The following is a 546,875-nucleotide window of genomic DNA, read 5'->3' on the forward strand; positions in this document are numbered from 1 at the left end:
GATTCCTGTGGACATGCGCATACATTTTTCCCTTTTCTGTCAATCATAAGCTCAGAAAGGATTGAGAATGGAATGCACTGGAATTTTAGCAGCAAGCGATTTATGGAGAACACACATACCAGAACTAAGTGGGTCAGGGGTCCAAGAAGATAGGCTTAGCCCTAAAGGTGGGCCCACGGGGGTCAGGTGAACTGTAATAAAAATAATATTTACATTAATAAGTAATGTGTGACTCAGGAGACTGAGGCAGGAGAATCACTTGAACCTGGGAGACGGAGGTTGTGGTAAGCTGAGGTCGCACCATTGCACTCCAGACTGGTTAACAAGCTCAAAACTGCGACTCAAAAAAAATAATAATAATAAAAATAAGTAATGTGTGATGAATATGCACTTAGTACTTTAAATGATTTATTCTTATTTGGCATTCTCAATAATTTTACTAGTAAGTCAAGATTTTTTGAGCTACAAAAAACATAACCCTCTACCTAAACTTACTTAACCAGAATTTTTTTGTTGTTATTGTTTGACACAGAGTCTTGCTCTATTGCCCAGGCCAGAGTACAATGGTGTGATCTTGGCTCACTGCAACCTCTGCCTCCCGGGTTCAAGTGATTCTCTCACCTCACCCTACTGAGTAGCTGGGATTACAGGCACGCACCACGACGCCTGGCTAATTTTTGTATTTTCAGTAGAGACGGGGTTTCACCATGCTGGCCAGGCTGGTCTTGAACTCCTGGCCTCAAGTGATCTGCCCGCCTCAGCCCCTGCAAAGTGCTGGGATTACAGGCATGAGCCACTGTACCCGGCAAAATTTATCCTCTTAAAAAAGGAAGTCTAGTAGGTCACACTTCAGGATTGGGTTGACTTGGTCCTTTAACCATGTTATCAAATACCTCAGTTTCAATCTGTCCCCATGATGTCTCATGCTCAATGTTGGCTGTATCCTCAAAGTATAGCAAAATGACTACTGCAGCTTCAGGTTTTCACACCCAGTATCTAGATGGAAAAGGGACTCCTCAGCCCTCTCTTCAGGGTCAAGGAACTGCCCAGCAGAAGACTTCCTCTTCCCTCTCAGTGGATATAATTGGGACATGTGTCCATTCTTAAAGCAAAGGGTGTGAGGTTTACTTTGCCTGAGGTGCATGGCTCTGTGGAGGAAGGATATAGGCCTGCACAAAACTAGAATTCAGTTGGAAAAAACAACAAAGGAATGGATACTGGGTAGGCGGCAAACCATGGCCACTATGTGACAACTATTGTTATCCTCTGAAAGAGAAAAGGAAGACCAGGGAAAATTGAACACACTTCCCAAGGTCACACAGCGGTCAAGAGGCAGGACCAGGATGCCTTCCCAAAATGTCTGATTTCAAAGCCTACCCCTTAGGCCTCTGGCCATATGCCTATGTTGATAAAAGAGGAGGGAAATGTTGAAATCAAAAGATACTACCCAGGAATATCTGGCAGTTATCTTGAAAGCAGACATTCAAGGTCCTAGAGTGCTTTGGCATTGGATCCCTTGTGATCGGGACTCTAGCCAGTAGCTGTAACAAAGGGAGCAAAATTCAACCTTCTCAAATGATCAGGCCAAAAATGAGACGGAGAATTAGGATCCTAGACATGCACACAGGCTGAGGCACTGCAGCAGGGTGAAGATAAGCTCAGCAGATAAGAAGACCCCACTACCTCAGGCCGCATGACTAACTCCAGGCCCTGGGAAAACAGAAGGTGGACTGAAGTTGTGGTGAGACATAACCCAGGCAGGAGATGAGGCTCATCCAGCAAATCAGTGAGCCTGGAGAAGCTAGAAGCTGACTGGGGAAGTCAGGGGCTGACTCTGGTTGTGAAGCTCTAGTCCACTTTAAAACTAGCAAAATGGGGGAATCCGCAGTCCTAGAACTTTGCAATTTCCTTAGGAGTTGCTAAAATGCATAATAGGCAACAGGCACCCACCTTTCACCACCACAAGCCTCAAATCAGAAATGGACTATTAAGTACTTCAAATATCTACAACTGGAGCAATGGAAACAGAAGTGTAAAAATAATATTAATGATAATAACAAGGTCACAGTGGGATTTTTTTCCCAGTAGGGAGGCTGACAATTACTCAAACTCTGTATCATGTCTAAATTAATGACATAAAGATTTCCTTCAAGGACGTATTTGATACTGAATTTTTAGAACCATCCTTGAAAACACACTATTGTACTTCAGGCCCCTACTCGTGTCTGAATATGATCTTTTCTGACTGCTTCTCTTAGACATGAGGGCCCTCCTCTAATTCTGTTCTTGAGAAGGGAATGCCTAAATTAGTCACCTTAATGCAACCTCTGAAAACGCAAGGGTGAAGAACCAGTACTATTCTCCAATAATTGTATTCCTATAGAAAACATCTACACATTTCCCCTCTTGGGTGAAATCATTTATATTTAAATCAAAACAAAGCAACGTATGAAGCGGAAAGTTGAGCAAGAGGCTGGCTCATTTAGGCACCAGGGCCCCAGTTTCTCTTTAATTATCTGGACAGTTTGCAAACACGAAGAGTGGGTAGGAGGTGATGTAAACTCTCTGTGTATCATGATTTTTTTAAAAAAAAGTTTTAAACGAATCTTTGTATTATTCTTCTGCAATTTTCATTCACTGCTATCCTGTCCCTGCCATTCACCCAGCAACAAAGACTTTCTGCTCTACATGCTGCCCTCAGGGTAAGGTTGTTACAGCAAAAATGCATTGAAAAAGAAAGAGTAGTTGCACGACATGAAATTCCAAGCACACTTCTGAGGTCCTTGGTTAAAAGAACAAAACAAAACAAAAAAAACCAGTTGCTTTTAAAGAAGGGAATTTCTTTGCAAGAACCTGCATATTCAGATTAGCAAAAGAAAAGCATTTTATGGTTAATAATAGATTTGAGGATGAAGAGCTGGCTATCCCCATCCCGTTCTGAGAGGATTAGAAAGAATAGCTCAGGGAGAGATGTGTGTATCTTGGAGTGGGCAAGGGGACACAGTGAGGAGGTGGGAAGTGGAGAGGCTGGTAGGGACCTTGTGACCAGCAGCAGAGTTAGTGTCACAAAGCTCCTCAGAGTTGGCCTGGTAGAGGAGGTCGGTGGGCAATACTAGCAGTTATCAGGAGCTGAGTCAGTATCTAGAGATCCTCCACTTGCCAGGGGAGGATGTACCATACTATTACCTCTACCATGTACCAGTTATCCTTCTCAGGTCATCAATAAACAGGATTCAGCAGCAGTGATGAGCCTGTACATTGTCCAGCAAGAGTAACATCATTTGATCCCTCCCCCAATTTGCTCAGTGGTGTCTGAATTACTCCATGGGTCAATTGACCCTTGTCAATGGCCCAGAGCAAATGGCAGCCACATAAGATGCTCCTATCCTCCTGAAGATAGGAACCTGGATGCCTAGAAAGTTGCTGATGTTGAAGATGGGAAAGACTCTACTAGGGTGAATGAACAAACTTGTTTGAGATCCCCTCTTAAGTCCCTCCAGTGATGAAAGGATGTTATCTCTTCAACATTGTAGGCTTATAACTTTGGCCTATGTAAGCCAAGTCTACAACAACAGTTATAAACCTAACATGCATCAAATCTCCTCCAATAATATTGTTGTAGGACTTTCTCCTTAGTTCAGCTAAAACCAGGTTCTTGTCACATGACCATGAAAGATTAGGCTAGCAGACACTTTGAAGGGTGAGAACAGCAGGGTTTACTGTGTAAAAAAAAAGGAAAAAAATGGAAACAGGTACTCTCAGCAAAGCGAGAGTGCTGTTAGTAGGCTTCCTGCCTCACAGATTGAATCCCAGGTTCCCACCCCAGATCAGGAGAGGCCAGGTTCCTCCCCACTGCAAACAGCACAAGCTTCCATGGCTCCACTCCATTCTCCCAGTGCTCAGGCCACTCAGAGTTTCTCCAGGGAATCCTTTATCCTTGGCTGTCTTAATATAATAATTTCCTTCAGCTGCCACAAGTGCTCAGAGATTTGACCTGAAAGACTGAAAGTTGTTCCATTTCAATATAAGTAGTAATATGGGGACCAAACTTTCCAACTGAATCACTCAGCACATCCCAGCCTCAGAAAATCCCACGACCTCCCAAGACCTTGCCTGCCAGTGAGACAATGACTTAACCTCACAGGCCTCATTTCCTAATCTGTAAAGTGGAGGAGTTGGGCTAGATGGTTTCCACAATAACGGCTTCTATGATTTCCAGATTTCTGGGCTGGACTCCAACAGAAATCTTTCACTTTGATTTATTCTTGTCTCCAGGACTAAAAGCTGTGAAGCTAACTGGCAATCACCAAAAAGATCAAGAACTGCAGAGGAGAAGAAAGCCATCTGCCACTATTAAAGATACAACCAACACCTGGAGTTCCAGTGACTCCTGACATCCCGATTTCCTTGGAAGACCTGGCCACCTCCTAACTGATTGATGACCCCTGTGAGAAACAAAAAAACAAGAATATGAGCGAGAGGGGAAAATTCTTTGCCAGGTTGTCACTGCAGAGTTAACAGAAGAGTTTTCTTCTTGGAGGTAGGGTACGCCTCAAATGTGAGATGAGCTCTTTCTTATAATTCATTGGTTTGGGGCTCATTTATGATTCCTTAGTGACTCATGCAACTGATGTGAAATTCCTGAGGTTTCTAGAAATCAGAGGTCATACAAGGGTACCAAAGGCCAGATTAAGCCTGTGGACATGATTTATTTAGCCCACTCAGGGTCTTAATACTTTTAAAATAAATTGCCGATATTTGCCAGAGAGAAAGGCTTAGCAATTCTATTGGATCTCAGTAGCAGAGGACAAGAGGTCTCCACACTCCTCTCAGGACATGGGGCCTTCATTCACCTCAGTCTCCACCTGCTCACTTTACCTTGCATAGTCCTGGCCTGCCCCTGTAGGCTTTTGAATGTGTAAACCCTGTTGTGAAATCACACATATAGATCAAAACCCATATCCTCCAGCCTGGAGGGTTCTAGGAACTCACAAAATAATTTATCGACTTTCCTGTAAAATTCTATGCCTTTTACATGGATAAGTAACACTATTTCATTTAAGTAGAACTTGAAGCTGTTTGCATGAGAACAGTTGGCAGTTTATGCTGAGATTCCTCACAGTATTTTTGGGGGGTGGGTGGGGGGAGGCATGTGGTTAGTAAAATAAACTCCATGGGGAATAACACAAAACTTCCAAAGGGAGATGTCCCTGAGAAGACTTTACAGTGTCTCCTGATCTCCAGTGATTTTCTCATGCCCTCTCCTCCCATAGCTAGATCCTCCCTCCAATATGTGTTACATATTCAAGATTATAGCCCTGATTGCATTGTACTGTAATTATTTGATTAGAAATCAATCAACTTTTCTCACCTGGGAGCTTTTCTAGAGGACTAAAACACAACACCTGAAATACTTAGCTCATGCCTGACACCTAATAAGTGCTAAGTAGTTGAGTCCTCAAATTGTCTAGGAGCTGCTTAGGCAGTTGCCACACCCGTCACCCAACCCAGGGGCATTTCCAAGGACAGAGCCTTGATTCACATTATGTACGTATGTGTGTGCGTGTGAGTGTGAGCACACCACAGTCACAAACTGTCTGTGGCCTTTGTCCCTGAGATGGCAAATTAGTAGGAATAAAAACAAGCACAGTCAGGTTATATGCTAGTGCCCCCAGAGTAGCTCATCTTCCAGGTAGCACATTCCCCAATTCAGCTCTCCCCTTCTCTAACACAGTTCAGCCCTGTCAAGCTTACCAACTTATGTGGCCAACACATCACCTATAAGGTAAAGTTCCAGTCACTTGGCAGACATTCAAGAACCTTTACTGTCTCATCTCAACCCACTTTTCCAATTACTTGCCACGTGTCCCCCGCTTTTCTTTTTCTACTCCCTACCTTTGAGAATCTACAATGCTCTAGGGCCCTAAAATGCTGTGGCAGGTTCCCCAGCAGAGCCATATTTTTAACACTGCCATGTCTTTGCCCCTGCTATGTCCTCTGCCAGTAACGCCCTTGCTCCCTTTCATCATCTGGTACCAGCAGAACATGTGGTTAATGCCAGCTTCTCTGGCACAGTGGCTGAGCTGCAGAAACAATGCCTGAACAGTTGGGCATGTGAGTGCAAAGAACTGTATGCTTGGAACACAAGTGTGGGCCTCCATTATTGCTTATGCAGTGAAATGAAGGGGTAGATGGGTCATCATGCCAGCCACAAACGTGTGAGATCATATGGCATCGGCAGGAGCAATGACAGCCAAAAGACAGGGCTGCCCATTTCTGACCAGACTCCCCAGTTATACTGCTTCCTATTATTATGGGTACATAGTAGCTTCAGTGATGAATATGCAAAATAAACTATCTTTAGCTAAATGTAGACATGAACCTGATACAGCAGGTGGCACCTTCTTATGTGAATGTTCTCTCAGCAAACATACCACCCTCTGTCCTCATCCTGGAAGAAACGACTTGGGAAGTAATAAATTTTCAAGCCAGACTGTGTATTCTCTATCTGTGGTGCGAGACTGGAAAATTCTGTTAAATAGTGAAGCTTGCATTTTTGAGCTTTTGTTATATGTTAGGCAGTTTGCTAAGAACATTGCAAACATTAACTGACCTCATTTAAAGCTCACAAAACACCATAAATCATGCCTGTTCTTAAAGAGGGTACAGAGATGCCTGTGTGTTTATGACCTAAAGACCCTTGTTTGGCTTGGGCAATGCAGCATGCAGTGGTTAAGTCACATCCAATAGAGTTCTAGGAAAATGGCTTTTCTCCATTTTGGCCTGTCTAAGACTTTTCAAGAGGGAGAGAGAAAAGCTTGATAACTGCAGTAATTTTGCTGCCTCTGATTAAAAATCTGAAACCAAAGGCTGCAGATGAGGCAAGTAAGTCTAAGCCTGGTGTATTTTAGTATTTCAGCAGAAGAGGAGAGTTAGTGGGCAGATATAGAGGTCACAGGCCCTTCCAAGAGGAAACGGGGCCCATTCAGGACATTCCAACTGTGATGTGGGCCTGATTTACACTTAAATATATGGCCTTGAGTCCGTGTCTGCTGGGTTTCCCTGGCAGCTTTGCAGTCTATAAAATGAAGGCAAAGAAGCAGAAAGAAAGAACATTCATATGTATTGTGCATACCATGTGCCAGGTACTGTGGGAGTGATAACCACTCAGTTCATCTTGTTTGATCTTACAACTCTACCAGGTGGAGAATGTTATGTCTGTTTTACAGATGAGCAAACTAATTCAAAGAGACCTCCTATCTTCATCCTTCTTTAGGACTTTCAAAAGCTTGGGTCAGGGAGTAGGGAACTTTGATCTGTTTCTTTCTCTCCTCCCGAGATAAGCTAGCCAAGGAGACAGGGATTAGGGAAAGAGCAGTCTTACGTGGTCCTGTTGTGATCTGGCTGTAGGACCAGATAGTTCATTCTCATATGAATCATCATAAGTCATATGAATATGATACAGCAAAAGTTATCTATCACCTACTAAGTACTGTTTCAGGTACTCGAATACAAAAGCAAACAAAAGAGACATCAACCCTTGCCCCCGTAGAGCTTTCATTCTTTAGCTCAGGCCATTTCTGTGGGTTCTTAGGGACTCCCCATCATTTGAGGTAGGCAGTACCTCTCCTCCTCTACTTGCTTCCTGCCACATCAGCATCTGAAAGGGCACTTCCAGCCTTTTAGACTGTGGATGCTTAAGAGGAGGAGCTTTTCGAACTCAGCCCCAGCCCACTCCCTTCTACAGCCCGCTTTCCACAAGTTCACTTAGCCTTGCTCTTGGAAGTTTTGTGTCTTTGTGCCTTCTCCAGGAGAGTGGCACCAGCCATTCTCTTCACCTCTGGTCTTTACCAGACGGAAATTACATGCCAAGGCTTCTGTTGTACAAATTACAGGTGGTGTATACCAAGGCCTTTGAGGAGACACTTTGAAACCCCATCACTTGGCTTGAGGTGAGAGGATGCACTCTCCTCCTGATTCCTATGGAGAATGCAGAGAAGAAGTCTATTTTGTCAAAAAAAAAAAAATCTCCTCTCCAGGCCTCATCAACTTTTACCTTTTCATGGACTATGTATCTGCAATGACCAATGCTAACCACATGTGGCTTTTGAGTATTGAAAACATGATTAATCCAAATTGAGATGTGTTGTAAATTTACAGACCAGATTTCAAAGACTTGGTGTGAAAAAAATATAAAACCCAAAAGTAAAATATCTTCTTAATTTTTATATTGGCTACATGTTAAAATAATCATAATTTGATATATTGAATCAAATAAAATATATTATTATAACTAATTATGTTTAAAAACACTAACAATAACAAAAGAACCACAAATTACCTACATGGCTCACATATTTCTATCAGGTGTCACTGTTGTGGATGAACAATCTAATATGCGAAAGGAACCAGTTTCACAGCCTGTCTTGCATGTACGGCCTGAAATCTCTACTGAGAGCTTGCAGTATTGAACATCTATTACATTATATTGTTTTAGGGCTTTGGGGGCTCAGACTTCACAGAAAATTGAATTGTTACATCATTTTATATATGTGTTTCTCTGAATAGAACTGCAATAGTTTTCTTTAGATTCTTTATAGGTCTATCATCAGATTTTTTTATGAGCCTGTCATTCTTTCTCAAAAAAATTAATAATTTGTGTTTAGTATATTCCTAATATATTGTTGGATCTAATGCATCAGAGACCATTAAAACCTAGGATACAAGAGAAACACAGCAGGTTCTTGGTCTACAAACCCAGTAGTATTCCCAAGAGTTTTAAGAAATGCAACTAAGCAGTTGCCTGCCATCCATATATGGCACTCTAGGACTGAGACTCAATTTTTTTCTCCCTTACATGGTGTATTTTAGTATTTTACTATTTTCAGATACTAGATATCATTTCTTTTTAATTATACTTTGTTATTTTTGCCTCTAAAAATGTAACTCCATTAATTAATTAATCCCCAAAGAAACAGAAACACAAGAAGTAAAAAGAAATATGAAAAAGAAAAGAAAGGTAGTATCATCCATAACCCTTAGTCTTAGTGAATCTGGATTCATTTGGGGGATCTTCCTTTTGTTTTTTTTTTGTAGCCTTGAGTAAGACATTTGACCTCTCTGAGCCTGTTTTCTCATCTGTAAAATGTGCATAACTATGCTATATAAAAAATGTTTTTGAGAATTAAGAGAAATAATTAATTGGAAGAATTTTAGGCATGTTATCTTGTTTTTCTAATCCTATCAACCAAACATAAACACTGGTAATATTTTTGTATATTTTCTTCCAAGTATTTTTCCAATGCATAAAAATTTGATTGTAGTAAACAAAATATAGACATAATTTTAGTATGTTTTTCCAAATTACTAATATGAAGTAATTTTAGACTTACAAAAAAATGTAAAAATAGGAGTTTCTGTATATCATGCATCTAGCTTCCCTATTGTAACATCTTAAGTAACCATAGTAAATTATCAAAACTACAAATTAACATTTATGCAATACTTTAAATTACAGGCTTTATTTGGATTTCACCAGGCTTTTGACTAATGTATTTTATAATTGATAAATGTCTTGTGGCGGATACTTTGGTACTATGTAAATATCCTATTTCTCCTCAAACTTCTTCCATTAATTTTTGCATCCATTGGTGCCTCTTTCCTTACCTGCACCATTGTTAATAAGGCATTCTACTTGTGATTTTCTATTTCCTTCATTTTTTCTGCATGTTTTCATTGGAATTGCTCTGTAAGGAAGAGCCGCCCCTTCTCCCCTTCTCCTACTTTTGTTCATTTAGATATTATTGTATCACTATGGAGTCATGGATCTGGCATTTTATTATCTACTCATGTTAATTATTTTGCTTTTCAGATTGTTTCAGCTCTTGCCCATGGGTGTTTGTTTACTTTGGCTCCTGTGCCCTTTTAATACATCCTCATCCTTTTTGAACACAGTCTTACTATATTCTTGTCTCCTCCCAGGAGCACATGTGTTTTGCTTTGTTTTCTTCTATTCCCTTCCCGCAGATACAGTGGGTTTTCACCAGTGCCCCATGGCAATGATTTCTGTTCTTCCTCCTCCAGGCTAAGGGTTTTGCTCCATAGCAAAGACAGAGAGCAGTGTTTAAGGGTTTTGTGCCTGTCCTGTAGTCACTGCTTTTTATCTTCCCTAACTAGCACTAGGCTGGAAGTTTTCTCAGGACTCTTCTCTGTGTTTCCTGTGAGTGCCTGGTGTGTTTCGAAAAGAAAAGTCTGTAAGAGAATATAAAATCTCACTATGGCTGCAGCCCCAGGAGTTTCATACTGTCCCAGCAGCCCATATTTGGCCTCCACCAATTTGTCAACAATTCCAGCTGAAGTCTTCTTGCTGGAGTCTAGTGCTAAGCTCCCTGCAGGGGCCTGCCTATCTCCAGATTTTAGGCTAATTTGTTGCCCTATAACTTTAGTCATCTGACAGGTTTAAGAAAAGTTGAGAATTTGTATTCACTGTCTTTACCATTGCTGGAAGCGTTGGAGTGATGCTCTTTCCAACTCTATATTCTGAGTAGAACCCAGGAGACCCAGAAGGGCTAGGAGCTTACATTCGCTCTTCTTGGCAAGTTTTCTGCCTCCCTGGGTCATGGGCCCAAACCTCATTAGCCTAACCTTCTTGCTTAGTAATCATCCTAAAAACATGCAGAACTCCCCAAGTGCTATTAAGCTTAGCTTTTTATAATTACACATTTGGTTAACCTTTAGACCTCTCTGTTATTCTTCAATAGCTGCTTCTTGCTATTCTGGTTGAAATCCAGGGATCTTAGAATAGCATTACAAGTTCTTAGTGAAGATGCTGGTAAAAACAGGGATTTAGAGAAAACTGCTGATGCATCCCAGCCATGCCAGAATAGAGCAAGGGGCTGGTCAGAGAAGGAGAAGTCAATCTAAAACACTTGTGTTTGATCAGTATTGGGTGCCTGCTATGTGACAGGTACATGCCAGGCAAGGACACGAATTAGAATGACGTGAGTCTTGCCTCTACTACATCACAGTCCAACACATAAACAATTTTAATAAACTGTTATAAATACTATACCAGAGATATGTACAAATGTTATAAGAAAATATACAGGGAAGCAATTATTTTTCTTGGGGCATTCTCAGACAGCGGAGAAAAGGGAAAGCAGACCCTGAGATAAGAATCTGAGGGCAAATAATTTCTTTTGGAAATAATTCCCAAGAAATACCAGCGGGAAAGTGGGCAGAAGGAAAGGAAAAGAAAGGACACTAATAAAGGGCATGTTACCAAGGGGACCAATCTTGCTGCAGAGCCTGGGGGCCAGTGTACAACAGACACTTTAGAGTTATTCTGTCCAAAAGCAATCCTACTGGTTACGGATGAGAATTGCTGAGGCCAGGGAGCCAGATATTAAGTGAATTCTCCTGTGCTTGCAGTGAGCCTTGCACAGGCAAAATGGACTCTGTGACAATAGAGGGCTCCAAAGCACAGTCACAGGGACTGGCAGTTGGAAGTCAGGTTGACATGCACAGAAAAAGGAGTCAAGGGGACATGGGTGGACTTCTGACAGCAGTAGCTACATCATGTGTCACTTGAATTGAGCATTGAAGGATGAGTGGCATCAAAGAGAGAAGTAGGAGACATCAGGCAGAGGGACCAGCAGGAGCAGAGGATGAGAGACAATCATGTCACAATGTGGTCAAGAGAAGATGCATAGTTTAGAGAGGAGAGAACATTCAGAAAGGGGGTAAACAAGCCAGATGTGGAGGGTTTGATAATTATTCTGTGGGCAACAGGAACCATCAGAAAGGAGCAAGTGGGGAGAGATGAACAACTGAAGAATGAGAGGGGAGAGTCTGGTCAAGAACATGTTGTGATAATGTGTCTTTCTCTCTACCTTTCTTGACAGTGGCTTGGGTGAGAGTGGTAGAGGTGGACAAGATGATCCGACATTGGATCCTGGATATATTTTGAAGGTAAAGGCAACAGGATTTGTTCAAGATATGAGGAATGTGGGATATGAGGGAAAGAAAAGGACAAGATAATCAAAAAGCTAAAAGTTTGGGAAACTGAAAGAAGGGAGTTGACATTTACTGAGGTGGGAAAGACTGAGAGGAGAAGGTTTGAGAGCCAGAAAAGCAGGACAACTACAGGACATGGAATATTAGAGATACAAAGTAAACCTTGACATGAAGCTAGTCAGTTGCATAGAGGAGCTTTGAGCACAGAAGAGAGCCCAGGCTAGCTACAAATTTGGGAGTCATCAGTACATGGGCTTTGGATGGTATTTAAAGGAGGATGTGAGTGTAGATGGAAAAGAGAAATCACTGCAGTCCCCGGGAACTCCATATTTAGAAGTTCTAAGAACAAGGAAGAGTTGGAAAATGAGGTGGAAAAAGAGTGAACAAGCAGGTAGGAAGCAAATCAGAAGATCATAGAATCCCAGAATCCAAATGAAAGAAATGTTTCAAGCATGAAAGAGTGATTCACATGAAACAGTCACCAGATTTAGCAGCATGGAGATCACTGGTGACTTTGACAAGAACAGTTTTGTTGATGTAATAGAGATGAGAACCCAAGTGGAGTGGGTTTAAGAAATAATGGGAGGAGAGAGCATAGATACTGTGACTACAGAAAACTTTCTGAAGAAGTTTTGCCATAAAAGGAAAATGATATGGAGGCTGGACAGTGAGTGGAATTAAAATACATTTTTAATAATTTTTTTAAAGAGGGAAGACATCATAGCATGTTTATATGTATGGGAAGAGAGGGAAAACTAATGATGGAGGACAGAGAGAAGACAGTTCCCTGGAGCAGCATATTTGAATTAATGAGAAGAGATGTATCTAGTAGATAAGGAAGGGGTTGGTTTTAAGAGGAAGGCTGGTTTGACCCTGGGAGCAGGAGGATAGGTAGAGTGATGGGCACTGATGCAAGAATTTAGGAAGATATGCTAGCGAGAACTGGTGAACATTCTCTTCTGGTTGTTTCTGGTTGCTTAGTGAAAGAGTAAGCAAGGTCATCAGCAAAGATTGGGGGTGGGGGAGAAGGTATTACAAGTTTGAAAAGAATGAAATTAAGTGATAATAAAAATCAAATAATGAATAACAGGAGGTTATGAGAGTAAAGGGCCTAGAGCAACATAGTGGTACTGCTAGGCTGCACCAAGAGCCCATTTGACATTCATAAGACCAGCTAGCAGGTTCTGGCCAGGCTCAGCTACATTGGTAGAAGTGTGGTATAGGGTGAAAGTTTGTTGTAATTAAGGTAGGAGTTTCCCAGATTATAAACTTTAGCATGAATGCAAGGAAGTAATTATAATGATGAACTATAGAATCTTTGTTGGATAGAAATAAGGCTACAAGGGATGTAAGGGATGGTGGAAATTGACAGGATCAATTGACCACAGGACCAATGAGGTGAAGGAAATGTTGAAAATGGGGTGTGTTTAACACCATTCCAAAATTCAATGGCTTAAAACAACTACAATTATTCTTTCTCAGTTAGTTACAGTTCAACCTAAACTGATTCATTTAGGTTGGGCTGGGCTGGGCTTGCCTCCAAGCTGCAAACTAAGCCAGATTTGCTTCACGTGTCCCTCATTCCCCTTAGAATACCAGACTTGTCTGAGTACTTTTTTTTTCATGGAAACAGCAAACTTATAAGGTGCAAGTCCCATCACACAAGTACATGCCAAACCACTGCTTGCAGCATGTCCTGTTAATATCCATCGGCCAAAATAAGTCACATAGTAGAGAAAACAACAATGAGACTAAGAAGCTATAAGTACAAAGATCCACCCAAGTATATGTCACATCCCATCAAGTTGGCAGTCTCAGGAAGTTGCACACATTATTTTTGCCTAGGGTCAACCCGCCCTTAGAATGAGTGTTGAAAAGGAAAACATTCCCCTTGGAAACTGGGCCAAGCTTGAGAATTCTCAGGTATTTTTTATATTACTTCTCTGTATATAACATAATGACTTCCCTGCCCAGTAAGAAATCCTAGATTGACAGCTGTGACTTTTCTAAGAATAATATATGTAGAACAAAGGGAAGGAAAAGCAACTGGGCCCTGGAACCCAAATCCAGAACATGACATCATAGTCAGGAGGGAATGTGTGTGTGTGTGAAGAGCAGCAGCCCATGCAGGGATGCACTGCATATCCCTTGAGGTGCCACTCACAAAGATTACTGTGCAAATGGAGCCTCTGACAAGGATGCACTCACAGTTTCCCTGAATATGGGTGGGGAATAAATAGGGGTTCTAGGAAAAGTAAACATAAACTGCAGCCTATTCTTCTTTCCCATGAGACCACCTCGTGTATAACCAGCATAGTGCTTCACAACAGTAGTTATAATAATGCCTGCAAGTGACACCAGTAGGTCACTTTCAGCTTGCATAAAGTTTTTCAGTCCATTACTGTATTTTTTCCTTATAATAACCATTTTAGTGATGAAAAACAAAGTTAGGGGTAGGAAGATGGGAAAACAAAGCAAATAGTAGCAGAGCTGGGACTAAATGCAGGCCTGTATATTTCCAAAGCCCAAGCACTTACCGGTATGCCATGATTTCTTCAACAGCCTCTCTTCATTTTAATGAAAATTCACCAACAAACACTGACAACTTAACCAAATAGGCCAAGTACCCTGGGCAAGCTCCTATCTCAAGGCCGGAAAGCAGTGGAGCTCAGACAAGAAGTAGCCTGGACAGCTTTCCTACCTTCCGGCTTGCCTACTCCCCTCTCCCGGGAAATGCACTCAGACAAGCAACTACATCTGTAGGAGCAATCACATGGTTAACCCAGTGACAGCTGCTGTAATACATTCCCAACTCATCAAAGTTCTAACAAACAGTTTGTCTGCAAGAATTCAAGAAGAAGCATGTATGTTCTTTAGGCAAAGGACTTTTTTATAAAAGCAAGAAAAGAAATGATTCCTCAAGTAGATCCTAATGAAATAAGACGTCTCTCTGTGTATATGGGTTTGTTTTTTTTTTTTTTTAAAGAAAAAGAAGGTTCTCTCTAGTCTAAATAAACCTTGATGGCTCCCCAGAAGTTACAGCAGCCTGTTGAATAAACAGACAGCATTTACATTAACATTTCTTTAGTTCTGTTTGCATGCAGTGGTTTTTCTTACTAAAAATAAAAAACAATTCCGGCCCCATGATGCAATCCTTGGCTTCAGGAGCCTATGCTTCCTTTATTCTGTCAACTGGATTTTAGAGAGAAATTGGTATAAGTAAAGGTGGACTTAGGTGCACCTAAAGTAGCACTTCTCAAACTTTAACATGCATAATAATTATCTGGGAGGGGGTCTTAAAATGCAGATTTTGATTCTGATTCCATAGGTCTGGAGTACAGCCCAAAGTTCCGCGTTTCTAACAAGCTCACAGGTGATGCCATTTCTGCTGATCCGTGGACCTAACTAGGAGTAGCAATCATCTAAAATTTAGACTCTAGTGGATTCCGCATGGGTGTTCTTCAGGATAGGCCCTTATTTCTGGAGTCTTCTCTTTCTTTCCACTTTCATGCACATTGTTAGAGTCTACTCTCACCAATGCACTAGCAATTCCAAAATCTTCGTATCCAGTCCAAAACTTGGACTCTTCACCTGGGTGTCTCTCAACTTGACAGGCCCAAAATTGTGCCCATCATCCTCCTCACCACCTCTTATATTTGCGCTCTTGTTTGTTATTGTCTAATGTCCAATGGAACCACCACCCATATAAATGTTCAAGCCACACATTCATAAATCAACCCAAATTCCTTCCTTTACTTCTTTTTCATCACTTCAAATTTATTAAGGTATCATTTATGTATTACAGAATGCACCTATTTGAAGAGTTTATACTTCAGTAAATTTTGACAGCCGTATACATTTATGTTACCACACCACAATCAAAACATAGAAGATGGTCATCGTTCCAAAAGATTATCTCAATCCCATCCCATCCAAGGCCCCTAATAACCACTAATCTATTTTCTTTCACCATAGTTTTGCCTTTTCTAGAATTTCATGTAAATGGACTCTTGTGTCTGGCTTCTTTCACTTAGCACAATGCTTTTGAGATTTGCCTGGGCATGCATCAGTAGCTCAGTCATTTATATTGCTGTATAGCATTTCATTATATAAATTCTCTTACTTAGTCTCTGACTGGCTGGGAAGTCACCTTTTCCACTGGCGTGGAAGAGAAAAAAGCCAACAGAACTTGTCCCACTAGGATTAAGTGCAGTGCCAGGTTATCCCACACAGAGAAAAGAAAGCCGAGCTTATATACAAAATCAACTAGGTTTTTTCAAGCAGAATCTTTGATATTATTAATATTAAGTGTATACATACATATATTATTAATATTAGGTATATATAAAGATTATTAATATTAGGTGTATATAACACATATACACCTAATATAATTAATATTAATAATATTAAAGATTATATTTGCCTTCGAGTAAATATACGTAAACACATATGTTTTAGGGCCATAAGAAGTGGTTAACAAGTGAAGATACCAGATAAATGTCCCCCACACTTTTCTGTTTTACATTTTAGCTTTTCTCTCTGCATTGTGAAAAGAGATGGAGGCTACTTTAGACAAAATGCCCAGCATATATCAGGTTATGAAGGGGGTCCTGAGGAACTTAGGGCTTAGACCTAGTGCTATATAGCAGAAGCATAGCAGACTGCTTCAGGCCCTGGCTAAAGAGAAACCTGAAACAGAAATAACTTAACTTGCCACATTCCATCCATGGCAGCCTCCATCACCCGAGAAGAGGCAGCTACCAAACCCTGGGCTATTAAAGGCTGGATTTGATTATTTACTCTTGGTGTCATGACAAACTCATAAAAGATATAACACAAGCCCCCCAGTCAAACCACACTGGTTATCTCCAAGCTGGCTCCACAGGCTGACTTTTGAATGAAGGTGTTTTTATAAGGATGTGGTGTACGCTGAGCCAAAGGACAAAACCATTGGAAGATAGTTCATCTCTCAGTCCTTGTTTTCAGCAATTGCTAGGGCTGCAAATTTGGAGCTCGATAATGGAGTGTGCCCCACTGTCAAGTTCCATTAGATGGTCTGTGTGGTCTTGAAGTCTCGGGCTCTGTGAGTATAGTTTTGTAGATGATAGGCAAGAGAAACTATGGAAAGGGCAACCCCTCTGTATCAGCTGTTATCACAATAATAATCATCATCACTGGCCATCAGAGAAATGCAAATCAAAACCACTATGAGATATCATCTCACACCAGTTAGAATGGCAATCATTAAAAAGTCAGGAAACAACAGGTGCTGGAGAGGATGCGGAGAAATAGGAACACTTTTACACTGTTGGTGGGACTGTAAACTAGTTCAACCATTGTGGAAGTCAGTGTGGCGATTCCTCAGGGATCTAGAACTAGAAATACCATTTGACCCAGCCATCCCATTACTGGGTATATACCCAAATGAGTATAAATCATGCTGCTATAAAGACACATGCACACGTATGTTTATTGCGGCACTATTCACAATAGCAAAGACTTGGAACCAACCCAAATGTCCAACAATGATAGACTGGATTAAGAAAATGTGGCACATATACACCATGGAATACTATGCAGCCATAAAAAATGATGAGTTCATATCCTTTGTAGGGACATGGATGAAATTGGAAACCATCATTCTCAGTAAACTATCGCAAGAACAAAAAACCAAACACCGCATATTCTCACTCATAGGTGGGAATTGAACAATGAGATCACATGGACACAGGAAGGGGAATATCACACTCTGGGGACTGTGGTGGGGTTGGGGGAGGGGGGAGGGATAGTATTGGGAGATATACCTAATGCTAGATGACACATTAGTGGTGCAGCGCACCAGCATGGCACATGTATACATATGTAACTAACCTGCACAATGTGCACATGTACCCTAAAACTTAGAGTATAATAAAAAAAATAAAATAAAATAAAATAAAAAATAAAAGAAAAAAAAAAAAAAAAAAAAAAAAAAAAAAAAAAAAAAGAGCTCCTCTATGTAGAAGTGGAAAAAATATGGGAATGGCTACCAAAATCCCTTTGGAAGACTGAAAAATCCTTTAATCTAGTAATTTTTAATCTTCAGACTATTTCTTAACGGGATGTAAAGATATAAGCAATGATAATGATGTTAGAGCCTAGTGTTCCATGCAATGGGAAACAACCTAAATGTTATTTAAGACAGGAAATAACCCAAATGTCTCTCAACAAGGACTGATTAAACAAATAATTATATGATGATGCAATGAAATGTTGCTCAACTATTGAAACATAATAATGTAGATCAAGGGTTAGAAACATTTTCTGCAAAGGGCCAATAGTAAATATTTTAGCCTTCATGAGTAAGGTTATCTCCGTTGCAGCTATTCATCTCTGCCATTCTAGCTCAAAAGCAGCCAGATATCATACATAAATGAATAGACATGGCTGTGTTCCATTTGAACTTTATTTACAAAAACAGGCATTGGTCAGGATTTGGCCCTTGGACCATCATTTGCTGAAACCTGGTATAGATGATGTTCTCCTTGACATATAAAGATGCCCACATTATATTGATTAGTGAAAAAAAAATCACATTAGGAAGCATATAGTATCCTTAAAGAATAATAGCAACATATAAGCCTGGAAAAAGTCCTAAATGGCAGGGTTGTGTTTTACATTTTTTCTTCTTTGTGCATGTATTCTTTTCCTTCCCAGGGGAAGGGGAATACAGAAGAGAAAATGGGTTTTAACTTTAAAAAAAAAGTGATTGTACCAGAGAAAGAAGTTGTCCTAATGTAGAGATAACAATGGCACTCTTATTAAATAAAATCTTCCAGTATTTTGCCACTGTCAATCAACTCAGAAGCTGAAAATACCACATTGTCACCAGCCACAGTAAAAAGCTAAATTGCATTCATGGAACAAGTCCAACTCAAGCCATTTTTTAATTCAAGTATGACTTTTTCAATTTATCCTTCCAAATTCAGCCTGAGGGCTCCCCCCAATCTGTGATTCTTTCACTAGTCCGAAGTGGTGTGACATTTGACAAGTTTTTGACCCTGCAGAGTGAAGCCTTAGAATTCTTCTCTCTGAGCCCTTTCTGCAATAAAAGTTCACAATTTGGTGACTCTTTGTGGAGGGACCTTTAACTGTTGACAGAGAGTAGTTTCTGCCCCAGGATGCCTATTAAAGTTATAATGGTTATCACAGTTAGGACGTTGAAACTGTGGTCAGCTGCTGCCTATTCAGGAAGTTGTTGTGTGTCGTGGGTTGTTTCCTAAAGCCTGTTCCATTGTGGTCATGGGACGTGCACATTTTCTATTCATAACCTCAGCTAAGCTCAAGTTGACAGCAGTTTAAATGGAAATGGTGTGCCAGCTGAACAAGAACTATACTTTTCTCACTTGCTATCTAAGTTGGAAAGAGAGCCCACTCCAGAGAGAACAAATGAAATTTAATATATTATGGGGTTGGACTTAGGAGCAAAGCCAAAGTTGTTTAAGGTGATGTTCTCTTAACATAAAATTTGACTTTCAAAGATATAGCTCCAACTCGACATATCTGAGGAACAAGAAGTCTCTACAATTCCTGTCTGGGACTATGGAGTCTATGGTCTAGACAAGAAAGCAGCAAAGAGAGGCATTTGGCAGAGAGGCGGGGAGATAACTAATGCATGAGCATTCCATCATTTCCAGTGAGTTTTTGTTAAGGGAAAATTGTTCATTAAATGGAGAGCCAGAGTTCTGGGGTAGGAATGACAGCCCTAACATTTTCAGCAGGCATTTTTATCCCCCATCTCCTGATCCCAGCCTCTTCTTTGGGCCTCTTGGGGACCTCTAATGAGCTCTCCACAAGGCAAGATTCCTATTATCAAAAGAGAACGGGCTCACAGCTGACCTTTGTGAAATAATTTACCTTTTACCTGCTGTGTTCCTTCTTTAGAGAACAAACCACACCACACATTATGCTGTGAGCTAAAAATGGAACTTTCTGAGAGTACAACAGAGTGTTTGCTTTGTCCAGTAAGAAATCTGTGTTGGCAAAGAAATCAAGCCAGAAACATTCAGCAGAAAAAAAAAAAAATAGGGGGAAGAGGTTTTGTCTCTAGTGTGGTATTCTAGTACTTCCTCTTTTCACGTTTTGAGTTTCTTTGGCATTGTTGAGAATCTACACAGACATGAAATGCCATAAAAGGTCTTGATATCCAGTAGGGTTGGGGATGTACATTCCTTGTTATACCAAAATTGCCAGTAATTGGGCATTGTGTGTGTATGTGACTACAAAGCCATGCTTCTGTTGAGAACATTGAAAAACTATGGGTGTGGTTCAAAAAGAACAGGCTTTAACAGGCAATTGGAATGCTAGTCTGAAGTTGGCTCTCTTATTCCCTTAGCAAGAGGCAGGGGAAATGGGTCAAAGTCCATTGGGATGGGTAATGAGGGGACAACACCAGGGAAGACTCATTGGCAAAGGCTAAAGCATTTGACCCATTAACTGTCATTTACCAGTAACTCCATCAACATTATACTTCTCTTTTCTATCTAAACTGAAACGATTATTCAAAGCTTTTATTCAGATTTTCATTCATTTAACGTTCAACAAATACTTCCTGAGTTTCTATAGTCCTTGCTACCCAAATTCTGGTTCATAAAACATCAGCATGCACATCATCTGGGAGCGTGTTAAAATGCAGAATCTCAGGCCCAATCCCAGCCCTACTGAATCAGAATATGCATTTTAATAAGATCCACAGGAATTTGTATACATACTCAAGTTTCAGAAGCACTAAATTATGTGATTGATATTCATTGTATGAATAAATGAGTGAATGAACACCATTAGTTCACTAGAGGCTCCCCATCAGGATACTCCGGTTTTGCTGTGTTTACACAGGAGAATTCCCACCCCAACTCACCAACATCACCCAGTGCCATAGATCATGTAAGCAGGCTTGGTGCCATTTTACACTGGGACCTCAGAAACACATGGGTACAGAATTGAGGTGAGTGAACAGGAAAAGTGGGACCTTTGTGAACTGAAAGAGTGAGGGTTGCTGCCCAAATTTCATGTTGAAAACTTGGGCTTGATCTGGGTGAGCCATTTGCAAGGAGTTACAGCAGGCTAGGTTTTAGATTCTAGAAGGTAAGTTTGTTTTGGATTCAACCAAATGGGTTGGAGTCAAAGGCCAGACCAGGATTTGGGTTACAATCAGGCAGGTAACCCCTGAAAGAAGGTTAGAGGACAGGCTAACACAGGGACCTATGTGGATGTTCAGGGATCTGTGTGACATACCTGACTTAGCCCAGCAGGAGTAATGCAAGATCTTAACAGTTGCAAGAGGTGGGAGAAGTTTTGTGTGGCTCTGAGTTGGCCAGCAATATACTGCTGGCTGCCCTAATTAAGATGGGCCCAAAGTTTGAAGGACTGAGCCTGTAGGTTAGTAATCGATGGTGCAGACTGAGGAGAGGAGTTTAGAGAAAAGCTGGAGCATGCTTTCACCCAGAAGGAGGAGGGTGGTGAAGAGAAATAATGGCATCCCTGCACAGAAACAACATCCCTTTTGAGCTGAGTTTTGTAAAACTGAAAAACAGGGAGTTAACAGGTGTTACAGCAGCAAAGCTGGAAACTGACCACAGGGCATTTGCATATTCTTGCAGCTCGTTTAGTGTTACTATTCTGTCCACCCTTACTCAGTGGGCTCTGTGACAAATGAAACACAAGAGCTATGCAGATATTATTCATTTTTTCCCAGACTTCCTAGCCTGCCTTGATTATGCTTCTCTGCTGATATGTTTTGCTTAAGCAATGGTTTATCTCAGTACTTTTAAGCTAACTGAGGTGATGGAAGAGGAAGGCAGGAGCAATTGGTCAGGAGTCCCAGCCAATGATCAGATACAAATGCTTTCTTGTAAGACTAAGCCAAGTTCATAAACATCTGCTTTTCATCTACCAAAAACCTAGTTCCTCATTATCCTTAGACTCATCATTTCCCCCAACAGCATCCTCACAGTGTTGTTCCTTCCCACTCTCAAACCATGGTGTTCCAGGGCTCCTCCGATCTGGGCTCCAGGGATGGACACTGCATTCCCTTGGCCAGTGATTGGCTCAGGTTTGGCCCATGACACAGGCAATTGGCATATCCCATTATACCATCTTCTCCCAGCTAAAGCACTGAGTCTGTTACTCACTTTGGCCTATTAAGACTTGATTCTGGAACTTCCGTCAAACTGATAAGGGAATCTTCTGATGGCCTGGAAAGGGTTTCATCTCAGTGTTCCTGGGAACTATCGTGGGAAGAAGGGAACCTACTTGAGAGTAAGGCCATGATGGAGGAGAGCAAAGGCCAAAAATGAAAGCAGAAAGAGGCAGGGGACAGTAGAAAGAGAGAGAGAGAGAGACCTGTTGATATCTTCTTGCATTTAGCAATGCCTCAAGCTCGTCCTTTTGTGGACAATTATCATTTCAATTATAAAAGCCAATAAATTCCCTTTTACTTATTGAACCAGTTGGCATTCTATCTCTCGCAACTAAGAATTGAACAGGATGCTAGAGTATCAGCAGTCCTCTGACACTGTCGCACTGAAACAGACATCTTCAGAGCTGGACATCCGCAACAGAGGAGGCAATGCTGGCTGGGTCATTTTTTAAATGAGGAAAATGAGACAAAAAAAGTCAGCAAGTGCATTCCCTCATCTTTGGGAAATTACAGCTTAATAAAACTCATTGTTTCTATTTATTTGTTTCTTTGGTCAGCACATTGAACTTATCATTTCTCATGTTAGTCACCACCTTTAATTTACATTTAATCATATGATACTACATTTAATCATATGATAATACAATAGAAAGCACTACTATCTTAGAAAACTGAGGTTCAGAGTGGTTTAAGTCATTCACCTTAGGTCAAACGGCCAGTATATCTCTCACTTTGTCTCTGAAAGGAAATGCTTCAGTCCATTGACTTTTTTTCTTTCAGTCCATTGAGTTTAAGAGTCAAAATGCCTGACTGATTCTTGAGCCACTTAATTAGTAATATTACTTGAGCTCTCATTATATATCAAGAGTTGACATGAGCAGAGTTACCAAAGCACTTTGTGGAAAGTTGGGTCCAAATGAAAACATAAAAAAGCCTGGGTTGTGAGTAGTCTGGGGAGGCTCAGGCTCTAGTAGTAAAATAATTATTTAAATGCTATGTAGGCACCAGGTGCGGTGGCTCAAGCCTGTAATCCCAGCACTTTGGGAGGCCGAGGCGGGTGGATCACCTGATGTTAGGAGTTTGAGACCAGCCTGGCCAACATGGTGAAACCCCATCTCTACTAAAAATATAAAAATTAGCCAGGTGTGGTGATGGGTGCCTGTAATCCCAGCTACTCGGGAGGCTGAGGCAGGAGAATCACTTGAACCAGGGAGGTGGAGATTGCAGTGAGCCGAGATTGCATGCACTCCAGCCTGGGCAACAAGAGTGAAACTCTGTCTCCAAAAAAAAAAAAAAAAAAAAAATCCTATGTAGGCTACATTTCTGCTTTTGAAAAGAATTAATAGAGCATTTTTTCCTTACAACTATTTATAATCGTACGCATCAATGACACGCACAAAATGGCCACTAAGAGTAAGAGGCAAGGCAATAAGGCCCATATAGAATGTTTAAATCCCATAATTTTAATAATCTTATCTCTACGATATAAACAGGGTTTTGCTTAGTGTAAATGGGGAAAAAAAGCATGGGTATTGGAGCAATGTAAAATCTAGGTTCTTTTCCTTGCATTCTGCCTTTTTTTGTTTTTTACAACTAGCTGTTGTCTTCTTAATGCCTCTGAACCTCAGTTTTAAAAATATCTACAATAGTGTTAGTTATAACCCTTCAGAGTGGCTGTTATAATGAATAAATAAGGTGCCTTGCACAGTGCGTACCACATAGTAACCATTCAACACATCTCTCCCTCTCCAGGGGAAGGTAAGAAGACTGATTTTCTGGTGAGAATTTTAGAAATTATCCTCATGAACACATGGTCCCCTGTAAATCTAGCACTCCTTTAAATTGATCCAATTAACCTCTAAGTGAACAGAACTTCTGATTTAAATATTAAGTTATTTGTCAAACTCTTATTTGTGTGTTTGTTTTTAAAACTCTATATAGCTCCATAAAGCTTTTTAAATACTAGTTAAAGATGAAAGCAGAATTTTATTTTAAAGTTAGCAATTCATCTGTATTGTTTCTGAGGGAAATAAAATTAAAATGATTGTTCTATAAATACTCCTGAGACTGGGTTATGAAATCTACAGGAGAAAACTGAGAAACAAAGTTTCCATGACATTTCATATCTCTTAAAGTATGAAATACACATTAAAATATTAAAAATGTAGAAAAGAAGACAAGCTGTAATATTAAACAATATAAACAGTATTGACTCTTGAAGTCATTGTGTTATGTAGACAGAGAGAGATATTTTTCCTATTAGAAACAGAGTTAGACAGAGATAATATATGAAGAAATGCACCCCAAATTCTAGAATGAAGAAAAAGGGGGAAAAGAAAGAAAGACTTGAGTAGTGATTTGGAAATGTGGCCAACATGAATCTTCATGCTACCTCAATTATCCAATGACAATGGCAACCAGTAGGAAATGGTTACCTCAGTTATCCAATGACAATGGTAACCAGTAGGAAATGGTTACCAATGCAAGGAAGATTATGTCCTCCTTGAAGTGTGGGGTGGGGTGTGTATGCGTGCGTGTGTTTCTCTGTGTGTGTGTGTGTGTGTGTGTGTGTGTGTGTGTGTGTGTGTGTATGTTGTGTAGGAAGCGGGGGCAGGAAGGACAAGCATAGGAAGTAGAAGAGGCCAAAGAATTTTAGCGGCAATTCTCCCACTTACTCATATCCGGAACAAAGAACACGGCCAAGTGAGAAAGCTCTTCCTCCTCACGCATGCACTTTAGGGGCAAGCAGATTTGGAATAATAACCGTGACTTTGGAATAATCTTCCCAAACTGGAGCACCTATTGTCAAATGTTAATGGCCCTACTGACAAGAACCAACCAGGCAGTTGAGATCAACAAACGTGGGATATGACAACCTTCGCTGTCATGAAAAATATTTCCAATGAAAATAGTTCCTAATGTGTGACTGATCAAAGATGGTAAGCATTTGCGTAGAATTAAGTCATTTCTTATATATTTCATACTAAAAGTTAAATGTTTGTCATGAGAATTATTTTCCTGGAAAGACAGGTGATAAAATCATCTAAAAAGTTCACAGTGGAGTTAATAATCATAATTCAAAAGCATTTTAGAAATAAATTAGCAGGTGCCAAGACACTCATTACTTTGGTTGCGGTTATTTGGAAGAAAAAAAACACTCTCGGGAGAATTGGTGAAGGACCTAAGAGAAAAGCATTCCATCTGTCTTAGAGACCAAATGAGTGTCAGCCAGCCTTTTCTTCTATCACAGACAACATGGAGGTTCCCCAAATCTGAGATGACTTTGTGGTGAATGGAGGCCAGGCAAGACCATACCTGTTTTAGGGGTCTCCCCAGTTCCTGTGACATCTTTTTTTGGAATTCTGACCCCACCTTGATCTATAGTATAACAATGAAATCACAGAGAGAGGCAGCCCCACTCCCTAAGGACAGGAAGGAAGAGCCCCCAAACCATGTGAGGAGGCTGGGGAGATGTTGTGGACTGTGACTCTATCCTTTAATTATGCCGCAGAGCTCTGCCATCCCACTGAGAGCCACACCTAACTGCTGACTGGGATAGGAAGAGGAGGCAGGGGTGTGGTCACTGCTATTGACCACTATGCCTACTTTCATCTCTGCTTAATGGTGATGCTATTGCAGGATGCACCCCAGTAGCACCAATCAATGAATTATTTCCTTTCACATGTGTATCATGAAGAGGTTGCCAATCCACACTCTTTGACACAGATATTTTGGGCTAATACTGATTAGGTTGTTCATGTTCTGAAGATGCTTCAGATGCGGTTCCTCAGAAGTGCACCCTTGGATGGATTTGTCAGGAAGTATTGCCAGGAAAACCGATAAGTGAAGTCAGATCAGGACAGGAAGGAAGCCCAGCCAGGGATGCCTCATTAGGTTCAGTCCAACAAAGGGTGCCTTTGGCTCGGTTCTGCAGGGAAACTGTGAGAGCGAAGAGTACAACTCAGAGCTGTCCTAATCAGGAGTGAGGGTGCTGGAGGATTGGTTCCCATGCACCTCTTTCTCATGGGATAGGGGCAGCCTCTGCAGGCCGTTACTATTGCCAGCAGGAAATGCTGGTTCCACCAACCTGAGGACAGTTCCCATCAAAGACAGGCAAGGCTCTGTGGCTCACACCTGTAATCCCAGCACTTTGGGAGGCCGAGGCGGGCGGATCACTTGGGGTCAGGAGTTTGAGACCAGCATGGCCAACATGGTGAAACCCCGTCTCTACTAAAAATATAAAAATTAGCCAAGTGTGGTGGCACGCACCTGTAATCCCATCTACTTGGGAGGCTGAGGCAAGAGAGTTGCTTGAACCCAGGAGGCAGAGGCTGCAGTGAACCGAGATTGTGCCACTGCACTCCAGCCTGGGCGACAGAGCAAGACCCGGTCTCAAAAAAAAGAAAAAACAAAAACAAAGACAAACAGATGCAGGCTGTTGAAAAAGGAGCTGTACCAGGAGGCCAGTACACCAAGTACTGGGTAAGTCTGCTCTAGGCTGACATTGCACTTGAATTCCTTGCCACTATTATAGTGTTTAATTCTTGTGTCAAGCCTATGCTTAACAACTTTTTAAAGTGGAATCTACTATTTTCTTCATGATATAGATGTGAAAGCTAAGCATTAGAAAAGTTAAGTCCTTGGTCAGAAGTTATACAAGTAGAATATCATGGAGCTGGCATTCAGATCCAAGTCTATGTGTGCTCAGGGCCTAAATTCTTAATGATGCTTGCTTATTATATTATGTGCAAATAAATTTAGGAAATTCTAGCCTTTAAGTGATTTGTTTCTTGATCCTTGAACAATGTACAATATAAGTACCTATATACTTATGAAAATTACAAGTATTTTCCTGAGTTATATAAACAACTTTTTGGCACATCCCAAAGATGGTTAAAATGTCTGTGACAAACAGCATGGCTCAAGAGATTAAAAAAACAAGTGTATGTACAAAATAAATTTATGATATTTTAGTCTTTCTAGTGTGATGGCAAATTAAACCTGCATTATAGAAGCAGCATCATATAAAAAGTAAAATGAATATAAAATTATATGCTCAATCTTGAGAAGAGAGACAGAATCTTTAAATTTGGGAGACTTGGGAGACATTTTCCTTTATTCATGGCTTATAAGGGTTTTCTTTTAAGATTGTAGTTTGTATTTATATCAAACTATACTCTATAATTCATTTATTTAATTCCTGTTCTCTACTATATGAACATAATTACTGAGAACAATCAATATGTCCCCATTTGATAAATGACTAAAATAAGAATAGCAGATTGCAACACAACGAGTTTTAAGGAGGTGAAGGATGTTTACTATGATGCTACTGAAAGCTCCTCTGGCTTCTAGAGAAAGAATAATTTCCATTCCTGCTTCTCATTCCACTGACTGAGGTTTGTCTGTTTGCTTGGTGGATTAGAAATGATTTTCAAATAGCCTGCTGGATACATCTAACAGAATCCTGGGATGGGGACTGGAAACATTCTGGAATTTATGTCCTGCACTCTGAGGTCATTTTCATAAGACTACCACACAATTCTTTCTTCTCCAGACCATCGAGCAGTCTTCCATCAGAGCTGTTTGGGAGGGAGGAAGGAATCGGATGCAGTCTCTGGGCAGAAGAGCCATGATCCCACATGAGGGGGACGAATGTGTGCGAGCGCCAAGGTTCTGGGGGCCACACACCTAGGCAGCCAGGGTACAGGTGGCCATATGCACCTGAGCTCAGGGGCAAAGGAAGGCAGCGGGGAGGCATCTGCTCAGGACCCTGTGTGACACCATCCAGAGACCTCCCATCGAATATAGGGCTCTAGGCGTTTCTCCAGCCTTTTTATCATGTGGTAATTTGATATTGTGGCATTTGGTACTTCATGGCCCCAATTTTTCAGGTCTACTTTTTTTGCATTCTTTGGTATTGCACTCTGCGGCAGACACAATCCAAGGTGACCCCAATGACCTTGCTCTTGTATAATCCCCTTCCTTTGAGTGTAGAGTACACCTGTAACTCGCTTTTACCCACTAGAATATGGCAACAGGATATCATTCCTGTGATTTGGTTATAAGATTCTATCTTAGCAGACTAGAGAGAGAGAAAGAGACTCTCCTGTGGACCTTGAAGCAGCCAGCTGCCTTGATGGGAACTGTCTCCGGAGAGGGCCACATGGCAGGGGACTACAGGTGGCATCTATGGTATCTAGCTGCTCAGGACCTCAGTCCTACAAACACAAGGAAATAAACCCTGTCAATAATCACATGATCTTGGAAAATGATCCCCAAGCTCAGGTGAGACCCCAGACCTAGCCGACACTGATTATAGTTGTGAGACACTGAGCAGAGGACCATGTAAGCCCTGCTCAAACTTCCAACACACAGAAATTGTGAGCTAATAAATGTGTGTTATTTTAAACTGTTAAACTTATAGCAACTGGTTGCACAGCAGTGAAAGCCTCATACAGCTCCCCACACTAATGATAGATTTGACCGTGTGACCTGCTTTGACCATTGAGAATGAAGAAAACAACACAAGAAGTGGCTTGTCAAAATAGGAGTGCATTTCTGCATTCTCTTTTCAACTCTTGCTACTGCCACAAAAACACATCTGGGCTAAGTTGCTGAAAACACGTGTGAGACCAGGGAAGAGAACTGATTTGTCCCCTCTAGGTCAATCCTAAATCAGCTAGACTTCAGCCAACCTGCCAACTAACCATAGACACAGGAGAAAGTCTAGCAGAGATCAGTGGAGCTCTGCTCAGATAGGCAGAACTTCCAACTGACCCATGAACTCATAAGAAAAAAATAAATGGTTGCTACCTTAAACCACTAAGTTTTTAGGTGCTTTGTTATACAACATGTGTAGCAATAGATAATTGCTACAGGGACCCACCAATGAAAGCTGAGGTATGCATTTGAGCTTTCACACATATATGATTGCTTTCTGGAAATTTTTTTTTAATCAAAAGACTTAAGAGCATAAAACAAGAAATTGGGGAAGCTGGTGAGAGAAAAGAGATGATCATTTACTGTAAATTCTCAATAAAAGAGAAATCATTTTCCAATAAAATTGAAAATAACTTTTTAAATTATTTTAGCATTTTACAGGGCATATTTAATCATAGCAAAAATAAAAGCTGCTTGCATATCTTATATAAATCTTTTATAGAATCATTTCTTTCTTCTTCTCTTGAGGATCTCTGACTTTGAGGTCATTCTAGAGTAGGTGTGCTCATGAAGGAAGTGTTGCGGAGGTTTTAGAAAGATAGAAATCACGTACAGAGAAGTACTTCCCTCTGCCTTCCACAAGGCACACCATTAAATAACTATGGAACATTCATTCCCTCTAATAACACAGCTCTGTGCAGGAAACCTTGTTTGTTCCTTGGGTAGGAATAGTGGGAGGGGAAGAGGTGTCAGGGGAGAGACCCGCATGGGAGGGGTGCTAGAACAACAACAAAAAGATACTATGTTAGAGGCTAATAGGGAAAAAAAAGCACATTGCAGGTATTTTTGCTTCTGTGGGCACAGGCCTTTGTCTTGGATCCTGGGCTGTCCAAAAAATAAAAGCTCTGGGCAACATGAGATTAGGGGTTTCTCTTCCTTTCAGAGGACAGCTCTGTTCTTTTTTATCCTCACAAAGTCACCAGTGTGAACGATGGAATACAGGAAGCACTATAGTTTTTGTTTTGACCCACTAAATGTCAGTAAGCAAAATGCACCCAAAAATTTTTCAAGTAATTTTTGTTTTTCAGTGTGGAAGAGTGAAATAATAGAATCTTTCTACAGCCTGATTATCAACTGGTTTGCTTGCAAACAGCTAAAATTGCTTGCAATGTTTCTTTTCTAATTTAACTGGTACAAGTATATTCAAATCTGCCTGCACTTATCCATTTACATCTCACATATACTTCTTGTAAAATGTGCATTGTCAGACAAAATGGGCCTGAGCCCATGGATGAAAGATGGGGAACATAACCCCTGGGGCAGAATCACACTCACTTAATGGCAGATAAAACTGCTTCTTTGAGGAGTCTAATGTCTTTGGAATGCCTCCTAGGGATCCTGTCCTACGGATTCCACCAGCCAGCAGGTTATGAAGAGACTTTGGGGCCTTTTGCTACCGCTCTGGGTGGTCAACTTGTTGGTGACGGTGCCTGGCTAAAAGTTCAACAATAGCTGCATGCTGGGGAAGCATCTGGTCAGCTGTTTCTGGGAAACCCAGCAGCAGGAATCACGGAAGGCTCCCGAGCTACCCTTTGCCATTGCTCACCCCCTAGTGGGCAGCCTGCTGGGCGACCCAGGCACTAGGGAATTTCTTGCCTTCTTGCTCTCCAACTTCTCAAAACATAATTTCTATTTGAAGATGTTCCACCTCCATGAAAGATCTATCCTTAATCTTTAGCAAGTCAAGGTTTCCCTTCTGAGTACTTATACTTATTAACCTCCCTCAAAGTAAGGTTAGGTTCATGTAAATACTTCATGTGTTTTGTCATGACATGAAGTATCCCTAAACCAGCTCCATTTCCTCCAAAATTCACTGCAGTATGAGGCAAACACACAGAATATGGAGGGCAACAGTTTTAGCTAAAATTTAATAGCCATTTACAAGCTTTATATTCTATTTCAGAATCTTGACTCAAATGGCACTTGAAATGCAGAGCTAAATCATGGGTTAAGAATATCATTTTGTAAGTGACCTTCACAGTCTGCCTTAAAGGTGCCAAGGCCTTAAAGCAGTTGTTCCTCTTGGTTTGTTATTTCTGGCACAAACTTCTCTCTGCATGTTTTATGGGACCAGTTTTTCACATGTTTGCAAAAACTTCGGCTAATTTTTCATTTGTGAACTCACCATATCAATTCCAAGTATCCATCTGGATTTGTTGATTGTCAAAATGACAGTCAGCCATAATCCTCCATACATAAAGACAAAATTCTATCTTTGTTTAGGAGAAAGAAAGGTAAGCTATTTCCAAATGACAGCATTTAAACAGTCACGTACTTCTGTTATCGCTAAATACAGTAGCTGGGGCCAGTGCACATCTTCACAGTACAAAAGGAAAGGAGAGAAAAAGGCAGTTTCTCATGTTTTGAGGAATAACATTCAGTTTTGAATTAAGACTACAGTTCATTTACTTTTAGGATAAAGCAATGAACTGTATCTTAAATTTTTTATATTATTAGACAATTGTTACATACATGCAATAAAGCATCTAGTATACCTCACATAGCAAGTATGCAGCTGTGATTTTAGGGTACGTGATCTTCATTTTTAAAAACAACTATTGCCCATGAACTCAGAAAATATGTAAATTGGCAATATCCATCAGACACCCCATGAAACTCATAAAATCTTTCCTGTCCCTCTTGCAAATCTCAAAACAACATCACAGCAGGACTATAATCAACCACAACAGTCATATTTACAATATGCAATTTACTGTAATGACACACATAAGAATTCCTTTATCACAAAGCTGTTTCCCTGAGAAATTTGTGTCTTCCTATCAATATGAAAAACAGCGTTCAAGTGTAAGCATATTGTTAGCAACACATTTCAACTGAAAAAATAATCTACCCAAAGCTGTCAGTTCCTACAAAAGGATAATTAATTTAATCTCAAAGATATCATGTAAGTATATATGAAATTCATTTATTACATTTAGTTGTTGAACATGAAGAATTTTATATTTGGACAAAATTTCACCCAAGGAGTCAATGTCAATATTCGGAAGCATTAAGCTTCCCTTACGTTGGAGCCCTTCATAGCTGTAACTCCAGGGTGCCAAGAAGCTGTTTCAGATAGATTTCTTTGCATTGCCTCTCCAAGTGATTTCAGTGCTCATGAAAACCATCATAGAAAAAGTAAAAGGCAATGATGAAAGTTCCTTAAAAAGAAGTTTTTCCTGCCTTCAGACAGGAGCTAAAGTCATTTCTAAAGGAACCCAGCATATTGACTGTGCATGATTCCTCACCACTTCAAAAAAAGAGAAAAATAGCAATACATACATGCTATAATACATCAAATCAAAAAGAGGAATGTGGGTTCTATGCATATTAATACTGATAAAATTCACTAGCCAATATTACAGTCTTCACACATCTTAAAAATGAGTGGTGATTAATTAATGATATTTCTGGAATTGTACATAATCAGACCTGTATTTGTTTTTGGACATCAAAATTCATAGTATTTAATGAGTCATAGATGATACTTATAGGAAGACCTAACTCTTAATCAATTATATCATTTGAGTAAATTTCCTAACAGTGTTTCTTAATTGTGTTCTGCTTTAGAATGCCTAAACATTCTGTAAACACTGCCTAATGCCATACAAGTGTCCACAATAAACAAGCAGCATTTCTCTAGGTTTCTGAAATTCATCCACAAGCAGTGGGTCCAAGTGTCCACGTCACTATTCCCTTGAAGACTCCATTTGAAGACTACATGCCTGGAGGAAGATAAAGTTAACAAGCAAGCAAATATTCCTGCTGCAGTCACTTCCCTGAGAATGAAACATTTTGCTTTTAAAAAGCAAATTAAGGTTTCAAGTACACATAATTCAGAAAGAGCTGGTGGGTCGAAACATAATTAACGGGAGCATTTGTGTTTCAAAAGTAATCTGAAAAGACTGATTCATATTCTATTCCATGCAAATATTCAGTTACGGAAATTAGGTGCATTCATAGGAATTTCATTGCACAACAAATCATTAAAAATTATACAAGAGAAAGGGAAAAAATATATAAATGCAATCAAGAAAAGATTAAGAGGTCTATGAAGTTCATGTAACAACTCCTTTGCACTAATAGACAGTTTGGAGAATCAAAACAAAATGATCATTCTTGGTCATGAGGGGAGGTGCTCCATATTTGTGTTAGAAAGGCTTCTGAAAAGTTAACTTCTCTGTTGGGATGTGACTCTATGTACAAAATGGTGCTTTTGCCAGAGCCTGACTTTCTCTTAGAGACATGGGAAAATATAGACTCAGTGATTGTGGTAGTTTAGGGAGAATTCAAATAGAGCATATTCATACTTTTAGCAAAACAATACATCTATCCACATAGAGTTGATAGGCCTGAAGCTGTTGTTAAAAAGGACAGCTTCTGCTTACTTAACTTTCACTGACTTCTAGCATAATAAATGCCCATTCCTATCACCTAAAAGAGTTACATGCAATGGCTGGGCACAGTGGCTCACGCCTCTAATCCCAGCACTTTGGGAGGCCGAGGCAGGCAGATCACCTGAGGTCAGGAGTTTGAGACCAGCCTGGCCAACATGGTGTAACCCCATCTCTACTAAAAACACAAAAATTAGCTGGGCATGGCAGCACATGCCTGTAATCCCAGTTACTCGGGAGGCTGAGGCAGGAGAATTGCTTGAACCTGGGTGGCGGAGGTTGCAGTAAGTTAAGATCTCGCCATTGCACTCAAGCCTGGGCAACAGAGTGAGACTCTGTCTTAAAAAAAAAAAAAAAAAAAAAGAGTTAGATGGAAACATTTTGCTCACTTTCTGGTCAATAAGGCCAACTATATACACTTTAAAACATCTTCAAGTAAACCATTTATCTTCCCTTACCACGGTACACCTTTTGAATACTATTCTTTCCTAAATTCTGTTTACTATATACTACCATTTGGGAAATAACTTGATTTCAAACTCTCACCCCACAATTAGAATTTGTGCCCCTCCAGGTCTGTGCTTCCTGCATGAAGAAGAAATGTGCCCCTTTCATACACTGAAAGATAAAAAGAATTATAAGTGCAGGTTCAAATTAACTTGGAACAGAAATAAAATTTTGCCTGGGTAAATCAATATCATAGCATTTTGATTTTATGAATTTCACATATGGATAGAATTAGTTTGAAAGCTGAAACTGAAATTTTCATTACTGTATTTGCATCTATTATCTTACATTACAGTGTATCTGTAATTGTTAATTTGGCTTAAAGAAAGATCCATTGACAATCTTCAAAAGCATTAGTGCATGATTAAAGGGAATTTGGATATAATTTAAGTATTAAATATGCTCATTTAAAAATAGTGTAGATTTTCATACTATACAGAAAGAAGGTTATGGTCTTTCAACCACTGTAAATACATTGAACTAAAATCGATTCAATCATACTAAAAAAATTCAGTGTAAATAAAGATGACAGAACTCCATGAAAAGTAAATAAAAAGTATAATTTCAACTTTCAGATTACTAATTATGTAGAATAAATTGCTCTTTAGGTAGCTAGAAGTGTAGACAGATTTCGCAATAAGGGTATTTCTTGACATTACACCAGAGTTTTAAGAAGCTGATTGAAGAGAAGGAGTTTAAGCCCAGTGAGAATCTAGCAGATTTTCATCATAATTCTCCCGGCATAAAGGATGATACACAGTTTGGCATTCTGATTTCACTTCCACTGAGCTGCCTCAATGAGTAAAAAAGGGATTTAACTTATTTTCATTTCAAAATCCTAAACAATTCATAAACAATTTAGGTAATTGTAATAAGGAGGGATTTAGGATGAGGAATATTGCATCTTTTTCATAGATTCTATAAACTCTTCAAAGTGCTCTAAAAATACTATAAGTTTGATTAGCAGCAAAGCATTAGTCTAATCAAAACCTCTCTCCTTCCGCCCTCATATATAAACATATACACACACTGTACAGCAATATATTCTATTAGTCTAAGTTAAATCTGACAGTTTGACAGTTACCCCCAGAGGCTGTGCAAGGTTACAAATACTGTCTACACTGTATCACAGTTCAAGACCACTAGCACCCAAGTGGTTAAGCGAGAACCAACCCATCCATTAAAAAAAAAAAAATTTAATCACGTATTTTGAATTTCTTTAAATGTAAAAATGGAGGATACAGTGAATCACCCAATATATTATTCTGAGTCCTGTAACTGTCTTTATCTAAAATATTTTTTACATATGGAAGGCTAGATGTCTTTAAATATACTTTTAGCAATTCTGAGTATCAAATGTGCCTTTGAAAAATATGACAAGTTTTTTTTAATGTTAAGGAAAATTCTGTAAGAGAGTTTTTTTGTTGTTGTTTTTGGGTTTTCCCCCCACCCTCCAAAAGATGAATTTTGCAGCATTTTCTCCCAGCAGCACACTGGTAGCTCTGACATCCTGTATATAATGTGTTCTGGCAATGAAGCCCTCAAGTACCGCAGCTGTCATATACTCCAGCACAGGACCCCCAGAAAGAAGTCCTGCAGGCCCCATGGCATCTTGGTCTTTTCCACACCCTCTAGCAGCACCCAATCCTTGGGCATCTTGCAATAGCGGCTGAAGTCCAGAACTTGAACTTCACTGAGAAAATCAAGTCCACTCAAAATGCAGCATTTTCATCTTTTGGTTGGGTGATTCTTGGTCCCCCATGGATAGGAATGATACCTATAAGATTCAGAAGTGGAAAGAATTCTCTATAGTTACAAATATTTTAGTTCATACATTCAATTTCAAAAACTGGGGCTCAGGCATATAAGTAAATAAATCACAGTAAATAAAAAGACGATTATTTTTGTTAGGATGGGGACATTTTTAAAAAGCTGCCTTTGGCTGAAGTCTGGTGCTAACAAGGCCTTTCTCAAATTATGAACTCAATAGGAACTGATAACACTTTGTAGTAGAAAAACAAATATTCATTCAAAATAGCTTGTATACTTGAATACCTGTGTAGGTTAAAATAACTAATTTACACGCTTATCAGTCAATTGGGGAAATAAAACAATTCAAGTTGATTCAATGTAGATTTGTTATCTTGTATACTGTTATTTCTCAACACATTTTATTATTAAAAATAAAATATTAATGTAATACATAAGTATATTCATAAAGATTATATGCTCATTATCTGTTTATTCATGACTCAAATGATTTTATCCTCACAAACAACAATGATAAAATTAAGGCATATTAAGTTGCATCCTTCTGGTAAGCAAGCTAAATGCTTATGTATATAAAACGTAATTTATCATACAACCATGCAAATGATCAAAAATAGAGCCTGCTTTGGGAAGAGCTATGAGGCTGGCCAAGCCTTTTTGACCTTCTTTAACTTTCTTTACACAGCTTTCTTCCTTCCAACTCAGTCCTAGCTCCCTTTTTCCCAGAAGCCCAGAAATGAGAAATACCCAACCTTGGTCAGAGGTCCTTGCTGCTCTTTCTGTTCCTGTTACCATTTTCTTTTCCTAATGCAGCATTTTATGCCTGAGACATTCTTCCTAACTGTCCAAGCAGTCTCCTCATGATTTAAACAGTTCCAGAAATCTTCCTCAAAGATAGCTAACAGATAGATAATGGCTTTATCCTGAGACTTTCAGTCTGAAAATGGCACCTCTCTATTCTCTTCCTTAACTAAATATAAACCCTATAATTTAAACCAAAAATGTACCTTATCTTGAATTAATCCTTTAGTGACTGGCTGGCTAGATGATGTGTGTACTATTCAAACTGATAGTCTTAAATTGTAAACTTGAATAACACCGAAATTATATATGTAACTTTCTCAGCACGGTGCTTAATTCATTTAAGAACAAATTTTGCAATGACGATGATGACAATGATGACCATGTCAATGAGAACAACAGAGATCTGGGTAGACCCTGGTGAAGGAGTGAAAACGGTGTTCCTCATTTCCAACCACATAGCTAAAACAGCTTTCCTCAATTGTATTCCATGTAAAGAGTGAGGAAAACACTGAGGTCAACAAACAAGGTCAACAGATTTCTTTCTTATAGTACATCTCAGAGTCTTTAATATAGTAATAGGTGTCAACATTCTCCAAATATAAAAAATTGTACATTCTGAGTTTCCCAAATATATGTGGCCATGAAACTTTATTTTTCAGAGACTATCTATTGACATCTTTGATAATATTGCCCATTCTATGAAACCTATTGGGGAAAAATGCAGTCTACTAATTCTAAATACTGATTCTAAATACCTCTACATATGCTGTGACATTTAGCACCCTCCATCCTTTGTGGAAAAAAGCATGACAGTACCAGCTAATCTGATTTGTACTTGGAGTTATGTGTTATTCACAGTTTGTGGATTAGTAGGTGCTTCTAATTGAAGCCTGACTTATTTCTTGGAAATTATTTTGGAATACTAGTAAACAAAGAGTGGCTTTAGGCACAAACAAGGGTTATTTTTACAAACAAATTCTGGAGAGTTTTTCTCCCAAGATATGTTCTATCATTGCTATTAGAAGCCAAAAGGGGGTCGGGTGTGGTGGATCATGCCTGTAATCCCAGCACTTTGGGAGGCCAAGGCAGGTGGATCACCTGAGGCCAGGTCAAGATCAGCCTGGCCAACATGAAGAAACCCCGTTTCTACTAAAAATACAAAAATTAGCCAGGTGTGGTGGTGGGCGCCTATAATCCCAGCAACTCGGGAGGCTGAGGCAGGAGAATCGCTTGAACCCAGGAGGTGGAGTTTGTAGTGAGCCAAGATCGCACCATTGCACTTCAGCCTGGCCTGAGCAACATAACGAGATTCCATCTCAAAAAAAAAAAAAAAAAAAAAAAGAAGCCAAAAAGGGAATACCATGGATATATGGATTTTTAAATGTGATTCATTTTAATTTGGAGCACTTTAAGAAAATTTAATGCAATACCCAACTTATATTGCTTAAACTTGACTGTTTCATCATACCTTCATAATAGATTCACAATTACAAATATAACTGAATAATTTTTTGCCTTTGTTATAAGGCATCTTATTATCTGTTTATCATAATAAGAAAATTTGCAATGTCTTTTAATAAAGCCATATGTCTTTGGAACTAGATCGGTTTAAAACCTAATGAAAGTAGAATTGAAAAAGAATAATGATAAATTCCAAAATAAGACAAATATTTTTTAATAAAGGGAAAATAAAAGTTCTTGTAAGAGCTTCCTTAAGTTCCTTGCACACTTAGTTTTTCTTGATATTTAAATGATTTTCTGCAAAAAATATGAAGACATTCCTTGCCCATGATCCCAAGTCTCTGAGAAAATGCAGATAAAATGACAAGAGTCATCTTTTCCCCAGTACAAGCCAAGGGCACTTGAAATAATGAGGCTCACAGTTAAAAACAGAAACATTCATACTATCCATGATAGTATGCTTATGTATGTAAAATGTAATTTATCATACAACCATGCAAATGATCAAAAATAGAGCCTGCTTTGGGAAGAGCTACGAGGCTGGCCAAGCCTTTATGACCTTCTTTAACTTTCTTTACACAGCTTTCTTCCTTCCAACTCAGTCCTAGCTCCCTTTTTCCCGGAAGCCCAGAAATGAGAAATATCCAAACTTGGTCAGAGGTCCTTGCTGCTCTTTCTGTTCCTGTTACCATTTTCTTTTCCTAATGCATATACTCAGCCCTTGAATAGAAAATGAAAATTCAAAAATCTCTCCAGGGATGGTGGGAGGAGAGTAGTTGTGGAGATGGTAATTTCTATTGACGGTATATCTTTAGAAAATGAGAATTACTCATTGTTCCTCTGCAGTTACAAATCACAACAGATCTAAATTTATAAAGGTAGTATTTTGAAACTGTTATCAAGTCAAAAGAGCAAGTAGTTGAATAATTTTACTTGTGACTCATAAGAAAAACTCCTTGAAATGGGAGAAGTAGAAGAAAAAGGAGAAGAAACACTGGAGACTGAACTAACCTTAGAAAAGAATCTAATTTCTATATAATGACCTTAACAGGATGTTCTTGAGCCCTCTTTCTCTTCCCGTTGTTACTAGTCATCTTTGGTGAAGACTTCTGGAATAATTTAAATAGTGGTCACAAAATAGCTTCAATAATTGAAAAGGAAGGCAGTCCCTCCAGGCATAAAAGACCACTTTGAGAGAATATACTCCAAAGGACTATGCCTCCTAAAACAACTGTGGCCCAGATAGAGTGTGTGTGTGGATACTTGCAACCAATTTGATGACTCAGCTATGAGTAGGCTCCTTAGGTAAGTCAACAGACAACTCTTGTGTAGCAGACATTGTAAACACCCATACCCCTATCTATTCCACTTCAAAGCACGCTGGCAGATTTCTACCTGCTAATATATAAAGAAATTCAATAATGGAATACCTGCACTTCTTTTCCTGAGGATTTCTCTGACCCCTGGAGTCTTCTTTGTTCATATTTACAAAAGGCCAGAAAAAAACAGGGCATTAACACTTCCTAGGGAAAGGCCTTAAACAATGACTGATGGAGATTGGAGGATAAATACCTCAGCTCTCTCACTCTTTGTGTGGGATGGCCCTGGTACATATTCTATATCAGCTCTTAGATTTCCCCAGTGGGATCAGGCTTCAATCACCTACAATGCTAATTTGCTTGATTATAAAACCTTTCTTGAATAACTTCATAGTAAACTAATTGTACTCAAATTGTTGTGCCAACACTATTTCCAAAACTAAAATTATAAAAATTGATGCAATTGATAAAATAGCATATACTCTTAGAACACCAACGATAGCTATATTGGAAGATAACATACAGCTCCAGTAAATGGAGGTTTTTTATTTAGGGTAAACAAATGGCAACATACAATAGCAAAGTCTCTTCTCCACAAATATATCTTAAATTCACAAGAAATGATTCTTTGTTCAGTTGCACTTTGTCCCTAGCCTTCTGTGCAAATAGTGGGTAGATTTAAGTGATAGGAGTGAGTTTTCAGCTCTTCTAGAATGAGACAAACAAATATTTGATGTTTAAAAAACCAATCTAGAAATGCTTTTTCCATTTACTTATATTTATGATTTTTTATGGGAATAAATTTCTACTAAGCAATCACCCTTTTTGTTTCAACTGAGAATACAGCAACTGTGTCCACACAAAAGATGGGCACATATATTCTACTTATAGATGTATCTAGTCTAAGCCAAGATATTTTATAAAAGTATTTAAAATAAAATCTGAAAAAAAATCCCTCTGGAATAAAGGATAAAGAAATTAGATCTAACATCTGATGACCTCAATTCATCTTTCACAATTGAAGGCAAACTCTAGCTCTTACCTGTTAGATGTAAAATTGTAATAGCCACTTTCCTCAAGGACTTCTTCAATCACAGTCTAAAATTTTAAAAATCAGGTTAGTATTGAATTAGAAGTAACAAAATAAAATCATTCAGAGACACTGCAAAAACCTCACCTGCATCTGTTCATATGTTATTCCTTCCTCCAATTCAATGCTGGTTGGTAAACCTAAAAAAGATAAATTATGGAAAGTCTGACATTTGGGTTCACATTTTCTTAGTTATTCTTTACTGGCAATTATGACTTCAACCACAGGGCAAACAGGTCAATTTCTTAATGATAAAGATGGAACAAGCAAATTCCAAAGCATCTGCCTTGGCTTTGAATATTCAAGTGTTTTGTTTTCCTTTCTTTAATAACTGACTTCCTTGGGCATGGGCATCACAAAATGATATATGAAGATTAAGGGGCATTGCTCATAGTGTCCAATAAAGTTAGAGGTGTGTGTGTGTATGTGTTAAGGGCAAGTGAGGGGTGATTCCCAATGCAAATTACCTGATGGGTGTTTTCTGATTAAGAAACTCTCCCTAATCTACAGGCTAAGAAGAATAAATATACGTTAGAAAGAAAATTGATTCTTACAGGGAGGCAGATACAGATGTAAAGAGACCAAAGATCTGACCCTTTCATATAGCTGCCTAGAGGGAAAAAATATATTTATTGCCAGAAGACTTTTAAAATGTTTATTATTACTATTATTATTATTATCATCATCATCTTGTAGAGATAGGGTCTCACTATGTTGCCCAGGTTGGTCTTGAATTCCTGAGCTCAAGTCATCCTCTTGCCTACAGCCTTCCAACGTCTGTACATTATAAGCATGTGCCACCATGGCTGGCCAGATTTTTTTTTTTAATTTAATTTAATTTTAAGTTCCAGGATACATGAGCAGGATGTGCAGGTTTGTAATATAGGTAAATGTGTGCCATGATGGTTTGCTGCACCTGTCAACTCAGTAGCTAGGTATTAAGCCCAGCATGCATTAGCTATTTATCCTGATGCTCTCCCTCCCCTCACCCACTCCACCACCCCAACAGGCCCCAGTGTGTGTTGTTCCCCTCTCTGTGTCCATGTGTTCTCATTGTTCAGCTCCCACTTATAAATGAGGACATTTGTTGTTTGGTTTTCTGTTCCCGTGTTAGTTTGCTGAGGATAATGGCTTCCAGCTCCATCCATGTCCCTGCAAAGGACATGATCTCATTCCTCTTTATAGCTGCATGGTATTCCATGGTGCATGTGTACCACATTTTCTTTATCCAGTCTATCATTGATGGGCATTTGGGTTGATTCCATGTCTTCACTATTGTGAATAGTATAGCAATGAACATATGTGTGCATGTATCTTTATAAGGGAATGATTTATTTTTCTTTGGGTATATACCCAGTAATGGGATTGCTGGTTCAAATGGTATTTCTGGTTCTAGGTCTTTGAGGAATAGCCACACTGTCTTCCACAATGGTTGAACTAATTTACATTCCCAGCAACAGTGTAAAAGCATTCCTATTTCTCCACAGCCTTGCCAACATCTGTTGTTTCTTGACATTTAAATAATTGCCATTCTGACTGGCACAAGATGGTTTCTCATTGTGGTTTTGATTTGCGTTTCTCTAATGATCAATGATGTTGAGCTTTTTATCATATGTTTGTTGGCCGCATAAATGTCTTCATTTGAGTAGCATCTGTTCATGTCCTTTGCCTACTTTTTAATGGGGTTGCTTTTTTCTTGTAAATTTGTTTAAGTTCCTTGCAGATTCTGGATATTACACCTTTGTCGGATAGATAGATTGCAAAAATTTTCTCTTTCTGTAGGTTGTCTGTAAACTCTGATGATAGTTTCTTTTGCTGTGCAGAAGCTCTTTAATTAGATCCCATTTGTGAATTTTTGCTTTTGTTATAATTGCTTTTGGCATTTTCGTCATGAAATCTTTGCCCAGGCCTATGTCCTGAATGGTATTGTCTAGATTTTCTTCTAGGGTTTTTATAATTTTGGGTTTTACATTTAAGTCTTTAATCCATCTTGAATTAATTTTTGTATAAGGTGTAAGGAAGGGGCCCAGTTTCAATTTTCTGCATGTGGCTAGTCAGTTCTCCCAGCACCATTTATTAAATAAGGAATCCTTTCCCCATTGCTTGTTTTTGTCAGGTTTGTCAAAGATCAGATGGTTCCAGATGTATGGTCCTATTTCTGAGTTCTCTATTCTGTTCCATTGGTCTATGTGTCTGTTTTTGTACCAGTCCATGCTGTTTTGGTTACTAAAGCCTTGTAGTATAGTTTGAAGTCAGGTAATGTGATGCCTCCAGCTTTGTCCTTTTTGCTTGGGATTGTCTTGCTGGACAGACTTTATGATGGTTGATCAGAATTTGGTATACCAGCACCTTAACACACTCCGATGCCACCCAAAGCCGTGTTGACCAGCTTTCACTCAAACCAATCAACACTGACATGTAGAGGCCTAGGCCACTTCTCTGCCAATTCAAATAGAGAAGAGAGAATGGGTTTAGGGTCAAGAAGAGATGTGAAAATGTGAGTACTGGTGGCTCATCTTTAAAGGCATACCCCACAGTACTGGCAGGCTCTGCTGTTTTTGCTTTTGCCCAGCCAGCTGTGACATGGGCCAAGCCTAGTCAGCTCTGGAGTGGGGCATCCAGCTGCCCTGGGGGGAGTTTGTCAACTCACCCTCAGGTTTTTGAGAGATTTTTATCAAAGTTCTTCATTTCATCAGAGTTTCTATGATGCGGAGAAGTTTGACCTGCAGATAAACTTCCCTGTCTTGGAAATGATTTTAAAAGCAAATTACTTTAAACAACTTTTTATCTTGGATTTCTCAGAGATTATTTTAAATAAAATTCTGCATACATAGGGTTTAGCTTTATCCCAGAAGACCAAAGGAAAGTTTGTCAATTAATTCATGAAATAATTTGTTCAGTCAGCAACAAAAGCACAACAAAAGTGAGCATTTTTTCCAAGCTAAAGAGATGGCAAGTCTTCATTTAACTGTAAAATCTTCACTTCTATCCACTCCTCCAAGTGACATAGCTACCGTTTATAAAGATTCAAAAATTATTTAGGAGTACTGAAACCTCAGAGTAGCTTGAAAGCTTCCTCTTAGAATTCAGATATGACAAGAAGAGTTCAATTATGCTGAGCCCCTACTAATAGACAGGCAGTTTTTATTTTTACTCTAATCCTCACTATAACCTTGTGATGCAAGTATTTATCCCCATTTTACAGGCAAGGAAACTGGGGTTCAGAGAGGTTAAATAGTTGTCCATAGTCAGCTACTAAATGGTTTAGCCAAGATTTGAATCTAGGCACCCAGGTTTCCAGAATATGTGCCTTTAAATCCCTATGCTATACTGCCTCCCTATGTGAATTTTATGTAAAAGAGAAAAAAATTCAAGTGTCTAATGTGGATTCTTTAGGTGAGTTTCAAGGGTTTCTCTATTTTGAATATTTAAACTCCTTATTTCTGCTCTTTATCTCCCTACATGCTTTAGGGAATTTGATTTCCCATCATCAGATAAGCAAAAAGAAATAAAAGGAAATACAACTCACCCACACAGATTCTGCTGTTTGTTTATGATATTAATAAATGATCAAGGAAGCTGCCACAACTGGGTAAGATAAATTTCAGGGAATTTCTAGATTCCTACCATATGTGCCTTCCAACTATTGCTATAAATAATCAAAACAAGCTCTATTTAAAAAAAAATTGGAGATAATCTTTTAGAAATAGCTGTTGATCCAAACAATATATTTCTTCATGAAAGCCAGGTTACCCATGTTGATCACTATTACCTGTAGGGTCATTTGGGGACAGGCTGTTTCCACCGGATGAACGATGTAATAAATGGTAATCTGCTGTGAAAAAGTTGGGCTCAATCGGTTCTGGAGATCCCTGAGATAACTGAAATAGAAAAAGCAAAATCACATCTTAGTTTACACTCAGAAGGAAATGGCAGGAGACCTCTGTGTGGGGTTTTTCATTTCCCTATGTCTCTGCACAGAAAATTTAGTGTTCTGTGGTTTTCAATCCCTTGTAAATAGATAAAGAAATAATCTTCTTTCCAAAAGAATTTATAAATTGGATGCAGCAAAATTACAGTGAAAGCAAGTTGGACAATTCTCTGGTCATATGAAAAAATATACTTTATGGCCTTATGAGAGCAAAAGAAAAATGAATATAAAAATACTGGCATGAAGCTGGGATATCAAGATGTTATTTTTATCAGGCATGGGAGGAATAAACTCCAATTATTCAACAGAACAATATGCTTAGCCCAAATCACTATTTTTTTTTCATGTATCTGCTTTGAATAATTCCTTTTTGTTTGACCAAGGAAAGTAAGTTTCTTTTTCTTTTTTCTTTTTTTTTTTTCTGCAACAGTGTCTCACTCTGTCGCCCAGGCTGCAGTGCAGTGGCACAATCTCGGCTCACTGCAACTTCCACCTCCATGCTCAAGGGATTCTCCTGCCTCAGCCTCCCGAGTAGCTGGGATTATAGGCACCCACCACCATGCCCAGCTAATTTTTGTATTTTTTTTTTTTAGTAGAGATGGGGTTTCACCATGTTGGCCAGGCTGGTCTCGAACTCCTGACCTCAGCTGATCCACCCACCTTGGCCTTCCGAAGTGCTGGGATTACAGGCATAAGCCACCGCGCCTGGCCAAATAAGTTTCTTAATACATTTTTCGAAATTACTATTAATTAATTTTAATCTCCAAATATTAATTCCCAGCACTCTGATGGAAAGAGTAATTTGCCAAATGACGGTATTTATTAAAGTTTCAATCATTTAATGCCTTTCTATAAAGCTGAATTTTTAAAGTAGAATTTTAGACCGTAAACGTTTTTCAACCTCCTTTCACCTTTAATTCCAATTATCACTTGGGCTGGCCAAATTTTAGTGCCTAAATTACTTTTAAAATATAAATTCATAATAATAAGTCAGAAAAAATGGCATAATTTGTACTATGCTATAGTAGTTAGCTTGTATTCATATACTTTGTTTATGAGTTAAAATACATCATTGTTCAATCACTTGAGAAAACTATTTGCAATAGACACTACATTTTAATAATATATGCCTACCCTATGACCCAGCAATCTGACTCTTAAGGATTTATATGAGAGAAATAAGTGCATATGTCCCATCAAAAGACATGTATAAGAATATTCATGCCATCTTTTTTTCATAATAACTAAAATCTAGAAAAACCCCAATTGTCCGTGGAGAAAAGAATGGATAGATATATATCATGGTGTGTTCATACAATGGAATTCTGCAAAGCAATAAAAAAGAACAAACTATGGATACTCAGAGCAACACGGTTCAGTGTTGGAGAAAAGAAGCCAGAAACAAAATACATAGTGTATGACTTCATTCTTAGAAATTTTCATCATCGGTGATATGGTTTGGCTGTGTCCTCACCCAAATCTCATCTTGAATTGTAACTCCCACAATTCCCATGTGTCATGGGAGGACCTGGTGAGAGGTAATTGAATCATGGGTGTGGGTCTTTCCTGTCTGTTCTCGTGATAGTGAAAAAGTCTCGCAGGATCTGATAGCCTCAAAAACTGGAGTTTGCCTGCACAAGCTCTCTCTCTTTTTGCCTGCTGCCACCCGTGTAAGATGTGACTTGCTCCTTCTTGCTTTCTGCCATGATTGTGAGGCTTCCCCAGCCACGTGGAAATGTAAGTCCAATTAAACCTCTTTCTTTTGTAAATTTCCCAGTCTTGGGTACGTATTTATCAGCAGCATGAAAATAGACTAATACAATCAGACAAAACTAACCAAGGGTAACAGAAATCAGGTAATGATTACATTGTGGCAGGAGATGTAATGTGGCCGTACAAAGGGGTCTTCTGCAGAGCTAGAAATATTCTATATATTGATGTGGGTGGTGGTCGTATGGGTGAAAATGTGTTCATAAAACTTCATGAGGCTGTATATGTACCTCATTGTACTCACTATGAATTTATACCTTAAAATATTTTATATTAGCAATTAAAAATTAATTTTTTCCATCAATGGACTTTGGATATTGTAAATACAAATCATTTGTGGGTTTCCTAGTCTCCATGTTGACAAACACCTACTACCCTCTAAGGAAAAAAATATATGATTATATCCATTTTTATCAGTGATAACTGATAACTGAGGTAATTGGATCATGGGGGTGGTTTCCCCCATGCTGTTGTCATGATAGTGTGTGAGATCTCACGAGATCTGATGGTTTTATAAGTGTCTGGCATTTCCCCTGCTTGCACTCATTGTCTCTCCTGCCGCCCAGTGAAGAAGTGAAGAAGTGCCTTCCACCATGATTGTAAGTTTCCTGAGGCCTCCCCAGCCATGTGGAACTGTGAGTCAATTAAGCCTTTTTGCTTTATAAATTACCAAGTCTCGGGCATTTCTTCATGCAGCCTGAGAATGGACTAATATATAACCCATCTGTAATATGACAAGATTGTAAGATTATAAATACTGTAATACAGGAAGCCCTGACAGTCACACACTTAAAAACTTTCTCATCTGTGCTGCAGGGTTTCATGGAGGTAGCCCTGAGCATTCTGTATATCTCATATCCCAGCTTGTAGGTGGCTACAAATAAGCTTTTTAATGTCTTGTGATGCTGAAAATGATTTCCTGGTATTACCTTTCAAATGACTTCAGATGGAATTTTTCATATGGTTTAGCGTAGGAGTAACTGGCTGCCTGAAATCTCATCCTAATTATAAAAAGCTTACTTAATTTAATTATTAAGTTTATACCTTGGAATTCTAAAGATTTCAAAGACAGAAAGATATTTAAAGCCTCAAAAAAAATTACATGAATTGTGACTTGGAGAGGTCAAGATTGCTATTTTAAGATGACAAGGACAAGTCATCTTTCAGGGTTCATCTCAAACTCTGAAGAGAGGAGTTTTCATTTCCAGTGCTTATGTCACACTGGTAGTCTCACTGAGCTTAAGAACTGGAAATTCTTAGAGAGATCGGCACACGGATGAAGGCAAGGACTAAAATTCATTTTTTGACGAATCCCAGATACACTGACTTTCATTCTAGGAACTTCCCAGAACTACTTTTTGCAGTTCAGTTTCTAGATATACACATTGTTTTAGCAAACTATTTTTTGCCCCCAGTGTATGTTGGACAGCATGGTTTATGATCTGAGCAGGATGCAGAAATAATCTGGTTTCTGTGAGACTTGCAATCTGACTAGGACAACAGGATAATAATGAGCAAAAATAGGGTGATATCATAAATCATGAACCATGAAATGAAATAGTGATTTGTAAACTTACAAAAAGAAGGGTCCTTCATGAAGACTAGCTTGGTTTTTTTAGAGGTTCTGTAGAAGAAACACTGGAGCTGATCTTTGAAGGATAAATTTAGGTAAATCACAGCAATCAAAGTGGACATTCCAGGTAGGGGGAACTTGGAGGTAAAGGTTGGGCATTGCATATTAATGGAAAAATGATGAAAGGGATATGACATGATTCCATGTTATATGGGCATTCATGATGAAATGAGGAAAACAAGTTCCATTCATTAATTTAGTATTTTTAATCAATTATTTTGTGCCAAGCACAGATCCAAACAATGAAAAAACACATTAATGGATAAAAATTATACTCTTGGAGTTCGCTAACTACTTAGGGAGAAATATGTCTGTGAAATGTCCACCTAGATACATGTAAAATTGCAACTGTTCTAAATGCATTGAAAGACAGGTTTGTGACTTTAGGAGGTAGCAGATAGATTTGACTTAGTCAGCAAAGGCTTCCATGAAAAAGTGACATTTATGCCAAGAGCTGAAAGAATGAGTAAGAATGAGTAGATGGGGCGAGAAGAACATTACAGGCAGAGGAAAAAGCATGTACAAGACTACGAAGGAAGCAGCATGCTAGATAAACAAATTTTAGAAAAGGCCTGGTGGCTGACGTGGAGACAGCAAGGGGCAAGAGTGATACAAGATGAGGGTGAACAGAAGGGCAGGAGTTAGACCTGATTTTGGCATTTTATACTGAGTTCCTTGAAGGATTTTCTGTGTTGTGTGTGTGTGTGTACAAGTGTGACATGATCTGTTTTGAAAGGTTCATCCTGGATGTAATACACAAAACAGTTTAAGTGGGGTTGGGAACATCAGGGTGAATGCAGACAGACTATTAAGAGGCTCCTACAAGTAAGGGGGGCCTGGAAAGCTGGATCCCAGAGTTTAGATGGTGAGACAGAAAACAGGAATCTACTAAGGTTTTTGAGTATGCTAATAAAAAAATGCTTAATAACTATTAGTCTGACAAGATAGATTGGAGAACAAGAAGATCAGCAAAGAAGCTGTGACACTAATGCAAGAGAGAAGGGCCCAGAGCTTAGACTAGATGGCAACCAAAGGAAGGAATGGATATGGAAGACTGAATATTCTTATTTAACAATAGTAGTACTAATTGACATGTATTGAATACTTACAACATTCTAGACACAGTAGATATTCTAGCTGATTCTTACAACTACCCTCTAAGGCAAGTATTACCCCCTTTTACAAACAAGGAAATGGAGAAGGAAAGTAATTTACACAAGAAACAGCTATTAAGTGGCAGAACCAGGGCCAGAAGCTAGGGCTGTCTTACATCAAAGGTCAGAACCTTAGTGACTACAGACTACTCAGGCATTAATGACTTAGCGGGTAAAAGAAATGAAGCAGAGCAGGTGAAAAAGCGTGAGGTTTAAAGAATTAGCTGAAGGAAAACGGATGCTTTCAAGGAAACTGATGTGGACACAGGAAGGGAGGAGAAGGTGGTGAGTCTAATTCCCGACATGCCAGATGGCAAAGTAAATGTTCACCCAGCAGGTGGAAATATGGAGGACACAGCAGAACATCTTTAAGCAGAGGCCCCAATGGCTAGATGAGGCCATGAGATGGTTCAGTAGTCCAATGCAAGTGCTGTGTGAACCCTTTTTTTTGCCTCATGAGCATTCAGCTTATAGTTGTACCTCCTTTTTAGCATTCAAACTCTGTTTGAAAGAATGTGTAAGAGCCTCCTTCTGAGTTGACAATAATAGGGCCCTCCTGCTCTGAATAGACACCTACAGTTCTAAAGAGCAAATGACTGAATATACTTTCGAACTAAACTAAGTAAATATATTAAGGAGAACAGACTGTATCATTGTTACTACCTCTCCCCCCAAAAAACACTGATTTTTGAGCAAGTATTGAGCAATTTTATCATTTATTTGGTCAATTGAGAATATAGTACTTTCTAGGCAAAACCTAAATAGAAAAAATAAAGAAACTATACATGTAATATTTATTAAATTTCCCAAACAACATCTTTTTCATATGATAAAATAGGGTTATCCTCACTGTAGAACAATTACACACAATATTTGGGAATCTAATCAACTGAGGTAGAACTCTGAAGGAAACTGAGCCAAACATAAATAAAATGAGGTGCCAGAAGTGAGAAAATTTTCAACACATTTCATCACTCTGCACTCGCCAGTCTTCTGGTCTTACTTCCCTCAGATTTTCCTTATCTTCTTTGACTGAACTACACTATTATAAGATACAACATATTGCCTAATTTTTTTATCTTTTCTAACATACAGCTTCTCCATATGAGTTTTTATTAGCTTTCTATGGGACATTTTGTTAACAGAAATGTCCAGTATTCCTACTTACTATTTTCTTATACATACACACACAAATGCACATATGCATGTGGACCCATACATGCATGGCCCATCACTGGCTCCACCACACTTTCTAAGCCCCAGGGATGTACACCTCACACTCATCCCCGTTTCTGCCAAAAGTATTCCTGTTGCTGTGGTGTTTACATTTCCAGCAAGGATTGTGTTCCTAACAGAAAATCCCTAAACTAAAAGAAGGCTGAAAAACCACTGTTCTACACTACTTACAACCAGGAGCTCATCCTCCCAGGAACTTGACTCAACACTGAAGGTGATGTCAAGGAAGAGTGAACGGTGGCTTGACCTGGCTGGGAAGGAGAGCCCTGCTATAGGAGCTTCTCTACTTGTTCAAAACAGGTTGCTGCTGGGCACTGCTGATTCACAATGCCTCCATGGGGCCCTAATAAGGGTTGTGCAAACCTAAGTCATGATTATTATATGCATAAAGAGCCGTTAATTCAAGTCTGAGCACCTAAGCAATCTGCCTACTTGGAGAAGAGCTGAAAACCTGGAGTTAGGAATTAAAGGAAGTGCCAGCTGCTAAATAAAGCAAACTTGGCCTTGCTGATCTGCATTGAAACAGAGATTAGGAACTAAACAGAAATGTCAGAAAGGCCCATGCCTACAGGAAGCAATCTGGGTAATAACACAGGGAAAATGTTACTGGGTTTTGTCTGGGCTTTCTTATCAAAAGCGTGATCTATAGAATTACAGCATCAGTAACATAAGGGAACTAGACAGAAATGCAGAATATTGGGTCCAGGATACAATTGCATCTGGATAAATATTTGGCCTATTAGATAACCTGTCTTTCTAATAAAAAGTCTCAAGCCTGTTGGATATACCATAAGTTCACAGTGGGCAGGTACTATATTTTATAGGTTTGCCACTCAAAGTGTGTCCCTGGATCAGCAGCAGCAGCAGCCATCACCTGGAAGATGATTGGAAGAGCACAATCTCCACCCTTCCCCAGTCCTACTGAATCAGAATCCACACATTAACAAGATCCCCAGATGATTGATATAAACAATAAAATGTGAGAAACCCTGATCCTACCAGGCCACTGATTCTCACCCTTGGCTGCAAATTAGAATCACCTGGGAGCAAAAAAAAAACAACAACAAACCTTGATCCAACTCCTAGACAGCCAACTAGCCCCTATTGTGTCTTAGTGCAAATTAGAAAAAGTCACTCCCTTCTTCCGGAGGACGCAACCCCAGTCAGTCTCTTCATCCAGGTGCTCTTGAACAGAAAATAACCTGTCCAATTCTAACTGGCAGCTTTGATGGGAGAGCTGTTTTCAAAATGCTAATGCCCAGTAATTGATCTAGGAGAAGCCCGGAATACACTAAAACAAACAAACAAACAAACAAAAAACCCATAAATATTTTTATTATAAAAAACTTCAAACATTTACAAAAGTAAAGATAACAATTCAATGAATTCCACGTACCCGTCACCCAGTTAAAACATGTTCAATCTTGCTTCATTTAAATCTCCCCCACTTCCCTTCCTACCTTGTCTCACTCTCAAGAATTGGAAAGCAAATCCTGTACAACATATCATACTATCCGTAATATTTCAGCATGGCTCTTTAAAAGAGATGGATTTCTTTTTAAAAAACAAAACCACAATATAATTATCCCACCTAAGAGGTTATTGATTCCTGAATACTGTCATGCACTGCTTAACAACAGAAATCCATTCTGAGAAACACATCATTAGGCAATTTCATCATTGTGCAAACATCATAGAGTGTATTTACACAAAACTAGATAGTACATCCTACTACACACCTAGGCTATATGCTGGCAATAGGAGCAATAGGAGCCTATTGTTCCTATGCTACAAAACTATGCAGCATTTTACTGTATTAAATACTGTAGGCAACCGCAACACAATGGTATTTATGTATCTAAACATATTTGAATACAGAAAAGGTACAGTAAAATTATGCTATTATAATCTTGTGGGACCACTGTCATATATCCAGTCTATCACTGACCAAAACATCATTATGTGGTGCATGACTCTCTAACAAATATATAATCAATGTTTTAATTTTCCCAACTTTCTTGTAAATATATATTTCAAACACTTTTAGAGTTTCTATGTTTAAGTCAGGAAGAAATAATTCCATATATTGCAAGTGGTTATTTTCCCTAAAATGCTTTAATCTTTACAGGCAATCCCTCTCCGCTTCTCCACACTCTTTCTCTCCCTTTTCTTCCCTTCTTCTCTCCTCCTCCCCTCTTCCTGAAATTTATTTATTGAAGAAAACAGGTCACTTTTCCTATGGATTTCCTGGCTGGATTTTGCTGATTATCCCCCTGATGTCATTAAACATGTTCTGTTGTCCCCTTATTTGCTGCAAGTAGATAGCTAGATCCAGAGCAGGGACAGACAAACTTTTCCCGTAAAGGATCAGATAGTAAATATTTTTGGCGTTCCAGGCCATATGGTCTCTGTAACTGCTATTCAACTTTGTCTGTAAACAAAAGCAGCCATAGACAGTATTAAGTGAACCTCTGCAGTTGCGTTCCAACAACACTTTATTTACAAACACAGGCATCAGAAATGATTGGCCTGAGGGCTGTAATTTGCTGACTTCTAATCTACAGCCTTAATCAGATGTAGATTCAAGCTTTTAGCAAGAATATTTCATAGACAGTGCTGTACACTCCCATCAGGTGGCATATAATGCCTGATTGTCCTTCTTGTGACATTAACGCCCATTGGTGATCATATCTAGGTGCTATCATTTAAACAGGGACTGCAAAACAGGAATATTCTTTATCCCTTTGGCACTTATTAGCTTAAGTACTTCTACAATAAGAAACTTTTCCTCTCAATGATTTTGTTAACATGCGATAGAATTCATAAAGGAAAGGCAGAATAAAAGCTTTCTTCTTTCCTATGTAAACAATTTTCAATATAATAAGCTGGTTACTTAGCATCTTCCAAAGGTAACCAATGAGGGATTTTTTTTTTTCTTTTTTGGTATTATGAACTCTTGGGTTTAAACCTTATTTAATGCTTTCAATTTATTATTCTTATTGATGTTCCAATTATCCCATAAATAGCCAGTGGGAGCCTCTTCAATTTGGCTCTTGAGAACTTTTGATATACTCTCAGTAGTCCTTGACACCATACTTACTATGCTATCTGTATGTCCAAATATTCCAGTCTAATCTTGTACAGTTCCTGCTCTAGACCAAAATCACCTATATCCCCAAGGAGTCATGGGTGGAGGAGCTCATTGCTGCTTGATTAGTTTCTCGACTATTTCAATGAAAATATTAGGAAATGTGTATATTTTTTAATAGATGAGATTTATCATGAACTCATATTCATTCACACTGATACTTCCAATTCCAATTTAGATGAATCTCTGCTATCTTGCTTCTGTTTCCCCTTTCCTCCATGCTGAAAATCCTAGTTCCCAAGGGTACCTATACAATTACTTGGTTGCTTTACTCCCCTCGCAATTCTAGCCAAGATTGAGCAGACTGGATTGAAGACTAACTTAGGTGAGGTATAAATAAAGAGCTTAATGTCTTAGAAAAGGCCTTTTGCACTTTTTGAATCTTCTGTATCCTTCTGGGTCTTAGGCTATTAGTAAGTAGGCACAGTCATCCCATAATGGCTCCTTCAAACTAGGGACACAGGGCCCGTGGGTTTTAGAAGTTTCAGTGAGAAAGGTAGAAATCAAGTGCATTTACGGGCTGTCACCACTTACTGCTCCTATGGCCCTGGTATGGGGTGACTGTGTCAGTCAAAGGCTAATTGGCCACTCCTCTATGGTTACACAGGGAATGAAAAATCCATTTATGAACAGAAGTTGTTGCTATCAAAAGATTATACCAGAAAAGGGGTAAAAATGGAGGTCACAAACTCTTCTCATTTAAGTTTAGATGAAGGCAGGAAAGTTACATATATGAATATATTTTATCAGTATACCAATAAAGAATGGAACAACTATATATTATACAGAATATATATTAATGTATTATATATCCTATCTCCAATTATTAAACATTAAGTACCTACCACATGCCAGGCACTGTGCAAGGCCCTGGGGAATCAAAGATAAATAAGACACACCCACCAACTTTGGGGGAAACAGAATGTAAGGTAGATAAAAAGCTATTTAAAACACAATAATACAGGTGAAAAAGTGGATTCACCCATAGAGAAAGGTAAGATTAATTCTGGACAGGGAAAATTAAGAAAGGTTTTTTTTTTTTGTCAGAGCTATTTTTTTCAGTTTGGTGGTAAAGAATAGGAAGTGTTTTAATATCCCAAGCTGAGGATTTCTTTAGCACCCAGGAGGCCTGCCTCTCTGACTAAGAGGATACACCCCCATGAAGGTATCATCCAACTTCATGGGGAGATGGCGCAAGCCTGAAGCTGCCTGTAGAGGAATGGAACCACACTTCTGTTGATCATGAGCCCTAAAGCAATATATAGGGCCTTTCCCTACCTAAAGGTCCATACAAGATGTCCCAAAGACCACCATGGGCTTGTAGTATCAGACAAGAGAACCATGGCAGTCTTTATAGGAGAGTATAATCTGCCTCTTAAACAAGTTAATAATAAGGATGAGTCTATTCCTGAGGGTTCTCTCACCCATGCTTCCCAAACATCTCCTACCACCCTACCAATTCCTGTTTTTATTTTCCCAGACGAGGTGTATCAGAAGGTAAATGCCCAATGAGAGATGCTGCCACAATACACAGGAAGGAAGACAAGGAGTGGGTGGGAGAATTTAACAAACAAAATCTTCTCTATCAGGAGAGGAAAGAAAGTGAGGAAGAGTTGCAACACCAAAAACATAAGTAATAAACGAGAAAATAAAGAGAAGCACTGATGGAAAATCACTCAGTGGGAGTTGAAGCCACCTTTATGTCTCAGACAGTTTGTAGCAGATGCTTTCATCTCATAAAACTAGGATTTCTGTTAAAATAAGTCTATGCTCAAACCAGATTATTCTGACCTTAATAAGAATATAAAATAAGAATAAGAGTTATATGACCTTAATAAGAATAAAAAACCAAGCAACATATTATCTTTTCATGGGAGATTTAAGCTTTTATCTTTTAAAAATGTGTTTATTATGATACAATATATAAATATCATAAGATAAATATCTGAAGCCTCTTCTACTGCTTTGATCTCCTTCAGCTTTGTTTCTTGGCCCTATTTGCCAACACAACCCAGGAAAGAAACCTTGCTCTCTAATCTCTGATGGAGCAGGCTTTATGTTTTGTTTACCTGCAGCTGTGTCTTTTTCCCCCATCTGTTTTTGGTGTATGTGCAGATACCAGTGATGTGAAACAACAAAGCTAAAGAATGTTGTTTGCATTTCTTATCAAAGAGCCTATCATATTTTCTAAATAATGAGTAAGTTAATGCTGAAGCTTTGATGCATTAAAGGAACGTGAAACCTTAAAGGAAAAGTTCACTGGCAGCATGACTATGCTACCCATTTAAAAATATGATGAAACTTTTTAAAAAATATGAAATTGGAGTGCTACCAATTGTCTTTACCTAGGTGGGCCTGAATTGCTTGTACCTTGGGCCTTTCAGGGGAGCTTATGGCCACTTCCAGGGCTGTATCGAAAGGTCTACCAACCAGGACAAAGGGATTTTCCAATATCAAGTTTTGTTAACCAGAGGTAAACAATTTTCTTTCTGCCCAGTTGATTTAGTATTTTTGTAGTTTAGTTGCTATATGTATGGACAGAAATGTCTGCTAGTATCTAAGGTCTAGAAGATTGTAGACTATCTAAGATGGAAAGAACCTTAGAAATAGTTCAGTCAGCTTTCATAGATAATAAAAAATCAATGGCCCCAGATGGTTAAATGACTTCTTCAGAGTGACAAATCTCAATTTTGGAGCTTATTGAAGATTATTCTAATAAAATATCAGAATATAATTCTCTAGAAGAGGCTAAAATATACACATTTCAAATTAAATATTACTTTTTCTTAGGAAAACATACAAAAATACTGAAAAAGCTATCCATTTGTTATCTAAAAATAAGGGCCACGGAAATAGAGAAAATCAGAAGCAAAGACATATCCTCAATTTAGTATGTAAAGCAGCAATAAGAAACTTTAATAGAGGATAGAGCTTAAAGTACGAAGTAAAGGAGGTATAAAATGTACCTCTTATGATGTGGTTTTGTCAGCAAAAGAATTCCTATATATAGAATACCATACCTTTTTAATTTCAGATTTCAAATTACAAGGGTTACTCTGCTGGCTGAAGAGGGATTTCTTGAATCTCTCTATAACCCTTCTTTTCAAATTGTGGTGCAAAGCTGGAGGAAGCTGCATAAAATAAGAAAACAATCATTATAAACAAATTGTTAACACTACACAGCTGACTACAAAAAGCATTCGCTGAGGGCCCATGTAACAATATTCACTCAATAGGACTATGTAAGAATTTAAATTTTACTGCAAATAGCATGACTAGATGCTATAATTTTTACCCTGCGATTCAGAAGGAATATATTATTTTGCTCTTTTTCAAATGGCTGCTTCCATTTATCTTATTGTTTCTTCATTGATTGATATTATTTTTCATTTAACAAATTATTCATTAATTGCACACATATACTGAATTTTGTGAAGAACAGTCTTGACACAGAATGGTGCACTTTTATCAGATGTTTAGGTGCTTATAATATGCCTAGAACTATGCCAAACACTGTAGCCTTGGTACTATAGGATCTGACACTTTGGACCAGGAAATACATATCTGCTTTAGTAGTATATATAGTCAGATGCCTGTCTTGGAGTGCTCCTGAAAATTCAGCTGCAGAGAGGTCAGATTTAGGTACCAATCATTCCAGAAGAAAGAGAGGATAGATTAGCATATATTAAGACCAGACTAGGATGAGTTACATTTAGTAAGTGAGTAGTAGAAAGTCATGGTAGGACCTTAGAAAACATGGTAACAAAAAAAATGGGGATTAAAAAAATGATTTGTCATGCTTTGTAGGTTGGATCTCTACAAGAAAATCAAAAGTCCTGGAAAGCACAGAAAGATGAAGTGACATTTAGAAGAAGGATAATAGAAAAGAAATTGGGTCAGGATTAAAAGGGTCTCAGAGTGGAAATAATATTTGGTTTTGTTTAAATTATGGAAAGAACTTGAAGGGAGAGAAAGAGGAACCAGTCAGAAAAAAGATGGCTAAGTGGAAAGGAAAATGTGATAGTAAGAGATCTCAATATTAAACAAGAATATAATTCAAAGCTCAGATCAAAAGAAAGAAGAATGTATCAGAAATAATTATTACCCCAACCCTGCTCTATTTTCTAGGCTCCTTTACAGGCTTAGTTAGTACCATGTGACTACTTTTGGTCAATAAAAATGATGTGTGTCACTCTGAGGATAAGACAATTCAAAGTCAGTGTGTTTTCTCCACCACTGTCCTCCCTACTGCAAGGAGCTTGGCATTACCATCCTATTCTGACTGCACAGCCACAAGAAGGAACAGGGCCACCTGAGCAGCCCGAATGGAACTGAGTAAGAAATAAACCTCTATTGTGTCAAGCCAAGGAATTTCAGGGTGTAACTGTTCGTTCAGCATGACTTAACCTTATCTTATTTACTCAAGTTTTGTCAGACAGGAGGACATATAAAAGATAATGGCAGAGCAAAGAATAGGGCCTACAGGGAGGGGCTCACAACACTGATTGCACAGCCAAATAAAAACTTTTCATCATCCCAAATATAGTAGAATGTAGGGCCCATTATGAAGTACTGTAATTATATAAAACAGGAAAATAATTCAATTGAAAAATGTTTTTAAAAATATATCTTTGGCTGGGTGCAGTGGCTTATGCCTTTAATCCCAGCACTTTGGGAGGCCGAGGCAGGAGGATCACCTGAGGTAAGGAGTTCAAGACTAGCCTGACCAACATGGAGAAACCCCATCTCTACTAAAAATACAAAATTAGCCGGGCATGGTGGTGCATGCCTGTAATCCCAGCTACTTGGGAGGCTGAGGCAGGACAGTTGCTTGAACCCCGGAGGTGGAGGTTGTGGTGAGCTGAGATAATGCCATTGCACTCCAGCCTGGGCAATGAGAGCGAAACTCCATCTCAAAAAATAAAAAATGTATCTTTTATCCTAGTGTTTGAGTCAAAATACGTTAATTAGCGAAGAAATAAGACTCTTCTGGAGATACTGAAGCACTTCAGTGTACTCTGAAATGTTTTGTAGGTTGGCAGCACTGAGTCTCCTCTGACCTCTTTTCAGGTCAATATTATAGTTTCTTTTGCCTTAATCCAGATGGGATCCCTTCCTCGGCTCCCAGCAAATAGTCATAATTATTATTGTCCTTTCACATGAAATGAAAGGAGGAAATTTAAAAAAATGTGGAATAGAGAAAGAAAAGAGAGGAAGGGGGGTGCAGGGAGAGAGAGAGAGATTTCTCAGCATTAAGGAGCAAATCAAAGACAGATGAGAAGGAAAATGAGTATAAATGATATATGTGTGTGAGAGAGAAAAGCAAAAGAGAAATGAATTTAACTTAGAATAGAAACAGACATGAAGGTGAGGAGCATGTGCATGTATATTCCTAGCAGGAAGATGGGATGGAGTAATGAGGGGACCAGAAAGTACCTGGACAGAGCACAGGTTTGATAATTCCCTTTTGTAATGCACCAAAAGTTGCCACTTCCCCAAACCAAACACCAGAGGGCAGTGTTGGCCCAGAACCCTCTAGCTGCTGCCCAGCTGACTGCAAGGGGCTGTCAAACAGAAAGGCAGCGAGCCTTCTCTGCTATGACAAACTTTTGAAAGTGTGGAACACCAGTGGGCTCATAGCTTCCTTCAAAGGGGACTTAACCCACTACTGGAAGCTATGAGTATCAGATTATTAATTCAGGTACTCTGAGAATTCTTGCGATTTATTTAACTTGAGAAGCCTCTAGTTAAGTTAGAATTGTTTTTACTGCTCCTGATGGTCTGAATTAAGCCTCAAAAACTCATTTGAGTAAGTTAACATTCAGTCAACTTAAGCTGCATATATATTAGAAAGCTATTGATCTTACTGGAATAATTATTACAATGGACAGCACCCCATCTTTGAAGTTTTTTCATACAAGAATTTAAAATTTTACACAAAATGATGACTCATGCATAGTTTAATTGCAGGTGATATAAACATAATAATATATTATACGTAAGGACTATAATACTAAGAATAGAATATTAATGTCTATGATTCATTTGAGCCAGACACTATGACTACTCATTTATGCGCAGTCTCACTTTTTTCTCCACGACAAACTTATAAAGCAAGTACTATTTTATAGGTGAGGAAGTCAGAGCTTAAAGACATTATGTAACATGCAAGAATACTTTCTGAGCAGCGTCTTCTAGCACAGCCATTATTCTAGAACAGATGCCACCATGACTAGCATTACTGTAGGATAGCACTTTATAGTTTAGAAACATTTTCAGCCAGGCACGGTGGTTCATGCCTGTATTGCCAGCACTTTGGGAGGCAAAGGTGGGAGGACCGCTTGAGCCCAGGAGAGTTCAAGACCAGCCTTGGGCAACATGGCAAGATCCATCTCCAATAAAGAAACAAATAAACAAACATTTTTACATACTTTATTTCATTTGAGGCAAGTAGTCTCATAAGCTCCCCCATCTTACAAATGAAGAAAGTGACTCTTAAAAAGATAATTACTTCCTCAAAGTCACACACCTAAAAGCTTGGTTTTTGTTTGCTTGTTTTTACTATACTACACAAAGTAACAAAATAATGAAAGCCGATCTGCATGTTTTATACTAGGTTTTCTCAAACTTGCATAATATTAATATTGGAAAAGAATATATAGATTTCTACATATGGAAGAATATATGGATTCTTTTAAAGAACTTGCTATATTCTCTAGTATCTCCAAGAATACATCAGAAGACTATCCATTGTTCACAGGACTCCATTTGATAAAAAGTGATTTAAGTTAGTTCCTAATTCTATTTTTTAAAAAGTTATTTTGACATTACTGCATAAGAGGATATTTCCCTAAATGCTAAAACAGAATGTTCAAAGACTGTTATCAAACTAAATACACAAAACATAACACTTCTCTTAGAATTTACAAACCCTGAAAATGGCAGTCAATTTAAGAAATACAACTTTATCCTAAATATCTTATTCTGTTAAATCTAGGTCACCCTTGCCATTAGTACAGGAGATCCAGATGAGCAGGTATGGATGGTTCTAGTCTTATCCATCACTACTGCTGAAAAAACACAGAACGTTTCACCAATGACAGTCAGTAGTATAATTTTCATTGGAGGACAACACATTGCTATTCTGAACTACATTTTTTTCCATTGGCAATAACTGTGGTTGTGAAGACAAACAATTCAAAGGCGCTTCAAATAAATGGCTTGCCTGTTCTCTAGGAGATCGATTTTTTTTTTTTTTTTTTTTTTTTTTTGAGATAGAGTCTTGCTCTGTCACCCAGGCTGGAGTGCAGTGGCGCCATCTCATCTCACTGCAAGCTCCACCTCCCAGGTTCACGCCACTATCCTGCCTCAGCCTCCCGAGTAGCTGGGACTACAGGCGCCCACCACCACGCCCGGCTAATTTTTTCTATTTTTAGTAGAGACGGTGTTTCACTGTGTTAGCCAGGATGGTCTCGATCTCCTGACCTTGTGATCCACCTGTCTCAGCCTCTCAAAGTTCTGGGATTACAGGCGTGAGCCACCGCGCCCGGCCCCAATGTTTAATTTTTAAAAGATGCTATATATCCTGATTTTCAAAGCATCTATTTAACAAAACAATCTAAATGTAAGTATAAAGTTAAATCCAGTGCTTCACTGGGCTGTGCAGGTGTGACCTAAGCAATAACACATAAAGACTCATACTCAAAGGTAACATATGTACTTTAGTCACCTTATATGTCCAAAGGTAGATTTGGGGTTCCAGCAATAGAAGTAAACCACTGATTTCATACTTAGCTTGCTGGTCTTACGATTACCATTTCAGCTTTGATAAAAACAGAGGTCAAATCAGTTAGAAAGCAAGGTAAGGATTTTAACATCCTGCCTTCTAAAATAGTTGCTTTTAGATGATTTTCACTGATCTGTCTCCATGGAAACGAGACAGAAAAGGCCACCACCAACCAAAAGTAAGAAGTTTTCCTTGTTAAGTTCATCTGCTGGTTGTCAGGAGATATGTGGCCCCTCAGTTTAGGGCAGCTACCAAGTGTTAAGTCTGAGAGAGTTTGACTAGTAAATAAATATGTGAAAATATTGTCTTTTTGTTTGTTTTTCCAATTCATTCTTACTTTCAGTCTTCCTTTGCAATTAGCAAAGTAACTGATCTTGGTCTTTAACCTATAGCAAATACACTAGTATAATATTTACATGTATTTTTCTTTTTTATTTGAAAGTCATTGACTTTGTTTAGCACTATAAGTTAAAGTTCCTCAAAGAGGAATCATTCCCGACTATGTGCAATGTCATAAACTTTAGAGTATTCTGGAAATACATTTTAAAAATCACGATAGTTATATTTGAACTTGTAGCAAGGAATGCCATTCTGCCAAAAAAAATGAAATCATTTGTTACACTGGCAGTTCAAGAGCATAATAATAAGATATTTATAATAGTTTTACTCTTGCTTTAAACTACTTTGAAATCCAATAAGAAAATGGTATACATTATAAAGTTTTTTATTACATAAAAATTAGCAAGACAGGCATATGAAAACTATATTTAAATTTCAAAGGATATTTCTCTCAATTGAATAGTTAATAGTTAAGAGAACTAAAAAGCTATTTAAAGCTATTTCCGTAACACTAAAGTTAAGAATGCTTTTTCCATATTTCTATATCAGTATTTAAATGGACATGCATTAATATAACCACTTTACTCAATATAGATATGGCAGATTATATTTTGATGTATTAGTCAAGCTTCCCCCAATATTTCCCTGTACTCCTTCACCCTCTTTTACGTAATTAGTTAGACAATTCTGTGGTTGCCTAAGAGAAAGCTTGACAGCAGAAAATAGAAAAGTGATCAGTTTTAGACTCTTGCATCTCCAAAAGGCAGCCATCGGGAAAGAAAAAAGAACACCAGAGTTTGGACAAAACTTGATAGATAAGACCCAGGCTACTCAGCCCCAGGCTTAAAGACTACCCAGGCTAAAGGGAAAGCAAGGAGAACTCAGAGGTAGGGAGACACCAAAGAAGGCGGTTCCTTGTCTAGTCCCCTAGGTTAAGTGTGTCAGTAAGCAGCCTGTCAGCTCCAAGTCCACCCTTTCATTATCCAGCTTGTGATACTGGAACATTTCTCCCTTGCCATCTAGCAGGATGCTAAGCTCTATCAGAAGAGAGCCCTGGAGGGATGCTGAAGGAGGATGGATCTTGTTTCCTGGCTCCAGTGATGCTCCTGCGTTGCCTTGCTGCGGCAGCTCATAGCAAACAGCACATGTGGGACCCCTAGAGGTTGGTGCTAACCCCCAGTCAAATCCAGTGGCACCAACTCTGCAGGTCGCTCCCCAGAGAATTCCATGGAGCAACACCTAACTCAGGGTGGCCTCCCCTGGTCCCATGGAGGGTGCTACCCAGCACAATACCCTCAAGTGCTGATTCCCAGTAAGTTCCAGGGCACAGTACCTCACTGTGGAGGGCTTGCCCAGGTCCCCCAGAGGGACACTTCGCTTCAAGTTTCTCCAGTATAGCACCTTACTAATTTTTCTGATCTTTTCAGTAAGGTCAGGACTTCGACCTAGTGTGGGAGTGCCCAATTCTATATTTGTTCCTTTCTTGGGTGCTCTGCCTCAGCCCTAGAGGTTGTGACTTCTTTTTGTGCTCTTCCTACATCCTTTAGATTTCTCTTCCCCTCCCTAGTAGATAATACTCATCATAGTTAATAATTCTTTACATTAAACCTTCCCTGTTGAAACTATGGTATGGTTTCTGACTAGACCCTCACTGATACAGATACAGGTTTTAGGAATGTCCCAGAAGAGCCCATACAGATAGGATTTGGGAACTGGTTTGACTGTGCCCTTGGAACTGAGCCCAGTGCTGAGTTTTGTTTGTTCCTTTGCTTGTTGCCAATAGGACATGGGATGCTAGTAATCCATGGCATGCAGTTGCATCACAATTAATCAGGTTATCCTGATGAAGTGCCAACTGAAGCAGGTGCCTTGGAAGCCCAAATAGCTGCTGTTCTTGACTAGTAAACAGTAATGAAGAACACAAGGACTATGGCACAGAATGGGTTCTTTTGAATGCATTGGAGCACTTACAGAAAGAAAATGACAAGCTTGGGTCCTTTACAGCTCAGCTGAAGTCATGGTCTGAGACGTGGAAAGATCCCAAGATAGCCCTAAAAGAATCCATTGCTTTCTTCTGCTACAGTGCTGATATGGCTGATAATCGAAATTTAATCGAGCAGCTTACTAAATTACAAGGTCGGATGAAGTCACATGTTATCAAATTTCTCATGTGAAAGTTAGAAAAAAAAAGAATTCTAAAACTTGGAATAGGAACATCTTGTTGAGACTACCCAAGTAAAACTAACAATCCTAAAACCAAGGTCACTCTGAGCCTTCATAGCAATTAAAAATAGCTTGCCACTCTGTGTCTGAGAACATGAACCTTTCTTTGCTTGAAAACCCTATGATAACCTCATCTAGGACAAATGTCTTTAAAAGGGATGTTCATTTCCTCATGAGATCCAACACAATGAGGGTCAAATCCATAACTAGGGTCCTATTTCAATATGATCCAGGGGAATTCATGTACACCATGACCCAGTATGAAATAGGAAAAGAATTGCAAGATTTTGCTATTACATTTCAGCAGCAACCCAGAGAACATGTACAGGAGTGGATTCTAAGAAGGGTAGGCCAAGAAGGGTAAAAACTATAGCACTAGATCAGGCTGAATTCATTGATATGGGTGCACGTACTACAGACTCCAGATTTCACATGTTAGTTCATGCAGCTGGAAGTAGTTTAACTGGTTGTTTGAGTAAAACTTGTACTTAACCATGGTCTGTGTTTGATGAGGGTAAAATGCCAGAGCTTCTCTGGCATGTAAAGGGGTGATTTCAAAGGCTCAGAGAGACGGGCTCATTGGGGTAGATTTACCATGTGTGACTTGCACACCCACTCCCTAACCACATTCAGCAAGAACATCCAGAAGCCATTCCTTTCACTAAGACATTGAGAAATACATTGGAAAGGGGAGCACCAGCATCCTTGAAAAGCCCTGTGGTTGCTCTCCTTTGGAGGCCAGGTATGACACCGAACGATACATGATTTCAATGTATCCAGTTGTCAGGGGCCAACTGACAGCACTTGACCACTAATAGCAAACTGAGAGCATCTTCCATAAAGGGCAGCAGGGAGGTACTATTATTTAGAATGCCTTAGCCAACAGAGATCTTTGGCAGTGGTTAGTTGACTAGGGTGTTCCTGGAAAAGAAATAGATGGTCTGCCTATTAAAGTATTCCTTGATCAGTTTAACAGAAAAGATTATCTAGGTGTGGTAGACAGAAACCTGCCCTAAGTTGCCATTGCTACAGTGAAGAGTTATAGCTTCTCACACAGTTTCCAGATGCAAGTCAATTCAAAGACTCAAAGCCCCTTGATTAAGTGGAAAGCTGGGACCCCTTGAGGAAGGCCCCTGAAATATTACTACAAGTGCACACTATACATTTTCCTCCAAACCTCCCCCAAGGAGAACCGCAGCCATTTACTAGAGTGACTGTTTACTGGGGAAAAGGAAATACACAGGCTTTCAGCAAATACTAGACACTGGTTGCAAACTGACATCAAGATTCCTAGAGTCTTATCATGTTACTGTGGTACACCATTTTTAATGATTTTTTGTTTTGGGATGTTTTGGGTAGGGATGGGGGTTAGTTAAATGAAATATGAGCCCAATGGGCCCAGTTGGTCCATTTAACTTGTGGTATTTCTCTTCAGTATCTGAATATTTAGTTGGAATTGCCAAAACTGGCAGCTGACAGCATCCCCCATTGGTTCTTTGAATCTAGAGCAAGGCAATGTTTATGTTTTGCTCGTGGATGTATCCCAAGTCCCTAGAATAGCATCTGGCACATAGTAGGCACCTAATAATTATATGTCAAGTGAGTGAATGAATGAATAAACCACATAAGATACACAATTTTAGACTTCAAAATAACAGTGACTTTCATGTCCAAAGGTCTTCTGCACTTCTTTGTCTAAAAAAAAGATTTTATTAACCATATATAACAGAGCCTTCAAGTTATTTCTAGACATATTTCTGTCAATAATTAATAGCCATTTTTTAGCACTGATTATTTTCTCAGTGCTAGGAATCACTGAGATTTACAAGTAGAAAATTTTAACAATTCTGGATTTTGTGTGGTTTTGGCTTTCACTCTCTGAAAGGTCCTATTTTCAACCTAGCATTCTCAGAATTAATGTGTGGGCACTATTTTCCTCTTTCTTTCTTAGAGTAAAGCTGCTTAAGAGCAAAGAATCCCAACTCCGTCTCCACTTGCACCCCTACAGGAGGGCCATTTATGGTGAAGTTTGGTTTGTTTGGGCACTAACAGTAAGAGAGGATGTTAGGAATCATAGGGAAAATCCCATATATTTGCTTTGTTACTCTACTGCCTTCCCAGCTCTGCTGCTAAACTAAAGTGTCCCCACATGTATGTAGCTGGGGAGGATAAGAACAAGAATTCAATCTAAAGTCCTCCAAAATAGTTCTTCAGCAATATTAGCACCAAACTTGCATTTAAGATGAAAAGGAAATAAAAAGCTAGAACACTGACCTGTGTGATATAGATTATTTTGTGCAGCTGAATTAATATCTGCTGAATAGGATCACTGATCTGACGCACTTTCCTCTGGGACACAGCAATTCCTGCTGATGCTGTGGGTGATAAATTTTGTAGTTAGTCAAGTTCTCTTTCAAAAGTTACATTAGTGAAAAAATGAAGTAAAATTCTAACACAAATTTTAAAGCAAAGACTTCACCTTATCAATGAGACAATATGCAGAGACCCTGTAATACTTCAACATTTTATGACATGGAATAAAAAATATCTTCCCTTTACTTCTCAGACTTCTAAGTAACACAATGATATTATCTATAATAACATCTGAAAGACTGCTTATCACTTGGATATTTTGCTGGCAATTACAGCAGGCTGCCATCAGGAGTCAGCAGTGCCTTAGATACAGTAGCCACTGAAAAGCCAGGCTTCAGACATGTATAGTTAAGAGGCTATCATGCTTTTAACTTTTAAATTCATTATGCCTTCCATAACATATTTTAAGACTAATTTTATCAAAACTATAAAATGTAATCACTGAACATTCTTACAGAGCAAAAAAAAATGAAAATTCTTTTAGCTAGAATTAAATAACTTTCAAACCTTTGATTATTACAAATTATAATTTTCACATAGATTTCTCTCCATGTCTAAGTAGGGCACATTTATAATTTATCCTGAATTCTCATCATACAGCCACACCACCTTCACAGTTTTCAGACTAATTCAGTGTCAAATTACATATTAGTTGCTTTCCCAGCGTCCTCTGCCATAGCCACAGTCTGTTCTTAACCTGAGGACTATAAAACTATTTAAAGGAATGACTCTTTTCTCTAGATTACCTACAAGGCCACCTCTGCCTCTTTTCACCCACAGAACCACACTGGATAAAACAAAAAGAGACTTCAGATATGTGATGTGCATTATCTTCCTTCCTTTCTCTTCCTTCTCTTTCTCTTTCCTTTCCTCCCCTTAACCTAGAGTGTGCTTTCCGCAATAAAACTTCTCTTGCTAATTTCCTTTTAAAAAAAAAAAAAAGATGAAAGTTCCAAAGACCCTCTTTTCTTCCCTTCACACAACATTGAGCTACTATGAAGTTAAACATGAATATAGTTATTGCTTTAACAACAGCTAAACATCTTTAAAAACGCTTCTATTATAAGCACTTCCTGAGAAAGCTTGCATATTTTACCATAAATATTTTGTTTTCAAGACATTTAAAGAGAACATTCAATGCAGTCATTTAAAAGAGTCAACTTGTTTTATTATAAGCACATGAAAATGTATATTTAAGACATAAAATGCAAAAAAGAATAAAATATAAACATTCAAAGAAATACTACTTTCTTTACAGATATCTTTACTGAGTTAGTTTAGAATTTAGCACAAGAAATAATCTAGTTCTAGCTCATCTGCAGTTAATACCTTGTTTAAATGTTTGAAATTTAAAGAGTCTCTATCCCATGGACACAATGTTTACTCCTTTTAATATGAATTATTTGATTATTAATATGAGGTTTAATAAATACCCTTGGGATAAAAATGTAAAGAGGCAAATAGAAAGAGTTAATGTAGCTCTAAAATAGAAAACAGAGAGCTGGAGTTGTCTGCTCCATCTTGTGGAGATGGCCAAGTGTACACATGCCATATTTTCTACAGTAGTGCTTCTTGGAGAAATAATTCTTAAAATGTAACTGTTCGTCTAGACCCAAAACAAATACTAGACAGTGTGTAACATGACCAAGTTGTTATTGCTACAGAAAAATTAACTTTGCATTCTCTGAAAATGGAGAGCTTGATTTTTTAAAATCATTTTTATACTATGTTTCTGATTTGTAGATGCAACATTCATAGTTTATAGATTCATAGATTTTAATGAGTTAAAATCTCACAACATGGCAAAGAGTTCTTAGATCTGTGATGACATTTTGAATGGGATATCACATAGGTTTGACTCTACCTTGCCACAAGAATGTGCCCATCTGTGGCCCTAAATACAAAAACAAAGAGTTAGCTAGAATGTCTTCCTTCTGAATTAATCAACTATGCAATTTTTTTAACTCAAAAATTATTTTTATTGAGACCCTTTGACCACTACCCTCACAATCCCAACACATCCTTGACTTCTGGAAATACTTTTGATTACTTAGTTATTAAAAAATAAAGTTAAAAATATTTAATTACGCATGCCCCTATAAAAACAAGCAAGCAAACAAACAAAAATGTTAGTTGTACAAATGAGATTCAAGGCTCCCAGGAGCCACCACCCATCACAGCCACCTCCCCAGAAATAACCTGTGATATCAGAGGGGTGTGTTGACTTCCACTCACTTCTCTATCCATTTACATACATAAATGTACACTTCAAAACAGTGTTTTTCAAACCATACTTGAGTCCTGAAGCCAATTTTAATGTTATGATCAGCATTTTGAAAAATGATATCAAATGAATCGGAACTAGATTTTAAAATTTCAGAGTACATTGGAAGGGTCCACTCAGCCAAGACATAAAATGCGTTTTCTATTGATAGTCATTTCCAAGCATTTGAAAGCTACTATTATGGAAAATCTATAGCAGTCTGTCCGTCCTCCCTTCCTCCTTTCCTCTCTTTCTCTCTTGCACTCTTCCTCCCTTCTTTCCTCCCTCCTTCCTTGCCTTCCTTTGTAAACAAATGGTGACATATCACATCACATAAACTGTTGTACAATTTATTTTTTTCACTTAGTCTATCATGGAGATGGTTTATTATCAACACATGCAGTTCTAGCCCATTCTCTGTAACCGCTGAAGACTACTATGTGTCCTGGATGCACTGTAGTTTACACAGCCACTTCTGTCCTAGTGGACACTTCCTTTGCTTTCAATTTCTCATGATAATAAGTGATGCTGCAGTGAATATACACCGGCATGCCTCATTGTGCGTAAGTACAAGAGTTATTTTAGGGTAGACACAGTGAAGTGAAATAGCTGGACCCAAGGATACATTGTAACAAATACATTTTTAAGTGGCTGAGTCAATTTACACTCTGACCAGAAAAGAATCCATTTTTCTACACCTCGGTCAACAATATATATTATCAAACTTTTCCACTGTGCCAATCTGATTGCTTTTGTATTTATCTAAACGCTAGTGAGGTTGCTGTACTTCTTTGGTAAATTTCTTGCTTGTATCCATAGTTCTTTGTTCTTATTGATTTGTAAATGCTCTTTAGATATTCTGAATACTCATCCTTTTATTACATTATTAAAAAATTGAAACAGGGTCTCACTCTGTCACTCAGGCTGGAGTGCAGTGGCATGATCACAGTTCACTGCAGCCTCTGCCTCCTGGGCTCAAGCAATCCTCCTGCCTCAGCCTCCCGTGTAGCTGGGACCACAGGCATGCACCACCACACTTGGCTAACTTTTATATTTTTAGTAGAGACAGGGTTTCACCACATTGGACAGGCTCGTCTTGAACTCCTGGCCTCAAGTGATCCACCCACCTCGACCTCCCAAAGTGTATTTTTATTCTTCATTTAAATGTTATTAACTGCCAAACATTTGGCAAATGTTAGCCATAACATTTTGTCTAGCTTTAAAAACATTCTCTCTCAGTATATCTTTTAGATTAGCCCACTGAAAACGCTACACTTTCTGACTGTTCACCAAAAAAAAAAAGCAGCATATATTTATATTATCAATTTTATACTGAGAATATTTGTATTAAAACAATTTTTTATTAAAGAGACATCGGTGAGGCTGATCACAGTTCATGTGCAATGTCAGTCATACATAATATGCCCATGATTCATATCTATGTGGTATTTCCTACTGCAAAATATATACACAATATTTGGTCTCCTTAAAATTTAAATAAAATCAAAGTTTAAAATATTGGGATACTTTGTATTCTTTTATAGTTTTTATTAAAATAGTAAATTTGGCTAGTGTTTTAAAACTTAGAAGGAAACTACGAAATTTCTTATAAGAGGCAATTTACTTAAAAGCGTCAAAAAGTCATTACATAATTATATTTGCTAGCTTACTCTGTTGCAAGCATGACGCTAAAGAGCTATTTTGTTTCCCCTTTGCAGTGTTAGGTCAGAGGACTTGCAAGAAGAGCAGTCCTTCTTTTTTAGCAAGAACTTGGGTGAGAAACTGGGAGGTGTTTTACACATTTAGTCTGCTTTAATCCACAGAGGAGACTAAATGCATAAAACACCTCCCAGTGCCTGTAAACTGTCTGCTCCTTTATTGGTGTAGATTCTACCCCCATTTTACAGATGAGGAGACTGAGTGCTGTGGTCTAAATGCTTCTGAACCACCAAAATTCACAGGTTGAAATCCTAATCCCCAAGGCAATGGCATTTGGAGGAAGTGAGCTTGGGAGGTGATTAGGTCCTAAGGGCGGAGGCCTCATGAATGGAATCAGTGCCATTATAAAAGAGGCCAGAGGGAGGTGGTCACCCCCTTCTACCATGCAAGGACACAGCTAGAAGGCGCCTCTGGTTACTGCAAATACAAAACAATATCTCCTTCCCATAATGAAATATTATTTCTCTTCTTAAAAGGACTGCTACTTTTAACACGATGTTCTATCTATCTCTCTCAACATTTAATTAATTATTTTTGGAAAGCATGTAGACATAATAAGCTGGAAGCATTAGGTCTTTACAGCTAGTGCTGTGCACTACATTCTGCTTTAGTATATCATTGCATAATAAAATAGCCAAGTTAGTTGCCCATCCCTGGTGCTTTGACACTTGACACTTGACACATACTATATGTCCATTCTATTGAAACTATAATTCACAATATACACTTTGAAGCTGTTAATAACTACAAATTAAACCCAAAAAAGTGGGTTACACTGTACTCTCCCAATTGATCAAAATATGGTATCAATGCATTATTTTTCTGAATTCTCTCAGCTAAGGATCAGGAACTTTTGGACAACTGGAGAAAAAAAGGGTTAAGGAAGGAAATCCATGAAGAAGCAAAAAATATATTGTTTTCATGAATGGGGGGCCAAAACACACATGAGCTTCTCTATATTGGACCAACAGTGTTGTCAAACTACAATACAAATTTACTCTCACCTCTTTACTATCATAACAATGAAATAAAGTAACGTAATTGTAGTTCAAATCTGTAAGTGTTCAGCAATCAATCCCTGTGTCCCTGGTTAGATGAAGAATCTTGAACTCATAAGGATTTCATAGAAGGTTCACCCAGACAACCATGGATGTAGGCTAAAGAGCAAATTCAAATGTTAATTTGAGAAGACCAGGAAGAATTAGAAGGTCTTCGATAGCACAGGAAATGTATTGGGTGTGAGGGAAGTTGTATGTGAGTGTGGGTTCTTAGGAGAAGGAATAATTCCAGCAAAGAGTGAAGTCAGCTAAGTGAGGGCTGCAACTGAAGAACAGCAAACTGTTCAGTTTAGCTGGTGTGCAGTACAATAAAAAAAGTACAGTATGTATACAGCTGGAGAGGTAGCCAGGGACCATACACGATGGTGAGAAACAATAAGGCTGACTGTATTTCAGGAAAGGTGATCTCACGGGAAGAGGATCATACAGTTGAAGTCAGAGGCCTGGCTTGCATTGCAATATGGTTTTCAGAAAGTCACAACTTCTTTGGGCCTTAGTTTCTTCATATGAAATGGCAGAATGGTAAAAATGGGACTAGAACCAAGGGGGCTGAGGTCATACACGTTGTGGGGTGAATCAATCTACAGTGCACTGTAGCTGTTTCCACATGGGGAGCAGGAGCCAAGGACTGCTGAAGCTTGGGACTGAGACACTGAGAATATGATGTTCCATCAGAAGAGAGAGGGAAGTGACAGAGGATATGATGCATGGACAATGGAAACTTCCCAACACAGACCAGTAGACCATTCTATAATCAGACAAAAAGTGTTTGGAAGGAGCTTGGCAGTCTAGGCCTAGATGCCCCTGCTACCCTAGCCTCCGGCAGAGTTTCTCACAGAATGGCAGGAAGCTGAGTCAAAGCATCAGCTCCTTTCACCTCTGGGTGATCAGGCAACAAACTTCCTTTCATTTGAAACTTCAGGAATAAGCTGTTTAAAGGCCAGAGGCAAGGCTGCTTTGAAGTCCTTAACTCTTGAATTCTGGCTGAGCCTCTTTTAAGTAATGTGTCTTATATTCCCATAATGGGTAATGTCACAGTATATTTAACTAACAATCTACACCAATAAAGGAGCAGACAGTTTACAGGCCTGTAGCGTTAGAGGTTAACCTGCAGAAATTAATATACTGGTATGATTTTACACCCAGTCAAGAACTTGATCACAAAAATGGTATCATTTTATTGCCCTATAGAAGTTCTACCAGTCTTACGCTTAATTTAGCAATCTTATGTCAGCCCTTCTTTCTTGCCTAACTACATAAATCTCTGTTCTTCAAATGCTCTTGAATCAGCATTTTTGTCTTCCACCTGGTTCTATCATCAATGCATTGAATAAAACTCAGACACTTGCCAAAGAACAACTTTAAGAATTGTGCTTTTGCACCCCAATATAAAAAATAATAAGTAGTTATATAAACAGAAAAATTTTTAATTGACACACTATATGAAACATCCCAAATAAATTATTGAATCCATACTGAGCAGAGTCAATTAAGAATGAACAAGGTTCCAGCTATAGTGGAGGGCAGGCAGGTATCCCAGAGAGAAGAAAGAGGCCTCTTGCTTTCAGGAGAGGGAACTGCTGTAGCAACCATTATAGAATGGTTTGGACACAGCCTTAGTTGTATCAACATTTTTCTTGAAGAAAGGGAATTAATAGAAGCTTAATGACTGATTCAATGATTAATACTCCCTTATGGTTTAAATGTACTCTGAGATCCTTAAAAAAACTACTCCCCAGACAGGAGCCAACACATGGATAGATTCTTAGCTACTGGTGCTTACATTTCTACACAGGAATAATTTGATTAGATGTCCATATGTATGTCCAAAATGGTATGGCTCATGTGCAACAGACTCCACATGAACCTAAGGTCTTTGATATCCAGGTTTCTTCTTCTTATAATTGGCCCTTCTGTCACTGTCCTCAATTCTCAAATTGGTCAATGCAACAAACTAATTCAAAGCATATTTGTAAATACTTTTAACATATTTTTAAAATCCACTATAAATTACTAATAATGGCAATTTGGAATTTGAGGGTGATGCTTTTCGCTGTTAATTCAATTATTTTACACACCATGCTACAATCATCACCCAAGTCATGCTGACCTACCTCCCTTTACTCCTACCAGAGAGTGGGATACCTTTCAACCCTTACTTCCTTTAGCCTTTCCTCCCAGGCAGAAACCCAAATGGCATGAGTGTGAGTTGCCATTTAACAGGTGATATGCAATTTGGATTTAGGCTTGAATTGGAACCACCAGTAACTCTTGTGAGATGAGTATCCATTTGAAAACACATTACCCTAAAATGACCATGAAAAAAATCTACATCTCCAAGAAGCATCCTCCTGGGACCCTGTACACAGTCGTTTGGCACCTCCCTTGGCATGAAGAATGAGGAAGCAAATAATCATTGGTAAAGGAAATTTCTTATCTCAATCTGAAATCTAAAATATATATGTATATATTTTAATATAATAAAATAAATTTAATAAAAATAAAATATTTTAAAAGTCTAATACAAAAAAATCAGTGATTCCCTCACTGCTTCTGATTACTTATGCAGTTGCTCTCAATACAATAGCAAAGATAAACAAGAGTTTATACAGTGATGGGTCTAAATCAGTTACTCAATAAATAGTTTTCAAGGGCCTGATCTCAGAGGAAATACTCCAAGGTATTTACAAGTATACCTCATTTCATTGCACCTTATTATATTGCACTTCAAAGATGTTGCTTTTTTTAAATTTTTTTACAAATTTAAGTTTTGTGTCAATTCTGCATTGAGCAAGGCTACTGGCACCATTTTTCTAGTAGCATGCATTTACTTCATGCCTCTGTGTCACATTTTGGTAATTCTTGCAATATTTCAAACATTTTCATTATTAGATCTGTTGTGATGATCTGTGATGACGGATCCTGCATGTCACTATTGTAATTGTTTTGGGGCACCACAAACTGCACTCATATAAGATAGTAAACTTAATGGATGGATGTTGTGTGTACTCTGACTGTTCCATCAACCAGCCATTCCCCCATCTTTCCCTTCTTCATAGGCCTTCCTATTCCCTGAGACACAACAATACTGAGATTAAGCCAGTTAATAATCCTACAATGGCCTCTAATTGTTCAAGTGGAAAAAAGAGTCACATGTCTCTTACTTTCAATCAAAAGGCAGAAATGATAAAGCTTAGTGAGGAAGGCATGTCAAAAGCCAAGATACCAGAAAGCTAGGCCTCTTGCATCAAATAGTTAGCCAAGCTGTGAATGCAGAGAAAAGATTTTTGTGGAAAATTAGAAGTGCTACAACAGTGAACACATGAATAATAACAATGACAGCCTTATTGCTTATATAGAGAAAGATTTAGAAGATAAAAGATCAAACCTGCCACAACATTCCCTTAAGCCAAAGCAGAATCCAGAGGAAGGCCCCAACCCTCTTCAACTCTATGAAGTCTGAGAGAGGTGAGAGAGCTGCAGAAGGAAAGCTAGAAGTAGTAGATGTTGGTTCGTGCAGTTTAAGGAGAGAAGCCATTTCCATAACATAAAAGTACAAGGCAAAGCTGTAAATGCTGATATAGAAGTTGCAGCAAGGTAAGATCTTCTTATGATCCAGCTAAGATAACTGATGAAGATGGCTACACTAAACAATAGATTTTCAAGGTAGACAAAACAGCCTTTTATTGCAAGTAGAGGCCATCTAGGACTTTCATAGCTAGGGAGGAGAAATCAAAGCCTGGCTTCAAAGTACAGGCTGACTCTCTTGTTAGGAGCTAACGCAACAGGTAATCTTAGGTTGAAGCCAATGCTTATTGACCATTCCAAAAATACTAGAGCCCTTAAGAATTGTACTAAATCTATTCTACCTATGCTCTATAAATAGAACAACAAAGCCTGGATGAAAGCACTCTGTTTATTGAATATTTTAAGCCAACTCTTGAGATCTACTGCCCTGAAATAAAGATTCCTATCAAAATATTGATGTTCTTTGACAAAATACTTGGTCACCTAAGAGCTGTGATGAGAAGGTACAGGATATTAATGTTGTTTTCATGTATGCTAACATAACATCCATTCTGCAGTCCAATGATCAAGGAGTCATTTTGACTTTCAAGTCTTATTATTTCAGAAATCCGTTTCATAAGGCTATAGCTGCAATAGATAGTGATTCCTCTGATGAATCTAGGCAAAGTCTATTGAAAACCTCCCAGAAAGGATTCACTATTCTAGATGTCATTAAAAACATGTATGCATTTTAGCTCCAGATCAACTCCAAGAACAAACTAGGAATCCTGAGAGGATTCACAGACCCTCTGAAGGAAGCAGACTGCTCCTGCAGGACCTAGGAGACACCCCAAATGCTCCAGCTGCAGCAAGATCTGCCCAAGGAGAGTCTGAGCTCTGGCACACCTAGCTCTGCCCCCACCTGATGGTTCTTTCCTACCCACCCTGGTAGCGGAAGACAAAGGACGTATAATCTTGGGAGTTCTAAGGCCTCACACACCGCTAGTCCCTCTCCATGCTACCATAGCTGATGGTCTTTGGAAAACACCACCTCCCGGAAGGAGGCCAACCAGCACAAAAACAGAGCATTAAACCACCAAAGAACCCTTATGGAGTCCATTGCAACCCCCGCCCCACCACCTCCACCAGAACAGGCACTGGCACCCACGGTTGAGAGACCCATAGATGGTTCACATCACAGGACTCTGTGCAGAAAACCCTCAGTACCATCCTGGAGCTGGGTAGACTTGCTGGGTGGCTAGATCCAGAAGAGACACAACAATCACTGAGGTTCAGTTCACAGGAGGCCACATCCATAGGAAAAGGGTAAGAGTACTACATCAAGGGAACACCCCATGGGACAAAAGAATCTCAACAACAGCCTTTAGCCCTAGATATTCCCTCTGACAGAGCCTACCCAAATAAGAAGGAACCAGAAAACCAGCCCTGGTAATATGACAAAACAAGGCTCTGTAACACCCCCCAAAAATCACACTTGTTCACCAGCAATGGAGCCAAACCAAGAAGAAATCCCTGATTTACCTGAAAAAGAATTCAGGAGGTTAGTTACTTAGCTAATCAGGGAGGAACCAGAGAAAGGTGAAGCCCAGTGCAAGGAAATCCAAAACACAATACAAGAAGTGAAGGGAGAAATATTCAGGGAAATAGATAGTTTAAAGTAAAAACAATAAAAAATTCAGGTAACATTGGACACACTTATAGAAATGCAAAATGCTCTGGAAAGTCTCAGCAATAGAATTGAACAAGTAGAGCTCAAAGACGAGGTCTTTGAATTAACCCACTCGAACAAAGACAAAGAAAAAGGAACAAGAAAATATGAACAAAGCCTCCAAGAAGTCTGGGATTATGTTAAACAACCCAATACCAAGAATAATTGGTATTCCTGAGGAAGAAGAGAATTCTAAAAGCTTGGAAAACATATTTGGGGGAATAATTGAGGAACAATTCCTAGCCTTGCTAGAGACCTAGACATGAAAATACAAGAAGCACAAAGAACACCTGGGAAATTCATTGCAAAAAGATCATCACCTAGGCACATTGTCATCTGTTATCCAAAGTTAAGATGAAGGAAAGAATCTTAAGAGCTGTGAGGCAGAAGCACCAGGTAACCTATAAAGGAAAACCTATCAGATTAATAGCAGATTTCTCAGCAGAAACCCTACAAGCTAGAAGGGATTGGAGCCCTATCTTCAGCCTCCTCAAACTAAACAATTATCAGCCAAGAACTTTGTATCCAACAAAACTAAGCATCATATATGAAGGAAAGATACAATCTTTTTCAGACAAACAAATGCTAAGAGAATTCACCACTACCAAGCCACCACTACAGGAACTGCTAAAAGGAGCTCTAAATCTTGAAACAAATCCTGGAAACACATCAAAACAGCACCTACTTAAAGCATATATCAAACCCTCTAAAACAAAAATACAAGTTAAAAAGCAAAACCAAAAAACAAAAAAAAAACAAAAGTACACAGGAAACAAATAGCACAATGAATGCAACAGCACCTCACATTTCAATACTAACATTGAATGTAAATGGCCTAAATGCTCTGCTTAAAACATACAGAACCACAGAATGGATCAGAACTCACCAACCATCTGCTGTCTTCAGGAGATTCACCTAACACATAAGGACTCACAAAAGTTTAAAGTAAAGGGGTGGAAAAAGGCATTTCATGCAAATGGACACCAAAAGTGAGCAAGGTAGCTATTCTTATATCAGACAAAAAAAACTTTAAAGCAACAGCAGTTAAAAGAAACAAAGAGGGACATTATAAAATGGTAAAAGGCCTTGTCCAACAGGAAAATATCACAATCCTAAATATATATGCACCTAAAACTGGAGCTTCCAAATTTATAAAACACTAATAGACCTAAGAAATGAGAATGGCCAGGCGCGGTGGCTCATGCCTGTAATCCCAGCACTTTGGGAGGCCAAGTGGGCAGATCATGAGGTCAGGAGATCGAGACTATCCTGGCTAACATGGTGAAACCCCATCTCTACTAAAAATACAAAAAATTAGCCGGGCATGGTAGCGGGCGCCTATAGTCTCAGCTACTCGGGAGGCTGAGGCAGAAGAATGGCGTGAACCTGGGAGGCGAAGCTTGCAGTGAGCCAAGATCGTGCCACTGCACTCCAGCCTGGGCGACAGAGCGAGACTCCATCTCAAAAAAAAAAAAAAAAAGAAATGAGACAGACAGTAGCGGGGACTTCAGTACTCCACTGACACAATTAGACAGGTTATCAAGACAGAAAGTCAACAGAGAAACAATGGATTTAACTAAATACCTTGAAACAAATGGACTTAACAGATATATACAGAACATTTCATCCAACAACCGCAAAACATACATTCTATTCAACAGTGCATGGAACTTTCTCCAAGATAGACCATATGATAGGCCATAAAATGAGCCTCAATAAATGTTTAAAAATTGAAATTATATCAAGCACTCTCTTAGACCACAGTGGACTAAAAGTGGAAATCAACTGCAAAAGGAACCTTCAAAACCATGCAAATACATGGAAATTAAATAACCTGCTCCTGAATGAGCAATGGGTCAGAAACACAATCAAGATGGAAATTTAAAAATTCTTTGAATTGAATGACAATAATGACACAACCTATCAAAAGGTCTGGGATACAGCAAAAGCATTGCTAAGAGGAATGTTCATAGCCCTAAACAACTACATCGAAAAGACTGAAAGAGCACAAACTGACATTCTAAGGTCACACCTCAAGGAACTATAGAAACAAGAACAAACCAAACTCAAACCCAGCAGAAGAAAGGAAATAACCAAGATCAAAGCAGAATTAAATGAAATTGAAACAAAAAATATACAAAAGATACATGAAACAAAAAGCTAATTCTTTGAAAATATAAATAAAATTGATAGACCATTATCAAGATTAATCAAGAAAAGAGAGAAAATCCAAATAACCTCACTAAGAAACAAAACAGGAGATATTACAACTGACACTATGGAAATACAAAACATCATTCAGGTAACTATGAACACCTTTAAGAATATAAACTAGAAAACCTAGAAGAGATGGATAAATTCCTAGAAAAATACAACCTCCTAGCTTAAATCAGGAAGAATTAGTTACCCTGAACAGACCTATAACAAGCAGTGAGACTGAAATGGTAACTTAAAAATTACCAACAAAAAAAGGTCCAGGACCAGAGGGATTCACAGCAGAATTCTACCACACATTCAAAGAATTGGTACCAATCCTTCTGACACTATTCCATAAGATAGAGAAAGAGGGAACCCTCCCTAATTCATTCTATGACGCCAGCATCGCCCTAATACCAAAACCAGGATAGGACATAATCAAAAAAGAAAACTATAGACTGAAATCCTTGATGAATATAGATGGTAAAATCCTTAACAAAATACTAGCTAACAAAATCCAACAATATATCAAAAAGACAGTCCACGATAATCAAGTGGATTTCATACCAGGGATACAGGGATGGTTTAAAATACACAAGTCAATAAATGTGATATACCACATAAACAGAATTAAAAACTAAAATCAAATGATCATCACAATATATGCAGAAAAAGCATTCAACAAAATCCAGCATCCCTTTATGATTAAAACTCTCAGCAAAATTGGCATACAAGGGACATACCTCAATGTAATAAAAGCCATCTATGATAAACCCATAGAAAACATAATACTGAGTGGGGAAAAGTTGAAAGCATTCTCTCTGAGAACTGGAACAAGACAAGGATGCCCACTCTCACCACTACTCTTCAACATAGTACTGGAAGTCCTAGCCAGAGCAGTCAGGCAAGAGAAGGAAATAAAGGGCATCCAAATCAGTAAAGAAGAAGTCAAACTGTCACCGTTTGCTGTCAATATGATCATTTACCTTGAAAACCCTAAAGACTCCTCCAGAAAGCTCCTAGAACTGATAAAAGCATTCAGCAAATTTTCTAGATACAAGATTAATGTACACAAATCAGCAGCTCTTCTATACACCAACAGCAACCAAGTGGAGAATCCAATCAAGAACTCAATTCTTTTCACAATAGCTGCAAAAAGTACAAATACTGGCTGGGCGTGGTGGCTCACACCTGTAATCCCAGCAGTTTGGGAGGCCAAGGTGGGCAGATCACGAGGTCAAGAGATCGAGACCATCCTGGCCAACATGGTGAAACCCTGTCTCTACTAAAAATACAAAAATCAGCTGGGTGTGGTAGCACACACCTGTAGTCCCAGCTATTAGGGAGGCTGAGGCAAGAGAATCACTTGAACCCGGGAGGCGGAGGTTGCAGTGAGCCAAAATTGCGCCACTGCACACCAGCCTGGCAACAGAGTGAGACTCCATCTCAAAAAAATAAATAAAATAAAATAAAATAAAATAAAATAAAATAAAATAAAATAAAATAAAATACTTAGGAATATACCTAACCAAGAAGTTGAAAGACCTCTACAAGGAAAACTACAAAACACTGCTGGAAGAAATCATAGATGACACAAACAAATGGAAACACATCCCATGCTCAGGGATGAGTAGAATCAATATTGTGAAAATGACCATACTTCCAAAAACAGTCTACAAATTCAATGCAATCCCCATCAAAATACCACCATCATTCTCACAGAATTAGAAAAAACAATTCTAAAATTCATATGCAACCAAAAAGGAGTCTGCATAGCCAAATCAAGACTAAGCAAAAAGAACAAATCTGGAGGCATCATACTACCTGATTTCAAACTATACTATAAGGCCATAGTCACCAAAACAGCATGGTACTGGTATAAAAATAGGCACATAGACCAATGGAACAGAATAGAGAACCCAGAAGTAAACCCAAATACTTACCAACCAATCTTCAACAAAGCAAACAAAAACATAAAGTGGGGAAAGGACACCCTTTTCAACAAATGGTGCTGGGATAATTGGCTAGCCACAAGTAGGAAAAGAAACTGGACCCTCATCTGTCACCCCATACAAAAATCAGCTCAAGATGGATTAAGGACTTAAACCTAAGACCTGGAACTATAAAAATTCTAGAAGATCCTAGATCTTCTAGAATTCTAGAAAAATCCTTCTAGAGATTGGCTTAGGCAAGGATTTAATGACCAAGAAACTAAAAGCAAATGCAATAAAAACAAAGATAAATAGCAGGGACCTAATTAAACTATAGAGCTTTTGCATGGCAAAAGGAACAGTCAGCAGAGTAAACAGACAACCCACAGAGTGGGAGAAAATCTTCACAATCTATAAATGTGACAAAGGACTAATATCTAGAATCTACAACAAACTCAAAAAAATCAGTAAGTAAAAAACAAACAATCCTATCAAAAAGTGGGCCAAAGATATGAATAGACAATTCTCAAAAGAAGATACTCAAATGACCAACGAACATACGAAAAAATGTTCAGCATCACTAATGAGCAGGGAAATGCAAATCAAAACCAAAATGCGATACCACCTTACTCCTGCAAGAATGACCATAATCAAAAAATCAGAAAACAGTAGATATTGGCATGGATGCAGTGATCAGGGAACACTTCTTCACTGCTGGTGGGAATGTAACTAGTACAATCACTATGGAAAATAGTGTGGAGATTCCTTAAAGAACTAAAAGTTCTTTAAGCCAGCAATCCCACTACTGGGTATCTACCCAGAGGAAAAGATATCATAATACAAAAAAGATACTTGCCCATGCATGTTTGTAGCCACACAATTCACAATTGCATAATTGTGGAACCAACCCAAATGCCCATCAATCAAGGAGTGCATAAAGAAACTGATATATATATATATATATATATATATATATATATATATATATATATATATGATGAAATACTACTCAGCCATAAAAAAGGAATGAATTAACAGCATTTGCAGTGACCTGGATGAGACTGGAGACTATTATTCTAAGTGAAGTAACTCAGGAATGGAAAACCAAACATTGTATCTTCTCACTGATATGTGGGAGCTAAGCTATAAGGATGCAAAGGCATGATAATGATAAAATGGACTTTGGGGACTTGGGGGGAAGAGTGGGAAAGGGGTGAGGAATAGAAGACTACAAATATGGTGCAGTGTATACTGCTCAGGTAATGGGTGCACCAAAATCTCACAAATCACCACTAAAGAATTGTACCCCAATAACTTATGGAAAGAAATTTAAAAAATTTAAAAAATTATGATGAATGGTCAAAATATCAACAGTAACAGGAGTTTGGAAGAAGTTGGTTCCAACTCTCATGGATGACTTTGAGGGTTTAAAACTTCAGTAGAAGAAGTAATTGCAAATGTAGTAGAAATAGCAAGAGAACTAAAATTAGAAGTAGACTGAAGATGTGACTGAATTGCTGCAGTCTCATCCAAAAGCTTGAATGGATGAGCAGTTGCTTCTTAGGGATGAGCAACAAAAGTGGTTTCTTGTGATGGAATCTACTCCTGGTAAAGATGCTATGAACATTGTTGAAATGGCAACAAATAATTTAGAATAGTCTATAAATTTAGTTCATAAAGCAGCAGTAGGTTTCAGGGGACTGACTCCAGTTTTTGTAAGAAGTTCTACTGTGAGTAAGATGCTATCAAACAGCATCGCACGCTACAGAGAAACTTTTGTGAAAGACTGAATTGATTGAGCAAACTTCATTGTTATCTTATTTTACAAAATTGCTACAACCACCCCAATCTTTAGCAACCACCAGCCTGATCAATCTGCAGCCACCTACATGGAGGCAAGACCCTCCACCAGCAAAATGATTATGTCTTGTTAAAAGTCTCAGATGATCTTTAGCACTTTTTAGCAACAAGGCATTTTTAATTATAGTATATATATTTTTAGACATAATATTATTGTGCACTTAATAGACTTAGTATAGTGTAAACATAACCTTTATGTGCATTGGAAAACCAAAAAATTCAGGTGACATGTTTAATTGTGATATTTGCTTTATTGCTGTTGGCCGGGACGGAACCTGCAATATCTGTGAGATACACCTATATCTATCAAAGTTGCAATGAAGGTGCTTACAATCTGGTTGGAAAACATAGTTAATACTTCACAAATCCCAACAATGTATATAATTATATGCCAAATTATATAGTATAGACTAGTATCATAGAAGTTTTGACTAAAACCTGTGAGCAAATTTTTATATGATTAAAAATGCTATGCAACATAATAAAAGAAGGTATGTACTTAAAATCACTTTGGCAATTGTGAAGATGAGTTTTAAGTACTTTATGTTAATAATTAACTTGAAAGTAAACTACTAAAAGTTGTTCGTATAAGGACAACTAGAATGTTAGCTATGCTTTCTAGAATATTTGAGCAAAAAATAAAAAACATTGACAATTTGATTTAGATTTGCCTTTACTAACAAAATGGAAACATAAAAATAGATTCATAGTCATCCAATAGGAAAACATAATTAAGGACCCAGAAATCATAAAGTGACAATTTCTATTCAAAATGCAGTGCATAAGAACCCATACATCGGTTCAGCGCCTGGGTGTCAGGTGCTGTCTAAATAAAAACCTGAGCAAGGGAGGGGAAAATGTCAGTGTTAATCCAGTCAAATTAGGCCAGATTTTTAGTTGACATTATATTTGCACTTGAAAATTTAGGTTTGACTTACACACCCAAAAATTTACATTTGACCCACACTAATAGAATCCATAACATTATAGTATGTACTTGAAAAGAACACGTTTCCTGTGTTATATTTTTGTGTGATTTAATTTTCACAAATATATATCATTTCCCTTGTCTTGAAAGGAAACGATTATTTCTTTTTTATACAAGACAGACCTGAGACCTTTTTCCCCAATTCCAAATACTTGGTAATATCCAGTTGTTTGATTAACTGATTTGACTTTACAGACCACAGAATCAATCTATTTTTAAAGAACTGGGGACACCTACACAGCCTAATTTCATTAGTAGGTATATCAGGTATGAAATAGTCCAGTAGGAAACGTATTCCTTTTACAGTTTTCTTTCTGTTGTTTATATCAAGGATTAAGTTTCAGTATCGTGCAAGTATGTTTTCATCATTTCTCAAATATTAGGTAATGTTCCTTTACAGCAAAGACAACAGACCTCAGCATAAGCAGAAAACAATATCTACCTGGAATTTAATGTTGTCTTTCTTAGATTTGTATTTACTTTTACAATGGTTATCTACTTATGGCAAGTGATACTATACTGGTTCTCATTTACAGAAATAATAACAACTTTCCTCTAAAAATGAATTTAAATTGAGTTAGTCGATGTAAAGAAAAATATCAGGAAAATTATAGTACATATAGTTCTCAGACATAGGCAAATTTGTACCATGGTAATTCACTAGTGACTAAAGCTGGGAAAACAGAGCTAAAATAATTAACATGTTAAAATGTTTCTTCATTCAGTTATTCATATTAATTACTGGTAATATTTTCATTTGTATAATATATGAATTCCTAAGTTTTCTATTGGCAGGGAATTGCAATCTATTATTTAATTGAAATAATTTGTAGAAAATAAATTATTGATACAATTTAGTAATAAAAGATAGAACAAGGGGATTTTTAATACAAGTAATGTAAAATAGTTTCATTGTTATTTGTTCTAGAAGAGTTTGGAGGTACTGCTGTTATTACCATGACATGAACCTAGAAGTTCAGCTTTTAGGAGTACCATACAGGCAAGATCATATTACAATATAGGCACTTGGCACTCTAAAATAATGGTTCCAACCCTGTATTCTGCCATAATACATGGGAAATAATGTTCACATACTAGATATATTCCTGGGGAAATGCTCTGATTTTGGCAAAATTCTCCCCTTTCTGCTTTTTCCGGAACATTTAGGCAATACAGGGCTGTAAATGTTGGTTATGCATAAGTTCCAACATGTTCCTTTCTATCCAAGAAAGCGAGACCAAATGTTAAGTAAATGAAAATACACTAATATAATCAGCTTATTTTTTTTAAAAAAATAAATCATTCACAAATTTAAGTGCTTTACCTATTTTTCATAACAAATGCTTAAGGTATAACTCGCTACTGACAGGACCAACAACGTCTCATGACACCTTGGTCCAAACGTACTACTTTATTGTTGGACTACCAGATTAATGTCACTTCTCTATACTTTAGTTAAGACAGAGATACCAAGGTAATGACTGGATTACAGCATGGTTTGCAGATGTGGTGACCTAAGTGAATGGCACTGGCACCAGCTGTTTATAATTTGATAAAGCAACCAATCATCCAAATTGACTTGCAACACTTAAAAGGTATGAGTTTTATAGTTAATGGAAAAAACCTTCATATGAAGGTTGAGAAAAATAAAGTTCTCATTTTCTGACATGAAAGTAGAGTAACTCTCAGGTGGTAACCCAAATGTTCCCTGTGAATTAATGTGTTGTACAATATTAGCAAAACCTAACCACTCTTTTTATGTACAAAATCTAGCACTCACTGATAACAAAATGGCCAGGAGTGGTGGCTCACATCTGTAATCCCAGCAATTTGGGAGGCCGAGGTGGGCAGATCACTTGAGGTCAGGAGTTAGAGACCAGCCTGGCCAATATGGAGAAACCCCATCTCTACTAAAAATACAAAAATTAGCCAGGCATGGTAGTGGACGCCTGTAATCCCAGCTACTCGGTAGGCTGAGGCAGGAGAATTGCCTGAACCCAGGAGGAGGAGGCTTCAGTGAGCTGAGATCATACCACTGCACTCAAGCCTTGGCAACACAGGGAGACTCTGTCTCAAAAAAATAAAAAATGCTTTTGTGTATTCTGATACAAGTTTTAACAATATATGAATCAGCAGATTTTAAAGAATTAGATGATATAGCAAACTGTAGGGATAAGAAAGAAATGTATGTAAACTCTGCCATAATGTAAATAGTTTGTTTAAAGGTCCAGAGATCTGATCAGTGCCACCGACATAAAATCAAGTCTTGCACTGAACTAAGTCAACATACTGTTTAGGAAAAAGAATTTCTAATATGGATTACAACAGAACTGTCAATTGCTTACATATATATGTGTGTTCCATTCTTGCTGTTGGAACATCAATTAATAACAATCATCTTAATTTCATAATTATATTTTGAACTTACCTTTTCAAAATAACAGGAGCAGAGCATGGTCAACATGATAGTTTCAGGCATCTTAATAAAACCATCATTTTTGGCATCTATGCTGACATTGTAATGGCCTCAAACTGTCAATAACTCATCCAAAGCAAATTTAATAAATGTGGAGACATGGGCTAACATTACAGTCAGTTTGCCTATATTCACTATAAACATTAGCTCTACAAAAGAATGTGAATCAAGGAAGCTGAAGTGAAAATAGCATTAAACAATAATCCCAAATTAACCAATAGTAAAGTAGAACTCTATGCTCAAGAGTTGTATGCTCACACATATGATAAAAGCATAATCATCAAACTTTTTTCTGAATTGTCTAGGTTTAGCTAATAATTTAAATGTTACTGATGGACTTTGGTCCTCTTTCACAAAAATTAGAAACATTAACACATTCTTCCCAAACCTCTATTAGAAACTTTTATGTTTAAGGATCTATAATTTTTCAATTATTAGGGAAACAATGTGATATGTCATTTTAATCGTGGGCGGATCACCTGAGGTCAAGAGTTCAAGGCCAGCCTGGCCACCATGGTGAAACCCCATCTAAATTAAAAATACAAAAATTAGCCAGGAATGGTGGCAGGCACCTGTAATCCCAGCTACTCAGGAGGCTGAGGCAGGAGAATCACTTGAACCTGGGAGGTGAAGGTTGCAGTGAGCCGAGATCGTGCCACTGCACTCCAGCCTGGGTGACAAAGTGAGATTCTGTCTCAAAAAAAAAAAGAAAAGAAAAGAAACATAAATAAGTAAAAGATAATTATTTGTGTAAGGGTAGAGGAGATAGAAAAAAATATGACTTACTTTCTTCATTCTACATGTATCATGTAGGTGTAGAGTTTACAGAAATACCTATGTAAAACATGGTTACTATTTTTTGTTTGTAGGTATGTACTTGAAGCATCAATAGGTCAACTGGTTAACATTCCCGCCACGGCAGAAATGCAAATTTTGGAAAAAACAGCCCATAATATTTCAACCAACAGTGAACACAGAAGGCATTTTGTTACCATCAAATCGCCAAACTAATAATGGTGAACAAACAAGGCAGAATTCTCCGCTCTTTGTATTAAAATTACCACCCAAGCATCGTTCAGACATCTCAGGCCCAACTATAATTCTGCATTTGCCCATTGTGTGCTTAACATCAATGTGATCTAGTAAGTACTACCATGATCTTTGAGATTTCGAAGAATCACAGCAGGAAGGCTATGGGACTGCCACCCTGTCACTAACTCAGCCTCTATTTCCTTAATGTGGGCCCTGAGCATGTGGGGTGGCACTTTCAGAAGCAGGTCAAGAGGCAGCAAAGCTGAAGAAATAAAAGGGGGAAAGATATGAAACTGTAACATAAATTACATTGAATTTTAGAGAGTTGTGTTTGATTTTATTGCTACCAACACTAAGTTACCTGGTCTTGGTCTTGATCCTGTTCCTCCAGTGAAGTCCCTGAAAATAGAATTACAGGCCATTAGAATGACCTGTTCAACTTGGATTTGACAAACTAAGAGCCTACATCTTGCTATGGTCTACATTATAAAGATTAATAGAGATTATTTTCCCTCAAGATGCTCTCAAGAGTTTAATTAAGAGGGAAATAAATATATTGCAATAAACAGTACAATTGACATTCTACTGACAAATGACAGAATCGTCCCACCACAGTTTTTAGGCTCTAAGTATGACTAAGAGCCTAAATTTTAGGATCCTGAATAATTTTCTAGTTACACTTAAACTCAAAATATGATTTTGCACTAAAAGGATATAAGATTTAAAATGTTATATATAGTATTTTCTATGATTTGTCCCTGCTCTATTAAAAAAACAAAAAAAACCTTATACCTCCTCCTATAAAATGTTTTTTGCATTGAAAATAATTATCTTTCCTAAAGTTGCCAGTGTTATTAACATCCCTTGTTTGCCTTGCCCCAAAATTCTAGGTTATTTGATCATTTTACGAGTTGGTCTCAGTGTCTTCTACTCTGTGGAGGTGGCCTTAGACCCCACCAGGGATATCTGTAAATCACCTTCAGCCTTGTTTTTTCCACTGTACCCTAGAACCAATTTTTCTTTTTTTTTTTGAGACGAGTCTAGCTCTGTCACCCAGGCTGGAGTGCAGTGACGCGATCTCAGCTCACTGAAACCTCCACCTCCCAGGTTCACGCCATTCTCCTGCCTCAGCCTCCCGAGTAGCTGGGACTACAGGTGCCCGCCACCACGCCCAGCTAATTTTCTTGTATTTTTAGTAGAGACAGTGTTTCACCATGTTAGCCAGGATGGTCTCGATCTCCTGACGTCATGATCCACCTGCCTCAGCCTCCTAAAGTGCTGGGATTACAGGTGTGAGCCACCACGCCCGGCCTAGAACCAAGTTTTTAATAGTTTTCTGGAATGAAATAAGAAACATCTGTGCCCTGACAAGTTGTAAGAATCATTCTTAAACTTAATGAAATCCAACAAAAATATATCATACATGTACTAGGTATAAGGCACATGATAGGTTATTTGTTAAGTAGGAATAAATATAGGAATTCAAATACAAGTAAACATGGCTGATAATTCTCTTGTCCCAACCTTTTCGTTTTAATCATAGAATTTTTGATACATGCATGCAACACCTACCTAAGTTATTAAGCGTAACAAAATTGGCACTCATTTACCTACCACCCAACTTAAGCACTAGAATAATACCAAAATCTTTGCATCCACCTATGAGTTTCTTCCCTGTTCCTTTCCATTCCCTCTTGATCCTCACCAGGCTAACACTCTCTTGATCTCATAATATATTTTGTTCCATTCTGAGCTCAAGTTTCCAGAGCCTTGAAAAGTAAATGGAACCTGCCAGCCTTTAACAGTTTATATACTTTCCCTAACCTGAGATAAGGAGCATGTTTAAAAAAAGAAATGAAGCTGATCCTGCCCTCAGAAAGTTTGAAAAGAGGCATGATGACAGCAGTGCCCATGTGTAGGCAGGACAGCCCCAGGGCTGAGCTGAGGAGCAGAGCATCTGTTCCAGTTCCTTGTATGCCTGCACAAATGCCATACCCCAGCAAATGCTTTCCGAATAACTTTGCCCCTTACCCTTCTAGATGAAGCTAGTACTGTCTAATGGAAACCGATTGTAAGCATCAAACATAATTTTAAGTTTTCTGGTAGCCACATTTTCAAAAAGTAAAAAGAATAAAGTGAAATAATTCTATTTTATTTAATCAAAAATATCCAAAATATTATTTCAACATATACAAATTGAAATCTTATTATTTTACATCTTAATTAATATTAAACAAAATTAAAAATTCAGTCCCTCAGTTGCACTGGCCACATTTAAGCTGCTCAAGAGTCACATGTGCCCAGTGGCCTCCATACTTAACAATGTGGTCCAGGCCCTTCCTTAAGTGTTGGTCATTGTCTTCATACATTTATTACATTCATGCCATGTAGCTGCTAAACCTGCAATACCTCCTGAATCCCACTCTCTTAAAAAGTGAATAAAAATGCAACTTGTGGCAAACTTGTATCCATCAGGTTATACATGTTCTTGAAAAGCTGATAATCACTCACATGATGAGTTTGCAAGATGACTATTCCAGATGTCCTGAAGAATCTAACGTTTCAAACATTTTTACATATTAACAAATGTTATGCATAATGTGTGCTAGTGGGATATGTGACATAGAACACCCTGACAATGCTGAGTTGCTGCCGCTTTTGCTATTCCTTTATATAATTTTAAATTCCTCTTTAATAAACTTTAGGGAATCTTCAAAAAGAACAATTACACATTCATTCATTCATTCAAGAAATATTTATTAAATGCCCACGATGTGTAGCCACCATGCTAGACACTGGAGATGGGATGGTGAAAATAAATAGTTTCCACAGTCTTAGAATTTACAAGATTGCATAGAGATAGCAGAAAATAAAATGTCAATTTCTCTGGAAATTATATCACTAACCGCAAGAAAATATAGTCATCTGAAATTTCAAAATAGAACAGACTCATTGTCACCAGAAGTGACAGCTTTTAACTATGCAATTGTTGGGTTCACAGATGGACAAATGGTTGAAATTATGCAGAGCCTGGGGGAAGTCTGCCTCTAGATTGAACCACATTGAATGTTTATGCCCAATAGAGCATTACGGCTACAGAGGGTGGTGTTCCCATCGTATCACAAGCTGGAAAATATACCAAAGTGGTTTCACACAGAGAACATTCCAGAAATAGTTTCTGGTGAAGAGGCTTAACATATTACTGTTTGTGTTCTCTGAAAATTTTGAAATGGGCATTGACCAACAGCACTTCAGGCCAATGGAAGAATTTCAGAAAAATAGAAGGCTGAAAGAATTCTAAAAGGCCATCCCTTCCAGCTCTCTTCAGACCTAGTGTGACCTCATCTGGAATTAATAAGGCAAAAGAGAAACTGAAGTGCTGAAAATGAGTGTTAGCCTACAATTTCCACCCCAAAACACTAACAGATAAAGTGAATAATCTAGGAATTAGCATCGTAATTTTTTAAATAGACTTTTCGCTGAATTAAGTCAAGAGCACGGTGAATTATTTGGATAATAATTTTGCCAGCAGAGTCCTGGCCAAGAAGAAGATGAAGCCCTAGAATATCATCTCTCATAAGAATTCCTTGAAATATGTATCTGAACAAAGAAAACATTTTCAAATACATTATAAGTGTATTCCATCATTTAATTCAATTGTGAAAAGTATCAATGCTATTTGATATTGATAAAAATAATTAAACCTTATGAAATGAGAGGTTTGGCTTACAATAGTAAGGTAATGCCTTCCGAAACTACTGCAGCCACACCATGTGAGCTAATGAGCATTTTATAGCTGAAGCTCTCTTTCAGGCAGTGACATTCATAAATATGTCCTGTGTGAATAAGCAACATTATGTAGCTTTGAGCTCTCCTATTTATCTATAATGTTAATAGAGTTGGTATCATGACAACAAAGTAGTATAATGCTCCTGTGGCTATCCCCTCCTACTCCAATAACAGCTAGAAACAAATGAGCAATAAACCAGGAAAGTATAGAACTATTACAGAAAAGAAACAAAGTGGTCTTACTATGTGTTTTTTTGTTTGTTTGTTTGTTTGTTTGTTTTAAGGCTGTTGGAGTGAGACATTAGCAGATGGGCCAGGTTGATTCTAGCAAGGAGTAATCATGCAGTATTTATTCAACCAAAGTAAAACCAGATACAGATTATGAAAAAGATGGAGGGAGAAGAGCTATAAGTAAAAATAAGCAAGACTTCCGCTTTTAAGAGGCAAGATCCACAGGTCCTGAAAATACACGAGGTCTTTCCAGTCACAAATATGAAGCTGAATTGTCACAAACATCCACAATCATCTTCACATATAAAGACTTAGAAAGGCCTGGCACGGTGGCTTATGCCTGCAATCCTACCACTTTGGGAGGCCCAGGGGGGTGGATCACCTGAAGTCAAGAGTTCGAGACCAGCCTGGTCAACATGGTGAAACCCCATCTCTACTAAAAATACAAAAATTAGCTGGGTGTGGTGGCAGGAGCCTATAATCCCAGCTACTAGGGAGGCTGGGGCAGGAGAACCGCTGGAACCCAGCAGGCCGAGGTTGCAGTGAGCTGAGATGGCACCACTGCACTCCAGCCTGGGTGAAAGAGCAAAATTCTGTCTCAAAAAAAAAAAGATTTAGACTTAGGAGCACACTGCCAAATACAATTATGCATACACTGATGAATCAAAAAAGTTGTGAACCACAGGCATCTCTGATACCACAAACATCCAGTGTCTCAAACCAGCCTGCCAACTATACCCTGTTGCCTTGGTGACAGAAGGCAAGCAGACGTGGAGAAATCTGGTTGCCGGAGCAACAGGATCCTTTAAAAAAAAAAAAATGTGCCTTAAGCTGTGGCTATGGCAAAGGCTGTCAGTAGGCAAGATTTCAGTCCTTGGTAATGAGATAAAGAATTTACACTGAGATAACAGTCACAGTCATTCATCTATTAATTAACAAGTATCTGTAGGTTGGTACCTATGTGCAATACACTGTGCCCTGGAGAATGCAAAGATGAATTAGGCATAGTTTGGCGCAGGCCTGGCACACAGTAATAAATATCCATCAATTAAACAAATGAATGAAGGTTCTTAAGATGGTCGTAAAACAATGACTAAATTTTACTAGGACCTGAGAATATGTGACAAAGAGGCTGAAGCCCCAGTGAGCATTATCAAGTTCCACTATACAGAGTATTTTATTTATAAGTTGAAATAACATGCTATGACTTGCTGGATTAGAATCCTCAATGTGTATATACTAGGTCAGCCTATGAAACTCGCATAAAAACTGGTAAAAGTCAAGCCCATTCTTAATGCCTTCCTAGCAAATAGTAATAGATATAAAAGATTTCATATCAAGTTTGAAAATGATTAAAGTTGGAAATTTCAAAGAAATTGGGGCTTATTCCTCTCTTGATCTTGCCATTAACTATATTCCTTAAAAAAAGTTTTATCAACTGATGATGGCTTGGATTCCGAGGTGCCTTCCAGTTCTAATATTATTCTCCAGCCTTGAGACTTCAAAACTTTTCTGAGCAGGCAGGGGCTATCCCTCCTAGTTCCATTTGCTCATGTTGTATCCATTTGTCTGGCTCATTTGCCCAAAAGCATATCCTAAGTTATTAGGGAGTTACGTTAGTTTTTCCGCAAGCAATTGGTTTAAATCTGGCTCCTGATATCTGATATCTGACCAAAGTTATGAGTTTATGCTTAAGCTTTCTCTTGGTACTATTAATATTTAGCCAGGGCCACGTCTGACTTCTATATTTTGGAGGCTGTGGTCAGAACAGGTATGTACTTCCCTGTGACTTCTCTCATTGGGCCTTTTTAAAGAGTCAGTAAGGGTCCCCAAGTGGGAGAGCTGCCTAGGGTCTCCTTGAAATTGTTATACCATTTTATACATGGCACAGAATAGGAAAAAAAAAAAAGAAAAAGAAAACCCTCTACAGGCTTGATTTTCAATTTATTTTTATTCTATTATGTAGCTTTGCTATCTTCTTTTATATTCAAACTTCTTATTTAGCTTCTAAATATTTTGCAGGATGGGTTCACATTTCACATTAATAAACAAAGAAACCCAGGAAAATCCTAAACAAATTAGACTGCAAATAACTTTAGCTCTATTTAACGTTCTTTAAAGAATTATAAATACATTTTGGGATTGTCTCCTTTTAATTCAGAGAAGCCCCAGGGATTACCTGGGAGGGAGTCAAAAGTTATTAATTTTCTCTCCTCTTATTTGGCATAAATCAAAGGCTGTCTTTTATCATTTATTTTCTTCTGAAGTCGGCCCTTGTCTTCCCATTTTGCTGTGAGCTCCCTGAAGGAAGACAGCTTGTCTTAAACAAACCTGTGTTCCCTGGTGGCATGTCACGCTGTATTACCACATTTCATGGCACAATTTTACAAATGTTGCTTTAGGTCAGGTCCTGTTCACCTTGGAACATACTTTCCAAAACATCAACTTCAATGTATGGGCCACTTTCCATATCCATCTGTTGACTTGGTCATAACCCCAAGTTAAAGCTTGTTCTATACCCCTGTTTCAATGATCTTCAGATTAAACCTTGCCTTTCTGCTGATTCTAGCTTATCCAATTTGTTATAAAGTATTTAGTTAATGACTAGCTTTTTAAAAGCCATCTCAAGCTCTAAAAGATATAGACCATATGGGGTTTTTGTTTGGTTTTGAAGGGGTGGACATCAACCGGATTTGTGCAAATAAGACAATTTTCCATGGATCCTTTAAAAAAATAGTAGAATTATTTTTGACAGGGCCAAGATACCTACATTCATCTGATTGGAAATTGTCATTTTAACATAAAACTCACTTAATTGGGAGTACATCATATATCATAATTTACTTTTGAACTAAAATACTTGCTTTGTTAGCAATAGAAAGTCAGTAAGTGAGGAATGAGGAATGTTGGGTACTAGCAAGCCCTAAAGATCCTTTGGAATATCTTCTAACTCAGATCTCCAGTCCCCACAAACACCCACTGTGGTTCTCTTTGGCATTTTGGAGTACTTTTCTTTCCCCTGCCCTCCCCATTACTTCTGACCATGACTCCTCTGCACTTTGGCCCACTAAAGAACGTCATGAGGTCTTACAGGGTTTTATCGAATATCTTTCTGATAGATCATACACCCTGTTGATAAGTTTTCCTTGGGTTTTTATTCCCAGAAACACTGGAAAAAAAGTTAGGAAATTAAAAGGCTCCACCCTAACTCCTCCTGATCTTCATTTGAAGATAAATGTATCAGTGATGCATCTTTGACTAAACAAGAAAAGGATTTGTCTATAGAAACCTTCGTTTGTCACCTAACTGAATCCCCCAGGAATTTGCTGAGCAGGTTCTTCTGAACTTCATTTATGTTATGTGATTCCCAGCACCCTCAAACCCAGAGGTAGATCCAGGTGGTTCCATTGAGGCTGCCCAGCACTAACACCTGCTCCCTTCAGCAAGCACCCCTGATGGACTAGTCAAGGATCTCAGCTCTCCTCAAGGCAGTAAACAGGAACCTGATCCCAGCCAGGCCAATCTGGCTCTCTCTCTCTCAGGATTTTGAATCCTAAGAAAGGTGACATGAGAATGGAATAAACAAGCTGGGAGTTCATTTATCCCAGAGTTCCTGTGCCCTTATAAGCCTCCCAAAAATGTCTCCTTTATAGACTTCAGGGACTGAACTGGCTCCTATGCCTTCCCAAGCTTGATCCTCCAGAGTCTAAATTACACAAGCCCCACAATGACGTCTAAAGAACCCCCTGTCACATAAGTTAGCTAAAGTCAGGCTCCTTTGCTTGTATCCAAAAAGCCCTGCCTGCTATAGCACATCGCAGCCTTAGCCTTTTGTTACACAGATGCTGCCACCTCCTGAGTGGGGGTCATCCCACAGCTCTGAAGAGCCCTGCCTGGCATCACCACTTATATGTGGCCCAACCTCAACAGGTGCCCCAGCCTCAGAGCAGTCTGGCAGTCCTTCCACCATTCTCTGCCCAGTTCTCATCTCAACATTGGCTGCTCCTAGCTGAATATACTCCACAAATCTAGACAGTCCTCTCAGCTGTCTAGAATATTGGCCTAGAATATCAACTAATACATAGAAACTGGCTGGGCACAGTGGCGAATGCCTGTAATCCCAGCACTTTGGGAGGCTAAGGTGGGTGGATCTCCAGAGGTCAGGAGTTCGATACCAGCCTGGCCAACATGGTGAAACCCAACCTCTCCTAAAAATACAAAAATTAGCCAGGTATGGTGGCAGGTGCCTGTAATCTCAGCTACTCGGGAGGCGGAGGCAGGAGAATCACTTGAACCTGGAAGGCAGAGGTTGCAGTGATCACGCCACTGCACTCCAGCCTGGGTGACAGAGCAAGATTCTATCTCAACAATAATAATAATAATATACAGAAACCATAAAGTATATTTCTTCCTTAATCTGCCTTTCCCTATTTCACTAGCTTAATTTTATCTTCACCTCCCTTTCTCCAGACACAAAGAAGGCGTTGCCACTCATCTTTTCCAGGCCCACTCCTCTGGCTCTGGTCTATGATGCAACTGTATACTGTCAGTTATCTCTTTTCCTCTCTCATTTCTCCTCTCCATTGGTCTCTTCTCCTTCCTCTGTCCCAAATGCCCTGAGTTCATCCTGATTCTAGGAGGTCCTTTTCCATCAAACATTCCCCACCAGCTCATTCTCCCAGCTCATTTCTCAACTTCTTAAATGCCTCCTATCTCTGCCTCTGGAACATTGTAATCAAGGTTCTGCTCCCTCTAATCTCACCCAGTGCCAGTGAAGGTCAGGAGAACTTGCAGAAGGCTCAATCTAATAGTTTTGTTTCAGTCCCTACTCTAAGAAACAACTGTCACTGACACAGCTAGCTGTCCCAAAATAACAATTTTGCTTTGCCTTTAAAAGACAGTCTCTCAAACATATTTCACCATCCCTTGCAACTAGCTGTGGTCATATGAGGAAGTTCTGGCCAATGGTATGTGAACAGAAGTGATGAGCATAACATCTCGGTCATATCCTTAAAAGGAAGAGGGGTGTCTCTACTTCCCCTTTCTTCTTCTTGCTGGCTTGGAGGTAGGATGCGGTCTCATAAGTCATATTGGTCAAAAAGATGAAACCTATACCCTGGGGATATGGAAGAACAAGATATAAGACCAGGGCTCCAGATGACCTCATGGAGCACAGCTGCCCTACCCCGCCGGCCCACCCTTGAGCTCAGAGAGGCTAACTGATTTGCTCAAGGTCACAAAGCTAGAAAAAGGCAGAGCTAGACTAAGACCCAGGTCCAAGATCAGTACCTGTTTCAGTATGCTACTTGGTGAACTATAAACAGTTCTGGGCAAGTAAGCTCTAACTCCTATTTCCGCAGGCACATGGAAACTTCTGGCTATCAGGTTTCAATTCAGCTGAGTTATTACTCAGCTCTGCAAAATCAAAAAATATTTCTAGGAGTTCAATTTGCACCTACCTTGTTTGGGATTGTCTTTCTCCTCCTGAAGCACTAAAACTTCTCTTTAAAATGTCTGAGACGAGAAAATAGAAATAACTTTACATTATTTCCTCTGCAAATCTTTTATTTTTTATGTTTTAATAAAACAATACTGAACAACAAATACTGGTGAAGATGCAGAGAAAAGGGAACTCATACACTGTTGGTGGGACTGTAAATTAGTGTAGCCATTATGGAAAACAGTATAAAGGTTCTCGGCCGGGTGTGGTGGCTCACACCTGTAATCCCAGCACTTTGTGAGGCCGAGGTAGATGAATCATGAGGTCAAGAGAGCGAGACCTTCCTGGCCAACATGAAACCCCGTCCCTACTAAAAAGTACAAAAATTAGCTGGGTGTGGTGGAGCATGCCTGTAGTCCCAGCTACTCGGGAGGCTAAGGCAGGAGAATCGCTTGAACCCAGGAGGCGGAGGTTGCAGTGAGCTAAGATCGTGCCACTGCACTCCAGCCTGGTGACAGAGCGAGACCCCGTCTCAAAAAAAAAAAAAAAAAAAAAAAAAACTTAAAATACATAAATAAATAAAGTTTCTCTTCAAAAAACTAAAAATAGAACTTCTATATGATCCAGCAATCCCACTACTGGTATATATCCAAAAGAAGGGAAGTTAGTATATCAAAAAGATATCTCTACTCTCGTGTTTATTGCAGCACTACTCACAACCACCAGGATATGAAATCAGACTAAGTATCCCTCAGCAGATGAATGGATAAAGAAAATGTTTAAATATTTAAAAATAGCTAGAAGGGGAGATTTGAAATGTTTCCAACACAAATAAATGATAAATGTTTGAGGTGATCAATATCTGAATTACCCATACAATGTATAATTTAATGACTACACATTCTATGCATATATCAAAATATCACAAGTATCCATAAATAGGTACAAATATATTATATATCAGAAAAAATTTTAAATAAGTTTTTTATAAAATTCAAAATAATAAAGAATATATATATTCCATGAATGGCTTTGTCTATAAACACTCTCATATTGTTCTAAAGTCAAACTTATCTCTGTAAATGGTAGGTAGGAAATATTCTAGGCTTTGCAAGCCATACTATGTCTGTCACAGCTGAATTCTGCTGCCATTGTAGCATGAAAGCAGTCAAACAACATTCAAGAAACAAACATGGCTTTATTCATGGTAAACCACAATAACAACAACAAAAAACAATACTGAATTTCGGTTACCTGAGCAATTGTACATACTGTAAAAATTGTCTTTGATTATGAAAGCATGAACTAAAATATGTTACAAATTGTTATTTATTTGTCAGGTTTGTTTAAGGGCTTTTTCTCTAAAGCAAATGTGCTAAACAAACAAAAACAACCCTGTTATTAATATCTAACAAAACACAATAAAATGTCATGCAATAAAATGTCATAACCATCCTTGCCAAGTTACCATATGCAAATTTAAGGGTCAAGCATCTCTTTCCTACCTCCCCACTAACCCTCCCACCATTGCTGCCAGGTATATAGAACACTGAACTTATCTCAAAACAGTCAGTAATAAACTTCTTCTGGAATTTGTTATACATGTTTATATGCATAAATATTTTTTCCCATATGAGCTTCATGTTTTCCCAATCACAAATTAATACACCTAGAAGGCAGGGATCTACGGAGAAAATAGGACAGAATATTGAAAACTGGGGTTGTCCCAGAAAATATGGAACATCTAATCATCATTTCGATGGACCAATTAAGTTTGGAAAGGACAAAGAATGTAGCTAAATCCTTAGGGTTCTACTTTGATCCTTAGAGAAGCTATTTTAAATGTTCTTTTATGAGATTTTCATAGTATAGTCACTGAGGAGAGAGAATTATTTTCACTTAATTTATTTCAGAATATTTCTATCTATGGTTTTTAATATTTTATCAACTTACTCTTTTTTAAAAAAATTGTTTCCCTTCATTTTCTATTTTAACTTCTCTTTAAGTTTCAGGTTTGTTCCATGTATTTTATTCTATCTCTCTTTATAATCTTTAAACTTTATCTAAATATACCTTTTCCTTTTCTTTCCCATATCCCAGTATGACTATTTTCTTTACTGTTTTAAATTAAGAGTCAAGATTAACATTATGGACGGAATTTATATGTCATATTTTTAATAACTCTAAAAAAATTTCTTTTATTTTATTGTTTTAAATGTAACACATCCCTTTAGATTTATATAAATAAAATTGCACAAAAATTAGTCTATACCAGGACCAATTTCTTCTACAGGCTTTGAATTCATCTAACCAACAGGCTCATAAAAGGTCATGTCCATTACTCCTGTGGTTATTTGGCTGTCTCCAAGTTAGATATCTTGACTCTCTAGTTAGAACCTGCAATTGCTGGTAGAAATAGTAAAACTATTCATTTGACAGCTGAGAAAATATAAAACCACTGTGCTGGCTAACCTTTGGGCTCTGTCAGAGAGACAGACACATCTGTCCTAATTAGCACTGCACCTGAAAAACAAACCACTGGGTTATGTATATGGTGATATTTGCTTGACTCAAGTATGATTTCCAAACCACTGTCTTCCGGAATCCCACAAACAGCAAATTGATAACAGAAAGCTTACTGAATGTAGATTCTTTCAGAGGGCTTGAACTGGAGCTGCTGGAGTTATCCGAAATGTCCAATTCATCATCTACCTCTGAATATGTATCTGCACATTAATAAAAACAATAAAAAAGCAAATGAGTCTTGAAACAGGAAGGAGTCCAGAATACATTCATGTTGACACACTGCCACTAGCAGTACCTACGTTGACACACTGCCACTAGCAGTACCTTTCTCAGCATTTTCCAGGTTGAAGTTATCATCTGACAGGATTTCGTCACAGGCCCTGTCTTCGTCTTTACCATAGGAGGCCTGGAAGCCTTCAGGGGGCAGGTCTGCGCTTTCTGAAAGTTCACTTTTCAGGCTGGCTGCTCCACTGCTGCTGCTACTCAAACTTGCCTTCTCAAAGGTCTCCTGGAAAGAGAAATTCAGTTTTTCATAGCCTCTTTCTCTATCCTTCCTTCTATAGGACCTAAATCTTGTTAGAACATATATTAACTGCTTCAAATATCAATATAAATGTTTGATGCAGAAGACGCATCAGTAGTTCCACCTATACACCTGTTACAGAATCTATTCAGTCCATAAATACAAAAAGATGCAGGTCTATAAGCTACATTGGATCAAAAAGGATGGAAGTGGCAAGAGTGTTCAGTAGAAAAGGCCCATATAACCCAGTAGCGGGGGGAAATATGTACTTCTAGAAATAGACTATATTAATTTAGGAGAAATTTCTCTCCCTTAAGTTTTTTCAAAAACATTTGCTATCAAATCCTCTCAGTACCACAGCAAATAAGTAAGGCTTATTCTCTTCAAAACTCCAGGAAAATTAGTAGCAGACAAAGCCAGGCCATGGAGAGTGAGAGGCAAGGTTTTCCAAAAAAAGGAGCTACAGAGAACAGAACTTACAAACCACTTGGGACTCTACACTACTGCCTGGCTTGAACACTCTCTGCAGAACTAGCCACAGGGTCCTCCTGAATCCTCCAAAACGGATGGATGCATTTCCATTATGATAGCACTACAAAGTCATCAATCTGGTTGTGTAATTCCATATTTCCCTAAATAATAGTATTAGAAACTGCAAAAATTATGTCTCAAGGGTCAATAAAAATTAATTAATTAATGCCACTGATGCTGGAAGTTTTCATTTTTCTAAGAGAAAGACCGTGCGGAAGGAATGACTATGAATCAGTAAAAAAGTACCACTTGTTTCTTTACCCAAGCAACTCCTAAGATGTTCATTGTATGGGACTATTCGCAGCAAGCGTGAAGAGCCTTTTTAGGCCGTGGGGCTAAACAGTGCTGGCAAAGTAAAGCTACAGATCAGGTAGACAAAAAGACAAAGAAAGGCTGTGATGGAGGAAAGGATAACAGGCAGAGAGTGTGAGAAGAAAGAAAAAGGTGCATTTATTGAAGGGGAAAGAATTCCCTCTATGAATTGTGTCCAAGATGATTTAGTCACAAATTACCTAGCACTTCTTGACTAAAAAGGCTCCAATGATGCTCATTTCAGAGACAGCCTTATTTATTTCAGATTTATGTGTTTTTTATTTTTTTCCTACAGTAAAATGACACAGCTCCAAGGCACAGGTTTCTAAAAACTCCATAATAATAGAATTTGCAGATGAAGAAAACCTAAGATCTTAGGGATAACTAGAATCAGAAATAAACCTCTAAAAGCTTTCATATATTTATGTTCTATAGGTAAGATGAAAAGATTTTTAAAATACAAAAAACATTTGTGCATTGCAAACTGTCTGATCAATTGCTGTTTATTTCTTTTCCCTGAGATTCTTTTCAGTGATTCTTCAAAGTTTCACCAAGCTCCTTGTTTTGTTGAAGTTAATTTGCAGGTGAAGAAGTATTTTAACTTTGATTTTCCATAATTAGTACATCCAATGTTCAAAGGCTGTTTTATGACTCTGAGTTGTTAATTTCTGCTTCTGAGGTCCACCCTGGTTGGCTAACTTACAACCTGAGACAGGAAATGCTTTGGCCGCTCTCTGGCAAAAGATATATGCTACTCAGAAATTTTTCCAATGCCTAAGGCTAGTATCGGGCTTCTAAGTCCAGCCTCAGCTCTGCCACACTCAACCCCTGATACCAAATCCAGGAGCTCTTTCTAAGGCTCAAAACTTTATTGCAAAACCAACTCAACTTCTTCCATGCCTACCTCTTTTCTTCGTCCCAAACCACAAAACCCTTCTTCCTCTAACTATCCTCAACTGAAGTCATTAGAAATTTACACAGAAGTAAAAACCCAATTCAAGGCCTTTTCCTTCTTATGACCTTTTTTATTCTAAGTAAATCATCTTCTACCCTATCCTGAAGACCACAGCTGGCATCTGCAACCTTTTCAGGACTTTACACCCAAGATGTGTCAACATTACCAAGGTTGAAAAAAGATGAAGGAGAATTTTTGAATTGAGAAAACTTTTTATTCTGTCGATGCAATTAAGATGCTGGAATTCAAATATCCCTAAAACTAGTAAAACTTTAACAAAGGCTTTGTGTCTCTTAAGAACAGGCATGGATAAAACATCAGAGGAAAACATTTTTCTTTGAACAAATGAAGAGTCAGGAGAAGCTGGAGTCCCCGCTGAAAAAGGCAATTCGAGACTTAAGGACGCTGGACTTGCAATCAAAACCCAAGAACCAATTGGGTCATAAATCAATAGTCACTTGTAACTGCCAAAATTTCATCCACGGGTAATTGACTGTTTGCATAAATTCTGATAAAGGGGAATTTACAATCTGAGAGAGATGCTTTTTCAGACTCTGTATGCATAAAAATATGATAATATAGATGGATAGTTTGGGTTTAAAATTTGTATTTCTAGGCCAGGCATGGTGGCTCACTCCTGCAATTCCAGCACTTTGGGAGGCTGAGGCAGGTGGATCACGAGGTCAGGAGATCAAGATCATCCTGGCTAACACAGTGAAACCCTGTCTCTACTAAAAAATACAAAAAAATTAGCCGGGCATGGTGGTGGGCGCCTGTAGTCCCAGCTACTCGGGAGGCTGAAGGAGGAGAATGGCATGATCCCAGGAGGCGGAGCTTGCAGTGAGCCGAGATTGTGCCACTGCACTCCAGCCTGGGTGACAGAGCAAGACTCTTGTCTCAAAAAAAAAAATATATATATATTTCTATAACAATCCCTTGCAGCAGTTTTTGCTTCAAAAAAAAATTGATATAATTTTTGACCTTGCCATAAACCATATGCCACACATTTTCCCTACTGTGATTTCTGGAGTTTTTCACTGTGAGTATTTGAGTATCCAACTCTTTATAAAATTGTTCCTTGAAGAACTGGGGGCACTTTAGTCCATTTTAAATCCTTTAGTGCTTTGCACAATGCCTTACACATAGCAAAGGCTCAATAAATAGTTGAGCCATTAAGTTGTCCTCAGAAGACACATCCAGCAAGTACATTAACCTATTAAAGGGATTTAGGCAAGAAAAAAGGCAAAGTTTTTGGAGACAGAATTTGGCTGCTATAATCTTTTTCACTTTCTAATTACTAAGATTTTTCAAGGAGTAGGAGAGGGAGTTAACTAGTTTTTTTGGCATCTGCATGCATCTATCCTAGGAATGGATAGACACATTCCGGATATCAATACGGCGGCAAGGAGAATACAACGCAAATCACACAATAAAATTATCACTGATATGGAAATCAGCACCATTATAGAAGATGCTTCCTGTCACCACGCTAGTATTGGCACAATTATGTTTAGCTCGGTTTTGCGCATTATAATGTAATATTTTTATGTGTGCAGCAGATCATAATACATTTTCAGTTGAATAGCAATTCTAACAGTAACAGACTGACATTACCCAAATTAACTGCTACAGTAGGAAAATTAAGGGCATCTATTTTATTAAAATCAGTGCAATTTTTAAAATTGCCAGAAAGTTTTAGGAGAGAAAGAAAATCAAGAAATAAATATAAAGCATAACAACAGCTATATCCTATAGATGCTTTACTTTAGAACTCTAAAAAATGCACTATTTCTTTGTGTTCTGAAATATTCATATTCTATTAGGTATATTTTTACCCAGTTTCTTCCATCTGTTTTGTTAATAAACTGTACCCTTAAATATCTCAATTTAGTGCTACCAGGTGCTAGAAATTCATCCAGCTGAGGTGATCTTTTATCAGTGGCACCGCATTCTATGCTTTTCATGGATGATTGCACAAAGAAAATTCAAACTAGGAGACAGGCCATTGACTGCATACTATTGTAAATAAACTTAGTCCCTACATTTTAAGGTATATTTTTAAAAATCAGCCAGTGTGGTCAGATGATTAAGGAACCTTGTGGACTAGACCATAGCTGAGTGAACTGCTCACTGTAGTGGTGAGATAGGAACCTTTTCTCCAGGCCTCCCTATGGAAGACTTGGCTTTGCCACATCAGAGAGGTGGGCTGATGGAATAAGCCTGGAGCCTGGTCCCACCCCCTACCCAGTGGTAGATGGAAATCTTTAATCTTTGATCCTGAAAGTTAGTTTTTGTTTGTTTTTTAGAAATAGGTTCTCACTATGTTGCCCAGGCTGTTCTTGAACCTCCGGGTTTAAGGGATCATCCTGCCTCGGTCTTCTGAGTAGCTGGAAATACAGAGGCACACCACTGTGTCCAGCTTTCCCAAAATGGTTTGGATGGTAACATCGTCTATTTTCATCAGGGAATCTTGAAGAATTTCCCTTCTCCCATTCTCTACATACAGTTAAGAGAGCAATAGTTAAATCTAAACCAGAAAAACTGGTGTTTTGGGGCCCTAAAAATAACTAATTTATATGGATTATATAATAAAGAAAATATTCTCTTTAGGTTGGATCTTATTTATTTTGAACTTATTAAATATTTACACAAAGCTAAAAATTTTACTGTCATGACATAGTTATTATCTCATTATTATACTATCTTAATTAGAACGTCTTAAAAGCACTATTACATATTAATGAGCTGTGATTAAATTAAATAAATTAGGGAATAAATTGGTCATTACAATTCAATCTAAAACTCCAGTATCAAATTTATTATGGTTAAAAATGTTTCACTGTTATCCCATAACTAACCTAGTACTGTATCAGAAATGAGTGGATTTTCTATCACTTTTAACTCAAATACAGGTTTTCTAGAAGGAATAATACTAACAAAGAGGAGAAGGAAAACAATGTCATAATCTGAAATTATCATTTGTTAAGAATACAGAAGATCTGGTCCATCACAACAATACTGACCACCATGTTTTTCCAAGACAGCAGACTAACATGCCAATAGAACTAAATGTATATACCAATATATTTAAAAGCATTTCAAATGAGGCCAGGATCAGGTAATTCTATTTAACATTTAAAAGAAACAATGGGGGCTGGGCGTGGTGGTTCACACCTGTAATCCTAGCACTTCAGGAGGCTGAGGCAGACAGATCACCTGAGGTCAGGAGTTTGAGACCAGTCTGGCCAACAAGGTGAAACCTGGTCTCTACTAAAAATACAAAAATTAGCCAGACATGGTGGCAGGCACCTGTAATCCCAGGTACTCGCAAGGCTGAAGCACGAGAATTGCTTAAACCTGGGAGGCGGAGGTTGCAGTGAGCTGAGATCATACTACTGCACTCCAGCCTGGGCAACAGAGCAAGACTCTGTCTCAAGAAAAAAAAGAAAAAAAGAAAGAAACAATGGGCCAGGCATGGTGGCTCATGCCTTTAATCCCAGCACTTTGGGAGGCCAAAAGTGGACCGATCATTTGAGGTCAGGAGTTTGAGACCAGCCTGGCCAAATAGTGAAACCCCATCTCTACTAAAAATATAAAAATTAGACAGGCATGGTGGTGCGTGCCTATAATCTCAGCTATTGAGGAGGCGAAGGCAGGAGAATCACTTGAACATGGGAGGTGGAGGTTGCAGTGAGCCAAGATCACACCACTGCACTCCATCCTGGGTGACAGAGTGAGACTGTATCTCAAAAAAGAAAGACAAGGGAAGGGAAGGGGAGGGGAGGGGAGGGGAAGGGAGGGGAAGGGAAGGGAAGGGAAGGAACAATGTACAGAGAACAATCAAGTGGGCAAGTTTTAAGAAATTTTTTGTTTCTCAAAAAAACAATGTCATTGAAATTTACCAATGCTTAAGGAATTAAAGAGTATGGAATTAGAAATGAGTGGTTATCAACAGGAATGAAACACCAAATTAGAACCTCATTGACTGTTTCATTTTTAACACAGAGTTACATAAGGAAAGGTCTAGTTCTTGTTAAACTGCACATTTTGCACATGTTGTCAAAATTCCAAACTGATTAATTGCCAGTAGAGAAAGAATTAAAAGTCAAGAAAAAGAGTCACCATTGTCTTTTGCTTGGCCCACTGCAATCTCTTCTTAACCAATTTCCCTGATTTCATTCTTGGCTCTCAGTGGTTTATTCCTACTCAGCGGCCACCTATATCATTTTAAAGCCTAGTGGTGCCACCTTGGCTTGCTCAGAACTCATATTACTCAAGTGCATGCCAGGGACTATGGCACCTGCATGTCCAACTGTCTCTCCCTGCTTCACCGCACGCTGGACACACAGGCCTCCTTGCTGTTCCCCGAGCTTGGCAGGCTCACTCCTACCTCAGGATCTTTGGTCATGCTACTCCTTCTGCTACCAATGTTGTGCCTTCAGATATTTGCAGAGGTTATCCCTTTAATGTACAGTTGACCCTTGAACAACATGGGAGTGAGGGGCACCAATACTCCATGCAGTCAAAAATCTATGTATAACTTTTAACTTTCTAAAAACTTATCTACTAATAGCCTACTGCTTACTAGAAGCTTACCAATAACATAAACAATTAATACATACTTGATATGTCATATGGTAAATATAGTTTATCTTCCTTGTGATTTTCTTAATAACATTTTCTTTCCTCTAGCTTGTTATTAAGAAAATCACAAAGAAGAGAAACTATATTTACTATTCATTAAGTGGAAGTGGATCATCATAAAGGTCTTCATCTTTGTCATCTTCACATTGGGTAGGCTGAAGACGAGGAAGAGGAAGAGGAGGGGTTGGTTTTGCTGCCTCAGGAGTGGCAAAGGCAGAAGAAAATTCATGTATAAGTGGATTCATGCAGTTCAAACCCACATTGTTTAAAGGTCAACTGTATTCAGGTCTCTGCCCAAATGTCATGTAATTATAAAGCCCTTCACTGACATCCCTATTTAAAATAGCCTGTCTCCCTGTGTCTACAATCACTTTCTATTACCTTGCCTTCTTTTATTTTTGTTCATAGCACTTAAATATAGTTTTATTTATCTATTATTTGTCTTCTCTCACTATGAAGGAGGGAGTCTGTGGCTGTTTGGTTCACTACTGTATCAGGAGAATACTAGAATAGGTCCCAGGAAAGAATAAATGCTTACTAAATTTTGTTGAATAAGTAAAATAAAAGACTGATTTTTTAAAATGTTGCCAAGATTCTCCATGTTAAAACAAGGGGTAAAAATAAAAATTGTAGGTATGATTTTTTGAAGAAATTAGACAAACTTATTCTAAAATTAATAAGGAAATACAACAGACCTAGAACACCCAAATCAAATTTGACAAAGAACAACAAAGTTGGAGGACTTACAGGGCTTGTTTTGAGACTTATTAAAAAGCTACAATATCAAAAGATACAGAGTTTCGGTGAGATGGGAGGATAAGTTCAAGAGATCTATTGCACAGCATGATGATTATACTTAATAACAATATACTGTATTCTTGAAAAATACTGAGATTGGATTTTAAGTGTTCTCACCACAAAAATTATACTGTGTGGTAATGCATATGTTATGTGGTAAAGCATATGTGTGGTAATGCATATGTTAATTAACTCCGTTAAGCCATTCCACAATGTATATATATTCAAAACATCATGTTGTATACAATATATATAATTTTTTGCCAATTAAAATTAAAACATTTTTTAAAAGCTACAAAAATCAAAACGGTGTGGTATTGGTCTAAGAAGAGACATATAATCCATGGAACAGAATAGAGTTCAGAAATAGACCTGCAAGAAAGGGGAACCCTTGCAGACTGTTGGTGGGAATGTAAATTAGTACAGCCACTATAATGAATAGTATGGAGTTTCCTTTAAAAACTAAAAATGGAAATACCATATGATCCAGCAATCCCATTGCTAGGTATTTATACACAAGAAAAGAAATAAGTATGTTGAAGAGATATCTGCATGCTCATTTTTATTATAGCACTATTCACAATGGCCAAGATTTGGAATCAACCTAAGTACCCATCAAAAGATGAATTGATAAAGAAATGGGAAAATTTTCAGTCATAAAAAAGAATGAACTCTTGTCATTTTCAACAACATGGGTGGAACTGAAAGACATTATGTTAAGTGAAATAAGCCAGGCACAGAAAGAGAAATACAAAATGTTCCTACTTATACGTGGGAGCTAAAAAGTATCGAATTCATGGAGATAAAGAGTGGAATAATGGTTACCAGAGGCTGGGAAGAGGAGAGGAGAGGGGGGATAAAAAAGGAACGGTTGGGTACAAAAATACAGTAAGATAAAAGGAATAAGATTTAGTGTTTGGTAGCAAAATAGGGTGGCTATAGCTAACAATAATTTATTGTATATTTAAAATAACTAAATGAATGCAATTGGAATGTTTCTAACACAAACAAATGATAAATGTTGGAGGTGGCTGATACCCCAATTACCCTGATTTGATCATTAAACATTTTATTCTTGTATCAAAATTTCACATGTACACCATAAATATGTACAATTATTATGTACTCAAAATAATTAAAACTTTAAAATTTAAAATTTAAAAATATTTATAAACAAAAAAGAAAAAAGTAAGTAGATCTACATATATATTGTCAGGCAATTTTCAATAAAGATGCTTAGCAAAATCCATGGGAAAAGACTAGACATTTAAAGAAGTGATGCTGGAAAAACTGGATACCCAAATGACCAAAAAAAAAAACCAAAAAGTCAATCTCCTCATTATTCTATACACAAAATTAAATCAAAAGGGATCATAGGTCTAAAACATTTACAAAAATATAAAGAATCTTATTTTTGCAACCTTAGGGTAGGCAACAATTTCATTACAAAGAGGCAAAAAACACTGACCACCACAAACAATTACATGAATAAGTCTTCATCAAAATTAAAATTTTCTGTTTATCCAAAAAATGTCATTAATTTAAAAAAACAGGCAAGCCATAGACTATACAAAATGTTTGCAATACATATGTTTGACAATAGGCTCATTATCTGGCATATATAAAGAACTCCTACAAATCAACAAAAACAGACAAGTAATCCAATAAAATCACAGGCGAAAGATTTGAACAGATATTTAACACATACACATACACAAAGATATATAAATAGCTAAAATCAAACATAAATGTGCTCAACCTCATTGATCATCAGGAAAATGCAAACTAAAACCAGAAAGAAGTATCATTACACCTCAAAGGCTAAAATCGGAAAGACTGACAATACCAAATAGTGGCAAGGATGTGGAACGTCTAGAACTCTCATATACTGCTTCTGAAAGTGTTAAACAGTACAATTTTGAAGAACTATTTGGTGCTTTCTTTAACAGTTAAACATACAACTACCTATAACCCTGAAACTCTATTTCTAGGTCTTTATCTAAGAGAAAAAAGTTATAAACATTTTTGTATGGGTCTTTTTGTAAATAGGTTTTCAACAGTGTTAAGAAATTCCAAATCTGGAGAAAACGTAAGTGTTCATCAACAGGACAGATAAACAAATTACGGTGTAGTCATATAATTTAACACTGCCTAGCAATATGAACAAATTACTAATACACACCACGTGGGTGAATCTCATAGATATTTTGTCATGGAAAAAAAGCCAGCCACTAAAGAGAACATGTGTTTGATTTAAATGAAGTCAAACAACAGGCAAAGTAATTTATAGTGACAGAAATCACCAGTCTACGTCCTGGGGCAGAGAATTGTATAGAAAGAGGCTTAAGGGAACATTCTGAGGTGAGATAAATGTTCTAACTCTTGTTTGGGGTGGAGGTTACACATGTGCCAAAAGCCACTGAACTAGGCACCTAAAGATGTGTACATTTTACTACATGTAAATTATATGTCAATAAAAAAGAGAGAATTGTAGTGTGGATGTGAGAATTGTGTCTGTATTTGTGAGGAAGCCTATAAGGCATTGCTTTATTTTCATATAACATAATGAGCATAGAACATTTCCAAAACAAGTCATGGTTTTTCCTGATATTTCTCTTCCTACATCATTACTTGTAGCATTTTCACAGCCTTGGGAGAAATTCAGTCAACAATTAACCAGACAATAAAAGCAAAGATGTTCACAAAAATATTGTCCTTTAAAAATACATCATTTTCTACATGGCTTAATTTAATCTCCTAGCAGAGGATTGCAGACACATGACTTTAGTGGTGTGCTCAGCAATTGTAAATGACATATGGTATAATAAAAATAAAGCAACCCAGATAAATAAATAGCACATTTTTTAATTTGCATTAAAAAAATGAGAATCTAGATGCTTACATATCTGTTCAATTCTTATATGCTCAACTTTAAAGACATCTGAGAATTTATGAAAAATATCAGTATCTGTCAATGTCTGCTAAAAATCATAGATTAGAAAACTACAATAAGAATTTTATAACAAAGAAGTGAAGTTATGAACAGTTTGTGAATTTAAAAAATAATATTTGCTAATAATTGCTCTACCAGCCTGCTCCTCCAAAGTAGATGGAATTTAAGATGACACTTATGTATGCCATATTTTGACTCTGGCAATATCAAATTATCATAGGAATCTTTTTTTAGATTCACCAAAAGCTTAGAGAAAATTTTTAGGACTCACTACATGAGCATTTACTTATTGTCATAAGCATGAAACAATTTACCAAGATCAGATATTTTTTTTGGAAAATAGTTTGGGTAGGAATGTGGAAGATGGCTAAGGGAGGGAGATGATCCCTGATAATCTGGATGGAACTGATTTAATCAGGTGGCAGGTCTCCAAAGTGGAGCTGAGGCATCTCTGAGATGAGGAAGAGATTCAGCCTGTGGAAAACAGCTTCAGCCCATGACCAAGATTTCCAGCCTGTTCCTCCTGCCAACCATCCCTATGGATTTTGCACTTGCCTCGTCAGTCCCCACAATCATGTAAGCCAGTTCCTTGCAATAAATATCTGAATATGTATCTACTGCTCGTTCTGTTTCTCACATTTTGTGCAGGACTGTCAATGTATATGACATATCAGCATCCCTGGCTGCTAACAGTGATAAACAACAATTATACCACCCCACCCCCAGTACACACATTCCTTAATGGCCCCTAGTGGACAGTGCAGAGGTGATATACTGACTGAATCACTTGGTAGAAGTAAGGAAAAAACTAGAGACAAGAAAGTTGGATCTTGCAATGATATAATGCAAGATACTGAGAATGAGAACTGAAAGGATAAGATGGATTTGCCAGACATTTCAAAGACAGAATTAGTAGAGCTTGCTAACAAAATGAATACAGGATTTCAGAGAGAGTGAATTGAAGATGTCAAGGTTACAATTAAGGTGATATGAGGAGACAGAACATGGCTGATCAAGGGAGGAGAATCCATTCACTGTGGACTTGCCGAGCATAAGTACCTGTTAGACATGCAGGTGAATGTTCGGTTCAAAATATAGGTCTGGCACACAGAGAGACTGAGATCAGACAGGCAGCTTTGGTGATCTCCAGCAAATGGGTGTGGAAATTATGTTGCGAAACACATCCCAACATATTTTGCCTTCGCAGAAAATTTTGTGCACTTCTCCAGAGCTCTTTTCTTCTACTGTTAAGACCAGTTTATGAGGCTGAGATTTATAGACCCAGGAGAAGACAGGGGAAAAGAATACCTGGAGAAAAAGAAGGATATAATAGATGCAAGGGTAGCTTCTGGCAGAAAGGTGCGAACTGGAAATTTCTTCTGGAGCTCAAAATAAGAGCCTGCCAGAAGGAAGAGAAAATGAAAGAGCAAGTGCAAGCCTCCTTGTTTTTCCTTCTCACATCCACTCCAGCAGATGCGAACCTTGGGATTAGAGTTGGGCTGTTGATGGAGATACACGGAGAGTTTGAGGGGGAAACTGGGGCACAGACAGAAAAGACCGGGAGCTTTGAAGAAGCTTCATGATCATCATAACACTATATACATAAGGCCCATGAGAGCAGAGGCCTTGTCTATTTTGCTAACTGTGGTATACTTTGTACACATAGTGCCTGACACCTATTAGGCACTCAGTAAATACTTGTTGAATGAATAATTGAATTGTAGGCACCTGGGACAGAAGAATAGAAAAGGATGAAGAAGGCACTGGAGCTGATGGGGCTGAGATAGGGTCCCCTAGTGCCAGTGAGTTCCCCATGGGCTGTGTGTGGTGTGGATGGGAATCCAAAGCCCCCATGTGTCTTGTGCCAATGTAGAAGACAGCTCTGGGGCTGGCAGGTGAGTTCACTTGGCCATCACTGCACTGAGGACCACAGAGTAGGCTGCTTAAACTAAGAATGCCAAGAAAGTCACAATCAAGACTCAGAGGATCAAAAATAGTAACCCCAAGGGGAGAGTTGGGGCATCATGGGTAATTCTTTGGGTTTAAGCCATGATGATAAAAGAGGCCATGAGTTACAGATGCCATAAACATTTAATAAGGACAGAGGTCAGCATCCAAAAATCACAGGGTTCATGTCATCTAAGTTCAGCAGGGGCCAATAGAAGAAGTCCAGAGCCCCTGCCCCTCTCTCATCGACATGGGGATGCTTAAGCTTTCTCCTGTACTCTGTTGCCATCTTCGGAAGAGGACACGGAGAAGAGAACCCTTGGGATGGCAAAGAAACTTTTAGACCAAAAGAGAACGACATAATTGATCCTGACTACTACTACCATTTTCTGCTACCAGCACAAACAGGGGTTCAAAACAAAATGATATATAATTATAGAAAATAAAGTTTCCATCTTGCACACCAATTTTTACCCAAATTCATATGAAATGAAATACCATGGGACTAGATGGAAACCAAGGGAAGCGTAAGAGAGGCAGAACCTTTAAAGTTAAAAGGCCAGGGATGGAAGAGAAAATGAGGAAGAGTATTCAAAGAGAGAAGACAGAAACCAGGACAGAGGAGTGTAATGGAAAACACTGGGGGGTAAAAAACATTAAAAAGCGGGTATGTACAATAAGAAATAATTAGCCCATAGTGAGGCAGAGCTTGCAGTGAGCTGAGATTGTGCCACTGCACTCCAGCCTGGGCGACAGAGTGAGACTCCATCTCAAAAAAAAAAAAAAAGAAAGAATTAGTTCATAGTCTGTCAATTTGCTTGTTAGGTATTTTGGAGAAATTCAACGTTTTAGTCCACGTTACCCACAGGATTTAATTCAAACAGCTTAATGAGGTATTCACAAACATCCATCATCTAGCTCCAGCCTACTTCCCCAGGCTTTTCAAACTACACATATAAAAATATGCATTGTCAATCAGCAGACCCAATTTTTGGTCCTGGGGCTGTCCCTAACTAGCTGGATGAACTTGGACAAGTCTTTTAACTTCTCCTGATTTCCCTTTCCTTGTGCAATTAAAACATAAAACAATTCCATTTCTAAGTTTGATTCTTAGTATTAAGTGAGCTGAGCTGGAGTTTCTGCACTTAACGTTATTCTTTTCCATCCAGGAGTGACTTCCTTATTTAGTTATCAAGACCCTATCTTTGTTTGGCTCTGAGATCCTCCCTAGGCCTCATTAATTCATTTCCCTCATCTCATTTATTTACCCAAAATGTTCGGAATCATTAGAAAGTTCCTCCTGCATATGCACATCTATCTTGTCTTTCCAAGTAGATTATCAGTTACTTCATGAATGGGGTCATTGTTTATAATTTTTTATAAGCTTCACTATACCAAGCATAATGCCTTACATTCAGAAGACATCCAACAAATCCCTGTTCCTTCATTATTAATTATATACCACAGGCATTTTCAATCTTTCTCTCTTTCTGTTATAGATGTGAAAGCAGTTCTCCAAACTGAACAAACTTATTAAACTAGTAAAAAGAAATCATCATTCAGCCTTTAAATAGGGGTGGTGAAGATAAACTTCCTGTCAAATATCACTGGAAAAGTAGTTGTGATTCCTGCAAGTCTCACACTGACAGCATGCTTCTCTCATTAATTCTCTTCAGTCTCCCTGGAACACTCAATTCTGCTCCATTTGTACACATAGAAATATGCTTTTTTCACCCATTTAAATGTTAGCCTAAAGCTGTCTCTATAAAATCCCAATAATTCTAATGGAATTGAAGTTTTCCATTGATTCTCCAGGTTTTGTCAGGCTGAATTTCTTTAATACACACTATTGTATTTGTTGGAAAAGATATAAGCAGTAGACTCTTCAGAAATGTCTTTAATTGATTTTTCTGCCAGGGATATAAGATCGAAAGGGTAATGATTCTCTGTGTTCACTACACTGTGAACAGTGCCAAAACATGGATAACGATTTTCACTATTATGATGCCACAATACCCTCTACATGACAATATTCTAATTATTACACATTTAAGTTAAAATTTTATTTCCTTTTACTCTACATGATTCTTATCATTCTCAACTCTATACTCTCCTTATGATCTCTTATTTTAAGTTATAAGAATCAGAAAACATTCTTCAAAAGGAAAGGTTTGGTTCACTTTCATAGTGGGTAAACCACAGTACATAGAGTGAACTTTTTAGTGAAGACTTCTCTGTTCTTCTAAAATATATATTAGTACTTACGTTTACTAGGCCACTATAAAAATTGCCATAATTAAGAATAGACTAAAATATGAAAGTAAATAGAATACTTCCCCATGAAATAGAAACCTTTAATGTTTCTTATCAATTGTTTGCTTACCCACTAATTTGCAAAATTTCAGTAATTCACAGTGGATCCCCTTATTGATATTGGGAATTCATAAAGTTCTACTGAACCCACTAATTTCTCTTTCCCTTGACTATAATTTATCACTGGATTGTGTAACTGCATTATTGATAATAACTGCTCTGGGAGAACTTTCCAGTATATCTGAAATGAGATAATCATAATACTGCTTAAGAAAAAAAGAGTCATAAAATTTTACACCTATAATTTTTCTTCAGCAATGGTGTAGATGTAAGTTTTTAAAAATAATAATTGGTCCCCACTGAGAAAAATGCCAATTAACTGCATACTGTCTTTTGATGAAATGCAATCTTCCTTCTTGCTTCTTTAATAAAGCTGCATTTTTTCCTTTTAGTTAACATTTGGTTAACCTTGAAATGAAAATGTATCAGTAGACTTAAAATAGTGCGAAAGGAGAAAGTACTGTATGACTATTTAAAGCAGGAATATAAACTTTGCTTTGAAGTAAAGCATTTCTCTATGGTCCATAAAAACCTGAATGCTCAATGAGGGCACTGAGGCTGGCTAGCAGCAGGTGCTAATATATATGCATTAACTGTATGCCTGACATAAGGATTTAATGTAGAGACTACTTGGACAAGTCAGCACTAGATTAACAAGTTCCATCAACAAACTATTCTTCTAACAAAAGCTATGCTCATTTATATGACTGATGCTATCTTACAATTTATGCCACTTTTAAAGTCATACAATATATTCAAACACATTAACTCATTTATCCTAGTACTCTCTGAGGTAGATAATATCCTCTACCCCTTAATTTACGGATGAGTATACAACCTCTGGAACATTAAAATCCCTCCCTTGGTTTCAGAGCTTTCCCTTTATTTTACCTGGCGATAGCCTGAAATCTATATTTCTAAAGCTAAAATGACTCTCCAAACACATATGGAAATACTGATAGAGGAAATTATATGGTATCTGGGATTTACTTCAAAATAATCTGGGGAAGGAAGGAAGTAGGTGGGAATAGAGATGATACAGGATTAGCCCTTAATAGCTAACTGTTGAAGCTGGGATGGGTACAGGAAGTAATCTTTGCATTTATAAACGTTTGAAGTTTTCCATAATAAAGAATTTTTTAAGCTGAGAAGTGTAAATAAATAGATAAGTAATGGTCCTTCTCAAGGTGTTTTGCTAAAGATAACAGACTTTCTGCTGTTAGATTGTAAACTAATGCCACTCAGCCCCAAATCAGCCACATGAATCTAATATGAAATGACTCTTTCACATACAACTGGAAATAAGCTAAGTAACTCTGCAGTGCAGAACTTAATAATAGAAGGCCCCAAATACCTAAGATATATAGAAATAGCTAAATCTCTTGCATTTTAGTCTACTAGGAATACTCTATTTAGAATGCAACATGACATACATAGAATGATGCATTGTTGCCTAGTTATTATGAAGTCAGGTAGTAAAATAAAAAGCAAAGTGAGCTCTAACTCCCCTTCTGAGATTTAACTGTGTTCAGTAAGGGCTATAACTCCAAGTTATATGCTCCTTTACATAAACATATAACTTAAATAATCATCATGGAATGTTCTGCAAAATTACATCTAGGCTCAGCATTTAAGGCAATGAAGATGAAAGAGTTTCCTTCCCAAATGAAAACTAGATTCAGTCTTCAACTTCTGGATTCCAAATACCTTAAGACAAACCCACTAAACAGTAGTACTTTCCTTCTTTTCAGAAAGCAGTTCACTGGAAACACTGTTATTCAAGAAATCAGAACTGCCTCTTTGAGACCAACTTCATACATAATTTTACCAGCTGAGATGGAGCAGGTCCTTAGGATCCTGGGAAGGAATTTAATGACCAGGTACCCTAAGAAAGAGTTTTATGATCCAATTGCCTTGGGCCCACCCCCAGAACAGGAAAAAAAAAAAAAGGATGAAAGTCCCCTTACCAGGTCGCCACTGGGTGGAGGCCCAAAGCATGAGCAAACAACAGAACACTGATTGTGATTGCAACAAAGACACAGAAGAAAGAAAATAAGAGACAGCAACAAGAGCATCACTGGCACCATTGCTTGCACATGTGGATATTTGTAGCTTTGGCATCTCTTTTCCAAGCAATGTTCAGAAATATACTTAAATATCAAAACAATCTAAAGGTTCTTGGCAAGAAAAATAAGACATATTCTGATTTGAAGCATGGCAACATTATTAATACCACAAATGGCAATGAAAGAGATTGCAAAGTACAATACGAAAAATTTTAAAGGCAAATGTTATTTCCTTCTCTGAATTAACTCACATATTCATACATATTCCCAAAAGTTGCAGTCAGATTGCTGAAGAAATTAAATATAAGCATTCACTGCTAATTTTACAGTCTGTAACTTAAACTTCGCTAAGAGAACTTTGTGATACCTCGATTTTTGCAAAAATAAAATAAATTATGGATTCATTCTTAGGAAGGTCAGTTATATTTATTTTAATTTGTATATAAGATACAGAAATGGATATAAATATGTAACTATACTACTGCAATATTGCATGTAACTATTTTTCTAACTTTTGATGAATGTTCCTTAAAACAAGCATGAACAACTTCAGACAGCCCATTAGAGTGCATCATGAACCGATTGAAATATTTGCACTTACGTGAGATAGAACAGCCAGCTCATGGTGACATGTGACGGTGTTCCGGTTGGCTTCCATAAAATACCTTTGTGTGCGTCTTCGTTCCCGTTCTAGCTTCTTTTCCAAGGACAACTGGGATGTAGATAAGTTGTCTAAATATTTCATCATGACATCTGATATCATCGAACTGACTTCTACAATATCTGGACGAGCTTCCGCATCAGGAGTGAGGCACCTAAGATAACATGAGATAATTATAACACTCTGGTCAATGTTGGGAGCAGGCCACAGAGTGTAAAGGGTCAAGGTTAAACTCCACTGTGTGTCCACTATGGTATTTTCACCTAAGATAACCTGGGATAAGATGGATATCAAGCACAGCTTTGAGTCCAAGACTTCTCAAAAGGCATTTGGAAAGCTAAGGAAGGAAAAGGAGTCAGCGTTATTCTCTTTGCACTTGGGCTGGAAGGTAAGGGTTCCAGGCTGAGCATGAAGATGCTCTTCGGGTCTCAGGATGGGCAGATGGGACCATCTTCTCCTGCATGGGTTGGCTGCTTTCTGAAATCACTGCCAACTCACTGGCAGGTGGAAAAAAAAAAAAAAAAAGCCCAGTGTCTAAACCTTTCATTAGTGTGGATATTCTAAATTCTTAGACTGCAGATGTTTAAGCTGCTTCAAGGTAATATTAGCAGCTGAACTATCAGCTGAACTTTTTTAAAAATAAAAAAAAAGCAACGTAAACTAGTTTTATAAATTATATAGCTACATATTATGGTACATGGGAATGGAAATGACCTTCGTTCTCCTAGCATATAGTCATCTCCTTGCCCAAGGTTACTCTCCTGGTCCTGTATTTGCCATCACTGGAAAAGGCACCACAAAGAAGATGCAGTTTAGCATCATAACTCAGCATGCAGGCTCTGGATCATTTTGCTGGGGTTTAAAACCTCATTTACCATTTATTAGTCAGATCCTGGGCAAGTTACATAGCTTCTAAGACTCAGATAGCCCACCTGTAAAATGGGATAATTATAGTACCTACCTCATTAAACTGGTATGGTGTTTGAACGAGGTAATCTCTGTGAAGTGCACATGCATTGTAAAATTTCAATAAATTGAAAAGAAAATCCACACTTTTATGTATCCTCCATCCCTTCCTACATTTAACAAACACCAAGTCCTGTGACTTCTACTTTCTAAATATTTCTTGAATCCACATCCTTCCCCTGTAATCCCACAGCTATTTGGCTATTACAACGTCACTTACTTGGACTACTGAAAGAGTCTCCTAAATAACACACTCATTTCTTGCCTACCTCTGGTCTGTACTGTAAACTGCTAACCAGAATACTATTCCTAAATCTGACTATATTATTTCTCTACTCAAAATTCTTCAATAGTTCTCATGGTCCAATAGGATAAAATTAAAATTCCCAGAATGCTATACAAGGTCTCTCTTGAACTGGCCCTTAACTTCCTCCACTCTTTCCCCTCCTCCAGCAACACATCCAATGCGGCTACCTGCACTTCCCCAAATAGCACCTGTCTCTCCTATACCCCCATTTCTTTGCTTATTTTATTCCATATGCTTGATTTTTTTTTTTTTTTTTTTTTTTTTTGCCCATGGTATCTTATCTTTCCCAGCCATCATCTCAGCCATCATCTCTTATATACTTGCCAAAATCCCACTATTTTTCCAGGCTCCATTAGGAATACTTTTGGACTGCCTTCAGACAGATATCCTGAGCCCCTTTTGTACATTCTTTTTGCACCATTTGCACTTAAGTACTTAAAACTATTGTAATTATTTTACTATAATGGTCTGTTTCACCACTAGACTGGAAACTTCTAGAGAAGAGGGACATGTGTCCTCTTCACTATGATCTCCCAGCATATACAATGGAATCTGAGTCCTGATAGGTATTCAGCAAATGAACGAATGAATCAATGAATAAATCCACAAACAAACTCAGCGTAACATCTAAAAAGTTTACCTACCCATAACCCAAAATATTTGGCCATAGACTTTTGGATTCCCAGGAACATTTCCTACCAGAAGTTCCAGGATAGTCTCGTTGCTCTGAAATGACTCCCTGCTTAGGCATTTCAGAGAAATTCTTTTTTTTTTTTTTTTTTGAGACGGAGTCTCGCTCTGTCGCCCAGTCTGGAGTGCAGTGGCGCAGTCTCGGCTAACTGCAAGCTCCGCCTCCCGGGTTCAGGCCATTCTCCTGCCTCAGCCTCTCCTAGCAGCTGGGACTACAGGCGCCCGCCACCACGCCCGGCTAATTTTTTTGTATTTTTAGTAGAGACGGGGTTTCATCGTGGTCTCAATCTCCTGACCTTGTGATCCACCCACCTCGGCCTCCCAAAGTGCTGGGATTACAAGGGTGAGTCACCGCGCCCGGCCTCAGAGAAATTCTTAACAGCAACTGAATCAGAGTCATAATACATGCTAAAGATTGTCTACCAATGATTCTGTAAACAAATAAGCATAAAATCTGGTCCTAAAAAAATTGAGGATATTCTCACCTCATCCACTTTGTCCCCACTCCACTCTGAAAGGCCAGATGGAAAGAATTAGAAGGATACCTTATTCAATTACATTCATGTCATGTTTTAAGATACAAAGAATTGAAAGGGGTGAAAAATATAAAGATCCATTTGTCCTTGGAGCTAGCTGAAAGTATTAACTTTGTTAGTCCTCATGACTGCTTCTGAAGCAAAGCACCAGGCAGCTTATGCAACCAGGCACAGAGAAAGAAAAATAAGGCAATGATTTTAATAGAATATTTTATGCATAAAAGGAAATGTTCTTCCTTTTTAAAAAGTAAACAGACAATATTCTCTTAATAGTACACTAGTAGGTAAAAATAGTAATCCTAGTACCGAGCAGAACAAAAAAATATATTTATTTTCTTCCCCAAACTCCTCAGGGTTGCTAAGTTATTCTCCCAATTTGAAGGCCTGCTAGGAAAGACAAGTTTCAATAACAAATGTGCTTGTATACCACATGAGCAAACAGGAAAAAGGAAAGATGCTGCACATTAGAAATGCAAACTGTGTGAGCTCTACTTGACAAGGATGTGAAAAATAATGAGAAGATAGTAAAATAGAGGAAAGAAGATATATATGATTAGAAACAATATAATTTTTAGGAATGATTATAATAAACATTTCTGTCAAGAGCTGTCTTCTATTTCAAAGGCTCTATCAAATTACTAAAGATTGGCTGTGAGCCTGATCTTTTGCTGAGTCATAAATGATCATTAAGAATACTTGCCTTTATGTGTCCCTTGCATTGTTGCTTTAAGAAAATACAAAATTTGAGTTTGTTCCCTAATTCTTTCAGAACTCAATTTTTTAATACTGAAAATCCAAAGCAAATTAAATATGCAATTGCATATAATTCATGATTGATTTCAGTTTTAAGTCAAATTTTCTAAAGATAAAACTTTATTTGGAATGTAAACCCAGACAATGAGGAGTCTTAACTTTAAATGAAAATAAATTTATTACAGAATGCACCCTGCAATCTTAATTTATTATCAGATATAAAGTTGAATTGTCAGTTCTAACTTATTGTGGCATCTTAGTATTTTGAACCAAAAGCAACCTCAAATTGAGAAGCTCTTTCCCTCAGCAAAGCCTTCACAGATACTGGTCTGCGAAATGCTGCTTACTATTTGAGAGTTAATGAATGTTCCAGGTCTCAGATTACACGTCCTTTTTTCAGAGAAACTTTTCGCCAATTCCCAGAGTAAGACAGGTCCTTCTGTAATCTCTCATTGCCCCCTTTACCATTTTTCATCACATTTATCACAATTTGCTTTATAAACTTCATTCTGTACATAATACAATATCATTATTAATACTAATAATACCTAATTTTATAGAGTGCCTACCACTTGCTGGGTACTGCGTTAAGTGGGTCAGAAGCACTATCTTATTTAAGCTTTAAAACAAGCCCATGAAGTTAAGGGAGGAGACCACCCTCATATTGTCTTATGCCCGATTTCTGCCTCCAAAGAAAGAAGTAAAAACTAAAAGGTAGAAATGGAATCCACAGGCAAATAGCCCAGCACTGTGCCCTGGACCTGTTAGTTAAAAATCAACCCCTGACCTAACTGCTTGTGTTATCTATAAATTTCAGACATTGCATGGAAAAGCATCATGAAAATCCCTGTCCTGTTCTGCTCTGTTCTGATTACCAGTGGATGCAGCCCCCAGTCAAGTACCCCCTGCCTGCTCAATTGATCACGATCCTTTCACACAGACCCCCTTAGAGTTGTAAGCCCTTAAAAGGGACAGGAACTGCTCACTCAGGGAGCTCAGTTTTTGGAGACGTGAGTCTGCCGGTGCTCCCAGCTGAATAAAGCCCTTTCCTTCTACAACTCAGCATCTGAGGGGTTCTTGCCTGTGGCTCGTCCTGCTACAAAGTAATTACTACTGCTACCCACACATCATAGATGAGAAAATTGGGCCTCAGGGAAATTAAATTGAGTGGAAGAGGGGGCATTAGAATCTAGTTGACTCCAGAACTTGGTGACGCTCTAAACCTTTACACTCCAATGTTGCTATCTGACTCCCCTACTAGTATGTTAACCCCAAGAGTCCTGGGTAGCCATAGCCAGGGTCTATTAGTTTCAGAAGAGATTTACAGTCTATTTGCCCAGATTCACAAAATCAAAGCAACGTCTCTGAACCTTGTTATTTGCGCTACCTTTCCCTCGCCCTTTGTGGCACTCAAATACCTATTAAAAGGAGAAATTAAATGAGCAAATATGGTACTTTTGTCTTGACACCTCTGACGACTCTGTCAATTTTTAATGTACTTTCCAAAAAACAACAGACAACAGGAACAAATCACAGAGATGAGCAGTTTAAATATATTTGGATTCATTAGCAACAAGGCATGATCCAGTGTTTGTGGAATCAAATGATTTAAAGACAGGTTCGTCTCATTTCCCATAATACTAACCATGATGATTGCCAAAATTGCTCAAGTATTTACCATTCTGCAAGCCCTATCCTAAGTGATTTGCATATGTTACTTTGTGTAATCATCACATCAGCCTAATGAGACTGGTACTATTATGATTCTCATTCTACTAGATCAGAAAACAGGGACGCAGAAATAATGGTCAAATCACTCTTTTTTTTTATTTTTATTTAAAAAAATTTTTTTGAGATGGAGTTTTGCTCTTTTCACCCAGGCTAGAGTGCAACGGCTCAATCTCAGCTCATTGCAACCTCCACTTCCCAGATTCAGGTGATTCTCCTGCCTCAGCCTCCCGAGTAGCTGGAATTACAGGCGCACACCACCAGGCCTGGCTAATTTTTGTATTTTTAATAGAGATGGGGTTTCACCATGTTGGCCAGGCTGGTCTCAAACACCTGACCTCAGGTGATCTGCCTGCCTCAGCCTCCCAAAGTGCTGGTATCACAGGTGTGAGCCACCGCACCTGGCCTCAAATCACTTCTTAGAGTTTGCAACTGTTTACATGACTTAGCCCCAGGTAGGCCTGTCTTCAGAGCCTGAGGCCTTAAGACTGTAGATTTCGGCTTCACTGTTGTTATATAGAAATGCTAGTGATTTTTGCACATTGGTTTTGTATCCTGCAACTTCGCTGAAGTTGTTTATAAGCTTAAGGAGTTTTTGAGCCAATACTATTGGGTTTTCTAGATACAGGATAATGTCATCTGCAAACAGGGATAGTTTGACTTCTTCTCTTCCTATATGGATGCCCTTTCTTTCCCTTGCCTGACTGCTCTGACCAGTACTTTCTTTCTTTTTTTTTTTTTATTATACTTCAAGTTTTAGGGTACATGTGCACAACGTGCAGGTTAGTTACATACGTATACATGTGCCATATTGGTGTGCTGCACCCATTAACTCGTCAATACTATGTTGAAGTATTGTCTTGTGCTGATTTTCAAGAGAAATGCTTCCAGCTCTTGCCCATTCAGTATAACATCGGCTGTGGGTCAAGCCAAGAGCCAGATCAGGCATGCAATCCCATTTACAATTGCCAAAAAAAGAATAAAATACCTAGGAATACAGCTAACCAGTAAAAGAGCTTTACAGAGAGAACTAGAAAACACTGCTCAAAGAAATCAGAGATGACACAAACAAATGGAAAAATACCCCATGCTCACAGATAGAAAGAATCAATACCATTAAAATGACAATACTGCCCAAAGCAACTTGTAGATTCAATGCTATTCTTATCAAACTACCAGTGACATTCTTCACACCACTAAAAAAAGGATTTTAAATTTACATGGAACCAAAAGAGCAACTGAATAGCCAAGACAATCCTAAGCAAAAAAAAAAAAAAACAAAGCTTGAGTCATCATGCTACCTGACTTCAAACTATACTACAGGGCTACAGTAACCAAAACAGCATGGTATTGATACAAAAACAGACACATAGACCAATGGAACAGAAAAGAGAACCCAGAAATAAGGCTGCACACGTACAACCACCATCTGATCTTCAACAAACCTGACAAAAACAAGCAATGGGGGAAAGATTCCCTATGTAACAAATGGTGCTGGGATAACTGGCTAGCCAGTTGCAGAAAACTGAAAATGAACTCCTTTACAAAAATCTGAACTGAACCCCATATACAAAAATCAACTCAAGACAGATTAAAGACTTAAATGTGAAACCCAAAACTATAAAAACCCTGGAAGACAACCTAGGCAATACCATTCAGAACATAGGCACAGGCAAAGATTTCATGACAAAGATACCAAAAGCAAAAATTGACAAGTTGGGGGCCAGGTGCGGTGACTCACGACTGTAATCCCAGCACTTTGGGAGGCCGAGGCGTGTAGATCATGAGGTCAGGAGATAGAGACCATCCTGGCTAACACCGTGAAACCCGTCTCTACTAAAAATACAAAAAGAAATTAGCCAGGTGTGGTGGCACAGGCCTACAGTCCCAGCTACTCAGGAGGCTGAGGCAGGAGAATCGCTTGAACCTGGGAGGTGGAGGTTGCAGTGAGCCGAGATCACACCACTGCACTCCAGCCTGGGCGACAGAGCAAGACTCCATCTCAAAAAAAAAAAAAAACAAAAAAAGACAAAATTGACAAGTGGGATTTAATTAAACTAAAGAGCTTCTGCACAGCAAAGGATACTATCAACAGAGTAAACAGACAATCTACAGAACAGAAGAAAATTTTTGCAAACTATGCACCTGACAAAGGTCTAATATGCAGTTTCTATAAGGAACTTAAGCAAATTTACAAGAGAAAAACAACCCCATTAAAAAGTGGGCAAAGAACATGAACAGACACTTCACAAAAGAAGGCATACATGTAGCCAACAAGCATGAAATAAAGCTCAACATTACTGATCATTACATAAATGCAAATCAAAATCACAATGAGATACCATCTTATACCAGTCAGAATGGCTATTATTAAAAAGTCAAAAAATAACAGATGCTGGAAAGGTTCAGCGAAAAAGGAACACTTATGCACTGTTGGTGGGAGTGTAAATTAGTTCTACCATTGTGGAAAACAATGTGTAGTGATTCCCCAAAGACATAAAAACAGAACTACCATTCAACCCAGCAATCCCATTACTGGCTCTATACCTAAAGGAATACGAATCATTCTATCATAAAAACACATGCACACATATGTTCATTGCAGCACTATTCACAATAGCAAAGACATGGAATCAACATAAATGCCCATAAATTCTAGGCTGGATAAAGAAAATATGGTATATACACACCATGGAATACTATGTAGCCATAAAAAGCAACAACATCATGTCTTTTGTAGGAACATGGCTGGAGCTGGAGGCCATTATCCTTAGCAAACTAATGCAGGAACAGAAAACCAAATACTACATGTTTTCACTTGTAAGTGGGAGCTAAATGATGAGAACACCTGGATCCATAAAGGGGAACAGCAGACACTGGGAGTTATTGGATGGTGGAGGGCAGGAGGAAGGAGAGCATCAGGAAAAATAGCTATTGGGCACTAGGCTTAATAGCTGGGTGATGAAACAATCTATACAACAAACCCCCATGACACAAGTTTACCTTGTATAACAAACCTGCACATGTACCTCTGAACTTAAAAATTTTAAAAAAATCAATTAAAAAAATAAGACTGTAGATTAGTATTGTGCCAAAGAAAGAAAGGTTTAGATATCATCCTACAAAAACAGGTGAGGAGTAATATTAGCACAAACAATGGGCTAGAAGGATAAATCAAAGGGAAAGGGGTACAGCCACAATAATACATCTATTATAGTTCATCAGAGATGGGGCTAAGTGCTAGTATAGATACCAACCCAAGTTTTAAAAGACTCAGAAGGCAGATGAAAAAAGATTCTATCTGGGGTGACTCTAGAATTTCTACAATCCAAAATACTCAGTTTGATGGGATGGAGAAATCCCATCAACTTAAGTACCCAACTTAAGTACTCAAGATGCAACTTAAGTACCCAAGATGGTACAGAAATAGCAATCAGCCAGATACACGAGTCATTTATTCATACAAGCAATATTTATTAAGGGTCTACTCTGTGCCAGCCACTGCTTTGGGCAATAAAAGCTACAAATTAACTGACTAAGTCCCTGCTCTTGAGTTTCCATTTTGGTGGGGAAGAGACAGACGATAAACAAAACTCATGTATGCACATGTATAATATGTCAGGGATGATGAGTGCTGTGAGCTTTTTAAAGCAGGCAAGGAGGTTAGAGAGTACTGTGAGGTAGTGGGGCCATCAGGGTGGGGAACATTTTAGCAGAGACCCAGAGGAAGTGAGGGCCTGTGTCACACATATATCTGAGGAAAGAGAGTTCTAGGAAACCATGAAAGCAAGGGCAAAAGTCTAGAAGGAGGGTGCATGCCAGGACTAGTGGGAAGCACCATGTGGCTGGAGCAGAGAAAACAGAAGGGGAAGTGGGAGGGAGCATGGGTGACAGGCCAGCAGGGATTGGCCAAAACTTTGGAAGTACAACTAAATAATGACTTTCATTAAACTCCTGCTATAGTGATAGCTGGAGCTCCTGATTCTCTATGAAAAATTATGATAAATCACATTATCAGTTTAAAAATGGAAATTAAAAAGTACCTGCAACTTTATCATCTAACATGGCTTTTTGTTTCATGTGTTCTTGTCTGGCCTTTTTCCAATTTTTTGCATATTTTTATGAGGTTTGTCATGGTTACAAACAGCTTTACATCATATTTGTCTTACCCACATATCATAATGTGTTTTACAGGTTGTTACAAACCCTTCCAAATAATCGTTCTAGTGGTTGCATAATAAGTGAACGCTCTACTTCCTCTTGGACACTTAAGTAGCATCCAAATAGTCACTGTTACTGATGATGCACAAACATCTTTCTAGATTTGGATTATGTAGGGACTCTTTCTCTTCATGACCTTTTATCCATAAATAGTGATTTATTATAGAAATGAGGTATTTCTTGATTGTCCCTACATGTCTGAAGCCGCAAGACTAATTACCTGCTGATGGTGTCTGTTACTTTTTCAGAGTAGATACCTTCTGGGACTGGTTCATATACCGCCTCCACTATCTGCAAAACAAACAGACTAGAGTGATGGAAGTAAAGGGGCCACGGATGTCTTTGAATAGTTAATACTTGACCATAACCTGAGAGTTACTAATTAAGCAGGATAACTTCACACATAAATTTTAGTCAGAAATCCCGACCAAATAAAACATTTGCATCAATTAAACAGCTCTTGAACTGGAATTATATTATCCAAGCTGAGTTAAAAATTAACCTTAGATTCATAATAAAATGGTGTATGGGATAATATAAGGTGCTGGATTGTGAGTAGTCCAGACTGCAATTAAAAATAAAAGACCAGCTGGGCGCAGTGGCTCACGTCTATAATCCCAGCAGTTTGGGAGGCCAAGGTGGGTGGATTACCTGAGGTCAGGAGTTCAAGACCAGCCTGGCCAACATGGTGAAACCTAAAAAAAAAAATAAAAAATTCGGGCATGGTGGCACATACCTGTAATCCCAGCTACTCAGGAGGCTGAGGCAGGAGAATTGCTTGAGCCCAGGAGGCGGAGGTTGCAGTGAGCCAAGATCATGTCACTGCACGCCAGCCTGGCTGACAGAGTGAGACTCTGTCTCAAAAATAAATAAATTAAATAAATAAATAATAGAAGACCAAACGTCTTTTTAAAAATAATTTTGTATTATAAATAAAGACAATTATAGAGGGAAATAAGCCATTACATGAGATATATATTTAGAAGAAAGCGGAAAAAATAAACTGGATCATGCAGTTAATAAAAACAATTCTTGCTTTTAATGGGCAGTTATATACAAATCACAAAGATCTGTTTAATAAGAAAAAGAATTGCATTTTTAGCTACACGAGACCCTTCTGTCTCCCAGCGTTGCTTACTTTTGTAGCCAAGGACAGCATGTTAGTGCTGTAGAAGGGGGGACTCAAAGTCGCCATCTGATAAAGGATGCAGCCTACTGCCCAGACATCAGCCTTCTCCCCATACGGCTCACTCTTCAGTACCTCGGGGCTGAAGTAAAATAAGGACATTAATACATGCTAAGGAAGGGAGAATCCGCTCAGAAAGATCCAATTTTCAAGCTTTATTGGAGTTATTTTTTAAGTATCTGAAATGTTTAACTTAATCACTATTTCAGGAAAGGATATCAAAAAGTCTGTTTGAAATTTCCCAGCCTTAGATGAACCAGGAAGCATATCAATTCCAGCTTAAGCACTAAATACCAGTAACTCATATAAGTATCACCTAGTATGCATCCAAGGGTGTTTATTTCCAGAAAGAGCAAGCCCACTGTGGTAGATGGAGTTGCTGGCCCCAGTTCTTTGCTGCTCTGGGAGCTTCTGTACATCCCATCCTTGTGGTAGCCTCTTCTGGGCAGTGCTCATCATCCATTCCTGCTTTTGGCTTTGACTGTGTTTTCTTCCTTTGACCACCAATGGAATGTGGAAGTGACAATAACCTGATTAGAGCCTCAGTCTGAACAGGTACTGAGGGCTTCCATTTATCCTTCTAGGAGCTTCGGTCCACTACCAGAGGAAGAATGTGTAACAGGTAGCTTCCACCCTTGCAGCCTGGGCCCAGCATAAGACACACAGAACCAGTCTGCCCCCAGACAACCCATATACCAACAGGGTGCAGGAGAACTAGCCTAGCAGGCTCACATACCTGTGACTCTGAAGTTGAATGCCACTGAGACTTTGTGGTGACTAATGATAAGGTGTTAATTTGGAAAAAAACTGACTGATAGAGCCTTTCCCTTTGCTATTCAGCTCTAGCATATAAAGTAGGGGGAAGACCATATTTAAATATGTTGCGGGAAATGACAATATCTACCATGTTCACTGCTTCTGAAATTGCCACACAATTTAAACAACATTTAAATAATTTGCAACGGTTCATGAATCTATTTTTTAATTTAATTAGATTTAATTTTTGTGAAGGCGAGTGTAGTTCCCTTGAACATTTTGTACTAATAGAAGCTTCCTCTAACATATATGTACACTAAAAAACAGAGTACTAAAAGTACTCAACACACACACACCCTAAATTAAGTAGCTTGCTAATTCAGTTCCATAATAAGTACTTGGGTCTGGCCTCAGTACTCTAATGGAGTAAAGATTAATATAGTTAGCTTTGACAATGGCTAAGGTATAAAGAAATTTATAAATTGGCATCAAAACAATCAAGACAGGTATACATCAGTATTGACTTAAAAATAATCAACAAATTACTGTTCTTGAGAGGAAGAAGAATTCCTAGTTTAAGATTTATAGTATGTATTTGCAAAGAAAAGTATGATTTCTAGGTCTATCAGTTAAGCATTTTCATATTTAGTGTTTTTCAGTTCAATAATACGGAAATGGGGGAATTGGGGCTGAGACTTCCGCAGGGCTCTGCGGTTCTAAATGTACAAAAAGTATTCCCTGCCATCCCTTTATCAACTGCTCATGTTAAAAAAAAAATGCTTTAACAAGAAGAAAACATGCTCAACACAGAAAATGTCTTTGGCTCCCCACAGACAAATTTCTCATATTCTCATCTACTGAGATCTCAGAAGATTTGCTTCATATTTCCAAAAGATCACAAAGCACAAGCTGTGAGTGTTCCACCCATATCCCCTCAAATCCCTTTTGCATTTCCTATCTTTGGTGTGCTTTCACTCCCCACAGCCAGCACCTGCACTTGTTTGGAGGACAGCTTTCCATTTTCTCCTCAAAAGATAAATTTTCTTTTTTTTTTTTTTTTTTTGTTGTTGTTTTTTTTTTTTTTTTTTTTATTATACTTTAAGTTTTAGGGTACATGTGCACATTGTGCAGGTTAGTTACATATGTATACATGTGCCATGCTGGTGCGCTGCACCCACTAACTCGTCATCTAGCATTAGGTATATCTCCCAATGCTATCCCTCCCCCCTCCCCCCACCCCACCACAGTCCCCAGAGTGTGATATTCCCCTTCCTGTGTCCCTGTGATCTCATTGTTCAGTTCCCACCTATGAGTGAGAATATGCAGTGTTTGGTTTTTTGTTCTTGCGATAGTTTACTGAGAATGATGATTTCCAATTTCATCCATGTCCCTACAAAGGACATGAACTCATCATTTTTTATGGCTGCATAGTATTCCATGGTGTATATGTGCCACATTTTCTTAATCCAGTCTATCATTGTTGGACATTTGGGTTGGTTCCAAGTCTTTGCTATTGTGAATGATGCCGCAATAAACACACGTGTGCATGTGTCTTTATAGCAGCATGATTTATAGTCATTTGGGTATATACCCAGTAATGGGATGGCTGGGTCAAATGGTATTTCTAGTTCTAGATCCCTGAGGAATCGCCACACTGACTTCCACAATGGTTGAACTAGTTTACAGTCCCACCAACAGTGTAAAAGTGTTCCTATTTCTCCACATCCTCTCCAGCACCTGTTGTTTCCTGACTTTTTAATGATTGCCATTCTAACTGGTGTGAGATGGTATCTCATAGTGGTTTTGATTTGCATTTCTCTGATGGCTAGTGATGATGAGCATTTTTTCATGTGTTTTTAGGCTGCATAAATGTCTTCTTTTGAGAAGTGTCTGTTCATGTCCTTCGCCCACTTTTTGATGGGGTTGAAGGACCTCTTCAAGGAGAACTACAAACCACTGCTCAAGGAAATAAAAGAGGATACAAACAAATGGATAAACATTCCATGCTCATGGGTAGGAAGAATCAATATCGTGAAAATGGCCATACTGCCCAAGGTAATTTACAGATTCAATGCCATCCCCATCAAGCTACCAATGACTTTCTTCACAGAATTGGAAAAAACTACTTTAAAGTTCATATGGAACCAAAAAAGAGCCCGCATCGCCAAGTCAATCCTAAGCCAAAAGAACAAAGCTGGAGGCATCACACTACCTGACTTCAAACTATACTACAAGGCTACAGTAACCAAAACAGCATGGTACTGGTACCAAAACAGAGATATAGATCAATGGAACAGAACAGAGCCCTCAGAAATAATGCCGCATACCTACAACTATCTGATCTTTGACAAACCTGAGAAAAACAAGCAATGTGGAAAGGATTCCCTATTTAATAAATGGTGCTGGGAAAACTGGATAGCCATATGTAGAAAGCTGAAACTGGATCCCTTCCTTACACCTTATACAAAAATCAATTCAAGATGGATTAAAGATTTAAACGTTAGACCTAAAACCATAAAAACCCTAGAAGAAAACCTAGGCATTACCATTCAGGACATAGGCATGGGCAAGGACTTCATGTCCAAAACACCAAAAGCAATGGCAACAAAAGACAAAATTGACAAATGGGATCTAATTAAACTAAAGAGCTTCTGCACAGCAAAAGAAACTACCATCAGAGTGAACAGGCAACCTACAAAATGGGAGAAAATTTTCGCAACCTACTCATCTGACAAAGGGCTAATATCCAGAATCTACAATGAACTCAAACAAATTTACAAGAAAAAAAGATAAATTTTCAATGTCTCTTTTATAAGGGCACTAATCCCATTGGTGAGGGCAGAGCCCTCATGACCTAATCACCTACCACAGGCCACATTTTCTAATACCATCACGTTGCAGATTAGGATTTCAGTATAAGAATTTTAGAGAGACACAAGCATTCAGTTTGTAGCAGACTTTCCTCTTGAAACACTGCTATGTTTTTCACTCAGCCAGTAAACATGACTAAGCACTAGTGACTAGTAGAAGTACTAGTCACTCTTCTACCTGCTTGGAATCTGTTCTCATGGGGCTCACTTTCTAGTAAGGGACAGGAGGCAGAGAAGATATAAAATAAAACACAAGAAAATAACTTAAAAGTAAATGATGTTGTATTTTAATAAGTGAAAAATGCTATAGGAAAATAAACTCGACTAGAATAAAGGAGGTCTGGAGAGGAGGTAAGGTGGCAAGTTGCAATATTAGAAAAAATGGTTCCTTCCTCCCTCTCAGATACCATATAATGACCCTTCAGTGGCTTCCTCCTTCATTCACTCATTCATCTTCTCTTCATACTTTACTCTCTCCTTGGATAATTTCATTCACATCCAAGTCTTCCATTGAAACCATATGCTGGTAACTCGCAGACCTAATTTCCATTCTTCAAGCCCCTCAAGTGCGCACAGAGATGAAGGCTCTGTTACAAACCACTGACGAAAATAGGGTTAAAGCAGTGGACTCTAAACAATTTGCCTATTTTATAAATTAGAGTGGAGAACTCATCCCAAGTCAACAATGTTTATTTTCTTGAATTTCAAGCACTGTTTCTGAGGTGTACAAAACAACCCTGCAGGACAAAGGCCTGAGCATCTGCAACAGGAAGATAGCTCCCTGGGAGATATCTTAAAGCCCTGGGCCTGTGACTGTCTTTGCCCCCACATGACTTCCTGGGAAACATTTCTATTTATTTTTCTACTTCCACTTCTGCTGCCATTTGCACTTCAAACCTAGTCACTTCAAGCAATCCTTTTAAATATGTGTGTGTGCTATGGGAGCTTTTTCTTAATCTGCAAGACTCCAGGGTGACTACTCTGCATCCCAGGGAACCTTTCTGATGTCAAGAGCTAATGTTTCCAGGACATCTGCTGGCTTCAGATTTGCCCCTAATTCCTGGTGTGTCCAGCATTACCACATTAGCAGTTAAATTTATCCTCTAAATGCTAGTTCTTTCCTCAAAAGATAAGATGATAATATTTGACAACTAAGGGTTTATAAGAACTAGCTTATTTTCACCACTAATGAGCTGAAAGAAATACTAGGGCACAGGTATGAGAAATTGAAGAAGAAATTAAAACCTTAAGAGAAATTGAAAAACTATCATTGAAGAAGTAACTCATTGACAATATAATGATATAGCATCTTGGAAACAATGACATTTAGAGATGTCATAAAAGAAAATGTTCCCTTAATAAGTGTTAGAAAATATTAATAAAAGAATCTCAAGGAGTTTGGGACACAGTGAGGGCTAAATTGTTTGAAGACTATTACGAAGTCTATTTTAGAAATAAATAAAAATAGACTTACTACTGTAAGTCTATCTTATTGAAGTTATTTATCCAATAATATTTGCTTCACTAGGTAAAGAGAGAAAAGGGATTTCTGCATCCCACTGCAATGTGTTAATTCTGAGTCTATTAAAAAGTACATTTAGTTCTCAGGTATTGGCTATCACACCTTCATCTCCCGGGAGTACCTTAAATACAAAGGAGAAAGAGAACTAACTTATCACTGTTACTGAAAAAAGAACATAAACCTTCTGTCTGAAGGTTTAAGATCCACTATTTGTGCACTCAAGGAGGCAAAACTCTATCTAAACTCATGAGGATAAAATTCTGACCTGAGGTGACATAATTAAGTCTGTGTGCCAGTAAGTACCATTTATTTAGACTGAAAATCAAATGATGCTCTAATTATAATTCATTGTACAGCATGTAGCAATATAGGATGAATAAAATGTGTGTGTGTGTATTTTTGTGTGTATGCATGTATTGTGGATGTCTGTGTGTTTGTATGTGTATGTGAATGTTTGTGTGCATGTCCATGGATATTTATGGTTGCTGAAGGTTGGTAAACCGTTGCCGAGAAATGGCTCAAAAAACCATCACTATGGTACGATAGGAGTTAATGAGAACTAATGAGGGTGCGGAAACTTGGAAAAACCATGGGGATATAAATCTCGGTGCATTTTCTGGAAAAAGTGAGCAACATAATATTCAGATATATGGTGAGATAAGCATAGCTTAGCAGAGAAGACACTAGGCAGAATCATGAATGTAGAGAGATCCATCCATGCCTTGATCTTCTTCTATGAGGTCCTACTTATTATAAGCACTTAATAGCATTGATAAAATATAACCTCGTCCCACAAGGGCCATAAAAATTAAAGAGCACCCTGATCGGCCTTATGGCATTCTCCACTATGGAGGAGTAAAGGGATTGAGCCAGAAAAGAGACTGGAAGCCTGGACAAGCCCACTAATGTGGTGATCAGGGAAATGAGAAGATGAAAGCCACAGGACTTCAGAATTGATTGGATGTGGGGAAGAGAAAAAGAGAAGGGAAAGATGATCCCCTCCTTCTCTAGGATCCCAAGTATTTGGTTCTGGTGACTAAATGGGTATAAGAGTCATTAACACAGATACAGGGGGAGCAGATGTGCAGGAAGAAATGACATCAATTTGGAATATATTAATTCATGTATGTCTGCAAGATCCACAATTGGGGATATTCAATGGGCAACATCATTCCAGATGTGAAGAGTCTCTCAAAACCTTATCCTCAGAGCATGTGCTGTCTATAAGCCTGGCATCACGGAAATGTTCTCAGCTCACAGATGACTACTGCCGTTACGCAGTTAGTTAAAAAGATTTGATACCTAAACAGCTCTAACTTTTCTGAACACAAACCTCTTACAGAGAGACAAGAGAATTAGATGACACATTCAAGAGCTGTGGAATAATATACTATGCCACTAAAAGAAATTGGCACACCTTTAACACAAATTTGAGAGCCTGCCTGCTTTTGGACGGCATCCAGCATTGACAGCTTTATCCACTAAAAAATAGGACAGCCAGTTAAATTTGAATTACTTTTAAAAATGCAATAGTTGAAAAATATGCTAAAAAATACAGTAAACGGGACATAAACTAAAATGTTCATTGGTGTTTATTCAAAATTCAAATTTCATTGGCCACCCTGTATTTCATCTGGCAATCCTAAATTGCAGTATTATTCATGTACCCTTCTTTGTTAGTGTTTAAGTCATCTTTATTCTAGAAAGGCACAAAAAGAGCTATTTAAACACTATCTATGGTTTTCTGCACTTACTTTACAAAAATAGCAAAGCAGGATGTTTATATTGGGCATTTGGGACACTTCTCTAAATGCTTTCTATTTCTCTCATGTTGCATGAAGCTATGCATTAACATGCCTTAACCACCAATGAAATCAATGATTTAAAAGCTCTTTAAAATATAAGCAGCAGCTTAAAGTACAAAACACATTTGAAGATATGAAATGTTAAATTCAGGCCTAGTTTTTATAAACATTTTTACCAAATGTCTCTGTAAATGTTAAGTTAAATAATAAACAAACTGGAGTAGAAGCCATCAGAATAGCCTCCTTAGTCCCACAGCAAAGGTGGGCCACGACTGGTTTCTAGATGCCAAACCCTCTTATTAGGTCACCTAGCTCCTGTGGATTGTGTTTAGGGACATGCATGTGAACAAAACCAGAATATCTCACCCCCAAAAAACACTTCTTTGGCATATTTCCATATAGCTATTCAAAGGAACTGCAAACCACAGAAATCTTCTTGAAAATCTGTCTTTTGTGGAGAATATTTGCATCTGTAGAGAAAATCTACATTCATGAAATAAACAGCTAGGGTTTCTCTGAGCCCACCCCCACCCCACTCCTATCCGAATCCAGGAAAGATTAACTCACATGAATGAGAGGGAGAGTATGACACCTTTGAAAGTCTGATAAGAGACATTTTACCACAGGCCACCATCTATTTTTTCTGAGAACTGCTACCTGTGAAATTTCATGTGTCTTAGTCTGTTTTCCGTTTCTGTTCCTTATAACAGAATACCTGAAACTAGACAATTTATAAAGAAAAGGAACTTGTTTCTTACAATTCTGGAGGCTGAAAATCCAAGGATGAGGGGCTGCATCTGGTGAGGGCCCTCTTGCTGGTGCAGACTTTCTGCAGAGTCCCGAGGCACCATGAGGCATCACACGGCAAAGGGGCTGAGGGTGCTCACTTGGATCTCCCTCTAGTCCCATTCTCATAATAACTCATGAATTCCTTAATCCATGAATGGATCCTCATGATGCACTAGATCATAAGGGCTCTTCTCTCATGATCTAGCGATCTCTTAAAGGTCCCATCTCCTAATACTGCCACATGGGGAATTAAGTTTCAACCTAAGTTTTGGATGGAACAAACTTTCAAACCATAGCACTCTGTATAACGAGACCACCTTCACTAGCCAGGCCTTTTCTTGTCCCTCCCTCCCATAACCTGTCTTGCACAATCCAAGCCCCTATTCCTTCTGCGACTTCTGGATGGTATAAAACTTCAGTCATCTGGCCTTTCCTGAGTTTTCATATTTCATATTGTTCTTATGTACACATGTGCAAGTAATAATTTCTATACCTTTCTCCTATCAATCTGTCTATTATGCATTTGTTTTATAGACTCAAATTATCAAACCTTCAGAAGGGTGAGGAAGGAGGAAGTTATCTTCACCCCTACACATGATTCAGACCTCTAAATAACATTTTATGAACCAGAGTGACAAGACACTCCACCTGGAAGAGTTGTCAATGTCCTTTTTATGAAAGAGTGGTAGATAACTGCTACAACTAAAACCAATCCATTATTTGATAGATTAATGCAATACTTCTTCAAGTTAGGGAAACATTTTATATCTAATATACATAAATTTCATAACAGTAAAAAGCAGAAGAGACTGACACTGCATTATGCAAACCAGGACCTGTGATTACCAGTGTAGCTGTTGATCTGCCTTTAATTAGTTTCTTGTTTTTACTGCAAAATGATGAGTCAAATCAGACTCAATTTTCATTTCTCCACTAGGATCAGTGGACATTGACAGAATGACACAATTGATTTCAGATCATTTCATGCGACATTCCAATTTATGTAGAATCTGTTCATGAGATAATAAATGTGCAAGTGCCATGAAAAATACTAAGTACTATACAAATGCAAAGTGGCATTATTATTACATAGAGAGATCTGTCACATTTCATAGGGACTGTGACAATAAGTGAGCTAGAAAAAAACAGGCAGCAGAATAAATATGGTAGTGAAGAACGGACTGTCATATTCCTGAATTCTGAGGAGTTCTGAGTGGACAACCAAATAGTTGACCCTCAGTCTATTAAAGTCAAAGTCAGATAGACCAAGAACCTTTACTATTATAGGTAAAAATGTTGGTAGTGGTGACAGGGGTGTCAGTTGTCCTTTCCATTAGGTCCAGTTTGGTAAAAGCATGTATGATCTCAAAACACGAGTGGCAGCCTACTCTCACCCTGTCCCACCCATGTTAGCCTCCCTCCTGATCTTTGCCCCTAGTTCATGGAAACCCATATCTGGCATGTTTACTCGTTCATCTCCAAGCAATACTATGTGCCAGGAGCACGTAGTAGAATACAGGAGCAAACAAACACACACAAAATACCTGGCCTCATGAAGTTTACATTCCAGTAAAGGAGACAACTAATATACTAATTAATTGATTGATTGATTGATTGAAAATTTATTAGATGCCATGAAGAAAACAGACTATTTTTTAAAATAACATTTCTCATGAATTGACTTTTAAACTGTTCTGTGGCCTTAATAGGCTGTTTGACTTTGGAGGTGAGGTTGGGTAGATATTAATTTCCTCACATCTGTAAGACAGAGAGATAATTTGTAATATCTATTCCTGTTCCAAATGCTATGTCTATCGATTAAAGACTAAAAATACCTTTGTGACAGATATGCACAGTTTTAAGATAAAGATTACATTTGTTTTTCAGTGTGGTTTAATCGCTGAGGACAGAGTCAACAATATTTTCCAAATTAAAATTTGTTCTATCAAAACAAATTCATGAACATGTAAATAATTTTTGATTATTGCTTTGGTACAGTATTAAAATCTGTGTTTTAAGATTTTTAAGCAAAATAAGGTATTTTTATTTTAACAGATAGCTAACGCATATTTCAAAGTGACTTTTAAGAATTATAGATGTCTTAACCTGAATCATCACCATATTTGCTCAAAAAATGCTGCACAAACTAGATCCTAAATCTGTAATCTTATGTGGCTGAAGAACAAAAGAAATGTATTCCTCTTTCATCTGTGAAGCAGAAGTTCCCTCACTGAATATGCGAAAACCAATGGCCATGGCCTTCGACAGCTTCCTCACAACCAATTTCACTCTGTCTCCCTATTCCCATTTGCTGAGCAGATACAAAGACATCTGTCAACAGAAAACACAGATTTGATGACATTTGAGGACCAAGGAATGTCCTTTACCCAAAATATCTTCTCTGAGGCCAATGTGTGAGTTCTCACAATTAGTGATTTATTCTTCTATGTTATATAGTAGTTATTTCCGGGAAGTAGATAAGGAGAAAATGAGGAAGAGGGGTGAAAACATGGGGAACCCAGGGCTTGAGTATGTTTGACAGTGACTGTTGGTTGGTGGTGGACTAAAAGATAATAGCTTGATAAGATACTGAGGCCAGGGCCACACAGGGAGTAACTTTATCGTAATTTCCCTCAAACTAGAGTGTGAGACGGAGGCAGGAGAATAGAGTGTGGAGGCAGGGAACATAAGGCCAATTCATGCTGACTTCCTAGAACTAAATTAAATGGAAACACTTTAGCTATGACAGGAAATATCCTCTCCATTTACATTGGGCATACCCCAAGTAAATGACTGTAACTTTACTTCATCCTCTTCATTTACATAGGGGATACACCAAGTAACCAATGGAAACCTCTAGAGGGTATTTAAACCCCAGAAAATCCTGTAACAGGGCTCTTGAGCCCCTATGCTCAACCCACTCCCACCTGTGAAGCATACTTTCATTTTAAATAAATCTCTGTTTTTGTTGCTTCATTCTTTCCTTGCTTTGTGCGTTCTGTCCAATTCTTTGTTCAAGATGCCAAGAACCTGGACTCCCTCCACTGGTAACAAGATAAAAGACAGAGTAGGGGGAATAAAGAAAGAAGGGGTTTCAGAGAGAGGAACTTTAAGTCACATTTTATTAAAACTGATCTTTGCTGTCTGTACCTCTGACATGACAACAAGCCGTTTTCCTTGGTATTTTGCTTTGTTGACATTCTGGTTTGCCATAATTGGTCATCGTTTCTACTAACGTGACCAAAAATTAAGGTTTGAAAAAATGAGCAATTGTCCAATATATGACTCCTAGGTTTTATAAACCAAAACTAAAATTTTAAGCCCCTCGACCGAATCCATGGACCCATCCTGTAGGCCAAGGGAATTCCAAAGAAACCTGAAAAACTAGTTCAGGCCGTGATAGGTAAGGGTGCTCAAACATGCCTCATTATAATCTCCTCTTTTTGGAATTCAGGCACAGCTGATCAGCATTAACATTACAACAGAGGTCTTAGGACTGATCTTTGTAGGAATAAGATACCAAATTCCAACCTGACTCTGGTGTAGCATCACACGACAGATAGCAGGCCCTGAAAAAAATCAAAGTATTTTACCCCAAAATATATTCCTTTGACATATTTTTAAAGGCCCTGCAAAGCTGTCTCTTGTGGGGGAAATGCATTTTGCAGAGAATCTCCTTCCCTTTCCAGGTCTTTTTCTGATCCTGAAGAGATTAACTGAGAGTCTAGAACCTTTTAAAGGTAGGAATAGAAAGCATTTGCCATCTATTGCCTCTAAGGGCAGCCACCTATGCAACTTCATCTACATGATAAGAACCTTGGTCTCCACAATCCCATATCTTAACCCAGACACTTGTTTCCACTGATTCCAGGTCTTAGATAATATCAGTTTTAACTAATCATCAATCAGAAAATCTATGAATCCCACCCACGCCACTTGCTTCAAGTTGTCCTACCTTTCTGGACCAAATCAATGTATACCTTACGTATGTTGATTGATGTCTTAGGTCTCCCTAAAACATGTAAAACCAAGCTGTAACCCAACCACCCCTAGGCATATGTTATCAGGACCTCCTGAGGCAGTGTGACGGGTCACGGTCCTCACATGTGGCTCAGAACAAATCTCTTCAAGTATTTTACGGAGCTTGGCTTTTTTCATCAATAATTTCTAGGTAAAAGTTAAAAAGTGAGAGTCCATATTTACTCCCATTTTACCTGCACTAAATCGCTAGTTTCCCTCCTCCTGTAAGCAAGAAGCTGAATGGCCTACCTCAGCTTCCCTTTACTTATTCAAGTCACTCAAATGCAATGCAGGCAGCTTTTACTTTCTTTCTTTTTTTTGTTTTTCCTATTTTTGTTTAATTTATTTAAGACCACCTCCTCACCATTTCCAGAGAGAAAATACAAAACAAGAAACAGACTTGGTTTCGAATACATAACCAGGTGCTGGAGTTTAAAGCATTACTGATAACATTGTTACAGAAGAATGGCAGCTTACTTCACGGCACTTCAGTATTCCTGAGGAATAAACATAATTTCTCTTGTCCTCCCACTGGGATGTTCTCAGGTGAAGTCACTGCTCCTGCTCTTTGACATATTTTCCGTGTAGAAGATATGGAGCCTGGAAATCATGTGACAGTTGGAGTAAGCCATTCCTAATCCCATGCCAGAACGGAAGGCTAATGGCCACATTCTTCTTTTAAAGAAGGTGAGAAGACAATTCCTAATCCAAAACCAGTGCCTATCTTCACGACCACATCCGCCAGGCACCGGTCCCACTTCCGGCCAAGCTCCAACTCCGACCTGTTCCCCACCGGCGCCTCCAGCTTTCCTCTTGGCCGGCTTCCCGCTCCAACCCCTGCAAGTCTCGCGAGCTATTTTCTTTAAAAGCATTACCCTTGAAAACTTCCATAGTTTCGGCTCTTAACACCATCAAAATTAGTCTTAATCTCTGAACACATAAAGATAATCCTTTCTTCTCTCTTTCTGCACAATATAGATTTTCAAAACAGAGGGAAATAAAGCACTTTATTTAGTTCCAGATTTATTGTGTTCCATTTAGGAATGAACTACTATCTGGGTAACCCATGGGATGCCAACTCTATATGGAGAGAATAAACTATTTTAGCAATGGACCTGGTGTGGCTGAATGAAATGACACTTCAAAATTGTAGGACTGTGGAAAACAAGATATTTGCTTTGTGCCTTAACTTCCTTTCTTATACAATATGAAAATGACCTGTTCAGTGTGTTATAAGAATTGCCAAATGCAATACATTTTTAAAATATAAGGCATAGAATATCTTTATATTTACTCAGATGAGTTTTGACTCTTCTTTCCTTGGATGTTGGCAGTTTAAATGAGAGAAAGGCAAAAGGTAAACAAAGCTGAAATAAGGATTGTACTTTATTTTGTTTATCACATTTAAAGAGTGTATGAATCCGTTCTTGCACTACTACAAAGAAATACCTGAGACTAGGTAATTTAGAAAGAAGAGAGGTTTAATTGGCTCACGGTTCTGCAGGCTGTACAGGAACCATGATGGCATTTGCTTCTTGGGAGGCATCAGGAAGCTTCCAATGATAGCAGAAGGCAAAGGAGGAGCCAGCACGTTTTATGTGGCCAGAGCAGGAGCAGGAGAGCGAAGGTAGAGGTGCTGCACACTTTAAACAACCAGATCACACGAAAACTCACCATCATGAGAACAGCACCAAGGGAGAAATTCGCCCCCATAATACAATCACCTCCCACCAGGCTCCACCTCTAACATACGGGATTAAAATTCAACATGAAATTTAGGTGGGGACAAAGATCCAAACCATATCAGAAAGTATACCTTGATTGTACCAACACTAAAGTTTCACTGATTTTAAATTGACATACACATTAATTTAAAATTTTTCTCTACTGTCTCAAATTTATGAAAAGTATAAACTAACCAGCTTTGTGAATGGGGTCATTGAGAAAGAAAAGAAACAGAAAGAAAAGAACCCCTGCCCAAGAGAAGGGTCCTTAATAGTCAAAGAAAAGACAAATAATTCTAGACAGTATCATTACAAATTCAATACAGTAAATATAGTTGGATAAATATATATTGAGTACTGCAGTCTAAAAACAAAACACATTATCTTCAAGGAATTCATAAAACTTACATAAACTTTTCTATATATCAGGTGTGGCAAATTCTTTGGTGATCTATTGAGAAAACACTTTTACTAGTATATATGCCCTTGTATAGTCCCTCCATACATTATTTCTGGTTTTGGCCATGTGACTGGCTTTAGCCAATGGAACATTAGCAATTGTGATGCATGCCTGTACATGCAGGCTATATTTTCAGAACTCTACCTCTTGGAACATTCCCTCTCAGATTCCAACCACGATACTGAAAAAACCAAAGCCCAGTCTAGCCATTTAAAGAGAACACATGGAAGTAAACCAAGAACCCAGCCAATATCCCCAGGTAAGCTCCCAGCCAAAAGCCAGTACCAATATCCTCCTTAAAAGAGATTCCTCCCATTCCAGTTAAGTTGCCCTAGTTAATGCCTCACGGAGCAGAGATAAGCTGTTATTAATAAGCCCTGTTCAAACTGCAGAATTTGAGCAAATAAATTATTATTATTGTATTAAACCAATAAGTTGGGGATAAATGCTATGCAATGATTATCTGAATCATCAGAGTATGAACAATTTATCAATTTATTCTAAACTATAATTGTACAAGCTGTATTCTGACATAGTAAAGCCAAATAAAATATAAGCTTTGAATAAAGAGAAAAAACCAAAAACTTTGAAATAAAAAACATTTTATAAATTACTTATGAGTGATAAAGATAAAAAAATTTTACTGACAGGCTTCTTAGAAAATAAGGACAATGAAAATGATGACTAACCTCTGATTTTTTTATCTTGCCCAAATTCCTATCTAAGGCATCTGGTGAGTCATGGCCTCAGATGGGTTTTATTTAACCCTACATATCATGATTTACTTTCCAACCCAACTCTAGCATAACATTACAAAACAAAGAAGAAAATCCTGTATTCGTCCACTCTCGCATTGCTATAAAGAAATCCCTGAGACTGGGTAATTTATAAAGAAAAAAGTTTTAAGTGGCGCACAGGCTATAGAAGAGGCATGACTGTGGAGGCCTTAGGGAACTTTGACTCATGGCAGAAGGTAAAGTGGGAGCAGGCATCTTCGCATGGCCAGAGCAGGAGGAAGAGAGAGAGTAGGGAGGTGTCACACACTTTTAAACAATGAGATCTTGTGAGAACTCTATCACAAAAACAGCACCACCAAAGTGGGACATCCGCCCCCATGACCCAATCACCTCCTACCAGGCCCCACCTCAAACACTGGGAATTACAATCCAACATGAGATTTGGGTGGGGACACAAATCCAAATCATGTCACTTCCCAACTCATTCTGTGAGGTCAGTATTAACCTGCTACAAAACCCAGGCAAGTAAAATCACAAGAAAGAAAACAGACCAATATCCCTTATAAATATAGACACAAAAATATTCAATAAAATACTAGTAAACTGAACCCAGCAACATATAAAAAGAATTACAGTAGTACCCCCTTATCCAGGGAAAATATGTTCTAAGACCCCCAGTGGATGCCTGAAACCAAAGATAGTACCAAACCCTATACAAACTTTTTTCCCTAGATATACATATCTATGATAAAGTTTAATTAATAAATTAGATACAGTAAGAGATTAACAATAACTAATAACAAAATAGAAGAATTATAACAATATTCTAGCATCACTACTTTGATGCTTTGGGGCTATTACTAAGTAAAATAAGGGTTACTTGAAGAGAAGCACTGAGATACCATGACAGTTGACCTGATCACTGAGATAGCTAAGTGACTACTGTGTAGATAGAGCATGCAGTGTGGATACACTGGAAAAAGAGCAGATTCACATCCCAGGTGAGAAGGAGCAGGACAGTGCAAGATTTCACCACACTGCGCAGAATGGTACGCAATTTAAAACTTACAAATTGTTTATTTCTGAAATCTTCCATTTACTATTTTCAAACTGCAGTTGACTGAAACTGTGGAAAGTGAAATCATGGATAAGAAGGGACTACTGTGGGCTGGGCGCAGTGGCTCACGCCTGTAATCCCAGCACTTTGGGAGACCAAGGCGGGCGGATCACAAGGTCAGGAGTTTGAGACTAGCCTCACTAACACAGTGAAACCCTGCCTCTACTAAAAATACAAAAATTAGCCGGGCTTGGTGGCGCATGCCTTTAATCCCAGCTGCTCAGGAGGCTGAGGCAGGAGAATCCCTTGAACCTGGGAAGCGGAGGTTGCAGTGAGCCGAGATCACGCCACTGCACTCCAGCCTGGGCAACGTATCAAGTCTCCATCTCAAAAAAAAAAAAAAAAAAAGACGGGACTACTGTGTATACCATGACCAAGTGGGATTTGTCTCAGAAAAGCAAGGACGGCTTAAAATACGAAAATCAATCCAGGTAAAACATCATATTAACAGAATGAAGTCTAAAAAAAAAAAAAAAAAAAGGATCATCTTAGTAAATGCAGACAAGAGCATTTGACGAAGTCCAACTGTCTTTCGTGATAAAAGCACTCAGCTAGGAACAGAAAGAAACATCCTCAGCCCAATGAAAGACATCTGCACAATTCTCAGGTAACATTGTGCTTCACGGTAAAGACCAACAGCTTCCACTCAGACGGGTAAATAACATGAATCTTGAAAAACACACATATACATACAACCACCTATGTTCTCCCTCAACACAAGAAGGGTAAGAGATTTTCCACACTCTCCACCTTTTCTTAGTGCGTATGCCTTAGAAAATTTATAATTGTTCATTCTTTCTCTGCCTCTTTAAAATGAACTCTGTAAGTCTTTCCAAAACTTAAATAAGCCTCTTGTCAGTGTTATAACCCAGGAACCTTTTCCTTAAAGGCGTAGCCACCATCTCTTTGAAATGAAGCCAATGAGGAAGACCATGCACCTACCAGGGGAGTTTCCATGGGAGGGTGCAGCCTAACTCAGCAGGCACCTGGGTCCAAACTACAAACCTACCTCCTGTCATAAAGATATAATAGATTTGTTTTTCTTTTGGATTAAGGCAATTAGTAAACACAGATGCCTACCCCAATTATCAGATGAATTTAGGATGAACTGTGTGTGACAAATGGTGAGTCAAGTCCTCTTGCTTGAAGACTAGTTATCATTTATCTTGAGAACATGTATGACAAGGGTTACATCTGCTTAGCTGTATGAGATTTCTTTCTGTCTTTTCTATCTCTTTAGTGGATTGCCTATGTTGAAAATGACATCTGGTTTCATGTTTATTCAAAAATCCAAACTGTTTTCTTTTCTACTTTTGGGTTGAGCTTGTCTGGGTTGGCAAGAGATTTTGTTTTTTAATTTATATTCCCCTAACACTTCTTCAGATCAGGAATAAGACAAGGAAGTCTGCTCTTACCACTTCATTCAACATTGCACTGGAATTTCTAGTTGAGTCACTTAGTCAGAAAGGGAAATAAAAGGTCTCCAGATGGGAAGGAAAGAAGTAAGACAATTTCTATTTGCAGGTGCTATGATATTTTGTGTAGAAAATTGCAAGAAATTCACAAAAAAATTACAGCTAATATATGAGTTCAGTAAGTTTATAGTACACAAAATCAATATGCAAAAATAAATTATATTTCTATACTCTAGCAATGAACAATCCAAGATGAAATTAAGAAAACAATTTATTTACAATAGCTTCAAAAAAACCCAAAACTTAGGGATAAATTTAACAAAGAAAGTACATGACTTGTACACTAAAAAGAGCATAACATCATTGAAAAAAGTTTTTTAAAAAAGACCTAAATAAATGGAAAGACATTTTGTGTTCAGAAATTAGAAGACTTGCCATTGTTTAAATGGCTGCATTAGTTTCCTCTTGTTGCTGTGCAAATCACCACAAATTCAGTGGTTTAGAACACACATCTTATAGTCCTGAATTGCTCTAAATTGGTTCTTGCTGGACTAAAATCAAGGTTTTGGTAGGGCTGCATTTCTTTCTGAAGGTTCTGGGAGAGAATCTATTTCCTTGCCTTTTTCCAGCTTCTAGAGACTGCCCACATTCCTTGGCTTATGGCTCACTTTCATCTTCAAAGTCAGCAATGGCCAGTCAAGTCTTTCTCACAGCATGTCACTCTGGCACTTAATCTTCTGCCTCCCTTTTTCATGTTTAAAGACATTTGTCATTACACTGGGTCCAGTAGCCTCAAATCCATCTGCTACCTTAATTCCCCTTCACCATGTAACATAACATATCCATAGGGTCTAGGGATTATACTAGAATGTAGACATCTTGCGGGGGTGGGGGGATCATTTTTCTGCCTATCACAATTGGCAAATTGATCTACAGATTCAACACAATTGGCTTTTTTTTTTCTTGCAGAAATTGACAAGATGATCCTAAAATTTATCTAGAAACACACGGGACACAGAACAGCCAAGATAATTTTGAAAAATAAGAACGAAGGACTCATACTTCTTGATTTCAAAACTGACTACAAAGCTACAGTAATTAACACTGTGTGAGACTGGCATAAGGATATGCATATAGATTGATAAAATAAAACTGAGAAGCCCTTGAGAAATAAACCTTATATATATGGTCAACTGATTTTTGACAATAATGACAAGAAAATTCAATAGGAAAAGAAGTTATTTCAACAAATGGTACTGGGACAACTGGATACACACATGCAAAAGGATGAAGTTGGAACCTTACCTCATACCATATGCAAAAATTAATGCTAAATGAGTCATAGACCTATATATAAGAATTAGAACTATAAAACTTATGGAAGAAAATATAGGTGTAAGTCTTTGTGATTTTGGATTACACAATGGTTTCCTAGAATGACTCTTAAGCACAAGCAACCAAATCAATAAGTTGGATTTCATCAAAATTGAAAACTTTTGTGCCTCAAAGGACATTATCAAGACAATGAGAAGAGAACACATAGAAGAACACACTTACAAATCATATATCTGATACATATCTGCTTTCCAAAATAAGTAAAAACTTTTATAACTCAATAATAAAAACACAAGTAACCCAGTTTAAAAATGGGCAAAAACAAAGTTGTTAAACTTCATGAGTTACAGAAAAATGCAATGAAAAACCATAGTGAGATACCATGTCATACCCACTAGTGTGGCTATGATCCAAAAGACAGATTAAATAATAACTATTGGCAAACATGTAGGAGATTGGAACCTTCACATATTCCTGGTAGAAATGGAAAATGGTGCAGTCACTTTGGAAGACAATTTGGCAGTTTCTCAAAAAGTTAAACATAGAATTACCATATTGAGGAGTATGGCTGCAGGCCAAAATCCTATGTATTATCTTTCAGGCAGGACCCTAGACAGTTACAAGGCTTTGCCCGGCAGACCTCATTGGGGGAAACTGCCATCTCCACATCAGACTTGGTACACAGCTAGTATGTTACAGCTTCTGGAGGGATTTGCAGCCAAGAACTCACTGCCTGGTCCCTCCACCCCCACTAGCCCTGCTCATAGGCTTCTCTGCTTTCCTAGCTCAGGCACTTCCATTCAGAGGCTTCAGTTCAGGCCCTTTTCAGGAGTCCCAGTTGAGACCTCCTTAGGGAGGGCTTGGCTGAGGCAGTGCTTTCAGCTACTAGTGATACTTCTCCATGTTGAATGAATAGTTACATACATCGTAAAAGTATAAAAACATACTTTTTCCAGATAGTGGAAAACTTCCAGATAGTGGTTACCTCTGGGTAGGAAGGGGAAGTAGGATGAAGAGGAGCCTTCAATTGACTCCGTAACATTATTTCTTCAAAAAACTTTTCCTGGCCAGGCGCAGCGGCAAATGCCTGTAATCCCAGCAATTTGGGAGGCTGGGGCAGGTGGATCACCTGAGGTCAAGAGTTCAAGACCAGCCTGACCAATATGGTGAAACCCCGTCTCTACTAAAAATACAAAAATTAGCCAGGCATGGTGGCCGGTGCCTGTAGTCCCAGCTACTCTGGAGGCTGAGACGGGAGAATTACTTGAACCTGAGAGGCAGAGGTGGCAGTGAGCCGAGATCATGCCACTGCACTCCAGCCTGGGCGACAGCGAGACTCCGTCTCAAAAAAACAAAACAAAACAAAACAAAAACCTTTTCTTAAGAATATATAATAAAGCCATAATGTAGTAAAACCTAGTATGCATAAATGGGTATTTGTTACACATATGAAATATTTCATAATACAAAAGAATGAAAAACATCGAAATAATTCTTAGCCCCAGGTGGTGAAATTATATGTGATTGTGATTTTAGTTTTTTCTTGATATGTATATACATTTTTTCAAACTCTTCCAACCAACATGAATTTCTTTTATAATGATAATAAATAATACATGTGTTTCACAAAGAGGTATTACTACCCATAACTTTACTTAAGCAGAGAGCTATAAAAATATATTTTGGTTAAACTGTAATATATGGCTTAAAAATTGAACCAGTATTAAAATCTCATTTTCATGTAAAAAAAAACTCTACAAATATTTTAATAGTTCAGCTGAGAAATGCTTTTATTTTTCAAACACAAACCAAAATTTAAAAGCTGAAATTTACACATGTCCAAATTGTAAGAGCTAGTCAGGAACTGAAATGCAAATAATTACATCTTTAATAATTATTCCTATTAAGTTTTTTTTTGGCAACATGACCTTAAATAGCCCAGGATTATCTGAATGTGGTCATTCAAGCTATTACTATAAATTACTCAGTGTAGAGGTATAATTAATAATTAATAGAACTTTTTAGAGCTAGGACATCTAATTCAACAGTTTCCAATGATTTTCTAGAACCCTTTCTTCATATTAAATAATGTGCAGAAGCTCAACATGTAGAAGAAGCCATAACAAAGGTGCTGTGTTTGAAGCTGGGAGCTGCATTCTGAGCCCTTGCTTGCTCCCTTTCTCACATCTTTATCCTCTTCCTCCATCAACGGCTCTTTCCTGTCTGGAAACAAGGATCGTCAAGTCTCCTGATTTCTAACCACACCTCCTGTTCTCATATTTCATCATAGCACAGTTTTCCTCTATTGGCTGTTGCCACAGTTCTACCTACCATTGCTTGTCATGATCCCCCTGTACCCCAGCCCTTACCACTCCCCTGAAACCTCTCTGGATAACCATTGTCCATCTGCACATCCAAGGGATACTCTTCCATCCTTTACATGGACGCATATGAAATCACCATATAAAAACAATTCTCAATACCTGGCTGCTCTGTAATACTACTGAGCTTAGAAAAGCATTGCGTTCCTCCTTGGGAACTTTCTCACATCGTGTCTGACACTACTTTCTTCTAGTTTTTTTTCTTTTGAACTTCCTGTCTGCCTACTCCTTGTAAGTCACCCCAACCTTCCTGTCTCTGTGTTTGCCTCTTAAGCATTGTGGCTCCTCAAGGTTTTATTCATCACTTGTCTATTTCACAGCAAGTTTCACACAGATGCTGATGACCCTATGTCTCCTTACCAGCCAGAAACACTCCCCTGAGGCTCCAGAAACATATTTGGGTTGCTTATTGGACATAACAGTCTTACCATCTCAAAAGCAATTCAAACTCAACATACTCAAAACTAAATTAATCACTTCCTTTTCTCTGCAAATTCTATCCATGTCTTCTCTAATCATCAGGAAGTTTTGTGGGTTGGATTGTGTCCCCTGAAAAGATATGTTGAAGTCCTAACTCACAGTACCTGTGAATGTGATCTTGTTTGGAAAGAGGATCTTTGCAGAGGTAATCAAGTTAAGATGAGGTCATACTGCATAAGGGTGGGCCCTAATCCAATATGACTACTGTACTGAGAAAACAGACACACAGGCATAGACACACAGAGAATGCCAGGTGAGGCAGAGACAAGAGTGATGTCTCTTGTCAAGTATTTCCCTTCCCAGATCTGTCCTGTCCCAACTGCCTCCCCGGCTTTTGGTAGCCTGTTCAATGGACAGTCCCATTTCTTAACACTTTCAGCTGTCTGGCTTCTTAGGGTGAGGGCTGGCTTCCAGCATGAGTTCCCTCATGGCAGTCTGGTGAGAGCTGTAGCAGCTTCTGTACCCAGGCCCCTGCCAACTGCTCTACAAGAGGTGCTGGCTGCATACTCCCGCCCCCACAACACTTCCAGTGGGGTTGAGTAACCAAAAGAATCTGGAGGTTAAATAAGGCCTATGGGCAAACTTTCATCAATGAGAGACAGGAAATGAATTATTCTTCCTTCCCTCCCACAATCGACTCTTCTAATGCACAGAAGTCCCATAAGATCTGTCCAGAGACATCTCCCATGACCAAGTAAATGCTGCTTCTTAATAAAGCTGTGACAAGCTCAGTAACAGTACATTGTATTTGCTGTCCTTCCTTCCCTTCTTTGTTTCTTGTTTTTTTCCTTACTCTCACTACCCTGGGATTACTACCTCTCCTCTCCAATAAAAAGCTCACATGTAAGCTCCGTTTTCTATGGAACCCGGGCTAAGATAGCAAGTTGCTTAAACATCATTTTTTCTCTTCTAAAAATAGAGATAATGATGGCTCTTCTCATAGGACCACCAAAAGTATTATATTAGACAATATCTGAAAAGCACAGTAACTTGAAATAGTTAGTGCTCACAAAATGTCACTTGTTACTATTAATTATAACTACATGAAGATCCAGAGCTATTTTTGCATTCTTCTCCCACTGTGTTAGTCCAGGTTCTCTAGAAGGACAGAGATAATGGAATCGATATGTATATAAAGGGGAGTTTATTAAGTGTTAACTTACACAATTGCAAGGTCCCACAATAGGCAGTCTGCAGGCTGAGGAGCAAGGAGAGTCAGTCGGAGTTCCAAAACTAAAGAACTTGGAGTCCAGTGTTCAAGGGCAGGAAGCATCCAGCATGGGAGAAAGATGAAGGCTGGGAGGTTAGGCCAGTCTCTCTTTCCACACTTTTCTGCCTGCTTATATTCTGGCCATGCTGGCAGCTGATTAGATGGTGCCCACCAAGATTAAGGGTGGGTCTACCTTTCCCAGCCCACTGACTCAAATGTTAATCTCCTTTGGCAACATCCTCACAGACACAACCAGGATCAATACTTTGTATCCTTCAATCCAATCAAGTTGACACTCAGTATTAACCATCACACCCACTTTGTTACAGGAAGAAGAAACTGGAGAATGTGCACATAATGTCCCCTCTTTTCTTTAATCCTTATTGTGCTACATTAAAAACCATTACCACTGTACCTTGTGCTATAGAAGCATTAAAGTTCATTTACACAGGAAAACACTTATTAAAGGCTGTTAGGAAGCTTACAAAGTCCCTGGAGTACCCAGCAGTCAGGCTTGAAGGCCATACGGGGAGGGACAAAGCTTTAGCCAACATTGTATTGGGTCAGGCACAACTTGTACCACTGACAGTGGAAAGTAGACCCAATCCTGCCATCTTCCAACACCACCCTTTCCCCTGGCCCAAACTGGACTCTAGCCAATACATACTTTCTCCCATTTCTCACTTGCAAATCCAAGTCTTGCTGACGTAATCTGATTGATGGAGTCTAAGTCACATGGTTGTGTTTCAGCTGCAAGGAGGCTAAGATTACACATTTTTCTGTTGACTTGCTTAAGGAAAAGATATTCATAAGGTAGGAAGTCCCCCCCAGATATAGGAAATGAGTTCATAAGATTAACTGACCAGCCAGAAAATATGACAAATGTACACTGTATGTCTACTTGAAGAAATGTCCCAAACCAAATAAAATACGGTTACAATATTTTTTTTTTTGAGACGGAGTCTCGCTCTGTTGCCCAGGCTGGAGTGCAGTGGCATGATCTTGGCTCACTGCAAGCTCTGCCTCCTGGGTTCACATCATTCTCCTGCCTCAGCCTCCGGAGTAGCTAGGACTACAGGCGCCCGCCACTACGCCCGGCTATTTTTTTTTTTTCTTTTTTTTGTATTTTTAGTAGAGACAGGGTTTCACCGTGTTAGCCAGGATGGTCTAGATCTCCTGACCTTGTGACCTGCCTGCCTCGGCCTCCCAAAGTGCTAGGATTACAGGCGTGAGCCACCGTGCCTGGCCACAGTTTTTAAAAAAAAGAAAGAAAGAAAGAAAGACTGAAAGAGAAAGAGGAAGGTGGGAATAATCTACTTATTGAGGGAATTCTGGCAAAGTATATTCCATGTCTAGGTAGTCCATAGTGCACTAGCTATTTCTTGAGTGGACCTAACGGCTGCTGCAGAGGTCACAGTAACGCTTTCAGATGCCCTGGGCAAAGTGGGCTAAATGCTTTTTAACTCTGGGTCACCTCTTTCTAGCCCTCAGTTGACTCCAAAGAGTAATTACAACTCATAGTGAACAGAGGCAAATTCGTCTCAGGCTCAACATTAATAATTTACCATTAGTTATAAATCTTAAAAGAAAACATTCCCTGGCCAATGCACATATCTAATATTAAGATGATAAGATTTTTATTCTTAGAAAAAAAGATATATGAAAAAATGGAAATAAAAATACTTGAAGGAGGAAAACAAACCACTTCTATCAACTATATCCTTATCAGTTATACCACAAAATAATCTTATTATCAAACACACAATCCTAAAATTACAGGTTATTTCCCCTCCTGTATTACATATGTATAGAATAACTAACCAAGGATTTTTAATTCTTTCTTCAAAGTGTATATCCTACCTCCCATTTCTTTTTATTCTCATTGCCAACAAGTCCAAATCAGCCCACCCCTAAATTATTACAAAAGCCTTACTCCCTTAAGTGCTTTCATTCATTTATTCATTCATTCATTTATTCATTGAACAAGCATTTTCTGAGCACTTGCTATGTACCAAGTCCTCTTTTTCATGGATTATTTTTCTAATGGGAAAAATGACAGAATGCTAGTAAATTGGTAGAAGCAAACTAATGGAGGTGTAGAAATTGATACATGACAGAGAATTGCTGGAGTGATGCCCTTGAGGAAATGGACAGACAGGAGGAGGGGTGGCCTTCACCAGGACCATGGAAGCAGAGTCGCATGAGAAAAGGTCGGTTACAGGAACACAGGTATGGGTAAGGGGAAAGACATGGAAGCAGGAGCTTGTGGAAGTTCTCTTCCATAGCTCCCAGCTTCTCCGCGAAGTAGGGAGCAGGCTCATTAGCATAAAGGTTAGAGTCAAAACTTCTTCCTCCTGCCAAATCCTCCTAATCCAAACATTAATTATAGTCAAACACCTCCTCCTCAGACATCGGGCACATATTGACTTCCCATTTCACGGACCTCCTGCAGCCCCTTCAACTCCTGTGACCTTCCCAGGCTTGCTCTGCTGTTCCCTACTGACATGGTGGCTGAAGGGGTACAGGATAAACCCTTGATTCCATCATAACACACATTGTATGTCAGCAATTCAACGGCATAAAACTTGAAAGTAAATATCACTAAGTAGGTGATACCCATAACCAAGGAAACATTTATTTTATTCATATGAACAGGTATAAACAGAGAATAATAAAAATGTTTTTCTAATTGTACATAAACAGTAGAAGGTCCCTGTTGATCTGAGAAGTGCCATAGGCATGGCTACTTTGCCTATAGCCCTTGGCCACTCTTGAGTGGTATAATAGCGTGGCAGGCAATTTGAGTAAAAACTGCTTTGTCGAAAAGCATCCAAGTTAAAGCAGATCTTGTTTAAACTCAGACACTGACACATATAAGGGCACAATAACTTCTAGCTAGTTATTATTACTTTAATGGTCAGGAAGAAACTTGCAATAGTCAAGAAGTGAACATTTTCCTTGATAAAATGAGAAAACGATCACCAATGAATATTCCTAGTCACTGGATATTCTACATATTAATCATTATCTTGCTACTAAGAAAAACTTTCTGTCCTTTCCTTTTTCTTAATGCTGTATCAGGCAAGACCAAGTTTAAATTTTCACTTCCCAATTTACTAGCTATGTGATTTGGTTATTAAAGCAAAGATATTAAACCAACCTCCACTTCTTACACATCTTACTCTCTTCATTTCCTCATGATGACTTAAAATAATATATTTGGAATTACCACTTTCCCTCCCATTGCTCAGATTTTGTGCTCTCTTCAGACCCTCTTGCTATCTCCTGTTATAGAGAAACTCTCTGGCCCTATTTTCTCAGTGGTCCAAAACAATTTCAGTAAATAATGTTAGCTAGATGCTGTTGTTTTCTCCTTTTAAGGAGAAAATGTGGCAATTAGCACATTCTGCTTATTTCTACCATGGCCCATCACATCTTGGCAATATTTGAAAGCTGCATAAAGAGGTTTCATGCAGGACAACGTGATCTAAGAGGCAGGAGCTAGTGGGAGCAGGTTGTTTCAGATGAGAAAATGGAGGGCATCAACCTATAGACAGCCTTCCTGGAACAATTTAGAATGATTGTAGCCCCACAGGAGGAGCACTCCCCAGATTCAGGCTTGCACAAGAGGCAGAGTGACAATTCCTCCCTACTTGGAACATCAACGTTCCTACAGATGAAAAGAGATGCCTGTCTGATCTGAATAGCTGGAACTCTGGGATAGGAGTAAGGCTGGGAGGTGGATTCCTTTCCTGCTGGCCTGGCAGAGGAGCTGAGGTAGCTCCCACCCTTCTCCCTGATAAAAACCTCAGCACATCTAATTGAGAGCTCCCCCAGCCACCTTCATGGAGACTGGGACCTCTAGGTATTAGCACTGGGTATTACATCTACGCACCTGACCTAGCTACAACTGGTTCCTACTCAGGGATACCCCCCCTACTGGCCTGAAGCGTGAATCATCAACTCAGTAAATAAAATACTAGGGGAAAATTAAATAAATAAATAAAGTTTGCACCTCAAGAGAATGAGATAAGCTTCAAGATATCCCTGCCATTCCAACCCAATAGAAGACAGTGAATTTGCCCACACACCAAACACATAATTACTACAACCAGCATCTAGGAAAGCCAGTGCACAAAGTCTACAACTTAGGAACTCATACAGAGTCTTTACCCCTAACAGTACAAAGAATCAAATTAGGCTATAATAAACTATAAACATTAAAGTCTGATCCTTAAAAGGAAAAATAGGAACTCATTGAAAAACAGAGTTAAATCAAAAATAAATTCAAGAACAATCTGAAGAAACAGTCTACCCAAATGAGAAGGAACCAGAAAAGTAATTCTGGCAATATGACAAAACAGGGTTCTATAACACCCCCAAAAGATCACACGAGTTCCACATTAATGAATCCAAACTAAAGGGAAATCTCTGAAATGCTAGATAAAGAATTCAGAAGGTTGATTATTAAGTTACTCAAGGAGATAACAGAGGAAGGTTAAAACCAACATAAAGAAATTTTTTTAATCTAGGAAATGAATAAAAAATTTTCCGGAGAGATAGATATCATAAGGAAAAACCAATCAGAACTTCTGGAAATGAAAGACACACTTAAGGAAATACAAAATGCAATGGACAGTTTCAACAATAGACTAGAACATGTAGAAGAAAGAATTTCAGAGCCCAAAGAAAAGGCTTTCAAATTAACCCAATCAGTCAAAGATAAAGAAAAAAGACTCAAAAGACATGAACAAAGTCTCCAAGAAATATGAGATTATATAAAACAGTCAAACTCAAGAATAATTGGTGTTCCTGAGGGAAAAGAACAAATAAGTTTGGAAAACTTATTTTAGGGAATAATTGAGGAAAACTTCCCTGGCCTTACTAGAGATCTAGATATCCAAATACAAGAAGCTCGAAGAACTCCTGGGAAATTAATTACAAAAAGATCATCACAAAAGCACATAGTTATCAGGCAAACCAAAATCAGCATGAAGAAAAGAATTTTAACAGAAGTAAGACAAAAGCATCAGGTGACCTATAAAGAGAAACCGATCAGACTAACAGAAGATTTCTCAGGAGAAACCTTACAAGCCAGAAGGGATTGGGATCCTATCTTTAGCCTCCTTGAACAAATTAATTTTCAGCCAAGATTTGTATAGCCAGTAGAACTAAGCTTCATAAATAAAGGAGAGAGAAAGTCTTTTTCAGACAAACAAATGCTGAGGGAATTTGCCACTACGAAACTAGCACTACAAGAAATGCTAAAAGAACTTCTAAATCTTGAAACAAAAGTTCAATGTGCACCAAAATAGAACCACCTTAAAGCATACATCTCAGAGGGCCTATAAAACAATAATACAATGTAAAAAAAGTATCTAGGTAACAAGTAACATGATGAATAGAATAGTACCTCACATCTCAGTATTAACAATGAACGTAAATGGCCTAGATGCTCCACTTAAAAAATACGGAATAGCAGAATGGATAGAAAACAACCAACCAAATATCTGCTGTCCTCAAGAGACTCACCTAACACATAAGGATTCAAATAAACTTAAAGGACAGGGGTGAAAAAAGATAATCCATGCAAAAAGAAATGAAAAGCAAGCAGGAATAGCAATTCTTATATGAGACAAAACAGACTTTAAAGCAACAATAGTAAGAAAAGGCAAAGAAGGACATTATATATTGATGAAAGGATTAGTCCAATGAGAAGACATTACAATCCTAAATACATACGCACCTAACACTGGAGCTCCCAGATTTATAAAACAATTACTACCAGACTCAAAAAATGAGATAGATAGCAACTCAATGGTAGTGGGGGACTTCAATACTCCCAATAGACAGATCATCAAGACAGAATGTCAACAAAGAAATGGTGGACTTAAACTATATCCTAGAACAAATGGACTTAACAGGTATTTACAGAACACTCTTCCCAACAACTGCAGAATATACATTCTTCTCTTCAGTACATGAAATATTCTCCAAGATGGACCATATGATAGGCCACAAAACAACTCTCAATTAATTTAAGAAAGTCAAAATCATATGAAGTATCTTCTCAAACCACAGTGGAATAAACCTGGAAATCAACTCTAAAAGGAACCCTCCAAATCAAACAAATACTTGAAAATTAAATAATGTGCTCTTGAATGATTAATCAATATGAAAATTTAAAAATTATTTGAAATGAATGATAACAGTGACACAACTTATCAAAACCTCTGGAATACAGCAAAAGTGGTGCTAAAAGGAAAGTTCATAGCATTAAATGCCTATATCAAAAAGTCTGAAAGAGCACAAATTGATAATCTAATGTCACACCTCAAAAAACTACAGAAACAGGAACAAATTAAACCCAAACCCAGCAGAAGAAAAGAAATAACAAACATCAGAGTATAACTAAATGAAAGTGAAACAAAAAAGTACAAAAGATAAATGAAACAAAAATCTGATTCTTTGAAAAGATAAACAAAATTGATAGGCCATTAGTGAGACTAACCATGAAAAGAAGAGAGAAGATCCAAATAAGCTCAATTAGCAATGAAACTGGAGACATTACAACCAATACCACAGAAATAAAAAAGATCATTCAGGGCTACTATGAACACCTTTACATGCACAAATCAGGAAATATAGAGGAAATGGACAAAATCTTGGAAACATACAACTCTCCGAGATCAAATAAGAAATAGAAACTCTGAACAGACCAATAACAAGCAGTAAGACTCAATCAGTAATAAAAACACTGCCAACAAAAAGCCAGGACAAGACAGATTCTCAGCTGAATTCTACTAGGCATTCTAAGAAGAATTGGTGTTGATTCTACTGAAACTATCCCAAAGATAGAGAGAGAGGGAATCATCCCTAATTCATTCTAGGAAACCACTGTCACCCTAATACAAAAACCAGGAAAGGACATAACAAAAAAAGAAAACTACAGATTAATAACCCTGATGAATATAGATGGAAAACTTCTCAATAAAATACTAGCTAACCAAATCCAACAGCATATCAAAAAGATAACACATCGTGATATGATCATATACGCAGAAAACCTAAAAACTCATCCAAAAAGCTCCTAGATCCAATAAATGGATTCAATAAAGTCTCAGAATACATAATCAATGTACACAAACCAGTAGCACTGCTACACACCAAGAATGACCAAGCTGAGAATCAAATCAAGAATGCAACTCTTTTTACAAAGACTGCAAAACAAATAAAATACTTAGGAATATACTTAACCAAGGAAGTGAATGATCTCTGCAAGGAAAACTACCAAACACTGCTGAAAGAAATCAGAGATGACATGCACAAATGGGAACATATCCCATGCTCATGGATAGGAAGAATCAATATTAAGAAAATGACCATACTATCCAAAGCAATATACAGATTCAATGGAATTTCCATCAAAATATCATCATCATTCTTCACAGAATTAGAAAAAAAATCCTAAAATTCATATGGAACAAAAAAAGAGCCCACATAGCCAAAGCAAGGCTAAGCAAAAAGTGTAAATCTGGAGGCATCACATTACCAGACTTCAAATTATACTACAAGGCTATAGTTAGCAAACAGCATGTTACTGGTATAAAAATAGGCATGGAGACAATGGAACAGAATAGAGAACCAAGAAATAAAGCCAAAGACTTACAGCCAACTGATCTTCAACAAAACAAACAAAAACATAAATTGGGGGAAAGGATACACTATTCAATAAACGGTTCTGAGATAACTGGCAAGCCACATGTAGAAGAATAAAACTGGATCCCCATCTCTCACCTTAAACAAAAATCAAATCAAGATGGATCAAAGACTTAAATCTAACACCTGAATCAGAAAAACTCTACTGGACATTGGCTTAGGCAAACAATTCATGACTAAGACCCCAAAACCAAATGCAACGAAAACAAAAATAAATAAATGGGACCTAATTAAACTAAAAACCTTCTGCACAGCAATATAAATAATCAGCAGAGTAAACAACAGACAACCCACAGAGTGGGAGAAAATATTCACAAACTATACATCCAACAAAGGACTAGTATCCACAATCTACAAGGAACTCAAAACAAGTCAACAAGAAAAAAACAAATAATCCCATCAAAAAGTGGGCAAAGCACATGAATAGACAGTTCTTAAAAGAAGACATAGAAACAACCAGCAAACATATGAAAAATGCTCAACATCACTAATCATCAGGGAAACACAAATTAAAACCATAATGAGATACCACCTTACTCCTGCAAGAATGGCCATAATTAAAACGTTTTTTTAAAAAATCCAAAACAATAGATGTTGGTGTGGATGTGGTGAAAAAGGAACATTTTTACACTGCTGATGGGAATGTAAACTAGTACAATCACTATGGAAAACTGTAAGAAGATTACATAAAGAACCAAAAGTAGAACTACCATTTGATCTAGCAATCCCACTACTGGGTACCTACCAAAAGGAAAAGAAGTTGTTTTATGAAAATGCATGTTTGTAGCAGCACAATTCACAATTGCAAAGATATGAAACCAACCTAAGTGCCCATCAACCAACAAGTGGATAAAGAAAATGTGGTATAAGATGTACAAAGAAGAGCTGGTACCATTCCTACTGAAACTATTCCAAAAAATTTTAAAGGAGGAACTCTTCCCTAACCCATTCTATGAGGCCAGCAACATCCTGATACTAAAACCTGGCAGAGATACAACAAAAAAGGAAAACTTCAGGCCAATATCCTTGATGAACATCAATGCAAAAATCCTCAACAAAATACTGGCAAACTGAATCCAGCACCACATCAAAAAGCTTAACCACCACAGTGAAGTAGGCTTCATTCCTGGAATGCAAGGTTGGTTCAACATACGCAAATCAATAAATGTGATTCATTACATAAAGAGAACTAAAGAAAAAAAACAACATGATTATTCTCAATAGATTCAGAAAAGGCTTTCAATAAAATTCAACATCCCTTCATGCTAAAATCTCTCAATAAACTGGTATTGAAGAAACACACCTCAAAATAGTAAGAGCCATATATGACAAACCCACTTCCAATATTATACTAAATGGGCAAAACCTGGAAGCATTTTCCTTGAAAACCAGCACAAGAATGCTCTCTTACAACTCCTATTCAACATAATATTGGAAATTCTGGCCAGGACAATCAAGCAAGAGAAAGTAATAAAGGATGTTCAGATAGGAAGAGAGGAAATCAAACTATCCCTGTTTTCAGATGACATGATCCTATATCAAGAAAACCCCATTGTCTCATCCCAAAAATTTCTTAAGCTGGTGATCAACTTCAGCAAAGTCTCAGGATACAATTCAATGTGCAAAAATCACTAGCATTCCTATACACCAACAACAATCAGGCCAATATCCAAATCACAAATGAACTCCCATTCACAACTGCCACAAAAAGAATAAAATACCTAGGAATACAGCTAACAAGGGAAGTGAAGGATCTCTATAAGGAGAACTACAAACCACTGCTCAAAGAAATCAGAAAGGACACAAACAAATGGAAAAACATTCCATGTTCATGGATAGGAAGAATCAATACTGTGAAAATGGCCATACTGCCCAAAGCAATTCATACATTCAATGCTATTCCCATGAAACTATAATTTGACGTCCTTCACAGAACTAGAAAAAGCTATTTTAAAATTCATATGGAACCAAAAAAGTGCCCAACTAGCCAAGGAGATCCTAAGCAAAAAGAACAAAGCTGCAGGTATCATGTTACCTGACTCCAAGCTATACTACAGGGCTATAGTAACCAAAACAGCATGGTATTGGTACAAGAACAGACACATAGACCAATGGAACACAATAGATAATTCAGAAATAAGATTGCACACCTACAACCATCTGATGTTTAAGAAACCTGACAAAAACAAGCAATGGGGAAAGGATTCCCTATTTAATAAATGGTGCTGGGATCACTGGCTAGCCACAAGCAGAAAATTGAAACTGAACCCCTTTCTTATACCACACACAAAAATCAACTCAAGATGGATTAAAGACTTAAATCTAAAACCCAAAACTATAAAAACCCTAGAAGAAAACCTAGGCAATACCATTTAGGACATAGGCACTGACAAAGATTTCATGATGAAGATGCCAAAAGTAATTGCAACAAAAGCAAAAATTGACAAATCAAATCTAATTAAACTAAAGAGCTTCTGTACAGCAAAAGAAACTATCAACACAGCAAAAAGACAGCCTACAGAATGGGAGATAATTTTTGCAAACTATGCATCTGACGAAGGTCTAATATCCAGCATCTATAAGGAGCTTAAACAAATTTACAAAACAAACAAACAACGCCATTAAAAAGTGGGCAAAGGACATGAACAAACACTTTTCAGAAGAAGGTATACATTCAGCCAACAAGCATATGAAAAGCTCAACATTACTGATTATTAGAGAAATGCAAATCAAAACCCCAATGAGATGTCATCTCACGCCCATCACAATGGCTATCACTAAGAAGTCAAAAAATAACAGATGCTGATGAGGTTGTGGAGAAAAAGAAATGCTTTTACATTGTTGATGGGAGTGTAAATTAGTTCAACCATTGTGGAAGACAGTGTGGCAATTCCTCAAAGACCTAAAGACAGAAATTCCATTCGACCCAGCAATTCCATTACTGGGTATATACCCAAAGGAATAGAAATTGTTCTATTATAAAGAAACATGCATGCACTATTCACTTGTTCATGCACATGTTCATTGCTGCACTATTCACAATAGCCAAGACATGGAATCAACGTAAATGCTCAAAAATGATAGACTGGGTAAAAAAAAGTGATACATATAAAGAAAATGTGATACATATACACCATGGAATACTATGCAACCATAAAAAAGAATAAGATCATGTCCTTTGCAGGAACATGGATAGAGCTGGAGGCCATTATCATTAGCAAACTAATGCAGAAACAGAAAAACAAATACTGCACATTCTTACTTATAAGTGGGAGCTAAATGATGAGAACACATGGACTCATAGAGGGGGAACAAGGCACACTGGGGTCTACTGGAGGGTGGAGGATGGAAGGAGAGAGAGGATCAGGAAAAATAACTAATGGATGCTAAGTTTAATACCTGGGTGATGAAATAATCTATATAACTAACAATGTAACAAACCTGCACATCCTGCACATGTACACCTGAACTTAAAAGTTAAAAAATAAGTAAATAAATAAATGAAATATTTTTAAGAACAAAATGTATATATACACTATGGAATACTACTCAGCTATAAAAAGGAACAAAATAATGTCTTTTGCAGCAACTTGGGTGGAGCTGGAGGCCATTATTCTAACTGAAGTAACTCAGGAATGGAAAACCAAATATCATATTATCGGGGGAACCAGCTCCCAATATTTCAATGTAGGTTCTATTTTCCCTAAGTGTCGGCCAGTCTGAGAAATAAAGAGAAAGAATACAAAGAGAGGAATTTTACAGCTGGGCCTCCAGGGGGTGACATCACATATCGGTAAGTCCGTGATGTCCCACCTGAGCCGCAAAACCAGCAGGTTTTTATTAAGGACTTTAAAAGGGGAGAGGGTGTATGAACAGGGAATAGGTCACAAAGATCACATGCCTTAAAGGGCAATAAAGATGACAAGGCAAAGGGCAAAGCAAAGATCACAAGGCAAAGGGCAAAATTAGAGTTACTGATGAGGTTCTATGTTCAGCTGTGCACATATTGTCTTGATAAACATCTTAAACAACAGAAAACAGGGTTCAAGAGCACAGAACCAGTCTGATCTCAAATTTACTAGGGTGGGATCTTTTCCCCACTCTAATAAGCCTCAGGGTACTGCAGGAGACCAGGGCATATTTCTGTCCTTATCTCAACCGCATAAGACAGACACTCCCAAAGTGGCCGTTTATAGACCTCCCCCCAGGAATGCATTCCTTCCCCTGGGTATTAATTATTAATATTCCTTGCCGGGAAAAGAATTCAGCGATATCTCTCCTACTTGCATGTCTGTTTATAGGCTCTCTGCAAGAAGAAAAATATGGCTCTATTCTGCCTGACCCCGCAGGCAGTCAGACCTTTGGTTGTCTTCCCTTGTTCCCTAAAATTGCTGTTATTGTATTCATTTCCAAGGTGCACTGATTTCATATTGTTCAAACATGCATGTTTTACAATCAGTTTGTACAATAGTGGTCCTGAGGTGACGTACATTCTCAGCTTACGAAGATAACAGGATTAAGAGATTAAAGACAGGCATAAGAAATTATAAGAGTATTATTTGGGAACTGATAAATGTCCATGAAATCTTCACAATTTATGTTCAGAGATTGCAGTAAAGACAGGTGTAAGAAATTATAAAAGTATTAATTTTGGGAACTGATAAATGTCCATGAAATCTTCACAATTTATGTTCCTCTGCCGTGGCTCCAGCCGGTCCCTCCGTTCGGGGTCCCTGACTTCCCACAACATCATATGTTCTCAATTATTAGTGGGAGCTAAACTGTGAGTATGCAAAGGCATAAGAATGATATAATGGATTTTGGGAACTCAGGAGGAAGGGTGGGAGTGGGGTGAGGAAGGGTGGGAGTGGGGTGAGACTATATATTGGATAGAGTGTACATTGCTCAGGTGATGGGTACACTAAAGTCTCAGAAATCACCACTTAAGAACCTATCCATGCATCCCAAAACCACCTGTACCCCAAAAACTATTGAAATTTTTTAACAGTAAAGAAAATGGTGGGCATCAAATCATCAAGTCATCCTTGCAAAACCAGCTCTGATATGTGAAATTGTATAAAAAGGGCTGTGTCACCAATAATACACCATGCTTTCCGCACCCTCAAGAGTAGAGAAGATTAGTGAGCTGCATACAGCAGAAAGGTTGTAAATACTATAGCCAATAACAAAATATTCACCAACAAGTGTAGTCAGGGTTTTTTATTTGGGGATTAAGAAGGGGATGGTGTGCTAGAGGCTAACTTTGCCACAGATAACTTTTGTTTTCTTATTTCTAATTTAGTTTTAGCCAAGAATACGTGCCCTGTGTAATATGAGTTAGGGAAAAGCTGGAAATAATTTGCATATCTAAAAAAAGGAGATTGGCTGAATGAATCATGATTTTAACCAAGTATTGGGATTCGATCCAGATATTAAAACTGAAGCTATAGAAAAGCACTCATTAATATCAGTATTTGTGTATGTGTGTTTGTGTGTTCACATAGAAAGGAATTTGGAATCTGGACAATAAGCTATTTTCTGTGAGTTTTTTCCATTTCTGGGTTAGTAGGATTACGAATATTCTTAATGGGATTTTTTCTTCATTTTCTGCAGAGAATATACTGATTTTCTAATAAGAAAACAATATAAGAAACTTTAATCAACAAATTATAAACTTTTTTCAGATTTGAAGTTTTGTTGTTTTTATTTTGTTATATGTATTCATATTCCTTTAATTTCTAATTCACTTTTGTCTGTGATGTCTGCTTGACTTGACAATATTTTCAGATATTTCTATCTGTGATAGGATCATAAAATATATGCCATTGGTAACCTATTTTTTTATTTAATATTGTAAATATGCTTCTGGGTCAACAAATACATTACTGTATTACCAGCTTAGTGTTATTTATCTAACCAACCTCCCCTTTCGTGTGTGTGTGTGTGTGTGTGTGTGTGTGTGTGTGTGTGTGTGTATGTGAAGCAACGAAAGCACAGATTTATGGAAATGAAAGTACACTCCACAGAGCAGGGGCAGGCTGAAGCAAGCAGCTCAAGGGCACTGGTTACAGAATTTTCTGGGGTTTAAATACCCTCTAGAGGTTTCCCATTGGTTACTTGGTTATACCCTCTATAAATGAAGATTTGGCCCACAACTAGTCTGATTGGTTGCAAGAGTCAACCAATCAGAGGCTAAAGTGAAGTTAACAAAGTTACACATGAAGACTTGGCCCACAACCAGTGATTGCTTGTGGGAGGGGACCAATCAAAGGTACTTTCCATTTTTCATCTGTGATGCAGTGGAAAGGGGCCAATCTCCCATTTTAATGCATAATTCTCACAATTGGCTAAAATGAATTAAGAAATAAAATGTCAAGTTCACAAAAAAAATTAAAATAACTAAGAATGTTAAGTGCCCAGAAAGAATGTAAAACTTCCTGAATATTATCAATAGATTTTAAAAATCAGTGATGAGAAATATTCAAATGTAGTAATTTTGTATTTTGATTATATTGTCACTGAAACTAATTTACTTTCAAAATTTTCCCAAATTGGCTGGAGCCCAATGGAAGGGAAGCTCCAGCATTTGTAGTGAGGGTAATTGTGGGTAGGAGAAAGGGAGAAGAAGGCAGACTCGAAAATCTCTGTGGAAGGGGGAGGAGAATTTATAATTTTAATTTGCTTCATCAGTCCTGAAGTAAATAAACCCGTCTTTGGAGAATAAAGAAAATCTGTAAGTTAAAAATGCAGCACTAAAATCACATTTTATAAGAGACTTGTATCCCTCCTCATCAGATGGGTTCACATGACTTTCCTAAGATATTGAAAGGTTTTCTATCCGATCTTTGTATGTAATATCTAGAAGTCTGAATCAAAAGGTTACAAAAACTAGGAATGAGCAACGAAATTTAGGGAAAAAAGGCTTAAAATAACCTTTCAGTACATGAAGAGTCATTAAATGTTGGGTAGTGACCATTTGCTTTGCCTGGCCACTAAACCCAAAAAGAATTTCAAGTCATAAGAGAAAAACTTCAATTATATGTAGGAACACTAGATTTTTTTTTATTTTCTGGCTATAGAAATGTTCATAGGCCAAAACAGTAAAAATAATTTATAAAGCACCTGCCTGAGAGTCTTTTTCTCCCTCAGTCTGTTATGAAGATGGTAAAAAATGAAATAGATGAGCACATGTTACAACTTGGCTTCAAGAAAGGACTCAAACTAAATGTTCCTTTTCAGGTTTCTCTAATCCTACTGTTTTATGGTCTCTATTAAGAGGACCTTAATGGGAACCAATTAACTGTAAATACAGTGAGGAGTCTGGGCAATTAAACAAATGGATTATGTTCACCCAGTGATTACACTCCAGTCATCAAATGATTTTCCAGCATTGCCTACTCTGAGTCACAAATACAAATTAAATTCAGATCCAACAGCCTTGAAATTTCTCATTATACATCAACTGCCATTTGCTTGTCTCTAATGATTTTTTGTAGAAAAAAAAAAGCTGGCATTATAGGTTGACATCACATATTTTGTATTTGTATTCAAGCCAAATAGCACTAGCTTTTAAAATTCAAGTACATAACTAAATAATTATGGTGATTTCACAAAAAAGATAATACAATCTCCCAATAATACATAATTATACAAATGCCTTTCTCTAAATATAAAGTCACATAAAAATGTGTATTCCTGCTCCTTAACAGACTAAGAAATAAAAAGAGACAGTTGAGCAACTTCCATGTAAACATTTGATAGTCTTTATTCAAGGTAGCAGAGACCCTCACAGGAGAATATTCTTACCTCATTCTGATTTACTTTTATTACTATCTCATCTTTTTTTTTTTTTTTGAGACAGAGTCTCACTGTGTTGGCCAGACTGGAGTGCAATGGCATAATCTTGGCTCACTGCAACCTCTGTCTCCCAGGCTCAAGCAATTCTCCTGCCTCAGCCTCCCGAGTAGATGAGATTAAAGGTGTGCACCACCACGCCTGGCTAATTTTTGTATTTTTTTAGTAGAGACAGGGTTACACCATGTTGGCCAGGCTGGTCTCGAACTCCTGACCTCAGGTGATCTGCCTGCCTTGGCCTCCTAAAGTGCTGGAATTACAGGCATGAGCCACCATGCCTGGCCTATCACATCTATTTTAAAATGATCATTACCTCATCAGCCTGGTATTGCTATTTTGTTTGCAAAGTTGGTACAGGGAGTAGCACCCCAGAACTACAGGGAGGCAGACAGTCTCTCTGGGCATGACTGGGGGAAAAAATTCTCAACTCAATGTAACTGTGAGGAAAATCTAAAAACAGACTTCAGGGACATCTTTAAAGACTTCCAAATATTCAGCATAGAAGAATTTGTTCAGAGAGCATGGGGGGAAAAATAAGATTTTTTCAGACAATCTGGCATGTACAGACTTTGAGGCCACCCTACAACCATATCTCTGTTGTGACAGTCAAAGTTGTTTTCATTGTTAACTTGAAGCAGATGTTGTAGGTGTCCTATTAACATCCCCTGACCCTTACTTCTTGCGAGCACACTGGACTGAATTCCAACCATTTGCAGGTTTGTCTGAGGATTTTCTTTAATCTCATGACTTTCTGTGTCTGCAACATGATGAGCCTGAAGTGCTGATGAATTACTGTACCCCAGAAACAGACCTTACCCAGTGACTTCAAGAGCAAGTGTATAAATACTGCTCTTTCTCCTTTTGGGTATTCAAATAAATGGCTCCCAAGTACCTCAACAGATTTGAGTTCTAATTGCCCACAGTGGTAACTTGCCCAAGAAATCCTTTATCTGCTTACTTCCCTACCCTGTCTCACTTCCCCTACTCTTTTATTCATGTTTCCTAGGATCACCTCCAGAATAAACCACTTGCACTTCAATTCTTTTCTCAGGGTCTGCCTTCAGGGCAACCCAAACTAAGAGACAAGAGAAAGAAACCCAGCAAGGTTAGGCAAATAGGGGACTTTATTGATAGGCTCCTGTAAGTGCAGGAAGAGCAAAGTTGCAGCTGGGACTTAAGAAAATGGAATCTTGAGCCTGGACATTGCCATCTCTTATTCTAAGTATTGACCTCATGCTGTCAGACTGACTTCCTCCCTGGCTACAACCATGGCCACCAAAACACTGCTGGGCCTTTTGCCTCCCAGCTTCAACTTTTAACTGAGCCTCAGCTCAACACGTTCTCAAGAAAGAATTCTGAATGGTTAAACTTGAATCAAGAAAACACTTCTACTTTTAACATTTTGGGCTATAGGGACATGCATACTAGAATTGTTCCACCATGTAAGGCCAAGGAGGCAGGATCTCTAAAGCAATGGGACTTTTGGCATTGATACTTTTTTGAGTATTCCCAATGTATAAGCCATTTAAACCATGTGCTTGAAGTAAAGGCAGGGAAGAAATATTTTCCTAAAGAATGAGGCTGTTGCTTCCAGCCTGACAATAGGTAATGTTTATTAAATCCCTGCTATGCTACAGATAATACTATCTACTTATCAATCGATTGATCAATCTATTGCCATCCATCCATCCTTCCATCCATCCATCCAACTATCTTCTCAATCCTCATAACAACCCTATGTTGTAGAAATTATCATTACTGCCCTCTGCCCCCATTTCAGGTGAGGAAATTTAGGCCCAGAAAAATTAAGTAGCTTGCCCAAAGTCAAACAGGAAGGTGTAGATCCAGGATTGGGCCCAGGCAATCCAGGTCTAGAGTCTGCACTATGTCCTGTTGGCTCCTAGGGGAAGGGACAGCCACACATCACAGTTGCCCACTGTGCACAGATGCACCCATGTCCACTGGCATCTTACTTCTCTCACTGCTGAAGTTCTGAGCATTATTTACTAAATTTATGAAGAAAGTACACTTTGTTATGAAAATTACAGATGAACTCAGAAGAATTAAGGTGAGGAGGAGCTGAACAGACTGAGAGGCAAATGCTTTACTGAGGAATAGATGTGGCCTTCCTGGAACCCTAGAGTACTAAAATGAAATTGACCAATATATGTAAAATCTTCAAAACTTAACTGCCAAATGTGAGGATCCTAGAAGTATGCCTTTCAGTGAAAATGAAGGTTTTAAAATGGTTGAGTATTGCCAATGTATCAAGGTTACATAAAGTTAACATTTTAAAATCTTTATTTTGACATTTTATGATAGGCCATAAAATTGTCACAGTTTAACAGTTTATTGTCTTGTTTTAAAATGTTTTAAAGGATTTTTTTAAAATCCTTCTCCAAAGAGACGCTTGAATTTCAAAATATTGGCCTTCTAACTAATATTCTACTATTTTAGAGAAAACAATTTCTGGCACTTCAAAGGAAGGTTTTCTTGTGTTAGCATCGTGTCATTACTTCTAGGGTTGTTATGAACAGTCTGAAATGCCAAGATAAAAAAGTTAATAATTAAAATTAAATATAAAAATTAATAAAGTACTAATAGCTAAATGAGTTAAGAAATAAATTGATGTAAAGGGATATATGACTGGTAAGGTCACTTGGAGTAACTCATTCACAAGAATAAGACAAATTAAATGTAGCCCTGCAAAATAATGAAAATGTTTATTTAATTCTTTTGCCCCTAATATGGTAATTTCACTTTCATATTTCCCCATTGTTTGAATCCTCTGACTTCTCCACTCTTTCCATTATATGTTTACCCTCATCACCTTGCTATCTTTTCTCTTCTTTCCTTTTGATTTCTTGTGACCATTTTATCCGTCAACCAGACTCCCTTCTATACATATACTGTCATAATGTCTGAATTCGAGGAAAATATATCTGTTTATAAAATTCTTAGTTAGTGCATAGAATATGGCACATTTATTACATAGAAAACAGAGCATCCACCCCAGCCCCAATGGCCTTTCCCTCGAGTTCTGCAGCTCTGTGCTGGGAGGTCCCTGTTCTACCCTACTTTCTATATTATCCTGGAGACTCATTACAAGCATCATAGGGTTTTCTAACCCTTTAATCTTCTACACTTGACTGACACCATGGGTGTGTGTGTGTGTGTGTGTGTGTGTGTGTGTGTCTGTGTGTCCGTGTCCCCAAATTAAATTGAATTCTTCTAGTGGTAAAGAACTAAGTCATCTGCTCCTGTGAAGTAAATATTGGAATATCCACTTGAGGGACAGATAAAATGATGAATACACATCTCTCCTTCCCTTTTCCCAGTTTCATTCCACAGATATTCCCCCAAAAAAACCGCATTTCCATCAAGTAACTGTCAGGCTGAGAGATACCCTGTGGCTTTACAATGCCAAGAGGAAAATTCTAGGTCTTCCAGTGTCACAGCACAAACTCAACCCAGCCAAACTATAGCTCCTGCTTTTCACCAAATACGCTGAGCCTATTCAGAATTGAACTGAAAGATTTAATTTTCACAATTCAAAAAGACACTCTGGAGATACACCAAAAGTTTGGAGGCACAGAGAAATAAAACACCTATTTTACAGAAGAATTAAAGGCATTGAACATCCCCTAGCAGGGATGTGGCCCTATTCTACTAGTTGCCCAGTCCACTGTTATGCTGGGCCAAGCCCTGAAGTTTCTTATTGTGTCTGTTATTAACTTATTGCCTGTTGTCTCTTAATGTATTATTCAATAAACAATGGAATCCCTTTAAATATTTCTCCTTTAAAGTGAGCACAATATTAAGCTTTCTCTATACATGGATTGGAGGGACACTGCAGGAGGAAGAGGTTTCCTGCAATTTCTGACATGGGCCACGAGTAGGCAGTATAGGTATAGGACTAACCAGTAGAGCCTATCCCAACCATAGCCCATTCTCCCTCTGCAACCCTGCAGCCTCAGCCTGGTGATCATTTTTCTTCAACCTTCTCAAAACAGAAACCAGAGCCCCTGTGTAGCCTGCACCCTCTGAAGGCCTCCTGCTTGTGCAGTTCCTGGACTCGCCCCCTCTTCTCCCTTCCCTGTGGCCTTTAAACTCTGAAGGGCACCTGTGGCAGCTGGACTCCCACTATGTGCCCACACCGCAGATGCTGATGCCTTGCTCCCTCACCTGCACTTCAGAGGGTTGCTCCCAGCTTGCCTAGCAGCTCCAGAACAGCTTCAGCCTGGACCATCTAGCCAACTTTTCTGCTGTCTATTGGGCTACCACACTTTTTCCAATGAAATCTGAACCCCTTCCAAGTTTATCCTTCCTTGGTACTGTCACTCAACCCTAAAGTACCATGTAGTTTTCTTACATCTTATAGTTACTCTTTCATCATAATTGTTCTTCATATTAAACTTCCCCTATTTAGCCCACTGCATCATTTCTATCTCCTAGTTGGATCCAGGCTGCTATACTTCATTCTAAGGAGATGTGGGGCTAACGTGCCAACCGTTAGTGTTTAAAATAGACTATTTCTTTGTTTCACATGTCTTGATTCCTGAAGCCATTTGGGGGATTCTTCTTCTTTTTTAAAGAAATACGGTGCTGCATTATGATTTGTTGAATATGGCCACAAGTACCATGCACCTGCTTCCATCTAGAGATAAATGTATTTCACACATTTGGGCTGGCTCTTATGTGCTTTGACCAACAGAATATGGCAGAAGGGATGTTTAGTGACATCCAAGGCTAGCCCCAATCGGGCCTTGCAGCTCAGCTTTTACTTTCTTGGAATGTTACTCCACTACTGTCATGTAAACGAAAGGCCACCTGAAAAAGATCCAAGGGACTCTAGCCAAGCATCAACACGAACTGCCTTATTAATGAAGCCATCTTGGACTGCCCAGCCAAGCCAATAATTCAGCCAAATGCATCCACATGAGTTCAGGGGAACCAACAGAGGAATGATCAAGCAAACCTATATAAACCATCGTGGTTTTAAGCAACTAAATTTTGGGATGGATTGTTATGCATCCAATACATATCTGAAATATACATCTCTCCATCATCAAATGATTCTAATTTCTTAATTATTCAATAAATTAATTTGTGGTAAATACATGAGGAAACTTCTTTTGACCACACCCCTCCCACCCTCAGAAAAACATGTTAAAGTAACACATCTTATCACTATGTATTTCCTCTTGAATCTTGTTCCAATAGGAAATGGGAAATACTATACATAACCACTAGGTATTAAATGTTCAAAATGACAAAGTAGATAAATAAACATGGAGAAGGAAATCTAGTGCTTATGATTCACTTTTACTTGTAAAAGTAAAGACTATAAAAGGGCAAGAGAAAAAGAATATAGAGACTGAAGATAAATGATTCTGAATTTCCAATTGATAAAAGAAGCAAGGACTTCCACTGACAGAATCAATCATCAGAGAGCTTTCTTTCTTGCGTTTTGTGATTCTGAGGAGTTCAGAACAAATCAGACTGAAAAATGCATAATGTACAATGGCATTATGTACCTACATTCACCCTTTTTTATTATGACTTTTAGGTTCAGGGGTACATCTGCAGGTTTGTTATATAGGTAAACTGCATGTCATGGGGGTTTGTTGCAGATTATTTTGTCACCCACCAGTAAGCATAATACTCAATAGGTATTTTTTCTGATCCTCTCTCTCCTCCAACCTTTCATCCTCAAGTAAATTTAGATTTTTTAAATTTTTTATTTTTAACTTTACTTGTAAATATATAGTAGGTGTATATGTTTATGGGGTTTATGAGATATTTTGACACAGGCATGCAATGAATAATAATCACATCACAGTAAATAGGATATCCATCACTTCAAGCATTGTGTTAAAACAATCTAATTATACTCTTTCAGTTATTGTAAAATGTATAATTAAATTTTTTTAACTATAGTCACCCTGTTGTGCTATCAAATATTAGCTCTTATTCACTAATTCTATTTTTTATACCCATTAATCACCCCAATCCCCCCAACCCCTGCCCACTACCCTTCCTAGCCCCGGTGACCATCCTTCTATGTTCTTTCTCCATGAGTTCAATTATTTAATTTTTAGCACCACAAATTTTTATTCCCACACAATTTTTAGTCCCATATTTCACTTCTTCGGTTAAGTTAATTCCTAGGTATTTTACTTTATTTGTAGCTCTCATAAATGATATTACTTTCTTGATTTCTTTTTCACATTGTGCGCTGTTGGTGTATAGAAATGCTACTGCTTTTTGTATGTTGATTTTGTATCCTGCAGCTTTACTAAATTTGTTGATCAGTTCTAATAGTTTTTTGGTGGAGTCGTCAGGTTTTTCCAAATATAAGATCAGGTTTTTCCAAATATAAGATCATATCATCTGCAAACAAGGATAACTTGACTTCTTCCTTCCCAATTTGGATGCCTTTTATTTATTTCTCTTATCTGGCTGCTCTGGCTAGGGCTTCCAGTACTATTTTGAATAACAATGATGAAAGTTAACATCCCTGTCATGTTCTAGATCTTCAAGAAGAGGTTTTCAATTTTTCCCCATTCAGTATGATATTAGCTGTGGGTCTGTTGTAAATGGCTTTTTTTATGTTGAGGTATGTTCTTTTTGTACCCAGGTTTTTTAGGGCTTTTCATCATGAAGGGATGTTGAATTTTATCAAATGTTTTGTCAGCATCAATTGAAATGATCATATAGTTGTTGTCCTCCAGTCTGTTGATACAATGTATCACATTGATTGATTTACATATCCTTGCATCTCTGGGATAAATCCCACTTGATCATGAGGAATAATCATTTTAATGTATTGTTGGATTTGATTTGCTAGAATTTTGTTTATTTTATTTTATTTTATTTTATTTTTTTGAGACAGAGTCTCTGTCACCCAAACTGCAGTGCAGTGGTGCGATCTCAGCTCACTGCAACCTCCACCTCCTGGACTAAATCATTCCTCCCGCCTCAGCCTTCCAAGTAGCTGGGACTACACATGCACACCACCATGCCTGGCTAATATTTTGCATTGTTAGTAGAGACAGGGTTTCGCCATGTTGCCCAGGCTGGTCTTAAACTCCTGCACTCAAGCAATATTGGCCTGCAGTTTTCTTTTAATTTTCTTTTCTTTTCTTTTCTTTTTTTTTTTTTTTTCTGGAGGCGTCTTTGTCTGGTTTTTGTATCAGGGTAATACTGGCCTCACGGTGTAAGTTTGGAAGTATACCCTCTTCCTCCATTTTTTGCAATAGTTTGTGTAGGATTGGTATTAGTTATTCTTTAAACATCTGGTAGCATTCAACAGTGAAGCCATTGGGTCTCAGGTTTTCTTTACTGGGAGACTTTTCATTATGGCTTCCATCTCACTACTTGTTATTGGTCTGTTTGGGTTTTGAGTTTCTTCATGGTTCCATCTTGGTAGGTTGTATGTGTCTAGTAATTTACTTACTTCTAAATTTTCCAGTTTATTGGCACATAGTTGTTCGTGGTAGCCACTAATTATTCTTTGAATTTCTGCAGTATCAATTGTAATGTCTCCTTTTTCATCCCTGATTGTATTTATTTGGGTCTTCTCCCTTTTTTTTAGTCTGTCTAAAGGTTTGTTAATTTTGTTTAACTTTTCCAAAAAACAACTTTCCATTTTGTTGATCTTTTGTATTGTTTTCTTCATTTCCATTGCTTTTATATCTGCTCTTTATTATTACTTTTCTTCTACTAATTTTGGGTTTCATTTGCTTTGGCTTCTCTAGTTCTCTCAGATGCATCATTAGGTTATTTATTTGAAGTTTTTCTTCTTTTTGGTTTAGGCATTTATAGCTACAAACTTCTCTCTTGGTACTACTTTCACTGTATCCCATAGGTTTTGGTATGTTGTGTTTCCATTATTATTTGTTTCAAAAATTTTTTCAATTTACTTATTTATTCATTGACCCACTGGTCATTCAGGAGCATACTGTTTAATTTCCATGTGTTTGTAGAGTATCCAATATTCCTCTTGTCACTGATTTCTAGTTTTATTCTATTACAGTCAGAGAAGATGTTTGATATTATTTCAACTTTTTTTTAAATGTTTTAAGACTTGTTTTGTGACCTAACATATGGTTTATCCTTGAGAATAATTCATGTGCTGAGAAGAATGTATATTCTGTAGCCATTGGATGAGATATTCTGTAACTATCCATTAGGTCCATTTGGTCTACAGTGCAGATTAAGTCCAATGATCCTTTACTGATTTTCTATCTGGGAGGTCTGTCCAATGCTATGGGGTATTGAAGTCTCCAGCTATTATTGTTGATAATGGTTTGGCTACACCCCACCCAAAATCTCATCTTGAATTGTAATCCCTATAATCCCCACATGTCAAGGGAGAGACCAGGTGGAGGTAATTGAATCATGGGGGCGATATCCCCCAAGCTGTTCTCATGATAGTGAATTCTCATGTGATCGGTTTTGTGTTTGGTAGTTCCTCCTGCATTCATTCTCCTTCCTGCTGCCTTGTAAAGAAGGAGCCTTGCTTCCCCTGTCTTCCACCATGTTTGTAAGTTTCCTGAGGTCTCCCCAGCCACGCTGAACTGCAAATCAATTAAACCTCTTTCCTTTATAAGTTACCCAGTCTCAGGTAGTTCTTTATAGCAGTTTGAAAACAGACTAATACAATTATATTTTTGTCCATCTCTCTTTCTTTCACTCTAATAATATTTCTTTTATATATCTGGGTGCTCCAGTATTGGGTGCATATATATTTACAATTGTTATATCTTCTTGCTGAAGTGACTCCTTTATCATTATATAATGACTTTCTTTGTCTCTTCTTACAGTTTTTGTCTTGAAATATATTTTTTCTGATATAAGTATAGCTACTTCTGCTCTTTTTTGGCTTCCATTGGCATGGAATATCTTTTTCCTTCTCTTTATTTTCAGTCTATGTGTCTTTAGAGGTGAAATGCATTTTTAATAGGCAACAGATCATTGCGTCTTAGTTTTTTGTCCACTGGGCCACTCTGTCTTTTGATTGGAGAGTTTCATCCATTTACATTCAATGTTATTATTGATAAGTAAGAACTTATTCCTGCCATTTTGTCATTTATGTTTTCTGGTTGTTTTGGGGTATTCTCTTTCATTCTTCTTTCCTGTCTTCCTGTTAGTGAAGGTGATTTTCTTTTATGGTATGATTTAATTTATTACTTTTTACTTTTTGTGTATCTGTTGTATGTTTTTTGATTTGAGGTTACCATGAAACTTGCAAATACTATGTTGTAACCCATTATTTTAAACTGATGATACTGATTGCATAAACAAACAAGCAAAAAGAAAACATAAAAACTGTATACTTTAATTTTGTCCCCCCACTTTTTAACTTATTGTTTCTCTTTATATGTTATTGTGCTATGTCTTGAAAAGTTGTTGTAGTTATTTTTATTGATTCACATTTTAGTCTTACTTAAGCTAACAGTAGTTTATATACCACAATTACAGTATTATAATATTCTTTGTTTTTCTGTGTATTTACTATTTTTTTTTTTTTGAGATGGAGTCTCTCTCTGTCACCCAGGCTGGAGTGCAGTAGCACGATCTCCACTCACTGCAAGCACCGCCTCCCAGGTTCACGCCATTCTCCTGCCTCAGCCTCCCAAGTAGCTGGGACTACAGGCGCCCACCACCATGCCCGGCTAATTTTTTGTATTTTTAGTAGAGACGGGGTTTCACTGTGTTAGTCAGGATGGTCTCGATCTCCTGACCTCGTGATCCACCTGCCTTGGTCTCCCAAAGTGCTGGGATTACAGGTGTCAGCCACTGTGCCCAGCCTGTGTATTTACTATTACCAGTGAGTTTTGTATGTTCAGATGGTTTCTTATTCCTCATTAATGCCCTTTCATTTCTGATTGAAGAACCCCCTTTAGCATTTCTCATAGGACAGGTCAGATGTTGATGAAATCCCTTAGCTTTTGTTTGTCTGGGAAAGTCTTTATTTCTCCTTCATGTTTGAAGGATATTTTCACCAGATATACTATTCTGGGGTAAATTTTTTTTTTCCTTCAGCACTTTCAATATGTCATGCCACTCTCTTCTGGCCCGTAAGGCTTCCACTGAAAAGTCTGCTGCCAGATGTATTGAGGTCCATTGCATGTTATTTGTTTCTTTTCTCTTGCTGCTTTTGAGATCCTTTCTTTATCCCTGATATTTGTGAGTTTGATTATTAAATACCTTGAGGTAGTCTTCTTTAGGTTAAATCCGCCTAGTGTTCTATAACCTCCTATATATGCAGAATATAATATATACATTTAAATGAGTACTATCCTTTCAAACTTTAGACTAACAGGAAATAACAATCACTATTATCTAGTGAGTGCTTACCATATGCCAGCCAGGCACTGTTCCCAGCATGTGACATGTATCACCTCATTTAATCTCACAATAATCCTAGGACATGGGCACTATTATTATCATCCCCAGGTTGCAGATGAGGAAACTGAGGCACAGAAAAATTCAATCATTTAAAACTCTCAATAGCCGATCTAGAATTTAAACCCAGGCCATCTGATTCTAGAGTTTGTGCTCTTGATAATGCCCTGTCTCTGTCAATACCATGGTCTTTTTCCAATTATGCTTATTTTTGAAAATCCCTGCCCAAATCTCATATTGAATTGTTATTCCCAGTGTTGAAGGTGGGGCCTAGTGGAAAATGACTGGATCATGGGGGTGGATTTCTCATGAATGGTTTAGTACCATCCCTTTAGTGCTGTTGTTCTGACAGTGAGTGTGTTCTCATGAGTTCTGGTTGTTTTTAAAGTGTGTGGCACTTCCTCACTTCCCCTCTCCTGCTCCTGCTCTGGCCATGTGATATGCCTGCTCCCCCTTCACCTTCCACCATGAATGTAAGTTTCCTGGGGCCTCCCCAGAAGCCAAGAAGATACCAGCGTCATGCTTCCTGTGCAGCCTGCAGAACCATGAACCAGTTAAACCTCTTTTCTTTATAAATTATCCAGTCTCAGGTATTTCTTTATAGCAATCCAAGAACGATCTAACACATCTCTTTTTTGAAATTTCCCTCAGGGCCACTTTATTGGTCACTGAAGAATACATATTTCTGTAATATATAATCTTTACACATTTTATTTTGTTAAAATGTTTAACATCCTACTTGATCTCATTTACTCACTGTTGTAGTAACTATGTAATATATAAAGATAAAATAAGCAAAGAGAAAACAAAATAAAATAGACCCTACCATCAAGGTACTTACTATCTCAAATGAAAAGCATTTTCTTCAGGCTTTATTAGGGTAAAAATCAGAAAAGTTCAAAGATATACTAGAACTCAATAAAAATATACACTAATTTTTATCATATTAATATTAAAAAATGACTTGTTTTCACTTCAATTATTCAAAGTATTTCTTAAGATTCTGCTAGTCAACTCCTCTAGGTCCTGGGGAAACAGTGGTGAACAAAGGAGACGCAAGTCCTATGCTTATGGAGCTTGTGTGTAGTGGAGAGACACACTATAAGCCAATTCAAGTACAACATAAGGTCAGGTAGAGGCAAGACTATGAAAAAATAAAGCAGTCTGAAGGGAGGTTGCTATTTGGGGCAAGTGATCAGGGAAATCCTCTCTACATAAGTGGCATTTAAGCAAAGAGCAGAATGAAGTAAAGAAGTAAACTCTGCAGCTATCTCTGAAGGAAGAGTATTCCAAGGAGGAGTATTTTGGAGATCTGAAGGAACAGCAAGAAGGGAAAGGACAGGGAATTAAAAATTTGTTACAACAAAAAGAAATAATTTTCTTTCTAATATGTTATTTCCACTAATGTTTATAATCATGCAAGTACTTGATCATTCATGTAGCAAATATTACTTGTGAGTTTTAAAGTACCAGACTTAGGACTGCTGGGGATTGTGATGAACAAAATCATAATTGCTTATCACAAAATCAACAAAAAGTTCAATTGTGTGAAGGAAAAGTACATAGAGTGTGTAGATCAGAGGAAATAGACCTTGTCTAAGGGGGTTCAGCTGAAGGCAGGTAAGAATTAACCAGATGACAAATAGAAAAGAGTATTCCAGGCAAAGGGAGCTGCATGTGCAAAGGCCCTGTGGTCAGAGGGAGCCCAGATGAAACAGCTAGGAATTGTTAAAGTTTGGTTTGTGGTAAAGCTGAAGAACTTGGCAGAGGCCAGAGAATGCAAGGTTGTCTGCTTGTGGCCATACTGAGGGCTTGGTCTTTGCATGAGCAGCTGGAAGTCACTTAAGTGTTTTAAGCCACTTAAAATTCTCAAAATTTTGAGTGTATTATAGCTTTCTTAAGAATTCTATCAACTTTATGTATCAAAAAAATAATTTTTTTAAAAATTTAAGAAGTGCAGTTAATAGGCATGCTTCACTTTGTCTCTACTTAATCAGTTTTACCTACAGGTTTATTTTGATCCATCCAATTTAAAGTTCATGAGCTTCTCTTCTAATTATCTAGTGTCATAATATGAATGGGATTATACTAAGCCATAGACTAATAATTCCCATTCCAGGAATAGTTGAAGTTTTCCATTTTTATTGGAAAACTTTTATTGTATTTTATACATCATACTAGCTTCATAAATCCCATATATGTTCTGTGAAGAACTAGCTGAAAATGCTTCCCAGAGCCTCAAACTCTATACTCTTCCCAAAAAATGAAGTTGAAGATGGTGTCTAATTTTCTTCTCTGGAATTGGAGGAAGACATAGAGATAAAAAATGGAAACAAGTACCATATTTGGATATTTTTTTCCCTTGAGAAGGATAACAAATACCTGCCTAATAATAAATCACATCAGATGAATGAAAAGAACCTTTACTGACCTTCTGTTCTAGTACAATCGGTCCAGCAATGTGCCCACAAACCCTTTATCTAGCAGCTGAATACAGAATAAATGCTCTGAGGCACTTCCTACAAGAGTTGACAAAGAGACCTTTCTTCCATTCAGTAAGTTAATATCTGAGGAAGCAAAAGCAAATGGAAAGGGCAAAATGACATGGGGACATCAAACTCTGGGGACCCTGCAGGGAAGGGAAAGGGGTGCCTAGGCATCTCTATGGCATCCAAATGTCCACATCCCAGGTCCACATTTATAGGCTCAGACAAGCTTAGAAAAATTAATGAAAATAAGAATTATAGAATTACAAAAAAATTCTAGAATGTCGGGACCCTAGCCAGACTCCTACTCACATTTCCAGTACAAGTCTATGGCATCATACCTCAAGCAATGGCCCTCCAGCTCTCTGCCTGGAATGCCCCAGCCCACGCCCTGGCATGCCATAAGCACCTGGGCATAAGCTCCCCAGAGCAGCCCTCAGTCAGATGCTGAGGGCTCCCCCTTGTGATTGGAAAAAAAATACTCCAACCTCTCATCCGGTGCGCAGGGCAACTCAAAGACATCCTGTACACCAAGCTAGTCCAACCCCCGGCCCACGGACCGCATGTAGCCCAACATAAACTCAAAAATCTTTTTTAAAACATTATGAGATTTTGGTTTTTTTCAATTTTTAAAAGCCCATCAGCTATCTTTAGTGTCAGTGTATTTTGTGTGTGGTCCAAGACAATTTTTCCTCTTCCAATGTAGCCCAGAGAAGCCAAAAGATTGGACACCCCTGCTTTACACTATATCCCAGATAATACTCTATGAACCTAATTATTAATGTTCACTGTACTGGCTGCTTTCCCTCCCAATCTCACTTCACCACTCTCCTAATAGTGTTTCCTGGGACCTCCTCCTAAATAAACAATTTCACTCAAATTCTTGTCCCAGATTCTGCTTTTGGAGAATCCCAAATTAAGAAAGAAACACAATATGATGTAGGACTGAGTTCTTTTAACTCCATACTCAGTTAAGGACATCAAAAACTAGCAAGAAAGACGGTTTGTGAGCCCAAATTCATAGTAAAACCTATCAGACAAGAGGCATTTCTAATAACTCGGAGAGATGAGAGAAGGGAGTAGAAAGAAATTTTTAAAGCAATTTAAAAGAATAAGAAGTTGACAGAAAGATAAATGGTAGTAAGATATACTTTACATGCTATTAAAACAATCATAGTACACATACATGAAATAATAGCTTATCTATATGAGTAGGTTCAGCTTACAAACCCTTCAGTTAATTTAAAAATTAAATGAAAATGTGAAGCCGTGTTTGCGCTAATACGGCAAAAAAGTTGGCATGTTTTGGATTTCTTCCTACGTATTCTATGGATTCTGTCTCTTTCTCTTACACACACACACACACACACACACACACACACACAGTTGATACTATCATATGAGCAATTCTAAACTTAATTCAAAGTCTCAGGAATAAAAATATGCTTTCACCAAGTATGACCAGCAGAAATTTAAGTTTGTGTTTTAATTGTTCTGCAATTTGACAATCAAATCTGTTCAGAGATATATGATTACTTGACACTTTTATGATCAAATTTTATTGTTTATTTTATAAAAACAGTACACAGTGAAACAAAAGAAAATTATTCTTCTCTCAGAAAGTAACGAGTAGGTCAGCCTTACTGTTAAGAGGATAAGTAGACATCATATAAGCTTGCAGCTTACAAGGTACATGTTAGCCTGCCACAGTTTCTTTGCATCTTCTCATGAAACCACTTTCAAGAATAAAGATGTAAAACATATCCAGTAAGATAAATGAAAAGTCACCCTCTTAAAACATTATTCTGAACACTTCTGCATGAAAGGACTTTGTAAAATTAGGCTGCTATTTTTAGACAATTTCTACTCTTCCTCAAGAAGAGTCGTGTTTAATTCTATCCCCAGGACTCAATTGTACAACTATAGGCTAGATTTAAAAAAAAATAAAAGTGTCTTGATTGCTTGACCTGTTGAATCAGATTTCAGAATATTTCCCTGAAATCTGCTTTTCTACTCTTTACCATAACTGTTTGCTAATTTCAGCAGATTCAGACAAATGACATGTGATCAGCAAAAGAAGATTCTTACTTCATAATAATTAATGGCTTGCAAAGGAACCCCCAAAGTATGCCAAAGAATTTAAGTGTCTCGATTTATCAAAATATAAACACTCATTTATCTAAGAAGCAATTTACTTTGTAAACATATGTCTAAGTATACATATCATTATTTATTCATTCACACAATAAAGTTTATTCAGTGCCTATTATTTGCCAGATACTAGGATAGGTATTAGTGTACAAAAATCCTTGCCCTGCACTTGAATGTTTATAGGTAGAAAAGAGAAAAAGAGTCATACATACAAGAGGGTACAATAAAATGTTCCAAGTATCATGTTGGGTAGCATATCTATTACTTCATTCTCAGATTCATTAAACAACTATTGCACACCTACTATATGCCAAGGATCATTGCAATTTACAATTGATATAAGTAATCCCCATGAGGGGCATGATACCTTAGAAGAAAGATTATTTTTGTGGTGGTTGTTTTAAGCATACATAATGATCCACAATTCTAGTAATGTGTATTACCTAGATAATTGAAAAAACTTATAAAATAAGCTTTCTTTCCTGAAATTCTCTTTCCTTTGCAAGTCAATAATATAAATGAAAGCCTAAATCAGTTAAGTATGATGTTTGAGAGCCATAAAAGAATTGTCCTTACCAAGAATACAGGATTGTTCCAACCACAGAGGTGAGTTTACTGTTTTCTTGTTTTTGCTTTGCCAGGCCAAAGTCAGCTACAATTCACAAAACAACGCAATATGTTACTATATTTTCCCAGAGTTATCATTGTTCCTTAGCATTTGACAATCTACACAATAACTACTACACTTCATAACCAAAGGCTTTTCTTTTCTTAATGCTATATATTTTGATATAATGAGGTTTATCATTTTAAAAAAACATAAAATAAGTCTTGCTGACTGAAACATAGGACAAAGTACTTATTGAAACTGTGATTCCATTTTTTAGGTTATCCTTTATAATTTTTAAGTAAACAGAATGAATCTAACATTTGGCATAGGGCAGTCATGACCTTGTCAGGCTAAAAGAAAAGTAAGGTACACCCAAATAAATACCATGAAGGCCTGAAAACCTAAAATTAACTGGCATCAACGTGTACTAATCACAGTACAAGTATGTTCAAAATAATCTCAAAATATTTATATATCAACAACATATTCTGATTTTTATCACAGAACACCAAATATCTATATGTAATATTAGCACAATCTTGTACTTTTCAAAATATCTTCAGGTACTTCTCTTTTTTCTCTCTTTTTTTTTTTTTTTTTTTTTGAGACAGAATCTCACTCTGTCACCCAGGTTGGAGTGCAGTGGTGCGATCTCGGCTCACTGAAACCTCTGCCTCCCAGGTTCAAGCAATTCTCGTGCCTCAGCCTCCCAAGTAGCTGGGATTACAGGCACGTGCCACCATGCCCGGCTAATTTTTGTAGTTTTAGTAGAGACGTGGTTTTACCACGTTGGCCAGGCTGGTCTTGAACTCCTGACCTTGTGATCCACCTGCCTTGGCCTCTCAAAGTGCTGGGATTACAGGCGTGAGCCACCAGGCCCAGCCTGTCTTTTATAAACCACTCAACAACTTAGGTCAAAATGATAAAAACAGATATTTTTCCTATCCATTTGCTACAGATTCACAGATATTTCAAGAAATTTAATTACCAGGATTGCACAAAAAAGACAATGCAGAACCAGTGCAAGAATTCAAGTTGTTTTTCCAAATAAGCTTTGATATTCTCAATATCATGTTGTAAAGCACAGCAAATGCTCATGGAATTTCACTGGAACAAACTTCAATGCAGTATTTGATTATATATACTAAAATACCTTTCAGGTCAAAAATATTCCAAAGTCATTTCATTTCAAAATAATAAAAATTCGCATTATTAATAATAATACACGTTTACTAAACAACAAGTTTATACTAGCATAAATTCAGCCACTTACATGAATTGCCTCATTTAACACTCATAGCACTCTGAAAGACAGGTATTATCATTAGTATAGCTTAGTGCTTAAAAGACAGGACTCAGGAACTGGACAGCCTCAATCTGAATACTGACTCTATTATGAGCAACTTGAGTAACCCTGGGCAAGTTATTTTATCTTGTTTTCCAATAGCTTTCTTTTTTCTTTTTTTTTTTTTTTTTTGAGACGGAGTCTCACTCTGTCACCTAGTCTGGAGTGCAGTGGCGCAATCTCGGCTTACTGCAAGCTCTGCCTGCCGGGTTCACGCCATTCTCCTGCCTCAGCCTCCCAAGTCGCTGGGACTACAGGAGCCCGCCAGCACGTCCAGCTAATTTTTTTATTTTTTGTATTTTTAGTAGAGACTGGGTTTCACAGTGTTAGCCAGGATGGTCTCGATCTCCTGACCTCATGATCCGCCCACCTCAGCCTCCCAAAGTGCTGGGATTACAGGCGTGAGCCTCCATGCCCGGCCTCCAATAGCTTTCTTATCTATAAAATAAGGATTATAATAATATACTGCTGATATATATTGTAAACAGAATAGTATGAAAGTAAAATTTAAATAATTTAATATATGCAAATGTCATGTATGTATTATATATATTTTTTATTATACTTTAAATTTTAGGGTACATGTGCACAACGTGCAAGTTTGTTACATATGTATACATGTGCCATGTTGGTGTGCTGCACCCAGTAACTCGTCATTTAACATTAGGTATATCTCCAAATGCTATCCCTCCCCCCTCCCCCTACCCCACAACAGGCCCTGGTGTGTGATGTTCCCCTTCCTGAGTCCATGTGTTCTCATTGTTCAATTCCCACCTATGAGTGAGAACATGCGGTGTTTGGTTTTTTGTTCTTGCGATAGTTTGCTGAGAATGATGGTTTCCAGCTTCATCCATGTCCTCCAAAGACATGAATTCATCATTTTTTATGGCTGCATAGTATTCCATGGTGTATATGTGCCACATTTCCTTAATCCAGTCTATCATTGTTGGACATTTGGGTTGGTTCCAAGTCTTTGCTATTGTGAATAGTGCCGCAATAAACTTACGTGTTCATGTGTCTTTATATCAGCATGATTTATAATTCTTTGGGTACATACCCAGTAATGGGATGGCTGGGTCAAATGCTATTTCTAGTTCTAGATCCCTGAGGAATCGCCACACTGACTTCCACAATGGTTGAACTAGTTTACAGTCCCACCAACAGTGTAAAAGTGTTCCTATTTCTCCACATCCTCTCCAGCACCTGTTGTTTCCTGACTTTTTAATGATCGTCATTCTAACTGGTGTGAGATGGTATCTCATTGTGGTTTTGATTTGCATTTCTCTGATGGCCAGTGATGATGAGCATTTTTTCATCTGTCCTTTGGCTTCATAAATGTCTTCTTTTGAGAAGTGTCTGTTTATATCCTTCACCCACTTGTTGATGCAGTTGTTTTTTTTTTATTGTAAATTTGAGGGAGTTCACTGTAGATTCTGGATATTAGCCCTTTGTCAGATGAGTAGATTGCAAAAATTTTCTCCCATTCTGTAGGTTGCCTGTTGACTCTGATGGTAGTTTCTTTTGCTGTGCAGAAGCTCTTTAGCTTAATTAGATTTCACTTGTCAATTTTGGCTTTTGTTGCCATTGCTTTTGGTGTTTTAGACATGAAGTCCTCGCCCATGCCTATGTCCTGAATGGTATTGCCTAGGTATTCTTCTAGGGTTTTTATGGTTTTAGGTCTAACATTTACGTCTTTAATCCACCTTGAATTAATTTTTGTATAAGGTGTAAGGAAGGGATCCAGTTTCAGCTTTCTACATATGGCTAGCGAGTTTTCCCAGCACCGTTTATTAAATAGGGAATCCTTTCCCCATTGCTTGTTTTTGTCAGGTTTGTCAAACTTCAGATGGTTGTAGATATGCGGCATTATTTCTGAGGGCTCTGTTCTGTTCCATTGGTCTGTATCTCTGTTTTGGTACCAGTACCATGCTGTTTTGGCTACCGTAGCCTTGTAGTATAGTTTGAAGTCAGGTAGAGTGATGCCTCCAGCTTTGTTCTTTTGGCTTAGGATTGACTTAGCAATGTGGGCTCTTTTTTGGTTCCATATGAACTTTAAAGTAGTTTTTTCCAATTGTGTGAAGAAAATCATTGGTAGCTTGATGGGGATGGCATTGAACCTATAAATTACCTTGGGCAGTATGGCCATTTTCACAATATTGATTCTTCCTACCCATGAGCATGGAATGTTCTTCCATTTGTTTGTATCCTCTTTTATTTCATTGAGCAGTGGTTTGTAGTTCTCCTTGAAGAGGTCCTTCACATCCCTTGTAAGTTGGATTCCTAGGTATTTTATTCTCTTTGAAGCAATTGTGAATGCGAGTTCACTCATGATTTGGCTCTATGTTTTTCTGTTATTGGTGTATAAGAATGCTTGTGATTTTTGTACATTAATTTTGTATCCTGAGACTTTGCTGAAGTTGTCTATCAGCTTAAGGAGATTTTGGGCTGAGACGATGGGGTTTTCTAAATATACAATCATGTCATCTGCAAACGGGGACAATTTGACTTCCTTGTTTCCTAATTGAATACCCTTTATTTCCTTCTCCTGCCTGATTGCCCTGGCCAGAAATTCCAACACTATGTTGAATAGGAGTGGTGAGAGAGGGCGTCCCTGTCTTGTGCCAGTTTTCAAAGGGAATGCTTCCAGTTTTTGCCCATTCAGTATGATATTGCCTGTGGGTTTGTCATAGATAGCTCTTATTATTTTGAGATAGGTCCCATCAATACCTAATTTATTGAGAGTTTTTAGCATGAAGCGTTGTTGAATTTTGTCAAAGGCCTTTTCTGCATCTGTTGAGATAATCATGTGGTTTTTGTTTTTGGTTCTGTTTATATGCAGGATTACGTTTATTGATTTGCGTATGTTGAACCAGCCTTGCATCCCAGGGATGAAGCCCACTTGATCATGGTGGATAAGCTTTTGGATGTGCTGCTGGATTTGGTTTGCCAGTATTTTATTGAGAATTTTTGCATCAATGTTCATCAGGGATATTGGTCTAAAATTCTCTTTTTTGGTTGTGTCTCTGCCAGGCTTTGGTATCAGGATGATGCTGGCCTCATAAAATGAGTTAGGAAGGATTCCCTCTTTTTTTTATTGATTGGAATAGTTTCAGAAGGAATGGTACCAGCTCTTCCTTGTACCTCTGGTAGAATTCGGCTGTGAATCCATCTGGTCCTAGACTTTTTTTGGTTGGTAAACTATTGATTATTGCCTCAATTTCAGAGCCTGTTATTGGTCTATTCAGAGATTCTACTTCTTCCTGGTTTAGTCTTGGGAGGGTGTATGTGTCCAGGAATTTATCCATTTCTTCTAGATTTTCTAGTTTATTTGCGTAGAGGTGTTTATAGTATTCTCTGATGGTAGTTTGTATTTCTGTGGGATCGGTGGTGATATCCCCTTTATCATTTTTTATTGCGTCTATTTGATTCTTCTCTCTTTTCTTCTTTATTAGTCTTGCTAGCAGTCCATCAATTTTGTTGATGTTTTCAAAATACCAGCTCCTGGATTCATTGATTTTTTGAAGGGTTTTTTTGTGTCTCTATTTCCTTCAGTTCTGCTCTGATCTTAGTTATTTCTTGCCTTCTGCTAGCTTTAAAATGTGTTTGCTCTTACTTCTCTAGTTCTTTTAATTGTGATGTTAGGATGTCAATTTTAGATCTTTCCTGCTTTCTCTTGTTGGCATTTAGTGCTATAAATTTCCCTCTACACACTGCTTTGAATGTGTCCCAGAGATTCTGGTATGTTGTGTCTTTGTTCTCATTGGTTTCAAAGAACATCTTTATTTCTGCCTTCATTTCGTTATGTACCCAGGAGTCATTCAGGAGAAGGTTGTTCAGTTTCCATGTAGTTGAGAGGTTTTGAGTGAGATTCTTAATCCTGAGTTCTAGTTTGATTGCACTGTGGTCTGAGAGACAGTTTGTTATAATTTCTGTTCTTTTACATTTGCTGAGGAGTGCTTTACTTCCAACTATGTGGTCAATTTTGGAATAAGTGTGGTGTGGTGCTGAAAAGAATGGATATTCTGTTGATTTGGGGTGGAGAGTTCTGTAGATGTCTATTAGGTCTGCTTGGTGCAGAGCTGAGTTCAATTCCTGGATATCCTTGTTAACTTTCTGTCTTGTTGATCTGTCTAATGTTGACAGTGGGGTGTTAACGTCTCCCACTATTATTGTGTGGGAGTCTAAGTCTCCTTCTAGGTCTCTAATGACTTGCTTTATCAATCGGGGTACCCCTGTATTGGGTGCATATATATTTAGGATAGCTAGCTCTTCTTGTTGAATTGATCCCTTTACCATTATGTAATGGCCTTCTTTGTCTCTTTTGTTCTTTGTTGGTTTAAAGTCTGTTTTATCAGAGACTAGGATTGCAACCCCTCCCTTTTTTTGTTTTCCATTTGCTTGGGAGATCTTCCTCCATCCCTTTATTTTGAGCCTATGAAATTCTGGGTTGAAAATTCTTTTCTTTAAGAATGTTGAATATTGGCCCCAACTCTCTTCTGGCTTGTAGAGTTTCTGCAGAGAGATCAGATGTTAGTCTGATGGGTTTCCCTTTGTGGGTAACCTGACCTTTCTCTCTGGCTGCCCTTAACATTTTTTCCTTCATTTCAACTTCGGTGAATCTGACAATTATGTGTCTTGGAGTTGCTCTTCTCAAGGAGTATCTTTGTGGCGTTCTCTGTATTTCCTGAATTTAAATGTTGGCCTGCCTTGCTAGATTGGGGAAGTACCCCTGGATAATATCCCACAGAGTGTTTTCCAACTTGGTTCCATTCTCCCCGTCACTTTCAGATACACCAATCAGACGTAGATTTGGTCTTTTCATATAGTCCCATATTTCTTGGAGGCTTTGTTTGTTTCTTTTTACTCTTTTTTCTCTAAACTTCTCTTCTCGCTTCATTTCATTCATTTGATCTTCCATCACTGATACCTTTTCTTCCAGTTGATCGAATCGGCTACTGAGGCTTGTGCATTCATCATGTAGTTCTCGTGCCTTGGTTTTCAGCTCCATCATGTCCTTTAAGGACTTCTCTGCATTGATTATTCTAGTTAGCCATTCATCTAATTTTTTTTCAAGGTTTTTAACTTCTTTGCCGTGGCTTCGAACTTCCTCCTTTAGCTCAGAGTAGTTTGATCGTCTGAAGCCTTCTTCTCTCAACTCGTCAAAGTCATTCTCCATCCAGCTTTGTTCCATTGCTGGTGAGGAGCTGCATTCCTTTGGAGGAGGAGAGGCACTCTGATTTTTAGAGTTTCCAGTTTTCCTGCCCCATCTTTGTGGTTTTGTCTACCTTTGGTCTTTGATGATGGTGACGTACAGATGGGGTTTTGGTGTGGATGTCCTGTTTGTTAGTTTTCCTTCTAACAGTCAGGACCCTCAGCTGCAGGTCTGTTGGAGTTTGCTGGAGGTCTACTCCAGACCCTGTTTGCCTGGGTATCAGCAGCGGAGGCTGCAGAACAGCGGATATTGGTGAACAGCAAATGTTGCTGCCTGATTATTCCTCTGGAAGTTTTGTCTCAGAGGAGTACACGGCCATGTGAGGTGTCAGTCTGCCCCTACTAGGGGGTGCCTCCCAGTTAGTCTAATCGGGGGTCAGGGACCCACTTGAGGAGACAGTCTGTCCGTTCTCAGATCTCCAGCTGCGTGCTGAGAGAACCACTACTCTCTTCAAAGCTGTCAGACAGGGACATTTAAGTCTGCAGAGTTTTCTGCTGCCTTTTGTTTGGCAATGCTCTGCCCCCAGAGGTGGAGTCTACAGAGGCAGGCAGGCCTCCTTGAGCTGCGGTGGGCTCCACCCAGTTTGAGCTTCCCGGCTGCTTTGTTTACCTACTCAAGCCTCGGCAATGGCAGGCACCCCTCCCCCAGCCTCGCTGCCGCCTTGCAGTTTGAACTCAGACTGCTGTGCTAGCAATGAGCGAGGCTCCGTGGGTATAGGACCCTCCGAGCCAGGCACGGGATATAATCTCCTGGTGTGGCGTTTGCTAAGACCGTTGGAAAAGCGCAGTATTAGGGTGGGAGTGACCTGATTTTCCAGGTGCCATCTGTCACCCGTTTCTTTGACTAGGAAAGGGAATTCCCTGACCCCTTACACTTCCCGGGTGAGGCAATGCCTCGCCCTGCTTTGGCTCATGCTCGGTGCACTGCACCCACTGTCCTGCACCCACTTTCCGACACTCCTCAGTGAGATGAACCCAGTACCTCAGTTGGAAATGCAGAAGTCACCCGTCTTCTGCGTCGCTCATGCTGGGAGCTGTTCCTATTCGGCCATCTTGGCTCCACCCCCATGTATGTATTATATATAAATACATGTAGTAGAGTATTGAATAAATGATGTATATTATTATTTAATTATCACAATTACCCATTTGATAGATGAGGAAATAGGCTCAAAGAGAATGTGTGACTTGCCCAATGTCTCACAGGGAGAAATTAACAAAGTGAGATATTAATCTGGGGTTGCTTGATTCTAAAGCCCCAAATCTCACCAAGACACTGCCAATATAGAAAAATAAGGACCAGATCAATTCAATGATAAACTCAACCAAACTTTTAAGAAATATATACCAATTCTACACAAACTCTACCAGAAAATAGAAGAGGGAATATTTCCCAAATCACTTCATAAAGCCAACATTACATCATTCTAAAACCAGTCAAAGGCATGACAAGAAAAGAAAACTACAGAACAAGAGCCTCATGAACACAGACACAAAAATTATTGACAAAATGTAAGTAAATCAAATCCAGTGACATATAAAAAGCATAATACATAATGATCAAGTGGGGTTTATGCCAGGAATACAAGGCTAATTTGACTTTTAAAAATCCATCAGTGTGAGTTCAATAGAAGCCTGAACACCAGCAGTATGCAATATATCCATGTAACAAACATGCACATATAGCCCCTGAATCCAAAATAATTTTCAAATAAAAATTAATTGGCCAAGCCTGGTGGCTCACACCTGTAATCCCAGCGCTTTGGGAGGCCGAGGCAGGTGGAACAACTGAGGTCAGAAGTTTGAGACCACCCTGGCCAACATGGGGATATCCCATCTCTACTAAAAATGCAAAAAAATTATCTGGGTGTGGTGGCAGGTGCCTGTAATCCCAGTTACTCAGGAGGCTGAGACAGGGGAATCACTGGAACCCGGCGGGCAGAGCTTGCAGTAAGCCAAGATCACATCACTGCACTCCAGCCTGGGCAACATGAGCGAAAATCAGTCTAAATAAATAAATAAATAAATAAATAAATAAATAAATAAATAAATAATAATTTTAAAAAATCATCAGTGTAGTTCACCAGATCAGTACATTAAAGAAGGAAAACCATGATCATCTCAACAGATGTGCAAAAAGCGTCAGCAAAATTCAACATCTATTCCTTTCAGCAAAATAAGAATAGTTGGGTATTTTCTTAACCTGATAAAGAGCATCTACCAAAAAAAGCTGTAGCTAATAATCTACTTAACCCTGAAAAACTGAGTGTTTCCCTTTTAAGTTCAAAAACAAAACATGTCCACCATTCTCAGCATTCCTAGTCAACATTCTATTGAAGATTCAGGTAAGTACAATATGTGCATATGAATTTTTGTGGGAACATAATTTTAAATTTCCCTTTGAAAAATGCCTTGGAGTGGGATTACTGGATCATATTATAAGCATGTGTTTAATTTGATTTTATAAAAACTGCCAAGTCAAAATGTTTTCCAGTTTTTTCTCTCACCAGAAATTTGAGCGTTCCAGTTGCTTCTGCATCCCCATCAGCATTTAATGTTGTCAGTTTTTGTTTAATCAGCCATTCTAATAGGTACATAGTGATATCTCAGTATAGTTTTGATTTGCATTTCCTTAGAGCTTATTTGTGTTGAACACTTTTCATGTATTTATTTGCCATCTGGGCATCTTCATTTAAAGAAATGGACCACTTCATGCATTTGCATGTCATCCTTGTGCACGGGCCATGCTAATCTCTGTATCACTCCAATTTTAGTATACATGCTGGCACAGTGAGCACCTGGGTATCTTCCTTAGTGAAATGGCTGCTCAAATTTTTGCATTTTTCATTAGGTTATTTATTTTCTTATTTTTAAGTTTTGGATACAAATTATTTGTCAGATATACAATTTGCAAATATTTCCTTTTTTTTTTTTTTTTTGAGACAGAGTCTCACTCTGTCATCCAGGCTGGAGTGCAGTGGCGCAATCTCGGCTTACTGCAAGCTCCGCCTCCTGGGTTCATGCCATTCTCCTGCCTCAGCCTCCCGAGTAGCTGGGACTACAGGTGTCCGCCACCACGCCCGGCTAATTTTTTTGTATTTTTAGTAAAGACGGGGTTTCACAGTGTTAGCCAGGATGGTCTCGATCCTGACCTCGTGATCCACCTGCCTCGGCCTCCCAAAGTGCTGGGATTACAGGCGTGAGCCACTGCGCCCGGCCTACAATTTGCAAATATTTTCTACTAGTCTGCAGCTTATCTTTTCATTCTCTTAACGTTTTTCAAAGAATAGAAGTTTTAAACTTTGACTAAGTCAAATTTATTAGTTTATTTTACATGTTATGGCTTTGATGCTGTCTAAGAAATATTTGCCTAGCCCAATACTGCAAAGACTATATCCATTTTTTTCTTCCAGAAGTTTCATAATTTAAGTTTCATATAGTGCTATGATCCAAGCTGAGCTAATTTTTATATAAGATACAATATGTAGGTTGAGGTTCTGATTTTTTTATGGGGATTTGCAACTGTTCCTGCACCATTTGTTGGAAATAGTCCCTTCCTCTCTCCGAGCACCAGATTTACATATTCATCTGGATAATCAAAACTTTCACTTAAGTGTCTCCTAGGCATCTCAAAATTAACACACTCAAAGAGAATTCTCAATCTTAACCCAAACAACTCCTCCTTGGTTTCCCATCTCAGTAAGTGGCACCATCATTGACCTAGGTACTTTCCTTAGTTCTTGTGCTAGCTGTCAACTTATTCCCTTTCAGCATCAAATCCACCCTTCATCATTGCCCTGCTTTGTTAATGGAGCTGGACCTTGATAATGTCTCTCCTTCGCCAGCTGGCTTGATGTAAAGCTTTGTCAGTAGAGGGTGTGCTGAAGAGAAACTACAGGAGAGGCTTCTCTTCTTTTCCAGGTTCTGACATGCTTCCTCTCTTTCCTTGCTCCTGTAGCACTTGTGCAGTGTGCAGGATGCTTAGTGGTGCTCACTTCCCCTAGAGGCAGCTTCGTAGACAGTTCCACTGGCACTATATCCAGCTTCCTGGCAAGTTTTGCAAGCACCCCAGCAGACAACATACCATGAAATTCTGCTGGCATCTCAGCTGTTTTCACAACACCTCCACAGGTAGATTCCCAGTAACTTCTACCGGCATTCTAGCCAGGCTCAGTCTAGTTAGTCTCAGGAGCACCCAAGCCAACAGCTTCCTACTGAGTTCTACTCATACCCCAGAAAATGGCTTCCTGAAAAACATGGTCATCATTCCAGGGGCAGCTTTCTGTTTGACAGCTTTATCCTGCAGCATTTCAATGCAATTTCTGCCATCTGTGGGCTATAGTCATACCCTCTCCAACAAAGTCTGGATCTCAGCCCTTGAGGAGAGGGGCTGTCTTAAAATTTGCTCCTTCTTTGTATAGTTTGCCTCAGCCCTAGAGGTAGTAGCTGCTTATATATGTATACCTCATTTTATTGTGCTTCACTTTATTGTACTTTGCAAATATTGCATTCTTTTTTACAAATTGAAGGTTTGTGGCAACCCTGTATCCAGCAAGCCTATGAGCACCATTTTTTCAACAGCATCTGCTCACTTTATATGTCTCTCACATTTTGGTAATTCTCATAATATTTCAAACTTTATTATTATTATATCTGTTATGGTTATCTGTGATTAGTGATCTTTGATGTTACTATTGTCATTGTTTTGGGACACTACAAACCATGCGCATATAAGACGGCAAACTTAATTGCTAAACATTGTGTGCATCCTGACTGCTACATTGACTGGCTGTTCCCCCAGCTCTCACTCTCTATGAGCCTCCTTATCCCCCTAGACACAATAATATTGAAATTAGGCCAGTTAATAACCATACATTGGCCTCCAATCATTCAAGTGAAAGGAATAGTCATACATCTCTGACTTTTGATCAAAAGCTAGAAATGATGAAGCTTAGTGAGAAAGGCATGTCCAAAGCTGAGACAGGCTGAAAGTTAGGCCTCTGGCATCAAACAGCCATGTTGTAATGGAAAAGCTCTGGAAGGAAATTAAAAGTGCTACTCAGTGGAGTGGCACTTCTGAACACACAAATGATAAGAAAGTAAAACAGCCTTATTGCTGATAAAGAGAAAGTTTAAGTGATCTGGACAGAAGGTCAAACCAACACATTCCCTTAAGCCAATGCCCAATCTGGAGCAAGGCCCTAACTCTCTTCAATTCTGTGAAGACTGAGAGAGGTGAGAAAGCTGCAGAAGAAAGTCTGGAAGCTAGCAGAGGTTGGTTCACGAGGTTTAAGGAAGAAGACATTTCCATAACATAAAAGTGCAAGGTGAAGTAGCCAATTCTGATATAGAAGCTATGGCAAGTTATCCAGATCTGGCTAAGACAGTTGATGAAGGTAGCTACACTAAGGAATAGATATCCAATGTAGACAAAATTCCCTTCTACTGAAAGAAGATGCCATCTAGGACTTTCATAGTTAGGGAGGAGAAGTCAATGCCTGGCTTCAAAGCTTCAAAGAACAGGCTGGCTCTCTTATTAAGGACTAATGCAGCTGGTAATTAAGTTGAAGCCAATGCTTATTGACCATTCTGAAAATCCTAGGGCCCTTAAGAATGTTGCTACATATACTCTGCTTGTTGTCTATAAGTGGAACAACAAAGTCTGAATGACAGTCCTTCTATTTGCAGCATGGTTTACTGAATATTTTAAGCCCATTGTTAAGAACTACTGCTTAGTAAAAAATTCCTTTCAAAATATTAGTGTTTGTTGACAATACACCTCATCACTCAAGAGCTCTGGTGGATATGTAAAAAAAGATTAATGTTATTTTCATGTCTGCTAACACAATATCCATTCTGTAGTCCATAGATCAAGGAGTCATTTCTACTTTTACTAATTCAGAGATACATTTCATAAGGCTATAGCTGCCATAGATAGTGACTCCTCTAATGGATCTGGGCAACGTTTACCTCCTGGAAAAGATTCACCATTCTAGATATCATTAAGTACATTCATGATTCATGGGAAGAGGTCAAAATATCAACATTAACAGGAGTTTGGAAGAAGTTGATTACAACCCTTATGGATGACTTTGAAGGGTTCAAGATTTCAGTGAAGAAACTCACTGCAGATGTGGTGGAAATAACAAGAGAACTAGAATTAGAATCGGAGCCTGAAGATGTGACTGAATCATTGCAATCTCACAATAAAACTTGAACGGATGAAGAGTTGCTTCTTCTGGATGAGCAAAGAAACAGGTTTCTTGGAATGGAATCCACTCCTGGGAAAGATGCTGTGAACGTTGTTAAAATGACAAGAAAAGATTTAGAATATTCCATAAATTTAATTGACATGGAGGCAGCAGGGTTTGAGAGGATTGACTCCAATTTTGAAAGAAGCTTTACTGTGGGTAAAATGCTATCAAACAGCATTTCATGCTACAGACATTTATTTTGTGAAAAGAAGAGACAATCTCTGCAGCAAACTTCACTGTTGTCTCATTTTATTAAATTGCCACAGCCACACCAAACTTGAGCAACCACCACCCTGATCAGTAAGCAGCATCAAGTCATGACCCTCCACCAGCAAAAAGATTATGACTTGCTGAAGGCTCAGATGATTGTTAGCACTTTTTAGCAACGAATTATGTTTTAATTGAGGTATGTGCCTAAATTGCTTTTTAGACATAATACACACAAATAGACTATTGCACACAAATAGACTATAACATAATGTGAACACAACGTGTACAAACTGAAAAACCAAAAAGTTTATATGACTTGCTTTATTGCAATATTTGCTGTATTGTGGTGTTCTGGAACAAAGTCCACAGTATCTCCAAGGTATACCTGTATATGCTATTCCTGTGTTCTTTATTGGGTTATCTTTAACTCTTTGTAGTTAATCTTAGTACTAGTTAAAAATCATTTTAATACATGAAACTTGTCCTGTTAAAATTACTCGGTTGTTCCTGTCTCATGAATGAGTCCTGACTGATATAGTTCCTCACTTTCCTTTACCACAGCAAAATCCTATTGTTTCTACAAAAAGTTTATATATATAGTGAATTAGGCCACCTCTCATCACCTCCACTGAAGTTGTAGTTTTGAAAAATGTTCACCAGTTCTTTAACATTCCTCCCTTCAGGAGGTGAATCTTAATTGTCCTTCTCTTATGTGTGGATGAGACTTGGTAACTCATGGCTAATGAACTGAATATAGCAGAACGGATGAGATGTTACTTCCAAGGTTCGGTTATAAAGAAACTACAGCTTCCAATTGTGTTGTGCTCTCTCTTGCTCACTGACTCTCTCTCAGAACCCAGCAACCATGTAGAATAGTAAAGGTTATTCTGCTGAAGAGGTTATATAGAGAAGAGCAGCCCTCAAGGATAAAAGGCCAAATGGAAGAGAAATGAGGCACTCACTCCAGTCAAAACCCAGAACCCATTGCCAGCCATGGTATTGAGCCTTCTTGGAAGCTGACCCTCCAGCCCCAGTCCAGGCTTCAGATGATGCATCCCTGGCTGACAGTTTGACTACAGCCTCATGAGAAACCCTAAGTCAGAATCACCCAGATAAACTGCTCCTGGACTCCTGACCCTCAGAAATGATAAGAAAATAAATATTTGTTATTTTAACCCTCCAAATTTCTGGGGAATGTGTTACCCAGCAATGGATAATGAATACAACTGCCATCATCCGTCCATGCTACTGTGACGTCTCACTGAGGCTACTGAGCTATTCCTCCCGAACAGACTCCCTCCCTCCATCTCTCCTCATGAAATATAATTCTCCACTTCAGGTCCAAAAGGATCTTTTAAATATCTAAAGTTGCCATCACGAGTGTCCATTTACTCATTTGTCACTACTTACAAGGTTAAAACTCTACAAAGACGTTTGATAAATACTAAGAATAAAAGCCAAACTACTACAAGGTCTACACGACCATACATGATCTGGGCGTTCAGAATGACTTTTCTAGTACACACTATAAAAAAAAAGTCCTCTCCTTCAATATTCTTCTATTACATTTATTTAATTCTTAACATATTTCATTATCTGAAATTACTTTATGTATTTATTTAGTATTTTTTCATTCATTTAGGGTCTGTCATTTCTAACTAGTATGAAAGATCCATGAGAGGACTTTGTATTGCTTATCCCTGTAGACTGATGGATACATATCTTTTAATACATGTATATGTACATATATAGGCATAACTATATGTATATCCATCTATCTTTCCATCCATCTATCTATCTTCTATCTATCTATCTATCTATCTATCTATCTATCTATCTATCTATCTACCTATCTATCTGTCTAACCTCTCCACCTAATAGTACTATTCACATATAGGACATATTAGAAGACTAAATCGTATAAGGTGGTGTTAACAACTATTCACAAACTAGATGGCTTGCTATCTTTCCCCTTTTATGTACTGGAGAAAATTAGTTAAAATTAAGCAATCACTATACAGAAAAAAAAAAGTATTCAATATTCACAACTTCAATATTTTTAGGGAGCCCACTATAATTTTAGCATACAATTCTTGACCAACTTATAACCAAAAATAATGCTTTGGCTTTTCTTTCTAATGCTATGTAAGAGTCATCTTATTCTTACTAAAATGCCATTTATTTTGAAAGGCAAAAACTGAGGAGCATTACAATGATTTTATTCACTCCAGTTAATTTAGATAATAGCAGACACTTGGACAGATATCCATAAAAACACAGAGAGTTGAGAGGTATTCTTAAAATGAGCAAAAACTAATATTGTTTGGACATTTGGGAGACCTGGGTGGTAACAGAAATGTTTCTATTACTCTTTCCTCATTTGTGATCATATTTGGAGAAGAAGAAAATGTTTTATTTCAGAAATTGTACTCATAAAAGCATTCATGTGCCATTACAGGTATTCAAAATGACAATAGAAAACATTTTGCATACAGCACATTATGAAAAAAAAATAGGATCCAAAGAAATTCTCCCCTTTGACAGGACAAATGATACAGAAAATGTTAAATTCTATAGCATGTTTACACTATAGCCCTACAATTACCAGCCTTCAGATGGAAAAGTTGTGTGTGCTTTGGCTGAGTCCCTAGATTCTTGCTCTCTGGTTTTCAAAAATGGCCTATAAAACTTACCTTACTGTTTGCAAAGGATTGTTTCAACAACAGCATGACAATAGGTGAAAAGCAGTTTGAAATACTGTATAGATGCAAGGTATTCCCAACCCTATCCACAGGGAACCCAGCTGTTCACAACCTTTCACCCATCACATATGTGTCAGTGACTTCCAAATTCAGCTGTAAAGTCCCAGCCTTTGTCTGGGGTTTCACCTCCAGCCCTATAAAGCACCTGCCACTTCCCACCCAAGACTGGGCTCATCATTCAGTCATCAGGGATATCCCAGTCAACCAGATGGCATCTCATCTTCCCCATTTCCTGGGCTTGAAATCTTTGCCTTTTCTCACTTGCTGCTATATTCAACCCCTCACCAGCTCTTGTATCTGCATCTTTCTTTTGATTTGTCTGATTATAGTTTAAATGTGCCAGGAGCTTAGGCTCTCACTCTTCCTGCAAAAAAGGGGATGCACTTCTTTAGAAAGCTTTTCCTTTTAATCCATCCTACAGGGTATTTGACAACGAAACAATCTACCAACACCTGCCTTCATCACATCAGGCCCCCACTTATGTACCAGAAGGTCTTCCGATTGCTATTTTTTACAAAGTTTCCAGCTGCCTTATCTGGACTTCATGATTGTCCATTTACTCATTTGTCCAACACTAAGAGCATATGTTCTAGGTGCTGAACCAGGTACTCAAGATAAGATGATAACCAGGTCAAAAACCATCCATGATGACACAGACTTTAGGGACCAGTGGTGTAGATACACATTAAATAAAGAATCACACATATAAATGTAAACTTACAGTTGTGATAAGATCATTAAAGAAGACTGACCTTCAACAAATCCCTGTCCCACTGACACTTCCTTCTCTGAAGGTCACTCAGATTCTAATCTCTGCCCCCCAACTGCTTCCTAACCTTCCCCCATATATGGGGTTAAGAGAGGGTATTATAAGGAAAACAGCTGATTGGGAAAAGCCTCTGTGACAAATGGTGACTGGGTTAACATCTGAAGGAAGGCAGACATTATCTAGGTAAGAGGAGAAAGTGAAGAAGAGACTTCCAGGCAGAGGAAATGGCATGCTCAAAGGCCCTATGGTCAAGGGAAAATGGTCTACTGAGGAACTGCGTGGCCAAATGGGGGTTATTGACAGGCTATGCAAGACCCTGCAGCCATGTTCAGGTGACTGACCTCTCTCATAATTGCCCAAATTAAAATGTCCCCTCCAACAAACTACTCATCCTTGTACAGCACTTGACCATAAGCATCTTGGTGCCTTTCAAACATGTCTTTTTCGTTACCTGAAATGGCTTCCTCTGAGAGAATAGTAGAGAGAGACTTGGTTAAGAGATGACCTCTAGAAGTAGACATGGTTCATTGCTGACACTGTCAATCTACAAACAGGGAATTTAAGCAAGTTTTCTAAACTCTCTAAACCTTTTTCACTATCTTTAAAAGGCATCAGAGTATTGAATGAGAAAATGCATATCTATCCTTTTATCACATAGTAAATGCTCAAGGGATGTAGCTATGGGTGGTTGTTCCTTTTCTTCAAAGCATAGCTAAAAATTTTTATCATCTTAAAGATGTCTTCCCTGAGTAAAATGAAAATAATTAATGACCTGACAATTTCGGGAAATGATTATTTGAAACCTCTATAATACTAGGCAATGACAGAGGAGTCTACTTGAGCACAACTGTGAAACAGGCCAGAATAAAGATCTCCAGCTCATTTACCACTCTACTCTTTCCTGCTGCCTCAGTAAATGGAATGGCTAACCTACAATGTCCACAGCAACAGGACCATCAGTAACATCCTCTCAGTGCAGGAGTCAGTGAGGGACGGGAAGGAGTTTCCCAGGATAATGCTCAGAGTTTTCCCTCAACGAACCCCTGTCTCACTGACACTTCCTCCTCTGAAGGTCATTCAGATTCTAATCTCTGCCCCTCAAACTGCTTCCTGACCTTCAGCTAAATGAAGTCCAACTACTATTAATATTAAAATTATTTCTAATTCAACAAATGGCATGCTAATTAAGTCTAAAGTAGATATTCCTAAACAAAGAGTAGGCGGCAGGTGTTTGGTGTTGGTGTGCCAGGGACCCCTGTACCATGCCACTTTCCACTTCTCCAAAGCTTCCTTCTCCAGTGCAGACTCCACCAGGGATGAGGGAGAGGGAAGGAACTTCTGTTTCTCAACAGCATCATTATTTGCTTGATTTTATTGATGGAGTTATGATGACACAGAGCTTCATGATGAAAAATTCAACACTTGATAAAAGAATGCTTTCTGAATTCTAGGTAACTCCATATCTGTGGTACATAAACATTACCTAGCTCTAAGATGTGTATCAACAGACTGGATCCTTGGGAAAACTAATGTCCTTAGCTCAGACTCAAATAGACACTGTATCTGGGGTTAATGGGAAGTAAACCACAGAGGGCTCTTCTAAAATCATTCTTCAGAATGGGGTTTGTTTCTGGTTATTCAGTTGGAATAATGGAGCTCTGTACATATAGCTCTAACATTACATAAAAGTGCCAAGGGCCAGACTCCTATAAGGATGGGAAGTCAGGGGTGCACTCTCTTTTTTTCACATATGCGCACACATGCAGGCATACACACACACACATGCACACACACACATACTGTGTGTGGCATGATACTAGTTCTTAAAAGGCCTAGGATGGAGATCAGGGCAGTACCTCTGAAGCTCCAATGGCTTTAGTAGACTTAGCTGGCTGGAAATGCTGATGACATAATCAGAAGCATAGTACTCTGTACCACTGAATTAGTCTCTACAAAAATAGGTACTACTGCCTACTCACTATGTTTCTTCAGAAAACACACTTTGGGAAAACTCACAGAGTGAAAACAACTCATCCAGACGACATCACACATCAGATTCCACCCCCTTCAGTTAAAAGCTCTCAGAGAACCAAATCATATCCCAAATACACACTAAAATGAACTCTACTGTATTAACCTTAGTCTTCGGTGTTTTTATTTGGCCTTATAAACCTCAATTATGAGGTTACTATTTCCAACTTTCACCTAAGGTCATAAAAATTTGGTGTCTCCTTCTGTGCTCACCCAGTTCACTGTCTCATCAGAAAAGGATAACAATTGTCAGGGTTGGAAACTAACCCCATCTGGCTCTAACTTTGTCGAATTCCCATTCTTATCTTTTTCTTGTAGCCAACTTAAAAATATAGAATCTGAGAAATGCAGAATGACCCACCAAAGGTGTAAGAATCTTTAAAGTACTTCAGAAATTGGATTTGACTGAATTTCCTTTGACATTTCCTTTTTATGTTATGAGACCCAATGGCAATACAAGGCAACTGTGATAACTTGACAAAAATATTCTTACTTTCTTACTAACATGAGGCCAATCTGTTGACTGAGAAAAATTCCATGGTGATCCTTCTTACAACAGTTGCTATGAGGGTATTTAACACAAGTGGCTCAATATTCTGTAGTCTTTTAAGAGTACTCAAGTCGTGTCAGCTCAAACTCTATAGACACTATATCCGGTTAACGGGAAGTAAACCACAGAACAAGTTCAAAGCAAGGCATGTCGACAGACCTACAAAAACCATGAATAGAGTCCATCATATATGTATTTGACCAGGAGGTTTTGTAAGTATATGAGTAATGTGCACATAAGGACTTTGAGTTCCCTATCAGAAATGCAATACTAACTCTTTTTTTTATATAATGACACAAATTTCTCAGCCACAGTTTAGCCAACCAATAACAATTAAAAGTCCTCTAATCCTCTGAAAAATTTAAAATACTGAAGATTCTGGCAATACAGGGTAGGTCCAATTCAATGTCTGAAACTTTGGTGGCATTCAAGAAAGTAAAATTTTTTCTTTGAGTTACTGTTTGCTAAGATGACAGTGGGAACTGCTTGGACCTTTGCCCATGTGCGCATGCAATTTCTACATTAATATTCAACTCCTCTTGTTTTAAGCACTCTTTCTAGACAATCTTGGCTATCAGAAGGAGATCTCAAACCCAGGTATCACCTCAATCTCTGCTCCCTATTTGTAAAATGGCTTCTGAATATTTCCACCTGGATGTGTTTTTGTTCATTTGCTCATTAATTCATTCATTCTTCTATTCATTTGGTGAATAAAAATATTAAGTGCTATCAGAGAAAGAAGGTCAAGAAAGTTCATTTCTCTCACCTCAAGGAGAAGATGGCAATAAGCCAGTGTTTTCAATACTTTGTGCCATGTGCTATGAGACAGGCAAGCCCAGTGTACTAAGGGGTCCCAGAAACTGGACATATCAGATGTGGATGTCAAAGATGCCCCCTGGAGGAAGCGCATTTGACCTGAGTGGCAGAAGGGAGGAAGAGCATTCCAGGCAGAGGGATGGCATGTTAGAAGTCCCAGAGGCATACAGCCACATCCTGTTCAGGAAAGTGCAATCTGTCCCAGGAGGTCAGAGCAAGGAGCAAGGAGGAGATTACGAAGAAAGGGCTTTGGGTGCCATAAGGAAACTAAACTTTATCTTAAATATTATAGGCAATTACTTGAAGGATTTTAACCAGAAGAAGAGCATAATTAGATTTTAACTAAGCATGTCCAAAACCTTACACCTAAATCTCTGCCAATGGCAGAGCAATCTTCACAAACTCAGCCTCTTTCTCAACTGTTCTCATACCTCACATCTCATTAACTGGCCGACAAATCTTTTTAATTCTAGGTCCCAAATAACTGCTGAATTGAGCCCCTTTTTCACATTCTCTTCTCCTTCTGTCATTGGAAAAACCCACATCATGACTTTCCTGGACAAAAGTGCAAGAGCCTTCAGTGGCAAACATTGTGGGCCAGCTCTCCAAAAACCATCAACCAAATCCTCTCCCTTTCTCATCTCCAACTATAGAGGCTGGAAGCTCACCTCAACAGTCTCTCTTACAATGAGGAGTAGTCACATGACTTGGTTTCAGTCAACACAATATAAGAAGGCTAATGGAGACCTTCTTTGGAAGATTTTCTTTAACAGTAAAAGCAGATGAGACAGCATTTGGAGAAGACAATTTTTTTTTCTAGATTTTACCCAAGCAGCCACCTTGCCTCCCATCTTTGAATTTGGTAATAATGTCTGGAGCTCTGGCAACCATCCTGTGACTATGAGATGACAAACATATGGAGAAGTCAATCTGCTGGGGATACTGGAAAGAAAGGACAGAAAGGCCTAGATCACCCTAAGCTGCTGAACCCACCCTGGAACTACTCACTCTCAGACCCCTTGTTGTGAGATAACTAAATATCCTCATGGTTTAAGCCATCGTTAGTCTGGCTTTTTGCACCTGAACATATCCTAACTGATACATGTCCTAAACTGAGTATCTGGGTCCAGTCTTTCCCCAGCATGCTCCCTCACCTGCCATTTTAATAATCCTTCTACCTCCCAGATCTGATCATATAATTTCTAGTCTGAAAAATCTCTGAGGATAAGTCTTTGACCAAGCTCCCCACCCACCAAGGCTCCTTCATCTCTTGCCACATCAAACACCTTGATAGTTCCTAGACACACTATACTCCTTCATGTCTCTATCCTCTGCATGTGCTATGCCTCTGCATTAACTGCTCTTACCCTTCCTGCTTAACTCTGCACCAAAAGATCCCTAAGGCACAGTTAGTCACATTTTCCCCAGTGCTTATATAGCTGTGATAGACTATATAACTATTCACTCATATTCTCTCGGAGGAGGAATGCATCCACATCCTGCTACACCTGACTTTCTTTGACCAATGAAATCTGAGTAGAAGTAACATGTGTTACTTTGGGACAGAAGTTTTAAGAGCCACGGCATGGTTTCCCATGTTCTGTCTTTCCTGCCTCTGGGATGTAGAAGCAAGTACAGAGGAAGCTCCCTTATTGACACATAATGGACATGTAGCATTAGCAGGATAGGAGTCTTGTTAAGTCAGAGGCAGACAAAATTTTCTGTAAAGACCAGATAGTAAACATTTTAGGCTTTGCCTAAATGGAACAAATATGGTCTTTGTCATGTATTCTTCCTTTTTCAACAAGCATTTAAAAATATAAAAACCAGTCTTAACTCACAGGACATATAATAATAGGTCACAACTTGATTTGTCCCACAGGCTGTATTTTGCCACTGTTTTAGGCTGTATTTTGCCACTGTTTTAAGCTGTTGAGAATTTCAGGTTACTTATTACATGTTACAGTATTTTGCATATACATTCTAGCCTTCATCACTCTGTAACAGAATTATAAGCTTCATTAAGACAGGGGTTATGTCCTTCATGCTTGCTGTGCTCACTTGTAGGATGTGTCAGCTAGGAAGGTAATTGCTGAGTGAATAACAGACGTTTTCCCCATAGGACTGTGAGCTCAGGGAGCAGAAACCATGGCTTTTCATCTTATATCTATCCCAGCAATGCCTGACCTGTGATAACATTTGAAGAGCCTTGGAGCCTTTGATAAACTTTACACTGAATCAGGTTTTTTCTTGTTGTTATCATCAGAGCAGGTGCCAAATATCACTTGAGAAACAGAAATTCACATAGCCTGTTTGTTTGCAAGATGAACATGTGACCTTCTGTGTCATGTACTAAAGTCCATGCCTGAAATCTATTAACTATAATTAAATGAGTTTTGTTTTTTCTTTTCCTTTTTTATTTGAAAGCAGAGGAGGCAAGCGGACATGGAAGGTTTACATTAAAATAAGGGTTTTTGAAAAGGTCAAGAAATCTGGAATGGTGGGTTCAAGGGTAAGTTCAGTTTTACCAAATTCCCTCAAGAGTCATTTTGTAATGTGATGGCACAATATGGACCTTATTTGGCAAGTGACAGTATTTAGGGCAAATGTTGACTGTGTCTCACCCCATGTACCACTGAATCGGGGTCTGTTTCCTTGGATGGTTTCAAAGGCTGCAAATAAATGGAGAACAAGACCTGAACATGTGTCATGGCACATGCCATCAAAAGATAGTCTTTCAAATGGAAATATATTTAGACTTAAAAATATATAGCATTTGCAAAACCAAGCATAGCAGAATATGTGAGTACTTTCTATTCTGCTTCCTCATCAAAGCAAACTCCTGCCAGCATGCTTACTATAAATAAGTGCAAACCAACCTCAATCTTAAAACATTTAATTCACCTATATTGAGAAAAATGAGAAGATGAAAATTTTAGTTTTCTGAAAGCTTTTTTTTCTGATCACATTTTCAGTACACTTTGTCTCATGCATCTTAAACATCATTTGGCAATTCTGTGTTTCTTTTCTGGAAGTAAATAAACCTTCTAGCGCAAGCAAAGAGAAAAATAAAACATAACAAGGCTGCCCCTCTGTGGTGACATGCTTTCACACCCACAGCAGCCAGCCCATTCTCACAGGCTCTACTAATTGCAGCTGCATTCCACTTCCTAAAATATGGAAATTTTATACACTTACTTTTAAATTAATGCTGCAGGGTTTTAATTTAACCATAATCCCTCTTAAAGATAAGAGACTAATGGACATATTTACATTATATCAATAGAGATAGACACTGAAAAATATTTCAGCACTATTATATTTAAAGTATTTTTTAAAGAATGACATCAAATCTCTGTGGATTATCTTTTCAGTCATAAAATCATTTTATAGTCACTGAAAATAATGGGAGTACATGAATGCCCTAACCACACAATTGCTTTAGTGAAGAGAAACTAGACTAGGCTAGGATCCCATTCTGAGCTCACTAGCTTCTGTGTCTGAAGGCTGCTAGCCTCACCAGTATGCCACCAACCTGTGCTGCTTCTTTATTTGACACTAGGAAAATACTGCTTCACTTAAAGCTAAACGGCCTTAAAATCTGGAAGTAGGCCGAGCGCGGTGGCTCACGCCTGTAATCCCAGCACTTTGGGAGGCCGAGGCGGGCGGATCATGAGGTCAACAGATCGAGACCATCCTGGCCAACATGGTGAAACCCCGTCTCTCCTAAAATACAAAAATTGGCTGGGTGTTGTGGGTTAAAAGGTGAATTGACCATATGTTTTTATCTCCTCTAAATCTCAAACCCCCTAAAATGGAAAAAAAAAAAAAAAAAAAAAAAAGCTGGGAGAGGGGATATTCTTTGGAATGTTACTAACCCACAGGAACAATGAGAATGGGCTTGGCAACAACAGAGGATGAGATATTCCAATAAATGTGTGGCAGATGGAAAGCAGGTAGAAGATGGTGTCAGACTCAGCAGAGCAAAAATGCTACCCATGCATCTGAGGAGGAAGGCTTAAGGGAGCCCATTTAACCCTGCAGAGCCCAGGGTGCCATCCAAGGGAGAAGAGAAGCAGAAAGCTCAATACATAGAATTGAGATCAAGTTCCCAGGTGCCCTCCCACATACACACAGCCAGTAAATCAAGCACCCTCTGCCACTAACAGAAAATATTCATTTTTCAAAGAAATAAACCAGCAAGGAACCAAGCACGGTAGAATTCGACGAAAATTTATAAACTGAATGTGGTTCCTTGAGCCCCGTTTGTTGACGCTGCTCAGAATGACAGCAAACAGGCGCACATACCCCCAGGCAAGATACTTGAAGAGTATTCTCTAGAAAAAACAAAGTTTAGATACTGATTTTGGAGTCTTCAAAGGAAAATTTCCATTTTATTATAATGAAGGGCACCAGATGACAGCCTCAACTGGAACTCGCAGTGCTTCTGACAGCCTTTTTCATGCCTTCCTCAAAATTATTAGAGACCAGCCCAGGGTCACAAGACAGTTGAGAAAAGCCCCCAGCCAGAAAGACAGATAATACTAAGCAGGAATAAAACATGTATATATGCTACTGTTTAGTTATATATGTTTTATATGTGTGTGTGTATATGTGTGTGTATATGTACATATGGTGTGTGTGTGTGTGTGTGTGTGTGTATATGTATATGCATATATATATATACCTTCAGAAGATGCAGAAACAATTCAGGATGCTAAAGAAAAAAAAGTCTATATTACCCTGAGAAAGAATAAAAACAGGGTTCCATAAAAATAAAACACAAAATAAGACAAAAATTTTTGAAATTAAAATATGATAATATAAATTTAATATTCAATGGAATGGAAAAGAAAGTTGAAGAAATAATTATAACAAAGAGACAAACATTAAAAACTAAGATAATTACTTTTTAAATTAGGAGATCATTTTGTACATATGGTATCTAAGACTAAAAAGATTCTAAAAATGAAAACAGAGAGAGCAGAGGGGAGAAAAGTAGTGAAGAAATAATGCAGGAAAACTTCCCAGGACTTAAATTTTAAGTCTCCAGATTGAAGAGCACACGTGGCTACAGACACATTGAATTTTAAAGACCCATCCAAAGCAGTGGATAAAGGGAACATTCTGAAATTTTCCAGAGTGATAAAATACCTCATGTATCAAGAAATAGGCCTCAGAAGAACACTGGATTTCCTGACAGCAAAACTAGATACCAGAAGACTAGAGAAATGCCTTTAAAACTTGAGAGAATAAGAACTTTCATCTGAGAATACATACACCAAGCCAAATACCAGTCCAATAAGAGGGTCCCATAAAAATATTTGTAGCAAGCGAACATCCAAAAAACATAACGCCCAAAGCACTCTTTATTAGAAAAGTACCAGAAGACTTACTTCAGCAGAGCAGGGAAGTTTACAAAGAAAAAGACACAGAACATAAGAAATGGAGTCTACAATCGGAAGACCAACAAACAATAGTTCCATGATAATGGCTGTGCAGCAGGCCTAAAGTGAAACCCAGAGTACACTGCAACAAGCAGCTGCAGGAATGAGGAGTCCAGGAAAACAAAAGTGGGAGTACTTATCATGTTTGACCATGTGGAAAATAGTACTGAGAGGGTTTTATAATTCTTCTGGAAGATTTGGAGAAAAGTAAATAATAGGTACAAAGAAAACTGGGAACACAAACAAAAAAGAAGGCAATCATTAACTCTGAGAAAAACAAAACTACCTATGAGAAAGGATAGGTAATCAACATCGAACAATAATTACACAGCAGCAATAATGTAAACATTGAATATTGACTTAACATAAAATTCTGCTGTAACTGTACTGGCAGGATAGTAGATGGGGAAGAAGAAGAAAGAAAACTAAATTCTCACCCATTACAATAGAAAATCAAATACCATAAGAAAAAGAATAAAAAGTGGAGACGTGGCCATTTTGTGGGAACAGAACTAAAGTTTCAAAGGGATGGGGCATAAAACTGTTTTTCTCTATAAGCTTTTTATTTTATAAACTATTTTGATGCGTGATAATGATTAAAGAAAGTAAATATAAGTTTAGAAAAAAATAAACCAGGCTACTGCAATAAAAGATTAAGCTTAGTACATTTAAATGTAATGAAAGGAAATGATTACAGCTAATCTTCATAGGAAAATAAAATGCAGAGTTGGCTATTACTCAGAAAATATGGCCTGAACAGCCATTTAAGGAGGATTAAACATATTTGTTCTGTTGTATATATACATAAATGTGTTATATATATATATATATATATACATAACTGTGTTATATATATATACATAACTGTGTTATATATATATACATAACTGTGTTATATATATATACATAACTGTGTTATATATATACATAACTGTGTTATATATATACATAACTGTGTTATATATATACATAACTGTGTTATATATATATACATAACTGTGTTATATATATACATAACTGTGTTATATATATATACTATTTGTTATAAAATTAAAACACACAATTTATAATAATCCTTATTAACTTATAAATTGACATTCCAGCAAATAAATAAATTATAAAAAATTTTCAGGAAATATAAGTTCAATTTATAAAAAGAGAAAACATAAAAAGCCTAAGGTAAACAAAGTTATAATTAATTTCAAATGATTAAGCAAATGTGTGTCCAAGATAAAGATTCACAGTTATTTTCTCTTTTTTTATTTCACAATGCATTGGCTTCGAAATATTTCCAAGTAGCTTTGTATTGAAGGTTATCTAGAGTTTCTGTTGTAGGTTGTTTTTTATTTTTCAACAAATATATTAATATGATGTTCTACTTACGAAAATTTGGACAGTAAATCTTATCATCATTCCTGAACACATGTTGTTATAGCAAATGTGTACATTTGGAATTGCCTTCATGGGTACTGAAATTCTAAAACCAAGGGACTCAGCTTTAGATGCTGTCATATGTTGTCATATGACATCAATGATGTCTCCACATCAATAACATTGATGGCAGTAGTCTCCAGCACTGAGTTTCTAAGGCAACCCAATGGGAGTAGGGGCAGCAAAAATATTAAGACCTCTATTTTTATTTTTAAATGTATTCCTTTATGTTTTATTTCTGTAGATTTTGTTATTTACTACAGAATCTTTGTTCAGTAATATATATGTATAGAATTTATACATAAGCCTATGTATATTGGCAGTGTATTCTCAAAAAATTTTTATTGCTGGGATGTTACGGTGAAAAACATTTGGAGACTGCTGGTTTAGGAAGGTGTCTCCCTAATTGTAGTTAGTGAACCATTAAAGTCCATGAGGGTAACACAAGTGTTCATGAGGCAGGCAGGAGAAAGCTAATATGTCATCCTAAGCTAAAAACTTAATTTTAAGTTATGAGTAAGAATTCAACAACTGGGAGGAGAAAGTAAGCCTTCTCATTTGCGAAATTTTATCCAACATCAGGCCTACCTGCTACAGATGAAGTAAATTGTGATAAAAACTCTATGTTGAAATATACAAATGGCTAGAGGATTTATAGCCCTCCATATGTACATTTGTCACTCATAAGGCACAGACTATGGTAAAATGGTTCAAAACAATGTGCTCATGTGTTGGTCATAAAAGCTTTTGTTGATGAGGCAGTGTTCTACAGTAAGAAAAAACCTGAAAACCATTGATTTTGGAATTAAATACTTAAGTATTCTAAGAGTACTTCATTCCCTCATATGGGCAAAATATAGCTCAGTCATTTAGAACTATACTAGTCACTGTCCAACATGGTAGCCACTTATCACATAGGGATGTCTAAATTAAAATTTAGTAAAATTTGGCCGGGCATTGGGGCTCACACCTGCAATCCCAGCACTTTGGGAGGACGAGGAGGGTGGATCACACAAGGCCAGGAGTTTGAGACCAGCCTGGCCAACATGGTGAAACCCTGTCTCTACTAAAAATACAAAATTAGGTGGGCATGGTGGCGGGTGCCCATAATCCCAGCTATTCAGGATGCTGAGGTGCAAGAATCACTTGAAACCCGGGAGGTGGAGGTTGCAGTGAGCTGAGATCGTACCACTGCACTCCAGCCTGGGTGACAGAGCAAGACTCTGTCTCGAAGAAAAAAAAATTAATTAAAATTTAAGATGTATTTCCTCAGTCACACTAATCACATTTCAAGTGCTCAATAGCCACATGTGGCTAGTGGCTACTGTATTGGACAGCATAGACAAAGAACATTCCCATGAGTGCCAAAAGTTCTACTGGACACTACTACTCTAGGATAGTATTCAGGAATTCTTCAGTTAAAAGTTTAAAAATCTTTATACTTACTAACGGTTACTTTGTCCTTATCCCCCAACATAATGTTGTTTGGTGTCAGATCTCTATGGACAATCCTCTTCTCCTTGTGTAAGTATCGAAGAGCTAAGCACAGCTTGAAACAATGAATAGAAAACAAATTTTATTTCCCCCAACATACATATAGCCAAAGATGACTACTGCACGTCTTTAAGAAGCCAGCTCAGAACATTACTGTTTTAAGAAAAATTTAATGAAGATAAAAGCATACCTGTATAAATATTTTCCATAGTCTTTCTTCAGTAAAATGGTGATGTTTTTCCTTCAAAGAACTGAAATGCTCTCCAAGCGGGGCTCCTTCTATCAGCTCCATAACTATGTACAACCTATCATCTATATAAATATCACAAAAGGTCACAGAAATTTAAACTCAATACAGGCATCTTGAAAAACTTTACGAATGAGAGTTCAAGCTTCCCAGTGTCTGTGCGGGACACTAACACTAAAGAATTAGGGATGATGTGCTAAAATATGGATCCACTCAGCCCTGGAAGAGGTGGAGGTGAGGGGGTCTTAGGGAAACTGGGGCCCAGCCACAGTTATCTTCTGGCTACAGACAACCCCTTAGCATAAGTTTACACTGGCAAATGTATCATTTTCTATGTATGCCAGGATGTGGAATGATTGAAAGGTGCCACAGAGAACAAGTAAATGATCTCCAGTCATGGAGGATTCCCTGAAGAAACCGTAAGCCCATCCTTCCTCCCAGTAGTCTAAAATTTACGCTCAAATCAAGTCAGACATTCAGAAAATTGCATTTTCAACTGTATTGTTTCATAGTCTGATAGATTTACCTTACAGAATTTTACACTGGAATAATGCCATGGTCTTGCAATGACACAGTTGAAAATAACACACATGATAGAAATTTCTGTTATGTCTTTCAAAAGCAAAAAAAAAAAAACAAACAAACAAACAAAAAAAAACAAAACTGGACTTCTCCAGGTTTTATCTTACAGATACAGAGAACTTCATGACTGATTGTGTTTGTCTTTTTGCTTTGGATGCCAAAAAACAAAGGAGCAAATTCTACTTCCTCCTCTAAAACCAATAGGGTTTATTAACAATGGGATGTGATATGTGTCTTTTGAAACCTTGGGATGTATACAAAATATGTGTGTAGAAAATGTTGACAAAAATGGAATCATGTTCTGTAATTTATGCTTTTTTTCATTAAGCAGCCTTATATTTCAGTACACACAGATCCATACCATTCTTTCTGCTGGTTGTATGGTATTGCACAATATGGGTATACCATAATTTATTTAATCATTTTCCTACAGATAGACATTTATATTGTTTCCAATTTTTCATAATTTCAAGAAATATTCATTTATGTACCAATACTACCTCTAGCTTTATTTTTAATTTTCTCATCCTTCATTCCTCTTTATTGCAATTTCCTAATCTATTTTATCATATTTTATGTATTTTTAAGCCATTTCCAATTCTTTTTTTTTTTTTTTTTTTTTTTTGAGATGGAGTCTCACTCTGTTGCCCAGGCTGGACTGCAGTGGCGCGATCTTGGCTCACTGCACGCTCTGCCTCTGGGGTTCACGCCATTCTCCTGCCTCAGTCTCCCAAGTAGCTGGGACTACAGGCGCCCGCCACGACGCCCGGCTAATTTTTTTGTATTTTTAGTAGAGACGGGGTTTCACCGTGTTAGCCAGGATGGTCTCGATTTCCTGACCTCGTGATCGGCCCATCTCAGCCTCCCAAAGTGGTGGGATTACAAGTGTGAGCCACCGCGCCCAGCCTTTTTTTTTCTTTCTGAGGCAGAGTCTTGCTCTGTGGCAAAGCTGAAGTGCAGTGGCGCGATCTTGGCTCAGTGCAACCTCTGCCTCCAGGGTTCAAGCAATTCTCCTGCCTCAGCTTCCCAAGTAGGTGGGATTACAGGCGCCTGCCACCACGCCCAGCTTTTTTTTTTTTTTTTTTTTTTTAAGTAGAGACAGGGTTTCACCATGTTGGCCAGGCTGGTTTCGAGCCCCTGACCTCAAGTGATTCGCCAGCCTCGGCCTCCCAAAATGCTAGGATCATAGGCGTGAGCCACCGTGCCCGGCCGCCATTTCCAGTTCTTTTTGGAAGCTGTCAGGTAGTAAAAAACGTTTTTGTTTTTTATATTAAGACAATTTATATCATTTCAGTACAAGTCTGAAGCCAACCTTGATTTTTTTGAAGGGATATACACTAAATTATAGAAAATTATTTTAATATCAAGAACAAATGGCTAAGGGGACAGGATTTACTGCATGAGTTTTAGCACTGAGTTTTTCTGAGTCATCTAGGGGAAGGGAGATGGGTAAAATTGTAACAAATGGCAAAATACACACACAAAAGGTTTTCTTAAATAACAATAGCACTGAAAAAGAGGTAGTCCGGAAGCCCCAGTCATTGCCTTATGTCTCTTTAAATCATTCTTCAAGTGGAGATTTATTTCGACATTTCATATGTGACACATATCATTAAAGCTTAGCAATACTTGTATTATTTCTGTCATAGGCCCTACTTAAAAAAAAAAAAAAAAAAAGAGTGGCTGAGTTTAGCTTTATCTGTTTTGGTTCTAGTTCAGCATTCCATCATACCTGCAGAAAGCAAGCCTGGCTGCCAGAATCAGTCTGGGCTCCATCGCCACCTTTGTGGCATTTACCTGAACTTCAGGTAAAAGAAATCTCAAAGACCTAGCTCTCTCCAACTTATTTTGGGGATGGAAAATGACACCTGAGTCAACAAAAACAACTTTCTTTTCTTAAGGAAACCACCATCCATTAGTTTTCTTTTTCCTTGATCCTATTAAGTGATTTTTTTGTATATGAGAATAGCAATAACTATTTTGGTTTGTTCATGCGTTTTTCACACAGGCAGCTAAGTATTTTATAACTATCTTCAGGTGACTGACTAGGTCACTGTTTCACTAGTCAAGAAAGTGATGCTTAAGACCATCTACTGTCATATTAACAAAAAAAGGTCAATAAAATAGTTGATTAGGTTTCTTTTGTGACATTCTGATACAAAAATATATGTGACAAAAATGTTTCCTTATTTAGAAATATCATGAAAACTCATACTTACTTTCCAGAAATGTTTTGTAATAACGTACAATGTTGGGATGATAAAGCTATAAGAAAATAAATAACAAACATGTATTGCACTGCTTCAAAATACAAGTTTTTTCACTGACTACTTAGTTGGACTTCATATTTGAAAACTACAAAGAAATTATATTTATTTACAAAACTAAGCATTTCAAGATATCATCGAACTGAGATTGTTGTGATTTTTAAAAACTTGTTGCTTATAAACTGATCTGAAAATAGCAATCCTCTATAGCTTTATTAAATAAAATTAAAAACGTTCTATCACCTAACTTTACTATCGAACTTAACCAAGAGAACTATAGAGGTAGAAGGAACCTTAAGAATTCCTTTAGCACACCTTGTCACAACCCGACACACAGACTGTATAAAGGAGAAAAGTGAAATGCGGTAACTTCTGTTGACTACAAATATTCATTGTTCTTTACCTCTCTCTACCATCTAAATATTTATGGAAAGTTTGTGCCTATTTACACTATTTCTGTCTTTCTATGCTCTCCAAAATGATTAGTAGAAAATAACATAATCTAAGAGTCGACTCAGTTTAAGTCATAATAACAGTTGACAAGGACTTCCTACTTAACCAAGCTTTAGTCAGGCTCCTCTGAGTCCTCTTCGTGACTAGGCCTCATCCTTGGTCTGTCAGTTTTAGCAACTTATATCCTGCTAAGTCAGTTTATGGAAAAATTTCCCACCCTTGACATCCAATTAAGTTTCTCATCCACTCACCCTTGATATCTAACCAAGTTCCTCTTAGTAAACTTCCATCCACTGACCCTCCCTCACCCTGACCATTGGCTCTGAGTCCCCAGCTGTCCAGTCCTCGAATTCAGAGTTGGGTTCAATCTCTCTCCTCTATTACAATAGTTTGACTTCTATTGCAATAGTATTGAATAAAGTCTTCCTCACCGTTTTTAAAAAATGGTGCAATTTCTCTTTGATATAAGTTAAGAATGTTAGTGGAATTTCTAATTTTTTAATTAAAAAAGATCATTTTCTAGAAGAATGCTAATAATTTTGTAGTTTTTGCTTATAATTTGAGTTTCTAGATAAAATTTGTCTTAGAACAGTCACCATCACATCAACAAATGGCTTGCTTGCATCTCTTTTTGGTCTTTCTGCACGTCTTTTTGAAGGGAGATTGCTAGCTGTCCACCAAAAACCTGCTGTCCCATTGCAATACAGTTGAAGCTGGACATGGCTTCCCAGTTAGAGAAGATTTCTCAGCCTCCCTTGAAGCTGGGGGTGAGGCTACCACTCAGTTCTGACCTGTGGAATATGAGAGGAAGCATGTGTGCTTCCTGTGTGAACTCTAAACCTTGGGAATAGCCCTCCATGATCCTCCTCATCTCACCTTGGATGTGAGCATGGCTATGGCAGTTTCAACCACACAGATGAAGACAGTGCACTAGAAGGTAACAGCACAAGAAGAGAGAAAAAAGCCTGCATCCCCAAATGATCGCATGGAGCAGAGAACACCTTCAACCTGGTTTACTCACTTTGGGATTGTTCCGTGAAAGAGAAATAACCCACTGTACTGTGAGTCCTCTTTCTAAGCACCTGCATTTGGGATCCTCTTTGTTAATGCAGGTTAATCTTAATGTACTCTCCATTCTAGCCCCATTTGTTTTGCTTCTGCCTGCCACTACCTCCTCCTTTAAGGACTCAATGTTATCATCCTTTCCATCAGTTTGATCCTCTAGTGAGAGGGCAATTTTGAGTTACCTCAAAGCCCAAGCATATGCTTCCTATCTGACCCTAGTTTGACAGTTTCTTTTCTTAGGAAATGTGCTAAAACAAATAATCTACTGCATCAACTAGCAAGTGGCCAGCAGATCGTAAGCAATATGTGACCAGGTAACCAACCAGAACCATATTCTGGACCTGGCTCACCCACAAGGACTAAAACCAAATTTGGGTCCAGATGAAAACACTGGACTGGCTTAGGTCAAAAGCCCTGTTCTAGCCTTGTGCTACAATGAAAGAGCACACTGTGGAAGGCTAGATGACCATACAAACACATGAACAAACTACACATGAACAAACTTTTTAAAGTCTAGTCTATTAGTATATAAAATCAACTATAAAATAAACAATTAATGATAATATTTACTATAATGTACACACTGGAGTAGAACTATCGATTTTTATGAACAAAGGTCTCCTTGTTTATGGAATTTGTTACATCCCAACACAGATGCTATGCAAATGTGACCAGTGGAGGACAAAAGCAGCAAAGCTGATAGTGCACCACAGGAATTATAAATGAACAGTATTCGTGATGAATGTGCAAATAAGGAAGGCTGAAAAAGAAACCAATGTGTTCTTGGATCACACAAAGAAATTCCATTTCTCTTTGAAATGTTTATTCTTCCTCCTCAAACAAACTTTCATAATGAGAGTTAATTGAGCTGTTACATTATATCAGAGTATTCTGCTCATGCCAATACATAATAACCCAACTTGAAAATCTACATTTTAGATCTAATAAAGTCATATTTGAGGAATGTTAACAGCTTGGTTCCATTTGGCAAAAGTCAAGAAACTCTTAGTCATATTTCTATGTATGTAACTAAGTAACCAAATATCCTAAAATATAAGGAGAAAAGAATAGATATGCTCACAATGAAAAGAAAAGGATTTCTCATATATGATGCATTCTGTACTGTAAATCCGATTGTTTTGCATCCATGACCCTGATATAAACTCCAGACAGTGTTTTATGCTTCAATGTCAAGCCTTAGGAAAAAAGCTGGCAAAAATATCACTGCTTCAGTGTCAATTATTTCACATGGAACTAGTTCATAAGCAGCATGGACAAGAGCACCACAACTCTACTTTCTTGCAATGACATGTATTTAAGAAAAACATCTTCAGAAACAAGGAAAACATTTACCTGCTCTTTAATTATTGTTAATTCAGAAACAATATTCCTTACGCTGCTGTCTCGATCTTTCTTATCCTTTCCAAATGCTGGGTTATGTAAATTGACCTCTTTCATTGCTAAAAGATTTTGACCACTATGCTTTCTAACCTAAAATAAAGAAAAACACAACAACAACAAAAGGAACAGGGTAAAGAAGGAGAAGAGAGAAAGAGGAAGAAAGAGATAGACTAACAAAGTCACATGAGTAACTAAGTCATATAAATAAGTCACAGAGCATTTAAAGTTCCAGCTGTATTTACATTAAGCTCAGCTCAAAACATCAAAACACTGGTATCCCCTGGGTCAGTCTGCAATACTTAGTAGCATTTTTTAATTTAGAGATTGCATCATGCATTGGGAGAAACTATTTTGAATACCTTTGTGAGAGATTAATAATGCCTTTTGTCTTAAAAAGTCAGTGGCCAATTTCTAGAGCTTACAGCTAAAACAATATTAGTGTGGCTATCTCTGTTGGACAAAAACAATCATTCTAATTTTCATATCTGTTTGCTATTTTTCAATGACAAGAGTTCTAATTCAATTGAATATCGGTGTGCAAGTGTGACATCCGGTTTGGTTGGGAGTATCAGAAATGTTCCCCAAGGGGAAAGTCACCTTGTAAACACAGCCAAAAGCTCCACTTCCAAGATGATCCAAAATTGCATAGTTGCCTATATATTTCAAAGGAGCTTTGTTCTGATTAATGCTTTCAATATTTTCAGCAATTTGCTTCAGTTCATCCTCCTAATCAAAATATAAAAAGGAAATGGGTTTCTGTGATAAATTACATCCTGACTACATAGCAGCCTGCCAAAATATTGAAAACTCAGGACTTACCACTAATAAATTCAGCTTGGATACCAATTCTTCATAAGCACTGATATCACGTACATAATGCCCTATGTCAATGAAGATCTCAAACAAGTCTGTGGGGAAAAGTCTACAGAGAATATTACACACACTTAAAGTAGAACTTGGACACAGTTGATCATTACTTCCCTTTTTTATTTTTTTGAGACAGAGTCTCACTGTGTCACCCAGGCTGGAGTGCAGTGGCACGATCTCAGCTCACTGCAAGCTCTGCCTCCCACGTTCACGCCATTCTCCTGCCTCAGCCTCCCAAGTAGCTGGGACTACAGGTGCCTGCCACCATGCCCGGCTAATTTTTTGTATTTTTAGTAGAGACGGGGTTTCACCATGTTAGCCAGGATGGTCTCGATCTCCTGACCTCGTGATCCGCCCGTCTTGGCCTCCCAAAGTGCTGGGATTACAGGTGTGAGCCACCGCACCCGGCCCATTACTTCCCTTTTGAATGCAGCTCACTCACTGATTAATTACATGAAACAAATTTAACTTCTTTTGGTTATCAACAAAGTTGGGGAAATAATATTCCCCAACTTATCTCGAAAAAATACACTATTTACAGTTTTTGAGAGGTAAGAAAAAAACAAATGGAGAAGAAAGTTCTAGAGATCTGCTGTACAACCTTGTGCTTACAGTTAATAACACTGTACACTTAAAATTTTAAGAAGGTAGATGGCATGTTAATATTTTTACCATAATTTAAAATTAGATATGATACAGATTATACAAAAATCTTACTTGTAAGATATTTGGGGGTATAGGCATTGAATACATTAGAAGGAAACATTTATTGGGTGTTTTTTTGGGTGTGGAGCACTTTCACAAATGTCATTTAACTCAGATTTTAGTAAGAAGTAAATACTAACCCAACTTTTAAATAAAAGTTTCATGAAAATAAAAATACTGGTACATGAAAAATAAAACAAATAAAGAGATTCATTCATCATTCCCAAGACACTGGTTTCAAGGGGTTTTAAAATCTTTGAGTTCACTAAAAGGGATGATTTAGAGCTCTGAAATGAAAGATTATAAAGAATAAGTAGCTGGGTGTGGTGGCTCACGCCTGTAATCCCAACACTTTGGGAGGCCAAGGCGGGTGGATAACCTGAGGTCAGGAGTTCAAGACCAGCCTGGCCAACGTGGTGAAAACCCATCTCTACTGAAAATACAAAAATTAGCCAGGTGTGGTGGTGCATGCCTGTAGTCCCAGCTACTCAGGAGGCTGAGGCAGGAGAAGCAACAGGATGAGCCTTTGTCAAAAAAAAAAAAAAAAAAGAGAACTAATTTTACTTCATTTTCCTCTAAATCCAAACAGTATAGAAATAAAGTAACAACATAAAATGCTCCATGCTTTCTGCACTTGATCTCAGCCAAAAGGCCGAAAAGTGACGCTCCATGCTTTCTGAACAAAAAATACTATATTAACTCAATACTTTATGTCTATTCTGCCTTATTAACAAAATTTTAATAAAAACTTGGGCCTATGATTTTGGCTAACCCACCTAACTAAATGGTGTGCAGAACACCACTGAGGGAACCAGTGTTTGCTTCCCGAAATGGTGACCTTTTGGTCAGGCTCACCAACACAGTATCTTGACCCCAGAACATCCAGCCTCCCCTTCAAATGAGCTCCTACACCATCAAAGACACACAAAAAAACAGTTTGTTTTCCCTTTGATTAAATTCCCTTTGATTAAAGTGAAATTACCCGATTGACTTTCAAATTTCTAGCTGGAAAAAAAGAAGCTCATATTTTAATGCCATCTTTTAAAAATGTTAATATCTTTAATTATCAAAAAGAAAGCTAAAATCACAGCAGTCACATGTAATTAAGGGGAGTTGTATTGATATAGCAATTTATGCTCTTTCATCATCATTCTGTTAATATTCAGTGTGGCTGGATACTGAATCACTACAGTAGCTCACTTCTATCTGTGAAATAAGAAATCTGAAGACACATGGTTTGCATACTGACGCATTATTTTCCTTCTGTTGCATCTAAGCCAAGTATGTGAAAACAGTTCAATCTAATGATCTCCTAAACCTAATGATCACTTATATTTCTCTAACCTCATACCTTTTAAAGAGTGGTCTGTTTCTTTCCATACTGAAGAGAAATCTCAAGGCTCTGAAAGCATAACACTAGAAAACAAAAGGATATGTGATTCTCAAATGGTAGCTCAACAAATTAAAACATTTTCAGGAAAGAATTAACAGGAAGTAAACATTAACGTGACTTTATTGTAAGTGGCTGGTCCAAGTTGGAGCCAAAGCTTCTAACTGAAAACAAAAAACACCAACACCTGGGGTCATTCCTGTATTTAAAAAGTGTTTATGTTGTAGAATGCAGGGAATATTGGCCTTGCTTCACTTGGTACTCGTCATTAATTTCTTTCTAGAAAGTACAAAATGAGTACAGAGACAAGAAATAAAATTCCGATGCTGAGAAAACCAAATGTCTAAAGATTTCCAGGAGCTCAAGGTTTATTTTGTTTCTAGCCTGCTATGTATACCTCAATATTTATATGGTTTCTGTGAGAAAATAAACACTAGAAATGATGACATATAAAAATAGCCGCAGGCACACTGGATTCAAACTTGACAAATTGGTCTCTTGAGTAAAGAGTCTTAAGCATTCCCCAAATAGAACAATCTACACTAACTCCCTAGAACGCTCAGAAAGAGGCCTGTGAGCCTTTACCTAGGAAAAATAAACATCTGACATTTTGCAGTACTGAGAAAAAAGAGTGTGCCCAGCCTGCAGCTGTGCCTGCACAATAGGCCACCATTGGAGTGATCAGGGTTTGGTGAATCAAATCTGGGATCATTTCCTAAAATCAGTGATCTGAACACAGAAGGGTCCCATACAAAATTGCCCAGAGAGGTGAGGCCGGTAACAAAATGACATGAAGGAGCCAGGTGAGAGCAGTGGAGACTGTGAGAAAGGGAGAGCATGCATATTCCTCAAAAGCCCTCCATCTGGAATTCTAAAAAACCCTCTACTGGCTTAACGAAATGTCTCTGCAGGATGGGTTTGTCTTTATCTGTTTAACAGCACAGTGTCATATATCTGTGATGCACTGAAGAAATCAAGTCCCATGCCTGCACCTTCCCGTTGGTAGCGCTCCAAAAACCCCTGCCTGCCAGCACAGAGACACCCCGAAAGAGTCTGCTGGGTTTGGCCATCATTTTGGATGATAACTCTTAAATCAGATTGGAGACAAAGGTTGTTTCTTTCTTCCTTTTCAAAATGACTTGGGGGAAAAAAAAAGATGAGCTACAACTATTGCAAAGACTAACTTTAAATCAGATTTTGACATTAGGGCCACTGCCCCCCGCCCCCACTCTGCCAATACCCACTCCTCAAAAACGAACATAGAACCCTGCGTAACTGTTCCCCTTTCTTACATGTGAGCCCTCAACTCCTGGAGCACTGCCTCCCCAAACCACACACCCCAGTTCCACTGAGCAGCTCACCCTTTACTCAGCTCTCCCAACACCCACTCCTCAAAAATGAATGTAGAACCTGGCTAACTGTTCCCCTTTCTTACATGTGAGGCCTCATCTGCTGGAGCACTGGCCCCCACAACCACACACCCCAACCCCACTGAGCAGCTCACACTTCCCTCAGCACACTCTAAGCTCACAGCTTTCACACTTGGTGCATGCTGTTCCCTCTGCATGGAATGCCCTTCCACCCTGCAGCAGATGCCATTGGTGCCCCACCCAATATCCCCTTATCCACTTGGCAAGTCCCTTCTCATCCATCAAGATCCATGATGGCAAATAATTTTCCCCCTGTTGTTATATTCTGATACATAAGGAATGCATATTTTTTTAAAAAAATAGAACTTATTGATAAGCAAAGAAACACCTAAATAAATCACCTAATTCTCCCACACAGAGAAACCACTGTTAAGCCTTCTGTATTGTTTTAATATTATTTGATTCCATGCCAGTCTTCCTTGCCAGATATTTTTCCCTCATAGTCAGTACAGGGACCAGTACTAACCTAAACATTCTAAAAATCATAGATCATTTTACCATAGTTACCCAAGATTTCAATAACTTGATACTGAAGGACAAGAGACATGTTTATTACCTGTAATAGATTACTTTTTGCTGCATTCTTTTGCTTATTTGGTAAAATTAATTTTGCTATTGTATATACACCATTTTCCTGAAAGAATAAAGGGGTCATACTATGAGTGACAACACTGTAGTGATACACAAGCAAAAAGAGGCAAATAAACAATCTCAAACATTAATATCAAAGAAGAAATATTAGTATAACTATGGACCTTGAAGTAAACATTACAGGACAATATTTAAAATGTCAACATAACACTTTTAAACACCAAAGAGTACAACTACAATTTTAAAATTTCAACTGTCTGTGGAGAATCAAGATTATAATAAAGTACATAAACGTAAAGTGATTCAAATACCTTAAAAACAATGAGAGATTAAAAAGGGACAGAGTAAAGGTGTCCCAATATCTTAGATTTATATCTTTGATATTTATTTATATCCTTAATTACCACAACCATAAAGGGAGAAATTATATTCCAGTTATTAATTTATGTCTTTATTATAATCTTGACATCTTTCTAGATTTTTTAATTGAAATATACACATGAAGGAATGAACAAATAATAATACCTTACAGCCACTTTTCTATTATCTAGTAAATATATAATGTACTGATCTTTACTGTGTGCAGGCATTCATATTATAACTGCAAAGAGCTTTATTTGCCTTATTGCATCTAATCTCTGTAACAACTCTGTGAAATTAGTCTATAATTTCCTTGTTTTATACATGAGAAAACCAATACTTAGAGTGGATACATTATTTTTTTAGAAGCCAAGCCAAGAAGTAATAATTCCAGGAATTGAACCTCAATCTGGCCAACTTCAGATGCCCTGTTCTATCAACTACCCCCTGATCTGCTGAGTTTCTCTTATGTCCTAATTTAATCATTGATGAGCTGATCCCTTACTAACATGTACGGATCTTGAAGTTGGATATTGTAATGACACAACCAAAAATGTTTTCTCTGTAAAATTCACTAAGTAGGAGGTAACTTTTGTGATAGAAACCCATACAAGGGTTGTACATATACATGTGTATGTTTATTAATATAGATCTATTAATTTATATTTATGTGTATATATACATACACACACAAACATGTATATATAGCTGTACATATAGTAGATTAATTAGTGGATTATACTTTGCAAAATCAGTTTCTTGGCAATAAATATTTTGTTTGCTGTGTCTCAATCATCATTTTTAACTTAATAATCTGATGCATAGTCTTAATCAAAATGATTGCTGTCCTTACCTTATGGTATTCTATACACCCAGAATTAATGCAATTCAGAGTATCCCTTTTAGAAAGAAAAAATAAAAGGGACCGCACATAACATAATGAAGAAACATCAATTAACCACATGTCAGTCCTTTTTAAGTCAAATGAGTTAAAGGAGGAAGGAGAAGAATATAAAGTGGAACTTTATTAGTTAAACGAGAAATGTTAAAATAGTTTTAAAATCACATGATGGGAATCCCAAAACCTATGTTCTGGGATACAGACTGCACCACAAGGTGAGTTGATTATGAATGGTTATGGAGACCTGACCTTGAGAAGGAGTGCTCTCACCTGAACCACCTGGTGGGCATTGGTGTCATTGAGCACCAGCTCAGTGAGGGCAGCACAGCAGGCTGGAATGACAACAATCAAATGCATAGTGTGCATCATTACAATAAATATACTATCACATAAATACTCTTACTCCACAGGGTATTTTTATTATTTTGCTATTTTTATTAGCAAAGTAACTTCTCAAGAAACACTAATTTTCCTTTTGGCACAGCTCTGGAAGAAAAGAAGTTGACTTGTAATGGCTTCTAATTCTCCTCCCCATGTAATTCATGTGCGTGTCTATTCCACTGCAACCATTTATTGAGCACTTTCTTCGTACCAGGAGGCAAGTATTGCATCTGTCCATTTCATTGTAATCCCCAGTGCCCAAAACATGCCTGGCACTTAGCAGGTGCTCAACAAATATATCTATAATGGTTGATAAATAAAAGAATGCTTTAAATATATTATTCAACTCAATCCTTATAATAAGAGTATGCACTGTGATTACCACTGTTACTGGTGAGAAAACAGTTTCAAAGAGTTACTAGACTAGGCCACACAACCAGTAAGTGGAAATGACCAGGAGTGCAGCCCCAGTCTGCCAGACGTTAAATCCCCAGCCCTAAGCAGCACCACTCTTGCCTCCTGACAGCCACTGTGGCAGCCTTTGGTGGTATTTTGCACTGAGATACTTGTGCTCTCAGAAGTATGCCAGACTCTATAGCACAGAGCTCCTATAAAGGATAATTCCATTTTACTGTGCTGAAGATTTTACATATATTCCCACATAATTCTCACAATGATCTTCTATCATTGATACCATGATTATCATCACCATTTTACATAAGCAAAACTGGAGCTTGGAGAAATTAAGGAACTTTCCCAAGGCCATATAGCCATCAATGAGGGTGGAGCCAAAACTCAGACCCTACTCTTAACCGTTTATGTTTTTAATTTTTATTTTTCCATTTTTATTTAGGTATTAACATGGTTTGGCTGTGTCCCCACCCAAATCTCATCATGAATTGTAATCCCCACAATTCCCACATGTCATAGGAGGAACCCGGTGTGAAGTGATTGAATTATGGGGGTGGGTCTTTCCTGCACTGTTCTTGTGATAGTGAATGAGTCTCACAAGATCTGATGGTTTTAAAAATGGGAGTTTCCTTGCACAAGCCCTCTCTTTGCCTGCTGCCATCCACTTAAGATATGACTTGCTCCTCCTTGCCTTCCGCCATGATTGTGAGGCCTCCCCAGCCATGTGGAACTGTAAGTCCATTAAACCCCTTTCTTTTGGAAATTGCCCAGTCTCAGGTATGTCTTTATCAGCAGCATGAAAATGGACTAATAGAGTAAATTGGTACCAGTAGAGTCGGGCTTTGCTGAAAAGATAACAGAAATTGTGAAAGTGACTTTGGAACTGGGTAACAAGCAGAGCTTGGAACAATTTGGAGGGCTCACAAGAAGACAGGAAAATGTGGGAAAGTTTGGAACTCCCTAGAGGCTTGTTGAATGGCTTTGACCAAATGCTGATAATGATATGGACAATGAAATCCAGGCCGAGGTGGTCTCAGATGGAGATGAGGAAATTGTTGGTAACTGGAGCCAAGGTGACTCTTGCTATGTTTTAGCAAAGAGATTGGTGGCATTTTGCCCCTGCCCTAGAGATCTGTGGAACTTTGAACTTGAGAGAAATGATTTAGGGTACCTGGCAGAAGAAATTTCTAAGCAGCAAAGCATTCAAGGGGTGACTTGAATGCTATTAAAGGCATTGAGTTTTAAAAGAGGAACACAGCATAAAAGTTTGGAAAATTTGCCATCTGACAATGCAATAGAAAAGAAAATCTAATTTTCTGAAAAGAAATTCAAGCCTGCTGCAGAAATTTGCATAAGTAATGAGGAGCCAAATGTTAACCCCCAAAACAATGGAGAAAATTTCTCCAGGGTGTGTCAGAGACCTTTGTGGCAGTCCCTCCCATCACAGGCCTGGAGGTTTCAGAGGGAAAAACGGTTTCATGGACTGGACCCAGGGTCCCTCTGCTGTGCGCAGTCTAGGGACTTGGTGCCCTGCATCCCAGCCACTTCAGTCATGACTAAAAGGGGCCAAGGTACAGCTTAGGCTGTTGCTTCAGAGGGTGGAAGCCCCAAGCCTTGGCAGCTTCCATGTGGTGTTGAGTCTGCTTGTACACAAAAGTCAAGAATTAGGGTTTGGGAACCTCTGCCTAGATTTCAGAGGATGTATGGAAATGCCTGGATGCCCAGGCAGAAGTTTGCTGCAGGGGCGGGGCTCTCATGGAGAACATCTGCTAGGGCAGTTCAGAAGGGAAATGTGGGGTCAGAGCCCCCACACAGAGTCCCTGCTGGGGTACTGCCTAGTGGAGCTGTAAGAAGCAGGCCACTGTCCTCCAGTAGAATGGCAGATCCACTGACAAGTGTGCACAGTGTACCTGGAAAAGCCAAAGAAACTCAACATCAACCCATGAAAGCAGCCGAGAGGGAAGCTGTACCTCACATAGCCACAGGGGCGGAGCTGCCCAAGATCATGGGAACCCACTTATAGCATCAGCGTGACCCAGATGCAAGACATGGAGTCAAAGGAGATCATTTTGGAGCTTTAAGATTTGACTGCCCTGCTGGATTCTGGACTTGCTTGGGGCCTGTAGCCCCCCTTTGTTTTGGCCAATTTCTCCCATTTGGAACAGCTGTATTTATCCAATGTCTGTACCCCATTGTATCTAGGAAGTAACTGACTTGCTTTTGATTTTACAGGCTCACAGGCAAAAGGGACTTGCCTTGTCTCAGATGAGATGTTGGACTGTGGACTTCTGAGTTAATGCTGAAATGAGTTAAGACTTTGGGGGACTGTTGGGAAGGCATGACTGGTTTTGAAATGTGAGGACATACGATTTGGGAGGGGCCGGGAGCAAAATGATATGGTTTGACTGTGTCCCCACCCAAATCTCAATCTTGAATTGTAACTCCCACAATTTTCATGTGTCATGGGAGGAACCCAGTGAGAGGTGATTGAATTATGGGGGTGGGTCTTTCCTGTGCTGTTCTCATGATAGTGAATGAGTCTCACTTGAGATCTGATTGTTTTTAAAATGTTTTTTTTGTAAAACCATTGAAAGTGCATGGAGTTTCCCTGCACAAGCCCTCTCTTGCCTGCCATCATCCACGTAAGATGTGACTTGCTTCTCCTTGCCTTCCACCATGATTGTGAGGCTTCCCCAACCATGTGGAACTGTAAGTCCATTAAACCTCTTTCTTTTGTAAATTGCCCTGTCTTGGGTATGTCTTTAGCAGCAGCGTGAAAATGGACTAATACGGGTATAGAATAAGCTATGTAACGTAAACACATCTTAAGTGTAAGGCTCAATGAGATACTACATATCTATGTGCCCTGTAACCATCCTCCACCCAGAGGAATGTGTAGGCTATATTTCCAGTTCTCAAAGGCTCCTTGTGCCCCTTCTCAGGCACTCACTCTCCTATAATTCCACATCTAAGTAACTGTTCTTCTGAATTCTATCACCGTCAATCTCATCCACTCTTTGAATGATTGCTAGAAACACTCAGAGCTCTGAGATTCCACTGGATTAGACTTCTGGGGAGTCTTCAAACAGTAAACCCCCAGCACAAGACCTTGTACTGAGACAGGGGCCTTTCAGAGTAAGCAGAAATGGCACTTTGAGGAGGAGCTCCTATGTCCTTGTTTTCACACCATCTATGAAGAAATATCTTCTGTATTCTTCAGGAGAAAATAGTAGACAGCAAGGAAAGCCTGCCCTCTCCCACTTCCCCACTCCCTCATTCCCTCTCCTGCAGTCTGCTCTTTCCCCTCAGAGTCTCCCTGTCTCCTGCTGGCCCATACCACACCTCTCTGCTCCCTTTCTGTGGGCCGCTCTAGGGCACCCAAATTGGCCAATAGCACTCAGACCGCACTGTAGCTCCAGTTGTCCCAAAGGCCAGGTGCCCCCAGGCAGGGCACAAACTGCATGACTGCTCAAGGTGGCCCTGCCAAAAAGCATTGATGCATTGCTGCTCCTGCTTGCATGTGAAAATCCTAGACAGGGCAGCATCTTTCAGTCTTCTCTTTGGAGCTCAAGAAGCATGGGGAAGGTACTCTCTTGCACCTGGTGAGACAAGTGTGTGCACTGTAGATTCCCCCTTATGTAGGGTGCCCTGGGATCTAGAAAATTCTAGAAAGCATGATTCTGGCCACAGATCAAGCTGCATCCCCTAATCCAGCTTTCCTCATAATAAAGCTAATGTTTTGTATCCTTATCTCTGACTTCTGTGTTTATCTCTTGCTAGGTTCAGAACACAGAAGACAAAGAAACATTTGTTGTATCATTCATCTGCAAGTCCAACACTGGGACCAAGAAGTTTCTGGCATCCATGTGGATTTCACTTTACATTTTTGTAAACTTCTAAATTTTGCCTACTTAACACTACTACACTAATCTATGATAGTGAATAATAATACAACACAATAAATTATAGCATATCAAATAATAAAACATAAATACCTGCTTGAAGTGAGAAAGTATTTTCTTGTATTTCCCTAGGGCTCAAGTCTTCTGATAAATGAAGCTGCTGGATTCGGCCTGCAGCATTTGCACTGGACAGGCTTCCAATGGAGGAGTGATCAGAAACAAAATTTCTGTCTCTGAAAAAGAAAAGTTAATGCATAGACCATTTATCAATTTCCCTTCACCGTCAGTCCTTTCTGTGTCACATTTAAGAAATCTTTGCCTCCCTCAGGTCATGAAGGCATCATTATTGTTTCACTTTCCAATCCACCTGGAATTGATTTTTGTGTATGGTGTGTGGTAAGAACCATTTTTTTATGGTTACTGATTTCTCACTATTTATTGAAAAGTGTCCTCTCCCCACTGCTCTACATGGCCACCTTTGTTTTTGAATTTTCTATTTTCCTGGAGTTGATTCACCTGAATACATCTCAGTCTTGATTATTCTCAGTTTCCTTTTTCCATGAACTTTCAATCTTCCTTTATTTTAAGAAAGTTCTCTCCTATCATATCTTGGAAATGTTTGGCCCTTTTCATTTTACTCTGTACTTCAGGGATCTCAATTGTCCACATGTTGAAAACCTGTCTTCTTCTATTGGGCGTATCTTTCATTTTCTAATTTCTTTTATTCATTGGTCTTTTTCTTCTGCATTATATGTAATTTTTTTCAAGCTTACCCTACATTTTACTATTTCCATTTTTTTCTGGTGATCTAGCAATTTATCGGTTCTGTAGGTGTTATTCAGTCCTTGTTTTCTTTCCTAGCTCTGCAGTCTTCTCCCTTTTTTGTGTCCAAAAATTTGTTTCATCTTTAATCTCATTTCATAAATTCATGCTCTGCTTAATGTCTTTGATGAAATAAAGCATTGGCTTTTCTGTTTACTCAGTACACTTTCTTCCATAATAGTTCTTCATCTGTCTTTCACCTGCTTTGTTCCCTTTTGTTTTACATAGTTACCATTTTTTTCCATGTATTTATTTTTTATAGCAGCAACTCTACCTGAATTTCTCTGTGCCTAAATGTAACATGGATGGAGTTTCCTTGACTTCCCTCTCATGTCATCTGGGTCCACTAGTGTCCTCCCTGCAATGAGCATGGGGAAGGTAATGGAGCTAGGCCTAGGGACAGTCACAGGTGGTGATCTTATCTGTCAACATGATTCTCTTAAAACTCAAATTGTAGGGATCTCTTCACCTGATCAAGAGAGCCCTTTGGGAGCTGCCTTTGAGTTTGAGATGGCAGGTGAACAGGCATGAGAAAGTGTCCCAGAAACTGCCCTGAAAACAGTGTTCTTCATACTCCAGCCACAAGACAGCCTGGAAACGTCTACCCCTAATGCCAGCTGCAGTCAGCCCAGGGTCAGGCACAAGCTCTGAAAAGAAACTGTTTATCCAGCTGGGGTAATAAATTCTCCCAAAGCACCAGTACATATTTAACATAGAATAAGAGTTAAAATATGTCATTGTCCTGGGGAAAAGTTTGCTAACATTGCACCATCAAAATGGACTGGAAAATGATACTTTAGATGTGAAAGACCTCTTTTTTACCAAGGATAGTTATGACTTCAGCAAAAGAAGAAAGCTAGATTCAATTCTATATGAGAAAAAGGCAGGTTTTGTCTTTGAAATTCTGCTTAACTATTACAGAATTTCATTTTATCCTTATGAAAATAGCTGTTCTCCAAGAGGGCAACCCATACCTATTATAATAGGTATGATTGTCCAATAATAAAGAATAACCACCACCATGATCATCATTACCATCGTCATCCTACAAACCTAAATAAAAAACCTTTGGCAATTGTAATTATTTTGACCAAGGGGCTGGCTTATTATGTCACAGCACTAATGAATGACTTATAATTTATACTATAAAGTAATTGATATTTTTATGTCACATTCATGAAGCAAGTGGGTTGTCAACAGTCTATAAATTTTTCCTTTGTTTAGGTAATGACAAATATTGTTAACAAAGCTACTGTTCATGTCTGTACAGTCTATTCTTATGCTTCTGAATGTTCCTTAAGAGAAAATGAAGTTGGTAACACACAGTTCTGCAATATCGCTGGAAGCATAACAAATACAAAGTCATAACAACATTGATTTGATAATATCTAGTTATATGAAAATTGATAAGTCCCTCTGCTTTTATTAGAATGAGCTTTATTTATGTACTGCAGATCATAAAGACGATCCAGTTCAAGGAGGCATACTCATTTTTAACTTTGGTTCAGCACCCATAGAACTGAATTATACTTTATAACAATATTAGGTAATAGAATCTTCCCATGGATGGTACCACAAGATATTATTATTAAATACTTCAATCTATTTAATTCAGAAAATACAGAAGTTAGTTTGCAACGTACTTCTAGAGAATTTCAATTGGGAACAAAACTATCCATTCTCCGTGCTCCTGACTTAGAATGTCACTGGAATTCTACTTTTAAAAGAGAGATAATGCCCACCTTAGAGGACCGTAATGAAGATTAGAGAGAAAAGTAGAGAACTGGACTAGAGTTAGTAACATGGCAACCACTTGATTAATGATATCATCTTTCAAAAACAAGGATTGTACACCTGCTCCTTTCATATAGGCTTTGTTTTCTCTTTATAGATAATAACATATGTGCACACACAAACATTTTAGGAAAATATTAGTAATCATTATACTTGGAATGACAAAATGCATATACTAATTCAAGGAAAAGGTGGCAAGACAAAGGTTTTTTTTAGGTTACTGGATTTCCATTCAGCCTTCATTATATTTGCAGATTGATGGCCTTCTACATTCCCAGCACTGTACTGGAGGTTGGTGATGCAAAGATAAATATATCTGGGTCCCCAAGGAATTTAAAAGATGAATGCCCCTGACATTGATTTAGAACATGCTTGTGACAAGTCTAGATGACTTTGGAAAGCATGAATTACCAAAGAAATCCCAAAGCAGGAGGGAATGAGGTGACACACACCAATCTGCCATCTTGTCACAGAGTCCCCAGACTTCAACAAACAGGGCAAAGTAGGCCAAAGCCCACTTTTACTCACCCTTGTAAAATATGAAGAAGCTGTTTGATGCCTCCCCAAATGCGAATTTCCACGCTGGTCTCAGGGTCCTCACAAACCTGTACCAGAATCCAGACAATGCTCCAGAGGAGCTTCAAGTGGTCAGAGTGGAGCAGACTGAGGAGGACCGGTATCCCCTCATAGAGCTTCACCTGCTCTTTCACCTGGGGCTCTGCACAAAGTAGGCGCAGCAACTCCGCTGTTAGTCTGAAAGGGGTACAGAGGGTGGGGTGAGAATCACAGCATCATGAGTTGATTACTTTACATTAAGACTAAAGCTATCATCAGTGCATGAAATATAACCCTAACATTTTGTAAGTCATGGGTCAATGTGCCATTTTCTGTAAGGAGCCCGATCAAAGCCAAACACTTTTAGCTTTACTAACTGTACAATCTGTGTCACAACTACTCAGCTATGCTGAGATAGCATGAAAGCAGCCATAGACAACATATAAAAATAAATTCGCATCCCTATGTTAAAATAAATCTTTATTTACAAAAATAAGCAGTGGAATAAACTTAGACTGTAGGTCATAGTTTGCAGACCACTGTTCTAAATTATAGGCTCGTTGCATCATCGTTGGTCTGATTAAAAACCTACTGACCAGCATTGGCAGGGCGTGGTGGTGTGTGCCTGTAATCCCAGCCACTTGGGAGGCTGAGGCAGAAGAATTGCTTGAACCCAGGAGGCAGAGGTTGCAGTGAGCCGAGGTCACTTGCCACTGCACTCCAGCCTGGGTGACAGAGCGAGACTCTGTTTAAAAAACAAAAACAAAAACAAAAAACAAACCTACTGACCAGCAAATAGGTATCAAGGACAAACAATGACATCTGCATTGTGCTAAAGACTAAAAAAAAAAAAAAAATAATAATAATAAAAGCCTTATTCTAGTCTTCAGAAACTTACTATGTAATTGCAAAATAAGACATTCTTAGAAAATGTCAAAAACACTACAATGCAGGTAAGTTAAGGGCAAAGCACTCAGTTACTATATACTCAGTGCAAAGTGCATTAAATTGATGGTAAAGACACAAGGTTCAGCTGTGCCATGAAATATTATGATGATAAACGTTTTATAGAATCATCCTTAGTCCTCCAGTTTCATACTCTAAACACTCCCCTCCTGGATGGTGTCATCCATTCCCATGATTTCAAACACTCTTTCAACCCTGTCATCATGATCTCAGCCCAGGCATTGCTCCTAACTTCCAGAAGTTTTAGCCACATGGATATTCCACAAGTACTCTCCATACTACCCCTAAACTCAAAGTCATTAGCCTCCTCCCCAGGTCTATTCTTCACCTTATATCCCCGATCTTGACTCATGGCACCACAATATTTTCAGTCTTCCAAGCCACAAGACTGGGAGTCATCAAGACACATACTCCTCTTTTCACACTCCTCCACTGTCAATCAAGAGCTCTTAGTGTTTTCTATTTCCTGGGCAACGTTGGGATTCTTTTGAACACCAGGCAGCTAGGTAACCCCACTGCTCCTCCCATCCTTGTAATCCTTTGTCATGCTCAAGATATAAATCCCTCTTTCATCTACCTCTCCAATATTCTCATTCTCATACGGCTTTCTCATTCCTTTCCCCTGAGCTGATTACCTATGGCTCCTCTCCCTCCCAAATTTTGTGCTCTGACATTAATAATAAATGTTCCTTGATAAATAGTATTCTTTACCTTCACGAACTTTCCCAGCCTCTCTTTGTTGTAAGTGGATCTCAATGTGTGGATATAAACAAACACCCCCACCTCACTCCCACATACACTGCTATCAAAGTGATCTTTCAAAAAACAAATTTGATCATGCTTAAAATGTTCCCATGAGTCCCCATAATGTTCATGATAAAATTCACATCGTTATTTATCAGAGACCATCATGACCTGGATAAAGGTGTCTTGTTGCCTTATCTATAAAATACGGGAAAAATAGGGTTAATGTGCAGATCACATGAGTTAATAAGCAAAGTGCTTAGAGCAGGTCTTGGCATATAGAAAACACTGATCAAAGTTAGCTACATTTTAAATTTATCATTAACTATCTGTTCTAGTTCTCTGGCACTTTTGTTCTTATGGTCCTGCTGTGCCCAACCATCACATTCCTCTAACACACCCAATTTCATGCCTCCATGTCCAAGCACATACTGTTTTTATGTTGTCTCTCTCTCTCTGCCTAGATATCTTCTCTTTCCTCCAGGAAACTTTGCATGACTCCACATTCTAATTGGGAAGTCTCTGCTCCATGTTCCCAGAGTACCCTGTGCATCTGTCTACCGTATCAGTTATAGCACTGTTTGACCCTCTTCTACACTACATATTTATAACTTATTCATCTTTGGTTTTCAACACCTGGTACCAAGCTTGGAACCTTGTTTGTTCAGATAACCAAGTCTATAAGTATTATCTATATTTAATGCTCTTTTATGAGAGTTTTGAAGAAGAATCCAAAAGGATTTACTATGAGTTAAGTGTCAGGGCTCCATTGCTGGAGATTTCTTTTTATCTATTTTGCCTCTTTAGAAAATTACTCAACTAAATATCAAATGATATAGATTGCAACTCTATTTAAGTACAATCTAATAACTATCTGGATAGTTATTAGAACAATATGCAGTTCAAGTAAAAATGAATCCATTTTACTCTAGATTTTGAGTTATCATAGCAGGTGATCACAAAACAAGTCAGTTGCTATCTTATTTTACTTGCCTTCATGCAAATGGATTTTAGCAACCTAATCACTTATTGTAATATACAATTTGAAATTACTAAAACTAGAGCCACCTCAGAGTTTCTTTCCCTAAAAAGGCAGGATATAAATAAATGCAATAAACAAAACATTAAAAATGATATCACAAAAATTTATTTCATCAGCTTCTATGCCCAGATCTAGAAGTAATGCAGGACTAAACATAAATGGATATACTTCTTTGCTCTATTTTCTTTATATAAACTTAAACAGAAAATAAATGCCAAGCTGACTCATCATATTCAGTTACAATGTAAATAACATGACGTAATAAAAATAATAACAAGTGTATCTGTCAAATAAAGGCACTGCATTGTCTTTTTCTACTGTTAGCAATCCTACCTTTTAGAAAGCAAGTCATATTCATGTAAAATCATCAACAGATTTTCTACAATGTTGAGTTCACTTATCTTCTCCCTACATTCTTGACTATAAATTGAAAAATATTAGCAATTACTAAAAGCATATTTTGCTAGATCCATGTATTAGTCCTTTTTCAAACTGGTATAAAGAACTGCCTGAGACTGGGTGATTTATAAAGGAAAGAGGTTTACTTGACTCACAGTTCAGCATGGCTAGGGAGGCCTCAGGAAACTTACAGTCATGGTGGAAGATAAAGGAGAAGCAAGGCACCTTCTTCACAAGGCAGCAGGAAGGATAAGTGCCGAGCCAAGGGGGAAGAGCCCCTTATAAAACCATCAGATCTCATGAGAACTCACTCACTATCATGAGAACAGCATGGAGGAAATGGCCCCATGATTCAATGACCTCCACCTGGTCTCTCCCTTGACATGAGGGAATTATGGGGATTACAGGGATTACAATTCAAGATGAGATTTGGTTGGGGACACAAAGCCTAACCATATAAATTTATTTATTTAATATCCTAGCTCCAATATTATCTTGGGAGAAGAGATCAAAAAACAAAAGGAATCATATGTTATTCACAGAAAAGCAATGGTCCACTTATTGTCATAAAAACATTTAAAATAATCATGACATTTATAAGAGGAAAGATCTTCTTGAAAATTTTTCAAAGCCCACAGATGTTTGAAAACGTTCTGTATGTTAAAATTCACAGGTAAGAATGAATTAAGATGGTCAGAAAGATTCAACTGCCAAAGAAATATTATGGTAATTTTGAAATTAGAAGTAACTGAGGGTTAGATGAAAAGACTAAATATTTCCAGTCAGGAAATAAAAAGAAAATTTTAAACTGCAATTTGCCTTTCCAGTTTAAATTTTTAAATAATGCCTTCTATCCAGGATTCTCTTCAACATGTTATTTCACACTTATTTATCAAGAAATTGTATTAAGTAGTTGACAAAGTAACTGATTATTTTGCATCCTTACCACCTAAATTGCTATAGTAGCAGAACTGGAAAGTATATTAGAATACACTACTTACCTTTCTGCTAAACTAGCCAGAGCCAGAAGGGAACCCAATAGAACATTAGTATCTCGGGCACCAAGTAAATTTACTAATGTCTGAAAAATGAAGTAAAATAAAGTTTAATTATATAAGTACTACAAGCTTCTTTTTTCAACATTAACATTAATTTATTTTCCATTACCAGCTGCTTGAATGACAAAATGCTTCCCTCTTAAGATCATATAGGCTTAACTGTTTTTTTTTTTTGCTTAGTAGTTTATAATGTATGTGCATATACAATTAAGCACAAACTATATATAATGTTAAAGCTGCTCTCTCTTATGTTTTTTTCTTAATGTTATCTACTGAAATTTTTTCATGGCATTAAATATATCTTTATAAACACTTTTTGTCAATATAATCAAGTTGTTTATTTTATTATGGCTTTACCCATAGAATAGTGAAAAAAATTATGCCCTATCAAGCCTTATGCAGCTTCCTTTTTATTTTTTGCAGTCAATATAAAAGTTTATCTTAAAAAGAGTTTTATTAAACATTCAAAATATCCAGTTCTTTACAGATGGCAGGAGTCCATCTCTCCTTACTTTGGAACTCTTGATAGTAACCTCTTGTAGCCATTCCTTGCCCAGGACAGGAAGAAAAGGCATCAAGCTACATGACCAGCCTGGTTCTCATACATCCTTCTATTTCCATGTGCCCAAGTATTCTCTCCCCCTTCTGATCCCACGCTGGGAAGAACCAGGAAGATTAATGACATAAATTACAATAGTGGTAGTGATCAGCCATTGAGAACTCACTTTGAGCCAGGCATTGTGCTAGGCACTTTCCAAATTATGAAACGATTTTTCAACAAAATATTGAAACTTTCATTCTTTTGCCAAACTAAACAAGATATGAATACTATCGAGCATTCCATTTGCCTCCCAGATTTCTAATTGATGTTGAAAGTGCATCACTGATGCTCCCAAGCATCATCCTAACTAACATGACTTAGCTGGAAGTCTGTAGCTTGTCAGTGGCTTTCCCTGAATTCTCGTTAAGGCAAATTTTCTTATTTGGAAAATTCTCTACATTTTCAGAATGCGGAGTGCCCCTGAAAAGTGCCTCCCAAAATGTCTCAGGTCAGAGCTGCAACCTGCGCAACAACGGCTAAGGTAATTTTTATGTTTCCAGTATATGGATTTTTTGCCTTTATGATTTCATTTTATCTTAATGAAGTTATCATTATCTTTATTTGTCTGATCCTTTCCTCTTTTTCTTCTCTCTTTCTTCTCTGTCTTCTAATGTTTCCCAAACTTCAATCCATTACATATCATTTTCACATTTTTTGCCATATTCAACTAACATCTTTAATGTTAACTCAAAAAAATTTTTTCCAATTGTAAGCAATAATACCTGTGAAATAGCTGGCTACTGAAACAAAAAATGTTGACCTGTGTATCACCTAGAATCATCCTCTAGACCATGAGCAGCATGTGTTAACACATTTTAGGCAATCTTGCTCCCATATACACTAGAAAGTGGCTTCCCGGGATATGAAACTCAACAGGTTTCTGAAACTTGGCTCCACATGGCTACAGTCTAAACAGTTTTGCTATAAATATAGTCTGTTTTGACCTACAATGGCAATCATATATGGTTCAAACTAATATAGCCCCACATGCCATATGGAATTTATATGTATACATATGTACATTTTGTTTATTTCTGTTGACTTATTTATAAATGCACACCTAGGGTGTATTTATACATAGCTGGGGCTTTTCAAATAATATTTAAGTAATAAACCTAGTTGGTATTAAATGGCATAGGAAAAAAAAGAAAAGAGTTCCAGAAAACTTGTATTTATTATATCTCTATTAACTTGTAATGCTGGTAAAGAATATAAAAGGGTTGACAAAGATCCACAATCTCAGGCCAGGCTGGTAGGTTTGTGGATTCTAATTACACATGACTTAACCGCAAAGGCTCTGAACTTCCCTAATGTGAACTATTGCCATAGGGAGCTGAAGCATTAACTCTTTCAGGGGCCACTCACCTTGTGGGCTCCACTTGTGGTGACCCATTCTCTTTGATCTTTGACTGCAGCAAGTTTTTGAAAAATATCTATAAAGGAAAGAAAGAGCGCAAAGAGGCATCCAGAGATTAAAGGGGGAGTACTTCCAGGAGCACAGATCTGCAGTGCATATGGGCAGGCAGAGAAAGGTCAAAGGGAACACAGCACAAAAGGAACAACAGATGCAGGAGCAGCATGGCTACTTTTTTACCCCAAGAATTACTCCTCAAGCTCCACTGGTATTTATTTTCTAATATTATTGTAATAATGAAATATAAAAATACCAAAAAAGGCAAACCTCTCTTTCCACTTGAAGTTCCTTAACATCATTACCAGTTCAAAGTGAGGCCTATTCTTCAAAGATCCTCTCTGTGAAGATTTCAACTTATAAAGAAGAGAGGGAAGGCCAGCAAATGAGAGGAACCTGCACGTTTCCTCAGCTGAGGAAAATAGTCATCCTCAAAGAGACTTCCTAGTGCCCAGGGCTTGCCATAAACTCTTCTCTCCCTGGATCTGAGAATCACTGTGCTGCTCCACAAGCAGATATGAAGAGCCAGTCCAGTCACACAAAGAAAACGGACAGGCATCCCACACGGCAGGACGTCTGTGACTCATCAAAGCTGGAGTGCAGGACAGCAGGGCTGGGAAGAGCCTCCAACGGGAGAAGATTGAGTGACTAAGGAATACCTCACACTCACAGTCCAATGTTTTCACATTCGCAGCATCAGATAAGGTTTGTTGTTATTTTTCTTTTTCATGCTCTGGATGTTTCAGATTCTATGAGGTAGGCAATCATGATTAACCCAACTTTATAGAAAAAAAACTGGATAGTCTCTGACATTTTAACAGAAATAAAAAGACGCAAAAATAGATTTTACCAAAATTTGCTTTTATGGAAGCCTCTCTTGCATTAAATAAATTGTGCTTTTCAAGGTAAAGGTTGTAATCTAAACATCTTTCTTCTGGCTGTATGTTGCCACTGAATATAACAATTGGCCTGGATGCTCAACACCTGAGCTGTGTGTGCGAACATTAATAAATATTTAAAGTATCCTTGTTTCCTGCTGCAAACACCATACTGCTTTTTCTAGCAAGTCCACAAAAATGGCTGTGTCCCTGCAATAACACTTACATGTCATGTTGACCAGCTTGTCCACAGTGTGCTGCTCTTCTCCATAGCCGAGGTACTCATTGGCTACAATCTCCATATACTGCATGAAGGACCAAACCAACAAGCCAGTCAGGACACCAAAAGCACCCAAGGAAGCAAGGAACAAGATGCTGCAGTTCTTAAAATAAACTGTAGGTGGCAAAACAGATTCATCAAATAATACTCTCATGCTCCTGGAACAGTTATCGCTCAAGTGCAAAAGGTGACTGGGTTTCTAGATTCTTTGGCTTCTCTTGCGTGCTATGAAGTTGAGGGAAAGACCATCTCAAGACTCTATAAACTCTCAAAAGTCTCAAAATGACTCTTAACTAAGTAAGTTTGTTGTGTAATTTAGTATCCAAATACAAGATACATATAAGATACATAATACATAGTATATAGAATGTTTATTCTTCAATGTATCTTTTTAGGAGAATTTTTTATAATACATTGTATATATTTTACTGACGTATATAAGCTCTGAATATATGTCTAACCAGCATACATGCAGTTAGCAATAATCAGAATAAAATGCGTACTGAGTAGTCTGATAATTCTCACTGTGGATAATGATTATAATAAGAAACAGGCTCAGGGAAACAGGTAATTTCTAATATTATAATGGAAGTTAAAATGGATAAGAAGATGCTTTGTAACATAATCTTATGAAATATTAAGTTATTAAATGAGGTACACCTCTAGTCAATTTAAAAGGTTCTTGAAAACAAAAAATAAACATGAATCAATTTTCTAAGAATATAATAAAATAAAGTAGATTTAATGTTAAATTGCCACCAACTTAATCTTCCATTAATTATTCAGAATGAGTTTGCAGGGCCACATGTTTATTATGAAAATCATTCTTTCTGTAAACATTATACAGGTTTTAGGAGACTAGCCTGTTCCAACTCAAAAACGTGATCAGAAATTTTGTTTTATTCCAGCCTGGCCAACATGGTGTAACCCTGTCTCTACTAAAAATACAAAAAAAAAAAAAAATGATCCGGGCATGGTGGCGCATGCCTGTAATCCCAGCTACTTGGGAGACTGAGGCACAAGAATCACTTGAACTTGGGAGGCAGAGGTTGCAGTGAGCTGACATCACACAACTGCACTTTAGCCTAGGTGACAAAGTGAGACCCTATCTCAAAAAAAAAAAAGAAAAAGAAAGAAAAAGAAATTTTGTTTTATTGTATTAATAAATGCAAGCCTCTGAGTTGCTCAGTATATATATTCACTTGCTTACCCTCGCTCAGTAGTTAGCAAAGCAGAAAAATAAATAAGGTCAAGATCATTCCTTTCTTTGTCATCTATTTATTAGTATTTTAGTGAGCACAGTAATCATTTTCTTGTTTGAAAATGTTTTGAACATCTTCATAATCAGTTTATTATCTTGCCAGGCCCAGTGGCACACACCTGTAATCCCAGCTACTCAGGAGGCTGAAGCAGGAGGATTGCTTGGGCCCAGCATTTTGAGACCAGCCTAGGCAACATAGTAAGACACCGTTTCAAATATATATGCATATATATATACATATTTCTTTTCCTCCCACCATATGGTATATACAATGCTAAGGGCTTCAGCCTTCCAGCCATCGCCCCTTTTGTTGTTGTGAGGCGGAGTTTCGCTCTGTTGCCCAGGCTGGAGTGCAGTGGTGCAACTTCAGCTCACTGCAACCTCCGCCCCCCAGGTTTAAGCAATTCTCTGCCTCAGCCTCCCGAGTAGCTGGGATTATAGGCACCTGGCACCATGCCTGGCTAATTTTTGTATTTTTAGTAGAGACGGGGTTTCACCATGTTGGCCAGGCTGGTCTCAAACTCCTGACCTCAGGTGATCCACCCACCTCAGCTTCCCAAAGTGCGAGGATTACAGGTGTGAGCCACCGCACCTGGCTGCCTATTTCTTATTATTACTAGCTAAAGACATGTGACCTTTTATAGCACTTTCTCATTTCATCAGGCTGAGTAAAGTGAGCCCAATTAGCCAGAACAAAATGTGGTGGGTTCCTCCCTGCTCTGTGAGTATCATGCCTCACACTCACACTTAACGCTGTCTGTCCCTCTCTGGGGCAGACAGCATAACATAGGAAAGCCACCTTCTGTCACATACCCTTTTAATTCTTGCTCATAGCAGGCACAAAATGAAAAGGCAAGACCAGCCACCACAAAAGGAATCTTACCTGAGCTAGGTTTTCAATCCCACCCAAGCTATGGAGTATTTCCTAATAAAATAAAAGCAACAAAACACATGTAAATGATGAGGGTGGAGGGGGAAGTATATTTTACATGCAATTTCTTTACTAAGTTGTCATATTTATAATTATATTGTGAAGGTCTACATTCTAATATAAATACGGAAAACTTACAGTATGTCATTCATACTACCTTTAAAATAAACTATTAATAAATATGAAAGTTGGGTTGAGATCAAGAGAATAAATCTGTGCTCAGAACCGCAGCCTGCCCCTTCATTCTTCTTAACTCCTCCTGTGTCATCATAAAATGTTCGAGTTGAGAAGAGCCATTAGACACCATTTCATTCAATATTCTCATGTTACAGATGAGGAAAACCAAGACACAGAAAGAAAACCATTTTGCATAACTGACGAACCTGGATGAGTTCATCACCAAACTCCAAGAACCCTCCGCTAGGTCTCTGCCTAGTGTCCATGAACCAGCAGCACCCTCATTACCTGGGAGCTGAACAGAAATGCAGAATCCTGCACCCACCCCAGACCTACTCAATCACACTCCGTTTCAACAAGATCTCCAGGTCATACGTACGTACAGTACAGTTTGGGAAGCATTGCTCTAGGACAGAAAGAGTTTCTCAAAATTATTAGATGAATGATCTTATTAGACCCATGCTCTAAATAAATGTAAAGATAATTTTTGACAATGTCTCCTGATACAGGACTTTAAATTGTGAAATGGACCAGCCTAGAGATCTACTAATAGTAAGTGCTCTTAGGTTAGCCACATTGTCATTTATCTATAGACAAATATTCTCAGGTGGCTTTAACCTGCTTAATTACATCTGTATTGACATCTCTCTCCTTACTTAACATGCCCACAAGGAAGTTATTTGAAACATAAACAAGAGCCATAATTTCAATTCTGGGAAGTGCACAGGGACGAGTACATGAGCGTGGGAGAGAACAGTCTAGTTCTCCCATGAAGCCAGTGAGTGGGCAGACTGGGAAAAGGCACAGGGGCCTTTTTCTCTCAAGGCCTCCTGGGTCAAGGTTTCCATACTCTGTATAAAGTGAACTTGGAAATACTGAACACACTTACATCTAAATTAAATTTTAAAAGAACATTTAGAACTCAATTAAAAATAGTTCTATGACTACCTACTAATTTGAAGCCTCATCAATGCTATTCACTCTAGAAGAGCTATAATTAAAGAGCACGAGAATATTGTACATATGATCTCTATTTATGGTAGGAGGTTTTGTACACATAAAAATTAAAATAACATTTAAAACCAGTTATATTTATTCAACAAACATTTTTTCCATTCCACCTATGTAAAATCCTTGAGTTAGGCTCTGGAGACACACATATGTAGATGGCAGGAGTGCTCTTTGCTGAGCTGTAAGCAAGCATAAGGTGGGTATACAAACAACTAGAACTTAAGACAGAACGAGATAAGTGTTAAAAGTAAATTATACATGCAGTGTTACGAGGCGCCAGAATAGAGACACCTCATTCCTGCTGAGAGGACTAAGAGACACCTCATGTGGGTGGTGGTCTCTAAATGGGGACTGGAAGGATGGATGGATTTGCCAAGTAAAGATCGGGAAGAGGTGAAAATAAAGGAGATTCCAGCAAAGAGAATAGGAGGCTCAAAGGTGAATAGAAATTGTGCAGACAAAACATCAAGACATGCTGTAATTCCGAGAGAAGCAGTTCCGTAACTCCATGGAGGGCATTACTGGGAAAAAATGTTAGAAAATTAGGGTGGATTCACACTGTGGGAGGACTTAGATGTGAGCCTGAATTTGAACGTTTTCATGCAGACCGTGATACCCAATGAAAACGTGTGAGCAAGGGACTGGCCAGAATTAGCTGTGGGGACTTCCTTCTAGTCATAAAATGAACTGGAGATGGGGAGCGTATCAACTGGGAGCTCAGGTGGGGGTCAGTGACAGCAGGAGTAAGAATGGAGAGAAAGGGGTAGTATTTGAAGCGATATGATCAACGGAACATGAAGAAAGATTGGAAGAAAAGAAGCAAAGTCAAAGACATCAGTCTATTTAAGTGGGAGTGGCTGGGCACAATGTCATAATTAACTAACACAGGGGGAGAGAAAGGAATAGGCTGAGATAGAGCAGAGGACTCTATTTTGGACATACTGCAGTGCCGCAGGCCCAGGTGAAAAAAATACAACAGGCCACAGAAAATGAGGTGAGGGCAAAAGACTAAAATCTGGGAGTTATTCACATGAAGGAGATTCATCTGAAGCTTGGGAGTGGGAAGACACCAAGGAAGAGAATAATGTTTAAATGGTCATGGTAATGTTATTTTTAAATGTTTGCCATGACAATAAATTTATTCAATAATTTTGATGATATGGGACTAACTCAATGTTTCCTAAACCATGTCCTGGAAACAGTCATTTTATTTTGTGCAGTGGATGGAATTAGGCATTCTACCAAAAAAAGAAAAAAGAAAAAAAAAGAAAAGAGAGAGAGACAGAGAGAAAGAGAGAGTTTTATTGTCCAATCAGCTTGGGAAATGTAAGGTAAAACAGATTTAACAAATTCTCTATCTCAGGACTCTTTGGCGCTGCTGAGCACTATAAGTCTCTAAAAGAAGAACTAGTGTGCAGCTTTTTCTAAACATCCCTAACCAAAGCACACTTCGTTTCCCAGGACACGTATTACTCCTGTGGAATAAAGTTTGAGAAGTGCTGCTATAGAGTAGAAGAATGAGAAAGACGCTTACTCCCTCTTAGAGAATTTTGTCATTATGTTATGTACTCAAGAATTTAACCTTCATTTATGAAATGAATATTTTCCCTCCATGCTCCCATGGAAAGTGGAGCAAGGCCAGGAGATTGCTCACAGACCCTGGTCTTCCTTGCATTTCCTTTCCTTATACCAACAGGACTGTACTAACCTGAGAGTGTAAACTAAAGAAAACCATGACTACAAGGTATGTATACACATGGGCTTAACACTTCTAGTTACTGACCTGAAAAGCAAATATGACTGCAAGCTTAGATTACAGCAATGCGCCCTGTGTGCCCTTTTAGCCCTCAGCATCTTTCACTTGTCACAGGCCAGAGGGCCATAAAACTGGTTTCTATATTTCTGAGTCTAATGACTTGGAGAAAGTTCCCTGGGTAATCTGAACTTTAGTTCAATCTGTAAACTGTGAACAATGTCCTTCCTAAGCTTACCCCCTGAATTGTTCCTTTTTTAAAAAAAATAGACTCAATAATATAATACTGGTAAAAAGTATGTTTTTAAGAATGGAGCACATTTTGCCAATATATTTTTATTACAGCCAAAACTGTCATTTCCATTTAGGGCTCTCATCCTAAGCCTACGTGGCAACTAAATCAATGAATGCTGAACACACTGCATAACTTTTAACACTGAATCACTGACATGACCATTTACTCCTCTGTTCAAAAATCATCAGTGGCTCCATAAAGTTTATTTATTTATTTATTTATTATTTATTTATTTATTTTGAGACAGAGTCTCCCTCTGTTGCCCAGGCTGGAGTGCAGTGGCGCGATCTTGGCTCACTGCAAGCTCCGCCTCCCGGGTTCACGCCATTCTTCTGCCTCAGCCTCCCCAGTGGCTGGGACTACAGGCGCCCGCCACCACGCCCGGCTAATTTTTTCTATTTTTTAGTAGAGACGGGGTTTCACCGTGTTAGCCAGGAAGGTCTCGATCTCCTGACTTCGTGATCCACCCACCTCGGCCTCCTAAAGTGCTGGGAGTACAGGCGTGAGCCACCGCGCCCAGCCAAAGTTTATTCTTTGGTTATGATTTTAATGCCCCTCTGTGGACTGGCCTTTACCTATCTTTCTAGGTTTGGAACAGTAACCACTCTTCTAAAAGGTTTGGTATACTCGATTTGTAGGAGGATGAGAAAAAAGGAAATACAAGAGATACTTCTAAAGTTTTCTACCGTAAGTCTGACAAAATATGGTGCCATTAAAAGAATCAGGAATTGATTCCAAAAGTTCAAGGATGAGGGGAAGAATTGAAGAGCTCCATTATAAAGTTATTGAGTATAATATGCTACAATTGCTGTTCTCAAAGTTTTGGTCTCAAACCCCTTTACACTCTTAAAAATTACTGAGAACCTCAAAGAGCTTTGTTTACATGGGTTAGAATGTATCTGTTTATATTTATTGTATTAGAAATTAAAAGTGAGAAATTTTTAAAACATAAGAATACACAAGTACACATGTTCCATCAGCTGCCAGGGCCATGATGTCATGAGATGTTGTGTAGCTTAGGGAAAATCCCACAGCACACATGTAAGAGAGTGACAAGACAAATAACATCACTGAGAATAATTTAGCATCGTGTTGAAGATAGCTTTGATCTTGTGGAATCCCTGAAAGGGTTTCAGAGACCTGTAAACTGTACACGGGCCCACACTTTGAAAACCATTATGCTACTGTGTCATCAAGGTGGTTGTCTAACATGTCTCTGGAAACTTGGGACTTAAAGGGGAAAGTTTGAGGCTGTAGATATGAACTTGTGAACAAACAGCAACAACAAAAAGATAGTTGAAGCCAAGAGCTTGGAAGATATGGGAGAAGACAATAAAGAAAAAAAAAACTTTGGGGAAGGTTATTTAGGAAGACAAGGTTAAGAATAGGAACGTGTAAATAATACCCAAAAAATGCTGAATAAATGCTAGAGGTTCTCAGGATCAGTACAGGCAAAGAGAAAACGTGGTACAGTGTGTCTCCTGCTAAAAACAGGTTGGGGAATGTAAGGGCTGAGAGAAGTCTACTCAATCGCACTATTTTTTATTATTGTTTCTAACATAATTACAATTCAGGATCTTTTAAGGTTTTCTCTTTATCTTTGATAAGCAATGTGCTATGGCTTCACTATAATGAATCCAGGTGAACATTTATCTTTATCCTGCTTGGGACTCGAGCTGTAACTGAAATCTCAATACGTGTCTTCGTTTAATTCTGAAAAACTCTAAACAATTATATCTTCAAAATGGCTTCTCTGTCATTCCTTCCAGTCTTTCCTGGCTGGAACATTCACTAAACATATAATGGAAACTGTACTAGCAGGAAAGATCCAGTCTACAAGCCACCAGTTTGCAACCTCTGAGTCGAAGAATGAGGACTGCAGCATGGCCCAGTGTGGTCTATTTAAATGGCTTCCAGAGAGAACCTTGTACATAGAATTCAATGTGCAAGTTATGCAATACATCAGTCCTGGTGGAAAGGAACTGGATTCAGGAGACAGCCTGACCTTTCAAGAAATATAGTATGAAAGTAGGAGGAGGACTTGAAGGAATAGCTGGGTCAAGAGAAGGACATTTTTATGATAAGGAAAAATAGAGAGCGGGTAGAAGGGAAAGCCTTGGCCAGGAAGAGGAATATTACTTCTGAAATATGAGGGAAGTAGAGTTGCGGGATAACCCAAATATTTCAAACAAAAAGAGAAAATAAGATAGCTCCCACTGGGATGGCCTTGGGCTTTCCTGTAAAACAGAGGATGATATAATTTGATGAGAATAATGGGGGCAGGAGAGGGTTTGGCTGAGAAAAGTGAAGATGGCTTGGAAGAGCCGCTATGGACCCTGCAGTACTGACTGAACAAGAGAGGAAAGGAACAGATACCCATGAAAAAGGCATGCTGAGAGCCACTGGCGTAAGTCGCAAGTTGTAGTAAACCCCAGCATAGCTTTGTGACTTCAGCCAACAATTCTTGGCACCTCAAGATGTTAAACAACTGCCTGAGCACGTGGTCTTCTGTGTGGAAAGAGTGCCAGGGAGGACAGACTCGGAGATAATTCCCTTCTATGGAAAGGCTGGCCAGCAGGACAATATTCGTTTAATATGTGTCTTGGTCACAAAATCTCATAAAGTCGTCTCTGAGTTTTTTCCTTCAGAGGGCAATACAATCAACCCTGTTCAATCCACCCAGAATGAGATTAAAAAAGACAGAACTTCAGATGGGAGATCAGCAGAGTAAGACACTCTTATCAACAGATTTTCTGAACAAACAGAACATCTCTAGGACAAATATTTGCTAGTTCAAGTCAGATTAACTGGACCTTCCTCCTGGAAAACGTTATTAATATTACACATATAATGTTTTCATCTAAACTGAGACACATTGGAGAATAAAAGACGGCACTATGAATAATTAAGTGGGAACAGTAAGCACATAATAAGACTGATCCAGGCAAAAGGAAACTTATGGCCCATGCTCATTTATACATGACCCAAACTGAATTGCGATAAGCAGCTCAGAAATGCATGGAACACACAGTTCTGTATGGTTGGTCACAGGAAAATAAGGATGCTTACCTACCCAGAAAACTGTGAGCAACAAGGACAGAAAGCCATTTCAAGGATGCCCTGGCTCACATATCCAAAGGGCTGTGGTTAGCTAAATTACAATAGCACGAGGCCAGTTTAGAATACAGTATGAGGAAGAGGACGATTCTTCTAATGGAAAGATGTGTAGTGCCCATGAATCCCAGAAGAGTCCAATCAGAGTAGGCTCTGTGGCTGGTTGGTACCAAAATACTTTCTCAAATGCCAAATATGGAAAAGATGGTTACTTCTGAAATACGAGGGAAGTAGAGTTGCAGGATAACCCAAATATTTCAAACAACAAAGAAAAAATAAGATAGCTCCCACTGGGATGGCCTTGGGCTTCCCTGTAAAACAGAGGATGGTTACTTTTCCAAACTTGGCACTTAAAGGAAACATATTCTGACTCAAATAACAATTCATCAATAAAATCGAGTTCAAAATTAAAGGTGTGAGCTTCCTAGTAGCTTACGAGGGCAGGGCATAAAAGGAGACACTTTTTCAGTTAAAAAAAAAAAAGTGTTAAGTAAGCTTTTCTTTAGAGCCTCACAGCTAAAGCACTATGTCTTTGCTACTCAAAGTATGGGCCATGAACTAGTAGCAATAGCATCCCTGGGAAACTTGTTAGAAATGAAGAATCTTGTTTATACATACTGAGTCAGATTCTGCATGTACAAGATGTCCAGGTGATTCCCATGCACATTAAAGTTTGAGAGGCACTAAAAACAGAGGCCAGGCATGGTGGTTCATGCCTGTAATCCCAGCACTTTGGGAGGTAGAGGCAGGCAGATCACCTGAGGTCAGGGGTTTGAGACCAGCCTGGCCAACATGGTGAAACCCCATCTCTACTATAAATGCAAAAATATTAGCCGGACATGGTGGCACGTGCCTGTAGTCCCAGCTACTCAGGAGGCTAAGGAGGGAGAATTGCTTAAACCTGGGAGGTGGAGAGTGCTAGGATTATAGGCGTGAGCCACCATGCCCAACCAGGAAAAGATTCTTGACCTCAGTGCCCTCCTTTGGGACAAGCAGGAGGCTCCTTGCTCACCTCTAGCTCAAATTTGACTCTAGAGGTTGGGAAGGGATTGACCCTGGAGCAGCTAGTAAAGCTCCATTGGCTGCCTCTCAGCCACATGAGCAGGCCATCACTCATCACTGCTGACTTTGACCTAGGGAGCTGCTTGGCCTTGAACATGTTTGAAGATGTGGCCAAGTGTATACCTCCTTGAATGGTAAATGGTTTAAAATGCCAAATAGCAAAGAAAACATAGACCAAAAAGTTCAATCCACTTAATCCCATAAGTAATACAACAGAAATACACAAATTTTTGGTCCCCATTAAAGCGCTCCTCTCAAATCTTTTTAAATAGTAGATGAGACATTCCCCATATATGGAAGCTATTGAGTTGTGAGAGAGAAAACAAAAAGTAAACATGGACTACTTCAAAGAAAAGCCCACCAGTCTTTTATTACAACTTTATAACAAGTAAAAAAAAAAATTGTATTTTTCCAACCAACCTGATAACATGGATCCCTCATTAGTAGCCTCAGACAGATTAACACTCTCAGAAAATGAATAGATGGGGCTCGATTAACCCACTCTCTGAAAGAAGAAAACAAGAGAACATGTTCACGTTTAAAATCCCAGTGTGGCAATTCATAAAAATGCAAGGCTATGAAGGAGTATAAAGAACGCACTAAGCACTTAGTTAATTTGCACTGGGGACTGTTATTTGGTACTTGAACACTTGACTCATTTTAATTCAAAACACATTTAAACTATCTTTTTCAGTGTGGAGGAGAGGCCCCCCCCAAACTTATTTGGTTCATGCCACCACCCTTACTGACTCAGTAATATTTCATAGTACCCTAAGATCAAACGAAAGAGCTAAATGTTCCAAAATTTAGGTAGGTCTAACTTGGTAAGAATTTACGCCATAACCAATTGGTATCCACTTGAAAAAATAATACATTACATCAAAAGATTATTTTCATAACCACACTTACTTATTAATGGGGGTGTGTGCATTAGTGGAAACAAAACAACTTCTCAAGCCTGGGAATCAGTTTGGACTTCACCATCTTTGTTTTCTCTTCCCCCTTTCATAGAGTACTTGTTTTTTTATCATAGCAACCACTGAAAACTCAGCTTCTGAAAGATATACCATCAGCTAAAGGAAGGCAGGATGACCTAACATTGAAATCACAAACTGCCTTCAGTTGTTCATGCTGTATCTGATGGATGTTGAGTAGCACTGAGGGTGTTTTTGGTTTTGTTTTTTAGAAAATTGAAAATACCTCACAGTGTCCCCTGGGAGTTCTCTGCAGCCCTGAGGCAGTTTGGTGCTCAGTTTGGGAAACACAGGGATAAAGTATTTTTTTAGATTAGTTTCCCCAGAAGCAGACCCTGAGATGAAGATTAGTGTGTGCAAATTAATGACTGAAAACATGCTCTCAGGAGAGGCCAGTAAGAGAGTGGGAGAAACAGGAAAGGGAAGAGGAGAAATCCAAGCAAGGGTATCACATCAGCCAAAATCTCCCCTCAATCCGAACAGTGGGGCTCTGGAATGTAAGTTACTGCTCAGAGTTGTCCCATACTGAGGCAAGGGCACTGGGCTTTTCTACACTACTGAAGCTGTTGCCATTCGCTAAGAGCTGCAGGAGGGACTGATGGAGCATTCCCAGACACTCCCACTGGCTCTCTGTGCCTGCAGGCAAGGTAGACTCAAGGAACCTGAGGGTGGTTGGTGCAAGTGTTGTTGGACAGGAAGGTGCCAAAACCAAAAGGGTGAGAACGGGAGGATTCTGGGCAAAGCACCAATACTACCCTACAGTTCTATAGTGAGATTCAGCAGAACCCTTTGAAATCAAAGTCACAGTCACTGGAGAAGTCATATTATGACAGAAACTGAAGGTGTATTTGCCACAGGTCTGTTCAGAGGGGGGAAAAAAAAACCTGGATTTTTACTTCAAATATTGAATATAGCCAATATCCAAAATACCATCATCAGATTTCTAAAGAACTATTTAACTTAAAAGTATCACTTCAATGTCATCAAATGCTACAAGTATTCACTCAACTACCTTTTGAGAGGCTTTCAAAAAGTATGTTTCTTTAGCAAAGAATGATTTAGTTGCATCCTTCAAAGGTCTTTAAAATAAGGACAATTGCAATTTTGCAATGTTTTTGAAAGAAGCCAGACACTAATCAAATTCAGAGGTGGTCACAAGGCCTTGCACCCAGCAGCTAGCAGCTACTCAAATATATATGGATGACCAATTCTCTGATTTAAACCAGTGTGGTAAAGGTAGGCACATTTTAGGCACCTCTCACTTAGATTTAAACCTAAGGGAGCATATCAGTCAAGGCAGAATCCCTCCACTGTCATGCCTCTATGAGCTCAGAAGGTGAGGTTAGCTTAGAAGTAGGAAGTCAGGGTAGGGATAGTCTATGCTCTTTGGTGACACCCACATCCCTTCCTGACCCTGCTGGGCCACTGTGAACAATTTCTATTTTGTCGCTCAGCTGTCCCACATCCAGTTATAGCTAGTAGTAAATGCAGTCAAAATGTTAAAGCTTTTCAGTCAGCTCCTAATGTTGCTTCATAGGCCATAGAACGTGCACAATGCAAGGTGCATTTCACATCAGTTGTTGAGGATACTTGTACCCAAAGAGTTGGAGCAACAGAGCCCAGACTGAAACTAGAACCCATGGCTTCCTGAATCTCAGTTTGATAGTCAGCATGTCTGAAATTGACTTCATGAACTCCCCCTCAAGCCTGATCCTTCCAGTCATCTAGGTAACCAGACAGAAACCCTTGGTGTTTTTCTTGCCTCCTCTATTTCCCTCACATTCTTTGCCAATTCCTCAGCAAATCCTGTCTGCTCTACCTTTAAAATATCTGCCTCCACAACCTATCCACTTCTCACTATTTCCTCCACCACCACCCAGGATCAAGCCACCACCATCTTTTGCTTGAGCCATTGCAAAAGCCTCCTATCTGGCATCTTTGCTTCCAGCTTTGCCCCTTCCTTTACTCTCTCACATCTGCCAAGATGATTCTTTACAAACACAAGTCCATTCACGTCACTCCTCAGCCCAAATCCTCCAACAGACCCCATCTCGTTCAGAATAAAAACCAAAGTCCATACCATGACTCATAGGCCCTCCAGGGCCTGGCCTCCCCATTACACCTCTGGCCTCATGTCTTTCCACTGCCCCTTGTTCACTCCCTCCCAGTCATGCTGACCTTCTCATTACATGGCTGGGCCAAGGTCCAGTGCCTAAGGTGCTTCCCATGAAAGCCTTTTGTGGCTTTTCAACACTGGAACCTCATAAAGAATTTGAAAGATGTTCTCCATGATATGAGGCCAGTCACCTGCAGTTGTTCTAACCACAGTGTATGTTGTGCAGAAGTGGCCAACACAGCACAGACTGAACTCCTGAGGTGAGAAAGAGAGGCTGAGTGCTGCCATGCACTGGAACTTGGAAACAGAAGGTGGTCCTGGCCAGGTGACACTTGCTCACACTGCCCTTCAAGCTAGTTCCATAGTGGTGCTTGGTGCACACGTTAACAAAAGCCTAAAACACAAAGCATCTTCTATTTCATACTCAGCCAAGAAAAAGCGAGGGAGATAATGGAAGCTATTCTAGACTAGAATCTATATAATTTCTCCCACATCTCCCACCTCCACAGCTGAGCTGATTGTGTATCCAGCAAGAATAAAGATCTGCCCCCTTGTCAAACACAGCAATTACTTGAGTTGTGGACCCAAGCCACTCATTGCCTGGCCTGTCCCACACTGATCCTCTGCCTCTGGGTACAGTTCATCTCTGTCTCCTCTATGATCCTGAGAAATTCAACTCTGCCCCCAAACCAGCACGTCTCAAACCTGAGTGAATGAGAACCATCTTCCTCAAAGTTAGGATGAACATTTGTAGTGACTGCCACTAGAGGTGCTACTCCCCACCCCACCCCACTCACACTCCACCCCAAGCCACTCACCATTCCTTCCATCTACAAAGACTGACTTCATGGGAAGGAGGTTGATAGGTAAGCTCTTCCCAAAGTCTTATACTCCTGAGTGCTCATTATAGATTACAGTCCCCCAACAAGGCCTGGCTCTGTGGAGAGATGTTGAGTAAGATGTCCAAAGAATATCACTGGCTGAGGATTACTCTTCCTCCCATCACCAAGACTCTTGGCAGCTATGCTGCCCACCACAGTTGCCATCAACACCTTGGCCCCTCCTCTGGCCCAAGCACCCTGTCAGTGACCCCTTTTTGCCAAGGGGACAAAGCCCAGTTTCCTCTGAAAATAGAGTCAGGATTCAACCAATCCCAAAACTGCCAGCCAGGCAGAATTATCCAAGGCCACATCCAGGATGTACTATGGGTTCATCCTGACTTCAGATCAGACATACCCTGCATTGGGAAAAATAAACCAAATTTGAAATACATTTTGAACTCAAAATGATCATCTATGGGGGCACTTACTAAAAATATGGTTATTCTAAAGCTCCTAATACAGAGAGGATATCTTTAATCTTTATAATTAGGAAGAGGGCACATGACAAGTTTCTCTTTCAGGTGCTGGGTTAGCTAAAGGCAGCATGTAGCCTGAATTATAGGGCAAAGATACTACATCCCAAAGATCTAACAGAAGTAATGATCAGGTTGCAACAGCTGCTAGCAACCTAGTGATGTTGAATGCTAATTACTTTTCATTATTTAAAGGAAAAGCCATGGGGCATTTTAAGAGATGATTCACGCTACAAATATGTGTACAGTTGGTATTTTTTACTGTTAGCCATATACAATCATCATGAGGAAATTTCATGACTTTTCCAGTGATTTTTCATATTAATATAAATATAAAAAGTTTGTTTCCTTCCCACCTCCCAGGAAAAAGAAAAGAACAAAAATTCCAGAATAGTTTTTTTTAACTAATAAAGAAGTGTATATAAATGAAGAGTTCCAGAAAAATCTCAGAGTTGAAATTTCTGTTCCAACCAAATGGAATTTTTGTTTTGTTTTGTTTTGCAATTTGGGAACTGAAGCCCAAAGCTATTAATATTTCTACGCGGCCTCTGCTGCTGTAAATGTAAATAGAATTCCTGGTGTCTGAGTCCTCTGGCTTCTCATCTCTTTGCGCTGACCTCTGAAAGAGCAGTTGTTCCTTCCTTGGCTCTCAGCCCTTAACCCACTGCAAGGACGGAGCACATGGGATGAAGTGCTGGTGTTCAAGGAGAATTGCATGCTCTTCAAGACTATACACACATATACACATATATACATACATCTGTTTGCCACCAGCTGAGGGACTAGGAAACACACAGCTTAGTGCAACTGGAGAATTACAGTGAATAATAGTGACAGATTGTAAAGACAGGCACCTTTATTTTACTGACTCAGCAATTGTGGCCTGGAGGAGCTGAGTGTCTGGCCCACAGCTACACAATAAGTAATAGAGCCAGGTGCCAGACTCCCATTCCAGTGCTCTTGCCATCCCTCCCCTCCACCTAAGTCTATACAGGGATGGCTGAAGAGAAAGTGACTCTGCAGATATGTTTAATATGGGAACAGTAGCATTCAGCAGAGTGGCATGGGGGCAGCCCTGAGAAACCTGTCTGCAAAGATAGTATTTCTCTAGAGGCCATGTCTCAATATAGCAGCCACACAGAAGCAAATTCATGAGCGGGCAAATATTTGTCCCCTCTTATGACTGAACTTATGCCACTGTTTTCACAGGACTATTAATACATGGCAGCGTGATCAGCTCCTGCCACCCCTGTCCGTGACCACCTGCCATTCTGCTGTCAGCATCAGGTGCCATCTTCTGCCATCAATATAAAATGAAGGAAAAGCACCGGAGACACATTATTTGAAAAGGGAAAGAGTAGCCAGGGTTTCAACTTCTTACACAGTAAGAGAAACAAATATGTGATGTGAGGGTTCCAAGTAAAAAGTCAGTCCACGAAGCTGTGCTATTATAATGAAGCAGGGTTAACTGAACCCAGGAACTGATGCAAATGGCAGAAGTGACAATGTTGACTGTATTTGTAGCACACTCTGTCTTTTTCATGTCACAGCCCTTTTCATGTTGTAGTAGTTTTCATTAACCACAAGACAAACCAAAACAACCTGCCATCTTTGACTCATTAAAAACAGAGGAATTCAAGCCTATTTCAAAACACATATCACCTCAAATTCATAAGACAGAGTCCAATTTTTTTGGATAGCTGAAAAAGTAAAATTCACATCTATGCAAAACTTAAAAAAAAAAAAACAAGAATATATGTGAAGAAATTCATCCTAAATGATTATTTAGGGAATTCTCACTGACTTATTTTGCTATTCTTAACAGGTCTTTGTTCTTTCTCTGTGTCCCCTACTAAATCTAGCATGAAATGTACACCCAATCAGAAACCCATCAAATGGATCATGTTGGCCCCTAAAATCAGGATATAAATGCATTCTTAGAGGTATTTCTTCTACATAATTAATGAAAATTTCAGAATATTTTCAAATATTTAGTATATACTCATCACCTGTGATCAGCCAAGTACTGTTATAAGCCCAGGAGTACAGCAGAGGAAAAACCCATGCACTTGTACTCATGGAGCTTACATTCTGATCACAAAAACAAATAAAAATGCATATCAGGTGGTGGCCAGTGGAGAATAATCAAGGTTAAGGATTTAATGAGTACTGGGCATGCTATTTTAGGACAGTCACAGAACAGTTCTTTGATAAGATTAGCATCTGAGTTATTTGAGGGATTGATCCATATGGATGTCTAGGTCAGAACAGCAGAGTAGTTAAATACATAGTCCCTGAGGCAGGAATACTGTAAACTGCAAAGAATAGCAAGGAAGCCAGTGGGGCTGGAGCAGAGTGAGCAAAGATAGAGCAATAGGGATTGGGGTGAGAGAGACAGGAGAAGCCAGAGCTTTAACGGCCTTGTAAAATAAGAACAGGGCCTTTGGATTTTTTATCCAGGGAAGTCACTGGAAGGCTCTGGGGAGAGGATTGACATAATCTGAAGGAGATCTTGAAAAAATCCTTCTAAATTCAACGTTGAGAACAGAGTATAAAGAGCCAAGCATCAAAAGCAGGGAGCCCTGTTAGCCTACTGCAATAGTCCAAGCAAGAGATGATGGGGGTTTGGACTAGCTGATGGGGAAGACTAAAACTGAGGCATTCTCACACATTGAGTGAGAAAACTCAAAAGTACTGTTTTAAACATGTTAACTTTGAGATGCTTAAAGAAGGAAGAGCCCACAAATCAATATGTATAACAAAAGATGAATTTACAGCAAAGGAGAGTGATATGGATTGGCTGTGTCCCCACCCAAATCTCATCTTGAATTCCCACATGTTGTGGGAGGGACCTGGTGGGAGGTATTTAATCATGGGGGCAGGTCTTTCCTGTGCTGTTCTTGTGATAGTGAATGAGTCTCATGAGATCTCATGGTTTTAAAAATGGGAGTTTCCCTGCACAAGCTCTTTTTGCCTGCTGCCATCCATGTAAGACATGAATTGCTCCTCCTTGCCTTCTGCCATGATTGTGAGGCCTCCCCAGCCACATGGAAATGTAAGTCCATTAAACTTTTTTCCTGTATAAATTACCCAGTCTTGAGTATGTCTTTATTAGCGACGTGAAAACAGACTAATACAGAGAGTGTACTTAGAAGGCCCCATTTCTTGGAGCTAAGTGGATAGGAAAATTTAGGAAAGGCCAGGTTTCACAAGGCTGTTTGGGGATTGGTTGATTTTTAGCTGTGGAAATGCGGCTCCCAGGATGTGACTGTCAGTTACTTCCTGGCTCTCAGAAACTTATGTACTCATGAGAAACTGTCATTTATTGATTTGGCCAGGTTTAAAACTGGTTCTGGTGGTTACCTGTAGCCAAGGAACAACCAGTTCTTTCCTGGGAAGGTAGGAACATTTTCACTTCATGCCTATTGACAGCCAAGTGAATGAGCTACACAAGAAGCAGTAAGTCTGGTTACCAAAGTGATACTTTTCCCTGGTGCACACCTAAAACAAATTTTAAATGTGCATTGATTAGTAAAGAACAAGGGAATCCGTGAGGCATTAGAGAAAAGAGTACCAGCCATGGCTTTGTCTCAGGACCTTGGACCTTACCTGCTCATCTCCCACATCTATCAAATGAGGCTTAAGAAGGTTTTCTTCAGAGTCCATTCTACCTCTATAATTTCATGACTTTTTTGGTATATATAGTCATCCCTTGGTATCCTCAGGAGTTCCAGGACACCCACGGTTACCAAAATCCACAGAACCTACACATATTCTCACATGTACTATAAATCATCTTAGATTACTCATAATACCTAATATGACATAAATGCTATGTAAGTACTTTTTATTGTTGTGTTTTTTATTGTTTTTCCTGAATATTTTTTAATCTGCAGTTGGTTGAATCTGATGATGCAGAACCCTTGGATATCAAGGGCTGACTGTGCCTGTGTGTGTGTGTACATGTGTGTACACATTTACCTAAAATACCCTAGATAATATTGCATGAGAAATAATAATATAAGAGCTAGATATTTGCTCCAAGTTAGGTGATGGGAAGAAGGGAAATCATCATTTGCTTGAGGACTACATGAGATCTTAGGTTGTTAAAGCTTATTTGCTTCATGTCTATGTTTAAGGTTGTGAAGCTTTGAGTAAAAGAGAGAAAAAAAGACAAATTTCATTCTCAAACAATGATCCAGCTGTTTAAAAAGTTCTACTCTGGGTAAAAGCAGAATGTAGTTTTGTATGTGCATAATAATCTATCAGATAAGTGAAGGAAAAAAGCATAAAATTGTTAAAAGATTAGAAGGAAATGTAGCAAAAGTTAATATAGCTGTTTCTAAGGGTGGTATAAATAGTAAGTTTTCATGTTTTTATAATTTTCTGTGTTTTCCAAAATTTTTAAAGCAATCAAAATAATTTAATGCAAAGAAATTCCAAATGAACAATCTTAGCCTCAATGTTCACCTAACAAAACCAGTGTCAATGGCTCGAGCAGGGGATAAAAGACTATAAAGAGGTGGAGACGGAGTGCTTCAGGCAGAGGACTACCACGGTCAAAGGATCAGAGGTGACAAAAAGAATAACTTTCATAGGAACAGAAATTTCACTCTGACCTCAATGAGTCCAGGAAAGACACTGGACAGAATAAAGAGATGAGGCCAAGAAGGAACAAGATCTCAAAGAACTATGTGAACCAACTAAGGAATAGGCCGTTATAACATTTTTTAGTACCTAAAGACACAAACCTGGCTGGATGCAGTGGCTCACACCTGTAATCCCAGCACTTTGGGAGGCCGAAGTGGGCGGATCACCTGAGGTCAGGAGTTCAAGACCAGCCTGGCCAACATGGCGAAACCCTGTCTCTACTAAAAAATACAAAAATTAGCCAATCGTGGTGGCAGGCACCTGTAATCCCAGCTACTCGGGAGGCCGAGGCAGGGAGAATCGCTTAAACTTGGGAAGTGGAGGTTGCAGTGAGCTGAGATCAGGCCACTGCACTCCAGCCTGGGTGATAAAGTAAGACTCTGTCTCAAAAAAAAAAAAACAAAAAAAAAAAACACACAAACCTAAGACTTTTGAGGCCTTAATGAAACTTTATCTGTGCCCAGTCTATGGTGCTAACTTGAACATCTGTCTCTAGGGAGGTTCTGAACTATCTGACAGGCTTTACCAAGGTGACCAGGCTTCTCCTTTCTTAGGCAATAAGGAACCTTCAAAGGTCTCTATTGGCCTCTGTACTGGCTGAAGAGATAAATTCACAGAAAAAGCATCTCTTCATTAGCTTCATCTATTTCAAGAACTTATTCAAAACACTGAAGAGATTGTCCCTGCATCCTAACTTCTGGTCCTCTCATCTAACCTCCCTCTGCGATGGAGTCTGGATAGTCAATGCTGAGGACCAGGTAAAGCTTGAAAGGAAAAGAGTCACTTGCTTCATGATCTAGGTCCTGGAGCAGATATTGATAACGAATTGTCTGATAGCTAAACACATAACTATATTAATCCTCTTGGTTATAAGTATCTATGATGTTCTCAGAATACTTTTTATGATAATTTCTAATAACGTTGTGATGTTTTCTCCTAATTCAACAAGTTTTCTCTTATACATCGTGGAAACATTTCTCACCTAGACTTCCTACAGACTCATTTCCAAAATTCTTCAAATTTGTAGCAGATATCTCAGGAAACTGGGGTATAAAATAATAAGGATACTAACTTATTCTTTTCAGAAAAGTAAATTAATTTTTTTGCAAATAAGGTCATACTAAATGGTTTCTTCCAACTCATTCCAGCTAGAATGAGTACCTTGGACAAGTTTACCTACACAAAAGTTACAGGCAAAGGAAGAGGCATATGCTGGTTATTCTAGAACGATAGTACCAGAACGAGGCCAGTTAAGTAAAGCCACTTCAAAATAATACCAAATTTCATATTAAAGAGCAGGAGGAAAGATTGAAACAACATCTTAAAAAGTAAATTATGAAACCAAGATGTATTTTATTTTACGTTTAACAAAATTTAAGTTATACTGCAACATTGCCCTGGTAACTAGAGCAAAGCAAGAATAAACTCTGCTGACATTTTTGGAACACTTTTTCTGAAAAAATATTCATATAACATGATCCAATTCTTTCTTTACTTTTGATTTTGCAAGAAAAAGAGGTTTATTTTTGTGAATATATTGGAAGGATTCATTATTTTTTCCCAAAGTTCTCTCCTATTCTTTGTTTTTCCAAACATACCTTCATCATTTTCCTTGTTAACACTCTCTTCCTTCATTGTCAGGTGACCTATTTCTGCCTGAGTCTTGTTTGTCATATTCCACCAGCTCAGCTCCATCACTTTCAATAACTTCATAAAATTCTACAACTTCAGCCAGATTTGCAAGTTTGTTTCACAAATACATAATATTTGCCTTGTAATACGGAATCTTCACGTCAGCAAGGAATGGACTAACAAAGAGGAATTCCAGAGAAGCAGATATACACAAGAGATCTCTGAATAGAGGTCAATTTTATAAGAGGTCAATTAATTAGAGAATATGATAATGTTTTGACAACTTCCCTACACAGCTCATAACAACCTGGTCTTGGATACCAACGCCCTTTGTACTTACCCGTTCAGGCAGATGAGATGGAAATGGAATCAAACTCTACTACACACAAATGACGTCACGAGAGAAAAAAAGATTGGAAGACCACAATTTGTTTCCATATCTTGCCACACCTTGAGATTCGTTACCAGGAGTAACAATTCAAGAGAGCTGACTAGGGGCATTTTGTACTTGCTTCCTCCACTAAGAAGAACCAATATAGTGAGTAGATAATTATGCTTCAAATAGGTCACCCAAGAGAGAATACTGGAATTCAGTAGAAAAGTGGCAGGCAATACCTAAAGTAAAGAAGGAGAAGGAAGTAAGGAAGCCTGCTTAGCCAAGATCAGCTGTGAGCCAAGGAAGACTACAATACAGGGAAAGGGTGAGTGAGAGACCCTCAGTAGTCCACATTATCACCATGGACTCCTGCAATCCTAGCCATGGGAGAGCTCCTTGACCCATGGCCAGGTGCGGTGGCTCACACCTGTAATCCTAGCACTTTGGGAGGCTGAGGCAGGCAGATCACTTGAGGTCAGGAGATCAAGACCAGCCTGGCCAACATGGTAAAGCCCTGTCTCTACTAAAAATACAAAAATTAGCCCAGTGTGGTGGCAGGCACCTGTAATCCTAGCTATTTGTGAGTCTGAGGCAGGAGAATCACTCAAACCCAGGAGGCAGAAGTCGCAGTGAGCCCAGATCGCATCATTGCACGCCAGCCTGGGCAACAAGAGCAAAACTCCGTCTCAAAAAAAAAAAAAAAAGAACTTTGTCTTCAATAGACTGAATGCTATCCTGCAACCCAGTAGCACCAGGGCTGAGGTGCGGGAGAAGCATGAGCTGCTGCCCTCAGGGCTTAGGCACAAGCAACCGTGGGCTACCATACCCAGGTAGGAGGCATGATCAAGATGCAGGCTACAACCAGGGCTGAGCAAGGCACCATTCTAGAGCCCTACCCCCAACAGAGTATGCACTATCCTGGAAGCCAGCAGTGCTGGGACAGAGGTGCAAGAGAAGAGCTGGCTGTTGACCCCAGGGCTTAGGAACAAGCAACCATGGGCTACCATACCTGGGGCTGAGGCACAAGTGGCACACATGCTTAACATCTGCTGGCCTAGGCTGCCATCACTAAAAACATTGCCTCTCCACCAACACCACCCAGTGGCATTCTGCCAGTGGCCTAGAGGTTGCCCCATTCCTGCCTACCATGGCCAACACCTGTACACAGAACTGCAGGGCCCTGAGGACCAGCCAGCCTAGCCCAGCTTCACCCTCCCCTCCATGCCAGAGCATACAGTCCAAGGGCCAGGGGATTGCCCAGCCTAGTCTACCACCACTGGCACCTAAACCCTCCTCCCAAGGGCCTGAAGTTGAGCTTACCCACCAAGCCACTACAACCACAGCTGGCACCTACCAGCATGTGCTGCCTGCAGGCCTGGAAACTAGTGTGCCTAGCCCATTGCAGCCACCACCAACACCAGCATGCATTACTTGGGACTTAGAGGTTAGTCCTACAACTGCCACTACCATCACTCAAACATACCAGCTGCTCAGGGGCATGAGAACCCTTCTACCTGTCCAGCCCATGGTTGTCACTACTGGCATCCAAGTAAGCCACTTGGAGGCCCAAGAATAGACCCAACTGGACCTGCTAACACTAGTGGCAGTGTATGCCATCTAGGGTCCCCAGGATAGGCATGATATCCCACTGATGCCTCCCCAGGAGACTGAAGACTAGCCTACCTTGTGTCCCAGTCTCCACCAAAACTACACCCCAGCCTCCAATAATAACTACAGCCTAAGCCACTGGGGAAATCTCAGATATCACTGACACTGTTTATAGAGAAAGAAATCATACAGAGACTGCACAACTGTACTCACCCAGAATCAAAACCAAAGTACCCTACCCAACCAACATTATAGATTCATCCTCAGGAAAAAATCTTCCCATATGAAAGCCAATTTTAAAAATTAGAAGTGACTATTATACCAGATGTGCAGATGTCAGTGTAAGAACACAGGAAACATGAAAAAGAAAGGAAATATGACACCTCCAAAGGAGAACAATGATTATCCAACAATAGATCCCAATCAAAAATAAATTCAGAAAATCATGGAAAAAGAATTCAAATTGTTTCAAAAGAAGTTCAGTGAGATATAAGAAAAGTCCAAAAAATATAAATAAATCAGAAAAACAATTCAGGATACAAATTAGAAATTTACCAAAAACATAGATATCTTAAAAAAAGAACCAAAGTGGCTGGGCACGGTGGCTCACACCTGTAATCCCAGCACTTTGGGAGGCGGAGGCGAGTGGATCACCTGAGGTCAGGAGTTCAGGACCAGCCTGGCCAACATGGTGAAGCTCCCTCTCTACTAAAAACTACAAAAATTAGCTAGGCTTGGTGGCAGGCACCTGTAATCCCAGCTACTTGGGAGGCTGAAGCAGGAGATTCGCTTGAACCTGGGAGTTGGAGGTTGCAGTGAGCCGAGAATGCACCATTGCACTCCAGCCTAGGTGACAGAGTGAAACTCTGTCTCAAAAAAAAAAAAAAGAACCAAATAATACTAGATCTAAAGAGAGAGATAGACTCTAATACAATAATAGCGAGGGACTTTAAAACCCCCACTCTCAGCAGTAAGCAGAGGTTCTAGGTAGAAAATCAACAAAGAAACGTTGGATTTAAACTGGACATTAGACCAAATGAACATAACAGACATTAACAGGACATTTTATCCAACAACTCAACAACTGCAAAATACAGTTCTTCTCCTCAGTACATAGAACATTCTCCATGATAGACCATGTTAGGCTAAAAAGTAAGTCTCAACACATTTTTAAAAAGTGAAATCATATCAAGTATCTTCTCAGAGCAGAATGGAATAAAACTAAAAATCAATAACAAGAGGAACTTTGGAAACTACACAAATACATGGAAATTAAACATTTGCTCCTGAATGACCATTGAGTCAATAAAGAAACTAAAATGTAAATAGAAAAATTTCTTGAAACAAATGAATGTGGAAACACGACATACCAAAACCTGTAGGACAAAGCAAATGCTGTACTAAGAAGGAAGTTTATAGCAATAAAATGCTTACATCAAAAAAGTAGAAAGATTTTAAACAATCTAATAATACACCTCAAGATACTAGAAAGGCAAGAACAAACCAAACCCCAAATTAGCAGAAGGAAAGAAACAAAAAAGATCAGAGCAGAATTAAACAAAATAGAGGCTAAAAAACAACACAAAGCATCAATAAAACAAAAAGTTGGTTCTTCAAAAAGATAAACAAATTAATGAATCGCTAGCTAGACTAACAAAGACGGAAAGACCCAGACCAAAATCAGAAATGGAAAAGGAGATATTACAACTGACAACACAAAAATACAAAAGATCATCAGAGACTATTATGAACAATTATATGCTAACAAACTGAAAAACCTAGAGGAAATGGATAAATTCCTAGAAACTACAACTTCCCAAGGTTGAAGCAGGAAGAAATAAAAAAACAACAGACCAATAATGAGTAGCAAGATTAAATAAGTAATAAAAATTCTCTTAAAAATGAAAAGCCTAGGACTGGTGGATTCACTGCTGAATTCTACCAAACATATAAGGAAGAACTAATATCAATCCTCCTGAAACTATTCCAGAAAATTGAAGAGGAAGGAATTCTCTCTAACTCATTGTGTGAGGCCAGCATTACCCTAATAACAAAACAAGACAAGAATAGAACAAAAACCATGAAAACTATAGAACAGTATCCCTAATGAACATAGATGTAAAAATCCTCAACAAAGTACTAGCAAACCAAATTAAATAGCGTATCAGAAAGATAATACATTATGACCAAGTGGGATTTACACCAGGGAAACAAGAATGGTTTGGCATGCAAAAGTAAATAAATGTTATACATCACATCAACAGAATGAACGATAAACAACATATGATCATCTCAATAGATGCAGAAAAAGCATTTGATAAAATCCAATATCCTTCCTGATTAAAAACTCTCAACAAACTACGCATAGAAGGAACATACCTCAACATAATAGAGGCCATATAGAAAAATATCAACTTCAGCCAATATCATACTGAAGGTTTTTCCTCCAAGAAATGGAACATGACAAGGCTGTCTACCTGCACCACTCAAATTCAACATAGTACTGGAAGTCCTAGCCAGAACAATAAGTCAAGACAAAGAAATAAAAGGCATACACATTTGGCGGGGGGGAAAGGAAGATGTACCTCTTTGCAGATGACAGGATCTTATATTTAGAAAAACCAAAGACTCAGGTATGAAAACTAAATTCAGTAAAGTTGCAGGATACAAAATCAACCTACAAAAATCAGTAGAATTTTTATACACCAACAATGAAATAGCTGAAAAAGAAATCAAGAGGACAATCCTATTTCCGATAGCTACCAAAAAAATAAAATACCTAGAAAAATAATGTGACCAACGAGGTAAAAGACGTCTACAAGGAAAACTACAAAACACTGATGAAAGAAACTAAGGAGGACACAAAGGAAAGACATTCCATGCTCGTGGATCAGAATATCATTAAAATGACCATACTACCCAAAGTAATATACAGATTCAATGCAATCCCTATCAAAAGATCATATTTCACAGAAATAGAAAAAAAAGAAATAAAATTCATATGAAACAAAAACCAGAAGAGCCAAAGCAATCCTGAGCAAAAGAACAAAGCAGGACCCATCACACTACCTGACTTCAAAATATATTACAAGGCCATAGTAACCAAAACAGCATGGTAATGGTATAAAACCAAACATATAGACTGATGGAACAGAATAGAGAACCCCAAAACAAATCCACATATTTACAGCCAATTGATTTTTAACAAAGGCACCAAGAATATTCACTGCAAAAAGGACACCCTCTTCAATAAATGGTGCAGAAGAAATTGGATATCAGTATGCAGAAGAATGAAACTGGACCCCTATCTCTCTCTCACCATATACAAAAATCAACACAAGATGGATTAAAGACTTAAACATTAAGATTCAAAACTATGAAACTACTAACTAAAAACAGAAAACACTTTCCTATGAAACATAGGAAGGTGTAGGCAAAGATTTTTTTTTAGGGTTTTGATTGCTAGTTTTTAATGTTTTTCTTCTTTTATTATTATACTTTAAGTTCTAAGGTACATGTGCACAACGTGCAGGTTTGTTACATGGGTATATATGTGCCATGTTTGTTTGCTGCACCCATCAACTCATCATTTACATCAGGTATTTCTCCTAATGCTATCCCTCTCCCAGCCCCCCAACAGGCTCCGGTATGTGATCTTCCGCTCCCTGTGTCCATGTATTCTCATAGTTCAACTCCCACTTATGAGTGAGGACATGCGGTGTTTGGTTTTCTGTCCTTGTAATATTTTACTGAGAAGGATGGTTTCCAGCTTCATCCACGTCCCTGCAAAGGACATGAACTCATCATTTTTATGGCTGCATAGTACTCCACGGTGTATATGTGCCACATTTTCTTTACCCAGTCTATTATTGATGGACATTTGGATTGGTTCCAAGTCTTTGCTATTGTGAATAGTGCCGCAATAAACATACCTGTGCATGTGTCTATAGTAGAATGATTTATAATCCTCTGGGTACATACCCAGTAATGGGGATTGCTGGGTCAAATGGTATTTCTAGTTCTAGATCCTAGAGGAATTGCCACACTGTCTTCCACAATGGTTGAACTAATTTACACTCCCACCAACAGTGTAAAAGTGTTCCTGTTTCTCCACATCCTAAGTTATTTCCTGACTTTTTAATGATTGCCATTCTAACTGGCGTGAGATAATATCTCATTGTGGTTTTGATTTGCATTTCTCTGATGACCAGTGATGATGAGCATTTTTGCATATGTCTGTTGGCTGCATAAATGTCTTCTTTTGAGAAGTGTCTGTTCATATCCTTTGCCCTCTTTTTGATGGGCTTGTTTTTTTCTTGTAAATTTGTTGGAATTCTTTGTAGATTCTGGATATTAGCCCTTTGTCAGATGGCTAGATTGCAAAAATTTTCTCCCATTCTGTAGGTTGTGGTCTAGGCAAAGATTTTATGGCTAAGACCTCAAAAGCACAGACATTAAAACAAAAATAGACAAATAGAACTATAATATACTAAAAACTTCTGCACAGCAAAGGAAGCAATCAAGAGAGTGAAGAGACAACCTGTTAAATAGGAGAAAATATTTACAAACTATTCATCAACAAGCGACTAATATCCAAAATATACAAGGAACTCAAACAGCTCAATAGCAAAAAATAAGCAAATTATACCATTAAAAAGTGGGCAAAGTTGCCTGTTCACTCTGAGGATAGTCTCCTTTGCTGTGCAGAAGCTCTTTAGTTTAATTAGATCTCATTTGTCCATTTTGACTTTTGTTGCAACTACTTTTCGTGTTTTAATCAGGAAGTCCTTGTCCATGCCTATAAATGGGAGAAAATTTTTGCAATCTACCCATCTGACAAAGGTCTAATATCCAGAATCTACAAGAAATTTAAACAAATTTACAAGAAAAAAACAAACAACCCTATCAAAAAATGGGCAAAGGATATGAGCAGACACTTCTCAAAAGAAGACATTTATGTAGCCAACAAACATATGAAAAGGAGCTCATCATCACTGGTCATTAGAGAAATGCAAATCCAAACCACAATGAGGGCTGGGCACAGTGGCTCACGCTTGTAATCCCAGCATTTTGGGAGGCTAAGGTGGAAGGATCACGAGGTCAAGAGTTTGAGACCAGCCTGGCCAATATGATGAAATCCTGACTCTACTAAAAATACAAAAATTAGCCAGGTGTGGTGGTGTGCACCTGTAGTCCCAGCTACTTGGGAGGCTAAGGCAGGAGAATTGCTTGAACTCGGGAGGTAGAAGTTGCAGTGAGCCGAGATCGGGCCACTGCACTCCAGCCTGGGCCACAGGGCGAGACTCCATCTCAAAAAAAAAAAAAAAAAACCCACAATGAGATAGCATCTCACGCCAGTTAGAATGGTGATTATTAAAAAGTCAGGAAACAACAGATGCTGGCGAGGTTGTGGAGAAATAGGAACACTATTACACTGTTGGTGGGAGTGTAAATCAGTTCAACCATTATGGAGGACAGCATGGTAATTCCTCAAGGATCTAGAACCAGATATAACATTTGAACCAGCAATCCCATTACTGTGTAATATCCAAAGTATTATAAATCATGCTACTATAAAGACACATGCACATATATGTTTATTGCAGCACCATTTTCAATAGCAAAGCCTTGGAACCAACCCAAATGCTTATCAATGATAGACTGTATAAAGAAGATGTGGCACATATACACCATGGAATACTATGCAGCCATAAAAAAGAATGAGTTCATGTCCTTTGCAGAGACATGGATGAAGCTGGAAGCCATCGTTCTCAGCAAACTAACACAGGAACAGAAAACCAAACACCGCATGTTCTCACTCATATGTGGAAGTTGAACAATGAGAACACATGGACACAGGGAGGGGAACATCACCCACTGGGGCCTATTGGGTGGTGGGTGGCAAAAGGAGGGAGAGCATTAGGACAAACACCTAATGCATGTGGGGCTTAAAACCTAGACAACGGGTGGATAGGTGCAGCAAACCACCATGGCACATGTATACCTATGTAACAAACCTGCACGTTCTGAACATGTATACCAGAACTTACAGTAAAATAAAATAAAATAAGTGGGCAAAGGACATGAATTGGCAACTCTCAAAAGAAGACATACAAATAGCCAACAAGTATATGAAAAAAAGTTCAACATCACTAATCATCAGAGAAATGCAAATCAAAACTACAGTGAGATATCATCTTACCCCAGTTAGAACAGCTATGATTAAAAGACAAAAAACTAACAGATGAGGATGTGGATAAGAGGGAACTCATACACTGTTTGTGGGAATGCAAATTAGTACAACTGCTGTGGAGAACCTTATGACGATTTCTCAAAAAAATAAAAATAGAACCACATGATCCAGCAATTCTGCTACTGGGTATCTATCCAAAGAAAAAGAAATCAGTATAACAAAGGGATACTTGCACTCACATGTTTATTGCAGCACTGTTCACAAAAGCAAAGATATGGAATCAACCTTAGTGTACACCAACAAACAAATGAATTTTTAAAATGTAGTATATATATAAAATGAAACATTATTTGGCCATAAAAAAGAAAAAAATCACATCATTTATAGCAACATGGATGGAACTGGAAGGCATTATGTTAAGTGAAATAACCCAGGCATAGAAAGACAAATATTATGTGGTCTCACTCATACATGGGAGCTTAAAAAAAGTCAGTCTCATAAAGATAGAGAGTAGAATAATAGATACCAGAGTCCAGGAAGGGTGGGTGAGTGCAAGGGGGGATAAACAGGTAGGTTAACGGGTACAAATGTATTGTTAGATGAAAGGTATGAGTTCCATCATTTGACAGCAGAATCGCGTGACTATAGTTAACAACAATGTATTGTCTATTTCAAAGTAGCTAGAAGAGAGTTCTCAACACATAGAACTGACAAATCCTCAAAGTGATGTGGGCACCTCAAATACCCTGACTTGATCATTACACATTCTATGTATGTAACAAAATACCACATGTACCCCATAAATATGTAAAATATTATATAGCAGTATATTATAAATAAATACTATTATAAAAGGATTTTTTTAAAGATTAGTTACCATTGTGTAACTAGCAGTAACCCCAGGCTCAGGGATGATACTTTCCCTTGTCCTTTGAGATTTACTGTGAGGTATTTGCAGTGTTACCTTATCTGACTCTGGATTAACAAGTCTTTTCCAGTTTCAGATGCCATCTGGCAATTTCATTCTGAGAATGGGGGAGTAATCACAAATCAATCTTAGGAAAACACAGAAAGGAGGTGTCCACAAATGTGATTTAGGGAAAAGCTGGAGTTGGGGTAAGTAAAATAGAAGAGGAACATTATCACCAATTGGGTAGACATTGAGAAATGAGTTGAAAGGGGTCACACTTCACAAATGAGACTAAATTCCCAATAAGTCATATTTTCAGGGCAAAATTGAGTAGCATAACACGCTGAATGTCTTATCTACAACCATAATTGGACCAAGGACCCAAATTCCCACCCACCCCTCAATCTCATGCAGCCTTTAGTTAGTTGTGTTAATACAAATTGTGTATATTTAGTACATTTTCCTTTATTGTGTAATTGTCTTGCTGATCTGAGTAGAATTTGAGTCCCCAGGGAGAAGAGGACCACATGTCCTGTTAATTTTTTTAATTTCACCCTCCTGTCCTTCTTCACCACTTACTTCCTCCCTTCCTTGCACACAGTACATGCTTACCATTTTGTTTATCAAATTGAATCTAAGCCTTCAACCCAACACTAAATCTCATGTTTGCAAAGAAAGGGCATAACAAGCCATATCAGAAAAGGTCCTGAGGTGTAATTCTTCTATAAGTCTAAAGTTAGAAGGGAAGAAAAAAAAGGAGGGATGATCCTGGCTATTTTAGCAAGGTTACATGGGGTGAGGCACAATGGAAAACCTTTATATTTAAGCCATCTTTTACCCAATGCCTTTAGAATAGAACTGAACATAACAAGCTGTCAGCAGCCACAGGATGACATAAAAGGATGCCCTTGATGTTCAACATTCCTGAATTCCATCTCATACTATGAAAGCAAAGAGATCTACAATTATCTCTTCCTAGTTTGAAGACTTCCAGGTACTGCTCATGTTACAAGCCAGTAACTTCATCCAGCCTAAGATGCTCCTTTAATCACTAAGAATTTTTAAACACCCTGAAAAGAGATCTCTCGACTTTAGAATTGTTGAGATCTTTTTCAACTAGTTGATGCCAACCAGTGCCCGGTTATTTTCCCTAACAATTTCTGCATCTAGTGCCTTCCCCCAAAGTATTGACCCAATAAATAGTCTACTGGGCATCTCTTGAAGAGTCCATGTGAGCTGGCTTTAAAAAAAAAAAGAACTTTATTTCCTAATACCACCTTATGCATAATGATTCTGTTATTACCATTGTTTCACTCCATTCAATCTAAGCAGAAAACAGTTGAAATATATATGTAACTTCAGGTTCTTTGCAGTGTTCATTAATCTTTGAACAATCTTTGAATGTGTAATCGAGAACTGAACAGTGACCCAATTACATAACCTTGGTAAAGATTTTAGGCTTCTTGTATAACTGAACAGTGACCCAATTACATAACCTTGGTAAAGATTTTAGGCTTCTTGTATCATCTGAGCCAGTCTAATAATCCTCTGCTTAAATTAAGTACAAAGGGATGACAGATGCAGTCTCAATTCTGTATTGTTTTAAACAAAAGTAATGTATTGGACAGTCATTTAAGTCCAATACTTAAATACATAATACTAAATGACCCCATCTAAAAGATGGAGATATGAAGTCATCACTTAAGCACGTATTGAGTAGCTGACTCGTCATGGAGGACCTGTCAGAATGCTGTTCTACTTAAAATCAGCTATTGCACTGGGCCAAGTCAGAGTTTTATTTTGATCAAGGTATTAAATTATTAATACTCCTATTTTTATTTTTCACCATAGAAATAATGTTTTTCCATTTTCACTGGGATGGAATTCACATATCTCAATCAAATCACAACAAAGTGACAAGGAAGATTTAAGGTTCTTTATAGGCATTTTTCAGCTGATGCATCTGTGAAGAGTATGCGCCTCCTGAAAAGAGCAAAAGACAAGACCCTATAATGACACACTGTTAGGAGCCTCCTTTGCATCTGGCAGCAGCATACCCAGCTCTTCTATGAAGCAGCTCAGAACGGACAGAAAATTCGGACCTGACTGCAATCCAGCAACAATCAATGGCTCCCTGAAAACCCCTGATATTTGTGAGAGAGAATCCAGAGGACTTGTTAACTAATCCTTCCTCTACAGTCCCAACACTGCACCTGTGTTAAGAAGGCAAAGAAAGGAATGTTCGATTTGGTCCTGAAAAGAAACATCTTTATGAGGCTGTGGCTGGATGTTACACACTCATCCTTTCTTTCCTCAAGATCAAGGCTTGCGCAGTCCATTTAATCAGTCATTAAATCACTGCAAAAGTGCAGCATAAGAATGTTGTCCGTGGTGTTGTCCAATGTCTCTTTCATAAGGTCCCACACAATAAATTCCTCCTTGAGTATCCAAACTCAAAGAAAATAAAGAAAACATGATAACGAGTGTTTTCCCATTTTTCCTTATCTGTCATAAAATTCAGCTAAATTCAGTACCTAATCAGTGATTTTAATGAGATCATCTGTAATGCCTACTCATTTGCCTCCTTCTTTCCTTTAATGACATGTTCAATCCTGTAAGATGTTTCAAATCATGTTCTAGAGACAAGATAGATGACATATGCCACTCTTCAGTAAAAGCCTGTTTTCCAGGAACAATCTTACCTGCTTATGAGTCTATTTTTCACCAAGGCGGTAAAGATCTCCTGAAATAGTTTACGCTGAGGATGTTTGCTGAAATTTCTCTCATTCTTGTAGTTTATACTGAGACAAAACAAACAGAAAAGGATTTTGTAATAGAGATCAGGCTGTCTCAAAGTTGCCAGTGCAGACAAAGATCATCTATATTCAGGTAACATTTTTATTATTACTAACCACTATACTAATGAGGATTCAGGCAAATATTGAAGGAGCCTTGCGTTTAACATGTTGCTAAAAGCAACTATCAGCTGTTAAAATAAGAAGTAGAAATTCAATTATAAGGTTAAAAATAAAATATAGTCAAGCATATGTATTTCCTTTTATCATATTCATTAAATTATTCCCTATAAACACTAATGGCTAAAATTGGTTGGAGGGAAGAAAAGGGTAAATGGAGAGAAAGAATGATTGGGGCACATTATTTAGACAGCTGTGTAACAGGAAGAGAAGAATTCCCTCTCCACTTTTCCACATACCCTCGACCCCACTGGCTGATCTTGCTATCAACACCAGTGGTTATCATTTATAATACCTTCTAGATAAGAAGAGTTTATTAACACAGTTTATGCACCTTCAGCCATGTTGACTGTCACTGTTGATTGTTTATATGGTTTTGTGTGTGTGTTTAAAAAATTCTGAGATATTCCAGCTTCAGCTTCTTTTTGCTGATCTTACAGCCCACCAAAGAGGTTAAAAATACCTCTAAAACATTCTATTTTAAAACTAGAAAAGGATAAGAAAAAATGAAAGGGTCACATTGCTACCAAATACATGATACAATATTTTTGTGCATAATTAAATAAAACTAATTTTCAGATCTAGAACAAATAAGCTGGAATTCCATGAACATACAACCTCAAAGGAAAGGTGTGTAACCTTATGTTGCCATGCGTAATGTTCTGCCTTCTCAGTCTTTCAGATGCCATTGGACAGCATGTCCCCATCCTAGTCACCTGAGGGCTGTAATGGTTTCTTAGTACACGGGCACTGGTACTCACTATATGACAATTTTTTAAGTATTTAAGTGTTCCTCACTAAAAATATATTTTTAAAATATGAACACATGAAATGTCATGTAACTTTCCCATACTATTAAATTTGTTGTCATAAGATGACAGGGAAACAAAAACAAAATCTAGGCCAAATAAACAAATGATCCTTCTAGAATATTCATATTGATATTTCATGCCACTCACTATTTACATGGTACTTAGTGCCAAATGACCCAAGCACACTGTAAAACTGAGAGAACCAGCTCCCGAGAGGGGAGTGGCCCACAAGAATGTGTAGCTTTGCAGAGGTCTGCTTGGCAACAGAGATGAACATTACCTGACACTTTCAATGTTAGAGGTGTGCCGCAAGCCCTTCAACTGAAAACCTCAGTTGTTTTGACAACGATATACTTTAACCACCACATCTGTTCACAGCAACGGCTCCTTTTATGCCATCTCATTACTGGCAAGATCTAGACAGACAAAGATTGGGACAAGCCTAACCAGGTCAATAATCTGGAACCACTTCCTCATTGAGCAATGCCAAACGCATGTCAGCATAGGGTCCTAAATCTCCCAGGTCAGTTCCACCTGTACCCATTAAACCTGTTATTTACATATTATTTCTGGGAATGGTTTAAGCACTAACTGAAAATATTAAATTAAGAATCGCTATGGTAAATTTTGAAGCGGGTTTTAAATTTTAGCTCCTGGGATAAACTTAAATAAAACTGTGAGCTAAGCAGAATAAGTTGCTGAAGACGAAGGAGATGCTGGATTTCTTACCTAAAATTTTCAAGTTCAACAGCTTCTGTGGATTCATGCCACTGACCCCGAGCTCTGTGTCCACCCGCCCTGATGGCGGGCTCAGACTTCGTCATGCTATTTTGGGCACTATCGAAGTTAATGGCTGGAAGCTACAGAAATAGAAGCATAGAGTACATGAGGATCACAATTCAGCACGGGATAAAGAAAGTAACAAAATATGGGGAGGATGAAGAGACTGAGATTTTTTCCAGGCCAATAATTAAGATAACAACCCTTTCAAATGTAAGGGTTTTCCAAGATTCAAATCAAGTGTCTTTGACTTAAACATCTACCTTACACTGTTTTATTTTTCTTCATAGCTTGTAACACCACTTGTCATATCTGACAGTTATTTATGTACTTTTAGTCTCCCTTGATTACAATGTCACGTCAACACAAGCAGGAACTTGCCTGTTTTTGTTCAATGCTATTACCCCAGCACCTAAAACAGATATAGGTTTGGGGTGACACCTGGGCATCAGGAGGTTTTGAAGTTTCTCATGTGATTCAAACGTGCAAGCTGACTAGAGAGCTCCTGGATCCAGGTAGAACACTCTGATATAGAGCAGAGTGCCCAAATTGAGAATGAGTCATCATACATTCATTCATTCTTCAATATTTACCAGGTGTACACACTATTTTCCTGGTGTTAGGGATATAACAATAAAGAAGATTCTACCACTTTTAATCAGTCTGAACATCCTGATTACTCAATCATATTTATAAAAGACATTAAAATATATTATCAAATTTACCATAAGTAAAAATTTAACTACAACAACTTCACTATGCTTCACTTGCAATAATAAATTGTCAGGTTATCAGTATTCAAATAGTTTCACTTACCAGTATTTGTCTATAATTGGGGTAACCCTAAGGTTTCTGATAACACAATAAAGTTGGGCATGGTATAGACAAATATCCTGTTTTTTCCAAAGTACAAATGAAGGACGTTCTATAATTAGCTAAATTATTACAGATGAGGTAAGCAGAGTATAACATAACAAAAAAATCATTTTTCAGTAAATTTTTCCATTTTATATATTACCAAAGTTATAATATGTTGCACTTGTTGTCTTATTTCACTGAAGTATTTAATGTAAATCAGTATGAAGACATCATTTTCAGCCAGGCGTAGTGGCTCATGCCTGTAATCCCAGCACTTTGGGAGGCCCAGGTGGGTGGATCACCTGAGTTCGGGAGCCTGACCAACATGGAGAAACCCGTCTCTATTAAAAATACAAAATTAGCCAGGTGTGGTGGCACATGCCTGTAATCCCAGCTACTTGGGAGGCTGAGGCAGGAGAATCACTTGAACTCAGGAGGCAGAGGTTGCGATAAGCCAAGATCGTGCCATTGCACTCCAGTCTGGGCAACAAGAGTGAAACTCCGTCTCAAAAAAAAAAAAAAAAAAAAAAAAAAAGACATCATTTTTTTATTCAAAGAGAATATGCCTGACTTTTTATAATGTCAGCTTACAGAAAAATGGATTATAATAAAGACATTGTTTAATAGTTAACAAAAAAACTAAAATCCTTTTTTATCATATGCCAGCCACAGTCAGATTTTCAAAATGTTAATAATAAATCTTCCATCCTATAAAACTACTTTTCTATCTCAATTCGGTCAGCCAATCTACAACCACCAAAAGACAATAGGCTGAGCCAGCAATGCTTAGTGGTTAAGAGAACAAATTCCCTGGCCAGATTCTATGAATTTAAATCTACCATTAACTAGCTGCATAATCTTAGAAAATTTACTCAATCTCTCTGTGCATCAGTTTCTGTATCATTAAAATGGAAATAATAATAGTATATAACTCTAGGGTTATGAAAATTGCATGAGTTACTATTTATAAAACACTTGTTATGTGTCAAGCATAGTTCTAATTGCTTTGTACATACTCTTTTAATCCTCATAATTATTCCTATTATACAGATGAATTTTGCTAAACGAATAAAATTTGTCATTACAAATTAGGTGATTTCTGAATATGAACTATTAATCCAAATGATATCTAACATGAAGTAGCAGCACAAGCAAATTTTCCCATATTATACTCAAAATATCATGATATACCGCATAAAAGAAGTAGGTTTTCCAGGCCCAAGAGATTCTAAACCCCCTTACCATTAGTACAACTCCTAGAAAAGTTTGCAAGAGAGAAATTAGCCAGCACAGAGAAAGCAAGCCCAGGTGATTCCAAGAGAGGAGTGGAAAGCTGCCGCAGCTTGCAGCCATTCCCTTTGCAGGCAGAGCAGGTGGCCTGTATCGGAAATCAACTCATGGAAAACGGGTGGATAAGATGGATTTGGCATCGATAGTTGCAAAGACCAGGAACCTAATAGTAGGCACCTTGAAGCAAGTAGCACTTCATATGAAAGAAATGTACATTCAGAATCCGGTTCAAAACCTAGAGTCTTTTCTCTTGGGTCCCCAGTTTGTCTATCTTCTGTGTGTCTGATCTCTCCACACCTGGGCATCTGCAGCCTGTTACTCCTGATCTTGGGTCAGGGTGTGACTTAACCTCCTGACAAGCACTTGCCCAGGCCTTCCTGGATAGAGTTGTTCATTCCTTTCCTGGTGGCAATACCATGCTTACCTCTCTTTCAAAACTTATCTCAGGCTAGTATAATGTATAGCTTACGCAACATCCTTTCCCCTTGAATTTGGCCACCCTGAGGGCAGCATCACATCTATTAATCTTTGTGTTCTTAGCACCTCTCACAGAGCTGGGCATATTGTAGGTATTCAAATGTGAAGCTGTGGAACAAATGCTCACTTTGTTCCCAGTCTCTTTGCCAAACTAATTCATCTGCTAAACCACCTTCAGAAAAGTTCATCCATTAATTCAGTGTATTTGTTGCAGACACATCATATACCAGACATTGCTTGAGACACTGTATATATACAGTAAGCAGAACAGTCATGGTCTCTTGTCTTCAAGGAGCTTACAGTCCCATGGGTCACGGAAGGGGGTTGCAGTCCATGGACCAGAATGTCAAGAAAGTCGTGTCACTTCTGCTTGCAAACTTCAACGTTCTCTGTTGCTGATGGAATCAAGTCCAAAATTCACAGATAGGCTTTCAGACATTACATAGTGTCTTCCAGCTTTATTTATCGAATAGAAATGTCTAGTCACCCTTTTACTTAAATGCTTGTCATTTTCCTTCCTTCAGATATTTGATTATTTTACTCACTTCACCTAGAATGCCCTTTCTATCAATTCCACTGACGGAAAAGCAGCCTATTTTTTAAGAACCACCTCCTTCCCTGTCATTCAAGCTAAAATTGGCTTCCTATTCCTCAAAAGCTATATGCTCACTGCATGCATCATTCAACCAGGATGGTGTCTTGCCTTATACCATAATTATCTGTGCCTACTCCCGCTCTCTCAAAACATAAGAACCACCACCATGCCTTATACGTGTTCTTTCTACAGCATCTATCAAAACCTTTATTTCAAGACAATTAATAAGCCCATAACAAATTAATTTTCTTCTTTCTTCCATCTTTTTTTAAAATTCCAAATAAATTCCTTAGCTTCCTATGGCTCTAAATGTGGAGGAAGAAAATAATCTGAATTCCAGGTCTCATCAGGTTGCTTCAAGATTTGTGAAAAGCTCTGGTGACATCTCCAATCAGCTTTGTAGTTTCACTTTGCCTCAGTAATCCTGGGGCAGTTCTTTCTCTTGAGTTATTGGGTTTTCCTGGATTATGATTATTCTAAGCCTGCTCATCCTGAAGGAGGCCTTTCTGCCTCTGTGTGTCTCTGTCTCCAGTTCTGTCACATTATGAGACTGTCCTAGAGATATGCAGAGATACACAGAGTGTAGGTCAGGACAAAGAACAAAAGTAGAACACTGGAACACAATGGAACAACAGGGGAAGTAGCCTCGCTCCTTAGAGATCCAGAGGAAGGGCATTCAGTTCTCTGCACTCTCTACCTACAAGGTAGATTTCCTCTGTAACCTGAATTTGGCCAGCCTGGTTCATTTGCAAAAAACAGGCCACAACTTGTTAGCGCAGAAATGCAGCTGAGTGGGCCTTAATCACAGGTTTCACTTTTCAAATTGAGTACTGAAAATCTCCGAACCAAATATGTTGCCCATGTGTATATTTTGTTGAGCATTTCTGCTTGACCCCAACTCTACTTTGCTCCCAACCCTTGTTTTTCTCTTATTTTGGGCCCTGGTTTTAATGTATGACAACCTATCACACTTTCTGTCTCTTTATAAGCTCTTAATGACTCTTTCTGGAACAAGCAAAGTATAAATAAGTGTAACTTGAGTTATTTTCTCCAATATCTTCCCTCCCTATAAATGTCTCCACATTATTTTACCAAAAGGAGAACAGGGTAACATTTCTTATTTCAAAATTACAAATGAATGAAACTTTTATAAACACAATTAGGCATTAATTTTGTAAACCTAAGGATCTTCATTAAATTGACAGTATTTTTATTTTTTTAGCACCATCTATTTTCTGAATAACTCAAGCATTACAAATATACATTTTTGTACATGTGAAAGATTTTACAAAAATATATGCCATGTAAAGTTGTCCCACAACAGATTGCAAATTTGAAAATTGGTTAAAGGGGGAAAAAAATCACTAAATTAACTTTAATTAAGCCTGCCAGGTGTTATCAAGCAAGCGGTGTTGAAAGGGCACACGAGAGATCCAGTCAGCATAAACTTCAAAGTTGGAAAATTAGAGCCAGAAAAACTATATTGGTTTTTGGTTTTGGTTTTTTTTGTTTTTTGCCCTGGCTAGGAGGTTATACATCCTCATGTGGTGACCCATTTCTCAAGTCACAATTCAATTTAGCAAAATCTGGCCAAGAACTCATCAAATATAGTGAACCAGAGGCAAAAGTCAAAGTTGCTGGCATTAGGAAATACAAGATCTTGTCAGGAAATAAGACACGTAAACAAGAGTTTCCAAAGCGCAGGAGAAAATAATGCCACAGCAGTAAAAGAAGGAGCCTTGGGAAGACAGAGATCACCTCTAGAATGGAAACTATATGGAGGTAATATCATTAGAGTTGGGTCTTGGAAATGGGTGAGATTTTATAAGAAAGAAATTTAGGAGAAGGAAATAGTAAAAGCAAAAAGTAGAAGTCTTTGATATTATGGTTACATCACAGGATGTACAGTGGGAAAGAATGGGCACTACACTCCAAACTGTATGCCTAGCCATCTTGTTTGCCTCTTTAAGAAAGAACGGACTTAATTTTGCAAGTCATTTAACAGGTATCTCAGTATTTAGAAGCACACACTGCAAAGATAGGGTGTCTGGGTTCAGAACTAGACTTCACCAATTAGGAGGCTGTATGATCTTGGGAAAGTCACTTGATTTCTTTGTGGCTGTTTCCTCATCTGTAAAAATGGGAGTTGTAATTATTAAGCAGGGTAATGCAGGTAAAGCAGCGGGCACATAGAAAGTGTTCCCTAAATACGAACTATCATTATTTGGCTTTTACATGCCATCAAATCATTTTCCAGTATAAGCAGATAAAAATGCTATAGTTCTCTGGTAAATGTGATTGATATAACAAAAACTGTCAGGGCTGGATTACCAAACACCAGAGCTCTTAAACAGATTTACTTAAGCAAGAACAATGTAGACTTTAGAGCCAGACTACCAGGGTTCAAGTCCCATCCCTTCCATTTATGAGTTAAGGTGCTAAATAAGTGTCTGCTATTTTCATTATTATTAGCATTGCTATGCTGTTCCCCAAGCCTCCCTGGATGGCCTCTAATGTCATCACTTTCCAAAGTCTCACAGGTGCAAAACCAAAATGAAAAGTTTGGAGATAAATTCAAGCAGAAGTACCATTTTTTCTCTAATAAGAACATGAAAATGCTACTATAAAAATAGCCAAAAATCACTCCTTGCCCCTCTGTTTGGTGAGGTACATTGTGCAGCAGCCTCAAGAGTGGCACTGTAGCAAGGGGGCAGGATTGGGAAGAGTAAGGGGGAAGGAGGAGAAAAATGTGGTAGAAAGTGCTTTGAAAATAACAATTTCCCTAAAGCTCAGAAAACCAAAGGTTGGCCGTTCAGTAAAAGAGTATGCAGTTTGTTTACAGACCGAAGAGGAAAGGGTTTGCTAAGTAGGACACAGGGTGAGAAGCATAGGCTAAAGCAGGGCCTGGCCTGAGAGACGAATGTGGATGCCAAATCTTGGCAAAGCCTGAACCAGGTGTCAGAGAAACAGCCAGATGAAGAAAGAGCAAAGATGTGAATAATGAGCAAAGAAAAGCAGACATATCATTCATAGATATGTTAAATGGAGCCCTTTGGAAACATATGATTTTTCTTTTATTACCAAGTGAACATTCTTTGAAAACGCTACCTGTTGTTTGCTTGATTGGACGTTCAAAAGGCACCGAAGTCTTTTAAGATCTGAATAGTCCCTAGGAGAGAGAATAACACAATGTGAACCCACAGAAGGCTCCAGGTGAACAAGATCGTGTTACCCACTGATGGCATTGCCACTTGGAGGCCTGCTTTTATCAACTGGAATGAATACACACACTAAACATTTTCTTTAGAACACTAGAAATGACCAGATGTTTCAGTAAGCACTGTAACTCTGAATAGTAGTTGTCAAGAGTCTTCTCTATTTCTCAAAAAGCCATTAAATCTGTTCAATGGCCACTGCCTGAGTTAACAATTAGCAAACACTCAGTAGGGAGTTACCTGATGGTGATTTCTTGCTGTTTATCAGTTGATTTTTCTGTGGTCTTCACCTTTTTATCTTGATCAGGCATTGTAAAACATCAATGCCCCAGAATTAACATCGCATTCCTTTAAAATTAAACCAGAGGGAAAATTTTAGTTGGGTTGCGTGTGCCAAAATATTCTCAGTTAATACAGACAAAACCCACTTATAACATCTATTTAAACATGGAAAACCTAGATTTAGTTCTAATACAATAATAAAAGTGTTAATATGAATACCACTTACTATTTATCATTCAAAGGACATTGGGAACATTTAGGGCATGCTTTACCCTCACTCAAAAGATAAGTATGGGTTTGCCAGTAGACAAAGAACAATTGGTTTGCTTTTATTTTTCTTAATCAATTTCTAATGCAATTATTTTAATTTTCAGAATAGAAATAGAAAGTTGAAGATGCCCATATTTTCAATTACATAACAAATACAAAATTAAGTGTGTTCTATGGGTTTAATTTGACTGGATGTAAAATTTTCCAACTGTGCTTCAATGCCACGGTTTGACTTCAATGTGTTGTTCAGGCATGAAAAAGTATGCATTATTGTCTTATAATAGCATGCTTCAATGTATTGTGAAATCTATGGTCAAAATCCAAGTGTTTCAGAAGTATTTAGAGGCAAAAGGAATGTACCAATGGGCATTTCACTTCCACTGAATCTAGTGAAATTTAATTTTGTGAAATGCTCAAAGACAGTTTAAGGATTTAAAAATGATTTTCCCAATATATTTGTCATATTTTTGACAAATAGTTGGGCTACAATTAAGAGCCAGGGACCAAGTCTCTCAGCACAGGAGCACAACAATAACAGGTACAATATTAACACTTTAGGATTGTACCAAGGATATAACACCACCTCTTTCATTCAACAAATATTTATTGACCCTTTACTGTGCCCACTCTCAGACTGAAAACTGCTAAAAGGTTAAAGAAGCTATTACAGGTATGCGTTTCTACCACAAGCAAAAAAACAAACAAAAACCCACTCGTGAACTTTAAAACATGTTTGTGAGGTGTTCAGGTAGAGATTTAGCATCTATTTTTACTCTAAAAGAAAGAAAGAGAAGGGAGAAGGGAGAGAAGGGGAGGTAAAAAGAATGGAGGATCTGCAAGGTAGTGTTTAAAAGCCAAAGACCCAAGTGCTTTTAATATGCAAATACAAAAATGCCCCGTAAGTTCTAAAATAAATGGAAATCCATTCAAAATAAATAGAATCTAACTTTACTCTTCCCTCAAATACAGAAGAAATACTCTACATAGCCACACTGTCCTGCTGTTGGCTTCGAATTCCTGCTCAAACTATAGCTACAGACTATAGTTTAGAAGCAGAAAATAGAAGCCGCAATGACAAGCACAGGAGAGCCTATGGAGAAGCTCACAGGCTTCTTCTGCTAGAAGGGGATCGCGTTTACCACTATCAAACTCGCTAAACACCCTGTCTTATTCTCTTGCTTAATTTCCATAATTGTATTGAACAAGTATGTGAACAGGAAATAATGATCTAATCGTTATATCTGTTTGAGATCAGCATGTACTCTGTGAGCTGGAAGGCTGAATATAAATGACTCTTTGGAAATGTTGCACTTAACTAAACAGTAAACAAATTCACCAGTATCAGCAGAAACAGATAATTGTCTTTAGGATAAAAAACAAAATCCTTTCCATTTAATGGCTGCTTAAATGGAGATATTCTGAAAAAAAGCTTTGAGAAGTTGGGAATGCTTTAAAATAGTTAACCTAATCCCATTTTAAATTAACAAAAATGATTACATTATACTAATGTCTACACTATAATACAAAATGGGAGATGGGGGAAGGAAGGGCAGTTCATATGTTAAGTTGCCCAAAGGCAGACAATGTATTAAGAAAGCATTCCCAACAGAGGTCAGGCAAGGGTGCTAACACAAAAGCTCTCTAGAGGGTAGCTTTGGTCTAAGCCCATGGAGGAATGCTGCAGTGTAGATTAGTCCTCAGAGTTGTCTAAACTGAGAGAAGTGAGAGCCTGGCTCTCATATTCCTGTAGCCTTCAGTCATAACTCCCCAGGCACTCCTCTCTTGTGGTAGTGACTCCAAGTCACTTAGAGGCAGTCCTCTCAAAAAGACATACAGAATCTAGCTGTTAAAGCAGAACATTGAAGCCAATACGAGGACACACAGTCCCAAGGAATGGGAGAGGCTCTGGGCAGAGTGCCCACATATATCCACTAAAATCAACGACTCCATGTGGAAGAGCTGTGGGTAATGAAGGTAAAGGATCTTTGCTATGGATACAAACTAAGCAGCGCCTGCTGCATTAGCTTCCAACTACTGAGTTGAATTTCCCTCTTTCTTTGCTTGACCTCGCCAGATGTTGTTATGATCTCATGTCCTAGCAGCTCAGTCCTTGGTCCTCCTCCCTTCTCTATCTGCCCCCTCTCCCAAGGATCTCTTGCAGTCCCATGGTTTTACATACCATCAGCAATTATAAATTTATATGTTCAGCCCTAACCCCATTCTGACCTCCTAAATTCACAAAGTCACTATATGGATGCCTAATGAGCATCCCAAATTTAACATACCCTAAACAGAACTCTTGACCCCCACCCCCTAGTAACAAATGCCCCTAGTGCTCCTCATCTTGGTAACTGGTACCACAATGGCTCTCTAGACAAAAGTTCAGGGGACATTCTTGGCTCCTCTCTTTCCTCTACCTCCCATATTCAAGCCACCAGCAAAACTAGTTAGCTTTCCCTTCTTTCCACTCCTACTATCACCCTACTCCAAGCCACCATCTTCTCTGCCTGGATGACTGCCACAACCCCCTCAAGAGTCTCTCTGCTTCCACTCTTGCTCCTCTACATCCTCAGGAACCCCAGGGAATGCTTTAAAATGTAAATCAGATCATACCACTCTGTGGCTTACAACCTTCCTGTGGCCTTCTATTGGACTTGGCTTCCAACCATGACTTTCACTGCTCTGAGCTTGCCTCCTCCCCTCTCCCTCTTGCTTCCTCCACTTCAGCCATGTTGGCTTTCTAGAGAGAAACATGAACCCACGAACATGCCAAATGCTATGGTTTGAATGTCTATCCTCTCCAAAATTCATGTTGAAATTTAATTGCCACTAAAACAGTATTAAAAGGTAGGACCTTTGAGAGATAATTGAGCCAAGAGTCTGTCCTCATGAGTGGGTTTAGTGCATTTTACAAAGGGCTTTCAGGAATGAGTTCTCTCTCTTTGCTCTTCTGCCATGTAAGAAAAAGTGTGACTCCCAGAGAAAACAGCATTCAAGCCTCCATCTTGGAAGCAGGGACTGGGCACTTACCAGACACCAAGCCTACTAGCACCTTGATCTTGGACTTCCCAGCCTCCAGAACTGTTCTTTATAAATTACCTAGTCTGCCAGGCATGAAGGCTCATACCTGTATTCCTAACACCTTCAGAGGCTGAAGTGGGAGGATCACTTGAAGGTCAAGAGTTTGAAACCACCCTGGGCAACATACCAAGACTCCATCTCTACAAAAAATTTAAAAATAAGCCAAGTGTGGTGGTGTGTACCTGTAGTGCAAGCTTCAAGAAGCTGAGGCAAGAGGATTGCTTGAGCCCAGGAGGTTGAGGCTGCAGTGAGCCCTCATGGTGTTACTGCGTTCCAGCCTGAGCAACGGCACAAGATCCTGTCTCTTAAAAATAAACTAATAAATAAATACCCCAGTCTGTAGTATTCTATCATAGCAGCACAAAACAGACTAAGACCATTTGTGCCCATGAACATGCCAACTATATTCTTGCCTTAAGCACTTTCTGCCTGCTTGCTGTTCTTTTCCCATAATCTCACACTGGCTTCTCCATATCCTTTGGGTTTCAGGTCAGATGTGCTCTCCTAAGTGGGGTCTCCTCTGATGAGTATCTGTGACATATTCACCCCCACACACTCATACTTACCACAGCACTCTGTTTTCTTTCCTTCTGGAGTTCATCAACATCGGAAATCCTCTTGTCCATTTATTGACTTCTTTGAACTAGCTTATAAGCCTCCTATGGCAGGGACTGTGTCTGTTTCATCCACAAATATGTCCCTGACACATAGAACAGCACATAGTGCATGACACAGTGTAAGCATGGCATAAGCCCTCAAAAAATATGTATCACAATCTGTAAGGAGTGACTTATTTTGTCAGTTATTTGCTTTTAACAGTTATTTTAAGGCTTAGAACCTCCTCTGACATCCCAAGTCTGGTGCTCCTTCTCGATGCCCACAGAGCAGCCTATACTCCCCACATATTGTTATTATGTGGTAATCAGGAAAATCCAATATCAAATGTATGGGTTTGCTCTGGGAGGTTTTGATGTTGCAATTGCCTTATTACCACAGAAGGCCAGGAACTGGGCTTCCACTATTCACCAGAGAATGGTGAGTTGTAGGCAAATAATAAATATTTATTGAATGCAATGCCTAATAAATGGATGAACGGATAAAAGGATTATTTTAAAAAAAACCTGTGTTATTACTTTTTTAGGTCAACAAATCGCTCATAAAACTCTTTTATAAATAAAATCAGTTGATGAGCATTTGTGATGTTGTAATAATCCTGAGCACATTCAGGAATTATTCAGTCATTGGGGGAAACTTAGAGTTCTATATAAGAAAATACTCATCGCTGTGCTTCTGAAACTATCTGTAATAAAGAACTCTTTAATTTCCAATCTTTTATGGACTGATACTTTTGGTTCAAATCCTGTTCAGTGAGACAATGCCACTGGTGATGTGCCTAAGATGTCATGGCAATGCTGAAGTGCTGTAAATATTTCTAAACTCTTATTCTCAATTTCTGTCTTTATCTGCTCATGGACCAGTGACACACCAGTCTGAATATCACCTGAATACCACTGGTCTGGATTATTAAAGTCTATCTTTTTAAGTAACAAAACTGTTTTCACAGCAACCCTAGATGAATCTCTAATTGAGAACCACAGCCCTAAGTACAGAGTCTGAGGGGACTAACCCAGAAATTGACAACTCCATGACAACCAGGAGAGGGCGAGAGTGAGGCTGGGAAAGGAGAACTGTGGCCAAGCAGTTAAAGCTCAAGGTGGACTCTCCATTTAAACCAAAGCAATCTTACTTCTCTGGGGTTCTGCATACAGTTTCATTAGAGAAAAGGATTCTATTGCTAAAATAAAAATAGAAAACCACTGATTCTCTAACACTTATTCTACCAATGAGATTAGGCCAAAAACTTTGGCTTTTTACAAAAACTTTTGGCCTTATCTGTAAAATAAGTGTTAAGAGAATTTGCTACACAAACACTTGTACCTATATGGGTTTTTCTTCCATTCTAATGAGAAGGTGGAAATTAAGTTTGTTATTTTGTTATATAGGGAGTAGTCACAGTAGTGAAAGATTATATATAAAAACCAAAGGCATGCTACTTTAAAAACAGAAACTTTTGGTGTCTTTGCTTTTTTTGTACACCTCAGTCATGGGACCTGAATACCATCTCAGATGGGAGAGAAGAGACTTTTCCAAACCTCAGGGTTTGGTGCGTACAGCCCTAGACAAGTACAGCTATAATCACAGTTATGATTCATTGTTGAATTTTTAAATCCATTTTTTAAAAGAAACTCTCAGAAGTAATTTCTATCCTCTATTGTTTGAAATTTGGGTTAATGCTAAAGAAGTCCCTAGAGAGGCCCCTCATTTGCTCGTGATGTCTTGGTAATTGCTGAGTAAACACATGTGACAGAGAAAGAAACACATGCCATGGCAAAATTACCTGAGTGTAATTAATCTAAATTGTGCAATATTAACCTACTAACTAAATAACATAGGGAGTATTTGTGATATGGTTTTCAGATCTCTACCCAGAAACCCGTTTTTATTCCATGGTTGCCTTAGCTACTCAAAAGATCCTCAGGTGGCCTCATATTTACTAAATATAAAACAGAGTCATTTGAATCATTATGGTAAATCGCCCACAAATCCACAAATATCTTTTTTTTCCTACTAATCACTCAGGTTGCATCTTTGTAAATACTCCATTTTATTTACTACATTTACTAATGGTTAAAAACGGTACTTATAAAGTAATAACAGGCCAGGGAGTGGTGGCTTATGCCTGTAATCCCAACACTTTGGGAGGCCAAGGCAGGCAGATCACCCGAGGTCAGTTCAAGACCAGCCTGACCAACATGGTGAAACACCGTCTCTACTAAAAACACAAAAATTAGCCAGGTGTGGTGGTGCATGCCTGTAGTCCCAGTTACTCAGGAGGCTGAGGCAGGAGAATCACTTGAACCCAGGAGGCAGAGGTTGCAGTGAGCCGAGACCGTGCCACTGCACTCCAGCCTGGACAACAGAATGAAACTCCATTTCAAAAAAAAAAAAAAAATCAATCAATCAATCAAAAATAAAGTAATAACAGTGAAAATACATCAGATTAAAGTTAATTACCATTTTGGCTATGTCAGGTTTATTATTTTGAAAAAAGCACTAAAATAAACTGCAATGAACCCTACCACAAAAGGAAGTTAGAACTTCCTGTACTGACAAGAAGTCTCTGTTTCTTCTGATGAATAATGATTAACCTTTCATTTTAGATGACAAGTTACAGTTCTGTCTGTTTTCAAAGGGACATATTAAAAGAATTTAGAGAACTTTCAGCCCCATAACTAACTAGAAGTACAAAATGGAAAATCATTTCTCTAATTCCTTTACTGTAGATATTTTTCTAAAAATTCCTCTAATAGTGATTCTTTGAGAAAAGTAGTTAAAATAAGATAAAAAGTCACATAGAGCAGCCAGAGATAAGACAAACATGTTAAAATGCACTGGTTAAATGTTTAGTTCTCAGTTTTGATGACTGTAACATGGTGATGACAAATGTCAACATTAAGGGAAGCTGAGTGAAGGGTATATGGGAATTCTGTGCTGTTTTTGCAGTTTCTATGTTACGTCTAAAATTATTTCAAAATACACACTTAAAATGTATTCACCACTTCAGCAGTTTATGTAGTTAAAGTGCTTTGAGAATAAAGAAACAATTTTCTTTTTGCAAAGAATATTTGCACTAAATCTCACAAATATACAGTGCTTGGACTTTTCAAATTATGTATGCTTTAGAAAACTATAAATCCTCCACAGAAAATGTCAAGTTAAATTGGTCAAATTGCTGGAAAATAAACACACACACATTTTCAAAATAAGGTGAGCAAAAAGTTGAGGAAATCCTGTAAGAAACATAACTTGCTAATACCCATTACAGTTTAAAAAGGACATCTGGTTCTCTAGTCTAAACTGTTGTCTTGATTTTATCCCTTATATTACATTGTTATTGTTCTTCAATGGGAACTATATGTGGAGTTAGCAGAAAAGAGACAGCTATGACAAGAATAAACCTCAGAGAACATGCAGTATCAGGACGTCTAACACCCTCCAGGCCCAAGAACAGAATGTAAATGAATGAAGAGAGGTGTAGAGAGTGGTAGAGCTTCGGTCACACATGAGAAGGCACATTCTCCCAAGAGGGATTCAAAAGCACATAAAAAATGAAGCAAAACAAGAAAAGACACTTGCACAAAATAACAAAACAAATGTATAGGTCACCAGTTGCAGACCATGATTCAGCTCCCTTCTACTAGAGGAGGAAATTAAGACCCAGAGAGGAAAAATGTGTCAAAGGCCACACTGCATCTTTAGGAGTGAAGGAGAACAAAGCGCACTTCACCTTCAGGATCTAAATCTTCATGGAAAACTCTAAGGCAGATGGGAAAAAGAGAACTTGTTGATATTGGCCCTTAGCCAAGGGCAGAGGGTGATATAACAACAACTGATGTTTGCATAACTTCACCTCCTGGACCCTGGGGTGCTTGCAAACATCCATTCATTCATCCTGGTTCACTCATGTGAAATATGTAGGTGGTGTGTTTTAATCATCATAGAGTGGTAAACAAAGACACGGTTGGTACAGAATCTCCAAGGGCAGGAGTGTGTCGTCAGCTAAGGACAAGCATTATTATCATGGCCTTGCTCCTGAGTCAGTACATTTGCCACCTTCCTTGCGCAAATAGTCAATACTTTAAGCAATTTTCTATTTTATATGTAAACAAGCACTTGGGGATAAAAAGAACCAAGAATTCTAATAGTATTCTAACCCTCTCCCACTTAATCCTCGAAATAGTTACTGACCACCTGCTATGATGATGGACACTCCTTTAAGTGCTGATTTTCATTTTCCTCTGGCTAATACTGGCCCATGTTGGTCTGAGGGCTGCTCCAAAATTAACTAGAATATGTGACAACAGATACCACTATAACCTCCCTATTTTCTGATTTATTCTCATTCCAACTTATATCTTTTATTGTAAAGGGAAATCTGCAGATATAAATGTAGGTTCTGTGGATCCCCTCCATTGTCATTGCATAATGATATTTGTGGTATGCTATGTCTGTGCCTTGCGTAGCTGCTACAGCATCCAATTCTACTCATCATATGGTTTACAATGTGCCTGTGTTAGAGCAAATGAACCTGAGACTTACATATTAAGCAGCAATATTGAAAAGAGGAAAAAAGGTCCAGATGATGTGAAGGAAGAATTTATATTAACCCGTCAACAAAAATAACTAAAGTAGCACACTAAATTTCTCTTTTCTCATTGACCCCAAATAGAATATGAGTATATTCTATTTCCTGATTTTGTGAGAAACAGAAAGGTGAGAATTATATTTATTCATTACTCCAAGAAATATTTATTGAGTCCCTAGTATATGCCAGGCACTGAGGATACAACACTGAATAAGACATGGTTCATAATGTCTTCCAATAAAATAGTTAACCATCATTGTAATAAGTAATAAAGTAAGTACAGATTCAACCCAAACCCCTAGAACTTTCACAAGTGAAGAGAAGACTGAATCAACAAATTGATGTTCATATGTTTGGTGGCGCTGCAAAAACTAGAAGTACTTTCTGAGCTATAAAATAAAATTGAATTTCATCTAATAACATTTTATTTCAAGTGCATTTTATTATTTACTGTGCTCTGACTGTGCACAAGACCACTGGGCACTACAAAAAAAAAAAATCTCTTTACAATCCAATGTGTGTGGGAAATCATAAATATGTAGGGTAAAGCATATGAAATTGCTGATAATGTCTCTTTGTAAAAGAAGACATTTTTTAATGGTTTAGGCAAATACAATGGATTAAATAAGAACACTAGAAGTGTCAAAAAGCAGAAAAAAATGTCCAAATGAGATTATAAACTGAATGAAATCAGAGGAAAGATTATAGAAAGATTTTGTGAACTGTGAACTTGAAGAAGGTCCAGAAGGATGGGCAGGGGGGTGAACAACGGGCCTGGCCAGTGAACACAGGGATGCAGGCAAGATGCTGAAAGTGGCTTGAGGACACAGTGAGTAGATGAGTTGAGCTGGAGCTAAAGGATCTGGAAGAAGGCAAGTGTTGGGAAAAGGAGTAAGTGGCAGCCTTCAGTCTGCAAGCCAGCTTACGGAACTGCTAATGGCTAAGAAGTTTGGAAGCAATGCTATTCTTGGAAATGTAAAACATCTATATGCAGATCATTCAGCTTATTATCACATTCCATTAATCTTTGGCCAACTCTTTTGGATAAAGAGGAATTGACCTGAGATAATGTTAGAGTGTCCATGGAATTCAAAGAACTGCATTAAGTAGCAGGAACACCAGAGGTAATTATATGAGGCAAGGAGAATGCAAACATATTAGGTGGGCGCAAAAGTAATTGTGGTTTTTGCCATTACTTTCAATGGCAAAAACTGCAATTACTTTTGCGCCAACCTAACACATTCATTCATCCTGTCTCAAATAGTCCCAAATAAGACAGAGTCCTTTGGCATGGACGTCAGAAAAATGACACCTTCCTCTTCCTCACCCCCGTATCTGATATTTGGCTACTAAGTCCTATTTTTCTATTAAATATGACACTTATCTGTCCACCGTCACTGCCAACGCCCTAGTCCAAACTTACATCAGTGCTCACCTGAACTACCATTATCACTTCCTAAATGATCTCCCAACTTCCAATTTCTCCCTCTCCCCAACTACAACAAAAAAATCTATCTCCACACATCAATAAAAGCACTCTTTTTATGGTACATATTTGACCAATTATGCCCTTATATGCTTCCCATTTCTCCTGGGATAAAAAGAAAATTTACCAAGGTCTGAGAGGTGCTGCGTGCAATTGGCGCTCCTGGCCACCCAGCCAGCTGTTACTCACACTTGGTCCTGAACTGCCACCACAGAGTTACTCCTCCTGAATATCCCCAGGCCTTTACTCCTGGACTCAAGGGCCACAGTGGTATGGAAAGGCTGGATGTCGCATCCTTCATGTCTCAACTGAAGTATCCATTCTTTGAGCTGACCTCCTAGACAGGGTCACAACCCTGCCAAGCATTGCCTTGCAGCTTTTGACAAACAGGCTGATTCAGGTCATAATTCAATAAGTACATATTTCCATCTCCATTAGTTTACTGTAAACTAGTCAAGCATATGGAGGACAGCTTTTTGGCTCATTCCCAGTATCTAGCACATACTTTGTAGTTTACAACAAAAGAGGGATTTAATAAATAATTGCTGAATGAATCAATCAATGAACAAATCCCAAGTTAAATGTGATTGGGAAGCTCCAAATATAACTGGAATATCATGATGTAGATATGGAGAGTAGAGACAACGAAAAAGAACAGCAAATAAGTTTGCCCCAGCTGACCAGTATCCAGTGATTGCAGCATGTTGATTTGACAAAATCTCTCCATAAATACAAGGAAGCCACAAAGAAAAGAATATAAAGTATTACATTGATGTTAAAGATGGACTACCTCAAGTATACATGAACAGGACAATAAGGTTTCCTAAAGGAAAGATGAGTATTCACATTGTGTCAAGTGTAGCATACACATGTGTATTATATGAATGCCACTGTCTCCACTGATGCAAGTTGACAAGTCTGGGAATGTGAATTCTTCTGGTTATACCACTGGAATATAGTCAAAAAGAATAACAGGGTTAGAGGAGACTTGGTTTCCACTTGCCCACTGAGTGACCTCAGAAATGTCACTGGAGTTCTCTGATTATTTTCTCATTGACCAAAAATTAGAAATAACAACATGCCTATGACAAGGTGGCAGTCGGGACTAAATAAAATAGTGACACCTCTTTAGAACCGTCAACAACTAGATAAATATGTTACTGTTATGATAGCTGTTGTAAGTATTAACTTTTTTGTGTGTGTGTGGAGAGTGCGGTCTCACTATGTCGCCCAGGCTGGTAATAATATTACTTCATTTGAAGAGTTTGTGTATTTACTTTATTTATTTATTTTTTGAGATGGAGTTTTGCTCTTGTCACCCAGGCTGGAGTGCAGTGGCACAATCTTGGCTCACTGCAACCTCTGCCTCCCAGGTTCAAGCGATAGCGATTCTCCTGCCTCAGCCTCCCAAGTGGCTGGAATTGCAGGCGCCCACCACCATGCCTGGCTAATTGTGTGTGTGTGTGTGTGTGTGTGTGTGTGTGTGTGTGTGTGTGTGTGTGTGTGTGTATAGTAGAGACGGGGTTTCACCATGTTGGCCAGGCTGGTCTCAAAGTCCTGACCTCAGCTGATCCACCCGCCTTGGCCTCCCGAAGTGCTGGGATTACAGGCGTGAGCCACAGCACCCGGCCATGTATTTATTTTAAATCATTTGTCTATATTCATTGACTTTGACTCATTAATGAAAAATACTAGAGATAAAATTAAAAATAGAGTTTAAATTCAATGTCACAAATGGTTTTCATTTTAATTTTTAAAAACCTATTAAGGGTTATTCTTACAAGCACATTAGTATATTCATTTAATCCTCAAAACAACCCTCTGAGGTGATTAGTATTATATCTCCAACTTACAGATGAAGAAACTGAGGCACTAAAATGTCAAGGAACTTGGCCAAGATCTCATACCTAGTAATAACAACAGTCATAATAAGAGCAAACATTTACATGGTAGTGCCAGCACTGTTCTAAGTGCTTTCTATACATTACCTAATGTAACACTCCTAATGAATCTGTAAGGTAGCTACCCTTACTGTCCCTAATTTACACATGAAGGAAATGAGGCCCAGTGAGGTTCATTCATTTGCCAAGGTCCCACAGCTGGTAAGTGGCAGAGCAGAGATTTGAAGCCAGGCAGAACCCTTCCTGTTAATCTAATGCAGTACTAACTCTCATTTATTGGTGGCATTTATCCAGCTCTCTATTCACCTAAGTGAATTTTCTAGATAAATATTTACTTCTTTAATAAAGAAATATTATTTTATTCATACTTTTCATATTAACTGTCTTTTGCAAAATATACTAACTACTGTGGAACATTTTCCTCATGGCCCAAGGTCAGTGTTATGGCTGCTGTGCTTTATCTGTCCTGCTTGTAGTTTTTACTTTAATTTTTACAGGAGGGCTTAGGTATCTTTTGTAGACATGAGCCAGTCAATTGTCATTTTGTCACTTTGATTCTGCTGACTGCTTTGAAGCTAGAATCTGTGTCTATCATAACTATTTCTAATATAAGATTTAATAAGCTTTGAATTGATGCCAACTGTATGGACTTAAGTCCATGACTTTCATTATGACCATGGCAGATTTTAGCTGAGATGAGGGGAGTTTGACCTATAGATAAGTAATTATTTTACCAAATAAAAAAACTATGTATTTTATCCAGTGCTCATATTCCTGTTTTTTTGTTTTGGTTTTTTGTGTTTTTTTTTTGTGTTTTTTTTTTTTTTTTTTTTGAGATGGAGTCTTGCTCTATTGCCCACGGTGGAGTGCAGTAGCACGATCTCAGCTCACTGCAACCTCCTCCTCCCAGCTTCAAGTGATTCTCCTGTCTCAGCCTCCAGAGTAGCTGGGATTACCAGCACGCGTCACCACACCCAGCTAATTTTTGTGTTTTTAATAGAGACGGGGTTTCACCATGTTGGCCAGGCCGGTCTCAAACTCCTGACCTCAAGTGATCCTCCCGCCTCGGCCTCCCAAAGTGAGCCATCATGCCTGGCCATTCCTGTTTTTTAAATCATGATACATATCAGGCATATACATGAGTTTGTTTAAAGTTCACTTTCATCTAGAAGATGAAATCTTTCAAAATGTAAGACTTATTCCCAAATCCAAGCCATACACCCTGTCCACAAGCTGATGATTACTATTCCCTCATCCTGCTTTACTTATTTCTCTCCTTGTATTGTGTTCCAAATAGAACACAATACAAATAAATAACATTTACATGCTCCTGAGGCATACTGACCACTGTTCTAAGAAATTTTTCCATATTAATTCATGTAATGTTCACAACCACCCCATTTTACAGATGAGGAAACTGAGGTGCAGAAAGATTAAGTTAACTTGCCAATCCCATATCTAGGATTTGGGGAGCTAGGATTACAACCCAAGCAGTCTGGCTCCAGAATCTGTGTTCTATGAACTCTGCTCTACTGCGCCCTGAGAACTGTCCTAAGAGAATAGTGCCTTTGTTTTGTTCACTGCTGAAGGCCCAGGTGTTCAATAAATATTTGTTGACTGTCTGGATGAACTTCCAGCTCCTCTCTGCCTATCCAAGTGCTCAACCCAGTTCACTTTGACTTCAGCCTCAAAGCTTGACTGGCTGTGACAGGCAGAGTAACATTCCAGGCCCTTCTTCCACCTCCTGAAGACTTTATTTGTTGCACTGTCTTTTGGCTCACCCTCACTGGGCATGGAGCCCCAAACCCATTAGATGGTCAATAAATACTCACTGAATGATTGAGACTCAGAGCTGTATCAGAGCTGTCGCCAAACACAAAAGTTTGTGATCAAGTACTATAACAACAGGATGGTGTCCTAGAAATTGCACTTGACTGAATCAAAAGATTGATTTTTACCTTTTGTAAACTCACCATGACAATTTCACAGCTCTAGACTTCAGTGTGTTCATTTTTTTTTTTTTTTTTTTTTGAGACGGAGTTTCACTCTTGTTGCCCAGGCTGTAGAGCAGTGGCGTGATCTTGGCTCACTGCAACCTCCGCCTCCCGGTTCAAGGGATTCTCCTGCTTCAGCCTCCCAAGTAGCGGGGATTACAGGTGTGCGCCACCATGCCCAGCTAATTTTGTATTTTTTGTAGAGATGGGGTTTCACCATGTGGGCCAGGCTGATCTTGAACTCCTGACCTCAGGTGATCCACCCACCTCATCGTCCCAAAGTGCTGGGATTCACGGCATGAGCCACCATGCCCAGCCCAGTGTGTTCATTTTTAAACGTGAAAGCTTACTATATATAAAGCACTATACCTTTGGTATGAATTATGTACATATAATCTTTAAAAGAATCCTATGAGCTAGGTGCTATTATACCCCCATTGTGCAGATAAAGAATCTGACTAGAGGCTAAGTAATTTGTTATGTGTTACACAATTAAAATGCTAGAGCTAGGATTCAAACCCATGTATGTATGACTCCAAAGCTTAGCTCTTGCACACCATGCTGTACTGTCTCTCTCTTTACCATTTTAAGCTTATGTCATATAATAACAGCTACCGTGATAATGATTATGGCTTGAACTATAAACTGTGAATTGAAGTAGTTTCCAATTACTAAGGGTCTTGAAATTAAAGTAAAACCTGTACCTTTTATAACATTTTTTCAATATTTACCTTTTATAAGCAAAAGCTTCATTGGCCATTTCTGACTTTTCTGGAAGAAATAAAGATACCATGGCAAACAGTAACTTCTCATTTTAGAGATTCAGTCAGTTAACAAGTATTTGTTGAACACCTGTTACGATGTCTTGCACTGGGCTAAATGCTGGATATATATAACAATAGTGACTGAGACAAAGATGGTCTCTGCCGTCACAGAGGCAGTCCAGAGAAAGAAACAGTAATCAAGCAACATACAGAAAATGATTGGGGAGTGAGAGCAGGAGTGTGGGGGTGCAAAAAGGAAAGTCCATTCCAGGCAGTGTGAGCAACAGGTGAGATAATTACACACAGGAGAGAATGTGACATATTCTGGGAACAATCAAGATGGAACTGCTGATAGAAGGCCTAACTAAAGATTGGATTAGGGTAATGGGGAATCATTGCAGGACTTTAAGTAGGGAAGGGAAATGCCCTTATGTGCGTTTTAAAAAGATCAGTTTAGCCGGGCACGGTGGCTCACGCCTGTAATTCCAGCACTTTGGGAGGCTGAGGCGGGTGGATCACCTGAGATCAGGAGTTCGAGACCAGCCTGACCAACATGGTGAAACCCCTTCTCTACTAAAAATACAAAAATTAGCCAGGCGTAGTGGCTCGCGCCTGTAATCCCAGCTCTCTGGAGGCTGAGGCATGAGAATTGGTTGAACCCGGAAGGCGGAGGCTGCAGTGAGCTGAGATCGCTCCACTGCACTCCAGCCTGGCAGCACAGCAAGACTCCTTCTAAAAAAGGAGTCTTTTTTAGAAGGACTCCATATATATATATATACACATATATATATATCAGTTCAACAATGGTGGGGAAAAAAGTGGATTGGATAGATAGGGCCAGACTAGAATCGGAGAAGCCAGATGGGTGTTGAATTTAACCAACCGATGGTGGAAATTGAGACAGTAAAAATAGAGATGGTAATGTGGGAATTGATTCAACACCTATTAAGAAGGGATAGTCTTGATAATTGATAGAGATGCAGAGGAAGCAGCAGTAAGTGTCATGGATGTCGTCTAGAGTGTAGTTTTTGAAAGCTGAATGGATAGTGATGCCCAAAATAGGGAATCCAAGAGCAGCAGCAGACATGGGGAAGATGGCGTTCAGGGTTGCACATGTGTGGCGTTAACTTGGCAGCTGGATTTTGGGGTCTGACAGTTAGTAGAGCAGGCTAGGTTCCAGTTGGAGACTTTCTAATCATCGTCAGATAGATGGTGCCTGAGGCGAGGAAGTGGAAGGGCTCACCGAAGTAGGGCAGAAAAGCAGAGGGGCAAAGTCAAAGCAGCATCCTGTAAGGAGAAGGCAGAAAAGCGACGCTCATAGAGATGAAGAATGAACCTCCAGAGGCGTCGGAGCAGATTGGAAGAGACACATTCAGGCTCCATTTAACCAGAATAATTCCGTTATCAAAATGGAAGCGCCAAGAAGCATCGTTGATGGCGCTTTCCCACCATCCATCCGTCCAACACAAACCCACCTGCTTTGAAAAGACTGCCTCACGCAGTGACTCACTTACCCACCACAGCCGCATTCTCTACCTCTGCCTCTTGTCTAGTGAAGCTGGCTCCCGAGGCTTCGGGGCCGCTCCACAGGGACCTGAGGACGTCTCCCCGGAGACCCTGACTCAAGCTGCTCGCCGGCACAGCCGAGCACCGGCTCCCGCCTACTCACCGCGCGGGAGGGACGGTCCCTCCTTCAGGCCAATCTCCTTATCATTGTCCCTGCTGCTGTCACCTGCTGCTGCAGACCGGGGGTCCCGTCCAGTCTCAGCCCGTCCCGTCCTCCCCCCAGCCTATTCCCGGTCCCCTCAACCTCAGGGACACCGCGGCCAGCTGCACCGTTGGTTTTCCAATCAAATCCTCCTCCAGGCCACCAACCAGCGCTGGCCAGGCCAATGCCGACAATTCTTCCTCCGCCACCTGGGGCGCCTCAGCCAATCGGGAGCAGCCATGCTGCGCAGTGCAGAACGCCATAGCGACGGATGACGCCTGCCGGGGAATCGCCGTAGCAACCAGAGACGCGCTAGATCCACCACCAAGCTTGCAAGCAGAAGAGGCAGCAAGTGATGCTGAAGGCTGTGCTGCAGCCACTTCACCGGAACCTAGAGCTACCTGTGAACAGGTCTCCTACACGTTGAAGATTTTTCTGGATTTAGGGTGTCTAACCTTTGATGGGAAAGGGCAGCTTCATCTTGGAGTGTTTACTTTCAAGAATTGCTATGGGCTAAAAATCAATTCTCTTTAAAAGCAAAGATTTAATCTGATAAGGAATCAATGCAGCATGCTAAATACCTTTCATATGGCATGAAAACGTCTTCAGTTACTCAAGCCACAGGCAATGAGAATAAGGTGCCACAGCACCGTATTTTTCACAAAAAGAGTGACCTGGGATTCAAGAAACCTGTATAGTATAACTATCGCCAGTTCGTTTTGTGGCTTTGGGCAAGTCACTTCACCTTTTGTGAAAGTCTGGAGCTTCTTTAAAATTTCTGAACTGCATTAGATAACGCTTTAAAAATATACCTGACATTCTGTAACTTTAAATAAATGAAAAATGCCAATCTATTAAGTGCTTAATTTTGTGCCGGGCACGATTTCAAATTCTTTCCTTATTTCACTTAGTTATAAAATGGAGGCACAAGAAGTTTCCTAAGTAGTCCAGTATGGCAGAGCTAGTGATGGAGTCAGGGTAAAACCTACTTCGAGTCTGGTCTTAACCACGATGATGCTCCTTCGACGATTTCTTCGAGTACTGGGCCCTGTTCAACCTCATCTTGGTATCACTAAACGCTCGTGTGTGTGTCTGGTGGTTACATCTTCCCAAACTGGATTTTAAATGAATACAGTGAACCCTAACGTTTTTCTGGTGTGGATAGTAAGTAGGCCCATTGGATTAACAATACTTAAGCTTGGGTAATTGAAAGCATTTTTTAAAATGAAGACGGTCCTATTTTGGAAATGCAGAAAGGCGAGATGAAAGCCAAACTCTGGTGAGTATAGCAGAACTAATTAAACTTCAGAGATCTAAAACAATCAGGATTAATGTTACCAATAAAACAAAACAAGGTGACGGGGCAGGAAGACCGATGCTGAGTAGAAAAAGTATTCTGTACATACATTCTAAATGTTAAGCAGTCGGCCTGGCTTGGTGGCTCACACCTGTAATCCTAGCACTTTGGGAGGCCGAGGCAGGAGGACCACTTGAGGTTAGGAGTTCGAGACCAGCCTGGCCATCATGGCCAAACCCTGTTTCTACTAAAAACAGAAAAATCAGCCGGGCATGGTGGCACATGCTAGTCCCTACTACTCAGGAGGCTGAGGCACAAGAATTACTTGAACCCAGGAAGCAGAGGTGCAGTGAGCCAAGATCATGCCACTGCACTCCAGCCTGAGAGACACAGCAAGACTCTATCTCAAAAAATAAACATTAAGCAGTGAGACATGACTGCACTGAACTTCTCATCTTCACCAGAATACCAATTGTGCTTCCCATCTTTCCACTACTCAGTAAAATTAAAGTCTTAAACTAATGTTTTGGCCATCCCAGAATATTCCTGAACTTCCCTGAAAGCTGCAGCGATTAAGAGGCAAGAATGACACTGCCTCTAAAAGACACATACACTATCATCTCAAATGTTAAGGGTCCCTCTGTAAAATGACACAAAATAAAATCCCACAAGAGATCTTGCACCAAGCTTATAGCTTATATAGCAAGGCTCAAAACTATGAAAACATATTTTTCTAAGGCCTTTTTTTAAATGAAATGCATAACGTAAATTATACAGTTCAAAAGTAAAACAGCATAATGTCCTAACTACAGCATAAAGGTAACAAATCTGCATGTAAGTAGATATTCAGGATCACCTCAACAAGAAGATAAAACCACTTCCCAAAATTTATAAATACTTTAGCCCAATGGTCTAGAACAAGAAAAGGCTATTCACACACACACACACACACACACACACACACAATCTAAGTGGAGGAATGAGAATGATCTTGTAGACTGAAAGCAGAAGGCTGAGTACAATTTGAAGTAAAGGCAGAACTTAAATTGGGCTTTGAAAGAAAAGCAGAAAGGTTTTCTAAACAGCAGAAATGTTTTCATTAAAAGCACAGAGGTAGGAACGTATGGGTCAACCATGAAAAGAAGTGATACTCAAGAGATCAGATATGCCTTTATTGGCCAGATCAAAGAGAGCTAACTCTTTTCCTCTCTCCTCTTGCAGAATCTCAAAGGTCTGTAGCTAGGAATTATAAATTGACAAAAAAAATTTTCCCCTAAAATAAATGTAAACTACATTTTCAAATGAAATTTCCAAAAACATAAGTGTCTATCCCCATCTTATTCCAAAGGCTATCAAATTCATGGTGAGGTTATCAGATGTTTTTCAGTGCAGAAAACACAAAAGGAAAGTGTTCCACACATGCCAAATGAAAAACAAACCAAGACCTGTAATTTGCTATTAAGGAAAATAATTCCTAATAAACTAAGTCACTAAAAACAAAGAAAGAGGCCGGACGTGGTGGCTCACACCTGTAATCCCAGCACTTTGGTAGGCTGAGGCGAGCAGATCACGAGGTCAGGGGATCGAGACCATCCTGGCTAACACGGTGAAACCCCGTCTCTACTAAAAAAATACAAAAAATTAGCTGGGCGTTGTGGTGGGCGCCTGTAGTCCCAGCTACTCGGGAGGCTGAGGCAGGAGAATGGCGTGAACCCAGGAGGCGGCTTGCAGTGAGCAGAGATCGGGCCACTGCTCTCCAACCTGGGCGACAGAGCAAGACTCTGTCTCAAAAACAAACAAAAAGCAAACAAACAAACAAACAAAAACAAAGAAAGAAAAGCCCTGGAGAGTTCGGTATTATCATGCAGATCATTACACATCACGCAGCAACATTTCTAAAATCGGGGGGAATAAATGGATCAGCCTTTTCTTAGCTTTAATATCAATTATTTCTTAACTATCAAACACCTTTGTGAAACAAACACTATTTTATTTTTTTCTCAGTGTTTCCTCTTTTCTCTCTCCTACTGAAGCCTAGGAATATTAGGAGGCCGGAAACAGACATCACTCATTTTCCTTCCTCTCCTATCCCATCTCAAGCTGAGAGAGAGATGTGGCTCTTCTAATAATCAGAGTACAAAGTAAAGACAATAGCCAACAACTAATTAAGTAGACTTTTATTGCTCAATCAACTTCAGTAACATCTCCAAAAAAATAGTTTTCATCTAACAATTATGAAACAAATTTGAAAGGCAGGATGATTCACAATATAGACCCAGTAGAGGCTTATACTTCATATAAATGAAAAATATCAGTTCTACAATTTAAATGTTTACTTTGGATTTTATTATAGAAGAAAATATCATTGTAATTATAAAAGCCATAAAAATTGGAACTGTATTGTGAAATTACATCAAGGTATCAGATTTTATATAAATGAACAATAAAATTCAATTTTTATTTATTTAAACGTAGTTAAACATTGGAAGACAATCTCCCCCATGGGGAAGAAAAAAAAAAAAAACCTTGAATAATAAAGCAACAAAAGCCACAACACAAAAACTAATCAGTGTGCAAAAATCTGATTAAAAAAACAAAACAAAACTGGGGTTTAACAATTAAGTCAAATGTTCAATATGTGCTAATTAAATTTCATTTTAAAAATGATCTTTGGATGATTACATTTCCAACTATGTTTTCCTATAATTGACATTTAATGTTAGTTTTTGAAAAGTTAGAAAAGAAACCAATTTATATGAAGATTGCCAAATTTTGCAATTTGAACACTATTTTAAACTTTGAATGTCCTTAAAGTCTTTAAACTTACTTTCTAAAATAAATAATTGTTGGAATAAACCAAAAGACATTTCACATATTTGCACTGCATACGATAAAAATGATGTGATCTACATAAATAAATTTAAAACATTAAGTTATTTCATATAAACATTTTTAATTACAGCGTTATATCAATGGCTTACACAGTTGAAATCTGAGCACTTTAAAACAGGATTCACATGTTAAACTGCTGAGCACATTTATAGAACTGATGTACATCATATAATCCTTTAAACAGCAAGCTCTGGTGTTATACCTCAGTTTCAGAAAGCATTTTTCTTTCAACAGAATTTTGAACCTGCCTTTGTGAAAGAAAAAAATTAGAAAGCTATATTATACCCACACAGAAAATTTAAGTACGTGGAAGAAATAAACTTTTTTGGATGAAGAAAACAAGTTAATTTTGAGTGGTAAACAAATCTGGTTTACAAATACATGCATTAGCACATAAAATATTTCGTCCTAGACATCTTTACAGAAGACTTGGCAAATATGAACAATGGGATGCCACAGCTTTTTAAAACAACTTTTAACAGATATAAGATCAGTATCATTCACATTCACACAAACATACACACACTTTAGAAAGACTGTGTGCTTGGCTTCGGCATATTTAATATCATTAAAGAATATATAGAATCATCCTTTTATCATAAGGAATTTACATCATTGTTTTCTCAAAAGCTGCTATTTTAGATTGAAACAGCATTCAGAAAAAAAGTACATTTCAGATGGTCAGCATCAGGATTTACTACAGACTTTGTAAACAGATATCTATAAATAAATAAACTAGGGTGGAGAAAAGAATATCCTGAGGTGGCTCTGTGGCCAGGGTATTCAGTAGCACTAAGCTCCATTCTGGAAATCAAGGCATCTAAAGAAAGTGCAGGGCTGAATTTATTTTGTAAATGGAATATGTACAGGTTTAATTATTTTGCACCTTGAGGTAAATCAGTACATAGCAACTACTACTGCTTACATACACTTATTTAAGGCAACTTTATTTAAAAATCAATATATGTAGTAAATTATATCTGTCACTGTCTCTCAATGAATGCTATCTTTGATTATTTTTCAAAAACAGTGGAAGAAATATAATCACTTAAAACAAGCAGTTAATTACCTAAACATGAGTTACCTTTGCTCTTAAATGGAGTAGTCAGATCATTTTGTCAGTCAAGTAGTCAAAAGAAAGCAGAAACCAGTAACATTTAGAAGCATTGTAAAAACATTTTGAGTGCAAAGTATTTTGCAAGTGACGGTTTTTCTGGCACTGGATAATTACTATACACAATTAAATAAAATCACAGAAACACTATGATCCCAGGTAGTTTTCAGTTTTAAAATTTCTTCCTGTAAAGTAAGTACAGTTGTTACCCCTGATGTCCAGACACAAGGAAATGATGTGAGGAAATCCTCTTGTTCAGGTACATCAGGGGAGTTTTAAAAATAGCAGCAAATACTGGGGTCTTTGGAAATAATTATGCTGCTACAAATAAAAAGGAATCATTACAATGGAAGCTCATAAACAATAATAAGCACCGTGGGTAATACTCTATCAATTGCCAATAGAGTCTAACTCTTTTTAGGCAGTACCAAATGATGACAGCTACATATTTTCTAAAGAAAAGCAGCTACATTTCCAACCTCTCATCCGAGGCAGAAGTTGAATCCATCATTTTAACAAGACTCTTACAATATGGTCTTAGAGGAGGACATTACATTAGTTAATAAATAGTTTATAATGAATTTAAAACACCAGACTTGCTAAAATTTCAGCTTTTGGCATTCCTCATGATCCTTTATTAGATTAATTATGTATACCTTTGTAATTTAATTATATGGTTAAAGGGAGCATTGGAATTTCATAAAATTTTCATCCTAATAGTGATGTCACCATTTTTGATATTTCTGTGGCTTCTCAATACTCATTTGATTTTTGTAAATTATTCTCTTGTCAAATCAGTTTCACAACCCCATTCATCCAGTCCTACAGGCTTAACAACATTTATTTCATGTGGAACTAAAAGTATATAAAAGATGACTAAAAAGATTTGTTAGACTTTAAAAAGCTCAGAAAAGCAAAAACTAATACACAAAATAAAAATGTCATTAATCTGAGCTACATATAAAATGTCTAATTTCCTTTTAAAATATAAATATGGCAGTGCTTTATATCAAAGATGTAAAATCTATCAATTGCTTTAAGATAATAAACATAAATGAAAGTAAGCACCAACTATTTACATTAACAATTTACTCTATTTGTTACTTTTCCAAATGTTTATATAATATTTAAGCATCATATCAAAATAAATATTTTAAAATAAAATCACAGGTAACAAGCTATTAAATGTAATCTACAAAAGTGAAAGAATAACATAAAGAGAAAATGAAAGGTAATTCTTAATAAAGTAATACTGATCATAGACCCTTCTGAGAGAATTCTAACTCCTGATTATTTACGCCTACTACTTATAAGAGAATAATAGTCAAGAACTTGAACCTGATGGAAACTAAAGCATTTTAAGACAAAGAGAGACAAGGCAGAGAACAGAGTGGGAATCATTGGCTTTAAAAGAGCATAAGGATTCAGAAAAAATATTCTACAAAGGCATCAAAATCAACTATTGCAAACTGGCATTGTATAACTTTTTAAATTCAGAAGTTATAAATGGTATGGGTGCTTAATTATCAAATCACCTGCAATTTTACTTGTCTGTCACAATGGATACCTAGATATGAAGGTTTTAAGATTTAAAAAAAATTTAAACATAAAAGTTAAAAACTATCATTATTAAAGTTTCTATTGTTCTACAGTCATCTCTATGGCTAAGAAAACGCCAGTTAGTGAAACACGATGGACATCTACAGAAATGAAACACAAATAGAGAAGCCCTGAAATGTTACCATTTTTCCCACAGCACTGGTATAGACTCCCTATTCTTCCCATAAAGCACTAACAAAAGTGAAATAATATGTGAAAATTTCAGGAAACACCTAAAAATTATAAACATATAAACAAAGTATCACTTAAGGTTTTTACGAATTGCCACTGATGAACAGAGATTTAAGAAAAGTAGACTGAAAGCATTTCTCCACATCCTTCTATTGCAAAACAGAAAATTTTTTTTTCTAACAGAATAAATATTTGAATAGTTAAGAACCATGTACCTCACTTCAAAGAGAGCATTTCATTAAATACATAGTCTCCACGGTGCTCATTACAAACTCCAGACACTACTTTTAAAAACCCGGTAGTCACACATAAACAGCATGACATACAATATTCTTATATATAGTGACATGATACGCACACATTACATATGTATATATCTATATGTATAATGCCTCTTGGTTCAATTCTATAATGAAGTTTCAGCATCCACGTATTTCTTTCTTGGTTCATCTTCAAAACTTATTTTCACACTCACAGGTTTATCAGGACTATTTAAAACAAAGAATTAAAATAAATAATTTTAAAATATAAATATTCAATTCTAAACATGGCTAACAATGAGTATACTAAACCTTCTGAGATTACTATTAACACTACAAACTTATGACTTGCTAATTTTAGCTTTTCTAAATCAATAAACATAACTGGAAAAGCAAATATTAAAAATTGTTTTTTAAAAATTGCAAATATTAAAAATCCTCTTTGCAATTTAAATTCATGTTTTTCTTACAACTAAAGAGGGGGTCCTTAAAATAGGGCAGTATATGGTCAGAATCTGTTGGATTACTTTTATTTCACATATGAACAGTTATAGCATGAGACTTTTACTGAAAAATCTATTAATATATGAATCTTTGTTAATATAGATAGGTATCAAATAATTTCCAAGAAGGTTATAAATTTATAAAACTTCTCACCCCAAATTTGATTCATAAATACAAAACCAATACATCTATTCTATATATTCTATATACATATTGGTTTTGTATTTATGAATATGTATTCTACATATATATAGAACAAATATTTGAAATATATATATGTTTTTTTGAGAGACAGAGTTTTGCTCTTGTTGCCCAGGCTGGAGTGCAATGGCACAATCTCGGCTCACTGCAACCTCCACCTCCCAGGTTCAAGTGATTCTCCTGCCCCAGCCTCCCGAGTAGCTGTGATTACAGGCATGCACCACCATGCCCAGCTAATTTTTGTAGTTTTAGTAGAGATGGGGTTTCACCATGTTGGTCAGGCTGGTCTCGAACTCCTGACCTCAAATCATCCACTCACCTTGGCCTCCCAAAGTGTTGGGATTACAGGCCTGAACCACTGCACCCGGCCAACCTATTCTATATTTTCAAGTTAGTATCACACAGTGACTCCACATACATGGATTTAATTGATTAATTGTAACATATGAATATCTGGGTTCTGGAAAAAGTTTTCAGAAAGTGTAAAAACACACTATGGTTTGCTGTCTTCTCCAGACAAACTGAAGAATAGACCCCAATCCCCAAACATTTTCCTGTTAAACAACATAGCCAAGATATTCTCTTTCTTCCTATGTGATTTTGAAGTGCAGGGCAACCCAAACAAAAGGCAGAAGCATAAAAGATGTTAGTTATTATTGTAAGGCCTTTATTTTTTATGATAATTATACTAACAAGGCCAGAGGTGCTGACACAGTGTGAACAATTACTAATAGTAAAAAGAATATTTAGAAAAATTCTGGCTGTACTGAATGATCCAAAATTACAAAGAGTTTAACTTTAAAACTTTTTAAGATCAAAGACAGAAGAAAGGAAACAGCCAGCTGAGAAATTAGAACTCAGATGACAGAAGAGAAAAACATATGATAGAGAGTAGGTAGGAAAAAGGTTCTAAAAGAGGGTAGTGAAAGAATGAGAAAAAGCTAATCAATTATTGTCAGAAGACAGAGCTAAGACAGCAAGTGAACAAAAACAGCTATATGACTGAAGGCCTAGAAAAGTTTTCATCTGATGCCCAAGCAGAATATACAGACACCCAACATAGCATCTCACACAAACTGTACATAAAAAAGAAGAATTTTCTGAGTATGAATGACTGAGCACCCTAGAAGACAGTAATTCATTTCTCCAGAGGCTTAAGGGATTAAAGTACTAATGATTACCAAACAGAATCCCTGAGGGCTTAGTTCTTGAAGTGAGAACAAAAGAAAGAAAAAAGGTTACATAACAAGAAATGTAAGAAAGAGGTTACAAAATACTTTCAATACATGGTCCACTGTAAAACTGAATGGTCTTTATGTCAATGGATTTGATTTCTTCCAAATATCTCCAAGCAAAATGTTTACCTCACCTGAACAAATGGCATACTAAACCAAAACACAAGAAGGGAAACAACTTGTGTTTTTCTCTTTTCTTAGACCATCACAGAGCATGATTGAAATAGTATTCAATTACAGTATTTAATCCCTAATAGTTATCTAATCTTTATATGGTTTCTGATCTTTTTTATGTTTATTCCATACTGCTATATGAAATTTACTTTTATGATAAAATAGCTCAGATTATTATTACTATTTTTTGAGACAGAGTTTCACTCTTGTCCCCCAGGCTGGAGTGCAATGGCATGATCTGGGCTCACTGCAAGTGACCTCAGATGATCCTGACCTCAGATGATCTGCCCGCTTCAGCCTCCCAAAGTGCTGGGATTACAGGTGTGAGCCACCATGACTGACTCAAATTATTTTTTAAAATAGGTAACTGTAAATTAAAAGACAAAAACATAATTATTATTTATACCTTATTCCAAGTATACATTAAAATGATGGATGAAAGAAAGAAAGGAATGAAGCTATCATAAGTAAATGAAAATTGGCTACAGTTAGAAAACACACAAATAGTTATAACTACCTCATGTTAGATCTGGTTACTTTGGCATTCTCAGTATTCATGGAAAGTGCCTTCCACTGTGCAGTTTTGGCCATTTCATCTGATATGTTAACAATTGAGGGATCAACACTGAAGAACAAATACACTTTTTGGTTAGTATTCAGTACTTGCAAAAGCATTAATATTGTCATTCTTATTATCTGCTTTCATCAACTAAATTGAGAAAACCTTTGCCAGATATCAGAATTTGAATTCTGTTACAAAGTCCTTATGAAGAATTACGTCTTTCTTTCTAATCGAAACTAGGAGTAAGATTAAGATTAAGTAAGTTAGCAAGATTTATTTATGGAACTTTGCTTCAGAATCCAATTTGGGGTTTCAGTAGTACTTCGGCAGCACTCTAGCAATGATGCCCTCTGATCACCTTGGCTGAAAATATGTTACTGAAATAACATACGACTATGTTAATGTGCTTATACATACAAAAAAAAATACAATCTCAAGTCGACTAGAAAACGGTTATAATTGGCACACATTTAATCTTATCAAATAAATACTCAAAGTATGTAAGGAAAACTTAAGATTATGATTTTTAAAATCTTATTTTTCATAGCTTTTACAAATCATTATAAAGAATGCTTGGAAAGATAACACTCTGAAATTGAAAACAAAGCTCTGAAAATATTTCAACAGCTAACACAAAATAGCCTCATGAGTACCACTTTTACCTGTTATTCACATATTTAGTGTGATAAAGGTGGTATTTTATCAAGTTTATCAAAATTAAAAGAACAGAGTAGGCCGGGCATGGTGGCTCACGCCTATAATCCCAGCACTTTGGGAGGCCAAGGCGGGCGGATCACGAGGTCAGGAGTTCGAGACCAGCCTGGCCAACCTAGTGAAACCCCGTCTTTGCTAAAAATATAAAAATTAGCCGGGTACGGTGGCACTCGGCTGTAATCCCAGCTACTTGGGAGGCTGAGGCAGGAGAATCTCTTGAACCCGGGGGGCAGAGGTTGTAGTGAGTCGAGATTGCACCACTGCACTCCAGCCTAGGCGACAGAGCAAGACTCCATCTCCAGAATTTAAAAAAAAAAAAAAAAAAAGAGTACTATCCATTTATTACAATAAGAGAAAAATGTTTCTGTTTCTATATTTCTATGAAAATTACTTCAAGACCTCAAATCCAATAATATCCATAAATAATTAATTTGGGGCTCAAGATTGTCCATCATAAGTAATAGGAAAGTATCATAAAGTTAATACAAATACATTTGCAAGTCCTTTTTCTTGGATTAAAAAAATACATTCAGACAAACAAGATACAAATACAAATGTCAAATTAGGTAATGTTAAATTAACAGTGTGATGGCAACTAGTTTACAAATGACTAAACAGCAGTCATTTAGAAAGTGCTCTGTTCATACTTAAAATCAGAATGTTGTTTACAAATTTAAGATTGAAGAGAAGCGTGAGGAGGTCACTGAAAAGTCTCTATGAATGGCTTCTTTACCTTCACCAGGTCAGATTTTTAAAAGTACACAAAATCTGAATACCCAAGTTTATAATGGCATAGCCATCCAACTTGAAACTTTGCCTACCCCGAGTAAACATTTATTCACTTGGTTGCCAACTTCAAATAAGTGAAGAAAGGAATTCCTGATAAACCTTCTAGCTTCTAAATATCCTCCACTATGAAGAAGGTATATATTTTTTTCCCTCAAAATGAAATTAGATAGGAAAAAATTTGCCTGCATTACATAAATTATTTTCATCTTTTATAAGGGCTTTACAGTTTCCAAATACTTTCATATACTATCTCACTTGATCTTCCACACAAATAATCCAAAGCTATTTAAGATATAAAATTCTGGCAAATAAGCACATTAGCCATTTCCTGGCATTCCTGATGGAAAAAACTTTAAACACAGCCACATTAATCATGGCTTATGACACCACTTAAAAGACAAAAGGAAAACTACAGATATCCATCTTTTTCTTTATCAGACTATAGACTCCACTTAAATTTGTCAAGGTCCATATATAATTACACTGAAAAAGTGATAAAGCAGGATATAAAAATTAAGCACAAATACTCTCGGCAAATTGGTGATAATTACTAACAACCATCATGGTAGTTCCTATACTCTTTTTAGAAGTACATCAATGAAGCTAATATATTAAATCTTTTAACAAGTATTTCTAGAACCCAGCAAAGCAGATCGCTGTGGCTGGATATATTAAATATCCATATTAAATGCCTCTATGCTTGGCATTTAAAGTATATAAAAATTTGAGGGAAACATTAATACAGAATAATACCAATAGTGAAAATTAATAGCAAAACGTATAGAGCAAAATTAGTTGAATTCATTCATCACAACTAATCAACATGTACAAGTCAAATGTTACTCCTGTAAAAGCTATAAATAGCTAAAAAAAAAGAGAAAGAAATGGAAGTTAACTAAATACCAATAAAACATTTTCTATCAACTGGTCAGGAAAGAAACCTGTATATTTTCTAAGACTGATTTCGCTAACTAATCAGAAATGGAATAGATGTGTAGAAATAGGAGGGCCAGGCACAGTGGCTCATGCCTGTAATCCCAGCACTTTGGGAGGCCAAGGCAGGCGGATCACCTGAGGGCAGGAGTTTGAGATGACCATTGTGGCCAACATGGTGAAACCCCATCTCTACTGAAAGTACAGAAAGTAGCTGGGCGTGGTGGCAGGCGCCTGTAATCCCAACTACTCGGGAGAACCCAGGAGGTGGAAGTTGCAGTAAGCCGAGATCACACCATTCCACTCCAGCCTGGGGAACAAGAATGAGACTTCATCTCAAAAAAAAAGAAAAAAAATACAAATCAGGTGTGTACACAAATGTAAGTTGTTATTATTATCATTATTTTTGAGACTGAGTCTTGCTCTGTTGCCTAGGCTGGAGTGCACTGGTATGATCTTGGCTCACTGCAATCTCTGCCTCCTGGGTTCAACCAACTGTCCTGCCTCACTGTCCTGAGTAGCTGGGATTACAGGCACCACCACACCCAGCTAATTTTTGTATTTTTAGTAGAGACAGGTTTCCCCATGTTGGCCAGGCTGGTCGTGAACTCCTGACCTCAGGTGATCCACCTGCCTCAGCCTCCCAAAGTGCTGGGATTACAGGTGTGAGCCACCACACCAGGCCTCTAAGACTGATTTCTCTAGCTAATCAGAAATGGAATAGATGTGTAGAAATAGAAATCAGGTGTGTACACAAATATAGGTTAATCTTTTAAAACTACAAAAGTCTGCATTTCCCAACCTCTATATCTTTAGTTCTTAAATTTAAATATAAATCATCAAAATCACGAATAATGAATTATACATAAAATATTAATTCTTGCATCATATGAACCCTCACCGCCAATAATCAAATCACATCTTTGAAAACTAAGAGACTTCTAGGGCCTCTAAACATAGTTACATATTGGAAGGCTATCAGAAAATGAATTACTGGTATTTGAATGGACACTGACAAAGATTACTGAAAACGTTTATTTTCCAGCACCCACCGACCCCAGCCCTAATGAAGGGCACAAAGGAAAAAGCCACACTACTGGGAAAATGGAAATATTCTCAGACTCATGTACTGATTTTAAACTTCACTAAGATAGATGGAGTGATAGAAGACAAGCAAATTTTATTGGCTTGGCATGGAAGTTAGTTTAAGTCCAGCTTGGGTTAGTCCAAGTCCAGCTTGGGTGGGAAAGGAGCAAGGGACTTCCTTTTCAAATTGTGTGAAGCCCTCCTTTAGTTGATACACCATATGCAGATTGTATCATCTTTTATAAAATAGAAATCATCACTTTAAAGAAGCATTATATGACTTATTAATACATTTGACATGCATATAAAAGTTTTAGAGCATAAAGTCATATCTCACCTATATTTTAGGGCCTTGACTGGAATTTGCAAGAGACTTCCCCCTTCAAATGGAAGGTGCACAGTATCATCATCATCTTGAAGCATCCGTTCAGCTTCCTTTATAACACATGTGTGAAGAGGTTACTTTTCCCAGAATATTTTCCAAGAGAATTGACTAATTTATAACATTTTACAGACTTAGAAACCCAAACTGACATTATTTAAATATAACTGCCATTACTGAAAAATTTTATAATCATGAACACATACTTGTAACATAAAATAAAAACAACCACTTGTAAAACATGACTAATTTAACTTTCATTTCTTTATGTAAATCACTGTCACTTATACTATTTAAGATTTAACTACAATTTAACTACATAAATGTGATTATCAATTATTATGTAGGTTTATAATGAGAGATAACATTCTGTGAAACCTTATCACAATACAATATGGGCAGAATGTCATTTGGATAAGGCAGGGTTTCTCAACCCCAGCAATACTGACATTTAGGGTATAATATTTATCTTTTGTAGTAGAAGTCCTGTGTATATAGAGTATTTCACAGCACCTCAGAATTCTACCTATCAGATGCCAGTAGCAGCCCCTCCAGTTATAACAATCAAAAATATCTCAGAAATTGAAATACTCTCGGCAATGTCTCAAATACTCTCAGACTAACAACTGAGAGTTGTTTAATTCCCTCCAGCCCACCCCAGTGATAATTACTAATAACCATCATGGTACTTCCTATACTCTTTTTAAAAGTACATCAATGAAAGTACTATCTTAGATCATTTAGCAAATGTTTATAGAACCCAGCAAAGCAGACCACTCAGGCTGGTTAAGATTAAGGCTCAAGCTCAGGTTGAGACCAACTTGGACAGTGGACACGGAAGAAAATTATGATGTTAATAATGGCGGTGATCGATAGGACAGTAGAGGAGACACTGAGAGAACATTCATATTTCTTTTCCTTATTAATAGAAATTTGACTATTTTGAGGTGTCAATTTGCCTAGATCCTAAAAACAAACAAACAAAAACAAAAACAAAAACCCCTAAACTGAATCTCCCAGCATTCCTTACAAACTCAGTAGGATCATGAGGTGCAAGTAGAACTTACTGGATGACATTCTGGAAAGACTCCTTAAACTTGACAATATGGTGAAGCTATTTTGCCTTCTATCCCTTCCTTTTTCCTGCTGTCTCTAATGCTAACATGACAGCTGGAGTCTGACAGCCATTTTGATTCATGAAGTGAAGATGAGGATGGCAACCATATGCTGAGGTCAGGAGAAAAGTAACAAGGAGCCCCTGATAACTTTGTGGGGCTTAACACTGCATCACTTGCTTTCAAGAATTCTTTTACTTGAAACACAAGAATAACCTTGTGTTTAAAGGCCACTTTTACTTTTGTTTTTTGTTATATATGACGAACCTCATTCTAATTAATACAGAAAGTAACAAACAGGCAATTTGGCCCATATATTTTATAGGTAAATTATATTCTATTTGAAAAAATCATGAAAAACTCATACAGGCCAGGCACAGTGGCTCACGTCTATAATCCCAGCACTGTGGGGGACCAAGGCAGGCAGATCACCAGAGGTCAGGAGTTGAAGACCAGCCTGGCCAACATGGTGGAACCCTGTCTCTACTAAAAGTACAAAAATAAGCCCAGTTTGGTGGCGGGTGCCTGTAATCCCAGCTAGCTTGGACCCGGGAGGTTGAGGTGGTTGCAGTGAGCCGAGATCATGCCACTGCACTCCAGCCTGGGCCACAGAGCAAGACTCCATCTCAGAAGAAAAAAACAAAAAACCCTCATACGTATTTACATATATAACTCTGAAGAAAACCAAAATCTTAATTTTAAAAATCTGGTGTCTTAATTCAAATTAATATTCTAATTAGTATCTAGTTAAAGAATTTTAATTTTTGTTGAAAAATAAACATAAAATCAATAAAATTTTAATCTCTATTTAAACAGGACCATACATTTAAAAATATGTGTCTTTCTTATCTTTGATTTTCAAACAATACTCTGAATGGGAAAATGGAGCAAGGAACTACAATCAACAAAACCATCAATGCTATATACTCAAGTCTCTACTTTTCCTTCTTATTAACCGATACTATCGAGTTGGTTATTAAAAATCAAATTCCAATTCAGAATAAAGTTATTTATGCTTAAATCTCAGCATACAAATCAACTAATGGTGGTACACAGTAAGTGCATATAAAGACTAAAACTTTATTATACTTTTTAAAAAAGATAATTACTTAAAAATCCTTTTTGTCATTATGTATGCCAATTATTAAAACGCTATTAAAATTAAATATATGCTAAAATTTATGTTAAATGTATTTAAAGTTTTCTCAGATAATATACTCTGAGGTATAACTATTTTGTGTTACCTATATTTTAATATTGCTAAAACTCTAATTCTTCTAATTGCTGATTTAGTAAGCACATGATATGTAATTTTTGAAAAGTATTACTGTGTCAGAGCTATGGAGGTACAACACAGTGAAATGGTGAAGAGACTACATTTGGAACAGTTACCTAACCACTCTCTGCCTGCTTCCTCATTTATAAAATGGAGATAACAGCAGTACCTACTACACTTTTATAAAGTTCTTAGAAGGATGAAAGGAACTGATTCATGTAAAGTGATTATAATGGTGCCTGCAATATGGTGCAAAATATTAAATAAGGAAGTGGTGTAAGTTTAAAATTGTTATCTTTTTACCTCTTTCTCTTTTTTCTTTTTGTCATCTTCTTTCTTTTTCTTACTTTCTGGCATAAGATCATCAAGCCAACTAAGTTCTCTCTTCGTGAAACACAGGTCCATGAGTTTGCGCACAAACACTAATGCAAGAACCTTTAAAAAGTGGGGAAGGAAATATTAAGTAACACATAATACAAACTGTATCACTTAAAGAGGAAAAGCATATTTATTAAATCTTATAAAAAATGCTTCATATAGTTTAAAAATTATTCACACATCATTTTGTTTCAAAGGAATTGAGTCAATTATTTATCTTTTTTTACTTTGTGCTAAAAAAAAAAAAAAAACTATAAAGAGAGGAAAAAAGGAAATGGCATTCTTAACCTTCTCCTGAATAAATCCCTTGCACTACGCATAAAATTATGAAGCAGGTTAAACACTGAATATCAAAGCAAAAAACAATTAATTTTTAAGACATTACATATTATGTAAGTATATATAATTTTTAAAAATCTCTTCAGCAATACATTAGAGTACCTATTCCCAACATTAGGTTTTAACTTTTCAATCATATGGGAGAAATGAACTAATACTTTAATTTGCTTTAACTGCTGCTGAAGATGAGCATGTTTTTGAATGCTGACTGGCCAATAAGATTTCCACTTCTGTACCTGCTATTTCCTAAACTTGGACTGTTGGTTTTTATGACTTTTGTTTATGCATTTATGAGTTCTGTGTAGTTTGAATAGAAATTTTTTATCTGCCTTACATGTTACAAATATTTTCTCCCAGTTCACAGTCTGATTTAACTGTTTTTTATACTTTTTGAACATATAAGAAACATTTAATTATCACGTCAAATATAGCATATCTTCCTTTTACACTTGGGTTTTCCTATCTTCTTTGAAAAGTTAGTCCCAATCAATGGATTATACAATACTCTTTTACATTTTCCACTACAATTTATTTTACCATTTAAATACTGAATTCAATTTTGATTTCTGAACATGGTCTCAGATAAGGAGTACAACATTACTTAGCTTCCAGTATACATTTAAATCGTCCAATACTAAATTCTCCCATACAAAAGAAATACTACCTTTAATGAAATAACCTGCTTATGGTATTCAAGTGATAAAATTCCAATGTATTCAGATACATTTCTGGACCCATTTGTCTATTTTTCTGATTTGTCTATTCATATGCCAATTCTATATTATGGTGGCTACACTGACTTGTCAGCAATTTTTAAATATTTGGTTATTAAAACAGTACAGTATCAGCACACGAACAGTGAAGTAGATGGCAAAGCAAAGCCCTCTATGCTCAATCCTAGCCAGGAATCCTTCTTAGTTATAATTATCATTATCTTGTTATTCTCTAGTAGTTATGTCTTTCTTTCTAATGAATATGTAATTTACATACAGAAAAATTGAAAAATAGCATGTGTACAGTTTGATACTTTTGACAAATGTATATACTACTCATATAATGCACACCCAGACAAGATACAGAACATTTCTACCATCCATGTTTTTGAGTCAGGCATTTATTTTTTATTTATCCAGTTCCAAATTATTTATCCAGTTCACAATGACACCACCCCCCACCCCAACACATACATTCAGATAAAACTCCAGTAGAATCTGTACTTGGCACTATATTACATTTAAATGCGATTTTTCAGAAAACTGCAAGTTTTATAATATGAAATCTTTAAAACAAAGAACACAGTATTTGTTCAGGTCTTATTTGCTGTCCCTTAATACTGTTATTGATTGAATTTTGTTCCCCATTAAAGACAGTTAAGTCCTAACCTCCAGTACCTCAGAATATGAACTTATTTGGAAATAAGCTGTTGAAGAACACCATGTGACAACAAAGGCTCCAACTTCAGTTACCCAGCTGCAAGCCAAAGGAATGCCAAAGACAGCCAGCAAACCTCCAGAAGAGAGGAAGAGACAAGGCAGGATTCCCCGCTGGAGGCTTCAGAAAGAGCATGTCACTGCCCACCCCCACATACTGCCTCTGGTTTGTGGTACTTTGTTACAGCAGCCCTTGGAAGCTAATACAAATGCTATTATAAAGCCTTTTTCTTTAAAGGGGTCTTTCTTTTAAAATTTATTCTTAAGTACTTTATGGTTTTTGATCATTGAGAGAGACTGCCTACTAATTCATCAAGTTTTCTAACATCCAGCCACCCTAACACAATTCTTATTAATTCTATTAAGGGCTCAGTCTTTTTTGTTTTTAACTAAAATCACTTGGGTTAATAGGTATACAATGACATTTTCAACAAATATGTTAATAATTGCTTTGAAGCCAAAGTATCATTGTCTATCTACTTAAGATATATTACTCTTGGAAATTCTGCTAAATTTGTTTACTTGCTAATATTTTAGTTTAAGGTTTCTGCATTTATATTAGTAAGAAGGCAGCATAAATCTTTTGTGCAACTTAATTAGCCTTGGGTATTAATAACTTGTCAGTGTTTTTTGAGAAAAATTGCATAGGTTTCCATCTTTTCCTTTGGTCTAGAATAATTCAAGAGGGTACTGTAATTATCTGTTCTTTAAAATTAAGCTTTTAACCAATCTGACCCTGATACTTTAAGGACAGGTCTTTAACCACTTTTCCAGTTTCTTCTATGCAACTGGGCTATACACAAATTTTATACTTCCAGTGTCAATTTTGGAAATTTAGATATAGTATGAAAATAATCCATTTGTTCCAGGTCAGAGGTCAGCAAACCATAGCACCTGAGTTAAATTTCATCCACCATCTATTTTTGTATAGCCTATAACCTAAGAATGTTTTTTTACAGATAAACATTTGGAATTAATTTGATGGTAGAAAACAATAACCATGAATCCCAATTAAGTAAAATAATGTCAAATAAAAAATAATTCCATTCTTCTAATAGTCCTATATTTTTAAAATTATTTTTTAAATTTCATCAATAAGATTACATAAGTACCCACATAATACTCTCGTGACCTATAAAGCCTAAAATGTTTACTATCTGGCCCTTTACAGAAAAAGTTTATTGACCTCTGCTCTAGATATTCAAATTTATTGATATTCATGCAAGTGTTATTTTCATCAAGTCCCTTGAATCATCTCCATATCTCTGGTTATCGCTCTTTTCTCCTCCTTAATCTTGTATATCCATTCTCTCATTTTCTTCTTTACATGTGCTTGGGAGTGGTTTATCCATTATTGATTTTTTTAAAAAAAACAACTTAGTTGCATTGAAGTCTTCTTGAATAATAAAGGCAATGAAGTGCATACACCTTCCTCTCAGTGTAACTTTAGTTGTGCTCAAAGTTTTAGACAGACATTGTTATAATTTTCTCTCTTTCAATACCTCTAGATGGTTTTTTAACTGTTTTCTATTCAGAAATTATTTAGAACAGTGTTTAATTTCCAAATATTTAAGATTATTTTAGTGGCTTTCCATTATTTATTTCTAATTTAACTGTTTTTAGAAAATACTACTTGAGTAATTTTTATAGCTTTTTAAATTCTGTAAGGTTTTCTCTGTGGCCATGTACAAAACCAATTTTTACATAGCATTTACAGAAGAATGTACATTCTCTATTTGTAAAATGCAATATTCTGTGATAATTTAATGAATTATATTGTCTTATTAAAGTCATCGGTAGCCTTCATTACTTTTTAACTTCCACATCTGTCAATTTCTGAAAAAGATATATCAAAGTATTTTAATAATGAACCATGTTGTTTTGGTTCCTTTGCTTTTACATTTGAAAATGTATTTGTTCCATGAACGTCCTGAATTCTGAAGTTATTTAAAAATACAAAACCAAGTCCTATAGCCTAAGGACTAAAAAGCAAAACAAACAAAAATTTACAAAGTAATAAAATTGAAGCTGGGAAACAACTGCTTTGTATCTAGTAACAGCTAATTCACATTTTCAAACACCTAAGGTACTTAAAACGCATTATTCTTTTTCTCAAAATCAATTATAAATATTAATAAAAAATTACTGTAAACATATTATTAATTAGTGACAAAATAAGTCTGAAGAAATCTTACCATCATGGGAAAAACCACTGCAGCAGCTGAAACTTTTATCACCCATAAAAGGACCAAACAAGTAAGCTGAATGACTGTGAAAATATGGACCTTCCAGAGCGGCACATAACGGAGGTATATCAAATCAGGCTGATGCTTAGCAGGCATTCCAAATAATTTTATACGGTCAAATAACTACATATAGAATAAAAAACAAAGAAGTTTTCAATAAAATATTTCTGCTATTTAGGAGAAGAATCTATACTCAACTTTAGGATTTTGTGTATTAAATTGTAACTTCCTTGACATTTTCTGATAGTACAGGAGAATGTTACAGCAAGCATTCTCTGGATCCAAAGTGGGGTCGGGTGGGGGAGGGTGGCAGGTGGGAACCAAGCAACCACTTGCACTGCTGTAATTTATTTAATCAGAAAACTCAAGCCAAAATGTTTAATTCAGAGGATTAAAATATCTAGATAAACTTATCTGCTATAATTGAATGCACAAGTCATTTATCTCTTTGTTTTGTAATGTTCATGACAAAAGAATAGTCTGAGTGACTTCTAAGGTTCTTCACAAATTTAACCAGAAAATAACTTGAGATAACAATTACAATTCTTCACTAATTGAAAATAAAACTGAGCAAATGCCTTCATCTTTTTGAGCTTTAATTTCCTCATTAACACACTGTGAATAAGATCAGCCCTAATCATCTCACAAAACTCTTAAAAATCAGGTGAGATAAGGAAATAATTTCTTGACCAGTGAAGAGTAGGTCCTGGATGGTGTTGAAAAAATAAAGATGTTTTCCTGCCACTAGCCTATGAGTTGGAAACTTTAGACAACATCCTTTTCATGAGAAGAGGTGGTCATGTAGCGCTAACTGTGCTTTATGATCGTTTTTTTTGTGTGTGTTTGTTTGTTTGTTTTTTGAGACAGGGTCTCACTCTGTCACCCAGGCTGGAATGCAGTGGCATGACTACAGCTCACAGCAGCCTCAAACTCCTGGGCCCAAGCAATCCGTCTACCTCAGCCTCCTGAGTAGCCAGCACTACAAGTACACACACCACAGCCGGCTAATTTTTAAAGGTTTTGTAGAGGCAGGATCTCACTGTGTTGTCCAGGCTGGTCTCAAACTCCTGGCCTCAGGTGATACTCCTGCCTCAGGCTTTCAGAGTGTTGGGATAACAGACATGAGTAATGATAGCCAGCCTAAATGTTTTATACTAAAATTATATTAGTACAAATCTTAAGAAGTTTTATTAGGTTGTTTCCCAGTAACTATTAAAACAAAACAAAATAATGAAACCACTGGCTTAGCTAATAATCTTCAATAAGTCCTTCTATTTCTGTTTCCTGATTTATATTAGGATTTCTTCCTTTCCTCTCTCCCAACTGGTTAATGTTTTGAGGATCACAAAATGATGTATATGCTAGGCTTCATAAGCTGTATTGTGTTACACAAATGGCGGGTCTTGCTATTTTTATAGGAAACTAATATCTACCTTTTTAAGTACCAAAACTTTTTTTCAATACAATCCTTTTGATCCTCCCTCTCACTATTCTAGTCTTTATTGAGTTATAGGGCTTTTCATTGGCTTCAATTAAAAACAGGTAAGGACCATGTCAGCTCATGATCTCACTCTCTGGAGGAAAAAATGTACAGTAAGCAAACAATCACTTGGCAAATGTCTGAAGTCATCAGTTAGAAAACTAACCTCCCCTCAAAATGTCAGAGTTGAGAATAAATCACTACCATCATTAAAACAATCTTTGCATACTTAAAATTATCAAGTTTCTATAGAAAATCATTAAATACTTAAAACTTGCCTGGATTCCTTTTAATGAGGAAACTCCCATATAAAGGAAAACACCATACAGAACAGGCATTGGAATAAACTGTAAATAAAATGAACACAATTAGAACTCATGAGTAGTAAGTAAACAAAAACATAATCAGTGAGTAATTATAGGGCTAGAATTAAAAGATTTTTCAATCATGAGGATTAGACCGACCTAACATTTCCACACATAAGAAAATTGCTAATATACAATAACCTGCTTGAAAAATGACTCATCTTCTACATGCTGCTTCCTAAAAAGGGAGTATGTTCACTTAAGATCAGGAGTACTGCAGTCAGACTTAGTTTTAAGTCAAACTTAACTTTCTGTACCTCAGTTTCTATATCAGATTGCTGTAAAGATTCAATGACTTCAAATACATAAAACACTCAGAAAAGCTCTGATACATATTAAGCACACAAAAAGTGACAACCATTGTCATTGCTATCACTACCTGCTGCACTGAATATTAAGCAGTAGCCTTTACTGAATATAGTAAGTAAAATCCACCTCCAAAATAAAATCCTTACTACTTTGGCAGTTATGATGATCCCAAACTGTCTACACAGTTCACACCTATTCATCCTGCAAGAAAGTCTGGCTATTAACAGAGCCCATCCATTTACTCAAAACCACAAAAAGCACTCTGACCTAAGGGAGAAGTGTACTATAAGGAACAACAAATTAAAAAACTACAGAGGAAAACCACATCTACTACATCTCTTCTAAACAACCTAGCGTGTCTTTCTAAGGACACTGGAAAAAAAGAAAACAGTTTACGAAGCAGACGTATTTTAAAAAATCTAAGCAATGCCTGTAATCTCAGCATTTCGGGAGGCTGAGGCGGGCAGATCACTTGCGGCCATAAGTTCGAGACCAACCTGGCTAACATAGCGAAACCATCATCTCTACCAAAAACACAAAAATTAGCTGGGCATGGTGGCACGTGCCTGTAGTCCCAGCTACTCGGGAGGCTGAGGCCAAGAATCATTTGAACCCAGGAGGCAGAGGTTGCAGTGAGCCAAGATCATGTCACTGCACTCCAGCCTGGGTGATGGAGTGAGACTCTGTCTCAAAAGAAAAAAGAAAAAAAAATGCTAGGAAAAAGAAATAAGAATGGGAAAAGCTCATGAAAATTAAATCTATAAATATCAAAATAACTAAAATTTTGTAGTAATAATTTTCATAAGACTGAAGACCAATATAATGATATGAAAAAAGGAGAAAATTTTCTTTAATAGCAAGGGGGAGGAGGGATAAGAATATTAGAACAAATCCAAAAGGTCTGAGATCTGTTTAGCTGGAGTTGAAGAAATTTGTAACAGAGACAATAGACGAAAAGGGAAGTAAACAGGGGAAGAAAATTCTCACAGCAGAAGGCACAGGTTTCTCGAGAAAACCAACAGAGACTAAGCAGGGTAAATGAAAAGCCCCTAACTGCCTCCCTAAGTATCTGAATGAGTTTTCACAAAAACAAAAGTTAAAAAAAATTTTTTTGGTTTATCTTAAAGAGGGAAAAGGTCTCCATAAAAGTACAAAAACCAAATAGATTTCAGATTTCTCATTAGAAAATTGGTCTCCAGAAAACAATGACTTTAAGATCCAAAAGAAAACTATTTTGAATATCTAACTATGGATCAAATGTTGAGGTAAATAGAGACATTTTGAAATATGCAAGAACTCTCAATAAGTTCACCGCTAATGGTACCATGTGTAAAAAGAATTTATCAATACAAAAAATGAATACAAGAAAAAGGGGAACCTGCATATACAATTTTTTTACAGTAAGGGAAGGTAGCAGATATTAGAAAGACTTATTTGGTCTTCAGGCTTGGGCTGGAGTAAAATAGAGTATATTTCTGCCTCCCTGCAGGCAACTCACACTGCTTAGTCCTCACAATCACACTGCTTAGTCCCCAGCAAATACCATCGTAATATCATTTATGTGTTCCCAGAGGGTTTAAATTTCTATAATCTAACTTACAGGAGATGCAAGGAAGCCTTAATTATCATCATAGCACAAAATGTAAATGTTAATAACGACTTTTACAATAATAAAAAAATTAAAAATAAAAGCCAACAAGAGGGATGTGATGGAAGACAGAATGAGGATGGAGTCATAGGTGAAAGACACAACTTTAGGTCAGCAGCTCTCAAACTCTGTGGTCTCAAGACTCCTTTATACTCTTAAAAATTACTGAGGTCATTTCCCCTCCCCCACAAATACTTTTATTTATGAGCGTTTTATACATATATTTGCCATATTATAATTTTTTTTGTTTTTTGAGACAGGATCTCACTTTGTCACCCAGGTTGGAGTGCAGTGGCCCAATCACGGCTCACTGCAGCCTTGACCTCCCAGGTTCAAGCGATCCTCCCACCTCAGCCTCCTGAGCAGCTGGCACCACGGGAGCATGCCACCATACCTGGCTAATTATTTTTATTTTTATAGAGACAGGGTCTCATTATGTTGCCCAGGCTGGTCTTGAACACCTGGCCTCAAGCAATCCTCCTTCCTTGGCCTCCCAAATTGCTGGGATTACAGGCGTAAGCCACTACACCTGGTATACATTATTTTAAAAATATATACAGCTTACCACTGAAATGCTTGCTATACTAAAAACCTAATGAAATTATTTCCCAAGTAAACTGTGGAAAACAAACCTAATTTTAGGTATTTTAAGTATATTTTAATGTTTCATGTTCACATAACTAAGTATAAATGTTATAATAAGATTGTAAAACACGGCAATAAAGAAATTTTACCTTTAGGACTGAAGTCATGAACACAGAGAGGCCCATTAGAATAAAAATCATTAGCCCTGTAACCCGCTGTTCACGAATTCCCAAAAACTTGGGTTGTTCCCCTGGAGCAGAACATTCAGATTCAACTTTTAAGCTGTTGACATGACTTATTGACAACACTGTTGCAGCCACAAACCATGGAAGTCCCATGACAGAGCAAACTCCCAACATAACGCCAACCATGAGCAAATCAAGGTGATAGCCAGCTCCTTTCTGAAAAGTGAAATGAACATAAATATCTGTAAGTCTAAATGGTTCCCTCAATTTAAAATTCTACACGAATTATAAAGAGGGAAGAAGCTAATTTTCATCTTACATCTTTTAATGTTCTAATCATTACAAAAACAGCTCAAACCCTTGAAGAATCACAATGCTTAAGGCAAAATTCTAAAATTACCTTCAATTTGTGTTCCTTTCTGTTTATAATTACAGCTGTGATTTGTTGATCCATAAAGATGAGAATGGTACAAAGCAAAGCAGGAATAGCAGCTATTAATAAGGTCCACCAAGGATTATCTCCCAGTGGGCTTATGATCCACCCTCTCTCTGGATGAGTAGGCTGTTAAAAAATTAAATATAATTTTCAAAAAGTCTCCTTGCTGTATTGCACTAAATTTCCATAACATAGACTTGATCTGTTCCAAGAAATACCCAACGAATGGGAAATAACTTAAATCTTGAACTACATGGTGAATTATTTTCAAAGATGGCCACAGTAATTCTTCCTATCCCTATAACTATACCTCCTGTCATTTGACTCAGTCAATCTTTCCACCTAGAGGTGGAGTCTGCCTCCTTCCCCCCTGAAACCAGGATGACCCTGTGACTTACTTTAACCCACAGAATAAGGCCAAAGTGACACTATGTGATTTCTAAGTCTTAACCTTAAAGAACCTTGCAGCTTCTTCTCTAACCTGCTTTGAACCCTGAGATTATTACGCTGTCGAGTAAGCCTAGATAAGCTTTCTTGAGGATAAGACTATCCTCAATATAGTCTATATGGTAGTGGGTGTCGGGGGCGGTTCCCCAGGCAACTATTCCAGCTGTTTCATCCATCTGAGCTGAGGCCTCAGACATATGAATGAAGGCATATTGCCCCCATTGATGACTGCACCCCACAGAGCAGACCACAAACCAGCTAAGCCTAGTCTCAACTGCCACAGAATTATAAACAAATAAAGGGCTGTTATTCAAAAGTTTGTTATGTAGAAATTGATAAGCAAACTGGAATGTCATTTCCACATGTTCCTGCATAATTCATATAAGGTGAAATCAATCTATCCACTAAACTCCTAAACTAAACTGCTTTAGTCTAGTCCTGCAGACTTAGTGATTTTGACAGGGTCAGTACTAAATCAGAACTGGTCCACAATACATGGTATTTCCAAAGGAACTACTAACAAAAATCTGGCACTTTATGAGATACTAATACATTTTGACAGTACAATGTAAGATTTTATAGCAATTTTTTTTTAAAGATCAAGAGAGTTTAGTATGTTTGGGAGAATACTGCATATATAGAAACCTAAACATATGTTTTTATTACCTCAACTTGGTATTAAGCTTGTTTCTTCTTCATGAAAACATTTGTCAATATAAAAGGGAAATTTAATACTTTCAAAGTTCAGGTAATTCAATCTTTCCACACTAATATATATTAAACTACCTCACACTCAATGTTGTGTATGAACAAAAATATTTTATTCTACTTATACAATGCCATTTACTCTTAAGAGTTCCTTGATTTGCTTCCTCAAGTATATTTTATGCCCCTTGAAATCAGCCTATTACCTGAAAGCCATATCAGTAAATAAATAACAAGGACATATTTAAGAATCAGAATAAGGAACTTAGGCCAGGATTACAGGAAATTACATCACGTTTTGAACCAATATTAATTCATAGTTTCATTTATTTATATATTCTCATAAAATAAACCTAAAGTTTAATATTTTCATATTTTTACATTAAAAACATAAGACTTTCTAAAAATTGTTGGCAGATCATTTTCCACCTGTGTACCCTACTTTAAAGACCACTGATTTTAAAAATAACATTTTGGTCTCAGTGCAATATTATAAAATTAGATTTTATAATATAAAATAAAATGATCTTCATTATATTCCTTATTTCGGATCCCCTTTAAACCAGCTGCTTCTGAAAGAAGTCATATAACTTGTTAAATTAAATATAACCAGTGACACTATTCACAATGTCTTTCCTTTTAGCATAAGCAAAGGAGGATGGAAGAAAACAAAAACAGAGCAGAAGGAAAATGAATATATTCAAATCTGCTAATGAAAGCAGAAAATTCAAATGGATGCTCAGATCATTTTTCTTATAGAACACACTTCGTTTTCTCCTTATGCTACTGGAAATTGTTACATGGAATTTTCCAACTACTGTCAGATATACTACCCTTCTAGAAATTTAACTAGACCCTCTCTGCCACTCCTAGAAAATTGAATTTTAGGTTACTTTTTTTTTTTGAGATGGAGTTCCCCTCTTATTGCCCAGTCTGGAGTGCAATGGCATGGTCGCAGCTCACTGCAACCTCCGCCTCCTGGGTTCAAGCGATTCTCCTGCCTCAGCCTCCCGAGTAGCGGGATTACAGGCGCCCGCCACCACGCCTGGCTAATTTTTGTATTTTTAGTACACCATGTTGGCCAGGCTGGTCTTGAACTCCTGACCTCAAGTGATCCACCTGCCTCGGCCTCCCAAAGTGCTGGGATTACAGGCACAAGCCACTGCACCTGGCCTGGGTTACTTCTTTATAAAAAAATAAAGGCTGTTTCCTTCTCCCTGGAAGGTACAGCAAGAACTCCAGGTAGGAGAGCAAAGACTTTTTTTTTTTTTTAATGGCTCCCTACATCTTACCACAAATATTTTCATTCACTCTCTCTAATGGACCAGCGGTGATACTTTTAAGTTCACATGTCTCTTTTCTGTCCATATTGTCATTGTTTATATACATATGAAAAACACATATAAATTATTTCCTTTCAAAGCATCAGCCCTTCAAAGAGACTACATACTTTTAAAACAATAACTACTGAGAAAATAGTATCTTGCTTTAAAGTAGTGTGGTATTCCCAAGTAACAAATAGCCACTTGTTTTAATCCTTACCTCAAATTTTTCAGGAACATGAAGTTTAGGAGATGGAACTCCTACAAGGTAGTCAATTGTAACCATTATTACTATTGTGAGAAATACAGCAAAATCACTGATTGTCGATCGCACCTATGTTAAAGGGATTATGTTAATATAAACACAGAAATACTATGTGTTCTTTCTAAATAATTCACATCTTTTATTGATAAAATTGTCACTACAACGTACAAATGGAGCTTTTAACTAGTGACAATGTTAACAGTGAAACACATTTATATTTAATTCTTTCCAAAAATATAAGAAACACATTTCGCAACTAACCTAGCAACTCTTATGGTACCATCATCTTCCTACTGTGAGCTCAGGCACGTAATATACATTTTTCACTACGAATAATTTCTTTATTAACCAGTTGGCATGGAGTATTAACCTCAAAAAATATATTACTGTTTTGAAATAAACCAAGGAAATAAAAACCAAAAATATGAATATTACCAGAATTCCAAAATTATATCACAGTTACCTTGGTAGGAAAGTAACGCTTGGTCTTAAATTGCTTGAGGAATGAAGACAGAAAAAATGTTGTGAAAAACAAGATGACACACCAAAAGAGCACATCTGGAATATAAGGTCCATGATGACCACAAGCTGACCCCAAGAATACACCACGAAGTTTTTTACATTCCTGGAAAAAAGGAGAAAGAAAAAGCAGAATGGGGGATTCTTACGTATTCAATAAATTATTATGAGCTTCATTGACTCGTAAGATGCAACTGATTGTAAGAGGCACCATTACTTTGTATTCCTTATAAAGAAAAAACATTGTCCAGCCAACTATAACACACTAACAACTAATTGTAATACATATCCTGAGTTCAAGATATTATAATTTGAAAAATACGTGCATCTCAAATCACTAAAATACAGTATTTTGCCAAGTCACTTCAAATACTCCTTTCTTTCAATTCCATATTCCCTATACTGAAAGCCTTGTAGTGAGTATTATTTGTGAAATGTTTCTTCTGCATTCTTGCTTGTCCACAATTTTACCGCTTTTCGTTTCTGAACAAGTGGTTTAAAACAAAAGCAGCAGATAGAAAATTAATACTATGCTCTTTTATGATGCTGGATAAGAGATGGCTACAGTACCTAAATTAAAATCAGTAATAAAAATTGTCTTTAGCTTTTCTGACTTGATTCAGTACCTTCAGACTAAAAGCACAGGGACCATAAGCAGTAAAATGACCGTTAAAATATTTCCATTAATAAAATCAGTAACGTAATAATATAGCATAATAAAATGCAATTATAGAAACTACTGACTTCATTTTCCTTTAGGGAAAAAAAAAAAAAACTGAAAGGCAATCAGAGATTAATAGAAGCACATGCCACTAAAGTTCTCCTTTTTCTTACTTATAATCTAATGAAGCTCATTTTAACAAAACAAGTCAGTTGTACCCAAAGAAAAATAGTTAAATGTTCCATTATTTTCACATGCCATGTGCTGAGATTAGTAAACCTAATCCATTCCATGGATCATGAAAATAAAAGCTATACCATTACCAGAAAAACAAAAAAACCCACCCTGCATGGCCCTTTGGGATAACATGAAAACACTTATATCTATATATCAAGACATCTGACCCATCATGAAATGAATTATTTGTAACAAATCACTTTCATTTGAACACCTCTATTAACTACACCTCTTCCTTAACAAAAATGACTTTTTAAATATAAAATAGTAAAGCATGAATCTATGTTTTTTCTTTTATTTGTTTTTAGAGACAGGGTCTCATTCTGTCGCCCAGGCTGGTGAGCAGTGATGCTATCACAGCTCACTGTAATCTCCAACTCCTGGGCTCAAGTGATTCTCCCTCCTTAGCCTCCCAGTAAGTTAGCTACAGGCGCGAGTCACCATACCAGGGTAATTTTTTAATTTTTGTAGAGATGGTGCCTTGCTATGTTGCCCAGGCTGGTCTCTAACTCCTGGCCTCTAGCAATACTCCTGCCTTGTCCTCCCAGAGTGCTATGGTGTGAACCACCATGCTTGGCAATTTTTACTGCTTTAAATCAGCACTGCCCAATAGATATATTAGATGATGCAGATAATGTAACATTTCCATCACAGAAATAATGGAAATACAGGAGCCAGCAGTCACATGAATTGACTGAACACCTGAAATGTGGCTAGTTAACTGAAAAACTAAACTTTTAATTAATCTTAAGTTTAAATAGACACACGTGGCTAATGGCTACTGTATTGGACAATACAGTCTTAAATTATCAGTGGGATAAAATTTCAGATAATATCCTTCAAATTATATAGTTAGGAACTATCACCTTTAGTGAGAAAGGAATGACCTACAGTTACTTATATGATATAAAAAGCACAACGGTAGCTCAAGGGATCTTAGTCTTAATTCTAACTACTGGCAAACTTTACATATTTATTTCTAACTCCCAGGCTTGGAAATGTCAAAAATAAATATTCTAGGATTAGGACAATACTCCCCCAACAGAACACAAACATCTGTAATAGTATTCAGCACACAGTAGGTGTTCATTACATGTTTTTAATTCTTTTTCCTTTCTCTTCCCTTAATGTTCGACCCAGACTAGTCTTGATGAGTTAGACAAGGTTAACTTAGACATTAGGACATTAACACAGCACTTCATGATCTAAATTAGCTGTCGATGGAGCAGATGAACAGATAAAAAGGCAGGACAAGTGGATATAAAATATTGTAAAGGACAGTATATGTAGCCACAGTCCCAGTAAACACTTCCTTTGAACGTATCAATCTAAGTAGAATTAGAAAACAGAAGTATATTCACATCTTTATACTGTTCATATCTTGGAAGTCAAATATAATCCACCTTTATCTCTCGTGCCAGTTTCATTCTTTTCAGCCTACACTTTCGAGCGCATGATACATAAAAAAGTAGCAACTGCTATCTGGTCAAAATAACACTACATTCTGAAAACATACTACCGATCCATCAATCAAGAGAAAATGGATGTCTGATTAGAAAAAGCTAAAAGAACCAGATCAATATCTATTACAAAACCCTTTATTTCAAAATATACTCACAGAAACAGTAAGATTTCTCCAGGAAATATTGTGTGCTGTTATATTATCTTTCTTCCATTGTGCTAGAGTTTCATTGCTGGGGTTTGGAGGTTCAGTACATACACATCTGAGAAATTAGAGTAGGATACATTTTTAAGGATCCTGAATTTCATGCTTACATTTTACTAAATCAATTATACAATGTGGTAGATTTTAACTTCTTTTTTTCCCACATTGAGAAGCATGGAGACTAGAAAGTGGAAAATACATCAGAAACAACAGAATGGAATAAAGTTTGGGTTATAGAAATAAAATAAAACCAATACAAATATCAAAACGTTTAGTTAATGAAGCTAGTTATGTCCTTGGTGAGGGCACTATTTTACTTAAAAATCTAAGATGATTCCACCATGTTTAGCAAGATTAGTCTCCACTAAAGCTTATCTACTCAACCTCCATAGCAGTTACTGCTGTCTCCCTCCACTCCCCCATAGCACATATAGATTCCCAATAAGTTATACTACCATTAATTCTTTATAACTGACAAGCCCTACCTACTCACAGTCACCCTTTGTTGATCTTAAGGCTCATTCTTAAAGAAATAAATAAAAAATAGTTTCTCATCAGGACAGGACTAGGAGAGTCATAAGGAAATCAGAGTTCAGTTCATATCCAGAACTATTTCAACTACCTAAAGCTAGAACACACGTAAGCAAAGAAACTTTTAAATACGGACTTAAAAGATGAAAAGTAATAATCATGAATGTTCCAAACTAGGTTATGAACTGTTTGAGGAAAGGCAAGAAGACAGACTTTGGAGTCCATCCAGGCGCTTTTAGTAGATGACTGACCTCCAAGTTTTAACCTCCAAGGCCATCAGCTTCTTCATACACAAAAGGGGCTATGATGTGAATAAGTAACACTACAAATATAAATTTATAATATAAATTAGGCAACACTCCTAACACAGTGCCTGCAGACGCTCATAGAATGTTGGCCAAATAAATGTAATTCACATGTTAATTACCCAGTTAACCAGAAGGAAACACTGCTCTAACTGGCTGACACTAACTATAAAAGTCATGCTTTATAAAGGTCAAAGAAGCAAAAGGCAAGGAAAGAAAGATTTAAAAAATGTGTTTAAATTAAAGCTTCTAAGAGGAATGAAGATAGTATATAACAGATTCGGCATCATAGTGTCACTAGTATATTCAAATAGGTCAATGTCTTCCAGGAATTTTCATACCCTCTTTATTCTGTCCGTCAAAGTTGAGAGTGTGCAAGGAAAGGCAGCGGGGGAAGAACGAATGAACAAAAGAGGGAAGTACATGTATCTGGGGCTTAGGTGGGTAGAAAAAGAAAAACTGTATCCTTTTGTGTCTTTTGGTAACCATATTTTTCCCTGTAAATCAATCAAATGCAGTTCCATATTTACGCCAAGCGTGACTGCTAAAGACAGCAAATAAAGGCATCTACTTAAATATGTCTACTTTTAAAAGCCTATTTTACACTTATTGAATATACTTGCCAAACTTTTGTAACCACTACACATTCCTTTTCAAATCCTACTTTATTCTAGAATTTAAAAAGATTTTCATTGCACTTTTTTTTTTATCAAAACGAAAACACATATTGAATGTACTGAAATAACTTTCAGTAAAAATTATCAAGCTTCAGCCGGGCACAGTGGCTCACGCCTGTAATCCCAGCACTTTGGGAGGCCGAGGCAGGTGGATCACCTGAGGTCAGGAGTTTGAGACCAGCCTGGCCAACATGGCGAAACTCTGTCTCCACTAAAAATACAAAAATTAGCTAGGCACGGTGATACGTGCCTGTAATCCCTGCTACTGGTGGGCTGAGGCAGGAAGATCACTTGAACCTGGGAGGCAGAGGCTGCAGTTAGCTGAGATTGTGGCACTGCACTCCAGCCTGGGCAACAGAGAGAGACTCCGTCTCCAAAAAAAAAAAATCAAGCTTCAACAATATTAATGAAGATGCAAAATTTGAAAAATATATAAAAAAAAGTCTACATTCTATTATACATCTAGGATTTAAAGAATATAAGATCCAATGTAATAATTGCCTGATTCAAATATATAGTGGATCAGTTGCCAATCAAATTTAAACTGGCCAATCCAATTCAAACAGAAGACCAAAACATACACATGTGAATAAGCTATCTCAGTGAACAAAAAATACTGAATTTGATCAACTATATTTTTGTTCATTGAATGCTGTGACAAAATCTCATCTGAAACAACCATGTCACTATCACATGGCTAGTTAAGTAGTTATAGCTAGTTACACTATCACACTGCAAAAAAAATTCATTTTCTGAGGCTCTGACATCTCTGTAAAAACACATTTTAATATTAGGAGAAAAGAGAAATACTTACGAGTAGCTGGTCAGTTTATCTAAGTTGTTGTGCATATTAAATGCATATGTTTCTCCTAAATCAAAGAGCTTCTCCAAAGCCTCGTAGATGAATATGATGCAAATAAGGGCTGCAAAAGCCTCTTCTGTAAATCGAGTAATATAACACACAAGGCTGCTTGCATCTGTTGCAACCAAAACAATGCACAAAAAAGAAGTCCACAGACCAATACTGGTTCTTAAAGACAGATAAGAAAGTTGATAATCTCTGTTTAGAAAGAAAAATATGAATATGATAAACATATGTGGAATAGTATTTGTACCTAAAATTTTTCATTGCAAGCAATGGGAACAGCAAGAAAACACGATTCCTAAAAGAGAATGAATTACAGAATGACAAAATAACATCTAGAAATAACTCTATATCTTTTTCTGCTTCGGCTGAAGACTAGCTTATTAGTAGATTTATTATTAATAAATTAATTAGTATTAATTATTAATAGTTTATTACACTTATATAAAAGATTTACAGTGAAAATCTACCAGGCGATAAATATTTCAAAATCATTACAGCTCACTTTATAAATCAGTTATGAGTAAATGACAGGTATGGTGTCTATATGAAAAAACAATTGCATCTTACTCCCTCTAAAGATCCAGACATCATATGTATCAATACAGTAACCAGCTCCAACATCATTACCATCACTACCACTACCCTCCTCTCCCACCATTATCACCACAGAAAGTGATTTCTTATTTTAAACTTCAAGAAATTACCAGAATCTATACTTCGGGTCACTGCATTCTCTATTAGTCTATGTGGCATGCCAGATTGGAATCAGATTAAGCTTGTTTAGTGAGTACAGAATCAGAAAAAGAGAGCTGGATCCATCAAATATGTAATAGCATCAAGTTGTTTCAAACTAAAATATACAAACTTCATTTATGTCACAAAAGGAAGAGTACTAGAGGCTGGGAGCAGTGGCTCACGCCTGTAATCCCAAACTTGGGGAGGCCGAGGCAGGTGGAACACTTGAGGTCAGTTCGAGACCAGCCTGGCCAGCATGGTTAAACTCCATCTCTACTGAAAATAAAACAATTAGCCAGGTGTGGTTGCGGCGCCAGTAATCCCAGCCACTTGGGAGGCTGAGGCAGGAGAATCACTTGAACCTGGGAGGCAGAGGTTGCAGTGAGCCAAGATCGCACCACTGCACTCCAGCCTGGGCAACAGAGTGAGATTCAGTCTCAAATAAATGAATACATAAATAAATAAAATAAGGAACAGTATTAGCCATGCTGAATTCAAAGTCTAACAGCTACAGTACCCTATATTCATTTCTACAGTGTGAACAACCTCACCGATGGAAACTGACACTTCACTCTGATTGCTTCAACCCAATTCAGATTAACACCTTCTTACTGGTTTAAATTTGTTAGCACAAAGGATTTGTATTTAGCCCTCAAGTGATCTGCTTATCAGCATTCAAATCCACTGATTTTATACTCAAGGACAATCTTACTTTCTTCATCTCCAAGTTACTGGATTAAGAATGGAAGGGGCCAGAGGATGGTCAATCATACAGTAGCTCAAAAATAATGAGAATGCATATATTGACCAAATTACTTTTAAGCAATTAAATAATTCCCTTCTAAGTTAATAAACAATTTCATATATAACACATGTGATAAGTAGAGAGGGCTATTACTTACCTGCAGAATTTATATAAAATTTTTTCAAACACTAGAACTGGACCTGTGCTCCCCAATATTGTTAGAGGTTGCCCAGCAAACAATGAATAGGCAATCCCAGTTAATGATGCTCCAAAAAGAGACTCTATTGCACTCTGTTTAAGGAAAAAAGAAATGAATAAAAGCAATACATCATAAACATTTCTCTAACGTACTATAATACATGTAAGACATCTGGAAAATAAAAATACCCATCAAGCAGTTATAAAACCAACACCACTTTGAGTTTTTAATTTAAAATATAAAAAATTACAAATACATTTTAAATACACAAGAAAAAATGCTTTCTTTTTGCATATTAAAAAGAAACTTTTGTGATCATCCTTAATTCAAAACTCAATACAGGCTGAGTATCCCTAATCCAAAACTCCACACTCCAAACTTTTTGAGTGCCAATACGACACTCAAAAGGAAATGCTCATTAGAGCACTTCAGATTTCAGATTAAGGATGTTCAACCAGAAGTATAATCCTAAAAAAAATCCAAAATCTGAACTACTCCTGGTTCGAAGCATTTCAGATAAGGGATACTCAACCTGTGCTGTGGGATGAAAGGAGCAAAGAGTAAATGGGAGAGACACATACTAGGGCTTCAACTTTATCTATATATGTTTTATTTCTTAAGTCTGTGAGTACAGAAGGATATGTATTATTTTGAATACTTTTATATGGCTGAAATAGTTCATTTTAAAAATAAAAAATAGTAAATAATATGGTGCTACAAAAAAGAACTGCTATAAAAAGATCTTTCGAATAGGTGATAAATCAACATGTGACTATCTTTCTCAAACTGATTTCTAAAGAGCAAAACTTTCCACATATTTTAAAGAAATTAATCTAATATGATAGGCTTAATCAATTATCAAAACTGAAATATTTAACAAAATAAATGAGAAAAATCTCCTCAAAAAAATTTATAGCAACCATAAATGACAAAGTATCACTAAAGTTTGGCAAGAAAAGATAGAGAAAATGAAAGACTAAGAGAATTTAAATCAACGTTAGTATACTAATTTTGTACAACCACCACCATTACATTCTAACTAATTAGGCTATCAGATGATTAGCTATGCCACTAGAAAAAGGGGGAAAGAATCAGAAAGTAAGGAAAGAATAGTTTACCATATACAAACATCAAGGTCAACTGGAACGTACTATCCAGAAAAGCCAGCCCATTAATTGGTAAAGGGAAGGAGAAAAGAAGCTCGTAAGAAACAATCCTGCTGAAATGAGAGGCAGCGCAGCAACAGGCAAAGAGGAGGGCTTCCGAAACTAGATTTCCAGTGGGAAGACTGACTGCTACTAGGTGTTCAGCCATGGCCATATCTTAACCTTTCTAAGCCTAAGCTTTCTCACTTTGAAATGGCGGTGATGATAACTAGAACATAAATATTATTTGCAAAAACACCTAGCAAGCATGGTGTCTGGCACACAGAATATAGTCAATGAATAGGTAGCAATTCTCATCATCAGCTAGAACAGCATCTTCCAAAATCAAAAATCACAAAATGACAGTATGCAATGAAAGTATAATTCAACTATTAGAATAAAAACAGGATCAAACTCAAAGATAAACAAATTTATCTTTTGGCAGCATAAAGGAGAAGTGTCCGTGTTAATGACACATTTGTTAATTATATGGGCTAAATTTGTTTTCTTGTCTGTGGAGAAAAATGTTCTTAAAAGACACTGCTAAGCCATCATAAAATCCTTAGTTCAATTACAATAAGCATATTTAGGAATGAATTTATGCAGAGCTTAAGTCAAAGGAAAAAAATGGGCCGGGCACCATGGCTCACGCCTATAACACAAGCACTTTGGGAAGCCGAGGTGGGTGGATTGTTTTGAGCCCAGGAGTTCAAGAACAACCTGGGCAACATGGCAAAAGCTGGTCTCTACAAAAAAATACAAAAAATTAGCTAGGCGTGGTGGTACACACCTATAGTCCCAGCTACTCCGGAGGTTATGAGGGAAGTCCAGTGAGGTCAAAACTACAGAGAGCTGAGATCATGCCACTGCACTCTAGCCTGAGTGACACAGTGAGACCCTGTCTCAAAAAAACAAAAAGCAGAAACAAAGGAAAAAAATGTCTAAATGGTATACATACAGAGAAAAAAAGCAAAACATTGAGACATGAAGCAAGGAGATGTCAAAAAAGACATTAACACAGGCAAATCGGTATAAAATTAAGGTTCCCCTCTCCTAATCTTGGGCTGAAAAGCAGATATTGCCATATGAAGACCTTTTTTTTTTTTTTTTTCTAATTTTTGAACTGTTTCTATGTTCACTGCCATACTGTTACCTGTCTTTTCCCCTAAAGAAATCACAGCCTGGCTAGGCACGGTGGCTCACGCCTGTAATCCCAGCACTTTGGGAGGCTGAGGTGGGCAGATCACGAGGTCACATTATCGAGACCAGCCTGACCAACATGATGAAACCCTGTCTCTACTAAAAATACAAAAATGAGCCCGCCGTGGTGGTGGGCCCCTGTAGTCCCAGCTACTCAGGAGACTGAGGCAGGAGAATTGCTTGAACCCGAGAAGCGGAGGTTGCAGTGAGCTGAGATCGCGCCACTGCACTCCAGCCTGGTGACGGAGCGAGACTCCGCCTCAAAAAAAAAAAAAAAAATCAGCCTATTACCCTGCCTGCCTACCTCATTCTCACATTCAGAAGTTTCCATTGTACCCATCAGAAGGCCTACCTACCCTTACCTTCCCCTCACACACCTATAAATACACCTTCTCTACTGTACTACCCTTTCAAATCATCAAATACTCCTGCTAATCTTCCCTCCTCAAAACCTCTAGTTTGGTTTTCACAGAATTTCATCATTCTGATTCCTCTTCTAGGTCTGTGTGTCTAATTTGCTGAAATCATTTTCCTCCTCCATCCCATCCCTCCTTCATTCCATAAATCTGGGTAATTTCACACTTTTCCCCTCTCCTTCTCTCCCTGTAAATTATCTTTCTTGTTAACTTCCTCTATTCTATTTCAACCTTCACTCCTATATAAACGATTCCCAATCTTTACATTTCCTCCTCACCACTCTACACACTCTGGGACCGTATCTCCTAATATCTCCATTTCCACCTGAAGTTCTAATAAAGCACCTGATAACTAATACATATCCTTTTCACTTTCTTCTATAATATTTCTGCTTCCTCTATTTCTATTACTTCAAATCCTACAGCTCTTCCTTTATCTCACTCACGTGTGGCAAAGCACTATGTATATACTATTTTGTCTTTTTCACTTAATCACTTTTGTCTTTTTCACTTTTTTCACTTAGAATCCTTGAGGACAGGAGATACTGGCTCTTCTTACACTTATCTATATTCCTCCAATGCCAAACACATTGTCACATGTACAAGATATCAAATAGCAAGATTAGATGGGCAGGTAATGAATGACAGTCCACGGACAAAGAGGCAGCAATTCCATGATGGTAACAGATAAAACACATTTCCATGGGGACTAGCAGAGTGACATGCACAATTTGTGACAGCACATAAAGCAACTTACTAAAAATATGGACCTTTGATACAATGATTAAAGACTAAGGTAAAAAGATTTTACATAATCCAAAATAAATTCAGAGTTGAAAGAAAATTTCAGTTGTTAGGTTTATTTCATGTTTAGATCATGAAATATTTTAATTCGATAATTATCATGCCTTAGCTTTGGTTATTTTTTAACCTTTGATCTATAAAAAAATGAATGTTCTCCCAAGAATAAATACAATTAAGTAAAATGCACTTAAGAATTACAAATCGTCTCATTTAAATGCCATTAAAATGCATATCAACAACAACAAAGAAATGCCTTTCAAGATTTTACAAAGCACCATAGCTCTGAATACAGTATAACCAGGAACAGGAAAACATAAAAACTTTCATTTTAGTCATATCAAAGAATGGATGAAGCTTTCAATTATATTTTCCAAATAAAAGTTTTAGCTATTTTCACATAGACTTAATAACAGCAAAATTAAATGCCACTTCAAAAAGCCACAGTTTCCATAATTATGTTCTATTCTTCCAGTCGAGTATAGGCTTACCAGCCAGGACTGAGGAGTTAATATTCATCCTGTGGCTCTAACTAATCCTATGATACCTTACAGGATATGAAGTAGCCCCACTGATAAAAACCCCCATGACCCACCCAGAATCAGTTCAACTGTTGTCTTCTCCCAGTCCACCCCACCTCAAAAGACAATCCAAGCCTTTTACTCAATTTATAAAACCATTCATCCAGCAAGCCAAAGTAAACTTTTTTTTAATTTTTTTTTACCTCAACTGTGCATCTTCTGTTCAAATGGCTTCCCCATGTTTTCCACAGCAATTACCTTTGGGGAAAGTCTGCTTTGGGTCACGTTAATCATGCTGTGGGTAGACTCTTCAAATAAAAGTATGAATAGTGAGACAAATGCATACAGACACTTGCCTCTGAAGAGCTAAAAGCCTGGCCACTACCAATCTTTGTACTCACTATTCTGCCTTCTGTAGCTTCTCCAAGCAGCCCTCCAAAAGTGATTACAGGAGACATACAGGCACAGTATAGGAAAAGAATCGAGGCCAGGCACTGCAGGCTTAATGCATCCTTGAAGTCACTCAAGAAAAAAGGTGCTTTCCTTTTGATGTCAAGTATCAAACCACCAAAAAGCCTAAATAGGTGAGATGAAACTCGTCAAACTGTACACTAGAGGATTCTAGCTACTTCAAACTAAAACTATGGGCTACACAAAACTGCTGGTGCCTAGGTGTTTTGTCAACAAAATGTTAAATCCAATTTAACTTATAAATTACAGAAGATACACTCATTTAATCTAATCTAATGATAGAGGAATGTTATATTTCATTAAGAGACAAATATCTGTATTTTACGGACTATATAATGAAAAGACTGCAGGCAAATGATTTTATATGAGTAAATGTAATTTTGGACACAAATGTGCAAGGCAAGGTATAACAAAATAAACAAAACCCAACAACCCATTTATGAAAATGTGCATAAGCAATTCTATTAATTGTCTATATTAAAATCTTAAAGGCAACAATCACAAATACAAGGAAGGCAATTATTATCCAAATACACTTTAATATAAATGTAGTATGTTGTGCTTAGATGCACAAGTGGTATGAATTCAGTAACTTTAAAAACTTTCAAAACTAGTACTTCAATCGTATAAAAGGGGGAAAGAAATCCCTAAAAACTATTTCAGTATATTTAATTTACTGTGTATGTAGACAAACTAATATGTACATTAATAAAACTAACAGGTTTCAATTAGTAGATTAAAAATCTGTTTGTACATCAAAGCTGTACCATTTCAACATTTTTAACAATTAGTCTTTTGGATACATCTAACTTGAAGACATTCCAATAAAATATAAGCTCCATGAGGGGAGACTTTTTCTTGTTCACTGCGTTATCTACAGTGTCTAGAACACTACCTGGGAAATAGTAGGCACTCAACAAACACTGGTGACTAAATCAGTAATTCGTTTTAATACTCAAAAAACAGAAAATCATTCAAATCCCAACTGCAAGAAAATTGACCAAAAAAACTAACATTAAGCTTTCAAATGGATATTTCAAGCTTTACCGTTGTAATTTTTTTAAGTTGATACTGAAATCCTAAACACAAATTGACAAGTAGTACTCTGTTCATAATCTGACAGCAAGGGAAATCAGCTTGCAATAAAAAAGGTGCCATCAATAATCTAAAATATGAATCTACAGTATATCATCAAATTGATAATTACTTAATAGAGGGCATACAGATGCTCTCAGGTGACTGAGATCAGTGGAGGCCTGACACAGTGCTTCTCAATGACTAACCCTATCCCAGTATGAAGAAGCGATAATAGCTAATAATACAACAGTACTGTTCACACAGGGTCAAAATCTTTTCTCTATTGTATTCACAGAGACAAAAACACTTCATTAGTCAATGAATTAATTGTGAATTTCAGTTTCTCTAAAGTCTATATTCAGTATGCCAGTTACTTATTTTTATGATATAGTACCCTTTAAGGATGTCATCAAAATCCCTAAGATTGTATCTGTATAAGATTCCCTGTTTTTTTTACACAAAGATTTAATATTTAAGATTATTTAATTCCATACTGACCACCAGTGGACAATAAAGAATCAATAGCCACATGCTTTTCCACATTATGAAAATACTATAACATTTATCTACTTCTACAAAATATTAAGGCAATGTTTGCATCTGCCAATATTTCTATTTTTTGTTACAAAAATTAACTTCTTAAACAATTTTTCTAGCTAGGTTTCCAGAGAGCAATACAATGGTTTAATCATGCTTGTCCATGGAAGATTACCTCATGATATAATGCTCATTTAAGAGTTTTAAATCTGTGCACATATACAAAGAAATTATTAGTTGTAATTACTCTCTGTTCCCATAATTCTCTAACTCAATATGAAGAATTATAATAAGACTCTACACCTTCTTCAAGAACCTTCTGTATAAGCAATGGAAATTAACCTACACACTATATAACTGCAATATTCTGAATATACAGTCCATTATTTTCCTTTTAAAGCTTGATACATACTATTAAAATTATTTATAAATTCTTATATATTTATACATATAAATTTTCCTTATATATAATAATGCACATTTTTATACATATGAAAAAATACTGTACAAGATTAGGTTCCAAACACTTGGAAAAAATATAATATTTATGTTTTCATCAAATCATCCCCCAAACCCTTCAAAATATCAGTATTTGCACCCACCGTCCAGTCCTCTGTAGCTCAGGCCCAGCATGATGAGCGGCCTCTTTAGGAGTCTCACCCAGTGTGGGGGTAGATCCATTGTGAAACACAGGAATCTTTCTCTTTTCCTGAATTTCACAAAAAACATTATTTTCAGAATTCTATTTTAAGAAAACTTGAGATGGCATCTTCAATTAGAGTGAATATCAGATTTTATATTGATTATGTATCTAATCAGTTCTCCTAGAAAAGAATGGTTCCTAAAATAAACTCTCTTCTGAAATAGATTGCTCTTTAAAAATAGAAGCTAATGTCAGTTTCTATTAATATTTTAAATTTGCAATTAGCTTTTTGCATCTTATGTTCTAATTATCAATATACTATAAAATATATTCATACATACCATTTCAAATTCCTATTCACCAATAGCTACAAACGTAAGTAACCTCCAAAAAAGCATCTCTCCCACCAAAACTTTAAAAATACTGCTCCTATTAACTATTGAAAATTACGCTTTACATTAAGAGAAAAGCAAATGTCATTTTTCTTCTACTAAAGTATTTCCCTTAAAAAATAAGAGCTGTTTGATAAACATGTTCCCACAAAAATCCACTTCCCATTACATTTTATTACAAATTCAAGAGTACTATTCACATGATACAGGATTTCTCCCCCTCTGTTAAAGACAAAGAAATGAACTTTTAACTTGTTACATCAAGAGATGCTGGGGCTAAAAATATGTGTGAGCATGTGCACATACAAGAGGAAAGATGGTAGGAAAGATGGAAGAAAAGGAAACAGAGAGGTAAAGGGAAAGGGAGACAGAGATCTGACATCCCAGGAGGTTTACTGGGTCAAAGGCTCTAGGTGAATAAAAGACTTAAGCTACCTGGTTTACATGCTCCATATTTAGAGAGTAGCAAGGCTCATCTACAAATATAAGACTGCCATTTGAAAACGTCAAAATCTCACTTACAAAATTTCAATTTTCAAACTTACATCTTAAAGAGGAAAGGGATAAAATTTTAGACTCCTAGGAAACAAAAATAATTTTAAAAACTACAAATTATAAAAGTAATTGTGGTTTTGGCTATTATTTTTAATTTAATTAATCATTTAACTGATTTAATCATTTAATTGAATTGATTAAAAATAATGGCCAAAGCCACAATTACTTTTGTGCCAACCTAATAAAACCCATGAGACCCAGCCAAAGCACATTCAAGAAAATTAAGCAATTATATTAAGAGAAATGAAACAAGGAAAAAAAAGTGAATTAAACAACTTCCTCAGAAAATGTGAAAACAAAAAATCTTTCCTGGAAGAAAGTGAAAGGAATGAAATAAAACAGCTAACAGCAGAAACTAAGATACAAAATAAAATGCATTTTTTAAAAGTACTAAAATAACTTTTAAAGACTGCTGTTTGAAAAATACAATAGACCTTCAGCTAATAACAAAACAAAAAAAGGAAAGAGGCAATAATTTCATAGTGAGCACATTTTATATACATACACAAATACATACTACATATAACTCCATGCAAATAAATTTGAAACCTAGATGAAACTGGTAATATACTAGGAAAATGATTTACCAAAACTGACATCAGAAAAAACAGGAAGTTTTACATATACCAATTTCCAAAGAAGAAATAAGCTAATTGTTGAAGTCTACATGACAAAAGATTCAAGCTCAAAAAACTTTACAAAGGAATTCTTCCAAACTTTTAAAATCAAATTATTCCACACCATTTAAAACTGTTTAACAAAAATGAAAACTTACAAACTTGTTTATGAAACAAGTATATTGATGTGAAGTATAAAATGTGAAGATGGCACAAAAATCTATAAACCAATCTACAGTAATACAAACTAGTAGACACAGACCACTACCACTTTAAAGTCCAAACTGGGTTGACTCCAGGAATTCTTTCATATTCAAAAATCTATTCATATGATTTACCATAATAATTGATAAATAAAATTAATATAATCATTTGCCAGAGATGCTGAAAAGGCATTTGATAAAATTCTACATCAATTTATATTTTAAATGTCAATAAAAAAGAAATAATGTTACTTTCTTAACATGATGAAATGTATATTTTGGCTCCAATGTCATTATCTTACTTAATGGGAGAAATACTAGAGACATTTGACTACAGTGAGAAACAAGTTTAAAAATGCCTATTTAAAGCCCATGCTACTTAACACTGTACTAGAGATTTTAGTTAATACAATTAGACAACAGAAAACAATTACATGTATAAGATTTAGAAAAGGAGGAATAATACTATCTCTTACTTACAGATTATTTGACTGAAAAACTATTACAAACAATTAAGGATGGTAGCAGGATTAAAAATACACAGTTGAGGCCAGGCGTGGTGGCTCACACTTGTAATCCCAGCACTTTGGGAGACCGAGGCAGGTGGATCACCTGAGGTCAGGAGTTCAAGACCAGCCTGGCCAACATGGTGAAACCCCATCTCTATTAAAAATACAAAAATTAGCCGGACATGGTGGTAGGCGCCTGTAATCCCACCTACTCGGGAGGCTGAGGCAGGAGAATCACCTGAACCCGGGAGGCAGAGGTTGCAGTGAACTGAGATCTTGCCATTGCACTCCAGCCTGGGTGGCAAGAGCGAAGCTCCATCTCAAAAAAAATAATAAAATACACAGTTGACTCTTGAATAAACAAGGGAGTTGGTACCAACTCCCATGCAGTTGAAATTTTGTGTATAACTCCCTGAAACTCAATCTAATAAGCCTACTGTTGACTGGAAAGCCTTACTGGTAACATGAACAGTCGAACATATATTTGGCATGTTAGAGGTGTTATATCCTATATTTTCACAATACAGTAAGCTAGCGAAAAGAAAATATTAATGGAAATACATCATAATTTCTATTTCACTTTATTTCATTTCTCTAAAAATGTGGACAGTACCAATCCTTGTTTCCTTCAGTACCCAAACCATAGAAGGATCCATGTTGCAAAAGAAGTCAAAAGCAATCCTGAATAATCAGAACCCTTCTGCCAGATCAGCTGATATCAATTTGTTTTCTGGCACTACTACTTCTATATCTTTGTCCTCATCACCAGTACCGGTTAAGCACTCATCTCCATCAAGTTGTGTTCTGTTAACTCCTCTGATGTGGTGTTTACTAGTTTTTGAGCTTCTCCAAGATCCACATCTTGAAACCCTTCAACCTCCACCTTTTTTGCCATATACACAATTTCCTTGAGTGGCTCTGCTGTAAAACCTGTTAAGTCATGCACAACATCTGGACAGTTTTCTCCAAGAAGGAATTTATTGTTTCAGGCTCGATAACGTTCCTGGCTTTTTCTATAATAATGATGGTGCCTTCAACGGTGTAATCCTTGCAGACTTTCATGATGTCCTTGCTTTCCAAGGTTCTCTTCCACAGCATTAATAATCTTTTCTACATAGCATCTAATGTATCAAGACTTAAAGGTTCTCAGCCCCCTAATCTAGAGACTGAATTAGAGACATTGTGCTTGGGTGCAAGTAGACCACTTCGACACCTTTGGTGCTGAACTCACAGGTTTTGGGTGGCCAGATGCATTGTCTAATATCAAAAAGATTTTAAAAGGCAGTCCCTTACTGGCAAGGTACTTCCTGACTTCAGGAACAATGCACTGATGGGACCAATCCAGAAAAAGGGCTCTCATCCAGGCCTTCTCATATAACAAAAAGACTGGAAGCTGGCATTTATCTTTTCCCTTCAAAGCTCAGCATTAGCAGCTTTATAGAGAAGGGTAGTCAAGACCATAAATTGGACTGCATTTGCACAAAACAGTTAGCTAACCCTTCCTGCATTAAATCCTGGTGCTCACTAATCTTTCTTACTAATAAATGTCTTCTGTAGCATTATTTCCAGAACAGAGTATTTTCATCTGCATTAAAAACCCGTTCAGGGGATTTTCTTAACAGGATCTGATCTGGGAACTCATCTGCTGCCTCCTGGATGGCAGAAGCTGCTTCTCCAGTTATTTTGACATTTTTTAAGCCAAACTTCTTTCTAAAATTACCAAACAATCTTTGCTGGCACTAAATTATCCGATCCTTCGCTTTTCTTTTGCTTTATGTTGTCGTAAAATGACTGCTTTTTCTTGGTCGTATCAGAATCTATAGGTATGTCTTTCTTATAGTAATCTGCACCCACATAAAAGCTGCATTTTCAATATGAGATAAAAAGGCATTTTGCAAAAAAGCAAAAGTGTTCATGCCTGCTGGCATAGCTACAGTGACGACTTTACGTTTCCTTTTCTTTTTACAATGATCCTTACGCTGGATTCATTTATCTTGAAATGACAGGCAATGGCAGACTTCATTCTATGGTACATACCAAGAATTCAACTTCATCTTACATTTGTATGACTTTTCTCTTTTTCTTAGGAACACTTACTAGTATCACCAACAGGACTTCCTATGAGTCCCATGTTGTTACTCAAAAGTTTACAGTATTGCAGTAAACATGATGAAAAATATATGAGAACCTCATGATCACTTTTTAGGGTAAACACAATTTACTGGAGAGACAAACTGCTGATGTGGAGACGATGAGCAACACACAGCATTTTACGCATGTTAACTTGCAACACTTGAGCTCACTGCAATAGCAACAGGTAGTAACTATGAAATTACAATGACAGTGGTATGGTATTTACTATAGTTAATTTTATGCAGTTAGGATTTAATACTGCATCTTTACTTTTATTTACATTTCTCTCCACTGAGAATGGTGCCATGTACACTCTTAGTGTGTATAAGTTTTTGATAAATTTTAGCTTTTTAGAATAGATTTGTATATATCTTATGGTAATAAATTATTATTAAAGAAGACTAGTACATACATATATTTTATGCATTCAGGAATACCTAATTAATCTTAATTTTTTGATATTTCTAGGCTATGAAGTTTGCATGCAAATTTTTTCAAATTATCAAAAAACTTTCCAATGTTTATTGAAAAACTCCACATAATTAGAACTGCACAGTTCAAACTCATATTGTTCAAGGGTCAACTGTGTATGTATATATGCACATAAAAAATAACAAATAGCCTTCATTTCATATAAAAGCAACAAAGATACAATACTCATGAATATACTCACCAAGAAACATGTAAATTATAAGGAAAACTTGACAACATTCTTTAAGAATACAAAAACTTGCTTGAAATAGAAAATCAACTGGTGAGAGACACTCCATGTTTTTGAATAGAAAGACTCAAACTCATGAAGACGTCAGTTCTCCCTCAGTTGAATGAGAAATTTGTCATCACAACTTTTTAAAAACCATTACGCATATTTCTGAATATAGAAAGCTGATTTTAAAGCCTACACAGAAAGATAAATATGCAAGATAGCCAAGAAAATTCAGAAAAACAAGAGTAAGAAAGAGAGCAAGAACAAGTCTAGACCTACCAGACATTAAAATATACCAAAAAGCCTCAAAAATTGGAGTGTGGAATTGGTCCACGAATAGACAGACCAATGGACAACAAAACAAAGTCCAAAACAGGCCTGAATACAAATGGAATTTTAGCTAATAAAGGCAGCATCACCAACCAAGGGGAGCAATGTTTAGCTCTTAATGAACAGGGAGAACCAGGCAGGAACTTAGAAAAAAGATGAAGCTGGGTCCATACTCACATAAAATACGCTATCATAACCTCCAAAGGATCAATGAACAATTTAAATGTTAAAAAAAATAAAATGTAATGGGAAGTGGATTTTTGGTGGTGGGGCAATGAACAAAAGATAATCAGGAATATTCAACCTCACTAATTATACAAATGCAAATTAAAACCTCATTAAAAGGCCGGAAGCAGTGGCTCACACCTGTAATCCTAGAACTTTGGGAGGCTGAAGCAAGAGGATCACTAGAGTCCAGGAGTTTGAGACCAGCCTGCACAACAAAGTGAGACAGCATATCTACAAAGTATCAAAAAATTAGCTGGGGCTGGTAGTGCACACCTGTGGTCCAGGCTACATAGAAGGCTAAGGCAGGAAGTTTGCTTGAGCCCAGGAAACTGAGGCTGCAGTAAGCCATGTTCATGACATTGCCCTCCAGCCTGGGTGACAGAGCAAGACCCTGTCTCATAAAAACTCAATTAAAAACCTCATTAAAATACTTAAAATAGGAAGATAAAGATACCTATTAGATTGACAAATATCCAAAAGTCTGGCAACACACACTGTCGGTGAGGATGCAGGGAAATAGGCCCTTTCATACATCACTGCAGGAGTCCAAAACACTCCAGCTGATGGAGGGAATTCTGGTAATATCTACTAAAATTATAAATAAATTCCCCTTTGACCCAGCAATCCTATTACTGGGGATCTATTCTACAGATACATCTGCAAAAGACTAAAATGACATGTGATATTGTCATGCATGGTTTGAAATAGCAAAAGACTGGTAACATCAGAACCCAGGAATAGAATAAATTATGGTACATCCATGCATAGAATACAACAAAGCTGTGAAAAAGAGAATAAGGAATATTTTCATGATTTCTTATGTCAGATCTCCTAGATACAACTTTTATATGAAAAAAGCAAGGTACAGAACGGTATATGCAATACACTAACTTTTGGTGACAGAAACAAGACTACATGTTCATAGTTTCAAGTACTGAATGAAAAATGAAAAGGATAAACAAAAAACTAGTAAAAAATGGTCCACCCACAGGAGGTAAGTATGGGGGTAAGAAGGTAAACAGGACGAGGTGGGGATAAAACTTCTCTGTTTTGGTTTTTGAATCACACCTAATCAAAAAAAATTTTATTAAAATAAAGTAAGTCACAGAAGAATAGCTCTGGATTCTTACCTGAGAAGGGACACTTTTTGGTGGTTCTATGCGTATAGAAGGATCCCACTCTCCTGGAGGTAGGACAGTTACTTGATCTAAAAATTCATCAATTCCAGATAAGAGGTCATTTCTGTCTTTTGCTTTATAAGCTACATCATGGAAAATCTAAGTGAAAAAAATATTGAGTAAAAGATTTTAAAGTTGAAAAAAATTTCTACACATAGTAAATCCACTCTGGATATCATAAATAGCTTCACAATAAAGATAACCCCTAAACTCTTATCTCAGGCAGGTATTCAGCCCAGCCTGGGTAACAACTATAAAAGGTAATCCACTCAGTATTATCAGATGAATTAACAATAACAAACAATGAAAGAGAACAGTTACATGTTAAGACAGAACAATTTTTTAAAAATAAAATTTTGCCTGGGAAATAGTAATTGATTAGAAAATAAAACACTGTAGCGTGTCATTCTACTTCTATGACATTTAAATGTCATTTATCCTAAGAAAATAATCATGGATATGCAAACAACTTTACTTAAATAATTTATTTAATGACCAATATTTACTGGCTACCTACTAACTGCTAAAATACAATTCTAAGCATTGTGGATAATGCAATGGTGACAGGTAAGGCAAGGTCCCTATACTCAAGAACCTTTTTTTCTAGGAGGAAAAACAGTGAAACGCGTTATTAAATAAATAAATAATTATAGGTATTGATAGACGCTCTGATAAAAAGAAAGTAGGGTACAGAAAGGGAAACTGATGGGAAAGAACAAAGGAGCCAGGAAAATTCTCTTAAAGGAGGTAACTGACCAGGCACGGTGGCTCATGCCTGTAATTCCCGCACTTTGGGAGGCCGAGGCAGGCGGATCGCCTGATGTCAGGAGTTTGAGACCAGCCTTGCCAACATGGTGACACCCCATCTCTACTAAAACTACAAAATTAGCCAGGTGTGGTGGCGTATGCCTGTAATCCCAGCTACTCAAGAGGCTGAGGCAGGAGAACTGTGCCACCACACCCAGCTAATTTTTGTATTTTTAGTAGAGATGGGGTTTCACCACGTAGGCCAGGCTGGTCTCAAACTCCCGACCTCAAGTGATCCACCCACCTCGGCCTCCCAAAGTGCTGGGATTACAGGAGTGAGCCACTGCGCCCGGCCAAAAGTTTAAATTTAAATTTCACTATATGATAGGAAGTCATTAATATCTTTGGACTAAGGAAATGATACATTCAAATTTGCATGTTACTGAGAGTGTAGAGAAAAATACTATACAATAAATACTCATAAAGGCTACTTGAATCAACAAATAAAAGGCTAAGCCAGAGAAATGGCAGTAGAGATGGAAAGAATATGACAGATTAAATGCAAAACACATTGAAGAGGTAAAAAGAATCTGGTGACTGGCTGGTTGAAAGAGGACAGAAAAATGTGACAGGCGCGGTGGCTCACGCCTGTAATCCCAGCACTTTGGGAGGCCGAGGCGGGCAGATCACAAGGTCAGGAGATTGAGACCATCCTGGCCAACACGGTGAAACCCCGTCTCTACTAAAAATACAGAAAAATTAGCTGGGCATGGTGGGGTGCACCTGTAGTCCCAGCTACTCGGGAGGCTGAGGCAGGAGAATTGCAGTGAGCCGAGATTGCACCACTGCACTCCAGCCTGGCAACAGAGTGAGACTCTGTCTCAAAAAAAAAAAGAAAAGAAAAGAAAAAGAAAAAGAAAAATTAGGTCAGGTTCAGATATGGGGCATTTCAAATACCCTTGGGACACACAGCACTGATGTTTGGCAAGAATCTGATTACAAATCTCTCTTCAAAAGAAAGACAAGGTCCTGATTAGTATGTAGGTTATCGTCAAAGATCGGGACCCCATATCAGAGAAATTTACAGGAAAAAAAATGTTCTGAGGAAAACCTAGAGAAATGATATGCTGAAATCTAGGATAAAAAAAATCCCAAAATTTCGAAAGTTCAAGAAGGTAGTCAATAATTACAAATGTTTAAAACAAAAAAAAATTTTTAAATACCCACTGATCTTGATATAAAGGTCTTAAAAACCTAACCGAAGGCAAATAGGAGAAGCAAATATGAGATAAAACAGTATACACAGCAAGGAAAAGTTTTAGAGCTTCACTATGAAAGAAAAGAGAACTGTAATCTAATATATACTATATGCTGCATAATTAGTGTCTACTTCAAAGAGACTTGGAGTATTCTGATTACCTCATCTGTCATGAGAGTGGCTATTGATCGTCCAATTTCATGGTACTGTGGTGCCTTGCCCGCTGGACCCAATAACAAAAACAAAAACCTAAGGAAATATGAAAATACAGATTTTAAAATAAACATCATACACCCACAAAGCTAGGCAATCATAAAAAAGAAACCATTCAAATATAAACAAAGAAACAACACTCAGACATCTTTTCTACTCCCCCACACCAATCACTGAAAAAAGATGGCAACTCCACCCGGACTAAAGGAAATCAGAAAACTAGGAAAAGCAACCATAATTAACTACCAAATCAACCTTCTACCAAACTCCTGACCTCAGGTGATCCACCCACCTTGGCCTCCCAAAGTGCTGGAATTACAGCAGTGAGCCACTGTGCCCAGCCGATATTTATTTTATTGTACTTTTTAGTTCCAGGAAGAAAATGATTTTATGCCCTATTCACAGGAGTCTTATATTCAAAGTATTTGGTACAGTGGCTGAATATTAACTATTAAAATGAGATTTTGGCTGGGCACAGTGGCTCACGTCTGTAATCCCAATACTTTGGGAGGCCAAGACAGGCAGATCACTTAAGTAGGAGTTCGAGACCAGATGGGACAATGGCAAAACACCATATCTACTACAAATATAAAACTTAGCTAGGCATGGTGCTGCACACCTGTGATCCAGACTACTAGGGAGGCTAAGGCAGGAAAATCGCATGAACCTGGGAGGTGGAGGTTGCAGTGAGCTGAAATTGTGCCACTGCACTCCAGCCTGGATGACAAAGTGAGATTGTCTCAAAAATAAGATAAAATTAAATAAAATAAGCTTTTATTACATAAATCAACATGCTTGTTCATTCGCTGGATTAAAAACTTGTAGATTTTGAAAATGCTTAGAGAATGTTACTTGGAACTAACTCTTTACCTGGTTGGAACAGGGACCTCAGTCAACCCTGTAAGGAGGACAGCAGGAGCCAGTCTCACAAATGCAATTATTGGCCTTTCCAAAAAGTCTACTTCGCCCACCAGGACGTTGGATGCCTCAGCACCCGTAGGAATTTTTCTCATGAAATTCATATCAACCTATTGACAAATAAATAATTAAAAATAAAGTTTCCGTGGTATTTGTAAGACTAGAGAGAAACAGGAAAGAAAAACTGCTTTATAAGACTACTATTTGCTAATCAAAACTTGTGATCTAATGAATGTTTAAAATGTCAAAATTTTCACAAATATAAAGAATGGAGTAGACATACAAAAAAGCAAGCAAACTTATTTGAATCAATGCTACTGTTTTAACTGTCACAATCTTTATCAAACATGAACTTGAGAAATTTTTCAATGAATACTGCACTATTCATTAAAAACTATTAAGGACAAATATGTAGTTCACAAACTAACAATGGTTCATGAAATTATACACAGTGCTAAAAAATATTCATGGTTTTATATTACTTAACCTTAGAAAACCTTTACATTTTATGTAAAGTCCCCCTAAAAACAAACCAAAAAATTACTCTGGGCATTTCCCAGTCTTTTCATTAACTGGAAAAAAAATCATTACTTTTATTTCATTAGTAGTATTTTTGAGACAAGGTCTTACTCTATTGCCCAGGCTGGAGTGCAGTGGCAGGAACATAGCTCACTGTAAACCTCAAAATCCTGGACTTAAGCAATCCTTGCACCTTGGCCTCCCGAGTAGCTGAGACTACAGGCATGCGCTACCACGCCTGGCTAATTTTTGTTGTTTTTTTGTAGAGGTGGGGGGCTTGCTATATTGCCCAGGCTGGTCTTGAACTCCTGGCCAAGTGATTCTCTTGCCTCAGCCTCCCAAAACACAGGGATTACAGGCATGAATTACTATGCCTGGCCCCTTGTTTTTATTTAAAACAAAAATCTATAGCCCTTATTGGCACAGATATATGATAATGCTATAATAGTAAAATTTAGCTTTCTGTGTATAATTACAAGGAAAAGGTTACACATGATACCAAATTATGTGAACTTCATTTATATGCAGTTTCACACAAGTCACTAAACAACCACTTACAGGGCTATCTATGAAAAGTAAAACCAGCACTTACAGCGGGCCTCTTGAGTCCCACACCCAGTGTGCCACAACTACAGTGCCAGGAGGCAGACTCCTGCCCAACAGGAGACAAGGAAGTATACACAAAGATAGGCCAAGTAAAAAAAAGTAAGACTGTGACAGAGGAACAAAAATAAACGGCAACTGCCATGCCTAGAGGAACTCTATAATGTAAATTATATTAATTTATTCATTTAACAAGAAATAAATTGCAATTTTGTTACTAAGTACTTTGCACTATCTGAAATAACATGAGCACCAGTAAAATGTGATCAGGATAGATCAGAAAAATTTAAAATACAACAGCCTTTCTGCACAGCCAATGTCCGTAATGCTAGGCTTCCTATAGTTTTAGACTACAACACTCAACAAAGCTATAATGCAAACCATTTAAACTCCTTTTCTGTAAAATATATCTTGTAGACTTTTCATCAAAGACTAAAAGGCTTAAGAAATGAAATCAGCTTGACATAATTACATTTATTAAAAAGTCTTATACTGGATACAAAAATATTAAAATACCATGAGCATCTGGTATTTTACTATAGCAAATTAATACTACTAAAAAATTAGTGGCTAGATAGAATCAATTGTTCATAAGAAATACTCATAAAGTACATTTTACATTCAGTTACAATTTGAACTTAGTAGTCTTTTGCCCTGTTCTTTTAAATTAAGGTTTATCTATTTCAACAAAATACTCATTTACCAAAATAAAAAAATCATAGTTCACATAGGTATTTTTTTGTAATCCATGCCTTTAACCTACCCATGGGGAAGCACCAATATATTTCTCAGTGACATTCCAAAAGTACTGACACCATAAGACAGTAATTCTGGGATCGCATTACAGCCCAGGAAAGACTGAATCATTAGTGCTGTAACATCACTCCCAGAATTAACGTTCTAGTGGTGGTAGCTCCAGAACAAATGACTGTAGTTCAAAAAGTACTGACGTTTCACGATATCTATGGGTAGGTATGGATGGAAATATCGTATTATTCACATATTCTTTTTCAGAATTTCTAACACTAGTAATGGTGTAAAGTTATTCAAGTACTCACAGGTTAACTGTAACCCTTCTCACAGTTTTTACCTTAAATTAACATATCACAGACATCACATGCAGGTTTGTAAGCACCAGTCTACTAAAAAATTACTATCATCAATGTTAATAATATTAGCCACAAATTACTACTTATTTCCTCAGTAAGAATAATTATGAGAATTTTCAGTTAATGATAGAATTACCTTGCTGAAGTCAACAGTACTATTTTCTCTGCTTCCACCACTTCCATTACCTTTAATTTCTCCACTTTTACTATTGTCCAAGTTTCCAGGAGCAGACTGGGGAGAGGCCAAAATACCTATGTTTAAAGACAAATTCCAAATTAGTAAGGAGAAAATTCACTTTGCAACCTGATTCTGCTCACATTCTGAAAGTGATGATTTATGAATATTATAAAAGCAAATGTGCAAGGTTAAAAAAAATAAGTGCCCGGTGTTAGTAACATACCAGCAAAACTAGAACAACATTTTAAGCAATACCAAAGCTATACATTTTAATATTTAAAATAATACAATTAGAATTTACAAAAATTGTGGCCTTTTGCAAAAAGAAATAAAACGTGAGTTGGTGTGAACCACAAAAGATGGAAGACCTGAGTCTGATTATCATTAAAAATACTTAGGGAATATACTTTTAATTATCATAAACATGTGAAATGCATGGAACTTAATGAAGCCTAGCTGTACTTAGCATGCTTTCAACAATAAATTCTCTGACAAACCCTAAGTGTAACTCAGAAAAAAGCTACACTAACTAAATGCAGATTGAATTAACATAATCTCCCATAATCAGAAGTTTCCTAAAGACTTTTCATTTTTCTTTGTTAACATTTATGTCTATAATACCTATTGTCATTACTCCTAAGAAATCCAACTTTAAAATATAACAAGCAAGTTTTTTGCAATGAAATTGGCAGAGTAAGAGTTTTATAACCAAAGGGATCTGTGTTTAAATTATGCACTCTCTGCCACTTTGTATCTATGTGACTGTAAGAAACTCACTCCATCTCTAAGAGTCAGACAAACTCATAAAAATAGCTTATTTGGATTAGAAATGATACTTGTTTGGATTTCAAAGGACAGACACATATTGAAGCATTAGTATATTCATTTCAAAAGTGACATTCAACACCAACATTTCGCAATAATAAAAACACAGCTTAATATGAGACTAATCATTAACACTATGAATTCTAATTCTGCAAAAAAGTTAAAATTTAAAAAATTTCAAATTCAGCCGGGTGCAGTGGCTCATGCCTGTAATCCCAGCACTCTGGGAGGCAGAGGTGGGTGGATCACCTGAGGTCAGGAGTTCAAGACCAGTCTGGCTAACATGGTGAAACCCCATCTCTACTAAAAATACAAAATAAGCCGGGCGTGATGGCGTGTGCCTGTAGTCCCAGCTATTTGGGAGGTTGAGGCAGGAGAATCGATTGAACCCAGGAGGCGGAGGTTGCAGTGAGCCAAGATTGCACCATTGCACTCCAGCCTGGGCAACGAGAGAGAAACTCCGTCCTAAAAAAAAAAAAAAAAAAAAAAAGGGCCAGGCGCTGTGGCTCACCCCTGTAATCCCAGCACTTTGGAAGGTCAAGGCGGACGGATCACCTGAGGCTGGGAGTTCGAGACCAGCCTGACCAACATGGAGAAACACCCTCTCTACTAAAACTACAAAATTAGCCTGGCGTGGTGGAGCATGCCTGTAATCCCAGCTACTCGGGAGGCTGAGGCAGGAGAATTGCTTGAACCCAGGAGGCAGAGGTTGCAGTGAGCCAAGATTGCACCATTGCACTCCAGCCTGGGCAACAAGAGCAAAACTCTGTCTCAAAAAAAAAAAAAAAAAAAAAAAAAAAAAATTTAAATTCAAGTACACTACACAGATTTCTACTACTAGGTTGGTGCAATTTCCTTTGCTCCAACCTAATATTAAATGCATCTCATTTTTTTCAAAACATCCAAGGTTTTCTAGTGCAAGAATATAGACTAATAATTCCTAAAACACTGAACATTATAGGAGGAAAAGGTACTGAAATACAACAGACTTTACTTTTTGTTTTAACTGTCCCATGCACAGCAACACATGGAAGTTCAGTTAAAATCTGTTTTGTGGTTAGATTCTATAAGCTCTGAAGATGTACTGGTAATCAAGTTCCAGAATTTAAAGTACATCAGATATACCTGACACATCTAAAGGAGTTTTCACTTTTGTAAAACAGAATATACTATAACCAATGAATACTGAAACTAAGTCATCTGGGTTTACGGCTTACGCTTTATGACAGAGACTGCTGTCATCGTCACTTCTCTGTAAATACCTAAACTACAATGTTGATGTGACGAAAAATCTTAATTTGCAATCTATTTAGCCATGTGCTCACTTTCTGGAAAAGTTAAACAATTCCGAAATACAAACGATTTCCCAAGCCTCAACTCATTTCTTACAACCTTAGCTTGGCACACCAAGAAGATTCCTCTTCTTTGACCTTTGTCCCTAAACTTCCAGAAGAGTCCCTTCCTTGCTCAAGAGATAAAAAGTTAACCAGTGTTTTTCAGTGACTTCCAACTACTTCCACACAAGAAAACTGAGAGTACCATTTGGCCCTGGTGGCAAACGCAGCTGAGCATTACATACTTCCAAAGGCTAAATGTATTCCACCTGTGTATATATATCATCAAAAGCATACATAACGCACAGTTTTCCAGAATAGTCCTAGCTGCCAGATATGAGGGAAAAAAGTGGAATGATGAGAAGACTCTAAGGAAAAGTAAGGATATGCCAGCAATGAGAAGAAGAAATAATGAAGAACTCAACATTGACAAAGTTAGCAGGTATAACCTGAAGTCACATGGCTAACCTGGTCATCTTGAAAACCTGTCCCTTTTTCAAAACTGGCACACTGGATGCATGCTACAGTTCTTCATCATTATGATTTGTGTAGTCTTTCCCAACCTCAGCTAAACTAAAACTGTTTTCTCAATCAGTAAAGTCTCCCTGCTCCTATAATAAATTCCTAGCATTCACAATGAGCAAATTACAAAAAAATAAAGCTATCATTAGCACAAACACAGAAGGACTATATTACTTTGCTTTAAGGAAAAAAATATATGTATAAGGAAATCAAAGATATCAGCATTTTCTTTAAATTTTTCTTTAAATTTCAAATTTTAAACTTTTCATTAAAAATTTGAAAGTGAGGTAGTTACAGCAATGGTGCCCAACTAGGAAAGATTATGACCCCCAAGGGACTTGTGACAATGTCTGGAGACATATTTGGTTGTCACAACTCGGGGGTGCTGCAGGCAGCTAGCCAAGGATATTGCTAAACATCCTATAAAGCACAGGACTACTCCCCTGCCACCCAATCACCCAGCCAAGAATCATCCAGCCTAAAATGTCAATAGTGCCAAGATTGAGAACCACTGAGTTAGAAAAAGGTATTTACAAGTACTAAAAATAAATTCACTTCTTTTTTTTTTTTTACTTTCCCTAGAGATGAGGGTCTCACTATGAACTCCTGGCCTCAAGTGATCCTCCCCTCTTGACCTTCTAAAGTGCTGAGATTACAGGCATGAGCTACCATGCCCAGCCACAAGTTTTATACATATTAATTTATACAATTTATAATTTTATACATATAACTTTTATACATATAATTATCTTCTAAAAAGTAACTAATGGGAAATACCACTTTTTTATTATAGGTATGCACAAATTATGACTCTATGACACAAAAATCCATGGTGTTAGTCGCTTGAGACATAATGATGCTGAGGCCACTTTCTTCCACTAAGACAGTACCAGGCATCAAGGAAACTCCATTAGAGTTTCTAGATGCTTTAAGCACCGAAAGTAATTGAACAGAGAATCATGTATAGCTGTCCCTATTTTTCCTCAGCAGTTACATACTATCTACAGTCGTCTTTTTAACTGTAATTCTTGTCTTTAGAAATTCCCTCTCTCCTCTCCACTCTAATTTCTTCTGTTCAAAAAGGCCGATAAATCTCATCACAAAAACTCATGGGAAAAAATGTATGTTGGATTCTCAGTTAATTTATCTCCTTAACACGGCCTAAGAAGCCAATGTGAACCCATCTCCCCCTTCTTTCCTATATAAAATTTATAGTTCCTAATTATTTATAACATAGAAGCTGGTAAAACAAGACATGTTCATTGTTACTGATCAATGTAATATTGGAAAAAATGGAAGGAAGTAGCTTTTAAAATCACTTTTGTTCAAGGAAAAATAGTAAATCTTGTTAGTTCTTAAGATTAGAATGCTGATTACTTCTGAATAATTATTTTTAGGGTTGTTTTCCTCTTTTATGTTCAGTTACTTCATCATTAAGCTTTATCTTTTTCACGAACTGATAAAGTTCACAATGAAATACTCTAGTATAGATTTTGTTGTAAGTGGACCTGAGTTCAAATCCCTGCTCTGGTTGATCTTAACATCTCCAAGTCTTTTTTCACTGAAAAACAGGAATAACACCAACCTCATCAAATCGTTACAAGAATTAGAAATATGGTATTTGAAAAGCACTTATCGCTGTCTCTGGAACAAACTATAAAACAATGGCAGCCATACTACTATTATAACTAATGTCATAATGATTTAGCCATGAAGCTTCTATTTGTACTTCCAAAAGTATATCCTTTTTTGCAACTACAATGAGCTTTGGCTAAATGTAACTGGTGTGTTTCCATAAAGCCAATAGAAAGAGAGGTTTACTTCATAATGATAGGAACACAAGGATTTCCAGTCAGAGGATTTAGGCCATCAGTTACTAGTTGTATGATGCAGGGGAAGATGACTAACTTTTCTAAGTTTCTGAAAATGGGTGTGTCCATCTAACTTACCCATATTTGTATACACATTAAATAGGCTAATAACCAAGCTACCCACTGAAGTGCTGGATGTTGTATTTTGGAGAAATGTGATAATACTTATGTGATTAAAACCAATGGTTAGCATTAGTATCCATCACATTGAGGCTTAGCTGAAATAATTAAAAAGAAAAGTTACTAAAATATATTTATTTTATATTAGGCAAAAAGATATATGTACAAATGTACATGTAGTCAACATAAGGATAAACCAAATTTTCATACTTTATAGCCCTTAAGATGAGTTATAGGCTGGGCATGGTGGCTCACACCTGTAATCCCAGCACTTTGGGAGGCCCAGGCAGGCAGATCACGAGGTCAAGAGATCGAGACCATCCTGGCCAACATGGTGAAACCCCGTTGCTACTAAAAATACAAAAATTAGCCAGGCGTGGTGGTGCATGCCTGTAGTCCCAGCTACTTGGCAGGCTGAGGCAGGAGAATCACTTGAACCCGGGAGGCGGAGGTTGCAGTAAGCCGAGATCACACCACTGCACTCCAGCCTGGCGACAAAGCGAGACTCTCCATCTCCACAAAAAAAAAAGAGTTATAAACCTTTTCTCCACTAAAAAATAATAATTTTTTGCTAATTTTGCACATACAATTTTTTTTTCCCTAACTACAGGAACTCTGGTCCTGAAAATTTCAAGGTAAATTTGGATTAAAGATAAATAACAGCATGAAACAATGGACAACTAAAATCTATTCCAAAACATAAATCCGAGTCTGTATATGATTCCAGGCAGTCAGTCATTAGAGAACTTCAATCTTCTCAAAGGCAAAATGAGAAAAAGAACACTTGATCCTATCTTTATTTAAAAGACTAAAATGTGGCTGGGCATGGTGGCTCATGCCTGTAATCCCAGCACTTTGGGAGGCCAAGGTGGGTGGATCATTTGAGGTCAGGAGTTCAAGACTAGCCTGGCCAACATGGTGAAACCCCGTCTCTACTAAAAATACAAAAATTATCTGGGTGGTAGTGGCACGCGCCGTAATCCCAGCTACTCAGGAGGCTGAGGCAGGAGAATCACTTGAACCCAGGAGGCGAGGCTGCAGTGAACCAAGATGGCGCCACTGCGCTCCAGTCTAGGCAACAGAGTAAGAACCTGTCTCTCCACCCCACCCGCCCAAGCAAAAAAAAAAAGCCTAAAATGTACTACATTCTTTGGAGAAAAGCATTAAATAGAAAAAAAGGTATGGCTGGGCCTGGTGACTCACACCTATAATCCCAGCATTTTGGGAGGCTACGGCAGGAGGATTGCTTGAGGCCAGGAGTTCAAGACCAGCCTGGGCAACACAGCAAGATACCGTCTCTACAAAAAACTTAGCCAGATGTTGTGGCATGTGCCTGTAGTCTCAGCTACTCAGAATGCTGAGTCAGGAGGATTGCTTGATCCCAGGAGTTCAAGGCTGCAGTGAGCTATGATTGTGGCACTGCAGTGAGCTATGATTGTGGCACTGCACTCCAGCCTGGGTGACAGAGTATGACTCTATCCCTATTTAAGGCACATCACTTCACTATAATTTATTTGTATGTGTTCATTCACCTTATGAGTGAACTGCATGCACACACACACACACACACAAAACCAAGCTACCAAGGCAAGACGCAATCAATGGCCCACACCTGTAATCTCAGCACTCTGGTAGGCCAAGGTGGGTGGATCACTTAAGCCCAGGAGTTCAAGACCAGCCTGGGCAACATGGTGAGACCTGGTCTCTACAAAACACGAAAATTAACCAGGCATGGTGACACGCCCCTGAGTCCCAGTTAACTGGGAAGCTGAGGCAGGAGGATTGCTTGAGTCCAGGAGGTGGAGGTTACAGTGAGCTGAGATCATGCCAGCCTCCAAAGCAAGACCCCGTCTCCAAAAAAAAAAAAAAAAAAAGTTCACCCAGCCTGGCCAGCATGGTGAAAACATGTCTCCACAAAAAAATACAAAAAATTAGCCAGACGTGGTGGCTCAGTCCTGTAGTCCCAGCTACTCAGGAGGCTGAGGCCATGAGAATCACTTGAACCCAGGGAGCAGAGGCTGCAGTGAGCTGAGATCACACCACTGCACTCCAGCCTGGGCAACAGAGTGAGACTCGGTCTAATAAAAATAAATACATAAATAAATATAAAATAAGTTCATGGCAAATTAAAACATTATAAAAAATGACTATGTTTTACTGAAGTGTTCAAATGTCTTGACCTTTAAATCTAAGTGAAACTTTTTAAAAGGGCTTAAATTATGTGTAGTCTTCTTTGTAGTCTTTTTGTAACTCAAATTTTTAATAATCTTACTCTTTTTTATTAGGTTGGTGTAAAAGCAATTGAGTTCTTGCCACTGAAAGTAATTTTTGCCATTGAAAGTAAAGCAAACTTTCAACGGCGAAAACCGCAATTACTTTTGCACCAACCTAACACAATCTATCATAAAGAAAAAAAAACATGCAGAAGTCAAAATAAATTATAAGCATTATCTACATATGCTGCTTAAGCTATGTGCTAAAAGGCATTCCAAGTGCAAGTGACTCAGAGGCAGAAAGCACCACACATGGAGGATTTTGGATAGTTGCCTGGAGTTAAGTCAACATTTTCCTCATTCTTCTGCTCCTCGCCTTTCAGCGCTGCTTCTAAGTCTTCCTCAGGCGGATGAATTACTACTGTGGGAATATCATCACTGGCAGGTGAAACCAGTAGTTCTGGGGCCTGACGCTGACTCTCTTGGGAACTTCTGGAGGTCAGGCGGCTGATGCTAGGGCTAGAAGGAGGACTGTTTTGAGGGGTGGGTACTGGGGTTGTACACCTTGAGCCTGCAGGGGTTCCAGCTCTTGAAGAAGGAAGAAGATGACCAAGAAGAAGAGATAAAGGTGATTCTCCTCTCAAGGAAAGGTTTGAGGCAGACAGACCTGTTCGCAAAGAGTGGCGGGAGGCTGAAAGGCCTTCCCCTGAGATAAAACAAATAAATGAAAAATGATGAAGTCCACTGCAGAAGGCAAATAGAGACATTTAAAAAAAAATCAATTTACACTATAAATTGCATACTTCAAAGGCCCAAAATTTCAAAGTCATGTGATGGTTAGCATGTCAATCGGGTTTTTACATGTTAGAAAGTCACTAAAAAGTTGGTTAAAACTGTAATTAGTTCTCAGAACACATAAAAAAAAATTGTTAATGACAGATGGTGGGGGCAATATCCTGTTAGAAATTAGAATGACCAATAGCATGGCATTTTTAAAAAGGACAATATCAATACAAAGTCACTGCTTAAACAATAAATAGCAAATGAAAATATGTAATACACAATTAATATAACTCAAACCAAAAATAACCAAAACTAATAGCTTATATTTAGCGTATTTTTCCTACATTTTACCAAACAGCTACAGACAATTATCTCTTAGAGAAAAAGTTCATGTTAACATTAAGTAATAATTTCTAACTTAAAACTGGTATTAAATATTTACAATATTAAGTCAGTAAGACACCATCTACAGGTGGTGCTGCTCTGAAGTTTTAAAAAAAGACAAATAACAGAAATTTTTTAAAAAGAGAAACACAATGTCAATTTTAAAGGATACATATTCTTGAGCTCTCTAAAAATATTAATAAATGTCCTAAAGTATGCTTTTCATTTCTGATATGTAGCAGATACATTAAAACAAATACATATAATTTTTTATTTCACTAGCTAAGAATAAAGTACTTCTCACCAACAACAGCAATATAGCAGTAGGTCTAAAATATTTCAAAAGGTCATGCATACTTTTAATTAAACCCCTCATATTTGTACTAAGTGTATCTTAAAAGAATAACATTCTTTATGAAAAACATGCAAATACAATATTCAATTCCATATGGCCTAATCAAAGTTACATGCTCAAGAGGTTTCAGAAATAGTTAAACTATAATCCATTAGGAAACACCATTTAAACAATAAGCTACATGCAGGAAAAACTCAAATTATAACTATATTTCAACAAAAGAACATGCTAAAATGGCATTTAAAAGAAAACAGTCAATGTCTTCTGATGAGCAAATTACAATTGGACAATAGTGAGGAACAACTGCATACGAAGAGTAAAGACTGAATAGGGTCCCTCTGGATAAATGAACTTATTTCACCAAAGGAGAGAATATAAACAACAAATAAAAGACAAAAAAGAGAGTTAAAATGCGCTATACATTGGCTTGTTTTTACATTGCATTTTGGTCCATAAGAGGTATTCTTTTACTCTTAAGATTGCTTAAATACAACATGGCATAATTTTAAATGGATTAAAAAGGGTTTTCATGGCCAAGTGGAAGATAAAAAAGATGATTATTTTCAACTTTAGAAAAACTAGACCCTATCACCTATGCTTGCTTGTTGGTAGAACACTTAAAAGTCATACTATTATTTCAGGGGTAAAAAAGATGAGCAGGCACTGTGCCCCATACTCCACTAGTCCTCACTGTAATCCTCACGAGCTTTGGGTAATAGTAGCAGCTTACAGCAACTACTGGAGGCTACAGTGACTCTCCATAAGCCACTCTGATCCTTTGCACCCGGGTTTTCCAGACTCACTGTCAGAGTTCTCAACCCTACTGATGCATTCCTCTGCTTTACACAGAAGAATAAAGAAAGGCAAAACCTCCAAGTGTCCAGCATTAGGACACCAACAGAGGTAAACGACTGCAAAAACACTGTCTTCCCACATGCCACACAACCTGCCTGTAACCTAAGAATGAGAGTAGAAAGGTGGAATATGTAGACCTGGGTCTGAGCCATTCTCAATGGATTAGAAGACACCAACTAGGTCACCCTTAGTGTAAGACTGGAACAGTCATAAAAGCCTTTCACAAGTTGTACAAATAAAGAGCCGTGAAATCAGCAAACCAATCCAAAAACACTTGTTTATACCAGCAAATCAAGTATGTTCAGGAGAAAAAAAAAATTAGGAAAAATCTAAAATAAAGGTTCAAACCCAAGATTTAGAATTTCAAAAAGGTAATATTAAAAATTATAGATCATAATTTATGCCTCTTTAATTAATTATACAAGAGGCCTTGAAAAGAAACAAAGCAGGAAGGAGAAGTAATTCAGAGGTAGGTATAGTGAGTGTTTAAATATCCCCAAATGTTAATCGTAACATACTGGAAAGCTGTTACAGTAGAAGTGTTAGCAAAAATTGGATGCCACAACTTATCTCACCATTCCTTTCAAGCAAGTGAGGGTCAGAATGTTTCTTGCCTATATCTGCAAAAGATCGAACAAGAGGAATCCGACTGGTGAATCTTTTCTCATTCTGATGATGATGTCTCTTCAGAAGAGCTTCTCTGACATTCTCTCGTATGGACTCGTCTAATTGGCCAGAAGCTATCATGTTGTCTAATACCATATCTATTCAATGAAAAAAAAAATAAATTACTAAACACTCAGATGACCATAATATAGGAATAAACTGTGAGTGAAACCTTATGACAAAAATTAGAACCTTAAATAGCTCTAGAAAGTTTTATTCTGTCACAAATAATCAATGCAGAAATGAACATTATCCAACCAATAAAAATGAATTACAAAGACCGCCTTATTTTAATAAATACTATTATTTATAAAGAGGCTACTATTATATACTAATAGCCTTCCTATAGCTGAAAGTGCTTCCCTGTATGAATACAATAAATTCTATTAAGCTGAATATTCAATAATACTGGCTTCCTAAGATGTAAAGGTATTTTATTGCCAAACCTCATATTCTCCCCCAAAACTGTTCCAGCAGATGAATATCAGGACCCACTCAGTCATTAACTATTCACTGAGCGTCCGCTGTGTGTTGGGAATACAGCAATTTAAAAATAACAAAACAGAGCCAAGTTTCTGCTCTCTTCGAGAGGTAGAGAAACCAACATACAAACAGATAAAACGTCATGAGGTCATAAGTTCTAGGAAGAGGAGTAAAATCAGGTTGTGAAAGGGATGTGGGGAATGGGGAAACTGATGGCAATGCCATTTTATACATTACTGAGGTGATTAAACTTTTTAATTTATAAAATATATATTAATAGTTTTAAATAGTGGTACTAACTTGGAAGAAGAGGGTCAAATTTTCAAAACTACATGGTTACTCTAAAAAAAACCCTGGAAGGACCAGCCTAATAGGTAAACTGTTAACCTTAACACAACAGCTACAGTTTAGCAAACAAATGAACACTAGATTATACAACATATACTAAAAGTACTACATGGTATTATGTGATAATTGCAAACCAAAGTCTGAAACCCATATGTATTATACAAATTCAATATTCCCAACCTTAATTTTTCAGTTATTCATGTGAGACAAGAAAGTAAGGACAATTCAAATATTTGCAGCACACAGTTAAATCTAACAGTAGGCTAAAATTGAAGTATTTCTAGCCTGAGAAATTGTATTAAGTTCATGGTTCTCTTGAAGATTAAATACTACAGATTTTTTGTTTTTCCATGGGAGCAATCTACAATGGTAGTCCCACCATCAAATTCATTACTACCAAAGTTAATTTTGGTTTTTATTAATTTTAGTTAGTGGACAAAAAGCTGATTACAGCTGCCTTTTTCTACTTTCTACCTCCACATTATCCTTCAAATCTCCCCCTTTCATTTTCATTGCTCAACCTACCAGAGCTCTTTCTTTGCTTAGACTGTTCCTAGCCAATAACTGGCCTACTTGCTTCTAAACTCTTCCTAATCCAAAGCCACCCTACATTCTGTTGCCAGAATGATCTTCCTGAATGTGTATCTCATATCACACTATTCCTCAACTTAAAAACCATCAAGACCACCAAAATGCCTACCAAATAAAATCCTATTTCTTGGCTAGGCACCGTGGCTCACACCTGTAAACCCAAAACTCTGGCAAGCCAAAGTGGGCAGGTTGTTTGAGTTCAGGAGTTCAAGAACAGCATGGGCTACATGGCGAAAACCCGTCTCTACAAAAAATTCAAAAATTAGCCAGGCGTGGTGGTGTATACACCTGTGGTCCCAGCTACTCAGTAGGTTGAGGTGGGAGATCACTTGAGCCCAGGAGACGGAGACTGCAGTAAGCCAAGATCGTGCCACTGCACTCCATCCAGCCTGGATGACAGTGAGAGACCCTGTGATCCCCCCCTTAAAAAAAAAATCCAATAATTCAAGGCTAGTCACAATCTCATCTCTAACTGGGTTTCCCAACATACCTCCTAACACTACTGAAGAAATCTGTATATTCACACAGAACTGACTTTCCTGAGATTCCTGTCTATACTTCTCTAGACTTTTCTTTACTCTTCCTTAAAATACTTTTTCTCTTGTATCACCTACTCCTTGGTTCCCATGTGTTCACATTTTATGAGTAACTTGTACAATTAATGTTCTCTGTGGCTATTCCCCACATCCCCATTCCAAAAAACAAGGAAACAAAAAACTCTTTTCTGAATTTCCACAGAACAGACTCTGTATTCGCTTGTGCCACTATTCACTCTCTTACTGATACTACACTTATGTCGGTTTAATTTAATCTCATCTGCAAATTTATCAAAGACAAAAATTCTATCTTATTTCCTTATACTGCACTCCACAGAATAGAAGCTCAGCATATAGTTGTTAAATGAATGTCTAAAATTCCACTACACCTTACATATTTTTTAAAAGTCAGTTTACTATAACCTGCTATTTCATCTAGAGTGCTTGCTCTCATATCCAGCATGACTGTTCCATTGAGGATGCAACTCCTTAGTTCAAAAAGACTGTGCAAAGAGAGAGTTGCCACATAAGGTTTACTCCATCGGTCACCGCCATCTTCAACATCCTCTTCAAATTTCAGCCATCTGAATGCATAATGTATAAAAATATTTTATAAGTAATGAAGATTCCATTTGTTTATCTTAATGTGATAAAGAAACATTTGTTCTTTAAAGAAAAAAAAAAAAGAAATAAAGAAAACCACGACCAAACACGTTTTCACAAATTAGGTTAATGGTCTACAATATCTATAGTCACAAATTTCCTTTGTAGTTCCTCTTTCTATTCTAGGTATCATAATAATAAGCCTACAAAAACAAACTATGGAATTTCATATAGTTTCTACTTCTATTCCTCTTCTAAACTTGCAATACACAAAATTGTAGACATTAAAATCTATAATGACATAATTTCTTTATGAAAGTATAAAGGATTATTTAAGTAAACAAATTTGAGAATAAAGAGAAAAATTAAAGATAGAATTTCTATCAATTAATAAGGAAATTCTCTGCTCACTGGTTTAAAGCACCAGATATCTCATACTTTCAACTTAATATTCCCATTACAAAAAGAAATCAAGTAATGCCAATTTAAAAATGAGACTTAGGCCGGGAACGGTGGCTAACGCCTGTAATCCTAACACTATGGGAGGCCTAGACGGGAGGATAACCTGAGGTCAGGAGTTCGAGACCAGCCTCGCCAACTTGGTGAAACCCCATCTCTACTAAAAATACAAAAATTAGCCAGGCGTGGTGGCGGGCGCCTGCAATGTCAGCTACTCGGGAGGCTGAGACAGGAAAATCACTTGAACCTGGGAGGCAGAAGTTGCAGTGAGCCCAGATCGCACCATCGCACTCCAGCCTGGGCAACAAGAGCAAAACTCCATCTCAAAAAAAAAAAAGAGAGAGAGACTTAGCAGTATTACCTAGCAGTTTCTTTCCATTCATATTCTTCTCCATCTCTGTAACACAGTTCATCCATTTCCGTGAAGAGATCATGGGGAATATGTTCTTCATCATCATCTTCAGTACCAAGGATAAACTGAACTCTCTGGGATGGTGTATCTTTACAAAATAAGAATTTACATATACTCAAATTTTTCCTCAAGTCATTCAAAGATAAATTCACAGTTTTGAAAATGAAACACTTTTGTTACCTGTATAAACAAATATATTTCATCAAAACTCTCTTAATTATTGAACTATCACAATTCTGAAAGGAAACAAGAACCAACAATCCAGGAAAAAAAAAAAAGTCACAGAAAGATAATCTCTATAGAAAAAAAAGAAAATTATGTTGAAAATAAACAAGTCAAACTAACTTTATAACTGATCTAAACAAACAAAAATAAAAGTAACATTCCAAAACATGAACATAATGCTCAAAGGCAGCCCTTTTTCCTCACCAAAACTACATGGAAAAGTTAGAACAGAACATTTAAAATATAAGCTAAGGCCAGGCACTGTGGCTATGCCTGTAATCCCAGCACTTTGAGAGGCAGAGGCAAGTGTACCATCTGAGGTCAGGAGCTCGAGACCAGCCTAGCCAACATGGTGAAACCCCGTCTCTACTAAAAATATAAAAATTAGCCAGGCATGGTGGTGGACGCCTGTAATCCCAAATACTCGGGAGGCTGAGGCAGGAGAATCGCTTGAACCTGGGAAGTGGAGATTGCAGTGAGCTGAGATTGTGCCACTGCACTCCAGCCTAGGCGACAGAGACTCCGTCTCAGTCAATCAATCAATAAAATAAAATAAAATGTGGCCGGGCACAGTGGCTCACGCCTGTAATTCCAGCACTTTGGGAGGCCGAGGCGGTTGGATCATGAGGTCAGCAGTTGGAGACCAACCTGGCCAACATGGTGAAACCCTGTCTCTACTAAAAATACAAAAATTAGCCAGGCATGGTGGTGGACACCTGTAATCCCAGCTACTCCGGAGGCTGAGGCAGGAGAATCGCTTGAACCCAGAAGGCGTAGGTTGCAGTGAGCTGAGATTGTGCCATTCCACTCCAGCCTGGGCGACAGAGCAAGACTCCATCTCAAATAAATAAAATAAAATAACACAAAATAAAATAAAATAAAATAAAATAACATAACATAACATAAAATAACAAAATAACATAAAATAAAATAACATAACATAAAATAAAATAACAAAATAACATAACATAAAATAACATAAAACAAAATAACAAACATAACATAAAATAAAAATAACACAACATAACATAAAATAACATAACATAAAATAAAATAAAACAAAATACAATGTAAGCTGAAGAGTTAACTTTACAATGTAAAGTTAAAGAGTGAAAAATAGAAAATCTCCAAGTTCCAAAAAATGATGAGAAAACTCAAAGCTCCAACTATACAGAAACTGTCTTTTCCTACTATCATGGAGAAACAAAACTGTAAGCTTGGGGTTTTGGGGTGGAACAAGTCACTACGAAGAACAGATAACCCACTCATGGCGTCTGAAATTAAACTACTTGTGTAGTATAGGAACCCGAAACAGATGAATTAGCATAAATACTAGTCCAGGACAGTTGAAAGCCCTAGGGCTCCATATAAACAAATACACCACCACAAACAGTTACCCTGAATATGAGAGATGAGTTCTCACTCAAAATTTACACCTAAGTGAACAATCCTCCAAGTACTTGTGGATGCAACAAGGATATTTAAACAGGATAAAGAGTAGATTCAATGGAATTGTTTTCGTAAAAGTCAGATCTGAGAAAATTTCAGAGAATGCAGAAACAACAGATAAGAAGGAAGAAAACCAAAGATTAAGAGGGATGCAGAAAGTCAAGAACTCCAGGACAAGGAAAATAAAAGAATAGGAGGAGAAGCATATAAAAAACATATCTGAAAATTTTCCAGTATGTTTATGTCATGAGCCTTCATATTGAAGAAATAACCTAAGACCTAGGCAGGATTAAAAAAACACATATTGTGATTGAACTTCCTACTGTATTAAACTTTCCAGCATTTAGGTCTTGCACAAATCTTTGTCAGAATGATCCCTAAATACTACTTTTAGTGCTACCATAAGCAATAATTTTAATTCCAATTTCTCATTACTCATTGCAACTATATAGAAATATAATTGATTTTATATCCTGGGACCTGCTAAACTCACTTAGTTCTCTTAAGTATTGTAGATTGCTTAGGATTTGCTACCTACATGATCCTGTATCTGCGAATAAAGACCATTTTACTTTTTCATTCCAATCTGTATGCCCTGTATTCTTTCTTGTCTTATTACACTGGCTAGGTCTTCTAGTACAGTGTTATATAAAAGTCATCAGAGAGGACATCCTTTCCTTTTCCCAAATCACAGAAAATATTCAGTCATTAATTGTGAAATGTGATGTTGACTATATGGTGGTTTTCTTGGTTTTTGTAGATGCTCTTTATCAGGTTAAGGAAGTTTCCTGCTATTCTTAGTTTGCAGAGAGTTTTATCATGGATAGGTATTGAATTTTGTTAAAGGCTTACTTTGAACCTATTTAGATAGTTGTATTGCTTTTCTCCTTTGTATTGTTAATGACATTACTTAGTTACATTGACAGATGTTTAAGTTTTAAACCAACCTTATGTTCCTAGCTTGGCCATCATGCTAGTAACAAATTTAATCCACAAACCTGGTGGATTAAATAACACAAATTTATTCTCTTACAGTTCTGGATACCAGAAGTCCAAAATGAGTCTTAGAGGGCTAAAATCACGGTGTTGGCAGGGCTGGTTCCTTCTGGAGGCTCTAGGAAAATCAAATTCCCTTACTTTTTCCAGCTTCTGAAGGCAGCCTACATTCCTGGGGTCAGGATCCCTTCCTGACGTCACTGTAGCCACTTGCTTCTTTTTGTCACATCTATATCCAGTCTGATCGTCTGACCTCCTCTTACTAAGGATCCCTATGATTATATCAGGCCAACCTGCATAATCTAGGATAATATTCCCACTCCAAAATTCTTAACCCAGCCAGGTGTGGTGACTCACAGTTGTAATCCCAGCACTTTGGGAGGCCGAGGCAGGTGGATCACCTCAGGTCAGGAGTTCGAGACCAGCCTGGCCAGCATGGTGAAACCCCGTCTCTATGAAAAATACAAAAATTAGCCAGGCATGGTGGTACGCACCTGTAATCCCAGCTACTCAGGAGGCTGAGGCAGGAGAATCACTTGAACCCAGGAGGCAAAGGCTACAGTGAGCCAAGATCATGCCACTATACTCCAGCCTGGGTGGCACAGCAAGACTCCATCTCAAAAATAAAAACAAAAATAAATAAATAAAAAATAGGCCAGATGTGGTGGCTCACACCTGTAATCCCAGCCACTTTGGGAGGCCAAGGTGGGTGGATTACCTGAGATCAGGAATTTGAGATCAGCCTGGCCAACATGGTGAAACCCTGTCTCTACCAAAAATACAAAAATTAGCCAGCCATGATGGCAGAGGCCTGTACTCCTAGCTACTTGGGAGGCTGAGGCAGGAGAATCGCTTGAACCCAGGACGCAGAGGTTGCAGTGAGCCAAGATCGCATCATCGCACACCAGCCTGGGTGACAAGAGTGAGACTCCGTCTCAAAAAAATATATAACAAAAAAAATTAACCTAATCACATCAGCAAAGTCCTCTTTGCCATATAATGTAACATTCACAGGTTCGAGGGTTTAGGAGATGAATATCTTGCAGGCTATCACTCAGCCTACCACTCCCATGATATATTATCCTTTTTAAACATTGCTGGATACAATGTAATTTTGCTAGGAATTTTCTAATCCATATGCACAAAAATATTTTGTCCGTAGTTGTATTTTTCCTGTAATATCCCTGATTAGTTTTGGTATCAGGGTAATGCTGGATTCATTAACAAAATTGAGAAGTGTTCCCTCCTCTTATGTTTTCTAGCAAAGTCTATATTATTTCTTCCTTAAGTTTGTTTTATTTCATCCCTGATGCCATCTGAGAGTAAATTTTCATTGTCAGAAAGTTTTAGACTACACATTTAATGTCTTTAATCCATTTCTTCCTTTTTCATTTACTTATTTTTTAAGAGACGGTATCTGTTGCCCAGGCTGGAAGTGTAGTCACACAAGCATGGCTCACTGCGGCCTCAAACTCCTAGGCTAAAGGGATCAATCCACCTCAGCCTCCCCAGCAGTTGGGGAGATGCACATTGCCATACCCAGGTAATTTTTTATTTTTTGTAGTGACAGGGTTTTGCTTTGCTGCCTAGGCTGGTCTTGAACTCCTGGCTTCAAGCAATCCTCCTGCCTCAGTCTCCCAGTGTTGAAATTACAGGCATGCGTCAACATGTCTGGCTTCTTTAATGCATTTCTGTTTGCTAGTTTATATTCTTAGAGGAACTTGTCCATTTCATGTAAATTATCAATTTAGTTGCCACAAAGTCATCCATAATATTCTCTTATTAGTTTGACTTTTTTTTTTTTTGAGAGGGAGTCTCACTCTGTCACCCAGGCTGGAGTGCAGTGACACGATCTCGGCTCACTGCAACCTCCACCTCCCAGATTCTCCTGCCTCAGCCTCCTGAATAGCTGGTGGCACGTGCCACCACACCTGGCTAATTATTTTTAGTAGAGACGGGGTTTCACCATGTTGGCCAGGCTGTTCTTGAACTCCTGACCAGGTGACAAGGCAGGTGATCTGCCTGCCTCAGCCTCCCAAAGTTCTGGGATTACAAGCATGAGCCACCACTCCTGGCATTGATTGTAGTTTTGAAGAATGGACTAAAATGTCCCTAATATTTCACCCTTAATGAATTATCAGTTATCTTTTATATTAAATATTATATTGAATAGATCTTGTATATCTTTAGAGAAACATGATCTTTGTTGAAACACAGACTAACCTATTAATCCTTCTATACTTTGTAATAAACAACTCCCAAATGGGTTTTATCCCATGAAAATGTGACGTCATCCACATGAAATGTGACGTCAAAAACTACAGCTCATTTTCTTTTTTTTTTTTTTTTGAGACAGCGTCTCACTCCCAGGATGGGGTGCAGTGGCGCAATCTCGGCTCACTAGCTTCCGCCTCCTGGGTTCAAGGGATTCTTGTGCCTCAGCTGGGATAACAGGCATGCCTGGTTAATTTTCGTATTTTTGGTAGAGACTAGGGTTTCACTATGTTGCCCAGGCTGTTCTTAAACCCCTGAGCTCAAGCAATCAGCCCATCTTCGCCTCCCAAAGTGCTGGTGTTGTAGACAAAACCGGGTTCTGGTCACATGGCAGGGAAAGATTAGGCACGCGGACACTTTGAAAGGTGAGGGGTTACGAATTTATTGGGCAAAAGGGAAAAAGAACAACACAGCAAAGTGAGATGGAGTCCTGCTAACAGGCTGTCCATCTCACCAACTGAATTCCTGGTTACTATCCTGGAACAGCAGGGGCCAGGCTGTTCCCCTCTGCAAATGGTGTGAACATTTTGCTGCTGCACCCCATCCTCCCAGTGCTTGTAGATTGTCTTGGGAGCCGTTTTTACTTGGCTGTCTCACTAGGGTTACAGGCATTAGCCACCGCGCTGGGCATTCTCTTTTTTCTTTTTTTCTTTTTTTTTTTTTTTTTGAGATGGAGTTTCCCTCTGTCGCCCAGGCTGGAGTGCAGTGGTGAGATCTCAGCTCACTGCAACCTCTGCCTCCCGCATTCAAGCAATTCTCCTGTCTCAGCCTCTGGGTAGCTGGGACTACAGGAACGTGCCAAAACGCCTGGCTAATTTTTTATTTTTAGTAGAGACGTGGTTTCACCATGTTGGCCAGGCTGGTGTCGAACTCCTGACCTCAGGTGATCCGCCCGCCTCGGCCTCTCAAAGTGCTGGAATTACAGGCATGAGCCACCAGGCTTGGCCCTCTAATTAGTTTTCTAATTTCTGCGGGATGTGTATCGAAATTTTCTAATACTGGTGATTTGTGGGGGTTTTTTGTCCTCTGATCAATCTGGCTTTAGAGTTATCAATTTTAATAATCTTTTTTCAACGTACTAGATTTAGGTTTGATTGAGGTCTGCTATTGTTTTTTTTTCTGATTTTTACTTTATTCATTCTCCTGGAATTTTGTTTCCCATCTCCTCCTTACAATGTGCCCTATTTTTTTTCCTTAGTTTCTTAGCTAGAAGTTTAAGTCACTGATTTCAACTTTTTTCTGTTCTAATATAAGGATTAAATGCTACAAATTTTTCTCTAAAGTACTGCTTTAGTTGCATCTAACAAATTTGAATGTTAGTCCTCACTCTGCACAGTACCATGCATGAATCCTGTACATACCAGAACTGTCCTTACTTGGCAAAAATCTGTCTTGGTTACCTGCCTGTACTATTTTCATTTTCAATGAGTTCAAAATATTTTCTAACTTCTGTTGTGATTATTTCCTTAACCCATGATTATTGAGAAGTATTTTCTTCAATTTCCAAATACCTAGGAATTATTCTTGAGACATTTCTAGTTTAATTCTATTGTGATCAGAGAACATACTTTCACTTCTTTTAAATTATACTGAGACTTGTTTTATGGACTAGAATATGATCTTGGTAAATATTCCATTTGCACTCGTAGAGAACGTATTCTGCTGTCCTTGGGTGAAGTGTTTTATAAATGTCAGTATCAATCTGGTTGGGCAATGTTATTCAGGTCTTCCATATCCTTATCAATATTCTGTTTATTTACTCTATCAGAGAGGAGAGCTAAAATCTCCAACTCTTAATTGTGGACTGATCTATTTCCAATTTTATCATGTATTCTGCACCTGTTGTTATATGCATACACATTCAGGCTTATTACATTCTGATTCTGGCAATCTGATTCTTATGAGCCATTATATGTTTTCTTTATGTTTCTTCTTGGGTTTTGTTCAGCTCCTTGGATCTATGAGTTCAATGTTTTCCTTAAGTTTGAAAATTCTTCAACTATAATTTTTTCAAGTATCTTTTCTGATATCCTCCTTTCTGGGATTCCGCTCATACATATTAGACTACATGATATTGTCCCACAAATTACTGATGCTCCCTTCATTCTTTTTCAGTCACTTCATTCTCTGTGTTTCATTTTGGATAGTTACTATCACTGTCTTGAAAACCGCTGATTACTTTTCTTTCCTGCTGTAGTAAATCTTCAGTTAATCCTATCCAGTGTGTTTTCCATTTCAGATACTGTATTTTTTCCTCTCTAGAATTTCCATTTGGGGCTTCCTCCTATTTTCAATAGCTCTCTTTAACAGTCATATTCTTCTCTATCCTTTTGAGCATAAATATGCTAGTTGCTTTAACATTCTTATTTTCTAATTCAATCAACTCTGCCATTTCTGGATCTGTCTTATTATTTTTCTCCTGATTTTGGCTCATATTTTCCTGCTTCTTTATATCCCTGATAATTTTTGGATTCCAGATATTGTGAAATTTAACATGGTCAGGTGCTAGATTTTATCTTCTTTCTTTTAGTAGTGTAATACTTTGCCCTGGCATATAGTTAATTTAATTCTTTCAAGACCTGCCTTTAAGAATCTTCAAAGCAGATTCACTGCAGTCTTTGTTGTAAAACTAATCTAGACTCACTACTAAGGCCAGAGCCTTCTGAGAACTCTATCCAATACCCTGTATGTGTCAAAGTCTTTCCATTGTGGCTGAAGGGAACGCAAACTATTCCCAGCCTTGTGTGAAAGTACAGAAAGTGCTTAGCCTACTACTGTTTTCTGGTAGTTTTTCCCGGGCCACAGGTAGTTTCCTCTCACACATGGCCAGACCAGTGATCAGCCAAACATTCAAAAGGATCCTTTTTCAGATCTTTGGAACTCTGAGTACTCTCCACTCTCTTGAACTCTACACCTCAAATTCTAGCCTCTTTGACCTCCCCAAATTCCAATCTATGCTCCTCAACTCTAGGCTCTGTTTGGGTTCCCCTCCCTGTGCTGTGGCCTGGAAACTGTCTCTGGGCAATAAGTTCAGGTCATCATAGGTATTCTCTCACTTGCTTCTCCTCTCTCAGAAACCAAAGTCCTGTGCTGCCTCTTATACAATGTCTTAAAACTACTGTTTCATATATTTTATCTGGTTTTCCAGCTACTTTAAATGGGATGGCAGTTACAAACTTTCAGTTATTAGATAAATGAATTCTGGGGAACTAATAACGTACAACATGATGACTATAGTTAATAATATTGTAATGGCTGGGCGCAGCGGCTCACACCTGTAATCCCAGTACTTTGGGAGGCTGAGGCAGGCAGATCACTTGAGGTCAGGAGTTCGAGACCAGCCTGGCCAACATACTGAAATCCTGTCTCTACTAAAAATACAAAAAAAAAAAAAAAAAAATTAGCCGTGCGTGGTGGCGGGCACCTGTAATCCCAGCTACTTGGGAGGCTGAGGCAGGAGAATTGCTTGAACCTGGGAGGCAGAGGTTGCAGTGAGCTGAGATCGTGCCACCGCACTCCAGCCTGGGTGAAAGAGAGAGGCTCAGTCTCAAAAAAAAAAAAAAAAAAAAAAAAAAAAAAAAATATATATATATATATATATATATATATAGTGCCCTTGAAATTTGCTAAGAGAGTAGACTTTAATTATGTGTATTCTCACTATACACAATAAAAGGCAACTATATGAGGTTAAGGATGTGTTAATTAACTTGATTGTGATAATCATTTAACTATGTGTGTGTGTATATATATATATAAAAATCATACTGTACACCTTAAATGTATACAAATTTTATTTGTTAATTATACCTCAATAAAGCTAAAGGAAAACGCATTGGAAAACAGCCCCCAAATAGGAATAATTATTAAAATAAAATGGTGAGAAAATTTAATCCCCGTTATTCCATCCTGTTTAGAAGCAAAGTCCTGTGTAATCCCTTTAGAGAGCAAAAACGAAGAGACTTCATTTTTAGCACTTCCTTGGATACAAATTGGTAGTTAAGACAAAAACTTCAGGGACATAAATCTTTTCTAGGAATAGTTATTCCTTTGAAAAGTCAAATATTTTCTTCATTATAATCTATTTTTGAAGCCCCTATACTTAACACTTTTAATCCCATATCCTAGCTTAAAACATCAAACCACATACTTAGGTGAACATATCAATATACTAAGAGTTAAGTAAACAATATTTCTGTCCATAAAAATACTGTGTGCCTTTTTACTCAGTATGAATTAGAGAAGCATACTGATCCATTTACTCACAGAAGAACCTAGGATATCCTAAACTGAATGGCTGTGATGTATAGAACAGTTTTTTACTGTTTAAGTATTTTTTACTTCTAAATTACTTAGTATCACCAAAAAAAAGTTCACTAGTGACCCTTTCCAAATTCAGTGTTTGTTTTTCCTTTGCTAGCTACATGACCACTTAGTATTATATTTACTAGATTTACTAGGTCATCAGTATCTCTTAGTAGAGTTTTTTTTTGTTTTTTTTTGTTTTTTTTGTTTTTTTTAAACAGAGTCTCGCTCTGTCACCCAGGCTAGAGTGCAGTGGCACAATCTCTGCTCACTGCAACCTCTGCCTCCCGGGTTCAAGCAATTCTCTGCCTCAGCCTCCCAAATAGGTGGGATTACAGGTGCCCATCACCACAGCCAGCTAAACTTTTTTTTTTTTTTTCAGTAGAGACGGGGTTTCACCATGTTGGCCAGGCTGGTCTTGAACTCCTGACCTCGTGATCCACCTGCCTCAGCCTCCCAAAGTACTGCAATTGCAAGCGTGAGCCACCGCGCCCAGCTGAGTAGAGTTTCTTAATAGATTCCTGTCAGTCTCACTGGGCTGAAGTTTCCTCATCTATAAAATGAATTTAATATTTGTATTTTTAAAATGCTAAGATGGTTATATATTAAAAATACTAAGATGGTTAAACATAAGACCATTTGTCTAGGGCTTGGTAGAATGTTTAGACACAGAATTTGCACTTTAGATTTTACTATGCCATCAGTATTTTCCTTCCTATGTTCATGCAGTAACTATATTATACATAACAACTTTTTTGTTCTTTGCCTTTTCACAAAAACTTTCTTTTAGCATAGCATGCAACCGCCTATAGGATGTGGCTCACATAGCACATAGCTCTCTTTGCTAGAAAGCAAACACTAGGACCCATGATGTACAGATGGCCTTATACTAATAATGCCCTGTATGCTAACTAAGTATAATGCCTAAGAATCCTCCTCAGGTTTTACAGCCCTTTTTTTTTTTTTTTTTTTTTTTGGCTCTTTCCTTTCCCACTCTCAGGGCCACTTAAAACATGGCTATCTATGCTCGTCATCAGATAACAGTCTTGTTCCTGCTTTTCTTTCTGATTTCTATTGGTACCACTAACTTCTCTGCTTTCAAGTAACAAACAAAAAAACCCTGTCCTTTTATATAACTAATATTATCAAATAAGAGTACTCTTTTTTGCACAGAAAACCAAATAATCCAGCCTAGTGGATAAAATCTTCTGGCCAAAACTGTGGTGTAAGAAGGAAAAAAACAGCCAAGCATGGTGGCTCACACCTGTAATCCCAGCACTTTGGGAGGCTGAGGCAGGTGGATCACTTGAGGTCAGGAGTTCAAGACCAGCCTGGCCAACATAGTGAAACCCTGTCTCTACTGAAAATACAAAAATTACCCTGGCATGGTGGCGTGCGCCTGTAATCTCAGCTACTTGGGAGGCTGAGGCACAAGAATCGCTTGAACCCTGGAGGCAGACGTTGCAGTGAGCCGAGATCGTACCACTGCACTCCAGCCCAGCCGGGGTGACAGAGTAAGACTCCATCTCAAAAAAAAAAAAAAAAAAGAAGAAGGAAAAAAACTTTAATCACTTCCATGACAGCCTTAGCATTCCCAATGTCTATCCATTGCATATGTAAGTAATTAAAAATTTAGTACAGGAAATGAAACACTACTAAATTTGAGCCTAAGTGACTAGGCATAACTTTTACAATTTCAAGGATGGGATACAATGAAGAAAACAAAGCCCTTTATTTTTTCACTTACATGAAAGAGATCTTGACCTATAAAGATTTTTCTTATAAAAATTATAAAAAAAAAATTATTACTTCAATTGATATTCCCCAATACAATACATTCCCCATACAATGTGACTACATTAATGCATACATACAATTTTTAAAAGAAATATTCAATTAAAAGAAAATACTTTCCAGGAAAATAGGAACTTTAAACTGCTAAAGAAGAACTGTTTTCTCTTACCATAAGAAGGAGATTCCCGTCCATCTTCTTTATCTGATTCTTTATCTTTTCTTCTCCGGTGGTGATGTTTGTGTCCGCGATGCCTATGACGCCGACGACTCTCTTTACTAAACGGGACGTGAACACCAATATATACAGCTCTATGACCTATTAAAAGGTTCAGAAACATATTACTAGCTTTCCAAAAGAGAAAAAAGTGATATATACAAAAGTACTCCAAAATCTACTCTGATAAAGAATATAAGTTCACGTAATTAACAATGGTAGTCTCCAGTTACTTCTCTTATTTTATAAAGCACTACACAGAATATTGTGCCCAGGGCTAATATCACTGACAGATGATTACACTAAATCTACAAATCACTTATGTAAGTATTTGCACATCTAAAAAGATATCTTTTTTTTTGTTTTGTTTTTGTTTTTGTATTTTTAGTAGAGATGGGGTTTCACCATGTTGGTCAGGCTGGTCTTGAACTCCTGACCTCCTGATCCGCCCACCTCAGCCTCCCAAAGTGCTGGGATTACAGGTATGAGCCACCGCACCTGGCCTAAAAAGATATCTTAAGAAAGAAGAGCTTAGCCCATCTGAGATCATACTATGTAGACATATATTTATTCCATCTACATTTATGGCCAACCATAGTTAGTAGAGGTCCTTAAGAGATATATTTTAATAACAATTAAATACTTTATAATAAATATAATATATAAATAACATTTTAGTAACAATTACTTTATAATAAATATAATGTATAAATATTTACAAATATTTATTTACTAATTTTTGAGTTTTGAAAAAAAAATCAATAAAGACCAAAATAAAAATAAAGTCCAAATTACTGAGAGCTACATTAAATGTAAATAATCCAAATAAAGGTTAGAAACTGTCAGATTAAATAAAAAAGCAGTAAGTAAAGTTATTGCATGCTTTTAAACTAGAAAAAGCTACTGCTGATATTGCATTATCCTAACTTTGCAGTATAATAACAAAATAGTTATGAAAGGCAGTCTGTTTTTGACCACTAGATGAAACTGAATCAGGAAAGCTACAGAGCTAGGAGCACTATGTCAAATATCAAATGAGTGTTGAGTGAAGAGGGATGTGAAGTACAAGGTCAACTAATCTGCAACTATGTACACAATTTAAAAAGTTAATAGGCTGAAATACAAATGATTAATGACATTCCTTTCCTAAAAATTCCATAAAATGCTCAGAAAATAAGTATTTCAAGAAACTTAGGACTGCCATCTTTATATGTGACTTGAAAGTACAGTTGATCCTCATTATTCATGGGATTCCATATTTGCGAAGTTGCTGACTCACTAACATTTACTTGTAACCACAAAATCAATACTTAGGGAGATTTCATGCCATTTTTCGGACAGGCACAGAGCAGCATAAAATTTGAGTTGCCTGACACTCATGTTCCCAGGTAAGGCTTAAAAATGTGATACTCTGACATCTTATTTCAGCTGCCAATATATTAACCTCATAAATAATCACCTTTTAAATTAAAAGAGGGACAACTTAACAAAACATACTGAACTATTTGTTTAAACTTCTCCCAGTACTCAGCCTAGCACATGGTAAGTACTCGATAAATGTCTATGGAATTAAATCTCAACTACTAGAAAACAAAAATTCCAAATGTAAAAGCTAATTATACAGGGTTTATTTTTGGAATTATAGATATGTTTCGAGAATTAGACAGTGGTGTTGGTTGCATAATATAGTGAATACATTTAAAAAAGTGTGTAATTTAAATGGTTAATTTTATGTTATGTGAATCTCATTTAAAAAGTAATAAGAAATAAATATAAAAAAACTCAATTTTATTTTAATGAAACTATTTCCTTCAAAACATAAAGAAAAGTGGAAATTAAAGAGTCAAATTCCCATCACTGCACTGGGAATTACAAAGTTGTTCCTCCAATTAGTACTAATGGGTCTTGGCACAGAAGCCCCAATGCACCAAGATAAAAATAAATGCTATGAGTGTGCAGTTTAGAAAGAAAGGGATAGATAAAATAAATAAAAACACGCTAGAATCCAAAGATTGGTAGATTAAGCTTATTGTGTTTTCTTCTTTTACTATTGCCTCTAGTGTCCTCTGTTTTAATCTTTTTCTTTTTCTTTCCTTTTTCTTCTGCCCTTACTTTATTCTATCAAAAGCCTATTTACTCAAACTCTCTTAAACTTAATCTCTCCCTCAAACTTGATACCAAACTTGAAGATGTGTACAAAGTATGCAGAGCTTAGGGCCTGTGATAACCAAAGGAATCGAAGGAATATCCAGGTTATGTATAGGTGAGGGTTGACATTAAACATTAAATGTATGACTGTACATTTGAATTAGTAAAATTACCGCTAAAAATTTTAACCTCCCTAGCTCCTATAATTCACAGGATCTAACCATAAGCTTCTAGATAACTGAGGTTCTTTTTGGAAACCCTAACAAGCCTAGGCTCTTAAAGCCAATTTTTAGAGTTAAAAAAAAAAATCGTTTAGAGTTTAAAAAAAAGTCTTAGAATATAAATGAAAACATTTACAACATAAATCAAACTTTGTTTCTCTGTCCATCTCTTTTTTATTAAAATAAACAATAACTCAATATAGTACTAGCTCTCACAGAAGAGTTTAACTTAAGGATGTAGTTCCTATAAACATCCCCCAAAAATGTCTATCAAAATATTTGCCTTAAACACCACTTTAACCACATGTTCATAGTTAACATCATCAATAATAAGTCATGTTGATATCATATTGTCCACAGATATGGTGCACTGAAAAGGGAACATTACTTCTGTGGTATGCTTCCCAAATAACCATAACCTCCACCTACTCATGCCAAAACATCAGACTAAACCCAAACTGAGAAACACTGTACAAAATATCTAACCACTACTCTTCAAAAGTGTTAAGGTCATGAAAAACAAAAAAAGAATGAGAAACTGGTATAGATTAGGAGACTGAGGAGACTTGCAACTAAATGTACTGTTACAGATCCTCAACTGGATCAACTGAATCCTAGAACAGAAAAAGGCCATTAGTGGAAAAACTAGTGAAGCCTAAATAAAATCTGTGGTTTAACAGTAAACTAGTAATTAGTCAGATTCTAATTAAATTTGTAATTAACCAATGTTAATTTCTTCATTTACACAAATGTATGATGGCTGCGCAAAATGTTAACATTAGGAGAAACTGGGTGAAGTGTATGGAGGAACTATGTGCTGTCTTTGCAGCTATTCTGTAAATCTAAAATTATTTTCAAAAGAAAAGAAACCATTTGCCAGGACTTCTTCCTGTCTAAGGAAGAAAGATGGGCAAATAACTCAGTTGCTCTACAACTCTATGGAGAGGTTATTGCAACATTTTAAAAGGCTAATGTAACACCTATAAAATGAATGTTGAGATGACAATTAATGATAACTGTGGTTTATTAGTCTGGCACTCTAGTGTACTCATAACACAAATTACTCAGCCTGCTAGAAATGAAAAAAATAAGAGTTAACTAATTTTGTGACTGTGTCCTTTCAGTTTTCCAAGTTAAGGTAATTAATGGTAACCATCACTAAATTTTGAGAAGCATTATGAACTCTATCTTTTGCCAATACTTTCAAATGGCACTCTTCTCAATGTACGCTTTACCTTACAACAATAACAAAAAAACTCAACAAATACTAGGTAAAACTTAAAAGGATACTTAAAAACATTAATTAGTAAATTATCCTACTAAGCGAAGTAAGTTATTTTAAACCAACTTACTTTCTAGTTCTTCTTTTTCAAACTTGGTGTTCACAGTTGAGCTAGTTTTGCCAAGATCCACAACAGCTTCTTCATCAGGACCCTAAAAACAAATTATTCTCATTGACTCATGAGATCACAATCTATTGAGGACCTATTATATGCATCCTTTGAAATGGCAACAAAATATAAAACAGACTGCTTTCTCTCAAATAACTGAACTCATTACAGCTAATTGCATTCTTTTAAAATTATGTTTACAAGCTTTTTAAATCCACAGAAGACCATTCAAAAATCCCAGAGTGAGAAGTGAAATGGCAAAGATTTTTAAATGGTTTTCCATGCAAATTACCAAATAACTGGTAATATATTCATTTCATCCTCAAAAGACAGACCTTCTAGGGTCAGAGATTAAAGAAAATGTGATGTGAGAGGAATCCTTAGATGTCAACATGTAATGCTTTCTTTCTTGATCTTTGCTCTTAAGTCTCCTAAATAACAGGAAACAGCTATACTGGACTGAATTATGGTCAAACATAAAATTGTCAAAAATAAGCAGACTCAACATGCAGTACCACTTTAACTGATTAATCAAGAGCTAACAAAAGTTAAAAGAACTTTTTCTTTTCCCCCAAAGTAAAATTCATGCCAAAATTTAACCTCTAGGGAAATTCTAGCTGCAGTTGTGAAAATCCCACCTTCATAATTTTGTTCTCTTTTCAGTTCAACAAAAAGACTAAACATATTTATTAGAAAATGTTGTATAGGCTATTTTTAAGAGGATAAAATTTTAGCTTTAACTTCCCTTCTCAACTTGTAATAACTTTCAAAAGGACATTCTAATCATCATTAACTACTTATTATTAACTTATTATACACAAGATTCTATGCCACTGCTAGAGAGAGAACAAATACCCTTCCCTCAAAAAGTCTTTGAAGCCGGGCCTGGTTGCTCACGCCTATAATTGGATCACTTTGGGAGGCCAAGGTGGGCAGATCACCTGAGGTCGGAGTTCGAGACCAGCCTGACCAACATGGAGAAACCCCATCTCCACTAAAAATACAAAATTAGCCAGGTGTGGTGGCACGCGCCTGTAATCCCAGCTACTCAGGAGGCTGAGGCAGGAGAATCACTTGAACCCGGGAGGCAGAGGTATTGGTGAGCCAAGATCGTGCCATTGCACTCCAGCCTGGGCAACAAGCATGAAACTCCGTCTAAAAATGTATACAAAGTAAACTGACATACAATTGTTGCTGCTATGGAAACCCTCGGTGTCCAAATTCTCAGTAAGTAAACTCAGGAACTGAACTGATTTGATTAAATTTTCAAATAAATTCCTTGCTATCCAAACTACCACTATTTGTTATCCAAAACTCAGAACAGGACACAGTATATTAAGAAAATGCAGATCTTTTGATATCCAAATTTACTTTCTAAAGGCTAGATATCCAAACTGTAAATCAAATATATTTGGATATCAGGAGATACATGTATATGACTCTGAATGATTGGTGTTCAATTTAATATAGGTAACAGAGATATTAAATGACTTGGCTATAGTTCCATATTTAAAGGAGTGGGAGCAGGCCATGTAGACCATGAGACAATTTCATACAATGGACTAAGAAGATGGGCTAGGTGTGGTGGTTCACACCTGAAATCCCAGTACTTTGGGAGGCTGAGATGGGAGTATCACTTAAGCTAGGAGTTTGAGACCAGCCTAGACAACATAGCAAGACCCCCATCTCCATTTATTTAATAAAATTTTTAATTAAAAAGAAACTTAAGGCTAGGCACGGTGGCTCACATCTGTAATCCCAACACTTTGGGAGGCCGAGGTTGGTGGATCACCTGAGGTCAGGAGTTTGACACCAGCCTGGCCAACGTGGCAAAACCCCATCTCTACTAAAAACGAAAAAATTAGCTGGGCGTGGTAGCGGGCGCCTGTAATCCCAGCTACTCAGGAGGCTGAGGCAGCAGAATCGCTTGAACCCAGGAGGCAGAGGTTGCAGTGAGCCGAGATCACGTCACTTTACCCCAGCCTGGGAGACAAAGCGAGACTCCGTCTCAAGAAAGAAAAAAATTTTTTAATAAAAAACAAGACAGACAAATTAATCAAGCCGCCTTACAGCATTCACTTCCTCAGTAACAAGGAAAAGCCAAAGTAGGAAACCAAACCAAACCCCAAAAGTGCAAGAATGAATAATAATTTCCATCCATCAACCAAGTCATATTCTAAAATCTTGAGCTACGTGTTCCAATGACTTCATGTCATTTAGTCTCTGAACATGCACAGGTACAAAAGATAAGCTCTCCTAAGTAAAAGGCACAGAAGTTGTATCCTGAGAGGTAGCATACTGCCTATTCTAAAAGGGATTAACTGCTCCCATTCCAAACTTTCATTTAGGTCGCACAATTGCCAGGATATGAAGCAAAACAATTAACCCTCACCTTCAAATAACAACAAAAAGGACTCAAAAACAGCTTAAGTTATATAATCTCACAATACTTATAAATATATTATTTACTATACTTATTTAAAATACACATACCCTTTGACCTCTAAATATCTATCATAGATAAATGCTCCCACATGTACCAAACATGACATGTTAAAAAAAAAAAAAGAGCACATCCTCTCATGGTCTACACAGGCTGCTCCCACTATATACTGTCTGTGAAGTCTTGGGCAAGAGAAAGTTCAACTTCTCTGAACTTTCATTTTCACTGAGGCATTGTTTCCAATATTTAAAAAAATGAAACAAAAATGTGTGTCAATAGTAAGGAGACAATCTCATACCAAGGAGTGCTAGGAAACAGTTTGAGAAACCAGACCCAAAAAATGGAAGTAGATCTATGTGTCCTGGTAAGAAAAGGTCTCAAAGATAGTTGTTTACTGCAAAAGCACATTGTAGTGAATAAGATCAAGTTTATGTTAAAAATATTTACAAGACTAAACCAAAATTTTATTTCCACAGACATGTTTTCATATGTATTTATTTGTATTAAGTAAAAAGCCGGGGAAAAGGCTTGATGGGATACACACCAAATTCTTAACTGCTCCTTTCTGGAAAGGGAACTGGGTTTGAATGGAAGTCAAGTTAAAATATGAATTTATTGTTATTGTTTCAGTTTTCAATGAGAGTGTTTTCATGCGTAACTTGCATAACTAAATTTTTTTTTTTTTTTTTTTTGGAGACAGAGTCTCATTCTGTCGCCCAGGCTGGAGTGCAGTCTTTGGGAGGCCGAAGCAGGCAGATCACTTGAGGTCAGGAGTTCAAGACCAGCCTAGCCAACATGGTGAAACCCTGTCTCTACTAAAAATACAAAAATTAGCTGAGTGCGGTGGAGCATGCCTTTAATTCCAGTTACTTGGGTTGAACCCAGGAAGTGGAGGTTGCAGTGAGCGCATAGAGCGCCACCGCACTCTAGCCTGGGCAACAGAACGAGACCTTGTCTCAAAAAAAAACACAAAAAACAAAACCTAGTTCATAAATTTAAAAACCCAGCATCAACACATTACAAAATCAAAATTCAATTCAACATGAAAATCCCAGCAAAATCAAATCTAGTTTTGTTAGAAACAGATTTATGCCTTCATAAGATATTTTACTAATTCCTCTCATAGTTATTTATCTTGCCTGAAAAAGCAAAATCCACAATTTATATTTTTGTTGGTCAAATTATCAAAAATGACACTTAACATGCCAAAAGCAAAGTATTAGAAAAAAAGGATGTTAAAAGACACCTTTAAAATATAGTGTCTAATATCCTTTTGACACCCTAAGGTTTACAAAAATCCATTAAAACAGCCATCAGAGATCCCTGTCACAAATTAATTTTTCCATTATATAAGACATATGGCTATAGCCTAAAGTAATGCCTCCCATAAATTATGATGAACCATATGGAGTAAATTCATAGTTATCGAACACTTTAGCTTCAAAACACACTTAACTATTAAGATAAAGTGATTTCTTTCCTAATATCTTAACCAAATAATTTTTAAAGACTCGTTCAAGTAATATTAACTATCCAAAGAGTTAGTTTTATAGAAGAATAAAGATGCTACAATTATTTTTAACTTTACACAAGGAATTACTCTTCAACAGATGACTTCCACAGCCAAGGACACAAAGGATGATACTATTCTAAGCCAGTGCTAATAAGCCTGACATTTCTTCAAGCTTCACTATTAAACTCTGATTCAAATTCGTTTGTAAATAAAAGACAAGATCATAATTAGGTACATACAGGTAACTTCTTCTCCAGACGAAATCTTTCCATAGTAATATAGAAATGCCTTGTTTCTGATGATGTAATGCAGTAACTCCCTTGAAGATTCCAGGGACAGTGAGCACATATCTGATTTAGGTCACTGTGCTTTGCAGAGATGAATTCTTCTAAGTTACTTTTATGGTACAGCCAATCACTGTGTTCTAAGTTACCTAATCTTCCAAGCTAATAACTACAACTTACACAGGGTCACAGCATAACAGATTTGGAAAGTAATATACACATTTAGTTATAAGTAAAAATACCAAGAGGAATGCAGCAATCCGTTTTCAACTGAAACCTTTCTGCAATGTTAGTACAAAGAGTGCATACTCTAAGAATATATGTGGATGGATGTGTGAGAGTATGGTTTATAATTATCATTGTAACCAAAAAACAAAGTATTAATATGGACAATAGCTAGAAAAAAAAAAGAGTAGCACCCCTCTAACTACTGGACTTGGGATTCTCTACATTCTTAAAAATTCCTGAAGACCGAAAAGGACCTTGGTTTATATAAGTTACCACATCAGGATTAAAACAGAAAACTTCAAAGTACTTATTCAGAATTATTTACACAATAATAAAGCCATTACATGTTAATATACATAACATTTTAATGAAAATAACTTTTCAAAAACAAGACAAAACTTAGAGGAATACCTCTGTTTTACATTTTTACAAATCTCTTCAATTATCTAACTTAATAGAAGACAACTGGATTCTCATATCTACTTCTGCAGTCAATCTGATGTGATCTGCCCTTGGTTAAAGTATATTTAAAAATCCATATTCACACAGATATTCTGCTGGAAAGGGGAGGCATATTTCAATATTCTCTTCAGGTAGTTATGGACATTCCTCTGATAGTTCATCAAACTCAACAAGTATATTGTTTCTTAATAGTTGCAACGTAGAATCTGAAACCATTCCAAATGAACATTTTACACATTGTTACATCAAAATCCATTTGTCTACTATGCACTTTGAATGGATCTCTCACATTTTTGGAATGTATGTGTTCACAGGGTATTAGAGCTTTTCCAAATGTCACATTTCATTAAACAATATCAAAAATTTTTTTAAATCACACTTGTTAATAATATCACCAACAATCTCATAAGTCCAAGTATTGAGAAACTGTCAAAGTCAGGTTAGCAGATGCAAGTTTTCCAAAATTCTAAGTTTTGCCTGAAAGTCTGAATTATTATCATGGGTAACAAACACTATCAGTTGTTTTTCTTGAAGTGACAAGTTCACTTCATTCATTTTTGACAAAATATCTGTCAAATGCCCAAGTATGATTAACCAAGTCTGTCATTTTTTCTTTCAGGTAAAAATGGTGTTCCATGAAAATAACAGCTAGTTGAGTTCACAATTCAGGCAATTAACCAGTGATTTTTCTCCAAACAATCATTCTATTTGGATATGCAGCAGAAATGTTTTTACAAATGCTTATTTTGTCATTCAGAATATTAAAGCAATACACAAAGGCAAAAATTTAATAAGATAACTAGTTTTTACTGCTTCATCAAAGTGCTCTTTGTGTATACAGATTTGTTTCTTGGTACCCTCAATTCTATAAGCTAGCAAAATAGATGATATTTAATATTTTCTATAAAAATATTTATATCCCACAGCTAAAGTCTTACTACCCAGCTCATCCTGGAGAATTCACTGATGACGTGCACTAAATAAGTAGCAAAATAAGAAATAAATCTTTCACAACTTTACATAGGGAGACTGACTGTACGTAACAGGTGATAGACATGTCATACACTTCAAATACAACTAAGGCTTCTAAACTTCTCCAAGAACAGAAATCCCAATAACACCAACAGCTAAATAACATATATAATTAATTACATATTTGAAATCTTCACCCTTGTTATGTATGATATATACTTGGCAAATAAACATAAATCTAAAGAATCAAATACAAGAATAAGACATATGTCAGTCAATGATTTTTTTAAATTCTCAATACATTAAGCCCCAAAGAACATCTGCAAACAATCAGGTTAAAAACCAATTTCTGGCTGGGCAAGGTGGCTCATGCCAGTAATCCTAGGACCCTGGGAGGCCGAGGTGGGCAGATTACCTGAGGTCAGGTTCAAGACCAGCCTGGCCAACGTGGTGAAACCCCCGCCTCTACTAAATACACAAAAATTAGCCAGGCACAGTGGTGCCCACCTGTAACCCCAGCTACTCTGGAGGCTGAGGAAAGAGAATTGCTGGAACCCGGGAGGTGGAGGCTGCAGTGAGCTGAGATCATGCCACGGCACTGCACTCCAGCCTGGACAACAGAGCGAGATTCCATCTAAAAAATAAAAAATTAAATTAAAAAAAATTCCAAAATGACCTCTTGAAACATACTTCCTATGGAAAATCTTGGCCCTCCCCACCAGTACTTAAGAGCTTAACCTCCTGGTCAAGCACATGTCCTTTCCTCCCCCACTGGATTATAAAAACCATAAGCATAGGGATTTGAGTGGGACGAAGGGAAGGTTAAGCAACCCCAGAGGGAAAAGAAGAAGAAACTAGGTGCACGTAGACTTTTTAATTTCCCAAATACAAAACAAAATATTATACACCAAAATACGAAAGACACACTTCTCCAACGTTTCCCATTTAACACTATCATGGACACTACCAAACCAATATTCCAATAAAATTTTAAAAATCAAGGTTTATAGGTGAAATGGTGAAGTTAGTTTTAGTTTAATACATTATTTGATAAAATAAAAATATAAAGTAACTCAACAAATAAACTTTAACCAATAGGCTTTCGTTTGGCTAATTCTTTAAAGATTTATTTTCAGTATAATTTTATTTAATAGCAGGCACACACAAACATCTCATTTGATCCCTTGGTCTCTTCACTCCATTTTCAGCCTTCTAATATTTTTATGCAAATGGAAATATATATATTCTTACAAAAAAGATAGCATTCATTACACACTTACTGTTTTATATATAACTTGCTTTTTTCACTTAAACTACATTTTTAAGTAATTTATCAAATTAATCTGTAAACAGTAGGAAAATCCAAGGTTACAGAAGTGCCCCCAAATAAGCAAGCATTCCTCCCATTCCCACTTCCACTCATGAGATATAATTACATTCTGTTGTGTCTTGTAACTCTTTAGTTGCTAGAGTTGCCATTATAACTTTAAATACTTTATTTTATGTCTTGGTTTATCAATTTTAAACAGTATCTTTCCACAAAAAGAAAAGAATTTTCTCCAACACACCCATATCCTTTCATTTACAATCTCTCTTCCACATCTCAGTGTTATTTATATATATATATATATATACACACACACACACACACACGTGTATATATACACATATATATATATAATTTTTTTTTTTCTTTTGAGACAGGGTCTCGCTCTGTCGCCCAGGCTGGGTGCAGTGGCAATCTTGGCTCACTGCAACCTCCGCCTCCCAAGTTCAAGCAATTCTCATGTCTCAGCCTCCCTGGCAGCTGGGATTATAGGCGTCCACCACTACGCTCAGCTAATTTTTATATTTTAAGTAGAGACCAGGTTTCTCCATGTTGGCTAGGCTGGTCCCAAACTTCTGGCCCCAAAAGATAACCACCCACCTGGGCCTCCCAAAATGCTGGGATTATAGGTGTGAGCCACTGCACCGGGCCTATATTTTTTTGTATCAAGGTGCATAACATTTACATTCCATTCAATATTTATAATAAAGCCTTCTAAGCTCTGTCCTCTGGTTAATTCTAAAACTGAAAACTCATATTAAAAAGCATCTGAAGTACTAGAATTAAATACTGTATTGTCTGTGCAGAACCAATAATTAAAATTGGACCATCTGAATCAATGTCACCAAATCCCTACTGCTCACAAGAGACTATTTCAAACGCTAAAGTAAAGTAGATCCCTCTATTAATTTATTATCAAGGGTGTTTTCCCCTAGTTTGTCTGAGTGATGTTCAGCTCATATTATTCCTTTCTCATTTTCATTTAAGAAGGCCTTGAGAAATATGCTTCACGATGAATATATGGGTGATAAAGAAAACCTTTTCATGTTCAAAAATCATTTTACTCGATACGTATTTTGGATAGATACCTTCTCTCAGGTACTGCGCCATGGCCTTTAAGAATCTAGTGCTGTTGACCAGAAGCCTAATACCCACCAGGTTTTTGTTTCTTTGTTTTTCCACTTCTGGCTCAATAATTTCATCAAGATGTGTCTAGATGTATGTCTTTAATTATTCCTTCAAGACTCCCAGTAGACCTTTACAACATGACTCAAGTATAATGAAAATAAAATGAACCTGTTCAAAAGTAATAAAATTATAACCAGAAACCAAGAGCAAACATACTAAAGTGTAAAACACTAAAGATTTCACTTGTTACGCGAGCTGCAAGATTCCACTGTCTATAGGAAAATCCATCAATTTGAATGTGGAGCTAATGTAATGAAAACAGAACAAAAAAACAAAATTATCTTTATTTGCAGATGATGTGACAGTGTACCTAGAATGACAGATTCATCCAATTAGCACACACACACACACACACACACACACAAAACACATTCATTTGGCCAGGCGTGGTGGCTCACACCTGTAATCCCAGCTACTTGGGAGACTGTGGCAGGGAGAATTGCTTGAACCCAGAAGGCGGAGGTTGCAGTGAGCCAAGACCACGCCACTGCACTCCAACCTGAGTGACGAAGCGAGACACTGTCTCAAAAAAAAACAAAAACAAAACAAAACAAACAAACAGATTCATTTGAAGGCAGCCAATTACAAGATAAATTAAAACCAATAGCTTTTCTTTAAGCAGTAACAGGCCAGGAATGGTGATAATCCTACAACTTTGGTAGACCAAGGCTGGAGGATGGCTTGAGGATAGGATTTTGAGACTAGCCTAGGCAACACAGAAAGACCTCGTTTACAAAAAAAAAAAAAAAAAGAATAAATAAAAAGGAAAAATGGTATATAAAAATGGATTAGGAATATGAACCATGGCTGGGCACAGTGGCTCACGTCTGTAATCCCAATACTTTGGGAGGCCGAGGCGGGCAGATCACTTGAGGTCAGGAGTTTGAGACTAGGCTGGCCAACATGGTGAAACCCCATCTCCACCAAAAAAAAAAAAAAATTAGCCGGGCACTGTGGCATGCTCCTGTAGTCCTGGCTACACGAGAGGCTGAAGTGGGAGGATCACTTGAACCTGGGAGGCAGAGACTGTAGTGACCCAAGATTGTACCACTGCACTCCAGCCTGGGAAACAGTGCGATTCCATCTCAAAAAAAAGATGATGAACCAAGTAATTCCCTTACGTAAAAATACCAATGGCCAATAACTAAAGGGACACTCTCACTAGATATTCAACAAATGGAATTTAAGACCCATCAGATTAGCAAAACAAATTTTTTAATGGACCGTACATGAGATTTAATTTTTCTTTCCATAAATTTTTTTAAATTCACATTTAAAACTAGTAAAGATAGGGAGACACAGACACTTTTGTACTTCCTACTTGGGAATGTAAATTGCCCAAAACTTTGGAGAGTAAACTAGCAAGAATTCATTTACAAATTTTTCAGCATACATTTGGTGCAGCAATATGACTTCTGTGTATCTACTCAACAGAAACAAAACCAACAAAATATAAAGTCAAGAACGTTTGGGGTTTTTAAAGAAGACACGTTCGCAGGTACTGGGGAGCTCTGGTCAACCCACTCCTGCTCCTGACTCACATTATGTTCCTGAGTCATTGATGTTTGGTGTCACTGAGGAACAAGTTGATCAGGAAGCAATACCATAGCCATGCTTCTAAAGATACTGGAAAGAACCAGAGGTGGAGATTTGACAAATCGGAATTATGCTAAGCAGTCGCAATGTAAAATCGCCGAAGATGATGTGTGCTGGCTTGAACAGAGGCGCAAAGGAAAGGAATCTTAAAAGGACCAGTTCAGATGCCTAAGACTTTGAGAATCACTACAAGAAAAACTCACGGTGAAGGTCCTAAAACACGGGATCGCTTCCAGTTGAGAATCTAAAAGCAACTCAGACTTGGAGAATCCTTCTAAGATTGTTAAACAGATTACTTCCATCACTACTGCATTAGTAATTGAGGCTGAAGTTACCACTGGAGATGCTTAACTATTTAATAAACTGATTACGAGTTGGGTTTAAAAAGTGTTTACTGTTCAAACCGGGAAAAACAAAGAATCTGAAAGCAAAAAAGAAATGGCTGATTACCATGGAATATTATAATGATATTATGAACAACGAGTTACAATTACAAAGTCCCATGCAACAGATGTCGGTAAAATATTAAGAAAGCAGGGACTGGGCGCAGTGGCTCACGCCTGTAATCCCAGCACTTTGTGAGGCGGGGGCAGAGGTGGGCAGATCACCCGAGGTCAGGAGAGACCAGCCTGGCCAACATGGCGAAACCTCGTCTCTACTCAAAATACAAAAGTTAGGGCCGGGCGCGGTGGCTCACGCCTGTAATCCCAGCACTTTGGGAGGTCAAGGAGGGCGGATGACGAGGTCAGGAGATCCAGACCATCCTAGTTAACACGGTGAAACCCCGTCTCTACTAAAAATACAAAAAATAAATTAGCCAGGCGTGGTGGCGGGCGCCTATAGTCCAGCTACTCAGGAAGCTGGGGCAAGAGAATAGCGTGGACCCGGGAGGCGGAGCTTGCAGTGAGCTGAGATCGCACCACTGCACTCCAGCCTCGGCGACAGAGCGAGACTCCGCCTCTTAAAAAAAATACAAAAAATACAAAAATTAGCCGAGCGTGGTGGCGGTTGCAGTCAGCCGAGATCGCACCACTGCACTCCAGCCTGGGCAACAAGAGCGAAACTCCACCTCAAAAAATAAAAAATAAAGCAAGCCCAATGCGGTGGCTAATGTATGTAATCCTAGTGAGACAGCCAAATAAAAAGGGCTCCCAAGAAAATCTACGAGTGGCCTGCGCACTGGGATGAGGATGGGGTGGAGCCGCGAAGTTTGCGCCATTTGCCGGGGGGAAGAACCTGACCCCTCCTGTTCCCATTTGCAGCGGGGAAGAGCCTGACCCCTCCTGTTCCGGGATAGTAACCTGGAATTCAATTGGTGAGATGGGCAGCCTGTTAGCAGGACTCCATCTCACTTTGCTGTGTTGTTCTTTTCGCCGGCTAAGTTCATAACCCCTTACCTTTCAAAGTGTCTGCGTGCCTAATCTTTACCTGCCGTATGACAAGAACCCGGTTTTGTCTACAACACCAGCACTTTGGGAGGCCAAGGCGGGCTGATTGCTTGAGCTCAGGGGTTTGAGACCATCCTGGGCAACATAGTGAAACCCTGGTCTCTACCAAAAACACGAAAATTAACCAGGCGTGCCTGTTATCCCAGCTACTTGGAAGGCCGAGACACAAGAATCGCTTGAACCCAGGAGGCGGAAGCTAGTGAGCCGAGATTGCGCCACTGCACTCCAGCCTGGGAGCAAGACTCCGTCTCAAAAAAAAGAAAACACACTGTTGTTTTAATATCACATTGTCATGTTTTCGGAAGGATAAAACCCATTTGTGAGTTTGTGTTTATATGAACACAAAATATAGAAGGATATATAAGTTAGTCTGTTTCAACGAAGATCATGTTTCTCTAGAGAGATTAAAGATCTATTAATTCAATATAACATTAAATATAAAAGATAACTGATAATTCATTAAGGGTGAAATAGTGACATTTTAGTCCATTCTTCAAAACCACAATCAAGGCAGGGAGCGGTAGCTCACGCCAGTAATCCCAGCACTTTGGGAGGCCGAGGCAGAGGTCAGGAGTTCGAGACCAGCCTGGAAAACACAGCAAACCCCTATCTCCACTAAAAATACAAAAATTAGCCAGGCGTGGTGGCGGGCGCCTTTACCAGCTACTCGGGAGGGTGAGGCAGGAGAACTGCTTGAACCCGGGAGGCAGAGGTTGCAGTGAGCCGAGATCGCACCACTGTACTCCCGCCTGGGCAACAGAGCGGGACTCCGTCTCAAAAAAAAAAGCCAGCCAGCCAGCCCAGCGCGGTCGCTAATGCCTGTAATCCTAGTGAGACAGTCAAGTAAAAAGGGCTCCCAAGACAATTTACGAGCACTGGGAGGATGGGGTGGAACCGCGAAAAGTTCGCGCCATTTGCAGTGGGGGAAGAGCCTGGCCCCTCCTGTTCCGGGATAGTAACCTGGAATTCAATTGGTGAGATGGACAGCCTGTTAGCCAGGACTCCATTTCACTTTGCTGTGTTGTTCTTTCTTTTTCGCCCAATAAATTCGTAACCCCTCACCTTTCAAAGTATCTGCGTGCCTAATCTTTCCCGGCCGTGTGACAAGAACCCGGTTTTTTCTACAACACCAGCACTTTGGGAGGCCAAGGTGGGCGGATTGCCTGAGCTCTGGGGTTTGAGACCAGCCAGGACAACATGGTGAAACCCTGGTTTCTACCAAAAACACGAAAATTATCCAGGCGTGCCTGTAATCCCAGCCACCCGGGAGGCTGAGCCACGAGAATCGCTTGAACCCAGGAGGCGGAGTTTGCAGTAAACCGAGATGGCACCACTGCACTCCAAGCCTGGGCAACAGAGCAAGACTCCGTCTCAAAAAAAAAAAAAAAAAAAACCCACAAACCTACAATCAATTCTTGTTTTAAGTAGATACAACTTTAATAAAAAAGCAAGTAACATTTTTGAAAAAGCATTTCACAAGGTCAGCTACCTACAGAAGATGGTTCAAAATTTTCCTAACCATTTTCCCATGTTCTAAAACTGAACTGGTAGGCACAGTAAAAAAAAAAAAAAAAAAAAGTACTAACATTTTTACTGCTTTACAATCATTACATTATATAATCAAATTAACTGATTTTTTGAAATCTTAAATTCAGGAAAAAGAAATACTACACAGCTTAAAATTCTAATTGTGAATTTCAATCAGCCAAAGCAGGGGGAAACCGAGAAATTTTAAATTAGGTAGAAAACTGTACAGGAATTAGGCCGGCACCGTGGCTCACGCCTGTAATCCCAGCACTTTGAGAGGCCGAGGCGGACGAATCACGAGATCAGGAGATCGAAACCACCCTGGCTAACACGGGGTTTTCTCTACTAAAAATACAAAAAATTAGCCAGGCGTGGTGGCTGGCACCTGTAGTCCCAGCTACTCGGGAGGCTGAGGCAGGAGAATGGCATGAACCCGGGAGGCGGAGGTTGCAGTGAGCTGAGATCGCCCCACTGCACTCCAGCCTGGGCGACAGAGCAAGAGTCCGTCTCAAAAAAAAAAAAAGAAAGAAAGAAAGAAAGAAAACTGTACAGGAATTAAAGTGATTAAGAAAGCATATGTAGTATCCATTTAAGTTCCTTTACAGATGGGAAATTACTTTTTCTGTACAGGAACATAATACAGGAATGTAACTAGATGTAAATGATACTGCTGACAAAGCAGAGGGCCCATGTTTTCTCTTTATATGACAGAAAAGGGGGTACATTGGCTGGGCGCGGTGGCTCACGCCTGTAATCCCAGCACTTTGGGAGGCCGAGGCGGGCGGATCACGAGGTCAGGAGATCGAGACCATCCTGGCTAACACGGTGAAACCCCGTCTCTACTAAAAATACAAAAAATTAGCCGGGCGAGGTGGTGGGCACCTGTAGTCCCAGCAACTCAAAAGGCTGAGGCAGGAGAATGGTGTGAACCCCGGGGGACGGAGCCTGCAGTGAGCCGAGATCGCGCCACTGCACTCCAACCTGGGCGACAGCGAGACTCCGTCTCAAAAAAAAAAAAGAAAAAGAAAAGGGGGTACATTAAGGTGCACAATTTTAATTATGAGAAGATACGTTTTAAATTCTTTAAAATTTTTACTTTCTTGGACAGCCGTGGTGATTCACACCTGTAATCCCAGCACTTTGGGAAGCTGAGGCAGGTGGATCACCTGAGGTCAGGAGTTCGAGACCAGCCTAGCCAATATGACGGAGCCCCGTCTCTATAAAAAAATACCAAAATTAGCCATCTCTATAAAAAATACCAAAATTAGCCCCGCGTGCTGGTGCGCGCCTGTAGTCCCAGCTACTAGGGAGGCTGAGACAGGAGAATTGCTTGAACCTGGGAGGCAGCAGTTTCAGAGAGCCGCGATTGCGCCACTGCACTCCAGCTTGGGCAAAAGAGCAAGACTCCATCTCAAGAAAAAAAAAATTTTTTTAATTTTCTTTATATTTTCCTATACTCTTTAGAAATATAAGTTGGGAAGAATAATCTCCATTAACAATGGATGAGTGAGGAAGTTAGTTTTATTTAGTATTCCACAGTCATACACTGTGGTTGTTACTAGCTTTTATAATAGTCTTACACTAAACAATTTTAGGAGCAAGTATTACTCTCCCAAATATGTGAAAGAAACTTGAGGCTCAGAAAAGTTAAATAGTTTTCCCAAGGTCCCATTGCTTCAGCTTGGATAAGATATAATTTAAAATCATGTCCCACTTCCAGGGACAATGCACTTTTCACTGGGCCACTTACAAACATTATTTTTAATTCTCACAAAAACTCCTTATGGTAACACAGCTGATCATTATTTAAATCAGGGGTATCTGATTTCAAAGAGCTCATGTTCATTCCACTAGGCCACATACCTTCCCCTATATTAAACTACATATAATTTTACTTATATGCCTTATTTATGGAATTCTAAGTAAAACATAATTAATCACAAAAAATTTCACTTCATTATTTTAAAACACTTTACTAGCAATTCAGTAACAGCTAATTAAATTGAAATCGCAGCAATAAGCAGCACAAATGTCAACACAATAAATCAGCTTTAATACTATAACAAACATGAAGGTTTTAATTTAATTTACACATAAATTTGAAGCAAGTAGCCAAGAAAAGAGGAAGAAGAAATCCCGTAAAACAAATGGAAACCTGTCTCACTTTAAAACATATGTTTCAGTGAGGAGCACAGCCAGTCCACTCCTTTCACACTGCTAAATATCACTGCCGAGTTCACACTGCTTAATTTGGGCGACCATTTCAGTATTTAACACCACTAAAATTTAGGCTTCACCAATGTATAAGATCACCATCTAGTGGTTATGATTAGAACCATGGAATTTTTCTCTCATGCTGTGATTATGGTTAAGAGAATGACTCTAAAGGCAAAGAAATTCAGTTTGAAAAACTTCTCTAGCAGTTGCTTTAAGAAAGCTGTACATTTAATTTCATTCAGAAAAAAATTATCAAGGCAAAGTACTATTAAATATTTCATTTTTATACTAGCCAAATTTAGGATATAGTAGAATAGTATTCAGATATGCATTTTATATGTAAATAAAATCCTCTCAGGTTCAAGAGATTCTCCTGCCTCAGCCTCCCAAGTAGCTGGGATTACAGGTACACATCACCACACCCAGCTAAGCTAACTTTTCTATTTTTAGTAGAGATGACGTTTCACCATGTTGGCCAGGCTGGTCTTGAACTCCTGACTTCAAGTGATCCGCCCGCCTCGGCCTCCCACAGTGTTGGGATTACAGGCGTGAGCCACCAAGAGCAGCCTTATAAATTCTTATTAAGAGATTAAAACAATTTACACATGTTTGACAACAGCTACTAATTAATGACATAATCCAAAAAATTATCTCCATAAGTTGTATATTAGGATAAAATTAAGACTAGATACTGAAAAACTGTACATAAACATATGCAATGCAATTTGTCAACCAATTTATTTTGGCTGAAGATAATACATGATCTAAGCTGAGTGCAGTGATACACACCGGTCACACTCAGTCAAGAGACTGAGGTGGAGGATTGCTTGAGCCCAGGAGTTAGAGCTGCACTGTGCTATGAAGCCACCTGTTAATAGCCACTGCACTCCAGCCTGGGCAACATGGTTCTAGGAAGAAATTAATAATAATTGTAATAATATAGGTTCTAGATCTAGTAAGATTGTCTGAATTGAAATCCTGGCTCTTCACTTACTACGCTGGGCAGATTACTTAGTCTCACTGGATCTGTTTCCTCATCTGTAGAATGGGGATAACAATATTTATACAAATGATAGGCTAAAAAAAATTAAACAAGATGTTGCATGCAATGAATACAGTTTAGAAACATTTCTGGTACAATATAAGCATTCAATGAAATACTAGGAGTGGGGCGTGATGGCTCATGCATATAATCCTAGCATTTTGGGAGGCCGGGGTGGGCGGATCACTTGAGGTCAGGAGTTCCAGACCAGCCTGGCCATCACGCAAAATGCTGTCTCTACTAAAAATACAAATATTAGCCAGGCTTCGTGGCACACACCTGTAATCCCAGCTACTTGGGAAGCTTAGACAGGAGAATTGCTTGAACCCAGGAAGCGGAGGTTGCAGTGAGCTGATTTTGCACCACTACACTCCAGCCTGGGCGACAGAGGGAGACTGCGTCTCAATAAAAGAAAAAAAAAAACTTAAATACTAGGTATTAGTACTCTTTGGAAAAAACTCAAATCATTTTTCCTGTGCTCTCACAACAATCATCACCGTAGAAGATGACTTCTATGACCAAATGTCAGGGGATTTCTCCCCACGAGCAAGCCAAGTAAGCAATCAATTCTGCAGCAGACACCAGCTGGGTGTCCTCTAATTAATTAATTCCAACACTACCTGGAGATAGTGTTAGATCCCACAGGTTGAGGGCTCAGTCACCAAGACTCTTCCCCACCACCCCATCCCCTACTAATCACAAGTCCAGGCCTCTGGAACTTTAAATTGGGGTTTCCACAATCCCCTCTTTGGGTTTAATTAATGTCCTGGAGCAGCTCACAGAACTCACAGACACACTTACTTATGTTTACTGATTTATAAAGGATATTATAAAGGATACAAATGGAGTTCGAGACCAGCCTGACCAACATGGAGAGACCCTGTCTCTATTAAAAATACAATTAGCCGGGCGTGGTGGCACATGCCTGTAATACCAGCTACTCAGGAGGCTGAGGCAGGAGAATCACTTGAACCCGGGAAGCAGAGGTTGCAGTGAGCCTAGATCATGCCATTGCACTCCAGCTTGGGCAACAAGAGCAAAACTCTGTCTCAAAAAAAAATAATAAAATAACAATAATAATAATTAAAGCCATTGCTGAGGTGCTAAGATGATGATACAGTTGATAGTCTTAGAAAAGCTGACCATTTTGTCCAATCACTGCAAAATAAGTTAACTCTTTTAGAAATAAACATTCAACTAACCTTTGAGAAGTAGCTGTAACAAAATAACTAAGAATGTCTGAGGATTATCCTAAAAAATAAATACTTGCCTTCTTTCAAGCCTCCTTTAACCATGTATTGGCATACATATAAAACATAAGAATTACAGTTTAGTGTAATTAAACATTCCATGTATCTTATCTTTCTTCTTATAAAATCTAGTAATTGGCTCAATTGCCATAGCATTAAAGATATTTTTCTCAATAGTTTTGCATTAAGTCCTTTCCAAATTAAACACATTGCAATATTTCAAGTTATTTCTGAGTCGAACTGACTAAACAGTCTTGCTAGCTAATTGTAGATCTTTTTTTTTTTTTGCTCATGAGCTTAAAGGCTTAAGCAGTTGATTTGAGTTTGAAATTGAACAGAAGATAATCTGTCGGCAGTTCTTTCTTCTCATTACACCTCAATTTATTAATATACATGGAACAAGTAAGCTACTATTAATGAAATATGAAGTTAAATTTGCCAAAATAAAAACTTTTTGATGTACTGTTAATTTATAAGCCAAATAACAGCATTTAATCTAAATACTTGGGTGTTAACATTTTAATGAATATATATATGACTGATACATATATTGAATATATTAATATATAGGTATGTATTATTTCTAAAAGAATGAAATCGAATGTTTATCTATAGCAATGGTTTTCCAACTTGTTTTAAGAAAAGGAATAAAAGGGTGGCTACCTCATGGGCAGAGTAGCTCCAACTTTAAAAAAAAAAAAAAAAAACAGCCAGGCACGGTGGCTCACGCCTGTAACCCCAGCACTCTGGGAGGCCGAGGCAGGCGGCTCACAAGGTCAGGAGAATGAGACCATCCTGGCTAACACAGTGAAACCCCGTCTCTACTAAAAATACAAAAAATTAGCTGGGCGTGGTGGCATGCGCCTGTACTCCCAGCTACTCCAGAGACTGAGGCAGGAGAACCCCTTGAATCCAGTAGGCGGAGGTTGCAATGAGCCGAGATCGCGCCACTGCACTCCAGCCTAGTGACAGAGCAAGACTCCGTCTCACAAAAAATAAAATAAAATAAAATAAAACAAAACAGCAAACCCTGGAAAGAAACACATTTTGCATCACAACCCAGTACATAACATACCTCTTCACTTGATCTTAGCCAAATGGCCGGGAAGCAGAATATACCTCTTTACATGTCATGTATGTATGCATGTATAAAATAAAAAGTTTCACAAAACAATATATGCCCCTACTATTTGCAACGTATTGTTTTAATTTTCTATTCTGTTCCTTTCTTTTCTAACACTTATAATCCACTAAATTGTTTTTACAAATTATTAATAAATCACAACCTGCAGTTTGGAAAAGATTCAATCTGCAGTAAGGAAGAGATTCAGGAAATGAATATTTGGGGTATATCCTTCCTGAATTTTATTTAACAATAACTACGTTAAAGCAGGCAGAGGCTAGTCAGGATTTCAGCCCCATAGCTATTCAGATTGGAGAACAAGGTGAAAGGGGGAACATTTTTTTGAGACGGAGTTTCACATTCTTGTTGCTCAGGCTGGAGTGCAATGGGGCAATCTCAGTTCACCACAACCTCTGCCTCCCAGGTAGCTGGGATCACAGGCATGCACCACCACACCTGGCTAATTCTGTATTTTTAGTAGAGATGGGGTTCCTCCACGTTGGTCAGACTGGTCTCAAACTCCTGACCTCAGGTGATCCGCCCACCTCGGCCTCCCAAAGTGCTGAGATTACAGGCGTGAGCCACCGCGCCCAGCTTCCAATTTGAAGCTTTAATACACTATCAACAAAGTGAGTAAAAAATTCCCATTACAAGTCCCAGGCCTGCATTTTATAAACTGTGGTTCACGCTAATTTGTTTCAGATGACAAACTAAAGCAAAAGCTTTAACATTTGAGTGATTCAAGGCATTAAACAGTAAATGACTGCTAACCAACAGACCCAACAAAAATTTGTTAGCCCATGCTCATTTTTTACACTTTATATGCCATTCCTGTGAGGCCGATTGAAAAAGCTGAAAATATTATCATTCTGGCTTTACATGAAAATCTTCTCAATGAACAGTATTTACTCCTCCAATCAGCTATTTATTCTAGATTAGCAGAGAGGCAGCCATCCCCCATCATCTGAAATTCACTGCTACCAAATTACAATCTTAAACTGCCCCTCCCTCTTCAAAGCTCACAACCATAACAAAGAAAGCACTGGCATGGTATAAAACAATCCCTCAGAGCTAATCCAGTCAATACTCATTTATTGACCTTTTAAGCCATTTATTGCTAAACCAATGCAATTAGCAGATGATAGCAAATAAGTTATATAAAAATTGAATACATGAGCTTAAGTCAGTGACAAGATATTAAATTTTAAAATGTCTTTTTAAATTGAATGCAGCTGGTTTCCGCAATGCACGCCTGTAATCCCAGTGCTTTGGGAGGACAAAGTGGGCTGATCACCCGAGGTCAGAAGTTCAAGAACAGCCTGGCCAACATGGCGAAACCCCATCTGTATGGGTTGCGTCACTGCACTCCAGCCTGGGCGACAGAATGAGACTCCATCTCAAAATATATACATATAAATAAAAATATATATAAAAACAAAATAAAATAACTAAATTGAATGCAGTGATATAAAGTGTATAATTTGCATTTTTCAGCTGTGATCTGAAATGATGAAATTTAATCTAAAAATCATTTCCTCCACTCCCTTTATGACCTTATCTCCCACCTCTTGCCTCACACCTCCAATATGAATTCAAATTCTGATGGGCTCATACTTTGCTATGGAACCATATTAAAATACTGTTTTGATTTCTAATCAATGAAACAATTTCTATTTGTATCTTACCTCTATCAAAATTCCTTTTCAAAAACGAATTGCATCAGGCTGGGCACAGTGGCTCATGCCTATAATCCCAGCACTTTGGGAGGCCGAGGCGGGCAGATCACCTGAGGTTAGGAGTTTGAGACCAGCCTGGCCAACACGGTGAAACCTCAGCTATACTAAAAATACAAAAATAAGCTGGGCGTGGTAGCGCAAGCTAGTAATCCCAGCTACTCGGGAGGCTGAGGCAGGGGAATCGTTTGAATCTGGGAGTCGGAGGTTGCAGTGAGTCCAGATCACGCCACTGTACTCCAGCCTGGGCAACAGAGGAAGACTCTGTCTCAAAAAAAAAAAAAAGGATTAGAATCAGCTTAAAAAATGGAAGAAAACATCTATCTCAAAAATTGATAAGCTGGGCATGGTGTGTGTGTACGCACCATTAGTCTCAGCTACTTAGGTGGCTGAGGCCAGAGGACCACTTGAGCCCAGGAGTTCAAGGCTCCTGTGCACTATGATTATGCCTGTGAATAGCCACCACGTTCTCGCCTGTGCAACATAGCAAGACCTCATCTCTTAAAAAAAAATGTAATTAATAAAGTCAGTACATATACAACCGGCTCTTTAAAACAAGCTGAATTACTTTAAAATTCCTACTTTAACGACCCCTTTGAGAAATCACATTTTTGTAAAATAGAAAGGCAGCTTGAGGCCAGGATCATGCCCATAATCCCAGCACTTTGGGAGGTCAAGGTAGGCGGATCACTTGAGCTTAGGAGTTTGAGACCAGCCTGGGCAACATGGCAAAACCAAAAATACAAAAAATTAGCCAAGTGTGGTGGTGCGTGCCTGTAGTCCCAGCTACTCGGGAGGCTGAGGTGGGAGGATTGTTTGAGCCCGGGGGGTGGAGGGTGTAGTGAGCCGAGATCATATCAGCACTCCAGCCTGGGTGACAGAGTGAGACCTCATGTCAAAAAAAAAAAAAAAAAAAAAAAGGCAGATTGAGTATATTAACCCAATAAAATTCAATGCTACATAGTTATTCTCGAAATTTGTGAACATCTTTTAAGTTATCTAATAATACAAATACATACATAAAATCACAAAGAGCGTATGTGCACAAATTGTGTGTGTACCCAAAACAAAATTTAGAAGACTATCACTTTACCCAATAAAATTCATGGTAATTATTTCATATTACAGAAAAAATATATAAATGGTAAATTTAAGATGAAACTATGAATATGAACCCTTTATAAAGTATAATTTATTATCGTCCTGCCTCAACAGAATAACAACTAGAAACTATCTTACGCCTATTCGACTGAACACTATGCTAAGCTCTCTGACTTTCTATACTCTAGAGACTAAATTTTGAAAGTCTAACATTATCAAAAAGATACAGTAAGATCTCATCAAAACAGAATTAAGCTATCTACAACAAGAATCAGAAAGCAGTCTTAGGAGGTAAAATTTGTGTCTCAGAGAATAAATAAGTGAGATAACAGAGGCCTCCATCATCATCTCCACTAAATAACTGTCATTTCATTTGTTATCAATAACAAATCTACAGCAGATAAGAAATTCAATGATAAAACAGTTAAACACAAGGTAAGTTTTAAAAACAGTATAAAGCTAGTTAGTGATCAGTACTCTATTCTTAAAAGGAGAGATATATCACATTTTAAATATTTTGTCAAAATGGTTAAATCATTTAAAGGTAATCCCAGCACTTTGGGAAGCCAAGGCAGGCAGATCACGAGGTCAGGAGTTTGAGACCAGTCTGGCCAACATAGTGAAACCCGGTCCCTACTAAAAATACAAAAAATTAGCCTGGCATGGTGGCGGGCACCTGTAATCCCATCTACTCGGGAGGCTGAGGCAGGAGAATCACTTGAACCCGGGAGGCAAATGAGATCACGCCATTGCACTCCAGCTTGTGCAACAGTACAAGACTCATGGAGACAGTGACTCCAGGAGACAGTGCGAGCCTCTGTCTCAAAATAAATAAAGGAAGACAATTATGCTTTAATTAGGCTTTTAAACAATTTTGTCAACACATCATATCCTTTAAAATGTGAAGCTTTAGGCAACAAACCAGTATCAGGCCAGGCGCGGTGGCTCACACATATAATCCCAGAACTTTGCCAGATCACTTGAGGTCAGGAGTTCGAGACCTGCCTGGCCAACATGGTGAAACCCCATCTCTACTACAAACACAAAAAAATTAGCCAGGCATGATGGCGCACGCCTGTGATCCTAGCTACTTGGGAGGCCAAGGCAGGACAATCGCTTGAACCTGGGAGGTGGAGGTTGCAGTGAGCCGAGATTGCACCACTGCACTCTGGGTGACAGAGCGAGATTGCGTCTCAAAAAGAAAAAAAACCAGTATCAAATCCCTGCCCACAGAGTTATCTAGAATATCTAAACACCAGGGGTTTAAGGACAGTCAAGATTTTTTTCTCTGTCCTCATTCTGTACACAAACTCTTCTACAATTTTATTATGTAGGATACTCCATAAGAACACAGGCTGATTATTAATAGCAAGTTTCCAAGAGGCACATTTAGCATTTTATACACAGTATTCTACCTGATCCTAAGACGAGCCCTACGAGATAAGTTTAATAGAGTAATTCCAATTTGCACATGAGAAAAATGAGATTCAAAGCTGTCAGTTGCCCAAAGCCACCTAAGTGGCATATTAGAAATAGGGAACCCAGGTATATCTGAAACCCAAACATGTACTTGTTACATCTAGGTTAAGCCACCTCCAAATTTTACCTTGTTTTGAAAATGAGGATTAGAGTGTATGATTATTTACTGAATTTCCTATTACTGAATAAAATAGCTCAATAAGATAAAATGAAAGGCCAAATGAAGGCCAATTTTAGACTGAATGAATCCCTTATTCCTAACAAATGACCAACTTCCCCAGATACAAACAGGCTTATAACAAAATCTTATCCCGAGGATACTGCTAATGGCATATGCAAAAATGGATAAGGAAGTTCCTCTTGGACATTTTATAATTAAGGTCATTTGGGAATAATTATGAACAAAACAAAAATAAAGACAAAATATTACTGAAAGGACTCTACTGAGTTGGTGCATTGGCTAATTACAGCACCTGTATAAACATTTATGCATGGATTGGCAAGCTAGGGTGGCAGAGTTCAGGAAGGAAGAGGGTCCACAAACCTCAAAATCACAAAATTAAAAGCAGATGAACAGAAAGAAATTATATTATGTAAGTAATAATTGTAAAGAATAGAATAGCATAATTTCAAACCAATACATATAACGGCTGACATCTGGAATCTGAAATTGCTTGTCATTGGTGGTTTTATAATCATATATATCAAAAGTCACTGCTTTTCATAAAGCAAAATTACACAAGTATTAAGATTTAAGTAAAATACCCAGTTTTCCAACAATCAGTGTAAATGTATTTAAAAGTGGTGAAAATAGGATAAATTTTCTTAAAATTTTCATTTTAATGGTGCTTAATATTCACTTGCCTAAAATTTTCTCTCAGGTTTAAAAAATGTTATGTATTCTTTGGAATCAATCCAACTTGCATTTACTGCATTTACTCAACATTCTCACTCAAGGAACCAAGGCAAGAAATATTCTCTTCTACTGGCAGTTGTATCAAGCAAAGTAGCATTCTTTTTCTTAATGGTTAATACCATAAATAAAAGCCATATAACATATTACTTGACTAAACAACTAACTAGCAGTATATTCAATTTCAAATCTTATTGAGTCATGATATCATCTGCTATCGTTTGGCTCTGTCCCCACCCAAATCTCATGTCAAACTGTAATCCCCTCATGTTGAAGAAGGGGCCTGGTGGGAGGTGACTGAATCATGGGGGCAGATGTCCCCCTCATTGTTCTCATTAGTTCTCATGAGATCTGGTTGTTTGAGAGTGTGTAGCCCTTCCCACTTCTCTCTCTCCTACTGCCATGTGAAGACTTGCATGCTTCCCCTTCCACCATATTTGTTTCCTGAGTCCTCCTAGCCATGCTTCTTGTACAGCCTGCAGAACTGTGAGTCAAGTAAACCTCTTTCCTTCATAAATTACCCAGTCTCAGGTAGTTCTTTATAGCACTGTCATAACAGACTAATACATCATCCTAACATTCATCCATTGAACAAATATATTTGTTCAATGTGTAAAACCCTAGGCTAGACTTAATTGAGAATTTAGCAATGAATGACCCAGGAAAACTCTATCCCCAGCCATCAGGGAATCTGGAGGCAGAGAGGCAAATTTCAGATACTTAATTTCTGTAACATTAGCAACTTAATTCACAAAACTTACATAATAACACCTTTTAAAAATAGAAGGAAACTACTACAGCTAACTCTGAATTAATAACTTCAGCATTATTCTAGGCCCTCAGAAGAAATAATGAAACTCCACTGAAGGTTCTACCATACTCTTCCTCTAATCCTAGCACTGGGCAGGAGAAATGTCATGTTTCTTGCATTGATGCAAATCCTAATGCAAGATTTATGATTTTGTCCTTTGCTGTGTGGCAAGTTGGTGAACAGCAGCTAACTTTTTAGAGAAAGCCTGCTCTGAACAATGCATTGTATTAGGTCTCTCATTTAATCACTTATTATTATCTCTGTGTTAAAGATGTGAACTCACGGGCAGAGATTTTCTAAAAATTTTCAGGCCCTACCATTGGAGGCTAAGCTAAGATCTGAACCCACGGTTGATACCAAACCACTGCTCGTCCCCTTCTCTTCTGTTTCTCATTAGGCTGGAATAATCAAAGATCTCTGTTTGGCAATACCACGTAATATTAAGCTGCATTCTCTCCCCATCAAAGTTTAATGTCTTTATGTATTATAAGGTTTCTCAGAGCCTTTTTTTTTGGAGATGGAGTCTTGCTCTGTTGCCCAGGAATGCAGTGGCGCGATCTTGGCTCACTGCAACCTCCACCTCCTGGGTTCGAGCGATTCTCCCGCCTCATCCTGCCTCAGCCTCCCAAGTAGCTGGGATTACAGGCGCACAGCACCACGCCCTGGTAATTTTTTGTATTTTAGTAGAGACGGGGTTTCACCGTGTTGCCCAGACTGGTCTCGAACTCCTGAGCTCAGGCAATCCACCTGCCTCAGCCTCCCAAATTGCTGGGATTACAGGCATGAGCCACCGCGCCCGGCTTTCATGCTCTTTTGAAAACCATTCCACACTCCTTTCTGTAACGAAATAAAAGAGGCATCTTCCAAGTGTGAATCTACTGTCAAAAGTATAACCATTTCTCATGTTCCTAATCAGAGATGATACACAATTCGACAGCTTTTCCAAATTGGGAAATCTGACTGAAAAGAAGCAATACAGTCCTGGAATCCAGAGAGAGGGAGAACACAACTTCTCTACTGCCTAAAATGTGAGTGAACAGAATCAGAACCAAATGATACTAGTTCACATAAAATTCTCTGAAAAATGAGGAAAAAAAAAAAGGTCATTTAAAACATTAAAGCGGGCAGGGTGCGGTGGCTCACACCTGTAATCCCAGCACTTTGGGAGGCTGAGGTGGGCGGATGACCTGAGGTCAGGAGTTCGAGACCAGCCTGGCCAACATGGTGAAACCCTGTCTCTACTAAAAATACAAAAATTAGCCGGGCGTGGTGGCGTGCGCCTGTAATTCCATCTACCTGGGAGGCTGAGGCAGGAGAATCGCTTGAACCCGGGGGACGGAGGTTGCCGTGACCCAAGATCGTACCACTGCACTCCTGGGCAAAAGAGCGAGACTGCCTCAAAAAAAAAAAAAAAAAAACCCAACAACATTAAAGCATCCTCCCTATTTCACAATTAACAGTGGACTATGCTTTAACCCCTTGATACTGAAAACTGCTTAAGTACGCTCACTAAAATGGCTTAAGAAAAATTAAAACATTTTAAAACATCCTCTTTGGAAGAAATCTGAAAATCTGCTTAAAACCGCCAAACTAGGCCAGGCACAGTGGCTCCTGCTTGTAATCCCAGCACTTTGGGAGGCCGTGGCAGGTGGATCATTTGAGGTCAGGAGTTCAAGACCAGCCTGGCCAACATAGTGAAACCCTGTCTCTACTAAAAATACAAAAAAAAAAAAAAAAAGAGAGAGAGGGGGGCGTGGTGGCACACCCCTGTAATCCCAGCTACTGGGGAGGCTGAGGCACAAGAATCTCTTGAACCCAGAAGGTGGAGGTTGCCGTGAGTCGAGATCGCACCACTGCACTCCAACCTGGGTGACAAAGTGAGAACCCTGTCTCAGGAAAAAAAAAAACAAAAAAACACCAAACTAGAACCTGTCTGTATTGGCATATCAGCGCCAGATAAAATGCAAATCTATATTATGAACACATTAACTTTCTAAACCAAGTACTGAAAAGATGTGTTGGCAAGATGTAGCGGCTCACGCCTGTAATCCCAGCACTTTGGGGGGCAGAGGAGGGTGGATCGCTTGAGCCAAGGAGTTCGACATCAGCCTGTGCAAAATGTTGAAACCCTGCCTCTATTAAAAATACAAAAAATTAGCCAGACGTGGTGGTGTGCCTGTATTCCCAGCTACTCAGGAGGCTGAGGTGGGAGGATCACGTGAGCCCAGGAAGTTGGGGCTGCAGTGAGCCATGATGGTACCACTGCACTTCAGCCTGGGCAACCCTGAGGATGAGACCCTGCCTCAGCAACAAAAAAAAAAAGGTATTAGGCCACTCTCTTATTTTAACAGTCATTTGAAAATGTCTAGTCCATGAAAGGAAAGAGTCACTAATTTAGGCAACCTAGTCTACTCTAATCAGCTAGCCCTCTGCCTTAAGGAAGATTGTCAACAGCAACACTGCCAAACACTACCATAACACTATATCAACCAAAGACCTTTTATGATTTGTCACCATTATAATTGCAAATAGTCCTAAATTTTTCCAAACTGCAAAAATGCAACAAAATACACAATATTGCCTGCTAAATGAAAATAGAGGTAAAATTCACTGCTTATTCTAAAACTAAAAATACTGTATGCATAAAAAGTGATAGCTACAGAGGAAATTGTAATCATCAGCAAGAAACTATAGTACAAATCAAAAGCTATACTGATCTGTAACTAATCTTTAACATTAACCCTATGGAAATATCTGTAAGCGCCTAAATGGCCCACACAGTTTAGTCAGTTGCAGATCCTATCCACTTTAAGATCATATTTGTGGTAAGATACAATAAGAAGGAGGGGGAGGAAAAGAGGAAGAAAACACCCATTACAGGATGTTGACAATTATAACTAGCAAAGTTTTAGAATATATTGGTTAGCACACCACATCCCACTAAAATAATACACCAGGTTCCTCCAATACCAGGTTACTTTGGCTCTGTATTCTAACCTATTCAAATAACAAGAGTCTAATGTAACAAAATTCTCTAAGCTCTTAGAAGAAAACCTGTGTACTTCCCAGTCTCAATTACCAGGCAAAACAATTCATCAATCTAACTCAAATGTCCTACAGCTTTGTTTCATCTTGTATTGAGGCAGGGCTTCACTCTGTCACCCAGGCTGCAGTGCAATGGCATAATCACAGCTCACTGCAGCCTCAACCTCCCAGGCTCAAGTGATCCTCCTGCCTCGGCCTCCCAAGTAGCTGGGACTACAGGCTAGCACCAACACATATGGGTAATTATGTTTTGTAGAGACAGGGTCCCATTATGTTGCCCAGGCTGGTCTCAAACCCCCTAGGCTCAAGTGATCCTCCCACTTCAGCCTCCCAAAGTACAGGGGTTACAGGCATAAGCCACAGCACCTAGCCTTGTCCTACAGTTTCAGATTTGCTCTCTCCCTTTATTACAACTCCATGGATTGCGGCCCAGAGATACTTAGAATAAGGCAAAAGGGTAACTGAAACCCTGATACTATTCCTAGGGTGCCACATCAATACCTAGTATCAATACGTAACTGTGATTCCCCAAACAGAATGCCTACTTACAGACCCACAAAAAAAAACTTCCATTTGCCAATCACTACCGAATTCATACTGGGTTGTCCGGGTCTGTCATTTATTCTAATGACTATTTTTTTTTAATTTCTTACAGACTGATGAAATGTTTTAACTGGCACTCACAAATGGAAAGCAGAAATGTAAATGCCATCACTGTGTTCACACCATACGCCAAAATAAACTCAGCGAAGGCAGTATGCTGTCTACCTTGTTTGACTATATCCCCATTACCTGGCACCTATAGGATATTTAATAAATATGTGCAAAATGAATAAAATCATAACAAAATCATGGAAAAATATCATGGTCCCAAAATGTCAGTGGTATCAGAATTGTGTTATATCATGCACTGCTTAAAAGAAAGTAGATTACCTGCTAAAACTTAGAAACCTTCTAAACCATGCTATTTATAAAAGGATTTAACCTATACTGGAAAATAAGACTGACAACAACAACAAAAAAAGACTCACAAATCAATTCCAAGTGAGGCTTACAATTATGAGGCTTTATAGCAAAAGCAAAAGACAAGTTACATTTTTTCAAGATTAATGACTTTCCTCTATCCCAACACCCTGATCAGTGAAAATTAGAGAATTTTAGGAGCAGAAGCAACCATAGAGGCTAAACTATGAAACAGATGGGCTCCAATTTCAGAGTAATATAAACTGCCACCAATCTATTCAACATTTTTTTGCATAATTACAAATCTAAGATGGGATTTTATGAATATTAATTTGTTCTACTTTTTTGGCTATGCTGAGCAGTCTGCTGCGAGTTAGAGTTATGACTGATGAATATCATGATCTCTCACTTTTACGACTTTTATTTACCAAAACTGGGTGAGCGAAGATTTAATTTTATCAACGCCAATAGTTCCTCTTTCCTGTTTTCAAATCAGTTCAACCTACAGCTTTACTATTCTCCCATTCTATTCGTAGACTATATGCTAGTTTACTGTATTTGATTTCTATTATTGATTTATATATGTTAACAGTAGCCAAGCCTTATCTTCTCAAAGACTTAGGAGGTTTACCCTTCTAAAGTGCTCCCCTACCACGTCATTAACAGCAGTGTTTAATAATTCCTTTGTCATCTGTCTCCCAACTCAAATATCACTTCTATTAGGATAGAGTTGGGTAGGGTGCCATGGCTTACACCTGTAATCCCAGCACTCTGTGAGGCCGAGGTGGGTGGATCACCTGAGGTCAGGAGTTCGAGACCAGCCTAACCAACAGTGAAATCCCATCTCTACTAAAAATACAAAATTAGCCGAGTATGGTGGCACATGCCTGTAATCCCAGCTACTCGGGAGGCTGAGGCCGAAGAATCACTTGAACCCAGGAGGCAGAGGTTGCAGTGAGGCGAGATCAGGCCATTGCGCTCCAGCCTGGGTGACAGAGCGAAACTCCGTCTCAAAAATAAATAAATAAATATTAGGATGGAGTTGGTTCTGCCTTGTTGGCCACTACAGTAAATAGTGTAAATAATAGTTTAAATAGCATAAACACTAGTCTAAATAAGTGTTATTACAATGAATGAATGAATAACTTGGAGGGCAATGGCCTTATCACATGCTTTCTCTACTAGCTAGGCAGGCAATATTTGAGAACACACCATAGTTTCTATCCAGCTCCGTGAAAACTCGAATGCACTTTACTGCTCAATTGAAAATTTGCAAATAAATTTAAGAACAGACAACATCATACTTGAAATACACAGAGAAAGTACTATAAAACAGTTTATTCAAAGGCTACACAAAGAATTACAGAAGGCCAGGCGCGGTGGCTCACGCCTGTAATCCTAGCACTTTGGGAGGCCGAGGCGGGTGGATTGCCTGAGGTCAGGAGTTCCAGACCAGCCTGGACAACATGGCAAAACCCCGTCTCTACTAAAAATACAAAAAATTAGCTGGGCATAGTGGTGCGTGCCTGTAATTCCTGCTACTCCGGAGGCTGAGGCGGGAGAATCGGTTGAACCTGGGAGGAGGAGGTTGCAGTGAGCCGAGATCGCACCACTGCATTCCAGCCTGGGCGACAGAGCGAGACTCTGTCTCAAAATAATAATAATAATAATTACAGATTATTTAGGATGAGTTTCCAGTATTCCATTACCATCACTGTGAATTATCTTCCAATAACCACTGCTAAATGACTTCACTGTCTGGTGACTGAGTTTTCTTCTATGTTAGAGAACTTATATGAACGTACTGAACTAATGAATGACTACTTTCCATAACCTTAACTATAATCCTAAAAGTTAAAAGGGAAAGCCGGCAGGCAGTTTTAAAGACAACTCTTGAATAAAAACATAGGAGAAGTAATTTTCCTCTTAGTTGTGAAAGACCGGACAATTTTCCCTGCAACCTTCCCGCCTTTGCTGGTTGCATAGTAAAAATTAGAAGTAGGAAAATTTAGAATACTTCCATCTCCTTTGAGTCACGAACTTGGAAAGGAGAAAGAGACAACTGCGGGGACGCATGTGCTCTAAAGAAAGCAGGAAGTCCGCTTCTTGAGCATGGGCCGTTCACCCATCATCACAAATGGGAACACCGGCCTTAAGTCCATCCCCATTCTCTTCTAACCCTGAAATCAAAGCCAGTCTCAGTAGGAAACGCGATCTTGCTAGCTGAGTTAGAGAAGGAGCACCAGACAGCTCAGGACACCCTCCTCCTTCTACTTGGCCTGCGGCAGGAGGATACTCCCCGGGTCCCAGCCAGTGGAGAAGGCGGACCCGGCAGGCAACAGCGAAAGAGCCTTGGCCGGGAAGGAGCGCGGCCAGTCCACGCGGCCGGAGAACTCACCGAACAAAGCGCACCGCGGAGCGGGAGGGGACACTCGGAAAGAGGGGGAAAGATTCAACCAGCTCTTCACCACTGCCTGGGGCTAGAGACAGGTGGAGCCGCCGTCCTCCTTAGAAGGAGAAGAAAGATAGGTTTTCGAGGGCTAATCTGAAACTCCTGCGCCAAGGCAACCGGAACCGGGACCCCGCCTGGGGAGCGCGCTAAGAAACAGGGGAGGCGAGCGCTGAGGGAAGGGATGGATGGTCGGGGTCACAGGCGGCCTCTGCGGGGATGTCGGGGTCCCGCCTGAGCCGCGCAGAGGATGCCCGCGGCGCGCCGCCGGCCGCCCCGACTCGGGCCTCCCGAGCGCAGCCGCTGGCCCCCTCCCACCCGCGCCCCAGGCCGCCACACAAAGGGGATGGCGAGGCGCGCCGGCCGCCGGGAGGTGGAGGGGCGACGGGCCTGGGACGAGGTGGCCGAGCCGCGACGCCCGCCGCGCCCCCCGCCTTTGTCTGCCTCGCCCCGCGCCCTCCCCCTGCGGAGGAGCCCCACCGCCGCGGCGCCCTCACCCTGCTCGTTACCCGGGTGAGTAGCGGTCTCATCTGCTCGCCGGCCCCATCAGCCTCCATGGCCGGCCGGCCAGCCCGTGACGGCCGCTACGGTACTGCCCCGCGCGGTCTGCCTGCTTCTGCCGCTGCCCCTGCCGCCGCCGCCGAGCCCCCGGCGCGCGAGGACAAACGTGGGTGCGTCCGTGCGCGAGGTGTGCGCGCGTGGGGAGAGCCGGGCGCCGGGCGCGGGAGACGCGGGGCGTGCGTGTGCGCGCTGCGACTGCTGGGCTGGCTTTAGTAGGAGAGCGAGGCCGCGGCGTGGAACCTGAAGCTAGAACTGAGCGAACCGGCGGACCGAGCGGGAAGGAGGAGAGCCGCGTAGGAGGAGGGGTTCGGGGGCGGAGCCGCAAACCGTGACGAGCCCGGCGCCGGGGCCAGGCAAGACACGCCCCCCCGCCCCGCCTCCTCGGGTCACGCCCCCTGCCAGTCTGGCACCGCCAGCCTCCTCAGCGCGCCCGCGGGCCGCGCCGCTAGGCCACCGGGAGATGGGGCGGGAGGGAGGCGGGACGGACATTTGTCCCAGCCAATCGGCGGCTGGCGGACTTCCGCTCGCCTCCCCCGTGCCACCTCCTCAGGACGCACCGCCCCTCTTTGTATAAGCTTAATTGACCGAAGCTGAGCGTCTAACTAGTTTTTCAAGTCGGAAGCTCCCCTGACGTTCTCAATGGGGTGGGGGGTCACCACCTCCCTTGGCTCCTAACTACATTCTTTAGAGGCTGCAGGGAAGGAGGACGCCACCTCTGTCAAGGACGCCCAGGATAACCCTCCGAAGCAACTAACGAGTCTTCACGACTCCTGGAAGTTTCTTTTCTGTCAATCCAGTAGGCACGAACCCCAACTCAGGGACCGTGAAAGATGGGGTACACTTGACCAGGTGTCCTCCTGTGCTTGCTCGCCCACTGAGCACCACGACAGCTGCCACTTTTTTTTTTTTTTTTTTTTTTTTTGAGACAGAGTCTTGCACCAGCCCAGGTTGGAGTGCAATGGCATGATCTCGGCTCACTGCAACCTCCGCTGCCTGGGTTCAAGCTATTCTCCTGCCTCAGCCTCCTGAGTAGCTGGGACTACAGACGCGCGCCACCACGCCCGGCAACTTTTTGTATTTTTAGTAGAGACGGGGTTTCACCATGTTGGTTAGGCTGGTCTCGAACTCCTGAGCTAAGGTGATCCACCAGCCTCAGCCTCCCAAAGTGCTGGGATTACAGGCATGAGCCACCACACCCGGCCAGCTGCCACATTATTGAGTCCACCCTGTAGGCCGTCTCTCAAATATCCCTTCTGTAACGGGATGATTGTAATACCTGCCATGCAGGCTCATTGAAGGATTAAGGGGATTTATATTCATAAAAGTGCCTGGCACATAGCATGCTGATAATTTTCATTATTGTTAACAGGTTTCTCTTGAGTGTTTCATAAAGATGAGAAATTTGGCCGGGCGCGGTGGCTTACGCCTGTAATTACAGCAGTTTGGGAGGCCGAGGCGGGCGGATCACCTGAGATCAGGAGTTCGAGACCAGCCTGACCAACATGACGAAACCCCGTGTCTACTAAAAATACAAAAATTAGCCAGGCATGGTGGCAGGCACCTGTAATCCCAGCTACTCAGGAGGCTGAGGCAGGAGAATCGCTTGAACCCAGGAGGCAGAGGTTGCAGTGAGCTGAGATCACGCCACTGCACTCCAGCCTGGGTGACAGAGCTAGACCCTGTCTCAAAAAAATAAAAAATAAAATAAAAAAAGATAAGGAGAGGTTTAGTTGGGAAGAACTGAAGCCATGCAATGGAAGGATATATAAATACATCAGCGGATCCAGAGCTCACATCCTATTCATCTCCAACTGGGTATTAGTAAAGCTTTTTGTCAGCAATAGGTAGCTAGGTATGCTGGATGACTCATTCCTTCTTTGGGCCCTAGTCCCCTTTTGTCCTAAATTTCCCAGAGAGTTACTTCCAGTCCAGCACACATTGTTCACTTACTTGTACAAGAGCAGATGTGCCTCTATTAATAGCTACTATGTAAAGAGGCCTACAATTAGAGACTGTGACATTTGGCAAACATATTTCATTTCTAATCCTCTCAATACTGCAAAATATCTGCCGTCATCTTTTTCTTCGGCAAGGCAACTGAGCTGCAGACGCAGAGACGCAGATCTTTGTGAAGACCCTCACGGGCAAGACCATCACTCTTGACGTCAAGCCAAGTGACACCATTGAGAATGTCAAAGCCAAAATTCAAGACAAGGAGGTATCCCACCTGACCAGCAGCATCTGATACTTGCTGGCAAACAGCTGGAGGATGGCCGAACTCTCTCAGACTGCAACATCTGGAAAGAGTCCACCCTGCACCTGGTGCTGCGCCTGTAAGGTGGCATTATTGAGCCTTCCCTCTGCCAGCTCTCCCAGAAATACAACTGTGACAAGATGATCTGCCGCAAGTGCTATGCTTGCCTGCACCCCCGTGCTGTCAACTGCTGCAAGAGGTGTGACCACACCAACAACCTGTAACCCAAGAAGGTCAAGGCTCTTCCTTCCTCGAACGGCAGCCTCCCTGGAGCCTCAATAAAGTGTGTCTCTTTCGTTGACTGGAGCAGCAAAAACAAACAAACAAAAAAACAATACTACAAAATATGTTATAGCTCCATTTTACAGATGAGGAAGCTGAAGCCCATAGAAATACTGGTTTTGAGTTCTGGTGAGTGGAACTGCTCTTACTATTGGCACCATTCTTTTTTATTTATTTATTTTTGAGATGGAGTCTCACTCTGTTGCCCAGGCTGGAGTACAGTGGCACAATCTCGGCTCACTGCAACCTCCATCCTCCAGGTTCAAGCAATTCTCCTGCCTCAGCCTCCAGAGTAGCTGGGATTACAGGCGCCCGCCACCACACCTAGCTAATTTTTTGTATTTTTAGTAGAGATGGGGTTTCACCATGTTGGCCAGGCTGGTCTAGAACTCCTGACCTCCAGTGATCCACCTGCCTCGGCCTCCCAAAGTGCTGAGATTACAGGTGTGAGCCACCGCATCTGGCTATAACATTCTATATATTTTATGATTTATTATGCTTATTGTCTACACACACACACACACACACACACGCACAAATGTGAGCTCCATGTAAGCTTCATGTGTACAGCAAATTTGGTTTTTGGTTTTTGGTTTTTTCTCAGATATCCCTATGCCTACGTGAGTGTTTGGCCCCTGTAAACTCTCAGCACATGTGTTAAATGAGTAAATGTACAGGTGGGGCATACATCTGCTCTTCTTAAGATCTAAGAGCATCTTAGGTGACAGCTGAGCATGTGGCCATAGTAACAAGAACAAAGTAGGAGTCAAGAATCATGGTGCCAGAGTTGAAAGTGTTAAATAGTCAGCTTCAAGAAGGTCTTAAAAATGTATGCTTGGCAGACCTTGCTAAACAATGAATTTCTGTTCATCTATCTTGCAAGAAGAAAAAATTATTGGTTTATTTAATCCACAAATATTTTTTTAGTGACGTCTTTGTTGCCATGCACTTTTTCCACTCCTCATTTCATCCCAACTGCTAGAAGAGGAATGTAGCAAAGATCTGAATTATTAAATTTATCACTCAGTTGCCCACTTAATTCAACCTCAGCCAAAGTTCATTCAAGAAGATAATGTGTTAAAATTGCTTTTGTGCAACCAGAGATGGCTATAAAGTGTTCCAAGGTGCTGAAAGGTAAATTGTATTCTTGAATATTTTAAATATTCATCTGGGGCCAGGTGCAGTGGCTCATGCTTGTAATCCCAACACTTTGGGAGGCCAAGGCAAGTGGATCACCTGAGGTCAGGAGTTTGAGACCAGCCTGGCCAACACGGTGAAACCCTATATCTACTAAAAATACAAAAATTAGCTGGGCATGGTGGCAGGCACCTATAGTCACAGCTACTCAGGAGGCTGAGACAGGAGAATTGTTTGAACCCCGGAGGCCAAGGTTGCAGTGAGCCAAGATCACGCCATTGCACCCCAGCCTGGGGCACAGGTCCAGACTCCGTTTCAAAAAAAAAAAATTAATTTGAAATATGGCACAGGGAAACATTTGCTAAACAAAGGTAAATGTAAACCTAAATTCATCAGTAGCAATGAAGTGGTAGTACCTAAAGTTAATGAGTTTTAGCTGTATCCTAAATTCAGAATACTTCCTGAGTATCTGGAGCAGTAGATAATCCTAAAAACCCCTTGGCAAGATCCCCATCCTGAGGAGTGAACGGTCTTCCCAAGAACAATTCTCTATAGGCCAAGGTATAGTTTATAAAGACAGAGAGCAGCTTCTTTGGTATTTTGAAAAGTGTGAAACCATTCTTTTTTTTTTTTTTTTGAGGCGGAGTTTCACTCTTGCTGTCCAGGCTGGAGTGCAATGGTGCAATCTCGGCTCACTGCAACCTCTGCCTCCCTGGTTCAAGCAATCCTCCTGCCTCAACCTCCCAAGTAGCTAGGATTACAGGCACGTACCACCATGCCTGGCTAATTTTGTATTTTTTAGTAGAGACGGGGTTTCTCCATGTTGGTCAGGCTGGTCTCAAACTCCTGACAACATCAGGTGATCTGCCCACCTCAGCCTCCCAAAGTGCTGGGATTACAGGTGTGAGCCACCGCACCTGGCCACGTGAAACCATTCTTAACTTTTAGCAGAGGGTTCTTTGGCAATTATATGTATCTTCATTGCCTCTTCTTGGTTATAGCTAATATTTAAAGGTTTTCTATCATCTGATCCTATAAGGAAAAGTAAAATCATTGGAATAGTGTTTTCAAGAGTACCAGAACAGCCTCAACGGGACAAAGACACAAGGAAAATTACTTCATTGTTCTTTATTTCTATAGGCTAGGCATACAGATAAATATTCAAAAGATGAGGAAATAAAAACAAAAACAGAACTTGTCCCTGATCTCATGGAGTTCAGAGTGCAAAACACCAATATATAAACAACTGTCAACAATGCAATGCATGTAGTTCTGAGTCCACCACGCTCAGCCAAAAGCCTCCTTTTAGAAGATGTTTTAGGGATAATAGTGGTACCCTCCTCAAGGGAATTGCAATAAATATTAAATGAGGGCATCAAATATAGCACCTACATGCAAGAAACACTCAATAAATGCTTATAATTATTATCTGATTGGGAAACCACAAGGTGGGAGAAAGGTGGGCTCAGGTTCATGTAAAGGGAAAGGCCTTGTATACCGGGCCCCTGAGGAATTTATATTCTCATTAGAGTGAAAACTCCTCAAGTGCGGGATGTTCCTTGTCACTGGGAACATCCCAGAGTGCCTGGCACATAGTGGGCATCAAAAATATGTTGAATGAATAAGTGCTAAGGAAATTGGATTTTTTTTTTTACACAAAATTGCAGAACCACCATTAGAGGGTATTAAGGAGGGAAACAACTTGAAATGTAGCTAGTCTTTTTTTTTTTTTTTTTTTTTGAGACGGAGTCTCACTCTGTCACCTAGGCTAGAGTGCAGTGGTGCGATCTCTGCTTACTGCAACTTCCGCCTCCTGGGTTCAAGTGATTCTCTGCCTCAGCCTCCTGAGTAGCTGGGTTTACAGGTGCTCGCCACCATGCCTGACTAATTTTTGTATTTTTAGTAGGGACGGGGTTTCACCATCTTGGCCAGGCTGGTCTTGAACTCCTGACCTCGTGATCCACCTGCCTTGGCTTCCCAGAGTGCTGGGATTACAGGCGTGAGCCACTGCGCCTGGCCGAAATGTAGCTAGTCTTAATTGAGATATGCTTAAAAGATTTAACATACACACCAAGAAAGTAATCTCGTTCATAATCTTATATTCATTACATGTTGAAATGACAATACTTTGGATAATTTGGGTTAAATAATGGCCTCTCAAAATATCCGGGAGTATACCAGCCTAGGTATTTTGTTGTCTCCACTGAAGCAACAAAATACCTAGGCTAGTATACTCCCGGATATTTTGAGAGGCTGTTATTGATCAGATATTCATCCAGGGAGAGAGACAGAAAAGAATGTAGATCACTAAGATCAAGCTACATAACATGGAGTCTCTGTGTACATGTATAATTCACATAGAGTGTAACACCACTATCATCACCATTCCTTGGGGTACCTGTTCCTTGATAGTGTGAACCCCAAAAGTCTGACGCAGGTTAATTTAGAAAGTTTATTTTGCCAAGGTTGAGGAGACACACAGGTGACACAGCCTCAGTAGTTCCTGACAACTTTGCCCATGGTGGTTGGGGCACAGCTTGGTTTTATACATTTTAGGGAGACATGAGACATCAATCAATATATGTAAGATATACAGGTAGGTGAGAGACAAATGGTTGCGTTCTTTTGAGTTTCTGATTAGCCTTTCCAAAGGAGGCAATCAGATATGCATTTATCTCAGTGAGCAGAGGGATAACTTTGAATAGAATGGGAGGCAGGTTTTCCCTAAGCAGTTCCCAGCTTGACTTTTCCCTTTAGCTTAGTGATTTGGGGGCTCCAAGATTTATTTTCCCTTTACAATAGGAACACATCCCCTTCCAGACTTAAGAGGCATTTTCATCTCTTTTCACTTATAAAATATTGTGGGTAGAGGCCGGGCGCAGTGGCTCACGCCTATAATCCCAGCACTTTGGGAGGCCGAGGCAGGCGGATCACGAGTTCAGGAGATCAAGACCATCCTGGCTAACACGGTGAAACCCCGTCTCTACTAAAAAAATACAAAAAAATTAGCCGGGCGTGGTGCCGGGCGCCTGTAGTCCCAGCTACTGGGGACACTGAGGCAAAAGAATGGCATGAACCTAGGAGGCAGAGCTTGCAGTGAGCCGAGATCGCGCCACTGCACTCCAGCCTGGGCGACAGAGCGAGAGTCCGTCTCAAAAACAACAACAACAACAACAACAAAAAATACTGTGGGTAGAGTATATGTTCACTTATGGTCACTGAAATATTTTTGATAGAAAAATATACTGGTAATCATCAATATGTCAGTCAAGGGAGATTGGTACTACAAATGATGAAATGCAATTTACGATTAAAAAGAATGAGTTAGGTGTGCTGAGAAGGGAAGGGTTTCAAAATATATTATGAATATTATTAAGTTACAAAAAAACACAAGGTAAGTAACAATGGCTGTACTATGATTCTTTTTACAAGCTAAAAGAATTATGTATCTATGTATCTATTCCCTTCTGGAAGTAAGTTAAGACACTTCTAAGAGTGGGTATCATTGGAGAAGGTGAGGGTATCTATCTTATTGTACTTTTAACTTTTTTGAGACAGGGTCTCGCTCTGTTACTGAGGCTGGAGTGCCATCATGTGATCACAGCTCACTGCAGCCTTAACAACCCAGGCTCAAGCAATCCTCCTAACTCAGCCTCCTGAGTAGGGACCACAGGCACGTGTCACCAACTCAGCTAATTTTTTTTTGGTAGGGACAGGGGTCTCACTATGTTGCACAGGCTGATCTAAAACTCCTGGGCTCAAGAATCACTCCTTCCTCAGCCTCCCAAAGTGCTAGGATTACAGGTGTGAGCCACCACACCTGGTCTTTTTTGTTGTTGTTGTTTGAGACAGAGTCTCTCTCACCCAGGCTGGAGTGTGGTGGCGCTATCTCAGCTCACTGCAACCTCTGCCTCCCGGGTTCAAGCGATTCTCCTGACTCAGCCTCCTAAATAGATGTGACTAGGGGCATGCACCACCACACCTGGCTAATTTTTTGTTTTTTGTTTTTTGTTTTTTTTTTCTGAGATGGAGTCTTGCTCTGTCACCAGGCTGGAGTACAATGACGTGATCTCGGCTCACTGCAACCTCTGCCTCCCATTTCAAGCTATTCTTGTGCCTCAGCCTCCCAAGTAGCTGGGATTACAGGTGCCCACCACCACATCTGTCAAAATTTTTTTTTGTGACAGAGTCTTGCTCTATCGCCCAGGCTGGAGTACCATGGCGCAATCTCAGCTCACTGCAACCTCTGCCTCCTGGGTTCAAGTGATTCTCCTACCTCAGCCTCCTGAGTAGCTGGGATTACAGGCATGCGCCACCACACCTGGCTAATTTTTGTATTTTTAGTAGAGACAGGGTTTCACCATGTTGCCAAGGCTGGTCTTGAACTCCTGACCTCAAGTGATCCACTCGCCTCAGTCTCTGAAAGTCCTGGGATTTTTTGTATTTTTAGTGGAGATGGGGTTTCACTATGTAGGCCAGGCTGCTCTCGAACTCCTGGCCTCAAGTGATCCACCTCCCTCAGCCTCCCAAAGTGCTAAGATTACAGGTGTGAGCCACTGCCTCCAGCCACCTGGTCTTTTTATACTTTAATATTAATGAAAATTGTATCGACAGTAAAACCAAAGGTCATATATTGTTTCTTTATATTTGAAAGCATTTTATGGCTGGAGGTGGTGGCTCATGCTTATAATCCCAGCACTTTCAGAGGCCGAGGAGGGCAGATCACTTGAGATCAGGAGTTTGAGACCACCCTGGCCTACATGGCAAAACCCCATATCTGCTAAAAATACAAGAAAAAAATTAGCTGGGCATGGTAGCGCACCCCTGTAATCCCAGCCACTGGGGACTCTGAGGCAGGAGAATTGCTTGAACCCAGAGGGCGAGGTTGCAATGAGCCGAGATCGCACCACTGCACTCCAGCCTGGACGACAAGAGCGAAACTCCATCTCAAAAAAAAAAAATTATTAAAGAACATTTAATTTTAAATGTTATATATTTTTAAGTATAATGTAGGTAAGTTATACAATGAGATTTGATTTATCCTTACCTTCACGTTTTAAAAAATAACCTATTTGATAGAGTCCTCTATTGGTACTTCAAAAATTCCCTTTTACGACGGGCACAGTGGCTCACACCTGTAATCCTAACACTTTGGGGGGCTGAGGCAGGCGGATCACCTGAGATCAGGAGTTCGAGACCAGCCTGGCCAACATAGCGAAACCCTGTCTCTACTAAAAATACAAAAATTAGCTGGATGTGGTGGTGTGCGCCTGTAATCCCAGCTACTCTGCAGGCTGAGGTAGGAGAATCACTTGAACCCAGGAGGTGGAGGTTGCAGTGAGCTGAGATCTCACCACTGCACTCCAGCCTGGGCGACAGAGCGAGACAGTCTCAAAAAAAAAAAAATCCCTTTTAATCATTTCCCAGTATGCTCTCTAATCAACAAAGTTCTCACTCAAGAAGAATAGAAATTTTGTATTATCACAATATAAAACATCACCTTTTTTTTTTTTTTTTTTTTAGACGGAGTCTCACTCTGTTGCCCAGGCTGGAGTGCCTTGGCATGATCTTGACTCACTACAATCTCTGCCTCCCAGGTTCAAGCAATTTTCCTGCCTCACCCTCCAGAGTAGCTGGGATTACAGGTATGTGCCACCACGCCCAGCTAATTTTTATATTTTTAGTAGAGATGGGGTTTCACCATGTTGCCAGGCTGGTCTTGAACTCCTCATCTCTAGTGATCTGCCTGCCCCAGCCTCCCAAAGTGCTGAGATTACAGGCGTGAGCCCCCATGCCTGGCCACCATTTTATTTCTTGATCATGATGTTAGTTACACAACTCTATAGATGCATTTGTCAAAACTCACAGTACTGTACATTAAAAATGATGAATATCACTGTATGTAAATAATACCCAATAAAACGGACTTAACACAAAAAGTGGCATGTATAAAACTGATCAAGACACATTTTACAATCTGTGAAATACAATTCTCTTTGACATTAACTTGATTTTTATATCAAGTGATTATATAGCAATTCTATGTTGCTGTGGTTTAAAAGAGTATGTCACAGTGTATTAGTTTATTTTCACACTGCTGATAAAGACATATCAGAGACTGGGTCATTTATATAGGAAAAAGGGTTTAATGGACTTACAGTTTCACGTGGCTGGGGAGGCCTCATAATCATGGTGGAAGGCAAGGAGGAACAAGTCACATCTTACATGGATAGCAGCAGGCAAAGAGAGAGAACTTGTGCAGGGGAATACCTCTTTATAAAACCATCACATCTTGTAAGACTTATTCACTATCACGAGAATAGCAAGGGAAAGACTTGCCCCCTTGATTCAATTATCGCCCACAACATGTGGATCTCAAGATGAGAACACAAGATATCAAGATGAGATTTGGGTGGGTACACAGCCAAACCATATCACACAGCATCCTTAATAAAATAATAATTTTTGAGTTCTCTTCCATTTTTTTATGAATATATACCAAACTATGTGTATGTCTGTTTCTGAATTCTATTATGCATATACTTATTCAGAAGAAACTATGTTTATCAAAACTAAAGTCTCACCAGGCATGGTGGATCTCTACCTGTAATCCCGGATTACAGGATTACGTGACCCGAGGGCAGATGACCTGAGGTCAGGAGCTCGAGACCAGCCTAGCCAGCATGGTGAAACCCCATCTCTACTAAAAATACAAAAAATTAGCCAGGCACAGTGGTGGGTGTCTGTAATCCCAGCTACTCGGGAGGGTGAGGCAGAATTGCTTGAACCCAGGAGGTGGAGGTTGCAGTGAGTTGAGATCGCACCATTGCACTCCAGCCTGGGCAACAGAGCAAGACTCTGTCTCAAAAAATAAAAATAAATAAATAAAATAAAGCCTGGAAGCACTGTCATGGTCAAATAACACAGGTAGGAAGGGTTCTGGAACTGACCCCTAGACAGGCTAACATTCATCTCATTGTTTCTTTTGCAGTGCTGACTTTTTCCAAGTCAGGTTAAAGTCATTGATCACCACATAGTTTGCTCAGGCATCAGGCTCAAATGCTATAATCTACCATTGAGTAACAGGTGGCAAGTACTGAATAGTGTACATTGCACTCCAAGATGTGCCAGCAAATTTCTTTTAAAGATCATTACATGTTTTGATTTAGGCAATGTTCTTTAAAAGTTAGAGTCCATATCAGTCACACCTAGGTACACCTGGGTGTGGTTTTTTTTTTCAGTTGTTTCAGAAGACTGTTCCTCTTAGTACTTCAGCTAGGGAAGCATTAGACAACAGATCCCTATTGCTCATTTGATATAAAGAGAACCACTCTTTATACAGCCCTCAATTACAATAAACACTTCTTTTAGGAAAATGGTCCCTTCAGCCAAGTCCATGACTAGGACTGAGATGAGTTTTGGAGAAGAACCCAAGTGAACCAAAGAGGACATCTAAAATCCCAAGGTCCCATTTTAAGAAGCACAGAAAAATAATAGACTTTTAAGGAGCCAGAGGTGGAGAAAAAGATTTCTTGCCGTGGGATCAAAATTATCAAAACAAAGTGTTTTCATGCAATCATGTTAAAATAATGGCTTGAATTGGTTTGAATCATCTTGAAATATTCATAATTATTTTATAATAATCTAGAACTGGCAGAAAAAAGGGAGACTTGGGTTCTACATGACACAAGACATGTCACTTAACACCACTGGACTTCTATTTTCTCATCTGTAAATGGGAATAATTCAGGCCTCAATCTCTTCTCCTCAATTATAAAATCTATAGAGCCCCAAAAGACTAATAGTGTTTTGTAACTCATTTGACTGCAAAAAAAGCCTAACCAAATTGACATAAGGTTGTTTATAATCTTTATCCCATTATTGTGAATATTCATAAATCTCCTTGCAGAAATATCTATCTGATAAAAAGATATTGTCGGCCGGACACAGTGGCTCAAACCTGTAATCTCAGTACTTTGGGAGGCCGAAGCGGGTGGATCACAAGGTCAGGAGTTCAAGACCAGCCTGGCCAAGATGGTGAAACCTGTCTCTACTAAACATACAAAAATTAGCCGGGCATGGTGGCAAGTGCCTATAATCCCAGCTACTCGGGAAGCTGAGGCAGAGAATTGCTTGAACCCAGGAGGCAGAGGTTGCAGTGAGCCAAGATCACACCACTGCACTCCAGCCTGGGCAACAGCGTGAGACTCCATCTAATAAAATAAGATACGTCCCAGACCCTGTTGTGTGACATTACATACATAATTGTCATTATACCACCTATCTAAACTTTAAAAAGTTCTGAAATCTGAAAATAGCAAGCCCTAAGTGTTTCAAATAAAGGACCTCAGACCTACAATACTTGTGTTTATTTCAAAGACATTGGAAAGGCCAGTTAAGGTAACAGATAAGAAAATACCTGGCAGAATAAAGAGGGAGCCGTAGGGAGCCATGGGGAGCCGTGGGGATCCAAGTGTCTCGAACTCCTTGGGTGGGGAGGCTCTCTCTTACACTGGAAGCAGTTTTCAGCTTCTACTTGTCCTATAGCTCCTTCTGTCCCACACCTATGTTCTCTCTCCCTCTCCTTAAAGATCTGTTTAAAAACAGCTCCCTATGATGGGGGCCAGTCTGGATGTCCTTGTTCTGTAGCTTTGCTAAACTCCAGCTCATAAAGAATTGGCAACAGAGTAGAAGACAATTAAATCCAGTGGGAACTTAAGCCCTGGGATGCTTCCAGATGCTCTCTAGGAGTCGTGGAGCCTTCTATAGTCTTCACTGCTTGAAGCTAAGTAAGGAAACAGGTACAATCTGTGCTTTGTGCCTGCATGTGAAACAGGGCACATACTTCCTCCCTCTCTCCCTCACACACACACACACACACACACACACACACACACAAGCAACACAAGCCCTGTTCTGTTCAAATAAATTATGGCCTTTTCTTATACCAACAGATTCATTTGGTGGTAACAGCAAGTTCATTACATGTTGGTGTGCACGCTGACCCACATTATACTCCACTTAAATATAATGAATGTAGCTTGAGGTTAACTAGGACTCAGAAGTGGTAAGTTTTCCTTTCACTCGTTTTTCATAGTTGAGGTCTATCGAGACATCCTGCACAACTGAAAGCTGAGAATGGGAAGGGAAAGATGAAAAAGATATTTTCATACAAAGTTATAAGCACCAGCATTTTGTCTTTGCTTAAAGACAAGTAATCAGAAAAAGCACTGAGACTTTTGAAATGTTTCCATTTGAGGACTGAGAGTGTATCCCTTACAAATGGGATACGCTGGTATTATCATTCACCAATGGACTCACTAGCTATATCTCCCTTCTATTTATTTATTTATTTGTTTGTTTGTTTATTTATTTCGAGACAGAGTTTCACTCTTGTTGTCCCGGCTGGAGTTCAATGCTGTGATCTCAGCTTACTGCAACCTCCTCCTCCCGGGTTCAATCGATTTTCCTGCCTCAGCCTGCCGAGTAGCTGGGATTACAGGTGCCTGCTACCACACCCAGCTAATTTTTTGTATTTTTAGTAGAGATGGGGTTTCTCCATGTTGGTCAGGCTGGTCTCGAACTCCTGACCTCAGGTGATCTGCCGGCTTCGGCCTCCCAAAATGCTGGGATTACAGGTATGAGCCATGGCGCCCAGCCTATATCTCCCTGTTAAACACCAATTCACAATAGTGCTTATAGGCCGACACGGTGGCTCATGCTCGTAATCCTAGCACTTTGGAAGGCCAAGGAAGGCAGATTACCTGAGGTCAGGAGTTCAAGACCAGCCAACATAGTGAAACCCTGTCTCTACTAAAAGTGCAAAAATTAGCTGGGAGTTGTGGCGGGTGCCTGTAATCCCAGCTACTTGGGAGGCTGAGGCAAGGAGAATTGCTTGAACCTGGGACGTGGAGGTTGCAGTGAGTTGAGATGGCGCCACTGCACTCCAGCCTGGGTGACAGAACAAGACTCCCTCTGGCAAAAAAAGAAAAAAGGAACACAATGAAGCATCCATAATTAGGTACATCCATAAATCATATGCATTTTCTAGGGTTTATTGGTCCCAATGTATCCATCAGTCATGAATAATTTTTAACCCCTCCCTCTAAAGACACTTCCTGAAACTAAATTGGTACAATCTTCCTGAAAAGCAATTTGGCAACATGTATTAACAATCTCAAAAAAGATATTGCAGCCTGGGCAAAATAGCAAGACTCTGTCTCTACAAAAAATTATTTGTAGATAATTCTTATAACCAGCAAGTTTGAGAAACATTATTTAAAACTTTCATTTCCTTTCTAGCACTTCTTGCTAGTTATCATTACATTCCGTCCTTACCTGTTTAATCATTTATTTAATGTCTCCCCCTACCATCAAACAGTAAGTTCCATGAAAACAGTGATGGTGTCTATTCAAGGACCAGTATGCACATTTTTTTGTTTTTTTGTTTTTTTTTGAGACGAGTCTCACTGTCACCCAGGCTGGAGTGCAGTGGCGCCATCTCAGCTCACTGCAACCTCCGCCTCCCAGGTTCAAGCAATTCTCTGCCTCAGCCTTCTGAGTGGCTGGGATTACAGGCGCCCACGACCACACCCAGCTAATTTTTTTTTTTTTTTTTGTATTTTTAGTAGAGACGGGTTTCACCATCTTGACCAGGCTGGTCTTGAACTCTTGACCTCGTGATCCACCCATCTCGGCCTCCCAAAGTGCTGGGATTCCAGGCATGAGCCACCGTGCCCGGCCAGATATTTCAATATAGATATGCACAAACTTGATATAGAGTGTATAATACCGCCATATAATAAGAAATATTTACTTGGTTGCTGACCCCAGTTCCTGTCATGCAGCTCCTAAAACTCTTGTAAAATTTCCTGAGCAATAAGAGCGCTGAGTGCATCTTTTGTTCTAATATTTGGTCTTTGACCTCAATCCCTGACACAGACCTACTAATCCCTTGAAATTTCCTGGGTGATGATAGGACCATCTTTTGTTCTAGTAACATGACTTGATGCATACTCCTGAATGGGGCTGGTCACCAGTAAGTCCAGGTCATAATTAGAGGATTGAAACTTTCTTTCTTTCTTTCTTTTTCTTTTTTTTTTTTTTTTTGAGATGGAGTCTCAGTCTGTCACTCAGGCTGGAGTGCAGTGGCGCGATCTCTGCTCACTGCTACCTCCACCTCCTGGGTTCAAACGATTCTCCTGCCTCAACTTCCTGAGTAGATGGGATTACAGGCGCTTGCCACCACGCCTGGCTAATTTTTGTACTTTTAGTAGAGATGAGGTTTCACCACGTTGGCCAGGCTGGTCTTGAACTCCTGACCTCTGACCTCAGCTGATCCTCCCGCCTCAGCCTCCCAAAGTGCTTGGATTACAGGCGTGAGCTACCTCACCTGGTGAGGCTTGAAACTTTCAGCCACAGTTCTCATACTCCAGAGAGGGGTGAGGGACTGGAAATGGACTTAATAATCCAGAATTCTTATAGAATCCAGAATTCTATAAAAATTCAAAAAGTATGGGGTTCAGAGAGTTTCAGGGTTAGCGAACACATAAATATGTCAGGAGGGTGGTACAACCCAACTCCACAGGGAGAGAACCCTGCCAGTCCTCGCCCTATGTATCTCTTGATCTAATGGTTCTTCTGTGTCCTTTATCATATCCTTTATTAATATAATAAACTGGTCAATATAAGTATTTCCTGAGTTCTGTGAGCCACTCTAGCAAATTAATCCATCTGAGGAGAGGATTGTGAGAACCTCCAACCAAGTGGGGGAGAAGTTGTAAGTAACCAGAAACCTACTGCTTGGGATTGGTTTCTCAAGTGTGGGACAGTCTTCTTGTGGGATTGAGCCCTTAACCTGTGAGCCCTTAACCAGTGCAGACTCCAGTTAGTGTCAGAATTGAATTTAATTGTCGAACACCCAGCTATTGTCCACTAGAGAATTGCTTGGTGTGTGGAGAAAAACCCACACACATCTGGTGTCCAGTGTTCAGTATGTGAGAGCAGAAGGAAAAAAGTTTTTTTTTTTTTTATAGAATCAATTGTAGCTATCTATACATGATCAACTGAAGGTAATACATAAAAAAGTTAACAATTAGATGATTGAAAGGAAATAAACTAAGATGCTAACATTAATATACTTCCTGAATGAATCAATCTAAGCCTTTTGTTATATATCATAAGAGCCCAACTTAAGTCTGGATCATCCTCAGGATTGTAGGAAAAGCTCTACCCCTGAAAAGTACAATGTGAATCCAGACTATCTGGTACTCAAGCATGGAAATCTTGTTATCTTAAGGAGAGTGCCACACAAAACTGGCAGACTGTTGCAAAACAAGACATGCTGACTGCCAAATGCATTAAGACATCAAATTCATAGAGAAAACAAGTATATATCTGTCTAGATCTACTTTACTATCTCTACTTAGGCAATCACATGAAGCTTAACTTTCTGGTTCCTTTGAGGCCAGTCCTGAGGGAAGTAATTGCCAAACAGGTCAGGGGCCAGTATAACTAAATAGGTTCCAGTTTCTCTTATTACTTAGGTTCACCAAAAACTGTAAGAATAAAGAATGTAGGCTGGGCACAGTGGCTCATTCCTGTAATCCTAGCACTTTGGGAGGCCGAGGCAAGTGGATCACTTGAGGTCAGGAGTTCGAGATGAGCCTGACCAATATGATGAAACTCCATCTCTACTAAAAATACAAAAATTAGCCAGGTGTGGTGGCATGCACCTGTAATCCCAGCTACTCAGGAGGCTGAGACAGGAGAATCTCTTGAACCCGAGAGGCAAAGGTTGCAGTGAGCCGAGATGGCACCATTGCACTCCAGCCTGGGCAACAAGAGCAAAACGCCATCTCATTAAAAAAAAAAAAAATGTTATAGAAATCTGGGGACTGCAACACCCTCAAAAACCTTTCTCTAGTTTTTAATAATTAAATTAGAGATGGCTACTGAATATTAGCTGGTTGAAATATGGCATTTGCGTAGGTAGATCAACAGTAAACTTCTACATACATAGGCACTGAGTAGGTGTTTATAAAATGCTCACTGAATCAATTTGTCAGGACAAAACTAATTCTGGAAAGTGAAATACATGGAGTCATCTTCCTGTTTTCCAGCTGTAGCCTGTCAGCACCACTACCTCCACTGTCCATGGGGATGCCAACTCTGCCCTTACTTTTGGCCATAATATCTACAGAGGCCTGTTACTACTGTGACCTGGGCTTCAGATGACTGGGGTCCTGTTGCTCCTCCATTCTTGACTCCTGGCTAAGCCTTTCCCAGCCATCCACATGCAAACCTTAGTTGAAAAGGCCTAGTCAGGGATCAGCAAATGACAGCCCATGGGCCAAAACTGACCAGCTGCCTGTTTTTATAAAGTTTTATTGGAACACATCCATGCTCATTCACTTATGTATTATTTAAGGCTGACTTTGGTGTTACAATGGTGGAGTTGAATAGTTGTGACAGAGATCATCTAACCTATAAAGCCTAAAATATCTACTATGTGGCCCTTCTGAGAAAAACTTTGTTTACCTCTGACCTAGATGCATAAGGCCAGATAATAATAATTATTGGGACCAGGCATGATGGCTCAGACCTGTAACCCTGGCACTTTGGGAGGCCAAGGCAGGTGGATCACTTGAGGTCAGGAGTTCGAGACCAGCCTGGCCAACAGGGTGAAACCCTATCTCTACCCAAAATACAAAATTATCCAGGTGTGGTGGCACGTGCCTGTAATCCCAGCTACTTGGGAGGCTGAGGCAGGAGAATTGCTTAAACCTAGGAAGCGGAGGTTGCAGTGAGCTGAAATCGAGCCACTGCACTCCCCTGGACAACAGAGTAGTGTGCAGTGACACAATCATAGGTCACTGCAGCCTTGCGCTTCTAGGCTGAAGCGATCCTCCCGCCTTAGCCTCCCAAGTGGTTAGAACTACTGGCACATGCCACCACACCTGGCTAATTTTTAAATATGTTTTTGTAGAAACAGGGTCTTGCTATATTGCCTGGCTGGTCTTCAATTCCTGGTCTCAAGCAATCCTCCCACCTCGCCTCCCAAACTGCTGGGATTACAGGGATAAACCAACACACCCCGGCCTATAATAAAGTTCTTGTGTGGCATTTACCATATGCCAAGCAGTACGCTAAGGTCTTTGCATATGTTAATTCCTTAGTCCTCACTACAATCCTATGAGGAAGCTGAGGCATAAAGAAGTTAAGGTAACACAGCTAATAAGCCTGTGTCTGGCCTAGATAGAGAAGGTATTGCAAAATAAATAGATTATCACAAGGATTCAAGAAATGAACAAAATCATAATTTGGAAGCTCCAATAAATCAGCAAACAAGTCATGGTGGAAATTATGAGAATAATGTGATTGTGGAAATAGGTTATTCCTAATAACCACATTCTGGCCAGCTGCAGATTCCTTTTGTGTCTGGGATTATGTGAAAAAGTAATGTTTAAGAAAATAAAAAACCAGGCCGGGTGTGGTGGCACACGCCTGTAATCCCAGCACTTTGGGAGGCCAAGGTGGTGGGGGGGATCACTTGAGGTCAGGAGTTCGAGACCAGCCTGGCCAACATAGCGAAAACCCATCTATACTAAAAATACAAAAATTAGCTGGGTGTGGTGGTGGGCACCTGTAATCCCAGCTACTCAGGAGGCTGAGACAGGAGAATCACTTGAACCCAGGAGGCAGAGTTTGCAGTGAGCTGAGATCTCGCCACTGCACTCCAGCCTGGGCAACAAAGCAAGTCTGTGACTCAAAAAAAAAAAAAAGAAAGAAAATAGAAATGACAATATAGAAAAATGGAACTGACCAAAAAAAGTTTTTTTTTTAAAAAAAGATATTTACTATAGAACTTCTACATTTAAATTGTAATTTCTGCATCAAGGTAGTAACCTTGGGATACTCTACATTTATTAAGAAATAATTTTTGGCCAGGTGCTGTGGCTCACGTTTGTAATCCCAGCACTTTGGGAGGCCGAGGCAAGTGGATCACAAGGTCTGGAGTTTGAGACCAGCCTGTCCAACATGGTGAAACTCCCATCTCTACTAAAAAGTACAAAAATTAGCTGGGCATGGTGACATGCACCTATAATCCCAGCTACTCGGGGAGCTGAGACAGGAGAATTGCTTGAACCCAGGAGGCGGAGGTTGTGGTGAGCTGAGATCGCACCACTCACTCCATCCTGAGCGAGAGAGTGAGACTCCGTTTCAAAAAAAAAAAAGGAAAGAAATAATTTTCAATGTTTGTTTAAAATAATTTTATAAATTCATATAAGGACCCCATATATATATATATATATTTTTTTTTTTTTTTTTTTTGAGGTGGAGTATCACTCTGCCACCCAGGCTGAAGTGCAGTGGTGCAATCTTGGTTCACTGCAACCTCCACCTCCCCAGCTTTAAGCGATTCTCCTGCCCCAGCCTCCCAAGTAGCTGGGAGTACAGGAGTGCGCCACCACACCTGGCTAATTTTTTGTTGTGTTTTTTTGAGACGGAGTCTCGCTCTGTGGCCCAGGCTGGAAGGAAGTGGCATGATCTTGGCTCACTACAACCTCCGCCTCCTGGATTCAAGTGATTCTCCCACCTCAGGCATCTGCCACCATGCCCGGCTAATTTTTGTATTCTTAGTAGAGATGGGGTTTCACCATGTTGGCCAGGCTGGTCTTGAACTCTTGACCTCATGATCCGCCTGCCTCGGCCTCCCAAAGTGCTGGGATTACAGGCATGAGCCATTGCGCCCGGACTAATTTTTGTGTTTTTAGTAGGGATAGGGTTTCACCATGTTGGCAAGGCTGGTCTCGAATTCCTGACCTGAGGTGATTCACCCTGCTCAGCTTCCCAAATTTCTGGGATTACAGGCATGAGCCACCATGCCCGGCCAAGAAACCCAATATGTTTAATTTGTGGTTTCATTGTTATAAAGCTTATTTTAGTCTCAAGTCATATGATTGCTATTATTTAGCTTTATAGTGCACTTTATTCGCCAAATGTGATCCCCAGAGACTTCTGGCTACTTTCAAAAAGTAAGTCCACTCCAAAGTAATTCCAAGAATAGATTTTCCAGTCTTGTCTGAATAATTCACTGCTTAACACCAGAATCTGGCACATAGTAGATGCTCAAAAAACTGTTAAACAAAGGAGTGACTTTCTCAAAAGTTCCAAAGTATTTTAAGAAATGACAACACTGTTGGAAAATCTCTCTAGGTGACTGCTTTGAAGAAACAACATGCAGTTGGTTCATCAAATTACTCTGATTAATCTTTTCAACAAATACTCATTGAGAACCAGGGCTTGCTACATAGTTTGTGGGGCCCAGTGAAAAATGAAAATGGAAAACTCCTTGTTCAGAAAGCAAGAAAAAAGTATTTTTCTTTCTTCTGCAGTCTCCTTCTCAACCTGAAATTATGTTTTATATTTGCTAGTCAATGTCGTGTTCCCTTGGGCATGTGGATATTTGCAGACCCTTGCAGACATTGCAGACTCTGTGAGTGACTCCACAGGTGGTCATAGTGCTCCTCCTGTGCCCAGATTGTTGGTGGGTGTGTGGGGATGTAGAAGGATGGCAGTAGTCACTGAGTAGGGGCAGGAGAGCATCCAGTGAGGTGGAACCAGGCTAGAGCCTAGACTTCAAACCCCTGGTGCATGCTCCATTGTTCCACTGGTCTTCATTTACAAAACACAAATTCAAAAATAAATTATTAAGTATAAGAGGACAACTGCTGAACATTAAATCCCAAGCCCACAGCTCCCTTCTCAGTGCTCATGAAGGTGGTTCTGTTGAGAATCTATTACGTGCTACTCCCTGAGGGTACTATATGAACAAGGCAAAGACTGGTGAACCTTTCTGCCTAACAGGGAAAGCAGACAAGAAAACAGGAAATTACTCTGCACTGGGTAAGGGCATTGATGGGAGTACAGGCAAACCCTGGTAGCTTCATTCCTGGGGTCAGGGAAAGAGGCTCAAACATAGAAACTGCTAGGTGAGACCTAATGTACAAAAAGGAATAAAACTAGAGAAAGTGTGCAGATAGAGGAAACAGCACTCGAAGAACCAGGGGTAGAAGAGAATGGGACATTCCAGGAACTAAAACAAACTGGCTAAAGTGGAAGGTGGGGACTTTCTCCATTATGTTAATGAGTTCCAACATTTTTTGCATTTTTTGAGGGCAGTGAGAGCCATTTGGAGGGATTTAAGGCAAAGTGACTTGATCAGTCTTGTGTTTATGTAAGATCACTCAAACTGCAATGGAGAGAATAAAAGTCCCAAAGGGCAGAATGAGAAAGTTTGGTAGGAAGACCCATCAAGGGCAAAGAAGAGGAAGCAGAGATTGGTTTGGGGATGTATGGGAGGCACTAGATAACTAGAGGGGCTTACACTGGGGTAAGAAAGACCCAGGATACTAAAGATTAAGCCATGAAGAATTCATTTCAATATCAACTGCTGGTAGGCTGGGTGCAGTGGCTCACAACTGTAATCCTAGCACTTTGGGAGGCCGAGGTGGGTGGATTGCTTGAGGTCAGGAGTTAGAGACCAACCTGCCAACAAGGCAGGAGAATTCCTTGAACCCTGGGAGGTGGAGGTTGCGGTGAGCTGAGATTGCACCACTGCACTCCATCCTGGGCGATAGAGTGAGACCCTGTCTCAAATAAATAAATAAATAAAATGAACTGCTGGAGGGGGACAAAATATATCAAACAAAACAGGCTGAAGCCTGCATTGTGTGTTTTACTTTGCGGGGGAGGACTAGGCTACATTAGCAGCAGGCTGTCACCACGCATGTACTGTTCTGGAACTGTTACACAGCACTGAGGCTTAATAGTTGTTCTGGAGCCCATGACCAGCACTCAGTTCCACACCCTTTCTTACAAAAGAACTTACTCTGCAAAGCAAGTATAATAACCCTGAGGGCGGGCATAGTGGTACATACCTGTAATCCTAGCACTTTGGGAGGCTGACGCGGGTGGATCACCTGAGGTCAGGTGTTCAAAACCAGCCTGGCCAACATGGTGAAACCCCCTCTCTCTGAAAATACAAAAATTTAGCCAGGCGTGGTGGTGGGTCCCTGTAATCCCAGCACTTGGGAGTTTGAGGCAGGAGAATCGCTTGAACTCAGGAGGCGGGAGTTGCAGTGAGCCGAGATGGTGCCACCGCACTCCAGCCTGGGCGACAGAGCAAGACTCCATCTCAAAAATAAAATAAAATAAAATAACCCAGAGGAAATGTTAACTGAGCAATTCTGTGGAGAGACCAGAGTTAAAATACAAAGACACATGTTTCATCCTCTTTAAAAAGTGCAGGATAGGCCAGGCGCAGTGGCTAACACCTATAATCCCAACACTTTGGGAGGCCAAGGAGGGTGGATCACCTGAGGTCATAAGTTTGAGACCAGCCTGACCAATAAGGTGAAACCTGTCTCTACTACAAATACAAAAATTAGCCAGGCACAGTGGCGTGTGCCTGTAGTCCCAGCTACTCGGGAGGCTGAGACAGGAGAATTGCTTGAACCCGGGAGGCAGAGGTTGCAGTGAGCCAAGATCATGCCACTGCACTCCAGCCTGGGCAACAGAGCAAGACTCTGCCTCAAAAAAATAAAAATAAAATAAAAAAAGTGCAGGATATGTTCCTATGTTTAATCTTTAGGCTTAGTGCACAGAGAATAGCACCAAGAGGGTAAATGTTGGAGAGACAGTATTCTAACATATCCAATTTGCCCTATAATTTGTTGAGCACATGAAGTATCTACCGTGTTTTGAGAACTTCCTAACTAGTTTTCCTGGTGCAATAAGAGTGATTGATAGTTTCAAAATTAATTTTGCAATCTTGAATCTTCAGGTGTTTTCTGAACAGTGTGGCCAAAGCTACAGGGGACAAAAGAGATGATCAGAGGACCAGCAGTCTTGGCCTCTGGGAGATTGCTGGACATGCAGAATCACGGGCCTTTGTATACACTTAGGAAGCACTGCTCTGAAGATCTGCTTCCTGATCTTAAGTAAATTATCATTTGAGTTGGAAAAACCATAGGGAACTACTGAAGGTAGAATTTAAAAAACTTCTATATAATGTATTATGAAATATAAGGGCTAGAAGGGTTAATGAGAGAGGGGCTATTAGCAGCATTAATGTTCTCACGTGATATTAGAACACTAATTCTACTTTGGGTTGTTACAATTAATTGCTTTCGTGCCTTCTGAATTCAAAATTAATACACTCCATAAAGTTTAGGAGCATGGACTACACATTTCTGTATTCCTCTCAACAGTCTGTACATAGTATATGAAGTACATAAAGATCTGTTAAATAAATTTGATAATATGATCCTGGCTGGTTGGTTGGGATTTTACAGATTAAATTTTTAGGGGGATTTTCTTAGTAAAAACATAAGAGAATGTTTAGGGTCATGGCATTTCTTGCTCTAGTCTTTATTTCATTTTGGGGGAGACACAGAATTGTTCTTCAGTCAGCTCTGTGTCAGAGGAGAGAGTAAAGCTGTTCCTTCATCATGCAATAGTAATCTGAGTCAAGGATATGAAACAAGCCCTTCAGGAAGTGAGCCAATTAAATGTTATTCTTCAGATATGAAGTTAATAAACAAAATATAGCTAAAGCATCAAAACTTTGGAGAATCTTATATTCCCTAAGTGGTAGAAATAAATTGATGTCCCATGATAAAAATAAACGAGATCCATGGGAAATTTTTCTTGTTCTTCCCCATCATGTTGTCTCATCTCTCACACATTATGCACAATGATATGAGAAAATCAGCAGAAGAACTTTTCTCCTTTCTTTCCTCTTTTGTTAGATGGTAAATACCAGCTGGAGCTTTGTGAGCAGTGAGTAATCCACCTGGCACAGAACCAAGGTAACTGCTACCTGAAAACGTTCCACTCTGTTGTTATCCTTCTGTTCAGGAATCATATAGTCCAAATGAATGAATGGAAGAAACCACCTCTGTGGGCTTTCATACATAGGACTTTTCCAGGAGCATTGAGTGCCTGGTTAAGCTGCTGTCAGCTTTCAGTTTTGCCCTTGTACCTAGTCCACACTGAAATGCTTAATCTCAGAATGGTTTCCTCTTGTTTCTCAGCACCCATCTGGGCACCCTCTCCTGGCCACAACTTGGTTTGTTCTCAGGGGATGGAAACTGACTATATCATAACAAGTAAAATATATTTAGGACTGCCAGTGTAGCAGAGGCCACAGTGACAGGTCCTTGCTCATATCCCTCAGGTCTTCTCTGCAAGCTTCCAGCTGTCAGTACGTGCCTCTCTGCCCTCAGGCCATTTCCCCAAGCCCAAGGAGCCTGCTCTACCTGTGCACAAAACAGGCCTGAAGTTTAGAATTACTATGCCCAGGAGGAGCCATTACCAATGACCAATAAGTGCTGGTGATTGATACCCCAGCTTCCTAGTCCTTGAGCCAAGGTAATTCTAAAGTGTGTGTTTTATTTCACGGTGGGGCTAAGCTTCTAACGTACTTTTGAGTGGCTGCATTTTCTATCCCTGTGTCGTACACCTGCCATACCAGTGTTTCCTGCAACTTTCAAATAAACCACTAGTCCTCGAATCTTTGTCTCAGGGTCAGCTTCTGGCGGAACTCAAAGTGTGATGGTCAGTAGGCAAACAAAATATTCTCATAATGGATTCCAAAGCCAGATATACATAGATTTTGAATTTCCCAGGAGACAATTAAAAGTCAGCAATTCATAGATAAGCCAAGACTCAAAGTTGCTAAATCTAAATTCCTTTACTCACAGCATCAATATTCATCATACTGCCTCTTCATGCTCTGAGAGTGTTCTTCTGACTCAATGACCTCTGCTGGTAAATCGCTTAACAGAATGCATTTCCAATCATTTTAATGTGCTTTGAAGGTTACAGCCCAAGCCGCCAAACATGATTCACAGGTGTTTTCTATAACTCTAATTCTGATGTACCAAGTGACCTTGGCCATTACAATGCCTGTTTTCAACTAGAATGCACTGTGTTGTGAAATGATTGTTTATGACAAATAATTTTATACTTTAGTGTTATTTAATTATTTTTCAATTTCTTCTATATTTTCCCTTTTCCTCAAATACTGATTTATGCTTTTTTTCTCTTTCCTTTTTACTCGAATTTCTCCCTATTTCTATCCTGCTATTATTCTTTTTGTAACAAAATAATACAGTCCATCTAATATGCATACAGTGTATGTTATGTCCCTACCAGATCCCTTTCGGATCAAGGAACTCACCCCTCCAGCTGCTGGATATTGCCTGCTGATGGCTCACAACTCAGTTTCTCTCAAAGAATTGCCCTGGGCTGAAAGAAGTTATCTAGCCCAAAGTTATACTTCTCGGCCGGGCACAATGGCTCATGCCTGTAATCGCAGCACTTTGGGAGGCCGAGGCGGGTGGATCAACCGAGATCAGGAGTTCGAGACCAGCCTGGACAACATGGTGAAACCTCGTCTCTACTAAAAATACAAAAATTAGCTGGGTGTGGTGGCATACGCCTGTAATCCCAGCTACTCGGGAGGCTGAGGCAGGAGAATCACTTGAACCCAGGAGGTGGAGGTTGCAGTGAGCCAAAATTGTGCCTTTGCAATCCAGCCTGGCGACAAAAGCAAGACTCCATCTTAAAAAAAAAGTTACACTCCTCCCTGGGGACAGCCAGCATCCAAAATGGCCCAGACACTTTGCCTCCATTTGGAACAACTTTGAAGGGCTACCACAGCTTCAAAGCTCTCTGTAGGATCAGCAGAGGCCTCTTTTGCAATTGCATAGGAGTTCAACTTCTGCTTTTGCCTAGTTCTGTTTTTTTTACTCTTCACAAGTGCTGATCCTGAAAGTGCACCGCAGTTAACCTTCTGCACAAAAATCTCAGACTCTCAGACTCTGTTTCCCAGGAAGGTCCCAGAAACTTCCAGATAAAATTAGAAAATTATGAGGGGATCAGGTGCAGTGGCTTACACCTGTAATCCCAGCACTCTGAGAGACCGAGGCAGGAGAATCACTTGAGCCCAGGAGTTCAAGACCAGCCTGGGCAACATAGTAAGGCCCTGCCTTTATTTATTTATTTATTTATTTATTTATTTTTTCTTTCGAGACAGAGTCTCACTCTGTCACCCAGGCTGGAGTGCAATGGTGCAATCTCGGCCCACTGCAAGCTCCGCCTCCTGGATTCAAGTGATTCTCCTGCCTCAGCCTACTGAGTAGCTGGGATTACAGGTGCCCACCACCACACCTGGCTAATTTTTGTATTTTTAGTAGAGACAGAGTTTCACCATGTTGGCCAGGCTGGTCTCGAACTCCTGACCTCAGGCGATCTGCCAGCCTTGGCCTCCCAAAGTTCTGGGTTTATAGGCATGAACCACCATGCCTAGCCTGTGGCCCTGTCTTTAATAAAACAACTTGGTGGACTGTCCTGGAGTAAAAAAATAAATACAACAACAACAACAACAACAACTAAAGGAAATCAAGAGGGATAAAAATGTCCTCATTTTAATCTATTATTTTTTGTGCACTCTGCCTAGTATATATAAGTTGGTATCGCAAAAACTTAGAAAGTACAAATACAGGCCGAGCACGGTGGCTGACACCTGTAATCCCAGCACCTTGGGAGACTGAGGCAGGCAGATCACCTGAGGTCCGGAGTTTGAGACCAGCCTGACCAATATAGTGAAACCCCATCTCTACTAAAAATACAAAAATTAGCCAGGCATGGTGGCAGGCGCCTGTAATCCCAGCTTCTTGGGAGGCTGAGGCAGGAGAATCACTTGAACCTAGGAGGTGGAGGTTGCAGTGAGCTGAGATTGTACCATTGCACTCCAGCCTGGCCAAAAAGAGTGAAACTCTGTCTCAGAAAAGAAAGAAAGAAAGAAAGAAACAGAAGAAGGTAAAAGAGTTATATTTCTAAGGCGTATTTGCCATGCCTTCTGTGAAGGCACATCTGTTGGTACTGCTTCCTTTAATTGCAATACTTCAATTACTAGCCATTACAATCAGTTAGTAGTTAGGGTGCTATGGCCTGAATGTTTATGCACTCCTCTCCCAATTTTTTTTTTTTTATTGAGATGCAGTCTTACACTGTCACCCACGTTGGAGTGCAGTGGTGTGATCTTAGCTCACTGCAACCTTCACCTCCCAGGTTCAAGCCATTCTTCTGCCTCAGCCTCCCTAGTAGCTGGAGTTATAGGCGGCTGCCACCACGCCCAGCTAATTTTTGTATTTTTAGTAGAGATAGGGTTTTACCATGTTGCCCAGGCTGGTCTCAAACTCTTGACCTCAGGTGATCCACCCACCTCAGCCTCCCAAAGTGCTGGGATTACAGGTGTGAGCGACCGCGCCCAGCTCCTCTCCCAATTAATATGTTGAAACCCTGACCCCCAAGATGATGATATTAGGATATGAGGACTTTGAGAGGTGATTAGGTCATGAAGCGCCCTCATGGATGGGATCCTTATAAAAGAGGCTGGAGAAAGCTCCCTTGCCCCTTGCACCATGTGAACTTATAGTGAAATTACCAAATTCTATGAGCCAGAAAGCAGGCTGTCACCGGACACTGAATTTGCCAGCATCTTGATCTGGGACTCCCAACCTCCAGAAATATGAAAAATAAATTTTTGTTGTTTATAAACCACCCAGTCTATGGTAATTTGTTATAGCAATCCTAATGCACTGTGACATAGGCTCATACTAACAGCTGTAATAAATAGACCTCAAAATATATAGTACTAAAACATAGTAACCGTTCATTTCTTGCTCACCTAAGAGGTTGTTGTTGCTGAGGGGTGGTGGACCCTCTCTTTATCAGGGCCCCTTATGTTAAGTTTATTATGTAGCTCTCCTTTCCTCAAATCCTCACTGTCATCAGCATCTAGCCAGTAAAGGGGGAAGTAGAGCAGAGAAGAGACTTACGTATTTCTTAAAATAATGTCATAGATCATTATTTTGTTCCATAGATCAGAATTTGTTCCATAGATCAGAATTCAGTTGTGTGGCCACAACTAACTACAAGGCAAGTTTAGAAAAATAGTCTAGTTGTGTGCTCAGCAAAAAGTGGAAACTCATTTTTGCTGCACAGTTGACAGACCCAGACACAGAGTCTTTGTGTAGCACAAGAAAGACAAACAAATACCAAGCTCTTCAAACCATACTAGATGGATCTTAAAGGTGCCAGTCGGCTGACTGCTAGAGTCAGTCAGTAGCAGAAACGCTTCAGATGAGAATCCACCTTCTTTAGCTGTCCTGAGAGTGCTTAAAACTTAGTATCTAAAAATAATTCTAACATTCAATAATAGTTGTACCAATATACCAAAGTAGGCCCCATAGTAAAGCACTCTGTCTGCTTCAAGACAGGATAGATGGCCTCTTAGGAACGGACTGAGTCGGCCTTTTCTGCCCCTTCCCCCTTCTAATGAATCAGCCACATTGTTTGGGAAGGCTTCTGAGACCATTATCTGGTGTCTCATTGCTCTGACACTACCACTTTGGGTGCTAGAATTTCAATCATGAAGACCAATGAGACTTAACCAGTTCATTTTCTTAACGTTTTGTCAACAAATGAAATATGCTTTTCTTATAAAATGACTGTTAAGAAAAAAGTTATTTCTCTTGACCTATTCACACAAGTAAACAGTAAATCTTTCAGCATTCAAGCCAGAGATCAGAATTTTATTTGAAGAAGATGACAACTTTGTGGCTTTGTACTTACTCGCTCTTCCAGATCAACGACAGAGAATAATTGGCCATTCTGTAGATGGCTTCACGAGAGAAGAACTTACAACCCATGTTGGGTTTTTTCTTTTTTTTTTTAGTTCGAAAAGGATGTTCCTGGGGGAAAATATAATCACATTTATATTTCAGATGAAACTGTCTGTGTTGGAGGTTTTCAATTTGTAGCCTAAATGGTTGACTCAGACATGTCTACACATAGAACAGCCAAATAATAATTAAGAGCTATCAGTGAACACCACCACACTAGATATTATCAGTGTTTACCCGTAGTGTCTGCTCATATTTACAAATCACTTTATAATGTTCATGAAAGTATTTTCCCTCAATTATTTATTTCTAACTAGTCATGTAGCATGAGTGGATAATCTTTCTTTTTTAAAAATTGCTGATTACATTCCCTAAAGCAAAACCAACTATGTAATTAATTTAGAGTTGTTTTTCCTTAAAGAAACATTAAACATCAAAATCATGTCCTTTTCCACCTAAGCAAACAAAAAAGTACATAATTCTTACAAAAAATGCTTTAAAATACCATTTATTTCCATTTTGTGGTGAGTTAGGAGAGAGGGGAGGAAATAGGAAGGGAGAAGGAAGAAGCAGGAGGCAGGGGTGGAAAGTAGAGACCTGGATAAAGGGATGAGAAGACATAAAAAGGAAAAGGAAAACATAAATGATCAAGGAATGAGTTGAGAGGGGAAACAAAGCCGGGGAGAGAATGAGAAAGAAAATGGAGGAAGAAGCTGGGCGCAGTGGCTCACACCTGTAAATCCCAGCACTTTGGGAGGCTGAGGTGGGCGGATCATCTGAGGTCAGGAGTTTGAGACCAGCCTGGCAAACATGATGAAACCCTGTTTCTACTAAAAATACAAAAATTAGCCAGGCATGGTGGTGCACACCTATAATCCCAGCTACTCAGGAGGCTGAGGCAGGAGAATCGCTTGAACCTGGGAGGTGGAGGTTGCAGTGAGCCGAGATCGCGCCACTGCTCTCCAGCCTGGGCAACAAGGGTGAAACTCCACCTCAAAAAAAAAAAAAAAGAGGGACATTTGGATAAAGTGAAGAGCAGAACCTACCTATTAGGGAAGGGAAGTGGATTGGGTTTCCTACCCTGTCTGTAGACTCCATGAAGAACCATGTCTCTCCAGCCAGAAAGATATTCTTGCTTAAGTAGCTCCTTACAACCTACTTCTTCATAAATTTTGTAGATTCTTTCTTAAAAATTGAAATATAATTTACACACCATAGAATTCATCCTTTTAAAATATATAGCTCAGGATTTGTGGTAAGTTCACAAGGTTATGCAATCTCCACCACTAATTAATTCAAGAATATTTTCATACTTACCTAGGAGGTGAAATACCATCATCACAAAGGTGATTTTCCCAGGGTGAGGCTTATTCATTGCACTCTGGATGTGCTGATCCCTGCAATTTCCCCAAATGTGGAGAACTCAACTGCATAATCTTTGGCAGTGGGAAACTGTGTTCACACTCTCTTCTGTAACAACAACAACGAAAAAAATATATATATATATTTATCAGCCCTAGGAAATCATGTGTTTTACTACATTAGCAGTAACTCTCCATCTTTTCCTCCCTCTAGCTCCTGGAAACCAATAATCTCTTTTCTGTCTCTATAGATTTGCATATTCTGGAAATTTCTTTTCTTTTCTTTTCTTTTTTTTTGAAACGAGGTTTTGCTCTTGTTGCCCAGGCTGAAGTGCAATCGCGCGATCTCGGCTCACTGCAACCTCCGCTTCCCAGGTTCAAGCGATTCTCCTGCCTAAGCCTCCTGAGTAGCTGGGATTATAGGTGCCTGCCACCACATCCGGTTAATTTTTATATTTTCAGTAGGGACGGGGTTTCACCGTATTGTCCAGGCAGGTCTCGAACTCCTGACCTCAGGTGATCCACCAGCCTTGGCCTCCCAAAGTGCTGGGATTGCAGGCGTGAGCCACCGTGCCCGGCCTGGAAATTTCATATAAACAAAATCATCAAGTATGTGGCATTTGGTGCATGCCTTCTTTCACTTACCATAATGTTTTTAATATTTATCCATGTTAAAGCATGTATTACTATTTCATCCTTCTTTATTTTTTTTTTTTTTGAGACGGAGTCTCGCTCTGTCACCCAGGCTGGAGTGCAGTGGTGTGATCTTGGCTCACTGCAACTTCTGCCTACAATTGCCAGATTGTAAAGGAAGGGCTAAAACTATCCCTTTTTACATACATACGTACATGAAATATAGAGAATTCTAGAGAATCTGCGAAAAATTTTTAGGGCTAATAAATGAGTTCAGCAAGTTTGTAGGATACAACATCAATATATAAAAATCAATTGTTTTTCTATACACTAGCAATCTGAAAATGAAACTTAGAAAATAATTTCATTCAGCATAAAAAGAATAAAATGTTTAGGAATAAACTAAAAAAAGAAGTGCAAAACATATACTCTTACCAGGTACAGTGGCTCACACCTGTAATCCCAGTACTTTGGGAGGCCATGGTAGGAGAATCATTTGAGGCCAGGAGTTTAAGACCAGCCTGGGCAACACAGTGAGAACCTCATCACTACAAAAAATTAAAAATTTAGCTGGGCATGATGGCACACTCCTCTTTGGGAGGCTGAAGCAGGAGGATTGCTTGAGCCCAGGAGTTCAAAGCTGCAGTGAGCTATGATTGTGCCACTACACTCTAGCCTGGGTGACAAAGTGAGACTCTGTTGCTAAAAAAATTACAAAACATGTTGAAATAGTACTAGTACTTTGAAAGGCCAAGGCAGGAGGATCACTTGAGTTCAGGAGTTTGAGACCAGCCTGAGAAACATAGTGAGACTTCATCTCTACAAAAAGTGAAAAATTTGGCTGGGTGAGGTGGCTCATGCCTATAATCCCAGCACTTTGGTAGGCCAAGGTGGGCAGATCACCTGAGGTCAGGAGTTCGAGACCAGCCTGGCCAACATGGTGAAACTCCGTCTCTACTAAAAATGTAAAAATTATCTGGGTGTAGTGGTGGGAGCCTGTAGTCTCAGCTACCTGGGAGGCTGAGGCAGGAGAATTGCTTTAACCTGGGAGGCAGAGGTTGCAGCGAGCTGAGTTCATGCCATTGCACTCCAGCCTGGGCAACAAGAGTGAAACTCCGTCTCTAAACAAAAAAAAAAAAAAAAAAAAAAAAAGAAAGAAAGAAAGAAATGGCAGGAATGGACATCCTTTTCTTGTTCCTGATCTTCGCGGGAAAGCATTTTGTCCTCCACCATTAGGTATGGTGGTAGCCGTGTGATTTTTGTTGATGAACTTTATCAGATTGAGGAAGTTATTTTTCTTTTCTTTTCTTTTCTTTTTATTATACTTTAAGTTTTAGGGTACATGTGCACAACGTGCAGGTTAGTTACATACATATACACGTGCCATGTTGGTGTGCTGAACCCAGTAACTCGTCATTTAACATTAGGTATATCTCCAAATGCTATCCCTCCCCCCTCCCCCCACCCCACAACAGGCCCCGGTGTGTGATGTTCCCCGAGGAAGTTATTTTTCTATTTGTGTTGAGTGTTTTTATTCAGAAAGAGTGTTGGATTTTGTCAGATGCTTTTCTGCATCTACTGAGACGATCATATGATTTTGGTTTTTATTCTATTAATATGGTACATTATATTCATTTATTTTGTACATCAAACCAATCTTACATTCCTGGGATAAACTTTTTTTTTTCTTTTTTGAGATGGAGTCTCACTTTGTTGCCCAGGCTGGAGTGCAGTGGCGTGGCCTCGGCTCACTGCAAGCTGCACCTCCCAGGTTCACGCCATTCTCCTGCATCTGCCTCCCGAGTAGCTGGGACTGCAGGCGCCCGCCACCACGCCCGGCTAATTTTTTTGTATTTTTAGTAGAGACTGGGTTTCACTGTGTTAGCCAGGATGGTCTCGATCTCCTGACCTTGTGATCTGCCTGCCTCGGACTCCCAAAGTGCTGGGATTACAGGCATGAGCCACCACTCCTGGCCAGCATAATCCTTTTTATATGCAGTTTGCTAGTATGCTAGTATTTGGTATCAGGCCAATATTGGTCTCACAAATTAGTAGAAAAGTGTTCCCTTCTCATATTTTCAGAAGGTTTCGTGAAGGATTGGTGTTCATTCCTCTTTAATACTTGGTAGAATTCTCTAGTGACGTCATCTGGTTCTGGGCTTTTATTTATAGAAAAGTTTTGGCTGGGTGCGGTGGCTCACGCCTGGAATCCCAGCACTTTGGGAGGCCAAGGCGGGTGGATCACCTGAGGTCAGGAGTTGGAGACCACCCTGGCCAACATGGCAAAACCTCGTCTCTACTAAAAATACAAAAATTAGCCGGGCGTGGTGGTGGGTGCCTGTAGTCCCAGCTACTCAGGAGGCTGAGACAGGAGAATAGCTTGAATGCGGGAGGCGGAGGTTGCAGTGAGCCGAGATTGCACCACTGCACTCCAGCCTGGGCAACAGAGCGAGATTCCATCTCAAAAATAAAAAAAAAAAGAAAGGTTTTTTAATGATTCATCAACCTTTCTACTTGCTATAGTTCTATTCAGGTTGTCTATTTTTTAAGCAGTTTGATAGTTTGGATCTTTTTAGGAATGTGCCCCTTTCATGTAGGTTATCTTATTTGTCGGCATATAATTGTTCATCGTATTCTGTCATCTCTTCCATTCCTGGTTTTAGTATTTTGAGTCTTCTTTCTTTTATTTCTTTTTTTTGTCAGTCTAGCTAACTGTTGTCAATTTTGATTATCTTTTCAAACAACCAACTTTTAGTTTTGCTGATTTTCTTCATTTTTATTCTATTTCCTATTTTGTTTCTACGGCCATACCACCCTGAATGCACTTGATCTTGTCTATTTTCTATTTTGTTTATTTCTGCTATAATAGTTATCATTTTCTTCCTTGTGTTTGCTTGATTTGGGTTTAGTTTGCTCTTCTTTTTCTATTTCCTTAGGGAGAAAAGTTAGGTTATTGATTTTTGGCCTTTACTCTTTTTAACATACAGGCATTTAGAGCAGTAAATTTCCCTGTAAGCACCAATTTAACTTCATTGAATTTAAGGTAGGTTGTGGTTTTTTTATTTTCATTCATCTCAAAGTATTTCTAATTTTCTATGTGATTTCTTCTTTGACCCGTTAGTTATTTAGAAATGTGTTGTTCAGGCCAAACACAGCGGCTCACGCCTGTAATCCCAGCACTTTGGGAGGCCAAGGTGGGTGAATCACCTGAGGTCAGGAGTTCACGACCAGCCTGGCCAACATGGTGAAACCCTGTCTCTACTAAAAATACAAAAATTAGCCAGGCATTGTGGCTTGCACACTGTAGTCCCAGCTACTTGGTAGGCTGAGGCAGGAGAATCGCTTGAACTTGGGAGGTGAAGGTTGCAGTGAGCTGAGATCACGCCATTGCACTCGGCTGGGCAACAAGAGAAAACTGTCTCAACACCAAAAAAAAAAAAAAGAATTGTGTTGTTCAATTTCCAATATGTGTGAATTTCCTGAAATTTCTTTTACTATTATTTCTAATTTTATTTCACTGTGGTCAGAGAACATACTTTGTATTATTACAGTCTTTTAAAGTTTTCTGAGCTTTTTTAATGGCCTAACATATGGATTGTCCTGGAAAATATTCCATGTTCACTTGAGAAGAATGTGTATTTTTTAAAATTTATTTTAATTTTATTTTATTACTTTTTTTTTTTAAACAGGGCCTCACTCTGTCACCCAGGCTGGAGTGCAGTGACACAATCTTGGTTCACTGCAACCTCTGCCTCCCAGGCTCAAACAATCTTCCCACCTTAGCCTCCCAAGTAGCTGGGACTGCAGGCACTCACCGCCACGCCTGGCTAATTATTGTATTTATAATTGTCCAGGCTAATCTCAAACTTCTGGACTCAAGCGATCTGTCTGCCTTGGCCTCCCAAAGTGCTGGGATTACAAGCATGAGCTACCACGCCTGGCCGAACATGTATTTTATAGACACCTTTGAATATCTTAGAATGTTGGGTGTTATTATTACTACTATTATTTTTGTAGAGATAGGTTCTTACTATGTTGCCCAGGCTGTCTCAAACTCCTGGCTTCAGGCAATTGTCCAACATTGGCCTCCCAAAGTGTTGGTACTATAGGTATGAACCCCCATGCCTGGCTGAATGAATGTTGGATATTCTATAGATGTCTTTCATGTCAAGTTGATTTATAGTGTTGTTAATATCTTCTATTTCCTTGGCCATCTTTTATCCAGTTGTTCTACCCATTATGGAAAGTGGCAGCTAGGCACAGTGGCTCACAACTGTGATCCTAGCACTTGGAGGCCAAGGCTGGAGAATTGCTTGAGGCTAGGAGTTTGAGACCAGCCTGGGCAATATAGCAAGACTCCATCTTAAAAAAAAAAATAGAGGCCGGCATCGTGGCTCACGCCTGTAATCTCTGCACTTTGGGAGGCTGAGGTGGGTGGATCACCTGAGGTCAGGAGTTCAAGACCAGCCTGGCCAACATGATAAAACCCCATCACTACTAAAAATACAAAAAATTAGCTGGGCATGACGGTGTGCACCTGTAATCCCAGCTACTCAGGAGGCTGAGGCAGGAGAATCACTTGAACCTGGGAGGCAGAGGTTGAAGTGAGCTGAGATTGCGCTACTGCACTCTAGCCTAGGCAATGAGCAAAACTCTGTCTCAATAAATAAATAAATAAATAAATAAATAAATAAATAAATATAGGGGCTAGGCCTGGTGGCTCATGCCTGTAACCTCTGCGCTCTGGGAGGCTGAGGTGGGCGGATCACTTGAGGTCAGGAGTTTGAGACCAGCCTGGCCAACATGGTGAAACCCCATCTCTACTAAAAATACAAAAATTAGCCGGGGCGGTGACAGAGCGAGACTCCGTCTAAAAAATAAATAAATAAATAAAAATCTGTTCCACCAATCTCTACCTATTATGTGAAGTGTTCAGTAATACACATTTAATGTAATTGCTGATAAGGAAGGATTTACAACTGCCATTTTGCTGTTTGTTTTCTGTATGTATTGTGTTTTTTGTTTCTCTTCCTCCATAACTGCCTTCTTTTGTGTTAACGTCAGGCTTTCCCACAATGCTAGTTTTGATTACTTGATGACCAAGAAATATTAACTATTCTGAGATTGTACATATGACTTTAAATCTCATTTGAGATATTGATTGTTCTTCACTGTTCCAAAAAAAAAAAATCATGAGTAAGATTTCAGAAGGATACGGTTTAGGATTTATTCACTGCTTACTTGAAAAATTTGCCAGGTGTGGTGGCTCATGCCTCTAATCCTAGCAGTTTGGGAGTCCAAGGTGGGAGGATCATTTGGGCTTAGGAGTTTGAAACCAGCCTGGGCAACATAGTGAGACTTCATCTCTTAAAGAAAAAAAATAGAAGGCTGGGTGCGGTGGCTCATGCCTGTAATCCCAGCTCTTTGGGAGGCTGAGGCTGGTGGATCACCTGAGGTCAGGAGTTCGAGACCAGCCTGACCAATATGGAGAAACCCCATCTCTACTAAAGGTACAAAATTAGCCAGGCATGGTGGCACATGCCTGTAATCCCAGCTACTTGGGAGGCTGAGGCAGGAGAATCGCTTGAACCTGGGAGACGGAGGTTGTGGTGAGCGGAGATTGCGCCATTGCATTGCGGCCCAGGCAACAAAAGCGAAACTCCGTCTCAAAAAAATAAATAAATAAAATAAAAATTAAAAAAATAGAAAAGAAAAATTGAACATATCATCAGTGACAATAAAATATTTTTAAAAGTTTTGTGTCTCAATCTTTTCATTATTTATTATCACAAGAAATTACGTGTCTTCTAGGCCAGGCGTGGTGGCTCATACCTGTAATTCCAGCACTTTGGGATACCAAGGTGGGTGGATCACTTGAGGTCAGGGGTTTGAGACCAGCCTGACCAACATGGTAAATCCCCATCTCTACTAAAAATACAAAAATTAGCTGAGTGTGGTGGTGGTTGCCTGTAATCCCAGCTACTTAGGAGGCTGAGGTGAGAGAATCGCTTGAACTCAGGAGGCAGAGGTTGCAGTAAGCCAAGATCGTTCCACTGTACTCCAGCCTGAGCAACAAAGTGAGACTCCAGCTCAAAAAAAAAAAAAAAAAAAAGGGAAAAGGGCCAGGCCCCATGGCTCACGCCTGTAATCCCAGCACTTTGGGAGGCCGAGGCGGGCGGATCACTGGAGTGCAGGAGTTCGAGACCAGCCTGACCAACATGGAGAAACCCTGTCTCTACCAAAAATACAAAAAAAAAAATTAGCCAGGCGTGGTGGTGCATTCCTGTAATCCCAGCTACTTGGGAGGCTGAGGCAGGAGAATCGCTTGAACCCGGGAGGTGGGCTTGCAGTGAGCCGAGATTGCGCCATTGCACTCTAGCCTGGGCAACAAGAGCGAAACTCCATCTCAAAAAAATAAGTGTCTTCTATATGCCAGGCAATTTTATAGGCACTGGGAAAATTACAGTGAATAAGACAGACTGGGTCCCTGTCCTCAAGAAGCTTGAGTTCCAGTGGGAGAGACAGTTAATAAATAAGTGAATAAGTATATTCTAAAATACACAGAAAGACAAAGGACAGAAAGAAAATGAGGCAAAGGACAGGTGTGGATCATCCTGGAAGGGCTATCTTAGATTGGAGGGTTAAAAGTAGTAGTTTCTGAAGAAGTGACATTTGAGCAGACACCTAAATGAAGAGAGGGTTCAAGTCTTAAAGATTTACTGGAATAGAGTGTTTGAAGCAGAGAAAATAGTAAGTGCAAAGACAGACATGTGCTTGGCCTATTTCCAGAACAGCAAGGATTCCCATGGGACTGGGTAGGAATAAGCAGAGGGACTGCAAGTGAGGTAGCCAGTGATCACATATATATGATTTTATAGGCCTTTTAGATTTTAAGCCATTAGAAGGTTGTGAGCAAGGGAACGGCATTGTTACGTTTTACACTTTAAAAACATCACTCTGGGTTTTGTATAGAAGATAAACAGTAGGAGAGCATGCGTGGAAGTTGGGAGACCGATTTGGTTGACACAGCCTTAGTTGACCTCCAATGAGTCATGCCTTGTGTAATATTCTCCCTTAAGTGCTGACAGAACCTGTGACTTGCTTCCAATGAACAGAATATGGCAAAGATGATGGATGTCATTCTCATGAATATGTTACATTACATAAGACTTCATCTTAGCCGACCAGAGTGTGAGTGATTCTGCTGAAGAAGCAAACCACCATGGTGTGAACTGCTGTGGAGAGGGCCACTTGCAGGGAACTATGAGACACTTCTAGGACCTACAGATAGCTCCCAGCCAAGAGCCAGTGAGAAGCTGGGTCTCCAGTTACACAACCACAAAGAGTTGACTTTACCAACAATTTGAATGAGCTTGGAGTTAAATTCTTCCCTAGTCAATCCCTCAGATGAGAATATAGCAAGCCTACATCTTGATTACAGATTGTGGAGGCTGTAAGCTGAGTATCTGGTTAAGCCATTTTCAGACTCCTGACCCACGGGAACAGTGAGATAATAAATGTGTGTGGTTTTAAGCTATTAAGTGTGTGGCAATTTGTTACACAGCAACGGAGAACCAACACAACCAATTAGGATGTTTCTGTAGTAGTCAGGTGAGAATTGATGGTGACTTGAACCAGGCTAGTAGCCATGAAGATGGGGAGAAATGGTTGGATTTGGGATATGTTTTGAACACAGAGTTGATAGATTTGCCAAAAGCTTGGGTATGTTATATGTGAGAGAGAGAGGAGTCTGACTCCAAGATTGGCTCAATAAATACAAATACTCAGCTCATAAAATTCAATTAATTTATATTTTGCTCACCTTAGAAATCAGATCTGGGCCAGGCGCAGTGGCTCATGCCTATAACCCCGGCACTTTGGGAAGCTGAGGCGGGCGGATCACCTGAGGTCGAGAGTTCGAGACCAGCTTGACCAACATGGAGAAATCCCACGTCTACTGAAAATACAAAAATAGCCTGGTGTGGTGGTGCATGTCTGTAATCCCAGCTACTCGGGAGGCTGAAGCAGGAGAATCACTTGAACCCGGGAGGCAGAGGTTGCAGTGAGCCGAGATCGTGCCATTGCACTCCAGCCTGGGCAACAAGAGCAAAACTCCGTCTCAAAAGAAAAAAAAAAAGGAAATCAGATCTGGTTGAATCCTACTGATGTGCTATAGCACCTCTTCCAGGAATGCACTTGACCGCTTTCTAAACCAGGCTTGTTCTACTAACACTTCAAGTTTCAAATGAAATGATTTCCTTCTCTGAAAACTTTCCCATGCACGTTAGCTAGCTTAACTCTTTACTCCCTTTGCTCAAAAATTTCTTATAGCATTTGTCTCATTAATCATAATTTATATGCACTGTCTCCTATAGCTTTTTTTTTTTTTTTTTTTTGAATGGAGTCTCTTTCTGTCACCCGGGCTGGAGTGCAGTGGCGGAATCTTGGCTCACTGCAACCTCTGTCTCCCGGGTTCAAGCAATTCTCCTGCCTCAGCCTCCCAAGTAGCTGGGATTACAGGTGCCCACCACCACCCCCAGCTAATTTTTGCATTTTTAGTAGAGACACGGTTTCACCATGATGGCCAGGTCGAACTCTTGACCTCAGGTGATCTACTCACCTCCCAAAGTGCTGGGATTACAGGTATGAGCCACTGTGCCCAGCTGGGACATAGCTTTAAAAAAACAAAACAAAAAAAAAACTTTATATTCCCAGATCCTAGAACAGAGTCTGGGACATCTAGGAAATATCCAAATGTTTAATGACTGAATAATTGTAGTCATTCTGAAAACATTTGAAATCATCAGATTAACTGTATTTTACCTAATTCTGTCTTCTCATAGCAACATAGTTCATCTCACTATATGATTAACTAAAGCAGACAAGATATGTATGTATGCATATATTACCTGCATCATAAGTATAATGCAATATGCCCATTTGACAATGTTAACTCCATAAATAATAACACTCATAATTGACCCACTGTGCATATGTGTCTGTTTGTGTATGTGAGAGAAAGAGAATTCTATAAGCTACAAAAGTTTTTTATCCAGTTTGAGTTGCAGATCCAAGATTTATCCTCTTGATTTATTGCTTTCTAGCCTTGCAAAAGGACAAAAGTAAAGTTTTTGAAAAGACTTTGTGACAAATCTACTTCAACTACTCCAGAATGTGAAAAACGGATAAGATAGATGCTGGGTCACTTTAAAAAGGCAAAGGAATGTTCCAATATAAAAAATATGGTACTCGTGGGCTAGTTTGTTCAAACACACCGGAGTGACTTTCTAGGCTTCGATCCAATTGTATGATGCATTCAGAAACCCTGTGCCTACTCATAAAAATATCTCAGATGAAAGATTTTGAAATTTGTTTATGAGTTTAACTGAACTGAAAACTGCAATGTTGGCCATTTCTTTTTGTGACCAGAGGGAGGAACTTCTATTCAGTATTGAACCTAATACACCAATGGCTATATTTTCCCTAATTCCAGAAGACAGCACACACACACACACACACACACACACACACACACACACACTTCCTATAAGGACAAGTAACCTCAAAAGATTGGAGCAGTCTCTCTGAATCAGTTCAGGATTTGCCTTAAAGTGTTCATTTTCCTACTCATATCACTCTGGGACACCCAAACTTGCCAATAAATCTCAAATACGTAACTGCTGTCACTTGGGGAAACTTTTTGGCAACAAGACTTATGATCTGAAGCATGATGGAATTTCCGTCTCTCCAGTTAAAAATGATGCTCAAAGCAGCCCATTAATTTGGTTAGTTATTCACAGATTAGAAGCAAATCTGAAATGCCAAGCCCAGAAGAAAGCCAGGCCTAAAAACAACTGAAATGATTTTCCATGGACAAAATAAAAAAGCAGAACAAATCTAGGTTTTTCAAAAGGTTACTTAATCCAAACTTAGTTCTCAAACAAAGATGGAATAACAACTGATAATGACTGATATGCCTTTACCAGTATGAGTTCAAGCAATCCAAGGAACACTACCAGATGGCAAGTCTCAAAATTTGACCTGGTACCTTGTAAACATTCAAGGGATTCTCATTGCTGAAAATGGATAGCAATTAGCATCTACATTTTTATTTTTTTTTTTAAGAGACAGTTTAGCTCTGTCACCCAGGCTGGAGTACAGTGGTGGGATCATGGCTCACTCTAGCCTCCAACTCCTGGCCTCAAGTAATCCTCCTGTGTTGGCCTTCAAAAGTGCTGGGATTACAGCCATGAGCCACCATGCCCAGCCACAATCTACACGTTTATTACACTATATTCACTATATACTATATTCATTAAGCCCCTCATAACTCTATCAGTGACTCTGTTAATGGAGTCAACAGAATGATCAAAAATGCCATTTAGGTGGACACCCTGGTCGATGCCTCCAAGCTTGTCCCAGGCCCTTGTCCTGGCCCCGTGGCCTACAGGGTTTGCCCTGCTATGCATCCTCCAATGCTGGGCTTCGGATTGGCCACAGCTTGCGGATCCTGCCGTGCCAGCTTGTACCTCCACTCTCTCAATCAGATTCTGAAAGTTAAAAAGCACAGTGTCTATTTGACAAATTTGAGGAAATCGGGAACTTTGGGTGACCTAGGCTCTCTAAATGAGATGACCTATCAAATACCAGCAGAGGAAATGCTGGACTCCTAAGCAGAATTTTTTTGGAAGACCTTGCAGATGAGGCTTACCAATTTGAGCACTATGATGTCTCCTTTGGGAATGGTGTCTTAACAATTAAACTGAGTGAAGATCTAGGAACCTATATGACAAACAGCAGACCCCAAATAAGCAAATCTGGTTATCTTCCCCATATAGCATCTGAATAAGTTGCACTTTGTCTTCAAATCAAGTTAAAGTTTGACCTCTAGTTTGTTTTGAGCATCTCAGCTAACGAAGAACACATGATTGTGTCGGAGGCACAATGCAGCCTGTGCAGCATGAAAACCTGAGGCCATGCAAGGAAAGATGTCCCTCATTCCTCATCTGTCTGGCTGCCAATGAAGTAGTTGTAAGAAAGTAAAAGTGAACTGCCCACAGAAAGCTCTCAGACCTACCTCCCTGGGTTATTCATTTGCACTTCCAAAGAGAACATCATGTTGACTGTGAACTGGGGAAGGCCCATATACAGCCAGGCTGAATTCTTTGAAAACCTGGCTGGGCGCAATGGCTCACGCCTGTAATCCCAGCACTTTGGGAGGCCGAGGTGGGAGGATCATCTGAAGTCAGGAGTTTGAGACCAGCCTGGTCAACATGGTGAGACCCTGTTATCTACTATAAATACAAAAATTAGCCGGGTGTGGTGGTGGGTGCCTGTAATCCCAGCTACTCAGAAGGCTGAGGCAGGAGAATTGCTTGAACCCGGGAGATGAAGGTTGCAGTAAGCAGAGATTGCACCACTGCACTCCAGCCTGGGCGACAGAGCAAGACCTTGTCTCAAAAAAAAAAAAAAAAAAAAGAAAGAAAGAAAGAAAAAGAAAACCTAACGGTATTTGCATTTAAAAACAATTATAACCCTACTCCACTTCCAACATTGACATAATTTCATCATTTTAAGGCAGTTAATATTGTACCATTTATCATGCTGTGGTTTGTATTTCTTTGTTCAGAATGAAGTGCATGCCTCCTTCAAAACTGTAAAATAAAATATACATGCTAGTGAAATTAAACAAAATTAGCAGGTAAAGAAATATTTGCTCTATGGTTACAAAAGTCATATTTCAGAGCCAGAAAATACACATATTTTCTTTTAGAGAAAATCAGGTAATTTGCAAATCCAAATAAATAAATAAATAATAAAACCGGGCCGGGCATGATGGCTCACTCCTGTAATCCCAGGCACTTTGGGAGGCTGAGGCGGGCAGATCACTTGAGCTTGAGTTTGAGACCAGCCTGGCCAACATGGTGAAACCCCATCTCTACTAAAAATACAAAAATTAGCCGGGCATGGTGGCGGGCACCTGTAATTCCAGCTACTCAGAAGGCTGAGACAGGATAATCACTTGAACCTGGGAGGCAGAGGTTGCAGTGAGCTGAGATCCTGCCACTGCACTCCAGCCTGGGTGACAGAGCGAAACCCCATCTCAAAAAGAAAAATAAATAAATAAATAAACCAAACATTAGTAATGTAAATTAGTAACCCCACAGGTTTAAGCAAGAGAGCTATGCTAAATTTTACACAGCTGTTTCTATAAAGATACTCACGCACAGAAAAGAAACATTTTGAAAAATATTTTCATGTTGGTTTTCTAGACAGGAAACCAGACTCATATTGCCCTAACACTTGGTTTGCATTTCATACCAGTTAAATTAAAAATTATTGTTACTTAATTTCTCAGCAAACCAATTTTCTAATTTAGCCTTGTTCCAGATTTAATAATTTTTAAACATAAAATGTGGAGTTTTTCTGTCCTTTAATGTTTATGAGATGGTTTATTGTAGCCTTGTGGGAGCTAGCTTAAATAGATATATGTTTCTGGGATTGAAATGACTAACTTTTATAATTCTGGGGTTAAAGGACACAACGTTTTGATGAGTTTGGTACTATATTCTTTTAGGAGGTTAGCCTAGATTCTAATTTATTCAGGGGAATTCTTTACAGATACATAGTTCTCAGTTTTCGTAGTAAGACGTAGTAAGATGAAACTTTTACTTCTTTCATTACTTTCTTAATTCTTCTTTTTTTTTTTGTAACTCATCTCACCACCACAGGCCTTCTTTCGTTCTAATGCAACTGAATTATCATTACCAACTCTTAATTTATTTTTTCAAATTTTAAGTCCAGCCAGGTGCGGTGGTTCAAGCCTGTAATCCCAGCACTTTGGGAGGCTGAGACGGGTGGATCACCTGAGGTCAGGAGTTTGAGACCAGCCTGACCAACGTGGGGAAGCCCCGTCTCTGTGATCTCAGTTCACTGCAACCTCTGCCTCCCAGATTCTCTCGCCTCTGTCTCCTGAGTAGCTGGGATTGCAGGTGCGTGCCACCAAACCTGGCTAATTTTTGTATTTTTAATAGAGATGGGGTTTCGCCTGGTCCTGCTGGTCTCGAACTCCTGGCCTCAAGCGATCTGCACACCCTTGGCCTCCCAAGGTGTTGGGCTTACAGGCATGAGCAATTGCACCCAGTCATGACCTCTAATCCAGAGCCCAGGCAGGTCACTCCACACATTCAGAGCTTCCAACCACTTTTACGGTCTACCATTTTTAACCATAATGGAAAAATCAATGGCTACCAAATCTAAGGAAAATCTCTAATGTAAAAAATTAAACAACAAAACATGGGAGGGGTAAAAAGACACTTGGAGGAAACAGCTATGCAGGAAGGAGAAAATTTCAAATTAGTATTAATATTTTTAGAGAAATAAGAAAATATGTCATAGCCACAAAACAGGAATAGGATACTACTTAGGAGATAAAACAAACAGAATGAAAAGAGCTTTTCAGCAGAAATGAAAAACCCAATAGAATAATTAAAAGATAACATTTTTTAGAAACTCCCAGAAAGTGGAACTAAAATACAAACAAGTGGAAAATAGAAAATAAAATGTAATAAGAAGAGAGGACCAGTCATGAACATCCAACAACTATTTAATAGGAGTTCCAGAAAGAGAGAACATGAAAAACAGAGAGGAGGAAATTATCAAAGAAATAATATAAGAATATTTTCAGGCCAGGTGTGGTGGCTGAAGCCTGTAATCCCAGCACTTTGGGAGACTGAGGCAGGCAGACTACCTGAGGTCAGGAGTTCAAGACTAGCTTGGCCAACATGGTGAAACCCCATCTCTACTAAAAATACAATAATTAGCCAGGCATGGTGGCATACACCTGTAATCCCAGCTACTTGGGAGGCTGAGACAGAAGAATCACTTGAACCCAGGAGGCAGAGGCTGCAGTGAGCTGAGATCGTGCTACTGCACTGCAGCCTGGGTGACAGAGCAAGGCTCCAACTCAAAAAAGAGTATTTCCATAAGTAGGGGATGCTAGTTTCTGTAATGAGAGATTCCACCAAGAGCTGGGACAATAAATGAAAATTAACTATGCAAAGGCATATTATCATGAAAATTTATAATAGTGAGATAAAAGAGAATATCTTAAAATCTTTTTGAATGTAAAAATAAGTAACATACAAATGGTTGGTTATCATAATGGCAGTGGGTTGCTGAACAAACCCCTAGAATCCAGAGGATAATGAATGGATCAATGTCTTCAAAATTCTGAAAGCAAATGAGTCCCAATCCAGCATTCCCAACCAAACTGTTTACCAACTATAGAGCTAAAATAATGATATGCTTCAATAAACAAAGCCTCAAATGATTTTCCTCTCATACAACCTGGAGAATATGGTTAGTGGAACATATCCTCCAGTAGCCCAGGAAACTCATGTAGCTACTGGAGGATATGTTCCACTAAAATGAGGAAGTAAGCTAAGAAAGAGGAAAGCAGAGATCCAACTTGAGAGAGAGGTCTAGGTTTTTCCTGAGATGATGGTGTAGGGAGATCCTAGGACATCAGCTTTCTCAAGTTTAGAGCACAACCAGTCCAGATTGGAGCATACATAAAGAAAGCACCAGTAGCAATCATTCTTTTTAAAAAACAAAATTTGATAGAGTATCTGATGCATGCAAACATATTCACAGGAGTTGTATTCTTCTGGAAGAGTGTTTGAAGATAACTTAATATAAGCTACATAGAAAATTGAGCAAATTAAAAATGAAGGCCAGGTGCAGTGGCTCATGCCTGTAATCCCAGCAGTTTGGGAGGCCAAGGTGGGCGAACTGCTTGAGCTCAGGAGTTTGAGACCAGCCTTGGCAACACGGCGAAACCCTGTCTCTACGAAAAATACAAAAACTAGCAGGGTGCGGTGGCAAGTGGCTTTAGTCCCAGCTACTTGGGAGGCTGAGGTGGAAGGATCACCTGAACCCAGGAGGTCGAGGCTGCAGTGAACCGTGATCACACCACTGCACTCTAGCCTGGGTGATAGATCGAGACCCTGTCTCAAAAACAAAAGAAACAAAAAACTGGCCGGGCATGGTGGCTCATGCCTCTAATCCCAGCATTTTGGGAGGCCAAGGAGGGAGGAACACCTGAGGTCAGGACTTCGAAACCAGCCTGGGCAACATGGTGAAACCCCCCTCTCTACTAAAATACAAAAAAAAAAAAAAAAGTAGCTGAGTGTGATGGCAGGCACCTGTAATTCCAGCTACTTGAGAGGCTGAGGCAGGAGAATCACTTGAACCTTGGAGAGGGAGGTTGCAGTGAGCTCAGATAGCACCATTATACTACAGCCTGGGTGACAAAAGTGAGACTCTGTATCAAAAAAAAACAAAACAAAATAACAAAGAACTACATGGCCCAGCTTTGAATAATATTACATAATTAACTGAATACTGATCTAACCAAAATCTATGCCTTAATTAGGATATCAGAGAGTATGTATTTGTCTATGTTGTAGAGGTGGAGTAAGAGAGTTAACTCTATCTTTCACATTAGGAAGCCACAGATTGTCTCTGAAAGTAAGAAATCAAGAAATAGCAGGGTAAACCTATTAACTAAACATAGAGTGGAAAATGTTAAAAGAACAGCTGAAAGGACAAATGTGGGTACCTCTGGGAAGTAGAAATTAAGGGAAAAAAAGGTAAAAGCGGAGGAGTGCTAATTTCCACAGTAACATTACTGAACTTTAAAAACGATGTACATATAAAACTTTGATAAAATTAAAACTTGTAAAAAAGATTAAATGACACACTGTGTCTCAGAATAACCTATCAGATTACCTAGTTGTAGTAAATAGCTAATATATGATTTTTTCCGTTGTTTTTAACAGAAGAGTAGGAAAATTAGGTGTTTGCTATAGGTTTTTTTTTGCACAAGACGAAGTCAATGACCCAGAAGGTGGAACTTAAGAGCATATTGTCCAAGATAGCATGATGCTGTTACATCACTTGAAATTATGCAGGCCAGACACGATGGCTCCTGCCTGTAATCCCAGCACTTTTGGGAGGCTGATGTGGGATCTCTTGAGGACTTGTGAGCTCAAGGTTGGGGCAAAGGAGGCCAGGAGTTCAAGATCAGTCTGGCCATCAAGCCAGACCCTGTCTATCCAAAAAATAAAATAATTAGCCGGGCATGGTGGCAAGCAACTGTAATCTTAGCTAATCAAGAGGCTGAGGCAGGAGGATTGCTTGAGCCCATTAACTGGAGATTGCAGTGAGCCATGGTCACACGATTGGACTCCAATCTTGGCAACAGAGTGAGGCACTGTCTCAAAAAAGAAAGAAGAAAAGAAAAGAAAAAAGATGAGGTTCTTCCTCTCAGAGGCCATCTGGAGTGGTTCTCAAATCTGACTATTTGTAAGCTTCATACGGAAAGATTTAAAAAAATCCTGATGCTCAGGATGCATCCTAGACAATTAAATCAGAATCTATCTTTCAACCTACCTCAAATGATTCCAATGTGTAGCCAAGGGAAAGAACCACAGCCCTAAGTGTGAGTTTATGAGACTGGGCTATCTGCCATTTCCAAATCTCATCAGAGCCCAAGGAGGGGTAGAGAGAAGTACATGTTATGGGGAGAGAAGTTGGGTATCCCTCCCTCTGCCAGGCCAACCTGCACTTTTAACTCGACCCCACTGTCACTTGGTAGTTAAATGAATGCATACTCTGGGTGATGTTTGTAGGGAAAAGAAAGAGAGATCAGACTGTTACTGTGTCTATGTAGAAAGGGAAGACATAAGAAATTCCATTTTGACCTGTACCCTGAACAATTGCTGTGTCCTGAGATGCTGTTAATCTGTAACTTTGCCGCAACCTCTTTGCCCTAACCTCTTTGCCCCAACCTTGAGCTCACAAAAACATGTGTTGTATGGAATCAAGGTTTAAGGGATCTAGGCCTGTGCAGGATATGCCTTGTTAACAAAATGTTTACAAGCACTATGCTTGGTAAAAGTCATCGCCATTCTCTAGTCTCGATAAACCAGAGGCACAATGCACTGCGGAAAGCCGCAGGGAACTCTGCCCTGGAAAGCCGGGTATTGTCCAAGGTTTCTCCCCATGTGATAGTCTGAAATATGGCCTCATGGGATGAGAAAGACCTGACCGTCCCCCAGCCTGACACCTGTGAAGGGTCTGTGCTGAGGTGGATTAGTAAAAGAGGAAAGCCTCTTGCAGTTGAGATAGAGGAAGGCCACTGTCTCCTGCCTGCACCGGGAACTGAATGTCTCGGTATAAAACCCGATTGTACATTTGTTCAATTCCGAGATAGGAGAAAAACCGCCCTATGGCAGAAGGCGAGACATGTTGGCAGCAATGCTGCTTTGTTATTCTTTACTCCACTGAAATGTTTGGGCGGATAGAAACATAACTCTGGCCTACGTGCACATCTAGGCATAGTACCTCTCCTTAAACTTAATTGTGACACAGATTCCTTGGCTCACATATTTTCTTGCTGATCCTCTCCTTATTATCACTCTGCTCTCCTACCACATTCCTCTTGCTGAGATAGTGAAAATAGTAATCAATAAAAACTGAGGGAACTCAGAGACCAGTGCCTGTGTAGGTCCTTGGTATGCTGAGTGCCGGTCTCCTGGGCCCACTGTTGTTTCTCTATACTTTGTCTCTGTGTCTTATTTCTTTACTCAGTCTCTCTTCCCACCTGACGAGATATACCCACAGGTGTGGAGGGGCAGGCCACCGCTTCAATGTTTGGGCTTTCTCAATAGGGTCTCATCCTCCATTCTTACCGACCAGAAGAAAAGTTGTGGTTGGTCAAAATCTGAGACATTAATGGGGCCACATTTTGGGGGTGTACCTCAAAAGCAGAGACCAAGCTTCATTCTTTCTCCTGTATTTCTAGCACTTGGGTGAACTGGACCATTTTTCTCTGGCCAGGCCACTTGCCTTAAAGTGGTGGGCTCAGGAACGTTGGCCCCCTGTGTCTCAGTATCTCTGCACCCGGAACAGGGTCTCTGAGAATCTCCGGATTGGAAAGTAGAGAACTTTAGCCCCAGGCCTGGGCCTTGCCTCCAGCACAGACTCCCAGAGGTTATTAGGCCTTCAGCTGGTGCTTCCTAAGTAGAAGGGTATTGTTTCCTATCCAGTCACCGATCCTTTTGTGTGCCCTCCCTTGGTTCAGAATCCCAAAGAGAATGAATGGGAGAACTCGAGTTCTAAATTCTGTCTTAGAAGCACTCAAATACAGTTTGTAGGGAGACTCCAAACTGGTCTCTCACTACCCTGACAGCCTAAAAACGCAGCTGGAATTTTGCATTCTCTTCCCCTAACCAATTAGTATATGCATTTCAAATACTATGCATAATATGCATATTAGTATATACAAGATAGGCTAAACACTGTGTGAAACTAAGAAGGTAAACCCTCTCCTAGCTTACAAACAATTGGTACAATTAAAAATATTTGACAATGGTGAAGGCATGGGCAATGGCTATTTACAAATCAAAATATAAATATTTTAATATTTTAGTAATAGGCGTGGTGGTACCAGTGTGTCTCAGTTAAATAGTAGTCTTGCCCCAAAGCGCTTTTGAATGCTTTGCCACCTATGCATCAGTGGATTCAGGAATGTAATGAGAGTTCTCAAAAGTAATGGAAGCAAAGCCAAGCAAGTCTCCCACTCCACACATCTTGCTTTTCCCTTTCTGTGTTGAGCTTTGGATCTTCCACAAAGGGGACTGGGTGCCCCTGCGGAAGTCCAGCCAGGGAGTAGTCAGACCTGGGGGGAGAGGATGGATTACAAGCCTGAATTTGCCTTCCCTACCAGACAAGCTCTGGCTTGAGGAATAGAGAAGTGAAAGAAAAAAGAGGTGCTTCGACTCAGTTGGAGACAGGGAGGGTTATGAGTGGAGTGAAGACAAGGCTCTTAATTCAAGCTGCCTCAAATTACATTTGTCCACACACGCAGCAAAATGCTGCTTAAAAAATAAATGAGGTTAATTTCTCTTTACGGGTTCCCTTTCATCTCAGGGTTTCAAAGCACTTTGCCACAAAAGATCCTTTATCTTCACAATTCTTTTTTTATCTAAATATAAACAGAGGGCCCTAAGTTTATATTTAAAGTTCAGTAAAGCCCTAAACTTTGGAAAGAAAAGGTACTTTAAAAATTCTTTTATCATTATAAGATCCAAGTAGCCAATCAAGGACCACACAGACAGAAAATCCACATTCAGATGAAAGGCCACACCTCTGCTCAGATGACCTGCGTGCTAATTAAAATCACAATTAAAACAAGCAGAGGGGATGGAGAGTGGTGACTTAACTTGCCCTTATCCCAGCAGATACACTCACAACTGACTCACACAGGATACATCGGATTTTCTCCAGCAGGCATTTGGAAAAAAGCAAAGAAGAAATTCTAGTTTTAGCTGCCCTCCATCTACTAACCCAGTAAACTCCATCCCTGGGTCGGTGACACATCCCTGACTCGCAGCCACCTCAGCAGAGCCCCATTCCGTGCAGGAAGAGCCAGCTTGGCCTCCTGGTGATGGGAATGTTGTTTGCATATGCATTTTTTCAGCAAAAGAAAGTCTCAAAATCTCCCTGGTTCCAGGGTGTGAGTCATTAGTGGGTGTTTGTTTTTTGGGTTCTGAGTGTGAGTCACCACCTTTCCTGCTGTTGGTCTTCTCAATCCTAGGGTAACAACTAAAAAGCGATGACTAGAGATGCCTGTGATGCTTAAAAGCGGACACCTGGACATTATTCATTTGGCAATTGTATCAACAATTAATTTTAAAGTTTGTTCTTTTCTCTGTAAACAAGTGTATAACGTTTATAAATAACAGTGGGAAAGAGGAAGGTGGGGGAAGGGAGAGAAACAAATCTAAAAAGGATATGACTGAGGTAAACGGAAGTAGAGTCTAGTCAAAGCCAAAATAGACAACTGCCTGTTTGTCAGCTAGAGGAGGGCCGGGGCTGGTGATGTTGACCAAACTCTATACATGAACAAGCATCTGATGCTGCTCTCTAGGACTTTTCCTCATTAGCCTGGGAGTGTGCGTCGGGAGGGCAGTCAGGAGGGACTGCCAGTGTTAACCATCAACTCTAGAATCTGAAAGAACAACATGGCTTTGAAATGACATCTTCCGGCCGGGTGCGGTGGCTCACGCCTGTAATCCCGGCACTTTGGGAGGCCAAGGCAGGCAGATCACAAGTTCAGGAGTTCGAGACCAGCCTGACCAACATGGTGAAACCCCGTCTCTACTAAAAATACAAAAATTAGCCAGGTGTAGTGGCATACGCCTGTAATCCCAGCTACTCAGGAGGCTGAGGCAGGAAAATCACTTGAACCTGGGAGGTGGAGGTTGCGGTGAGCCGAGATAGCACCATTGCACTCCAGCCTGGGAGACAGAGTGAGACTCTGTCTCAGAAAAAAAAAAAAGAAAAAAAAAAAGGACATCTTCCTGATGTTCCTCCCATTGGTGCTATGCCTGGTACCGTTTAGTACTGGGAAAGGACCTCAAGACCACCCAGAATTCTACAATGGAGAATGTTCTATAAAGTCACGGTGTCATGCCAGGACCAGGAACCAAAAAACAGCAGCTTGAAAACCAGTGATTTGACAATTTGGGCTACCCTAACGGCTAGTTTTTATTTCAGTGACATTGGGCAATAAATCAAGCCATTTAAGATGGTTGAAAGAAATCAAGATGACCACACACACACACACACACACACACACACACACACACACACAGAGCAGGTTTTGAGCTCATGGAGGACTCAACCTGGATTTGACTCAGAGAAGGCATTTGGCCACAGGCATTTCAGTTTGCTTTCAGAAAGTGAGGAATTACAAATGAAAAAAAGCTCTGACTTTTCAGCTGGTTTGAGTGTGGAAATCAAAGCTTGGCTTTTTTCTACCCAGAGGAGTCTAGGTACTCTGTGTCATTTCTAGTATATAATTACAATATATCTGTATGCCCACATATTGTCACTATATTAGGTATTTTACAAAGCCCAGAAAAACAGAGCCTCTGTCCTGGTGTTCCAAATGTTAGTCAACCTATTTAAACTCTTGGTAACAATGCTGAGGTAATGAAAATGAACTCAGCTGCCACTGTTGGCACAGACACAGCGGAAGGAAGAAGTATTATTTGATTCAAAGCATTCTCATTTAGGGGAGAAAAAATTATAATGCATATCACCACTAAGTGGAAAATAAAGATTATAAACTTGGAGTTGTATTCCTGAGACCTTGACATTTTAAAATAAAAGGCTTCAGTGTTTGCAGAATATTTTTTCATTAATGTCTCAGTTACTTGTTTTTAAGGATAATTATTTGTGGATATTACAAAAGAACTTCCTGAACTACCCATTTACTTGTGGGCATATACATTTGAAAGATGCCCCAGGCCCATTCCAAAGCAAAACAACACACACACCTAATTGTGACTTTATGCCTAACTAGCCTGGTATTCATGACACATCTTTAAAAATTCTCTCAAAAAAGTGACCAGTTGTTTGGCTCCTGCCTTTAATCCCAGCTCTTTGGAATACCAAGACAGGAGGATTACTTGAGGCCAGGAGCTTGAGAGCAGCCTGGGCGACATAGTGAGACCCTGTCTCTACAAAAAGGTTAAAAATTAGCTAGATATGGTGGTGTGCGTCTGTAGTCCCAGCTACTCAGGATGATGATGTGGGAGGATCACTTGAGCCCAGGAGTTCAAGCTTGCCCTGAGCTACAATTGCACCACTTCACTCCACCCTGGGCAACAGGGCAAGACCCTGCCTGTAAAAAAAAAAAAAAAAAAAATTAAAATTAAAATTCTATGAAAAACATGAAGACCTGGGATCAGACTCTGGCAGACTGACTTGTTAACACTTTTTCAGAAGAATTCTGCTCTTATCTCACTTAACCTTGGGTATCTTTTCTCAGAAAAGTGACTGATGAGATGTTCTCAAATCTTATGACAACCCATCAAGTTGCTTCCATGCTCATTCAGCTCAAGATATCCAAGAAGTCGGTACCTAGGGGCCATGTCTTTGCTGTCATCCTGATTCTTTAGCTGTAGATTATCAGTGTGCCTGTCCCAAGTCAGGCTAGTTTGGCAGAGAATCCCATATTCTCTTGTATGAGAGCATGGGGTGTGAAATTTGGAGATGTGGTGTTCCTTGCCATATGGAGGAAGCCAATTTTCAGAAAGAAAAAAAAAGAGCTCACACTTGGAGAGATGAGACAGAGAAAGTGCTGGCTGCATTTCAGTTTCTGGTTCTATTTGTCCCTAAGATCATTCAGCTTGCCACTTAGGGATAACATATGCCAGAATACTTTTTAAAGATGATCACCACTACCTTCTCCTTTTTTTTTTTTTTTTTTTGAGACAGAATTTCACTCTTGTTGCCCAGGCTGGAGTGCAATGGCGTGATCTCCGCTCACTGCAATCTCTGCCTCCTGGGTTCAAGCGATTCTCCTGCCTCAGCCTCCCGAAATAGCCGGGATTACAGGCACCCGCCATCACGCCCAGCTAATTTTTTTGTATTTTCAGTTGAGATGGGGTTTCACCATGTTGGCCAGGCTGGTCTATGAACTCCTGACCTCAGGTGATCCGCCCTCCTCGGCCTCCCAAAGTGCTGGGATTTTAGGCGTGAGCCACCGCGCCGGCCTTTTCGTTTTGTTTTGTTTTGTTTTTGGCCTAAGCTACTTCAGGTTGGGTTTCTAAAATACTGATCAAATTGATTATGAAAAAAAGTATCAAGATCAACACCATTTTTTTCTTAAGGAAAATTAGACCCAAGGGACTGTAGAAAGATATTTATTTACATTGGTAAGAATCTTTCAACAAATGACTGGAGAGCATGCAAATAGAATGTGCTACCTGAGTGCTACTACAGGGCTTTAAGACCAGAGAATTATTATTATTTTTTATTTTTTTTATTTATTTATTTGAGACAGAGTCTTGCTCTGTCGCCCAGGCTGGAGTGCAATGGCACTATCTAGGCTCACTGAAACCTCCAGCTCCTAGGTTCAAGCGATTCTCCTGCCTCAGCCTCCCGAGTAGCTGGGTTACAGGTGCCCGGCACCACGCCCGCTAGGTTTTGTATTTTTAGTAGAAGCAGGATTTCACCATGTTGGCCAGGCTGGTCTCGAATTCCTGGCCTCAGGTGATCGGCCTGCCTTGGCCTCCCAAAGTACTGGGATTACAGGCATGAGCCACTGCGCCTGGCCCACCAGGGAATTATTTTTAAGACCAGAATTATTATTATTTCTGTCCTTCTAGGAGATTGAAATCTTGTTGATATGATAGAATTAGCTTTGCTTCCATGGGAACTTCTTGTTTACTGTATATTACCCACCACTTGTGTAGTCACAAGGCAGGAATATGGGCTTTGTTTTTTGATGTAGCTAAGCACCTAGGACAATGCTTTTTATATAGTTGGCCTGCAAGAAAAATTTGCTAAATGGATGAACTAATGTTTGTTCACATCTTATTCCTGTTAGGTATATTAGTTCTTATATGAATGACAGAAGAAACAATGAAATTGAAGGAAAGGAAGATGAACGCTAAGGTAATTAGGACAAAAAGCAAGCTCAAATGTCACAGGAAAACTATTTTTAAATTTAACAATTTGGAAAATTTTGCTAACACTTCTGTTTCAGTCATTGATCATAGATGAACCAAAGGTATTTCTCTCCATCCCACCTCTATTTAATTTCTGTTTTATGTACTGCTAGTTACAGTCTTTTACATATTCTTTCCTTTCCTTAGTAATAGCACCCCTTCAATTTTAGCTAAGCAAATGGGAGTACAGCCAAAAACCGTATTTTCCAACCTGCTCCCCCTGCCCAGGCTTCTGGGATGGTGAGTTCTGATCCTCCCTTGTACGGGGGGACGATCGTCATTTCACAGTGGAAGATTATGGTGCCCCCAGTGTCTTGCTTGGGTTTCCTGTGGCACGTTGCAGAGGGGAGCCAATCCATTTGACATTGTAAACTAGGCAGCAGTCCGTTGCCAAGAGTGTTGCTGTCTCAGAACTACACAACTTCCCATGTCTTATTAAATAACCGTGACTTACCCTTTCTTTGTACCCACTAAACATCTCACGCTTTTGCCCATAGATGGTGTGTGGCAAATCTCTTTGCCGCCATGTGTCAGATGGTGGTCTGTCTTTAGAACAAAACAGATAATTGGGTCTGCAGACAGCTGCCCCCTTCTCCATCCTGGGCCTGCCGTGGTGCATCCAAGCAGCTAACCTGAGTACCTGTAGCCACTTCTATATTGCTTGTATTGCTACTTAGGGGTCTTGCTGCAATGTTCCTCCACATACCTGGCCCTCTGCATACCTGGCTCTAGGGAAATCATGGAAGAACAATGTGATAAGAATGTGAGGGTCACTCAAGAGTATACTGGGGTGGGCCAGGCACAGTGGCTCATGCCTATAATCCCAGCATTTTGGGAGGCCGAGGCAGGTGGATCACCTGAGGTCGAGAGTTCGAGACCAGCCTGACCAACATGGAGAAACCCCATCTCTACTAAAAATACAAAATTAGCTGGGCATGGTGGCGCATGCCTGTAGTCCCAGCTACTCAGAAGGCTGAGGCAGGAGAATCACTTGAACCTGGGAGGCGGAGGTTGCGGTGAGCCGAGATCGCACCACTGCACTCCAGCCTGGGCAACAAGAGCAAAACTCCGTCCTCCACAAAAAAAAAAAAAAAAAAAAAAAAAAGAGTATACTGGGGTGGAGTGTATTGTAGAAGCAACTTACAGCAATAACTTAAAAGAAGAATGTGTGTTCAGAGCTCTGAGCTTAAGGAATCCAGGAGTGGCCAACGCGGAGATTCATTCCTTATCTATGAGGAACTTCTGAACCCCCAGACTGTCTCATGAACACGGGCCATACAGGGGATTGATGTCCTGACGTCCTTTGTTTTGGGTTGAATGAAGGTTGCCACGTGGAGATTGCTATGGGGAGGATGCTAAGTGAAAATGTTACCTAAACTGCATGCTTTCTGCAAGCAGTCTTGGTTCTCCTTTCCAGCCCACTGCCACTGGGCCGTCTGTTTATGGAAGTTACCCCTAATAAAACTCAATATTGGCCAGGCTCAGTGGCTCACACCTGTAATCCCAGCACTTTGGGAGGCTGAGGCGGGTGGATCACTTGAGGTCAGGGGTTCGAGACCAGCCTGCCCTACATATAGTGAAACCCCGTCTCTACTAAAAAATGCAAAAATTAGCTGGACATGGTGGCGAGCACCTGTAGTCCCAGCTACTTGGGAAGCTGAGGCAGGAGAATTGCTTGAACCCGGGAGGTGGAGGTTGCAGTGAGCCGAGATCGTGCCACTGCACTCCAGCCTGGGCGACAGAGCGAGCCTCGGTCTCAAAAACAAACAAACAAACAAAAAACCTAATACAGTGTCTGACATAATATAGGCATAATGACTCTTCCTGTAATGATAGTGATAGTGGTAATAGTGAAAGAAGATGAGGAGGAGGAGGAAAAGGGAGAATGAGGGGTAATGGAGGGGAAGAAGACAGGGATGAGGAGAAGAATAGGAAAACTATTCCTGGACTAGGTTGGTGGGAATGAAAATGAATAAGAAAGGGTGACTGTGGCCTGTAATCTCAGCACTTTAGGAGGCAGAGGCTGGAGGGTTGCTTGAGCTCAGGACTTTGAGACCAGCCTGGGCAACATAGCGAGTCCCTGTCTCACCCCACTGTAAAAAAAATAATTAAAAAAAGAAGAAAAGATGGATTAGAGAGCTATTAGCAAACATTAATAAGACTATATGCAGTCTGGAAATGGGAAGTGAGGTAAAAGGAAAAGTCAGTTGTGATTCAAGTTTAAAATATCAGTTGAATTGGCTGATTCTTGAATTTCATCATTTGCATCCACCAGTACCAAAAGTAGGAACAACGATGATGAAAAATAACTCTGTGGTGTGTGTGTGAGAGTGTGTGTGTGTGTCTGCGTCTGTGTGTAAGAAGCTAAAGATTTCACTGAGGGCCAGGCGCCGTGTCTCACGCCTGTAATCCCAGCACTTTGAGAGGCTGAGCCGGGTGGCCACCTGAGGTTAGGAGTTCGAGACCAGCCTGACCAACATGGTGGAACCCCGTCTCTACTAAAAAATGCAAAAATTAGCTGGACGTGGTGGCGAGCACCTGTAGTCCCAGCTACTTGGGAAGCTGAGGCAGGAGAATTGCTTGCACCGGGGAGGCGGAGGTTGCATTGAGCCAAGATCATGCTATTGCACTCCAGCCTGGGCAACAAGAGCGAAACTCCGTCTAAAAAAAAAAAAGAAAAAAAAAAAGATTTTCTTGAGTATTCTCCCTATCCAGTGCCAGCTACATAATTTGTGGGACTCCACAAATTTGGTTAAACATCATTCTGGCTGTTTCTGTGAGAGTGTTTTGAAAGAGATTAACATTTCAATCTGTACACTAAGCAAAGCAGTTTGCCCTCCCTAATGTGGGGGGCCTCATTCAGTCAGCTGAAGGCCAGAACAAAGGGCTGACCCTTCCCAAATGAGAGAGAGGTTTTCCCTGACTTAAGATTTAAACTGGCCGGGCGTGGTGGCTCACGCCTATAATCCCAGTGCTTTGGGAAGCCGAGGTGGGCGGATCACGAGGTCAGGAGTTCGAGATCAGCCTGACCAACATGGTGAAACCCCATCTCTACTAAAAATGTAAAAAAATTAGCCAGGCATGGTGGGGCACACCTGTAATCCCAGCTACTCGGGAGGCTGAGGCAGGAGAATCGCTTGAACCTGAGAGGCAGAGGTTGCAGTGAGCCGAGACCACACCACTGTACTCCAGCCTGGGTGACAGAGTGAGACTCTGTCTCAAAAAACAAACAAACAAACAAACAAAGATTTAAACTGAAACATTCTCTTCCTGGGTCTTGAGCCTGCTGGCCATCATACTAGAACCACACCATCAGCTCTCCTGAGTGAGTCTACAGCTTGCCAACTCACTTTGCAGATCTTGAGACTTGACAGCCTCCATAATAGCAGGAGCCAATTCCTTATAATAAATCTCTTTATACACACATATGCGAGTGCATGTGCGTGCACACACACACACACACATACACACACACATACACACACACACACATACACACACACCCCTACATCTTACTGTTTCTGTTTCTCTGGAGAACCCTGACTCCAGAGAAAGTGCAGGATCTTGTGTAGCTGCACTGATCACATATCCATGAAGCCGACCCTGTTCCTATTTTCCCTACTTGCCAACACATACCACAAAGAGAGAGAAAGAAAAAAGTAGGGGAGGAGAAAGAGAAAGAGGTGAGTTAGTGGGAAGAACAAATTGGCTTGGTTTTTATGAGCTATCAATAATCTCTTGCTGTCACTATAAAGCATACATAATTTTTTACATATAGCAATAAAAGTACAGACCACATAAGATAGCTTAGAAATTTCCAGTGTCCTGAGATCATATATTGAAACCTATTGATTTAGAAAAATATTATTTTCATATGCTAAAGAGTAACAGTTCAGAAATAATATCAACTGAACCAATGTCCTTCTTTTGTACAGTTATCTCTGCTCTTATAGGACAACAAGGCTTTATCTAAAACCCTGGGGCCAGATGTCAGAATTCAGAATTATCTTGGATTTTTAGAAAAGTAATACAATGTATGTACTGTGTATTATTTACACTCCCAGCAGACTCTGGGACAGCACTCTGTACTAAAATACATTAATATTTTTGCAGTAAAAGGTGAATATTTATGCTACTTGGCCAAATAGTCTCATGTAGGTCCAGGTAAAGTTTTGCTTTCAAATGAGTTCAGGTGAGGTCAGATTTTGCTGCCAAATAAGCTACAAAAACTCAGTTTGTAGTGCTTTCTGGATTTTGGAATGCAGATCAGGATTAATGGATGTGTGGTTCCTGTTTCCATCAGTTGGCCTCTCCTGCCACTCACATTCATGTTCCGGTTGCAATGAACTCAGGAGAACAAAATGAGAGAGGCGAGTTTGCTGGGAGAGAATCCCATGATACATTGAAAAGGCCAAGAGGATGGCTCAGGATTTAACCTTGCAACTGCCTTCCACACCCCTTGGCCCAGATAACTGAGAGCTACGTGAGCCTAGAAAATGAATCAGAACTAAGGTTCAGGGGACAAAAATCCCCACCGACCTTTCCCGGAGTTGTTCCTTCATGCACTGTAGCACACCCATGGAAACTTCCTCCTAGGTTATCCTAAGTCAAAGTGGCTGCTACCACTTTGGGCTCTGAACTGGGGGAAGTCCTCTAGCTCTTTAAGGATATTCATATCTGTCAACTGAAGGGCTGGTGGTAGTTAACTGTAGGCAAAGTGCTTCAAAAGACTGTCTGCAACATTCAGCCAGATCATTCAGCCAGATAAGTAATTATTTGGAATCGTTTTCTTTTCTTTTTTATTTTTTTTGGTTTGAGACAGAGTCTCGCTCTGCTGCCAGGCTGGAGTGCAGTGGTGCAATCTTGGCTCACTGCAACCTCTGCCTCCCGGGTTCAAGCAATTCTCCTGCCTCAGCCTCTCAAGTAGCTGGGACTACAGGCATGCACCACCACACCCAGATAATTTTTGTGTTTTTAGTAGAGACAGAGTTTCACCAAGTTGGCCAGGATGGTCTCTGTCTCCTGACCTCATGATCCGACCACCTTGGCCTCCCAAATGGTGGGATTACAGGTGTGAGCCACCGCGCCTGGCCTGGAATCATCTTAAAATACATATATTAACACACTAAATATGGCTATATGTAATTATCACATACATAGATAATGGTCCACACCATGTTTTCTCAACATATCTTTAGTCGTGCTCTTAAAATATATGTAGAAGTCTTATCAGCATCTTGTGACACTACCTTGGCAATTCTCAGATGTGTGGCCATTGTATAAATATTGCTTGAAGCCTTCTTAAAAGGATGTAATTTTTAAGAGATTCAATGTTGCTCATATTAAAGGTAAAGGAAGACTTTGCCTATGGGGATCCTTCTGCATGGTGGTGCATTCTCATCCATCCTGCCCTCAAAGCCCAGGACCAATGCCACTTCCTCTACAAAAACCTGAAACAAAGTCTCACCTGGTTCCTCTAGTTGGAAGGGAACTCTCTTACATCTTCTGAAGTCTCACAGAACTATTTCAGCATCTTTTGTGTAGTGTCAATTACTTTTTGTCTTGCCAAATTGTTTCTGGAAACCATTTACTTTTACATCTGCAACTGCCCCCAGGCTAAAACCTTAAATGGAGGTAAATACTTAATCATTTAAAACAGTTTTTTTTAGAGATAGGGTCTCACTCTGTTACCCAGGCTAGAGTGCAGTGGTGCCATCGTAGCTCACTGTAGCCTTTATCTCTGGAATCAAGTGATCCTCTCCGCTCAGCCTCCCTAGTAACTGGGACTACAAGCGCATGCCACCACAACAGGTTGTTTTTATTTTTATTTTTTTGTAGATATGGGAATCCCACTATGTTGCCCAGGCTTGTCTAGTACTCCTGGCCTCAAGTGATCCTCCTGCCTCAGTCTTTCTTAGTGTTGGGATTACAGGTGTGAGCCACCTTGACCGGCCTTGACATTGATTTTTAATATGAACATTTGTGCACTTAACTTTTTAAGTATTTGTTTCTTTAAGTTCACTGAAAAAATGAAGTTAGTCTTAAAAAGTTTCTCTAGGCCGGGCACAGTGGATCATGCCTATGATCCCAGAACTTTGGGAGGCTGAGGCAGGTGGATCACCTGAGGTCAGGAGTTTGAGACCAGCCTGGCCAACATGGTGAAACCCCGTCTCTACTAAAAATACAAAAATTAGCCAGGTGTGGTGGCACATGCCTGTAGTCCCAGCTACTCAGGAGGCTGAGGCAGGAGAATCCCTTGAACCTGGGAGGCAGAGGTTGCAGTCAGCCGAGAACATGCCACTGTACCCCCAGCCTGCGAGACAGCGTGAGACTCCATCTGAAAAAAAAAAAAAGTTTCTCTAATAAGTTGTTGATGCAACTGAATTAAAAAAAGATATTCTATTTTTCAAAGGAAATCAGATTACTCATTAATTACTCAACATCAGTCACTATGAATTGTGCAATAATGAAAGCAAAATTTAAAAACAGGAGACTCTAAAAAGAGTCAGCAAATTAGATTATGAATGGAATGTTTAAAAGACAAAGATTGAGCAATTTTAAGGGTCACAGCTGTCCCTAGGAACTTAACCAACTACAATGTTCAGAACAATAGTGTATGTAAAGGAATGCATATTAGATCAGATCACATAAAGCCAAGTATTGAAACACTGAAATTCAAGTAAGGAACCTACACAATCCCTACTGTTAAAACAGAGAGAGAGAGAGAGAGAAAGAAAAGTAATTTATTCATCTCCAGTAACATGATCATTCACTATATTGAAATGCTAAGGCAGTAAATAATCTAAGATTTGGGTTTGATGAAATTAGTACGTTTATTTCTCAGACATGCAGAAGGAGGTATTTAATTAACCAGCAAGATTGCCAGATGAAATAAAGTACTCTCAAGTAAATCTGAATTTCAGATAAACAACAAATAATATTTTAGCATAAGTGTATCTCACATTTTTAATGGATTTATATCTCAGTTCTGATTCTCTGCTACTAATTATTATGACTCATTAATTCAATTACTGATTCAACAGTAATTTGTTGAGGGCCTTATTCTATGTCAAGTACTGTGGGTGGAATTGACCACATGGTGATAAGCAAAATAGTCATGATCTTTTCCCCATAATTCGTACAGTTTAGTAGGCTGATTGAAATGAGTAAATAGGCAATTACTCTAACATAATACTTGCCATGATTCACAGTTTATTCATTAGAGGGACAATTAACCCAGGCTTGGGTCAGAAAAAGATGCCTAGAGAAAGTAATTTAGATTAGGCCAAAGGCAAAAAGGTTGAGGAAGTAGAGGGAGAGTCTAATGAGAGTGTACCTACCACAAGGGGAAAGCTTGGAAGACAACGGATATCACGGGACATTTGAGAAACCGAAGACTCCAATAAAGTCTAGTTGAACTATAGACCACAAAGCTGTGAGTGGCAAGAAATGTGACTAGAGAGGTATGCCATGGTCAGATCATGAGGGGCCTTGTATAAATCCAATGGAAGCCTTATTGAATGGTCCATGCAGCAAAGTGACAGTCATATTTACAAATTAGAAAGCTCACTCTGGCAGTAGAGGAGAAAATAGACTGGAAGTGAGGACACCATTGTTGTGGGTTCGGAATGGGTATAGAAAGAAGTAAATAGATACAAGAGCTATTTAGAAGGTCACTCAAAAACTGTTTTGCTCTTTAGATAGGTGCAAAATTGGAGAGAGCGTCTCCCTCTGTCGCCCAGGCTGGAGTGCAGTGGCACTGCAGGAGTTCAAGACCAGCCTGGGCAACATAGTCTCTACAAAAAATAAAATTAGCTGGGTACAGTGGCACATGCCTGTGGTCTCAACTGCAGTGAGCCGAGATCGTGCCACTGCACTCTAGCCTGCGGTGACAGAGAGACTCTGTCTCAAAAAAAAAAAAAAAAAAACTAGGCTGGGTGTGGTGGCTCATGCCTATAATCCCAGCTTTTTGGGAGGCTGAGGCAGGTGGATCACCTGAGGTCAAAAGTTCAAGACCAGCCTGGCCAACATAATGAAATCCCACCTCTACTAAAAATACCAAAAATTAGCTGGGCATGGTGGCGGGTGCCTGTAATCCCAGCTACTTGGAAGGCTGAGGCAGGAGAATCACTTGAACCTGGGAAGCGGAGGTTGCAGTGAGCCGAGATTGCATCATTGCACTCCAGCCTGGGCAAGAAGAGCAAAACTCCACCTCACAAAAAAAAAATTAATAAAGTGTACCTAATTTACCTATAATGTGATTTTGGTTGACTTGGAGTTACTGGAAAACCAGCCCATAAATGGGCACTTTGCCAGGGTTATAGACAGAAATTTCCATGGGCCTTATTTGACTGGCTGCCTAAGAGGATCACCAATTATACAAACTATCCATGAGATAGTTTTTATTAATAAAGGAGTATGTTTAGTTTTTTCTCATGAAGATGATCTGTGCCCCGCCATGATGAGAGAAATAATTCAAAAAGGAAGCCAGAAAGCGAAATCAATGATATGCAAAGGAATCAAGACTAGTGACAAACATTGGCAAATGGAAAAGGGAAAGAAGCAATGTCATCAAATAAAACAAATAAGCAAACACGGCCATAGTTTCTCTCTTTTTATTATTTTTTTCTTTTAAAAATAGAAGTGGGGGCTCTTGGGCCACTTGCTTGAACCCACTCCCACTTTGTGGAGTGTACTTTCATTTCAATAAATCTGTGCTTTCGTTAAATAAATAAATAATAAAGATGGGGTCCCACTTTTTCAACTACACTGGTCTTTAACTCCTGACCTCAAGTGCTCCTCTCGCTTAGCTGGAATTACAGGCGTAAGCCACTACATCTAGCCCATAGTGACGACTTATTGAAAACTGGGCCAGGCGCAGTGGCTCATGCTTGTAATCCCAGTACTTTGAAAGGCCAAGGTGGGTGGATCGCATGAGCCCAGGAGTTCAAGACCAGTCTAGGCAACACAGTGAAACCCCGTCTCTACAAAAAATACAAAAATTAGCCAGATGTGGTGGCATGCACCTGTAGTCCCAGTTACATGGGGAGATAAGGTGGGAGGATCACCTGAGCCAGGAAGGTTGAGGCTGCAGTCAGCGGAGAGACCTTGTCTCAAAAAAAAAAAAAAAAAAAGAGAGAAAATGGACTCCTGTGCCATGCCCTGGTTTAGGACAGTACATATATTATCTAATTTCATTCTCACAAATGTACTAAGAATTAATTGTTGTTCCTGTTTTACAGATGAGGAAAATTGTGGCTGTAAGTAACTCCCCGCTAAAATCACACTGCTTGTAATTGCTAGAGTCAATATTTCCATCCCAGGTTTCTTTACCTGTAAAGGACTATTGTGCTGCTCAGAAAAGATAATTTTCTCATGGAGGGTCAACCTGGCATTTCTGAAGCAGTACCTTTGCATTCTGAACAGAACAACAAGGACAACTCATAGGGACCATTAAGTTTATGAAATGCTGGTATCTTTCTATTGGGAGGTAAAAAAACTTCCATGCATAGATTTGGTGAGGCTAATAGAGGCATGTTTTATAATTTGTGAAGATGTTATTCAAGATTCAGTACACCCACCTATTACATCTTTATTTATTTCTTTATTTGTTTTTAGGCTCGTCAGGTGAAGCAGTGGGAATGGAAAAGGAACAAAGAAATCTGTAACTGATTGTGATCAATTAGTTGTAAACACCACTGCCCTTGGACCAGCGACCCACCTAGTACTTCCTAGTTCTATAGATTTAGGTAAGGATAGCAGATGCAGCCAAAATAGTTAAATTATTGATGGTTGATTTATGATGACTTAGAAAACAGTAACACTCATTTAGAGTTAGCAGTAGGAGCTATGTTCACTAAGAACAAGCCATGTCATGCTAATCTCATTTTCATCCATATCTGTGCTATTCTGCTGAACAGGAAGATTAGGGGAATGCTGTAGAAACATTCTACCTTGCTTTGATCAAGGTTCTTAGAAAGATGCTTCACAATATCATTGTGAAATGAGGATGGTAATCTGAATACTAGTTCAATTGAAGACAGCTATGGTTACTTAAACAATCACATCCTGAAATAATCAATAGTGATTGGATATCTCTGGTGAAATTCCATAAGGCATCATATTTCTTTGTGTGTTTGTTTGAGACAAGGTATTGCTTTGTTGCTCAAGCTGGAGTGCAGCGGAGAGATCACGGCTCACTGCGGCCTCAACCCTGAGGCTTCAAGCAATCCTCCCACCTTAGCCTCCTAAGTAGCTGGGACTACAGGTGTGCACCATCACGTGCAGCTAATATTTTATTTTATTTTTTGTAGAAACGGGGTCTCACTATATTGCCCAGGCAGGTCTTGAACTTCTGGGCTCAAGTGATCCTCCTGCCTCAGACTCCCAAAGTGCTGGAATTACAGGCATGAGCCACTGTGCCTGAAGGCATCATATTTGAACTTGTCTTTTTCAGTAAATTTTTAGTAACTTGAATAATGTGATTATCTTATTGAGCTTCAGATTCCTAATAAAAGGATTCCTAGAAATCTTCATGTGAATGTCCAAAGCAACTCAAATTAACACGTTCAAAACTGAACTCATTATCCTCTCTCGGAATTGCCTCTGTCCATTTCTCCCTAACTCAATTAACGGACTATCAAATAGTCAAGATTCTCAACTGCAAGTGCCCGAACTCAATTTTAAGTAGTTTAGACAACAAAGGAAATGTATTGCCTCATGAAATCCAAGGAAAATTTATATAACCAAATTGTAGGAGGGGCAGGGATGCAGATGGGCCCCGGGAATAACTGCAGCCAGGGTCTTCAATATTAGCAGGAATCCTCTTCCTGTTTCTCCTTGCCTTTTGGCTTCATTTTCTTTTGCTTCAGACTGACTTCTTCTATATGATGAAAAATATGGCTGCCAGCTGCATCCTTTTATATCTATCTATTGCAACTTCCATTCTTTATAAGGGACTGACTAAAGTTCACTTTGGTTCCAAGTTAGAAATTTTGGAGAAGTCTGATTGGCTTGGATTGAATCAGTTGTTCTCCCCTGTATCCATCCCTATGTATGCCAGTGGGATGGGATATATGCTTGTCATAGGTGAGGTGTCTTCCTACACCAGTCAGTTAGGGCCACTGTGGCAAAATTATAGGAAAGCCAACTCCAGCTCCCTTGAAGTAAATTGTTAAGCAGTTTCAGAAGAAAAGTTGGGAGTTTCTTTTTTTTTTTTTTTTTTGAGATAGGGTCTCGTTCTGTGACCCAACTGGAATGCAGTGGTGCAATCATGGCTCACTGCAGCCTCAACCTTCTGGGCCCAAGGGAGCTTCCCACCTCAGCCTCCTGAGTAGCTGAGACTACGGGTGGTGCCACCATGCACGGCTGATTTTTTGTAGAGATGAGCTTTCGCTATGTTGAGCAGGCTGGTTTCAAACTCCTGAGTGTCTCACGTGTCTGTGTGAAGAGACCCCCGAACAGACTTTGTGTGAGCAACAAGGCTGTTTATTTCACCTGGGTGCAGGTGGGCTGAGTCTGAAAAAGAAGTCAGCAAAGTGTGGTGGATTATCATTAGTTCTTATAGGTTTTGGGATAGGCGGTGGAGTTAAGAGCAATGTTTTGCTGGCAGAGGGTGGATCTCACAAAGTACATGCTCAAGGGTGGGGAGAATTACAAAGAACCTTCTTAAGGGTGGGGGAGATTACGAAGTACATTGATTAGTTAGGGTGGGGCAGAAACAAATCACAATGGTGGAATGTCATCAGTTAAGGCTATTTTCACTTCTTTTGTGGATCTTCAGTTGCTTCAGGCCGTCTGGATGTATATGTGCAGGTCACAAGGGATATGATGGCTTAGCTTGGGCTCAGATGCCTGACATTCCTGTCTTCTTATATTAACAAGAAAAATAAAATGAAATAGTGGTAAAGTGTTGGGGCGGCAAAAATTTTGGGGGTGGTATGGAGAGATAATGGGCGATGTTTCTCAGGGCTGCTTCAAGCGGGATTAGGTGTGGCATGGGAACCTACAGTAGGAGAGATTCAACTGAAGAAAGATTTTGGGGTAAGGGGTGATATTGTGAGGTTGTTAGAAGGAGCATTTGTCATATAGAATTATTGGTGATGGCCTGGATGCGGTTTTGTATGAATTGAAAAACTAAACTGATGACACAAGGTCCGAAGAGAAGGAGAAAAACAGGTATTAAAGGACTAAGAATTGGGAAGACCCAGGACATCCAATTAGAGAGTGCCCAAGGAGGTTCAGCATAGCCCTGCCAGCAAAGATTATTTATTTACTTTAAGAGGGAGTTAAGAGTGGCGGTTTGGGGATAGCACCAGGAGATATCAGCTGTGATGGCTTGGAGAAACAGTGTAAACCGGCGGTGTAAACAAGAGTAGGGCATTTATGAGTAGTTGAGAATGTTGTAGGAGTGTGACTAGATGGAAGATAGTAGGGATGACTATTTTGGGGGGCTCAGTCTAAGTAGTGGGGGTGACTTCGTAAAGCCCTGTTGCAAAAAGTAGGGTAAGGACGAACAGACCTAATAGAATGAAGGGACGTATTAGGCGCATAAGGGTTATTACTGTTCTTCAGAAATGTGAGTGGGTTTAAGGGAAGTAGGAGAGAGTACTTGCGATTTCCAGGAGGAAGAGGAGAGATTAGGCTGGCTGTCGGAGGGACACAGCTTTATCCTGGAACAGTGAACCCGGTGGGGAGGATCCTGCAGGTGGACGGCAGTTGAGGTACCATAGATGACTAAGTGGGGTAAGGGCGATTAGGTTTTAATGGGATGGTAAGTGGTGCACGATTGGTTGCCAAGAAGGGAGTAGAGGTGTCCTATATTTGTGGTTTAAGGTGGGGAGATACAAGGAGAGGATGTGAAGGAGGGTTTGAACTGGGGAAAAGGGCGGCACTGAGGTGTGGCTGTAGCCTAGGAATAGTCAGGGAAGCAGATAATTTAATTAAAATGTTTCAGCCTAATAAGGGAACTGGGCAGGTGGGCAAAACTAAAAAGGAGTGCTTAAAAGAGTATTGTCTAAGTTGGCACCAGAGTTGGGGAGTTTTAAGAGGTTTAGAAGCCTGGCCATCAATACCCACAACAGTTATGGAGGCAAACGAAACAGGCCCTTGAAAAGAAGGTAATGTGGAGTAGGTAGCCTCCGTATTGATTAAGAAGAGTACGGACTTACCCTCCACTGTAAGAGTTACCCAAAGCATCTGTGATGGTCCAGGAGGCTTCCGAGGCTATCGGGCAGCGTCAGTCTTCAGCTGCTAAGCTGAGAAGATCTAGGAAAGAGTCAGTCAGAGAGCCTTGGGCCAGAGTTCCAGGGGCTCTGGGAGTGGCTGCTGGGCGAGTTGGACAATCTGATTTCCAGTGGGGTCCTGCACAGATGGGACATGGCTTAGGAGGAATCCTGGCTGTGGGTATTCCTTGGCACAGTGGCCAGATCTCTGGCACTTGTAGCAAGCTCCTGGGGGAGGAGGTTCTGGAGGAACCCCTGGCAGCTGCGGTTCAGGCGTTTGGAGTTCTTGTGTGCTGGAAATATGGCTGGGGTTTGTTTCACAGTGGAGGCAAAGAATTGCAACTCAGAAATACATTGCTACTTGGCTGCCTCTACTCTATTATTGTACACCTTGAAGGCGAGGTTAATTAAGTCCTGTTGTGGGGTTTGAGGGCTGGAATTTAATTTTTGGAGGTTTATTTAATGTTGGGAGCAGATTGGGTGGTAAAATAAAATGCATATTGAGAATAAGATGGCCTTCTGACCTTTCAGGGTCTAGGGCTATAAAGCATCTCAGGGTTGCTGCCAAACGGGACATGAACTGGGCTGGGTTTTTATATTTGATGAAAAAGAGCCTAAATGCTAACTGATTTGGGAGAGGTTGGATAAAGAAAAAGGAGCATTAACCTTGACTATGCCTTTAGCTCCAGCCACCTTTTTAAGAGGAAATTGCAGGTAGGGGAGGGCTAGTCGCCGAACGAAACTGTAAGCCGGACCAGGTGTGAGGAGGGGAGGTGATAAAAGGATTATAGGGTGGGGGATTGGAGGCTGAGGAAAAATTGGGGACCTAGCTCGGCCTGGCAAGGAGCAGCCTGGGGAGGAGGGGAGAGGTCAGATGGGTCCGTAGAAAAGGAAGATTCAGAAGACTCAGAGACACTTGGGGTTGGGACTGAAGGGACAGGCAGGAGGGAAAGAAGGAAGATTTGGGATGAGTTGCATTGGGAACAGAGACTAGGGAGGGACCGATGTGTAAAAGAATGCCTGGACGTCAGGTACCTCACACCGTTTGCCCATTTTATGACAAGAATTATTTAGATCTTGTAGGATGGAGAAATCAAAAATGCCATTTTCTGGCCATTTGGAACCACTGTCGAGTTTGTATTGGGGTCAAGTGGTGTTGCAGAAGAAAATAAGACACTTAGATTTTAGGTCAGGTGAGAGTTGAAGAGGTTTTAAGTTCTTGAGAACACAGGCTAAGGGAGAAGAAGGAGGAGTGGAGGGTGGAAGCTTGCCCATAGTGAAGGAGGCAAGTTTAAAGAGAAGGGTAGAGACATGGAGAGAAGGGGTGGGGGGTGCTTGCTCCCCAGGAAAGTGGAAAAGGGGTGGGAGGTGCTTGCACCCCAGGAAAGTGGAAAAGCAGCAGAGACACGGAGAGAAGGGATGAGGGGTGATTTCCCCCCAGGAAAGTGGAGAAAGGGTAGAGACACAGAGAGAAGGGGTGGAGTGAGCAGCCCTGGGCTGCAATGTGGATAAGCAGCCAAAGCAGGCATCCCCGCAATTGACTTGCCACCAAGGGAATGTGGGTGAATGACCAAGGCAGACATCCCTGCGGAGATCAGACACCAATGGAATGTGGGTGAATAATCAGGCAGGCATCCACACAATGATTAAACACCAAGGAAAGGCTGCCTTCCCAAGTCCGTGACCAGCACCGGAGTTTTGGGTCCATGGATAAAATGTGTCTCCTTTGTCTCTACCAGAAAATGAAAGGAACTGAAATTAACAGAAGGGAGAGATTGAAGGGTGGCGCCAAGATTGAAAGGAGAAAGAGGTTGAGGGATAGTGAGAGGGGTTGGACAAGAGAGTAAAAATAGGCCGCTTACCCAATTTACAATCGGTGAGATGTTCCTTGGGCTGGTTGGTCTGAGGACCGAAGGTCGTAGGTGGATCTCTTCACAGAGTGAGGGTGAGGACAAGGGACTGCTCTCCCAAAGGAGTCCCGCTGACCCGGGTCTTCGGCACCAAATGTCTCACATGTCCTTGTGAAGAGACCACCAAACAGGCTTTGTGTGAGCAGCAAGGCTGTTTATTTCACCTGGGTGCAGGCGGGCTGTGTCTGAAAAAGGAGTCAGCAAAGAGTGGTGGATTATCGTTAGTTCTTATAGGGTTTGGGATAGGTGGTGGAGTTAGGAGCAATGTTTTGCAGGCAGGGGGTAGAACTCACAAAGTACATTCTCAAGGATGGGGAGAATTACAAAGAACCTTCTTAAGGGTGGGGGAGATTACAAAGTACATTGATCAGTTAGGGTGGGGCAGAAACAAATCAAAATGGTGGAATGTCATCAGTTAAGGCTATTTTCACTTCTTTTGTGGATCTTCAGTTGCTTCAGGCCATCTGGATGTGTAGGTGCAGGTCACAGGGGATATGATGGCTTAGCTTGGGCTCAGAAGCCTGACACTGAGCTCAAGCAATTCTCCTGCCTCAGCCTCCCAAAGTGTTGGGATTACAGATATGAGCCACCAGGCCTGGCCTGATTTTTTCATTTTTAGTAAAAAATGCAGTGGTATAAGCAGCAAAGCCTTAGGTGCCACAGTAATGACAAATCCATCCATTCAAATGAGAGAAAGTCATCCTAGACCTCTATTCCTCTTGAACTCTCTTAGCCAATCAGTCAACAAATCCCCAGATGTATTAAATTGGCTTCTTCCCATTTTTACCAACTACGTTCCACTTTCCAACTTCAGATCCTCCCTGTATCTTGCCTGAACAACTGGCAGTGGTTTTATCTGGTGGCACTGCCTTTTGCTTTCACCATTCTTCCTGTTTCCATCAGAATGAGCTTCCTGAAACACAAGTCTGATCCTAATTACAATCCTTCCAAGACTCCACATCACCCAAAGGATAAAGTTCCAAACCTAACATAAAGCAAAATCCTTCTAACAAGGTTTGATGCCACTTCTCCAGTCTCATCCTCACTGACTCCTGATTTATTCATATTTCATGACTTCAGCACACTTCTGGAAATTCCCTCAGATGTCTCAACCAGCAAATGCAAGGAGAATCTGCTTAACTGTAGGACTTTAGAAGTTAGCAAGATAATTCCAAAGACCTCCTCTGTCAGCCACTGATCGGGGATCTTATCTTACACAGAATCTAAAGAGATAGAGACTCTCTAATCCACCTTGTTTTATTTTTACAGATGAGATCCTGAGTCCCAGCAGAATAAATTTACTTTATCTATGTTATGGTGGGCAACAGCTTAAGTCTTCTGATTCTCATTCTAATGCTCAAAATCCAGTGAGAAGTGTGAACAGATCTGATAAACAAAAGGGTTGGGAAGGAGGAGGATATAGCCCCAGGGAGAAAGGGTCCAGAAAAGAGGATGCACATTCATTTCCCTAAATCAGACTCCAAAAGTGTAAAATTAAACCAAAAAAGCTTATGAAGGTTAGGGAGAAGAGAGACTAGAAACTTCAAAGGGGAAGTGGAGACGGAAGAAAAGAAATGGAGAAACAGGGAACTTAAGAAATCATCTGCTTGGGAGAGGGATGGGTCCAGGGCCAGGAACAAAGGACCCAGATGGTTTTAATGACCAAACTCTGCCTCATTACTTTCATCTGACTGCAGCAGGAACTGTCATCGGTGGTGAAGGCACCACTGGTGCCTTGGAAGTTTCTCACTGAAGCTGGGATACTTTCCCACTTGCCAAATCTCACACCAAGAAGCCTGTTTACCCATTCTCAGGACTGTTCCAATATTCAAGCCTAGGTTGAAATTTATAAAGTGAGTAACAGTCTCCGAAGTCTCCTTTGGTCCTGCCCATGATTTACTTTAAAATATAATTTATGTTGGAATATGATTTCTGGCTTATCTCGGCCTGCTTGATAAAGCAAAGAATTGTTAACACCTGTGATAAATACAAAACTACCAACCAATGTGTGCTCAAAAAGAATACTTTGAGGCCGGGCATGGTGGCTCATGCCTGTAATTCCAGCACTTTGGGAGGATGAGGCAGGCAGATCACAAGGTCAGGAGCTCAAGACCAGCCTGGCCAACATAGTAAAACCTCATCTCTACTAAAAATATAAAAATTAGCAGGGTGTGGTGCCATGCACCTGTAGTCCCAGCTACTCAGGAGGCTAAGGCAGGAGAATTGCTTGAACCCAGGAGGTGGAGGTTGCAGTGAGTTGAGACCACGCCATTGCACTCCTGCCTGGGTGACAGAGTGAGACTTTGTCTCAAAAAAATAATAATAATAATAATACTTTGAATACATTTGATTTTAAGGAAAATGGTAAAATTCATCTTGAAACAACTCTTCTCTCTTTTCTTCTTGCTGCCCAATCCCCGCGAAAGTTGAATTATTATTATTATTATTATTGTTTTGAGACAGGGTTTCACTCCTGCCACCCAGGCTGGAGTACAATAGCATGGCTCACTGCAACCTCCACCTCAAGCGATTCTCCTGCCTTAGCCACTCAAGTAGCTGGGACTACAGGGGCATGCCATCATGCTCAGCTAACTTTTGTATTTTTTTTGTAGACGTGGGGTTTCGCCATGTTGCCCAGGCTGGTCTCAAACTCCTGGGCTCAAGCGATCCTCCCACCTTGGCCTCACAAAGTGCCAGGATTACAGGCATCAGCCACCACACCTGGCCTAAAAGTTGAATTCTTAAGATATTCCAATGTTGGAGTTACCTATGTTGGGGCTCAAAAACCAAAATACCAACATATGGCATTTTGACATGCTAAATTAAAAAAGTCTCAAGGTCTCTCTGATCTCCCTCCCTCCCTCCCACCCCCCACCACCTCTCCCAGAATCTTTATCTGCTTAAGATCCAAACCCACCAAAAGGAACAATTGTTTTTCTTCCCCTTCCAGTAAGACCAAGAATGTTACCACATCTGAACAGATCCTTTTACCTTCAAAGAGAAATAGATGCAGAACAAATTAATGCCTGTTCCCAGATCTATTAATTCTCCCTTGTAATCCCCTCAACAGAATTTCTCTTCTCCTCCCATAGCCTGTTTTGCGGAGGTGGTATACAAGCTTCTAACCACACTGGAGATGGGCAATTACTCTGAGATACTTCTCATGCATACATTGTACATGTGTTAAGTACATTTGTATGCCTTTTCTCTAGTTAATTTGCCTTTCGTGATTTGACTTTTCAGATAACTCTCAGAAGGCCAAAGAAAAAGCTTTCCCTTGACCCTCACACCTACAATTAATGAAATATTCAGAAACAAAAGGTTTCCTAGCCAGGCACGGTAGCTTACGCCTGTTATCTCAGAACTTTGGGGAGCCAAGGAGGGAGAATTGCTTGAGGCAAGGAGTTCGAGACCAGCCTGGCCAACATAGCAAGACCCCCATCTCTATAAAAAATTTTAAAAATTAGCAGGGCATGATGGCACACTCCTATAGTGCTAGTTACTTGGGAGGCTGAGGAAGGAGGATTGCTTGAGCCCAGGAGTTCAAGATTACAGTTAGCTGTGATCCTGCCACTGTATTCCAGTCGTGTAATGGAGTGAGACCCTGTCTCTAAATAAAAAAAGAAAAAAAAAAGAGGTTTCTCCATAGGAACAAAACAGTAACGTAACTCCATGAATTCTGAAGTGAATCATTGGCCTTCCATAGACCCACCCAAATTTCTTTTCCAACAACTCGAGTTAATATCAGCAACATGAGATCCCAGACTGTGTTCTTTTTATTAGTTTGGAAAGAATGACTAATCCCTGTATTCTATTCTTGGAAACTGTTATTTTCACCAACTTAGGAAGAATGGACTAATACTAATAGTATCTAACATTTATAGCACTTTCACAGTTTACAAAGTCTTCTTCCATATAATCCTCACAGCAGTTCCGAGCCGAAGTGACTTGCCATGGCTCACCTGTAGCTAAGTGGCACAGCTAGGATATAAACACAGGTTTTCTGAATCTGGCCTTCAGTTCTAACTGTGCACTGGACAGGGCATGTAATGGTAGCTGCTGAAACTAATGACATCCATGTTTCAGTGGTGGAACGCAGTAAAGTTGATTCCTCATTCTTGTCACAGCAATATGGGTTGATGGGGCTGGGGATTCTGCTCCATGTAGTCACGCAGAGACTCATGTTCTTTCTACCTGTGCATTAATATCTTCTACATGTGGCCTCCAAAGCTACTAGAGAATGGGAAATAGTGGGAGATCACACATGGGAGCTTTTTATGGGCCAGGCCTGGAAATGGCTCACATCACTTTTGCTCATGTCCTTTGGCCAAAACCCAATCTCAGCAAGGAAGGCCAAGATGTAATTCAACTGTTTTCCCAGATCCACAGCCTTGGGAAAGTAGAACTGAGAACTTTGTCTTTTAGTACTTTAGTTTATCAGGCCTCCGTGAAGTCCCTTCTGCTGAGGAGGCCATGCTGAGCAGTCTCTGGAAGTTTTTTATTTTCCTTCCCATGTGATCCTTTTGCTTCTCTGAGCTCCCAGAACTCCTCTTTCTTTATTCCTCCTACTTTTCAAACCTTTCTCAGAGGCTGTTTTAAGATATATAATGTTATCTTCTTATTTTCTGTAACTTTTCACTTGTGTATTTCTCCCTGACATGAAACATAAACTCTTTAAAAGCAGAATTGTATCTACTATTGCAATACTGTGAGATACATTTCCTCTAGTCACCTTAATCAACCCTCCACTTCATCCAAAGAAATTAAATTCTGCCAAAATTGATGGAGGCTTATTATGTACAAGGTGCTATGCTTGGTGCCATTGGAAGAAGCAAAGAGGAATTAGGAATGGGTCTTTAAAAGCTTGTAAAAAAAAAAGGCTATACGTGAAAGTACAATCAAGAATGTAGAAATACACTGATAAGAAAATATAGTTGGAAGAGGCTGATTCTGAATTGACGGAAAGGGGACTGGAAAAGTTTTCACTGAAGAAATTATAAACATGATAGAAGTAGCTAGCAGTTGTCGAACTTTTCCTATAAGCCAGGCACTGTATTGGAGTGTTTTATATATGTCACACCATGTCATTCTCATAACAATCTTATGAGAGGGCACTGTCATTGTTCCCATTAACCAAATAAGAACAAACATGGGGAGAATTTGCTATAAAGGACGTTTCTGGGTCAATTGGTGAGATGTCAATATGGACTGTAGATTAGATAGATAATCGTATTATTGTATGAATGCTAAATCTCTTGATTTTGATCATTATTTTCTGGTTATATAAGGAATGTCCTTGTTTTTTTTTTTTTTGAGAAGGAGTCTCGCTTTGTTGCCCAGGCTGGAGTGCAGTGGTGTGATCTTGGCTTACTGCAACCTCTGCCTCCCAGGTTCAAGCAATTCTCTGCCTCATCCTCCCAAGTAGCTGGGATTACAGGCGCTCGCCACCACGCCCAGCTAATTTTTGTAATTTTAGTAGAGACTGGGTTTCACCATCTTGGCCAGGCTGGTCTTGAACTCCTGACCTTGTGATCCACCTGCCTCAGCCTCCCAAAGTGCTGGGATTACAGGCATGAGCCATTGCACTTGGCCAGGAATGTCCTTGGTTTTTTTTTTTTTTTTTGGAGGTGGAGTTTCACTCCTGTTGCCCAGCAACCTCTGCCTCCCGGGTTCAAGCCATTCTCCTGCCTCAGCCTCCCGAGTAGCTGGGATTACAGGCATGTGCCACCATGTCCGGCTAATTTTGTATTTTTAGTAGAGACGGGGTTTCTCCATGTTGGTCAGGCTGGTCTTGAACTCCTGACCTCAGGTGATCTGCCTGCCTCGGCCTCCCAAAGTGCTGGCATTACAGGCGTGAGCCACCTTACCCAGCCGAATGTCCTTGTTAATAGGAAATTTACTCTGAAGTATTTAGGAATAAAGGGGCATGATGTCATAAATTTCCTCTCAAATACTTCAGAAAACTGTAATAATTAGATGTGTGTGCATTCATGTGTATGGAGAGAGAGAGAGAGAAGGAAAGAATGATAAAACAAATGCAGCAAAATGTTAACAATTGGTGACATATGGCAGGTTGGGCTGCTATAACAGAATACCACGGACTAGGTGGCTTACACAACAGAAGTCTATTTTTTTTATAGTTCTGGAGGATGGAGGTCCAAGATCAAGGTACAGCATGATCAGGTTCTAATAAGAACTCTCTTCCTGGCTTACAGATGGCTGTCTTCTTACTGTGTTCTCACATGGCAGGGGGGTAGCAAGTTCTCTGGTGCCTCTTCTTCTAAGGGCACTAATTCCATTATGAGACCCAACTCTCATGACCTCATCTAAACCAAATCACCTCCTAAAGGCACCAGGCTAAATACCATCACACTGAGGGTTGGGGCTTTAACATATGAATTGTGGGGAGACACCATTCAGTCCATAGCAGTGAGTGATGGGTATAGTGGAAATTTTGTACTATTTTTGCTACTTCCTGTAAGTTTAGAATTATTTAAAAATAAGAAGGTAAAAGAAAAAAGAAAAAACATTGGCATAAAGTGTTTTACCCAGGTCACGCAGCTGGTGAGTGGTAGGAAATGGTCTTTTCCTATGTTCTTTAGAACCCACTCTCTTAGATGCTGCACGGACACAGATGCTTTGTGACTTCTCATATCCTCTGGCATGGTCCACCTCCTCAATCATACCGCAGCTGAGGACAAACTAGGCCCTCCCCCTTGGCTAGTGCTCTGCAGCTGGATCAAGCAGACGCTCTTCCAGAATGTCTGGCTTCTCCCACTGCTTCCGGATTTGGATGAAATGCTGTGCTGCAGGGCATAGGATCAGATAGGCAAAAGGAAAGAATGATGCAAGCAGGAATGCAAGGTAGTTTCTGCCTGCAGAGCAAACTTTCGCCAATTAGGGCCGTGTGCAGTGGCTCATGCCTGTTATTCCAGCACTTTGGGAGGCCAAGGTGGGCGGATCACCTGAGGTCAGAAGTTCCAGACCAGACTGGCCAACGTGGCTCTACTAAAAATACAAAAATTAGCTGGGCGTAGTGGTGGGCGCCTGTAATCCCAGCTACTCCGGAGGCTGAGGCAGGAGAATTGTTTGAACTCTGGGAGGCAGAGGTTGCAGTGATCCGAGATCGCGCCATTACACTCCAGCCTGGGTGACAAGGTGAGACTCTGTCTCAAATAAAACAAAACAAAACCGCAACAACAAAAAACACACTTTGGCCAACTGGAAGCGGGAGACAGGGTTTCGTCTACCTTCCTCTCTTCCACGGACAACCTCAATGTGAGAGAAGTTCTGTGTGCTGAGCACGCACCCGCACAACAGAGTAAAACATTACTTTATATTGCAATTTTATATTATTATTGCACTTTATATATTACCTTAATATAGTATTATAATATTATAATTATATAACATTAATATATATTAATATATAATATATACATTATATTATTGCACTTTATATTGCACTTTATATATTACTTTATATTGTGCAATATATTACTTTATATTGTACAACAGAGTAAAACATTACTTTATATTGCTCCACATCTTTTCTTGCCCCACTTCCCCTTTTCCCCATCCCAGCTGCTGTGGGTTTGCACTTCTCAAAGGAAGCATTAGCACTTTAATCCCTGCCTTGGGCTCTGTTTTCTAGAGTACTAGGGCTAATTAGAGAAAAAAAAAAAAAAAAAAAAAAAGGGCCGGGCACGGTGGCTCCTGCCTGTAATCCCAGCACTTTGGGAGGCCGAGGGGAGGCGGGCGGATCACGAGGTCAGGAGATCGAGACCATCCTCGCTAACATGGTGAAACACCATCTCTACCAAAAACACAAAAAATTAGCCGGGCGTGGTGGCAGGCGCCTGTAGTCCCAGCTATTCAGGAGGCTGAGGCAGGAGAATGGCGTGAACCTGGGAGGCGGAGCTTGCAGTGAGCTGAGATTGGGCCACTGCACTCCAGCCTGGGTGACAGAGCAAGACTCTGTCTCAAAAAAAAAAAAAAAAAAAAAAAAGGCCGAGCACGGAGGCTCACGCCTGTAATCCCAGCGCTTTGGGAGGCCGAGGTAGATGGATCACCAGGTCAGGAGATCGAGACCATCATGGCCAACATGGTGAAACCCCGTCTCTACTAAAAATATGAAAATTAGCCGGATGTTGTGGTGCGTGCCTGTAGTCCCACATATTCAGGAGGCTGAGGTACGAGAATCAGTTGAACCCAGGAGGCGGAGGTTGCAGTGAGAATTGCACTCCAGCCTGATGACAGAGTGAGACACTCCGTCTCAAAAAAAAAAAAAAAGAAAAGACTATGCTGTACTGCCCCTAATTTGAGCTGAGTCCTAAAGACAGGTAATATTTTGACAGCCAGAAATTTGAGAGAAAGGCAATACAAAAAGAAGGAATGGCTTTATTTATTTTTGAGACAGCATCTCGCTTTGTCATCCAGGCTGGAGTACAGTGGCATGATCATGGCTCATCACAGCCTCACACTCCTGAGCTTAAGCAATCCTCCCACTTCAGCCTCTTGAGTAGCTGGGACTACAAGCGGGTGCCACCATGCCCAGATGATTTTTTAATTTTTAAAATTTTTTTGTAGAGACAAAATTTGCTATGTTGCCTAGACTGGTCTCGAACTCCTGGCCTCAAGAGAGCTTCCTGCCTTGGCCTTCCAAAATGCTGGGATAACAGGCATGAGCCACAGCCAGGCCAAGAAATAGGAGTGGTCTTAGGTAAAGCATGAGGGATAACAGTAAATGGCTTGCTGAGGCTGTAGTATGGGGCAGGCGGGTGGTAATGGGATACAGGGAATGAATTGAGATGCAATAAGGTTGGGCACGGTGGCTCATGCCTGTAATCCCAGCACTTTGAGAGGCCAAGGCGGGAGGATCACCTGAGGTTGGGAGTTCAAGACAAGTCTGACCAACATGGTGAAACCTCGTCTCTACTAAAAAAATTAGCCGGTTTAGTGGTGAGCGCCTGTAATCCCAGCTACTCAGGAGGCTGAGGCAGGAGAACAGCTTGAACCCAGGAGGCGGAGGTTGTAGTGAGCCAAGATCGCACCATTGCACTCCAGCCTGGGCAACAGAGCAAGACTCTGTCACACACACACACACACACACACACACACACACACACAGATGCATTAAAAGATGATTGGCTTAAATGCCTGCTGTAGAGTTCAGACAACATTCTGTGGGCATTAGTGAGCCATGAGGACTTTTTGAGGTAGGATGAATAAAATAATAATAAGAATGGTGATGACAATAAGTATGAGGATGATAATAGTAGCATTACTAATGAAAACTAATGTTTATTAAATACTTATTAATACTATTTGCTCATCTTTGTACTAAGCATTTTTCATAAATTACTTCCTTTTATTCTATCAATAATCCTATGACATGGGTACTGTTATTATTCCCTAAAGCTTAGAATGGTTAATAAACTTGGTCAACGTTACACGGATTTTGAACCCTAGAATGCCACGCACTTTGCCACCAGAGCTAGTTTTAGGAACATAATTTTGGGAAAAGTGTGAAAGCTAAAGACATTAGAAGTAGGGCTGCTCATAGTCAAAGATTTTTCCAGCTTTTTTTTTTTTTTTAAATAAAAGATAGAAAGAAATGCGAAACACAACTTTCCTTGTCCATATTTATTTTATTTATTTATTTATTTATTTTCTTGAGACAGTGAGGCATGATCTCAGCTCACTGCAACCTCCACCTCCTGAGTTCAAGCAATTCTCCTGCCTCAGCTTCCCGAGTAGCTGGGATTACAGGCATGCGCCACCATGCCCAGCTAATTTTTGTATTTTTAGTAGACACGGGGTTTCACCATGTTGACCAGACTGGTCTCGAACTCCTGGCCTCAGATGATCCACCTGCCTTGGCCTCCCAAAGTGCTGGGATTACAGGCGTGAGCCACCACGCAGGGCATATTTTCTCCCTCTTTTGTTTTACTTCAGCCACATTGGACCCCTAGCTGTTCCATAAACACCTCAGGCTCACCCTCACCTGAGGGCCTTTGTACTTGGTGCTCCACATATCTGGAAATCCTCACCCCTCCCCTAACCACACCTAGCACTTCCTAGCTTCCTTCCCTGTTTCATAGTAATCCTTGGGTTGCTATAACAAAATACTACAGACTGAGTGGCTTAGCAACAACAGAAATTTACTTGTTACAGTTCCAGAGGCTGGAAAATCCAACATCAAGGCTCCCGCAGATTAGAAATCTGTGGAGGGCCTGCTTCAGGTTCTTAGACAGCAGCTGTCTTCTTACTGTATCCTCAGATGGTGGAAGAGGCAAGGAAGCTCCCTGGTGTTCCTTTATATGGACAGAAATGTCATTCATGAGAGCTCTGCCATTATGTCCTAATCACCTCCCCAAAGACCCTACCTCTTAATACCATCACCTTGGGGGTTGGATTTCAACATATGAATTTGTTGGGACGGGGGGCAGCAAAAACATACGCACCATAACAGTCACTGTCTAACATACTGTGTCTTCTAACCAGCTCTTCTGTTTAGGATCTGTGTGCCTCCACCAGTAGAATGTAAGCTCTACTGTGTTCACTGTTGGGATGCTTTAGCATTCAAAACAATATCTGCCATATGGTAAAATTCAGTACAGTAAGTGGTTGTCAAGTTAATTAATTAACTTTTGGGGGTGATTGTTCTGCAAGGCACTTTGCTATTGCATTAGCTCAGGATGAAAAAGATAGGAGGTCTTGGAAGCCCAGGCCTCTGTGGGTCTCCCTGTAAAACAGCAAAGGGTTTAGTTACATTACTAATTTTTTTTTTTGAGACGGAGTCTCATTCTGTTGCTCAGGCTGGAGTGCAGTGGTTTGATCTCGGCTCACTTCAACCTCCAACTCCCAGGTTCAAGCGATTCTCCTGCCTCAGCCTCCCAAGTAGCTGGGATTACAGGCGTGTACCACGATGCCCGGCTAATTTTTGTATTTTTAGTAGAGACAGGGTTTCACCATGTTGGCCAGGCTGCTCTCGAACTCCTGACCTCAGGTGATCCACCTGCCTTGGCTTCCCAAAGCGCTGGGATTACAGGCGTGAGCCATGGTGCCTGGCCTAGATAAATTACTTTTGTGATGCATAGGTCAGACCATTCTTCAGGACTGAAGGTCTTATTTCCTCAGCTGACAGCCTTTTTGGGAGATTATCTCAGCTGAAGAGAGGTGCCTCGTCAATTGTCACAATTTTGTCTCAGGGCAGCCCAAATCCAGTGACTGATGTGTGTAAATTTTAGAGGCCCTGACCTCTTGCCTCGGTGTAGGACAATTCTGAAGTGTCCCCCATCTTTAGAACTCCCGTGGGGTTGGCTGTGGCCTTCATCATGTCTGTGTGGTAGCTCCACTTCTTCCTGTGCCCAATTTTGCTTCATTTTCTTTCCTTCCACAGGTGTGGATGGCAAATGCACTCCCCCATACACTTCCTGCACACTAACTCCATCTCAGAGGCTGCTTCCCAGGGAACCCTACCTGGGATAACTCCCCAAATCAAGATGCTTCTCTATTTCTGATGTTTAGACTCACAAAGACTGACTCTTTGTCATAAGAGGGAAAAACAGACTGCCTCCTGGAAAAGTCAATTAGCTTAATAAAGGCCAAGAGGTAATATACCTCGGAACTCTCAAAATCAATGGCACGCCATTACTGAGGAAATACAAAACATATCCAAGCAGTTCTAAAGAAAGGGATTGTTATCTTTGGGGTTTTGGGAATTTTAGTGTCATGTCCAGATAACATATACTCTTTTAACTGGGGCCTCCTGAAGATAGCTCATGCCCTTTTATGAGAATGCTGGGAAGACCATAGTCTTCTCTGTACCTTGGCATCTAAAAATAATCAGAGTTAATGGAGTCTAACTTTCGGGAAGCCTGAGGCAGGGAGGGGTAAAGTGAAGCAGTTACAGGTTTTTACACATACTTCTGTGTTATTTCAACATTTCGGGAGAAAATATTTAGGTTTACTTTTCCAAGTCAAATCAACAAAAAATTTAAAGACTAAAATAAAATACATGTTTTCTGAACATCATTGAATCTGGGGACACAGGAGTCCACTCCCTGGCAGTGTGCCTGGTGTTGCCATTCCAGCCATTGCTCCCAGCTGCTACTCCCCATCAAATACATCTGAGCAGATCTCGAGACATCTTAGGTGCTGCTTCTAGATGTTCTGTGCTGACAACACAAAGACCAACCTCCTTACCACAATATTGAATGCCTTTCACAGTCAAACTGCAACCAGATACTCCAGGTTCCATTGTAAGGCTTGGAACATTTTCTTTCCTCCCTGCCACTGACTTTCAGAACCACTTCCTGTTCCCTTCCCAACTCTTTGTTTTTGCATCTACTAAAATTCCTCTTTCTCTCTTCCTCTAATTCTGTGCCTGCTTTAATGGCACTTGTCTACCAGCCTTCGGACTCCCCCGGTTCCTCCATTCATCACTTCCACCTTTGTTCTCATGCAGCATCTTGTATTTATCGCATTTCAACCTTTTCTCTTTATTAAAAAAAATCACAATATTAGTAAATGTTTATGTAAAAAAGAAACATTAGGCCTAGCATGGTGGTTCACGCCTGTAATCCTAGCACTTTGGGAGGCCAAGGCGGGTGGATCACCTGAGGTCAGGAGTTCGAGACCAGCCTGACCAACATGGTGAAACCCCTTCTCTACTAAAAAAATACAAAATTAGTCAGGCATGGTGGTGCACGCCTTTAATCCCAGCTACTCGGGAGGCTGAGGCAGTTGAATCGCTTGAACCCGGGAGGTAGAGGTTGCAGTGAGCAGAGATCGCATCATTGCACTCCAGCCTGGGCAACAAGACTGAAACTCTGTCTCAAAAAAAAAAAAAAAAGAAAAAAAGAAAAGGAATATTGAAAAATATACAATTACAGGCCGGGTGCAGTTACTCACCCCCGTAATCCCAGCACTCTGGGAGGCCGAGGCAGGTGGATCACTTGAGGTCAGGAGTTCCAGACCAGCCTGGGCAACATGGTGAAACCCCATCTCTACTAAAAATAGAAAAATTAGCCAGGCATGGTGGCACATGCCTGTAGTCCCAGCTACTCCGGAGGCTAAAGCATGAGAATTGCTTGAACTCAGGAGGCAGAGGTTGCAGTGAGCCGAGATTGCACCACTACAGTGAGCCTAGATTGCACCACTGGACTCCAGCCTGGGCAACAGGGCTAGAATCCATCTCAAAAAACAAGTACATAGAGTGGCAAGAGTGAATCCCTTCACCCACGTTTTTATTCAGAAGCTGGTTGGTGGGGTTAGAAGAGGTACCCAGTACAGAAGTGCTCATTATATTATTTTGTGTACATTTTTGTATCTGAACTATTTCATACAAAAGTAATAGTCTTTCATTTTCTTTGCCACTCATCCTGTTTGCTAGAAAAATGACTGTTAATAGTTTATTGGGTGCTCATTTTTCTAGAGTATTTGCCATGTTTCCAAACCTATAAATAGACACAAATATGTAATTTTTTATACACATGGAACCATACTATACCTATTGTTCTATAATTTAAAATAAATTAATAGGCTTTGTTTCTTAGAGCGGGTTTAGGTTTAGAGAAAATCAAATAGATAGGAGTCCTCGGCTGGGCACTGTGGCTCATGCCTGTAATCCCAGCACTTTGGGAGGCTGAGGCGGGCAGATCACCTAAGGTCAAGAGTTCAAAACCAGTTTGGCCAACATGGTGAAACCCTGTCTCTACTAAAAATACAAAAAAAATTAGCCTGGAGTGGTGGTGCACACCTGTAGTCCCAGATACTCAGGAGGCTGAGGCACGAGAATCCCTTGAACCCGGGAGGCAGAGGTTGCAGTGAGCCGAGATCACACCACTGCACTCCAGCCTGGGCAACAGAGTGAGACTTGGTCTCAAAAAAAAAAAAAAAAAAAAAGGAGAGAGTTCTCATTTACTCCCCTCCCTGCTCATAGTTTCCCATGTTATTAACATCTTGCATTGGTGCGGTACATTTGTTACAATTGATGAGCTAATATTGATACATTATTATTGGCTAAAGTCCACAGTTTACATTAGGGTTCACTCTGTATTGTGCATGTTATGGGTTTTACCAAATACAGTCATGTATCCACCATTACAGTATCACACAGAACAGTTTCACTGTCATAAAAGTCCTCTGTGCTCTGCCTATTTGTCCCTCTCCCCTAACCCTGGCAACCACTGATCTTTTTACTGTCTTTGTACTTTGGCCTTTTCCAAAATGTCATATAGTTGGAATCATACAGTATGTAGCCCTTTCAGACTGGTTTCTGTCACTCAGCAATATGCATTTAAAGCTCTTTCCTGTGTTTTAATGGATATAATTTATTTTTAAATAAATTGAAAAATAAAATAAAATTAAAAATGATAAAAATACATCGGTGGATATAAATATTTTTCCATGTCCTTACATAGAGAGCTACCTTTTGCTTTTTAATGTCTACATACATATTTTACAGTATGACTGTACAAGCAATTTTACTCTTTTTCTTTTCTTTCTTTCTTTCTTTCTTTCTTTATTTTTTTGAGATGGAGTCTCGCTCTGTCACCCAGGCTGGAGTGCAATGGCGTAATCTTGGCTCACTGCAACCTCTGCCTCCCAGGTTCAAGTGATTCTCCTGCCACAGCCTCCTGAGTAGCTGGGATTACAGGTGCCTGCCACCACACCTGGCTGATTTTTTGTATTTTTAGTAGAGTTGGGATTTCACCATGTTGGTCAGGCTGATTTTGAACTCCTGACCTTGGGTGATCCACCCACCTTGGCCTCCCAAAATGCTGGGATTACAGGCGTAAGCCACCATGCTCGGCCTGATTTTACCCTTTTCTTCTTGACAGACACATAGGTTTTTTTTCAAATTTTTGAATTGTCTGTTTAGCTCCTACTAAACTTTGTACTTCTTAGCCTCAAAACATCATATTCAGTAAAAAGTCATTATTGTTTCTGTCAGCAAAGAAGACCTATTTATATAAGAAAACGTTGGTGGTAACTCAAAGAAAGAAGATGGAAGGGTCCTGTAAGTGATGACAGAGGCATTTAGAGGAGGGAAGGTGCAGCAGGCTGGCACCAGATGATCAGGAAGGACTTGACGGAGGGGGTGGGCTTTTAAATTGAGCCTTGAAAGAATGGGTAGGGACTGGGACGACTGGGAGATTTTGATCCTTTCTGTTTCTAAAATGAAGAAGCCACCTCAGCCTGTTGGTGCTGGCATCGGCATTGTTGCTCAGCAGCCTGAGGGCTTGGAAACATGCCCACGCTGTCTGCTAAAGCCTTCTCCATCTGCCTTGCTTCACCCGAGGGAGCATGTAAAGGAAAGGCAGACACACTATTAAACAGGGCTTCCTGAAAACATAGATGGGTATGCTTGTGCGACTCCCAGGCAGACCCTGACCAAAAAAGGCAAGGAGGCCTGGCCTTCAAGAGCTCTTGTTCCCAAAATATTCTTTGCTTGTGAAAATCAAATAAATGCCAAAGGACTCATGGGGTAATTGCCTGACAGCTCCTGGGGCTAAAATCTCATAACATTTCTTACCCTCTCTGGTACAGAAAACATCACGATACATCTCATCTTCTTCTACACTGATTTTTCTCATACTCAAGAACCACGTTAGTCACCTTAACTTCTGTAGGATCTACTCCTCAGAGTAACCCCGGTGTTGGTTGCTGAATGACTGCCTTGGTTTGAATGTGTCCCTCAAAGTTCACGTGCTGGAAACCTACTCCCAATGCAACAGTATTAAGAGGTGGGACTTTTAAGAGGTGATTAGGTCATTCATGGATTATTATTATTATTATTATTATTATTATTGAGACAGGGTCTCATTCTGTCACCCAGGCTGGAGTGCAGTGGTGTAATCTCAGCTCACTGCAGCCTTGAGCTCAAGGGCTCAATTGATCCTCCCATCTCAGCCTCCTAAGTAGCTAAGACTACAGGTATGCACAACCACACTTCACTCATTTTCTTTTCTTTTTCTTTTTTTTTTGTTTTGTATGGAGACGAAGTTTTGCTATGTTACCCAGGCTGGTCTCAAACTCCTGGACTCAAGTGATCTGCCTGCCTTGGCCTCCCACAGTGCTGAGCTCATGGGCCTGAGCGACCATGCCCAGCCCAAATTAATCTTTTTATTTTTATTATTTTTATTTTATTCTTTTTCCTTTAAAAAAATTTTTTTAAAATCTTATTTCTTATAGAGACAGGGTCTCACTGTGTTGGCCAGGCTGGTCTTATACTCCTGGGCTCAAGTGATCCTCCCCTCTTGGCCTCCCAAAGTGCTGGGATTAAGGGCATGAGCCACTGTGTCTGGCTATGGATTGGTGTTTTTAGCACGGGAGTATGTTACTTACTGTGGGGATGGTTTTGTTATAAAAGCGAGTTCAGCACTCTTTTGCTCACTCTTGCCATGTGATGCCTTTTGTTGATGCAACAAGAAAGGCCTCAGCAGTTGAAGCCTCTGGATCGTGGACTTCCCATCCTCCAGAACAGTGAGCAAAATGAACATCTTTTTTTTTTTTTGAGACAGAGTCTCGCTCTGTTGCCCAGACTGGAGTGAAATGGTGCAATCTCGGCTCACTGCAACCTCTGCCTCCCAGTTCAAGTGATTCTCCTGCCTCAGCCTCCCAAGTAGCTGGGATTATAGGCGCCCTGTAATCACCATGCCCAGTTAATTTTTGTATTTTTAGTAGAGATGGGGTTTCACCATGTTGGTCAGGCTGGTCTTGAACTTCTGACCTCAGATGATCCACGCACCTCAGCCTCCCAAAGTGCTAGGATTACAGGTGTGAGCCACTGCACCCAGCCATGAGCATCTATTTTTATAAATCACCCAATCTGTGGTATTCCGTTGTAGCTGCACGCAAACTGACAACTAAATGAACAAACACTGTTAGAAGATACTTCTCGGCCCGGTGCGGTAGCTCACGCCTGTAATCCCAGCACTTTGGGAGGCCAAGGCAGGCCTATCACAAGGTCAGGAGTTCAAGACCAGCCTGGCCAATATGGTGAAACTCTGTCTCTACTAAAAATACAAAAATTAGCCATGTGGTGGCAGGTGCCTGTAGTCCCAGCTACTTGGGAGGCTGAGGCAGAGAATTGCTTGAACCCGGGAGGCGGAGGTTGCAGTGAGCCGAGATCGCACCACTGCACTCCAGCCTGGCGACAGAGCTAGATTCCATCTCAAAAAAAAAAAAAAAAAAAAAGAAGAAGAAGATACTTCTCATACTTTGGGTCTCCCTAGAAGCATACTCTGGAACAAGGATTCCTGTGTAAGTTGTTTAGTTGGGAATTGATCCCAGGGACACCATAAGGGAGAGAGGAAGTGAGATGGGGAAGAGAAAGGGAGGCAGCCAATAAAAGGGTGTGTTATTAAGCAAGTTTTCTCTGTGGGCAGCTAGAGTCTAATCTCAGGGAAGCTCTGGGAAATGGTACAAAACATGTCCTCAGAATTATCCCACCCCAGGGTGAGGTGGCTCAAATAATTTATATGCCAAATCCTGAGAGTCATTTGTTGAGGGCTGCTCCTGGGGGAGTCATAATTTCCCAGCCCTTTCAACCTGCCACACATAGAAGGACAGGGTGGCCTTCCACAGTTTCAGAAACTCCCTCAGGCTCCATGATGCAGACGCTGGAAGGTGGAAGTCGGCCAGAGCACACTGACATGGAAAGTCTGAGGGAAAGTCTGTGGGCGAGGCACACACTGCATTTTCTACACCCCTTTCCAGGGAAAAATGTCCACAGGAGACCTGAATCCTCTCCATAGCATTTGTGACAACTGGTTGTTCCCATACCCACCCCACACCTGAACTGAGAAGAAACTTAGTACATATCAGGGCAAATGATTTCATTGCTGGCAACTTCAAGTGTTGAAGTGCTTTCCCATGTATCCTAAAATCTCCCTGTCCCTACATTCCTCAGTGGCTGCTAGTTCAACTCTCTGGAGCTGCTCAAAACACCTAAAGCCTTTTCTGCATGTCAGCCTTTAAATATGTGAAATAGTCACAATAGTCCCTCTGTATACCTGTGGTTCCCTGTTTTTTAAACATCTGCAATTCTTTCAACATAATGCTTACATGATATGATTTTGAGTTCCCAGCCATCCCTCACACACCTAAGAAAAATTTTTTATAAAGGGAAAATAAAGTATCCACTAAGGACCATGTACTAAATTGCTTTTAAACACTGGCGTCCCTTCAACCCACATTCTTTAAATATGTGATGACAACATAGTGAGAAAAGAGGCTGGGCTTCCTTGGGGAGATGGATGGAGGATGAAGGTCGTTAACAAGGCTCAGTGTCCCCTCTACATTCCAGCACAATTCAACTCTTGTTACAAACTTGCAAATACCTACAACAAAAGTAAAGCCCTGTAAGTAATTGTTGTATCTTCTCCAAAGGCATATTAGGGATTTGAGTTCTTGTTCTCTACCCTTACCCCAAATTGTTTATGAATATATTCCTTTCAGTCATGTGTAGCACTTTTCCTGAGTGGACTAGGGGAATTTGATTTTCTCCATCTTGTTACATTTCTAGTACAGTCTTGTTGAGCCCCGTGCTCCTTTCACAGATTAATTCCTTTCCCAGCAGTTGCTCAGCTTTCCTGACAAGGCTTATAGTACTTTCTGTAATGCTCATTGCACCCCTTGGAGAAAAAGATTATTCCTGTTATATTACAGAAGAGGACATTGAGCCTCAAAGAAGTGAATATTTTTGTCTAAAGCTAAAATGGGAACCTAGGCTTGCCTGACTCTCAGCAATTTCTGTTATCTTTTTCCTGTTTAGGATCCATTCCTCCTTATTCTGGTATAGTGCCCACATTTATCTTTTGGAAACCGCCCCCTCTACTTACTTCAATCTTTGTTATTTGGGTGAAGATGTCTCCATCCCAGGTTCCAGGCACAAGCCAGTCACCATACACTCTTCCCTTGGCCAGTTATTGGTTCAAAGATGAGCACGTGACCAGAGTTAGGCCCTTATTTTATTTTATTTTATTGAATTAATTAATTTATTTTTTGAGGTGGAGTTTCACTGTGTCGCCCAGGCTGAAGCACAGTGGCACAATCTCGGCTCACTGCAATCTCTGCCTCCCAGGTTCAAGTAATTCTCTTGCCTCAGCCTCCCAAGTAGCTGGGACTACAGGTGTGTACCACCACGCCTGGCTAATTTTTGTATTTTTAGTAGAGACAGGGTTTCACTATATTGGCCAGGCTTGTCTTGAACTCCTGATAGGCCTGCCTTGGCCTCCCAAAGTGCTGGGATTACAGGCGTGAGCCATCGTGCCCGGCCAGGCCCTTATTTTAATCGGGTGAAAGAAAGCAAGAAATTCTTTCCAATAAGACTAGAAGTTGTAAGGGTGATGTGAGCCTGAATCTACCAGGAGCCACCACGAAGAGCCTAATAATGGAGCCATCAAAGAGGATAATTGAGATAAGGGGGAGAGAGGGTGAGCTCAGATGGCATCACTGGAGTTCCTAGATCCAGCTGTATCTATTTATCTCTGGACTTCTCTGTTACAGGATCAATAAGTCAAAATCAGTCTCTCTATCCACCCCACCATGTTCTTCCCCCTCTGCCTCTTTCTCTCTCTTCTCCTTCCTCCCTCTCTACCTCCTAAGCAAGTTTGAGCTGATTTATTATTTGCAATGGACCAACCAAAATAATTGTAACAAATTGGTACTCCTCTCCCCAAGCTCTTCCCACAACAGTGCACAGATTACATTTTGGTATAGACACCACACATACCCACATCCACGCAATCATTTATTTTTTTCAGACCCATTTGCTCTCACAAACTGATATGGTTTGGATGTTTGTCCCTTTCAAATCTCATGTTGGAATGTGATCCCTAATGTTGGAGGTGGGGCCTAGTGGGAGGTGTTTGGGTCATGGGTGGCAGAACCTTCATGAATGGCCTAGTGCCATCCTAGTAATAATGAGTGAATGGTTGTTCTATTAGTTCACGAGACAGCTGGTTGTTAGAAGGAGACCAGCACCTCCTTTCTTCTCTCTCTTTTGTTCCCTCTCTTGCCATGTGACACACCTGCTCCCTCTTTGCCTTCTGCCATGAGTAAAAGATTCCTGGAGGCTCACCAGAAGCAGATGCTGGTGCCATGTGTCTGTAGCCTGCAAAACTATGAGCCAGATAAACTTCTTTTCTTATAAATTTCCCAGTGTTGGGTATTCCTTTATAGCAATGCAAAATGGAATGACACACGCTTTGAGAGAAGCTGGGGCTGGGTCCGTATTAAGTTGTTATAATGTGTTGTTTTTTTTTTTTCTGAGACAGAGTCTCGCTCTGTCACCCACGCTGGAGTGCAGTGGCACGATCTTGGCTCACTGCAACCTCCGCCTCCCAGGTTCAAGCCATACTCCTGCCTCAGTCTCCCAAGTAGCTAGGATTACAGGCATGCGTCACCATGCCCAGCTAATTTTTGTATTTTTAGTGGAGATGGGGTTTCACTATGTTGGCCAGGCTGGTCTTGAACTCCTGACCTCATGATCCTCCCACCTCCGCCTCCCAAAGTACAGGATTACAGGCGAAAGCCACTATGCCCAGCCTATAGTCTTTTTTATAAGTGAAGAAACTGAGACTCAGAGAGGCTAAATGACTTATCTAAGATCATGCAGTGAGCCAGTGGATGGCAGACCTGGTAGAAGGACCCAGACACCGGGTCTTAGGCCAGTGTTCTTTCCACTGTATCTTGCTGGATTCCTGGGCTCATGACTCACCTTAATCAACAAGCTACATGATTCTCCAAAAAAGCTCATCTCTCTGGACTTTAATTCTCAACTACAAAATGAGGAAGTTGGCAACTATGATTCCAAAGGGCTCTTCCAAAACTTGTATTCAGGTGCTCCATGATATTGCTTCATAACTGTGCCTAGGACTGGCTAGGTTGACTCTAAGACCCTAATGAGAGAATGTCACATCAGTCAGCATGCACACACACACACACACACTCATGTACACACCTGTCATTAAAGTCTCTAGTGTTTTTGTGCTGAGAAGGAGCAAACATTGGTAACAACCCAAGAGTAATAAAATAATTGTGTAGATGCTCCGTACCCCATCTGTTCTATTCCTGTTTTTAAAACGAGTGCCATGTGCTTTAATCTTCTTGTCTTTTAGTCCCCAAACAAAATGAAATAAAGCAGTCTTTGCGTTGCTGCATTTCCAGTGACAATGAGACAACGGGCTCTGCACCAGTCCTGGGTCACTCACTGAGCTCTGCACTGGGGAGTGGGAAAGTGGAGGAGCTGAAAAGCCTGCCTCCTCCCATTCCTTAGGTGTGGAGACAAGGTTCAGACACAGCTCTGAGCCAAACATGTGTTCTCCCAGCTGGGGCCTATGGCTTCTCAAGATGTCAAACAGGGAAGTAGTATGTCCACACACTGATGTATTACTGATAATTCATTTATCTCTCTTCTTTTTTTTCGAGACGGAGTCTCGCTCTGTTGCCTAGGCTAGACCAGTGCAGTGGCACCATCTCAGCTCACTGCAACCGTCACCTCCCGGGTTCAAGCAATTTTCTGCCTCAGCCTCCTGAGTAGCTGGGATTACAAGCTCCCACCACCATGCCCAGCTAATTTTTGTATTTTTAGTAGAGATGGGGTTTCACCATCTTGGCCAGGCTGATCTTGAACTCTTGACCTTGTGATCCACCTTCCTCGGCCTCCCAAAGTGCTGGGATTACAGGTGTGAGCCACCACACCTGGCAATAATTTATTTATCTTATTATTTTATTTTTATTAGTACCAAAGACCAAGACTAGTGGTGTTTTGTTTTGTTTTGTTTTTTGTTTTCGAGATGGAGTCTCACTCTGTTGCCCAGGCTGAAGTGCAGTGGTATGATTTCAGCACGCTGTAACCTCCGTCTCCCAAGTTCAAGCAATACTCCTGCCTCAGCCTCCGGAGTAGCTGAGATTACAGGCTCCCACCACCACGCCCAGCTACTTTCTGTATTCTTAGCAGAGATGAGATTTCACCATGTTAGCTGTGCTGGTCTCAAACTCCTGACTTCAAGTGATCTGCCCGCCTTGGCCTCCCAAAGTGCTGGGATTACAGGAGTCAGCCCCTGCACCTGGCCCAAAACTAGTGTTAATGAGAATCTAAATCCCCATTAGACTACCTGCTTGTTGTGGGCACCTCCCTGGCCTTCATTTACTTTGCAGATTCTTTTAGTCACTCTTGGACTTTTCTTTTTCCTGCATACTGCTTTAAAAGATTTCTAAAAGGAATAGGAGCACAAAGGATATTGCCTTGCTATATTTTGTTGAACCCTAATTGTGTCGGAAAAAACTCAAACCATCTGTCTGCTGTTCTCACACCACAACAACAACGAACACAGAAGACTTCTGTGAGCAAATGTGTGGGAGTTTCTCCCCACACACCATGCAAGCAATCAGTTTTGCAGTGGATCCCAGCTGTATAGCATCAGAAACCACAGGATGAGGGTTCCATCTCACAAGTCTGCCCCCTCTCCTTCCCACCAGTCATGAATCTAGGCCCCTGGAACATCTGACCAACCAGCTTTAACTTGGGGTTTTCACAACCCCCGATTTGGGTTGGATTAATTTGTTAGAGCAGCCCACAGAACTAGGGAAATACTTATATTGACCAATTTAATGCAAAGGATATCTTAAAGGACACAAATAAACAGCCACATGAAGAGATACACAGGATGAGTTCTAGAAGAGTCCTTGAGTGCGGCAGTTTTGTCCCTGTGAAGTTGGGGACATTCTCTTGGCACATGGATGAGTTCTTGTGCACTTCCCTGAAAGCTGGGGGATGGAGCTGAAAGTCCCATCCCCTCTAACCCTGCCTTGTTCCTTCTGGTGACCAGGCCCCCATCCTGCAACTACCTAGGAACTGCCAGCCTTGAGTCAACTCAGTGTATGAAAGACACTTATCACTTTGAATATTCCAAGGATTTTAGGAGTTGTGTGCCAGCACACACGGTCAAAGACCAAATATATATTTCTCAGTATCATACAAATACAAATCCTTCCCAGTGAACTGCAATCAACTGGCTCGTGAGAATCAGGATCATTAGCAACCCAAGAATGTTTCTTGAGTTCCTGCACTCTCCTCATGCAGAGCTCCTGCCCAGTCATTGTTCTAGCTGCTTCATTGCTCCCTTCGTAAGGGAGACACTATGTCCTGACAAAGCATTACTTGCCCAAAGTAATGTCCTGTACTCTGTCTGTTCTTTAGAAAATTAGCATTACACTGTCACATGTTCACCTTTTACTATCCCAGATGTTATCTCTGAATTCAGGATTAGTTTTAGTTAATAGGACTTTAAAACTTTTGCTGGGGTGGGAGGGTAGGTGAGTATACTGGAGTGTAGAACCATATTCCAAAGCTCAACAAGACAACAGCAAAGCCTCACTCATTGTTTAATTTAGAATAAGGTGGGACATGGTCTTCTATGTGAAGGAAAAAAGGCACTTGGTATAATTCTGACTTTCCTAGGAGTCAGGGGTTTCCAGATTGGCCTCTCTCTTTTATTTTTTTGAGACAGGGTCTCACTCTGTTGTCCAGGCTGGAGTCCAGTAGCATAATCATGACGAACTGCAGGCTCTACCTTCTGGGCTCAGGTGATCCTCCCACCTCAGCCCCCCAAGTAGCTGGGGGACTATAGGTGCGTGCCACCAGGCCTGCTAATTTTTTTTTTTTTTTTTTTTTTTGGAGAGATGAGGTTTTACCATGTTGCCAGGCTGTTCTCAAACTCCTGAGCTCAAGTGATCCATCTGCCTTGGCCTCCCAAAGAGCTGTGATTACGGCATTAGCCACCGCCACCATGCCCAGACCAGATTGGCCTATTATTGATGTCCAAGCTCCTTCAGAGAGAACCTTAATGAGAGCTCCATACCTTGGGCAATATGTACATTTTAACACTTCAAGAAGGAAAAGTGATAAACTTCCCAGATAGATTTCCTGCTCCACAAACTGACAATAATGTCCCAGAGTTCATACGATGTAGCCATAAAACACTGGAGTGTTGTTTCTGTAAGAAGAACACCTCTGTCATGGCGTCCATCTGTAGAAACCCTGCCCTGTATCATAAGCCTGGATCCTCTGCTTAGATGCAGACAATCCCTTAATATGGACGTCAGATCCATTACTTAATTCTTGAACCACTGGGGAATTAAAGACCAAGAGTACTCATGAGGCCAGGCATGGTGGTCCTCACCTGTAATATTAACGCTTTGGGAGGCCAAGGCAGGAGGATTCCTTGAGCCCTGAAGTTCAAGACCAGCCTGGGCAACATAGGGACGCCTTGTCTTTACGAAATATAAAAATAACTTAGCCAATTGTCAGTGAGCCGTGATCATCAGATCACTTCCTTCCAAACTACGCAACAGAGCGAGACTGTTTTTCTTTTTTTAAAAAAAGAGTGCTCATGGAACAGTTGGCCTCAGAGCAATGTCTCTTGTTAAATTGTTGGCAACCACAATATCAGCTTGCTGTTCCCTTATAGGCATAGACCAAAATTTGCTTCTCCAGTTTCCTGAAATAACTTCCTGGTCTAATCTAATCTTGCCAATCCCTTAAGGGCCAGCTCAAACCCCATCATCACTGGTTCCATAAAGGCATTCCCAATTACCTCTCTCTAGCCACAGCCTGCAGTCTTAAGCTGTCTTATTTCCTTCTTCTTTAGAATCTAATTCAAACTCCCCACACCTGCCTTTGTTCTTGGTCTATATTTTGGAGGTTTTTTACCTCTTCTTGTCTCTTCCTCTTTCTCCCTAACATCTTTCTGATTTCTGGGGCTCTGGACCTTGTGTCTCATTTCCTGTATCTAGCCTTACACTTGCCCCTGGTATCTGATACTGATATGGCTTCTCTGGAAATGACCAGAGCTCCCTTCTTTGGCTCCAATATTGGTACTTGCCTTTTGGATTTTGTCCACTAATGAAAGATCTGGATACTTTGCCTGACTCACTCCATTCCTGGAACTTACCTCAGTGCTGACCTCTAAGGCCAGCTAGTTTCTGGTCCTGTACAAAGGAAACTGAACAAGCATAGCAAGTAATGTATTTTCCTTTGGCTAAATGTCTTACCCCAGGTAGACAGTAACTCTCCTGATGTGGGACCACAAATCATAAAATAGGGAAGGCCTAGCCTCGTAAGTTTTGGAGTTAGATGTTTCTGAGTTCTAATCGCAGCTTGCCATTGAATTCATTTACTTATTATGATCTTGGGCAAGTAATGAGCCTTTTTGAACCTCAGTTTTTTTCGTATCAGTTAAATGGGAATAATAATAATAGTACCTAATAGGATTAATGCGACGATTAATGAACAATAAAGCGAAACTTTGAAATGTTAACAAAATCCTTTCACACTAGTACAAACTCTAATGCTTGGTCCAAGGATGGTGTGGGGGGTGTGTGTGTGTGTGCGTGTTACTAGGAAAAAATTTCCAAGAACTGTCAGGGTCTATGCAGAATATCCGGCACACACAAAGCACTCAATAAATGTAAGCTTAAAAAAGAAAAGCAGGCCAGGTGCGGTGGCTCACACCTGTAATCCCAGCATTTTGGGAGGCCAAGGTGGACAGATCACTTGAGGTCCGGATTTTGAGACCAGCCTGGCCAACATGGTGAAACCCCATCTCTACTAAAAATACAAAAATTAGCCAGACATGGAGGTACGCTCCTGTCATCCCAGCTACTCGTGAGGCTGAGGCAGGAGAATTGCTTGAATCCAGAAGGCAGAGGTTGCAGTGAGCTGAAATCGCATCACTGCACTCCAGCCTGGGTGACAGAGTGGGGACTCTGTCTCAAAAAAGAAAAGAAAAGCAATAGAAGATTGAAAGTCAATAGATGGGGCCAGGCATGGTGGCTCATGCCTGTAATCCCTGCACTTTGGGAGGCCGAGGCAGGTGGATCACCTGAGGTCAGGTGTTTGAAACCAGCCTCACCTACATAATGAAACCCCGTCTCTACTAAAAGTACAAAAAAAATTAGCCGGGCATGGTGATACACGCCTGTAATCCCAGCTACTTGGGAGGCTGAGGCAGGAGAATTGCTTGAACCTGGGAGGCAGAGGCTGCAGTGAGCCTAGGCTCACTGCACTCCAGCCCGGGTGACAACAGTGAGAGACTCCATCTCAAAACAAAGAGAAAGTCAACAGATGGATCACCATCCTTCCAGATCAGAAAAACAGGCTGGGGCAAAGGGCAATTGCTTACGCTTACCTTACCGATTTTTCCAGGGTTTAAGCGTGCTGTGAAAATTTAAATTTCTTTCTTTCTTTCTTTCTTTCTTCTTTCTTTCTTTCTTTCTTTCTTTCTTTCTTTCTTTCTTCCTTCCTTCCTTCCTTCCTTCCTTCCTTCCTTCCTTCCTTCCTTTCTTCTTTCTTTCTTTCTTTCTTTCTTTCTTTCTTTCTTTCTTTCTTTCTTTCTTTCTTTCTTTCCTCCTTTCTTTCTTTTTGAGATGGAGTCTCGCTGGGTGCAGTGGCTCATGCCTGTAATCCCAGCATTTTGGGAGGCCAAGGTGGGCAGATCTCCTGAGTTTAGGAGTTCAAGACCAGCCTGGGCTGGCCAGCATGGCTTAACCCTGTCACTACTAAACATACAAATTTTTCTTTCCTTTTTTTTTTTTTTTTTTTTTTTGTGACAGAGTCTCTCTCTGTCACCCAGGTTGGAGTGCAGTGGCGTGATATCAGCTCACTGTAACCTCCACCTCCCTGGTTCGAGCGATTCTCCTGCCTCAGCCTCCTAGGTGTGAAAGCCCAGTGACAGCTTAGTAGAGGAGATAGTTGGGGTATGGACTCTGGATTACTTGACTTACATGTAAAAGGTAAACTTTACTAGGTTTACCTAGTAAAGGTAAAAAAAAAAAAAAAGGTAGGTGAGTCCTTTACTATTTCTAGGAATTGGCTAGCCGTTAGAGGGTCAGTCCCTCCAGGGTGCAGAAAACCGCCCGTGTCAAAGCACCCAAAACCCTTGGTTAACACAAGTTTCAACAATCATTGTCAGAGCCAGGGACTGTATTAGTTTGCGAGAGCTGCTATAGCAAAATAACACAGACTGAGTTCCTTATACAGCTATGAGAAATTTGTTTTCTCACAGTTTTGGAGGCTAGAAGTCCAAGATCAAGGTGTTGGCAAGGTTAATTTCATTCTGAGGACTCTCTCCTTGCCTTGCAGATGGTCACCTTCTTGTTGCATCCTCACATGGTCTTTTCTTTGTGCATGCACCTCTCTGGTGTCTCATTGTGTGTCCAAATTTCCTCTTAGTATGAGGACACCAGTCAGATTAGATCTGGGCCTAACTTAACAGCCTCATTTTAACTTCATCTCTTTAAAGACCCTGTCTTTAAATATAGTCACACTCTCAGGTACCGGGGGTTAGGGCTCCAACAGTTGATTTTTAGGAGGACACCTTTTTGATCACCTGAAAACAAGAGATGGATTTGGGGCCGGTCGCAGTGGCTCATGCCTGTAATCCTAGCAATTTGGGAGGTCAAGGGGGGTGGATCACCTGAGGTCAGGAGTTTGAGACCAGCCTGACCAACATGGCGAAACCCCGTCTCTACTAAAACTACAAAAATTAGCTAGGCATGGTGGCACTGCCTGTAATCCCAGCTATTTGGGGGGCTGAGGCAGGAGAATCGCTTGAACCTGGAGGGTGGAGGTTACAGTGAGTGGAGATCGCATGACAAGAGCGAAACTCCATCTCAAAAAAAAAAAAAAAGACACAGATTTGGTAGAGGGAAAGATACACTCATGAGGACTATGAGGTAGCAACATTTGGGTAGTATGTGAATATGACCTCACTCATATCTATGAGCTTTGGGGGCCTAGACAAATTTAGAGTGCAGAGGTGTTTGCTTATGTGAAAGAATATCAATAAATCTATATGGCCAGGAACGGTGGCTCACACCTGTAATTCCAGCACTTTAGGATGCCAAGGTGGGCAGATCACCTGAGGTCAGGAGTTCAAGACCAGCCTGGCCAACATGGTGAAACCCCGTCTCTATTAGAAATACAATTAGCTGGGCATGATGGCGCATGTCTGTAATCCCAGCTATTCAGGAGGCTGAGGCAGCAGAATCACTTGAGCCCAGGAGGCAGAGGCTGCAGTGAGCCAAGATCGTGCCATGAACTCCAGCTTGGGCAACAGAGTGAGACTCTGTCTCAAAATAAATAAATAAATAAATAAAATAAATCTATACTGAATCAAGATTCAATCAATACCAAAGGCCAATGTCCATAACTCCAGGGGGATCAAATCCCCTTTCAAAAGCACATCAATCATATTTACTTGCATTAATAGTTAACGCCCTGACAATGTAGAGCCTGGGTCCTCTCTTTGACAGCAACAGTTCATGCAGATATTGCAGAGAAAGAGGGCCAACAGGCTTGACTGTCTGAAAGAGAGTACATGATATACAGGTTTTAAAGTTCAATGGACCAACAAATTGGCCATTGACTTCTTTCTCCTCTTCCCTGGTCAGGAGAATCTTGTATAGGCTCTCTTCTTGAACACACACACACACACACACACACACACGCATGCACACACGCACACCAAATTTGTTGCAGCCCACCAAATTTCTCCCTCACTAGTTACCATGCAGGACTCTAGAGAATTCCTTTTGTGCCACCTATGCTCTGCTTGAAGAGGTGGTTGGGAACAGCTGGCAGAAGCCATGCTGCTTGCCTCTCTTCCTCTCCATGCCCCTTCCTTCTCACAGGAAGTATAAAACCTTTGTTATGAATAAAGAGAGAGAGAGAGAGCTCATAGGTCATGCCAGGAACTCTGGCTCCAGCTCTTCAGGAGTAAACGGTCCAGATTTGTCAATAACCATGGTGTTCCTAGCAGTATTTGGGTTTTTTTTTTTTGGAGTCTTTGCTTTTGTGGCCCAGGCTGGAGTGCAATGGCGTGATCTCGGCTCACTGCAAACTCTGCCTCCCAGGTTCAAGTGATTCTCCTGCCTCAGCCTCCTGAGTAGCTGGGATTACAGGCACACACCACCACACCTGGCTAATTTTTGTATTTTTTGTAGAGACAGGGTTTCATCATATTGGCCAGGCTGGTCTGAAACTCCTGACCTCAAGTGATCTGCCTGCCTTGGCCTCCCAAACTGCTGGGATTACAGATGTGAGCCACCAAGCTCAGCCTTCTAGCAGTATTTGAATTAACCAAGCAATAGGACTGATGGAAGCAGATTTGCACAAAGTGCTCTGAGAGGCTTTGTACCAGTCAGAGGTGGTGAATGCCAGTAAGGAAAACCAACGCTGGATAACTTAAGCAAAAAGAGAGATTCCTGGAAGGTTATCAGGAGGCGGTTCACAGGATCCACCAGGTCTGGAGTAAGGAGGGTAGAAATCCTTGGAAACAGGTTGGAAATGAGAAGGCTTCAGAAATTGTCACAGAAACAATCTGGGTGGGGGTTCTCATTATCTTTCTAAATGTCAACCTGTTGCTGGACTTGACCACAAAACATGGCCACCAGTGGATACTGTTGCCACTCTGCAAGTGCACACCAGCAGGCCTATGCTTTTTGCATTATACTCTGCCAATTCAAAGTGTCAAGAGTGATCATCTGATCAATTGGCCTAGCTTCCTTGCTTGAACCCCTACTACTAGGGGCAGAAGAAAGTGGGGGCTATCTCCCCTTTGTCTTCCCCTGGTCTTAGAAAGTTGGGAAGAACAGTGTCTTATAATAATAGGCATATTGGTGGATTTCTCCAAAGTAAAAAGGGAGGTTGAATGTTGGAAATGCAAAAAAATTAATGAAGATTCACCACAACTATGACTCTAGCTACAGAAATTAAAAGCTATGTCAGGAAAAAGAATACTGAATGTAGAATTGTATTAATATGTATGTACCAGCCCTTAGCTGGTGAAGCAGAGAAAGCAAGATGTACACTGAAAATCTGTGCCCTTCCTTTCAAAGTATAAAGTTGTCAAAGGGAAGTGCCTTCCAAGCTAGAGACTACATTTACCGACACTGTTTTTTTTTGTTTGTTTTTTTGAGGCAGAGTCTCGCTTTGTCACCCAGGCTGGAGTGCAGTTGTGAGACCACAGCTCATTGCAGCCTCAACCTCCTGGGCTCGAGTGGTCCTCCTGCTTCAGCCTCCCGAGTAGCTGGGACTACAGGCACACACCACCATGCCAGGCTAATTTTTAATTTTTTTTGTAGAGACAGAATCTGACTATGTTGCCGAGGCTGGTCTTGAACTCCTGGGCTTAAATGATCAAAGTTCTGGGATTACAGGCATGAGCCACCATGCCTGGCCCCTCAGTACTCTTTTTTTTTTTTTGAGATAGAGTCTCATTCTGTCACCCAGGCTGGAATGCAATGGCATGATTTTGGCTCACTGCAACCTCCGCTTCCTGGGTTCAAGCAATTCTAGTACCTCAGCCTCCCAAGCAGCAGGGCTTACAGGCATGCACCACCACGCCCGGCTGATTTTTTGTATTTTTAGTAGAGATGGGGTTTCGCCAGTTTCCCAGGCTAGTCTTGAACTCCTGAGTTCAGGCAATCCGCCCGCTTTGGCCTCCCAAATGCTCAGGCAATCTGCCCACCTCGGCCTCCCAAAGTGCTAGGATTACAGGTGTGAGCCACTGTGCCTCGCCCCTCAGTACTCTATAGTAAGGTGCAGCCAAGTGACTGGGTTATATCAAATGGAATGTACAAGTAATACACTCCCACTTCCAGGCTTAGCTTATAGACATTTTCCATGTGGTGTTCCTCCATGTTGTTTTTTCTTTCATTTTTTTTTTTTTTTTTTGGAAACGGAATCTCGTCTCTGTCACCCAGGCTGGAGTGCAGTGGCGCGATCTCAGCTCACTGCAACCTCCGCCTCCCGGGTTCAAGTGATTCTCCTGCCTCAGCCTCCCGAGTAGCTGGGACTATAGGTGTGTGCTACCATGTCTGGCTAATTTTTGTATTTTTAGCAGAGACAGGGTTTCGCCATGTTGCCCAGACAGATCTTGAACTCCTGACCTCAGGTGATTTGCCCGCCTCGGCCTCGCAAGGTGCTGGGATTACAGGCATGATCCACCATGCCGGGCCTAGTTGCTCTTTTTTTTTTTTTTTTCTTTTTTTCTTTTTTAAGAAGGAGTTTCACTCTTGTCACCCAGGCTGGAGTGCAGTGGCTGGATCTCAGCTCACTGCAACCTCTGCCTCTTGGGTTCAAGTGATTCTCCTGCCTCAGCCTCCCGAGTAGCTGGGATTACAGGCATGATCTACCGCGCCAGGCCTAGTCTCTCTCTCTCTCTCTTTTTTTTCTTTTTTGAGATGGAGTTTCACTTTTGTCACCTAGGCTGGAGTACAGTGGCGGGATCTCAGCTCACTGCAACCTCTGCCTCCTGGGTTCAAGCAATTCTCCTGCCACAGCCTCCCGAGTAGCTGGGATTACAGGCACGTGCCACCATGCCCGGCTAATTTTTGTATTTTTAGTAGAGATGTGGTTTCACCATGTTGGTTAGGCTGGTCTTGAACTCCTGACCTCAGGTGATTCGTCCACCTTGGCCTCCAAAGTGCTGGAATTACAGACATGAGCCACCATGCCCAGCCTCGTCTCTCTTTTGAAAAACAAAATTAATGGTATGTACCACAAAAGGTAGATGTCAGGAATAAATGAAATTGTGAATGTAAAACACCTTGCATGATGCTTGGCATGCAGTAAGTTCTTAATGGGTGGTAGGCTGCTGGCAGAACATGGTGTATATGGTGAGGAGAGGGGTACAAACTGGGAAGTAAGAGACTGGAATTCTCATTCCAGGACAGCTGCTTTCTGTATAACTTTGGGAAAATACCTTTATCCCTTTGAACTTTGCTTTTCTTATCTACAAAGCAATGGCATTGGATGGCACCTGGGATCTCCACACTGTTTCCTGTAAAAACAATTGGCTTTGCAAATTTCCTCAGGGAATCCCCTAGGAAGAGGCTGCGTCAAACCAAGCAGACTCTGGTCCCTGTCTCTGTTTCAAACAGAGAAGCTCCAATTCCATTTGTTCGACATGTTGGGCTTTCAGTAGAGTGCTGGTTTAAAGAAAAGGTATTGCTGCGGTTTAAAAAAAAAAAAATTGAATATCAGTGTACTCCAAGATTTAAGTCTTCCCCACTCTAATACTCTAAGATTCTGTGAAGGTCTGAGCAATGATGGGTTAGTCCACTAAGTCATGTTGGGAAAGGCTATAGCTTTCCTCCTCCACTTGACCAGTTTGAAAGAAGCCAAGGGAGTGACCTGCAAGTCCCAAGACTGCCCGGGCATAAAAGTACTTAGGTGGGGCAGAATCATGACTATGAATAAGAACTCAAAATGCAACCAGCAGGTACAGTCCCTGGCACTAGAACTCAGGAAAAGGGCAAGTGCACACTGTTCTGGTTGGAAAATGTGTAAGCCAAGTACGTGACTGAACAGGCTCTTTCTAACCAGTAAGCTAAGGAAAAGAAAGCAGCCGGATTTGCAGGCTTATAGATCTGTCACTGAGGAGAAAGTAACTGGCTCCTGGTCAAGTCATCAGCATTCCAATATGGCTTTCTACCATAGGATGTGTGGCCTTATAACACACAAATGTCCCAGGAAGAGAGTGTGGCCAAAGGCTACATATAGTGCTGGTGTTATGAATTTCATTTACTCAGCCCACATATAGTGCCAAATGTGCTAGGCACTGTTTTAGATGTTGGGGATAGAGACAAATCCCTATATTCTACATTTCAGTCTGGTAGACAGACATAAATCTTTTTTTTTTTTTTTTTTTTTGAGATGGAGTCTCGCTCTGTTGCCCAGGCTGGAGTGCAGTGGTGTGATCTCGGCTCACTGCAGCCTCTGCCTCCTGGGTTCAAGTGATTCTCCTGCCTCAGCCTCCTGAGTAGCTGAGATTATAGGCACGTGCCACCATGTCCAGCTAATTTTTGTATTTTTAGTAGAGACGGGGTTTCACCATGTTGATCAGGCTGGTCTTGAACCCCTGACCTCGTGATCTGCCCGCCTCAGCCTCCCAAAGTGCTGGGATTACAGGCGTGAGCCACTGTGCCCAGCCTTTTTTTTTTTTTTTTTTTTTGAGATAGTGTCTTGCTCTGTCATCCAGGCTGGAGTACTGTGGCATGATAGCTCAATGGAACCTCCGCCTCCTGGGTTCAAGTGATTCTCCTGCCTCGGCCTCCCAAGTAGCTGGGATTACAGGTGCCCACCACCACACATTTTTAGTAGAGACTGGGTCTTATCATGTTGGCCAGGCTGGTCTCGACCTCCTGACCTCAGGTGATCTGCCCGCCTCGGCCTCCCAAAGTGCTGGGATTACAGGCGTGAGCCACCGTGCCAGGATGGTAGTGGTTTATTTTTATTTTTTTTTTAGTTGTTTTTTTCTTTTTTCTTTTTTTGTAGATGTGGGGACCAGTGCAACAGGGTGTTGCAGTAGGGGAGAGAGATTGGACTCAAATTCCTGTTGTTTAAACTACAACAGTAGCAGTGTGAGTAGTAAGCCATCAAATTCTGGATATATGTTTAAGATAGTGCAAATCAGCCCAACTGAACCACCAGGACATTGCCTCGTTGTTCTGTTCTTTTTTTTTTTTTTTTCCTGATTTTAATATTCATTATAAAGCTCTAGTAAGCAGGACAATGTGTTAATGGTATAAAAAAGCAGACAAGTTGGCCTGGCGTGGTGGCTTACGCCTCTAATCCCAGCACTTTGGGAGGCCGAGGAGGGTGGATCACGAGGTCAGGAGATCGAGACCAACCTGGCCAACATAGTGAAACCCCATTTCTACTAAAAATACAAAAATTAGCCATGTGGTGGTGTGTACCTGTAATGCCAGCTACTAAGGAGGCTGAGGCAGGAGAATCACTTGAACCTGGGAGGCGGAGGTTACAGTGAGCCGAGATTGCACCACTGTACTCCAGCCTGGGCGACAGAGTAAGACTTCGTCTCAAAAAAAGCAAAACAAAACAAAACAAAACAAAACAAAACAAAAATACCCCCCAAAACCAAAAAACAGACAAGTCAATGAAATAGAAATGAATCCAGAAAGAGACCCACATATTTATATTGACAACTAGTTTTTATTTGTTTAGTTTTTTTGTTTGTTTTTTGAGAACCCTGGATAGAGTGCAGTGGTGTGTACATGGCTCACTGCAGCCTTAACTGTCTAGGCTCAAAGCAATCCTCCCACCTCAGCCTCCTGTGCAGGTGGGGCTACAGGCACATGCCACCATGTCCAGCTATTTTTTTTTTTTTTTTGTATTTTTGTAGAGATGGGTTTTCACCATGTTGACCAGGGGGTCTCTAACTCCTGGGCTCCAGTAATCCACCCACCTTAGCCCCCCAAAAGCTAGGATTACAGACATGAACCACTGCTCCTGGCCTGATAACTGTTTGTTTATTTTTGTTTTGTTTTGTTTTGAGATGAAGTCTTGCTTTGTTACCCAGGCTGTAGTCCAGTGGTGTAATCTCAGCTCACTGCAACCTCTGCCTCTGAGGTTGAAGCGATTCTCCTGCCTCAGCCTCCAGAGTAGCTGAGTTTACAGGCGTGAGCCACCACGCCTGGCTAATTTTTTGTATTTTTGGTAGAGACGGGGTTTCATCATGTTGGCCAGGTTGGTCTTGAACTCCTGACCTCAGGTGATCCGCCTGCCTCGGCCTCCCAAAATGCTGGGATTACAGGCATAAGCCACCACGCCCAGTCCTGACAACTGTTTTTGACAAAGGCACAAATGCAATTCAGTGGACAAATAGTCTTTTTAACAAATGGTGCTAGAACAATTAGAAATTCATACGCAACAGAAAGAATGTCAATCCATTCTTGCACCATATGAAAATAATGATCTAAATATGTATTATCCCAGCCTGGCCAACATGGTGAAACTCCATCTCTACAAAAAAAAAAAAAAAATAATAGCCAGGCGTGGTGGTGGGCACCTATCATCCTAGCTACTTGGGAGGCTGAGGCAGGACAATCACTTGAACCCGGGAGGCGAAAGTTGCAGTGAGCTGAGATTGTGCCACTGTACTCCAGCATGGGCAACAGAGCGAGACTTTGTCTCAAAAAAAAAAAAAACAATTATTACAGACTTAAATATATTATCTAAAGTGATTAATCTTCTAAAAGAAAATATGGTAGAAAATCTTTGTGATCTTGGGTTAAGCAGAAATTTATTAGATATTATACAATACTAAAAAGCATAATTCCTCAAAGAACAAACAGATTAAATAGACTTAATGAAAATTATAAACTCCTTTTTTTTTTTTTTGAGACAGAGTCTCGCTCTGTCACCCAGGCTGGAGTGCAATGGCACAATCTCTGCTCACTGCAGGTTCTGCCTCCCAGGCTCAAGTGATTCTTCTGCCACAGCCTCCCGAATAGCTGGGATTACAGACGTGCGCCATCACGCCCAGCTAATTTTTGTATTTTTAGTAGAGATGGGGTTTCACCATATTGGCCAGGCAGGTCTCAAACTCCTGGCCTCAGGTGATCTGCGTGCCTTGGCCTCCCAAAGTGCTGGGATTACAGATGTGAGCTGCCACACCGGTAAACTTCTCCTTTTTGAAAGACACTCTTAAAATAAAGAAAATCAGCCAGGCATGGTGGCTCACACCTGTAATCCCAGCACTTTGGGAGGCCGAGGCAGGCAGACCACTTGAGGTCAGGAGTTCAAGACCAGCCCGGCCAACATGGTGAAATGCCGTCTCTACTAAAGATACAAAAATTGGCCAGGAGTGTTGGCGGGTGGCTGCCATCCCAGCTACTCGGGAGGCTGAGGCAGGAGAATCACCTGAACCTGGGAGGCAGAGGTTGCAGTGAGCTGAGATTGGGCCACTGCACTCCAGCCTGGGTGGAAAAAAAAAAAAAAGAAAAGAAAATATAACCCATAGAATGGAAGAAAGGGTAATCTGATAAAAGATTTATATCTAGATATATTTATATCTAGAATACACATTTATACTCAGAATACATAATTTGGATTAAAACAATCCATTTTTGTAAGTGGGCAAAATGCTTTATTTTATTTTATTTTTTTGAGACAGAGTCTCACTTTGTCACACAGGCTGGAGTGTAGTGGCTCGATCTCGGCTCACTGCAACTTCTTCCTCCTGGGCTAAACTGATCCTCCCACCTCAGCCTCCCTAGTAGCTGGGACTACAGGTGCATACCACCACCAAGTCCAGCTAATTTTTGTATTTTGAGTAGAGATAGAGCTTTGCCATGTTAGCCAGGCCTGTCTCAAACTCCTGACCTTAAGTGATCCGCCCGCCTCGGCCTCCCAAAGTTCTGGGATTACAGGCATGAGTCGCTGTGCCTGGCTTTATTTTATTTTTAATTAACATGGAATAATGTACATATTTATAGGTACGACGTGACATTTTGATATCTGTATACAATGTGTAATGATTAAATCAGGTTCATTAGTGTATCTATTACTTCAAAACATTTATCATTTCTTTGTTTTGGAAACATTCAAAATCCACAGGGTGCCATACCTCATGCTGGTAATCCCAGCGACAGAACGAAGCTCTATGTCAAAAAAAGAGAAACATGCAAAATCTTCTCTTTTAGCTATTTGAAAATATACAATAAGTTATTGTTAACTATTGTCACCCTATAGTTCTATAGAGCACTAGAGCTTACTCTTCCTATCTATCTGTCCTTTTGTATTCCGTATCCAATCTCTATCTCCCATCCCCCACCCTTCCTAGCCCATAGTAACCACAATTCTACTCTATTTCTGTGAGCTCAACTTTTTAGCTCCCACATATGAGTGAGAACATTAGAATTCCATTGCTGTTACTGCATGCTTTTTCTCTATTCTATCTCTTTGCTCCTCCCAGGAGAGGAGATTTCCTCCTGAGCAAAGGAGGTGTGTGGGTTGGGAAGGGAAAGCAAAGTAAAGGGATAGAAAACAAAAAAGAAGATATAAATGCAGCAAAAAGTAAAAACAGAAGAGCCAAAGAATGAACACTAACAGGAGAAGAAAAGCAAGAATGAGAAAGATAGGAATGCTATTCATCTTTCTGGCTTTCTCATCTCTTTTCTTCTCTGTTGATAACATAAAAGTGTGAAGAGGCTGATTTCTTTTTCAGCAAAAGCCTTCATGGAAAACACTGGTGACTGTTTTGTTTTCAATGGCTATATGCACAATGCAAGGTTGAAGAAGGAGAAATAAATTTTCTGTAAAGAAAAACAAAAATCAGTCCTGGAGTGGGAGGTGCATGCTGAGAGATGTAAATTCAATTAATCATCACTTTTGATAAAATCCAAGTCTTCTTGCACAATAATGGGTGCTGGCCTAGAATGTTACTTCCTCTTCTGTCTTCGAGGAGAGAAAAATCTGATTTCCAAAGAAAGAGAAATTCATCATCTCTCCTGGGTCACCTTCAACAACCACAGAGCTGGTTTTCTGAAGTGATGTGTCATAAAGTCACAGTACCCTTGAAGGTAACCGGAAATCATTGTTTTCACAGGGAAAAAGGCAACCGGAAGTTACAACTTCCACTGGAGAATATAATCATATCCTCTTGCCAATGTGGCTGGAACATTCCCTGACCACTGTAGCTTTTTGATACTGTCAGTGAAGGAAATAGTGATTATAAATCTTGATGAAAGATTACAGGAGTCATTTCAGCCTTAGAGAATTGCAATATGTTCAAGTGTTTAACATAATCTTAAAATGTAATAGGAACTGTTGTCTAATTTAATCATCAGTCTTTAGCTGTCAACACAGATGCATTAAGTTGGTAAATGGCAAAGGGAAAAATAAAGAAGTGGTTGTGCACAGACGAAAGGATACTTTCATTTCCCTTAGAGCTTGGTTTAGTCAACAGTTCCAAACAGTCACACAGCAGTCTGTTTGTATGAAATTTTGCCAGTGGGAATTAAGCTGAAAAAGAGTATTTTCCCTTCAGAACTTACGAGTTTCCAACTGGGACATTTTGCATAATAGATTCACTTTTCTATTGTGAACATGTGATCTACTTATGAAATGCTTCAACAAATGAAAGCAACAACAGAAAAGGCAGGACACATCCAGTATTATCAAGCTTCAATTGCTCTAAAAATTTTTCTGCAAACTCTCCCTCTTTGTTCCTTACTCTCCTCATAGCCTTCCTCTTTTCTGTCCCACCAAACCCCAAACTAACAAGTAGCAGAGGCATTTTGACGTTGAGCCATAAAAAATAATCACTATGACACACATGGTTCCAGGCCTGCTTTCACCTTCCATCAAAGCTTTGTCTCAACAACAGCTCTTTTCCAGCCTGGAATCTTGCCTTAAATTTTCGTGTCTTTTCCTCCCCAGAAGGACAGGATGTTAATGAATCACGGTCTACTAGGAAAAGCTTTTACCTAGGCTGAGGAATGGGCTTTCAAAGAAAAACCAATAATCTCCATCAAGTCCTGGAAGCAAACTAACATTGGGTCTCCCCTCACCATTCTAACAAAGCTGTGCTCTGTCTTCATTGCTCTCTTTCTCTCTTTCTTTCTCTAATACACATGTACTCATGCACACATACCTTGTCTTTTGAGTGAAAGTCTCTCTCTTTGTGACACACAAACACACATCCACACCCAAACACCGAAACACATACCCATTGTCTATTGAGAGAAAGCCTTTGGGCTTTATTGATAATTTTGACTCTGGAAATTAAGTAACTGTATCATTTTGGCAGGGACACTCGTGGGAGTTGAAGGTCAATATGCAGCTGGCTGCATCTTACAAATTGTTTCAGTAATTTTTGTTATCTCTTCCTGGAGCAGAATCTAGCTGAATACATTAGATGTAAGAACAAAGCCCAGCAGCCACAGAATTTGAATAATCACTTCCGGGGTAAACCACTCATGTCTCAGAAACCAGTTGGTGATAGACAAGATATGGAAGCCATGGAAAACCCATAAATCATTGACCAATGATGCCCGAAGAAAGGGCTTGGGATAAAATGTCAGCATGGGAAGAATAGAGCCATTTATACCATCTTTAATTACACTACAACTTAAATTATATTCAATGACATTACTTCATCTAGAGAGAAATACTAGATTCCCACAGATTTTGCTGTTTTTGAAAATCCACACCTGGCTGGGCGTGGTGGCTCACACCTGTAATCCCAGCACTTTTGGAGGCCAAGGTGGGCAAATCACTTGAGGTCAGGAGTTTGAGACTAACCTGGCCAACATGGCGAAACCCCATCTCTACTAAAAATACAAAAAAAATTTAGCTGGGCATGGTGGTGCACGCCTGTAATCCCAGCTACTTGAGATGCTGAGGAAGAAGAATCACTTGAACCCTGGGAGGCAGAGGTTGCAGAGAGCTGAGATCACGCCATTGTACTCCAGCCTAGGTGACAAGAGTGAAATTCTGTCTCAAAAGAAAATAAGAAAATAAAAAAGAGCCAGGCACAGTGGCTCACGCCTGCAATCCCAGCACTTTGGGAGGCCGAGGCAGGCAGATCACGAGGTCAGGAGTTCAAGACCAGCCTGGACAACATGGTGAAACCCCATCTCTAATAAAAATACAAAAATTAGCCAGGCATGGTGGTGAATGCCTGTAATCTCAGCTACTTGGGAGGCTGAGGCAGGAGAATTGCTTGAACCTAGTAGGCGGAGGTTGCAGTGAGCTGAGATTGTGCAATTGCACTCCAGCCTGGGCAACAAGAGCAAGACTCCACCTCAAAAAAAAAAAAAAAAAAAAAAAGAAATAATGAAATACTTGAATCAGTAGAAACATTTATATTTCCCCCAACATCTTTGTGGCTCAAAAGAAGTAGCTATTCTAGGCTTTTCATTGGGCTATGCAAAATTGTATGTGTGTGTGTGTTTATATATATAAAAAATACAGTTTTATGTATGTATATATAATAACATATATAGTATATGATATTATGTATTATACATTAATATAAATATACTTATAAACATAAGTAAACATGCTTATAAATATACTTATAAATAAACATTTATATTTTTGCAGAAGAAATTTAGAGTATTGATGACATAGTAGCTTTTAATACATTTAATCTAAGCACATGATAAATATATATTTGAAATTTGGTGCATAATAAGTAATGCTGCTAAGAAAGTGAGAAACCTTTTTTTTCAACATTATTATGCTTACTAGCAAGAACATCACATCACGTGACTGCTTCCAAAAGTAAGCTAGCTTTTCAATGAGGAGATTCGTGCTCACTTTGGAGCAAGCTTGTGTCATTTTCAAACTGTTAAATAAACCATGTTTGAATGATAATCCTATCAAAATAATTGTAGACTAGTGTCCACTCATGTAAAATGTTCTTTTTGTTGTTGTTGTTTGTTTTTTGAGATGGAGTCTCACTCTGTCACCCAGGCTGACCTCGACTCACAGCAACCTCTGCCTCCAGGGTTCAAGTGATTCTTCTGCCTCAGCCTCCCGAGTAGCTGGGACTACAGGTGAGCACCACCACACCTGGCTAATTTTTGTATTTCTAGTAGAGATAGGGTTTCACCACATTGGCCAGGCTGGTCTCGAACTCCTGACCTCGTGATCCACCCACCTTGGCCTCCCAAATTGCTGGGATTACAGGCGTGAGCCACCATGCCCGGCCAAAATGTTCACTTTTTAATAGTGCCATCTTTTTGTTGTTTGAGATTTCCACTTCTCTGAGGGTTTCTTACATGTTCTTATCCTTGGGGAACACCTCAGGGAAGAAAAACAGTTCAGGAAGTTAGGCAGGAGGATAAAGAAGGGATATGTTGCCCAGAATGGTCTCCAAATCCTGGCCTCAAACAATCCTCCTGCCTTGGTCTCTCAAGGTGCTAGAATTACAAGTGTGAGCCACTGTGTCTGGCCCCTTGTTACTTTCTTGTCACTAGATACTTGCTTTCCTGGCTTCCCTTGCTGTTAGAGAAGCCAAGTGGTCAAGTTCTGGTCAGCAAGATATGAGGAAAAATCTGCTGGGGGATCCTAGGAAAGTTTTTGCTCTTCTTGCTTTAAGCTGCCACAGTCTCTGTTGTTGTCTTTTTGCTGTTGTGTCACTTGCACAACAAAAGTGAGGTGCATATGACTAATGGCAAGACAAAACGTGATCTATTAAGAGGAAAAGAAAGGTAGTCAAACACTGTGCAACTTGCCTGGCATAATAGGAACCAAAAAGAGCCTGAGGGAAATCTCACAACATTTTTATTTGATATGCTTTTGAGAGTAAAATAAGACTGGAGAAAAGAGCCTTCAAAATATTCCACCTTACCAATAGCACAATCTGGGAAGTTAGCCAGATAATTTAAAAGCAAAACCAAAAATTAGACTGCAGTAGAGATGCAGTACAATCAGTCCACTATTCAGAAAGTTGCTTAGAAGGGAACAGGAGAAAAAGGGAAAAGAAAGCAGGAAAGGAGGGAGTAAGGGAAGAAGAAAGAAAGAAACCATGTTTGTCCCATCACAAGCACTAAAATAGATACCTGTTGCTAGGTAGATGTCGGGGCTTCACCCATAGTGTTACCGGAAAGCGGTCCCGATCCAGACCCCAAGAGAGAGTCCTTGGACCTCATGCAAGAAATAATTTGGGGTGAGTTGATAAAGTGAAAGCAAGTTTATCAAGAAAGTAAAGGAATAGAAGAATCGCTATCCCATAGGCAGAGCAGCAGTGTGGGCTGCTTGACTGATTATACTTATAGCTATTTCTTTTTTTTTTTTTTTTTAAATAGAGATGAGTCTAGCTCTATCACCCAGGCTGGAGTGCAGTGGCTTGATCTTGGCTCACTGCAACCTCCGCCTCCTGGGTTCAAGCAATTCTCCTGCCTCAGCCTCCCAAGTAGCTGGGATTACAGGTGCGTGCCACCACGCCCAGCTAATTTCTTTTGTATTTTAGTAGAGACAGGGTTTCACTGTGTTGCTCAGGCTGGTCTCAAACTCCTGAGCTCAAGCAACCAGCCTGCCTTGGCTTCCCAAAGTGCTAGTATTAAAGGTGTGAGCCACCGTGCCCGGCCTAGTTATTTCTTGATTACATGCTAAACAAGGGATAGATTATTCATGAGTTTTCTGGGAAAGGGGTGGGCAATTCCCAACTGAGGGCTCCTCGCCTTTTTAGACTATGTAGGGTAATTTCTTGACATTGCCATGACATCCATAAACTGTCATGGTGCTAGTGGGAGTGTCTTTTGGCATGCTAATGCATTATGATTAGCATGTAATAAACAGTGAGGACATCCAGAAGTCACTTTTGTCATCATGTTGGTTTTGGTGGGTTTTGGCTGGCTTCTTTACCACATGCTGTTTTATGACTAAGGTCTTTGTGACCTGTACCTTGCGCTGACCTCCTATCTCATCCTTTAACTAAGAATGCCTACCCTCCTGGGAATGTAGCCCAGTAGGTCTCAGCCTTATTTTACCTACCCCCTAGTCAAGATGGAGTTGCTCTGGTTCAAACGCCTCTGACAATAGCCTCTGACAATAGCCTCTGACAATAGCCTCTGACAATAGCCTCTTGAGTTCCTTTTGGTGCACACCACATATTTTATGCACACTGGCTCCCAGGTGATTTCACTCACAACAGTCCAAACCTGAGTGTCTTTATCAGATGATTGTCGTCAGGTTACCGAAGCTACTTTGGCCTGTGTGTATGAAGGGCCAGAAGATTCTGGGGGCCAGAAGTGGTGGCTCATGCCTATAATCCCAGCACTTTCAGAAGCCGAGGTGGGAGGATCACTTGAGCTTGGGAGTTTGAGACTAGCCTGGGCAAAAAGGTGAGACCCCCATCTCTACAAAAAGTGCAAAAATTAGCCAGGTATGGTGGTATGTGCCTGTAGTCCTAGCTACTAGGGAGGCTGAGGTGGGAGGATTGCTTGAGCCAGGGAGGTTGAGGCTGCAGTGAGCCAAGATCACACCACTGCACTACATCCTGGGCGACAGAGTGAGACTCGATCTCAAAAAAAGAAAACAAAGAAACAAACAAAAAACTCATCCCCCCCAACACAACAAAACAAAAATAAGCAAACAAGAAAACCCCCCAAAACTCAGGAGATTCTGGGCATATTTACACATTTGTGAGATGGCCTTTAACCATTGATTTATAGACACAAGAGTATAAATACATCAACTTCACCTCTGTTTGAAACAACTACCTTTTCCAGAGCTACCCAGCAGGTTTGAGGCAGTCCCATGGTGGCTTTGTACTTGATACTGTGCTTGCCTCTTTGTGCTTGAGCCTGGGAGGTCGACCTCCCTCTTGAATCAAGAGGGCAGTATCAACCACAAAACGGTTCCTTTGGCTCCCATCCAACTTCCTTTTTTCTTATTGTTTCTTCTCAGAAACGTTTTCTAATAAAGTACTTTAGCATGAATCTTGGTCTCTGGGTCTGCTTCTGGTGACCTATATCTAAAACTCCTTTTCTCCAGACTGTAAATAAAATTACTCACCCAAGGCAAGTCATGCATAAAAGCAAAAGAAGTTAAGCAGACAGTGAATCAAAAAGAAAATGAGAAGGGGTTTGCCAAAAGCCAAAAACATGAACCATAACTCTTTGGGCTGCCCACTCTGGCCTGATTGTTGATAGAGTGAAGCAGTAATATTTCCCACAGAAGTATGCAATGAATCTGATATCCTGCTAAACACCAAGGCATTTGCAATACTTGAATAGGAAATCTAATATTGCTTATAGTTAGTTAGAAGGGTCAACAAATGAAGAAGAGCAGAATTGCTAATGCAGCCCAGCTGGCAAGGGTTCCAAAGCCTGGCCTTAGACCTATTCCTTCTGTGGGGACACACACAGGAAAAGCTGAGCTCTATATCTTCACAAATTTTCCCATTCCATGTGGGTGACTTGATGCAAGGCTGAATTAAGGAGAAGTTTGGTGTCTTTCTTGTTAAGGAACTAGTCTCCAGTGATCTCAGGCTTCATCTTCATAACGACAAGAAATCCAGACCATGGGTCAGACAACCTAGTGATTCATGTGTCTTAATGACTGACCCTGCTGGCTGCATGGTGGGTAATTTTAGCTGGAAAATACCAGGTCAGTCATCATAGAGCCAGCATGGTTACATCAAACAACCAAAGGATCAGTCTCTGAGGCCCTGGAAAGACTGGATTTGAAGTAAATACAGAAACTTTTTTTCATTTCCATTTTTAACTAAATAAAAAATTTGAGAACAAACAGGGCAAGAGAGAAAAGAAATCATATTTACAACATGAAAATTAATGTGACTTACAGGTTTATTGCTAATTACTCTCAAAAGAAAATATTCTGCTTCCTTGACAAAAAACAAAACCTTCTAGAAAATTTTAACCCCAAAGTGAACAATAACACCTTTAGTGACTCAAAATGCTAATTGACTAGGTATCACCTGAATTCAACAGACATGCCTAAATTCATTGCTATTCTCATTACTAACATAGAAAACATATTTAGGATTTAAAAAATGAGTAGAATTATTCAATAAGAAAGAGATGAACTATGGACCTTTGTGCATGGTTTTATCAAGTGTACTTTTCTACATGACACTCTCTGATCAGTCCACATGATAAATTAATTTCAAAGTAGGCCATATTAAGGAGATAAGATCAAGTTGAGTACGGTCAAAAGATTACTTTTATAGCCATAATAAGTCACTTTATTTTTTATATTCTTATTTTCCATGGAAGTATAAATTACATACAGTAAAATGCATAAATCTTAAGCTTGCAGTTTGATGAGTTTTGACAAATATATACACGTGGTTGGGCACAGTGGCTCACACCTGTAATCCCAGCACTTTGGGAGGCCAAGGCGGGCAGATCACCTGAGGTCAGGAGTTGGAGACCAGCCTGGCCAACATGCTGAAACCTTGTCTCTACTAAAAATACAAAAATTAGCCGAGCATGATGGTGCATGCCTGTAATCCCATCTACTCACGGGAGGCTGAAGCAGGAGAATCACTGGAACCCGGGAGGTGGAGAATGCAGTGAGCCAAGATTGCGCCACTGCATTCCAGCTTGGGTGACAGAGCAAGACTCCATCAAATACAAGACAAAACAAAACAAAACAAAAAAAACATAAAAAGCAGAAAACAAAAACAAAAAAACAAATATATACATTCACGTAACCAATATCCAATGCCCAGTATCATGAGGGAGAACATCTTCTGTGCCCAGCAAGTTTTCCCATGCTTTTTTCCAGTTAGCTGCTTGCCTTCCATGGACAACCACTTTTGGTGTCTTTACTTATTCTTGGACTTCATATAAACGGTATCAACCAGGGTGTACATTTTTGTGCCTGCCTTTTTTTTTGAGACAGAGTCTCGCTCTATTGCCCAGGCTGGAGTGCAGTGGCATGATCTTGGCTCACTGCAACCTCCACCTTCCAGGTTCAAGTCATTCTCCTGCCTCAGCCTACTGAGTAGCTGGGATTACAGATGCACACCACCATGCCTGGCTAAGTTTTGTAATTTTAGTAGATACTTGGTTTCAACATGTTGGTCAGGCTGGTTTTGAACTCCTGATCTCGTGATCCACCAGCCTCAGCCTCCCAGAGTGCTGGGATTACAGGCGTGAGCCACCATGCCTGGCCAGTGTCTGTCTTTTCTGCTCAGCATAATATTATTGACATTCATCACACTGTTTTGTATATCACTAATTTGTTTTTATTGCTCAGTTGTATTATTCAGTTGTATAAATGTGTTATAGTTTGTTTATATATTCACTTAATGGAAATTTGGGTTGTTTCTTGGTTATTATGAACATGCTTATACAGGTGTTTCTGTGGACATGTTTTCATTTTTCTTGGGTAACATTTATTTATTTTTCGAGGCAGGTGTCAGGCCTCTGAGCCCAAGCTAAGCCATCATATCCCCTGTGATCTGCACCTACACATCCAGATGGCCTGAAGTAAGTGAAGATCCACAAAAGAAGTGAAAATAGCCTTAACTGATGGCATTCCACCATTGTGATTTGTTTCTGCCTCACCCTAACTGATCAATGTACTTTGAAATCTCCCGCACCCTTAAGAAGGTTCTTTGTAATTCTCCCCACCCTTGAGAATGTACTTTGTGAGATCCACCCTCTGCCCGCAAAACATTGCTCTTAACTCCACCGCCTATCCCAAAACCTATAAGAGCTAATGATAATCCACCACCCTTTGCTGACTCCTTTTTCGGACTCAGCCCGCCTGCACCCGGGTGAAATAAACAGCCTTGCTGTTCACACAAATCCTGTTTGGTGGTCTCTTCACACGGACGCTTGAGACATTTGGTGCTGAAGACCCAGGTCAGAGGGACTCCTTCGGGAGACCAGTCCCCTGTCCTCGCCCTCATTCCGTGAGGAGATCCACCTACAACCTCAGGTCCTCAGACCAACCAGCCCAAGGAACATTTCACCAGTTTCCAATCGGGTAAGCGGTCTTTTCACTCTCTTCTCCAGCCTCTCTCGCTCCCTTCAATCCCCCTATCCTTCCAATTCCAGTTCTTTTTCCTCTCTAGTAGAGACAAAGGAGACACATTTTATCCGTGGACCCAAAACTCCAGTGCCCCTCACGGACTCGGGAAGACAGCCTTCCCTTGGTGTTTAATCATTGCGGGGACGCCTGCCTTTCACCCACATTCCATTGGTGTCTGACCACCACAGGGACGCCTGCCTTGGTCATTCACCCACATTCCCTTGGTGGCAAGTCAATTGCTGGATGCCTGCTTTGGCTGCTCACCCACGTTGCAGCCCAGGGCTTCTCCCCACCCCCCTTCTCCGTGTCTCTACCCTTCTCTTTAAACTTGCCTCCTTCACTGTGGGCAACCTTCCACCCTCCATTCCTCCTCCTTCTCCCTTAGCCTGTGTTCTCAAGAACTTAAAACCTCTTCAACTCTCGCCTGACCTAAAATCTAAGTGTCTTATTTTTTTCTGCAACACTGCTTGGCCCCAATACAAACTCGACAATGGTTCTAAATGGCCAGAAAATGGCACTTTTGATTTCTCCATCCTATGAGACCTAGATAATTTTTGTCGAAAAATGGGCAAATGGTCTGAGGTGCCTGATGTCCAAGCATTTTTTACACATTGGTCCCTCCCTAGTCTCTGCTCCCAGTGTGACTCATCCCAAATCTTTCTTCTTTCTCTTCTTATCAACCAAATTGTTTTGCCTATCCACCCAGTGGTGCCCCACCCATACACTCTTTTGTCCTCAATACCTTCCTCCACAACTCACTATTCCGTTCCTGATCTTAAAGATGCTTTTTTCACTATTCCCCTACACCCCTTGTCCCAGCCTCTCTTTCTTTTACCTGGACTGACCCTGACACCCATCAGTCCCAGCAGCTTACCTGGGCTGTACTGCCGCAAGGCTTCATGGACAGCTCCCATGACTTCAGTCAAGCCCAAATTTCTTCCTCATCCATTACCTATCTCGGCATAATTCTTCATGAAAACACACATGCTCTCCCTGCTGACTGTGTCCTGCTAATCTCCCAAACCCCAACCCCTTCTACAAAACAACAACTCCTTTCCTTCCTATGCATGGTTAGGTACTTCCGCCTTTGGATACCTAGTTTTACCATCCTGACTAAACCATTATGTAAACTCACAAAAGCAAACCTAGCTGACTCCATAGATCCTAAATCCTTTCACCACTCCTCTTTCTGTTCCTTAAAAACAGCCCTAGAAGCTGCTCCCACACTAGCTCTCCCTAATTCATCCCAACCCTTTTCATTACATACAGCCAAAGTACAGGGCTGTGCGGTCAAAATTCTTACACAGGAGCCAGGACCGCACCCTGTAGCCTTTTTGTCCAAACAACTTGACCTTACTGTTTTAGGCTAGCCCCCACATTATTCTTGATGCCATATCTGACTCCCATGACTATCTCTCTGATCCACCTGACATTCACTCCATTTCCCCATATTTCCTTCTTTACTGTTCCTCACCCTGATCACACTTGCTTTATTGATGGCAGTTCCACCAGGCCTAATCGCCACTCACCAGCAAAGGCAGGCTATGCTATAGTATCTTCTACATCTATCATTGAGGCTACTACTCTGCCCCACTTCACTACCTCTTAGCAAGCCTAACTCATTGCCTTCACTTGAGCCCTCACTCTTGCAAAGGAATTATACGTTAATATTTATACTGGCTCTAAATATGCCTTCCATATCCTGCACCAACATGCTGTTATATGGGCTGAAAGAGGTTTCCTCACTATGCAAGTGTCCTCCATCATTAATGCCTCTTTAATAAAAACTCTTCTCAAGGCTGCTTTACTTCCAAAGGAAGCTTGAGTCATATAGTGCAATGGCCACCAAAAGGCATCAGATTCCATAGCTCAGGGCAATGCTTATGCTGGTAAGGTAGCTAAGGAAGCAGCTAGCATTCCAACTTCTGTCCCTCACGTCCGGTTTTTCTCCTGCTCATCGGTCACTCCCACCTACTCCCCCACTGAAACTGCCACCTATCAATCTCTTCCCACAAAAGGCAAATGGATCTTAGACCAAGGAAAATATCTCCTTCCAGCCTCACAGGCCCATTCTATTCTGTCATCATTTCATAACCTCTTCCATGTAGGTTACAAGCCACTAGCCCACCTCTTAAAACTCTCATTTCCTTTCCATTGTGGAAATCTATCCTCAAGGAAATCACTTCTCAAGTGTTCCATCTGCTATTCTACTACCCCTCAGGGATTGTTCAGGCCCCCTCCCTTTCCTACACATCAAGCTTGGGGATTTGCCCCTGCCCAGGACTGGCAAGTTGACTCTACTCCCATGCCTCGAGTCAAGAAACGAAAATACCTCTTGGTCTGGGTAGACACTTTCACTGGATGGGTAGAGGCCTTTCCCGCAGGGTCTGAGAAGGCCACTGTGGTTATTTCTTCCCTTCTGTCAGACATAATTCCTCAGTTTGGCCTTCCCACCTCTGTACAGTCCAATAATGGACCGGCCTTTACTAGTCAAATCACCCAAGCAATTTCTCAGGCTCTTGGTGTTCAGTGAAACCTTCATACCCCTTACTGTCATCAGTCTTCAGGAAAGGTAGAACGGACTAATGATCTTTTAAAAACACACCTCACCAAGCTCAGCCTCCAACTTAACAAAAAGGACTCTGTCAAGGATAGAGCCCAAAAACTCACCAACCAAGCAAGTAATTACGCTGAACCCCCTTGGGCACTCTGTAGTTGGATGTCCTGGGTCCTCCCAGTTCTTAGTCCTTTAATACATGTTTTTCTCCTTCTCTTATTCAGACCTTATGTCTTCCATTTAGTTTCTCAATTCATCCTAAACGGTATCCAGGCCATCACCAATCATTCTATATGACAAATGTTTCTTCTAACAACCCCACAATATCACCCCTTACCCCAAAATCTCCCTTTAGCTTAATCTCTCCCACTCTAGGTTCCCATGCCGCCCCTAATCCCGCTTGAAGCAACCCTGAGAAATATCGCCCATTATCTCTCCATACCACCCCCCAAAATTTTCACCACCCCAACACTTTACCACTATTTCATTTTATTTTTCTTATTAATATAAGAAGACAGGAATGCCAGGCCTCTGAGCCCAAGCTAAGCCATCATATCCCCTGTGACCTGCATGTATACATCCAGATGGCCTGAAGCAACTGAAGATCCACAAAAGAAGTGAAAATAGCCTTAACTGATGACATTCCACCATTGTGATTTGTTTCTGCCTCACTCTAACTGATCAATGGACTTTGTAATCTCCCCCACCCTTAAGAAGGTTCTATATAATCTCCCCCACCCTTAAGAAGGTTTTTTGTAATTCTCCCCACCCTTGAGAATGTACTTTGTGAGATCCACCCCCTGCCTGCAAAATATTGCTCCTAACTCCACTGCCTATTCCAAAACTGGTAAGAACTAATGATAATCCCACCACCCTTTGCTGACTCTCTTTTTGGACTCAGCCCACCTGCACCCAGGTAAAATAAACAGCCTTGTTGCTCACACAAAGCCTGTTTGGTGGTCTCTTCACACAGATGCATGAGACAGCAGGGTCTTGCTATGTTGCCCAGGGTGGAGTGCAATTCCATGATCATGGCTCACTGCAGCCTCAAACTCCTGGTCTCAAGCAATCCTCCTGCCCTGGCCTCCCAAGTAGTTGGGATGACAGGCACATGCCACCACATCCAGCTAATTTTTGTATTTTTTGTAGAGACAGGGTCTCATTATTTGCCCAGGCTGGTCTTAAACTCCTGAACTCAAGGAATCCTCCTGCTGTGGCCTCCCAAAGTGCTAGGATTGCAGGTATGAGCCACTGGTGCCTGGCTTCTCTTGGGTAATATTTAGAAGTAGAATTTTGGGTCATAGGATAAGTGTAGCCTTTATTTCTAAGAAAATTCTAAACAGTTTTCCCAAGTGGTTGGACCATTTCGATTTCTACCAGCAACATAAGAAGGTTCCAGTTGCTCCATATCCTTTCGGACAGTTGATATTGTCAGTCTTTCCAAATTTAGCTATAGGATGGGTCACTATAGGTAGAAATAGTTTGAAATAACAAAGTAGGGGCCAGATGTGGTGGCTTATGCCTGTAATCCCACCACTTTGGGAGGCTGAGGCTGGTGGATCATGAGGCCAGGAGTTCAAGACCAGCCTGGCCAAGATGGTAAAGCCCCGTCTCTACTAAAAATACAAAAATTAGCTGGGTGTGGTGGCACACACCTGTAATCCCAGCTACTCTGGAGGCTGAGGCAGAAAATTGCTTGAACCTGGGAGACGGAGGTTGCAGTGAGCTGAGATCGTGCCACCGCACTCCAGCCTGGGTGACAGAGAGAGACTCCACCTCAAAAAAAAAAAAAAAAAAAAAAAAATAACAAAGTAGACTCAAATCTCATTCTAGTTGGCAGTTTATTCTTACCTGTTTGTAATTTATTCTGATGTCTTCTCGTTTACACTAATTACTTGATCTCTGGTCCACCAAGAGTAAGCTGCTTCAATGGGCCATGGAATGTCCTGTTCCAAAACAGACGAAATAAATGTTTTTTTTTTTTTTAATTCCTCTTGTCAAATTGTTTGAACCTGGGAGGCAGAGGTTGCAGTGAGCCAAGATCGCATCACTGCACTCCAGCCTGGACGACGGGTGAGACTCCATCTCAATAAAAAGAAAAAAAAAATTCCTCTTGTCTTATATCATTTCTACCTCTTCCTTCCTTCATTAGCACTGAAACAGAAGTAGTGTCAGGTTGTTTTATTGAGCACAAATTCTCATATTAGCACCTTGCCTCAAAAACAAGAAAATGCTTTAATGAATGAAGTAATTTTCAAGTGCTATCCTCAAGAATTATAATGTGAGAAAAAGTGGTTTCAATAACCCATTCTCACTGAGATAAAACTTAAGCAATCATAATTTTTTCATATTTAAGCCACATAGAATGGGTCCCATTAAATGGAAGTCACCTCAAAATAAATTCTAAAATTTTAACTGTTCATCACCTAAACAAGTTTATTGGGCATGGTTGATTGGCAGAGTCATTAGGGGCTTCATGTTGTGAAGAATTCATCTGTTTGTGGTAAAAACAATATAATGGGGTGTAAGATTATATACATGGCTCTGGACAACTCAAGTTCAAATTTTGATTCCACTCCTACCAGCCAGATGACCTTGGGCAAGCTGTTAAAGCTCTTTCTTCCTTAGTTTACTCATATATAAAAGAGAGATAATACCATCTACATCCTAGAGATTATGAGGAATAAAATAGTAAAGATATAATACAATGTTTAGAATTGTGTCAGGCACATTCTACACAAATAGATACATAAATGCACTATTACTATTTATTTGACAAGTATTTACTGAATGCCTTTGATGTACATTGCACATTTTTGTTTGTTTGTTTGTTTTTTAGACAGGGTATCACTCTGTCACCCAGGCGTGATCACAGTTCACTACAGCCTCAACCTACCAGACTCAAGTGATCCTCCTGAAAACACCCTTGCAAAAATTATAACTGATGAAATTATGACAGTGAGAGAAATCTGACATGGCTGACTCCATCTTGTCTCTAGCTCGCAGGTTGGCTGTGCTCATTTCTGGGCATGGGCTGAGCTAACTTTGGAAGAAATTTAGTTTATAATTTAAATAATAGGCCCTTCCCCAAAACTAAACTGTTCTTGTAAAAATAATGAAAGGCCTCCAAGTTAGGATGACAGGGGTTTGAATTCTAAATAATTACCGGCCATTATTCCAGAGGTCATAAGATTTGCAACTTCCTTAATCACCCTTGAAGATAACATCACTACTGCAGAGCCTAAGATTGGCCTTTTGAGATATATTTTCAGGCTTTTGTATTTCTGACAACTGGATGGCCCCACCTGGACCTGCCAACCAGTCCTGTGGTCTCCACCCAGAAACTGACAGAGGACAGCTCGATCCCCTTTGATTTCATCTCCAAGCCAACCAATCAACACTCCTGACTCACTGGCCCCCTACCCACCAAATTATCCTTAAAAACCCCGATCCCAGCCAGGCGTGGTGGCTCACGCCTGTAATCCCAGCACTTTGGAAGGCTGAGGTGGGTGGATCACCTGAGATCAGGGGTTCGAAGCCAACTTGGACAACATGGTGAAACCCTGTCTCTACTAAAAATACAAAATTAGCCGGGCGTAGTGGTGCATGCCTGTAACCCCAGCTACTTGGGAGGCTGAGGCAGGAGAATCGCTTGAACCTGGAAGGCAGAGGTTGCAGTGAGCAGAAATTGCGCCATTGCACTCCAGCCTGGGCAACACGAGCAAAACTCTGTCTCAACAAAAAAACCAAAAGACCCCCACAAAACTCCGATCGCAGCCAGGAGCAGTGGCTCACACCTGTAATCCCAGCACTTTGGGAGGCCGAGGCAAGCAGATCAGCCTTACCAATATGGTGAAACCGCCTCTCTACTAAAAATACAAAAATTAGCCGGGCGTGGTGGCATATGCCTGTAGCTCCAGCTACTAAGGAGGCTGAAGCAGGAGAATCGCTTGAACCCGGGAGGAGGAGGTTGCAGTGAGCCGAAATTGCGCCACTGCACTCCAGACTGGGCGACAGAGAGAGACTGTCTCAAAACAAACAAACAAACAAACAAACAAACAAACAAACAAAAAACCCCAAAAAACTCCGATCCCCGAATTCTCGAGGAGACTGATTTGAGTAATAAAAACTCCAGTTTCCTGTACAACCAGCTCTGTGTGAATTAAACTCTTTCTGTATTGCAATTCCTCTCTCTCCATAAATCAGCTCTGTCTAGGCAGCGGGCAAGGAGAACCCATTGGGCAGCTACACTCCCACCTCAACCTCTGGAGTAGTTGGGACCACAGGCGTGCACCACCATGCCTGGCTAATTTGTAGAGACAGATTTTTGCCATGTTGCCCAGGCTGGTCTTGAACTCCTGGGCTCAAGGGATCCTCCCAACTCAGCCTCCCAAAGTGCTGAGATTACAGATGTGAGCCACCGTGCCTGGCCTCTTTGAACAATTTTAAATGCTGACGATATAGGGGTCACAAGAATTATGAGATAAAGCACAAGAATTATGAGAGCATATTCAGATTCAGAGCTAAAAAATGCAGCAATTGATTAGTAATGTCTGACATGGTGGGTAAGGTATGTGTGTGTGTGGAGAGGATGGTTGAATAGCAATACACACGTCAAATATTGGTTACCCTGACTGAGGCACTTGGAACTGTACTTATTTTCCATGAAAGCACATATCTGATGTGGAACCATGCTCAACTTCCTGTTAAGCTGAAGTTTGTACCCTGGGACCTGTGAACAAAATCTAGGCATGGGTAGCATGAATTCTAGAGGTCTATAGATGGAGCACGCACACTCCATATCTCACATTCACCAATTTCCCCAATCACACTTTTTCTCTGCCTGATATTTGTTTGCTTTTCACTATCTAATTATTATTTCATTTTGCAGACTGGAAATTTCTGTACACTTCTGGATGTACCTTACCTAGGGAAATGCAAGGCCTAGCAGAGTGCTCCATATACAGAGTGGATATTCAATAAATGCTTGCTAAAATGAATTGAGTTCTGCTTTTCATAAATAACAGTGTATTCCTCAGACAATAGATTAGTAATCATCTATCAGACAACAGTTGGTAAGACTATTTGAATGTGGGCAGACCTAGGTGTGTGCTTTAGCTCTACCTTTTACTAGCTGTGTATAGGTAAGTTAACTGATGTCTCAGTTTTCTTATCAGTAAAATGGAAATCATAATACCTCAAAAGATGTTGTAAGTTGTAAGGCTTGAATGGGTTAGCATATGTAAAACATAAGCGGCACTAAATATTGTAGTTCCTTTTTCTTTACTCTCAATATTTGTCAAAAACTAAAACTAGTAAAAGAGTAGTAAAATGGACATTTGTTGACTCTCTCCCACTGGGTAGCAGCTATGTGCTTTGGCATGCAGAAAATTGACTCCACCTCCAGCTCCATGGGTGGGCCATGTTTGTTTAATCCTGTCTCAACCCCTTTGCTAAAGAGATTGGTTGTTGGTTTGGGTTAATCAACACTTGGCATTTCCCCACTGCAGGAAATTATTCAGGAACTGGCATGTGACCAAATTATGAACAATGACACATGAGAATTTAATTTTCTGGGAGCTTTTGGGGAATAAATTTCCATGTTTGTTTTGTTATTTTGTTATTTATTTATTTTTTTGAGACAGAGTCTCACACTGTTGCCCGCCTGGAGTACAGTGGTATGATCTTGGCTCGCTGCAGCCTCCACCTCCCGGGTTCAAGTGATTCTCCTGCCTCAGCCTCCCAAGTTGCTGGGATTACAGATGCCTGCTACCACGCCAGGCTAAGTTTTTGTATTTTTAGTAGAGACAGGTTTCAGTATGTTGGCCAGGCTGGTCTGGAACTCCTGACCTCGTGATCTGCCCACCTTGGCCTCCCAAAGTGCTGGGATTACAGGCGTGAGCCACTGCTCCTGGCCTAAATATTTGTGTTTCATTTAGGACTTTTTTTTTTTTTTGAGATGGAGTCCTGCTCTGTCGCCCAGGCTGGAGTGCAATGGTGCGATCTCGACTCACTGCAACTTATGCCTCCTGAGTTCAAGTGATTCTCCTGCCTCAGCCTCCTGAGTAGCTGGGATTACAGGTGCGCACCACCATGCCCAGCTATTTTTTTTTTTTTGTATTTTTAGTAGAGATGGGGTTTCACCATATTGGCCAAGCTGGTCTCGAACTCCTGACCTCGTGATCCACCCACCTCAGCCTCCCAGAATGCTGGGATTACAGGCGTGAGCCACTGTGCCTGGCTTATTTCTTCTCTCTCCCTGAATATGGAAGTCAGGAAGTATGAAGGATTGGTGGCAACCAGAGACCAAGGAAAAGCTTCCCCTTTGCCTTCTGAACCTTTGCAGAAAATCACGGACAAGAGGCAGATTAATAGGAGAAAAATCATACAAATTCATTTAATAAAAATTTTATGTGACATGGGAGCCTTCAGAATGAAGACCCAAAGGTACAGGGGAGACTGTCCATTTTTGTGCTTAGGTTAAAAAAAGTATGCACAGCCATGTAGAAATATGACTGGACAAAATGGATAAGATCTAATGCTGGGCTGGGCGCATGGCTCACGCCTGTAATCCCAGCACTTTGGGAGGCCAAGGCGGGTGGATCACCTGAGGTCAGGAGTTCAAGACCAGCCTGGCCAACACGGCGAAACCCCGTGTTTACTAAAAATACAAAAATTAGCTGGGCATGGTGGTGCATGCCTGTAATCCCAGCCCAGCTACTTGGGAGGCTAAGGCACGAGAATCACTTGAACCCCGGGAGGCAAAGTTTGCAGTGAGCCGAGATTGAGCCACTTCTCTCCAGCGTGGGCGAAACAGCAAAATTCTATCACACTATATATATATATATAATATAAATAAAATTAAAAATAAATAAGAATGAGGAGAAGGATAAAAACATTTAAAAGATGAGAGCAGAATAGAAGGAGTGAAACAGTGGGTAAATGAAGACGGATTCAATAGAAAGCCAGCAGCAAGGCGAGGGATGCTTTGAATGACCCTAGAAGCAAATTTAACTGGATTTAGACTGGCCCAGGACCAGCCCTAAGAACGGAATGTAATCTTGGTTTCTATATTATTTCCTGCATTAGACCACAGACATTATTGGGTTTGAGATTAAAGTGCCTTAAACAATGCAGGTGATATCAAGACTCACTTAAGCAAAGGTGATTCAGGTTTCAGTGCTGGTTTACAGTAGCATCAAGGTCTCAGTTTATTTCCATTAGGCCCTTTGTCAGGTCCATTTTATGGTTGTGTAGACCCACAAAAAAACAATACCTCAAAATGAAGGCCTCAGAGGCAGCTCTCTCTCTCTCTCTCTCTCTTTCTCCCACCCTCCTGTCTCTGGCCCCTCAATCTCCCCAATGGCTACCCGTAGAAACTGGAGTCCCTCTTCCCCAAGGACAGTCATAGAAACCAGAACCCCTTTTCCCCAAAGCCAGACATAAAACCTAAAAATATTACTCGAACTTCTTTCCCACCTCCCCTGCCTTTCTGTGTAAAATCTGGCCATAAAGAAATTGTAGGTCATAATACCCCCATTCCAGAGAGGATCCCGCCCCATACCCAGAAAGAAGGAATCCATGCTCAGAGAGGCCAAGAAGAATCTAGACAGACAGGCCTTGCTGGGTTTCCCCACTCAGTCCATTAACATTAGATCTTTTTTTTTTTTTTTGAGACAAAGTTTCGCTCTTGTTGCCCAGGCTGGAACGCAATGGTGCCATCTTGGCTCACTGCAACCTCCACCTCCTGGTTCACGTGATTCTCCTGCCTCAGCCTCCTAAGTAGCTGGGATTACAGGCCTCCTCACTCTTATTTAAAAGCATGCCTTCTCAACATAGTCTCAGTTGAGGAAAACAGGGAATACTGATTCACACTGAAGTATTGGTGACTGATGTATTTCCCATGTAGTGGAAGTGAAGCTGTAACACCATTCAGTGATCCTGGTAATGGTGTGGTATCTGAAATTGTCTACAGCAAATCAATGGACAATGATGCTCTTGAACCTTCTCACATCAGATTGTGAAAATAGCTACCATTTACACCTCCATCGTCAATGTGTTTACCACTCTCCCTCCTTTAGTTTTTATCTGAGGCCTGCTGTAGGACAGTTTCTGGAATAAAGCCATAGCATCTCCATCCTATTGAGATCATGGGGACTATAAGTAACAAAGGAAGTGAGCAACTGGAAGGCATCCCATCATTAAATATTCAAGAGTCAGAGGATATCTGATCGTGCCACATCATAAAGTCTCTGCCCTTCAGAAGTCTGTGAGATCACAGTGGGGTACGCCAGAGGGATGAGATAAACACAGCCACTAGACCCTCACTCTTTACATTTGACCCACTCACCTCTCCTGGAAGGCCCTGATACATTAGATAGAATGGCTGTGAATTTTAACTTCCTGGCCCTCCACAATGTCCCTCACTGTCACATTTTTACCTCCATAGGACCAGCCCCTGCTTTCTTTTTTTCTCTCTTTGCCTACTTAGAGAGTCTAACTCCTTGGTCAACTACAGTTAAATTTTTACTTTCTAGGGATGGATTCTTGTTCCAGGAAAATGTACAAAATTTGATACATAATTTAAATCCCTGAAGTCTTCATATCTTGAGGAACTTAGGACCTAGTCATATCCGCTTCTCTAGGCTGAGCCTCCTGCTTTGACCAGGCCCTATCAATTCTGTCTACACATTTTGGGTAGGTTCCCAAATCCTACCAAGTAAACCCCCAAATGGGTTCTGTTTCACATCAACTACGTACCCAAAAGGCATCAGATTCCATCATAGCTTTGTTGGCATCTAACATATGACTGTCTTAGAAAAAAAAAAACCCTTTATTTCCTGTGCTGTGTGCTTTGCATAGGCCTTGGGACTAAGACCACATGTCTTTGAGCCTGTGTTCTCAGGCTACCTTCTTGGTCAGGAAATCTTTTTACAGTTTATGGAAATCACTCTTGCTACCACTTCAAGACTGATTTTCTTTTTGACTGTCTTCCCCCAAATCTTTATAATTGCATAGTGTGAGCGAGTGAGGACTGTGGCTTATCGCAGCCTTGCAGTGAAGGCAGAAGAAGCTACTGCAGAAAGCTGCAGAATCTATTTGATAATGAAAAATCCAGATCCGGACAGATGGATGTTATATTTGGAGGAAACGCCATCACATGACCAAGGTTCCCGCTCTAAGGAGAGAACATACAGATGTTCACATACCAGAGAAGTCATGGCACTTCCAGAGGGATAAAGCAGCACTTTATTATTTTTCTTCATTCACAATCTTAAAGCTATAGAGAAAACCCAAGCAACATTAGGGTTCTGAATCAAAACGAAATGAGACTCAGTTGCAAGGAAACAAGCTTATCTGTATCCTAAATTGCAGTAAGTGTCTTTTTGTTTACTCATTTTACAACCATGCATAGAAAATGACACGTACATAGAAAAGGACACTTTTTCTATGCATGATTGTAAAATGCATAGGAAGAGGCAGCAGGCAGGGAGAGAACGGTGTTTATTCAGTTCTTGTTTAAAATGACCTTTATCTTTAGGGGAAGCTAACACTGGGTTCCGTATTATTATGATGTTACCGTGATTTCAACAGAGCATTTCACACCTACTAAGAAGCTCTAGTATTTAAACGTGTTTGAGTAAAAACAGTATTTTTCCTTCCCTGCATTCCTTTCTTCCTTCTGGCTTTCCTCTTTTCCTTCCTTCCTTCCTTCCTCCTTGCATCCTTGGCCGAGAAACATTAGGTGTCACAGCAGGACCTAGGGGGATTCTACCAAGATTAAACTCATTTGTATCAATATTTGGGCTGGGCGTGGTGGCTCATGCCTGTAATCCCAGCACTTTGGGAGGCTGAGGTGGGCGGATCAGACCTGAGGTCAGGAGTTTGAGACCAGCCTGACCAACATGGTGAAACCTCGTCTCTACTAAAAATGCAAAGTTAGCTGGGCATGGTGGCACACACCTGTAATCCCAGCTACTCAGGAGGTTGAGGCATGAGAATTGCTTGAACCTGGGAGGCAGAAGTTGTAGTGAGCCAAGATTGAGCCACTGCACTCCAGCCTGGGTGACAAAGTGAGATTCCATCTCAAAAAAAAAAAATTATACCAATATTTGTTGGTTATCTGCTCTGTACAGGGGCAGGTCCTATGCACACAAAAGGATGAAATAAATATATATCCACCCTTAAGAATCTTGAAGTTTAAGAAGGACAAAATCAACTGGGCATGGTGGCTCATGCCTTTAAGTCCAGCACTTTGAGAGGTTGAGGTGGAAGGATCACTGGAGCACACAAATTAAAGAACAGCCTGGGCAATACAGTGAGATTTCATCCTACCAAAAAAATTAAAAATTAGCCAAGCATGGTGGTGCACTTGTAGTCTCAGCTACTTAGGATGCTGGATTGGGAGAATCACTTGAGCCCAAAGCTAGAGGTTACAGTGAACCAAAGATCATGACACTCTAGCCTGGGCCACAGAGCAAGACCCTATCTCAAAAAAAAAAAAAAATAATAATAATAAAAGGCTAGGTGTGGTGGCTCACACCTGTAATCCCAGCACTTTGGGAGGGTGAGGCGGGTGGATCACAAGGTCAAGAGATCAAGACCATCCTGGCTAACACGGTGAAACCCCATCTCTACTAAAAACACAAAAACAAAAAATTAGCTGGGCGTGGTGGCAGGCGCCTGTAGTCCCAGCTATTGGGGAGGCTGAGGGAGGAGAATGGCATGAACCCAGGAGGCAGAGCTTGCAGTGAGCCGAGATTGCGCCACTGCACTCCAGCCTGGGTGACACAGGGAGACTCCATCTCAAAACAAAAGAAAACAAAATAATAAAAACCCAAAACCAAAAAACAAAAACAAGAAAACAGATCACAAATTACTGCAGTATAAAGGAGAGCAATAAAAATGTGACCATTGGCCCGGCACGGTGGCTCACGCCTGTAATCCCAGCACTTTGGGAGGCCGAGGCAGGCGGATCATGAGGTCAGGAGATCGAGACCACGGTGAAATCCCGTCTCTACTAAAAATACAAAAAAAAATTAGCCGGGTGAGGTGGCGGGCGCCTGTATTCCCAGCTACTTGGGAGGCTGAGGCAGGAGAATGGCATGAACCTGGGAGGTGGAGCTTGCAGTGACCTGAGATTGTGCCACACCACTCCAGCCTGGGCGACAGAGCAAGACTCATCTCAAAAAAAAAAAAAAAAAAAAAAAAAATGACCATTGTGGTATGGGCTCTGAAAGAGAGGAGATCTTCATGTAAGGCATTAGACTTTGAAGGATGAAGGGGCTTTTGACCAACAGAGATGTGCAGTAGAGTCGCATAACAGGGTTTTGAATGGACCCACTGGGTTCATTCAAGCCACCTTTGAACAGCTGTTGAGTTTGACTGTTCATGGATGGTGGCAAGTATTAAGCATCAGCTTCAAATCTGAGAGGTTAATTTTTCTCATATGCCACAAGGAAGAAACTAATTTTTGAGGGAAGGTTTTAAATGGAACCCAGAAGTCCTTGAGACACCCTCAGAAACTTTGCTTGAGGTTTTGGCAGCATAGGAATTTGCTTGGCCTATTTTGTAAAGTCCAACCCTAGAAACTTGATAGAAAATGACAGTGTAAAGAGACAACCCATCATGGTGGTACAACGGGCCAAATTTGTTTGCTGTACTTGGCCTGAACTTTGAAAAAAAATACAAGAACAGGCTTGTGTGATTGTGTACATCAATATTTTGATCAGACTTATTAAAACTTCTTTGAGTAGGATGATCGTATTTTTCAAAATGAAAAGTCCTGTCACTAGATCCTCGGAAACCTGGATTATTTTTCCATTACCAGTTCTCTCTGACATGTCAAAATGAGTCACTCTAAATTCCTCTACTTCATTTTTCCCATATTTTGTTATCATGAGGGTGAAATAAACTTGCTAAAAAGAAGTGCTGAAAATGTGCAGATGTGTTAATACAGCCTCTTTTCTACCTACTTGCAGTGTGTCCTCTTCATATCTAGTGTTTGCAAGAAAGGCTCACAGTACAGATGTGAAGGTAATGGGAACAACCAAAGTTCAGAAATGGTGTCAATGGACAAAAATATGAGAACTGAAAATAGGGTGAACATGTGGGAGATAATGGTAGGTGAGAGATTGCCAGAAAAATTTGAAAACTATAAGGAACTAAAACTGGTCAAGCTCTGAAATACCAGCAAACAGAAACCAAGAAGGGAGGTTGTCAGAGAAGGAGAAGGTGGGGAAGAGCCCAGAAAGCACATCATCAGATGTCCCTTCATTGTTACTGTCCTCTCTAAGCAATGCTACTCAATCAGGGCAATTTTGCTTCCCAGAGGACATTTGGCAATATCTGGAGATACTTTTGATTACCACAATTTATGCAGGGTTGAGGGGTACTGCTACTGGTATCTAGTGAGTGGAGGAAATAAGGCAAGATTTTCTTCTTGGTCACTTTGCAAAATGGGGACCTCTGGCCAGTGATGCCCCACCCGGGCCTTGCCTGATCATATTACCTCCTTCCTGCTACAGGAGACGGCTCACCCACTCAGCCCACCCAGGCTGAGTCTGGCTTATGCATTAATTCCTGAGCTCTTGTCCCATGCCCAAGAAGAATGAGGATGAACTGACAATCAAAGAGTGAGCAAGGCGGGGAGTTTATTGAGTGAGGAAATAGCTTTCAGCAGAGCAGAGACACCGAGGTGGTCCCCCTACCTGAAGGTGGGAAAGTCCCCCTAATATGACTGAGTCCAGGGCTTCTATGGGCTCAGAATGGGGGAGGGGCAGGCCATAGGTAGTGTTGGAAAAGGCAACATTTGATTGGCTACAAGGCATTATTCAGAAAGAATCAACTGGGGCTGGGCACAGTGGCTCACACCTGAAATCCCAGCACTTCGGGAGGCTGAGGTGAGCGGATCACCTGAAGTCAGGAGTTCAAGACTAGCTTGACCAACATGGTGAAACTCCATCTCTACTAAAAATACAAAATTAGCCATGCGTGGTGGTGCATGCCTATAATCCCAGCTACTCGGTAACCCGAGGCAGAAGAATAACTTGAACCTGGGAGGCAGAGGTTGTGGTGAGCCAAGATTGTGCTATGCACTCTAGCCTAGGCAACAAGAGTGAAACTTTGTCTCAAAATAAGAAAAGAATCAATCGGAAAGGGTGAGCAAACGGGAACAGAAGTTCTCACTGTGAGTTGCAGGTTTCATCTGGGACCAGCAGTCTGGTCTTTCAGCCTTCAGGCTGTTTTTGGCTTGAAGATGGGGTTTCACTGGAGGCCTGTCCCTGTGCATTTGGCTGCCTCCTGTCACTATCAGCAAGAGATGCTGCTAAACATTATACAATTCACAGGACAGACAATAAAGAATTGCCTAGCTTAAAATGTCAATAACGCCAAGATTGAGAAACCTGGCTCTCCACTGTCTGTAGTTACCAGCATCAATGCTTTATCATACTTATTGTTGTTTATCTGATTATAAAAAGTAATCAGTAACATATAAAAAGTAATATGTGTTTAATCTGGAACATTTAATCAACATATTAAATAAAATTTTATTGTTATCCCATCAATTATGTCATAGAAGGTCATAGTCTATTGTCCCCAGGGCCAAAAGTTGTGAAATCAAATGCCAAATGAACCTCAACTGCTGCCAAACACCAATGCACATTGTGCAGCCACTTTGAAGAGAATATAAAGTTCATACCTTTCCTTTCTCTAATTACTTAATCCAGGAGGAAATACTTTGGCTCTATTTTTATAGAAAAAAAATTGTAGCCAAAGTCTTTCCAGAAAAAAAGTGATTTAATAACATGTTGAAGGGAGAGGAATTTTTTTGAAATGTTGAAATAAAATGAAATTTGTTTCAAATCAAAAGCAGAGCTCTCAGAAGCCTGCACCTGGTGCCTATGCCCAGCACCTGCTGAAGAGCCATGAACGGCACCATAATCAGTGGCAACATCCGGAGAGCCATTAAGGGGAAAATTGCAGGAATTAGAAACTGCTAGGGATGAAAAGCATCCTGATTACATTACCGTGATGGAGGCTGAGAAAAGTCAGGATGGCAAAGGACCTCCCAGATGAAGCAACAATTTGGTTCAGTTTAGCGTGTTTCCAGATGTCTGTACCACAGACCAACATGTAGGCATTCTGTCTGAAAAGAGAATGTGGTGTGGCTAGGACAGCTGGCTGGTACTGCACTGAGATGAAGGGCACAAACTTGGGAGCTGGGCTGCCTAGGTTTGAATTCTTATTTCCCTTTACTAGCTATGTGACTGGAGCAATTTATTTATTTATTATTTTTAATATTTAAAACTTTTTTTTGAGATAGAGTCTCACTTGGTCGCCCAGGCTGGAGTGCAGTGGTGCTATCTCGGCTCACTGCAGCCTTCGTCTCTTGGGTTCAAGTGATCCTCCTGCCTCAGTCTCCAGAGTAGCTGGGGCTACAGATGCGCACCACCATTCCCGGCTAATTTTTTTCAGAGCAAATTACTTAAACTCCTGTGCCTCATCTGTTAAATGGATTTTTAAATTTGTTTGTTTGCTTAATAGAACTGGGGTTTCGTCATATTGCCCAGGCTGGTCTCGAACTCCTGAGCTCAAGCAATCCACCCACCTCAGCCTCCCAAGTACTGGAACTACAGGCATGAGCCACCGTGCCCAGCCTGAAATATGTGTTCACTAGAGTTTTTGTTGTTACTGTGAGGCTTTGCAGCAGACATTATTAGTATTCTGGCCCAATATCTCAGCATCCTTTTATCATTTTCTTCGCATCCCTTCTCCTGCTCCTGTATTTTTGCTTGGTGGGCCCATTATCCCATAAGGTCAGAGAGCCAGAAGTGCCTGAGAGTTTACCTTATCCTGGTTTTTAGCCAATGAATGGCAGGGACCTGCATTTGAAAGCTCAGAAACCAAGCACTGGGGCATAAGTTACACTCCAGGACTCCTCTGAGAAATTAGACTGAAGCCACCTCTCTGTGGGATATTGCCTGAAATTGCACCTATTTTGCTTTTTTTTTTTCTTTTTTATCTTTGCTTCCTGCTTCCCCCACTCTCTTACAGGTTATTCCCAGAAGCATTGTCTTAATAACACTTGTACTTGAATCTTGTCTCCAGGCACTAGATGAGTTAACACACATAGAGTGCTTAGAACAATGTCTGGCACATAATGAGAATTTAATAAACGTTAACAGCTATTCTACTTATTTTTATTAAATGCTAACTTTGTGCCAAGTACTATGTCACCTGCACTCAATTTATCATTTAATCTTATCCAGATCTATTTTCCTTTCATGAGAGAAGGAAAAGCTGGAGAAATAGGCCAAGCTTGAATTGGCAGGAGACAACCAGGGGCCCAATACCAGTGCAAGAATTAAATATCCAAAGAAGAAGCACAGGAGAACCAAATTTCAAGTAATGGTGGCATTGACAGTCTGCATTTACAAGTGGGATAGGGTGTGGATGAATCAATAGGTGGGCTGATAAATGCTGATGACAACCTGTACAGTTGAAGTTACTCTTCCCTTAGACAGATGAGAAAAGGAAGTCGCAGGATGCAAAGTTACCAGATGAGGGCCACACAGCCAGGAGGGGTTCTGATCTGAGACCACGTTCTACCCCATTCCTGCTTCCTGGCTGTGGGCTCTTGGCGTCCCCTGAGCATATTATGGATAAAGACCTGGCCGGGCAAGGTGGCTCATGCCTGTAATCCCAGCATTTTGGGAGGCTGAGGCGGGCTGATTACCTGAGGTCAGGAGTTTGAGACCAGCCTGGCTAACATGGTGAAACCCTGTCTCTACTAAAAAAATACAAAAATTAGCTGGGGGTGGTAGTGCATGCCTGTAGTCCCAGCTTCTTGGGAGGCTGAGGCAAGAGAATAGCTTGAACCCACGAGCTGGAGGTTGCAGTGAGCCGAGATCACGCTACTGCACTCCAGCCAGAGCAACAGAGCAAGACTCTGTCTCAAAAAACCCCCCAAACCAAACCAAAACAACACAACAACAACAAAAATCGGACACTGCTAATGTCCCTAAATGGAAGTGAAAGGTACTTATGAAATAAGCAAAGGGTTGGAATACATTCTCAGAAGCAAGGAACTACCCATTTCTGTCTCCCAAACCTGCAATGAGGCCACTCTCCACAATGACATTTAACAATTATTTAAAGCCTGATACTATTTTTTAGCTTTTATTGCTTGCATGTCATGTCTTCTCAATTAAATTGTGTGTTCTTCGAAGGGAGGAACTCTATTTTATGGTTTTTAGAAATTGCCCATGGTAGTTAACACTAGGCCTTCTACATAGTGAGCCCTCGACAGTATTTAACTCATTTATTTTTTCACTATAGAGGTTCATCCTACAAAACTTAACTAAAAAAACAAACAAACAAAACCAACATGAGTTGTCAGTGTTTATTTACAATGTGACAAAGCCAAAACCACATTTTACCACCCTGATCCCCATCTTTCCTTAACTACTCTTGGTTCTTCACAGTATTTAAAATGGGATGCTTCTTATTCTTTCTGTCTCCTCAGAAATGTTTTTATGTTGAACCCCAGGCATGCTTGTAATCCCAGCTACTAGGGATGCTGAAGTAGGAGGATCACTTGAGCCCAGGAATTTGAGACCAGCCTGAGCAACACAGTAAGACCTTCATCTATTAAAAAAAAAAAAATAAAGTTTCTACAGATGGTCGACCAAGACAACAAAAGTAGTTTGCATCTATCCATCTACCCACCTTCCCTCCCTACCAACCTGAGTGGATATATAGAAAGCCATTTCCACCTGGGGACAAATAAATGGAAACATAATGTGTTTGACAAAACATCTGAGTTGGCAATCAGTGTTTCCTATGCATTGCACTGGCTCTAACCAGCTGAGCGATCATGTGGAGGTCACTAGCATCTCTGGAACTCATCCACAAAATGAAAGAATTGGACTAAATCTTTTCTGTCCAATAGATAGCTCTAGCAGCATATGGTTATTTAAATTAAAATGGATTAATTTTTTTTTAAGTTTAAAATTCAGTTTTTCAGTCACATTAGCTACATTTGAAGGGTTCAATAGCCACTTATATCTAGTGGTTACAATCCTGGACAGTGAAGATATGGAATATTCCTATCACTGCAGTTAGTTCTATTAGACAGCACCAGACTAATGAACTCGCAGGCCTGTTCTAGCTCTAAGACTCAAAGACTTACACCAAGGGTAAGAAAATGGGCTCACTGTAGACTAAAAACATGAGCAAATGAGGCCAGGTAAGGTGGTTCATGCCTGTAATCCAGCACTTTGGGAGACCAAGGCAGGTGGATCACTTGAGGTCAGGAGTTCGAGACCAGCCTGGCCAACATGGCGAAACACCTTCTCTATTAAAATACAAAAATTAGCCGGACGTGGTGGTGGGTGTCTGTAATCCCAAATCCCAGCTACTCAGGAGGCTGAGGCAGGAAAATTGCTTGAACCCGGGAGGCAGAGGTTGCAGTGAGCCTAGATGGCGCCATTGCACTCCAGCCTGGGTGACAGAGTGAGACTCCGTCTCAAAAAAGAAAAAAATGAGTAAATGAATTCAACCTGAGTAATTTAACATAACTATGGAGAGAAAATGGCTATGTAACATGGCACTGTCAACATACAGACTGGGTGCTGATGAGATACAATATTTCATGTCCGCACTGGGTCACCATTGGCTGCTTGTATTATGGTACTGTGACCAGTTTATTAGGGTATTTCTCACTGGCTGTTAGTAGACACAGAACTTCTCTTTTGAGGCTGCACCCAATAATGCTGTCTAAGACCAGGCATAGCTCAGGCCAGAAAATTGACTCCAAGCCTCTGCGTTCACAGGTTGCCTTCACTATCCAAAGCATGGGTTCTTTTTCTTCCCCCTACTCATTTGTTCTTTACTTTAATTATTTAATTAATTATTTATCTTCAACTTTGTTTTAAGTTCAGGCGTATATATGCAGGATGTGCAGGTTTGTTACCTGCAAACATGGCGGTTTTCTGCACAGATAATCCTATCACCTAGGTATTAAGCCCAGCATCCATTAGGTATTCTTCCTGATGTCCTCCCTCCCCCCACCACACTCTCTGACAGGCCCCAGTGTATGTTGTTCCCCACTATGTGAACATGTGTTCTCATCATTCAGCTCCCACTTAGAAGTGAGAACGTGTGGTGTTTGGTTTCCTGTTCCTGCATTAGTTTGCTGAGGATAATGGCTTCCAACTTCATCTATGTCCCTGAAAAGAACATGATCTCATTCCTTCTTATGACTGCATAGTATTCCATGGTGTATATATATCACATTTTCTTTATCCAGTCTATCATTATTGGGCATTTAGGTTGATTCCATGACTTTACTATTGTAAATAGTGCTGCAATGAACATATGCGTGCATGCATCTTTATAACAGAATAATTTATATTCCTTTAGGTAAATACCCAGTAAAGGGATTGCTGGGTCAAACAGTATTTCTGCCTGTAGGTCTTTGAGGAATCGCCACACTGTCTTCCACAGTGGTTGAACTAAGTTGCATTCCCATCAATGGTGTAAAAACGTTCCTCTTTCTCCACAACCTCACCAGCATCTGCTGTTTTTTGACCTTTAAATAATAGTCATTCTGACTGGTGTGAGATGGTATCTCATTGTGATCTTGATTTACTTTTCTCTAATGATCAGTAACGTTGAGCTTTTTTTCATATGTTTGTTGGCTGCATGAGTCTTCTTTTGAGAAGTGTCTATTCATATATTTTGGCCACTTTTTAATGGGGTTGTTTGTTTTTTTGTTGTAAATTTGTTTAAATTCCGTGTAGACTCTGGATATCAGACCTTTGTCAGATGTATAGATTGCAATCAAAAATTTTCTCCCATTCTGGAGGTTGTCTGTGTACTCTGATGATAATTTCTTTTGCTGTTCAGGAGCTCTTTAGTTTAATTAGATCCCATTTGTCAATTTTTGCTTTTGTTGCAATTGCTTTTGGTGTTTTCATCATTAAATCTTTGGCCATGCCTATGTCCTGAATGATATTGCCTAGATTTTCTTTTAGGGTTTTTATAGTTTTGGGTTTTATGTTTAAGTCTTTAACCTATCTTCAGTTAATTTTTGTATAACGTATAAGGAAGGGGTCTAGTTTCAATTTTTTGCATATGGCAACCCAGTTATCCCAGCACCATTTATCAAATAGGGAGTCCTTTCCCTATTGCTTGTTTTTGTCAAGTTTGTTGAAGATCAGATGGTTGTAGGCATATGGTCTTATTTCTAAGTTCTCTATTCTGTTCCATTGCTCTATGTGACTGTTCTTATACCAGTACCATGCTGTTTTGGTTACTGTAGCCTTGTAGTATAGTTTGAAGCTGAGTAGCATGATGCCTGCAGTTTTGTTCTTTTTGCTTAGGATTGTCCCGGCTATTTGGGCTCTTTTTGGTTCCATGTGAACTTTAAAATCATTTTTTTTCTAATTGTATGAAGAATGTCAATGGTAGTTTAATGGGAATAGCATTGAATCTATAAGTTACTTTGGGCAGTATGGCCATTTTCATGATATTGATTCTTACTATCCATGAGCATGGAATGTTTCTTCATTTGTTTGTGTCCTTTCTGCTTCTTTGAGCAGTGGTTTGTAGTTGTCCTTGAAGAGGTCCTTTGCTTCTGTAGAGCATGGGTTCTTGAACAGAATGGTGAAATGGTCTTTGTCATAATTGTTTGTGAGGAGTGTTGGCAGTATGTTACTAATAAAGTACCAATGCTTGCATTCTGTTTATTCTTATATTATTGTTATTATTTATTAATAATACATTGCTGTTTATTGAGTATTTATGATGTTCCAGAGACTGTGGTCAATAGCATATATCTCAGAGCTCATTTGTTTCTCAAAACAACTTCGTGAGTAGATGTAGATGTACTCTGCCACTGCTCTAGCTCCAAGGAAGATATACAGGCCCATCAAAAGTTCTCCACACCTCTCTAAACCCTCCTGGTGTCTATGACCTCACCTTCTATCATAAGAGAGGGAGCTTGTGAGTCCAAGTGGAACGTGTCACATGAGCCCTGCATGTCTTGAGGCCAGACAGACATCACTTCTGCTAGATGATGATCCAAGCTGGATGCTGAGGATGGGCTGTTCCCCTCAGACACCATCAGGCAGAAGAGCTAGTCCAGCTCCTCAGCACAGACAATGCTTCTCACTAGAATGGAAACTAGCAGTTGGACAATGCTGGCTAGGCCCACACAGCTTCCTGGTGCCAACAGCAGATGATACTCATGCTGGCCAGTGGAGGCTGGTAGACTCTTGTTCTCTACATAGATCACCTAGATCTGGATCCTCCATCCTAGGACCCAGTGTCTTTGCCTCCACCCCAGAGAAGTGGTAAAACATGCCCATACAAAGTCTAATTTCATAGGAACTAATGAGATACAAGGTATATCTC

General features: G+C 39.4%; 2 protein-coding genes, 1 long non-coding RNA gene and 5 pseudogenes across 60 annotated transcripts, besides 25 other annotated features; 3 read left to right on the plus strand and 5 right to left on the minus strand.

Annotated features, from left to right (window-relative positions):
- Nucleotides 24,482-25,681: an enhancer, noted in NCBI's record as "BRD4-independent group 4 enhancer chr3:27141697-27142896 (GRCh37/hg19 assembly coordinates)". NCBI's record gives its function as "activates an origin of replication core promoter dependent on BRD2, P300/CBP, MED14 and CDK7 cofactors, and independent of BRD4, by STARR-seq in HCT116 cells {active_cell/tissue: HCT116}" and the evidence as "EXISTENCE:reporter gene assay evidence [ECO:0000049][PMID:35650434]".
- Nucleotides 29,942-30,521: an enhancer, noted in NCBI's record as "NANOG hESC enhancer chr3:27147157-27147736 (GRCh37/hg19 assembly coordinates)". NCBI's record gives its function as "activates a minimal SCP1, AML or CMV promoter by ChIP-STARR-seq in naive H9 embryonic stem cells {active_cell/tissue: H9 hESC(naive)}" and the evidence as "EXISTENCE:reporter gene assay evidence [ECO:0000049][PMID:30033119]".
- NEK10 (NIMA related kinase 10) lies at nucleotides 30,760-293,659 on the minus strand. Of its 32 annotated transcripts, none has more exons than XM_017005762.3 (40): nucleotides 293,501-293,659; nucleotides 291,799-291,838; nucleotides 281,047-281,180; nucleotides 277,088-277,195; nucleotides 276,741-276,801; nucleotides 270,362-270,492; nucleotides 268,548-268,646; nucleotides 246,453-246,537; nucleotides 238,573-238,614; nucleotides 236,375-236,453; nucleotides 235,225-235,292; nucleotides 233,202-233,281; nucleotides 232,135-232,221; nucleotides 229,023-229,247; nucleotides 225,972-226,111; nucleotides 221,455-221,516; nucleotides 219,889-219,966; nucleotides 217,864-217,928; nucleotides 215,760-215,862; nucleotides 215,538-215,666; nucleotides 214,893-215,030; nucleotides 211,974-212,019; nucleotides 209,116-209,237; nucleotides 208,878-208,980; nucleotides 180,572-180,647; nucleotides 126,704-126,833; nucleotides 125,786-125,856; nucleotides 116,305-116,518; nucleotides 98,926-99,109; nucleotides 98,715-98,801; nucleotides 96,095-96,149; nucleotides 86,977-87,014; nucleotides 86,737-86,877; nucleotides 67,721-67,750; nucleotides 65,758-65,858; nucleotides 56,156-56,266; nucleotides 44,036-44,144; nucleotides 40,351-40,403; nucleotides 40,216-40,271; nucleotides 30,760-35,596 (listed from the first exon to the last, which is right to left on the minus strand). In XM_017005762.3, the coding sequence occupies exons 4-40, from the start codon at nucleotides 277,156-277,158 to the stop codon at nucleotides 35,548-35,550; spliced, it is 3,519 nt and encodes a 1,172-aa protein (XP_016861251.1). In that variant the 5' UTR covers nucleotides 277,159-277,195; nucleotides 281,047-281,180; nucleotides 291,799-291,838; nucleotides 293,501-293,659; the 3' UTR covers nucleotides 30,760-35,547. The 32 variants fall into 32 exon arrangements, 31 of the variants coding, with proteins under 31 accessions (XP_016861251.1, XP_016861252.1, NP_689747.3 ...); XR_001740034.2 differs by lacking the exon at nucleotides 281,047-281,180 and having other exon boundaries at nucleotides 31,612-32,643; nucleotides 33,859-35,596; XM_017005763.2 differs by lacking the exon at nucleotides 291,799-291,838.
- Nucleotides 58,574-58,733: a silencer, noted in NCBI's record as "silent region_14148". NCBI's record gives its function as "represses an Ori minimal core promoter by ATAC-STARR-seq in GM12878 lymphoblastoid cells {active_cell/tissue: GM12878}" and the evidence as "EXISTENCE:reporter gene assay evidence [ECO:0000049][PMID:35858748]".
- On the minus strand, nucleotides 138,838-139,363 carry MICOS10P3 (MICOS10 pseudogene 3; annotated as a pseudogene).
- Nucleotides 161,101-161,301: a silencer, noted in NCBI's record as "peak4579 fragment used in MPRA reporter construct". NCBI's record gives its function as "represses an SCP1 promoter by STARR-seq MPRAs in K562 erythroleukemia cells {active_cell/tissue: K562}" and the evidence as "EXISTENCE:reporter gene assay evidence [ECO:0000049][PMID:32103011]".
- RNU6-342P (RNA, U6 small nuclear 342, pseudogene) lies at nucleotides 189,856-189,959 on the minus strand (annotated as a pseudogene).
- Nucleotides 235,124-236,323: an enhancer, noted in NCBI's record as "CDK7 strongly-dependent group 2 enhancer chr3:27352339-27353538 (GRCh37/hg19 assembly coordinates)". NCBI's record gives its function as "activates an origin of replication core promoter dependent on BRD2, BRD4, P300/CBP, MED14 and CDK7 cofactors, with strong dependence on CDK7, by STARR-seq in HCT116 cells {active_cell/tissue: HCT116}" and the evidence as "EXISTENCE:reporter gene assay evidence [ECO:0000049][PMID:35650434]".
- Nucleotides 292,917-293,417: an enhancer, noted in NCBI's record as "H3K4me1 hESC enhancer chr3:27410132-27410632 (GRCh37/hg19 assembly coordinates)". NCBI's record gives its function as "activates a minimal SCP1, AML or CMV promoter by ChIP-STARR-seq in primed H9 embryonic stem cells {active_cell/tissue: H9 hESC(primed)}" and the evidence as "EXISTENCE:reporter gene assay evidence [ECO:0000049][PMID:30033119]".
- SLC4A7 (solute carrier family 4 member 7) lies at nucleotides 296,999-408,660 on the minus strand. Of its 27 annotated transcripts, XM_047449247.1 has the most exons (27): nucleotides 408,343-408,660; nucleotides 407,795-407,903; nucleotides 376,693-376,774; nucleotides 372,927-373,073; nucleotides 361,664-361,802; nucleotides 360,664-360,824; nucleotides 358,192-358,380; nucleotides 355,574-355,945; nucleotides 348,313-348,428; nucleotides 345,898-346,055; nucleotides 344,976-345,063; nucleotides 342,762-342,908; nucleotides 335,918-336,024; nucleotides 333,632-333,806; nucleotides 329,106-329,239; nucleotides 327,415-327,660; nucleotides 325,040-325,145; nucleotides 322,468-322,629; nucleotides 321,960-322,073; nucleotides 319,230-319,391; nucleotides 318,794-319,045; nucleotides 316,016-316,084; nucleotides 314,207-314,380; nucleotides 310,168-310,299; nucleotides 307,429-307,526; nucleotides 303,525-303,632; nucleotides 296,999-301,121 (listed from the first exon to the last, which is right to left on the minus strand). In XM_047449247.1, the coding sequence occupies exons 5-27, from the start codon at nucleotides 361,717-361,719 to the stop codon at nucleotides 301,040-301,042; spliced, it is 3,408 nt and encodes a 1,135-aa protein (XP_047305203.1). In that variant the 5' UTR covers nucleotides 361,720-361,802; nucleotides 372,927-373,073; nucleotides 376,693-376,774; nucleotides 407,795-407,903; nucleotides 408,343-408,660; the 3' UTR covers nucleotides 296,999-301,039. The 27 variants fall into 27 exon arrangements, 23 of the variants coding, with proteins under 23 accessions (XP_047305203.1, XP_047305202.1, XP_006713484.1 ...); XM_047449246.1 differs by lacking the exon at nucleotides 407,795-407,903 and having other exon boundaries at nucleotides 358,231-358,380; nucleotides 408,355-408,660; XM_006713421.4 differs by lacking the exon at nucleotides 407,795-407,903 and having other exon boundaries at nucleotides 408,355-408,660.
- Nucleotides 366,604-367,105: an enhancer, noted in NCBI's record as "H3K27ac hESC enhancer chr3:27483819-27484320 (GRCh37/hg19 assembly coordinates)". NCBI's record gives its function as "activates a minimal SCP1, AML or CMV promoter by ChIP-STARR-seq in primed H9 embryonic stem cells {active_cell/tissue: H9 hESC(primed)}" and the evidence as "EXISTENCE:reporter gene assay evidence [ECO:0000049][PMID:30033119]".
- Nucleotides 386,782-387,095, plus strand: RPS20P15 (ribosomal protein S20 pseudogene 15; annotated as a pseudogene).
- Nucleotides 388,337-389,196: an enhancer, noted in NCBI's record as "H3K27ac hESC enhancer chr3:27505552-27506411 (GRCh37/hg19 assembly coordinates)". NCBI's record gives its function as "activates a minimal SCP1, AML or CMV promoter by ChIP-STARR-seq in primed H9 embryonic stem cells {active_cell/tissue: H9 hESC(primed)}" and the evidence as "EXISTENCE:reporter gene assay evidence [ECO:0000049][PMID:30033119]".
- Nucleotides 395,900-396,400: an enhancer, noted in NCBI's record as "H3K4me1 hESC enhancer chr3:27513115-27513615 (GRCh37/hg19 assembly coordinates)". NCBI's record gives its function as "activates a minimal SCP1, AML or CMV promoter by ChIP-STARR-seq in naive H9 embryonic stem cells {active_cell/tissue: H9 hESC(naive)}" and the evidence as "EXISTENCE:reporter gene assay evidence [ECO:0000049][PMID:30033119]".
- Nucleotides 407,399-407,458: an enhancer, noted in NCBI's record as "active region_19616". NCBI's record gives its function as "activates an Ori minimal core promoter by ATAC-STARR-seq in GM12878 lymphoblastoid cells {active_cell/tissue: GM12878}" and the evidence as "EXISTENCE:reporter gene assay evidence [ECO:0000049][PMID:35858748]".
- Nucleotides 407,619-407,828: an enhancer, noted in NCBI's record as "active region_19617". NCBI's record gives its function as "activates an Ori minimal core promoter by ATAC-STARR-seq in GM12878 lymphoblastoid cells {active_cell/tissue: GM12878}" and the evidence as "EXISTENCE:reporter gene assay evidence [ECO:0000049][PMID:35858748]".
- Nucleotides 407,859-407,918: an enhancer, noted in NCBI's record as "active region_19618". NCBI's record gives its function as "activates an Ori minimal core promoter by ATAC-STARR-seq in GM12878 lymphoblastoid cells {active_cell/tissue: GM12878}" and the evidence as "EXISTENCE:reporter gene assay evidence [ECO:0000049][PMID:35858748]".
- Nucleotides 407,934-408,710: an enhancer, noted in NCBI's record as "H3K27ac hESC enhancer chr3:27525149-27525925 (GRCh37/hg19 assembly coordinates)". NCBI's record gives its function as "activates a minimal SCP1, AML or CMV promoter by ChIP-STARR-seq in primed H9 embryonic stem cells {active_cell/tissue: H9 hESC(primed)}" and the evidence as "EXISTENCE:reporter gene assay evidence [ECO:0000049][PMID:30033119]".
- Nucleotides 407,934-409,058: a biological region, named in NCBI's record as "H3K27ac hESC enhancer GRCh37_chr3:27525149-27525925".
- Nucleotides 408,089-408,158: a silencer, noted in NCBI's record as "silent region_14149". NCBI's record gives its function as "represses an Ori minimal core promoter by ATAC-STARR-seq in GM12878 lymphoblastoid cells {active_cell/tissue: GM12878}" and the evidence as "EXISTENCE:reporter gene assay evidence [ECO:0000049][PMID:35858748]".
- Nucleotides 408,189-408,548: a silencer, noted in NCBI's record as "silent region_14150". NCBI's record gives its function as "represses an Ori minimal core promoter by ATAC-STARR-seq in GM12878 lymphoblastoid cells {active_cell/tissue: GM12878}" and the evidence as "EXISTENCE:reporter gene assay evidence [ECO:0000049][PMID:35858748]".
- Nucleotides 408,579-409,058: a silencer, noted in NCBI's record as "silent region_14151". NCBI's record gives its function as "represses an Ori minimal core promoter by ATAC-STARR-seq in GM12878 lymphoblastoid cells {active_cell/tissue: GM12878}" and the evidence as "EXISTENCE:reporter gene assay evidence [ECO:0000049][PMID:35858748]".
- Nucleotides 409,189-409,318: an enhancer, noted in NCBI's record as "active region_19619". NCBI's record gives its function as "activates an Ori minimal core promoter by ATAC-STARR-seq in GM12878 lymphoblastoid cells {active_cell/tissue: GM12878}" and the evidence as "EXISTENCE:reporter gene assay evidence [ECO:0000049][PMID:35858748]".
- Nucleotides 410,483-410,973, plus strand: UBA52P4 (ubiquitin A-52 residue ribosomal protein fusion product 1 pseudogene 4; annotated as a pseudogene).
- Nucleotides 436,797-438,290, minus strand: LOC105377005 (uncharacterized). Its single transcript, XR_001740552.2, has 3 exons — nucleotides 438,155-438,290; nucleotides 437,918-438,022; nucleotides 436,797-436,906 (listed from the first exon to the last, which is right to left on the minus strand). It is a non-coding gene; the product is annotated as an uncharacterized LOC105377005 (long non-coding RNA).
- Nucleotides 438,147-438,308, plus strand: RNU1-96P (RNA, U1 small nuclear 96, pseudogene; annotated as a pseudogene).
- Nucleotides 449,556-450,192: an enhancer, noted in NCBI's record as "OCT4-NANOG-H3K4me1 hESC enhancer chr3:27566771-27567407 (GRCh37/hg19 assembly coordinates)". NCBI's record gives its function as "activates a minimal SCP1, AML or CMV promoter by ChIP-STARR-seq in naive and primed H9 embryonic stem cells {active_cell/tissue: H9 hESC(naive and primed)}" and the evidence as "EXISTENCE:reporter gene assay evidence [ECO:0000049][PMID:30033119]".
- Nucleotides 456,880-457,822: an enhancer, noted in NCBI's record as "NANOG-H3K27ac hESC enhancer chr3:27574095-27575037 (GRCh37/hg19 assembly coordinates)". NCBI's record gives its function as "activates a minimal SCP1, AML or CMV promoter by ChIP-STARR-seq in primed H9 embryonic stem cells {active_cell/tissue: H9 hESC(primed)}" and the evidence as "EXISTENCE:reporter gene assay evidence [ECO:0000049][PMID:30033119]".
- Nucleotides 457,823-458,766: an enhancer, noted in NCBI's record as "OCT4-NANOG-H3K27ac-H3K4me1 hESC enhancer chr3:27575038-27575981 (GRCh37/hg19 assembly coordinates)". NCBI's record gives its function as "activates a minimal SCP1, AML or CMV promoter by ChIP-STARR-seq in naive H9 embryonic stem cells {active_cell/tissue: H9 hESC(naive)}" and the evidence as "EXISTENCE:reporter gene assay evidence [ECO:0000049][PMID:30033119]".
- Nucleotides 458,134-458,428: a silencer, noted in NCBI's record as "tiled region #8300; HepG2 Repressive non-DNase unmatched - State 5:Enh, and K562 Repressive non-DNase unmatched - State 24:Quies". NCBI's record gives its function as "represses a minimal TATA promoter and a strong SV40 promoter by Sharpr-MPRA in HepG2 and K562 cells {active_cell/tissue: HepG2 | K562}" and the evidence as "EXISTENCE:reporter gene assay evidence [ECO:0000049][PMID:27701403]".
- Nucleotides 473,227-473,727: an enhancer, noted in NCBI's record as "H3K27ac hESC enhancer chr3:27590442-27590942 (GRCh37/hg19 assembly coordinates)". NCBI's record gives its function as "activates a minimal SCP1, AML or CMV promoter by ChIP-STARR-seq in naive H9 embryonic stem cells {active_cell/tissue: H9 hESC(naive)}" and the evidence as "EXISTENCE:reporter gene assay evidence [ECO:0000049][PMID:30033119]".
- Nucleotides 473,728-474,228: an enhancer, noted in NCBI's record as "H3K27ac hESC enhancer chr3:27590943-27591443 (GRCh37/hg19 assembly coordinates)". NCBI's record gives its function as "activates a minimal SCP1, AML or CMV promoter by ChIP-STARR-seq in naive H9 embryonic stem cells {active_cell/tissue: H9 hESC(naive)}" and the evidence as "EXISTENCE:reporter gene assay evidence [ECO:0000049][PMID:30033119]".
- Nucleotides 503,554-503,848: a silencer, noted in NCBI's record as "tiled region #2897; K562 Repressive non-DNase unmatched - State 24:Quies". NCBI's record gives its function as "represses a minimal TATA promoter and a strong SV40 promoter by Sharpr-MPRA in K562 cells {active_cell/tissue: K562}" and the evidence as "EXISTENCE:reporter gene assay evidence [ECO:0000049][PMID:27701403]".

This window comes from Homo sapiens, chromosome 3 (assembly GCF_000001405.40).
Source record: "Homo sapiens chromosome 3, GRCh38.p14 Primary Assembly".
Lineage (NCBI taxonomy): Eukaryota > Metazoa > Chordata > Mammalia > Primates > Hominidae > Homo > Homo sapiens.

Excerpts from the sequence above, each read along its gene's own strand:
- NEK10 (NM_001394970.1), bottom strand. The coding sequence starts at position 277,158 with ATGCCTGATCAAGATAAAAAGGTGAAGACCACAGAAAAATCAACTGAT. Across the intron at positions 126,834-180,571 it reads GGAACAATCCTGTATTCTTG|CCCCGAGGTACTGAAGAGTG; the intron begins GTAAGGACAATT and ends ATTTTACTTCAG. Across the intron at positions 65,859-67,720 it reads GGGCACATTCTTGTGGCAAG|CATCAGCAGGAATTGCTGTG; the intron begins GTAGAGTCAAAC and ends TATCACCCACAG.
- SLC4A7 (NM_001321103.2), bottom strand. The coding sequence starts at position 408,402 with ATGGAGGCTGATGGGGCCGGCGAGCAGATGAGACCGCTACTCACCCGG. Across the intron at positions 361,803-372,926 it reads ACGGGAATCTCCTTCTTATG|ATACACCATCCCAGAGAGTT; the intron begins GTAAGAGAAAAC and ends TATTTTGTAAAG. Across the intron at positions 310,300-314,206 it reads CAGTGGTTTTTCCCATGATG|GTTCTTGCATTAGTGTTTGT; the intron begins GTAAGATTTCTT and ends CACTTTTTAAAG.